The sequence below is a fragment of the Pyrgilauda ruficollis genome, unplaced genomic scaffold, assembly GCF_017590135.1.
Source record: "Pyrgilauda ruficollis isolate IOZ18807 unplaced genomic scaffold, ASM1759013v1 scaffold25, whole genome shotgun sequence".
Taxonomy (NCBI): domain Eukaryota; kingdom Metazoa; phylum Chordata; class Aves; order Passeriformes; family Passeridae; genus Pyrgilauda; species Pyrgilauda ruficollis.
In genome coordinates this window covers 8,150,462-8,727,177 of record NW_024523822.1, presented here as the reverse complement: position 1 = coordinate 8,727,177, position 576,716 = coordinate 8,150,462, and the positions used below count along the sequence as shown (strand labels likewise).

Sequence of the window (576,716 nt, the reverse complement as noted above, 5' to 3'; positions counted from 1 at the left end):
GAGAAATTGCCAGACCCCACGAGCAGGGGTTACGTTACTTAAGCCGGGAATTTGCTTATTAAAATGTAGGTGTTGCTTTTAGAGCCTGTTTTGGGACTCTCGTTCAGGTCTGACATTCCTCACCTCGCCGGTGTGAAGCCTCACGTTATCCTTACCGAGCCCAGGAAAACCAGCCATCCAAGTAGTGGTAGTTTTGGCGGTTTTGTGTTTGGGTTGGGTTTTTTGTTTGGATTTATTTTAGTATATAAAAAACAAACAAACAAACAAAACAAAACAAAACAAACAAAAACCCCCAAACAACAACAAAAAAACAAACCTAAAACCACAGCAAAACCCAGACGCCAGTTTCTGAATTACTACAAGATTTTTAACAAATTAAACAGGACAAGGCCATTCACGACAGGATAAGGTGTGGAAAATGTGCTCTACACTGTAGCCAGGGAGAATGGCTCTTCCTGGAATCTCTGGCAAAAAGTACGTGGGGAAGTTTGAGGACCGTGTATGCGGTGCTGGAGTCGGGGATCCTCCTCCCGACTGCTTTGAAGGTGATGTACTTGACAAACGCTCTGTGACTTCTTAGTCCTGGGCTGTCGGGTAAAAAGGTGCTAATTAACTCAAATTAACAGCACCCTTATAACCCAAGCTTAAAGGCTGTGGTGCAGATAAGGATTATTAGCTGTGAATGCTTCAGGCATACCCGAGGCACCCCTCAGCGCCGGCGCCCCTGCGCCTCCGCCCCCCATTCCCCTCCACCGTAGGGAGCGGAGCGGGCTCTGGCAGAGGCGGGAAAATCTCACCCTCACTGGGCGCTTCTGGAGAAGCAGAGCAGGGGCAGGAACGATTCAGGGGCGCTTTAACAGTGGGCTGGATGCGGCGGGGGCAGCGGGGCTGAAGCATAAAGCGTGAGGAGCGGGGCAAGCCTCTCTGGTGTTCCCTCACGTCCCCGAGGGGCGGGCTGGGCTGGGCACTCCCGGTCTCCTCAGGCTCCCGGCGCGGAGGGGGCGGGGAGGCAGCGGTTGGTGAGGGCGGGTAGTTCAAAGCCGAGCGAGGGAAAGCGGCGGCGGCCGCACGCGAGGGGCCGGTGTGGGTGGGGAGAGCCAAGCGGCTCCTCGCCAAGGGCAACGGGCCCGGGGCCGGGCGGCGAGAGCTGCTGAAGTTCCTCCAGCCCGCCTTCACTCCTGCTCCTCGCCTTCAGCCCTGCTCAGGGTGCCCCGCGCCGCCTCAGCTGCAGCCGGTGGCAGGGCGGCCTCCAGGCTCTGCTCCTGTGCCCCCCGGTTTGCCAGGCGAGAGGGCGAAGCTGTTGCTTTGCTCGTGTCCGGCATCCCAGGTGACTGAGAGACCCTCGGGTGCTGGTCCTCAGCTACGTCTCAATTTTCGCCATCTCTGGGTAATTAGGCATTGCAGTTAACACATATTTGTGGAGTGAAAACTGTCTCAGCTGGGTAATGTTTCTCTTGCACCTCTGTCTTTTCTCTCTACATTCTTTCTCACTTCAGGTTATCATTAGGGGTAAGCAATACTTTGAATACACCGCCTTTGCATTGGAAGGTCTTGACTTGCTTCACAAATTAGGGTAAGTGACCCACATCATGCAGACAGGACTTGGCTGTGTCATCTTCAGTATTATTACCTGGAAGGTATCAGTGACTTTGGGGTCAAAGAGCAGTCTGTTTTACTGCAGTTACCATATCTGTTTAAATAACAGAGAAAATACTTCTGTATCACCAAGACTTTGTCTGTATCTGTTTTGTTAGCAGTGGTGAACAGTGATTTTTTAAAAAAGGCAGAAAATATCTTTTTCAATGCATAAGTGTTCTGTGTATATTACTGAGGAATATAAATTGCTGGGAACAGGTGTGGCTCCATCCTAGAATTTATGTCTAAGTTGGAGGTACCATTTACATTGCCTTCTAGTAACCAACATTCTTCCCTCTTCAGGGTGCTTGGTAAGACTAAACTTGTTAGGAATTGCTCCTTATCTAAATCTGTGAATCCTGTCCTAAATTTAGTTTGGGTCTCTGAATAGGAATTATTTTGTCCAGTAAACTCCCAGAAAGTTTGCAGTTGCTTTGTAAGTTGATTTGAGAACTGCAAAATCAATAATAGATATGAGAAACGCACAGCAGAGCACATAAATCTCATGGATTTTGTTACTTCCTCTGTAACTGACTAGTGGTGTGACCAGCCTTTTCTTCCCTGCACATCTGTTTGATGACATCTAACACAAGGCTAAGAAAACTTTCAGGAACTAGTTAAAAGATCCCCAAAGGAAAAAGGTGTGGTGTTATGGCTCAAATTTAGTAGATGCAATTCTCATTATAGAAAAGAAGTGCTTAAGAAAAGGTACTGTTATAAGAGGTTTTGTTAGGTATCTCTTATGAATAGAAATAGAATCTTGTTCTACTACGAGAAATGTTCAGCACCTCTGAAAGGCTTTTCCTTTTGTATTTGTAAAATGAGACCTTGTGTTAAAGTAAAGCTTAATTTGTACAGGTACTACATTTTGGAAAAAAAATTGTATACAAGCTTGAGGTGTATACTGGGGTTTGTGTAAATTCCTGAATGGTGCAGGTTGTAAGGGATGTTACTGATCTTTCAGTTGTGAGCCCCTTCCATGGGCAGGGCCATCTTTTCCTAGATCAGGTTGTTCTGAGCCACATCCAGTGTGACCTTCAACACTGCTAGTAATGGAGTGACTTCTCTGGGCAACCTGCTCCATTGTCTCATTGCCCTCATAGTGAAGAATTTCTTCCTAACATCTAACCTAACTTTCCTTCTTTCACTTTAAAGTCCTTACTGCCTTGTTTTATCACCAAATGTGCTTGTAAAAAGGTCCCTCTCTGGCTTTCTTGAGGTACCAAAAGGCTATAATTATTTTTTCTTGAAGGCTTTTCTTCTCCAGGCTGAGCAGCCCTCACTCTCTCAGACTGTCTTCAGAGCAGAGATGCTCCAGCCCTCTGATTATTTTCATGCTCCACTTCTGGACTCGCTCCAATATGTCCATGTCCTTCTTATTTTTGGGTGCCTCAGGGCTGAAGGCAGTACTCCTCATGAGGTCTCAAAATTGTGGAGTAGGGGGTAAAGAAGTAAAAATAAGTATAAAAATGTACGAATGAATGAATGGAGAAGTATAGAATGAAGTATAGAAAAGAGGTGAACTGAAGCTTAATGGACGGCCACTGTTCACTCAGTGTCAATTGGCAAATTTATTTATATTGTCCTGTAATGTTTTCTGACAGATCCGGATCAATGCCGTGCGCTCACAAGCTCCCCCTGCCGGACGCTGGCCTCTGTACAGCATTATATTTCACTCGAGTTACCAAAATTTCTTTAACTCTGATATTCTGACCTCCCTTATAGCTGCAGAATCTTGTTTTGCTGTGATTTTTGTTACTTGAAACATAAGTTTGCTTTTTTTATACTGTAATGTTTTAACTTTTTTTCTGTTCTCAGTTCTCCCATAGAATGCCTGAGAATGAAACTGCAAGCATGAGGTTTTCCTGTTGTTTTTTCAGCATCCTACCTGAAAATTAATTTTCTAAGCCTGGGAGTCTTTGGGCTTTTCTTAAGTGTGTGGTTAGTTTGACTGTATTTAAAGGAAATACTAATATTTTGAAAGGTAAGTGTGGATATGTGATTTTTTTTTTTTTTTTTTTGGTGGGATTGAGATTTTGAACATCTGTCTCTAGCATTCAGTTTAAATTTCTATCAACATTTTTGGAAATAATATCTACTGGCAGTTTTCCAAAATTCAGCATAAAAATGAAGCCTCTATTCTTCTTGTAGACTAGTGAAGATAATGCCCTCTTGTTATGTCAGATTTTTTAAAGGTCTTTGTGCTCTTATGAAAAGAGCTATGCTCATGTCATCCTTTGCTCATAGCATGAATAAATGACTGATGTACAGCAGTGTACTGCACAGAGATTTCATACCTTTAAAAATACAGGAAAAAGTTATTTTCTGGTCCATGGCAAAGCCTTTTCAGCCTATTTCCTAAAACATGGAATCACAATGTGTAAGACTGGAAGGGACCACTGGAGATCATCTAGCCCAACCTTCCTGCTTGAGCAGGGTCCTTAAAGCACATTACTCAGGATTGTGTCCAAATGGCTTTTGAGTATCTCCAGGAGACCCCATGAACTTTCTGGGTGGGCTCTTCCAGTGTTTTGTCATCCTCACAGTAAAGACATTTTTTCTCACGTTCAGGTGGAACTTTCTATGCAGTTTCTGCCATTGCCTCTTGCCCTATCACCTGGCACCACTGGGAAGAGCCTGGCTGCTTCCTTTTGATACCCTCCCTTCAGACACTGATAGACATCAATAAGGTCCCTTCTCCAGGCTATACAGGCCCAGATTCCCCAGCCTTTCCTCATAACTCAGGTGTTCCAGTCCCCTAATCATCTCCAGAGTTCTACTGGACTCTCTCCAGTATTTCTTTGTCTCTTGAACTGGAAAGCTCTGAACTAGACACAGCACTCCAGGTGAGGCCTCAACAGGGCTGAGCAGGTGGTCAGGATCACCTCCCTTAACCAGCTGACAATGCTTTTCCTAATGCACCACAGGGTACCCTTGGCCTTCTTGGGCACCCTGCTGCCTCATGGACATTTTGCTGTCCACCAGGACCTTCCCTGCAGAACTGCTTCCAAGCAGGGCAGCCCCCATCATGTACTGCTGGTCCCTGGAGTTCCTCAGCAGGTGCAGGATCTGCATTTGCCTTTGAGTTTCAGATGGTTCTCTGCCCATCTCTGCAGCCTGCCCAGGTCCTTCTGAAGGGCTGCACAGCTCTCTGGGGTATTGGCTGCTCCTCCCAGCTTTGTGCTATCGGTGAACTTGCTGAGGGAGGCGTGTGCCCCTTTCATCCAAGTCACAGATGAGTTGAACTATAGTGGGCCCAGGATCAACCCTTAGGGGACACCAGTACTTACAGATCTACTAAAACATGGAAAAGTGATGCAGGTGAAACATTAAATGCTATTTGGAGTTGGTCCTGCAGCAGCAAAGAAGTAATCTCTAATTCACTAAACACTAGCTTAAAGCTATTGCCCTTGTGTTTCCTGTTTGTGCTGTCACTTGTTTCATTGTGTAAAACAGGGAACAAGGTAAAAGCAGAGACAGAAAACAAACAGGAAAGAAAGGTGCTTATAGAGGTGAATGGGAAAAGGGAACGAAGCACATCAGGTTTCAGTTTGTTGTTGTCTTGGAATTATTTTCACATACCTGTCTTTGATAGAGTTTTTCTTAGTAATGTATGTGGATTTTGCTTAAGTCTGTTTGATTTCATATTGATATTAGCAAGATTGTGTATGTCTTAACGCCAAGGTGTCATTCTGCTGTTAAACATCCTTTTCCTTTTGAACTTCTCTTGTTGCTGTCTTATTAGAGTAGAAAACAAAGCATTTTTAAAAATATTGCAATCATCTTAAAAAGTGCTTTCCATATGGGTCAAAAAATGCTAACTAATGACCCAAGATCATTAAAGAATCATTCTGCCTCCCCTCTCTTGAACAGTTTGGATTCCCACTGCTTGTATTTTCTGGCTTAGGGCTAGACTAAGAAAGAACTGTTGGGATATTAGCAATGGCTTAGTATTTGATGTTGAAGCCACCTTTAAAGATTCCTGCTTCTGTTTTGAAAGTTCAGTTGCTAATTCTAGGCTTTATGTTCCAGTATATCAGTTCTAGAGGTAACATACCACAGTAAAAGGTGCTGATTCAAACTCCTGAGTCTTGCAACACTGATGTGAGGTACTTTGGTGTCTGTGAGAACAGCCCTCTCTCTGCATTAGTCATAACATCTTTTGTACAGTTACTGTGCATAGAAAGCAGTGACCTAATGCCTCTATGGTTAGAGTGGAGAAACTCTGCAGTGTATGAGTGGCAAAAGTGGCCTGTTTCCACACATCTTTTATTTGTGTGCATTAGCCACTTCTAACCTTTCTAGGAAAATATATAGTAGCTCTTAATTTCTATGTACCTGGTGAGTGTGTGTATAGTCAGTCATTTTCTTTAAAATGTAAGCCTTCAGAACACTCAGTTTACCCACAGAGATGACCAAAAGCAGAGAGCTTCCTTACAAAATAACACTTAAATGTTAAGGCAGATAAAAAAAGCACTTCTCACTTTGTAACTAGAGATCAAATTCATTCCCTCTGGGGACTCTAGGGTTCTAAATAATAGGGAAACTTCTGGATTTGTAACTTCATGATTAATCCTCTTATTTTACTTAAGGAGAAAATGGCTTTTGTCTAAACTCACCTATTACCAGAGCTTCTGCTCATTCTTGAGTACTGAACTATTAGTTGCTGGGTGAACCAGTAACAGTGCTAATGAAAATCTTGGCTCTACTGGAATGCTGGGGAGTTTCGTTGCCAATTTCAGCACCAATGAGCCTCTAATTGCTGTGTAGCTTATTTGAAGTGCTTTTCCACAGATGAGGACTGTGAGGTCAATTAGCTAACTGGATATGTATTTGATTTGCCTCACAGTACAGTATGCATTTTAATCACTCATTCCAACCATCTGGTTTTGTGTTTATGTATAAGCACTGTTTCTACTGAGACTAATGACAACACTTTTGTTATGACTGTTATCTTGATAGACTTGCACAAGGCTTTCTCTCTAATCTGAGGGGGTTTTGGTGACTACTTTTATTGTTTGTTTCAGAAACAACAGTGGTAACTTTATTTACAAAGTCAAAGTGTCAAGCAGAAGATGTCAGACAGTCATCTAGTGAGGTTCAATATTCTTAAAAGAAATAGATTAACACCTCCCAGGAGCAGCTTTAAATACTCAAATTTTAAAGACATATGTTGCACTTCAGCATTTCTGGACAGCAGATGCAACAAGTCCATAAAAGATCCTGATGCAGAACACGAAGAAGCACCGAGCGTAACGAGTGTGTCATTGCTACAGGAGCATTCTGAGCACGTCCATCCAAGTGCCTTCTTTCCCAGGTCACCATCGATTGAAAAAGAATTCAATTCTATCTCCTTATCAGAAGAAAGAGAAACAAATAGAAGTGCAGATTTTTTTGAAACTCCTAAGTCAGGCAGAAAAGGCTCCTCACTACGCAGGAGACTGCTTTTACCCAATACTGTTGAAGCTGGCACAACTGTAGGATGCTGTGAAAGACAACTTAGTTCTTCAGGAAGCATCAGGAAAAAAATATTCTCTCGTGTTTTGAGCTCTGAAGAAAAGTTTCCACAAACTGCTGCATATTCTCCAAATGACAAAGGTTACAAACCTCTGACAACTAGCATTTCAGAACCTGAGAATTCTAATCCTGATTCTCCAAAAAGGAGGCTTTCCTTTTCACAACAAAGGACTTCTACACTAGAGGAGTCCCAGTGTAAGGACCCCTTGTTGTTAGAATCAGAAGGTTTATCTCCAATTCAGTGGAAGGATGTCACTGCTAGTAACACTAATGAATTTAATGAAAATGTTCTTATGAGTGTTAGAGATGGGGTGCTTAGGAGTCCTTCTTACAGTAGGAGGAGCCTACCTGAAGCCAGTGAGGGCAAATACCTGACTTCTATCACCAGTCCTGTAGAGAACTCGAACTTTGGACTATGTGATATAAACTCTCCCCCTGTTAAGGTAGCAAATTACCCAGATATTTCAACGCCTGAAGATAGTGGATATAATTCACTTCCTTTGGACAAATCAGGAGACTCATTGTCTGATTATGAGGGATCTTTCCAAGAGCTCTTCCAAAAGCACAAAGAAGATTCCAGAACTTTCGACAGTAAAAGAAAGACAAGAAAACTTGAGCGAGTCAGAAGGTTATCCACTCTTCGGGAACTAGGCTCCCAGTCAGAGACAGAAGATAATCATGGCAGTCCTACTTCAATGCATATATTAACAAAAGAAAGAGACTTTATCAGTGAAGATCATGACTTAGTTCTAAAAGAACAGCCTAGTGGAAACCTGGTTGTAAGTCATGGAGATCTCTCAAGAACTCCAGCTCTGAAAATAGTTCATGAAATTTGCTTGCAAAGACAAAGATTGCACCAAAAGCAAATCTCAGAGAACATTGATGGAACAGAAATATTTGCATTAGATCATGTTCTTCCTGGACTTATTGGCAAGAAAATGGGCCTTGAAAAATTAGACATTTTAACAGAATTGAAAGACAGAAATTTAAAACATGTTCTTGCTATAGTTTTAGATGCTTTGACAGTAGAGAGTTTATGCAGGTAAGTACTATTGCTTCACACACACAAAAAAAAGGGAAAAAGATGTGCTTTTGCAAATTAATTAGAAAAACTTCTGGAATACTGGGTGTTGTCAACAACATTTGTTTGTTTCTGAAAAAAATGAGAAGTTTTCTCACCATTAATTAAGTAGGTCTTTCTGTGTAGATCTAGAAATAAATAGGGGCATTAAAAAGCTAAAAAACCCATGGAAAATTAATAAACTCAAAACTAAATCATAATACTTGAAAATCTTAAAATATATTAAAAGTTACTTTAAGCCTAGAAAGTAATTTATCCTCATTACAAGTTTCCAATAGTGCAGAGCACTCAAAATGCATTTTATAAAATTTTTGTTGTATATTTTATTTCCTCAGTTATTTCTAAGCACAAAGATGCTCAAAGAATTTTGATTCATGAGTAATCTTACAGATTGATTTCTAACCAACAGGAACTGTTACATTTCACATAATGCTCTTGATTTCTTTGTTGTAACAAAGGGAATAGGTGAATAGATGAAAGTCTAAGGGCATAGATGTTTTCAGAACTCTAAACACAAATGCGACTAGAAACAATCTTGGTAAGTGGCTTATATGGAGGAAGAAATTAATTTATTTTCTAAGTCAAAGATCTGCTGTGCTATTAATGATGCTGTTGTTCTTTAGACTCTTCCGTTATACAGTGATATGTAAAGTATGAGACCTGTGTTTCATAACAAAATAAAGAACTGGTCTATAGCAGCAGTCTGTAAAATGACAAAGAGTTTATGAAATCTTGCAAAGATCTTTACCAGGTAGTCTTGCTATCATGACTTCTGCACTGCTTGAAAAAATTGAAAGTGGATATATTTTTTTATTTGTTCCAGCATTTGGAAAGTAAGCAAAAGCTGGCGTGAAATCATTGTACAAGACAGAAGTGCAGATAAGAGGAGAAAGCTGTACACAAAACAGCTGAAAGAAGCAGCTCGGGTAAGATAGTTCTCAAAGGTGTGTTTTTTAAAGTGTGAAAGAAGATAGAAGGAAAGATGAAACATCTTGTAAAGTTACAGAAAAGTAACTGACAGAGACAGTTCCAAAATGAGCAGGTGATAGATTCTAACAGGAGAATGTAATGGCTCTTACTGCTTTTCAGCTGTCTGCAGTTTGAGTACTGGTCTTTCAACCACCTAAGACTCTTATTTACCCCTCCTGCCCTTTCTTGAGAATCCTGTAGGATCTCTTCCTTGACTAATTCTAGCTTTAGATTTTAAACTTTACCACTGTTCTCATTTTAAGCTCATACTATTGTGCTATGCTGTTTCTCACTGTCCATTTCACTCTAGTCTGCAGAGCTGTAGGACCTGCTCTACACTACTTCCTGATTATTTTCAGGACTCCTTGTGTCACAGCGTCATGGTGTATTTGTGAACATCAGAAGGATATGTAGAAGGCTTTTTAAGGGGCATCGAGAGAAATAATCGTATTAATAGCAACATATTTTTTTCAGATCTTCCACATGATACATGCACACTTGCCTTTGAGATGCCCTAATTCACAAACATGAGCACCAGTAGAGTGCACTAAAAGACAGTTGGCTTTTTACCCTGCTTATGGGACTTAGTTTTTGTTGATCTTTCTTGATCCCTTGCTAAATATAAAAATTTAATGGTAAATAGTTGTGATATATATATAATTTTATGTGTTGTTGCAGAGGGAAGAAATCCAAACAAGTAAAATCTAGCTGCAAATCCTAAATGAAATAAAATCCTAATTTTCTTTTTTTTTTTGTTAAATAATTATAAACTAACAGGAATATTTATTGAAGGCTGAAGATGCTGCTACAAGACTTAATATTCTCAATAGATCTGCTCTGAGGCCTGTTCAAGCTCAAGCCAGAACTCCTATTTTACAGACACCACCTTCACACACTGAACTCACACCTAGGAGATGCAGTTCTGTTCCCCACTCAGCTAGTAGACAGGAAGAATACATAAAAGTAGGTATCTAAGAAATGCTTCATTTTCAGTTTTTAGAATGTTTTCATTTACAAGAATAAATAGCTCTTTTTTTCTCCTCTTGCTACAGGTTGCTAAAACTCTGTTCACTGATGAAGCTCTAAAACCTTGTCCAAGATGTCAATATCCTGCTAAATATCAATTGGTAAAGAAACGGGGACTATGTAGCAGAGAAGCGTGTGCATTTGAGTTCTGTATCTTATGTCTGCATGCATTCCATGGGTCAAAAGAATGTAATAGTTTATCTGCAAAACGGAAGAATAAAAAAGATGCTCCACCAGGAAGTGCCCAAAGCAAAAGAAATTTAAAAAGGCTCTAAATTTGTAAAGCATGTAACTCCTTACGTTTAATTCTTTTCCCCTTTCCCCTAAATTCCTAATCTTGTTCCTATTCTTCCTAAAGGTATGCATTTTGAAAGTATCATCCCATTTGTTCTTGTTGACTTACCAAGCTAACCTCTCATGTATATATCTTAATATGGTATAATTTTGTTTTTTAAAAAATGAACATTTAAAAATATTTTATGTTTTGTTTTACCTGTTGTGTAGTAGGTAGAAACTAACATCTTAATTTTTAAATAAAGTGTCTTAAATGTAGTCTTTAATATTTAGCTTACATGACCTCATTGATGTTTAAAAATGTTATTCTTGTCTTAAAGACAAATTAAAGAAAATTATTTCTAAAAAAGTCTTTGAACTCAGATTTATTTATTCACTTTAAATTATAGTAAATATTTAAAAATGTCTCAAAGTGGGACACTATGTACATTTGCCAAAATGCTTCTATTAATATGGATGGTAAAATGCCAAAACTTACATATTAGTTGTCTGATTTTTTTTATTGCAATAATTAATCTGTTGTCCTCTGTAAAAGAATTCAGTAGAATAGTAATTTATAAACTAAACTGATGCTGTGTGGATATTTTGTTGTACTGAATTTTACACGTTTTTTTGTCTTGAAAACTTTGGGTGATACTGTATATATTCACATATCTGAAAATGCTGTGGCATCACCTTTGCTGTTGTGAGCTTATCTTTATGCTTAATCTGACTTGACTTCAGCTCCCAGATACTAGGTCACCTTCACACTTCTACTTGAGCAAAAGGATCATCTACAGCAGAAAATCACTCTTATCTCTATATATTTATTTATTTCCTAATAAAGGAAATTGAGGTATCTTGCTCTTGAACTAAATATGCTGATCCCTTCTAGAAAACTAACTCAATCTGTCTCTTGGACCTCCAACAATTTTTGTGTGGTTTTGGTTTGTATCCTAGCAATTACAAACAGCTTGAAATACAGGTGACAGAAATGGACACAGTACTTCTATGAAGATATAACATCAATTAACTTCTACAATAATATCATCCCACTTGGCCTTTCAAAAAGATTGTCACAAGCATCTTGCAGAACTCTTGTTGTCAGCTGGTGTTTATTTCTCACTCTGTCTCTGATGTTGTCTTTTGTGTTATATTTTTAAAGACTATGTGTATTTGTAGGTAAGCTTTAACAGTGATCTGTTTTAAAAAGTCAGAGTAAAAAAACACAAACCAAAGAAGAATTTGCAACTAAACCATAAGCTTCATGTTTGCCATTTTTAATATTTATTCATACATCTCTTTATTTTTAGTGTCTAAAATGACAAACCTGTAAGATTTTTTTCTTATTTTTATTTTCTTTATTTTTACACAATCTGTAGATGTTTGAGCCAAATGGACCAGGATAACAATGTCAGGATGCTCTAGAAACATCTCCTCTTATTTCTCACCTCTAAGTGTGGTCTCTAATTTGGTTAGTACTTTTACCATTCTTGGTTTTTGGCATAGTAGTTTCACATTGCATTTGGAAGGAGGAGAGACAACATGGTAAGGAATAAAAAATAAAATGGTAAGGAAATTTTAACACTAACTCTATTAACCAAATATTATTGTTAAAGAAAAAGTCAACCCAATATATCTGCCAGAAAATCATGTTTATTTCATTAATATAAGTATCAACATTTTAATTCCATACTTATATTTGTGTTTGCTGAGACTTTACCTTGTTCAAATGTAGACTGGTAGCAACTTGAAGACTACTCAGTCTGTTCTAAGGGAACAATTGAAGCAAAGGATTTGGGGTCAAGGTAGGGAATATAGAGGTATGTGCACATAGGTTTGGTTTAGGAAAAAGGGCATTCATTACAGAGGAGGAGACTGCAAGTGGGACAACAGTTAAATTACTTTATTATTTGTATTTCTCTAATTGTTTAGAGCTTTAGGTGTTCCAAGGTCTCCTTAAAAGTTACTTCGGTTTGAAGAACCATTGAATTTATTCTTTATTCCTTAGGCGTATAGTAAGTAACTATACTTTTTTTTTAGAAATGCTTAATACTTTCTATTAAAAGTTAAACTGAACAGCTTTCTAGATGGGAAGTTATATTACACAAGAATCTGAATAGATGTCATTTATCTTTACAAAAATTTGGATTAGTTTTGTTTCTTGCTGTTGAATTAGCAAACAAAGTAGGGGATGGTAGTAAATGCAATGCAGAATAAGTACTGCATGTCATAACACTTCAGACTGCTATTGTCATCACTGCATGTTACCTTTGCTAAATACCAGTATCTCTAAAATGTCTCAATTTAAAAAAAAAAGCTTTAAATGGGTTCTTGAAAGTTATGATAGGCAGTGAGAGTATCTAGCTCACCTTCTTCTATGGAGTGTAACAGCACAATCCAGAAATGCATGGGGTTCAATAGTTCGGAAACTATTACTGAAATAAGTACCTTTGAGTGGAAAACCATACAGGATCTCAGTTCTCAGTTTAATAATCAGTTATAAAGTATCTTTTCCATTTGAGAAAATTTGATAAAGAGTTGAGTGAGCTGTTCCAAAGAGGATAGAGGATAGAGTAAATTGGTTCTGGTACAGGCATTGTTTGTTTTTAAAGGTGATATCTTTCATGTCTGCAATAGCCATTCAACAAGGAGAAGCTTGAAAGGAAAAAAAAAAAAAAACCTTAAGTCCTATTTCACAATTTTAAACATTTTTATCTTCTTTTGGCACATTTAGAGGTTTCTGGGGCTTTTTTCCTTCTAAATCCGTCTCACATAATGTCTTTTTGAATCACATCTTGCTCAGCTGGGTCTATCACAATTGTAATCTGGTGATTACTTCTGTAATCTATGCTTTGTTGTCTGAGTGAAATGTGTTCTCTGTGCTTGTCACTGCTACATCAGAGGTGGGGAAGTGAGAAGGCAGATTTTCATCTCTGGATAAATGTAGTCTCTATGACAGTGATGATTTTTTAAACTTTCTTTTACAATAAAATTAGCTTTATTCCTTGACACAAAGGAGAAATAAAGTCATGATATGTTATTCTTTACCTACATGTTAATAGAACACAAGGTAATATGGTAGCTACCTACTAGTCTCTAATAATTTGGGTGAAAGGAATCAAAACAGTTTAATTATAGGATTGCTTTATTGACAGAAATTAAGTATTGGGGGCAGGAGAGTGGCAGTAAAGAGTCCTTGTTAGTGTGGTTTTTTCCTCTATACTGTATCTCTCAATTAGTCTCCATCATATATCACAAAACTGTATGAGTCTGGATTTTGATGAAACAGCAAAGGAGAACCTAAGTTCTCCATAAAAAAAAAAAAGTCCAACACAAAACCAAACAACCCACCCCAGCACACAAACACCACTCCTAAACCCCCAAAATGACCTCCCACCCCACCTCTCTTCCAACAAAACAAAAAACTCAAACAGAAAACAGCTTACAAGTATCAGGGAATCTAGGGATTTGTGTTTCTTTCTCTACTGGCTGAATTAATTCTTGGTGACCTAAGTGCTAGCACAAATAAGAAGGATGCAAAAGTATTCCTGAAGTAGAAATGACAATGATCAAGAGTTTTCTTGATGCCTTATGAAGGCTGACCGAGAACAGAGACTAGAACAGAGCTAAAGAATAAAGTAGATATTTATTAGGAGGCCTCAATAGATACACCTTGGGCAGCACAAGAGCCCAGCCAGGGCTGCACTCAAGATAAACCCAAAATGGTCACAAAATGGATGACTGGTCTATTTGCATATTTGAGTTAATTGTCCGATTATGGCTTTAGACAATGAAGTCCCATCCTTCTTGTTTTTCTCTCTTCAGTCCACTGTTGCTTGTGCTCTTGGGCCTGAGATCTGGATCAGCTGTCCTTGGGTCCCCAGCTAGAGAAGGAATTGTTTTGTCTGCCTACTCTGTGAAGAGAGCTTACTATCCCCTAATATGAAGCTCAGACCCACACACTAAAGCAGCAGAGAATCTGGAAAATATAAAAGCTAAAATCCGAGGCATCATTCTAAAATGTCCTGCCCATGGTTATTCTCCAGCTCAAGATTTCTTCTTATAACTGACAACAGATTGTTGGAAAAGGAGGAGTGAATTGTCTTTCCCTCTGGAGCATGGGGATAATGTTCAAGATAATATTTGGGTTAGTATTGGGCTGCTGTAAATTTTATTTTTGCAATCCTCATTTCCCTTCAGACAGACATGATCTATATAGTGGGAGGAGTGGCATTGCCTACAAATGCCCAGGGAATTAATTTAGTTTTCTGACCATGATGATTTGAGCCAGAGCTGTGGGTTTAAATTCCAAAATAGAATTATTGGAAGTAACCTTTTGCTGCTGACAGATGTTGCTGCAAGAATTTTACTTCATAAATCTTTTTTTTTTTTTTGGAGCAGCAGCCATAAACCTCAAGTGGTTTGTGAAAAGGAAATTGAAATTACTTAAGTCTCTGATCATTCTTTCCTTGGTGACAAGTATGGAAGAGCTTAGGCAAAAAATGGTTATAAATCTTTGGAATTGTTTATAGGCTAGGGAATGTTAGTATGTTTTATCACTAACTAGCCAAAAATGATAAAAAAAACCTGGTCATTAAATTAAGTAGCTCAACACCACATGGCAGATAATTTTCCTATTCCATGTATTGGTTACTCTTTGAAGCACCTTAGGCAATTGAGGCCATGCTGATTAATTTTAATACAAGAAGTAATTTATTTTAATTCTGGTTTCATAGGCACATGAAGAAATACAGCAGTGTCAGATGAGAAAGGGACTCCTGGAATCTAGTGCCAAGTTCTCATGTCAGCTCATCAAGTTCTGTCTTAGAGCTGGCTAGAATACTGTCCCATTACCTTGTTGGTGACCTACTCCAGATTGCTCTACTAGTCACTGTTGCCTTTTTTTTAGCACTGCATTAAAACAGCTATTCTGTATATCTGATCCTTCCCTTAGACTTTTCTATCCCAATGTTATGATTGTTTTTTCACTGACAAAAATCCTCAGATTTTGGTCTCATCTCTTAAGACACAACAGATGTTGTGTCTAACAACTCGCTGTGTCCACTGTAATAGATTCTTTGATTAAATTCAAACAGTATTCCAAGTGCAATCTCCTCAAGAACTAGAATAATATTATGGCTTTCTTTTCTCTACAAGAAATACTTTGACCAACACATACCAAGATAAGCATTTCTTGTAAAGGTCTTCTGCACAGTCACAGTTCAGTCACTTGGTGTTGTGTTCCCACATTCTTCTCACAAATTCTGAAAAGATCCAAAACTTTTTCCATTAATTTCTACTGAACCTTAAGCGTATAATCTCATACTTTGTTCTTCTAAGCTTCAGGCTTTTGTCTTTCTCTGCTTGAGTCTTGTGATGATTTAGTATTTGATATGATTATATTATATTTTTACAGGTGCAATTTTTGTCTGTACTGAATCTTATGGGATTTTTTGATGCAAAATATCTAGCAGGTTCTGTTACCACTTTTCAGATGCCGCAGCAGTCCCTGACTGCTTTTTGGGAATGATGTGTTTATTTTTAGTTAAACAAAAACAAAGCTTGTTTTTTACTTTCTTACTTTCTGAGCTCTGATTAGTTGAGATACTCATTTAAATAAGACTTAATGTATTTTTTCTCTTTGACAAGCTTCTGGAGAGTGTTAGAACTTACCCAAACTTGTCAGAAGGCTAAATACTAGTAAGACCTTATTGAGCTGGGTACTAATGGATGAGTAGTAATGAAACCAGCTCTTCAGCTGAAAATATTGATGGCATGACATCTTTAATGAATTTACAAGCACTGTCAAACACTCAAAGTTTCATGTAAAAGTAGATTTCTGACTTGAAGACTGGAGTTCAAGTGTTAAAAGCCACTCTAATTTTCCCCCTCTGTGCTTTAACACTTGTTCTGAAAGCAATTCTGCAACAGTGCTTGTGTCTTAATTCTGTAGGCCCATTTAATCTCTCTGTAGCCAAATACATGCCTGTATTTCAGCTGCTGCTTTTCACTCTGGACTCATAGTGAAAAATCTATTTCCATAACACTTAAACTTAGATACTGTGTCATGACTAGAACCAGCTGAAGTGGTAGAAGGATAGTAACTGGGAAAAGAGGGACAGCTAGTTGGGAAGCAGTAGTACCCTAGATAAATACAGTAATTCTTGGTAAAAGTTGTTGGAGCTGCAAGATTATTGCTGAGATAGTCAGCAGTTGTGCAGCAGTCTTCCACTTCAGCAAAAATGTTAATTATCATCCTAAAGTGCTGCTGGCGCCTAAATGGAGGACTCTTCTCTCGTGTTCACTGGGCAGACGCTAAAGTTCCTGCAGTCCTGAACTGGGTGTAATATATTATTAGGGGCCTGAAGAACACATCTCCTACAAGTGCTTTGTTCTGCCAGGACTCAGTACCACAATACCCAGCCTATATTTAGACCATTGGGCTACAAAATGAAATTTTCCTCTGGTTTGAATACATCACATTTTCCTGGTGCACACTTTGGTAGATTAGATGCTCTTGAGATGGTGGCCATCGCAACATTTTTTGGCTTTTAAAAATGAGTTCTGCTTGTGTTGCAAACATTCTCTCCTCTTTTGAAAAGATTTGTACAAAAGCAGCACTCTCATGAATGTTGCAATTTCAGTCTTCATTTTCCTTTATCCTTTTGCTCTTGTGTACTCTGTGATGTACAAAACCTATTACTGGGATGCAGTTACCTTTCAGCATTTCTGCTGGAAGTGTTTCTGTTAAGAAAATGTTCAAGACTCTGTATCCCAAATAGGCATAATGTGAGAAAGTACAATGAGTCCCATTTTCTGCTCCGAACAGAAATGCTCACTGGGACACTGCTTAAGTTCCTGTTCTGGACTTTTTCCTTGGTTTAAATCATTTTCATAAAGTAGTCCAGGGAGAATGTCATACAACACAGAATGGATACCAATAAAACAAACTAATTCTTGAAATGCTTTGCTCAATTAACTTACTTAAATGTGAAACTATCCTAATGTTGAACTGCTTTCCTCCCTGAAAATAGCCCTTAATTTCAAATGCTGGTAATAAAATATCACAAGGGGGCACCAAAGGTTTTTCTTACAGAACAGAACTCTGGTTTTCCTTCCCTCTTTAACCCATACACATTAACTCAATGTTACAAATGCAAAATATTTTGAATGGCTTAAAGCAGTGGTGGCCATAATTCCTGCCCCCCAGAGCTGCGTACCAAAACCTACAAGAGGAGTGGGCATCCTGGGAAGCAATTCCGATGGTATTACTTCTCCAGTGCCTCCTTTACAAGGTGAAGCTGTGCTGGGCCCACAGCCAGGTACTACAGCAACCAAGCAAGATGGTGGAATTACAGACTGGCCTGAGCAGTGCCTCCTGGCTCAGTTCCTCTCGCAGCCAGCCACAGACTCGGATTATCCAGCAGTCTCCATGCCAGTCTACAGTACAAAACACAACTCTTTCACGCAAGTGTTGCAGCTGAACCATTTAGAATTCATAGTTTCAGGAGGTGCAAGCTCTGGACTTTATTCCCCAAGTACAAAAAATATATTTGATAATAAAATTCAATATGGTTCTATGAAGTATGAATACTGTACAAGTGCCTCCTCTATAATGATTTTAAATGACCACAGGAAAAACATTGTATGCATTTTATTCATACTTGATGTTCTTAAGACATTAGTAAACAAGAAAGGGAAAACACTAACTTTTTTAAACTCAAACTGGAAAAGTCTAAGTATTCCCATGTAACATATTTGAAACAATGTCAGAATGACAGTATTTGAATTTAATTTTATTTTTAGTCTGTTTAATGAAGACTGGATGAGAATTTGGTAACTTAAAGCATTCTTTGTTTTTCAGCTAGGTACTCCTGGAGTCTAGAACAATAGGTAGTTAAGAAAGTAAAAAACCTACAAAAAAAGATGGCTGTAATTTTTGGATAATGATTTTAAATGACCACAGGAAAAACATTGTATGCATTTTATTAATACTTGATGTTCTTAAGACATTAGTAAACAAGAAAGGGAAAACACTAACTTTTTTAAACTCAAACTGGAAAAGTCTAAGTATTCCCATGTAACATATTTGAAACAATGTCAGAATGACAGCATTTGAATTTAATTTTATTTTTAGTCTGTTTAATGAAGACTGGATGAGAATTTGGTAACTTAAAGCATTCTTTGTTTTTCAGCTAGGTACTCCTGGAGTCTAGAACAATAGGTAGTTAAGAAAGTAAAAAACCTACAAAAAAAGATGGCTGTAATTTTTGGATGCTTTTCTGAAGCATTATTGAAATCTTAAGGAGCACTTATACTTATGGATTCTCATACAATTCTCAGCACCTGTTGAGTAGACACTGCTGTGTTCTTGAAGTGGAGGAACTTGAAATATTTTTCTTTTTTTCCTCCTGATTCTTCTTTTCTGCTTGATCAGTCTCCCAGTCTATTTCATTATAAATCTCTACAGCAGCCACAGAAATGTGTCAAAAATGTAACAGCATCTCACTGGTGGTCAGTGAGATGTTTTGTCTCAAACAGCACTGCTGCTATCCAGATTTGATGCATCAGTAATATTTCACTTGGTTAACTCAGCTGGGGAATCCTGGGTTTGGGGACTGCTGTTCACACCTGCTTGATAGCAAGAAAGGGAAGACACGCATGTGTTTAGTGTTTCTTGTTGGTATTTGACATTATCGCCAGGACAAGTGACATTATTGGCATATGCTATTGTCTCTGCTGGAACTTCTTCATTATGCCTCCTGCATTGGACCTTTGGTGGACTGGAACACCTGTTAAGCCATGATCAAGAAACTGACCTGTCATAAACCAAGCTGTGAGTAACCCCAGAAAAAAAAGTCATGACATCTACTTGCTCAACTAGAAGTAGGAAGTGGTTGTACATTTGAAAAGCTTAAGTTAGCACAGCCAAAATGTATTACAAACCATGACTCCAGTTTATCTACACGGAAAATAGGTAATAGACAATAACAATGCAATCTTTTGTACACAGTGCCAAAACTTTGGATACATCCTGTGACAGTGAAATCTCTGTGAGAAATAACTGTCACAGTTTCTTCTCATCTGTATTATGTTTCAGCTGAAAGATATGCTACATTAACTGTAGTAGGGCTGCTAGCAAAAGATTCTCTCTGCCTTGCTGTAGACTTATGCACCATGTCAATGTTTCTACCTTGTACATGGTTTGATAGTTGTGGCTCTAGTAATTATTTCCTGATTTTCATTGTCTTTGTAGAATTACTTTATTTCTAAAAATAATTTCTATTTTTATTTCTAATAATTTTATTTCATAATCTTGCTAAATAGCTTTTTCAATTAAGTGTTAATACTCCTTTCCAAAATTAGGGAAAGTAGTGTGAAATTCTCCTAAAGCTCTAGGAGTTACACCTTAAGACACTAATAGAAATTTATAAAGAACTCAGATGACTGCAGGTGCGTATGCAGGAGGCATACACACTACTTGGCATGTAGGAGGTAGTAAGAGTACAAATGTGTATCACAAATTGCTAAGCAATCCTTCCAAATTCCGGTTCATCTTCCAGGCATGTCCCTGTATCCCCCTAATGTTCTTCAAGACCCATGTTAAGCAAATGGAAATCAAACCTTACGTAAAGCCCTTAAATTTGGTAAGACACCTCTACATTGTCCTGACAGAACAGGATTGTTATAGGAATCCTTGGGCTCTTGGCAACATGGACAAGTCAAGAAGTATTCTCCAGTGACTATCCAAATAAAGACTTCTGTAGAGGCAAAGCTCTTTGGACTTTCCTCCGAAAGTCTCCTCCAGCTAAAGGCTTCTAATGTTGATAGCCCCAAGCTAAGTCCCATTTCTTCCTTTACTGTTTCTGGAATAATAGAATTGTTTAGCTTGAAAAAGCCCACTAAGGTCATTGAGTCCAGCCATTAACCTGGCACTGCAAAGTCCACCACTAAACCATGTCCCTAAGTGACACATCCAGAAGTCCCTTAAATACCTTCAGGGATAGTGACTCAACTACTTCCCTGTGTAGCCTGTTCCCGTGCTTGACAATCCTTTTGGTGATTTTTTTCCTAATAGCTAATCTAAAACTCCTCTGGCACAACTTAAGGTCATTTCCTCTTGTCCTATTGCCTGATATCTGAGAGAAGAGATCGACCCCCAACTCAATACATACAGCCTCCTTTCAGGTAGTTTTAGAGAGTGATAAAATTTCCCCTGAGCGTCCTTTGCTCCAGGCTAAACAACTCCAGCACCATCAGCTGCTCCTCACAGGACCTGTGCTCTAAACCATTTCCCAGCTCCACTGCCCTCCTCTGGACATGCTCCAGGACTTCAGTGTCCTTGCAGTCAGGGGCTCAGAACTGGACACAGCACCTGAGGTGCGGCCTCACCAGTGCCCAGTACAGGGGAACAATCACTGCCCTGGTCCTGCTGGCCACACTATTGCTGATATAGGCCAGCATGCTATTGACCTCTCCTATTTTATTTTTAAGCACTTGCTGTTTTTCTTTAACCTAGACTATCATCAGGAATATTATTTCTCTCCTTTTCAAATTATTTTCACTGCTCATATTTCCAATAACAGTTTCATCAGGTGTTTGCACTAATTTTTTCTGACAGCCACAGAATTACATTAAACTGTGCCTGTAACCTGGGACTATCAGATTCACCACAGAGGCTGTACCATCACTACAGGCAGCCTCTGTGTTTTTGCCAACAGAATAATTTAAGGCATTTAAGGGCCAGGTATCTGACACTGGACTTGTGCTTCTCTCTTGTGATCTGACTCTCACTTTGGCACTTCTGCAGTCAATATTTAAATAGGTTTCCTAGCACCTGTTTTCAGTGTATGTGATTGCAGCTACCAGATGCAATACTAAAATCTTTGTGGTAATCATCTGAAAAAGAAATTGTAGTTATATGCAACTGAAGTCAGATTTCTGTAAAAACATTTGAATATTAAAGGTATCATAGCAAGAAATGCCCACTTATATCTGAGATGGGGTGTTTCTATGGAGAATCAATAGCTGTCCCTAAGTTTCTCTCTAGAGCTGTATCTGCATTTTTGTTATGAGTATTTGTTACCTTTTGAATGCATAATTAATTATGTGAAAATTCATTACTTCACTATGACCACTGCCAGGAATCAAGCACAAGTTAGCACCTACAAACACAAGAGTGCATTTGGATTCAGTAAAGCAATCTATTTTATGTTTTGTCTGTACCTGAGTCCCAAAGAAGCTTGTTCATCCAGCAAGCTGGCATAGCTTATATGTGTGGCTCCTTATGGGCAAAGTTGTCTCAGAAGTTTTGATCTGCTTTGCCTGGGTAATACTTTGAAATCCTTACCCTGACAGACAAACGGTTGAAAGCATAAATTCCACAGATTTGTGGAGGACAGATTAAAGTCTTGACTGAAAGTTCAGCTCTCCAAATGGTTCTTCATAAATTAAGCAAAGGAAGGAAATGCCAGCAGGTATGAGGTGGTTTGTATGGTATGTTTTCCTTCCATTTGTCTTCCAGTGCAGCCTCTTCCAGTGATGGCCTTCTGACAGATTACTATTTTCTAAATTTTCTAACAATTTTAAGCCTACTTTTAGTGGTTTTTCTTTCTTTTGTCTAATATTTTATGGGTATTTCCTTTTTTAGAATTTATTCCCCATCCTGTCTAGCATTCATCTTTACTATAGGGTAAGATGCTTTTTGGGATAGATCACAGCTTTGACTACATTTATGAAACATCCTGTAGGCCTGCAGGTCTGCTAAGCTAAATAGTAATAAAAATTAAAATAAAATAAGAGCATGGAAAGAAAAATGTGAAAAAGGAAAATGAGCTTGATCTTCATATCTCATTTTACTAGCTGGTGAACTTTTAACTGGCAATGTAAAATCAGGACTGAAATGCACACACACAAGGTATTTGACCTAAATGTGTGTTGTTGTAAGATAATGAAAAAGTGATGATGACTGCTAATAGATTCTCCATGAGAGAGTACAATGTATATTTTTCTGATGAGCTTAATCCTAAATGTAATCTTTGAAGCATGTTGAAACAGAACAAAGACCTAAGAGTTTTATGTCAAAATATACCTGATGGCAGAAGGATAGGAAAAGGATCTTTTTAAATTTTATTTTTCTTAATTGACTCAATTTCAGACTTCAGCTGTTTCTGAGCTGCCTTGCAGCTTCCACTTCTAATTAAAAAAAAAAAAAAAAGGCTCATTAATCACGTTTCTGTTGTTTTTTTCTTCAAAAATTGCAAGGAATCAGGGAAGTTTAGGAGAAAGTTCTACACTGCAGACTATGTTTGTACCTCCATCAGAAAGAGGGGCAGGGGGAAAATTAGTGGAATGAACATTCGCTTAAACATTTAATCATATTAAGTAATTTGCTTATGAGACAATCCAAGCCCATAATACAATGGAGTGCAATTCTTCTACCTGTTGGAAAGGTTTAACTTTGCATTTTATGAGCTGTTATGCATATTTCTCTTACATATACATTAAGTATACCTATTTTAAAAATTTCATAGTGACAATAGACTATGTCCTGATACACAGCACTAGGAAATTCAATGTTAACTTAATATTTGTCACGTCTTGTTGAATAGAGTCTGCATACAGAGAATGTAACAGTTAATACTTCATCAGAATACTGATATATTAATTGTCCATAGGTCACTTGTCTGAATCTTCATATTTTATTCTTTACTTCAGATATATACATATATGAAGCATTTGCCTGAAATGCGTATCTTGAAGAACACATTATTCAGCTTATCTTTTAGGCTTTTGGAAATACTACTGTCTCCTTAAGGGAGACTCCCCCTGACCCAAACCACCCTTAAAAGCTAATCACGCAGCTAACAATATTTCATTAAGACAATCAGAAGTATTATTCTGGCATTTAACTACTAGACCAGTGATTGTGTTTGGGCAGGCACACCCCAGAGTGGGAATGCACATCTGGAGTAGAGGGTGCAAAATATCCTGTGTTTCTAGGAGATGAAGGCATTTTCCCTGCCTCTATGATAACAGATTTGCTGCTTGTTTATTATTAACACTCATCAGCTTCTGGACTTTAAGCTGCAGTCCCTGGGCACGTGCATTTGCTCTGTTTTAACTTACCGTGGATTCCACCAAAGTCATGTATGAGTTAAAATAAAACATTTTTTCACAGTTGAGTGTTACAACTGGATTTACTACTCTGCTCTGTGAAAGGGGGCACAAATGATAGTTTTCTAGGAATGGCAAGGTTTTTGTGCCTATTGGGCAATTCCCGAGAGTGGCTGATGGATTAGGCTTCTCAAAGGAGCCCTTCATGTACCTTGCATCCATGACATCTTGTACAACTGATCCCAGTGGGATTTTTGCCAAGCTCCTAAAAGCAGTGCTGGTCTGGAAACAAGCAGCGGCAGAGAACTTTTGAGTGAACTTTTATGCCAAAAAACCCTGAAGGATTTATGCAGTTCTAGGATAAGGTATTTGCTAGGTAGGATGGTTTTCAGATCCCAGTTGTGAAACACCTAAATCCCTCTGAAATCCTCATATAGGACCCTGAATTCCTTCTTTGCACATAGGTTTTGCTGGCCCCACCAGAAACGTGACTTTTTCTTCCATGCTGGAGCCAAGGCAGAAACTAAAATTCTGGGAGTGTTTAGTTTCATTGCTGGCTACAAGCATCCTCAAATTTCTGCTTCTCATGCATCTCCTTTGGGACTGTCCTTCCTGAGGGAGCGCGGTGCCAGGCCAGGCTGCCCGGGCCGTGTTTGCAGCGCCATGGCAACGGCGCGGCGGCCACAGGCCCCGGCCGGGCCCGGCGGCCCCGGCGCTGCTCCCGCCGCTCCCCGGGACCTCACCTGGGCAGGAGCCGCTCCCCGGGACCTCAGCTGTGCAGGCGCGGCCGGCGGCGGGTGCCGGAGGCAGGATGCTCTCCAAGAGGCTCACCACCGGTACGTCGCACTGTCCCCGCAGGCCGGGCCGGCTCCGTGTCGCACGGGGCTCGGGCCCCACGGTGGCGGCCGCAGGTACAGAGACGGTGGCACAGAAGAGGGGCATTTTGAACTGACGGGGGTAAACTTGCCCGGCAGAGCTCATCACTCCCAAGAGAGAGCTTTACTCCCCTCAAATGGCATCACTAAATATCACTGGCGTCACAGGATATTCTCCTAGAGTGAATGAGAGTTGATTATTCGGGAACACAATTGTATCTTTTAAATTATATCACATAATTTGTAAGATTTGCTATTCAAAGCTTTGAGTGTCATACAAATCTGTATTTTCATAAAACCACCAAGCTTCTAGTTATCAATTTTGCAGAGGAAAGCTGACATGAAGTTAACTGATATGTATAAGAAATAATATATTTAAATAATACTTGATTTGTATTTAAATAATTCTTGTGATAGTTAATCTTTTCATGCACGGGTCAACATTACAGCATATTCTTAGTTCATTTTATTTCTTCAGACAAGTTATTTTATTTCAAAATACCCAGGAGGGTTGTCATGCCTCACTACTTTTTGTTATATTGTAGTTGAAGCAAATTAGCTGTACTGCTTGGATAACATATGATATTTAATATCTTCTTTTCAGAACCTCCATGTATAACAGAAGAAATGTTAGTAAGTATGCTTATAAGCCTTGGTCATTATTTTTGTCATGCAGCTATGGAGCAAAAAAGCAAAAAACCATTTTGGAAACCATTGTCTGTTTTCTCATTTCTTTTTTTTGTAAGTATAGATTACTGAGCAATTTCTTAAAATTTTGTCAGACAAAATACTTAGTTTGAAAATAATTAGAAAAAAAACTAACAGGAGGCTATGGAGAATAAAGATGGAAATGAAAGTGGATTAGGATGAAGGAAGGAAACAAACAACTGAAAGATTCAACATGACAGGTTTAACAATCTCCTTACTTTGTCTTTTTTGCCCTTTGCTCATAGCTCATAGTAGGATTTCCCTGATGTTTTTCTTCTTATTGGAAAGGTATATATGTTTGTCTGTTACCTCACAAGAAATGACATGTTTACTATTACAGCTCAGGTGATGTTTGCCTATTCCCTGTTTTGGATGCCTTTGTAAATAAGTGCCTTTTGGGCACTTCTTGTGTATTTTAAAGTATAAATGTGTTGAGATTGCTTTTGGGAATCTCTAGATACTGCTTTATTTAGAGTGTTTATTACCATAAACAGAACCAACAAAAGCACAAGTTTTGGACCAATTTTTAGCACACCTTAACCTCCAGTTGCAATGCTAAGGCAGATTTTCTAGTCATAATTTAGACTGTGCTGCAGGAGGTATGGCATGGAAAGAAATTAAACCAAATGCCTTCTGGCACAAAAATCTAAGCTATAGTATTGTATGTGCAACTCCCTAACCTATAATGTGCACATAAGAAAGTGGAACTGACTTCAAATAAAAATAAGGCTGTCTACAAAAAACTCTCTAAAAACCAGAGTAAAGTATATGATGTGTAGATGCAGTAAGTAATAAAGCACATATTAATAATATAATAAGCATTTTATCTATTAATCAGCCACTGTGTTTACATTTCTTGCTGTTTTATAGGACTACAGAGAATTATATCCTAGGTAAATTAAAAGCATGTTACCTGCATGTTCCTAAAGAGCTTTTACTTCCACCAATAACAAATTAATTGTTTTTAATAAGTCATTTGAAACAATAAAATATTTTCATCATGTATTATAATATCTAGTCCTATCTCAAGATTCATCCTTGTCAGTGTCAAATCAAACATATAGCTTGTTTCTAATTAATTTCCTTTCCTAATTGTGTTAACACTTGCAGAATTGATATTTCTAGATTTGGTTGCCTATTGACATTAGTAAGAGGATTCTCTGTTGATTTCAAAATGGGTTAGACACTTTGGTAAATTCCCCTATTTAAGCAGTGCCCAAACATCTCTAGGTCCATGACACTGCAGTTGCATTTGCCACAGGCCTGAGATCTGAATAAGGCATGAAAGCCTTGCTTTCAGCACTGGCAGCATTTTCTAGGAATGAGCTTGGGCTACCTTGCCTGTGCTGTATTAGTCACCACAGCAACCACAAGTGCTAAGGAATAAATGCTGGCAGACTAGGGCCAGACAAACACCATCAGGTCTAGTCCTGACTTGTCATGTTATCTCAGATTTCTTCCTTATCTGAGCACAAGCTATCTGCATTTATGTGAGGCCACTGTGGTTTGGATCAAGATACTGCCTGCCTGTACACTGTGCATAATCTCTGTTTAATGCTATTCCTTACTAGCACAGTTCAATGCTGTCAACTTCAGAAAGAGAAAAAAGATTTGTATTGCAACACCTTTGCCACTATTGGCAAATACATGAAATTTAAGTTCATTCTTTTTGTCTTGCAAGGCTGAAATGATAGAATATTAATGAAAATTAAACTACTAAAAATTATTTAAGTGTCTTCATTATACTGAAGACACATATCTGAACACCAGTGGAATAATGTTCCAGTTTTACCCTCTGTTGAATTGAAATGGGGATGGTGGAGATACTGAGTCAGTAAAAGTAAGACTTGGAGCCATACTTTTGGATTTGTCAACAGCAAAAATATTCAACTTCTAGTCTACAGTTTTTGTGTCACGTTAGCAGGATTTAAAATGCAGGCACCAGAAAGGATACAAAAACACCTGCAGATGCAGTCTTCACTTCTGATGAGGACAGCAGGAAGCCTCCCAGTTCTGTCAGATTCAAAGTATGGCATACACTGCTTGCTTGCTGAGCCAAATTATAGGTTAGTGTACTCCCTTTTAGTCCTCAAATATCCCCAAGCAGCAGTGTGAGAGCAGAAGCTGGCCCTGGTAAAATATTATACTCTCCTTCTTCCCAAGTGCAAGAGAGAAAGGTACAGTGTGGGGAGTTTCAAGACTTTTAGCTTATGCACATTTTTTCAAACGTTTCAGCATCTAGAAGCTGTTTGGTTTATGAAAGCTTTATCTGTAAATTCATTGGTAAAGGATTTACCTTCATGTGTGCATTTTAAATTGCTAAGGATCTTGGCAGTGTGCAATGGCTAGAATATAACAGTGATGCAATGACCATATTTTCAAAAATGGGAAATAATATTTTGTAAAATCTTCCATGTCATATCTCATGGAAAAAATATTGTTTGAGGCAATAGTGCATTTAAATATTAATGCAGATTATTACAAGTTGTGCTTTGTGGTTTTATCTCTCTATAGGAAGAATGCTTAGCCACAGATGATATGCTTGTGGATTTCTTTAATGAATTTTTGAGTCTTCTGGTAAGTACCTTACAGAAATCCCTTGCAAAATACAAGAAGAGCCTTACTAAGATTAACTTAATCCATCTTGGAAAATTTTATGTTTTGCCATATATCTGTATTTTAATGGTAGCAACTCTTAGTGCTCGGTGTTATTATCAGTAAGAATAGCCCAGTTATCTGGACTTCTGGGGACAGATGTTCTCTTGCTAATTTACAGAATCACAGAGGGTCATGTTGGAAGGGGCCACTGTGGATCACCTGTGCTCCAGGTGGTCCAACCTCCCTGCTCAAGCAGGGTCCTCCTAGAGCACATGGCACAGCATTGTGTCCATATGGATCTTGAATATCTCCAGTGAGGGGGACCCCACCACCCCTCTGGGCAGCCTGTTCCAGTGCTCAGTCACCCACACAGTAAAGAAGTTCTTCCTTGTGTTCTGGTGGAATTTCCTGTGCTTCAATTTCTGCTTGTTGCCTCTTGTCCTATTGCTCGGCACCACTGAGCAGAGCCTGGCATCATCCTCCCTTCATCATCTTCCCTTCAGATTCTGATAGACATTGATAAGTGCCCTTGTTATTTGTCTCTTCTTGAGGCTGAACATGCCCAGCTCCCTCAGCCTTTCCTCATAAGAGAGTTGCTCCTGTCCCTTAATCACTTTCGTAGCCCTCCACTGGACTACCAAAGGAGCTCCATGTCTCCCATGTACTGGAGAGCCCTTGACCTGCTGGCAGTCCTCTTCCTAACGTACACCAGGCCTTCTTGGCCACAGGCTCATGGACAGCTTGTTGTCCACCAAGATTCCTAGGTTATTTATGTATTTAAACTTACATAATTAATAATTTATGTATTTAAATCACAGTGCACTAAAATAATATGAATAGGAGATGAAAAAGGCACATAAATACTTTTTTTAAAAGGTGTCCACTTCTATTACAGTGTTACAACATGATGACATAACAAATGTTTGTCCTTTTACAGTTTTCTGGCAATGTACTCAGTGATTAATTAACATTTTAGCTCAAGAAACAACTCTTTCTCTTTATGGCTTGGAAGGTTTCAAAGTTGGCACTTCCCTCCTCTTCCTCTCCCGTCTGCAGCCAGAAGGATGCAGCCTTACACTGTATTCTGTGCTGGTCCAGTTACAGTTAGACCATCATACCCAGTACCTTGTATTTAACCAGTTCTCCTCTATTTTGCTCCTTTTCCCTATCAACCAGCCTGGCTCCCCACACTCTATAGAGAGTCACATGTACAGTCCTGCTCCCTCAATGTGGCAGCCTCATCCAACTACTTCTTAGTAGTCTTGGCCCTGACACCTTACACTCAAATCCCTTGCCAGGTGGCACAGGCCTTTCTACAGGGTCACTTGTGGCTCCCACCTGATGTGCCACAGAGTTGTCCCACAGCCTGTTCCCTTCCTAGGGCACTGCAGTCCAACAGGCTACACTACAAGAACATATATCCATTCCATAGCTTGCTTGGTAGGAGCCACTGCCAGCATTAGGAGGGAGCAGAACATTTCTTCATGCTCCTTGGACCTTAAAGGAGCTACAAAGTGGCTTGGTGAGGTCACTAAGTTGTGATTCATAACTAAATGATTTGGCTTACTTCATTGAACCAGACATAGCTGTCTCTCTAAGCCACATCATAGATTTGTGTAAATGTACACAGCATGGAAATTGCACTACTAAGGATGGTAGAACGGGCTCCTCATTCCAATTTTTAATCCTAAAATAGAATCTGGAGGTGTAAACTCTATGTCAGAGTGTGAGTTTTGTGCACAGCATCAATACTGACTTCTTTCAGGGGCTCAGTCTTTACATGCTTTCACCACACTGCAAGATTCTGAAGAGTATACAAAGCTAGAGAGACACAGATGGAACAAATTGTGTGGTAAATGGCTGGTTTTTTTTACTTTCCCCAACACCTCAACTCCCCCAACTCCTGCCCCACAGCTGCCTTAGGATATCTGCCTAAATCCAAGGCTAAGTATTTAGGTTTTAAACCCAGACCTTCTTCCATGTGCCAGGTTGTTCTTAGCGCAGGAATACCATCCTCCATGCCTTTGCTGCTTATTTGGAAACAGAGCTTCAAGTTTTCCCCAAATTGCAGAGGATGGAGTGGGTAAGAAGTTCAGCCTTTTTAGTCTCTTGATCTCCTTGGACATACACAAATTTCAGGACATCTGTTAGAGGCCAAAATTCTCCATGGGCTCAGAGGGCTCCTCAGCCCACAGTCCTGGCGCAGCTCAGCAGCTCTGAACTGCAGCAATTGTCCAGGCACTCCTGACGGCTCTGGAAGCCCACAGAAAAGAGTTCACAGTCACTCCTGAGTAAACACTGTTGTATGCTGGTAATCTTGGTAGGTTTCTAAGATGACGCATGGTCTCTCTTCCACATATTTACATATCTTCATGAAAACAGATGCTCTATTAGCTATTTTTAACTGTAATGTTCTCATAATTGGTTTTATTTTCTCTTTGATCTTTTGCTAAGGATTTATCCTCTTCAGGATTAAGTTCTATTAATGCCTTGAGTTCTGTGGTTTGAATACCTTACATTCCCGATTACCTTCTCCTTCTCAGAAGGGTTCTACTGAAACAGTGCATTGAAATTTCCATTGCTTTATTCTTGTTGTGCTTATACACTGTTGCCTGGGAACAGCATTACCCAGGTGTGCTAGTAGTTAGGCAACAAGTTAAACTGAAAATATTGTGAGACTTGATACAAGAAATGAGGGGGAGCATGTGCTCATTTTAAGGGACTGCTTCTGCATTGATTTATAATGCACCATTAGCATATGGAAAATTGTATCACTGGGGACTTGCTGTAACAGCAGCAGGTTTTTCATGTGGTGGTTTCTTTTCTTTTTTTTTTTTTTTTGCTTTGATTTACAGTGTATTCCTTAAGTGATTCTCTTGCTATAATGACATTCAATGTAATCTGACATAAATCTAGGTACTCCAAAGAGCTATATACTGTAATAAAATGTAATTTACAGAAAGTATTTCTGAAATACATAATACAAAAAACCTCAGGAGGGCAGTTGTTGCCAGTAGTACAGTGATTTCACAGTAGCAGAAACCAATTACATGACACACAAACGAGTTACACCTTCCTTAGTAACTAATGTAAAATGAAAGATTTAAGAGGAACATTGGCCAGGACACATTTCCATTTCTAGGAGTTCAGGCTAGAATTTGAATCTCTGATTCATGTACTAAAAACATCCAAGGATATGTTTAGTTAGGAATGAAAATTCAGGAGTCAGAAATTGCCATCCAGCTCAGTGTTGAAGGCAAACGCAGTAATGTCAACTTGTTTCTCTTGCACTCTACAAGCTTCTTGCTACTCATTCCATCCCAAGTCCATGCTGGGTCTTACCTGTCATTTTCCAGTTACCAGTGATCCTGAGGAAAGCACACTTCTCCTCTTTGCAACCTCAAGGAGTTGCACTGGAGGCAAAAGTGGTACCTTCTGCTTCAATTGATGCACATCCACGAGATGACAATTTGGTGGCGAGTCCCTGGTTGTTGGTTTCCCTTGCAGCAGAAATCTTCTAAGTGACCATAATTTTATCAACTTTAGATTTGAAGAATATTCCTTTTGAACATTGTTCTCACTGTAAAAGCTCTCCTCCAGTTAGTCTGGGATCCAGCATTTGATGCAGGTGATGATTCTGAAAACAAAACCCAAGTAACAAAGCTTAGGCCAGTCAGCCTTTCTGAAGACCAAATGGTGCTGAGAACCTAGTGCTGTCACAAATAAAATCATGCTTGATCTGAGTCACAGATTACAGAAAGGGGAGAAAACAAAAAAACAATCCACTCTGCTGTGCTCTGCAGGCCCTTCACTGCTTTGAAGATGACTTTGAATAATTCCATGCAACAAATCATTGATTCAAACATCCGTGCATGCTCATTAGTTTCCTCTTGTCTTTTCCAGGTGTGAGGAGGGAGGCTGCAGTTGCCAATATAACCTCCCTTAAAAAGGCTTTGACAGAAATAAGGCCCTGCTTGCATGTTATGTTGAGACTTTCCCTGCACTAAAACTTGCATCATGTCTTTGACATTGAAGGAAGCAAACAAAGCATTCCTGACTACATTCCTTTTTCTAAGTGTGTTTACTCTGAATGTTCTTCTTTCTTAATTAGATCATGCTATGTGATTATGGCTTTTGTCTTACTCATCAACAGAAGGGAAATCCTGGACTCATTAAAGTCAGTGGGAGATTTTTCATTGGCCATGTGTAGTGTGAATTTTTCCAGATACTTCATAGAGCTGCTCAAATTCTTTTCTGGTGTGGACTCTCACTGACATTTATTTATGATATATATATACCCTTCTTAAGGAAGTTTTGGCAATGCTCCTGGATGAGATCTCTATTCACTCCCACCCTTAACCTAAGAAGCAGCCAAGCTGTGGTCATTCTGTTTCTCTTGGGATCAAGCTACGTTATTTGGGTCTGGGATGTGAGCATATTTACACATTTGCTAATTGTATCCGAAGTTGAGTGTATCTGAAAACTGTTAAGACAGAGAACAGTGAGATTTATATGTCTGATATCCTGGCAACATGGTGATGGATGCTGTTTTGGTTTCTGTTATGGGAGGACTGAGAGAAATTTGTCTTCCCTTCAGTTAAGTGTATAACTTCAGGTTTCAGAATTATGTATTCTGTTTATTTTTCAGCTGAAAACCATATTCAATGTGCATTTGACAGCTAAGAAATTTCTTTGCTGTCAAAAAAGTACATGCAATTGTTTATTTATTTAATAGTATTGCTACCACAGTCTGCAAACAGCTTTTTTGTTATTTGCTCAGAGATTTTTTTCTGAAGCTGAGATTACTACACTGAGTTACACTGGTCATACTGGCTTTGGGAGAAGAATTTCCTGCGAGTGAAACAGTTTGCAAAATCTGTAGACTTCTTATTTGTTGGTATTCTCAAGTCCTTGATCTTATTTGTTGTGCTACATTGACAATGTATGAACCCCAAGCTTCAAGGCTCCTGCCAAACCTGATTTATTTTTTCTTAACACCTTGTCTCTGGAGATTTCCCTTTCTATCTTCAAAGCATCAAAAAATGGCTCAAACTAAATAGAATGGTACAGTTAGTCTTTGGTTAGTGTATTTTACTTGTCTGTAAAAAGCCAAAATCATTTGCCAAATGTGAGGTAAGAAAGATATTTCTTAGTATATTAGATTGGCATGGATAATTTCCCCCTTTCCTTTAGTGTACACTATCATGCTCTCCTTAGCATAGGTGTCTTCACTGAAGAGATCCCTCATTATTGTATTGATGGAATATTGGTGGTGCCATAAATCTCTCTCATTGTCCTGAGAAGTGTTACAGGATTTTACAGTGCTTGACTTCCACCGGAAAGGTTTTAAGTTTGCTAGAGGGTACTGAACAGTTTCTTGGTGCATTTTTTTTGTGGTTTGTAATGTGTGAGAGTGGTTAGATTGAGTGTTTTGCCCCAGATTTCTTCAGATACTGAAAGGAAAATGGATTGACTGATCCTCTCTCCTGTGTGGTAATTGGGAAAATGTTTCCTACAAGAAATCAGGTTCTGGGGGCGGTTTTTTGTGTGTTCCCATTTTATTTTTCTCATAACATTGTCACTTTTATTTTTGTGGTGGTGATAGGTTAAGAAGATTAGGAATTATCTCTTCTTTTATTATGCTTATGAAAACATTCTGATTTATCATTCTAGATCTTTTGAGTAAACAACTTCTCCAGAAAGATTTAAATTATTCTAAAATGCTTTTGTGTGATAGTTTGAGAGATAGAGAGATGCTCTTTTGGGAATTTGGGATTTGTACAGAATCACAGATTACTGTCTGGAAGAGACTTTGAGGAGGTCTGTAGTGTGGCTTCCTTCTCAGAGCAAGGTCAGTGTTTTAGTACTGACTCCGGTTGCTTGGCACTTTCTGCAGTTGGTCTTGAAAACCTCCAGCTGATTCCACTCTGGACACCTATTCCAGTGCTAATCATCCCAAAATCACCTATTTCTTAGAATCCGGTTGAGACCTCTGTTGTTTCAGTGTATGACAAGTGGTCTGTTGTCCTCCCACCACACACCTCCATAAAAAGCCTGGCTTTATCTGTTCAGCATTCTCCTTGTAAATACACTAAAGCTGCTGCTAGTCCTCCTAGAGCTTCTCCCTCGGGTGAGTGCTCCAGCCTCTAATTGTCTCGTAGTCTTCTGATGGACTTGATCAAATATGTGAATATCCTTCTTGTACAGGGGACCCAAAACTGGAGCAGTATTCCAGATGCATCCTTGCTAGTGTCAAGTCTACTGGCTACTCTCTGACTGATAGACGAATGGATGCCTTTTGATGTCCCTGGGTATAAATAACTACATCCAAACCCCAAAAGTCTGGTCTAGAACCTCCTTTTTCAGTCAAGTATTTAGTGTATGAAGTCTAAATCTTCCTATCCCAACAGTGCATGTTCTTTCTGTTCCATTAGTATATTTGCCTTATAAATGATTGGTAGTCAGACCCCAAAACAGCAATACACTTTACATTTTAAAAATGGTCTAGCATCCATTTCACTACATTAAAATTGCCATAGTTTTCTGTTCAGCTAAATAGAATATGTATTGAAAAACCCTAGATCCAGAGCAAATTATAAATTATTAAATAAAAGTAGATATATGTGCTAAACTAATACTATATTTGCTTAGTTTTCAGTTTGAAAAATATGAAACTAAAACAATCTCTAAACAATCATGTCTAGTCACAAAGCCCTTTATTATGAAATTTGCATATTGTTTGCTTTTTTCCACAAGTGAGAGCATTTCAAATCCTAAGAGACTAAAGTATTTTGTTTCTTAGTGTACTTTCTTCTGTTTCTTTATTTAAAACATGAAGGAATATATAAGGAAGAAAACATTTAATAGCTATTAAGTTTGCACAGTTAGTCACTTAAAAGCCAGTAGCAGCACAAATTAGGTTTGAAAGTAAATGAAGTGTGCACGTAGCAAACTGGGAGGAGGTCTGCACGTAGGGAAATCTACTACACATGAAAGGTTTGTTAGATGCTGCTCAGTACATCTGGGAAAAAAAGCACTAAAACCTGCTGAGTGCCCTGGAGAAAATTAATGCCAAAAGAGGCAGAAGGTGTCAGAGAACAAAAACCAATCCATGATTTCAGCTGAAGTTAGGTAACTGAACAGACTCATGCAATTCACAGCATGGCCCTGAGCAGTGACGGCCTGATGTCATAGGCACTAATCGTACTCTTAAAGCTCTCACATGCTGTGTGCTTTGCCAGGCTGGGCCTCTACAGTGAGACATTATGGGATAGGTAGGGAATGCTGAAAAAACATATTGCAGCCACATGGTTCAATTCTGGGCAATGCTCTACAGACACTGATCAACAAGGGGGTTTCAAACAGAAGCAACAAAATAGATGACGCTAACATCATTACTCTGGGCTTATATGGGTGCGAAGAAGAATCAGATTGTTCTGTAGTATATTTCTATGTTATATGTAGCATGTATTTTACATATCTAGAATGTATATGAGTTATGTCTGTGTGCATATATGTGATATATGAAAAAATTCAAGGAAATTAAAAATACAGTACTTGAACAAATAAAATATTCTTATTAAATGCAGGAGAACGACAACTGTGCAAACACCAGGTGGGATCCTGTCTGGAACAAAGCCAAAATAAGTTTTGGCACTGGGTTCAGGTGTGACCATAGTTTCCTGAGTACCTAAATACAACATGCCTTGTCGTCCAGCTGAGTGCAGAGATGCTTATATACTCTATATAATATAGAGTATGTAATGCACATAAGTTCTATATAATCTCCTATTCTTAACTGTCATGGGTATCCTCTATGACTTCTGTAAAATCCATCCATATTTTTCCTCTTAATTTCAAGTAAGAGAATTTGAAAGATAGTCTTTTAGGGGAATACCTGATACCAGAGCTTAAAAGATGAAAGATGGTTCTGTTTTATTGTGTACATGTGTGGTGGGGTTTTGTGAGTTGACAAAAGTCACATTTGCATGGCCAAAATTGGAGTTTGGTCCATCTCATCTATTATACAGTATTTGACTGAACTAGTGCTGTATAATAAAATTTGCTACAGGACGTGGGTTTTGGTAGTTGTTTGACCTACAAGTAACAGTATGGTGACAAAGCTTTCCTACATATGAAAATCTTCAGATTCATCCTCCTCAAATGCATCTCACATTTAAAAGGTGAGTTTCATTGCTAATATTTTCATGCCTTGATTGTTGATCATAACAAAAGGGAGAATAATACTGTAGATCTGATCCTGTAGGTCAGTACTTCTCTGTAGGGCAGTCACTAAAGTCACAGTTAATTATATATTCTAGACTTCAATGTACTGAATCAATTATTTAAATGTGAAAAAGAATGGTCTGTGATCTAGAATGAATTCAATTCTTGACAATTAAGCATTGCTGATATAAAAAAGTAGGAATGCTTTGGAAAGCTATACAGCTGAAACAAGAATTACTATTTCATGCCCCAAGAGAAAGAAGCCTCATAATGCAATTTTCTCTTCTATAGGATGCCTCTATATGATAAAAAGTAATTTGTTAAATGACAGTTGCCTTATTACAGTACCATAAACTTTCCTAACTTCTTTTGTAGACTTTTGCCCAGCCAGTGAAGTTTAACTCTGCTGTTGGGGCTTTTGAAGTAGTTAATTATGCCCCACAATGCCTGGAAAGCCAGCCGAAAAAAATTCTACATGATCAAAAACCTCCAAGCTCCATTTATGATGTTCTAAGAAAGGAAAATAATGATGGGCAGCTCTCCAAAATGCAGAGTGCTTCTTCGACCTTCAGTATTGATCCAAATTACAACACTATGGTAAGCATCTTATAGACCCTGAGTTTATATTTAGATCTTACTGTAGAGATACTGGCAATCGTTATTGTTGTGTTTGGCTTGGTAGCTTGGGAAAAATGTTAATTTATGTTAGGAAAACATAATGATGGGCCAAATTATGCCCTGTAATGCACATGTGTCTAGCAGACAAGTGAATGGAATTACAGATGCACATCCTGTAGCACAGAATTTTGAAGATTCTGTAGGGCAGGGTTCAGCTGTGTGGTCTGAATACTTTTTAATATTAAAAGAAAAAATATTATGACAACAGTTACTTTACTAGTGATCCCTGGAATGTGCAAATTGACTGAAACTAATGCAGCTCAGTCTTTCCTTATTAATTAATTTCCTTGTGTGGCTATGAGCTCATCTGTGGTCTGGCAACACATAAGTCTCTCTTCCATTAATTCCTAAAGGATTTACATGGTTAGCATCAATTGAAATGGCCAGAAAAAATAATCTTTGGCAAGGAGAGAGCTAAATTAATGGTAAGATGGGTTGGAATTTAGGAAAGAAAATCTGGTTTCAGGCTTGCTTAGATAGTATCAGTTTTGGTATTCTCACCTGCCTACTTCAAGGGCCATCTTCAGCACCAAATTAGGCAGGTTAAAATCAGCAGTTGAAGCACCTTATGCATCTGGGAGAATACAAGTCGGTGTAACTGGTTGTGAGATTTTACCTTTAAACAACAGGTTTCAAGGACAAAACAAGTATTTCACTGGGATGCTTGGTTTATTCCTTTCTTTCTTATTTTGCACGGATCTGAATGACGTCTTCATTTCCTTTTATTCAAGGCCAGTATAAGGTCTTGCTCCATTTTTTTCAGTGCCTGCTCAAAGTTATGTCATAGCTGGAAAGCTGAAAGCAAAGCAGGGAGTTGTAACAGACCACTGCTTTTCCCAGTATAAGATTAATGATTTTCAGAAAAGAAAACAGTGTTGAGAGAGGTCAAAAGGCAATGATGCCTAACAAAATGATACTAATGTGATACTGCAATTATCTGCATTTAAACTGGACAAATGATACAAAAGGACAAGGCTCACAGACATCCCTACCATGTTAAATAATATTTTTCACAAATACTTTGCTTGAGAGCACAAAAGCAGAAGAGCTCTTCTTGATTTCTTATTTGCTCTCATTATTAAACTGAGGAAATGCTGTGTGTTTGTGCAAGTGTGGCTTATATTGCTCTCTGGGCTAACCTCCCACCACTGTGGATGGCCTTTCTTGAGCAATTTAAAGCCACTTCACTATTACTTTCTTCTTTCATGTGGTTTGGAGAAACAGAGCTTCAGTATTACTTAAGATTCCATTTCTTTCCCTGGGATATTTTCCATAGAAGGGAAGCATTATAGCCTTTTGAGGAGTAGTATGCCTCAGTACCCTTTCTTCTCCTTTTGGGGTGAAAGGGTGATATTTCTTCTTATTTTTGATTCCTTCTTTTCTTGATGGGTAACATAGATGCCTCATCCAGTTCAGCTTGGCATCTCGAGTCTGAGCTGGAACAAAATGGCCTGTGGAACAGCTTGCTCCAAATGGTTACTGCAACTACACAGGGTGAAAGAATTTAGCTCCATTCATTGCACTACAGTGACTGCACCAGGAGAAGCCACCCCAGATCAACTCTGTCAAGTAGTTCTGTTCAAATCAAGTAGGATTTGATCTTTCAGTTGTCAGGTGATGCTGTCTGCTTTGCTTTGGCTGCCTTCACACGAACTAAAGAGATTGGCAAGTTGTTTTGAATGTTACACTGATTACAAAAAGTCACCTTGAGTGGTCATCACTGTCAGGTTACTTATGAAAAGGAGTTATGACTGGAAAATCCTAGTAGGCCTTTCAGGCTATGGCCTGAATTTAAACACATCTTGACTAAGAAATACACACAGTGGTATTTTTCTCCATATTTCACTTCCCTCTTAGATTGTTACAGATTTACAGATAAGCAAAAGTTTTCTTCATGTGTGTTTGCACGTTTGCAAATCATTGATATGGAAGTAAGTATCCTCTCATCCATAATAAATATCAATGGTGTGAAATACATTGAGAAAAAATCTGTGGACTTGCGTAGAATCAATTACAACTATGGAAAGAAACTGGCTGGCATCCCACATAGCCTACTTCAGAGAAACCCCAGTTCAGCAAAGCACTTAAGTATGTTTTTAACTTTAATCAAGGGAAGTTAAACACATGCTTAAACTTAAACATGTGCTAAAAGCTTTGCTGGATTGGGTCCTAGCAAGGTCTAAGGCTGATTGGGTAAGGAAACTAACCAAGGTAACAAACTCCATCAGATTAAATGTAGCATCTTTCTCTTGGGATGGGGAAAGAATAGAAATTTTTCCTTCTGATATGATATATAATTTTGTGTACCAGCCATGTACAGACATGAGCATGTTATGAATCATTCAGATAAAAAACTGGGCTGTAAGTCAGTAAATGCATAAATATTAAATGCCAAAATAAAGAAACTATCTTCTGTATTTCAAAAAAACTTGTCAATTGCCAAGAAGAAGCATACACTGTGTGGTTGGGAGTAATTAGTCTCCATCTCCACAAATTACATTGTATGAGCCACTGCCAACATAAGCTTTCCATATTTTGAAACATTTTCTTCTCCCTAAATGAAACCACCCACTTTCTGAGTAATTCAGATTTTTTTAATCCCCTACAGATATGCATGAGGCAGAAATAACCCTTGCCCTGAATGGAATATTAGCTCATGGAAAGAAAATTCACACTGTGATCTACATAAACTGGTTACCTGATATAACAAGTAGTACCCATCCTTGCCCAAACTTCACCTGTTTTTATGGACAAGGGTAGTTCCTGCATTCTTCAAAATAATTAGTCTCACCTTCAGTAAGAGGAAGAATGCAACTCAGATGAATAAAATAGATCATCCCCTAAGAGTGGAAAAAGTACACTATTAAAAAATACTAGGAAGGGCTGTATGTAATTTCTAAGGCAAGCAACTATGGATCATTGTGGCCATAGTCAGAGATGTTACTCTTACTTCATTGGAACTAGCTGTCTCTGTGTAACTTGCTGCTCAACATTTCCCTTTCACCCCCTAAACTACTCCTTGGAGGCCCTTCTCTTTCTACTTCAATGAGGCACTGAGGCTTAGACTGTCTGAGCAGAAATTTCTTGTGGCCCCAGGTCATACCATGCCTGAGAATTACATTTTACTGTGTAAAATGCAGTTATGCAGTGATCCAACATAAAAGCATGAGAGGTGAGAACTAACTGGATTTCTGTTTGTTTGATTTTGGTTTTAATATCCACAATTTTCTGATTCTGAAAATGTAACTTAATTTAAGGTTCCTTACTCTTCAAATACTTGAGGAAAACTAATAGCTATTATTATAAAATGTGTTTAAGTCAGAAAACAGCAGTTTCCTATTGCAGAGAATTTTTGTGCATCTAATTTGCGCTTGAAATTGTACAGTAAAAGAATGATTCATACATGCATTATTGCTGAAGAAAGGACACTCATTATTTGTTACAAAAGTTGAATTCTTAATAGGTGAAATCAGGTTTAGATCTTTTTAGCTTTTAGTAGGAAAGTAATTGTTCCAGCATAAAGATTATGTTCACTCTATTTGTTTTCCTGAGACAATGCTTCTGTAGAAGGGGGATATAGAGAATCAGTTACGTGGCAGATAAGTCAAGAAAGTCAAGAATGCTGCAAAAACTTATCATTTCTTTTTTAACAGCAACTTGATCAAGAACAAGCAATTGAGTGGATTAAGAAAGAAAGGCTTCCAGCGTTTCTAGAAAGTGACTGTTACTTTGAATACAGGTATTGCAATCTTTTATGCTGTCTTTCAGTTACAAATCTGTATGTTTTCGTCTTTTGTTTAATTCATCTTGGTGGTATTTCTAAAGTGGTTTTGCCCTCCTCTTGTCCGCTTTTCTTTATTGTAATATTTTAGTGACCTGGATAAAGTAAAGTTAGTGACTTTTTTCACTCATCGTGCTGTAATTTTCCTTGACCATGTCCGCTTTTCTTTATTGTAATATTTTAGTGACCTGGATAAAGTTAGTGACTTTTTTCGCTCATCGTGCTGTAATTTTCCTTGACCGTGAATTACATTCTATACTACACCATTACAAAGAGAGTAAGAATGGGATTTACTGATTTCCAAATATCTGTTCCTCAGAGAGGTCGTGGTAGCAATGCTTCTTTTGCTAATCAATATGTAAGCCATATATGTAGAAGTTACAAGTCTATGAAATTAATTTGGAAAAAAAACAGGAAGTGTTTTTTATTTCAATTATTAGTTTAGTGTCTTTGGGGCCTCTGTCGGAGTTTATCAAAGTCCTCTGTGGGATGCCGTGGCATAGCTGGCTGATTTATTACAAACTTGCAGTGTTTTTCCAGATGTCCATTCAGCAGATGTTCAGGAGATCTAGTGTGCATTTTTGGGAGGACCTACCTCTATATTCCTTAAGGCTGTGTCTAGATGCAGATGATTGTAGCATGTTTTAGGGGTCCAAAAGGAGAGGCAGCCTGGAAGCATGGTTCACAAAACTTGTATTTGCTGATTGTAATGGCAGAGTGGTTACTGGGGTACAGACTTCTACAGTTAAAAAATGTAAAACGTTTTTATTTTTGATAACCTGGAAACTGCACTTAAGTTCAAGGGGGAAAAGTGTGCAAAGAACAAGCAAACTGTGAGAGTGCTGAATTATACCTTTGTTAACAGCCTGCTTTACCCATATCTGGGCCACATGAAACAATAACTTTGATCTTCTGCTGTAGCAAACTATTTGATCAAGCAGAGTTACCAAGAGAATTGCATAAAACCATCTTTAAGCATGTACCTAATTTCAACTGACGTCAGTAGTTCAAACTGCTTTCCTGAATCAGAATCAAGATAAGTTCAGATGCTAAAAGGGAAACTTGTGTTTAAAGATGAAGACACCCTAACCCTAGAAATAAATCCTAATTGATCTCTACTAGTGGACACAAATAAAACTGAGCATTCACTTCGTTGTAGGCTGAAGTGTAGGCTTCATCTTCCCTTCACATGTGACTTGGTTGACTTTGTACTTCTTTCTAACTTAACTAAGTTCTGCCCAGTTCTTGGGGCCAGAGCATCCTCACTGTTGTCATGTGGCTCTAAGGTTGCCTTTCCTGAACACTGCAATGTGTTCACACTAACACAAAGTAGCACTGGAGAACTGTTCAGTATTGTGGAATCCCCACAGGTCAGCCAGCTGAATACTAGTGCCAGTTGTCTTGTAATCAGCTGCAATTTCCATCAGTGTAATCAGTGCTGTGGCATTCCTGCTGGAAGACTGCTTCTGTGAGGAACCAGAGGTGTAGTCTTTGGTAGTGATACAGGGCTTCTGCAATCTGGGAGAATAGTTCAATTTTAGTGAACAAAATGTTCAAGGGAATCTTGGCAGGGCTTGGAACTGCAGATACATGCAAAATCCTGAAAGAAGTATACTGGTAAAGCTTGGTAATGCAAGCAGGGCACTATCTATGTGCAGGTGAGCTGTGCAGTGGCAGTAGTGGCATTTACAGATGTGACAGCATTTGAAGGCTGAAATAATACCTAGCTGGACTCAGTGATCCTTGTGGATCCTTTCCAAATCAGGATATTCTATAATTCCATTATTCTATGAAAAAAAGCAGATCATTAAGTTCTCTGTAGCCATGTTTTTTAGATAGACAGTTTTCTAAAATTGGCACTTCTGTGGGGAAATCAACTGTTTCTCTGATTAAAAGCTAAAATTAATTATTTTCTTGTCTCAACATTTAATTTCAGACTAGCTAAATTGATATCACAGGTAGAATGGAGCAAGACAGGCATTAATTTCATTATAGATAGTGACTACTCTCCCTGGATAAGGATAAGGAAGCAAAGCCCACGTTCTCCCCGTCCTGAGGAGGATGACTCTTCATTGACTTCATCATTGACTTCATTGACTATGGAGAAGTTCTATGTATCACTTGGCGAGGTAAAATAAACATATTTAGTGGGTGTAACATCAATATAGATTGAATTAATTGGGTAGAATTATTGTAACTGAGGTCACAACTTAATGGGACAACTGACTCTTGAACAACATAGCCTAGTGCTGGGGGGTTGGAAATAGATGATCTTCAAGGTCTCTTTCAACCTAAACCATCTTCTGATTCTCTGATTCTCTAAATAGCTTTTATATTCAAAGTTTTTTGTACTATGGAAGAAGGTTGATGAGTTGTAATACAATTTAAACAGAAACTCAGCTCATACAAGTATGCTCAGCTACTGTCGCACAGCTCTCTGCATTAGGAGCTATCCTTACAGAAAGCTACACAAACAGACTGCACAGAATTCCTATGGACAGTAAGCTGTAGCTCTCAGAAATACTGCAATAAACAGAGAAATTTTAATTGTTCTATGAAACTTATTTTCCTAGGCTACAGTTTCTCAGGTAAAGGATTGGTTTACCTTGGCAAAACAAGGTGATTCTGTGAAAACTACAGATTCGTATACGCGTCCTGTAGCTTCTAGTAACATTCAAGATACTCAGCATTTGCCTGGGCAGCATAAAAGAGATGAATCATTACCTGGAAAAGGTCCCCGTCTGGGTAAGTAATAAGGGTTACTTAATCCTGTGGTTAAGTGGCAAGGGTTAACAAGGGTTTCATAACCCTTAACACAGCTCAGGCTAGCTAGAAAGAAAAGGCCTTCTAAGGAATTGTTGCTAACTCCACTTGTTACCTTCTGAGAATCACATGACATCTGAGGCTTCAGACAGGCATTTGTTTCTTTCCATAGCTACAACATTAAATGAAAATTTGAGCTAGTAGCCAAGTAATTTTGTGTTAGTAGTAGTTTCTTTTCTTACAAATTTTTGTCTCATAGAAATCTGTAAGTTTCAGCTGAGTTGTTCTGGGCTTTTTTGGGGGAGGTGCATTAATATGTTTTGAAAGACTTTCTTGTCTGGATTCTTGGGTATTTGATAGCATATGATGTGTTTCAGCCATCTTCTTAGAGTATTTATGTTGGGCACTTAAAGGTCTTTTGGCTGCCAATTTTTATGAATCTTGTAAGATGTAATCATTTGGCATCCTGTCTATCTTCAAATTTATTTGAAATTGTTCGGCAAGTTCCAGAGGTTCTGGGAGAGAAAATACAGATGGACATATATCTCATTGCACAGCCTTGCTTCTGCTTTTTGCACAGTAGCAAGAGGAAGAGAATCCTCAGCTCATATGTTAGGAGCTTGCTCTCTCTCCATTCTGAAAGATGTATCTCTCTCTCTAACTGCCTTAGGTCCTGAGAAATTATTCTCCATGTTTCATTTCACAGACCTGTGTCAAGAGGCTGTGATTTTTCTTTGTCAAGTGAAAACAAGTGAAATAGTTTAGAATTAAGAAAATATGTTCTAAATGACACTGATTTTTATGTTAATATCAGCACGTTTTGCCATGTGTAGTTAGGAAATCATGTAATTGAAGAGCAGGGAATCTCTCTGCCATGTTCCTAATCCAAGTGTCTGTCTGCAACAGTGGCCAGCACTGGTTAGATGTGGCTTATTTTCAGAGGAAGTTGAAAGGAATGTCTGACTAATTAGACAAAGAAGCAGGTTACCTGTCTAAGGAATGCCACAAACAGAATTTCCTTTCCCCTTCAGGGACGGCATCTGCAAAAGCTGATGTTACCAGTGAGAGGTCCAGGGAGGCTGAGGAGGGCTGCTCGGTGGCCGTTGCTGAAGCTCCTTCCCACACGCGGTCAAGAGTTTATCTAGACCCAAAATGGCACCGTGCCACAGAAGAGGAAGATGAACGAGGAAGCACAACTTTTCAGACAGAGGAAGAATTCACACAAACATCCTCTCAAATTGCAATGAAGGAACCCTTTTCAGAGCTGACCCTCCAGTCAACTGCTGACATTGAAAGTAATGTGAAGTTCCACAAAACAACCTAAAGTGTTTACACACAAGCTAACAAATAATGAATTTGCTCATGGTACTGCAGTCACTCTTTAACCGAAGTTCTTCTCCACTTACAGCCTTGGACTCCAAGGAAGATGTAAGAAAACAAGGAAGCTTAAGTCCAAGTTCTGAAAGTGTTGGGCCAGACAGCAGGGCTGCCTGGTGTATTAGTCACGGGACGTATGACACTGGCAACAGACATGAGTTTGAAAGATTCAAGAAGTTCATTAAAGGAACACTTGGGGAGAGGTACTGGTGGCTCTGGATGGATATTGAAAGACTAAAGGCTCTGAAGAACACTACAAGGCAACAAAGGTACTTCCCATTATTTAACAGTTGCTCCCATTGCTTTAATACTTGTAACTTGGATAGATAAATGCAGGTTTTGAGATTTCAGAGTAAATTGTAATGTCTGAGTAAACAGAAACAATTAAATGTGTGTCCTGACAAGGTTTGGAATGATTCTGCTGGAGCTGATAAAACTCTTTTTTTGCAGAGTCATGTTTGCAAGGCTTACATGAAGTCAGAATCATATTATTAAGGCTGTGTTAGAAAGAGATTTGGAATACAGATGGCAACAGAAAAAAACTAAAGAAAATAAATTCACAAGTAGGACATCAGTATGACAACTCCTTTAATGAAAGATTCTGCTGGATTCAGATAGTCTGTTCTACAGCACTATACATTTTGTCTTAGACATAACCTGTCTCTAATTTGTGGAAAAAATATTTTGGCTTCTGCCACTTGCAATTAAAAACATGTTGCATGGCAGCAGTTTAAGCAGTAGGATAAATTGTAGTTAGTTCTGTACAGCATTTGATACATGCTTATGTGACTATTTTTGTTGACTGCAGGCAACTCAGTAAGATGAAAAAACTGTACCTGCTGAGCAGTGGAGACTATTTCCTCAGTTCAGAAGTGTTGCTCAGACTTGAGCTACTGCATGGAGATCAGTGGAATATAATGCATTTAAGACAGATTCAGCCTGAAGTAGTGAAACCATTACTTCTTTACTGGTATGAAAAAATGGACGTGAAATAAAATTCTATTGTTTAATAAATGTCCATTTTCTTTGATAGGCCTATTATTTAATGTCACTTATACCACTGCAATTATTAGAAGCAATGTCACTGTAACTACTAGCACATTAAATTTTGGCTGAGCCTAAACTACATTGCAATCTGCTGAGAAGCCTGGTAGATCTGCCTTAATAAGCCCTTCTCATGTTTCTACTGGAGAATCTAAGCTGCTTTGTGGATCTCTGCCTTGGGTAATGTTTAATTAAAGTTTAGTCTGCAGGACAGGGAAACCCCTCCAGGCACAGGAGGTTAATTCTGTCCTAACCTGTTCCCCATACTACCTTTCCCAAGTCCTGAGAATGCTGTGTGTATGCCTTCATGGGATTTAACCCTCAGACTTTACCGTTCAATGCGTCACACAAAATGCCTTTTACATATTAACAGCTTAAGTGAGGATATAAAATCTAACCTATTTCCAAAATATGTGCTAAATTTTTGAATATGTTCTCTCCTCCCCAAGGGGGTTCAACAAATTTCAGTCATAAACCTGGAATTGTGGATCCTCACATGACTTTTGGTCTCTGTCCTGGCCTACAATCCTTTCCCATGCTTTGCTGTAGGATGGATGGGCATACCTTCCTGCAGACTGATTCAAGGGCAACTGTTTGTAATGGTGCAGAATTTGCAACCTGAGTTTATTTATGTGTAGTTTGGTTTTAGATTTGGAAGCATGCAGTATCTAATCATACCTTTGACACTAACTGGTTTTTAATCCTAGGTGCATATAGCACCATATCTTGGTACAGTAAACATCAGTAGGGAAAAAAAATGAAGCCAAATAGCCCAGTGTTTCATTACTTTGGAAAGTTCTATTTATTAGCTTTCTTCTCCCTAGGGGTCCCAGATTTTGTGTCACTCATTCAACAGCAATAGATGCTGCCAGTGCAAAACTGAAGTTCTGGCACACATGTCAAGAGAGACCAAGAGTGGACATTGATCCTTTCCCACAAATAGTATCATTGTTGCCATTGACCCAAAAGTCTGACATCTCACCTTCCCTTCTTCAGGTAAGTATGATCACAACATTGGAAAACAAAGCTTTTTCCTGTCAAAAATAATGACAAAACTCCTTGAATTCAACGGAACAAGGTTTTTAGGAAACATTTAGCAAGCTGGTATGTTGAAGATGGTTACATATAAAAAAATGCAATAAACTTTCATTATATTTAATGCAAAAAGTTGCTATAAATGGAGTCAAAATATCTTCTCAGTTACACCCTGGCTATTTCCTAAGTTCTTTGGATAGATATTTTAGCTGGAAGTTCTCAGAACTGCAAAATTAAGTCTCTAGCAATGCAGCTTCACCACTCAGCCTTGTCTTAATCCAGAGTAATTCTTACAACTTCACTGCAGTTAACCTGGATCTATTCCTCATGTCTATAAAAAAGGCAGAATTCTGCTCATTTTCTATCACTACAGCCCTTCAGTCAGCTACACATGTTTTTTTTATTTCTCCAGAGGGCCATGAGCCATTCAACAGACCTTTCCATAGTTTGTAGCTTTCAGATGGCCAGTTCAGTTTTGTCACTTTTCTTCCTTGAAAGCCTGAGTGTGAGAGGTAACTGCAATAAAAACTACAGGTTTTCAGCAATACAGTGTTAAGCCCCTGGATATGTGGTACTTGGAGAATGTGGATTGAAACTGTGCTTCCAGTATCAAGAACTGTACAGGCTATGCCACAGATTTGTCAGCACATACCTCTGTTACTTTAGGTTGGATAGTTTGGGGCTACAAGTATTTCCTTTGAAATTTAATTAGTGGAGATAATGGAGGAAAACAGTGGAAGAGATTTCCTGTTTAGAAGAAACTAGATTCAGAAGCCATGTTCCTGTTGATCATGGCAGAAATGGGAGGAAGAAGCACCTGTGTCTTAGTGACCAGTTCACAAGGTGTGCTAACGAGCCAGGATTAGCTGCAGGTCAGGCAGACAGGAACCTGCAGGTTTTCCAGTCCCTGTTGAACTTGACCCAAATTAGGACCTGGTACCATGAACATCACAGAGTCACCAAATGACCCTTTTCTTGCTGTTATTTTTTTTTCCTGCGAGAAATTTGGACTTTTGAATCTTCTAACTACACTGTGCTTGCAAGAGCTTAGAAAAAGCAGCAGCTCTGGGTGAATTTCTGAGGGCACTCTGAATGCAATTGGCATCTCCAAAAGGTCAGAGTGTGATTTTGTTCAAAATAATAAGTGATAGTGTGGCAGAATGACCCCTTTCTCTCCCAGTCTGAGTGATTGTATCTCTCTTACAGTGAGCTGACTTAAGATAATCTTCCTAAAGTTTCACAAAACATGTTCACATGCTCTTCACCTGACATCCTCTGTAGTTCTGTACAGTGTGCTTGTAGCATATTTCCACCTGCTAAAAATGCATTTTCTAAGCTGTAGTGGTTATTAAGGTATGCTGAAAAATATTGAAAGATATTCAGAAATTTTTGCAACTTGCCATTTTACATATTATGATTGACAAGGAAGAATACTCCTGAAAATCCTTTACTGTTTTTGACCAGTCAATGAGAACATGTTAAGAAAACACAAAGCTGGAAAAATAATTAGAATTTCCTTATTTTTTTTGTAATGTTTTTTTACAAAAGTAGAACAAACTCACCAACAACTTCATTAAAGCTAGCTAAACCAAATTTCTCTTTGAAGAAATCATCAGGATTACTACCTACTCTCACAGGAAGTCAGATTCTCCAAAGGGATGATATTTCTAGCAGTAGAATGTGGTAAGTACTACAGTCCCTTGTGTATCTTTCTGCACAGCAATATACCTCAAATATTTCTGAAAGTATTTTAGAGTCTACTGTTTTCATTAATACTTTAATACAATTATCTGCTTAGTGAAGCACAGTTATGGTACAGATTGTTTGCATGGAGAATTCCTCCCTGGCTGATTAGTTTCTCGCTTGTTTATGCCACAACACAAAAGAGTTTATTTTCCCAAATACAAATGTTTTCTCTTATATAATAGTCAATATTCTATACATTCATATTCTTCTAACCTGTCTCAAATGCTAACCCTCAGAGTCATGCTATGCCAATGATTTCCAAAGGACAGTATGAAAAATATATTCTTCTACAGTTTTTTTTATTGCAAATTTAAACTCTGTGTACTTTTTTCTCTACTATTCACTATATCATTACACCAGTTTTCTGCCCCTTCTTATTTATTTATTCTGTAAGCAGCCCTAGATTTTTCTTAAATATGTATTGAATTTTTTTTGTTTGTGATCCAGGCCAATGTCAGTGAGCACAGACATGATTCATAGCTTAGCTCTGGATGGGACCAAAGACTCAGAATACCAGGGTCATAGAAAGTACACCTATGCTGAGCTTCTCCATGTAAGTATGGTTTGAAAATATTACTTGTCTTGAATCATGGGTTAAAACTCTTTATTCTGCAGTATGAAGTAGTCAAAAATGGAGAGAACTTGGTTTAATTTTATGAGTGTCAATGCTTTATGCAGAGGTATCTTTAGAGTGTCAGCATTTCCTCTGTTGTATCTGTCACCTATTGGATAGGAAATCATGGCACACACGGAGGTTTATTTTCACTAGAAAGTGTTGATCTTCTCCATAGTAACCATGTGTTCAGTAGGCTGTGATGGAAAACTCTCTGGATAAATGCTTCAGTGGAATCATTGCCTAGGAAAGTATATCAGACTTACAGTGAAAATTGAATCTGCCTTAGAAAGTCATTAAAATTATAACATTCATAGAGGAAGATGGTTCATCTGTACAATCCCTCTTTATTGCTTGTGTACTTAATTCTTTTCTTTGTTGAATTATTGCCTGCTAAACAGGTCTTAAGTCAAACAAACCTCAGGAGAGACAGGCTGCACAGATGAGCCTTTTCTCAATAACTGTTAAAATGCTGACAAATCAAACATATGAGATGTCAACATCTGGCAATCTAAAATATATCCAAAGCCTTTCTTGTTTGTGGAATGGTCTCAAAACAGCCTGCTCTTTCATGGAGGTATTGATACTCACAGCCATACAACCAAAAGAAAAAACATTAAGAAATCTGGGCCCACCCATATGTGCATGGAGTTTGTTGAGCACTTGAGTACGTGCTTGTTTGTTTTGCACTTCAAAATTTATTTATTACTTCACTACAGTCATTTTACTTTGTTGTTTTTGACAGAAAAAAAAGGTTAGTCTTTGCAATTAGGAGACATTTGCAGTTAGGAATGTATATTCAGCAGAAGTTCACACCATGAACTATTAGTTTTTATACATCATATGCATTTTCCCTCTTATTGACAGAAGAAAATATAATACATCTACACTGGTTAGACTGGAACCTACAGTCAAGACCTCACAATTTGCTGTCACAAAAACGCACAGGGGAATGCAGGGATTAATAGTTTAACTTCATACTGGGGAGGGAGGTCTTCCTACTCTGCTTCAAAAGTCTGGTTGCCTCCATCCTAATTACTATTTGGAGAGAAGCTGATTGCCAGCCACCACACTCATCTGCTTCCACTTCTCCTATCAGAGACAGCAAATCAGCCATAATTTCTCTCTTGTGATCATCAGAAACTAATTTACTTACAGAAGCCTCTTCTGGCTTCCCTGTGGGCATTGACAATATGGATGTATTCTTCCTCAAATGCTCTAGGAGCTAGCTGTGGTAATGAGCATGGATTTCTGACTCGATAAATTGCTCATGATTTTGTTGCTCAAGTCAGTGGTGTAACCCCAGAAGATGTATCTTTTGTTCCATAATAGTTAAATGTTTTGAGTCTTGACCAAATAACCACCTCTTAACTTCTCTTAATCCAAGACATGGTAGCCTGAGCTGAGACAACCCTTGACAGCTAACTGATGTTGTAGAGCATCACTGGGATTCCCCAGAGATAAAGACTTAATGACAGAATTAAGGCCAGGTTTGTTTTTCTGTTTTAAGTATTGAGGAACCACCTTAGGGATGCTGTGATCACTTAGCTTCTCTGCATGTCTTCAGTCATCAGATTTATTCCATTGGATGTGAATATTTAGTGGGAAAATGGCATGGAGGGCCATGATCAATTGCATATGTAGTAGAAAATGAAGTCTACTTCCTTGGGATGAAGATACTAATTGAACACACTTCATGGCCCTCCTTTGCAATGTAGTGACATTTGAAAATAATGAAAGCCTGTTATTCCTTGCTGTATAACTATGTTTTATTTGTCCAGGGGAAGAGTGCTGCTAGCAGTGTTGTCTTCAGGGGATCAGGAATTGAAAGCATGCTGCAGTCTCTTTATTTGGAGAACAGAGCAGGCTACTACTTCACACAATTCTGTGAGAAGTCAGGGAATAAGGTATGAATATTTTCCTACTCTTGATAATTTAGTCCACAATTGACTGAATGTCAAGTTATAGAGGGCAGCCAGACTGAAAAATAAAAGAAATGGAGAAAGAAAGATTGATGACTGCATGAATTATTACTTGTGAGACTTCAATCCCTCAACAACAATAAACTGTTCATGTATATATGCAAACTAATGACAGGTCTTAACCAAGCTGTCAGATTCTTACCGTCTCAAACCCATTGGAATTCTTATTGTACCATCAGGAATAAAAAAAAAGGCTACTAATTTCTAAAAGTTAACCTTTAACTTGGCAGAAAAAAATGAGGTCTTAACTCACAAAACCCATTTTTTAAAAAGATGGGAAATCTGCTGTGCTATTACTAACAATAATCTGATTTCTTCTTACTTTTTGGCTTAGTGATGTCCAAAATCTTCAATATTTTTAAAACTTTCTTATGCTTCTATGAATCTCCTTGTATTTCTGAGACACACAACACTATTTCTTCTATGTAGTCAGCAGATGTATCATTCATTGCTTGATGTAAATTGAGGATTGAATTGGAACAGTTTATGAATATTGAGTTAGTGTTTAGTGGCTTTGCAGAAAAATTGAGTCTTTAGGGGAGCTTTGAATGCAATCAAGATGGACATCTGTTTCACCACTAGCACAACCCAGAATCCAGCAGCAGTAGCTAGAAATGCCTCTGGCTTCCAGAAGGCAAGGTCTAATGTTTCCAAAGCTAAATACCTTTAGCTAAAACTATTAAATATGTATAGAAAGAAATCTAAATGAAAGAAACTTATTTTTCTATTGGAGATAGGCAACCACCCAAGTGTCTCTATCCTTTCCAGGCGCCAGGCTCCTTTCAAAATTATTTGCTTAAAAATTTCTCTTCAGCTGTGAAGCCTGTTTCACTCATGTTCCAGGTCTGGAAGGCTACAGTTTCTGGAACAAAGTTCCCTACCCCTACCTTTTTGGAATGCATTCTTTATTGGTCAGTGATGGGGGTTTCAGGGTATTTTTAAGGTCTGAACCCCATAAACACATGATTGAAACAGAGGACTTGGGGAAAGATCTAGACTTCTGAAAGATCTTTTGTTGTTTGTTTGAATTTGTGAAATGAGGCCAAGACTCTGGGTCTCAGAAATGCATGTAATAAAAATGTAGTGATAATCCCAGTACAATATGTCAAGTACACTGTATTTAATTATTTTGGTTTTTGCTGCAAAACGCTATTTTGCCATGGCACAAACTCTGCATGTCCATTATCAGCATATCTTCTTTAGCACTGGCTTTATGCCACTGAAATGTGGTTACTCTTCAAATGTTAACTACAATGTTAACGATTTTAATGGCCAATTATGCATAAAGGATACAATAAAAGATAGCGTATCACTGTGACAATGCTATGAAATATGTTGTTCTTCTGCCAGTATGCAACAGAAGATTAAATCCATTTTAAATTGATCTTGATTTATGATGACCCCAAGGAGCTAAATAATTACTTGCATTGGAAAGTCAATTTTTTATAAAATTGTGATATTTGGGTAACAATAACCTACAATATTTTTCATCTCTAGTTGTGGAAGAACTGTGTGTACTTTTGGTTCGACCTACAGGCTTATCATCAGCTTTTTTACCAAGAAACCCTTCAGCCTTTTCAAATATGCCAGCAAGCTCAAGTAAGTTGTAAATAATGTGTTTTTCTTTCAAAAATACATTTATTAGTTCCCTTCACAAATGCATTTGTTCAGTGTAAAGACTGAAAATAAGATAGAAAACTTTCCAAAAGTTGACAACCCACACCAAAGTAAATCTGTGTTGTGGGCAGTAAAAGAAGCTCTTTGGATTGTTTCCATGGAATTTCTTGATTCAAACGTTAAACATGCATAGTTTGATTTCCAGGCTCTGCAGCCTGTTCCCAGTTTCATCTATTATACTCAGTTTACCTAAACTCCCCTTTGCTACACTGAGTCATATTTGGAAACTGTCTGCTTAGTGTTAACAGCAGAGATAGTATTTTTTCTAAACCAACTAATTCTGCTGTACCTTTCCTCATCTCCTGTGTGGGTTACAATTGCAGATGTCATAGTACAGACCTCAGGTAATGACCTCAATAATGAAAAATGATCTTTGTTAGCACTGTTCAATTTTTATGATTGTCAGGGCATCATTATTATATTTACCATGGTTGTCATCCCCCTAAATAGATCTTCAGACCCTCATTTAATGTTAAGTGGAACTGATATTTCCTATAAAAGATATTTTAATTAAGCATGCACTTAGCCCACAGTGGTGCTGGAGGCAGAGTAGATTGATTCCATCAGGGAAAGAAACTGCAACAGTGTGGTATCATTAGAAGAACTATGGGGAACTTTTAAAATCACTTGTGAAACTTTGGTCTGATTTTCCTCTCTAAACCTTGTATAGGAGTATATCCTATCCACATATTTCAATATATACTGTAATAGAGCAAAACTATTTCACATATCATTGGATCAAATATCTGTAGAGGGCAGGTGAGAGAAATCTCTTTATATGACATGCTCCTGAGCATCTGGACATTCTTGAATTTGTCTTCTTTTCCTTCTTGGAGGTTTTACTGGGAAAATAACAGAAGTTTGCATATTTGTCCAGAATTCTCATGTAAATCAGTGTTATTTGTACAGAACTCCAAGCAGAGGCCAGGGCATGGGTTCCTCCCTCTCCTGTCTCGTACTGGGTAAACAGAACTGTTACCCTATTTAGTTGTTTTCCCCTCCAGCTCTTTTTATGGCCTGAGCTGTGGGCAACTGAATGTCCCCTTAAGTCGGACTGTTTCCTGTATTTGTCCATGCCTGTGTGTGGCTGGGGACCTCCTCACAGCAGATACGCTGACCATATCTATTCTGTATCACCATTTTCCTGTGTGTTTTATTTCAGGCCAAAGCTTACCTTATAGTCTCTGATGGTTTTCATTTTGGTTTAATTTCACACCAGTTTACATTCCTTCTGTAGTGGTTGCATGGCTGAAAATTTAAGGCCCAGGTCTTTTTTACTAATCTTATTTCCAGTGCTGGCCTGGTGGTGACAGCAGAACATCGTACAATCAGTGTTACCAGGCAATTGCAGACAGTACATACACATAGCCATGAAAGTAAATACATCAAAACTAAATATGTGAAACTGTTCCATTAGCATAACTAACAGCTGAAATGTAACATAACAAATCAACACATGTGCTGCAACATTTGGTATCATTCTCAAGCTTGCCTTTTAAGGCTGCAGAAAAATTATACTTGTTTTCATTGGAACACCGTAAAGAGTCAAGCTGCAACCAATCTACAGAGTCTGCTTACGGAAGGGATGCCTTCCCAGATTCTGCACTCACCTTTGGCACAAGAAGACAGTCACTCCAAATGCTCCTAAGAGAATGTGAATCAGATTTGCATGACACATTGTCATATATATTTTACTATTTATTACAGAAAGAGACATGCAGAGACAGAGTGTTCCATATGTGTGCTGCCTGCTTCCTGTTAGAAACAAGAACAAACCTTGATTGCTGTGTATCTGCTACTTGTTGTTTCATTTGTTAGGCATTGCTATCTCAGCTTTATGATAGAGTAATAAAATGCTTTCCAAGGTATATATGCATTCACCTGGGGAAAGAAACTACAGTGAGATTGAAACTGGTAATCGTCCAGGAACATACACGGTTATTCACTGTGAACATATGCACACGAGTGTAAAAAAATTTTAAAATAAAACCAATAAAGAAACATAAAATTTTGGGGTTTAATTTCTTAAAAAGTTATTTAGAATTAGAAAATTTAATACAGTTGTGGGAAATACAATATTTTAATGCTAGAATCAATTTAAATAAAGGGAGTCTTCATTACTGTGGACTTTTAGGGTCAGATACAGGATTTATGTTAGTGGGAAGTGATGATGGAGGTTAAGGCAGTTTAGCCTCTCTGTTTAACACCAGCCAGTGCATTGCATGCTCCCATCATATCACTCTGCCAGACAGCTGCACGAGGTGCTTGTTTAGATCAGAGCAATATCCATTCCTTTGGGCAGCAGTACAAAGCACTTGGACTTAAATCTTTCTCACATTTCTTGCTCCACTCCAGTCATTCTGAAATTGCTTATCAAAGCCTTCTCATCTGGGGATGAATTCACACCAGACCCAAGGCCTATACAATCCCTGATTTGGAAAGTCATGAAATGGAGCCAAAGTCTTAATTTGAATTTTCTAAGCATTTTGTATAATCAGGTTTGTGCAATTGTAAGTAATTCCAATATGGAAACTGACCAAATTTCCAGATAAGGTTTTGGGTTCAATCCATCACATATTTACATTTATAGGAGAATTTATAGCTGGCAGGTAGAAAAAAAATCTTGTGTTTTTCAATTGGAACAAAACAATGAATCAACAAAGTTTGATATGCACTTGATGTCCTATGTTTCAGATTTTTTATATTAATTTGTTAACCTATAAGTTAATTTAATATATTTTTTCCTGTTCATCCCTTAGAAGATTGACCAATATAACAGTTTCAATATTCCACTGAGAATTAGAAAACCTCAGGAATTCCATGACACGGGAATAAAAAGAGGCTATGATTATTACTTTTTATAAAATGTGTCTTTCAAACTGCATTGGTCAGTGTTGAAGGCTGTGAACAGACACTTTTCCTCTTTTTTGATGTGTCTAGAACTCTTAGTTGTTTTTCCTGCAGTCCTTGCAACCAAATCTGTGCAGATCTACAGACGCACCTCAACTCTGATGCAAGGGACACAGGGATGAAAGCTACTACCCATTTCTCTCCTATCTGCATGTATTCACTTACCTGGTGAAATACCATTGCAATGGATTCTTACAAGAATTTAAGTAAAAAGATGCCAAATCCTCTGACACTGTAAATGTGCATCCTTCAAAGGAAGAGGCCATGATTATTACACCACTGAGAATCTGGTTCTTTGAGTTTGGAGAAGTGCATTCCTCTAGCTAGCTTAACCACCTCTAAATTTTTGCTTCATGTGTATTGCCAGCCCTAATTATTGGTTCTGGAGAGAAATATCTGTCCTTACTATGTTCTGGTTTTGCATGTGAAATTATAAAGAACTGGGGACAGCTCTGCATGTAGCGCAGCCTACAAAGATAGTCCCTAATGTGGCAATATATTACAACAGTGCTGGTGTGAGCAGATTGTCAATAGCTTTTGGTCAACACTTCTTAATCTGGACAATTTGTGGCTTGGTAGGCTGATATTTTTTGCCATCTCTGAAGAAGAGTAGCAAATATACTCAAGTTAACAAAATCATAGGGGAGGGGAATTCCATCCAAGAAACTAGCGGTGTGTTTGTTTTTATTTTATTCTTAAAACTATGCTCAAATGATCACTCACTTAAGGAACCAGGTTAATTTGTGCTAAAATATTGAGGACATCTTTTTGAAGCTTTTTACTAATTTACAGATCCCTTGTGTGGTAAATTGTAACAGGTGGAGCAATGTAGTCCTAATGACAACTGAAATGGTTAACCCCTTTTTAAAAACGCTATTTTTAAAGATACCACATCTTGATATCATTGGACTTGGCCCTTCTAATTTGGCTAATTTTATACATTAAATGTTTTGGATCAGACTTAACATGATTTAACTGAAACTTTCCTAGTGTTAGGGCTCTTCAAAGTAATTTTCAGTCTTTGGAATGACTGTAAATCTAAATAAAGCTGTTAAATTTAAATGTACTTAGGGATTTACTGAGAAGGGTTTAATTTAGGATAAATGTGGTCTAGCTTTCAGGTAAGACTCTTCCTATGGATTTTCTATTTCTCTTACACCTTTCTCTTACACCTGCATATCATTATTGCACAGATAACAATAGGCACAGTAGGCACAACCCATTTTTGTTTGCATTAAAAATGTAGAAATGTGGAAAGAGTGTAGAATCTGCATACACAATAAATACAGTAATCTGTATTTATTGTGTATGCAAGATTCTAACTGGAGGATGGATGTCAGCCATCATAGGCCTATATTCCTCAGATGACCTAACACCAGGAGAATCTAAAGGGTTTGTTTCAAATTGTAAAGGTCTAAAATAATGGGGATATACTCTATTACTGTTGCTGTTTGAAAGAGAGAGTCTAATAAATCAACATTTAATTTAAAACAAACAGAAACATAGTTATTTAATGTACTCAAACATTCTCCCCTTGTGCTTGAAATCTAAGCATACCAGAGTTTTATTACTGCTTGAACACAGAGTAAACATACTATTTTCTTCTCTTCTGTTGCTTTGTACATCTGCTAGTTACAGCTGGATTTTAGCAACATAAGGAAAATGAGAATTATGAGAATCCTGAATTCTTCATTGTCAAACCTGTGTGATAATAAATAGTGAAAATGGACTTGTCAATGCTATCCTAGAGAAAAATTTTGATTTGGGCTGCTAATCTGGTCCCTGACTGTATGTTTGAAATATAGTTAGACTTTCACAATATGAAGAAGAGAAAATATTTATGAGGATATGAAATATGTTTTGGCAGCATCCTTTTTTACTTGAGTTCCTAGTTGAAGTCAGAATCATGAAGTCTTAGAAAGCTATTATGGAATATATTTTTCCAAGATATTCCTGGGGAAAAAGTGTTTTACTCTGAGTTTTCTATGTTCATTTTCATAGCATCTTTAACAAAACATTTAGAAAACAAGTGTTTTACATAGGGGACTGTATAAAAAATAATTTTAAAAATTACTCTGTGCTTCAAGGATGAGCTATTAGGGAGAAGGAAATACCCTCCAGGTTCAGTTTTCTGCTCCTTGTACATGTTGAATGGCAAATGATGTGCTTCAGATAAGAGGCACGTTGTGATCCTTGTTTTGGTAAGGGCTGAGACCTTAGCTGTGCAGTGGTATCTCCTGCATGGATCCTGTACGCTAATAAGAGTTTCACCATTGTCAAAAAACTATCAAAGAAAACCTCCACACAGAATGAAGTTGTATCATTTTTTCATTAATTTTAACCTCAATTTTACAAATTACATCTCTTAGAAGAAGTAAGATGTCTTCACTAATTGGCCCAGCACATACTCTGCAAAACGACAGTGTGACTTCATGGGGAGTGCAGTTGCTGTAATACTTGGTTATGTGAATCTAAGTATCAGCCAAATATATCCAAGTGAAAATTGCATTAACCATTTCAATGAAGAATAGTAAAAATGGCAGGGGGATCCATTGTGTCGATAACTGAATTTTGAACTAAGACTGGTTCTGAACATACAGCAGGGCAGTGGGGGACAACTATGCATTAATTCTCTCCCTCAGGGATCTGTGACCACTGAAATGTATGATGGCTAAGATAGAGTTTTCTTCTGTTTTATTGTAGTTCCTTTATGCAACTTACATTGCTCCATCTGCCAGTATGGACACTGGACTTCATCAGAATAAGAAAAATATGATTTATCACAAAATTGACCCAGCTTTTGAGGACCTTTTTGACCTCGCAGAAGAACATATCCTCACTGTTTTGCTGGAACCATGGATGAAGATGGTGAAAGAAGACAAATACACTTATAGAAAGGTAATATCTGGATGGCACCATGAAAAATTCTTATTTCAGGGAAGAAAATCACAAGATCATTCATATGAACCCTGTTGTATTTGTACTCCAGAAGGGAGAAGTATTACAAGATGTTTTATTTACTCCTTTCTATCCTGATATGTGGAAATAGGCCGAGCTTCTTGTGGAGAGCAGACTTCTTAGCAGAAAGGAAGGTGTGGGCTTCGTAGACTCCTTGGCCTGTGAATTGGGGAGAAACACATCTTGCTATGGTAAAATTTATCCTTGCACTCAGGAAGTTTCATGTTTCTGCAATTGTACCATTGATCAGAAGTGATTTTCTATGATGGACTGCCCACAAACACTCTGTATTTTTAATGATAAGCACATAGGAAGGTGGTTTTTTAGAGTGTCAGTGCAGTGACAGTAGGTATTTCTGGTGATTAGAATTTAAGTGCAGCTACTGCTTAGCATAGAGGAAATGTGACATGGTAATTCAGCTGTATTTGCCCCAAACACTTTTTAGATTGTCGCTCTGAAAAAGTGGCTCAGAGGAGTACTCAGTTCTAATTCCAAAATGTTCTGAAAGCTTGAACTGAGCATGCTCATAGAGGTCAGAGGAGATGGCTGCAATCCTGACTGTGCCTCTGACAAATAACAAGAAATGGTGATGATAGTGGTGGGTGCTGTGGCTCTCTGCTCTTTGTAAACTTACCTGCAAGTTGCTCGCTGTAGGTCAAACTCCTTCTGGGTGCCACAATACGAGAAAGATACAAAGCTATTGGAAAGTGTCCAGAGGAGGGCTATGAAGGTGGTGAAGGGCCTTGTGGGGAAGCCTACAAGGCCTGAGGTCACTTTTTTGGCCTGGAAAGGAAGAGAGTGAGGTGGTCTAAGGCACCAGTCTCTTCTCTGCAGTGCCCAGTGACAGGACCCAAGGGAATGGCCCAAAGTTGTGTCAGGGGAGGTTTAGGCTGAATATTAGGAAAAGTTCCTTCATCCAGAGGATGGTTGGGCACTGGACCAGGCTCCCCAGGCCAAGCACCAAGCCTGACAAAATTCAAGAAGTGCTTGGACAATGCTCTTGGGCACATGGTGTGACTTGGGGATGGTACTGTGCAGGATCAGGAGTTGACTCAATGATTCTTGTAGGGCCCTTTAAACTCAGGATGCTCTATGATTCTAATTTCAGTTCTTTAGCATCTCTCTCTTGGATATAGAAGGAGAAACTTACAGTGGAAAATCAGGAGAGACAGGGCAGGAAGTTGGTTCTTGTTCCTGTTTTTCTTCACTATGAGGTTAGATGAAGCATCTCCAATTTATAGGAAATATCATCACTTAGTGATGATACTTGTGTCAGCTTGTAATAACATTCCCACATTGCCCCCTGCAAAATATTTTGAAGTCTCTTATTTCAGAAATTTTGTAGTGCAGTCTATTTTTGGTTCTATATCATGCATGAATATAAGAACAACTAGATGAATTGATACTTAAAATCAAAGCTGAGAATGGTCTTCTAGCCAGTATTAAACATTTAAGAACAGAAAAGCACTTTCAGCACTTTGCAACCAAGAAAGTTCATGGAACAGAGGTCTTATCCATATTCTTGATTTCAATAGTCTTTGAAGAGATTTTTTTGCTCCATGGGTTTCTGTAAAATGCATCATGCATATCTTCAGCCTCACTGTAGAAGTGAGTTTCATGGTTTAGTAATGTAATAGGAGAAAAAAATGTGTATCTTGATTTGTTTGCAAACGCCTCCCTGATAATTTCACCTGGTGCCCTAGTTTTGTATATCAGAAGGAACAAGTGAACAATCATTATCTTGTCCTATTTTCAATGTTGTTATGCTTTTACAAGTTTCTGTTATATCCCAGTTCAATTAGATCTCCTTGAAACTCAAGAATCCTAGACACTTTGACCTCTCCTCCTACAAAAGGTGTTTCATACCTTTGTTGCACTTATTGCCCCGTCTGTATGTGTTATTTTATATTCTTTTGATGAGATGCAAGCAATACTCAAAGTCTGGATGCACTAAGGATTATCCAGTGGCAGAACCATGTTTTCTGTTGTGCTCTTTGTCTATTCCTAATTGTCCCTATCATTGTAATTGCTTTTTGACTCCTGGTGAACTTTGAGTGGATGTGCAAAATATAAGCTAATAGCCATCTGCAATGATTTCCAAGTAATAACTACTAATGGAAAGCCCTAATTTGGAGCTCACTGGAATGACTTAATGTTTATTATCATTGAATTCAGCTGGCCTTTTATCACGCAGATGCTAAAGTGTCCTGCTATCCTGCAGTTTTTCACAGTCAATTTAATTTTTGCTCTGTGGAATAATTTTGCAAACTTCGTTGTCTCCTCACTCACCTCCTTTTCCAGATAGTTTCTGAATGTTTAAAAAACAGCCTCAGTGCAGGTCCCTGTGAGACTCCAATAGGAACCCCACCCCATAATGAAAGTTATTTATTTCTTTGGTTTTGATTTTCTACCTTCTACTTAATTCACAGGGGGACTTTCCCTCTCATCTTGTGATAACATAATATCCTTTAGAAGTTTTGAAACTTTGAGAAACTTAGTGAAATGAAATATAGTAATCCAAACACATCTGTAAAATATTTTCTTTGCTTTTCAATGTCTTTTCTAACCTTTCAGATAAATTATTTTTTCTGAACTATTTCAGCTATAATTCTTTATGACCTGCAGTGCACCTTGGAATTGACTGATACTTTTCATGAATCTGAAATTTTATGTAATTTCTATCAGACTAATTTTAGTCTTTTGTAGTTGGGTATTTTCTGTGTGTACTATCTGTAAGGGTTGTCTAGAGTCTATTGCTGGTCCTCGCTGAGTCAAATCATCAGCACAGCTGAGGGCTCTCATACATCGTTTTTGCATAAAAAGGAGTCTGCTTTAGAGCTCTCTGTTTTCACTGCTTCTAGTGAAAAGTAAGACTTGAAGAGATACACTTTTCCTTTCCATTAACATGTGTGTCAGTTTATATCTCCTTGAGTTAACCTCAGGACAATCTATTGCCCTTTCCGTTTGCAGGATGCGTTACTTTGCAAGTGAGGTTACGTGCAGACTTCTCAATGCTCTAATAACAAAAAGATCTTAATCTGAGCGTGAAAAAACAACAAAATCCTTTTGACTGCACAATACAAGTGTTTGTGAAGAGTTACAATACACAGACATTAAATGACCTGTTCTAGGAGGCACTAGAGTCTCTGTACTAGGTGCAGGATAGTTAGGCACACTCCTTCCCAAGCACAAAGACAACGTCTGCTTTGTATTTTGTTCAGTCCCTGGCTCGACTCTTCCCCTTTGTTCTACTGTATATCAGGACATGTTTGGCCCATAATGAAACAAGATATTTTATCAAGAATTAGGTGAGTCCAAAATTGTTCATTTGGGACATGTTCAATATATGTATCTATGTTTTTTTTCTTTAAATGAAACATGAAATCAGGAGAGTTTCTTTTTACTGTTGACTCTCATTCTGCCTCTATCTGCTTTCTCTTAAAACTTTATGAAAAATGTTCTGAATTCTTTTACTATTTAATTTTAAACTATATTTTCTTTTAAGGGAAAGAATAGCTCAAAGCACTTTATAACAATGGAATGAAGTTACATTGAGCCTGCATACATTCAGATAACACAGTGATTAGTGTGGTATTCACATTTAGATGAAAGTATCATGAATATTATTCTAAACATTCTCATCTCTCTCTGGCATATAAACACTTGTACAAGACAATCACAGCTCTCTAATCTTTGTAATGGGCATGCAGATCAGTGTATGGCATTGGCTTGATTTTGCTAAATATCCTAAAATCTGCATTAAAATGGTTTCATCAACCAGGAGGGTCACCAAATATCTCTTTCACAGTTACTGACTGTTTGAACATAAATTAAGAACTGTTCTAGTTACATACAGCTTCTAATTAAGTTAAAAATGCCAACTTCATTAATTCAAATCACACACAGTTAATAATTTAAGAAAGAGGACAACATTGAAAGTCAGAAAGCTTTCATCTTTATTGTTTGGATACTTTAACATCTTTCTCATCTTAAATTTCTGTTTCTCCAAATCTGTGGCACTCCGTCTTCTTGACATTTCCCATTGTGAGTCCTAGTTTTAAGAACTGTTTTTCTGCTTCTCAGTGGCAGTTTGACATACAATTTGCTGATATAGGCAATCAGGTATGTCTGACCCAATATGCACAATATAATATATGCACAACATACATGATATATTATGCACGTTAGAATTTAGCAATTTTTTGAACCAATTTGCTTAAAGTTATAGTTAGGTTATTTAGTAGTAGTCTGTAGAAATCTGCGTCTGATCCTACAGATGGGAAAAGTGTGTTCTACCAGAGCTATTGATAGCATTGTTTGTCACAAGAATGTGACTTCTTCTCTCTTCTAAGCATCAGTCTCATTGCTGACAAATGTATTCTTTTCTTTCCACTGTCACTGGCAAAATGCCCATGTAGTTCTCCATCTTTCTATAATGTGTACTGTAGGGGTGATACAAGATATTATTTTTATTAGGTGGAGTTGGTGGAAGAAACTCAACAGCTGGACTCCGTGTACTTTAGAGAGCTCCAGGCTTTGCATCAAGTGAGTAGTTCCAGGAAGGATGAGGTAAGACAAGTACCTACTAACAAAAACAAACCCTTTCTCTGTCAGAGAGGGTTCACACTTTGAGTATCAGCAATGAAAAGCTGACCAGATGTTAGTTTGGAGAAGCAAATAGTCTGATTTCTACCATTCATTTTGGGGACTGATTGACAGCCATTGTGTTAATTAGATACACAGGTCTTCTGTCAGTTCCATCAACATCAGATCTAAAGTCTGTGGAATGTGTTTTGAGTAAATGCCTCCATTTCAAGTGAATTACAGGTATATATTGGATTATTTGATTATGGAACCTGCAGACACTAATATATTTAAAGCAAACATAAAAGTAAATCTTACTAGGAGCTGGAGCCTTAACTCAATTTATTTTCTTAGTGATTAGAAGGCTATTTTACAGAGACAGGTTATCTAATACAAGGATTATTAGACTGAGCAAAATGCAGAGGTGAAAAAAGCACTTATGCAAGCAAAATAATTTCTCCTCTCAGAGCACTGTTGCTGACACGGGGGCTCTCAAAGAAGATCAGCACTTGCATCAAGCTCCCAAAGAATTGGCAGGTCCTAATCTGTCTGACCTGATCCATGACAAAGAGAAGTTAGAACAGTTCCAGGCTTTTCTTAATAAGCATTCTGCTAGGTATGTTTCTTCATTATTATTATTTTACTGGTTTCTAAGTTCTGAAGAAATATTTGCTAATGATCTTGGCTATCTAAATGTTGATGGATTTTATTATTTTAAAAAATGTTTTTGCATATTTATGAAACACACAGACACATTTTTCAGACAACTGAATTAAGATGTTTGCGGTAAAAATTCTCCTGTCAAAACATATTTGTATTTATAGTTCTGCTTTCAGTTTCTGCTTTGATTAGTGGCAAACCCCTGAGTAGAACAATTAGCCTATAATGAGTAAAATTTTCTTTTTTTTAGTACAGATTCAATTTAGTACATTTTAAAAATTAAAGCTGGTTATTATAAAAATGTACAAATAGAAAACAGGCATGTGATTGTCACAGTGTGACAGCAACCACAGTTTTGTGTCTGCTGAACAGATTTAAGTACTAGCTTGTAGCAGATACAATCTTAGGCAGGGTCTTTGAAAAGGTGAGCCTGTTTGTTTTAGAAGTAAGATCTGAACAGAAGCTGACCCTTTTTCTTTTGTCTTTAAATTGTCACTTCCTTCCTTTAATCAGGCTTGCCATGAGTTGATCCTTTGCATATTGGCTGTTGCTTCTAGTCAAGCACTGCTATAGCTTCACATTGGATATTGGTCAGCTTTTTCAAAACTTCCCTGAAAGGGGCATCTGGCACAAAACTCCTCTGGCCAAGACTCAATGTCATCACTACTGCTTATCATCACATAGGTTCTCTTTGTAGTCAGAGAGAGAAAAATACACACTTCTGGACACAATATTCCTAATTCTGAAGGTAAAATCTAAAACCAGTTTGGATGGATCATTCCTAAGATTACTGACTACAAAAGGACTGCAGATAATGAGTCAGATGGAAATTCTTATGGTCTAGCTGCCTATAGTCAGGTGACTTCTGAGTTAGTTGTCTAGAGCAGTGGTCTCCAAACTTCTGACTCATGCATCTCATCAGTAAAAACTTTTTGAGCATGGAAACCTATTGTGTGTCTGTGTGTATATGTATATATACATATGAATAATTTTTTATACATTATATACATGTGCTACTAAAGTTTTAATATTTTCTTGCTGCCCTTCAACAAACGGTCTGGCACACCCTCTTCACACATTGCAGTTCAGAGACCACTAGTCCTGAATTCCTCTCTAACTGGGGAAATGGTAGGAATCAGCAGATAACAGGTCATGGACAGGTATGCTGACTTGTGTCTGGTATTTTCTGCTTTGTTAATCAGAGAGGTCCCATCTTAAGTGGTAGAGCCAGGCAGAGAAATGTTTAATTTATGGAGTTTTTTTTTTTTTTTTTTTTTTTTTTAATAAACCTTCATAATGAAGAAAAACATTTGAAAAAGTCTCACAAAAATGTTTTAGGTCTGGGTCCAGACTAGTTACTCTGGAATCCAGCTGGCACGCTACAATAAGGGTGCTTAATGGTACTATAAGCTGAAGGGATCCTAGAACTAATGCAGTCTGGAAAATTTCAGAAAAAAACAACGAACACGTCATTTGCCTTTTCATCAAAACTTATGGTTCTTATAATGTCCAAATGTTAGTGATCCAAGTTTCAGGAAGCACAGGCTGCTGAGTCCCTGTGCACAAATTCTGGTAAGAAACTAAGCAAAGCTCCATTAATTAATACTTGGTTAAATATATAGGATATATTCACACAATTGCAGGACAATTTATGGTACTTCGGGTTAGTGACTTGTTAGTCTCGCCAACCTAATTGACTATGGATGTGCTCCTGATCCAGTATGCCAGGATAAGCCACCACTAAACAGTTTATCTAACACACTTGAAGAATATATATTTTACTTTTAAAAAAGATGCACATATTTGGTCAGTTGTCATAGGTAGATGCCAAGGAGTTACACCATAAACCACAGTAATTTGGATCACTTGCATTTGGGTGAACTTAGTCATGTTGTGATGAACTAAATAAAAATAAAAGAATTTCAGTCTTAATAGAACTTAGGGTTCTGTAAGGGTCTCAAAAGACTTTTGAAAGGAGAACATCTGTTCTTAAATCAGTCAGATGCTTTTGAATGTTTTACTCATAGATTAATGTTTTGAAAAAGCCAGTTATTAACCAAATGGAAAACTGTAACAGATTTGTCTGAATTCAATGTTTCATATTTCCTGCTGCAGATACAGTGAATGTACTCACTAAAATGTTCATATAACTTCAGCTAATAAGATACTGTCAGAATACAGTCAAATAAATTAAACTGAAATTGTAGATATGTCATTTATTCTGTTGTCTGGTTTAGAGAACAAAACCGTTATATGATTCTATGAGAACAAACTTTAATTTATATTGTACACTCAAATATTATGAACAATATATAGATTGAGAATTGCATCACTGAAATTATTTGCCGCTGACTATGACTAATGAAATAAGTAGTAGAATTGTAATTTATGATAAAGCAGCCCACAGAAAGCCCTAGAAACGAATTTTGACATTAATTGTTTTTATCTGCTCAGCTGCAGACTGAAAAAACCCCTAAAACCCTAAAAAAAAAACCAAACCTAAAACCCTAGCACTTCACACGGGGCAGGAAGGGGGTGATTTCTTGGGTGGATGTTCCCAGCTGTCATCCCTGCTCCTTTCTCAGGCAATATAACAAGGAGGAAGAGCAGGAGGCGTCAACTCATCTCTCAGGGGCTCGCAGCCTCAGTACTGATTCAAATTCTCATCTGTTTCACTCTTCATTCTCTCTGTGAGCTCTGCACTACAGTTCTGCTCCACAGTCCCTGCTGGATTTAGCAGTGGCAGATTGAGGAGGTTACTCCTTTCAGGGTACCCCCAGGTGGCACCCTAAATGAGATCTCTAAGATGTAAGTTTGCTCTGTCTATTCAGCAAGTGCCATAGTCTCAGCAGATGGTACTAGCAGAGCAAAAATGACATAAAATTGCAACCCAATCTGACCTGGTATTTAGGTCTTGAATACTTTGGTATGGTATGGTTGTGGTTAAACTAATAACTCCCTAGAATATTGATGAAATTAAATCAATATTGAAACAACATTCTGTTTAAATTTGTTTGTAGCATGGATCTCATGTGCTGGCTAGATATTGAAGAGTTCAGAAAGACGTTCCACAAGGATAAAGAAAAAAGTGATGAAAAATCTAAAGACATTAAAACCAAGTACTTAAACAACGAGTACTTCTTTGGACCCAACAGCCCAGCTACCAGAGAACAACAAGAAGAGGTAGCAGCTACAGAGCCATTCATAAAAAACAATCACTGTGACTGTGACTGAGATAAAAATCCACAAGAGGGTCTGCTCCAGCTTTTCCCCAAGCTATCTCCTCAAATCTTACCTAGATTTTTGGCCAGAAATATGGTTCTATTATGATTGTATAGGTCCCTTCCTTCCTGTTCAGGCTTTTCCTCCCTACCTCTTACAGAACATCTCTCTTGAACTGTGGTCTGAGGCCACAGCCACAGCATGCACAAGACAGCTCAGAAAAAGTGTAAAAATGACTTTCAGGCACAGTGACTTGTTCCAGCTTTCTATTTTAGTATGTCAGTAAAGCCACAGACAGCAAGTCTGAGCTGTGGTGCTCTGATATATCTTGATACTTAGGCAATTTACTTGGTCAAGCTGGAGTATTATTCACCAGAGTCTGTATCCTATTATAGGTAGGGACAAATGTAATCTGTTCCCTTTTATGAAAAGTACATGTGAGCCTTGGGTAAGCATGCATTAAGTGCTTTGCTTACAGTTAAGCTCATGCTTTGCTAAATCAAGGATGTAGAGAGATAAAGGACTTTTGGTATACACAAACGTTTATGTCATGTGTTATTGTATTTGGATTGCTTAGCTAATGCATTCAGGTGGAGGAAGGAGACAAAGCCTTCATGATCAGCTTTCGGCAGCGGTTCTGCTAGAAGTTCAGCAATGTGTCCAGAAGAGATTAGAAAAACAATGGCTGCCATTGTTCCTGGCAGATGAACACCATGGGGCAGAGGAAGAAGCAAAGGTAATTTTTTAACAACAGCAACACATACAGGCATTGTTTTTTTGTTTGGCTCATAATTTACCATTGGGATAGAAGGGTTCAGAGGAAAAGCAGCCCACAATTTACTTTCAGTTTACATTGAAGGAGATGCTGTAGCATGTACAGGTTGAAATATTTATTTTGGTAAGTGTGAAGGCAGTTAATCTGAAGGCTTAGTTTAGCTGACAGTTTTATTGTTAGATCCCAAATCTGAAGGAGCTGGTGTTAGCTCTGCTGCCATCCAACCTCCCAGGAGAGTGACCTAATTTTTGCTGCATTGCTACACTCTCCCTATGCCATTTTGCCTTAGCCATACAGTTGCACACTGAAGAAATACTGCTTTGTGTAAAGGATTTTCCCAAGGGGACCAGAGCACAAGCAAATGAGTGAGCTTCCCATGCTGTAATTCTTTATCTTATGCTGTCCACATTCTCCCATCTGGAGCTGCAGTGCCTGTAGAATTGACTTCAGGACTTGGGAATTCTTCTGAGTGGGGAGGTTAACTGCTACAAGCCTTGCTCCAATTGGTTACTTCAGAAAGTTGCCAAAAAGCTGGGAGTGAGGAGCCTTTCACTCCTGCTGGTTCATTAGAAGGACTGAGGAATGGGCAGAGCTAACATCTGCCTTTTCTGAGTGCCTCTGTGGCTGTGATCCATGTAAGGGGATCATCCTGCTGATGGCAGAGGCAAAGACTTGGTGTTTTGCACTTCCACAACAGCTCTGACATGTGAATGTCATAGCAGAAGGGAACTTCAAAGTTCAACCAAGCAGACACATATGCAACTGCATTTATTCATAAAACTTGTTTTCTATCATCTTTATAACATCATGAAGGTAGTCAGAAGGGTTGTCAGAAGTGCATATAAACGGAATATTTTCCATTGATTCAGAACATTAAGCAATCTGAAAAGTATAGGTTTTAATAAGAGAAACTATAATTTTAACCGTGATTATGTGAATTAAATTTTTAAAAATCCTAACCCTCTGCCTTTTTTTAGCTGAACTCTGCCTCCTTTACAAGCCCTGGCAGAAGACCAATAAGGCTAAGCTGCTTCCACGTCTGGAAGCTAACTCATGCCTCTTTTTGCACCTGCTGCACTGTGTTGGCAGGGAGATTAGCCCAAGTAGTTTAGAAAATGCTGTATTCAACTCAAATAAACAGTTTACAGGAAATACATAGTTCTAATGAGCTTTTAGTCTTTTCCTAACTCCATTTATGTCCAATTGCTTTTTTCTCTTTCTTATTGAGAATTCAGAGGATGAAAAGATTCTTTGAAGAAAGTATTTTAGAAGAAGTGAAACCAGATGACATTCTCCACTGGCTTCATATTTCACAGTGACAAAACAGTGTGGGCATGCTATGTAGTCCTTATTCAGGAAACCTGCCCTTTGTCTGAGGTGTAATTCAACTACAAAGAAGTTGCAGGATCAAGTCTGTAGTTATGATACAGCTGTACAAAGGAACTAAAAACATTTCATACTAAAAAAATCAAACCCAAAATTTATTCCTCACATAAGTGGTCCCTTAGAACATTATGGGTGAAGTAAACTCCACCACCAGTGGAGTGCACAGTTTGACTGTTATTTTCTCTTGTCTTCTCTAATTCTCCAGTCTTAATGAGCAGGTGCTCATTTATAGTTGAAGAAGGGATGGCATTCTGTGCGGGTCCACAACAAGTTTCAGACATAAAATCCATAAGAAGACATACAAACTATTCTACCACTGGGGTCTTAATGATTAAAAGGCTAACCAAAAAAAACCCACATGTAAAAAATAGAACAGAAATCTTTTGTTCAGCTATAGATAAGGGACATAACTGAAGATCTTTCACACAAAGACCAGTAAAAGACAACCAGGATGTGGAAGGCAAGAGAAATTTACTATGTCTCTTGTGTTTGCAGTTTCACAGTCTTTTTCATTTGGACCTTGCACATTCTTCACAATTTCCTTGTTGACAGTGTGAAGCTCAAATGTAATGCTCTAAAAAGCAATCATGACTGTCCTGGTTACAGTGGGCTGATTACTCGCATTACTCCTGAATTTAGTTCCCTGCTGGATGTTCATGGTAAATTTCTCTCCCTTTCTGTATGGAGAGGTCATACTTGAAAAGAAAGGTCTCTTGTCCTGGGCTTTGGAGCACTATTAACACTCCTTAAACTAATATTGTACCTTTAATTCACATTTATCTGTATTTTGCATGCAGTGGACTTATTTGGACAAGCTGTTCATTCCAGCATCTGGTAGTTTATTTATTATTGCAAGTGGATTACGTGCAGACACAAAAGGGAATGTGAAGTATGCAGCAGAGTGGGCAGGTTTAATCATATCTCACAATATCTGTTTCATTTAGAATTGTATTTTAATCTCACAGCACTGAGATAATATCAAATTTAAACGTTTTAAACCTTTGTAATAATAGATTTCATCAGATGTTTGCCAGTTTTTTTCCTCTTGAAGAGCAGTGAACTTTTTGTGATTGCCAACATACAAGTTGTGTACATTTGTTCAGTTGAACTTTTATTGTCTGTTGAAATCAAACTAGAGACCCGGTCACCAATTATCCATGCAAACCATCAGCACAAAAGGGATCCAAAGTGCATGTGGGTTCTGTTAACTGAGTTTTCCCTTTGTCTGTTTGTCAGGAAGATGGTTATTCTCCATGTTCTGCTTCAAGGTTGTTGACCCATAAAATAAGCTGTGTTTATATACTGGTATAGGGATGGAAGCAATATTTTGTTCTTCCCTTCATGAATATGCCCTAGAAATAATTTTTCTCAAAAGTTCCCTAAATTCTGGTCACAGGGAATAGAACATGTTAGGAGAGTTGGAGAAGGGCTGAGAAGATCCAACCCTACTGCCTAAATTGAGCTGACTTTATTTTCACCAAAGGACCCTCTGGACAGCCACCACCCTCCTTGCCAGGGTGGGCCGTCACCCCTGACAGGCTCTGTGACAGGACACTGAGCATAACCCTTGTTTTTAACATAAATTGCAGAAACCCTTTCGGCTTAGGATCAGGTTAGATTTCCAGGACTGTTGGCAACAACTAAAAATGTTTCTGACCGATGCTCACCATTGAACAGCACTCCACCCCTCCAGGACTTCAAGAGTTTTAAACCACTTTTAGAAGATGGTTTTCATTCATCCATCTGATAACAAAAGGGGGTTGTTTGGCTTGCTGTTCAGCACGAGAACTGTTTGTTCAGGAAGGCAGGCCAGCATGAACTTCAGTTCAAACAAATTGTCCCTGCATAAGCCATCTTTCTTTCCCCACCCTTTCCTGGCTGCCTACTGTTCTGTGCTTGGCAGCATGAGGATTTCCAAAATGTCTCAATGACTTTAAATTCTATTTTACTGTTGGTAGCTTTATTTCATGGAGAGCAAACTCTCTGGCTTCTGTGGGTGATCATAGCAACACATTTCAAAACTCATTTTGTTGGTGAGATCCCTGTCAGAAGCATTTTACAACTTTAAGCTATGTGGTTTGTGTGTTCCTTTTCCTTTGTTGTTTGTTTGCATAAAACTCAAACTGTTCTCTGGAAAAGTAGCCCATTACCATAATCAATAACAAGAGCTGTTTCTATACTTTGTAGTATTGCAGTCATATGGTCTAAATCATTGTCAGTCATTTCCTCTCCATCACATCTTCCAAAAAATGTTCCCCAAACCAAACTGGAAAAAAAAAAAAAAAAAAAAAAAGGAGAGGAAGAAATGAAACCTTGCCACATTTTATTGTATCCATGTCATAAACTCATAAACTACTGAAAGTTAGGGTCAGTGCAAAGATAAGAATCAGACAGTTTACACTAACTAATGCCTTTGTTATTGCTTTTTGAAACAAAGTTTATTTGGTGCATCTATTTCTTCTTTTGACAGCATGTGGACAATGAGAGCGTTTCTTCATCTAGTGAAATTATTGCTTTCCGCAAGGCGCTGTTGGATCCAGTGACAGCAAATCTGTTTCAACGCTTTGTGGCACTGAAGGGAGATCTCCTGGGGAACGGAGTGCTCTTTTGGCAAGAGGTGCAAAAGTATAAGGTAGGGTGGTAAAACAGAGCAAAGGGAATAGCATTCAGTTTGTAAGCAAATGCATCCATTCTTGTATATTAGGAGAGTTTTAACAAAAATATCTATAGGCATTCTGTTGTTCATAGTAAAGCTTCTTTCATTATTTAAACTGTTATTTTCATCAGTGAAAATCCTCACTTCTTAAGGGTAGCTATTCTTGACTCAAATGCATTATACCTGTATTTCTTTATGCTTCTTCAAACCATAGCATTCAGAGACAGTAGTCTCTGAAGGAACACTGCTGTCTTGCTAATGCCCAGAGTTTGGTATACATCTGTTGAGCAGGAGAAATATGCAAGCATTAAAATATTCATTCTGTCCTTATAGCTAGTATCTGAATTTGGTAATTTCTCAAAAATGAGAGATGACTTTACTTTAAAATTCAATCAAATCTACAGATATAAAGATGGTATCCACAAAAAAAACCCTATATGTACAATGCAGACTGCAGCTCCCTTGCACTTTGTAGAATCAAATTTTACTTGAGCTGAGCTTGGGACCAAAGTGAAATGTGATGGGAAAGATCAGCAGGGATTGCATCTCTCCCAAATATATGTAGTTTTGTGAAATTGTTTGTGTGGGTTGAAATGCAACAGAAAACCTCTGGAGCGAAGCTTTAAATCACACTGCAGCCTCCTAGGAGTATCCTGGACCGAATGCAGGGTCACCACAGATCTTTAATGTATTCCTCATTCCTTTTGCCTCTGGGATATTCCTGAGGCAAAAGTGCTACCAGAGTGCAGAATCTCTCCTGGGCTCCTGAACATAGCCTATGTGCACGTGGCAGGCAGGGAGCATGAGATTAGCTAACGTGCTCAAAAATTGGGCTGTAAACACAGTTGCTGTTGCAGTAGCACTTGGAGATCTGCTGCAGCATGTGGGTGTACTTTCACTGTTTAATTTTATGAATTTGAATTTGGTGTCTGCTTTAGAAGGTGAAGCTCCTGTTTCCAGGGGACGATCTGTCTTCCCCACAAAGGTTCTGATCCCCAGGCAAGGGATCACTGGCTGAAGTGCTCTCTGAGGGTGATGCTGTCTCTCTCATGGTTACACTGACTAGCTTAGATTAAAACTCCAGTTTGAAGGCACCTGGTGTTCCATGACATAAATCCTTTTCTAGGTATTTGAAGTTGTGTTGATTCTTGTGACTCTTCATTGCTACATTATGGAGGACATGGAAACTTTCTGCAAATTAATGTGGAGTGTGGTCTTAATTCTTTTCTTTGTAGAACTGCTCTCTGAAGAAAGCCTTCATTGTTTTTTGTTCCACCCCCTTTCCTGCATTTATGTTAATTTTATTTGTCTTGTTAACCAGAAAAAGTAGAATCTGACCAGATTTCTCCATGCATGCAATGTCATGGTTGGTAGTTGATGCTCTTTGTAGAAGCAAAGGGCTGGAGTAGGAGGAGTGTTGTGGGTCAGGCTGAACTGCAGGAATATTGCCAAAGGCGTGGGCAGCACTTTGCACAGTGCATACTTGTATTGTCTGAGCCCTATCATGCCATCAGTTTAGACAGAACTCCCTTCAGCTGTCATTGCTCCCATAAGCCATCAGGCTGGAGGCACATCTTGGGACAATCCAAAACCAAGATTTTTTTTAAAACAAATATGAAGAAACATAACTCTGTGGATCATTTCCATCTGGTTATCTATGGTCGGTCTCATCTCTCTTCATATCATATGGCTTGTTTGTCTTCCCTCTTACTACAGCTCTCTGCCTTCTGTGCTAGATGAGCAAAGAAAGCCATAATAGATATTCTAAGGATATATTGAATATGTTTTTGCATTTCCTTACTTTCTTTATTATAGTTGTTATCATTCTTTTTTTTTCCTTCCCAAAACTAAAAATATTCATAACAAAGCAAGCCAACTCTTTCACATACCACATTTCTGGTTAAAAGTCATGGTTTTAATTTCTTTGCAAAGTAAATATGTAGCCTTCCATACCAAAACTAAATTCAGATTCTTCATTTAAAGAGCTCTCTTCCTGAAAACTCTTGAGTGCTCATTGTGTCTCTAAGATATAAGTAATAGTCTTCTAATGTCATATAAATTTATTGAAATATATGGATAAAGGGAAAGTTCATGTTTCAAAGTGTTGGAAGAACACTCTTTGAATTATTTTTCCTTCATGTCAAAGTCCAATGGTGGCATCGTCACGGTGTCAAAACACAGTAATAACAGGTTTCACAAGAAAAATAGGATCACATTAAAAAAGTAGAAAATCCCAGTGTTCCTCTGGCATCTCACTCCTGTAAGTTCAGGTTTGTTTTGTATTCTATAGTGTACAGAGTTATTTCAAACCCTGAGGTTTTGGGAAACTAGAAAATCTTAATGAATGGTGAAGTAGAAGATCTCAATAAATGGAAGATTGTACTGGTAGCTGACATTGTCCCCTCTTGTGACAACACTCCTAGTTAGAATATCTTATACCCTCTAAATATTTCCCCTCTTTTGTTGGAGCACTTAAAGGATTTCTTTATCTTTTAGTTACCATGGCTATGCAAGTCATTGCAGGTTCATTCTGAAAATCAGTGCATTTCACACTTGTAGATGTGTTTCTCTTTTCAGAAATGTCTCCTATTTGCCAATAAAGCATTTAAAATCGATGCTGTTAAAATCCAAACATGCAGGCAGAGATTATCACCTAAAAGCAGTGACTGCTATGTATCTGCATTTGCAAACCAGAAGCCTCATGCATGTCTGAAGTATGGTTTTGACCATGCACATTTACCAAAAGAATTTTGCCCAGCATACTGAAGGAATTTATTGTATAATTATTTTTGTTTGACTATTGATCTTTGATGACTGGTGCCCTGTAAAAGTTCTTGCCTGTGTATCTCTCCATTGACTGAAAGTGGTATTTTTTTATCTTTCAGGACTTGTGCCATTCTCATTGTGCTGATGCCCTAGTTCAGAAAAAGATCACAGCTATTATTGACTGCTTTATTAATTCTGCCATACCCCCAGCTTTGCAGATTGACATTCCGCCTGAACAAGCAAAGAAGATCGTGGAGCACAGGAAAGAACTAGGACCTTACATTTTTAGAGAGGCACAGGTAAGAAGCCAAGTGATAGGTCTGGCTAGAGACTGAGTGCCTGATTTTAAGAACAGTCTTCATTGCTTATGTGGCAGTTAGGACTCCACACACAGGCCTGGGCTTGAAGGAGAAAGCTGTAGTCATATATTTCAATGACTGTAAGGTGGAGATGGAAGAGAGTCTTCAGATTTATACTGCTCAATAAAGAAAGTCTCTGACAGCTAGCTGATCTTGGAAAGGTGCTATCCAGGTCTGTGTTATGAATTCTGGCAGTAGAAATGAATACTGTCTATGTTCTTAATTGCTTGTTCTTTACCACTTGGTTAATGTCACAGAAGTAATTGTAGTTAGAAAGTTCTGTGGTTTTCAAGTTTCATGAAAAATGCAGATGTGAGTCAAGCACAAAGACAGCCTAACTTGCTGAATATCTTTCCTTCCTTTATTACAGAAAGTGTGTATTAAATGGCTGTAGAAAAATTTCTCTCTGATCTTTCTATTAATCAGGTTGAATAGCAATTTTGGAACCTTTACTACAGACTTACTATTTTCTTATCCCTTGATACTGCCTTGTCTTGTCTTCTAAGTCCAAGAAAAGTAGTTGCTCTTCTTTTCCTATTAAATTGCCACTGACAGCTTTAGACATCAACTGTGAGTCCATAAAGTGTTTGGACGACAAGAGATGAATGATTTGTCAGAGAAGAGGGTTCATATAGGTCCTAAGAGAAAGAGAAGTCTCATTTCATCCTGTGTAAAACCCAGTGAACTCCAGAAATGTGGCACAAAACCAAAGGAAGAACTAGGCCAAAAAGCTGTGACTGGAACCCGACAGTGGCTCACATGTCACTTTCAAGCCTCTTGAGCCAGAAGCAGTGAGCATGCTTGGCTCCTTTGAAGCCAAGTTTCTCAATGCAAATTAAACATCTAAATAAATTGAAAAATGTGAGCCTTAGTACGTGCAGCAACAGAATTTACTGAGCCCCTCTGTTTGCTTTTCTAAAATTGTTTTTCTTATTCTGGTTCAAAAACGACCCTGTGAGAGATTATATCATTTAAAAATTATCCAAGATTTGCTCATAGATCTGTAATGTGGTTTAAGAGCCTTTCCAGAGGCAAAAAAGTATTTCCTTTCTCTTAAGGAGGGGAAAAAAACCCCTCTCCCTAATGAACTGAATATTTTAAATACTTGAGCAGAACAGTGGTGCAAAAGCAATTCTACTGGTGTATATTTTATCAAGAATACTTGTAAGAAGTGATGGATGTTTTCATTAATGCAAACAATTGTTTAGGGAAATATAAAAAAAGAAAGTGCCTTTTAACTGTGTTTTAGGAAGATTTCTCACCAGTAATAAACACACTGATGAAAAGCATGTGCCGAGCAAAGCTGGGCTGAAATGTCAGGACAGAGTACGTGGGAGGAACAAGGCTGTGTGTTCAAAAAAAATAGTTATCTCATTCTGCATTTTATTTTACAGTCAACTGTTTCCTTAATATGATCAAGATTGACTTTATTTTCTTCCTGCGCAGATGAGTATTTTTGCTCTTCTGTTTAAATTTTGGCCAGAATTTTGTAAGTTTCAAAGCAATCCAGAGAGTGACAAAATTCTAGTTTCCTTGGAGAAAAAAAAGGGAAAAGAGATGCAAAAGATGGAAGGGATAACAGCAAAGGTAAGGCTCGTAAAGTTTCAGGTGACCACTGATGAACTGAATAACATGAGCAAAGATACATCAAATAAAATATCCCTTTCTCAGCCTGATCCAAAGCTACCTATTCTTGTTAGATTTCAAGCTTTACATGCAACCCAGTCCTAAGGTGATTACTTCCCAATTCTGCCAATACATATACATATGTTTGAGTTGAAGCAGGTGAGTCAATGGAATATTCCTTTCATTAACCAGAGGAAAAAATGTATTTTAGTCACCTTTTGTGCCCAAAGAAGAGGAAAAAAGAAGGCTGAATTAAGAACAATGAATTTGTGTACAGCCCATGTGTACTGTGGGCTACTGCAGACCTGTTTGCACTTTTATGATGTATTAGCTTATATTAGAATTTATGTTCTGGACCACAACTGAAATCAAACCAAATCCAAACCAAAACTGATTTCATATCTATTTTCCAGAAGGACCATTTGAAAATCTTGCACATTGTTAAAAAAAATATTTATGTGGTAATTAATTTGTATAATCTTTGCCTTTTCTTGAATATTTCTCAGCTTTGAAAGTGAAATTGTTAGACTGTTCACAGCAAGTTTCCAGACAGTTCCAGCGCATTAACAAAACTGTGACCTCTACAATGGAATGCTTGTTTATAAAATTGTTTTTCTTGGATTTTTAAAATTAAAATATAATGGACTTCTTTTTCTATTGATTATAGGCTTTGAAAAAGTTTATTTTTTATTAAATACAATTGTTTGGCAAGCTTTGAGGAGAGAACATTCTTTTAAGGGCAGAGAAATTACTGGACTTGCAAACTATAATAAGTAGCATTACAGAGACCTTGACGTATTCTAAATACCATGTGCATGTGTGGAGATGTTCCACGTGATATGAACCACACGGGTATCTGGACACACAGAGACATAGGCCCATAAGAACATATATACATTGTTATTCCTCTTTATGCACGTGAAAGCTGAGGACCAGTGAAGCATCACTCAAGGCCACACAGCAATGTCAAGGAAGTCTGAAATCCAAGAACTCATCTTGCTTTCTCCAAAGCACAATGCCTCCGTATACATACGTCTGCCAAGGCCATTGGCAATACTTATAGTGCAAGAATGCAATATTTCAAAGTAATAAATTTCTGTTTTTTCACAGACTTATTTTCCATCTGTTTGTTGCCTGTCTATGAAATTTCTGATCAAGAGCAAGGAAAGGGCAAATCTTAGGCAGGAGGGCAAAAGCCTAGCATTTATGGAGAACAAATGGGAACAGTGAATTACGCTTCTAAGCAGGCAAATAGAGTAAGAAATTTTAGAAAGTGGCAGGCAGAGAATGCTGCTTAGTAAACAGTTTGTAGGCTATTCTTCTTCTCACAAAAAAAAAAAAAAAAAGGATCAGTAAACCAGTTACCTTTTAAAAGCTCTTAAAAGAATGAGTGCAACACATAATTTTTTCCAATATTTTAAAAATCCTTTTCCCTTTCTGTTATTGTTTAAAGAATTTACCATTTCCTTTTCTCTTCCCTGAGCTTTCTGTCCTCTCGGTGACAACATAATTCAAGTGATGCAGTATCCCTGAAGTGAGCAACAGCAGATTCACTTGTTGGCTTGTGGAAGGTGATGATTTCTTGGCAATGAAAATAAGGACTATGCTCCTCTGCCCCACCAGGCTCATTGAATAAGAGCAAAGCTCTGGCAAGGGTTAGAAACAGCTTTTTTTTATATATATCTCCTCTCCACCCCACAAATCAGTTGCTGGTTTGGGTTTGTGTCAAACAGTGCAGTCATAGTCCTAGGGGAGGAATTTGCTTTCTTCTTCCTTTACACATGTCCCTGGGGCACCGAATCTACCTGTGCTCACCTCAGTTTTAGAACTGAACAGATAAGAGTTTGACTTTCATGTAGTATAGTGGAAAAAGTGGGCAGACAAGGAGCTTTTCAGCGAGCAATGATGCATAACTTGGTATTGTTTGACTATCTCAATATGTTTTTGTGTGCCTATTTGTTATTTAAGGGGTAAATTCTACCAAAGGCATCCTGGCAATGGACTTTTTTCCTTTGTTAGCTGCTAGATGCACATGCCACATACTTTCAAATATATAAGTCACTTTTTTCAGACTGCCTTGATTCCAGTACTAGTATTTTGTTGTATACATGATTGCATTTTATCTCCAAAATAGATTTTGGATTTTTTTGCTTTCAAGTGCACAAAATAGCTTTAAATTTTTAGCTTTAACTTATGTTGTAGATTTGTACATACTCTTTCTATGTCCTTAGCAAAGAAAGCCATCAATATTCTTTTCCTTTTCTGTGTTTCTGCTATGTTTCTTAGCAATAAGCTTATTTGTTAGTAAGTGGTGTAATGACATGGGATCTAAATCCACTATAACATTGCTTAATATATTATGAGAAGTAATTTTTAAAGACTTTGCTTAATTCACCATTCTCATTGAGAGAGCCAGCAAACATAAACTGCAGTGCAGTAGTATTCACAATGCCTCTGTTTGCATTGGCATCCCCATTCCACCAACTGAGTGTGCCACAGAAGTTAGGGAGCCTGTTTCTGCAGAGAAGGTCAGCCTCACACTGCCTGGGCAGTTCTGTACCCAAAAGTCACTCTTACACTTGATGGGTTCATAGGACAGTGGGAATTATGAGGAAGGAAAAGGCACTTTGGGAGCAGGGAGACGAGACAGAGTGATCCTTTTCCAGATCTTTCAGGGACTTACTAAGTGAATTCGATCCCCTTTTTTTCCCTTTCTTTCTCACTTGGAACACAGGAGGTTTATATTACTCAGCTCTTGGAGAGAGCTCTTTGTGATGTCTAATATGAACATCGATTGATGTTTATGAAGAGTTTTGGGATCATCAGACAGAATGTGCAAAGGTGAAACAAAGCAACGTGAAAATGACAAGCAGTTAATCACCAGAGCAGTTTGCCAAGGGTTACAATGCCTTGTTCTTCACTGTAGATTGTACATTGCCTGTTTTCCTAACTTGTATACTGTAGCTCATACACAGCTACTGGACCAAGCTGGAATTAATCACGACAAATCCTCCATTCTACATTTATACCTGAGGCCAAATTAGAGGCTTGCAATGTCCTCTCTGTCCTTAAAATATGTTCTGTTGCAGATCTGCCCTGTCACCTAGATATATTTTGGAGCAGGTATTGAATCTGAAAGAAAGATGGTCTGCAGAAGTATAGAGGACAGGAAATATGAACTAGAACAAAGAAATGCTTTAAAAAAGCAGCTGCTACTTCAAAATATGCTCAGCATGATGAATTATGAAACTAAGCATTACAAAACATTACTGCAAATGACACTATCTCATTTCCAATGACAATTTTTAGTTCCTCAGACTTTGCTCTTTATCTCTGTAACTATTGTTCACATCTAATTATGAGTTTTTTTGCAGGGTAAAGAAGCGGAGAAAAAACTCATTAATTTGGCTCAACTCAAGTCCTTGACTCAACCCAATTCCTTGACTCAACCCAAGTCCTTGACTCAACCCAAGTCCTTGACTCAACGCAAATCCTTGACTCAGCCTGAGCCCTTGACTCAGCTTAAGCCCTTGACTCAACTGCCAAAGACTGTTTTGCTAGATGAGCTTGATGTGAAGAGAAGATCATCAACACCCTTAGCACCTACAGAAGGACAGGGCAGGAAGGTAAATAATACATGTTTTTACAGATGTCATTCAAGAGAGATAAAATGATCTTGGGAAATGGGGAAGGGAGAGTTTGGTTTTGAATACTGCTGTCAGATGGTTCCTCAATAACTGTTCATTCCTTTACAATTAGCTTTGTGGTTTTTTTTTTTTTTCTTTATTATTTTTTTTTAAATATGTAATTTCTGAGTAGTATTAACAGCTGACAGAATGTTAAGGTCTCATGGTGTATGGATTAAAAAAGAATCTATATTTAAAGATAAATTGAATAAAAGGTAGTTCAGTTCTGGAATAAGAAGCTTTTAGTTATTTGTGAAATTATTATCCTGAAAGAATTTGGTTTAGGCTAGTGTCCTGTTCTGGTCATATGTCAAAAACTGAAGCTGAACTCCTTTAGAAAATCTAGGTATTTGAAAATCTGACAGCACATACCACTTCAAGACTTCTTCCATAACAACTCTGATGATGCAAATCAGTAGTGAAATGGTAACAGTTATTTTACTGGGAAATGGGGAAAACAGACATGCTACATTTGGCATATCAAGGGATCATTCATGGCTGAGCTGGCATTGCCAGAATATAACGGGGAACCTGTGCAACCACATAAGCACAGATGTGTCATGTGAATTGGGAGTAAATCCCACTTTAGCCACTGCTTGTATTCCATAGAGCTCTTCCAATGGCATTATGGTAGTGAAGAGCAGAATATAGAAAAAGGTACTATGAAACACCCCCAAAATCTGAAATCACAATGTGAGTTGCATAGATAAGCTTACACTCTTACCCTTAAGTGGACCTTTTTACTTTTGCTCCTACCTATTAAAAAAAAAAAAGTGAGTTGAACGAGTCAGTACATCCCTGGCATACATTTAAGCCCTCAAGAAGAGGTGGAATAAACAATAATATTTTAAAGGGCAGTTTCTCCTTCCTTCTGCAAGCTTCTATCACCTACAATAGGAAGGTGATAGAAGTTCTTACTGAATCATGATATGACAAATTTGCTCCAAACTTCTCACGCCGTCAGATAAAAACCAGGCCAAATAAAAGTGCAGTTCTCATCCTGTTTTGGAAGAGCAACCTATTATTTACATGCAATCTGAACTTGTTTTCTTTAAAAGCAGTATTTTATCCTTAGAAATGGAAAGGATGACATCTCCGGTTGATCTGCCTCTAGTGGTAGCAGCATTCTGCTGGAGAGGGCAGGCAGAAGGAGCTGTGAGGCTAATGAGATATTCAGTGAAAGGACATAAGCTAGAAACAGCTTCTCTTACATGTATTTCCTCTCCACCCCTCAATTCAGTTGCTGGTTTGGGTTTATGTCAAACAGAGCAATCAATGTCCAAGGGGAGAACTAAGGGTGTAGCACAGAGATAAAATGAAGTCCTTGATAGCACAAATGATATTTTGGGAAGGTAAAGATTTGCTGCTTTGTTTTTGAAGAAGAAAGGAGAGAGAATAACACTCAGACCAGGGATGGAGAATAAAGATAAACATTGTATCTGTCAAACTTGCTTAAATCATGGTGCTTTGAGATTTACTTATTTATAGCAATACTCTTTCTCCCATTATTCCAATATTGTAATGAAAAAAAAATCTTAATATTTGTAATTATCCAGTAATAGGAATATAACATAAACAAGTTTTTTATCTTACTGTTGAAATGAATCAGAAACTACAGTGATGTGACCTGAGGCTGATGGTTTTTGATGGTTCTTGCAGGCTTCCTGGTCCTATTCCAAGTACATAGAAGCCTTGGAGCACGAAAGAATACTCATCAAAAGGCAAGAAGATCTGCAGAAAACCTCATCATCACTCCCTGCAGGTTATTAACCAAGCTCTGTAGTTTAGCAGGACAAGCTTAGAGCTCTGGTGAAATTCTTGCAATACAAGGGCTTTGCTTGCTCTTCTTCTGAGTTGTGCACAGAAACCTCTTCCTCTCTTTTGCTGTCTGTAGGGGAGTTGCTCTCCGGGCTGCATTCATGAATGCTATATTTTCTAAGAAATGAAAAAGTAAAAGTTGCAGGGTATCTTTGCATTGCCTTTACAGCACAGGTCCTGCTGCAGAGAGGAATAAAGCCATTTCTTCATTCTGCAGTGACATGGCAATCACATACACATTTCACCTCCCTGGCTTCTTGTGTTTCATCAGCTTACATTCAAGCAGATACTGAAACCTCTTTCTCACAGTCTGTCAGTATGTTTTGGGAGGATGTGGGAGGCATTGCTTCATCCTTGTTTCAGCTGTGAATATCCTTGTAGGTCTTTGTCAAGGATATTATGATCTGTTTGTTTATTTATTAAAAATATCCATTTAGTAGTAGGGCTAACAATAGCACTATGTAATATTCAGTTCCTTCAGTTTCACATAATTTTTTTTTCCATATGCAGGTTCCTTGTCTATGTCCTCCCTGAAGCCTGAAAGTTTTGTAAAAGCCACCATTCCTGCAAAGCATAAATTCTGAATCTTCCCAAGAAGCAGGAGGTGAGTAGCAGACTGACAACAAGTGTGCTTTGAAATGTGAATTCTTAAAAGCTAGTTTTCCTGCTGCCAGTGCTGATGCTCATTAGTAGCAAGTTATCCTGCTCCAAATCATGTTTAACTGAAGCTGTACAGCCTCCATATGAAAACAAGCTTATTTTTCACGTCAGCCATGGTTAGCGGATCTAATGTTGACCAGATGGAATTTTGTTGCAAAAATGGCAGTCTCCGAAATTAGGTTATCTAAGCTTTCCAGTTAAGATATTTTAAATAGGAACATGAGATGACTGGAGAAATCTCAGACCCTATGAAGTTACTGTCAAGAACCTGACACAGAACTGGCAATAGATCACCTCTGCCAAAGCCAATTAAATATTAGACTGAGAGAAAGAAGTGGGACAGCAAAAAAAACCTGATAAAGACAGAAAACCAGATTTGCTTCAAAGCTTAAATTCCTAGAAGGAAGAATCCTCTAAAGGTTTGGGGTTTTTTTGGTCTTTTAAGCCAATGTTGAAATTAGGTGGACTTAAAAAAATTAATAGGACTTGGAATATTGCTGCTTTCCTTCTCTGCTCCTCCTTCCTCTTCTAATTCTGTACTTAGCACTGCTATTTTAGGCAACTTGGTGTCCTGCCCTCACTAGTCCTCCTAAAGTTTCAAGTGTGTGAACATAATCTTCCTGTGGCAGCATTTTCTGAAAATTACTTCAGAGAAAACTGCAGCATTCCTTGGTCTTCCCTCCCATTCTCCTTCTGCCCTCTTACCATGTTCTACAGTTGCAGTTAAAGTAATCCAGCCTGGGGGCCTCCTGTGCCTCGCAGGTGTGACTGTATTCCACACACCTTTGCCATCTCACCGCTGCTCTGCTCCCCGTGGAGTCCTGGTGCAGAAGGGCCTCTGCTCCTGCTCTGGAGCAACCTCCCAACCTCCAGCTGGGCCCAGTGACCACAGGGCCCACAAGGCACCTGCACCCCTTGCTCCAGCCCAGCCCAGCCCAGCCCAGCCATCTCTGGCCCACCCTGGCTATTCCAGACTGGAGAACTGCATTCCTTCCAGGCACCAGGCTGTGGTACAGACTGACACAATGAGAAAGTTGAGGTCCTGTGTGATTTGAGAGGTCTCTCCCACCAGGTTCAGTTGCAGCCCGCTCTCTAATGCCACTGGAAATTTGCCTGCCAGCTATCCCATAGTGACCTGACCACTCTGCTGGTAGGGTGAGACAGCTACACAAGAGCATGAATGCTCTTGATGGGGCATCTTCCCTCCACTTTGTGACAGAGCAGGTCACACGTGGTCTGTTGGGGGTAAATGGCAAGGCTGGCAGCAGGAGGCCTGTGAGAAAGGCCAGGGCTGCCATGTGTCCCAGTTGGACATGGCTGATCCGACATGGCTGATCCCTCAGCCAAGATGGTGGCACCTTGGGGAAACACATTTCAGAAAGAGCAAAGAAAGCCAGAGAGTGGAGGAAGAAATAAAAGGAGTGATAAACAACAGAGAGAACACCATGGGCAGAGGAGGTGTAAGAGGAAGAGGTTAAGGAGGAAGTTGAGGAGGAGGAGGAGGAGGTGCTCCATGGTGGAGCAGATATTCCGTGCAGGTTGTGGAGGATTGATGCTGGAGCAGAGGAAAATAGTGAGAAGGAAGAAGGGGCTTCCCAGTGCCTCACCAAAGGGACAGAGTGCAACCAGTGGTGGTAACAAGGAAGGGAGGAGAGATGCTTGGAGTGAACTTGAACCTGGGAAACATGGAGGAAAAGTGTTTTCTCTAAGTGTGTGAATGTTCTTATTTTCATTCCCTCTCTCCCCCACTACCTAAATCAGTAATGATTTATTTTAATTTGCAATAAATTGATTTCCCCAATTTGAGTTGATGCATTTATTGTGGAACTGTTCTGATTATTCCAACTGGCTGAACACAGCAATGACATTTTGTTACCTTTTCAGGCACACTAAAATTTCTCTGAGGAAGGGCATTCAATGGAGGTGGCCAGGAGACACAAATGTAATGTGCATGCAAGGTTTGTTCTTACAATTCTAGAGCAAAGACAAGGACTTGGAATATTATTAAGAACCATGGGATCAAGGGTAGAAAATAAACGTCTTCCAATGTGTTTCATTTCAACCTGATTGTGCCACTGGCTCTTGTGTTAATAATTTAATAATAAACCTTGAGGCTCAAATCACAGTAGGATTCCACTGAAGTATGCATGGTGCAAACTACAAGGTAGTCTCCATCTTAAACATCTTATAATCAAACTCAGTTCTTCAGTGCCTGATCTGATGAATAAGTAAAACACTGCCTTGAACTTACAGCCCTGAAGCAGAGTGTTTTGGCACACTGTACTCTCACTATGCAATTCACACAACTTCTGTTCATCAAGGATAACTCATGATGTCTCTGAATTGTTATAAAGCCAAATGCTCTTGTTGTTTCCTCCCAGTTCAGTCTGATTTCTGTTCCAAAGTTCACCTTCTGTCTCATTTCTGATTTTTGATCCACAAGAAAGGCTTAAAATCTATCAGGACACAGATGGGATTGGGACCTTCTATACAATATCATTAGTCCCAAGGCATTACTCAACAGAGGGTTGCTCTTGTGTAGCTCTCCCTACTTCTAAGAAGTTTTAAAAAGACTTGGGGCACAGTTGATGTGGGGACTAAGGACCAAGGATTAATTGAGAAATTAGGAGGGGGCAGGGGAAGAATTAACTACTAGGCAAGAGACAGGATGATACTAGACCTCTCCACATTCTTCAGACCTCTTTAAAAACCAGCCCCCAGCCACAAAGCTCTTGGCTCCATTCTTCCCCACATGTGTGTAACGCATGTAAAAGAAAGGCTGATCAGCAAGCTCCAGCGAGCTGATCCTGAGGATTAGCCCCGAGTTAGGGATGGGACTGTCTCCTGCTGGAGACAGGCTGGCAGGGAAGAAGTACACTTTCTTTTATGGATGTAGTTGCCCTGATCATGTATTCTTACAGGAGGAACATGGGCGATCATTGGTTCAGTTCCTGCTTTGCCCATGGTTCAGAGTTTGCTTCATGCTTGTCTGCACTTGTTCTGTGTTAGAGTTACCTGAAAAATATGTTTTTGGTGGAAGCTACAAGGGAGTAAAACACAGAATTCTTTCCCTGGTTTTTGTGTTTTCCTAAATTTCACAAATGCAGTAAACTTTAATGTTCCATACATCTGAGGAGATGGGAATGCAGCATCTTGTAGTGAGCAAAGCACATGTGGTACTGTGTGGCCTACCGCTCATTAATGTGAAAGGCAGAGAAGAATCATGAAGTGCCATAAATGCAGTGATGTATGTCACCCTAAAAAGCACATGGAAGGCCACCTTCTACTGCTGTGGTCAGTACAGTGCACGCAACCAAGTGCTGGAGCATGGCAAGCTGCTTGTGTTGCTGTATTCTTGCCTTCATGGAATTTTGAGGCAGCTAAGTAACGTGTAGACATTGCTTATCTTATGCTTGTAGTTCTGACATGATTAACACTTGGATTACTTAAAAAATTAAAGATATTATCCAGATATTTGTTACAAATGATAAAACTCCTTGTGAATGTTCCAGCCTTGCCAAACAGTTAACAAAAAATTTACCAGCAAATTTATGTCATGCAAAAAACTACTGTCCCAGGCAGTTGTGATCATTAATACCATACATGTTAATGAAACTTAAAAAGAAGTACTTAATTAGTGAATGGAGTTTTTCAAACTGGCCCTATTCACTCCAAGTGCTGCAAACTGAAGTTTATTCTCAATCTAGTTTGCTGTTCTGTCTCCATGGTAACTGAAACATTTGGGTGTATGTAGACACAAAGGCACTGTTTTAGTGCCAAGGCCATGTCTTCCGTATGCAACTGAGAAGGATCACATGTATCAGTAATGCCAGAACTACATGGCATGTCATTATTTTCATTTTATGTGTCAATTTTAAAGAAATACTGGGCAATTGAACAGAGAATACATTAAGAGACAGGGACCCTTAAATTTCTGGGTTATTGGATCTAATCTAATGCAGTGGCAGATAACCTAGAACTGCTATTTGGTGATACACCAGAAATGGAATAGTGGTTTAAGTCTATCCCAAGGAACCAGTTCCAGCAGGGAGTCTGAGAACTGACTAAGTATTGTTACTCTGAATGGTGATTCTATATAACTTCAGAACACTTGTACTGCTGTTGTCTTTTTGTCTTGCTCTTGAGATCTTTTGTCTCTCAGACTGCTGATTTACCACCTATGTGAGCTCAGCAGTTTTAAAGAGCTAGAAAAGTTTTTCTCAACAACCCTAGCACCTCATCCTTCAGACAATTAAAATTTATTACTTTTTTATTTTAAGCACTTATACTTTGTGACAGTCAGAAGTCTTTACAGTAGAACTAAAATCTCTGGGAAGTTTGCTGTTACAGACAATAAGACCAATTCTCTTTTCCAGAAACTTGCAAACCTAGGAAACTTCTGGATAGATGTATGCTCTAGTGGTATTAAAATACACAATGCAATCATACTCATTCAGGCTTACTTTTGATGTTTACTCACAATTAACGAACTATAATAGTAGAACGATTAATTTGAACTTTTTAAAGGTGTAATTTAAATTCATAAATATTTATATTAAGATGCTATTACTGTGTATTTCACTATTTTCTCATCAGACCTGACATGTTTATTAAAGCAATTTGTAATTTTTGAAAGTGCAGTCCCTTCTGCTGCTGCATTACACAAAATATCAGGCCTTGAGATGAATTCCTGAAGCTACATAGTACTGCATTATGTTACTAAGGTGCACACTTCTGTCAGTTTACAAGAGTGGTAGTAGCCATGACCAGACCATTTAAAAGGGGCAAAATGCTTTTTCCTGTGAGTCTGTGCAATGCTGCTCTGCCATTGCCCCTGTACTCCTCATGATCCCTTTTTAATGGCTATTTCTTAAAGTCCTGTTAATGGGGAACTGTCTTAGACCACAAACTGTGGATTCATTTGACTCCTTCAAGGTGTGAAAATGTGGTTTTTAGTCATCAGATATTGAGATCAGCAATGGGGAGAGGTGTTTTGCAGATACAGTAGTGGTGGAGCAGACCCAGTTTCTCTTACTATACAGTATGGGGTGGCCAAGGCCAGAGAAAAAATCATTGTGATTCACTTTGCAAACATGTTTGACTTAAAAAAAAGAGAAACCTGCAGGAATGAAATCTACAGATAAAAGCATCAATGAACTGGATATTTGCATTGATTTGGGCCCCTCACTTTCCTGCTGTTGAGAGCACTGAAAAATGGCAGGTGCTCCTTCATTGCTCCTTCTGTGCCTTTAGCCCAATTCAGTGTTACAGGTACATTTTCCATTCTCTACCTCTTGTATGCTTGTGAAATGACCAGCCCCAGTCTCAACCAACACCATTGCTCTAGTCAAAAATGTTGACTTTAGCATGTCTGTGTAAAAAGGACTGAAGAGAGAACAGATGTTTCAAAGTTCTGTCCCAAACTTGGAAAAGAAAACCCTTAAATTATTTATGTTTCTAATGTTAAATGCTGGGTCAAACTGATCACTGTGCAAATATATGTGGCCAGTTGAGCTGCAGTAATCTGGCTTAAATTTTACCTATTTAAACTGTCCCATTACATTCAGCTGGTGATTTTTGTTACTACCTTTTTATAGAAATATTTTTAGCCAGCCATTGTGAATCATGTCTGAATACAGCTAAAATGGGGTTAACTGGTATTTTTTTTTTTAAGCTTATGGAACATTGTTGGTTTTAATACATTCAGTAATTGCTGTAAAAATAGGTTTGAACAAAAATTTTAGATCTGGATCTGTACTTACAGTTCAAAACCACCTAATTTTGAGCACTCCCAGGATTTCAGGGAGTTATAATTCACATCTGTGCTTCTAACTCCTTCATGCATGATTGTCTGAATGCGCACTTTTGGAACAGGTCCATGTCTAATAGGCTAAATTGTAGTTCCCAAATCAGAAGCCACATGGTACTGCTACATAGTTTTCTTTTATTTTCTTCTCTTATAATCTAGCCTTCAAAAAATGTTCTGTCAATCCAGCAAATGGGATTATTACAAAACACCAAAGACTACACTTTCTACCTACCTGCCATAGAACTCACACATTTTTATTTCTACCAATGATTTAGTAAAGCATTTGCACAATGACCACAGTGTACACTCCTCTGTCAAGTAATTATTTATCAGAGCACTGGAGCAGATTCGAATTATGCAGGAGTCACAAAGCTGTCCTAATATGGTAAGGGTACTTAAGGTAGAGATGAGATTCTCTTATTTTTAATACTCATAGAGTCAAGCTAATTTTTATGACAAGCACAGGCTGTATTTACTTGGATTTTCCTCTATTTCTCTGCTAATTAAAATATTTTAGTTTTGTGGTAACATATATGAAAGTGTTGACAACAGCTTTGCTTATTCCACATGTTAATTATGTATTTGCTCTGAGTATGCTGATGAACTGTGTGCATTTCTCACGTTAAGATTTCATTTCATGTCAGAGGACAAATGGGAATGTAGTAAGTGGATTTGTGCTTTTAATTTTAGATATTTCTTTTTGCTCTCAAACTATCTTGTACAATTCCTCTGTACCACATGGATTTGAAAATATTTTGTTGGCAAGAAGTTAAAGAAAGTAATACTTGCTTCTCAGAATAGGATTTCTGAACAAAGGAAAGCAATTTTGCCATTAATGAGACAGTTAAATGAAACAAATGACACGGCAAGCAAGAAAAAGACCACAGCATCACACTCAAGGAATGCACAGGCGCACAATAGCTTATGCAATATTCCCCATCTGACTAAGTGAGTAAATACAGAGATTTCCCTGGAATTATTCATTACAATAAGCCATGGTGACTATAGCTCAGTCAATGCAACCAACAAGTTTATAGCATTCTTAGTAGTTTTCATCCATAGACAACTCAATGGATCTCATCCCAGCTGCAAGACTGGGTTTGTAAACCCCAGACTCTGAATGGCTTGGGTAGCACTCATTTCTGAAAATGGTACTTTGGGAATTGAATCTATCACATCCCTAGAATAATTTACACCCTTACAGTTTTGTATGTGCATATGCATGTATATGTGCATATAGGTATACACACACACACACACACACACAGAGTCCAGCAAATGCATAAAATTGCCTTCTTTGGTGAACTCTTTTACCATCATAATTGCATAGGGCTTAAGTTTGGTGTATATATTTTTTTTTCTAATACAATATTTCAACCATTTTCCTCTGTGTTATGTTTTTGAAATTAAAGTCTTTGTTTCATTACAATGTGTATGTCTGTAGTCACTTGCATTTGAGAAACAGAGCCATTACACTTGCTTTGTTAAGGAATATGGCTTCTTCCAGAGGTCTGCATGGCTGCTGAAAAGAGAAATAAATGCATTTTTGGGGATTTCTTCTTCTTCTAGGAAGCATATGCAGGGAAAAAAATTAACTTTTGCTGTGTTTCTTCTCCCAAATGAGAAAGTAATTAACAGCATGTGTTGGTCTATTCACTAAAGACTACAATAAATTATTTACTATTTTCAAGCTAATGAAGTGAGTACTTGATCTAAAAAAGGACAGTGTGTATGATTATGTTCATTTTCCAATTATGACTTTCAAGTTCAAAGATCATCTTAACTCCTGGCTGCCTGATCCCGTACTTTGCTGAATGTATTGAAACTTGTTCTCTTAATTCATGTCTCCAGAGATGCTCTGCACCTGGCAATAGTAGGCCTTCAGAAAGCTGTCCAAAGGACAAAACCAGTGATTTTTTTTTTTTTTTGAGTGAAACACCAGAAAAGCACAGCTTTGTCACTGGACTTCCACATGAAAGTATATTAAAAATAACAAACCAAAACAAAGAAATATGTAGGTTTAGTTGGGCTTGCCAGGGTAATGTAGTACTAATCAAAGATTGTGTTCTGAGACAACAGTTAAGCATTGGAAACAAACTGCCCAGAGAGCTTTTGGTATCCTTATTGTCATCAGAGGGGCTCTAAAAACAGATAAGGTGTGCACATCTGCCAGGAATGACTAAATATGTTCAGACCCATACTGGGGCAGGGGAGTGAGTAGATGAACCCTTGAGGGACTCATGTTCTCTGAATCCATATTCAGGTTGTTCTGAAGGCAAGAGCTGAGCCTCTGCTAAGGAATCTTACGAGAGTCAAGGGCCGTGACACTTCATTTGCTCTGCACCCGAAACTCCCACTGAAGCCAATTATTCAATCTAGTTTAACAAAGACCACAGCTTCTCTGGCCGTGCAATTGTTGGTAACCATCAACAAACTGATTCATCTACAATTGGGCCAAATGTTACAAAATCTGTTTCTGAGTTCTTGTTTGTACCTCCATCATAAGATTACACCAAAATTAAAGCATGCAGTACTTGAACTAACTTCAAAGGCTGAGCTTGCACTTCTAGCTAGTTCAGCCTTTTTATTGGCTCATGTTTTCCATTTGGCTTCAACATCCTGTTCCTTACTGATGCCCTTCTAGAGTTTCATTTACAAATATTATGTCCCTGGTTAGTGAGCCATGCTAATTAATACTGTGGTGAGGGCTATGGATTATAGAAATCTCATGCCTCCTGCTTGGAAAAACACAGCGATTTTTCCAGACGTTTACATGTAATGCCGTATTGAACATGGCCAAATTTGTTTCAGGAAAATGTATCCTGAACTCATTTAACCAAGATATATTTAAGGTTGCCTATACTGTTATCTATTGCCAGTTTTGTTAATCATGAATCTCAAAAGTTTCAATGCAGTAGAAAACTGAGACCCATAATTTCCTAATTAGATTATTTCAAACAAAACAGTAAAGTTAAAACAGGCTGGTTTAAGTATAGATATTTTTAAAAGTTTATGCCAATAACAAGTTAAAAAACATGAACAGATGATTTGACTACTTTCTAGAAGCCTCACATGTCTGACTGTGCCTCACCTTTCAAACCTGGGACCATAATCTGAGATGGATTTTAGCTTGTCTGCGGATTTTGTAGTCAGAAACTCCCTGACTCCAAGGACTTAAAATGTTCCCAAGGTTTTGATTATAAAGAAAATCCATTACATTTGCAATACTATCAAGTAGAAATTATGAAGCCTTTGCAAAACATAGCAATCCTAAATTGGTAGATTCTTCCAATAGCAAAATAAATGAAAGCAATGGCATTTCTTTAGGAAGAATATTTACTAGACCAGGTAATGTAATTGGAAACAATGAATAAATTTTCAGGCTCACAACTAATTTACCAGATCATAAAGAGGTCAAGAAATACATCATCTCTGGGGTGATGTATTCTCTTTTTATTTTACTTTTGGTTTTTAATTGTGTTCATGAACTCTCTTTTCATAAATGGACATGATTTGATTGATGTGACTGCACTATGACGATACAAGTCACACCAAATCTGAGACACCCTTCACTCCTTCTAGACTCTAATTTCAGGCACAGAAATGAAAAGTTGCCAACATCTCGTAACACTTACCATGTCATCACCTCAGTGTGAATTAAAACAGACTAAAACGAGATGTTCAGAAATCTATGAGTAAAAAGTCTAAAAATTGCCACAGGAACCAATTGCAAAGTGATCTTTATATATAACCTGGGCCAATCTTTTTTTCTGTCAGAATGACCTCTGTATTGTACTAGGTAAATTGAATAAACAGCAAAGATATCCCTAGGTTAAATCCTACTGTTGCAGATTTTTAGATGTCACCCTTGCAGGGTGCTGGCCTCAACCTGAGCAAGGCCTCTTCTCCTCTCTGTGCAGCTCACCCCTCCAAGAGGAGCAGGCTGAGCCAAGAGCTGCCCAAGCAAGTACCTTGATCCTAACCAAGGAAGGTGCAAATGTGATGCCTTGTGGAGAGCGAGTCTGACCTTCTATTTGAAGGAGGCTTTCCTACTTCACAGCCCCTGTTTTACACCCACAGGGAAGTTGGTCTGTCATTTTCTGTGAGAATTAGTTTCTTGAGCAAAATTACAGCTGGGTCAACAGCAGCAGTTGGCCACTTCCTGCTGTCCTGGAGGTCTGATGTTCACTGGTCACATCTGGGAAAAACAGAATCTAGCAAAGGGTCTGCCCTAAACTCTATTAATATATGAAGAACACTCCTTGTTTCAATGACTTTGGATTACTGAAGGGTACCCACGTGTATCTTCTGCTCAGACTTAGAGCAACACATCCATAATCAAGGGGGGGAGCACTGGCAAATGTACCAGGTGCATGTAGGGACTCACCAGGATTGCTGGCACGTCATGCAAGCATTGTCTGCCATGTAGTAGTTCCTGTATGGTAGATGATGTTTGCTAGAGAATTTTGTCTTGTGTGAAACTAAACCATGTCACACCACATGAACCAAAATGTGCTTTGAACAGGAGTGTGAAAACTTGGCCTTTTGTCCTCATGTTGTGGTCCCTGCTTTCATTTTTTAAGGGAGTAACTCTGCTCCTGTGCTGTTCTTACCATGGACACTTCCTGGAGCTGGATGCAGACTAGGAATGCTTGTGGCCCACGTTGGGTGGGCTGTCACTGAGGTGGGCCTGTAGACACTGAATTACATGTAAAATATTATGTGTTGACTAGTTAAATTTTACATTGGAGTACTTGTCTGTAAAGGTGGTTTAACGTATTCCTGGAAAAACAAGGATGAGGAATGAGAAAATTTTCTCAGAGTAAGGCACCTCTGCTCAAATACAGAGGAGTTAAGGAACAGTATAAAAATGTTTCTTTGATGACTTTATTTCCATTGCAGACAAGCTACATAACATTTAAAACCACAAAAGACAGAAGAATCTTGGCATCGTTTAAAGGGCTTTGAGCAAGGAACAGGGACTGGAAGGAGGTGTTTCTTGTGGGTGTGGTTTTGTTTTTTTCTAAGAAATCAGATGATAATGTAGAACATAATGGCAATGAATAACGAAGTTACACTTGCCTAAGTTAAACTTCTAGGTAAGAATGACACATACAGAGTTGTATTTGTTTGAAAGCCCAGTTTATCTAACCAAGGGTCTCCTGTTGCTGAAACAGTGTATTTGTTTCAGATAGACCCCCCAAACCCTGAGGACTTCAGAGGGGGAACAATTAATGCAGAACCAAAATCCACAAAACAAAGTGTCACATGAATGTTAATGTTACAGCTCTGAAACTGATGTGTTTTGTGTTTCTCAGTCTGAATACACACATTAGCCAAGTCTTGACTGCAAGTTGAGAACTTGGGAAATAGTTCTTTATTTAAGCGGATAACTCATAATGGTACCAAACACAAGATCATTTGCATAATTCTTTCACTATTTCATGTGTATTCAATATACCAAAAGCAGTCTCTTTACAAGTGGAATAAAACTTAAGAAATCACTTTTTTTGAGATTCTTCTATTTCAGAAACTTGCATAAATCAACAAAGGCTTGTGAAATCCCTGTCTGCTCCATTTATTGTGATTTGAAATTTTCTGCTTTGTTTATACTGCTCTTTTGGAAGTACAAAGATATTTTTCTTCACCCTACTAATTTTGACTTTTTCCATTTAGGAATCATTGATTCACCCTCATTTTTTCGTACAGCTGCCATTTCAATTCTGTTTAAAAAACTTGTGACACCATATCTTTGTTCCACAGCACCACTGGTTGAAGTAGACACAGCTGTGGTTAAGAGAGTATTTGATCAGTTAATTTCTGGCACAGAAAGGGGAGGATGAGCCCAAATATATGCATTTTCATATGTGGCGCATAGCATTGTTTACCTTCTGTTTCTCTTGTGATAGGTAGATTTTACATTAAACTATTTGGGACTGCATCTGGCTCAGGGGATTGCTGATGTCCCATGTGATCTTTTTCCAGTAGATTTTTGGTTCTAATTTGATCCAAATTATGATTATCTAAAGACTTTTCGTGGCGTATGCAAAATCACTTGATTGTCACAGTCCTGTTCCTAGTTGGCGTCTGTCCGCACCACAGAAAGTACAGTCCTGACTATCACAGCTGGTACTCTTTGTGGAAAAGACAAGGATTCACTGACTAAATTTTCTCTCACTGAAGTCAGAAGTAAATTTTACTTTCAATTCCGGTGCAGCACAAGCAAGAAATGATTTAGTATTAATGCCTTCCTTCACTCTTCAAAAGATGATCCCTTTCAAGGACACAATGGAGAAGTGTAAACTGCTGCTGGCTCTACAGTAACTTGAAGCGGACAAAAAAAAAAAAAAAAGGACTGGAGATTCTACTTCGATAGCTGTGACACCTTTTGAGTGAACAATCCTAATATTTGTGTCCCAAAGACAACTGGAGTAGGTGTCAGGACCCCCGGGGGAGGGGGGGGTGGACTGGTGTCTGTATCTCTGTATATGCCTTCCTGTTTTCAGGTTTATTTACTTTCCTGCATTCGGATGCACAGGGTCCACTCAGGTCCAAAGCACACTTAGCCCTATAATCCATTCAGAAACCAGGGTGACAGGAAGCCACTCTGTGCATTGACCTAATGGAGCTGTTTGTCTCTGCTCTCCTTCCACAGCTCTTGCTCTAATGTATTCTCCATCCTTTTTTTTAATCTCTTATTTGCACAGTCCTGAACTGCCCTTTACACAGAACAATAAGGAGTTGGCTGTATATTCCACAGTAATGACATCAAAGGATGATAACAATTAGCACTTCATTTAGCATCTTAACTATAACACAAAGATGCCTAGCCAGCAGTATCTCAGGCACATGGAGAAACTGGCCACACAGAAAAGAATTTAATGACCTGGCCAGCCATGAAGGAAGCTATTGAAAACAGCAATCAAGATTTTTTTATTTACAGACCTAGTTCCATCCACCAAAATATTCTGTCTCCACAAGACTGATGTTTACAGGAAAATTACTCATATCTTATCTGTGATGACAGTAGCACTGAAACCTGCCATGCCTTTATTCCAATTACTTTTGTATTGTCTTTTTCACGAGGGCAAGTTCAGTAAGGAATTACTTTCTTATAACTAATGTAAACCTGCCATCTTTCAGTTTAAAGCCATTACCCCATCCTGTCACTATATGTCCAATGTAAAAAGTCCCTCTCCAGATTTCTTGTAAGCTCCTTTTAGGCACCTTGCTCTAAGATCTTGGATTCTTCTCTTCTCTAGGCTGAACAACCCCAACTTCTCTCCAAAGGAGACAGGGAGGTGTTCCAGCCCTCTGATCATCTGGGCTCACTCCAGCAGGTCCATGTCTTTCTTGTGCTGGAGCTCCAGAGCTGGACACAGCACTCCAGGTGGGATCTCACCAGAGCAGAGTAGGAGGGCAAAATAATCTCCCTCAACCTGCTGGCCATTCTGCTTTTGATGCAGCCCAGGATGTGGTTGGTTTTTGGGCTGTGAGCACACATTGCTGCTTCATGGGGAGCTTCTTATCCATCAACATCTGCAAGCGTCCCTTCTTATTTCCTGCCCAACCTGTATTCATGTTTGGGATTGCCTCAACCCAGGTGCAGGATCTGGCACTTGGCTTTGCTGAACTTCATGAGGTTTGCACAGCCTCATCTCTCAAGCCTGTCCAGACCCCTCTGGATGGCATCCCTTTCCTCCAGCCTGGTGACCACACCACACAGCTTGGGGTGGACAGTGCTGAGGGTGCACTTGATCCCACTGTCCATTCCATCAACAAAGACATTAAACAATGCTGGTCCCAAGACTGATCACCGAGGAGCACCACTTGTCACTGGTCTGCACTGGAACATTGAGCTCTTGACCACAACCCTTTGAGTGCAATCATCCAGCCAGTTCCTTTGTTCCTTATTCACCAAGTAGTTCATCCACCCAATCCATACCTCTCTAGTTTAGAGACATGGATGTCATGCAGGACTGTGTCAAATGCTTTGCACAGGACCAAGTAGATAATGTCAGTCGCTCGTCCCTCATCCACCAATGCTGTGACCCTGGTATAGGAGGCCACCTAATTTGCACAATTTGCCCTTGGTGATACATCTTGCCATTCTTTCTGCATGACATCATTAACATTTGGGGTTTTTGTGTTAATCCACATGGGAAAAACTCTTAGACAGACATTCTCCATTTTAGTCTCAACTATTGTAACAAACTTTTCTTCAGTTTGAGAGAATGTTGTCCAAATTGCATCTATTCAAACTGCTATTGCAAAGAACATTATTCCAGCTTGTAGCCACAACTGTACGATTTCCTCTGAAACTTTCTACTGACACTTATTTCTTCTTAATCCCATCGTAGAAAAAGCAACTCCTCTTCAGTATTAAGGGTCCATCTCTCTCATTTGATGTCAGGATCTGCTGGCTTTGGCAAGGGAGAAAAAGGCATGAATGAATGCCTTACTGCACAGGAGGGACTTGTTTTTTCAAGCCAAGAATTTATAGCATTTGGTGTAAATCCCACAGAGACTCCCCAGGAACACAAATGACAATTCCATGTGCAGGTGGTGATTAAGTGGAAATCATGGGCAAAGCACATGTTCCTTATTTTCAAGAAAGGTACAAAAGCTGTCTAAGGGACATCTAGTAAGGATTACAAACGGCTTCATTTCTTTCTAGGCTTGGCCAATAATTCCTGGTAAACTCTCTGTATAAAGGCCTGAGTCCCTCAGCCCAGCAATGCCACCCTTCAAGTGGGTGACTTGGTTTTCTCCCATGGCTCTCAATAGAATCACAAAATGGTTTGGGTTGGAAGGAACCTTAAAGACAGAAGAAGGGACCTGAACATGAGCCAGCGTGTGCCCAGGTGGCCAAGAAGCCAAGTGGCATCCTGGGCTGCATCAGGAATGGTGTGGCCAGCAGGAGCAGGGCAGGGCGCTGTGCTCTGCACTGCTGAGCGAACCTGTGAACAGCTCCGGGCCCCTCAGTCCAGGAAGGACATTCAGGAGCTGGAGCGGGTCCAGCGGAGCTGGGGCAGGGTCTGGAGCACAGGTCCGGGGCGCAGCAGCTGATGGCGCTGGGGCTGTTTGCCCGGAGCAAAGGAGGCTCGGCTGTGCCCTCACCGCTCCCCACAGAGCCCTGAGGAGGCTGAGGCCGGGCGGGGATCGGGCTTTTCTCCCAGGAAACAAGGGACGGCACAAAGCGACATCACCCCAGGCTGTGCCAGGGGTGGTTGGGGTTGGACATTAGGAGGAATTTCTTCACAGCAAAGATGATTGTACAAACATTGGAATGTGCTGCCTAGGCAGGTGGTGTTGTCGTCCCCAGGGGTGTTTCAGGCATGACTGCCCTTGGCACTCAGTGCCGGGGTCTGTTTGGCGCGGTGCTGTTCGCTCCCGGCTGGACTCGATGCTCCCAGAGCCCTTTCCCGACATAATCGATCCTGCGGTTTGTCCCCACACGCGGTTTGACCCGCGCCGCCCGCCGTAGGCCGCTGCCCCCCGCGCATGCGGAGTAGCGGTGGCGCAGCGGGAGCGCGGCCGGCGGCGCGGAAGGACCTTGGCGGGCTCTGAGGTGAGGCCGCTCCCGCTCCCGCGCGGCTCCCGCTGCTCCCTCTTGCTCCCCTCATTCCCTCGAACTTCCCTTATCATCCCCATCCCTAGGGCCGCCAGCCGCCGCTCTCCGCTCGGCCGGGTACCTGCGGCAGCTCCGTGACCTCTGCGCGTCCCTGAGGGTGGCGGAGCCGGGCCCAGCGGCGGCGGCTGCAGCGCGGGGCTGGGGCGCCCTGGGTGAGGGGCTGGCCCCAGCCTGCCCCCGGTACTGCTTGGAATGTCTTCTGACAGGACAGCAGGCCTGGGAGGGGAGACCCTGCGGGGAGCGCAGGATTTAGTGTGAACAACCGAGGCCAGCCTTGATTCCCCAAATACTGGGTGTAAGGAGTGTAAGAACGTAAACTAGAATCGTGTCATAAATAGGTTGTCCTTGAATTTTGTCCCTTAAATATTCTCATTGGAAGGTCAAGCACACAGGACCACTGTTGCTTATACCGTGAAGATGACTCTTGCACAATGCAAAAAGAATGATCTTTCTGCAGTACCGAAAATTATTTTAAGTAGAGCTTCTCCCACAATTCTCTTTGTTTGTTTTTTCTTTCAGGAAATCCAGTCACCATGTCGGCTGCACTGTTGCCCAAGCCCCAGATGAGGGGCCTGTTGGCCAGGCGGATGAAGTTTCACCTCCTGGGGGCATTCGTGGTGTCTGTGGGATGTGCAGCTTTGTACAAGGTGGGCTCTGTAGTCACTTGGTTATAAACTGGGCTCACTGGAATATTTAAAGAATTCATAATATTTTTCTGTTGAGATTGGGTTGAGCTGTTCATCAGAAAGGTTTAGTGATGTATTTTTGTAAGCATCTTTCCAAAGCACAAATAAATCTTCCTAATCTTCATTTGAAGAAATGATGTGAATAATCTGATTCATGCTGTGTGTTCAAGGTCAGGCAATTCCTGACAACTCCACCTTGAGTCTCCTAGTCCCAAAATGCTCCTGACCATTCACAGCTGATGCATGTTAACTCCAGGTAGTTTGTGCTTTGGTCTGCCACAGTTTCTGAGGCTTGGGAGAGTTGTCCAAGTCTTACTTTATTTCTTGATAGAGTTCAGGAAACTTGCTCTAAAGCAATTGGAAGACTCATCCTTCACACTGAAGATATCAGTGTGGGAAGACCCAGTGTGGTTTATCTGTCCTTGCTCTTGAGGTATTGTGTGGAAATGGAGCATTATGTTTCTGGAGAAACACCCTTACAGGCTTAATTTCTGATAAAGATAAGAGCTTGTTCTTCAGTGCTCTTATTAAATAATTCTTGGATCTCATAGGTGAAGCAAACAACACAGGGTGAATTGTTGTGGAAGAGCTGGATCTTGGTTTTCCCCTTTAACTCGTGCATATATATTGGCAGCATTTGAGTGCTCAGGAAGTTGTTGACAAAAGTGACAAGAAATGAAGTTAATTTCAGGTTTTTCACACTTCTCGGAGCCACAAATGTCTGTCAGAAACAATAAGCTCACACATCTGTACTTAACACATCTGTTGAGAGGTAGACAAGCTTGTTTGTGGTCAGGCTTAGAAGATGATGTTTTAACAGTCTCTGCTCCAGTAGCTTTGGCACCCCATGTTAACACACGGGTTAGGTGGCAGACAGGTTTAGAGCAGTGACATGGATCTCAGCAGCCATTTGCTTTGTTCCATGTCAGATGCTGTTGTACAAACCCACCTCAGAATTTTTTTTCAAGTATTTGGGAGGTTTTTGAGTATATCCTGTGCTTCAGGTGAATGGGTATCCAAGAAATGGGAATTGTGTCTTTTTATGCTGGTGACTTGGTAAGAGTGGCTTGGCAGTCTTGTAAAATGTTACCAGATGTAGGTGACCTACAGTGTAGCTCACATGTAGCCCTTCAGTGTAGGATGCCATTTTATTTGGAGTTGGAGTTTTGCAGCTGCCCAGAGGCACGAAACTTGCCATGATGACATGTTTTATGTATAAATCCATTAGCAGGGAGGGTGTGGGACACTCTGGTGTCAATACAGATGGAGTGGTTTTGGATCTTGGGAGTGTGATGTGCGACCTTGTAACAGGCTGTAAGTTTTACTGCAGACATTTGTTCTCCTGACCAATGATCAGGTAGCCTGACTGTGGGTTTTAACAGGAGCAAAGGAATGTTTAATAATTTGAGCTAAAGGCCTTTAGATGAATACCCACTGATAGACATTATGGAACTAACAGAAGAAAGATTTGCACATAAGGCTTTGCAAACTTTAATTTTCTGTGTGTTACTTTCCAGTTTGGAGTTGCTGAACCCAGGAAACGAGCTTATGCAGACTTCTATAGAAACTATGATCCCATGAAGGACTTTGAAGCCATGAAGGCAGCTGGTGTGCTTGAGAGTGCTCCAGCCAAGTGATGGTAAGCTGCACCTGCAGGTAGTGAGCTGCACTGCATTACATCAGGAGTAAGATGATTTCAGTGAGATGTTGTGCTTCTGCTTGGAAGAATCTTCCTTTTTTTTTTTTTTTTTCAAATTGAAAGGGTTTTGCAAAGAAAGAGGGTACAAATTGCACTCAAGAGACCTGAGTAATAAAAATGGAAGAAACAGGAGAACTGGGGTCTGGGGAATAAAGGCAGGATAGAAGCTCCTGAATACCTTTTGTGTAATTTGTTTAACTTGTGGGTACAGGAGACAGAGTGATGATGCCAGGCCTTTGCCCTCGTCACATAACCAGGGAGAGGAGACAAAGCTCTAATGTTGAACTCCACGACTTGTCTGATTCCACAGTTAAGTTCATGCTGTCACATCTTGAACTGCTTAACTTGGGGCTGTCTGTATCTTCTGCTTACATACTTGTGGTGGTACAGTGAGAGAGAAAATGGAGAGGCTGATTCTCTCTCCTAGCATACATCTTAATGTAAGAAACAGAGACAGCTTCTGCATATCATTCGGTATTTTGAAGTTGGTGAGGGGGGAAATACATCTATATATACCTATACCTATATCTATATCTATATATATGTATATATTAAAAATCACAGTGGCATACAGCTCTGTGTTCTAATAATCACATTTTTGCCATATTGTATGAAGCTTGAATAGAACTTTGTTCACAATACTCTTTGAACACAGTATTGTGAACACAATACTTTGTTCACAATACTTGACACTGCCTTTTCTAGGAAAACTACCCAGCTTTGTTCTCCCTTGCTAGTAACACCAGGAAAAAAGTCTTGATTTCAACTGTGTTGTAGTTATTAATAACTACACTCACTAAGCTGCACAAGCTGATGTGACAACTCAATAGAGTTCCTCCCCCTTTCTTGGTTGCAGATTTTTTACATTGAGTTCTCTGCTTCTCCTAAAATGACTTCAGACTAATCTAGAATGATAGTTTTTCATTCTTTTGGAATGTTTTCATATTGTGATCATTACGTGATAATCTGTGGCTTTAATTATCCTGGCCAGCTGGATTTTCTCAGCTTGTTTGCATGAACAGGCAAGATTGAATAAAAGATTTGTACTTAACACTACGAATACTGAATTCTGTTCTATGACAATCTGCATCTATCTGGTTTCTGCTTAGCACAATTTTGTAAAAAAGCTCAGAGCACCATCTCTTCTAAAAAATGAGAAAAAAGGTAAAAAGTCCTTGTATTAGTCCCAGCTTTTGGTAGTGTTTTGGTTTTTTTTGTTTTGTTTTGAGTGGGATACTCCTGTTCTTTAGCTAGACTTGCAACAAACATAAATAATGAAATTATGAATTTATCTGGTTTAAATCATGGTAATTCTGCCTCTGATTCAGTCCTCTGGCTATTTTATATTCACTTTTAAACTTCTTTAGATACTAGAATTGCATCCTTTAGTCAGGTGGCCTTCATCACTGTATTCTGAAGGGCCATCTGGTGGTAAAATAATTTGAAACAAACACTATCAGCAAGGATGCATGCTGAATATTTAATTCAAATCATGAGCAGGATTTATTTCTATACAAATAGAGCTCCATTCTCAGCTTGTGTTCCCATTGGCAGCTTAAAAAAAATTGCACATTGTGTGCACCTGTTAAAATTAAACGTTTCCTAAACAATTTTTCAATTTCTTAATTGTACTGGCTCAAAAAAAAAATATGGGAAACAAATCCTCTTTTGTGATTTTGTTTGAATTACTGATGCTTCTTATTCCTTAGCCTGTTTATGTAAGAACAGACATTTTTTCACTCTTTCATAGTAGAAAGAGGTTGTTTTTTTGTGCCTGCACATGAATACAAAAGTAGAGGAAGGGGAAAACAATGCCAGTGTTTCAAATGTTCTGTAAAGGCTGTATAGAAGGACAAGTACCCAGAACAGATGGAAGACATTTTCGTTTGCCTCAGAAGCTTAAATCGTAGCTATTTTGAATTTTAAGCCTTTAGTTGGTGTAGTTACCTAAAGGTTACAGTGATCATGCACACTCTGCATCTCCCAGTATTCTGCAGTGTGTCCTGTATGTGGCAGTAAATGTGGAACCAGAACTGAGCCCCAGATTGAGGCAGGGGGCGGGTGGGCAGGAAGGAGTTCCTTAGTTATGGTGGTAGCATGGCACTCCACACCAAGTTTGTTCCTGCTGGGCATGGAGGGACCTTGGCACCTCCCTGTGAATTCACACTTTTCCATCTGCTTGGTGTGGACTCTGGTGGTGATAGTGACAGTGGAAATGAAGTGCAGGGATAAATGTGAGGAGTATCTGGCATCTGCTGTGTGCTCAGCCATGGAATAAAGGGGAAGCTCAGAGTTTGGTGCTAACCACTTTCAAGACTCTTGTCATGGAGCACAGCTGGTCTTGGATTGTGTTCAGTATAACGGGGAGAAGCAATTTGAATTTGGTTTTCTTCCTTCCTTGGTAGGCTGCCTGCACCACTTGTTTCCTCTCTGGCTCCTATCTGAAAGCTGCATTCCTTTCTCCTGCAGGCCCTTAGCAAGACTGATTCAGTTACCAGTGCAGCATATATAGTGAATCTGATGTGCTGTGCACTGTTGTTCCAGCTCTTGATTTGTTCCATGTTTCACTTCTGTTTGCCACATGAAGGGTGTGTGAAACTTCAAGCTCAGGAAATAACGGGGAATTCCTCTAGACTAAACTACCGCATAAACTTTTCTCTCTGCTGCTCTGCATTCGTACATACTAATACGTTCACTTGGAGCATGAAGTTTGTCCATCATAACTTAATGGGCTTTTTTTATCTTGCAGATTCCCTTCATTTCAAGAAGACTTGATGACTGAACCTTATTTGTTCACTGAAGTGTAAAGTGCGATGCACCACAGTGCATGGCACGCGCTAATGCAACTCAATAAATAAAATACATATGTCAGTGACGTTTAGTTCTCTTCATTAATGTAGAAATACTTAAAGGCTCAGGTACTGGGTGGGTGGAAAGAGGGGTGGAAAGTCTTCAGAACTTGCCCAAGATGACTAAGTCCATCTTTCCTCCAGGAATTATTTGCATCTCTCTTTTGGCCCAGTTCCACATTTGATAGCACAGTATATCCCTAAGCAGTGACAGCTAGTTTGTCCCAGCTGCTTATGGGAATGTGCAAGAGGACAGATGTTGCAGGAAGAGAGAGGATGGATTTCTGGAGGGGTCTGTGTTACCTCTGGCTTCACAAGGTGAGCTGACCTTGAGACGAAAGAATTTGGCTAGAAATTCTGGAAATACACCAGCCAACCTTTTTGTCTTTTTCTGCTGTCATCACTGTATTGTCTTCCTTACATCAGCGAACTGTTACAGCAAGACTTACAGACTCTGCAAATGCCCATTCTTACACACGGTATATTAGTAACTCTAATTGGAAAATGACTCCAAACTGCAGGCATGTTCCCATCTAATTGATGTACAAGAGGGAAGGGGGTACAGGCAGACAAAGTAAATATTGTATTATGGTAATAAAAATCTTGGCATGCTGCTTTTAGACATGTATCATCTTTTTAATATCTGGAAGTAGTCAGCTCAGCATGGTTTGGATCCCTGCTACACTGTGCAGTCTGAGGCACCATGATGCTCTGTCTTGGGCCATGATAACCTGTCAGTGAGAACAGGCTTTGTCATTGCCTGTTGCTCAGGATGAAGAAGGTACTAGGACTGCAGCTTTTGTTTGCTGAATGATGATATTAGGAGAGCAGGCAAAAGCTGACTGCATGAAAGGAAGGAAGTCTTTGTATGAAGCAGCATGACAAATTAGGCCATCTGTGTTGTATTTGAAGGTCTTCGGTTCAAATCCTGTTTGGAGTAACTCTTATTATTTTACATGGATCATTAACTACTTAACACTTAATAGGTATCCCTGAACAATATTTGGACTAATGAAAGCACATAAGTAATGTATGTGATCCAGAAGATTTTATAGAGCAACATGGGATTTTCTTTAAACTTCCCATGCAGAGAGTGCTTCCTTTAAGCAAATAAGCAATTTGACATTAGTGATGCTAGGGAAACCATCTAGTAATCAAAATACCCCAGCTCCTTTAAATGTAAACCAGAGCTTAACAATAGCAAATGATACCCATTTATCTTCCCAATGTATAGTATGAGCTGTGTATGCCATTAAGTACTGACTAACATTTTCTCAGGCCTGTCTGCAGGTTTAAATAGCCAGGGGTCTTCAGTCTTACTGACAGCTTCAGAGGCAAAGAAATCTGCTACTGCCAGGTGTGCAGGTTAATAGACATGACTTCCCTTGTCAGTTTAGGCCCTGTATTCTTCACAGTTGCTATGAATTAATTTACTGTTAAATTCTTAAGTTTCTTTTAAACTCTTGTAGCCAGCTGCAGTTATTGCAGTCTGTGTTCCTTCAGCTACCAGCTCATGTGATTTAAAGAAATGAGAGTTTTGTGACTGAAGGCAATTTTTGACAGATGCAGTGAGCTAGGGATGTCTCTGGCTAAATGTATTTAACAAAGGAAGCTGAGTTCTAACTTCTGTGGCTTTGAGAGTCTGCAGGCTGCAGTGGTTGCTTTCTGGAGGCAGTCTGGTTTCACACTGGATGCAAGGCAAGTACTTCCCTTAAGCAGGCAATGCCAACCAACCCACAGCTTGCTTTCCTCTGGACTAGGAAGGGAGTGCAAAGCTGGATACCTAACCTGCTTTTCTGAAATCAGCACCAACCCACCAGTTTTTTTTTTTCTTCCTTTTTAATTTTTTTTTCCTTTGCCAGCAAGACTTCAGCTAATTCTATCATACAAAGAATTGGAGTGGGATATAACATAGTACAAGACCTGTGAGTTCGACCCTAATCAGTTGCTCATTACAGGGCATTCTGTTTCTAGGAGATGCAGAGCTGAAAAACATGCTTGGCTGCTCTTGGAGATGATCCCAAGTGTCTGAAGGTTTTTGCTATATTTATGTATGAAATGATATATAAAAAGGAATTATTTGACCTAAACTGCTTTGGGAAAGGTCTTGCCTGACTATGGCTTCAAATTTTTTGGCTAGCTTACTTTATTCTGGAGTGTTTGAGGAGTGATTGATTGTTCTGGAAGCAAACTAAAAAGATAGATTTGAAGTTGTGAGCTCTCCAGGTCTAAAGAGCATTATGAGAGTAGGCATGTTTTAAGAGTGCACATTGCACTGCTTTAGCAGCTAAGTACAGGCAGCTGCTCTTTGGACAACTTTGTTTTCATAGTTCACACAGCTCATATGTAGGAGAGGTTGATTTATGTGCTGTCCCCACTCGTTTCCATACATGTGGTCAGAAGGGGGAGAAAGAACCTGCCTAATGCAGTAAAGATGCAGCTCTATTCAGTGAAGAAAAGTGTAATTTAAGCAAGTGTTTATTCCAGGAGAATGTAATTCAGGAAAAACACAAATGAATCTTAAATGGCTGAAATCTACAAACGTTTAGAAATGAAACTGCTGTTCCTCATTTTATACAGGTGTGTTTGCATCCCCTTGGCTTGTCTGTGTACTCCATAAATAAGGAACAGATTAGTCTAATTGAAATGGTGAGTACAGTGCTGTTTTGATTCAGTTAGTCACAAAAGCATAAAACTTTTCAGCACACATTTTTGGCAAGCTAGTCACCAGTTTTTACTTCCAAAGTATTGTCATATCTATTGCATTTTCTGGTACACTACAAAGTCCAGTGACCAACTGGGATAATGGGGCCCGCATAATGCTTGCCTACATCAGTCTTGTCACTGTCCTACACCTTGTAACCAAATGAATAAAAAGCTCACAAGAACAAGTATTACAGGAATAGCTTTATTATCTTTAAACAATTTAATTATATTACAATTTATCCATCAATATGCAAAATTAGAAGTATTAAACAACTTCCATAAAATACTCAGGAATGAAGCACATGTGTGTACATACATATACATTTTTAAACAGTGTTATTTAAACAATGACTAAGTTATTAAATCATTGTATGAAATGTTGAAAATGGATGGGCTAATTTCACAGTCAGAAAAGGACAAATGCAGACCCCAGCCTCCTTTACTCTCAGTACATGAGAGACACAGCTTTTAGAAATACCTTTTAACAAAACAGAACTCAAGAGAAAAATATCGCAGTTACTACATTCTTATTTACTGTGCATTTGGTCATATCAAGTATGCATAGAAGTTATTAACTATAAAGCATATGCTCCAAATGGTGATCACATTTTATTCCAGTTTTTGACTCCAATTCCAGCCACGTTCAGGAATCTCCAGACATAATTCATTTTGGTAAGCATATAGAAAAGGAGAGAAAAGTTAACACGCATAGTTGGAAACCAAGTAAGCTTTTGATTTTAAAATGAAACTGCCATAGCCAAATTTGGTTTATAAAGTCATCTAACTGTGCCCAGAGATTGATTTCTTGTCTACTACAAGAAATGCAGGTGTTTAACATATATTTGTAAATGTATTGTGATGACATCATTAACTATTAATGCAATTGGTGCCTGTGGGTCCATAGTTTTCAATCAACTTTAGAAAAATCTCACTTTGTTTAGTACATATTTGAAAGGTCACGTTTCTAAATATTCCTGTTTTTATCAGTTTGAAGATGATAAGCATAAAATGAATTAGGACTGAAGGGAGTACATACAATGTAGTGGTGGCAGATCAGAAATAAGCAAGACCCCACAAGGTGTACTTGGCACCTGCACATCTGGGTTACATTGAGCTTGGAGATTTTAAGGAGACAGCTCTGTTTCTTAAATTTTTGAACTGCATGTTACTGGCTTCCAGTTAATGAGCAGACAATGCACGGTCATACATACATTGAAAGTACTTCTGAAAATTTGATGGTGGATAAAATAAAGTTTCTGTATACAGACAGTTTTAAAAATAAAGTCATGTTGTAGTTCATGTTTTGTTCTCCAAACCACACAAAGGCACTAGTTTACATTATGGACTAATGTCCTGCAGAACTTCACTCAAATAAAGGAAGCTATTTTAAGGTTAAAGTGGTGCTAAAACCCAGCTGTCACTAGTAACTTAAAACAGCCACACTGGGTTTTTCAGATTTAGTGGGGGAAAACGCACATGTTGGGGGAGTGTGGGTGTGGGGGGAAAGGCCCAGCCTTGAGCAAGTTTTTACAGCTGAGTTATAAACCTGGTTTATAACAGAAACTGGCAGACCCTAAAATAAGATATAGAGGTATTGGTACACATTTCTGTGTGTGGTAAAAACGTCCGTATGCACGTAATTTTCCCCCATTCTCTAATTTTTGGTTATTGAAAAGAAAAAGGATTTTGATTAAGCTGTAGTCCAAGGCTGTTCCTTCTCACTTTATTCCTTTGCCAGAACACTTTCCTTCCAGCACTAGTATTTTGGCTAGGAAGCAGGAATGTTGTCAAGATTAGAAAAGCTATTGGGCTTTGTTATCAATTTCTACCTCCTCAAAAATTGCACGCATCTCTACTTGATGTAGGTTACTGCAGAGAAAGCATTGCTTTCAAACTGGTAGGACATTACTACACACACCAGAAACAACTATTAATTAAATCCTTTCCTCAAGGCTTTATTTTTCACCATGGTGAATTTGCTAATGAATACCTGGGCAAAATTTGGATCAACTACATACTGATAGGTTTTTGTTATAGTCAGGGGCTGTTCAGCAGCCACGGCTTGGGGGGCTGGCGCTGCGGCGGTGCTGGGGGCGAGGTGACAAGAGGTCTTTGTGATGTACTCCACCAGGCGGTTGTACTGCTGCTCCGACAGTCTCTCTCTGGCGCCCTCGGCCTGGGATCAGATAAGATACAATAGTTACTGAGGGTTTGACAGTAACTGAGCTGAGCAACAAGGACAACAGCTTCCACATTTCTCTGAATAAAATCTTCCTGCCTGAAATCTTAAAATAGTTTAAAGGATTTTTTTAAATCATGAGTGTTCTCCCATAGTTGAGTCCTTGGTGAATTAGTCCTCTGCTGTTTGGACTTCTGAGAAGCTCTAACTCTGCCACACAAAATTTAAGCAGTATCTTTGGAGAATTGGTTAAGAGTAGAACTTTACAACAGATCAACTCCTTGTATACGGCAAACGCATTGAAACCCCTTTTAGAAAAATGTCAGTAGCTCTTGGCAAGGCTTATCATACAGAAATTCTATTTAGCCAAAATATTTTAGTCTTCAACTTACTTCATTTAAAATGAAGACTAGAAGCTACTTTCCAGATGAATATCCTATGGCAGGATATATCCATCGGGTTCTGGCAACAAAACCCATTCACACAAGGACATTTTTCTGAACAGAAGGGTTTTACTAAAGATGATTTGGGCATTTTGTTTCTGGAGAAGACATTAAGGGATCTGTGTTTTGCAGGCTGAAATAGGTAGGGGTTGTTTAAGATCCTAGCAAGAGGAATGCAAGACTTACCCTAGTGGGAAAAAATACAGTAAATCAAATACTGTAATCAATCATATGGTTGCAGTCAGATAAACTATTACCCAGAAAAGCTATGGACAAACCTGGCTTTGGAAGATTAATCTGCTGTGCCCTTGGTTTTGAAGAAGTTGAGGATGGCTATGACTAGCTTGAGAAGGGAAGGCAAACAAGCAGGCATCAAGCTGGTTGCATGGGCTCAAAAAATATTTCAGAAATCCCCCCATGGATACTACAGTAGTATGATAAGCTAAGTCATTCAGAATAGAAGTTACTTCCAAAATATTATGATGAAAAGGCAGGAGCTATAATAGGGCTAGGGTTTGATTCTTCCTTACTTTATGCTTGGAGAATTGCTGACCAGTTTAATTTTTGTAGGATTTAAATTTCCTTGCTGGACATCATGCTAAAGATTTTAAGACTGCTTTCTTCTGCCTGTCTTTCAGGGAGTTGTACAGGTCTTGCTTGATAGAATGATATTTTCAGACAGTGCCATTAGATTAAATTTAACATCCACAATCGTCTCTTGTCATGTCTCTGGACTGCAAGACTCATTTAAATACTCTGCTGCTTATTTGAAGAAAGAATTAATATGATTGATAGATAGTGACAGGTGTCACATTCCCATGAAAAAAGTCCCCTCTGGATTTTTTTACTATGCCTTTGGAGATGGATTTGCTGCTCAGCGAGTAGAAACACTCCTGTTTTCAATCATCATCACAAAATTGCTAAAGGAAGCAGGCTCATGAACAAGCTCAGAAGTTTAAGGTTGAAGCCTATGCCTAGAAACAGCGGAAATGATGAAATGGGCAGAGGAAAGGGTTGTTTCCATGAACGACCTTAAGCACTCAGAAGGCAGAGTGCTGCAGCAGACTCCCAGCTAACTGTGGAGAACGGTGTCTGAACCACGACTCTGGTCTGGTGGCTCAGTGAAAGTATCTCAGCACTTAGTCTGTTTCAGCAGTTGAAAGGAGACAAATATGCTGGAGTACCACCTATGTAAACTGGATTTTAAGTTACAGGGTAAATTTTGCATGTAGGTGGCTTCACACTTTTTCCTGATTTCTCCTAGGGAGGTAAGCCCAGGACAGCTGGGTTCTGCCTCCACATTGACCAGAAGATCCTGCTTACCAAAGGAGAGAGAAATGGTGCTGGTATCCCACTCATTGACTTTTGTGAACCCATTCTTCATTAAACCCCAGGCCATTTTCCACAGATTCAGCAAAATTATTCAGAAGGAAATATTAACTATGGTTGGATGGTCTTCCAAAGTAACTGGGACCCTGCTTGCTTTTAGATGACTTCATCTGTAACTAAGTGTCTGCTTCTGTAGCCAGCTTCAGTTTAGCTTCTATTTTCAAGACAAGAAAAATTTGGAATTGATGTTATTCTACATTTATTTCCTAAATGGGACCTAAGATTGTCACTAAGTGCCCTCACTTGCTGCTTTGAACATTTATAATGTTAATATCCAGATCACTCAAGGATTCAAAACTTCATCAAGGCTTGCTTAATGCACCTCATAGAGAAATATTACAGATATCATGTCCCTTCATACTACAAGGTCATATTTTTGGGTTAAGAACTCCAGTATTTTTCTAAAATTCCTCCCATTATGGTTTATAATGAATAAGCCTCCAGCAATTCTAACTCCACAGCAGCTACAACACCTGTGCTGTGCAGTCCAGATGGGTGTAGCACTGATCTACTCCTCTGTGCACACTGACTAAGCAGATCCAGCTCTTTAGGTTTTTTTTTTTTCTATTGCTTTGAGAAATCCAAAGATTGGTTTTGAGCTTGAAAGATGGTAACACGTAGGACTATTAAAAAAAAATCTGGAATATCTGAAATTCCAGGGCCCTACAATTTTTTGTTGTCTTCTTGATGTTATGAGCTATACCAAGAACAGCTGGAAGAGCAGGACTTTTGAGTTTGACATCTGTCTGGAAAAAAGCAGTGTCTCAATTACTTTGGAAGATAATCCAAATACAATTAATACTTCCTTTTCAATAACAAACTTGTCAGTGCCAGAGTTTTTAAGAATCCATCCAGGCTATTCCTATCCAGATGGATTAAGTTATATATTGTGGAGGCGAACAAGGCATCAGGCAAATCTATTGCTGAAGGAGTCAAAATATGCTCCATAACATCTCTGGTGATTACAGCTGTAGGATAACTCATGTTTTGTTTCTTAACTGTTCCAAGAAGTTGAGAAGAGGGAATGAGAGAAACTGTTTTGGGCAGAGCTGAAACAAAACTTTTGGCAATTGTTTTTGTGACCAGTAATGCAAAAAAGTGGATTTTTATAGCCTTGAAATTAAATGTTTCAATTCGTTGTATTATTTCTAGCATCTTTTTTAAACTAAGCAGAAAAATAGACATAACTTATACTGGTAACATTAGCTCTGTTTTGCTAAACTCAAAATAACATTTTGGTTGACCTGATTGGGCATTTTCCAGCTAAACACTGAGGCCATCTTTGCAAATGCCATCATGCACAGACATGTCTGCACTTCAGCTGAGGACACGTTCAGTGCAACACAATGGCCTACTATTAATACTGAGGAGTTGTGCCTATTTAGGCATCACTCTGCAGCTTGGAGGCTGCTCATCTGCAAGTCACAACTTGTTCCTCCTAAGGTTCCTTTTCCTAATCACATCTGAAGACTTTGCAGAAGCTCTTGTCAGGAAGCTGAAGGGAAGCTCTGGCTCCCGTCAGCACCAGTGCTGCACATGACACCCAGACAACAGATTCAGCTGCGGAAAGGAAATCACCAAGTATGACATCTCCCAATCCACTAAAAAACCAGCAAATATTAATTACAAAACAGTCTACGTAATCACTAAAACTGTATTTTTTGGAATCTTTTATTGTGTAGCTGCCTTAGCTGCCTTAACATAAAAAATTCAAATTTTTTTATTCTGTTTCTTTCAACTGCTCTTCCTCACAGCACATTTCTTTAAATTTTTACAAGAATTTCAGTATCAGTATCTGCATTTTGAAGCAATGTTTTGCCAGGTTTGTTTTGTACAGCATCACTCAACTTTTGCTGTCTTGCCATCCCTGACTTGGCTCCACCTGGGACACAGGCACTTTTCCCAGCTTTTCCCATGCCATCCATTTCACTGCATTCTCAAGATGCTGTATCAGCAAAAGAGATGCTGGGCTCCAGGCTTACAGCTCCTAGAGTTGCATTGCTGCACCACTTGAGTAGAACTCCCATATTTCCATCCAGAACTTCAGAAAACAATGGCGTGTTTGGTCCAGTACCTCCAAAGGAGGATGCTATGAGCGCGCGTGTGTGGGAACATTGGACTCTGCACGTGCCATGCAGGGTTGCTCTGTGCATTCAGAGGCCCCACTTGCCCATAAATCCTACACATTCCCAGCTGTAGGGGCTAGAATTAGGCTCCCTGTCCCTTGCCTTCCCTCCTCCCAAAGAGGCAGACCCTCTGCACCCTTCACCACCCACCTGCAGCAAGCTGCCCCACAGCAGCAGCCTTCTCCTCACCCCTTGGAAAACCAGATGCCAGACAACACTCCAGGCCAATAAAAAAAAGATCTGGGCTGGTGGTAAAGTTAGGGTTAGGACAGGTTGGGTGCATCCAGTGCCTTAGTGAAAACAACTTTTCTTCTTCTTCCCTTCAGGACACTGGCTCTGGACTGAGCAGGACAGGCTGGACTCTGACAGTCTGATGTGTGCCTCCACCAACCACTCAGCACTCAGGGACAAAAAAAGCTGAGCTTTGCCCATTTGCTTCACAATTTAAGTAATCCCTCATGTAGCTTTGTGGTGAGAGAAGGCAACTTCAGTCAACAGTTCTCTGTGAGACTGAGGTTAGTGGAAAGACAATAAATATAAATAGAGAATTCAGCACTAAAGAAAGCTTTCACAAAAATACTCAAGTGCTGTCACGACACAGATGAAGTCCTTGCTGAAACTGAAGCAAAACTCTTCAGTGACTTCAGCAAAGTTAGGATTTAACTGAAGGTGCTCCTACTTTTTGTCACACCTCATACTTCAGGGTTTTTTAATATTTGAAACAGAAATTACTGTTATAGCAGTCTATAAACTACCTGGCACACTTCTATAAAAACCAGGACATGCATGTTCGTTTTTGAAATGCTCTCTCATATGATTCTACTTGAGAATTTAATACAATAAACATTGTTTCCCAAAAGTGTAAAAATATAACATTCTTCTGCCATTAAAAGAAGATAATTAATCCAAAAAAACCTCAGTATTCAAATGGCTTAGACATCTTTCAACATGAAGATGAAGCATTTATGCTCTTACTGGAAAACACGTGGTGCATCCAATCTCAGAGAGGGACTAATCCAGTTTAAAGCTAGCATTTGCAGAAGAAGGAGGATCTAAGAAAGTAAATACAGCCAAACAAGACCACTGTGCTAGAAGAGACAAAATAAAAGCAGGCTGAAAGGAGCACCAGCACCACTGAACTGTTACCAGAATTGCCAGAAGAATAAAAGGAACTGCTTCTGCTGGGAGTTGGTCGGCACAGGGTGCACTGCTGACTTGCCAAACAATGAACTCCTCGTGCATATGTAGCCATGAGAACCTTTTCCGAAAAAAGGTGATGCTTACCAAGAACTCAGACTTCCTCTACTTTTTCCCTCAGAAAATTTCTGTCATAGATATGGTATATCACGATCAATAAGAGGATAGAAGGGAGCAGACACATTCCTTTCATCCAAAGGGAAACACAGCCAACTATGAGGGGCAGATCTCCTGGTTTGGCACTTCAGCCTCTGGCCTCCCAAAGGTGAGTATTCCCACTGCCAGAAGCACCAGCATCAGTGTAACTTCATCTTTGAAGGGAAAAGGTACTCAAGTCCTTACCTCCAAGTCAGAAGGCACTCTCTGTTGTTTTAGCTGCACCTTCAGCAGATCTTTTTGCTGATCATCTTCCAGACAATCGATTTCAGTCACGGGGAAGGCCTGCTGCTGTGTGTCTTCACTGATGCTCACGACAAAGAGCACCTCTGAGGTGAGCAGCAAGCAGCCTTCATGCTGCTGGCCTGATCCACTAACAATCATGACATCTAAGGCCATATGAACCTCTGGCCTTCCCAGAGACTGCAGCATTTTCCTGCATTATCAGGTTAAAAAAAGAAAAAGAAGATAAAAAAAAGAACTAGTTAGTGTAGTGCATTGGATCCTCCAGGGCTTATTTTGATCACTGTTTTTACTTAAGCCTGTAGCTATCACCTACAGATGTAAAATAAGCCAGGGAGTGTACTCCAAAACTCCGTTACTGAAAGATGTAAGATTTCAGATTTAAAGAATGAATGTGAAATTGTTACTTATCAAAACCCCTCAATCACTCACCACAGAACTGGCCTAATATCTGTGCTAGGTTAGCCTATTTCCCCTCCTATTTCCTTAAGAATAGAAAAATTACCCTGAGAAGTGGCTTAAAAATTCAGTGCAGAAAATAAAGCTATCTTCACTAACAGCTGTTTCTGGAGATGTGCAGTATTTTTCTTGGGCTCAGTGCAATGATAAAGTAAGTAAGAACTCACTGAATACCATTAAATAAAGATCAGCTCTGTAGTTTCCAAGCTGGATGCATATCAGCAGCCCATCATTTGCAGATTGGGTTTCTATGCACTACCTTTGTGTTTAATGTTCCTAAACAAACTGCCATAACTCAGCCTTTCCTAGGGAAGCCTTTCCTGTTAATTTGACCAGAGGCCAGAACCTATTAATAAACAATGTGGATGTAAAAATGAGCAATTGTCTAAATAATGTTACCAGACGTATTTGACGTGGCTGTTTGGAGCCTGCTCAACATGTTGATCATTTGGACGAGAGCGCTGCTTGGGAAGCTGAGAAAGTCCAGCTCCATGCAAAATACCTGTGGGCAAGAGAATTCAGGTTTCTTAGTGGCTGTTTTCTACAACGCAGTTACGTGTTGTAGTGATGTCATCTGTTTAAAGCAGTTCATAAAATAGTGCAGATCCAAAATGATGTCACATCTCTGGAAGCTGTAGTCAAGATAATTCATTAAATATTACAATGCAAGAGTTGTGCACTTAACCCCCATGATCTCGCTTTAGCAAGAAACAAAAAAAGCCCCACTGTGTGTTCCATGAATCAGCTCTACACTTGCAATCAGGAGAAACATAACACTCCTGAGAGCCATCACTTCAGAGCAGGATCAGACACATCACTTAGAATTTATGTAGAAAAAATCAAGACCATTGTTAAATTTCTTGCTTAATATTAAAATACTTTCATATACGTGTCACAATTGGTATAAATTAGAAGGCAAGTTTGCCTGCATTTAAATGTTCAGTTACTTAATCCAGCTGTTAAACACAGATCCGTGTACATTTATGAGATCTCCTGGGGCATCTGGTTTATTGTGAATTCTTCTTAGTGCCAGCACAGAATGGAGACTACAAGCAGCAGTTAAGCAGGTTTCTAAAGAGACTCTCCAGAGCTGAAGATGATACAGTATGTATGATTTCAGATGGCCTATAAACATTCAATGATGAGGTATGGTCACCAGAAAGAATGCGTGGGATGCAAAAAATTCACAAATGGAGTAGTTCTAAAAATTTTTACATGACAGACATGGAGTAGGTTATGCAGCAAACACTAGTGTTATATGGTTTGGTGCTAAGTTACTCTTTTACAAATGTACTTCTTTACAAATAAATTAAGAGATTTTCTTTTGTCTAAGCATTCCAAAGGCACAAGGGTGTCAATAACTTAGATTCCCTCTTACACAATGGATAATAATTTAAACAAAACATCAGCAATGAAAAAAAAACCCTTTAATTTTTAGCACACATGTTGATGGTAATACTTAAAAGCAGCATCCCAATTGTAACAGTTGGCTTACCGAGGTTCTCAGCATTATGTGAGTGAAAATGTTATTTACAGATGGAGACAGAGAGAACATGTGTTTATTTCTGTGTGGTCCTCCACCCCTTGGTCCCCCCCAAGAGGCACTGTCCCACTTCCAATCCAGTTGTGGGTAAGAGTTACTTGAACTCTTGTGTATTTTCCTCTCACGCACTGTCAACTATTATTGATATAGTTTTATGTTTTTTCCTGGCTAACTCCTTTTGTCACATGGTCATGGAAAACATGAGGTCTTATATACCATATCTGCAATGAAAAGTGTCCCTCTACTACTATGAGTTTCTTGATAAAAACAGCAGCAGAATTAAATCTAGAATTAAAATGTCCTGGGCAGCAAAGCCAACACAGAGACAGCCAACAACAGAAAAAACCTTCTGATTTTGCTGATACAAGTTTTAAACCTATGGGGTGTACAGTTCAGGAGAACAGTTATTATTTATGATCATACAAACAAGATAAAGTTGACTTGAAAGAATTCTAATAATTGTTTCATTATTTCTTTTACTAGATGGAATGAGCTGTGGATGTTGTAGGAAGCATCCTAACCTTAAGCTCTATGAGAACTACTCATATTTTAGTCAACACAACAAGCATAAATATTGCTAGTGATTAAAGGCTTAAACATTCAAGGTTTGTCTGGTATAATTAGTGAGGTGGAATTATTGACACATTGTCCTTCTATCAATATCTCTTCCCTGACTGCCTCCAACCAGCATTTCTTCTTAAATCTCAAGAGGAAAGTGATTTATTGATACTGGAGACAAATAAATTAGTGTATTTTGATATTTTATTTTTATCTTTTACACTTTCTGCTTGTCCAGAATGGTTCCCATCAATTTGAAAGGATTTAGCACCAGTGCCATTAAGTGCTCAGTCTAGCTGGAAACCCCACCTCTGGTTGCTCTAAGGTTACCCATGTATCTGAAAACAGGACTGTCTTCTCGTGAAGCTCCAGTTTAAAGGGGATGCTCCTACTACATGACTCACTTCTTTCTCCCAAGAACGTAACTCACTCTTTGCATAGAAATAGCCCAACTCTTTCCCTGCCATAACAAAGCAATCTCAAAATAACACTCTAATTGGACATAGTGTTGCTCTAATCCTTTTATGTCAAAAACTATTTTTCAAGCACATATGTTTCTGTAACTAATTCTACTGTATTCCAAGAATTACTTCATGCTTTCTGCATTCTCTGTTTCTGTGGCTGTGCATCGCTGATCAGTAACACAAGAGAGAAGCACAACACGATGGCGTTTCAGAAAACCAGCAGAGCATTTGTAAGTATTTAGCGGTGGCATTTCTAAACCTTTCTCTAAGTCACACAATACTGAGCTGGATAAGTAAGACATAGCAGGTTGTTTTTGAACAGCATTTTAAAATTTAAATGGAGGTGTTGGAAATATGAAACTCACCGTAACCTGTCTGGGAGACGAGCTCAGCTGCCCCTCCAATGGGCTTCGTGAAGACGCCCATGATTCCCTTCCCCACACCCGAGATGACCCCTCTGGCTTTATGCCCAGCAGAAGCTTGGGCCTCAGATACTCGCTGAAAATTCCGCATTGGCTGATCCACAATCCCAGCAATTGCACCTGAAAAAACAAGAGTCTCCAGTAAGTAGCAAATACATAAATATATAGTGAATATATAGATAAATATTCCGTAATAAGAGGAAATCTTACTACTGGACCTGAATATTGTTTGGATTAGAGACTGTACCCCATTCTTATACAGCTATTTAGTATGTGACCAATTAGCTAAACACTATCTTAGCTTCAGTTAAGATCAAACCTTTTTTTTAAACATTTAGATCACCTAACCTAACACTATGTTTTCCTCTTTTGACTACTTATGCTAAATGCTTTTGCTGAGTTAATTAAATTTGATAATAATTCCGAAAATGTTGGGCTAGGAATAAAATCCTCCAGTTTTAGACAACTTGAGCTGCTATGGAAATGAGATTTTTCACGTAAGTGCGAGATTGACTTCATGAGAATAAAAACTGCTTGTATTCAATATATCATTTTTATATCCTCTTCCACTGCCAGAAGTGTTCATAAGCTAATGCAACTTTTGATATATGACTAAGATTAGCAGAATTAGACTTTGAGCCTTTTTGTTACTTTTTTTGTGAAAACCATCATATTTTACTTTAATGCGCATGGGTCAAACTTTTACAAGTGACATAATGACCTTCCCAGCTTTTAGTATCAACAGAGAACTTCAACTTAAATCTTCCTAAATGTAAACAGGTATGTGAGGTGGTACATTTCTTTGATCTTGAGTTTATGCTAGCCACTTAACCACAGACATGTCTCTAGTTGTTGTAATTTTGATAGATAAGCTATTTGGAGATCACTATGGGTACAAGGACTGGACAAAGCCACACCAGTCTGCCCGAACCGAGGGGCTTTGCTCAGTGAAAAGCAAGTCTGCAGGCTTCTTGGTCAGGTCTCAGTTTGCACCTGCAGCTGCAGATATCAAGATAAAACAATTATTTAAGGAGTAGGATTGAGTGTCACCGTGGTTACTAGGCATTTTCACCTCAACCTAGACATCTCTGAAAGTTCTGCTTTGTAAGTGGAAGGAAATCCAGGCATAATTCCACAGATTCGGACAATTGCAACCGAGGTATTTGGCCCCATGTGTTTACCAGCGTGACGTGCACTAGGCAGTGAGCTGGTTTTCAGATGGTTTTAGTTACTGTCACTGGATAAATAAAGAAATTGCTGACTTTGAACAACAAGAACTAATATTGTATTTGTGCGCAGTCACTGTCCAAATAAAAGACAAGGATGAGAAACAGCACACGCTTCCCCAGATCTTTGTCCTGGGATACTATGGATCAGGAATTCAAGAAACTTGCATCCCCCATAAATGCCTTCCTCTCCTCTTAGAGAGAATTCTCCCAAATTCTGTAGCACTAGCCTTTTGACAAATTTCCACAGAAAATGCTGGTCTGTCTGTGAAGTGATGCCTGGTTTTAATTGAGGTCACTCACTGAAGCTGAGTGTGCAGCTGAACATTCACCTTTTGTACCATAAAAGCCACAAAGCCACATTTTCCTTAATGCCATGTCATTGAAACGATACAATTTTCAATTCATTAGTACATACCAGCTGCTCCTGCTGCTTGACTAAAATAATATCTCAACACCACATTACACAATTGGGATTGTTTGTCCAGTCTTTTGTGCAATTGGGATGCATTTGAAGGCATAAAACAATACTTGGTGTTCTGCTAAGTTACAATATTATACTATCCTGTGACCTCCTTCACCCTATCTACTGAGGTCATCCACAACAACTGCACTTTCAGAACAGAAGTTATTGCCTTATAAAATGTAATCCACCTAAGTCCTAGCACTAGTAAATTATTTACTGCAATATACTTGAGCAAAGTTATAAGGTAATAATAAGACCCTACTCCAAAGGACCCGTGGTATGCTCCAGGCACTGCTTGGCTAGAATTAGGCTCAAGGACAAGGAAACAGAATGGAAACTGCTGTGACTGTGTTATAGAAGAATATTTATGTAATACCCCAAATAATCTATAGCTTAATTAGCCAGTTTTTAGTAATTCCATGCTTCCTGTTACTCTGGCATTTTATGCATGTTCTGAACTTGTCTGTGAAGACATGGCCCTTTTGTATCTCAAATCCTTTTGCAAGTCTTGTTGTTCTACCTGCAAAAAAATATATCAAATGATCTTCTCTTCCTCTGTAGTTCCTTATCTTCACTTGCAACTGACTGCCAAAACTCATTTATGTGCAGTGGCCGTGCCCACAAATCACAAAATAAACTATAACCTTACTCCTTTTACTGAGGAGTGGCTGGTTCTACCACCCTTGTGTGGGGAATCCAGACCTGTGCAGCTCCTTTCCTGTGTGCAGCATGTGTGAGCGAAGGAAAAAGACCTAGACCAAAGCCTGAGCAAACTCAAAACCCAGCAACAGCAAGAGAGTAGTGGCACATACGTGAGGTTCAGGGCACTCCTCACACCAGAAACTGTGCCAAGCACATCTTCAGTGCCCCTGTGGCTTCTGGCTTCTAACAGAGTTGTTGGCAGCAGCACCATGAGGGATGGACTTACCAGAGAAAGTCTCTCCTGACAGATTTCAGTAGGGTATCAGGAAAGCCGAGCATGGGACCACACGTAGTGGTTCCTCCCTTCCCACTCTCATCCTCTCTCACATGGTGTCCTACTGCTGGCCCTGTCCTTTCCCTGTAATGTCCCTCGACCAGTATTTTTTTAATTAAATGAAACCATTCTCCATTTTTCTTTTTTTTTCTTGCCCTAAGCATTTGATTTTATATGCATGTCCACATATGTACACACAGATTATGCATGTATAAAGAAAACCTCAATAAAATTAAACACCAAAGCAACAAAACAAAAACATATTCTTCCATTACTGGACCAAAGAGGTTCCAGCAACAACATAACATCTGCTAAACATCAGATGGGGTGCACTCTGGTTAATACATGTTGCTCAGTAACAATAAAAAAGCTACTTTGATAGCTACAAAATTCAGATAGTTCAGAGTATATCACTGGATTACTTCAAGAAGAATTTGATTACGGGCAGCAACTGGTTCATGAAGAGTGACAAAGTTTGGTGAACGTAGCACAGCTTACAGACCTTGGCAAAACTCGGATGGCTTGTGACAAACTTTTTCAGAGCAAGATATAATTGGAAAAAATCCCCCACTAAGAGAAACTGGCCATGCTTTGCCATGAGGCTGGAAGCTGCCCAAGCTGAAGCCATTTTGCTTCCTTTTCTCTGTTGTCTTCCAGGGTTGCTGCAAGTGTTTCACACCAAAACCAGGGCTGAAGCATAATCTCACCACAGCAAACATCTCATAAAAATACAGCTCAAAGAAAAAAAGCACCTGTTGCCGTGCATTAATGTTGCACAATTAGTGTGGAATAGCGCACAGTTTCAGGATTAGCACTGGCTTGTGCTATCTTGTGTTGTAGATAGGCAAACACAGAGTGGCCCTGACTCAGTGATAGTGTACAGCAAGAACAGCCACCACCACCTGTAATAACAAAAATCTAAGCTTCTGAAACCCAGGCTTTGCCTGCTCTATCAGGACAGTTACACTGTCAGGCAATATGGATCAGTTCACTTCCCCAAAAGCAGGAAGGAGTAACTGAAATGTTGAGCACTTCTGCCACTGTAAAAAATAGCTTTTTGAATAGTTGTCATCTTTTGGTTATTCAGATATGCTCAACTTCCTAAAGGCAGCCACTTCAATATAATATTTTTCACTAGGACCGGCAGTTGAAAATACAGCAGATAGTTTCAATAGTTTCTTTTACATGCTTAAAAGTTAATATTTTAAGTTTGACCCTGTCACACAAAATGCAAAAGATAGTTCCTTGGTCGGAAGTCAATAATCTAAATATTTTACCAAAAATTTCACTGCATATTTGCCTAAACATATAAAAGAAAAAACACACCTATCATAAGCTGTTGCTTCTTTTCATGCACAAGTGTTACTAAAATGACCCAGAAATCTCCTCCAAATTAGAAAAGAAGACAACAGCTGGCCAAAGATAACAATCAAATCAAACAACACCCTGACAGTGCTTGAGTCATTTAAAATGAGACAGGACAAAGCACTTAAGAATGTACCACAGGGAACAACTTGCACTGAGGAGGAGACGAGAGTACATGATTTTGGCCCTGATTCAGCAAAGCTCTTAAGCACATGCTTAAGTGCTCTGCTGAATCAGGGCCACCGTGAGCCAGATTTTCAGAAAAATCAGAAAGGCAACTCTAACTTTCTGGGTAGGTACCACAACATACCGGTGAACTGAGGACTCTTATGTGAGTTCACATAGGCACAGAATCTACATTGCCATTGTTTTAGCTGCCTGCATGGGTCAGATGGCTTTTATGAACATGAGAGTGCTGTGACCACCGTAGAAATCTCCTTCACACTCTTCCATTTTACAATTAGAAAGTCATAGAAATTATGGCTTCAAACAGTTGTGCTCTCTGCATTTCTGTGCTCATCAAACTTTTCATCCTTGTGAAGGAAAACAACTGCAGCTTCACTTTGTTATGTACGAATAACCTTAAGTGTTTTTAAAGTAAGCATATTCATGTTTATTCTGAATGTGCTGGGGGAAAAAGCAGCACAGTGATCCCATATCTTCAATTATGTTTGTTTTTTTTTTTTTGGGAAGCCACAATATTCTTTACACTAAATGGCCAGGACAGCAGCAGCTTTCTGACAAGTTTGTAGAAATTGAAACATCGGTCTAATCAAAATTTAGGTCTTGACACAATTTATATGAATGCTGCTGCCTAAACAGAAGAAACATGCTTTTAAAAAATATTTTTTTTAAATTAAAAAACTGATACAGAGTAAGTAGAATATTTCTGATTTCTCCCTTAGTGAGTTTCATTCTTGTCACATCCAGCTATACAGTAACTGTAGCTATTTATCTGGGTGCTTCACTGACACAACTGCTAAGAAAAAAGGTAGTTAGCAGGGAGCAATCGCTGAACAATAACCACAGGAATAAAAACAGGACCCTAGCTTGTGGAAGAGCACTGTTTAAATGCTAATATGAAGCTCTAAATTTCTAACTCGAAGTCTGATTTCTTAGGAAATCAGGGGCACTGGAATTCTAGCTTTATTTTTTTGTTTTGCTTTTAACTCGGGTGTAGTGCTGTGAACCACGGAATCCTTGTGCGCAGGGAGGTGCAGGAATGGCGTATTTGTGCATGTACGTGAGGAGTTCCCAGCTTTCCTGAACAGCAGAAACTTTGCCTTGATACAGCCAAAGCTACAAAGTTTTGCTCTTTACTTCAGGCTGTGCAGCTGATGTTTTTAGCTCTCAAGGGCTCTGGTGTGTCAGTAAGGGGATACAGACACCATGTTACCTTGATGTTTAATTAATAACTGAGCCAAGACCACCAAACCATTTCACCAGCACATACACACCAGGCTGACACAGTGCTTCTAAAAGGATAACTTTTCATCCAGCAACTCAACTGCCCTTAGCCCAATAAAACAAGAGGGAAAAATAAAACCTCCTCCAAACTGCCTTTGATTTGCAACTCCAGTAACAGCTTACTATTGGGACAGTGGCTACTAATATATGGAATTTCTCCTCTATGCACATTTCTCCCAGGACACTTGCTTGCCGGTTTACAGGCATTATCAAATGACAGTGCTTCACATAATCTAATGTTATTGCTTAAAATAATTCCCAGCAACTTAACCCAAACTTGTAACATTTTTACCACTTCCTCTTTGGGGCTTTCAGGGTTGCGGTTGCAAATTTAGGAGTTGTGTACACTACTGAAGATTAGGAAACAGGACAAATCCTTTCAAGCTTCAGCTCTTCTAACCTTTTGCACTGGACTGCTTTTGGTCACTTTGATCTCTAAGAGATTCATACTGTTTAATACACACTGAGGAACTCTGCCAAACAATACAGTTCTGCATTCCTTTGCAGTGTGACAAGTCGAAGTAACCTAGAAAATCCAGCTCCTTACTGCAAAACTTCTCGCAGAGAATTTCTCCACTGTGGGTTAGTTTTCAAAATTTTAGGTGCTATTTTGAAACGGATAGAGTAATCTTCACTTCTAACCAAACCACTCAGCTGCTTCACGAATAAAATTGCACTGAATCAGGATGATCTGGGTCTCTCCGTAAAAGCAGAATTCCTCATCAAAGCTTACTTAACATCTGCACTAAGTTGAAGTGGTTTTCAAACAAACCCAAGAATCTCTGATATCTACAGTGCTGCAAAAACAAGCAGGTTCAGAAGGCATTCCTATAATTCATCGGAAAGTAAACATCAGCATGATGACGTCTTCGTGTTGAATTAGTTACAAGTCACGCTGCCCGATGCAGAATTATTCTTTTTTTCCCACTTAGATCTACATCATGTACAAATGAAAATCTTATTTCACAAAGAAAGTGCAAACCCATTCTATATCTGCAATTATTTTATCAGCAAACATCACACACAAAAGTCGGTAAATCTTGATAAACAGTATCTAATATACATACTGTGAGGCTTTTCACAAGATTTCACAAGAAGACACTAACCACCCCCCCCCCCAGACTTTGAAATTATAATTCACAGTTAGAAAAGGATAGTGAGCAGATTAGAAAACAGTATTATCATGACTTGATATTTAATAGTACATTACCTAGAAGGCTAATGCCTAAACGAGAGAGGCCCTGTCTCAGTCCTTCTCCCAGGCTCTCTGGAAGCTGCCTTCTCCATTCTTCTTGTCTGTTGTAATGCTCCTCATCAAGTGACAGCCTATCCATATTCCGAGCAAGACTTGTTGCCAGATTGGTAATTGACGTCAGTGTACCTAAATGCATGGAGATATACATTTGGGTCTGGATCAAAATGCTTTAATTTAAACCACGGAGACATTGTATGCCTCCCTGCAATGCTGAGCTTATGAGCAGAGCAGCAAGTCAAGTGAACAGTCACCCATGTGTAACATGCTTTACTGTTTGTCAAGCATCACCACGCTGCTGCTATGGCCCGCGTCACGCCTTTTACATTAGCCTGCTCCAGGTTTGCCTGGTCGGTGGGAACAGAAACTCATCTGAACATCCTTCTCCAGTTCCCTGACTTGTGTAAGGCTAATCTAAATGGAGAAGGGGGTGATGGAAAGGTAAACAAATATTTACAGAAGAAGCCGTGAGGCCGCGTCCTGCGGGAGGCAGAGTGGGGGCTCGGAGCAGCAGCCAGCGCCGGGGCAGGCGCCGTGTCTGTGCGGCGGCCGGAGCCACGCGATGGCACTGTTTGTACAGCTTTGCAGGGGAAAAGCTCCTCCTGTTCCCATGGCAGGCCAGCCCCACTGTCAGATCCCATCCACATACTCACACAGTTATGACAACTGTATCTACTTCTTTTTTTTTTTTTTTAATAATAAATATGATGAGGCGACCGAGTGTAGAATTTCTGATTGCTAGCAGAAGTGCAGAACACCTTTAATACTTCTGCAGTTATCACATGAAATACTTGCTGAGTGAATATCTATTTCCCACTGGGAGGTTTAAAATTCTGAAGTTTCTGAAACATTCTCATGCACTGCAGTAAAGTGGTGATCTGTTTAATACATGAGACATTGCATGTGAGCTTGTTACATACACTCTTAGCTTAGCTAAACAGGAACTGTTTGGTTTTTGAGCCCTGGTACCAGGAATTTCAACTGGCACTGTCAGAGCAGCACAAGACAAGGCAGGGCCAGGAGACTGAAGGATGGACAGATTTTATTGCTTAAAACTTTAACAATGCATGACAACAAAGCAGTAGTTGGAGTAATAAAATGAAAGCTCTACCTTTGGAAATGTGTTTTACAAATGATGTTGTTCCTCTGGAAACTCCACTGACAAATGCTCCTGGGCCTCTGGTCAGCCCTTCATAGGGGAGCCTAAAGAAATCAGCTATGCCATTCCCTATGCTTCTCACCAGACTAGCTGGGCTTCCAAGAATTTCCAACGATCCAACAACCCAGCCTGTGTGGAGAAACAAGACACATGTTACAGCTGCAAAAACTGCAGAAGCAGCAGTTGTGAAAAGGTTATTCCTTAATTATCTTTTTCACACTAGAATTCATTGCATTATGAACTTCCTTTGAGCAAAACACAGGAAATAACTCATCCACTATGAATTCAGAAATGGCAATCTTTCATACTTCGTAAATCAAAGAAATCCTTTTGGCAAACTCACAAATAGCTTTAGAATTACTTCCTTCCAGGAGCTTCCCGTATTTCTGCTAAAAGTGTGTGAGGGAGGCGGATGCGAGAGCCTCGCAGCTACAGAGGAATGGGACTGCAAGCTCAGATGGTCGGGTTGGTTTTAGACACTATAAGGCAGCCTTGTGATTTCACATCCTTATGTGATAGAATTGTGACAGGGAGTTTACACTGATACAATGTACTGCTTTACGGGAGTGTGCAGGTCAATTGCTTGATGGAGTGTTAGGAAAAGGGATGCAGATTTTTGACAAGTGCTTAAGAAGTTATTTTAAATCCACCCCAACCCTTCTAAGCTGATCATTTTCTTTCAGAGTGCAGTGAAAGCCAGACAAATGTCTTCTGCTCAGTACAGTTGTGTAAACAGCAATGACATCTACATGCTGATTAGGTTACTCATAGGGGAGTATTCCTTATGCATATCCCAGGAGAAGTATCTGCAGATCTGGTTTCCTATATAAACGCAGGGTTGCCAGCAGCTTGCTGGATGGCTGAGCACGCAGCAATCTGTTACTGGAAAGCTATTTGCAGGTCTTGTCTTTCTCAGGCTGGTAGGCAGCAGATTTATTAGGGAAACAGTGCTGCATAACTCTTTTTTTGGCAGCCCAGAGAGAGCAATTCAGAAATGGCAATAAATGTGAAACAGGAACTGTTTGGTCTTTGAGCCCGTGGTACCACGAATTTCAGCTGGCACTGTCAGAGCGCACAAGGTGTGACAGGGCCAGGAGACTGAAGGATGGACAGAATGGGACAGACTGGCCTCCTGCTCTCCCATAAGGGCCCTTGATCTGTGCTCTGCCCTCCTCATTCCCATCTCATCAGTGAAAACTCCTGCTCTCCAGATGCTTTTCTTGTTTTCTTTTAACCCCTCCCAGTCATTCCTGTGGAAGGCTGAATCATGAAACCGAACAGAAAAGAAAATGTTACTCATATGAAATGAATTAATCTCACACTATCATTCTAAGCTCCCGGAAAATCTATTATTCCTGTTGAATCTGTCCCACATTACAGTTCTGGCAGGTTGAGAACTCCAGTACTTGTGATATGAAAAGCAGGAACCAGAGTGGACATAAGAGAGAGGGTGGGATGGACTACAAAAACAAAACCCCAGTGCTACTGGCAATGCAATGAACAGAGCAGCAACACACATTGTGGCCCACTGTCCAGGAAAGGAGCATCCCCTGGCAGTCCTTTCCTGCCAGGACCAGGGGAAGCCAGAACTCCAGGATGGGCCTGCAATTCCCTCACTGTAGGGTTTTTAATAAATTATCTTTGCCACTGTGTGAAGTGCTGAAAAGCTGGAGGGGTGGGGGAGCTGTGTACAGACAGGAGAGGTTCTTTCTGCTTTTTCTGATCAGTATTTTTCCAATAATTCCTTAGAGCCTTTTTACCCCTAAATATTCTTGACATTCCTTGTCCTACGTGGTGGTGTGAGGGCAAGTGGCTACAGGGCACTGCAGCTTAGTGCCTTGGTGCCCTGCAGCATCCCCAGCAGGCACCACCAGCCTGGCACATGGGGGACTCCAACTCCACTTACCTGCTGGGCCAGCCAGCATTTCAGGAATGTAAAACAGAAAAAAACCCCAGGAATGAAAATAGTTAAAACACAAAACTGAGGGCTTGCCTGGTATGCCAGGGTTGGTTTTACCTGTCTCTGCCTGCCAGGTATGGGAAGCTCTGGATGGATCATGCTCACCCTTGGAGAGTGTATGGGAATAATGTACAACCTGCAGCATGGGTGAGCCTCCTTGGCCAATGCTCAGAGCAAACCCAATGGCTCCTCACTTGGTCCAGCTTGGACCTCCCAGCCCACAGAGAAGGTCTGAGAGTAAGCCAGGAGTAGGAGAATGAGGAATTGGGAATAACCCCTCCAGTCACAAGCTCTGTGTAGCATTTTACTTTGCAGAATGCAGTATCATTGTCAGGTTACCATTTCCCACTTATGCATAGTAATTATATCCACTGACATGAAATGAATATGACTGTATTAGCAGAGAGCCACTGAATTTTCTTTATAGGCAACTATAGGGCCAGAATGGTACCAGTGATATTTTTGAATAGAATTTTATGCACTTTTATATAGGGGACAACTTAATTAGAAAAGACTAGGAGATTTCCATTGCAGGTTTGGCTGATTTGGGATAAGCAATGCTAATCAGCATATTTGAACAGAGATCTCCAGCCCCATCCATGGCTTTAATGGATTCTGACCACTCCTTTGGAACACACAGGGCAACCTGATGCACCCTCTTCAGCAAGCTTTGGGGCAAATCCTGCCCCCTCCCACAGCTCAGCAGTGGTCCTGCACACAGCTAAGGGCAAAAGAGTGCATATCCCTGAGTAAAAGGTATGGCTGTATGGACAGGCTGTCTGTGCAGATGCTACCAATGATTTATGCATGAGACAGTGGTGAGCACAAGGGGGTCAAACAACCCATATTGCAGATTAATGTAGTTAAAATGCAGGAGCACGAGGTCCTTTTCCAGAAGAGACCAACTGTGCTAATGGTGAGAAAAAAACTCTGGGTTTGCAGATCATATAAAGCTTTTTGCTTGATTTTTTCCTTCCTTTTTTTACTTTGTTGACACAGTCAGCTTTTTTGACAAGAGTCACAAAGTCTTGAACATAAACCATTTTCATTGCTAAACCAAACATTAATCAGTACAATTCACCATTTTAATAATGGTGACACATTTCAAACAATACATTTTAGTTTTAGTACTTTCAGTGGGAGTTAAGTATATATGCATATGTATTTTCCTGAAGGGAAGTTCCACCAAAGCAAACCTCAGTTCTTAAATCTGCTTGATTTCAGATACATCGCTGATCCCAGAGCAAGTGATGGGGGAGAAGCATTTACACTGTGGACAATATCTGGCTGCAGTTTCACTCTTAATTACCAAGCAACTAGATCTGCCCTTCTGTACTATGAGATTTAACTACAGAACAAATCCAAAGAAGTAGCAAAGAGAAAAACCTGCAAATTTTGCAAGCATAATATTGCAAGAAAATAATGAACTGGTACACTGTTATGCTGCACAACTGTGCACACTGTTGTCACAACCCGCAGTGCAAGTCAGGTATGCACACAGTGAAACACAATGTCAGCATCTATAAATAGATGAAATACACGTGTACAGCTTTGGAAAGCGTGCACAGAAGTCAGGCTGCAGTATGCTAACAGTCCAAATGGAAGCATTAGGATCTCAGAAAATCTGACTATTAGTACTGCAGGAAAATTAATCCCATGTTTCAGTGTGAAATATGTAACTTGTGTGTGATTGTGGAGGAGCTTCCTTCTGTCTCAGGCACAAATTCTGTGCTGCACCAAGACACCAGAGAGAGACCAAATTTCATTTCTACATTAGTATTTATGGAAAACAAAATGTACCTGATAACTTAAAAAGACTAATGGCTTGCTATTGATCCTATATAGGACTAAGTTACTAACAGCAAACTTCATAGTTCTTGGATCAAAGAACAACAAACATCTGTGTGCCAGTTTAGATTGAAGGCTGTATGAAGAAAGACAGATTCCTAATCATAAACGGCAGCCAAAAGGAGTTTTAACAACAAAACAACATTCAGGCCTATAATTTACTTCTGAGCGCAGAGCAACATGCTGAATAATTTGATTAAACACTGTTTTAGGGAGTTTATGTAAGGAATGTGGGTTGATTCTGGCTAGCGCTATAATAAAAAATGACAAAACCTGACAGCCAGAACACATTTTTATGCTGTATTCAGGGTTTCAGGTGGCTAAAGCCGTCAGGTGGCTGGCTTATATTTAGCACAATGTTACAAATCTTCACAGGTGTCTGCTCAGCTATTTTATCTCCCTTCTGTTGCATGACAGGACCTGAACGGTGTCTGAAAGTATCGTTACCAAACAGTGTCTAAGGAGAACAAAAATTGTACTGCTAACATCCAGGGTACTCATCTTGAGTGACAGTCACAGAACCCTGGTACCCAAGGAAAATGTTGCTCGTTAAGGACAAGTACTGACCTGCTCTGAAAAGTGCTCCAGCAGCGTAATGCATGGCCAGGGCGTGGACAAGCTGCCTGGCCGTGGTGAAGATGGGTCCTCGCTCAAACACAGAGAAGGAGAGAGGGGTGTGGTCTGAGGCTATATACAGTTTCAATGAAGCATGAATACTGACAAGGAGATTAACAGGTTGTATTTTTAATCTTCTGAGCTTCACTGGCTTGACTAAAGCTCTTGCATGCTCTCTCACTTGTTCAGGCACTATCAGGGTGGTATCTGAAGCATTCATGGATTTACAAGCAGTTTTGTTTTCTGGAAGATATGTATCAAACAAAGTCTTAATGTAGTAAACAAAGGTGTCTTCCACATAGAGCCTAGCTGGTTTGAGCTCAAAGCTGAGGTCATTCACGTGAAACATGAAATTCTCTTCCTCAGAAAAAGCAATACAGAGTTTAATAAAGCAGTTTTCCTTATAGCTTTCCAAATCTTTGTTACAAACAATGAGATTGTTCATTCTTGACCACTGCGCGGTTTCAGTTTTCTCTTCTTGGCACAGCAGGACTGCAAAATGGAAATTGGATTTGCTGTACAACTGATTGTCCAGTTGCAAGTCTTCACAATACACTTGGAGGCTATGAAACTGTGGGAGGCCTTCCACAGAGTCCTGCTGGAACTCCTGTGACAAGGAGCTGGTGCCTGGGGCCATGTGGAGGAAAACATTGTCTGCTGTGAGACGCAGGAGTTCAGATGACACTTTGTGGTTTGTAATATCATCAAACGCAGCAAGACTCAACTGACTGATGAACATTTTCAGTGACAGGGTCTGCTCTTGACTTCTAGACAGGAGGGAAAAGAAGTATTATTACTTCCTGCCTTTTGAGCTCACCTGGTATCTTGCTTGCTCAAAGAGCTATCAAGAGAGACATTCTCTATGTGGGAAAGTTATTGTGCAAGTCCTGCTAACATTACTGGGATTTGGCAACCTTAATCACTACTGGTGAGTAGCACTCAGGAGGTCTTCTAAGAAACAGGACAGTATATATCTATACCAGGGTTGTTTTTTTTTTATCATTCAACAGGATAGTTTGGACAGGAACATCTCTATCTACACAGTAATTACTCTATACACTTTACAGAGTTTTTTTTTTTATCATTCAACAGGACAGTTTGGACAGGAGCATCTCTATCTACACAGTAATTACTTTATACACTTTACAGAGACAGATATTAAAACACACCACAAATACAATTTTCTGATGCTTCCTGGACAGCTCAGATGTTTCACTGCAGGTTACTACTACAGATAATCATTTCAGATCACACACAGCAAGTGCCCTCCAGTGAAGGCACTGCAGTATTTTTATACTGATGGCATTGAGGGCCTCCCCCTGCAATGTAAACTATCCACTGCCAAGTTTCACTAGCAAATGGACTACCAGTTACTGCTGATGACCAGTTGCTTGGGGATTAATACTTAATTACAATGCAAATAAAAACAGCACAACAAATTCCACTCTAATTGTAACAGGACTGCTGGAGGCCAAGCACTCTGCAGCTTAGAAATAAGTAGTATTATAATTGCATTTGAATGAAGCTGAGGACCAGATTGTGGTGTATTATGGAAGTGGGGAAATCTTCTAAAGAAGGGTGTTATAATCAAGCATGATTAATTACTAACTGTAAGGTTATTCCTACAGCTCTTGCATATTAAATCTTTGGGAGCTTGTAAGATTACAGATGGCAGGACCTGGCTAAAGGGATTTTAAACTGATGAACACACTCAAAATTAATTATAATGGAAAATGTATTTTTTTTTTAAATGAACAACCCAGGTCCTCTTTTTGTACCAGTCATCTAATGTTTACCCTAAAGTGACATGACTTTTGATGTTAGATTGTCCTTTTTAACTGTGATATACAAAGCCATATGGTCTAAACATATGCTACAGAGCAGGCAGCAGTATTAAACAAAACAAACAGTTAAGTTAAAGTTTCTAAGTCAGTTAACACTTAGAAAGCTGACTGAGCTCCCAGCAATGCTTTTAATCATCTTTTATGTGCTTTATGTACCTGTTGAGGTTGATACCAGCAGGTCCTGCTCTTCCTTCTGGGGCCAAGGTTATGACTATTGTTCCACAGTGATGGGTGATGTCCACATAAACACAGCCAAAGCCAGTTAAGAACACAATCTAAAAGAGAGGGTTAAAAACACATGGAATGTAACCAAAATCACTGTTTTTAATGTCACAAATTAAATTAATGTTATTAATACCTTCTGGTTGAAATCTACTCAAATCAGGATACTATTCAGGAAAAAAGTCAGATTTCAGTGATTCACAAAATAACTGCTCTGATACTTTAAGTATTTCACTTATTCAGGGAGATGAAATTTGCATCTCATCATTCAACTGCATAACTGAATACATTTTAATAAGACACTTCTCCAGAAAAAAAAGCAAGATGTGCTGGGGAGGGTAGAGTTTATATGACAAGAATAAAGAGGAAATTTTAATTTGTGATTTTGGATTAAGGAGAAGGGCATTTCCCTGGAGCTCTAAAAAATCCCACTTTCTCCTCTAGAAAACAAACTTTAAATGAACATTATGTTGCTAAGCCCTAGCTCAGAGCTGGGTGGATGAATGGCTGATAGCATCATGTAAAACACATGAAGACTGAAAAGTAACTAACATTTTGGATCCATGAAAACTTGCATTAACAAATCAAGAATGAAGACATTATTAAGCCATTTAAGCTGGTTTGTGAGAACACCTTCATAGGTAAGGTGCCAGCACAAGAAAATGGCAAAAAATCTATTGGAAAGCAAAAAACAACTAAAAAGGCAGGAAAATGGGAATTTGATAACAGGTTTGTGTCTTGCTTACAGGTGTACAAACTTTCATTCTGGACAAGTTGTCTTTAGGAATATCCTACTTAGAGAAGTGATGTACTGCTTTTGGAGCTTAATTCTGCAATATTTTCATGCAAGTTTTGTGTTTCTCCAGAATATAAAAGATTAAGATCTTTTAAAGGTTTGGAAAATTTACAGCAGTCCTTGTTAGAGCAAGCTGGCTTCTCTTTTCTTGTAAGGTTACTATCAACACAATTGTTTACTAGATTGCAATGACAGAAGCTATAATATAATGGAATGCAAATTGAGAAATAACACAAGGATATTGGGCTGGCACAGGTAAAATAAACAGCTATTTGTCTTGAAGAATCTTTACTGCTGTTAAGAAGTCACCAGAAGCAAAAACAATTAGAAGTTTAGTAGGAGCAGCACTTAAACTGATTGTTAGGCTATTCATAATAACCTTGTACAGATAATTACATTTCATTAATCAAATTTCTTATTCTTCTGACAACTACATGTAAGAGAATTTCTAATTTTGATATGTCAGTTTTAATCCTTTGCTTGTCTGGAAGAGATTCACAATCCTACATGGAACTGGAGAAAAAAGGACATGTACAGAATTTTCAAAACTCTAATTATTCTAAATAAACCTCCACTAATCTTGAAAATTGGTAATTTTTAATTCCAATTTCAGATGATTCCGATGATAAATGCTTCATTATGTATTCAGTTATTAGTTTTAAGTAATTTTAAATTTACTTTCTAACAGAAAAAGAAGTACCTATCTGTGACCACATAGAAGAAATACAAATTACCTAAGATCCTTTAAATCCCAGTTATTTCACAACCTGAACTGAATTGTATGTGACCCTATTAGTATATTCCTTATTCACTTATATTCAGATTTTTCAAAGAAAAAGATAGACTAAGAAATCCTGGGAAAATTTTCAACATGTACATCCTAAAGCTTCAGTAACAGAAGGCTATACTTTTTTGGAGAGCTGTTCAAGTAGACAATGATCCCCAAATGTTGTCTTAGCATCTAATTCCTTCTAGGAGCCAGATACTTATAAAGAACCCTGGTCTGGCATAACATTAATGACTGAAATTTGAAACCCTGCATTGCTTGACTGGCTTGCTGAATGGAACTGAACTACTTGCTATATAACATAACACTCAATAATCAAGAGCATTTTGTGATTTGTGCCCAGGGAAAACATCTGAAACTAGTATTTCTTTCAAAGAGCCAAGCAGTTTATGTTGATTCCATGTAAACTAATGACTTCAAAGATGGAAAAAATTTCCATCAAAAAGAATTACTCCAGTCAAGGAAGCTTTCATTTACCTCAAGATCCAGTGAAAAATAACAGAAGGAAAGAAAAGGGAGGGGTTGTTTTCTTTTAGAAAGACATGAGTAGCTTCTGTGAAGACATAGAGGGAGAATGACTGTGATGATTCCTACAATATATTACGATAATTGTCCCGTCATAATTAAGTCACCAAATTTTCCTGGATCCTGTGGCATTCATTGCTTACAGAGCCCAGAAATTTTCAAGACTGATTTTTCCAGGCAACACCAGGTTGATTAAAAAGTGAAATAAATCAGTGTTATAAAGCCTCTACGTTCAATCTAGCTATCTTCAAAAAGAGACAGTAAAGAAGATGGTTTGTGTTCTAAAACTTCCACAGGAAGGAGCTTAGTTAGGCAGGAGAGTTCCCAGGAGTTAAATAAAACCCCTTAAACCAACAGAAAGGATACACTTATTGCAGAGGAACAATGCACTGTGCAGGTCAGAAAGACAACCATTTATGGTGAGAATCAGGAAGTAATTTAAAATTATTTACTTGTGTTCCTTGGTTGTTGATGTCCACAACATCACTCCATTCGTTTACTAATTCATCAGATGACACCACTTTCAGGAGAATACTGGGCAGTAAATCTCTTGTTTTGCAGTCTGGATAGCTGGATATTTGATGGTAAAGTTCATGATGAACGGAACATTCAGCTGGAATCTTTCTACAGTAAACTTCAAACTTGGGTGTATCTGAAATGTTATAAAATATACAAGATCAGAGCCTTCTAAAACCTGTATGAAATCAAAACTCATCTATGCTTGCTCAAATGAGAAAGTTTCTGTCTGAAGCAGTCCTAATAAATAAAAACATTGCTTTTCTATTACTTAGAATATGATATGTTTGGGTTTTTTCCTTTTCTCTTTTTATTTCATAAAGTTACAGATATAATATTCTGCTGATCATTACATTAATTTACTGTAACCAGACTTTTGACAATATATTTTGTTACATTTGCAAATCTGAGGAAATAGAAATGTTCCATGGCATTGAACTGATGTCAGCAAAACTCCACTGCCTCTGGATTTCCTACAGCTGGGTCACCTTGACAGCTGGAACCAGGGAGACCCAAAGGCCCAGAGACAAATATTTAATTTCATACTCCTGACCTCACAATTAACTCCAACAGCTTCCAGAGTCTCTCACTTGGAGACAGACCTTCATGAGGGCATCAAGTTCTTGCTATAACCAAAACACCCACTGAAATAAATTTTGGACTGGAGATTCAGTAAAAGAAGTTATACTACAACAATGCACTGTTTCTAATTATTGCATAGTACCTACCTTTGAAATTCTCTTTTACAAGCAATGGAATGGAGCACCTATTGTGGATAATTATACGAGGACTAGGATCTTCTGTAAGTGTTAGGTATGTCACACCAAGATGCTCTTGATAAGTCAGTGCTATAGCTCTAAAACAGAAGCAGATATATTGGATTATGCCTGTTTTGGATGAAATCTTTACATATTATTACCCTGAACAATTAAAAACATTCAAAACTAGCATCTGTAAGATTCTTTATTATCAAGTTCCAGGTCCATAGATATTTATCTACATTTAGGCAAATACACATCTCCACTTCAACATAAGAACACATGGAAATAGCCTAAAAAACATGAGAGAAGAAATTGCTTCATGGAGAGTACTCATGAGTTAAACTGAACATGTGTGTCTACAAGATGAGAGCCCTAGCCAGCAGAGATTTATATTAAATTAAAAACATGAGATTGTAGGCCCGAATTTCCAACATAAATCTTTAAAATTTTCCAGAAGAATTTGCATGGATACTTCTCTGGTACACATGAAAGGTATTTGAACAAATATGTAAATCTAACTGACTGTTCCCCTGGAATGATCCACAATGCTATTGCTCTTTTAAATGTAAATGTTATGGATCATCACTACATTGATTTCCAAAATGAGATTACATGAATTTAGTTCAACTTATTAGCTATGTAAAATATCTTCATGCATAAACATACATTCTTTTTTTTTTCTCTTGAGCAAATTTATTGACTATTGCTAAAAACCCTTAACCTCGTGGTGATTTTAAAAAATCCAAAGTCTGAAAAATCTGATAAGGAACATGGGATTCTCTATGCCTGTGTCAGAATGATAAGGAATCCTTCCTTTATTGTTTCCATTAATTTTTTTTTTAAATCTGAAGTCTCTGTGAGAATCTTTAGTATCCAAAATGACACCTCTTGGACTCTGCAGAGGAACTGTGTGAGGGTTTGAATAATGTCAAGTACTTCAGGGAAGAGAAAGATCACATCTCTGGTAATATATACTGATGTAGCTTCTCTAATTTCAGCAGATTGTTTCTCATTCGTACCAGTATAAGCATGAGTAGAGTCAGATATCAGGTTCAAGAAATGAAGCTGCTCATCTGACAAGTCACTGGACTGCTGTTTTTAACTAGCTGGTTCCATAAGTTTGTAAATAGAATGTACAACTGCACAGTTCAAGCTTTGAAATTTTTATATTTTTAAAATTTGAAATTTTTCCTAATCTCAAAATAGTTTAATCCCTTTTGTCTTTTCTTCTTTATCCTCTTATTATGCTTACAAAAATGTATGTCCACCTTTTATAAACAAAACCTAAATTTTTGTATTGTATTATTACACACTGTCCTTGAACTCTTAAATTGTTGTTCACAAATTAAAAAAACACCTTAATTCCCCAATATAAGCTTTTCATGCTCTTCTTGGCATGCACAGAAAAAAACAGCAGGTACACAGTCATATCACTAAACCCTTTACAATAAAGGCATCAAAACCATCAGAAGATTTTAAAATTAAAGTAAGACTTGCCTTTACATATGGGGGGCATGTGTTACTTTGACTTTTGCATTACTCTCTTACGGTTTCTGACTAGCTGAGGCTTGACAGCAACAAGCCAAGTTCTCTGTTGGAGAGCGCCCAGTACCTGGTGCAGAATCCGCTTTCGGCACGCGCGCCCGTGGGCACGGCCACGCTCTGCCTGGCCAGCTCCGCGCTGACCGCGGCCGGCAGGCTCCACAGCGAGCGGCTCCCGGCGCTGCTGAAGCCCAGCACCAGGCGCCTGTCCCCCAGGGACGGCCCCGCCGCCGAGGCACCCGGCTCCCACAGCAGGTCCCAGCAGGGCACGGCGCTCGGCGCCTCGCTGCAGCCTGCCCCGGCCGGGCCGAGGCTGAACACCGCGCCGTCGGGGCACTGGAAGTCCTGGAAACGAAAAAGGGGGTGGTAGCACGGCATGCTGGCTCTTAAAAGCAGGTTTATTCACGTTGATTTTGCACACTCTCAAGCAGCCGATGACCACAACTAGCTAAAGGTTGCACTAAGTGCACTGCATTAAAGGCTACTTGGCCAAATCTGCCTTGGGGTATAGGTTTGTAGCACAGCTATCTGTGCAACTGGCTCTAGTGGAACATGTCTCTGCCCATGCTGAGGGGTTTGGAACTGGATGATCTTTAAGGTCCCTTTTAACCCAAGCCTTTCTGTGATTCTCTAGTTCTGTGCTCTCAGTAGCACAACATAGCTCTAAAATCAAGTTACATTCCTGTAACACAACTGTGTGAACAAAATCCATTTAGGGTTACAAAAATAAGAATGGATTCTAGCATCAGCATTCTCCTAGTTCCCTATATTTAGATTGCCAGAAAATGTGTGATGCACAACTGTAGATACTGATGCGAAGAAAAATAAAGCAGAAGGAAAACAATACAGAAACAGGAACTTTAAAAATTTGTTCATCTGCCAGCTCTTCTATTAAGTTGGACCCTAAGAATTCTTTCCACATATTTTACTGTAAATGTAATCCTCAATAAATATGTATAAATGGTTGATTAAAATATATTGACCATGCATACATTTTAGTTCCTGCAAGCTAGTCCTTAAATATTCTGTGAGATTACTAGAAAACTGATATTCACAATTTGATGCAGTCTATGAAATACATAAACTTTGGGTACATCTCTAGTTCTGCAGCTTTACTCAGATAACTGGAATCTTCCCAAAAGGATAACAAAAAGTTTTCAGCCTGCCAGGCCAATATACCTCTTTTACACACAAACTCAGTAAAAATTCTGAGAACATTTTCAACAGCTACTACGGATTACGCTGCCTATTTTACTGAAATGGCCATTAGTGCCTGAACAGATGGAGAACAGGCAGAACTAATTCTGCAATGTGCAAGAATTTGCTGCTTGCACAGATTTCTGAGCACAGTTAATTACTGGAGTTGAATTTACCAAGGATTCAGTATTCTAAATGATATAAATTACTTTATGATTATTATGTCTAAAGATTTTGGTTCCAAGCTCTGCTATATGCAGCTCATCTAAATACAGCTACAGATATAAACAATCATTTTCCACAGATGACAAACAAAAACAGTATCTACAGTGCTTTACCTCTTCTTCTGAGTGGGATTTGGAAATAACAAGCTGTGGCCTATAGTAGATTTGATATGATGTATCATTGATTATTGTTGTCTTATCTTCTATCTGTAGAATTTGTATACCTTGTCGAACCATGGAAGAAATGCAGAATTCACACAACTGTAAGAAAATGAAATTGTGATGAAATGAAAATCGTGATGAAGTCACACAAAACCACAAAAGGTAGTGAAATGTAGCAACAGAAGTGCTGCTCTCCTTCTAATCAAAGAAATCCTCTCTATATTCATGCACTTCGTAACTGGAGCCACATCACGTATTTTTGAAGTTGCATCTGTCAATGTTATTCAAACAAGATTGAAAAGTCATTAATTCTTTTTCCAGGAGATATTGTATTATCTTTATGGGCTGCACAGTATGTTTTTGGCAATTGAATTCTTTAAATTATATTTCATACATTGTTTATACTCTCTTTATGTTGGACATATATTAACATAATTAGGGAGAAGCTTTCACACTGCATACATTTGATTGTTTTATCTGCTATATGACTTTGTTTTTACATGATAAAGTTACAAATCATTATAATTTTCTTCTAACCTTTTGATGACCTGGAAAAGCACCAAGTTTAATTTCAGCTTCAACAAAACCTTCTTCATCCAATGTTACTACTTCCCCATTATCGGCATCCTTCCATTTTGGGGAGGTCACATTATGAACCAGTTTAATTGCCACTGATTTGTGCACAGTATTAGTGTTTGCCCAGTATATTCCAACCTGAAAAGCTTCCTGCAAGTCAAAAAATGACGGATTGTCAGTTGTTCACAATTTGATACATTTCTACTACAGTTCTAAATGAAGTTTCCAATAGGCAGTGAATATAAATTCCTGCCTTTCTCCCTCTGATTCTTTCTATGTGGGACAAGGATAGATGAAACCACGAGGTGGATAAGGAATTGATCCTCACAGGGGATCAAGGCTGTAGTCTGCACTGAGATGTGTTAATAGGCAGACCTTTTGTTTATTAACAGACATATATGGGGGGGGAAAGATGACAGAATAAACAGGAACTATCAGACTGCTCAACTGGAATTAACAAGCTACTGTGTCAAATCACCTTAATTATTTAGAAATTAAAGAATATTAGAATTATAATAGAATGTGCATGGCAAGATATGTGGGAAGACCTGTTACACTGAATTAAGGAAGGCAGGCATTCTAAATAAAAGCTTCCTCTATTGTAATTAATTCTGTGTCATTATCAATTTTTCTTGGTAACATTAAAAGCTATGAAATAATATAAAATGCTCTCAAACCAAATATTCCTTTCAGGCTGTCAATTTTGCTACTGTGGTCAATAATTTCTCAAGTGACACATTTACACAAAGTCTTTACTTGGCCTTTATAGCAATTTTTGTGGGTTGCTACCTTACACCCATGTTGCAAATTCTTTGGCTGAACTGAGAGGAAGGGGAAAAGGCTGTTGATGGAATGAAGGCCTTCTTCTACAGGGTGTTGTGGACAATTTTTAACTATGCATTTTTAGGATGTTGTTTTTCTAACACTGCTACCAAGTATTTTGTGCTACCCACTCAGTGACTCAGTCAGTGTGGTGAATTCCTATTGTTATTGCTACTCCTCATCATATGACTAACAGACAAACACAGTAACTGGAAAGTGGGAATCATCTGGAGTAATAACCATTCATCAGAACCAGTGTGTTTAGCAGACCTGTGCCTGCTAATGTGAATGGCATAGTTACCTCGAAGTTGGGAGGTATAATTACTTTCCCACTAGGTACTTGAAGAACAATCTTCTCTCCTTCAAACAGCCACAGGTCCCACTTGGACTGATTGATAAGCAAAGCCCAGGGCAGGAGTTCAATCAGCAGAGTTCTAACATAGGGTTTCCACAGTGACAGCTTTACCCGCATTGGACTATCCCATTGGGAGAGCTGCTCATTGCTGTCAAAAACAAATAAGCCAAAACTTAAAGTCAAAGGATGAATAATGAATTCAAGATTACAAATGCTAAGGTGTCTTTTTCAGAAATTTGCAAGGCTTTTCTGATTGTGAGATAGAAAAACTTCTCTTCTTACCTTATCATTCAGGAACACACTGAGGTGCTGTCAGAAAGATCTAGATAGGTAGGCTATAAAGGTATAGTTTTAACTCCACAAGATCTGCCTGAATTTAGTCAATTAATAAATGCCTTAACAAAGTTACCACTGTCCTTCAGAGCTAAACCTGTAACTTTTGTAGTCATCAAATCACATTTCCTTTCTGTTTCCCCCACAACTACTTCTACAGCAACTCCCTGTTTCTCTACTGAAACAAACAGCAGCTGAATAAACAACAACTTCTACAGCTGCAGTAAAGAAAGTGCATTCACAAAAAAATGGTTCCATTTAAAAAAAATCCATATTGATGCACTCTTCTCGGTACAAACAAAGGCAGCCCTGAGGATGACCTAATTTTTTTCCTCACTTGCCACAGATTCTGCAGTTTACATGCAGGAATTATGTAACTGCTGAAAATATATTCAATGTTCATCACATATAGTCTTCCAGAATGTGGTTTCAGTTTACTTGGAAAGGCAATGCAACAGTCATGAAGAAGGTTTAGCAAGGAATTACCTGTCTGAATCCTTCCTATTGTAAGGCCATGCAGGCTGGGGAGGACTAGCAATGCCATAGAACTCGGAGAGCACTTGGCTGACGCTGCCACCCGGACTGGATTTAGTGGCTATCTGTTTAATCAGAGTGGTTGAGATAGGGACTGCACACTCAGATGGATCATCTTCTTCCCTGTCATTGAAAACAGACTCAGTCACTTGCACAAGATCAAGCATTAGCATTAACATTTTCTCTAATGAGGCTTCCCAAGTGCAATCTGCAGCAAGAGCACTCCCATGGTAATTGTGGATGAATCAAGTTACGATGTCCAACAAGTTCCTGAGAATTTACTGACATGCATGGATTTGTTATGACACTGTAATGACCCTAAAAACTCTTAAGTATTCTCAAAAAAACATTTCAAGATAATTCAGGAATTTATTTTTTAAAACACGAGAATATGGACTGCTTAATTAAACAAATGCCAGTGTGCTTAGGATAGTTACACCAAATTTAGTATTTCCTCCAATATAATTTCAGCTAGATATGCTTGTTCAGTCATATACCCTCCGGGCATAGCATACTTTTGGAAAAAAATGCAGAAGAAGTTCAAGTGTAAATTATTCTTTCTTTTCCATACAAATGAACCATTTTCACGGAAAATAAGTATTTTACCGGGCTTGAAAAGTCAGGTGGTGTGTAAGATCAGGTTCTATATTTTGCAGTGCTTTCTCTTGTCCTTTCCCTGGAATCACTTGTGTTTCATTCAGTCCCAGGCTTCTTTTCTCTATATGTAAGATAATAGGGTCTGGAAGATGGCTCCTTACAATGAAAAGAGGGCTGAAAACAATCTACAAAAAAGTAAAAAATACACCAATTTAAAGCAAATTTTATTTCAGTATTACAACTATTGAAACAAACTATTGATAAATATTTACAGTGGGTCATTCTGACCTTAATTTATTGTATGAGACATAAGGCATGAACATTTAGATTTTAGAAACATTAAATGTACTTACTAATCGCTGTTGCACATGTGAATTGGGCTCTAAAGTCAAAACTGTGCACCACACATATGTAATTGAACTGTTTGAAGATGGTACCTGTTTGCAAAAAGATCAGCATTACACTAACATTATTTCAGGATGATAACATTCACTATTTCATTATATCAAACAGAAGTCTAAATGTGAAATGCTCAGTTCTCTCAGACATTTTTAATGCTCTATTCCACATACCCATTTCTCATCGTACCTGAATGACAGTGCTGTGTTCTGTGTGTTTAGAACTTAGACATACATCCTGGGACCAGTCTTCATCTCCTGTAGATTTCACGCTCAACTCAGTGAGCTCATTGTTTTCTAGGATATATGAAGGCAATTTCTGCTTGGCTGCAAGGCAGTTGATGTGTTCTTTAACAACAGCCTGTCCATCTTGACTAATGTAATGCTGAACCACTTTCAGTTCAATACTTTCAGAAAGGTAACTACAGAATGTCTGTCTTCCACAGATTAGGATCTAAAACACACAAGAAATACAGCTCTTATGTAAACAATTGGGAAAAAAAGTCAAAATTGAATTAGAGAGTGAAAACCTGTAGAAGAATAATGTCCATGCTTTAGGTTTCCCCAGGCACTGCTGAAGGCAGTGACTAGTAAAACATTATTTTTATTGGCCAAATGTATGTCCAATTTCATAGAAATCTAGGCATTAAAATGCTTGAAATGTTGCAAAGGCAGTATCCAAGCTTGAAAGAAACATGTATCCACTTTCCTTCCCACTGAACTCAGCAGTACTGCCCATGGTTGACAGTTCTGGTTTGGATTTTAAGAGTTCTGTGATGGCCTCAATGTTGAGACATTACAGAGCAGCCACAGGGATGTAATTCAGAAAGGTTTCTACAGATACCTCACATTCCCATCCCAAGCCAATGATCCACAGCTTTCACAGTATGTCTGCCATTGTAAAGCTTATAATTTTATTAAATGACTGTAACATGTTTCTGTATTTAAGTGCACAGACCTAGAAAATGACTAGATTAGAGTTGGCGCTGTTGCTGTCCATCATGCATGAATTGTTTACTGTAGAGATATATCTGAATTTTTCCAGGCTATACCAGGGAACACCATTCCACGCGTCTCCCCCCCTGTACAACCATCATAATTTCTTTTTTCATGAATGGAGGCACACACCACAGTGAAATCTCAGCAGGGCTTTCAGTGATCCCAGGCACTGCTCCTGTGTGGTCAGCTGTACTGTTGCTGTGCAGTACAGCTCTGCCACATCCATGAGCTGAACATGTTCTGTCCACCTCATGCTCTGGCTTCTGCCAATGCAGGCAGAATGCCTGCAGTGTTATTACACATCACTTTACAGAGACAGTAAAGGGAAAGTTACTGCACAGCAGCTGATTTACAAATGTTAATTTGGTAATTCTTTCACTTGAAAAATATGTAGGCCTGAATTACTACCCAGAATATATTATGAAGAGTTTCTTAAAAAAAAATTAAGAGAAAAATCTGTTTCTCAAGAGCTTAAAACATGTAAAAGATTATGTAACTTAGCACTGTCAGAACTTACGAACCACGCAAAGGAATGTTTACTGGAGCATATAAAATACATGTTGGTAACTGAGCTTTTAAATACTAAGATTGACACCAAAGTGAAAAAAAATGTTGTAAAAATTCCCCAAAATAGCCCCAAAAGACTGCTATACTTGTTTTTTGCAGATCCCAGTAGGAGATAATAAATAACAAAGTGACTAATTCATGAACAGGCAACAGTTTAAATTACTCATGTTATTTTTTCCTAACTGGATCAAATCCTTACTTGCTTCTGCACTCCACTGAGCTGCTGAACCTTGATAATAAGTGATGCTGTCCGGCCCTTGTACTGAATGGTGCGAATAAAGGTCCCTGTATTGTCCACACTGAATGGCTCAGACCACCGCCAGTTTCCCCAGCCTTCAATACAGATGTGTAACAGCTGGAAAGAAAGAAATTACTACTTCAATACATAACCAGGAAAAAAAAAGTGCCTTGCAGTAGGATATAAATTCCCATGACAGAAATATTCTTGGTTTGAAATCTCAGCAATGCTAAGAACACCAGTTGTCTGAATGATCCATTCAGTCTGTAATTCTGTGATTTCAGACACAATCAGAAGAAGAAACAACACCATGAAATGGCTCTGAATCATGCATTTCTATAAATTACCTGCTTTAATAGTATGTTTAACATCCAGGCACACAACTGTTCACAAAAAAAAAAAAAAAGGGCAAGTAGACTAGAGAGTATAAAACAGGAAATAAGAGATTTTCTTCACTGCCTTTGAAATTGTTCTAGAAGGTCATTCTATTACCAGCAAGGTGATATGGAACACAGGTCCATGCCAGATTTTTTGCCTTCAGAATAAGACAGAAAATTACAAATACCCTTCCCTTCAAAAATAGAGAAGGACTTGTATAGCTTGCATATATGTGTCTGCTAAATGCAGAATGTGGTATATTGCTGAGAGATGGGAAACATTTCATTTCTTACACAAATGTGGTGGTAAGTTCAAGCTTGACTGCATGAGAAGAAATTTAACTGCGTAATTATACTCCCTATGTGATTTATTCCGGAAAAGGAGTGGCTTTTTTCCAGTTTAACTTAAATCACTTCCAGAGCAATATAGTCTTTCATCATTTGAAGAGCCTTTCATCCATCTACCCACCATACGCACTTACCTCTGTCCCATGGAGATTCTTTAAGCCAGAGTAGTGAAAATTGGTACTGTTCCATGTAGGTCAATGAAGTTACATAAATTTACACCAGCTGAAGATCTGGCTATTTAGCTCTGTATAGATCTTTTGTGGCTGTGCAAACTTAAGGACGTGAGTTATATATAAGGGATCAAAGCAATAAGCATTCTGGGTAAAATTTATTCTTTGCAGAGGGCCAGCACAGAGCCTAAGCATCACTTAAGTTCTTTAAAACAGTCATATGAAGGCCTTGTGGGAGTTCTCTCTTGAGGGTTGAATTTCACTCTGATTTTGGACATCTGTCATTAATTAATTTAAGTAATTGAGAACAGGATCAGGCCCAAAGATCGATTATTTACCCTAGCAAAAACTGAAACTTGTAAATACTGTGTTCTTCCATGATTTGTTTCCAAAAAGAGATAGCACTCACCATGGGTCTGGTCAGTTGGACTTAGCGAAGGGCTGGATGTTGGGGTTTCCTTCATTGTTTTAAGAAACAACCACAGCAATAACTTTCAAAGATATTACAACTCAGTAGCCTGTTTGCAATTTGTGGTATCCTCAGCACAAGTTACACACAGAACAATAACATCCATTCAGTGGGTGGCTTTTGAATTTCAAGAGTGATGACTGCTGCATTCAGATTGAAATGAGTTTTATGCTGGAAGCACAAAGGCTGATACGTGCCCGTGTGTGCAAGGAAGGCATCTGGATGTGCACACGTGTGGGCACAGCTTTGTATGTTGAGGGAGGCTGTACAATAGGATAGCCAAACTCATAAACAAACATGTCACTTCAATTCTGAAGCATTAGTTAAAGAAAAGGAAAAAGAAAACAACAAAAAAAAAATCCAATTGCAGAGGCTGGAATCTGTTCAGTTTCTCACAGAGGCAGCTGGGAATAAATCTCATCACATATGAAAATTAGGAGAAACATGAAAACTGTTTACTTTGGAGAGAATGGTAGCTGGAAGTGACAGCCAAATAATGAGAAAAGGTACTTAAGTGGTCAGTCTCAGCTAGCAGGCCCACAAAATACTGTGTGCTCCAAAGACAGACGTCATGCCATAATTGACAATTAGTAATTACATGTAGCTACAACACTAGGATGTCTCCCACCCTGTACAAACAGCTTTGCTCATGAGTTGAATGTTCCCAAGGAACACGCTGTCAGCTTTCCCTGAGCAGTCATTAGCTCCCAAATGCTGCTTTACTAATTTTCTGTGTAGTGATTAGTCTGCACTTAACTCCAAGATCAGAAAGAAAAATACAGAAGAGCTATTATAACCTATTGGCATTTTCTTATTTTACAAACATACAATTTGCATACTGGTAAATGCAAAGGATATGGCCTTCATAATTTACTTTAAAGATCTCTAATATATTTGCATTAATGACCTAACAGTATAAGAATTGGGTGCTGTGTAAGTTTACTTTTGAGCTAAGAAACTGCATTACATGAAAACAACAACAAAAAAAGGATCTCTGAATGATTATTTAAGTGTGAGATTTCTGGAAAACATGGCTAGAAATAATCAGCAAATTACACTAAATGATGCAGAAACATATGGCAGGAAATAAAAATGGCAGTGCTTTTAGAGAACTAAGTAATCAGACATTAGCATAATTTTAGCAGAAAACAGATTTACAGAGTCACAGCATTTTCTAAATTGGAAGAGACTCACAAGGATCATCAAGTCCAGCTCTTAAGTGAATGGCCCATACAGGGACTGAACCCAGAACCTTGGTTTTATTTGCACCTCACTGTGACCAAACAGGTATTAAAGTGACCTGATACTAAAGATTTGCAATAATTGTCATTAACTCTTTCATTGATCAAGCTTTATGCTAATTCTAAGAATTTATTAGACACTATTCAAAAAAGTTCAATGAATATAGCTAGGTATGGGACATGTATTAGGAGAAAAGAGAATTCATTGCATTAACGTACAAAAAAATGGACTTCAAAGCATTCTAAGAAATACTCTCCACTGATAAATGAAAATTTGTAGCATAGAGAGAATTTAAACAGACTACCTATTGTATATGTGAAGATAGGCACTCATTCCTGTAAATATTTGATTTCTGCATTTTCTGTCAGGGAAATATACCAGCAGATAACCCAGAGAGTTTTGTTTTGACTAGACTTGGCTGGGGTTTGGATTTGTAATTCTTAGCCACTATGGATTTCTGTTTTGAGAGGAATAGGAATTAACTGAAAGAAGGCAGATTAAGATGAAACTGCTCTTACTGGAGCAAATGGCTAGAAAACTTTATCTTTAAAATAATGTCTTTATCATGCCTCTTCACAAAAGAGGCATGATAAATTTTGCTCCTCAAAATTTACTTAGGTTTTCAGCTAGATGTGTGAGTGAAGGATATGATCTGAGTAAATAAAGCTGTGTGTCATATGACAAAGCATGAGGACTAAAATGGGGGATTAAAAGTGAGAATAAGAATTTATCCTGTCCAGAAAAGGCATCAACTTCCAGCTGTAATGTAATTTAAAGCTTGAGCCCTCAAAATGCTTAGTGATGCAAATCTTAATTTCTACTTCGCTTGTAGATTCACCAGATTTAACTTGGTTTCGCCAAGGTTCTTTAGATGGTATTTGTCTTCTAAGTGAAACTAGGAAAAGTTTTTTTGGGGGGAACAATGGTAATTGCTATGAACTCTGAGAGTTTGGGAAGAATCAGGTGAGGACCTGGTAAATGGTGGGGAAGCAGCTGTTATTTTAAAAGATAGAAGATAGTAAAATAAAAGCTGTGATAATGCAGCAGCACTGAGGAAATGTAGCTCTGGAGATGGGAGCTGAATTCTAAGACTCAAAACTAAAGACATTTCTAATTGAAAAATTAAAGGAGAAGTTTGATTTGTTTTTTTTTTACTGTGTTTTCACAATACAAGGAGACTCTTGACTAGGATTAGGATTCACAACAATAAAAGCAACTAGTACTTGGAAAAACAGTGAATGAAATATTTATTCTGCACACCATCAGCCACAGTGGCCACCAAAATAGCCTGAACTTCACTTTGGCTTCATTTTCTCAAGTGACCTGGGAAATCTGGCCAGTTCTATGCCACTGGCCCTTGTAGGACAGAAAGCCAGTACAGAGCATGGAAAAAGGCAATTTCCGTCACCCCCATGCTGGCTAGTAGAAAAAAGGTCACACTTGGCAGATAAACTCTGATGCTGAGGGCTCCTGGAGACGTTGTGAACCTCAACATTACCTGTGAAGCAGACCTGAACCTCACAGGTACAAACTCACCCTACACACTGCAGAAAAGTCTTTTGGCTAACAAACAGTAACCAAATTCTAAACGTTCATGGATAATATTAATCCTGATCTGCCCCAGATATTATCTAGAAATTCAATTACATGTAATACAGTATAGGCATTGATTTAGAATGCAGGACCCCCCAAAAAAGCAATAGTACTCTTCTCTCTGTGTGAACAGTATAAAATAACATACAGTTTTTTTTTGCCTGATGTTGTTCTCTAATGACCTGGGCAGGATTATGTAAAGTACAAGAGATTGTTCAGAGAACCTGTAGCATTCCTTAACAGTAAAATGGGAAAATACCCCAATAACAACTGATATATAAGTTACCGTTTCTAAGTTTGAACCCAGAGTAGTTAATGTAATTTTTCACATGATATAACTGAATATCTGAAAGAACAGCAACTTGGAAGTAAATAACAATGAATTGTGATCCTGCTGCGACATGAATCAAAATGTGGATCCAGTCTTTTTTTTTTTTTGGTAGAACAAGGAGGAAGTTCTTATATAGTAAATTTGCTATTTGTAAAACTACAGTAGCCTTTAAAAAGTATGTTTATAACATTTGGAATTTATGTTCACAGACACGCTATTTAAAATAAGAAAAATTTTAAATGTGTTCCAGTGAAGGTACTAATAATGTATTAACCAGAACTAGTATCTGCTCAAGACTTTGAAAGCGTATGACCAGAAAAATGATAGATATATTTTCCCTCAAATTCTATATAAGTAGCAATAAAATGACACAATTTCAGGCATATTTACTTACTTTGATAAGAAATAAATATATTTTATTAATCCCCACATTCTCATTGAAGTCATTGCCCAATTCAACATAGCAACTGATTTTTTATCCATTATATCTGCTGCTTCAAGTTAAAGATGATGAAAAATGATAATGTGTAACTGTTACTGTAACCCTGGAAGGAGACTACAGAAAGGTTTGAGAACTGCTACTTTCTAAAAACTTCTACTATGCAACATTATGTTTTGCATAGAAAGCACACAAATGAACTTAAATCCATCACTCTGTGCTTCCTCAGAGGAGTCTGCTGAAGTTTGAGTGTGGGGAAAACAACAGTAATAACTAGCACATTACAGACAAATTCTGCTGTCTGTTCATAAGCAAACAATCTCTGCAGAATACATTCAGGGGACTCTCATGGATATCTGGTTTTTACATTTGCTGTGATCCCTAGTGGGACCCTCCAATTGCCTACTGTCTTGCAAGACAGAATTCCTTAACTCTGAGTGAATTACTAGGAAGATCACATCTCTTCTAACTTCAGCGTTTCACCCTACATATAATATGCTCCAGTTCATCTAAAAAACACAGCTGTCTTGGAGACAAACATGACTTTTGATGTAACTGGGGCCCATCCCACAAAACAATGTGAAGATCAAGATAAGGAGTGCAGACTTGATCCAATAATAATGTAGGAGCCAGTGCTGTCTGTAGAGCACAGGAATGATGTATCTTCTCTTCCCTTTTAATGATATCTAACAGACCTCCAACTTTCATTAAATCTGCAAAAGGAACTCACAAAATCTGGCAGCTTTAGATAGAGTTGCTTAAAGCCTCAAATACCATCAGTTTTGGACCTACCCCAACTCTGAAGGGACTATACAGTTGGGGGTGTCTTATCCCTAAGGGGGGCCAAAACCTCGTGAAATCTGAGGAAAATGTGGGGGGATGGAGTGGTGTAGAAGAGTGAGCATCGGACCTCAGACTTATTACTGAAATCTTAGCCAAAGTAGCGAGACTTGCAGGAATCAGAGTGAAAGTTAAAAGGGAAAGGTTAGGCTCCCTGAAATGTAAAGGATCCAGGCAAGGAAAAAATGAAGGAAGCAAGGAGCTTTAAGTTAAGCCAAACAGTTGGAAGGACACCATCAAGAGCTGATAAATCCAAGTCCTTGGTGTGCTGTAGCTGTTTTTGTAACACAAAAAAGTTGAAATTTAAAAAATTTTAACCTATAGTTTCATCAATAATAAAATTAATTCTAAATGTAAATAAAGCATTATATATAAAAAATATATAATTTAGGTGTATATATATTTAATTGTGTCCAATAATTTAAATGGTCAATTACCACATCTCTATTCTTAATTAGCAAAAGAAAAATGGAGAATTTTATTGATGTGAATGTAGAAGAAATACAATCCTTTTAAAACTATTTATTTTCATTTAACTGAACTGCCTTGCCATACTAAAAAAACATTTTGCAGAGGTTAAATAAAGTATTTCATGGCAACCGCTGCTTCTTAGTGCCTGTGTAACAAGAAACATGAGCCAGCCAAAGTTGTGCAAGTTGGTTTTCTTTCCCAGTAAGAGAATGTGGTATCTAAGACCTTGTCCTAACTCATTTTATCCCCAAGAGTAAGTCAAGTAAGTCAAGTATGAACTAATGCCTGGAGGGAAGTCCCTGACTCCAGAAGTATGGATTATTTCACATTTATCTTACAATCTGCTCTCAGAGTTCTTAAAATTCACTAACTTGGCAAGTCAGGAATTATCATGAGAAATGAAATAATTTCATAACTATGAAGTCATCTAGCATTCCATGAATATGACACTCAGAGGGTTTGTCCTTGCTTGGGCATTATTCTGACCTTTGGATAACAAGCTGCTGGATAGTTTTGCATGGAAACAATTAGAAAAGTGCCACAGTATAAAAGGGACAACCTGATGTCTTGAGTTGTTGTTTTCATTTCAAGGATTTGTATTAATCATTAAAAAAATGTACATGACAACATTTGTAATAACATTTAAACAAACTTTTTTCTATTATTTAAAATGACAAGGGATTGTACTGGTTAGATGAACTGCCATTCTGAATGCTGCATTTACAGTGGACTCATATTGGCAAATGAATAGGCTTACAGGAGAATGCCAAGGTTCTCTCTTTACAAGACTTTTGTAAAGAAAATGTGTTTCTATCTCAACTGTGTGTAGAAAACCTGTGCTCCCATATAGTTTCAGTGAAATTACCTCCGTGCTGTTTTTTTAATCTCTATATTTCCCAGCAAGACATGGCTGTTTAAAAATGTTAAGAGAGCAGAAATCGTGTTGAAATTATTCCAAAGGTTGGGACAAGGGAAGTAGAACCTCCCTGCTAGAAGAGCCTGCTGGCCAGCAGTGTGGCTGAGTCAGGAGTCAGCTGTTAGCTTTGCCCTCTCCTGGGACACGGGAATCCATCATGATACTCCTGACTTTTTATCAGCCCAATTCTTCAGTGAATCTAAATCTGATCAGAGCAAAACAGAATGGGGAAACCCTTTGACATCACCAACTGTTAGCTGAATAATGAATATCTGAAAAATGAATCTGAAGCTCCTATTGTCACCTCACCCACTGCCTTATGTGTAATTTGGGTTTCTGATGGACTTTTCCACCTTTCATCCTGCACTTTTGTTTTTCATTTAATAAGAAACTTACATAGCAGCCATGAAAAAGGAATGTTTTGCACTGCTCAAGTGTGTGACTGAAAGCACAGTTTCAGTTTTCCAGGTGTTAGATGTCTAATGCCATTTATTCTGATGGTGGTTTTTAGCAGTTCAGTTGCAACTAAGAGAAAGTATCAGTAATGAGCTGTTGTTTTGGTTCTTCAACTTTTCAATTGCTTGAGATAATCTTCATTTTAAAAACTCCTTCCAGTTTGTACCATTAATGAATACACACCATACTCAGAACTACAACTTTAGTAGATCTATCTAAAATGAGGATTCTTGCAACCGAGTAATTTTAGGTAAGTAACCAGAAAATGAATGCAAGAACTTTTTAAGAGGAAAGCCTTACTTAGTTCTGGGTTTATTTACGTTACTTTAAATATTTCCTTCTTCTTCTTCTTCCACGTATTTATGAAAAGGTTTAAATTTAATTTTGGGTGGTTGCTACAAATGCAAGTGATAATTGGTTATGAGTTATAGGTTACACTTAGTTAACTTTCTTTCTCTCTCACACAACCAAGGGGAATTACAACAACTGTAATCCTATGTCACCTGATGAGTGGGAATGTTGTCCCAGACTCTGACACATGCTCAGCTGCACAGAGCACTTGGTTTGCTCACCTGTGGGATAGGGCATCACAGGTGTTTTGTGTGTATGAGAAAATGTGTCTTCTTTTAAAACATGGAAAGGGACACACACTACTCCAGAGTCTCGAAGTCCCCAAAGGCCTCTCTCTGTCACTATTACACCAGCACACACTTTTTACAACAGTTCCTCTGTTGCTGGGCTAAGATGGTCCTTTATGAGCTTGGCTTCCTCTTAACTTATGTCCTGACTTCAGTGTCAACTGCAATTGTTTATTCTGGCAGAATTTGCTCTGCACAGATTACCACATTCATGTAAAATTCAGTAGTTTTGCATATCCATCAGCTGACATGTGAATGAAAACCACAGTAAATTTGCCATCTCTGCCTCCCAGTGTAACTTGAAACTTGTCAGCAGTGCAAGTGGGCACAACTCCTGTTTAGAATTACAATTCAAAATTTGCCTTTTTTCTCACATGCTAAGACTAGCATTTCCAAGAGCTCTAGAGGAGTTAGGAACTCCCATTCACTACATTCCTCCTAGGATCTGTTAAAGTTTTAGTAATTTTTCAGGGCAGGACTACTGCTCAGCAAATGGGGTGGCACAGCTCTGTAGTTTCCTACTCAGCAGGAGCTGGGTATATACTAAGAAAAGAGAAGAAATGGGTTTGCTGTTTCACAAACACTTTTTAAATTAGATTTAAGCTCTTGTCCTGTCTTGAACAAAGAAAGACAAGAAGTCTATTTTTTACTACCTCCCAAGTGTTGGTCTCCTTTCCCAAGTAACAAGTAACAGAACAAAAAGAAATGGGCCTCAAGTTATGCCAGGAAGGTTTAGATTGGATATTAGGAAAAGTTGCTTCATGGTCAGGGTTGTCAAGCATTGGAACAGGCTGCCCAGGGAATGGCTGAGTCACCATGCCTGCGTCTTTAAAAGATGTGGCACACAGGGACATGGTCTACTGTCATGTATTGGGTTGGACTCAGTGATTTTAAAGGTCTTTCCAACTTAAATGATTCCATAGTTTCATTGAAATACTTCCTGTTGATAGTTTAAAAGCATTTTATTTCAGGTTCAGTGTTTATCCTTAAAACAAAAAATCCAAAAACCCAGAAACTGTATTATTTAAACTATATAGGTAGGGTGTTTCTGACAATTTCAAATCTTTTCTAAGGGAAGCACTAAGTTGAGAGCTTTGTCCAGTTTGATCCTGTTCTGCAAACAATTTCAGTGAACAGATGCTTCTGGTAAAAACAATTGGTTAAAAAAATTCCCCAAATCTCTAATGTACATCTCAGGAAACACGGATCACTTAGTTATAGAAACCTGGCAACTTGTCTTTCCTTTTTTCAGAAGCTTCACACAACTGCTTTGTTTTACAAAAAGTGCACATCCAGTTCTACCCTCCAGCAACTTTTAAAGACTTCTGGCTTTCCTCGTACTTTGTTTACCTTTTCTCTGTGTTGCAGCCCCAGTGTGTGACTCCTGAAGGAATTGGAGCTTTAGAGATGGTTGAGACCACAGCGAAAATCAAAGAATCAGTGCATGAAGGCATCACCAGCATCAAGTGCTGCCCTGGAAGGGCTGTTTCTGCCATACCTGTGGGGACTTGTGCGAGCGCCAGCTGTACTGGTGACTGTGGAGAGTAGCCAGCAAAATATTCTCATCAGTATCCACCTGGCCAAACCTCAGCGTCTCCTGGGTGTCATTGCAGATCACGAAATGGCTGAAGACAAACTCCTCTGCCTCAGGACATCGGTTCTGAAAGGAAAGGGATATGAGAGCCAGGAAGAATCAATGTCAGTTGCAGAACATTTGGCAGCTGCCTGCCCAGTGGCGACTGTTACAACACAGAAATGCAAGATCTCTTCCTTTAGCTTTGGCCTCATAGTAATCTCTGCAAAATTTAGTTTCTGGGTTGACAAAATATATCCTAAGACTTAAAATATTTTACTTTATGTTTCTGTAATGCAAACCTTAAAGATTTAAAACTGCAATAAAACTAAATTTTCTAATTTGGGTAAAAAATTTCAACCACATTAAATTCAGTGGGAAATGAGGTTACATAGGGCAGACAGGGTACAAGAGGCTGAGCAGAGAGGCATGAAGAGGTTTCTCAGTGCTTGACAACTGAGCTCTCAGGCCAACAGGTTTACAGTTCCTCTTCCCCAGCCCCTGCTTCTACTTTGAAATATTGCTGTGGATCAGTAGAAGATTCCCTCTTTCCTGATACCACATCACTTGAAAAGACAACTAAAGGAAAAAAAGGAGAGTAGAGTATTGAGTAGAGTATTTTCACAGCTCCATGAGGTTGATTTGAACACGTATCGTGCCACTTAATAGGAAAAAAAAAAAGTATTTTAGATTTTACAATATTTTTTCCCCAGCATCTTTCCATCCCTCTCTTGCTGCTTTTCGTCTGACTGCTGGCACTCTGTTGGCACAATGAGACTATATGACAATCATAAAAATTGCCACAGCTACAGGTCTTCTACCTCTGAAGGCACGAGCTATAATCCCCTGTATGGGAGAGGTCAAAGTGTGACTGACAATTTGATTTGGAGACCATCTCTCATATATTTCTGCCCTAGTCATGTGTGGGCTGGCACATTCCACTTACAAGCAACTATCTAGCAACTGCAACAATTACTCAAAGAAACCAATATTTGGATAGTCTTTATGCAATTTAACTGTTCTAACTCAAAATATTCACCTTCTTGTGGTTTTACTGACCCATCTTTCCTAGCACACTGTTATGACAATATTTTTCTCTTCACAACACAGCTAAGCTACTTGTTTCTCATTCTTTCTTCCCATGATGTTTTCTCTAACTTATGAAACCTCCATGGATTATGAGAGCTGATTCTGCTTCCCCTTCTGCTTGCTCTCTCAGGGGACCTTTTAAATGGACATTACAAAGCTAGCACCTTCCCTGCCTTTAATCATATGGATCCCTTAGCCCTTTGATAACAATGTGCCTGGAAGCCTGCAGAAATTCAGAGATCAAACAAGAGGGAGAGAAATATTTCCTCATAGATCCCTATGCAGCCTTAGTCATCCTTGAAAACCAGTCTGGTGCATTGCTTGTAGCACATTACCAGGTGATGCACATGGAAGTTTCTCTGAGAAGTGAAGTGTGCAATGTATGTCCACTTTAGCATCCTTGAATGCATGTTCACTACTGTGTCTCCAGAAGAAACTAAGGTGAATTTACAGGATGTCTGGGGATAGAAGGAACCTCCGGAGGCCACCAAGTCCAATGCCCCTGTTAAAGCAGGTTTACCTGAAGCAAGCTGCACAGGATTCCATACAGGCAGCTGTTAAATATCTCCAAAGGAGGAGACTTCACAACCACCCTGGGCAATCTGTTCCAGTGACTGGTCACCCTCACAGTTAAGATGTTTTTCATGATGCTCAGATGTAACTTCCTGTGTTTCAGTTTGTTGCCTCTTTGTACTTAATCAAGGCAGGTTGTAATTCCTTTTGTAACTGAATGTCAGAATGATTGTCTGGGAATGTTTGTGCAAATACTATACACCCTAGGAATACTTCAGCATGAGAATATTCAAGTTAAAACTTCTTCCCAAGTCTCGTTACTTCTTCTGCATAAGATCAGGTATCTTTTGTGAAACAGGAGCCAGGTGAGCATAACCAAAACTGCACCGCTTCCAAGCAACAAAACTCTACAGAGCAGTATGTCTGTATCACATTCAGTAGCAGATCAGAGTGTGCTAAAGGCTGACATTTACAGTGAGTGCAGAGTTTATTTTGGCATTTTTCAGTGGAGGATCTATGACATTTTACTGTCAAGCTGCCATACCCACATACCCTTAAGTATACCGCAAATATATGTATTTTCCTGTTACAGCTTTGCAAAATGTTCTTTTTAAAAGGGAGGATTTACTATTCATAGAGCTCAGTATGTTGTTAGAGTCAAACCTATACACAACCTCAGGGGAACTTAAGAAAAGGCTTTTCTTTTCACTCCAATACATTTTCTTGATACACAGACATTGAAAGAACAATGTCATAAGATGATGAACTTCTTTCTTTTTACTTAGTAGCTAACCTAGTTTCAAGTAAGCAAATACAAACTGTAGGTTTTTGCATTTCCCAGAGGGAAAAGAGAATCCAGCGAGTTTTTGGCATGCATAGAACTTCTAACTTCTGCATGGGGAATGTTATCCTATCAGGAATTATTAATACACTTGCACACATTTTGGTGCTGATGAATGACTTGAAAGCTAGATTTGTTACTAGAATTCAATGCTTTTAACAACAACAGTTCTCGAAGTTAAGTGAAAGAGGTATTTTAGGTTCCATTTTATAATAGTTCCAAAGTTTTAACCAAGGAAACACCAAGATTTGCATAACAGGGCATTGCTCTGTACTGCTAGGCTTGAGAGAAAGCTACTGATGCCTCCAGTCTTAGTAACAACAGATCACTGAAGGAACATCAAGGAAGCCTGAGGATGCTTTAGCTCCATGTGGCAACTATCCACTGGACACCCATGAAAAGGATGCAGTGAAGAAATCTTAATTGATAAAAGAATGTCTAGAGAAACCAGGCAAATAAAACCAAATAGAACCAGGCCATTTGTGTGGCAATGATGTTGAAGGGCTGAATGATGACACCAGGAGCTGAAAACACCTAAGTGTGGATTAGGAAAAAAACCTCTCTGAATTAAAACAGCAAATCAAAAGAATCAGCAAAAGATTAACAGCCTGAATCAGATACAGATTAGGGTCAGTTCCTGAGGGACAATTTCCTGCCCCTCTTTAGATCATTTTTTCAGCTGTTATTTTCTCTCAGAGAGGCCTGGAAAGTGTCTCTCATTTATTGGTCTTTCAAATATTTTGTGAATTCTATTCAGAGAGGGGGGAAAACATCCCACATAATACTAGTCACCAGGCTTTTTCAGTCTCAGGACTTTTTGCTTGTGTCTTAGCTCACAGCTATTTCAAACCCACACCGTAAAAGCCTAGGCCTCTTCATATGCACAAAGTTTTTTTTCTTTGTGCTTCACAAGCTACCAAAGACTTGTACAAGCTTTTTCTCCCCCTCTCAAGTCCACACAGATACAAAATATCACCTAGTAATGTTTTTTTTTTTTCCACAGAAAGTCTTCTGCAATTTGTCTCCCTTGCAGGCTCTCTAAGAGAAAAGAACATTTTCCTTAGGATTCTTTAAACTTCACTCTCATAGCAATGCCCTGGCATTATCAGGTAGAAACCTTCTGTATCCTTTTTCCTTTGTTCTTTGTGCTTAATGTAGAAAGATGGGGAAACCACTGTGATCACAGATCACAGATTTGGACTTTGGACTGATCTGGCATTTGGACTGATTTGGCATTTGGACTGATGCAGTTCATTAAGAAAACTTAAGCAACTGCCAACAGAAAGGTTAAGCACCCAGCAGACCTTGAGGAAAAGAAGTTCCAGTGGTCTAAAACAGGTTTAAAACAGGAGATTTTCTAACTTCTGAGGAGTTTGGGAAAAGAGTTGCAATGCCTGGTTCATGTGAGACCACAAAGGAAAAACTTTTTCCCAGAAATAACACTTTGTACCATACCTGGGGAGCTGTTGTCTCAGCTGACCTCTGTCTCTAGATATCTCAAAACAATAAGGATGTAAAACAATTCATGAAGGCTTAAATGCCCTAATAAAGGGAAAAAAATACCACACGCTCCACCAATTATCTTCACAGGAAACATGCATTTTCTATCTCATTTGGTAGTCCCTGTGTTATGATTAAATAATAAAACTAAATTAATAACAATATTGAAGTTCCTTGCCCAGGTCTTTAATTATTAAACCCATTACTCTAGCTTTGTCTTTAGATGTGCATTAGCCAGTTACTGCTTGTAGTTAAACAGGAATTTCAGATCAGACAGTGAAATATGTCAAAAGGGGAAACTGTTTTCAAAAAGTGCTAATCCTCTAAGATTTTCAGCATGTGACTTAGAAGTATAAAGCCTGGTATTTTTTTAGGCTTAATGTACTTTCAAAATGCCCACCATTACTTAATTTAAAAAAACCCCACCAACAAAAAAAAACCCCACCAAAAAAGAACAGCAACAACAACAACAAAAATCAGTCCATATCTAGGAAACAAAGATACTGACAGAGGCTTCTGTTAATTCCAGACTCCTGACCTAAAGGTGCATGGCCAAATTGTTTTATGCTTCATCTGTCTGCCTACTGACTCCAACATCACTTGTTGCAGATTTTAATCCAGTAAAAAATATGTGGAGAATTCAAATAACCCTTCCTGGTTATTAAATTCATGCTTCTAGTTGCAGCTTTTATACTTCATTTTGTGTGAACAGCAGACATCAAACAATGCTTATTATTGGGAAATGTATTCCCTCTCTGTTCAGGGCATGCAAACCCCTTCAAACTGGAGGTAAAGTCACATAAAAAAACATCTTGGCAACAATAAATTTAATAAGCTATTTTGAACCCACTTGTGTGTTAACTGTTCCCTAATTTCAAAGCGATGCAAGTTTTTAATCTCAAATACTCTGGGCTAGATACCCACCACATCAGAACATGGTGGCAAGTACCCCTGACATGAGAGGAAACGAGAAAATTACAGCAACAATTACAGAATTATATCCTCCTGTGGCTCATGTTAACATTGCCAAATCCATGTATAAATCAGTACCAACTATTCATAGAATGTACCTGTCAGCAATATACCATGCGACATATGGCTCTACTTAATCAAATATACAATTCCATTTTTTTCAACTCAAAATATTCCTTCAAGGCACAGAGTAGTCAGTCAGTCATTCACACTGTGATGTGGTTTAAAACATTTAAATATTTATGCACCATATTTTATTTATATGTATAGCTATGTCTGAGAGATCTTTTTTTCCCCCATCCTAAGAGGAAACTGACCTTTCTGAAGGCCATTTTGCAGTAGTTGCCACACATGTCTTAGATGAGGGACTAGTACTAAGTCAGAAATATTTTGGGTTTAAACAGCCTACAAGGACTCTCTTATACTTTCTATGTTTGTTTTTTATTAAAAGCATTGTTCAAAATATGACAAAAAACAGAAATTGGAGCTACAAAGATTTTTGTTCACATTGATATTTGAGCCAGCTGTGAAGATTTAAATCACACTAGATCTTGTTTTATGAATGTCCTTTTGCAACAAGAAAACCATGGAATGCCCTTAAAAAAGAATTTTTTGATATAAAACAGATGTTTTATCCTTTTTTGGGGGCTTTGTTATTGTAGTGCCATGATAGGTAATTAATTCCCAGGCTCCACATAGGTCTTCAGGCAGATGAAGAGAATGATTTGATTTCAAGGCTATAGTGAAGTCAGGGAATTACAGGCCTTTGAGGGGTCATTGCAGAAGCAATGCTCTTATACTGGGACTGGCTTCAGCCATTAATGCTGCTTGCACAGAATGTAACGTGAAACTAGTGTTGAACTTCAATAAGGATGGAAGTAGTAGCTGGAAACAATATGTGCTGTTGCTCAGACTGAGCTGAGCTGATGTATCATGAAAAGACACTCACCGTTTAATAAATTAATGGATTATTTTGCATTTCAAGACCAGGGTTTTGATTATTCTGATATGAATCCATGTAGCTTCAGTGAAATTCAGGCTGTTCTGGCTACATTTACCTTTACATACCTTTTTCTTAATCTTCATTGCTATTGCAGAATTAATGCTAGTTAGGAAAAAACAATTTCAGTATATGTTAGGGCTTTTACATCTTGAAATATTTTAATAAAAGCAGTTGACATTCTAATTTGCTATTGAATTAATCACAGTAACTATATTTTTTCTCATTATTGTGTTTGCATACCTGCTGCCAAGCTTGAATTGCTGTATTTAGAGAATGAAGTGCGTATTGGCCAAAGCTGATGAAAATAGGGTCAACCATTATCGTGCAGTCGAACAGCCTGCCTGCTGTGCTGCTGGAAACTGCAATCTGCCCCCAGATTTTGAAAGGTTTCACAACACTTTGCATGGTCACATTTCGACACTCCAGAAGTTTACAGTCAGCTTGAGTCGAAAACTGGATCTCCTGGAACACCGACTCATCATTCCACTGACGAAGATATACGTGAGGCTCATCAAAGGAAACTATCATGTATTCTAGTTCAGATGGCATGTTCTTATCAGATAAAAATGGCTGAAGAAACTTTGGTGGTGCTGAAAAGTAAAAGAAAACAAGACTAGAACCATTGCTGCACTCTTTATATTTTTCTAAATTGTGTTTTTACTGCTTGTACGTAAAGATGAAAACAAGTACATCTATCAAAGAGTTGACATTTCTGAAATGAATCCTGTTCACACTGTTTGTTTGATGTAAAACAGTATCATAATTAATAGCAGCTGCAAACAAAAAGTATCTGCAGAACAAAATCTTTTCATGGTAAATAAACCAGCCTGCGAAACTGCTTTATCTGCACACTGCTCAATGCTTCAGATTGGCACCTATTTGGAACAGGGACCATATTTCTGGGGGAACTTTTGCTACAGTAGGTGTATATGATATTCCACTCATAGCACATTACAACCACAATAAAAATTTGCAATACAGTATTTGCTGACATGTGACTATGCAGGCCAACAGGCTCCACATTGGAAGTTGTCTTTTTTGCAGTTATGGACAGTTCAAGACCACAAACCCACTGAAATGTGACATACTACCCCATAATACTAGAAATGAAACAAAACAGTATCCTAAGACTAAAGCATGAGAAACGTATCACAAAGAAGATCTTATCGCATTCGTTGAAGTCTCAGTCGTGCAAAGTGCTGAGCACTGAGGCAGCAGACACTGCAAGGCACGTACAGCCCTTGTGTAACATTAAGCATGTGAATATTTCCATTGATGCTATTATTTATGTTGCTGGAACTATTCACATGCTTAAAATTAGCATATGCTCCAGCGCTCTACAGATCTGGAACCAAAACACTCATCCCTGTCCAGGATCAAGCCCTGTTATTCTACAAACTGCAATGGATACAACAACTTTTGTGCTCCCTTTGTGTATAACATAGCACAAAGGAGCCTCAAAACTTAAAGCCTTTAGATGCTGTAACAACGGTAACAACAGCATAAGCTCAGTCACTGTTGAGAAATAAAACAGCTGCGTTTGATTTCAATCTGATTTTTGCCTTTTCCAGTATATGTAATTTTTAAGACTGAGCATCTGAAATTGGAGTGAAGGAATAGTGAGGAAGATTACGTACTGACAGAGGTAGCTGACAGAGAAGAAATGATTTGCTAGTCATTGAATGTCAGTCTTGGGATGATTTGATAATGAATATATTATAATACTTGCAAGAAACACAAAAACTACACACAAAGAAAGCTGTCCTAGTCAAAATTATCCCAGAAGTTTGCCTATCTTCCATAGAAAGCATTCCTGGCATTTGAAAATCAGACAATAATCTAAAGATCTCTTGGAATGTATTTGCCATTAATGCAATGACAGAGAGCACTGAACAAAACCAGATGTAGCTCCAAAAGTGATCATAACTGAAATAACTTAAATCTGCAGTTCTCAGAGCTCTTCCAAGGAATTTTTACTAAGCGGGTTGCAAAATCTTCAAGTATTTTAACAGTACTGTTAATACACTGGAAAATGGAAAAGATCAAATTCATTCACTAAGATGGCTCAAAAGTGAAGTGGCACCTGCTGTCCCTAATCAGACTATGGCAAACAGACGGCTTCTACAGTTACCCATTGCAGGGGCAGGAAGGGGCTGCTCTTCCAGCCTCACTGCCAGCCCTGTGGACAGGCTCAGAGCACACAAGTCATTGGTTTCACCCTGAAGCCTGAGCCACTGGTGGCTGGTTGTGATGGCTTGTTGCAAGAATGCCTGTTTGAATGAGGAACTGGGGACTACACAGAGCAGGAGAGTGCTTAAGAAGCATCTTTGAACTATAGGTTTTTATTATTCTCCATAAAGCAGTACATACCTGTGCCAAGTTGATCAAGATGGTGGCATAGGTGGACTTCCAAACAGGTAAATTGGATCAGCACACTCAGTGATGGCACAAACCAAGGAGTAAAACAGGAGTCAACCCTGGTGCAAGCCGCTAATGCCGTGGGAGTCACAAGCTGATCGCACACGCTTTGGGAGCCAGATTCACTTTCTGAGCTGCAGAAGGAAGGTAACAAAGTAGTACTTCAGCACTTCCAGGATTTTGCAGCTTTACAGCAGAATTGAGGATGTTCCATACTCATTTTCTGACACAGACAACATCATGGTTTTATTTTAACTGCTCATGCCAGTGTCTGTACTTTTTGCAAAGCAGACCATAACAGACAAGACTGCAATCCATCCATGCTTTTATCAAACTACACTTTCAATTTACAAATATTTGAACCACAAACCCAAAGCCTATTTGCAGAAAATAAAACCAAAATATGCCAGGTATAATTGTTGAAATGGTTAAACAGAGTAATTATTGTTATTAAAGCTATAAGAATGAGGTGAAAGGTCAAGAGAATTTGGTTTTTTCCACTTGATTTTAAGGAAACCAACTTGCAACCATCAAACTACTTCTACGTAAGAAACCCTAGTCTTTGTAAGCTTTATTTCCTTTGCCCTTCTCACTCTAAAATCATGATTCAAAAATTATTTCCAAGTACTGTAAGCTCAGTCTGGAGCCCTTTACTAACATATTAACTATACATTTCAAGTGCCACCCTCCAGATTTTTTTTCATAGCTGTGCTCCTAACACCATGAATTTCCAAGCATTATCTTTCAGTCTCTTGAGAGGAACTAACACTACATCATAATTCTATAACCTGCTAAGACACCACAGAAGTACAAATAAACTTTCCAATTTAGCAAAAACTGTCCTTAATGCTCCTTATTCTCATTCCATTTAAAGTTTGGCTCTCAAGAGTTTTAGTTTAAAAGTTTAGACTTGATTCAAGAGAATTACAACCACATCCTCAGTCAAATAATATCTTGATTTTTAAAATAAAATTTAATGAAAGCTGGACTAAGGTCAACTTAATATTTTTGTCAGAAAGTCATTAGTTTTTATAAAGCACCATAAATCCAATTCCATTAACATTTTAAAGATATTTTAAATTCACACAGAAGTTTAGATTTGAACAATGGTTTTCCAAGCAACATACCTTAAGCTTTTAGGACTGGATTTTTCATCATGCAATGTGATTTACTTCAAAATTATGCACAAATATAGTAGGTACTGAAAATGTTCATCTGCAAATGCATGGAATTCCACGGACAGGTAAATGGATCAGTATTATTTAGTGCTGCAGTAACTATCTAGTATAGTATTTATTTACAGAGCTTAAATCCAACTTAAGGCTTGTGGACATAAAATACTTATGCAGCAGTAAAACCCAACGAAGATTAGCTAATTATCAAAGAATCATGCCAGGATACTAAGAATAGATTAGGTCAGGAAAGTATGAAAGATAAATTACTTAATCAGAATTTTAGCAGCTTTCCTGTGCTTCTTTACCTGTTTAAATTGCTCGTTTGCATTCCAAAACCAGTGCTGTATGCCTTTTGAGAACTGGCACCTTTGGAAATAAAATTATTCTTTGTGTTCACATGATAAAATCTCTATGGGACTGCATAACAGAGAAATAGGATGCTTTACTTTGCTCTGTCTGCCATGGATATTTCTTAGATTGCTGGAACAAAGGAAGGAACCAAATCCAAAAGGACAAAAACTCATATGCTGATTTAGACAACTAAGTGCTTTTGAATCTGAAAAACTGGTTAGTTCTTTCAAAATATCTATTAATATTTTAAGATGTTTTGCTTGCCACATTTTGATTAGAAACAAATTTAGGAGCATATGAAATGAAAACAGTTTTCTGTTGGGGTAGATGAGAGCAAACAAATGTTAACCAAACTATGAAGAACTTTAAAAAAAACTAATTGCACTTTGATATTCTGAATTAAGACTTGATTTCATGAGCAGCTGTAACACTGATTGCAGTAAAGAGGAAGGAAATTTATTTCTGATATTTGAGGTTTATTCTGACAATATATATTTATTGCCCTCAGAAACCTATTTCTTGACTCATCTATCAGGGACTAAGCATTTTTATTTCTTTTGATGTATTTTGGAGATGCCTATTTTCATAGCACAAAAACCAAATAAAACCTTCCAATTTATTATTGAGCAAAATTTTATATATCTGCTTTTCATTTATTGAGCATTTTACTGTGGTGGAACTTCTGTAGTTTCTCACTCATAAACACCATGATGACAGAGCAACAGAACATGCTTGATGCAGAAGGAAATGTGGCAGGAGCTTCACACCAGGGAGATAATGTAAATCATTTAGCCAAATTTTTCTCAATTTTTTCTGCCCCACAAGCAACAGACCACAGAGAGGTAATACTCAGTAAGTTAAAATGTTGGGAACAAAAAGATTCAAAGCTGCTTTTTATTTCTTGATGGAGCCACCTTAGAAACCAAAAAAAGGCCCAACACTGAAACCCTGCAAAATTCAAGAGTCCAACCAGATGCTTAAAAACTTAACAAGAGAGAAATAGCAAATGAGGGTGGGACAAAGTTGCCCCATGGGACAGAACTGGCCTTGCATCCTCTCCCCTGCCAGGGAGGGACAAGTGCTGGCAGTGCAGGACTGAGAGGAGCAGGGCAGTGCATCCTAAACCACGGTTTAGAAGGTAAAATCTCTATAGAGAGAAAGTAGCCTTCTAGGAACCATTTGAAAAGAATTGCAACAAGATCTTTCACCACTGTTTTCCCATCTGCCCAGACTTTTTCTGAAGTGTAATTGTTTTATCTGTGAGGGGGTCCATTTGAATTTTACTCAACCAGAAACCATATTCTGAATTATAGCCACCATGTCATTATGAAAATAAGAATACAATAACAATATAAGTCAGCTACAGCACAAAATATACTAAAAGCAGTAATTGAGTTATTATAGTATTTTCTTTAAAAAAACCCTACTATAATAAAAAGTCATAATATAAATAAACAGTTTTTCAAGATGAACTGTAGTCACTACCATGACCCATGGATGATTTGGATGATTTTTAGATCACTACCATGATTTGAAATTGAATCCCATTTAAAATTTTTGCCTAGGCAGGCTTCCATCAGACCTGCCGCACTGCCACTTTCTCCTTTAACTTTGCAGAGAGCACAAAAATAAAAAAATGCAGCCCTTTATCACATGCTGTACACAAACAGCAAATAAAGCAGTGTTAACTGAAAATACAGGAAAATTTCTATTAAGTCTTGGTAAACAACAGTAGGAACATTAATATCAGAAGAAGATGTGATTGTGAAACAAAAATTTGTTCATCAAGTGAATACAATACAAAAACACCCCCACATTTCTTGGCTTCCTTGGACCTACAAAGTGAAGTGTGGACTGTCCACAATTTTTCAGCTGTGAAAGAAGAGGAAGAACCAGATTCTACTGCTTTGTGTTTGGCACATCATGCTAATGCAGGAATGTGACAAAAGCAGAGGAAATTAAAAATAAAACTGACCTGACTTTATTACCAGATTTTTTTTTCTTTTTTCTTTATTAAGTCCTGGGAAATATCAGAATATTTAAAATGGAAAATATCTACATTTGAAGTCATATAAATTATGATATTTCACATCATGCAAAGCAGCTCAAGTTAAACATATGGCAACTGAGAACAATGACTTAGCAGTGACCTGCATTATTCTTGTTATTTTAAGGGAGAAATATTTAAACCAAAACTGCCATTTGTGATGAAACTACAACATGGGAAAATATCCACTGGGAAGAAGAAAGAGACCACTTAACTCATTTAATTTATGACTCAAATACTGGTCTGAACCCAAATTGTTAGAGGTCAAAATCCAGTACATCATTTACTTTGAATAAAAGCTGAAACAATTAGCAAGAAACATGATCATGATTCCTCACTTGAATTTCTAAAAAGTAGCAATTTAAGGCTTATTTAAAAGTTTTTGTACTTGTTTCATGGTTTGTATCTTAAGGCACTTTCAATTACTATTTTACATTAATATGTCAGTAACAATAAAAATACTGTTTAAATTATCCAGAAGATGCACAAATATACAAAACATCTTGTAATGTAACCCAATTAAACAAAAAAAATAAATTATAAATCGTTCCCAACCAAACCAGGAAGGGGCTTTAGTGTCTCACCAACCAAACAGAGCTTATAAAGTAATTTCAATTATGATTTGTTAGTCCTGCAACAGGCAAATGCAACCCATAAAAATAATTTATTCTGTGATAATTTCTTTGTAATCCTCTGTTTTAAGGTCTTCCATAAACAGTCATTTATATGATTTCTTTCATAAACACAGTACTACATCCCCAAAGAGATGCTAAATTATTTCACTTAGTACTTCAAATTTGCTCATTCATTGAATAAACTTTCATAGGTGCTCGTGCAAACCGTATACATACATAGAAATAATGAATAGGATACAAAATTCTCAAAAATAAACAACATACATGTATATATTATGCCCTTCACCAGACAGCTCCTTAATTTTTATACTTCAAGTTAGCTCCTGATCAATCTCAGAAGAGCTTGCATACCACAGGATTTGAATCATGACATCTCTGCATATTCCCATATTCATTACTGGCTGCTCTATTTCACCCTGCCAGCTACTGCTCATTGTATCAGCTGAATCCACATCTTCTCACAAACCTTGTTTTCCTGTCACACGAGACACCTAAATTTCATACTTCATAACCAAGGTTAGGAATCAGTAATAAAGCACTAAACCACAATGGATCAGCTCTCTGCTAATAATAATTAGCATATCACAAAGGTTACCACAAAAAAGAACCCAACAAAACCTGCAGAATTTTAAGGAAAAAATATTAGCATTGAACAGCAGCTGCATGCATATGGCAGTGGTTAGAGTCTGACCCAAAATGCAACATCAAACTAAGAAGATAAACTTGAACAAGACTAAGCATTTTTATACTTTGCAATTAATAGTGCATTACAATTGCTAACCAATCATACAGTTGCAGCATGTAATTAATGTCAAATCATTGTGAGTGTAAAGGAAAATGTGAGGTTCAACTTTTATGCAGCCTGTGTTCCTTACTCTCACAGATCCCTAAGCATTAGAATTCCCTAGTTTAACACTCAGCACTGGCATTAAGCCTTGAGGCTCTTCCCACAAGTCTGCAAAATCCCATGTTAAATGCTGGCTTTAGGAACAAGACTTTGACATTTACCACAACATGGGCACTGTCTCTCTCAAAACCAAGAAAGTCTGGCATTTTTTGGCTTAGTCGAATCTAGAACATATTTCAGAGTGCTTGGTGAGAAGAAATTACCCATACCAGCAGCAGTATGTTTGATGAAGCCATATTCAGCAAAGTTATTTCCAACATAGACTTCCTATGAGCCACTAGATGCCTAGAAAGGTTTGTGTTCTCTGCAGGTCCACAGTTTCTGTCATCACCTCCTACACAAGGCTTCCATTTAACAGAACATGACCCCTCAGGGCTTAACTATTACCTTAAATTTGTTCTGTAGCTGTAACCATACACATTCAGCTCTTGGGCTCTGTCTCAAAACCTCCAGGTAAGTGATGTATCACTGGCATGTTTGCTGTGTTTCTGAGAAAAAGCCATTGTGCCACAAACACTGTAGGTCAAAGCCTCCTATCTGAGCAACATCTGCTCTTGGTTTGACCTATGAAGGTTTCCTGAGAAGGACCACTCCTTACTGGTCAGGACTACTTCTTCCACACCAGTCCTTCCTGCAGCCATCCTTAAGAAAGCTTGCAGTACAGCTTTGTTTGAAGTTAGAGATCAGTTTGAATTTTTAGCATAGAACCACAGACATGGTTGGGTTGGAAGGAACCTTAGAGATCATAGCTCCAATTCCCCTGCCAAGGGCAGTGACAACTTACACTAGACCAGGATGGTCAAAGTCCCACCCAGCCAGGCCTTGAACACCTCCAGGGATGAGGTAACCACAGCTTCTCTGGAGAACCTATTCCAGCGCCTCACCACCCTCTCACAGTGAAGAATTTGCTCCTAATATATAATCTAAACCTGCCCTCCCTCAACTTAAATCCATCCCCCCTTATCACTACATGTCCTTGTAGAGAGTCTCTCTCCAGCTTTCTTTAGGTTCTGAAATGCTGCTCTGAGGTCTCCTCGGAGCTGCCTTTTCCTCAGACTGAAAAATTCCAAGTCTCTCAGTCTGCCTTCACAGGAAAGATGCTCCAGCCCTCTGATCATCTTTGTGGCTCTTCTCTGGAATCACTCCAGCAGGTCCACATCCTTCTTAAGTTTAGGGCCCCAAAAACTGGACACAGTACTCCAGGTATGGTGTCATGAGAACAAACCCATGCCTCCAAATTAAAAACACTGCTGAGGCAGGGAATATAACTTTTTCTCTCCCCTGATACAAATCAGAGGGTTTCCTTGTATATCCCACAGGTTTCTGGCTTCTGGAGCTCACCCTGACTTATACAAATCTTTAAATTTCCAGTCTACTGTTAGTTCATGTAGGTATAAGCTACACTTCTTAAAGCTATTATGAATTCCCCAGGCTAACAAACGTATCAGGACTAGTGACTCTGCAGCGTCTGGACAGGTAGGTGTCAGTTCAAGGAATTTTCCTTTGACCTCCCTCTTTCTCTTCTGTTTATTTACCTTCAAACGCTTCAGCAGTGAGGTAAATGTTTTTTGCTGCCTTCATTCATCTCCTGCCATCCTTGTGCAGTGAACTGCAAATGCTTCAGTTCAATTCCTGTTGTTTCTGAACAATTACAGCTCATTAGCTTATCAGAGCTCCCTGAATGAAACACTGCACCTAGTGATAAACCCTATTCCAGCAGAAAACAATAAACATGACTACAGTGCTAAATGTCTTGATGAAAAAAAAAATCTACTACATTTCACTACATCTTTTCCAGTTCCCACCGAGTTCACATTTCTGTGGTGTTAAGCTGACCAGGAAGGCAATTCTGCCAGGGTCCCACATTCAGAGGAATTAACCTTGTCTAAAACACTTAACTTCTCAATGATGAAAATGCATTCTTTCACAATTAACATCAAGAAATCATTTCCAACCTGATACTATTAATGGAAACCAGATGTTTAATTTTCTTCATTGATTTTGTTAGCCATGCTCATATTCCCCGATTTCTCTGAATTCTGTAGCTTCATTCAACACATACATGGATGCTACATACTCATTGAAGCTCGGGTTCATAAACAAGCAGTAAGAATCAGCAAATACCAATGGTTCAAGAGAGTAATTTTGGGTTTTCTGCTCTAAATATAAAATGTTAAGCAGGTCTTTGAAAGCAATTCCACTGCTGTTTCTGGACAGAACTTACTTATACTTATTTCTTTTATTCTACATACTAGCCAAAAAGGAATGAATGCAAACAGAGTGCACATCTGTCATTACACAGTGTTTCTAGCTGCAAATATAATGAAAAATGGATCCCCAGTGTTAAAAAAGCACTGATTAGGTTTTTTTTCCCTTTCAGCATAGTAAGCAATCTGTGTGAATAATAATGCAATACTATTGAAAGAACAACATTTTGTTCGGTATCTTTAAAATAGTTGTTGACTTGCACTGAGGAGACAATCAAGGTGATGTGAAAGTATTTCATGCAAGAAGAATGTTTACTACTACATTATAGGATGGATTGCACCTAAGCTTTCTCTTGTTAATTAGCTGATTTTACTGCCTTATGCAGCTAAGAGGTCTCAGCACCCAGGTGTTTGTCTGCACTTTTCAGTAAGCCTTGCATTCAAAAAATGGATGGTTATGATGCCTATGAACTTAAAGGAAAGCTGTTTTTGTGCACACTCCGTGCTGTACTGTGATGAGCTACAGCATGAAGCTCGTACAGGACTAACCACTCTTAGATATACAAAAAGTATCTTCTAAGTTTCTTGAAACAGATTTCTTAGGACTGTGGCACTGGATGTCTTTTTCCCTCCTCCTTTAAAATTACCTTTGGTCATCAGCCACGTTCTGGCTGCTGTTGAGGACAATCCTCCACAGGTCAGAGGCTATGAGCTCCTTCTGATCATTCACAAGGCTGATGCTGGGCAGCTGCAGCTCGCAGACTTTGCTTTCTGACAGACTGAATTCCCGGAATGCAACAAATGATTTCTGAAGCTCATCCCAGTACTCCAAGCTGCAAGGAACCTGTGATAAAAGGCATAATTATGTGATAAGGCATAATTAGTTTATGCTTGATTGCAAATATAATGCAGCTTAATCTATACGCTAAAAGTGCAAAACTAATTAAACTAAATAAAAGTAAATGGTCATACAGAAAATATTGACTGTAACCATTACTCAGATCTTGTGCTGCCTTGACTTAAATGAAAATGTATTTAGAGCATCATTGCAGACTAACACTTCCAACTTTCTCTTCCTCTGTACAAAAATAGCTGCTTGTTCCACAGGAAACCATGAATAACAAAGACAATTCATCTGAACATTATTTGTATTATGCAGCCAAAAAATCCATCAGATGTCTACACATCATGGTATCAAAGACACTCTAGTCATCATTAATTTTTTTAACTCATTGTTTTAGTTTTATTACATAACAAAATATAAGTTTATTAAAGTAATCAGTAACGCAGAGAAAAAATTATAATGGACAACACAACATTTTGTGGTGGGCAACACATTGCTAAAAATCCTGGGTGAAATAATGAAGCACTTGTAAGCACATGATCTTTTCTTTCAAGGACTATTTAGACAAATAAAGGCAAATGAAGCCAAATAAATACATAATGGCTTCTGTTTAATTACATCCCTAAATTTAAATCTGTAAATAATCCACTTGTATTATTTCAGGATGCATCACTGAATTGGAGAGAAAGTTATTATTGACATTTCTATAGGCAATAGAAAACCAATTTTAGTAAAAGTACAGATCTTAAAAAGTTCTACTCTAGGTGTCTTTTTTTTTTTTTTTTTTTTGGTAATAGCAAGAAAGTGAATGAGAATATGAATTTAAAACAAATGCAAAATCAGTCAGCTATGAAGATTTTAGAATTAAGATGCAGAAATCCACAGATTTACTAAAGATTACTAAAAGTCAAGCTGACATAAAGCAAATAATAAGAAAAAAATGCATATGTATGTGTTATTACCTGTTTTATCGCTGTGTTTAGACATACATATATAAATAACTGGGAAAAAAGTAAGAATGTGGAGGAGATGCAAATGAATTTAGAAAAAGTTTTGTAAGCATTCTTCCTTGTTATTCAGTAAAGATTATAATGCAGATGGAGATGACAGTAAGCTGATTAATTAACAGGAATGAAGGTTAAGAAGGAAAATTCAGGGAGCTCAATGGTTCAAGCTGGGGAGGGCAAAGGAACATAAATAATCACCAAAGAATTCAGGAGGAATTAACATGTGGAACCACAGAGCCTGAAAGGTGGATTTTAACTACATCTGTCAAGCCACGATGATATGTGAAGGCTGAAAAAAGCAACCACAGCCTCTAAAATTTTTTTTAGTTCAAGATATAGGACAAAAAAAAATTATCTGATAATTGTCAGTAAACCTCTGATGCCAGTAATGTATGTAACACAGAGTACCACTGCAGTAACAATCAGGAGACCTGCTTTAATTTTGAAGACTAGCATGTGAGAAAAAGGGATTGTTTTAATATCAAAACCCACATGTCATATGTGTAAAGATAATACATTTGTTTATAAGCTGCATATTCAATTGGAAAGGGTTAAGATCTGTAAATGTCAGCTGGAAGAGTGTGAGGCAGTATGATGAAGCCTGGAAGAAGCAAATACCATCCTGAGAGACTTCAGGTGACATATTTCCAAAAGTGAGGGGCAAATATTAATTGATTTGCATAAGACATCAGTGGGGACTCATCTGAAGTATGTCATCTTTCCAATTCTTCATCTTAAAACTGTATTAACTCTTGCTGGGGAGAGTTGAAGACTAAATGAAATGAAACAACAGGAACATAATTGTTCCATCCAGACACCGCAGAAGAGAAACACTTAATAGAAGAAAGCTTCATAGAAATGTTGTGTCAAAATTGAGTTGCCCTGCCAATAAAGTGTAAGGATAGAAAATGTACAGAAAAAAGATGGGGATGTGCAAGGACAGCCTTGGTGCTCATCAGAGCTACTTTTAAAAGCTTGATTTGTTAATTAGATGGAGAAAATAACAAGCATTGCCCCAATATGGGAGAAGGCTGGGCTTGATAAGCCAGAAAACATCTTTCTTGGTTCTCTGTTGCTAACTGTACAATAGTGCTGTGCACAGCAACAGCAATAAGAAATACCACATTAAGTTTGTGGCCATATTTCAAAGTCACTCTAAAGCGATTTTTTTTGCTCTCAGTGCCACTAGACTTTGAGATTTTTTTCAGAACTTCTCGTGTTAAATTATTTGAGTGTTTAACGTCTGTGGTCAAACACTCAAGGCTGCTACACTACCATAGCAATGTTCCTACCCTCCAATTATGGATACACTGGATACATCCAAAGAACTCCCCTATGTTAACTAGGAACACATAAAAAGCCTCCTCCATAATCTGCTGTCTTTAATACTACATTGTGGAGCCATTCACACTCACATACTTCTTTTTTTAAACTTTCACAATTTCCACTGGTGATAAAACATTTGAGTTTAGTTAAATATTGTAATACTTGGCATATTTCCTATGAAGTCTTGGAATTACATAATTATAAAAGGATATGTTTCATTTCTGACAAAAGGCTGCAGCCTTTATCGTTGCATAGATACTTTATATAGAGCCATATTCATTTCTGCATACTTTTAAATCTCAGTCCTTAAAATACCTTGGCATTCTTTTAGGAACCTGATTAAATATATTTGAATACTTGGTTTGGTTGTGCTTCCTAATGTCTGTCAAAATCTGAATTACCTTTTCTTATCAATGTTATTGAGTAATACGTGTGCAACGAAAGTCTCACAAAGCTATCATAGGTAGGATATTTATTTCTCTTCGATTACATTCAAAACAAAACTCTTTCCTTAGTGAGAATCTCACAAAATTGCATTAGAATAGAAAGCAATGGGTGTTTTAAAAGAGGCTAAGCAAGGTGATGAATTCTATTCCCACTAGATTAATGAGCTGGAAGAACAAGTTCAAGAGTATAGTAAGGCAATTTTTAAAGTGGCACTACAATATAAAAACCATAAAACTATCAATGAGGGTAGATGAAAATAATCTAGAGACATTAAAAATAAAGATTCAAAATAAAGGCAGAGCAAAACTTGAAAAAACCTAAACTGGATTTCACACATCCTGTCTATACTAAAAAAAAAGGTACTTCAGTATTTCCACCCACTGATTAGGTTGTAGATGTATTGAAACTCCTCTTGAGGAAAGATGGCAAAGCAAAATGATGAAAACAATTACGCCACAAAGAAGCAATAACTTGGTAACTCATCTTCAGGCTGTGGTCTGTGGTATAAACTAACACAGTGAAAGTTTCATCTGAGTATGAGGAAGAACTTTATTGTGTGGGTGACTCAGAGAGATTGCAGAGTCCCCCTGGAGATATTCAAGAACCACCTGGAAGCAATCCTGTGCCATGTGCTCTGGGATGACCCTTCTTCAATAGGGAGGTCTGACCAGAGGATCCACTGCAGACCCTTCCAGCCATACCCATCCTGTGATTCTGTAGTGCAGGACAACATCTAAAGTGAATTATGACAAATTTGGAAAGGCACAGGAATGATTGCTGAACTCAGCAGTGTGAGTAGCCAGAAAAAACATCATGGAACAGTTAATGCAGCAAGTAGAAAAGATTATTCCTCATTATTTTGTTTACAATTTTTTCTAACTATGTTGTAACATGTCAAGAAATCTACCAGAGCAAGAGACACTATGTTTCAAAGTGTCATCTGCACATTAGAGATAAGAAATCAAGGACACACATTATGTGATTTCCTACATAAAATACAGCTCATGCTTTGGAACTACACAAACTGTAGGCTTTCTAGTTTGAAGTTTGCAAAAGACTTAGTTGACTTAGAATCTTTGATTTCTACATATCTAGCTTTATTTTTTCTAGGGGCTTTATTACTAATGCCTGATCTGGATAAGTTTAAGGAAAGATGGTAGCTCTGGGCAATATCAGCTGCCAAAAATAATAGTTGTGAAAGCCTGGAAAGGGGTTATAATGCCAGAACTGAATCATTAACAGTGGGAATAAGTGAACTAGCTGCAACAAAGAAATTCCCCACATGTCAAATTAAGTATGGTTTTACCTCAAAATATTTGAACAAAACCTAAGCTATAATTCATATAATTGTTACCTCTTAGAAAATGTGACCACTAGGGCTGCCTCTATAAAAGCAAACACAAACAAAGCAAATTTAATTTTTTTGCTAAACAACAAGCTTGGTTCTCGAGCAGACACTTCCCTGCAGCTTTTTGTCTTATTCCATAGCTCTCAAAGACAGTTTTAATTGCAATGATTGTATTCACCTGTCACCTAAGTGTGCATAAAAGTATTATTTAACCATGAGCTCAGCTTTAACCAAGAATCTGAAAGCTGTTTTGCTAGAAAACCACACACTGTGGCAAACACACTTATTTAGAAGGATGATTATGGCAATAGGGAGCAAAACCACAGTCAAATGCTTTATTTTTCAGCAGTGCCTCTGTTTAACAACAGAGGTTAGAAACAGAAATGAAAAGCTGTATGAAACAGCCCAAACTCTAAGCAGAGAAATTGAAGGCTGCTCCTTTTGCTCTTTCCTGCTGTGAACTGTAGACACTGGAGATCTGAAAATGGCATGGCAGTGGTTGGAAGAAGAAGGAAAATGGTGTATTGGCAAAGTGCATGACACAAACCAACAACTGTTCAGAAACAGTTGCCTTGGAGCAAAAATCCTTTTAGTTAGAAGAGAGAAGATTCCTGTTTTCTCTGAATCTTGTTTCACTCTATTTTAAGACAAAAATTTTCATGTATATTACACTAACACATTTATGAAAAACACCTCTGATTTGAGCAGAACTGAAAGCTCCAACATACACATCACTACCCCCCCCCCAAAAAAAAGGCCAAACAATGAGAAACCTGAAAATCCTCTTAAAACCCTGCATACTTCAAGTAATTTCCTTCATACTTGTTAACCTATCAGCAAGACAGTATAATGACAGTAACCAACATGAAGTAGTCCCACTAAAGCAAAACAATGTGATTGTGTTTTTTCTTATTCATCATATATTGTGTCACACATTATCAGTACCAGAGTAAGTTAATTACTACTTGGAAACTAGGGGGCCAATAAATGCTACACAGTCTGTTAATGATGTGTTGTTAATTTTATCCTTGTGTTTTACAGATACTCCTTTTTCCCACTAGTGGTCATGTGTAATATTAAGACTTGTTAGAAAGATGAGTGTTGACCCCTAAGTGCTTTTTAAAGAATTTCACGATGACAACATGCTTCTATATTTTCCTGTGAGCTGATGTTATCCTCCCAGCTTTAGGGTTCATGGCTAATTTGGACTTGAAAAGTGCTGGGTGCACACCACTTATCTGTCTACAGGTACATTTTTACAGCTGAGCAGAGAGCCAGCATCAGGGGACTTCCACAACCTGCCATGTTACCATAAAAGATCATAGCTATTATTCAATACACATTTTGTCAGAAGGCTAACAGGTCTCAGACATGAACATAATTTCCAGCTAGCAGAGAAATAATTAAAATATCTCCATTTCTTAAGTAATCCCATCTTTTTCATAAACATCTTTGTGTCTGTAGGAAAAAGCTACGGCCATCAGCCAGGTTGTTGAATGAAGGCTTCAGTATTAACTACTGAAGCATACAATTTTAAAACTCTGTATAAAAAAAATGAACTTTAAAACTAAATATCTTAGGCTGGAAAATACATCTTGTCCAGTTCAGAAAGAATGATAGATATTAACATCTGGGTGCTTAATGTTTCTTTCAGTGATGCTTCCTTTTGATTGATGTATTTGCTAGAAAAGAAGCTTTTACAGAAGATATATTCATTTCTTGAATCTCAGTCCCTCAGATCGTGGGCGCTTCCTCTTGGAAATTAAGCTATTCTTGGTCCAGAGACAACTACAGCACAAAAAAATGCGCACAGAAGACAGGAAGTGTGTGTGTGTGTGTTTTATCTTCTCCAAGCAGGGCCACCTCAGTGAATGAGGCAGAACACAATACAAACTAGAACTCTGAGTCAGACACCAACCCAGACTGCGACTTTGACTCCAGCTTCCTGAGCATGAATAAACTGATTGCTCTGTAATAAAGCTATTCTTTTATTAAGATATTTTACTGGTTTAGGGCCAACTGTCTTAAAAATATAATTCTCTCATTAGGTGAACAGAAGTTGCAGTAGCAGGAAATAAAAAGTTTTATGCAGATTTTTATAAGGAAAATGTCTTGGCAATAACTACCAGGAACATTACTTTTAAATTTGATTTTGAAGTATTATTTATACAAAACTAGCAAAAGAACTCTTCAGAAAAATAATATAACATGTAGAAAATATGCTCAAAAGAAAAATAGTATTAAATAGAATAGAACTTTATAATATACCTGGTTCACACAACATACACAATTCAATCTGACCAGTGGAACACCTACACTTTGGGCAAATGTAGGATACTTCAACATCCACATTCCTGTGTATTTTGTGTGATTGACAGTGTGAAATCATACTACAAACCACTTGCCTGCTAGATAATATTTTTTAACGCTCCTCAGAGCTAAGATTGTATCGTATCTGTGTAGAAAACAGACTTTCCTGGCACAGCTACAGACCACCAATATCCCCATTTCAATGAAGGAAAAAACCAAACAACCAAACCACCAAAAAAAGAGAGATGGCTTACAGTGAGATAAAAATATAGCCTCCTATAAGTAGTTTCAGGATTAGCAGTAATACTAGGATTAAAATTATTTAGTTGTACAAAGCATTTGCTGCCCCAACCACCTCAGCCTCCTTTGTATTTTCATTACAGTTTTCTGTACCTTAACAGGAGTTTGAAGTGTTACATACCTATATATTTCAGGCAGTAAAATATATTCCACTATGGTACACTCAATTGTCAACACTCTGGAATAATCAGACACCCCAACTGGAGATGTTTTTCAAAATTATGTCATATTATTTCTTCACATAATTGTTTTGCTTCTTTTTGAATTTTTTTAAAAAATAAATTTGGTACTAAAGCTAGGACATTTAAATTACAAATACTTACTCTAAAATTTAATATGCAATATCTGCTTAATTTAATTTTTCCTTTATCTGTATTGAGGTCTTTGGCTGAATAATGAAAAGAACTACTATTTGGCTATCTGAGTAATAACATATACTATGGCTCTTTCAACTCCATTAAACATATATACTAATAGTCCTATTAGTATATTTATTTCATTTTATTTAAATTTACATCTGTCCTGCAGTTTATAAAATAAATATCAAATAGAGTTGTAATGAAAAGATGTGAAAGAAAACTCTTGTCTTGTGAGAAAAGTTGTTCTTTAAAAATACATAACTTCCTTTTAGCTGACTTTGGAAAAAAGCTTCTATACATCTTCAACTAATAGAAGCTATAAAAAAAACCTTTTGTAATATTGGAACCAGTTGAGAAACCACAAGTATTCAAATGCAGGAAATCATGATTTTATAACATTTTAATGTGATCTACTCTTGGGAAACAAAGTTAACCAAGCCCTATTTCTGTACAGGAAATATTCCACTGTACAGTTGTAATACATTGTGGTGAGGGGTACAGCTGCAATTTTTTCACCTGTGATGCCCCACTGGTATTGTGGCTTACTGAATTGCATCAAGATTGCCTTCCTGTCCGGAAAGCCCTCTAAGTACAAACACGACTCTAAGCCCAGGTTTTATTTTCCCCTGGTATCAGAATATGGTAATTTAAGAGCCCTGAGAAATGCTTTTTAACCTTTTAGAAGAAATATGTAGCATTCTTTTATTAGGAACTACGTTCTTTGCCTTTTTAAAACAACATATGACCAACTTATCAATTTATCAGGCTAGCAGGTTCAGAGCAAATGCAGGTGTGTGGAGTAATGTAATCTGTCACAGATACTGGCTTTTTCATTATGGAAAAGTTACTCTAAACACACTAACAACTTCTTTTAAAGAAAGCACAGAATAGTGCTGGGCTAAAACTGAGATTTCTGCAGAACTTTAAACAGGAAAATAATGTATTGTTAAGTGTCAAACTTTTCTACTAATTGTCATTTACCTTGTGACTGAGTTTATGTGAATGATCACTTGCCTTTTGCACAGCAAAAGTAACAATATTTCTTTAATTTATTAGCTCCTAATGTATTGTTTCAGGCATCGAGAAACGAAAGTATACAGACTGGAGACCTTATGTTAGGGACTCACCTACTTCTTTCAACACCCTTTACTGTCTCTGTCTGATACAGGAACTATCTTCCACATTTCATTGAAGGTTTTTAATTTTCTAGGCTTCAGTATTTATTAATAATACAAGCATTATGACGTTGAAATGTAGTCACCTCTGACCATTGAGGTTAGCAGTCTATTAACACAAAATGCACCTTATAATTTTCAGTGTATGAGCTATTTTGACCACACGTTCTCACCACAGTAAAGCCTGACCCCAATGAGAAGCACCACAAAGTCACCGTACAGCCGGAAGGACTCGCGTTTGCAAAGTTTCATAAATCAGAGTCACAAACTCGGAAGAGTACGGAACACAGGGAGAGTGTAAATCTGTCATTAAGATAATCTGATGGTTTCGTCAGTCCTCTGGCACCCGGTAGAATTTTCACTGGCTCAGTAACCCCTAAGGGTAAATTTCACTGTGATGCACGGGCAAATTATGCACAACTTCCATTAACATTCCCAACAAGTTACGCTTAACTCCCTGCAGACTGCACAGGGAAACTCTAGGACAAACGATACAGTCTCATCTTGATGCAGGGAACACTAAGATCACACAGCAAAATAATTAAGATTATACACACACAAACCAGTAACAAAATAGTAAAGTCTGAGATAATCCTACTCTCAGGCAAGGAAGTTCACAAATAATATTTAAAGCTGGAATTCCCTAAGAAAACAGGCTCTGTTTCAACATCTGCTTAAGACTCCAACTTCTTTAGTCCCTACTTCCTTCCTTGCAAGAAAATGAAGACAATACTTATAATTAATAGCCAGAGTCTTAACTTTGGAAAACGTGCAAAACTCAGATCAGAAAATTTGCTCGCCTGCAGATCATCTGAAGTGTACGTGGGTCAAGCTACAAGAAAACCTACAGGCCTCTTACACAGAGCAACTGTTTATGTGATGACCTGCACCCATATTTGTGTACTCATGCACAAACAGAAACACTGCATCCACTGCTGAGAAAGAGGTTCCCTACATTAGAATAAATGGCATTTTTTACATTTCTAGTTTATGATCAGGTATGTTCAATAATAATTGCTTCTTTTCAAGTTTCTTGCAACTCTTCACCAAGTAGAGAAGTAATAAAATCACTGTATAGAATCTTTATACAGTAGTGGTATGACTAATACAGTAATTTTGAATAACATCCAAAGGTAGAATTAACATGAAATGTAAGCTTTAAAAAGCAGACAAAACACCAAATTTGCCTTCTGAGCAATTCACAACAGCCAGACAAATTATTTCTTCATCCATCTAAAAAGTCCCATTGTTTGAAGACAGTACTGAACTGCGTGGCAGTAGATTCCATAACTTGGAAACCAACAGGTTTATCAAGAAGCATGGTTGAACTTTACAGCTTATTATATTGTAACACCGTGAACTTAAATCACTAACCTGTCATGCACAAATCATCTGGATTTCCAAAATAGTTGTTGCTTAGGGAATATAAGAAATAAATCAAAATTTTGTGGTTTCCCAGAAAGCACTTTTCCCAGACTCTCAAATGCCCAGCTGAATATTTTAGCCCCAACAGGGAATGAAAAGTAAAAGGGAAGCAGAGCCAGCCAAAAATGAGGTATTCTCTGTTAAAAGGAAAAATGAATGTCTTTGACATTGATCATAATTCTTTTCCTGTTGACTGTCATGTCAAATCCTTCCTGGAATAATGACTTACAGTAGGTCTAATGTCAATCATTCTTAAGCTCATGCTTCCTTAAGCCACTGTTTGAACAGCCACAAGGTGTTAGAATATGACTATTTATTGGATGACAGTGTTGAAAAAATCAAATTCCAGACTAGCAAGTTTGCAAATGCTTTATTTAAATAGCACATGCATGTAAGGCAATGTAACAGACAAATTTTTGAATCCCTGCCCTTTGAAGTTGGAGATATTTTATGTTCTCCTAAAAAAGATTTCATCACCTTTGGAAATGCTCTGTGTGAATTTTACCACAGTGGTTTTATTTACGTAGTCTTTCCTTATTAAATCCCAGTTAAGCCCTTGCAACCTCAGAACTATACTCACAGCCCTAAAATATTCTTCAGTAGACCTTGAGATTTGGTTAATTTAATCAGCACTTTTCTAACCTGTGCTCTGTATCTCAGGACACTATATAAAGAAGAAAGGCCAAAAAAGGAGACCTCAGCATGCATTCATCGTTTCATCAGCTGTTATAATGCTGACTACACGTGCGTGCAATAGGAATCCTGGCAGGTACACAAGGGAAACATCCTCAAATACAAAAACCTGTCAGGGTTATAGTTCAGCAGATATTTTATTTTAACTTCATATGGAGAAATGAGCAAATGCTGTAGTTTATCTTTCTTTTGTTTAACAGCTTACATCTCCCACTGGATGACAATCCAGGAGAAAGAATTTTAAGTCTGTGTTAGTGATGCATCTTAACTAAATCAGATAACTCAGAATTTGGAACACTACACATTGTACGATTACTTTGATTAGATAAATCTGTTTTTCTCCTGCTTTTAAATCCATGCCACTTGGGTAAATGCTCTTGTGACAAGACATAGCTTTTGTCTGAGATATGAGGCAGTGCCAGCAACATCCCTCACTGGAAAGATAACTCTACAATGGAATGACAATAAATGAGAATTTCTGTAAAAGGTTCACTAGATAAAAACAGGCCTCCAGCTGTACAGGAGATAATTTGTGTGTCCTGTTCACCTGTCTGTACAGAAAAGCAGAGGATTTCCCTGATGGCATATGAACTGTTTCCTACCTTGGTGAGACCCACCCAATCTTCACTCTCTCCCCTGCCAACCTAAACCTGTCAACCTTGTTCTTGGTAAAGATAAATGATATAAAAACATAAACCAGATTACAACAGAAAAGTATAACAACATCACAGGCAAAGACAAACATAAATCTGAGATTCTTAAGACTGCAGGAAGACACAGGAAGACTTTTGGGGAAACTAGACACAGTGCAACTACAGTTCTAAGCCGCAGAGCACAAATATTCAACAGAACTTTCTTTGAGGTTAAATATCTAAATGTAGCTAGCTTCATATTGTATCTGCACAATGTGAAAGTCACTACTGAATCAGTAACAGATTTTTCTCTGCTTTTTTTTTCTGCTTTCCCTCTTTTTAATTTTAAAAATATCACAGAAATGAAGATGACTTGTCCTTTCTCAGATATGGACCTGACAGATCCAAGTAACTGTACAAGCACAGTTAAATTTAGCATCACACAACAGCTCTGAAATACTGGTTTTTGTTATGATGTAGAATATATTCTTCAATTATTCTTTATGTTCTGGGACACTGGAATTATTTGCATAATAATAAACTATTGTCTGAAAGCAGAAATTACTCTTACTCCTTTCATCCAAATGTCATATTTTCAAGGCAACCAGAACAATCAGAATGGAGGAAATTGCCACAAATTCTATTTCAACTGGCCTAGTAGCCATATCAAGCCAATGCCCTCATTATTTAGGAGACGAAGAGAGAGACTATGAAGCCCTTACTCTGCAATTGAGGCTGTCCAGCACGTTCTTGTTCCTAAAGATGCTCATGTATCTTGTATAATTCTGATATCTCTGCAGGAGACATTTCAACATACATTCTAAACTAAAATCTGTTTGAAGGCTATTACCAGGCTTCAAAGTTCTGGGTGAAAGACATTTCATGGTCAGATTTCATAGGAATGAGAATCATCACTGTCCACAGATTCCAACTCCAACTGCCACACCACAAGACCATCACAGAGCAATTAGAACATCTTTGCCCCATAATGATGAGCTGGTTGCCTTAAAGAATATAGTTCAATGTTAACCTGGGAAATTGTGGCAGGCCTTAAGTCTTCACATGTGATTACTCACTGAGACAAATTTATAAACGCCTGCACAGTTTTTGTTACAGAAACTATCTGCACATGAGAGTGACCTAAATGTAGCAGTAACTAAATTTTTGGAGCAAGACCAGTAGATTTTTTTTTCCTCTCTGATTTTGTGTACATAAACAAAAGACATACATGTATTTCTTTAAGCACAGAACAAAATAGGCTTTTGAAGTTGCTCATCTTTTACCACAAGACTTCCTCTTACCAGCAGTCTACTTGAATTATTTAAGTTTCATCTGTTATAATGGAAAAAGTCTCAGAAAGCATCCCTCTTTTTGGCTTATCAATATATCAATCTTCAATATTTTAAAAATAATGGAATTGCTACTTCATATTGCTTTTTACCTTTTGAAAAATTTTTGTGAAAATTTTCCGAGTTTGGACTTCCTTCTAGTCCTGAGGAGGGCATGTTTCTCATGTCAATACCATTCTTTACCTTTGAAAGGTGTTTCCTCAAATACTAGTTATCTGAAAGAATGGTAAATCACACAGAGCCAAAGGACATTTACAACATGGGAAAATGAGTCAATAAGGGCTTAAAGATTATATAGAGTTTGCCATGTCTGTTAAACAGGGAAAACAACAAATTAAGGTACTTTCCACCTGCTCAAAGAAATATAATCCTGCTGCAATTTCTTGCAATCGGATCTAGGATTCTCACTTCCTTCAAACTATTAGATCCAAGCTCTATTTCAACCTGCTAAAGAAATGCCAGGTGGTATACCATGGCAGAGACAGAAGTTCTTCCCGTTCCCCCCCACAGATAAAAGCAACAATGTTTGGACTGTAAAAACAAAGTATTACAAACTTGACCTGTGAAACTGCTTCCCTTTGCAACAACACAAGGTAAAGCACAAGAAAACAGCTCTTGGGGCAATTCAGAAATAGCAGCAAGGCAGGGTTCAACAGAAACAATATAGCTCATATCAACTCTTATAATCTGAAGCTGTTCTCTATCCTTTGGCTGTACCAGATAACACGCACCTTCAATATTTAGAAAAATTCTCTTTATGGTGAAGCTTTTGCAAGTTCCAGGAATTTGAATAATAGCTATAAAAACAGAGAGTTCTAAAACCTACCCATGATTAAAACATTATGCTAAAAGTTTAACAAAGACAGAAAACTAGATGAAATGTCATAGCAACTTACTCAGAAAGAACGAACATGCAACTGGAAAACTTCAAGGAAAAAAACCCTCAAAAATTCAAGACAAACTGCAGAAGGGCACCTTTGACTGTATCTTTGTGAAGCAGAGGATTAAGGGAGACTGGTAACACAGCTGGGAACATTATGGGTCCTCCTTGCATTTGAACACATCCACAATCCTGGGAAAGCTTTTAAAGTATATTTTAATATAGCTTAGCATCATTATTGCTTTTAAATTTAGATCCTTTTTTCAAAAAAGCTGAAGTCTTTGGATTACAGATGTTTCTCTAATGTTTCATTTCAAGAGTGGAATAAAATAAATACTGTTTTATCTTTTTTCTCTTTGTATTTAATGAATTTTCCTTATGCACTAAATCCAAATCCCCATTATATTAATTAACATGTATCCACACAGGGAAAAAGTGGAGCTGATTAAAGGCCTCATGATTAACTTAAATTAAAATCTGAAGTTCGATATGAGTATTTTGTAAATGCACTTTACCTAAAGAAATCAAAAATTTTCCCTGCATTACTTATTCCACCCACATACCTCTGTTAGATTAATTAAAAAAAAAAAAAAAAAGCACACTGCCCATGTTTAAAATGGTTCATCAGGTGTATGGCCATTTCTGGAAAATGTGGTAAATCACCACCTTGAGCCAGGCAACAATTACTACCATAATTAATGGCCTACAACCAAAGCGTGGATGTTCTTGTTGGCATTTCTGCACATCATGTGCCCAAAGCAGAACTTTTAACTAGATGTCCTCTAATTTGGCTGATATCTTTATATTTTCTCTGGTGGTAGAAATCTGAAGAATGACATGAACACCAGCAGAGGCTGACAGAACCTGACCCCTGGTAGCTGGGTGCTTCTCACTCCCCGAGGCAACCATAGTGGGCTGGATCTTCTCTTCTCTAGACCGTTGTATGGAAGCACAAAGCAGAAGCTGTGTGCTACTAAAAGTCCAGCTGTGTCCACTTGAAGAAGAGCTGATATTCCCCTTGGACAGGGTCATACTGTTCCACAAGCACATACATAATGGTTCATGATGTCTGTTATCTATAATGGGAGTGTAATGTAATGAAATCAAAACCTTGGTGTGCCGTGCTTCAAAAATACCAGCCTGAAAGGAGGCAAAATGCTGGCTTTCATAGCAACTTAATAGGTCATCAAGACAGCCTACAATAACACAATTTTGATCTTTTATTCAAACCTCATGCCAAGTGGAGCTGATTTTTTTCCATTTAATTTTAATTTTCATGTAACTGAAAGGAGCTGACATTTGGCTGTCTAGAGGGCAAAGAAATTGGCAGGACACTTACATGATCTCACCAACAGTATGTGCACGGTAATAACATTAAATCATTTATCTGAGGAAGATTATCCTACTTATTCATAACTCAAAGCATATTGGTGAATAATTCAATTTTAAAAGCAATTTTTAACATCACAGCAATAATGAAATATAATTCAACAGTTTTGAACAAATAGGAAGAACTGGGAAATATTTATTTCCCTTGACTCACAACACTATTCTGATTAACAAACAGACTGAAATTAAAAATAAATGACAGGTCCAATTTGTAATATAAAAGGGAAACAGAGATTACCAGAATTAAAATTGAGTTAAAATCAAAATATGTATGCAAGGAATAAGTGAATTTAAAAAGAATTACACTAGACAGGAGAAAATGTAATGACCCAACTGCATACATTAGAAAGCAAAAATTCCAGCACATTAAGGATCAGTGTAATTTTGAGGTATGGTCTATTTTTGGGGCATGGAGACAGCAGCACTCAGCCTTCCTTCAAAGAGACGTTCCATGATATCCCACTGTCAAACTGCACCATCCACTTCAACCCTCTCAATGAAAAATGAGTGAAAACAGACCCTTTCCCCCTACCCTGTGGATCTTACTAGGAGCAGTGCAGCCATCTGCCACCACAGAAACAGGAGAGAAGAGCCAGATTGGAGCTTTTACTTCAATGATTCCACTAGATCTTGGAAATTTCAGACCAGGTCTTTCCTCACGTGTTTCAGTTTCAAACCAAATGAAGTCTTTATGCAAAGACTGATGGACGAAACCATAAAAAGAAAATAAAAACTGTATGCTCACAAACTAAACCTGATAAACTTGGCTATAGCTTATTATGCAACATAAAAACTGCAGAGGTAAGTGGGTAAAAGGTTTATACAAGTAGTTTTGAAACTAAAGACATGCTCAAGCTGTGCAATGTACCACATATTGGTTTTATAGAGCTCCTGACATTTGCTTTGTACTCGTTTTTAATAAATCTGAGTTAGAAAACTTTCACTTTACAGCAGTAACATTTTCATTTGTTACTGAAAGTAGAAAACTCATTACCCACCTGAAGAACATCTCCAAGGTCAGCAGTGCTAATATCTGGGTCTTCAGTGGTATTAAAAGGAACAGGGTTAATTTTTACAAGAGTGAGCACTCTAGGTTCTGGATATCTCCACAGCATCATTCCTGGACTATCCTCAGTTTCATTGTAAAACACAACTTCATAGGCATTGGGCAGCTTTTGTGCTTCTGTCAAATGAAAGAAAGCTATAATCTGTTATGCAATTTCTAGAAAGAAACATGCTGGTTTATGAAACCAAAGTGATTAAAAAGAAATCCCTTGGGATCAAAAGGAGAGAAAATAAAAAAGCAATTTTCCTGACTTTTGAAACATTACAGCTTAATGGAAAGAAATAAAAAAAGTCTTTTAAAGTATTTTTTTTAATTCTAGCAGATGTCTTTTCAACTGCTTTTCCAAAAAATATAAAGTTATTCATTGTAAGAGGCAAGTAATGTCTAATAGGTTACTACTATTTTTACTTTATAATCTAGAAAAAAAAGGAAGAAAAAAAAGAGAGTCAAAATTATAACCTTCTTACCTGCATCTTGTATATACTGGAAGAGGCCTGTTCTCAGATCATCTGAGGTATGCTCAGGTTTTGAGGCTGGATTCCTTTCTGCAGAAAAACACTTTGGGTGTGTACGTTCAGCTATCAGCGTCTCTACACTGCCCTTTTTACTCAGGTACTGCCACAGAAGCTCCTGGAGAAGAACTAAACAATTCAAATGCTCTTGACCCCAGAAAACCTTTAAAATGAAAAAAAAAAAAAAGAGACAGAAAAGATGAAAAAAATCCATACAAATATTCAGCCATTTTTGAAGGGAAAACCACCTCCCCAAAACAACAGGAACTTTATATGGCTTTGAGTCTGCTCTACTTACATCTTAATTGCTTGCAAGCATTCTTAATTTTAAAATAAAGGACAGAAGCAACAAAATATCCTTACAAAACCATTTTTCAAATGTGTTCTTTTCATTATCTGAAGGAAAACATTAATTCCTACCATTTAACAATTACTAGTGATGCTGCCTGGAAGACCACAGATCTTGAATGTTATATTCAAGAACTGTACATAATGCTAGGACTGGTCACAGGTTCCTCAGTTTAAGACATGACAAAAACCCCTTAAAGATACAAAGTTCAAACTCTTCAAAGAGCTTGTTGCTCCAAAACTGGAACTCTGGAATACATTTAAAATTAAGTGACACAGCAAAGAATGTGAGGCAAAAGATATATGAAAGATCATCTTAAGCACAAAATTTAAGCACAAAATGTAAAGTCCAGAAGATTCGCACATTTTGCAGCAAAATAAAAGGCAAGAAGGCATTCCCTTCTCCCAGATTGCACAAGCATTGCTGCTTTTTTCAAATCAAGCTCCTGTTTGAGAGAATTACATGAATGGGAGCAAGTACTTTGGATTTCATACGCAGAAGCAGGCCTTGAAGCAACATGGAAGAAAAGAAGCAATTAGCAACACAGAAATTAGCTGAGGAACCAGTGTGGGATGAAATCAAAATGCCCAGACAGTAACTTAAAAGTCATGGTAAGGTTGTGAGTAAAGTAAACAAGTCAGGTATGCACATAAAGAGTAGTGCAAACTTTTCAATGGGGGAATACCAAATTTCAAATGTGAAAAAAATCAAAAGATGCCTTAAGGGAGCGTAGTTGCCAAGAAGGCAGGTTTTTTCTTGCCCTGCACCTGCAAGTAAACCCACAGAATACACCAAGACCCTTTTGAAACACAGCCACAGCCAGTCCTGAGCCAAACATTCCCAGGCTAGGCAGGTATCCCCTGAATTTTGTGCATCTCCATTATGGTTTCTGGAGTACCTCTGGCCTGGGGGTCCCACACCTACTCTAGCATCGCCTCAAAGGAGCTCTCTGTCACCTTAAGCCAATCCCAGGGGCCCCAGTTCCCCACTGACAGAGGAGGGATGAACATTTTTCTCCATCTCACACTTATAATCATTTCATTTGTAGGCAGCTGGGAACTCCAGGTCATGGAACTCCTACTACAATATTCAGAGATGAGGAAGTGATTTTACATAAGCTCTCAAGGTTCTGATGCAATACAAATTAACAGTGATAGGTGAGGTCATGTTTAGAGCTGGTAAAATCATTAGCCATAAATAAATTAATTTGAAACAGAACTGCTAATGATTTTGTCAGCATTCTCAAATCTATTCTGCCAGACCAAACACTTAAATTATCTTCTGCAAAAGCTAATTGTCCCTAATTATACTCTAATAATAAATGGCTTTCTGAGAATTATAGATTTTTTTTTGGTACTTCTCAAACCCCAAAATTTTGGAAAAAAAATAAGCATTTTATTATCAATACATTTAGGTAGTCAACCAAGTACCTGTGAAAAACAAATAAAAAAAGGAGCAAAGAAAGAAACTGACTTTATTTATTCATTAAGATAAACTGTTTTCTAAATTTGTATTATCTGATTAACCCTATTTCCAGTGCTGTGGTCCGAAGACCTTCTAATGCCAATTCTGGGAAAAAACTTACTGACACAATTAAATGTCAAAATTTCCTTTTTGTGTTTTATATACTTGATTTATGCATTTATTTAAAAACATTTGGTATGTACAGATACTATAATAAAAATAATTAAAACAAGACATATCTTAAAGCCCACTTGTTTAAGCCGCACAGAATCTATTTTTCATTTCAAGAACTCCCAAGCTTCCTGGACTGATTTCAAGTTGTGGGCACTTCCAAAAAGGAGAGGACAGCACGGAAAACTGAGTATTAATTGTTGCAAACAACAGTTTGCAATTACTCCCCTGAGAAATTTGTGTAAGTTTAAAAAGATAGGATATGTACTTCTTAGGGCTACCCCTAGGCATTACAGACACGTAGATCATGGACAGACAAACACACACCCATCAGAACAAGACCCTAGATATTAAGTTTTAGTAATTTGATCCAGTAGTTTTAAGGAACACACACATACAGCTACAATGCAGGGTTTAAGCAGTATTTTTAAAAAAAATAAATCAACCTCAAAACACAGTACACAATTTTTTAATCAACAGTTTACATGAAAGAGTAGATACTTATTTTGTAAGGTAAAATAAAAACCACCCAAATGAAACATGCCAAAATCCCCAGCCTAGTGACTGGTTGTAGGATGCGAAAGCTTTAATGAAATTTATTTTTGAAAACTCAATCATCCAAAGCCAGTCCAGCTCAACAGCACAACCATAAGCATCTTATACAGACCTGCAGCAGTCCTCCTCTCAAATCAATGTAGATTTTTGGAACAGATTGCTCTGGGCCAGGATCACCACTGTGCTTACACCACTTGGCTTCCACGTTAACAGAGCAGCAAAAAGGGCCAATCAGAGATTTTGCTCTTTCTTTGAGACTTGTTTTAAGTAAGAAATCTTTTATGTCAAGGACTAAAGATGATCCATGGATTCCTAAAAGGAGAGAGAGAAATTTAATCCCACTGGCAGTTATTCTCCAAACATTTTTGTGCTTATTTCCTGAATTCACTTTACCATGAGCCTGAGGATCTCTGCCCACAAGCCATTACTCACACAAGTAGTCCCACTGACTTTCATGGAAATACATGTGTGGACAATCACTCTCATCTCCAAGGAAGGCCATCACAGCTGGGCAACGAGATTTGTAATTTTTTTAAATTTCCTGTTTTTTTACTTAGCTTGCTCTTCTCACACGATCAACCAGACTTTATACCATGCTGCTGTAATAGAGCAGGTATGTCTCATCCACATTCCTCTCCAAGAGCCATTTGCCAAAACATGACTTTTTGCGTTCTGAGTATTTTAAGGTTTATGAGAAGAGACATTTTTCATTAAACTATGAAATTTTTTAAAAAAAGTCTATTAAGAACAAGAACAGCTGCTTCACTTGATTATATTTCAAACTGATAGGAAATAAGAGATTTTGAACAGTTCTCTCTGCTTTTGTTCAGGTTAATTACTATAACATAGCACCTTGCTAGACTTAGGAGTACTTAGCAGGAGAAGAAGGGTACTGTTGAATTCAAATAATTCAAAACAAATGCTTATCTCAAAATACATAATGCACATTTCCTGAGAAAAGAGTTTAATGATAAGGGCAGATTACATTTATGACAGAACATACTCTCATTAAAGACAAACATTTTGAGGATAGAAACATCATCTCGAAATATCCCAGCTCTTGCAAATTTAACTTACTGCAAATCACTGTTTAATAAAAGAAACCATGCCTAATATCTCTATTTCTTTTGTATATTTACATGGAAAGTACTACATCTGAGGTTGGCTTAACTTTTATCTCCTTTGGTGCTAATACTTGGACTCAACATCCTGAATGTTGGATGTCACCCTACTTTATAATGCACACAGCTTATTTTTCTAATGAAATTAGACATTTACAAAAGGCAAAAGATTAAAAAAACCACCCAAGGCTTACACACAGGTGTTTCAAGGTACAGTTTCATTTTATATTTTTATAACTTTGCTGGTAGAAAAATCCCCCCATAACAGAACCCACTGTTTTGAATCCATGTGATAAAACTTCTCCTATGAATCTCTCCTAGTATCCAAGGAAGAAGCCTGTATCCTGGGGCTTACAGATTCATAGCACTAAGCACTATTTTTTGTAATGGAAGGAGATACACTGCATTCTTTTTTTAAACCAGCAAACACTAGGAAGGCGGTCCAACAATGCCCATAGTAATAATGGCATTGAATTGTGTCCAACCTGAGTAGGAGCCACAAACTTAAACCACCTCTTCCTTGAGCAGCTGGAGTTTAGTAAGAATGATCAAGGGCTCAAATCATTGTCCCATGCCAATCAACAGGACTGCTGTCACTGACTGGAAAAGGAATTCCAGCTTTGGAGTTTTTTATTTTGGCTGGCTTCTGAAATCCTGCATCTGCTCTCCTGGGTAACAGGCTTATGGGACAGAACCATTCAAGGTCGTTTTTGACACTGAATTTCAGTGATAATCAAGAAAACTAGCATCAACTCACAATGACACCCTTCTATGGTTAGTTATTTTAAGAGCACTACAATACTTGGAAATACTCTTTTTTTTCATATTCTATATGGAATTTTGATTTTAAAGGGAAGAAATTCTTGGTAACTATTGCACAATTCTTCAATATAGAGAAATTTCTTCCTATAGTTTTATTGGAATATGTGTCAAGCTGCAGAAATAACAGAAGGGGAAAAGGAATGCCAGAATACAAGTGGTTTTATTTATGTTTTCTTTCACTGGGATTACACTTGGAAGGATTATGCTTTCCAGTCTCTTTGTGTTGTCATCTCAGCTCCACAAAGTACAAAGAAAACATAACATCCAACAGCTTAGAAGAAGAACTGAGCATTCAGCACATAATACTGCTGGTTCAAAATCAGCAGTGCCTTTCTCAAATGCTAAGCAAACAATGAGAAATGAAGAAACAATTAAGAATAAGGAAGTGTTGGTTAGTTTTCAATACACGCAATATTACAAGACACATCCATGGATTGTGTCCTACAAATACCAGGAAAAACTCAGGAACTCAGTAAGAGAATTTTATTTTTCTTTCTGTGACCCAGAGTGCTCTTGTGTAGACAAGACTCACACCCTTGTCCCTTCTAGCAGTTGTACCTACATGTCCTTTCAGGGATGAAGTGATTCAGTACTAAAAACCACTGTTCACTGTTAGAAAAACTGCAATGCAGAGAGCATTAGACAAACTTTCATGAAGTGATGTTTTGAAGAAGCTTAAAGAAAACAAATGAAGAATAAACATGCAGAAACCTTAAAAAGCAGTAGTAAATAAGGGATCTCTGTGTCTGAGAGAAGTTCCAGTAGGGTACTATTTCTATGGAAGTCCTAAAAGTATATGTTCAGTCCATGAAGTGCTTTCCCATGACTAATGCAATCACCTCAGAAAAGCAAAGATGCAAAATAATTTTCCCTTGTTTTTGCTATCCCGCACACTATTTTCAGTCAGTCCTTCAATGCATCTCTCACAAACCTCTATTGTGTGGAAGTGTGCCTTCAGTTTCAATAGATTAAATCAAAGTCTCCATTTGAAGTGAACTTGAGATGGCAGCACAAAGAAGCAATATATCTTCATAAATGACCGCTGTGACATGTAGAAGTTAACTTGTGCTGTTTGGATTATGGCTCATGAACACCACTGCACTTTTCAGTACGTGCAATAATTTACTTTTAGGAACAAATAGTTTCATGACTTTTAAAATACTCCTCCAAGAGACTAATAAATATGAAGCACTTGCTTTGGACAGCATTTAAAAAATGCTGCCAGCCCTCCCCTGTCAGACTCCAGCCAGAAACACAATAGCACCACAAAACACATCTACACTAATGGAGCAAAAGAGAACTTAGACCAGGCTTCTGTGTGCTATTGCAAGGATTACCTTTATGATTACATATGCTCAAAAGGAATATCCAGGTATTTTATATGGTTGGAAACAACATAGGAGGATTTAAAAATAGCTAGCTTGTCACATTCAAAAAATTACCTTGCTCCAAAATTAAAGGTGGAAGTCATTACAACAGAAACAGTGAAAAAATTTTACCTAAAGACATTTACTTTCATATTCTAGCATCTTTTTTAATCAGGACACACTTGATTTATGCTAAGATTTAGAAAGACATCTCACAGAACCTAATCTGAGTAACCTAATACAATTTTACACATAGTTAGATTAGTGCTTATATATAATTATAGTAGAGTTGCATTAGCATTTCTCAATAATAGGAGGCTTCATCCTTGTTAAATTGCTGTGTATGCATAAATCCTTTTGTGTGAATAGAAAAAGAAAGAGCTGGCACATTTTAATAGATGCAGCAAATATATAAAAATAATCCCTGCCTTACAGTAACAATCACTTAGGTTTAAGCAATACAGGTATTAAAAAAGAGCTCTGTTTGTTCTTCCTGGTTAACAAAGGGAAAGACAATGTTTTGACATAAACCATGGACTTTCTGTTTTCAAAAACATTTCAGTGTTGACATTTGAATCAACTCCAAATGAAATGAGTAGAAATACAGAAGGAGCTTTTTTCCTTCTATTATTCCCTGTGCATTTGCTCTTCCTTAGCTGCAAATGCTGTTTGGTTCATTGCACTGTCACCTAATGCAACACAGAGCATGATTTTAATTGGCAAACTTCAATAGGGGACAACAGAATTAAGAAAATGAAAACACATGTATTTTAACAAAGGTAGCAAATGCACTGAACTGGCACTTAGCTCTCTTTTGAAAAGCCAGTAGCTTTGCTACAAACAACAGCACTATGAAGAAAATTGCTTTTCCGAGTTTGGGGCAGCTCAGAAGCAAGAGTGTGTCCCAGAGCACAGATGCAGCCGTGCTGGTTCAGAGGCATGTGAGCGATGTGGTCTCACTGCCATCAGCAGCCTGTCAAATGTATTCCCACCCAAAGGATCCTGGTGCCCTCTCAAGGAAGAATTCCAGGCTCCCCCATGGGTCCTCCACGCCTATGGGGCAGGGATACAATCTCGCTGCTGAAGATCAATTAGCAAGTGGTTTTCCTTACTACCTTCTACTAAAGTGACAGTCTATGATATTTGGTTCTGAACATTCACTCTTCACATCTGTAACTTCAGTAGCTACTTTCAGATTGTCATTGACATTAAGACAGCTATTAAAATGTAAATATGCCACTATATCTAATATATTGGTGCAACTATCTACACAATTCTTTCCTCTTAGGAAAACTGTAGATACATCACATACAGGGTAGTTATGCTACAGTTATAACGCTCTGTTCACAAGTATCCTTGACAAGCCATCTTCTGAGAAGAAAGGGTAACAAAAGTTGTAAAAATAATTGCAGGGGAAATACTGCAGTTAATTTAAGAGCCAGCCAATTTACTCAAGTCTGGAAACAGCAGTAGCAAACAAATGGCAAAGCATAGTAAAGAACAATTTTAAAAACAATTTTCCAGGAGAGATTTAGTTAACAATCCACTGACTGCACTGGATTTCTCATTAGTATCGAGCTGAATCTTATGATGGTTCATTCTCCCCATGAGAACAATACTTACATGTTACCAATTAGCTATTCTTTAGTGAAAGAGAGTTTTTCAGCATTACATTGGGACACATATGTGCTCTGTAAAAATATGGGATGTGTAGCACACGGTAAACAGAAAGTAATGATCTTAAACAGGCCAAACCCTTGAATTCATCACTAATAAATGTCCCTATGCATTCAGCGGTACTGGCTGCTGGGAGCCTGTTTTCTTCAAGTACTTCAAACACTAAAATCCAGGAACATTTATTATTTTAATCCATTACAGGCAGTGGTTGATTTAACTTTATTGGTTGTGGTGGTGGTAGTAGTTATAGTAGGGGTAAAGCTATGTTCTTTTACACATCATTTCAAAAGGGCTTAATTATATTTTATAGCTCAGGCCAGGAATCCTGCTTGTTTTGTGTCTAACAAGGTTCAAATGGAGTTCAGGTCAGTGATGAATCAGAAGAGAAGTCAAAGATGGTTATCTATTTGAAATGAGCTCATCTCCCTCAAAGAATAACTGGGCAGGTACATCATGTTCATTACACTACTGCATACTAAATAACTGAAAAATCTCAATTCACTTGGTGATTTGGTAATTCTGCATTTTGTGATGCCTGATCACAGAGGGCATATTAAAGTTTAGATAAAAAAGGAAGATCCAAAGGGATTTTAATTATTGGTCAAGGCTGTCTTGGGAGTACGATAATTTAGAATATAATTGTAAAGCTCCATATTCCCTTATGTTATTCCAATTAGGTGGAGAAAAATGCACAATATAAACCACGAAAATAGTGCTCATATTGCATCTGTGAGTCCAGCTTTCAAAAGTGAGTGGTATATTGATATGAGTAGTACCTGGTTCTTTTATCATAAACATTTTTAGATACCACCAGGTTTCAGAAAAGCAGCTAAACATTCTTACTCCAGCTCTACAGATGGACATGGGGATGTTCTTCAATTAAGAAAAAGATCTATGCATTTTCACATTTTAATTTTAGGTGGCTGGTTGAAAACTTTGGCTTATTATCAGGAGATAGCTGGTACCTAAAAATGTCACTGATCTTTAAAGTTGTAGATACTTAGCACAACTGAAAAATCAGACACTGAATGGTTGCCCAGCAAATGAAGCATTACAAAACACTGGACGCCACTCAAAATGTATCCAATATAATCACCACAAAGTTGATTTAGAGTTACAACTTTGATGTCTTGCTTCTCTGGCTCTACACTGGATTCAGTGAATTTTAACTGCTTTAGTAAACTAAATCATCCATGAAATAGAGGGTAACTTTTCTTTATAAATAAACCATCCTGAAGGTAGTGTCTGGCAGCAGCTGAGCTCTATTTGGGCCTCTCTAACCCAGTCAATTATGCTTGTGGAAGTTCAAGGCTTGACAGGTACACCCAGGTCAATGAACCAAACAGGTTTCCCTGCACTCTTGGAATGTGGCTCCTGAGGATCAAGGACAGTCCAGGTCCAGGAGTATTCCAGTCTTCTCCCTTCAATCCTTCCTCATTTGTATACTTCTCTGTATTCTCATTTGTGCCAGCACGGTCATTAAAGCGTACCTGTGTCCAGTGAGCCAACTGAAGGACTTAATCTTGTTGCAAACTTCTTTAGTATTGGGTTAGTTTTCAGAGAAATGAGTGCCCTGACTCAACCCACTGATCAGCTACCTAAGTAACTGAGCTAGCACAAGGCAGTGTGTGGAAATGTGTGGCTACAGTAACCTGAATTTCCTATGAAATTGCACCATTTGTCTGAGCACCAAGCTAGTGACTCCATCCCATAAAAATATTCTTGACATGGAAAAAGAAGAAACATGTCAGTATAGCAACAATTTAAACAGCTTAAGTAATTGGTCCCTACGACTGGAAATATTATCTAACCTCTGTGTCCTATACCTCACACTGAAAAATGAAGATTGAACCAGAAGAACATCACAGAAAGCATAAAATTCATAAAGAAAACATCCAGCTTTCACAGTTATATCTATTGTCTCATGAATTTAAACAGTCTGTTAAACTGACTTCCATGTAAATACTGTATCACCTACTACTACCACATACACGCTGGGATCCCACTATCAAAAGAAATCCCAGTCGCAAAAAATATGTAATTAATTTCACAATAAAAACTGAAGAGATTAAAAACCCAACCATATTTGTTCTGAATCAAATTCAATCTGAAATATTTTTAAAGCTGAGTTACTCAGATAGCAAATGCAAGTCTACAAAATTAGTGCTTGAACAAACAACCTTCAAGGAACTTTTAATTCTTTTTTTTACTCTCTGAAGTTAACGTGCTAGTTCATCAGTAGCAATTCTGAACCCTATTACAAAGTATCAGTAGGGAATCTGACCAGGATTAATAGTGGTACTCAGTCCTGGGATTAGATGGTGTCCTGTTTCATGGATTTTAGGCCATCTGTTCTTCCCTCCTACATTATACTCCTGCAGAACTATAAACGCACCTCCACCTCAGGGACTATAGAAGGGAATTAGAATTCTTCTGCTTTTCATTATCACAAGATTCAGTAACTCATTTCATTGTCAGGATAATCCCCTTTTACTCTTTCTTTTGCGCTTGCAGGATATGCCAAAATGACAAATAAAATCCCAGATGTTAGAGACCTGATGAGGTCTCCACCTTTCCTTGAGTGTTGGGTTTAAGCTACTTGGGACATGGTGTCAAATCTGACAGGACCCTGATGCCCACACCCAATATTCATTAAGGTTTGTTAGTGATTTGTATAGCTGTCTACAAGCTGTACTTCCACCTCAGTCCTCAGTGGCCATTTAAATATTTAGTTTGTCCTCTGGCTTTTACTGACAGAGAATTAATTTCCTATTGTTCAAGTGTTGGAAAGAGTTTATATTTCTTTCTAAAAGTAACAAACGTCTTCTGGGTGTTGTAAATGGCTTGTTACTGCTGCATATTATTTTAGGTAGTCATATCTAATTTAAAGTTTTATTTCCCCACGGGCTAACTTGCATATCTGCAGCATCCAAAGGCTATGACAACGCCTTAGCGGAGTTTTCTCAAGGGAGTTAGTTAACTCCAAATTGAAGTTTGGTCTTTGCGCTATACTAATTCATATCTGCATTTAATTTCTACAAGTTCTGTAAAGTATCTCAAGTATGTAATTATTTTCAGGTTTAGTAAAAATACTTGCAATTATCATAGGCTCAACTAGTGTTTATTTTTTCCCCCTTATTTATATGCTAAAGTAATCATCTCTACATATGGGACAAAGGGCTGGGGAATTCTGTGTATGATCTTTGGAATATTTTATGTCCGTAACTCTCTCAGTTCAGACACCGACCAGCACGACTTCCCTCCCGTGTCCAGCCAGAGTAAAATAAGGCTCCACTGAGAGGCTACAGGCTTCTTGCTGTCTTTCACTTTGGGGAAAGAATGGTCCTCAACTTCTCTTCATTTATCTGCTCTTTTGGCAGGTAGGTAGTGCTAATTTCAACTACAAACCTACACTAACTGAAAGCCATATGTTTAGAATTGCATTCTATTTTCTAGTATTTCTTGCTAAAACTTACTTCAGTTCTAATGCCCTGTGACAGTTAAGGAGTGAGTCACACACCTCAAGCACGATACCAAGCGACCTCAGATCTGACTGGGTACATGGGACTCCAGCTCTTAGCATTTATGGAAGATGCCACGTACTTCAGAGGACAAAAATCACTGAACCAGGTCTAACAGCAGTTCTTGGAGTTGGGGTTTTCATCAACAGTACAAATAAGCTGCCAAGCTAAGTGTTTGGTTTTCAAAAAAATGGGTACAAGTTTTAACTTGTAACTCCAAGCCACAAAATACAAAATGACTAGAGATAATTGTTTTATTGAACATCAGTATGATGAAGTCTTACCCTTAAGGGCATCGGGAAAACTATCATGGTAGCCTCTTTTAAAGTAAATTTTTTTTTTTGAAAAGGGATTTTGTTTTGTTTTATTACTTTTTCTTTTTGTGCCAGTACACTGCAATACAGTCTATAACAGTATTATTTTACTAAAACCAAAATAGTGAGTATTTAAACATGAGTACAGAGGGAAGCATAAGTATTCTAATAGAAATAGTAACCATGTTGTTATAAGTAACTGTTGTACTAAAACCTGAAAAATGTCCAAAAGATGAAGTCCCTTGACACACTAAAGGTTTGGGGTTTACAGCAGCGCAGCAGTATATATAGAAATAGAGGTGTTTTAGTTTGATCCAACTGCAATGTGAGTGTTCAACACTTATAATTAATTTTGTTAGAAGTGAAATCATTCAACTAATTGGCCGGGCTGTTTCTCAGAAGCTAAAAATTTTTAGTTTCGTAAGAATTTAAGAAGAAAAATAAAACTAGAACGCCTTTCGTTTCCATGATTAAACCAGTAAAGTCTAGAGGGAAAACTGATAATTAAAAAAACAAAGTTGGATAGCAAGCTTTCTTCTTAATTTCAGCTGAAAAGAAATGAAAGCAATACACAAGGTCATGCACTTTTATTTCCCCCCTATAAGGGAGGGAAAATGCCGACAATATATATTCTTGCAAGGCTTTTTTTGCTCAGTAATTCCTAGCAAATAGGATTCCTTAAAAAACAACTTCATCTCCTGCATGAAAACTCATCTGGAGAAGGGGTCGTTTACACTGTTTATAAAACTCTGCCACATAAAACGTGTAAAAAACCATATTTCACTAAAAATAGCTTGCGTAAGTAAGGGATTAGAGTAGTTTCTACTGCTATAATTGTTCCTTTGTAGTTTTTTTCCATGATGTTTTTGAATAGTGTTTTTAACTATGTTTATTAAAGTCAGCACATCAAAAAGGATCAAAGAGTAAGCTAGTGAGAACCAAAGAAACCCCAAGCGTATTGTGTTGTCTCACTGGGGAGTTATGCAGATTCAAGTAAACAAGTGCAAATTGTTGAGGTTTTAATGAAAATTTTCTACAATTATTGTATCTGAAGTCATTCTATATAATAACATCTGTACAGCAGATGGCCATACTGTACAAAAGGCAAGCAATGCTCCTTTTTCTTCCTCTGTTTTAACAGTACATCTGAGATGACTACTTTTGTCATTGCGCTTAGCTTGGTTCAGCAAATAATTCGTAAAATGCAGCTGCTGCAGATGGTCACAATAGTTATTCGACTGTAAAATCAAAGACACAGGGAAGTACTCATGTATTAGTTTCATTCTATTAAAAAAACCTGATGTTAACCCTGTTCAGCTCAGAAGGTGTATCTATAAAACCTTTTATGAAAAGAACAGTAGTGAAGACTGAGATATTTAAATGCTCCTTCCTCTCAAGACACAGCTAAAATATTTTAAGAATTGGGTTAGCTTGCATAATTTCTTTGCAATAATAAAACAAATCTAGTTAGCAACTGTGGTATTCTTCTAAAAGATTTTTAACATAAGATTATAATATCATTTCCCCCACAATGAGTATTCTATCTTCTCTCCTGAAATAGCAATTTCCACCTTGGTTTCAGCACTTTAAATTGAGATCAACAACTGTAAAATAAAAAAAAATCCAAGCAATTTCTTAAAAATTTTTTTGACAATTTCTATCAGTTTTGTGAAAGTATGTCTTCTGCTCTAATTAGAACTTAATTTATTGCACCATAACAGTATGCAAAACCTCATGCAGATGTACTTTTCTTTTTATAAAGTAGAGATAAAGCATTTTTAACTGGAAAAAAAAAAGTGAAAAGCGTCTGTTGATGTCTACTAATTTTCTGGTTATGGAAGTTCTTTATACAGAGTAACTAATGTCCATTTTCATTAGATTTGACATCAGTATTGCTGCACTTCACAATGCCTGCCAGACTATGACCATACTGAAGATTCATGTATGGCTTATACCGTGTAAAATAAAGATTGATTTCCTCAGACTGCCAGAAGAATTAAGAAAGAGAACTTCATAGCTGAAAATGTTTCTGAAGCTTAACATGCAAGGCAAGGTACGTCCTCCTTTTGGGAGGATGAAAACCTCCAGGGTAAGTGAAACACAGTGTGAGTTTGCCAAATTGCTTTATAGAACAGTGAGGGAACAGCCCGGCTTTGATGTATGGAATCATGATGTGGACACCATAATGTACCATGGGACAGATAATGCACAAATGATCGAGGGGAACCCATGGAAGGGAAGAGGATTATGACACAGAAACAAAACTAAAACTATTTAAAGCACATTATAAAGGCTTTTACTCAGCTGCAGTGCCTTCTGTGCTAGAGTTGTGATCCGAGTGGAAAAACGTGGGAACACAGGCACTGCTCCTGCCTGCACTGCTGTTTATTAATCGATAAATCAAAAGTTTCTGGCCCCGGCTCTTTCACGGGTTTTCATGTCCTATGAACCTTAAACTTTTCATTTTTAACTTTTAAAACAATAAAGAAGAACTGGAACTTGCTGGCCTGAGGAAAAATATTTCTGATGAAAAAGAAATAAATCACCACCTCAGCTGGCCAACAACTTGTTCCTCTCAGCTAGAGACTGTTCTACCTCTCAAGCTACTCTCCCAACTACCTACATCTGGCTCATCTCCACACCATGGAAATACACCATCTTATTAATTTTATTGAAATGCTAATAAAACAATTTACAATGACACTCAAAATATCTCAATTTTAAATGAGTCTCTGGTATCTGGTTAATTGTACCCGAGGCTTTAAGTTTCCTTGCAGTGCTTCAGTAATGAGGCCAGAGTGCCTGTTTTCCCTGTATGACTCTCAGGTGTGCAGAGGAAACATGTAAAAATTGAAAACTTCATAAATCTGGAGGAGAATAACAGCATGACCCAATATTTATATAGTAGCACCTGTCAGGGCTCTGAACAATTATTTTTACATTTTTTAAAGACAGAAACAAAGGTCCTAACAAGAAAATCTAGTTACAGAGTGAAAACTGTCAAAATTTTGCCCTTTGAATTATGTGCTAAATTACTGGAATACCAGAGGAGTGGTTCTCATAACCACTATTTCAGCCAGAATTCCATCAATAAATTAGTAATTACAAGCTAGGGGATATTAACTACAGAATTAATCATTCTTGGGTGCTCCCTCACAGAAAGGAAAACTTGGGTAATAGAGTCTATCAGGGATTTGCTATTTTCTTGTGTTGTGGATTTATGATGCTGGCTGGAGCAGCTCCCTGCAATGCCCCACACTTTGAAATGGTCACTAGACCACCACTCACACAAACCAGTAGCTCTTCCAGCTTTAAAAAAAAGTCTTACCTGCAGTTTTATGTCCACTTTTAATATTCAGGCTTCCACTGAGGTTTGAGAAAGATACTAACAAACAAGGTTTACTGGGGTGTGGGATGGTTTCCATCAAAACAACCATTTGAACGGTGTGAATGGAAATTTTCTGGAAGCAGGAAAGGGCTTGCCACAAGTTTTCTTGCATTGAAGCCTTTTGCACAGTGCTGGTGTGGGCTGCAGGTAGAAAGTCCTTTGTACTGGGGTGTCTGGATATCAAAGTGATGTCCTCATCTGGAATAATGCCAGCTGATGAAGCAGCCTCCTTCCTGGACACATCTTCATTTGTGGTTATGATTTTCTTCAAGAACTGGTTTATTTGGTCAAATCTGGCAAAACTGAGATTTGCTTTCAAAGGTTTTGATATGTCCACATTTATGTCAGCTGTAGGGGAGAATTGGAGAAAGAAATGTGACAAGCTATAGTGCAATTATTCAAGCTGTGTGCAAATACGAGCATTGAGTGGAAACAGCTTTTCCATCATGTTTCCACTATATTTCATTACAAGGACTGAATCAATGTTAAAACATAACAAAACAGTATTTTTAGCAATAAATTGGAATTAAAATATAATTAAAAATACTATAAGCAACCATCACTATGTACAGTTTTAAAGGAAGAAACATGACACAAAGTGGATTTTATCTCATCTCTTCCCAGGGATCACCACAGCTATCTGAAAGACACTCTCTTTATTTGAGTGTGTAGGAGGGGAGATACATTAGTTCTTTTGTGTCAGAATAAAAATATACTTCACATTCTCTTGAGTTTTATATCCAGAAGAACTATTTGACTAAACTCCAAAGCCAACAGTGAACATTTTCAACACATTTAAATGAGTGAATAACATGTGTATTGTGTTGTTTCCTACACAGTTCATATGCAGCAGTCTTCAAAGCATTTTCAAGATGAAATGTGAAATAAAAAGCAAATACAAAAACTGAGGTATGTTTAGATTTCTTCATTTTCCAGGTAGATGGGAATAATTAATTGCTTTAAAATTTTTAAAAAAGTCATTATTATTTTTGAAATGTTTTCCATCTCCTCACCAAAAAGGATTTTGGTATTTCTCAGAATACTAAAAGACTCACAGAATTTTTAGGAACCACAATTAATATGAACAACATTATTAATAGTGATATCTTGGTAGCTGAGATGTAGGAATCACCAACATTATTTCACAGGTAGGAAGAAGGATTTTATGAAGGCTGAAACTTTCTTCTGTGCTGCAGCATCAGTACGTAACAATTCCTTACAGAATCCAACTTTTAACATAGTTTTTAAGATTTTTCATTTCAAATTCAGTTTTTGACCAGTAATGAGACAGCTACTCTGGTTATGGGGAAAAGGGCTTTTCCCTTTGCTGTTTGACTGCCACTGCCCCAACCCCATGAACCAAAAGTGATTAAAATTCAGTGCATAAAATAGTTGAAATGTTCAAACAGCACTACTTAGTTTCGAGTTTCATTATAAATATATACAGGAAACACTGTCTGTTGAAAGTTTTACACAGATTAATGAATATTTCATAGAAACTAGTTTCAAGCTGTCCAGGATCACATCTTACTCTTAACATTGATGCAAACTAATGAGCTTGATTCTTCCATTCTTTAGATAAATTTTTACACCAAGAGTAAAGAGCTGTAGGGGCAGAGTTTCAGAGTTGCTGTTAAGAACAGGTTTATATTGACTTCAGAGACTCACAGGCATGTGGAAAAGTACTTTTCTGATCCCCTCCCCCCAAAAATATCTGGCACATTTTCTACGAAGATAAGACAAATTTATTAATGGCTGCGTAAGATCTGTCATAGCTGAACTTAAAAAACCAAAACAATCTTAGAAAAATGTCTGCACTATTCCACAAGCTACAGACAACTGAAATTTAAGACTAAAATGTTATTTTTAACTTAGAACTTTAATTACTGATTGTCTGAAAACGCTTTCTCTTGCACTGAAAGCCTTCCACACTAAACTAGGAACTGGCAAAACACTAGGTAATATGTGGGTCTAGCAGGAAGGCAAGTACCAAAGCTAGAAAGCTGGGCATTAGAAGAAAATAGGATTGGAGAGGGTTGTTAAACACTGGAATTGGCTGCCCAGGAAGGTGATGGAGTCAGGATCCCTGGAAGTGTTCAAGAAGCAACGGGACATGGCACTTAGTCAGGGTCTGGTTGACACGGTGTTGATCAAAGGTTGGACTCCGCGATCTCAGAGGTCTTTTTTCAACCTCAATGATTCTCTGCCGATTTTTAGGCATTCAAAACCACACAACACCAACTTGGAAGATTTTCCAAAATCCTTATATATTGACATTTTAATTGAAATCATGGGAAGAAAAATGTCATAATACTTTGGATAAACTCCCTACCCTCTTGGCACTTGGAATATCCCAAGATTTGTCCGCCTTCTATGCAGACATCAGCGGACATCTCCTTCCTTTGAGAAAGGAGTTAGGAATAAAGTAGAGATCCATGTGACATTATGACATTAATTTATTTACAACAGTCAAATGGAGAGTTTTTAAAATAAAATGTTAAAAAAACCCAACCAAACAACTGCCTTATAAATTTAAATTTCTCCCTTAGTACTGTATTTAATAAAGGAGTAAAATAAACAGATGTTACTTATTGCTTTTGCTAAATAAATTAAGTTTCTGAGGTAGTAAAGGAGGACCCTTATTCCTTGGTACGGCAACTTTTAAATCTAATTGCTTTATCTTATACAAATCTGATTGCCAGCACTTTCCTATAGTAATATATCCCAGAAGGGGGAAAAAACCCAAGAAACCTCCCTGATGCCCAAAAACTTCTTAGACCTAAGTTGACTCAACAGATGTCAAGGGCTTAACCCAAAGCTTAACACATCCAAAAACTGAGTGTGAAGGATGGAAAAGGAGATGAACACAAAGGGAGAAGCTCCTTTTGGGGCTTCCTTTGGCCAGGGCAGAGAAGACACAGGGTGCTGGTGCAGCTCAGTGCTGGAACATGCTCAGCGCTTGGGCCTGTGCTTTTATCACTGCTCTTGGCCACTCATCCAAGAAGGCAATAAAAAAATGGCCACTAGGACACCAGAGAAACGCAAATGACTTCCCTCTTTTCTGTTTGGAAACCATGCATGTCACACAGAAAAATGCTGTCATGACTGATAACTTGACAAAGTTTTGTATGAAATTATTATTATCCAGTAAATCAGCCCTGACAGAATGTGGTGGCAGCCAGAAGCATAATTGCAGAAAATGTGACTTTGGAACCTTCACTGGAAATATTTTAACTATCTCATAATGATATAGGTTATTTGTACAACTGGTTAAAGATTATGTAAAGAGATTCTTTGGTATTTTAAGTAAAACATTCAAAAAGAAAAGAAAAAACGCAATTGAGCAATCTTTAGTCTTTGACCTCTTTTATACATTATCCTTAGCAATGTAAGAGAAACTTTAACATTCCTCCTAAGGAAAATATATTTAAGTGATGGACAGAACAATGAAAACTGATGAAACATGAAGAGCTATTTATAGGAGTTGATTAAGATAGATATTCAGCTGCCTCACCAGACAATCAAAATGCACTAAAAAGAGCTTTAAAATCTATGGGTCACACAGATTCAACTGGAATAAAATTTTTGCGGTGCAAAATCCAAGTGTAACAGTTTTTTTAGATTATTTTAAACACCTTGGGAAGAACAGCACATAACACTATGTAGATTCTATACCCATAGGAAAACACAGGCTTCCTGTAACTCCACTAACTCTTTGAATTCCCCAGAATTACATCAGAATCAACACAGAGCAAAAGGCAGTTCAAAGTCATCTTAACGCCTCCATTACATCAGCTTCTCCTTTGCCTATTAGTGACTGGCTACCAAAATTATAACCCATGCATTCTTTAGATTTAAGATGTATTAGCAACAACTTATTTTGCCAGGTGTTATTTATTTCCAGCAAATAAAAGTGAAAAAAAATTACTGTGCTTGCAAATCGAGTGCATTCAAGAGAGGTATTTCTGTTATGCTTAAAGTAAACGGAACTACTTGGTATCAAAGCAATTTTTGATTACAGTATAGCATTTGAGTTTGAATTGTTCTTTCTCTTCCTCAATTTCTTCACTACTTCTCTTTAGATTACCCAGTAAATCCATGTATTTCAATTATTAGTTTCTAAACCATGTATTTCAATTATTAGTTTCTAATCAGCCTTCACAACTTTCTGAACAGCAGCTAGGAAACAGAATGATGAAATAACTAGCGAGTTAAAAGGAGATTAGATAAATATAAATAAATTACACTTATTATATGCTCCCACCACACCAGGAGATGACTTAACAGTGGAGGAAAAAGAAACACTTTGGAATAATGAAATCAGAGAGGGAATTCAGGTCCCAGAGGCGATTCTACAGAGTTTTATGTTAATGTACACCTTGTGGGGGACCAAAAATCAACTGGAATAGTTTCCTGAAAACCGTTTCCAGCTATTTTCTCATTTTAAAAGTTCCAACTTCACTTGACCCATTAGTCATCATATTACTTACATTTATTATGTATTTTGAAATCTATTACAAAAAACCCAATGGATTCAATATGGCCTGTTTGAACTAAATCATAACAACTATAAAAGGAAACCTATGAGCAGCATTCTGAAATTTCTGTCTGAAGCAATTTCTTTCTTTGTCATTTTATTACTTAGAGCTTCAGATAAAAAAAATGCAGGGTTATAAGTATTTTATTATTGTTCTCCATAACATTCAAATTTGTATTGGGAAGATATAATTTTCAACTGTGAATAATGATATTACTCAAAAGGACTTTTTCTTTGGAGGGCTAAGGATGTATAAGCAACACAAAAATAACAAAAGCTCCTAACATGGTTGCTCCAGGTAAATTACAGCTTACTGGAGCTGGAAGCTTCAGTGGACTTATTCTAATATATGCCATAAGTTAATGTACAAAATGTTACTACTTCTATGACTTAAAAACTACCATAATATTTTCTTAATCTTAGATACCAGAAAGTAAACGCCATGAAAATTGGTCAAAAGCTGAATATGGACAGGCTGGATCAATGGGCCAAGTCTATGAGGTTCAATAAGGTGAAATGTGAGTCCTGCACTTGTGTCACAACAATCCCATACAGCCTGACAGGCTGGGGGAAAGGTGTCTGGAAAGCTGCTTCTTGGAAAAGGACTCGTGGGTGCTGGCTGACAGGAGGTGAACATGAGCCAGTGTCCCCGGGTGGCCAAGAAGGCCAATGGCATCCTGGTATGTATCACCAACAGTGTGGACAGCGGGACCAGAGCAGAAACTGTCCCCAGTACTGGGCACTGGTGAGGCCACGTCTCAAGTGCTGTGTCCAGTTCTGGGCCCCTCACTAGACAAAGGACATTGAGGGTCTGCAGAGTGTCCAGAGAAGGGCAATGAAGGTCTGGAGAGTAAATCTTATGAACAGCAGCTGAGGGAGCTGGAGTTGCTTAACCTGGAGAAAAGGAGGCTCAAGGGGGACCTTACTGGTCTCTACAAATTCCTGAAAGGAGACTGGAGCCAGATGGGGAGTGGCCTCTTCTACCAGGCAACCAGTGACAGGACAAGAGGAAATGGCATCAAACTGTGCCAGTGGAAATCCAGTTCAGGAAGAATTTTTTTACTGAAAGGGTGGTCAGGCATCAAAATGGGTTGCCCAGAGTCACCATCCCTTGAAGTATTCAAGAAATGACTGGACATGGCACTTAGTGCTATGATTTAGTTGCCATGGCAGTGCTAGGTCAAAGGTTGGACTTGATGATCTTGGAGGTCTTTGCCAACCTTAATGATTCTATAATTTATAAGACTGGGATCTTTTCAAAGACCAAGAAATGTTGAAATGTGAGAGAGAAAAATAAGCCATTTTCTAAGAACTGATTTCCATAACCCTTATTCAGCAGTGGATCTTTTACTTCTCACAGCTAAAATAGAAAAGCCCAGGTCTTTCTCCTTGAGGTTAGACATGGATCTTATTCTCCCCTTCCCCAAGTAGGCTGTGAAATATTAAACTTCTTAATATACAGTACTTCTCTAGAAAAAAAATCTACTATTTATCCTAAACTCTTAACATGATTTAATTTCCTAGTCCTAAACAGGAGAGGAGCAGATGATGGCATGAAACATTTAACCAACAGTGACATTCTTTCTCCCTTAGCCACCCATCCTGATGTAGGAACTTTAAACAGGAAATATGAGGAAGGTAAAGGTAATCCTGAGCCCTGATTCTGATTTGGAGTCAGGGTGGCCCTTCAGCAAACGGGTAATGGCTGAATTGCAAAAATTAAATTTATAAAAATAGGAAAGAGACATGTAAAGGAAAGACCAGTTGTACTGTTCTCAATTGCCTGGTCAAGCATCAAAAGAGACACAAATTAAGAGAAATTGAAAAGCAAGAAGAATCCCAACTAATTGTTTTTATCCTCTAATTCATCATTCCCAATTTGGATCAAGGGAAAACGAGGAAGAAACTTGAGACAAGGCTTCAGAGGCCATCTGCAGTCCATCTTGCATTTTGCTTCTGTGAGACAGATGCCAGTTAGTCTAGAAGAGACTGGTAGTCACTGCTCAGTATTCCTACCCGCTGCTGTCTGTGTGCTGCAGCCCCACAGAAAGTGCTCTCTAAGGCCAATTTTGCAAACTGGAGCCTTCAGGGAGCTCAAACACGCTGAGCCGTGCTGGGTGCTCCCCAGCACGAACAACCACTTCTTCCATGACCTGGTGTGTCACTGACATGATGTGACGGTGACACTTAGACATTAACAGCTCCAGCTTTGGGACCTCAGACAAGGCTCAGAGTGATGCAATTCTCTTAATTTTTTAAAACTGTCACAAGTAAATCAAGATAGATTGTTGCAGGTCAAGAAGCCCAAAGATGCCATTAATAAACAATGGAGGGTTACTGCTATTCAGTAGATGATGACTGAAATTAAGCAACTGTGCAGCTACCAAATACAGCTCAATGCCATACAGAAGTGTGCCAAGGGCTGGGTGGTGAGGCCAAAACTCATAATGGGGGCATCGGGAGGCACTTCCATGAAAGGAAAACCCAGGCTAAGGGAAACATTAACTCTCTCAACAGAGAGTCAGGGAAGATGAAGCACAATACAGTGAGACGAAATAAATTGTTCCAGGTCATGGAGCACGTTTGTGGAAAAGAAAAGAACCCGTAAATACTCTCTATTTTCTGCTTAGCTGCTGAATAATACATCTATATTAAGACACACATGGGATGAAAAAAAACCCCAAAACAACAAAGATTTCAGAAAATGGAGCAAATGTTTGAAATAAGTGTTAAAAGAATGTCAATACACTGAAAATATTATAAGAAAATATTTTTCAACTCATCCTTGTGGCTCCAGTGCACAGTTTTCATTTCCTGTACTTAGGCATATACAAAACTAAATTTAAAGTAAGTGTTGCAGACACTGTTTTTAGAAAGTTACTTTGATGATTTTACTCATTATTACACTGATATTACAGACAATAGATGTATCAAGTCCAAAGCAATACCTACATGCTGGTACACCTGTTTGGAATATTTCTCTTTGCCCTCTTAATCAAATAAATATAATTTCATGGCTACAGTGTCAGTGCTTTAAAAACTTGTTTGTAAAAGAGCAAAGGGAAAAAAAAGCCCTACTAGAAAGCTCAAAAGTTTTGCAAATGACCCAGAGTTAATTAGAAAAGTCTGCACCCTGGCTAGTTCCCCTTCTCACGTGTCAGCTCTCATTAAATCAAAAAATTCTCCTTTCAAAGTTAACAAACACCATGGTTAACAAAACTGTTAAACTGGGATCAAGTGGGCACATTCCTAGGTTTATATATGATGTCATGCTAAGCAGCCCACAGCTGAACTTGCAAGTAGTATGAATGATTTTTCAATATATTAAGTATCTGATCTAATGCTAATTTTCTCTCTATAGGCTAACTGTGCTGGGAACAGGTGGCCCTGCTTTCAATTACAGAGGGCTAACATGCCAGTGTGAGGCCTGGATTAGTTCACCTTCTCACAGGGAATTTGCCTCGGTTGGGAATGGATTTATTATGGCTTCACACATGGAACGGAGCTCATGTCAGCTGAGGGCAGTGATACATCATATGATTCAAATTAACCTGCTGTGGACTGTTCCGCAGGGCTGATATTGTGTATTAAAATGACGACATTTTTAAAACAGCTTGAAAGAAACCAGGATTGCTGAAGTGCAATGGTTCCAATTTGTTCCAACTAATCTATCACCTGCTGGAGATATTATTCTAGAGGGTTTCTGGTAGCTGCTATTTTCCAGGTTTCTCCAAACCACTGACCTTGGTAATGGATACAATTGTTGCCTCTGCAAACAGTGGGGAAAAAAAAGGCTGGAGAGAGTGCCATGGTGCAGTTCTCATTATTATTTTTTATACTTAAGCCAAGATCCCCTGCTGTGCCACTTGTGGTCCCCAGATCACGTGTGGAGGGCCGGGCATGAAGGAGAAACCCACCAGCTCCCCCGTTCTCACATTATCTTTCAGTGGGACACAACATTTCTTAGTTTATTTGGATATTGTCTTATGCAGAAATTATTTATTAAGCTGAATTATCAAGGACCTCCATTACTTCATGTCTAACCCAATGCCTTCCCAAGAAACTACTTCAGAAAGAGGACTTCACTATAAAGCATCCATAATTTGAGTGTATAAGTATTTAAAGGCAATTTTAATGAAGCTGTACTTCATAAACATGTTCTTGCATCATTTGCATCCCGACAGACTACATCAAAGACAGCTTTTATAGGTAAGGAAGGCGATTTAAAAAAAATCCAGGAGGACTAAAAGGTAAAGACGATAATTTTTCAAAACCTACTATAACAAGATGGTCATATTTGTTCCTCACATAATGAATTATATGTAATGCTGAAGCAATAAACAGTTCACTTTAATGTATTAGACAAAAATTGGATGTACAATCCAGTAACAGACTGAATATAAAAGATAGAGGATCACGTAAAGTGATGTAAATGGAATTTAAAAAATTTTACATAATTAGTTTCTGTAGAAAGAGAACGAATAGTCCTTTAATATGTTGTGGGGTTAAAGTCGAGGTCTGTTCCCACAGGCCTGATGATGAATGCTTATTTCTCCTAGGATCCTATTACCTTAAATCTGGAAGAAATATAGTTTTTCTTTACTTGCCAAAAATGTACAAAATAATCAACTCATGTGGCAAGAAGTGCATTAATGTATCCTGTTATTCTCATTTAATTAGTGGTTTCCAAGTTTAGCTACTTGCTGTAGTTTTTTGATCTCCGAGCTAATATAGACTGACAACCTGGTTTCCTGTGTGGTGAAACCATACGACTTTTCTATGGAACACCATCTACTTATCTACTTCAGCTGACAAACTATTTGCAAGGAGTGCTGGTTTTATCTAACACAGAAAACACTTGCAGATTTTTTTCTGTTAACTGTTCAAAAGTATTTTGCATTACAAAATATAGGCATGTTTGGTTCTTACATTTGAAATTTAACCTCAGCACACCAACAATGTATTTTGAAAGAAAAATGGCATTAAAATTAAACCACTGAACTCTGAACACTTGAAATCGACACAGAAAACTGTATAGTTATCCCAACTGCTACATATTTTTGTTTGCATAGGCACAGCTTTCAAAAATGTGCTTACAGATGATCAACTTTCCAGAACAGTTGATCATCTGTAACCAACAGGCAGCACCTACCAGTATATTCAATACATTTCAGCGATTCACTTACTACAGTTATAAACCACATATACATAAATCACCATGAAACACACTCTATGTCATTAGAAAACAGGTCACTTAGTAGCAGCATTCTTTGCCAGATATTCACCAAAAAAGAACAGCTTTCAAGGCCTGCAACATAACTCCACTACAGCGGTGCCTTTATTTATTCAATTTATTAGCTAAGCTGTCTCCCATTGGTGCCTTTATTTATTTAATTTATTAGCTAAGCTGTCCTCCATCGGTGCCTTTATTTATTCAAATGATTAGCTAAGCTGTCTCCCATCACACATACTGTTTGTTGATCTTGCAAGAGCTCTTGGGAGTTTTGCTGAGGTTCTTGTCCTCAAAGAACAACTGCCAGCTGAGCTAGGATCTGGTGGTGTAACACTTTCTCCAGGCCTGCTGACGGCCAAGCTACCTCACCCTGGAAGAAGCTGTGGTTAGGGGACTTCTTGTCCCACAGGGCAGTTAGTAACTCATTTTCCAGTAGCCTGCTGAGGAGCTGTCAGGCTCTTGTAACTCTCTGCATGTGCTGTTCTGACGCAATCACACGCAGAATGAGCCTTCCATTACTCATCCAATGAAACTTCCATCCCCCAAGGAAGGCTTCTTGGTAAAGGTTAGTTTATTTGAAGAGGATCTCATAGTGGTAACAGCTGAGGTTAGAAAAATCTGCAAGGGATGGTGGAGCTGTTTTGTTGTACTACACTGGAAAACACTTCATTAAAATTCATAGAAATTACCGTTGAGTCATATGTAATGATAGTTCCAATTAGCAGCAAAAAGATGATGAAAAAAAGCCTTTTGGCTAAGAATAGATCCTGGAAGAAATCTCTGAAGTTTTAAATGCTTTGCAAGAATAAACAGACTGAAGATTATGATGCATTAATTTATGGTTTTCCAGTTCAGCAACACACTATCGAGGGGAGAGATTTAACACTAATGCAAGATACAACTGAACTGGTGAGATTGGGGTGAACACTTACGTTATTTGTGAATATATACTTTGCAAGCTGGTCTAATTTCTATGTTTGCTACTTTTGCTAGGAATCTGTCCTACTGACAGGATAGCATCAGGGAAACAACCTCAGGTGTGTAATAAATTAAATATAAAGGCCGTGCCAGGAAACTACAGTGAGAACCTCGAGAGAAGTGGAATGCACAAATGAAGGTCTGGGAATATGGAAATCTGACAAACGTGGGGACAGAGGACATATAAGAACTGGTAGCAGAAGGATAAAAGAAAACTATTCTGGCAGCAGTGATCAAAAAGTCCCTGATAGTAGATATCTTAACCCCTCTTGTGCTGTTCCTGATTAGAATGAAAAGCCATCATCACTATCAATTAACCATTTTTTTTTTCTCAAATGGTAGCAGAACATGTAGTGAGCCTGAAGACTCAAAGGCCTATTAAGGTACCCAAATATGGATCAATATAACAAAAGTCATCCCTGAAATTATGTCTTCAGATAAGGTACAAACAAAAAAAAAAAAAAAAAAAAAAAAAAGGGGCAATGATGAGGTTGTTCACATACTTTATTGTTTCCTTGAAACCTCTGCCTGTGTGCAAAAAACATTTTCAAGCTACTTAACCACAGTATCTATAGTCAGGGTCAAATATGTGTGTTTCATTCACTGGTTACTCAGTTTGATGGCTTGGGCTTTGATATTCAGAAGTGATTCCTGCTTCACCCAAAGACAATATGAGTAGTGTTTCCAACATAAAATTCTATATTTTCAAGTACTTTGGAAAACTAAATTGTGTGTTTTAAATTGATAACCTTAATAAAATGAGAAAATATTTAATGCCCCTGTGCCTTAATTGTCTTCTGTGAAATGGCAAGGGCATAGTATTCCATCATCCATGTGAGGGTTGTGCAGTAAATTAGTATTTCTGTAGTGCTCAGATGCTACAGCTGTAAGGCACACAAAGAAAATTCTGCTGCAGATCCAGGATTAGATAGTGTGCTGTAAGACTGTATGAACAGGTAACTGAATGAACAGGAGAATCCTGTACTCAAGAGCTCCTCACTAAATGGCTGATAACAGCTGGGCTGTGTGAAGTAAGGATATTCAGGATAAAAAAACAGGTTAAATAATTCAACAAACTATAACAAATATGCATATGAGAAAATAGTTACGATGTATTTTTTAACTTTCACTATAACCTCAATTATTCTTCATTGTAATGCAGCTATAAATACATACTTCACAAAATAGAGAATGCAATTTGCAAGAATTTCTGATGCTCTAGGAGTGGGATTTCAAGTCACATTATGTCATGCAAAGGCTAACAAACCTCTACACTACATCACTTACATTAATTAATGAAACACAATATCACTAATTTTTAGATTTTACAATATCAGTACTTAGGGTGATTGGAATTTCTAGAGCCAGGTATCCAAAGAATCCAAGAGAAGATGGCCAAGAAAAATCTTCAGAAACATTATAAAAGTCATCTTTTCTAAACACAACTGCAATAACATTTCACTTTTCTAGGACTAGAGGCAGGTAGGCTGAATTTTGCTGGAAGTTTGACAAATTCAGCCTTTCTAAACTTACTGTGGGAAGAAAATGAATGATTAAACCCTAAACCAATGACTGGTCCTGGACCGCCCATTCCCCAGTTTTCATTTTCATTCAGGGTAATTGCCAGAGGAAAATTTCACATTAGTGAGCAAGGAATAGAATACATTTCTGATTATCTGATATCACTGAGTCATAGAATAATTAGGGTTGAAAGGGACCTCAATGCTGATCTCCTTCAAACTGCCCTGCCACGGGAAGGGCACCTTCCACTAGATCAGGTTGATCAGGGCCCCATCCTGTGTCCATGTGTGCATATCTAAAAATAGATTACATTGGAAAAGAAAGATGAAAGTGCAGCACTTACCTGGTCCATTAAGGAAGTCTTTAATTTGCACAGTGATAAGAGGAGGTGGAATACCACTTTTAGCATCTACCTCTCCTGCTACTGTCTGCAACCAAATCTTGCAATAATCCAAAGCTTCTGGTAGAGTCTTCCCAGGATCTACAGATGATAATTATCATAGTCATTAACTATATTCCAGGAATATGATATATTACAGAATGCTACATACAAAATTGACTAGACAAAATTAAAGAATTTTAAATGTAATATGGTAAATATTACACCTAATATAACTGGTTTACATAGCATTTGCACTTACAGACAGATGCATGTGTGGAACAATGCATGCACCCTTGGGCAAGAGGACAAAGTCTGAATCACAAAAAATTTAGAAAACATGCAAAAATACCAAGTAAAATATGAGTAAAATACACCAATAAAACAAGACCACTGTAAATAGCACACAATTTCAGCTTTAATTAATGATTAAATAATGACACTTAAGGAGTCCTTACAAGAGAATCTGTGCTCAAAACCTGCTACTAGATTGTATTGCCATTGCTCAGTAGAGAAAATAATAATGGCAAGGTAAATTATAAAGGCAAAAAAACCAGAATGCTATGAGAGCTCAGGAACAGAGCACGACAACAGTGCAGTTGTACCATTCCCTTTGCAGCTTTACTCAAGAGCTAATCAGTAGCTATTCCTGGGTGTCACCTTGAATGGCTTTCCTTTGATCAGTCTGTAATACTACAGAAGTACATTAAAATTAAATCCATCCAAGGCTATTCTGGTCTTCATTTTCCACGTATCACACATAGCAAAAACAGTTGGGTAAAAAGGCTTTTTAATCTTTAGGGGCTCATGACCTTCATTATGAGCATTCTCAATTCTGGCATTATGGTCTTAAATTATAAATAATCAGTCATTTTTTATTATCAAGTCTGCTATGTTATTGTTTATTGTCAAGTCTGCTACGTTAATCATTGAATGTCTGTCTCATCCTCAACTTAAGGAGATTTTCTTGAAGCTATTCTCCCCTTTTCACTCAATTAAAAACTACTATAATTGCTTTGAGTTTTACTGAATTAATTCCTTTCAGGAACAGGATTTACATACTCACTGTTATAGTCAACATATGGTATTGTGGTATCACAGTCATATGTGGACTGGGTATATAAAGTCAGCTTTGGAATTTGTGTTTCTTGACCTTATCATGTGATTCATATAAAACTTGGCACATATGAACCCTTATGTGATTTCAAAGAACCTACTGAAACCAATTGATCATGACTTTAGATCTATATGGAAAAGATCAAAAGTTAGCACATTCTTTTGTTTTTATTTGATCAATTTTCAGGCAATGACTTTACAGCAGTATTTGTACTGTATGGCATATACATTACAGCCTTTTCTTCCTTCTATTCCTGCTACACATTTATGAAGTCAGCTCTTAAGAGTTATTTAAGAGCTGTCACTGCATACAACAGATTTGTATATTCTCCATGAGAATTTCCACATTTTTATGATTCTTAACCCTTTTCTTTTAATTACAATAACCAGTGTGGCATGCTCCCTTTTCTGTAGTAACTGTTTTAAGGAATATCTTGTTGTGTCTGGAATTTTTCTAGTATACTGAAAATACTACTACTATTACTACTGTTACTCATCATCATCATCATCCTCTTCACCACCAAGGTACACATTTTTTCCAAAACACAGATTTGTAGCTGTTCTGAACAAGGATCTCTGAGTTGGATCTATAAAATGATATCTTATTTTGTGCCGGTAGCCATCATCAACAGCTAACATTTTAAGGTTTTTCAGAATATATAGTGTAAAGCATTGTAAAAATGACTGAATATTGCTCAGTGAATATCACTGAATTGATTAAATTAATCTCTAAATTACTGTTCCTCTCTAAGTATTAATATAAACATTTACGTGTACCAATATGGTACAAAACACTGCACCATGCCATTATTTTGTCTCATTTCTGGAAGATATCATCACATACTATATATAGCAACCTATATCTTCTACCAGCTTTTCAGAAAAAACACTACATTTAGCTAAACACTTCTGTAAAATATACTTACAGGTAGTCTTATTATCCTAAGACGCGTTTACGTTATTAAATACCTAATAATTATTTCAAAGTTTCTGCTCTTTCAAGCAGAAAACATCTCTGATGAAAAGAACTTACACAGCAGAAAATCCCTGTGTGACATATTTCATTAACTACACAAACTGCCCTCAGGCTACTGGAACCTGCAGCACTTAAGCACAGAAGCAAAAAATAAAGCAACCACAGGACTCTGAGGAGATTTTTTTGCTCTGTCATGTGTCCAAGGAGTGCAGCACTGTCATCACCTGGGGCACTGCAGGACTGGGATATGTGAATAATAAGTACTCCAAAATTTACATATTAGGAACACAACATGAAGAAACCTCAATGCACAAGTCCAACAAATTTTTTTTACTTTTAACCCAGCACTGGTCTTACTGAGTTCAAGCATTTTTTAAGTTCAAGTGAAACTGAGCTAATTTTGGAAGCAGGAGTACTGCACTGACAATTTTACATCAGACGCAATAATATCAAAGGGCCATGCAAAGAGCCAGCTTGAGTGCTTCCAAGCCTATGGCAGAGAGTTAATTTGGAACCTGGGCAACAGACTTGGCTGTCCAGCCAAATCTGCCAGTTTTCAGCTTTTATGTAATGATAAGAAAGCTGAAATCCAGAGGTTTAAAAATTGACTATGCTTGTGTATATCAAAAACTTGAGGGGAGTTCCAAATAAAACATATGAGGGTAAGAAAAATATGTATCTCAAGGGCCAAACAACCAAAAGATGTGTATCCCTATTAAAATATCTTCTAAGGTAGAAAACAGCACATGCATTTTCATAGGATCAAAATTCAGGAAAGGAATAAAGCAGTATCAGCCAATCAATCCATATGCCAAAATCACAGGAAACAGAGAAGCAACTGCATGAAAAAAGGAATTTTAGAATGAAAAGTGAGGAATTTGTGATGAGAAGAGCTATTAGAAAAAGGACTCTTGTCTCTCACGGAAATGATGGAGGCATTCAGAATGTTTAAAAATACACTTGACAGAACACTATAAAATATACAATTGGGAACAATTATGCATCAGCAGGGAACTACATTCTGAATAATGTATTATAATAGGTCATTTCCATTTCCATTTTCTATGGTTCTCCCAAAAATCAACACTTAAAGTTGCAGTTATTTGTATAAAGAAAATGCTGGAGAAAACCCAGGGGATGCATATATAAGTAAAAGGAGAGGCTAGAATTACTCCACAGCAAGCCAAAGATAGAGAAAAGAAAGGATTGAGAAGCGAGGAGCAGCAAAGATGGCCAGACATTTTATCCTCTGCACCATGTGAAAAATTTGTCTGTGGCAGCAAAAGAATAGTGAGACAACTATCAGAGATCAACACAACATTAAATTACAAGACTGTAACTTAAAATCTGTAAAACTGAGAAGGTGAAACCTTCAACAGATCCACATTTCTTCCTCCTCCCTTCTAAAATAAAAACTAAAAAAAACCCCCAAAACTCTATTTTTGAATTTAACCAAACATTCAAAGCCACTTTTAGCCCTGCTGAGAGCCAGACCTCAGGTCCAAAATTCAGTTTATGCAATATCTTCCTAAACTTCTTTTCAATTTGCAAGCTTCTGATTTCACTGCTATCCCCTTGGTCCTCTGTGAACAGCAGACAGCAAATCCCAAACTTCTGAAGAGAACAGGGAGTGAGGGGAAAGGAAACCAGGAAGGCAGGAGAAATTTTGCATCTTGAAGATTTTCATTCTCCAAAAAGTGTCTTTGTTCCTCTCTGTAGCTGACGGCCAGGCCAGCTAAGGGAGCACAGGGGCCATCTGGGAGGTTTTAATGGGGGCGCTCAGGGACCAGAGCCCCGTGAGCCCCGGGCAGGGGACAGGGCCACGGAGCGCGCGTGAGGGACGGCGGCGCGGCCTGCTCGGCGGGAACGCCAGCCAGCCCAAGCGAGCACTGCAATGTGCTTTCCTCTCAATGGATGAATCATATTTTGGTCTGCAGTCAATTTTAAAAGCCAGTATGATGCTGCAATCATCTCTGCATTTGAAACTCTGAAGTGGAACGTTTGGTCTTGTTTTCAAAACAGTTTCCAGTGGAATTTAAAGAACACAAGTGGAAAAACATTTCTGCGAGCGTACTGACAAGTGCTGCGTCAGGAAGCTCAAAAACGAGCACTTACAGTAACCTGAGGAATGCGCGCTCCCAGGCCAATCTGGCTTTATGGGTGGGGGCTGCACCGCTCCCCCCTCATGCACGACTGCAGATGTACCGCACAATAAATATACCCAGAGGGGAACAGGTGACACTCCAGCAGAACTCCCTCAATGCCATGCTAGGAAACAGCCTTAAATCCTCTCTGTGCCATGTAGGAAGCACAGGCTGACAGAGAGGCAGTGAATCAGGCTGTGTGCCAGAGCCAGCCTGCGCTGCTTTTCACGCAAAAGCCTGGAAAAGGCTTTCCATTAGATCAGAGGTTACATGTGGTCTTAGCTACTGCATCTGCTCTTCATGGACCCCCTGCCATCAAAGGCGTGGGTGTCAAATAAAATAAAATAAAATAAAAATCAAGAATAATTCTGGATGGCCTCACAATGACTGTTTCTTGCAAATGAGTGGTTGGCGGAAGTTGAAGAAATTCCATGGATAACAGATATTTACTGAGAAATTTCTCTCCCTTGAAACAACCAAGCGCCACAACCTCCTCTTTGAAAGTAAACAAACAAACAAATAGAAAAAAGATTTTCAAGAATGCCCAGAGCACAGTGGTCAGGAAATGAGGCAATTTTGTATCTGGATTACATTACCTGAAACAAAGCAAATAAAGACTTAAAAAAATATTTATAAAAGCAGTTTATGAGATTACATTAAAAACAATTGCACCCACTTTTATTTAAGTAAAAATGGCCAAAACTCTGTTGGCAAAAACCTAACAGTTAGCAGATGCCTTTTTGTAAAATATAGGATGAGCATTTAATAAAAAAGAGTCATTTTACAGTATCTTTCAGTCTCTTTTTACAGAATCTCACAAGTAAACTCAAGGAGCAACTAGTCTTTTTAGTGCTACTTATTAAGGAGTTAAAATTGATTTCATTAATTTAATTACTTTGATTTTACATTTCTGTACCTTGCAGTAGCATAATTGCAATCAAGCTGTGCAATTACAAAACACAAATGAAGCAGTTGAGCACAACCTTAATAAAACTGAGTTAACATTTCAACCTAGTAAGTCTCCTCCTCCTAAAAATTGACTTTCCAGTGGAAGTGGTTGTAGAGAAGACTGAGGAAGCACAACCATTGGGTCTTTAGCTCCCAGGCAGGCAAATGATCCCACATACAGAGACTGGTCTGATGCAAATGTGCTGCTATTGACTGATAATAAATAAACTAAGAATACTGAAATTTTAAATAGCCTATTTTCCTCCTATTTAATTATTAAGTTCTTATTTCTTTCATGCTTCAGAAATTAAGCTAGAAATAAAGAACACAGTTAGTGTCGGAGGAGCCAAGTTCTTTGGATGAAATTTGGTGTTTCCGCCACTGTACAATGCTCTGTCTCACAAAGGGAGTGATAGTTTAATGTGCAAGATTGTGAATTTTATGCTCTATTCAAAACTAATAACAAAACCCTTGTCCCAAATAAAATACATATGGCTTCATAGCAGTACAAAATCTTCATTTCTACATAATGTTCAAAGCAGTAAACCATCATGAAGCAGTAACCCTTAATTCTGTCATCAAATCAGGACTAACTACTATTCTCTTTTATACAAAGGTTCATAAAATAGACTGTCATCAAATTACCTATTAGAAGCTTTTCTAAAGTCTAGAAAATCTTTGTTGACTTACAGCTAAACAACACATTTCATAGAAGTACACCATTGGGACGTGACGGCTGAAAAGCACAACAAGATCCAGAGTATCACCAGGTTTTCTTTAGGGTGAAGTTTTTTTGTGGAAATTATGTCAACCAAAAAATAAGACCTTGCTAATTTCTCAAAAGAATTCTGCATTTGCTTCTGCTTTGCAAAAATTTGAGGCTTGTTTCAGAACTGTAAATTTTTTCTTTTATAAAAGCTGTAAGAAACGGCACAATATTTCACAAGACCTAAATCTATGGCTGTTGAATGAACAGTATCCAGGCCTTCAGAATTTCACACCAAAATTGATAGAAACAATTTATAAAACATTCCTAAAATACTCTTATGCAGTGTATATGCTGTAGAATGCATAGAATACATAGAATGACTTTAAATGGTGGAGATTTTATTTGCATGTTTTGAATGTAATGTAAATATTTCACATATAGCTTAACTAGGTAAGTTTAACCATATTAGTCTAAGTAATGAGAAAACACCCCCACAGATTTACCAAAAAACTTCATAACAATGTAATTTTACTTTTGCTCAGACAAGTCTCAATTTTTAGGCTGTGATCAAAATTTACAATGTTATAGACCTGAAAGTTTTGAGCTGCTGCTGTGCTGTTGCTTATCTCCATCACAGGATGGGAAGCACACAATATTTTCACTAGGTCTATGATTTGGTTGTTTGTTTTTTTGTTTTGTTTTCAAGGGGGAATATGCTCCCTCAGTTCTTATAATCAGTTAAAATATATTTTTTTAATTTAGCTTATGTTCTCTTCCCCATTGTATGTTAGATAATAGAGTTAGTTGCACGCATATGTATACATACAAGAGCAGTCTTCTAGAGAGGCTAACTCTCTAGAGGAAATACAGTTTAGCAACATTCACTGCAATTTAAACATCATTTATGCCTTTTTCTCACTCTCCAGTCCTTGATACACAGAGAAATATAGGAATACAGTCCATGTGTATTGTACAGAAGGAGAGAAACTAACTTGGTTCTTTCAAACAAACTTTATATTGTTCTTCATATGGACAATAAATGTCTTTCAGACAAAACTGTCAGCAAATAGTCACAATGTCAAGAAAAGCTGGTGTGATCAATGAAATCAACCACAGCAGCAAAAAAATGCCACAAAGAGCTCCTTATTCTGTATTATATGATATGCAATATATAGAGTGTGTGTAATATGTACACACATAGACACACACACATATATATAACAGATACAGTTCATGGCTATTTTCCCTCTAAGATATGTTAGAAATGAAAAATAGAAATTTCCAAAACTAACATGTTCCTATAGTGGTATGACAACTTTAATCCTAAATGATGTGATTACCAGCACAGCAGGTCTGTCTTCCTAAAGAAGAGGCAATAAAAACTTTTTACTACCTCCTTTGCTGAGTGAATTAGTGTGTAACTGGAAGTGTGCCTTAATTTTATTAACTTATTAATACATTTAGGATGGTATTTTTAGGTCCTAGCACTTTGGCACCCACCTCTCAAACTCTTTTAAGAAGAGCACTACTGCTTTGGCAGCAAGCACAGGATTCTGTGTGATACACAAGGAAGGTACTCATTTATTTCCCACAAAGGCAGCAGCATGAGACCAGGACTGCTGCCTTCACATAAAGTCTGAGTCCTACTTTCACATTTACATTTGCCTGATATGGAAACATAAAGCCAAAGAAAAGGGTAAGACCTGTGTATGGCTAATCTTTGGTCTCCCAATGAGCAACCCATGGTGACTGAGGAGCTCTCAGGCTGTGTTCCTACTATCTTTATTATTTAGACTTCTTGCTATGCTTCTGTGCCCTCTGATGCACTTTCAATTTATAAGAAGATTTTATTACAGCTTGTGTTTTGTAAAATTGCTGCCATAGACATGAAGATGGTGAAAGACTTCAGGAATTAATTGTAGAAGCAGAATGGACAGAACCTTGCCCAGTTCATTGGTGGTGGCAGCTTGTACCAAGGACATGCTTGAATGCCTCAGATATGAGAAATGAAAAAGTCCTATTGCATCTTTCCAAAGTACTAACTTAATGAAGATGTGATCTTAGACCTACTCCAAGCTTCCTTCAAGCTCTGCTTTGTGAATTTCCTTCACATTAATTGCTGCAATGACATTTTATGCAGTAGATAAGAAATACACATGAGAATCTGGAGTAATCAAATTCATGACACAAATGTGTTTTGTTCAAGGCAGGATAGAACAGGAACAGCAGAGAAAGACAAAACCAGAAGGATTAATAAAACGTAGCAGAGAACAAATCTCCCTGTTTTAAGTATCTTTTCTTCCACTGCCTAATCTTTCTCACTGTTTAATCCCTCTTAAAAGTTCCACTACAATTCAGATTTCTGAGAATAGTTAAGATTGCATTTTTAGTCTTTTGCATAAGCACATCATTTTAATGCTAATTTTCAAAAGACACAATCTTATTCAGCAAAGACTTGGTAAACTTCTGCACAGAAAAGTATACTACTTTTCACAACTACTGTGCTGGGAATACTATCAAGGAAAAACTAGCAATACTTACAGCTCTCATTCAGAAAACAATTTGAAACCCCATATCACTCTGGCTGCATGTTCACCTGGAACTCTGCATACTCATTTACATTTTTTGGAGTAACACTCCATAACTATATATCTCATGAAATCAGTATAAGCTGTACTGACTGCTAGACAAATGAATTGCAATCATTTGATTTCTCTCTTCAGCAGTACAGATAAGGCAGAAAGAGAATATTTCAGAATATTTTCTACTGAAGAGCTATTTTGACATCTCTCATTATGAACTCTGCATATGGAATCTTAAAAAATGCATTTTTTAAGAGGTGGAATTTGCTGCAAAACCCTATTGCTCAACTGAATGAAAACTTAAAATACATGACATCACTTGATGCTGTTCGAAAGATCACTTAATTTTTTTTTACAGCTTATGTCCAAAACACCACTGTAGAATCACTGTAGGTGGCTCTACACTGTTTATCTTTACATTTTTGGTAGGTTGGTATAGGAAAGCTGCTAGACAAATGAATTGCAATCATTTGATTTCTCTCTTCAGCAGTACAGATAAGGCAGAAAGAGAATATTTCAGAATATTTTCTACTGAAGAGCTATTTTGACATCTCTCATTATGAACTCTGCATATGGAATCTTAAAAAATGCATTTTTTAAGAGGTGGAATTTGCTGCAAAACCCTATTGCTCAACTGAATGAAAACTTAAAATACATGACATCACTTGATGCTGTTCGAAAGATCACTTAATTTTTTTTTACAGCTTATGTCCAAAACACCACTGTAGAATCACTGTAGGTGATTCTACACTGTTTATCTTTACATTTTATTGGTAGGTTGGTATAGGAAAGTATTATGACATTCAGTCATAAAAAATGCTCTTTATGTAATTATCTTAGCCTAGAACCTTTACTTCCTTAGAAAACTTTGAGAAGTTACAGCAATGCAACAATCCCTGCCACAACCTGGTAATGAGACAGCAATACTAAGAAACAGGAAGAACTGGTTGCTAAAAGGCTAGATCTTAATTAATTTCAAACATTTTACACACTTAACTTGATTCAGCTGTGAGGTATAATCCTAAAAATATGTATATCTAGCGACTGATTTTTAAAGATGTCCTGAAGTTCTCTCAGCTGTTTTCCACCACCCTCTGTAGCTTTTGAGATGTGCAATCATTTTCATGGTTATAACCAGGACTGGATGCTAAATGCTCTTACCTGTACACTTGTAGTCTGAGGCCACTCCTTTAAGGCCAGCGTCGAACACTGATATTTCCACTTTTTGCTTTCTGTGGTGGCAGCTGAGGAGCACAGAGGGCTGTGATAGAACCAGGTAGAGAAATGGCTGGAGCTCTATGTCCCCCGCTCCCCGGCGCCCAGGCTGCCGTACAATAGTTATGCCCAGGGCTTGTCGAGCAGAGGACCTTGTGGAAGCGTGCAGGCTTTCCAGTGACAGAAGACCAGGTTTTCTGCCAGCAGACAGGGGAGGGTTACTGTTCAAAAGATCATCTGCTGTGACAGAAGAGATGCATGGCTGACTGGGCTTCTTAGTATCATGGCTGCTGCCCGAGACTGTTTCTGGAAGGTTCAAGGAGCTTTTACTCATCTTCTCACCATCTTTCTGATCTTGCACTGATTTTGATTTAGGTGAGGCAGTGCACGAGTACGTCATCAATGAGATTCGACTTGCTGTAACGAAAATGTCAAAGGGAATGAAGTTGAGATTCTTCACGATGGAAGACTGGCGGGAAGGACGGGCAATGCGGTGCTGGCTGGTGCCACTGTGCTGCTCGATCTGAATGATCCTGATCTTAACACTGTCGCTGCCAATCCCACTGTCCTGTGCCCCGCTATAACGGGAAGAAGTCTCAACTGTTCCTCCATCAGCCACATCCATCTTCTTCTGCTCTTGCTTGGAAACCTGCAAAGGAAAATGTTATATTAACTTCTGATATCCATATTCCAGCTATTTCCACTTCAGTAACAGCAAAAAATCACTACATAAACATGATGTCAAAAGAGAGAGTTATAAAAAAAAAATCTGCCAAGTTAACTTTAACACAGTAATCATGAAAACACAGCAGGTGTCTGTTCCAATGAAATGATGACTCACAATAGCTGAAGAGCCAAAAAAAAAGTAAAAGAGAAAAAAAAAAGAAATAAAGCAGTAAGGATTTCTAGGCTTAGAAAACATTTTAAAAAATTAAACCCTTCATTTAAAAAACTCGAAAGAATTTATAAGACATTTATAGATTAATATAAACCCGTATATCTATGAAATAATGTAAATAAAAGCCTAGTTACAATTGTTTTCCAATTTTGAGCACTGACGCTCAAAAAGTCACCTTTGTCACTAAAATTTTGTACTGTAATTAGATTAAAGAGAACATAATAATAATCCACTACACAATCATAAAAAGACTAAATGGAAATTATAATCTGAAATGCATTGAAAAATATATTGCAGAAAAATATTTTTCTTAAGAGTCATGGAGGGCAGCTGCCTTATATAAAACACCAAAGTTAAAGGAAACATCAAAACTCTCTAAAGACTATCTCAGTGAGGGGAATGTGTTCTTAGCTTACCAAGGCTATAGAGGGTATTGGCTGTGACATTCATACAGTTTCACATAAGAAATCATTGCATATAGAAAGAAATATTTCAAAAAGAAAACATACACCACTGACAAACAAAAATAGTGCAAGACTGAAATAAAAAGTTGCAAGGCTGTGTCCAGAGACCTTATTGTCCCAGCTCAAGAGACAGAGATATCCCAAGACAAAGAAGTACTTCAGTAAAAAACACTTTCAGTACTGCTCATGAAACAAGTAGAAATCCTATCAACAGCTTGAAGACAAGGTGGGGAGCATATACTAAAATATGTGGCAAAAAAACCAACCTGCAAAAATTCAATAATAATAAGATATACAACTAATTCCTCAGATTCATATGAAGGTTAGAATTATTCATTCACCCTGTATAGCTTCCACAGCATAACTAACACTTCCATTTGTGCTGCTGCAGTAGAGTTTCTGCTGTGCTCCGTACAGGAGCTAACATAAGAAATGCCCAACTCGGTTGGATTCCTAACCCAACTAGCCCAGTACACTGTTCTCAACAGCACCAGGAGGAAACTCTGCTAAGAAATACCAGAAACTCTGTCCACTTCCTGCAATCTGCTCCTCTCCTCCTCCCCAGGCATCTACAGCTGCTGCATATAGGATGCCAGGGGTACATGTTTGTGTGGTTGTTTTAGTAACCATTTCTGGGCTTCTTGTCCATGAATTCATCCACTTCCTTTCTGAACACACTGACAGTGTCTGTTCTCCACAACCTTCAGGGGCAACAAGTCCCAATTAAAAAAAAAAAAAATGTTTAAAACCATCTTCTCTGAGTAACATTGCTTTCCCTCAATCTTTTGTAGCATATTAATTGTTCAGACCCATATTCAGCTTTATTAGTGTTGCTATGACTTTGCAAACTATGATCACAGCCCCCTTCAGCCTTCTCCTCTTAAGACACGGAAATCCCAGCCTTTTTAGTCTCTTCTCACAAAAGTGCTCCAGCATCTTCAATCTTTTTAGTCTCCCTTCTCTACTTCTATAACTTCACTATGGCCTTTTTGAGTACTCTATGAAGCACTCAAGAAGTGGAACCACTACAGTTCTCTACAAAAGTGAAATGCTCCTTCTGTCTTATTCTCCATCTCCATCCCAATGTCCAGTATTTTGTTAGGTTTTTTTTGGCAGAGGTTGCACATTGACTCAATGATTTAATTTGTTCATTGCAGGACCTATTTCAATAATGTCTTCTTATCTTGTTCACCCAAATGAATCTTCAAAAAGTGAAATATAAACTACGGCAAACAGTACCTTAACTTCCTCTTCAAAAGAAAATAATGAATTAAAAATAAGTAATTTATCAGCAACTTAACTATAGGAATGAAGGGCAGTGAATTTCTCAATTTCTTCAAATTTCTGTGGTCTTTATGCAGTAATGTATTAGCTTCTATATGTACTGCAGAAATTGGGTTATGAGGGAGGTAAAGAAAAGCAGGCTTTTTAAACCTTCCTTTATATTGCGCTTTATGGAACAAAGGGAGCAATCCCCTCTCCTTTTCCTTAAAGGAATGAACATACTAGAAAAAGTATTACAGAGGAAATCCTAAAACAGAACCATTAACTAGCTGAGATTTTCTTTGAAAAGGTTTTTGCCAGCTCTGGTTACAATCTTTTCAGATTCACTCATGTACATATTTTTCAAATAACCAATAAAATTCTTTGCGGCTGTTTTCTATGGCAGACTCATATCACTGACTTGTAAATGTGATATCACTTTTAATGCTGCCTCTGTAAAAATAACTGGAGACCATTTTAATGAATCACTACATCGTGAGCCAAGAAATCCTCATTCCTCCTGATATCCTAGCAAAGTTAGGCTATTTACACCTCAGCCTCTCTGCCTGGTAAACTATAAAGTGTTTCACCCTTATCCTGCACTGATAGCACTTCCAAAATTGGTACAGATGGTTTCATTGCTCATGTATTGAGGGCAAGCAGAAATAAAGGATGGAGCTGTGAAAAAAATCTTGCCATATCATTTCATGGAAATGCTGCCTGTAATTAAGTTGAGGGCACATGCTGCTAAACCCAGAAATTTTTAATTGCTACATAGACATCAGTTAAGTCTGATGAAAAATGTTTTTAGAAAGTATGATTCAGTGGTGAATGACACTCTTATGGTCACTACACAATATTCTCTTGTTCTGCTCTATGCAGCAGAAATTTCTGCAGCTACCTGACATTTAGGTTATGCATGACTTGGCCAGAGGAAATGAAAACACAGCGTCATCCACTAAATGACAACCTTCCAGGGAGAAAAGCATCACATGTATATGACAAAGACGAGGAAGAAATCACGGTACTTCTGGTTTCTGAATGGATCCTCTCTTCTCACACCTAAAGAGACATGAGTTGAAGCCTAGTTCTTTGCCTCTTTTATCATTAAGTATTCATTAAATGTTCTGGTCTACGCAAAGCACCTTTAGGAAGGTAAGAAAGTAGCTGTGCTCCATTCCCTGTCAGACTATAGGTTCTCTGTGCAGACTGCTGCAAGGGTGCTAATTGGTCCCAACTGCTGAGTTTCCTGTTGTGCGGACATTCAACTACAGAAACTTCACTGAGATCCCAAATCAATTCATGCAGGTCACTGAACAGCACTCAGAAGGCAATTTCTGCTCAGTATTAAGCAGTATGGAATATGAACCAGTGCCCAAAAGGTGAAAGACACCATATCCTATTACGGTTTTCCATGCCACCCGGTTTTCACAATGAAACTTTGACTTATGTATGGTCTTACCACATATATTATAAAGGTTGAAACACATGAATAATGATTTGCAAGACAGCTGTACATAACACAACTGGGTACAAAATATAAGTGCAGAAATACCACTGGAACTTCTTGCATCAATTTCAGCTCAGTAGAGTATCAAGCCTTCCAACAATGTTTCAAAGTTAACCTGAAGATATGCCTAGTAATAAACTTGGGAAGCATTTAGGTATTCCTCTAATGGGATAAGAAGATGAGAGGGAACAAGTCTCAGTATAACAACTCTAAAAAGATTCTTTGCTCTGTTATGGAATAAATGGGCCAATACTTTAAAGATGTCAAGAACAGCAATATCATCTTGCTGTTAGCAAATGTAATGGTAACATTTATCATTGGGCTGTATAATATCAATTCTCTTACTCTTTACATAACCCATTTAAAATGAACAATAAAAGTTTTCTTTAATTAGCTACTGGTGTGCATTAACATGATCATGATTAAACCATAAAAACCAACCGTACATTACTCTGGTCCCCTATCCCATGTGTTTTAAATTATTTTAGTTGAAAATGTACTTTGAGTCCCTTTTAAAAGTTCGACCTTCTGCTTTCAGAGAATTAAATGCATATTACTATAGTGGAGAAGATAATGTTTCAGACCTCCAGGCATATATTAAACACACTGGCAGCACATTAGACAAAATGCTTTACTTATTAGATACTTCCTATTCTAAACAGTGTCATCAAAGGCTAAAAACAAAATCCATATAAAAGCTGCACAATGCTTCCACACAGAACCTGTGCCAAAATCCCTGTACTTTCCAGCTAATGAGGAAAGGATGTGTACTCTTAACATATGAATGTAAGATTTTCCAAGCATTCACTTTAGGAAACAGCACTATTGATTCCACATGGCTTATGTTAAATGAAACTGTATTGGTAAAATAACCTTTAAGATATTTGGCATGATAACTATAATTAAACAGTATTCAAAGGAATAAAACAAAAGGGAATTTGGTTCCACAATAGCTAATTAAAATAAAATGAAAAAACACAGCATGTCATCTATCAAGATAAATTGTTATTGTTTAAGAACTATTTAAATACTGTTAAAATATACTTTTAGATAAAATCTGAAAGGACTGGAAAAATATTTGTGGTTTAAAAATGGATAGTTTGGTGAAGAAAAAAGTATAGGACGCTGAAATTTTAAGCTGAGATAATAGCTTTAAAGCCTTGAGCATAACCAGATGGTACTTCAGTCAGAGGTATTCTACAGTTTCACTGTCAGAATAAGTCGCAATATGGAAAGGTTTTCAATAGCTAGAAAAAACACATCAAGATGATAGTTTACTTCTTAGATCACTTCAGTGCATTTTCTTGTCCTTTCACAGTTATATATCCTATCAATACTACACACCATAGAAAAGGTGCTGAAAGCTACACTGGTAGCTGGGGAACTGTGTTTAATTCTTCTTTTTCACATGTTGAGATAGGTAACTTGACTAGCTTAACCTCTGGAGTTCACTAGGGCATATGACACATATCAGGAGAAAGGGCATGGAAATGGCACATCCTGTAGAACATGCACAGATAAGTATATCACAAAATCAAGGATCAATAAACAGATTTGCTTTTCAACATTGGCAAGTAGTCCCATCTAAGTTCACTGCAATTTTAACCAGGTAAGTCATGTTTATTTTCCATTTCTAATCACAATACTTAGATGGTAGTGATGTCTTCCAAGTTTTTACTCCATAAAGAGCAGAAATAAAAGCATAAAGGTAAACACAAAACCGAATACTTTAAACCAATAAGTAACACATTTACCAAATCAAAGAGAAGCGTTTTACAACAATTGGCAGAATTGCCACATTATATTTCTTAATCTCTCAAGAATTTTTAACAATAACAATGTAAGCATGTGCAAATTTCACTGTAAACATTTTAATGTTCTTTTTCTGGTACTTCACAGAATAATTCTTTAATTAATAGAAAAACTGTAAGCAATATAATCTTTGGAAGTGCAGCCACTCTAGAGGAAAAGCATCTACATCTGCATATTTTTTCCAGCTTCTCATATTAATTATGGTTATATAATGACACTATTGAAGTAAAATTTCCAGTCATTTCTTAACTCTGATCAAAACCCTTCAGCCAATCATGAGCTCATGCTTCACATTACATAAGTTATGGAAAGACTCACAAGTGTGAAACCACAAAATCAAAGTGCCAATCACATCTGCTCCATCACTGTTGTATGTGACCTAGTTTTATTCCTTTTTCTAAAAAGTATTAATATTTACATGGAAATAAAAATCTTGCCTAGTGGACAAAGTAAGTTACAGAAAAGGAATATGCTCCATTCTTGTTTTCCACTGTGCTTAAACTGGAATTATAAAGGTAACACTGGGTAATTTCTTCCTTGGTATTAAGTACTTCATCTACTGCATTGAGAAGTTTCCAACAGTTTAGAAATTTCGTTAATGTATCATTGTTATCTAATAGACCTTTGTTTGCCACATTGTTTTACTGAACACTCCAACTAAAACAATTTTATTATGTTTTGCGTATGAATTACACGACTGAATTTAATTCTGACCACTATCAAAATTATTTTGCAAATTGACATATTAATTTCACATGGAAATATAATGAAATAGAAACATGCAAATATATTTTACTATTAAATTTTGTCCTCCAGTGTAATAAAGTTCCAAATTAAAACTTCAGTCCTCTTATTAAATCTAGACAGATTGTTTCTACTTGTATCAATCCAACTGCTGAAAGAGTCCTTTATAACATAAGCCTAAAGCTGTCCTCCAAAAGGGAACTATTAAATCAAGCCAAAATGAGGCAACAAAAATAGCAGAGATGCCTGAAGTAGTTTATTTCATGAAAGTCAAATGGGTTTTTTTCCTCTAAGGAGTTTTCTTTTCAAACAGAATCTGTTGCAAAACAAATGATGCCAATTTGAACTGAAATTGTGTATATGAGCTTCTGGACCTACAGAATTACTTCAGATGGGAACTGCAGTTTTCACAATACTGCAGGAATTACATGCAAGTTGTGATGGCAAGGAGCAATACAAACTCAGCTTCTTTGTTCAATGTTTTCCCAGCTCATCAAAAGTAAAGTAAGAGGCTACATTCTGTTAAACACTGATGCAAATATTCATAAATCAAAGCTGTGTTAAATGTTCCAATTGTAACAGGGATATCCAAGTGCTAAATCCTTTCTAATGCCAACAAAATTATTTTTTTTCAACTTAATACAAACAATATGTTTATTTTGCTACCCTATGAAGGCCAGTAAGAAACTTGTGTTCAATTTTTGTTTCCTTTCCAAATAAAGGCTTTCAATTAAAAAAGTCCAGGCTGAAATTTGGCAGAGTTTTTTTTTCCCCAAAGCCTTTTTTCATTAATATTTTTACTAAAAGCATTAGCTTTTTGGTATTATTTTTCAAATTTCAATTCAAAATTTAAGTTCATATCTTTGCTTTTATACAAAAAATAATGGTGTAAACCACACATTTATTTTAGACATGGTGAGGGTTTGCTCAATTTTGCACACTTTTTTCTGATTTTTTTATAGTTTTGGGGTTTTTTTCTTTTGTTTTTGTTTTGTGAAGGTTTTTGGTTGGGGGCGGGGGGCACTGTTTTGGGTTTTTTCTCTGTTTAAAGCCAAGAAACAGCATTTTTCCATGAGAGTCTTCTTGCATGTTTCATGTGGATATTTTCAAAAGCAATAGTTGAATCTTCACCCTGATTCTGTGCACGTACAGGACAACCACGGGGTCAGGCCCAGCCAAGCAGAGGTTTAGGAAAGGCAGATCCTGCCTGACCAAGCTGATCTCCTTTTATGACCAGGTGACCTGCCTGGAGACGACTGCTGATGTCTAAATGGACTTGTGCAAGAAGGCATTGACGTGCTGGACTGTGTCCAGAGAAGGGCAACCGAGCAGGTGAAGGGTCTAGAGAGGAAGTCCTACAGAGAGTGACTGAAGGAGGTGGGTTTGCTTAGTCCGGAGAAGAGAGGGCTCAGGGGACACCTTATCTCTCTCTACAAATGCCTAAATGGACTGCACCAAGGTCAGGGTCGGCCTCTTATCCCAAGCTAATACTGAAAGTGTAAGAAAACAGACTCAAGCTGTGCCAAAGGAGGTTCAGTTAGGACATCAGGAAGAATTTCTTCACTGAAACTGGGCTTAAGCATTGGAATGGGCTGCCTAGGGAATTGGTGGAGTCACCATCCCTCAAGGTGTTCAAGAAACAATGGGATGTGGCACTCAGCACTACGGTTTAGTTGCCACGGTGGTGCTTGGTCAAAGGTTGGACTCAATGACCTTGACCTTGGAGGTCTTCTCCTACCTTATTGATTCTACAATTCTATGACATTCTCTATGTCATTTCAGTATCAAGATGTTGGTGTCAGACTAATTTTACCAGTCTCAGTTTTTGGTCACATTTCCATGAAGTTTAAATAATTTAATGATATTAAATATGGAAATATTAAAAATATAATTCACTGTTATGACTTCTGAACATGAGAAATTTAACAAAATTATTTACTCCCATTGGAGTAAACTTAAATATTCTCCCATTGACTAATATTTAGCATTCTGTAAAATAAATCAAAAGATGCAGATGGAAAATTCCAATTATCTGGCAATAATTCAAACTGGAATTCAACAAAGCCTAAAAAGAAAATTTAGGCATATTTTTCTAAGAGAGGATGAAGAATGTATGAACAATAAAAAGTCATTATTGTAATGTGGTAAAGTAATTTGACTTTCATATACAGACTCTATCTTCAGTCTCTTAAATGAGTAACTGCACAGTGAAATGAACTATTCCCAGAATCAAATGGTACAATCTTTTTCTTACTATATATTAGATACTTTATCCATTTTGAGCATTTTAAAGGCAATTAAAATAACTATATCCACAGCAGATTAAAAGATTTCATGTACAGATGCTGCCTAACTAAACAAACTTCATTCTACATGATTTCCAGTAATATAAGTCAGACTGAGTCAGACTACATGCTACGAACAGAAAAATCCACAGTGCAGGAGTCTCCAGTGAGAAATATTCAACTGCTGGCACACTACTGCTCACTGAAACATTTGCTGGGATCTTGAGCACCTCGGGTTTTAAAGCTGCTAAACGTCTGGAAAATTATCTATCTGTACCTTACTGCCTTTTTTTTTTTTCCCTTAACTTACTACATCTCACCTATATCAACTTGTACATAAACTGATCTTTGACCAAACCATGTTCCAATTTGTTGAGAATCTTTTAAAGACTACCTGAGGAAGTAAAGCACATAAAATGGCATATGAACTAAAACCTACAAAATTAGTAATTGAAGAGTATGTTTCTTCGGCAATAAGGTCATGACAAAATATCTCCATTTTTAGCAAGTTGTTTGCCTCAGCCTTGGTGTACAATTCCATGCCAAACTGAATTTGTGTCTCCTCATTTGTGCCTTATAGGACAGTAAAACAGCCAGTTCAGAGTCTTGAAGCATCAAAAAAAAAAAATCCTAGGAAGAAAAAACAACAACAAACCAACAAAAAAACCTGAGAAAAAAATGTACTTGTTTTTTTGGCCTGTTCTGTTTCCTTCATGGGTCCACTGTACAGTGAAGGAAAAGGACAGACCATGGCAGCTCATCTTGGATTAACTTAAGCCTCAAAACTGCATCCTAAATTGTGCCCACTCAATTTGTTTAAAACAATTAAATAAACATGGCATTGGAGCAAGAATGAAAGGTCCAAAAGAGGACCTCTGCAAGCTGCCTTCAGGGTGGGCGACACACGGAGCTGCATCTCCAGCCTTCTCCGACTGCTCAGGCGTGGCAGCTCTCCAGCCCCATGAGCCTCGGCGCTGAGAGGCTGCTCCACAGCACCCAGCGCTCGAGTCATGCTGAGAGTGGACTTTATACCTCACTGGAAATCAGGGGAGATCTATTGCAAAACACATCCTGCAGCAGCCTGATATTGTCAAAGCTTTTATCTGCAGTTCTACAATGCCATTGGAGCCATTCGAATTGTGGGATGGTAACAACACTGAATTCCATTGGCAGACCCAGATACAAACGGTTTACAAAGTTTACTTCTTAAAGGAAAACACTTCTGACCTTTACATGCTTCTATATGGTATTACTACAATGTACTAAAGATGCAAAAAGACTGCACATATTACTGAATATTGTTTACATATACTCTTTTTCCATAAAAATTCTTTTCCAATTTTGGGCCATGAAGTTTCTTTTGGTTCACTAACAACTGCTGCTTTTTTGGTTTTGTTTGATTTTTTTCTTTGTTGTTGAATGTTATTAAAATACTTTCCTAAGCATTATTCTAAGTATTATTTTTTAACTGGCCATAAATTCATTTGCTGTGGTGGGCTTGCCCAGAGACATACCTGGGAAATGAACCACTCAACCAAGACCAGCCCACTCAGAAATTACATTGTACAACAATGATTTAATAGAAATACAATGGGTAAAATTTCCAGGTGTTCAATGTGTAATGAATACTTATCTTGTGTGGAGAAGGCACTACTGCCTTTATAATGAACTTTATCAAGAGAATGTAGAACAGTTATGTGCCCATCTCCCACTGAAAAAATAATAATTTGGCAGATGATTTATTTGTGATTTTGAATCTCTCCTCCTCTGTTCCTGTTTTGGAAGGCAAAGAATCAGCCAAAAAGGATGATCTGTAGAGACCAGATAGCCTATCCTAGCAGAAAAGCAAAAAAGACATACAAACTACTGCAAGAAAATAGGTGAACTAATGAAAACACACAAACCTATCCCAGTAGTTCTGTGAAGAAAAAAATGCCCAACTTTCTAAAAGAATGTCTTAAAACGCTGGTCTTCAGACAAATACCAGTTTTATGAAATTTGTAGACAGGACCCCCACTCAGTAAAGCTTAACAGATTTTCAGTTTTAGGGATTCCCTAATTCAAATAGCTCTACAACAGTCTGAAATGATTGTCACTGCTAATTTCTGAGGATACCTTACTTTACTAAGTCATTATTCCTCTACTGTTTTGATGGAGAAAGTTAAAATTAATGGAAACCTTTACTTAGGATGAGTCAAGAATGAAGCTTCCAGTCTTGATTCATACAATGAGTCACAGGTAATCTGGGGGGAAGGTACAGTCTCAGTGAAATGAAGAGCTGGAAATATTGCCTAGGAGCACGTACTCAGGGAAAAAAGTGCTAATATGCAAGATTATTAAGCAAACCCATTAAGCACAGCAAAACCACCAAAGCTGCATACTATGTGTAAAGAACTGAGTAAAATGTCTTCTCTCTAAAAAGGTACTGGCAGCCAATGAGCTGCAGAGATAAGTACAGAGAAATTAGAAATAGCTGCAAATCTGAATTTGGTTCAGTACATGTTATTAGCATCATATGCATGACTTACACCAATCTTTAATCACAATCATAATCTATGATTTCACCATTTGATATAGCAACCAGTAACTCAATCAGATGGAAACTAGCTGTAAAAATGGAAGTATTGTCCTGCTCTTTAATCTCCTTCATACTCACGAGAAACACTCCTCAGTGTAACTCAGTGTGATGAGGACCTCCTTTATCTACATGGGAATACCAGAAGTGCCAGCTTGAATCATATTTATCAAAGCCACAGACCCTATGCATGTACTTTGTAGCCCTGCCACCAAAGCATGACACTGCACTAAAAATTAGTTCACTGCAATTTTACTAGACTGGCTTTTGTGGCAGAATACATCAAACACATTACAAAGAAATTAAATAGAGCTAGGCTCTTTATTATCCTTCCACTCTGAATACTGTGTGTCCATGAAGAAACACTACTACCTTCTCTGCCCCACCCAACCAAAATTCACTGCAATATTCAAATGTTCAAGAAAAGTGGGAAATTATTATTAGCGACACAAGTGAACTTCCCTGCAAGCAAGACACAGAAAAAACTGAATTGTTGGGATCCAGAGAAGCCCAGAAGCCCACACAATTCCAGAAATTAATGTTGATGACCAGGAGAAGGATATTGACATTCAGAAACTATTGCCTACCTATGGAATCCTCAACTGAAGTGTAAAGTTCAAATGATACTCTTCCATTCAAAATACCTAGTTTTAATTCAGGTATATCAAAATTCTTACAGCATGGCTATGCATGAAATTTGTGCAGCATTGCAAGGGGATAAATAAAACTGCAAAGCAATTCAAAATGTTAAAACCACTTGCTTAAATTTGAAGTGAAAAATTAAATTGTGCATTTCTAAAAATTCCACGCTGACATAGAACTCAGATCTCCTGTCATGAGGGGTTTTTGCTGTGTAAAAACTCAGTGCATGTGTGAGCATCCACATACATGCTTATGTCCTTTTGATTAATCCTTACATGATTTGCCTTCATGTCTGCAAAATGGACCCTTCCTCATAAGGTCCCCTACTTTAGTGTGAATTTACTTCATCCCTAAATATTGTTTTTTTAATGGAAAATATTTCTGCTTTGAAGATTCTTAGAAAAACCACATCAATTTTCCCAGTATAAGAACAGCATCTAGGTTTCTACTGGAATGAGAATGTTTGCTCATATGAAGTATCAAGAAGTACTGCACAGTCCTTCAAAAAGATACCTCCCAATTGGTTTTGGCAACAAAATCAAATGATGAGACAGAGCTTCCTAAGAACGGAAACAGGGGATGGCAATGACTCAAGATACTGGCAAGGACTTTATTTTGATAGTGTGCTTGAACTAACCAAAATATCTGTTATTTTCAGGAAAACATCTGACAAGTGGCTATGTGGGAACCCAAGTACTGGTAAAGCTACCAGGAAAATGATGCAAGTATTATTCAGCTATTCCAGCTAAAGGTTTTTATTGGCATTCTCAAAAAGTTACACTTTTGGCACACTCTCTGACACTATGGAGCTACAAGATTATGTTTAAAACATACGAACAGCTCAATGATAAATATTATCAGAAGACTTTAATGTCATATACATTTAATAAGATTTAGCCATTCTACAAATTTTAACCATTCCATAAAGCAATTAAATCTAGTAAGCCTACTTACTATCTAAATGGATTAATCTGCGGAACAATCTTTACTAAGAACATCAAGTTATGCATGGTGGAAATTTTCTCCATCAACTCTATGCATGTGTATGCCTTAAATGTGCTAACTTTTTTTACATGTCTTCATGTTACTATATATTTGGAAAAACCACACAAATTAATTTGTACAGCTTCCTTTGACATGTCATGGTTTCAGGCTATTAACATTAGCAGAAATAGAAAATATGTGCCACCTTACAATTAAACATTCACCATCCTACAAAGCTGCAGCTACAGAACACAGATTTGTAGATTTAAATGAAAGTGATTCAGATGCCATTCTTTCACTAAGGTATAATGAATAAAACTTTCTGATTATAGATTGGCTTCCTTTTTTTTTTTTTTTTTTTTCAAAATTATAGTCACAAAAATTTATAAAATTGCTAAACTAAAAAAATATAGCTAATTCTGCTCAGCATACAACTGACTGTAAATGGTACAAGGATACTGTTGCAGCTTTGACTCATGCAAACTAATTTCACAGGAAACAGGAACCACTTAATTCTGTCAATAACACAACCTGAACCACCTGGACAATTTTGATCCATTAAATGTTATATACAGAAAAGGCTATGTTCTTTTATTGGTTCTTTTAACTAGTAGTGAGTTTAAATTCACTACTAATTACATGAAAATTTATTCACGCAGGTATTTTTTTCACTTTTCAAACAGTATGAAGACCCCATGAATTTCTGACTTAAGAGACAATGAATTTGTGAAAAAATAGCCATTTTTGTTTCCTGACAAAATCTCAGGCATGAATAATGGAATGTATCATTCTAGTAGACAGTCTCAGATTATACAACATTACCTGAATCTGAAAACAGAGTAGAGATGCTGGAAAAATTGAAAAATTAGGATGGCAGCCAATATAATCACCAGCAGTACACTCAGAAACCTAAGCCTCCTTGCTTAATAAACAGGACAGTACTAAAGAGGAATTCTGTCCTAAAGAAAATCAATATGAAACTAAGCAGACTATTTATCCCTAGGTGATTTGCTGGACCACCACAAGCCACAGAAGTGACTGAATTGTGAATACTGCCTACTACTGAATGATGGCTTTCCCTCAATGGCAATACCTGTTTTTGTTTGTCACCATACTTTTCCTGTTTTTTTTTTTAAAAACAGATTAAAAAATTAATATTGAGACTTCTATTCTGCTTTGTAATTTGGCTGAGAACACAAAATATTACATACTGTTTGAGGAAGACTGACATACAGGGTGACTATAATAGATTTATCTGCTTCTAAAAATAGGTTAAAATTAATGAAAAAAATTGTTTCCTGTGAGTCAATTTCAGGGGAAAAAAGTGAGCATTCTTCCCACAAAGAAAATGGAATTTCAAACCTAAATTTCTCACTGCCCACTGACTATACCTATTATTTACTGGCTTCTGCCCTTTCCCTTTATATTCCTCATCTTTCTCTTTAAGGAAAAAAATTATTATTTTACTTTAAAATGAAGGAAATTACAGAATCCACATGATTATAATTCCTGTCAAGGATCAAGTTTTCCACACTACCTAGCAGGTGATGCTCCATGCAGGGAAGAAACCACAACTGGAGCTGTCTAAAGGTAATGTTGCCACAGCATCAAACTCTTCTGTACAGCAGCATTAGACGACTGAAAGGAGAAGATTAGCTGAGATCAAAGAATGCAGAACCCTCAGTCTCACACCGTGTGACCCAACCCTGCAACTTTCCCCTCCTCGTCAGATCGCAGCAAATCATCACTGTGACACATCCAGTGTCACACTGTGAGAAAGCCCAAGCACGTGTTCTCTCACACTTCTCCTTAGGGTCAGCTTGAGCCACTGTCCTGCCTTCAGTGATTTTGTCCTGCATATAGCCAGCCACCAACTATACTTGCTATTCATGGCAAACCTAGAGCAATTCTTACACAGTTCATGGACTTCCAACTATTTTTTTTCCCCTCAAAATGAACCAATATGATTTCTTACACGTGTTCTAATAGAAAGAAAAGTTTGAATTTTGGACCTTTTTAATAGCAATATTTTTATATTTCTGTAGTGAATACTTCAGGTTATTTTGGTCAGTACATTAAATGATCAGAAATGGTGAAGTTTTAAATTAACTTTACCTACCATTCAGTTATTATTTTACTTGGATAAGAAAGCACAATGTTATTGAAGATAATGATAATAAAAATAATTCACAAGTTAACTTCAAAATATTGCTAGGCAGGGTATGGAATACAGAGATTGGACAGAATGTTTATATCTTTTAGACTATATTACTAAGAGTAGTATGAGAGAATAAATGCAATTCATTGAGCAGACACAAGAAGGTCTGGTTCAGATAATCAAGAACTGTAGGCTAAAAAGAAAAAAAAGTAGACTGAACCCCACTTGCACTTAAAACTCATGTAAAAATAATTCTATCCCATTATGCTCTATTTTAAAACGTATGGAAAAATAGCAAAAGAGAAGAGAAAAAAATCCGTAAACCTTAGTCTTTAACTAGTATTGATGGGAACATAGAGGAAAACCAACACTTCAAGGTTTCTGTTTGCATTTTCCTGTCTCACTCTAACTTTTTATTTTGCTGTTATAATTTATTTTTTCCAGAAAATAACAACAACCCCTATAGATGTTTTCCCATTAGATTTGTTCCAGTATGGGAGTCTTTAAACACTGTTGATATGAAGCTTCACAGTATTCTAGAAAAATACTTGAATTTTTCCCTTCATTAACAATACAAAATATCCTTCTGTGCTGAGACAAGGAATACTTGGAAGAATGTTATTTATTAACTTCTTTGTAGATTATTGTATTGGGTAAATTCCTCTCCAGTTATATTTTATGTGAAATCTTGATATGCAAGAACATCTTATCACCTTTATTTAAGTGATCACAGAAAACATTAAGGAAAATGTCATAGAAACTGGTCTTGAATCATGAAGTGCCTAAACAGCTATTGGATACAACTTTCCATTTTTTTCCCCCAATAGTCTGTATGCTTGTGGACATCAAAAATCAGCAGGAATACCTGGTTTCTTCCTAGCAAAAGGAAATACACTTTGAATCTGTAATTTCAAGTCTGGTTTTACTATACTAAGAATTCTTTAGCTTGTCAGTTTAATATCTATCTTAATATTTAACATGTTTGTTGATCTTGCCCAACTACATAAGTCCAAATGCTTATTGAAGAGACTCTTCATTGTAAGCTAAAAATTTTCCTAATTATGTATGTTAAAGAGAGACTATAAACACTTTCCTCCCCTTTATTTCTGTATTTGCAGGATCTAAGCATGAAGATCTCTTCAAAGAACCATTTTCATTGCAACAATCAGTTTGAACGTTCTTTTTTTCACTTGTAATTCTAGGAGAGAAAGTAAAGGTCACATCTTTACAGCAAAACAGATTTTCCTTTGTCTCCTACTTCTTAATTTTTCCTTTTCACATTCTAAGGACATTACACAGATTGACATGAAATGCAATTCTTCCTTATCAAAACTTTGTGAGCTTTTAGGTAATGGAAGCTGTTCTCTTTTACAAATCCATCTGGGATGTACAAGGCACAGTCTCAATTTGAAGCACACAGAAGTGGCCTCACTGTGCAGGAATGAAAGCATAAGACATTTCTTAACTCCAGTGACACAAATTAGAGCTGCTTTGAGGATCTAGCTGTGGTATGTGCTTAGAGACTACAGCTTTCTGCAATCCTTCTCAACCGTGAAAACGCGTCTCTGGATATATTCCATTGTTTTCAAATCCATGAAAACAACACAGTGAGAATAACCAAGCCTAATTTTAAGCTAGCCCTTGTCAAATTGCTTGAGAATCTATGTATTCTGTTACTTTCTCTTTACTTTGTTACTTCATTTCTGGTATCTGAAACTTTACATTTTGTAACCTAGTTAGAATCATTATAATAGCTTACTCTTTGAAATGTACAATCATTAAAATAAGGAAGCTACAGTTACTAACTATTCATGCAAAAAGGCAGTCCACGAATCTCAGGTCATGAGATTATTGCTAACAATTTTATCAATAAACCGAACGTATTAATTCCAGTTGCAATAAATTTGTGAGTCTTCAATTAAGGTGGTGAAGATCCATGAGAAAGCATCCCATAGCCCAGGACACCAAAGTTATGGAACTACATGCTGCATGACCTTCTATTTCCTGGAATGAAATTTCAAAGCTCTAAAACATGGGCAGAACTAAGCAGGTACACAAGACCTGATCAGGAATTGTGCAAGCTACAAAAAAACCTCAACTTCTCTGAGAAATATTTTATTGGCTCATATTTCTATACCTACTCTTTTGGGGGCATTACTAATACCATAGACTAAGTTAGCTCTCTTTTCACTCACTACAACAAAATACCAAAGGCATAATGAAAAAAGTTTTGAAACCCTCAAGAAGTTATTTTTACACAGCATTAGCTTTTTTAATGTGCCAACACATTTCAGGATATCAAGACATACCTAAATTCAACTGATTTGTATAAAATACAAAAACCAAGAATGTTTTGGCTCTTGAACACTGATTACCTTAGATTTCAGTAATTAAAAGACAAAAGATAAACAGCTTCTTCAAAACCAACTGGCAAATGGGAATGCCAACTTCTCAAAGTTTCAACATACTAAAAATACTTCCAATTACACAAGCTTTCCATAAGAATACTATCCAGTCAATACAACATCTGTGCAACATGTGGATCTGCCAGACACTCTGACTGTCTGGCTTCTTAAGTAGTATTATCTGTAACTTGTTTTACCCATTTTTTGACTGTTATTTTTTTCTAAGCAAAATAGAAATGGAAAACAAATTTGTTTTCAACAATTTTTTTTTTCATTTTTCATACAAGTAATTAATAGCTTTAACTGAAGTGTAATTAAATTGCTCATCACTCAAAAGATTGCTCTGCTAAAGTATAATCAGGAAGAAAATATACTATAAACTCTATTAGCTATCATTCCATCAAATTTTATGTGTGATGCAAATGTAACAGCACTTTTGTACATATATCCTGCTGACCATGTTCTTTATCTTACAGTGAAGTTACAGCAACAACAGGTTGATGAGATTGCCATAAACAGAAATAAAGAACATAACAATCCTACTGAGTTAGAACAAAGATCATTTTAGACTCCTGTTCTATGAAAGTAGGTATAATTGGATGCTTTGAGAAAAAAAAAACCCAAACAACCATAACTAAAGAAAGCACAGAGAAATACTTCTTCAGCATACTCTTCCAGACTTCCTGAGCTAACATATTACAGGGCTTTAAAACTTATCAGAAAAGCTTTTTTAAGCCTCATGTGCAGCAATAGAGAATGACTTACACCTTCTGCAAATAGTACTGCAGTATGTCTAACATGACAAATCAGTACTCAGTCAGATTTAGCCCAGCTAGGAAGGAATCAGCTGCCACAGATGAGCTTTCTATGTCTTCTCCATTTTGGATGTTTCTCAGCTGTTAATTAGTTCATTTTAATGGTGCATTGTTTATTACTCACTCAAGCATTTGCTTATTCTTGTTTGGGTTATCTGAGTAGACAGGAGTCGTACTTCCCCCAGCCTTGCCCATTATTGGGATGAATACAAGCAACATGCTGCTCACTTTGAAATAGCCAATATTTATAGTAGTTAGACTCCAAATATAATTTTTTTGTGGTAGAAGAACAAAATGCTAAAGTTGAAACAACTTTTGCTCCCCCCTAGTATTAATATAATTTCTTCAGGAAGCTGGTGGGTTGTCTGCAATTTGTCAGGACACAGGGGTTTGCCCTATGGAACATGACACACCTGCTGGTGGGGTTTACTCAGTGATTGGCCATGAGCCAGGTCTAGAAGCAGAATATCATCTGCCAAGGTTACAAACACTGCTGCAGCTAGTACTTATGCAGCCTAGGAAGAGTGCTCAAAGGTCAAATGCCTAAAAGCAGGCTTTAACAAAGCAGAAAACATTAGCCAGCAGGTCATGCCTGGAATTTTTGAAAGAAAACAAGGACATGCCCACACCAGGTTTCCCCTGTTTGGTTCAACACCTCCCCCAGGTGAATGACAGCTTGTGCCCATTGCCTGCTGGCTCTGACTGCAAATTCTGCTTGACATATGTATCAGCTATGAAGAAAAATTCCAGTAAGACACTTCAAGTCCCAGATCATTCTTTGGGAACTGTTCTGCCAGCACATCTGAGTCCATACTTCATCAGCTCAGTTGCTCCTGCAGTTCAACAAGATTTTTTTTCATGTATTTTGTGGGGGAAAGTAACTTCTTAAGCATCAGATTTGTGCAGGACCTACTGTATTCCAATGGCTAGCAACACGTAAGTATAATACCAAGCACATTGAAGAACTTTGGAAGGTTTGTTCATTGCTTAGGCAAAAATAAAAAGAATGCCAGCCAGGGGCAAGGGAGGTCTGAGAGGGATCCAAAACAGGGACAACTTTTTCATTTCTAGTTAAACTGTGAGAAAATATTTCTGTATTTTCAAAAACTGATTGTTGAGTGCTGCATTCCTCACTACAATTAAAAACTTGTGAATAAGCATGATTGAAGGAAAAGATTAAAAGTTTGTCTATTCTTTCAAGAAAGAGCTTATGCTGTTTTTTTAGTATATTAAATACCTATCTTAATTTCAGACTGTATAGGATAGCTAGGAACTTGTAGCCTACAGAAACATGCATTTGGGCTAGCAGAAAATAAACAAACAAGACTACATAACCTGAGAAATAGGGATGAGGTAAAGTGAGCACGGGCTGAATGGCAAGTCTCAGAGGGTTGTGGTCAGTGGCACAGGGTCTAGTTGGAGGCCTTTAATTAGTGGTGTCTCCCAAGGGTTGGTACTGGATCCAGTCTTGTTCAGCTTTTCATCTCAGACTTGCAAGAAGGGGCAGAGGCCTCCTCAGCAAGTTCCCTGACAACACAAAGCTGGGAGGAGCAGCCGATACCCCAGAGAGCTGTGCAGCCCTTCAGAAGGACCTGGGCAGGCTGCAGAGATGGGCAGAGAACCATCTGAAACTCAAAAAAGGTGAATGCAGGGTCCTGCACCAGCGGAGGAATAACCCCAAGCACCAGTACAGGCTGGGGGCTGACCTGCTGGGAAGCAGCTCTGTGGAGAAGGATCTGGGGGTCCTGGTGGACAACAAAATGGCCCTTGTGGTCAAAAATGCCAAAGGTATCCTGTAGTGTGCTAGAAAGAGCATTGCCAGCAGGTTGAGGGAGGTGATCCTGCCCCTCTACTCAGCTCTGGTGAGGCCTCATTTGGAGTGCTGTGTCCCGTTCTGGGCTGCTCAGTACATGAGAGATTTGGAGCTCCTGGAGTGAGTCCAATGGAATGCTATGAAGATGATGCGGGGGACCTCAGTTATGAGAAAAGGCTGAGGAGGTTTATTCTCAAAGAATGACAATGACTATTAATGACTAATGACTATTTGAGAATGACTTTAGAGGAGATGACTGAGACAGGAGTTTATCAATGTCTATCAGTATCTAAAGGGAGGGTGCCAGGAGGATGGAGCCAGGCTCTTCCTGGTGCTGCTGAGCAATAGGACAAAAGGCAATGGGCAGAGAGTGTTGCACAGGAAATCCCACCTGAACATGACAAGAACTTTACTGTGTGGGTGACTGAGCACTGGAACAGTCTGCCCAAAGAGGGTGTGGGGTCCCCCTCACTGGATATAGTCAAGAACCATCTGGACACAATGCTGCGCCATGTGCTCTGGAGGACCCTGCTTGAGCAGGGAGGTTGGACAGGAGAATCCACTGTGGCTCCTTCTAACCTGACCCATTCTGTGACTAACTCTGTGATGGAGTCACAGAGTCAGTCACAGACTGACTTATCACACCACTCTGTGATGGAGGGGATAAGGAGAAATATACCACAGGGAACAGAAAGTGAGTGAATGTTTTCAATGGATATCCTCTGGAAAATATTTCAGATGTTTCAAGTTGCCTTGAATTTTAAAAGCAATCATCTTCTCTTCATCTAGAGCCATAATCCTCACAGAGACACTGTGAAGAAAAAGTAAGCATTTCTAAGTACCTTTCAGTTTTTCAAGGAAGATACAAAGTAAATGTTTGTATTCAATGCCTCCAGTGTAGTTATCAGACAGGAACAATCTTTAGGACAAATTTAAAGAAATAATTTTTGTATACATAATTTTTTCCCCAAAAGTCTAGCTTTAATCTCAAGCTTACTGGAAGGTAAAAGTTGCTAATGACCTCAGTAGCCATACTGGAGGAGTGTAACATTCACTGATTTGCAGTTAGATATGTTACTCATGCATTCCTGTATGGTCAGCAGCAGACCAAGATGTGTGTTGGTTTGAATTTGATTTCTTTTTCAAAGAGGAGTTCTTGTGTTTTCTGCTTCTAAATGATAGTATGACAAATAAGTCTTGCCAAAAATCTCCAGGTGGTAAGTGATGGACACCAGGAAATAGATTTGCCAGATGAAGAAATGAACTCCTTGGAAATTCACCTGTTTTATCACTGATCAGCAGTAAAGCTAGTTATCATTTATACTGGAAATACCAGAATATTAAAAATTCTTCTAAGAAGGAGGAAAAGTGGCCCTTTTATTGATATTTCACTTATAACATTAGATGTACCACTGAACAAAATCAGGACATTAATGGCACTTCACTCTTATATTTGTATTTAATTTCCTAGCACTTCTGTTCTGTTCTCCACGTGTAGACATTATATATTCTTCTTCTAAGAATTTGGCATATATTAATTTTGAAAAAGTGAATAATTACAAAAAGGCAGCAACATTCTTTGCCCCTCAGGTAATCTATCAAACACCACATATGTGTCCTTACTCTAAAGCTGTCAAGTAGATCAAAGCAATATTCTTTGCAATAATAGACTATACCTTATGAAGAAGTCAGTACAATAGGCCCACTGTACATCAAAGATTTATAAAACAGTACAAAGCTAGGTCTTATAATAAGTAAAAACACAGCACTGGAGACCTGGCATGAAACTTTTTAAAGAATATTAAAACACTTGAAGAAAAAAGAGATTTACCCATAAATCATCACTTCTTTTTTGTTTTTTTTTTTTTTTTTGTCTACACAAATCTTTACAGCATTGCCCTGTAAACCACCAAATACAGTCCATTTGGAAATCACACCTTTAAAGTTTAAACAAGGGGTTGCTACTTTGATGACTGTCATGTTTACCCCAATCTGATTGCCTCCCGTGATGAGATGATTGATTCTGAGGACAGAGTACTAGATAACATGTGCTTTGACATTAGCAAAGTTGTCCAAGGTTAGGCAGTTTTCCACAGCTGACTTTTATTCAAACACTTAAGTGTGAACTGAATGGATGGACTGTGAGGTGGGTAAAAACCACACTGGGCCACTAAAACCAGAAAGTAATGTTCAATGTTCCAAAGTGCAGCTAAACTCCAGTTACTGACGGACATTCCCCGCGGTTTGATCACGTTTAATGTCTTTATTAAAGACCTTGGCAATGGCACAAAACATATCCAAAGACAGATGACACCAAACTGAGGGGAGCTGTTGAAACACTGAGGGGTAGGGGCTGCCATTCAGAGGGACATTGCCAAAATGGAGAAATGGTTTAACAGAAATCACATGAAGGCAAAAGGGAAACACAGAGTCCTGGACCTGGACATGGCATTTGCCATGGTCTAGCTGACAAGGTGATGATCAGTCAAAGTTTGGACTTGATGTTCTCAGAGGTCTTGTCCATCCTAAACGATTCTGTGAAATGGTGAGATGGTAAAATCCCAAATCAAAAACTGGCTGGAGGCCAATGCTACAGAATAGCTTTGCAGAAAGGAGCCCAAGAGTCCTGGTGGCCAACAACTTGAACATGTCACTATTTTGAATGTGATTACATGATCACTTGAACATCTGTCCCTGTAGTGTGGGAGCCTGAGCATTTCCTGGGATGCATGAGCAGCAGCACAGCCACTGGATCAGATGTGAGATGATGAGACATTGCGGGTCAACATCCTGAGCACTGTCTTTAGCTTTGAGCTCAACAGCAGAAGAAGACTGACAAACCTGAATGGGCAGGGGATTATCAAGAGGATTAAAGGGTTAAAGCACAGAATTTATAAGGAGAGGGTGAGAGAGCTACGTTTTTTCAGAAAAAGAGAAGGATAAGGATGACGGTGGGGCATCTAATTACTGTTTCCATTTACTTAAAGGAGGGCTATGAAGAAGATTAAGTCAGACTGTTCTTGGAAAGGTATTGTGAAATTTTGAGAGGCAATGACTGAATGTTTTATCAAGCAAAATTCTGAATGGATATAAAGACAAAAATATCCCAAAGCAAGAGTAATTAAGCACAGGACAACTATCCAGATGGCCATTCCTCTGAGGTAAAGAAAGATTTGACTGAACAACATCCTGAAAAGCCTAATCTAGCTTGGACATCCATTTGAGCAAAGGAATGGTTTCCAGAAGTGTCTTCAACATCAATTATGCTTTGATTCTTGCAATGAAATAATATGCAGGTGTGAAGTATGAAAAGCTATGTGCAGACTCCTGATTCCATTCACTAAGATGCAAACAGCAGCATACAATCAGTGTATTACGTTTCTTTCTGCTGATTAAAGAAAAAACATAAGAATAATAATAAATGTGCATGTATTAGAGGGTGAGGTGTTTCACTTAGGCACACAGAGCTACACACCACTGAAGAAGAACTGGACAAAAAGTAACCAACCAATGGATTTGTATTTCCAATATAGTAAATCCAGATGTAGTTCTATGACTACAAGGCAAACACCTTGAGGCAGAAATATCCCCCTTGTTCATTACAGGAGACCTCAGTGATGCAAGGCAGCAGTGATGCAAGGGAGTTATGGATGAAGAGCAAATAAGTATCTCACGATGTAGTCAACAAAAGTCTTTCTGAAATTTTGTAGCAAATTCCTTTTAAATTTTTACAGTCCAAGTAAGTCATGCAGAACTTGTGCACAAAGCCAATTCAAAATTTAAATTCTTGGCATCTATTCAAATCTTCTGATTCTGTCCATTCCACTGACAATGGGAAAGCAAATAATTGATTGAAGATATTTCTATATATAATTTACAGTATTCATCTCCAAAAGAGGTCCTGTGCCTGTAAAATATCCAAGGAAAAGGAAAATACACTGCATTTCTTTTCTACATCTTTCATGTTTCCAAATGTTAATGAAACAATGCCCTTTATTTCTCTCTATCCTTGGGAAAAGATAAAGGAATGGGGGGTGATGTGATGCCTGGATTAGCACAAAGAACTTCTGGGATTTTGACAGGGTGAAGAGAGAGGAATGTAAATAGTTTGGCTGCTCTAGAGCATTCCTTGCTTCCATGCAGACTCACGTGCAATGCTGAAACTGTGAGATTCAGGAAAGGAAGAAGAAAATCTTCTCCAGGTCTCCCATTAGCCAGATTCTTGGAATAGTTGACTGTGTCTTGCTCAGTAACTCTTTCCCCAACTCTTGCTCTTATTTGTGAAGGTACCTCAATAGGTAAAACAGCCATTCCAGTGGAATTAGTGCTTTGACATTCATTAACTCCTACTATCTTAAAGATGCTGTCAGCCTAACTAGATTCCAAGTTTTGAAGATAAGAAATACATATTTTTTCTTAGGGCAAAAGTGTCCCCTATCTTCTCCTATTTTTTCTTTGGTTTTTTTTTTTTTGTTGGTTTTTTTTGTGGTTTTTTGTTTTGTTTGTTTTATTTTGTTTGTATCAGCCCAAAAGTGGGCTGTCAAAGTGTGAAATTTAAACTTACCAGTCCGTGACAATGATTGGCTTTCAATATAAACTGAGATATCAAGTCCCAATAATAAAGAATGACAAAATTCAAGAAATAGCTGCTGATCACTAATCACTAATATTCCAGCTGTTTAGATGCAGGATCCCTCATGATGTACCAATACTCTTGCTAAAGAACTATGAAGATATTCAGAGGTGGATTAAATTTTAGGGACTTGAGTCCCTAAGACAAATAATATGAGTAGTGGTTACTAGGCACAGAGAAGATTTTATAGTTTACTAGCTTTAGTGAAGGACAGTGAAACATGTGAACTCACAAGAAAATACCAAAGATTGGAGAAAAGTTCAACACCAAATAATCTCAAAAACCTACTTCTCAAAAATTTGTTTTCTTCACAATTTACATAATTCTCCTTGTACATAAGGTGTTGCAGAACCACTATAATAACAGGATTTACTGAATAGTACTTTTAACACTCTTTCTAGTCTTAAATCAAGATCAGAATGCATTTTGCAACTGACCATACAAACGACAAAAACTATGTATTTCCTTTTCCTATACAATTTTTTCTACATGGTACAAACACCTGCTCAGAGCTACAGTATTTTGCAGATGGACTTTTAAAACACCCAGTTGCAAGGCAGGGAAAAACCTACCTCAGTGGTGCTACTGGAAGCTTCCAGTCCAACCATATTAGCTTGTACCAGCTGCTGAAGAAGCTGCACTTGAGCCACATTGAGGAAGAAGTCCAAACTTGTTGTCATATTCACTTCCAAAGAATGACCACAGACCAAAATTTCCTGTGAAATTAAGGGAAAATACTATGTAACAGCCATTGGGAAAATAATTTTCACCTTCTATATAACTGTATTGTAGTTCCCTGCTGTAGTCAATACTTAACATTATATATAACATCATATATAGTAGAAATGTGGTCTTTTTAGGAGAAACTGGTGTCATGCTTCTAAAAGATGTGGCTTATTTTATTCTTTGCATGGCTTCAAGTTTGCAAGAAAAGCATCTCATGCACAAGGACTTGTTTCCATCTCTTGCTAGTATCAGTGGGCTGTCAGAGTGTCCTTGGCAATGATTCCAATTCTCCTTTCCTTCCAAGAAAAAGATATCCCTTTTTATTTTTATTTAAACACAAACTCTGCTTGATTTATAATGAAATCATGTGTTGGAACTCACTGATAGCCAATCTGATTGAGTTCTCTTTGCCTGTAAGCCATTCTTAATACCTTGGCAACACCAGCTGGATAGGCACTGTTTTACTGGTGTTGTCCAGCACAAATAAAGATCTTCACCACTGTTGGCAAGCAATAAAGAGATGAAAAACAGACAGAAGGGGAGAAGAACTGCTCTGTCTCATGAGAAGTTTGCACAGTGCTCAAGCTTTAATCTAAACTAGACCCCTCCCTTCATGATGGAATGTCATCCAGGGAATAGATAACAAGAAGAATGTATCTACAGAAAACACTGAAATTCCTGAACATAAGCATTAGCAAAGCTCAGATTTTTTTTTTAACTTGAATAACTTCTATGCATCCTGACCATACTGGGGTTGTTTCTTTTTTACATTAAATAATTTTCCATTTGCCCTTCTGATGACCCTTTACACAGTATGTGAAGCTGTTGATTTCTTCTCTCTATGCCCTCTTGCTGTTATTTTCCAACAATGTACACCCACTGCAAGTTGCAATACATCTCTAGTACCCTTTACACTCCTGTACCAATTTTGCTCTTCTTAGGAGGTAGTTTTTAAGGGAAATTATCCTTACGAGCTTACAAAAATTTTCTGATTTCTTCCCTATATAAAATGTTCTTCAGCTAAAACTAATGGCAAAAAGTCAGCCACACACCTTTTGTGTGTAACCTGCTTCACAGATTTATTCTTAACTAGCTGAACAACACACCAGCAACAGTGACTGTTAAATCTGAGTACCTGGAAGTACCCATGGCAAAGGCAGGAAAATGGATGCTTAGTGGCAACTTGGGGTCTTAGAAAGCTGGCTAAGAGAACTCAGCTTAACTTTCTTATTATAGACAGTCTACAGATAGCATTTTCAGGTTTCTTTATGAAAAGCTTGTGAATACAATGTTTTGTTATGCTGCAGCTCTTCTCAACGCTTTTCAACCACAAACTTTTAAAAAATATTGCTGGAAATCATTAAAGGATTCCCATTTTTGGAAGTGAGAATAGGCTTATCTATCTCTGGCTAGACTGCCTTTAGTATCAAATGCTATGCAAAAATTCTTTCTCCAGCAGAGAAAGAACATTTCAGCTCGTGACCCTTCTCCAGCTGGCAATTTGAAAACACACCTGAACACCTCAAAAGGTGGGGTGGTAAAATATTAAGATTATTCATATATTAGAATATATTAAAGCATATATTAAGATATATTAACATGTATTAAACGTTACAGTATTTCTGTAGACACTTTGTACAAACCTCTGTGTGTAAATTCTCTGCAGCATCAATTTTTGTAAAAATAATGGCAGGAGCTGCAGTTATTCGAACGGTGAAATCTGTTAAAATTGGAGTTAAAATAGCTCTCCTTTCCTGATGCCGCCTTATGCTAGGAAACAAAGGGAGAGAAAAGTAAAGGTTAAATTACATTATAAATTGTCAAGAGGCAAAAACTTTCCATATTGTTCTTTACATACAGCACACAGCAAAAATCTTCTTCAATACTAGTTTGGCATTTGATTGCTACCTTAATAATCTTTAAATATCGTTACTGTAAATCATATTAATTCCAATCCTGAAGGCAGACTTCTACCTTCACTTCACAGGATAAGTGTGTCTAAATATTTGACTCTTCAACCTATCTCCAGGCAGACAAGTTTGACACCTGACACTGCTTCTTCTCCTGTTTAATGCACTATACACAATAATTTTAGGAAAAATGCAAACTTTATTATCAGTATTTTTAAAACTTGCTTGTGGATGCCCTTCACTTTATAATTGGCTGTTTTGAAGCCTACATAATATTTGAATTTGTGCATTAAAAATCCCTGCTGAAGAAATATGATGAAACTGACACAAAAATGAAACACATGAAAACTTAAACTAGCAAATCCCATGCAACACTAGGACTCCCACATGAAACCTATAACTATTGTCCAAGATGTTTAGAATTATTTGAAAAACAGGGATGTCAGTCTTCCTCAACTCCCGTGACTGCTTGTTTTTGGCACTTTTTCAGCTAAATATCAACATTTACTTACCAAGAATATTTGTGTCATTAAACTTGATAACTGCATTTATTTTTTAGCCAGGTGTTTAGAGTTTTTTCTTGGTTTCACTCCCCCCACCCTTAACCAAATAGTAAGGCTAGAAGCACAACTCTTATAGATGGATCACTAATAGCTTATGACAACACATTCCAAATGGCCAGAATCTTCTGGGTCAGGTCAAATAAACTATTGCCACAAAATGCCATCTGAGAGCCTCTGATGAGGGAAAAAAAATTGTAATGAGATCAAGATGTGGTTCAGCCCCTAAAAGAGGATACACTTCAAATTCCAGGGAGACTCCTTCCATCAAGATAGCTTTTTATAATTTTTCTAACCTGTTATTGTTTGTAGCAACATGAAATGCCCACATTTCACCAAGGATAATTCTAAAAATCATCATAAAGTTATGGGTCTAAGGTAAGTTTTCCTATGCTTACAAAATAAAAAATTGTCAACTATGAAATGATGCAAATTTTAAGAACAAACTACACAGCTTTAGAGAAGTAGTTAATAGATCCATGTAGAACTCTTCATCAGCACATCAGTTACATTTCCCTGTATTAACTTTAATTTTGCCATCTGTAATGGAGACATGGCAGTTCAGGCATCAATGTAAATCACACAAGTGAGCCACACATGAACTATGCAATTAACAATTAGCCCCCACCATCAGCTAGAGTTATCCATGTTAATGTTATTAACCAATATGCTTATATGCCCATCTATGCAGAAATTATGTGACTGCATGCAGAACAGGTATTGAAATCTCTTGATTAAGAAGGGGTATTGTGATGCATAGTCTGGTAATGGTTCTGCAATGGGTTCTGTAGAAAAGCAAACAATCTCAAATGCTGAGCATTTGTAAGCCAAGAGTTAAATCATAACCTGAGGTGGAATTCAGTCTACTGCAAAAGATACAAAATTCATACTGCTGAAGACACTAAATTTCTTTTAGTGCTTATGCTATTTCAATTTTGATGCTTCAAATTCTTTTTATAAGTGTCCTCAAAACACATAGAAGGGATGGCGTGCTTATGCTATTTCAATTTTGATGCTTCAAATTCTACAAATAATTTTTTTAAGTGTCCTCAAAACACGTAGAAGGGATGGCAATCTATAAGGGAATATAAATTATACAGTGGAGGTAGGCCTTAAAGCTTTTAAATTTATTTAGGACAACAGTATACAGAAGAGCAGATGCCACAGAGATAGTACTGGCAGATCACAGCGCAAATAAACTTTTGCCTCAAATGGCCCTCACTGCTGAGAGGGCTGCACGCTACCATAAGAAGTGTGCAGCTTAAGAATAAGCCTATTAGTGAGTGGAGAAAACTACCATCTTACCTCAAAAGCTTTAACATTTTGGTAGCTATATCTCTGTTGAGCTCTGATGATAGCTTTTAGAACAAGGTTAGTCTCATTAGATCCCCAAATTAGAAATCAGACTTGTTAGTGGCTAGTGAACGTCTTCAACTTGAGAAAATGGTCTTACATTTTGGAGTTCTACAATTGTTTCTCTCCCTGCCACCACCTCCATTTTAGCTTCAAACTAAATTATTTTCTACCCAGTTCCTACTTCCCCTTCTCAATGCATGAGAAAGAAACACCTTTTTCTTTCAGGACAATGAAAGAGCTAAATAGTAGAACAATTCTATGAAAGAACTTGCAGCTATAACTATACTAGAAAACTTGGAGTTTCTTGAAATGCTAGTAAGTATGATTTTAATATATAAAACAGAGCTGTAAAGCAAGTTATTTTTGAACTTCAAACCCTCAATTTGCTCTCTTCAATCACTGATCAAATTATTTTTCAGCTTATGCATATTCCCATATCTTAATTTTCATATTTTATCCTAGTAGCTACCCAGTACACTGCATCTTAAAGGACATTTTTGGTAATACATATTGATTACTGTTTTATTTTATTTTATTTTTAAAATCATCCTTATGTTCTATAGCTGTCCGGCTCTACTTACTACTTTCTGAATTTCTTGTGGGTGAATTTGAACCTCACCCAAATCAAGTATTAGGAAAATAATTGTAAGTACAAACAGAAGGCAAACAGAGCACAGTAAATAATGAAGGGAGAGGATATGAGAAAGAGTACAAAAGGAACAAAGAAACAAATTCCACTTTGAATTATTGAGTCTTCCACACTGCACCTAAGTGCAAGGCTAACTTAACACAGGTGTACGCCACATGAGCTTATGAAAAAACTTGATTGTGAAGAGCGTAATGATGGCTCTATGTCTGCAGCACATTCATTCCCTGGTTCATTTATGCATCTGTTATATATTTGTCTTGGAAAAAAAAGGAAAAGCTAGTATTTTAAAGATGTTAAAGCAGTTGATCATCTACACTTAAAAGTAAGTGCATTTGAAAGACCATATGCTAACGCAAAGGAACAAGGCAGTTAAGCAACTGTGATAAGGTTTGGAGGTGCCTTAGTGCAGAATCTGGGCTTTATCTGCACAATAACACAAACCCTGATTATGCACCACAGATCCACATTGCAAAAATACAGGACAAAAATGGTCTCTGTCCTCAAAGGCTTACAATTTAAGTATAAGAAAAAACATACCCACGGACAGGGAACTGTAAGTAAAATACTAACAGCAGCATAGGTAACAATGTCCATACAGTGGCAACCTGTCTTATGGTTTTTATATTATACTATAACAGAAATTAATTTTTTTGAAGGATTTCGAATAAAGCATTGCAGTAACAGTGTGAATGTTCACAGCAAACACCTTTATAACACACAGGGGTGAGCAAGGCAGTGCCTCTTCGAAACACTGAACGCGTCAGTCTTGGAAAGCGACATGAAGAGGTCTGATGAGCAGGGAGTGTAGATGAGTCAAAGCAAATGAAAGAAGACATGAAAAGGGAAATGGATAGACAGGGGGTCTGGAAGTACTGTGAAAGCAAAGACATCTAATGATTAATATGACAAAGAATGTTGTGGGAAGAAGAGAGAAAAAAATGTGAAGAACAGAATTTAGCAATGGGAGCAACATTTGATTACACCAAATCAAATCATCAGTATTTGATTATATCCAGTCAGAAGCACGTTGAATTTATACAAAGAGGAAGGACTGCCAAAGAGATGATGTTGCTCTAATTAAGGAGAAGCGATGATGTGAGACTGGATAAGCTGAGAAAATGCACAAGTAGGACTAAGTCCTACTATTATGACTCTGACGTGGAAAACACTAAGCAAAACAAACAGAAAACAGGCCAGTAATAGCTGAACATAACCTAGATGTGAAATTTGGAAATGTTTACTTTTTATTAATTGCATTTTTTTCTTAATAATATCTTATGGAATCTAGAATTTGATATATACTATATACCTATAAATTCACTATATACTTAAAAATTCACTAAGTCAAGGAGAAACTTGTATACATTCAATACATGAACAACAATCAAAAGCACATTTGCATCATGTAATTTCACTAGCTATAGAAGGATGAGTCCTCATGGAGAATTTTGTGATGTGAAAAAGAAAAAAACATATTAGCATGAAATAGGCCACATAGTCAAAGTGTTCTCTAGTAGTCTTGAGGCATGTAAAATGTCAAAAGATGTTATTTAAGACAGCATGTTAACTTGAGACTTATGAAAGAATTTTCTCTTGCAGGCTTCCCATGTAGCTGTTAAAATCAGCTAAACCCTGATATACAAATGTATTAAGATATCTAACTACTAATGACTAATTCACACCCTTTCAGCTTTCTGAGGTGTTGCAAAGACATGTCACATGGCAGTAAAATATCATAGCAACATTTTGAGGACCATCTAATAACCAAAATTAGAAAATAAAGAAGTGTACACTACTTGGCTGTAAAGAATTACTATTTTTGTATTATAAGACCTCAGTAAAGCTAACTTCTGTCTTAGGAAGAATGGTGTGCAGCATTTCTTTGCTGTGGATTAACATAAAAAATAAAATACCCCTCTTATTGAGAAAGGCTTTGTACAATATGAATACAAGCACAACTTAAGGTACCACAAAAGACAACAATTAAAATAAATTACTGAAAAAAATGTATTGCGTTTTATTCCAAAAGATTCAAGGGGAATGCCCTTACTTCCTTACACAAAGATCTAGAGATCAATTTTTTTCTGATCTTTCTCATTAGAACTTGGCAAGCTGCCAAGAACTTTCCAAAAAAGCATGGAAATGAAAACTATTCAAAGAAAAATCTGCAGGAAACCTTTCAGAGGATCCTCGAAGTGGTATTTTGTTCAGTTTTGTACAACAGATCATTGGCTCCCTGATGTACTCCATGAGAGCTGTTCCAGATGGTGGTATGCCAAGGACAAAACTGTAATGCAGTATATTGCCACACTCAATTCATTACCACACAGAGAAGTAATGCGTTTAAGCTCAATTATTATTTTTTTTAAACAAAGTTTATTCAGGCTGCAGGAAGCAGAAGTTGCTGCTGGGAGCTGTAGAAGGATTGCACAGGGATGGGGGCGAGGCCTCAAGAGAGGATATATTTCTTTATTTCCTTCAGGGCTGTTGTTTTTTCCATTGAGTGGAGGGAGAGGGAGGAGGAGATCTGCAAGCTGAAAAAGCAGTTTTCAATCAAGAAAACTTCTTTCGGTTAAGTACTCCCAGCTCCCCACATGCTGTTTGGTAAAGGGAATAAATGTGGACAGGTTTCATTTGTACATAACCTTATTAGAACTGTCTGACTGTTTCCAGTATTCTTTTTATATATTACACCATTAGGGAGCTTTTTATAACATCCATGGTGAAGTATAAACATTTCATAATGGAAAGAGTTATGATCCCTGATCCTCAGTACAGCACAGCATCTCGACAGTTTTTTCTGCAAGACTGCATCCACCCTACCAGAGAGTTCCAGTTCCCCCCATTCTCCTTGGCATGACCTGCAGAGACACAGGAGGGATCACACCAGCATTTCACTGTAGCCCCTCTTGAAGAATATTACACTAAACAACTGCAAGAATTCAACAAGTTAGCCTTAGAGTACGACAGCTTGCTTTCCAAACTGCGGTGTAAAGGTTGCGGGGGTTGTGTGGAAATCAACCCCTTAACACATTAAGTACTAGAAGAACTGAGCTCTGGAAAAGGTGGTGTGAAAACTCAAAGGATTTACTTTCAGAGTAAAGATTGCAAAAGTATTTAAATGATAAATTATGTCAAAAGCTTCAGATACTTGTTTGTGTGATATCCATAGATCTCCGACTTACAATGGGTTGGTTTTCATGCAAACTTTTAAAATTAGGCCAAATTTAAATTGTAGATTAAATTACAACGTAATTTGTTTAAAAATTTCTGCAGTTTTATTTTTAAATAATCCAATAATGCTTTTAAAGATGGGAATGGAAAAGGAATGGCTGGTATCTATGCTGAAGTTTTCTGTAAAGTAACTATGAAAAACCTGGGAATAGGTTGGATTCTATACTGCCTCACATAGCATTAAAGTATTACAAAAATGAGGGAAACAGATTCCAAAGAAGAATCTTTAAACCCAGTGATCCTAATATACCACAGCACTGGGTAAGAATAAACAGAAGTATAGTAAAACCAAACAAAGAAATTAACCCTGAAATAACTCAGCAAAAATCATTAATTATGTTCCAGGTTTAACGTATCTAAGAAACTTAAAGAAATCTAACAAATGGTATCAAAATTAGATTAAGGCATAAAGCTTTTGTGGTATTTCCAGTAAATATTAAGATAAAATTAACCCTGGAAACAGTAAGCACCACATAAAACTTCCAGCAGCCGCCCTCTTGGTGCATGCTAAAATAGCGCCGTGGATGGCAGAGCTCAGCGCAGGTTCTCCCAGTTCTCAACACATCACTTCCACAGGTCATAAAATAAACCCAGATACAGCAAAACTGAGTGATAACTAAAAAGAAAAAATGCAAAGATCCTGAAAAAGCTTTAGTAAATATGTAAAATTTAAAACCAAAAAGGTAAGAAAGCATTCATACTTTTTCTTGAAAACAAGCTGGAATTAAAATTTTGTAATTGCACACCACAAAGGAAAATCTAATGCATTTAATTACAACTGTTCCAAATTAAAACCTAGGTAGAAGATTCATTCAAAAGCAATTTTAAACCAAACATACTTATTTGTATTCTAATAAAACTTCATTTTGGAAGTCCGCTGAGGAAGAATGTCCAAACAGTAACAGGAAGAAAAACCAAAAAGAGAACTCATTATTGTCTGTAACAGCTGCTTCCCTTGTCCTACTAGCTTTTCAGGAATCCCACCCAATTTCCTATCTGAATCTATAACCATAAAGCTCAGGCAGTAGGATTTCAGTCACCAATGGCAAGGAAAAGGAAAGCCAACCTCTCAGTGGCTGGTTTTACTATGTTAGCTTAAGTTGCAAATTGGCTGCAAGTCCTTTGGAAATGAACGTAATCTTATTTTTCAAGATATTGCAGTGGATGTGGAATTTTGGGACAAAGAACCTCACAATGAACTTGTCCAACATCAAGGCCCAACTAGAAAGTCATACACATTTTTCAAGGCTAGGAATTTAAAATTAAAAACCTCTATGGAATTATATGAGTTAAAAAGCTAAATCGTTAAAGACAGTAAAGAACCACATGATCTTATACCTTATATATATATGTCTGTGTTAAAATTTTTATCTGCACTCCTGTGACTCTTTGTAATTTTATAATTTCTTTGGTTAGAGCTGTTTTTCCTGCCCTCTGTTTTTCAATGATAAACTGGAATTTATTATTGACCACATCTTTTTCCTGCATGCTCTCCTCCAGAGTGAGCTTATCTGCCCTCTTGGCCTTCCATCAATACATCACTTACAAAGCTCAGTCTGTGTGCCATCCTCATGCAGCCTTTGCTACAACTTGCGTTACTTTTAGAAAAATCTGAGAAGAATCTCCCATTTTTCTGAAAATTAAACCAGAAGTAGTTATTTCCGGATGATTCTGCCTGTTTTTCTGTATCATTTTTAGGAACTCATGCCTAAATGGAGATAGGAATTACACTTTAGGAACCATAAAATTATGCACACATTTCATAAAAATCAGATTGTTTCTGCATGAATTAGATAGAAAGGAGTTTTATATGAAAATAAATAGCTAAATGTATTGACAAAGAGGCATTTACTAACAGAAATGCTTCTAAATCCACAAAATTACTTTTGAAAGCTTGCTCTTGGCCATCAGACGTTATTCCTGCCAGTTCGAAAACTGGAATCTGCTACACAGTCTGTAAAATTTAGTGTCAAACTACTTGCATGACTTTTTAAGTATAAAAAAGTATATTAAAACCAAAATAAATATTTAAATTTTTCACAAATTACCAATTAATCCCTCCAATTTTATATTTGAAAACGTCAGAATTTAAAACAGCAGGCAAGTGTATGCATGCTTTGTCTTTCAACCCTGTTTAACCAGAGGGTGGGGCTTTGTGTGCACATATACAATACTCAATAAAGGAAACTTAGCTGAAATATCTAATTCTCAAAATTCATCTGGTTTTAGTTACAGAAGTGCAAAAACCAGTTCAGAATCAATTGGAAAAGTTCTACTTTATCCCTCTCTAATTTAGAAATGTCTAAGCTGGTTTAACTCAAGCTTTGTAAAAATACAAACAAAAGAAGTTTAGAAAAAAAAGAAAAAAAATACACCACCACCACCAAAACACACTCTACACCCAAAAAACCCCAAAACAGAAACTCCCATTGCTGATAGAGACTGACAAGTTGAAGTCTCAGACCTGGAGTTATTTTTATGGAGGGACAGTAAGTCACTTGGAGAAGAGCTTATAATGGAAGCAAAGCACACAGTAACTAGACAGTAACTACAGTGTAACAAAAACAGTAATATGCATTTCAAATGTGTAATCTAAAACTCCAGGGAAATGTGCTTGTAATGTAAAGCAAAACCAGTATTGGATTATTTAATTCAGGTACACTGTGCATGCTCTTTGCAATGTTTATGCTACGTATTTTCAGAAAAGATTAAGTCTTCAAAAAAATCCCTACCTACTGGCCATGTTCCATTCAAGTGCTGGATTTTGAGAATTTCTCTCAGTCTCTGTCAAAACCCCTCCTTTCCCATTTTCCTTCTCTGGTTTCAACTGATTCCAATACGCAGTACCGATGTTGATAGATTGAAGATCTATTTGATATTGTCTGTCTTCAACCTCTGATCCAGGGTCTCGAAGAATTCCTAGATTTAGTGCTCTCCTGTAATGTCAAAGAAAGGAAAAGAAATCACCAAAGGTCAAAATCAGACCAATCAGATATTTGTTCAGATCCAAATTAACAAAATGAAGGTACCAATTTCACCATTTTTGTCTCCCTTAAGAATTATTTTCATTTCAAATCTTCAAAAATATGTATCTGCCTCTTTCCTATGGAATTCAATGGGAGATCTGCAAATCAACATATTCCTAAATTTAGCCAGATGTACCAAAGTTGGTATGAGATCAGTGCATCGATTTCATTGCACTTCCAATCAGACCAATATGAGCAGCCTTGTGGGGAAGCAGGACTGATTCATGTCTCCTGGATGGATACAGGATGTCACATTCAAGTCCTCAAAAAGAACAGCTACACACCAGTCTAACCACGAAGTATAACCAACTGTCCCACTGTTCAAATTCATCAAAGAACAAAAATTAAAAAGAACATTCCAAGATGATGGAAAAACAATTCAATCCTTTTACCACTGTATTTCAGCACAGAGTTTTTCAAATAAAATTCTTCTAACAAGTGAGAAAAAAGCATTTTTGAGTGAACCACATTCCTCGTGGATTCCTTTAAAGTCTATGACATTCGATTTTACAAAGTACTTCAGTCTTGAGCTGAGTTTTGGAAACAGTCAGACTCAACTTCAACAAAACAAGCTATTCAATGAGTGGGGGCTGCTGAGACCATTCAATTTTACCTGTGACCAGTAACAGTAGAATCTTCTACTGCCATTCATCTTCTGCTAAAAAGCACTGGGAAATACTAAGAAAATTATCTTGCCCTTTCCATACTGGGAAAATACAGCCTTCTGTGCACTGCTCATTTGATATGATAACAAAAATTCACCATTATATTATTGCTGCTTTTCAAAATGAGGGAGCAAGGGGATCTTAACTTTTTTCCCCTTCAATCTATGATCACAGATTGTAGTTTATTTTTATTGATTTCATACATTTGCCTTGAAGCTTAAGCTCCTTATCTGCGTATGACATCCAATCTATTGTTCTGTTCAAGGTCTTGGGCCAATATTATTTAGTATACAGCTGCTATCTTCACAGAGAAATAAAGAGTTCTGCAATTTGTATGAATTTGATGCTAATAATCTAAACATTAATAACTACTAAAGTAGCACATCCCAAACTGCAGACTCAGGAGGACAGGTATGCAAACTGTAGGTATGCAATCTGTTTCAGAGTGCAATCCTAGTGCTGCCCAAATCCAAGTAACAGTTGAAACTGCTAATACACTGCCATTGTCACCAATGGAGTATGTTAGCAATTAAGAAAATTAAGTAATTAATCATATGTACCCACAGAGGCATGTGGATGACAGGAAAGCCATTTTGATCAAGTCATTCCTGGTGAGGCAGTGTGATGGCATTGTTCAGTAGTCCCTATAACTTTCTAAGTGCTTAGTAGAAACACACTGAAAATCTGTTATGTCAGTAGTGGTATTTCAAAATTAAATGTGGTTTCTTAAAACTTAAGAATGTGTTTGTCAACTTTCCACACAGAGAGACCTAACCACAACCACTGTGCCTTTTATTATTCTTTCTAAGGCATTATTTCATCAATATGAATGCAGTTTTTCGGTTTTTTTTAAACCCACCACAGTAGATTGTTGTATGATCCAATGTATATTTTCATACTTTGTCTAATACAAGTAAATACTGGAATATTTGTTTTGTGAAATATTATTTAAAGCACTGAATTACATATTTTGGGAAATTTGCTTGCATATATAAAACAGAGTATGATACCATGATTGATGTGCATAATGGATTGCTCTCCCCTTTACTTCACAATGAGCATTTCTCATTTCTTCTTTTATGAGCAGCTTGATAACTTGCAGTAGGCTTACCTAGATATTCCTTAGACTCATTCAGCATAACCATGACCTTGGGAACCAAATTCCTCAAGCACAATGTGTCTGTATGTACTAATCTGAAACTGACTGCCTTTCTTACCCTCACAAATTTACTTATTTAAACATAAACCACAACAAAATCACTCTTTGGCAAAAATCTTTAGGTGTAGCAAAATAGACAAGGGCATTATTTAAAGACAAGGTATGAGTGTATTGTGTTGCTGGTATCAAATTTGTCTGCTGCATCTTTTTTTAATGCACTTTGGGATATTACAGCCTAATATTTTCAGCTTCAATATTTTCATGCTGATACAAAAGTTCATATTTGCATTACCATACTACTAACAATCTCCTATATATAACACAAAACTCTTCTTCTGATCCTTCAGATACACTTTTGAAATCCAAGCATACTGTGTTTCTATAGATAACCCACTTCAAGAAACACATATTTTACACACACATGTAAAATACAAGGATTAGTAATTAATGCCTTGATGTTTTGATGAAGCTCATTATGGCTTTCAGAAATTGCATCATGCCAGTTTTATAAAAGGATCAAAATATAACCTTTTCCCAAATAAGTTATACATACAGGCATTTACATAAGTCCTCATTTCTAGTTTCCCATATCAACAATTTACATAGTGATTTACATAAGCACTCATTTTTTGTTTTCCATATCAACAATTTTCCTAATTATGCCTCCAATTTATTAGTTTTATGCTTCCTAGAAGGATGAAGGTATGTTAAACCACAGCAAACCTAGCCTAATCTTAAGTACACACGCTTTTTATGAACTCTGAACCCTTTAAAATCCCTGCAGCAAATAAATACAGGAAAACAGAGTAAGCCAAATTCATGACTTCTCCATCTCCAGCATAAGTGATGTTTTATCAGCTGAAATGCACTGTAGGGGTTACAACTTTAATTGCTTCCCTGTTCTGAAAACAACTATTTCATCTAATCTTTGGGCAGGTGGTGCAGAATACAACAGTTGGTCAACAATACCGCAAGATCACAAGTAGTCAAAGACAACCATAAGCATGTAACAGGAAACACAGGTTTAAAGTTTTTCTTTTTTTTTAAATTGATTTAGTGTGGGTCAGGCTTTTTGTATGTTTATTTAAGAAGCAGATCATGTTGAATCAGTTACTACATGCTGCTGAATAAGCATAATTCTGAGACCCACAATAAAGAAGTTAAATTTATTCACTTACAGCTCATCTGAGACCTACAAAAAGATAACCAAGCCAGGAAAATGGCAGTTAAAGACTACACATTATGTAATAATTAAGAAATATTTGCAGGCTTTACACACAACAGCTAATTTTTATTAGTACTTACTGCATTTCTGTGTGAACTGATTTCTGCTTCCATGTACAGAGATAACAAACCTATCTACCCAAATTTCAATTATTAAAGGTTTTGCCTGGTGGTAAAAGATCCTTCCTATCATAATTTAAAAAGAAAACAGAAAGTAAGCTTGGATAAATACATAATAACCTATGGCATATATGTAAAAGGACCCCTTCCTCTTCTGCTCAAGCTTGTGAAGTCCCAGGCCAGATGTAGTCTGAAAGTCCCTCACCTATGCATGAGATGTGACTGACCACTGTAGAAATCACAGCAGTATTCATGACTGACCTAGTGCACCTTCACTGCCTTTCCCCAGCCCAATTCAATAAAGTTTCCTCCTTGACAAAGCCACTGAATGCATTGTACCAAACAGGGAAACTGAAGCATGTGTTTCTTAGGGACACCATGGACTCCATCTGGAATGAGATGCTACAGGTGTTAAGAAGAGCACAGAACAAAAATGTGGTAAACCGAGAGAATCTATGACAACAACACTGGCCTTTGAGAATGCTGAGCTTCTATAAGTAAAACCTCAGACAGGAATCAGCTTTTCAAGTAAAGGCAACTACTTTTTCTTTTTTTTTTTAATTATACCAAATGGTATAAAAGATGTCTTTTTGTCACAGAAGTTAACACTTGAGCCCTTTGGAGAGAAACAGAACTTCCCCAACATCACACAAATATAGAGACATGATCTTAGTACTAGAATAAAAAAACACCCTATAGCATGACTTCTTATGATGGAAGTCCTGTATGTGCCTAAATTTGGAGTTATTAAAAACACTTTGTTTTCGTATTCGTCCTCGTATTCGTGAGGAAGATGGAAAGAAGAATGAGAAGTTAAGCAGAAAGAACAGGAGAGCACAACAATTGGCAAGAGGAGGAATCATAAAATCAGGGCACTAAGGCTGAAATTAAAGAAAAGAAGAATGCTTTAGTGTTGCAAGAAGAGAGAAGGAGACATTTTTAGGCAAGAAGAGAAGATCCTCACATGATCCTGGGTACATATTCTGCCATACTGAGTGATACACACGTCTTCCAGGACAAGGGTAACCTCACCTCTGCTTTCCCACCCTGCAATCTGTCTGTAGGGAGACTTGTGGTGTAACAAACAGTGTTTTATGACAGCCAGCATGTTGGAAACAATTTATTTTAGTGTGGATCAGTAGAGCAGGCTTTCAAATGCCATCAGCAGTAAACTCCAATTCTCACTGTCTCTGCCTCTTTTCCCCAGGAACCATGCCACACATGACTGGTTTTGTTGGCAGCTGCTCCTCCTCCCCTCTCCAGCTCAGTCTCAGAATAACACAACTACTGTCCCATCTCCATAATTGCTGGCAGCATACTCTGGACTGGGTACCAGCAATGTTTTATTAAATGAAAATATAAAGTGAGTACAGCAAGGCTACTTTGCTTAATGCCTTTATGATTAGCAAGTGATACTATTGATTACAGGAATCTGTTTAACAATGAAAACTGCATTCTGTCTGATTAGCCCTAGAGTTGTGATCTGCACAGCCAGATACATCAATATTATCTACAGAAGATAACAGATGGCAGATGTCCTCTAAGTCAGGGTGGTTTAAGTGCCTGGGTTCATCTTCATATGTGTAGGAATTTTGTAAAAAGAAAACATCAGTGGTAGCCCGTGAACAAAACAAAAATGACCGACCCCTTCTTAACATTTACCTAGTGGACAAATACATCACATCCTAATGCAAAGGAAAATGTTATTAATTGCATTCTAACTGAAAATGTTTTGTAGTCAGCAACACTCATAAATTATAACTTTATAATGATTTGTAGTGTTCATCATTTTTGTACACAGGCATAAATCAGCTGAGAGGTAGATTACTCGTACATTTAGTGCTGAAAAAAGAAAAGGCCAGTAACTGAAACATATGCAAAATTTTCTTCTGATTGACTTCAAACAATTGCTACAGGTATGCAAAAATATAAGTGTAACAAGTAACAAGTCCTCTTTTTCAAATTAATGTTGGATAAATTTCTGACTTCTAGCTCTGTATACCTACAGAGATAAGTACCACTGAGAAGAGAGGAACAGGTATAAGTGTTAAAAAAAGCTAAAGCAGAGGATACAACAACAAATAGCTATAAAGATTATTAGGTAACACAATGGATTCCATGTGGGAACACAGTACTTTTAAATCACACACACAAAAAAACCCCAAAACCAAAAAAAAAACCCGAAACCAAAACATAAAACAACAACAACAAAAAAAACCCCAATTATGGATAAGCATGCCCTAAAAAAGGATCCAATACATGAGTGCCAAAAAGCTTGGTGAAAAAAAAGCACCTGGGTGTATAGAACCAACCATCTACACTCATTCTCATTTAGAACAGGTAATCATATAAAAGATTTTAGTTGACTGTTGTTAACATATCTTTTAGTCTCCTCTGTGTCAGAGTCTGGAATAAGGATGAGTTAGATACACGTTTAGAAAATTCAACCATGAAAAAGGTGTTTGAATTCTACTATTTGAATTCACTCCCAACTTCTAGATACTTCAAGCACAGTCCAGAACCTACTACTATGACAATCATGGCTCCTGACAGAGTGACATTAAGAGAAGGTATTCAGGATCTTCAACAAAGCCATCACAGTACTCTACATACAAGTACTTCCCCTAGGTATGTCCAACCTAGATATTAAATAGTCACTTTTGAGACATGTAGATGGCATAGTTAGAAACACAGAGTTATCCCCTCTCTGCTGCTAGACTTTTCTAGTTGTGCAGCAATAACTCTTCTACAGAAAAGAATTATAGTAATAACCAAACTTTTTCTAAAATATCCAAATACAATATTTTCTTTTACTAATATTTTTCAGCACGGCTTTTTCTTGCCAAGCTGAAGCAGACAGGTCCTTCCTTACAATTGTTTTGTAGCTTTTTCTTAAAAAGAGACAACACAGAAAAATCCCTCAGTTCTTAAACTAATTGCTTAGAGATGAAAAACTAAAATTACAACCACATTTCTCTAACCACTGTGTGTCCTCTATTTCACCAGTTTCATCAACTGCAACTACTGAGTCATACAGGTATTTATTTAATCCCAAACCATTTTATAAAAGGACTGACATTCATTGAGCTATCATAATGCAAGAGAAGAGAGATTTGAAGACAGAAGAAGAAATCTGGTGAATAGAAGTCAATGGTTTGTGCCTATTTTGCATGTGTGGCTGACACCCTCTCAAAAGGAGCAGGAAACACTGTCTTGGTTAGAACTGAGGTGACAAGTCTAACAGGATGCACGGATGTGCAGAAGAGCAGAGTCTGCAAGGTCTCATATGCTGTACACGAGAACCTTTGGGACATGCATCCTTCTTTGTAAGGCTAGAACATGCCAAAGGAAAACAGGAGAGGCAGGCTTCATTCCTCTTCTCTCTAAACTTGCTTAGTATGTATCTCTAAATGACAAAATCAACCTCTTTGACAGTCTACCAATTTATACTGTGGACATAAAGCCAAAATGATTTTGTGACTATAACTAATTGCATAGAAAACATTTTGAGAGTATTCTGAGAATATGAAGTTATAAAACACGGATAAAAATTAGTGACCGCAATTTAAAAATTTATATACTACTTATTTATTCAATTATGTGCCTACTTAAATATTTTTATTTTGAAACCCAATAGATACCTGTATGGAGAAAAAAACCCAATACACCCTCACACTCATTAATTACAGTGGTGGTGCCAGGTGGGTGCTACTATAATTCCATTTGCTATCAATTTCGGAAGGCCAGATTTTAGTGAACTGGGCCACACCAAGGTCAAGAATAGTAGCAGGGCACTGATCATATAAAAGCTACTAAACACATGAAAGGAATTACAGCACACCACACACCAAAAAATTTGGCCCTTTGCTTCCTTCCTTAGTCCCATGGGCAGAAAATTCTCTACATATCCTGTGAGGTGACCAGACAAAGTCTGGTAGTCCTTTGCAGTCCCTTGCTATAAGGGCTGCAGTACAGTAATTGCCTGCAAAGAAGCTGAAGAACTTCTGCAGTGCACTTGTCTTCTGGAGTTGTCTCTGGAACACAGTACCAGTGACCCTATGGCCACAAGGTACAGTATTAGTAAACTATGAAGTCATTTTGGTCTCTCTCAAAAAAAGTGTAAGATGAAACAAAGCTGAAGATTGCAGCTGTGCATTTAGATGTCATCTGTTTAATTACTTCTATAATTTTATTGTTGAAATTCCTCAGCAAAAATAATAGCATGAGTAAGTCTGAACTTTTAAAAGTCAGTTTTTCATTTTTATACTGTTTAATGTTTAGACAGTTTGAGGAATCTCTTTATACTTTTGAAACACTCACCCAAATTCAGGAAGCACTGTATAAATATACACTTGACAGACTGTATAAATGATAAGTATGCACAATTGCAGTGGAAGGTCTGTATGATATTTTTGGATGCCAAGTGTTCCTTGAAAAAAAACAAGTGGAATATAGTTTCTCTAAATAGTGGAAGTTTGGAGAGGAGACTAGTAAAAAAGACAAAATACAATTAACCCAACGACTTTTATGCTTTTGTTTTGTGGTAGAAATAATTTCATCTCAAAACTTAATGCTGCCTGGCAGTCAAAGGATCTTTCATTTCAGATTTTAAAATATTTTTTGTGTACTTGCTTTACCATATGACTAAGATAAATAATCTTGTGATTTCCCCATTGTTTTCAGCCTGAATTTCACTTTGGTTTAATTTATAAATCTAGCTAAGTGGTACAATATCTCAGTTTTTCCAGATGTTCTATAAATTCACCTGGAAATACCTAGGTGAAGTTTCACTGAACACAGCCTTCATATTTGATGTGTGGAATTTCTCTAAATGGTGCAATAGAACCTGGTATAACGAACAGGCTGGAAGGCAAACTGTCCTCAGTGTGTTTCATAAGCTGATGTGGGATGGGATTTCTTTTTTGCTGCTGTGTCAGTATATCAAAATCATACCTGGACATCAATCAAATTGTATCTGAAGCAGAAAAGAACATTACAAACAAATAAATACCAGCTTTTCCTTCACATTAAACAATGTGTATTAATGCATACTTTCAGCATGTCTATTGCAATTGGTAATGCTTACAGCATGGTCAATACAAGAAACTACTCTAAAACAGGAATAATTAACTTTCCAAGTCAATTCACATTTATCTTTGGCACTGATTACATTAGTTTCTCAAGATGCCACTTGTATTTTCTTCTTCTTCTTCTTATAGAATCATCACATTCATAATGGCAAGATGGAACTATTTCTAAAGTACTGTATATGATATTGTAAAATACGTCAATAACACAGTATTAAAAATAACCTTCCTTTAATTCTTCTTCCTGAACTCCTGGCACTACTTTGTCTATTTCAATATCCCTTGAAAACTCTCCTGATATAAAACCACACTCCATAGTAATTATGAAATACATTACCTGTCATGTTAAAGCCAGTACATTTTCTTCCTTAAAACCCCATTAGACTATTAACTGACTACTGGCTCCTCCTAAGTCAGTATGAATCTACGCCTAACAAAATTTATTGAAGGGCAGTTTGATTTCTAAATACACATTTGAAGGAGGGCAAAGAGAGAAACAAAAAAGATGCAAATCTACTCAAAATATCCCTGTGTACTCACAATACTGACCATGAAGACTACAGATTCCAGTGTCAGGTAGTTCAGTGACTCCATGATGCAGCCCAAATATTTAAATGGTGGTGGTTATAAAGAAAACTTAAGAGTTTTATTTTTCTGCCTGGAGCTAAAATAAATTGCAGTGACACTGCACAGATACCAACACAAAAAAAAAAAAACAAAAACAAAAAAACAAAACAAACCACACTGCCCATGTGGGAAACAGCAAATTCCATCATCTGTAGTTTGAGTCCAGTTTAGTAAATATAATTAGATACACTGTTATGAGCTGCAGTGTGTAAAAAATACAAAACCTAGATTTTAAAAATTATTTTTAGAAAACAATTTCAATAACATTTGCAGTTACATAATATATCAGGCATTTTTTTTACTATGCCAAAAACATGGAAAAATCAACCAATGAAGCTGTCTGAATACAGTGGGTTAAAAAAAGATAAGCCAGAACTGAATTCCTCTGTATTTTTCTTGAATACATATATGCACATATTTATACACTTCCAACCTTAAAAAGTTTCAAATTTGCTTTGCAGCTGGATTTGCTCATCTACAAGTTTGTTCCTGTTTCTTGAAGAACTGTCACATACAATGATTAAATAATACTATTGAATAGTTACAAAATTTTGGTTATCAGAAAGAGTTCAAACCTCTTCTGTTCCTATCTTGCAAGTACAGAGCATATCTACTTGTAGATACTCCTGTGTTCTATTTGTACCACCTCCACACCCATTTATTTTTTAGTGCTCAAGAACACACAATACCAAGCCAGAAAACTGGAGTAGCTGTGATTTATGCCAATCATTTACACTGAAACAGAGATGCCTGATACTATCTCTGTATTTTATTACTCTCAATGTGCACTTGTGTTAGCCATTAACATACCAGTGCTGGCCATTGCCTTCTCACAGAAAAAACCAAAACCCTGGCAACAAAAATATCAGTGGGCATGAAAAATGTTTTGAAAGGCTGAAGAATGGTACATTTATCTTTGTGTCCAACAACTAATAAAGCCCATAAGATTACAAACCAACCCTTAAAACGAAGTGATGGAAATTTTTCTTCTTAAGCAAAAAAAAAAAAAAAAAAAAGAAATGCAACACAAACCCACTGTACATGGCTTTTTAATTTCTTTTTTCTTCTTTTTCTTTATTGCAGCATAATAAGGTTTAATAGCACAGTAAGACCTTAAACATAACAAACGTTAAGTATGACTTTTGACTGTACTTAAGGTGGTTGAGCTAAGTGAAACTGTATTGGAAAAGTCAGTTAAGAGCTAGGAACCATGCTCACTTAAACAGCAAAATTTGAGTTGCTCAGGGTAACAGTAACATGGATTTAATTTTGCCATGGGAGCCTGGAAGAGTATCCCATAGAGAAATATGCTAAAATAACATGTTACTATTCTGTATATTTCTGATAATCCTTTTTGTTAAATAATTGAAAACCAAAGTTGAAATACTTACAAGCATTAAATGAAAGACACTGGCAAACAGTCTTGCAAAAGAAAGAAATCTTCTATCCAAAATGTAGTTTAAGAACTGTGGTATGAATTTGTCATAGATAAAACCCTGTGAGGGACATCAGAGAGCCCACAAGTATTTACGGAATGAACCACAATCTGTATACAGAAGTTAACAAATGTTTCATTACAAACGGGATATGCTTTTCTCAGTAACAGAAGCACACAACTTGCATTACAGTTACCTTGAGATCTTGCTAGAATTAAAAATGCTACAAAGAAAAAAAAAATCTGCTTTATATGCTGTTGGAAAATACTTTTCAACAACAAGCATTTGTTGAAACCAGAGCTGATGGAAATTATATTTACTCACAAACAGTTAAGAAGAAAACAGTACAGAATAACAAGTTTTAAAAGCTCTTCTCAGCTCTTTTAGAATAAATTATTTACTGCAGCCGAGACTTTAGATGTTAATTTTCAGTATATAGGACAGAAAAGCAACCTTGATATACGAATTTGAGCCTACATTTTAAGAATCAGTGAAGTAGAGTCTGGGAAGAAACTGTAAGGAGTTTGTGTAAAGCAAAGGAACATTACTTCAGTAATTCATACAGAGGAACCACTCCAGCTCTTAAGGTGGCATTAATTTCTAAGAACCAGCTAATTATTTTCTCCCATGTTAACAGAAACCCAAACACCTCCCCTCATTCCCCCCTGTATTTTACAATAACAGGCACAATATAAAGCTACTTGTTCAGGAAAAACAAAGATTAAAGGGATGTAACATGAAGAAATGTAAAACCTTCAATAACGTTGCTTTATAACATAAAACACAAAACACAACTCATATAAAAAAAAATTCCATCTTTCAGATTACCTTTTATTTCCCAGTTTTATCTGAAAAAAATTTCATTACATTAAAGTTGCTGAGTACATAAACTGTGAAAGTTATTCTGGGATTTTTAAATGTTATTTAATGTGCTTTTTCTTTGTCTCTGTGCCCTTTCTTGTTTGCCTTTTTAAACTATTACAGTCTATTTAATAATGTTAGTGCTGAGTCTGAGAACTATTTAAAAATTCTTAGTACGCAGTGTCAAATTCTGTGCTGTTTCAAAAGCCCAGATCATCATGGCAGATGAAGCTGATCCAAGCCCAAGCTGATACACAGCTATTTGCCAGGGCTAATTCTTGTGTGCCAACACAATAAATAGGCTCAAGATAATAACCTTACTGAAAACAATTGCCTGATGGCCCCAAGACTTTTTTATTTCTTTCAGGTCCCTCAGCCTGTTCCTTACACACAAGTACAAACAGCAACATCATGAAGAAGCAGATCTTAGAAGAGTTCAAATTTGGATTTACAATTTAAATGGGCACAAAACTCATTGCCCAACAACCATGGACAAAGCAATGTTAAAAAACTGACGTGACATTCACCCCATTCTGGGCAGCCCCAAGGAAGCCCAGGGCCACACTTTACCCCTTTAGTACCTTCACAGGGCATGATTTGCTTGGATGGGATGGTGAGAAACCTCTCTACTCAAAGAACTCTTCAAATATCTGACATGTTTTCTCTCCCCTGTGGTAAAACAAGCATTGCTTTAGGGAGGAATTAACAGTTTGGAAAATATTTTCAAATGGGAGAAAGGGGCATTATTATAGTTAAGGGAAGCCAACAGTTACAGACTTGATCTCCATGAAGGAGGTAGATTTTGGTGCTGGTTAAAGAGAAAAAGATATGAGAATTCTGAGGGGTTCAGTCAGAATGTGCAAACATAGAGGGGAAAAAAAAGGGAAAAGAAATTATGCTTCCTAGGGAAAAGATGAGAATAACTGCAATAACCTTAGGTCTCAAGAAAAAATCACCCCTACACATAACAAGTATTTAGAATCTTAGGACTAGGAAATATCAAGGCAAGAAGTTAGGAAATGAAGCATTCGCATATCTAGACTACAATAAAGAGTTTAAAAGGATTAGAATGAACAAAAAAACCCAAACAATTTGTTTGATTTTATTTTGATTGGCCTTCATCACAGCAGAACTGTAGGGGTTTTTTTTGCAAAAAAGAAGAAGGAAAAAACATGTTAAACAGTGTCTGAAACCAGTACAAATGAAAGAAATCCTCATCTCTCCTCCACTCAGTCACCTTAAACCTATTACAGATTTCAAAACTGAGGCTGTATGAATTTCACATGGCAAGATCTGCATACACCACACAGAAAATACTAATTTATGTTAAAACATTATTTGAGACAGTATCAGAAGACCAAGGAACCTCTGAGTCCAGTCTGCTGTGTTTCTCTAACTTAACCTTGACTTTGCAGAAGATACAGTAGTTAAGATCACACACAGCTGAGAAATCTTTTGACAGAACAAAGTATAGCACATGAGGAAAGCAGAGACAGCAATGCCCTTGTGGAAGTTTTACTTTAAAGTTGCTATTTACTTCTGACCTTAACCTGTTTAGTGATGGCATCATAATAAAGGAAAGCAATGGAGCACATGCTACAGTAAATCATATAAAGTACATAGACGTTGCAGACTCCCTTTTGAAGAGATGCATCCTTGATGCCTGGCTCTTACGTTCACAACTAAACTGTCCAACTTGAGAAATTCCTGAACACACAATCCAGTTTAAAGGGAGCCTGGAAACCCATTCCCAATTTAGTTCTAAATCACACAGGGTGCAGCTAGTGATAAGAATCCAGTTATGCAAACACCTCAGCCAAGCCAGAAGCAGAAAGGAAGAGCATTGCAGATAAAATATATATTAAGTCCTCAAAACAAAGTTAAAAGTAACAATAAATCATTGAGGAAGGTCACTGTTTTTTTAATATTAAAATATTTTAATAAATGCACTGTTTAAGAATTACTAGACTTCAAAAATGTCTTTATCAAATTCTATGTGTTTCAGCTTTGATCTGTTTAAATTAATTGGTTATTCCTTTAATTCATTCTTTAATATGTACTTGTTTTTCTTTCCCCTCTAACATATTTAATAAGGTTTCCAAAAATGCAGTCCTGATTAACAACAAATGGTTGCTTAAATGACAAAATGCCACTGCTCTTTGACAGGGGTGTTTCTATGAAGTATATTTCAATTTCATTTCTCTGAGGAACTGCACAAAGAAATTAAAACATATTGTGTGAATCAAGTTCTTTGCTACTCAGTGAAAGAAAAAATATAAAGTAGGTATGTGTATGGAAAACACAGTGATTAAACTTATCAATTAAAGACAAAAGTAAAGTTGTAAAAATTATTTTCTTATGAAATTATTTTTACTCTTACATTTTAAGGAAATGTATTTTAAATCTATATATTTAGGAAAATTAGTTATTTTGACGATATATATTTGAAGATTTTACTTGAAATTTCACAAGGAAATTTCAAGTAAAAACAAGTTTCAAGGTTAAAGCTGAACATTTTTAAAGCCAAATTCCAAACATAAATTTAGCTTTGAATAGCTTTTGGTATTAGATAATTAGCAAGCCACATTTCTGAAACTAAATGGGCAGTTCCAGCTGTTATTTTACAATTAGTTTCCACTGAGAGTTTTAAATTAATAACTGCTGCAATAGCTTTAAACATGCCAATGCTAATTAGGAGTGGTGTTTGCATGTAATGCTATCCATACATATGAATATTTTGCTGGGCAAAAGTCTGAGCAGATTTTTTTTTTGCCTCTCTGCTAAACACAGAAGAAGACAGAAATGTAAAGGAGGAAAAGACTTTACTTCCAAACCCTACTCCAGAGAGTAGTATAGGATTCTTACAGAAGACAAAGATGATATTCCTCAGTCTTTAGACAATTTTATGCTAAAAACCATGTGATCAAGTGCCATAGCAAAGACAAGTATTCAGAAATTGCAATTACTATGAATACTTTGATTTACACCCCAATTCAACAACTACTAATTCTAAAGATTATTAAATGCAAAAAGAAACAAGATTGTATATTCAGATTATATGCAGAGAGAATCCTGTTAAAAAAAAAAATCTTCAGAAATAAAATCATCCTCATTCAAAAGCTGAAAAAACTAGTAAATAAATTATGTGAGCAATTTCAAAATCTTTGCTGTTACAATTTTTTTTCCTTAATACAGATAGATGAGAACTTAAAAGGATGCTAACACAATCCCACTTCACAATTTATATGGAATAAAATCCATGCTTTTTAAAACACTAATAATTTCTTCTCTTAAATGTTTTGTCCTATATAACATCACCCTGCAGTTGTAATCACTTTGAAATTTGTGAAAAACTGCGGTAGTGATTTTACAACATACTAAAGCTGATACTTTTCCTAATTCCCTGTGGTAAATATGGACCATTTAATAAGCAGCTCACATTTCCCTCAAAAACTATGTTCATAAAATTTTTTTCACTGATTATCTTTAATGCCTTCATTCAGAGAAGAAGAAACTCTAAGAAACAAGATAATTCTTTGTTTGCCTAGCAGATAAATCCCAATGACGTACTGAGAACAAAAATAGGTAAAATAGAAAATAAATCTTAATAGAACCTTTGTAAAATAATCAACTCTCAAAAGGAAATTATGCATATTAGGTCCATAATCTGGGAAACATCTAGCTATATTAATGCTAACTTCTATGCAAAAACCGAACAGTTTTTAAACTGTTGTTTGGTTTGAAAAGGAAGATATCAAAAAGTAATCTTTTTACGTATAATAAAGTTATAGAAAATCCAGGCTTTTTGAACAATAATTTCAAGGTATAGTTTTTCAAATATAAACATGTCAAAATATTTCTGTAGAGAAGATGCTTACAGATGTGGGTGCTGTTGAAAAGTTTTGAAAAGCATTTGAATTTCCAAACCACATTTGAAAGAAAAAACAGATTTCCACACAGACTGCTGGCTACGTATGTGATTCTTTCATAAATTCCTTGAATCTTTTTTTCCTTCTTTCACTCCAGCGCTATCAGTACAGACAAAAAAAAATGTTTATTACTCCTTATTTTACTGATAGATTTTTGCTAACCAATAATGGACATTACATGATTATTACAAGGATGTTCAAGATGGATTTCCTTGAAATAAAGATAAATAGCAGCTACTGCTGCTATTTTGCTATTTGCAAATGTTTGAGAGTTAAGCAGTGAAAAACAGTAAACTACCAAAATGAGAAAGCTATAATAAGAAAAGGCGTGTGCTAATAAAAATTTAAATGAAAAAGTAATGAAATCTACAGCTACCTTTTCATAAGTAAACTCTTCAGACGTACTGTTTTTGCGGGGAGGGGCATGTCTAAAGAATTTCCATTTCCATTCACAAATTGGAAACAGTCTAGGGACAGATTTATGCTTTGATCTATGAAAGATCTACACATGAAAATGACCATAGAACACTCAGACCTGGACTATTAAGCTTTGATATATGACATGAATGAAATCCTTGGATCTCAAAAATGATGAATCCAGAGCGTGGACAACAATTAGGTTCTTTACTGGCCAAGCTGAGGAAAGCTTGGGATTCTGCTTACCTAAACTCCTAAAAGTTGATAGTTTGGCAGTATTACTCCTGACTTTTTAAGTAAGACATTTACATAACAGCCTCCAATCAGCCTCTATTCTCTGAGCTCATTGTCAGCAATTTCATTTCTGCATTAACAATATTGTAAGTCAACATTATTTTACTCTATCTGTTCATGGATACTCCCTAAAACTCCATTAATTATTGTTCCATGACAGTTTGCTAAAACAAGCCTGTTGGGGATGATCAGCAGTTACCTCTATAATCCACCAGAGCATTTGCACAGTACTTGGTGGAATAGCGCCCTTATCCCAAAACAGAAGCAGAACTAAACATCATCTCAATTTCAACTTCATATGTAATACATATGAATACATATGAATACATATCCATACATCTACCTCGTCTCATTTTTTCAGTCAGAGAACCAGAATTTCTGGGTCTTGCGATGAAATTTTCTCAACCATTTCCCTGATGACAGTGCCTAGTTCTGCAGGTAGCTTAGCACAACTAGTGCTATTCACTGTTCATACCCCCAGCATACACATTTCCGAAAAATTCATCAGTAGTTAAAGCCCACAAAAATATAGTTCTGTCCTTCATTGTTTAGCAGAAACTTCATTTACTCTGACTGACTCCTTCACAGTTTCAATTAACTGCTATTCCCTCCCTTTAGCCAGGCTAGGCAACTGCCTCACTTGCATTCTTATCCAAAAAACCTCCTTTATTCTGCCCCCTGACCCTATTCCAAGGTCTTTTGATAATCTGATAATCTCCCAATCAACAGAACTGGCAGTTTCTTGATGGCAATGTACATTTCCGGTAATATTTATGGAACATAAATACAGCTGGAACAGAAGTTAAACAGTCACAGAATAATGAAAAACCATTAAAACCAACTCCTACAATTCAGAAGGGAAAAAAATCGAAAAAGAGACATTGTCTCTTACTGTCTCCAGATAGAAATGTGTCACCATACTTCCAGGAGCCCTTAATTTGCTGTTATGGTGCATGTGTATTTCTTTACCACACATTAATATCAAAAATTAGTCCATTTTCTACTGGAGAAAATACTCTAAGACTAATTTTTATACAGTGTAGGAAAATTGAAGTTACAAAGTCAATACATTTATTTTCAACTTCCAATAATCACCTGAAACTATATTTGTGCCCAAATGATTGAGGCGCATTGTTTTTCTAACAGTCCCTTTTCAGTTCAGTTCTCTCTCCAAGTTAGCATATAAGCTCTTTTTCCTAAGACACAATAGATGGAGTCACTTCAGCCTACAGGCCAAAAGTGGTCTGGTTTATTTAGTATGACCTGCAGCTGTACCAAACCTACCTTTCATGCACTGGCATTCTACTAATGATATGTGAGCACATTCAGCTTTTCATGTATAAAATTATGGGACAAATTCAAAAGATGTTTGGAAATGCTATTCAGCCTCCAGCCATGAAAATGTTTCTCAGCCTTTCCTAAAAGACCAATTTCTAAATGAGAAGCAAAAATTCTTCTTTCTCATGAAGCACTACAAAAGTGACGCTAATTGCATGTGGTTGTAGTTCAGGCCTAAACGGAATACTGTTTAAAACAAAGTGACACCACAAATTAAGTTTGTATCCCCACTCCAGAAACATTGTAAAGACAGTGGTTCAGAAAACAATTAATCTTCTTTTATTCTATTAAAAGCAGCAGCACCAAATTAGAGAAGAGAGGTTGGAAAAAGACAGAAGACAACATGTTGGCATTATTAGAATACTGCAGATGCTAATTCTTCTGCAACCAACAGGCTTCTGTAATTTATTTTTTTTAGAGTCTCTTACACTAGATATTGTACTACTTGTACCTCTGTTACTATCTGCTAAGAAATTTTTCACCAACTACATGAGCTACACTTTGTGTGGGTTTGCTCATCTTAGTACTCAATTTTCAAGCATTCTGTATTAGCTCCAGGTTTTTTATCTAGTACCATGTGCCATGGGCATGTTAAAAAGGGAAAATACTTCGTAAGAACTCTCATATTTAGACCCAATATCATGTGTTAATAATATCCCACTGTTTTTTTAACTTGTATACAGACTGTATGTCCTGCCCAACAATACAGAACCCTTTGCCTAATTTTCTTTTTAAAAAAGTCTGAAAAATGGTGAAATTAACTTCACTTAGAATTCTAGCTGTCTGACAGCAGTGACTGTAATGAAAGACAGTGAAGAGATATCTTGAACCACGCTTCTGTAAGTACACTTTGTTCTACATCAAAGATTTTGTAATTAGAAAATGGATCCAGTTCAATCCCAAACAGGAATCTTAATATTTTAAATTTAAAAAGTATTAATTTTTATTATTTGAAAATCTTAGAAGTTCCTTAAACAGATTAAGATAGTCACCTTCTTCCCAAAAACAAAAGACCACCCACTATCAACTTCAATATTATTCTATGAAACACTGCAAAGTAACTTGATGCTCTGCTCTGATATGTCTTAGAAATAATAAAGCTAGCATAAGTGGATGATTAAAACAGGAAAGAGAAGAACAAATCATTTGACAAATGATGAGAAATTAGAGGAGTGGTCATTGGAGCTGAGGAAATCACTTAAATGTCAGAAAATTTAGAAAAAGACATAGGAAGCATGATGTTGAGAGACTGGTCACAAAATGCCAGTAGCAGTCAGATGAGAGATGTTTCTGGCCCAGTGTTTATTCCTACCTTACTCATTTGGCGTCATGATTCCTGAAGAAGAACTGGAGCACATTGTATCTGCATTAAAACCATGAAAACCAAATATACACTGCACAAATCTTGTCTGGAACATTTATGTATCTAAGACCCACAGGCCATAATGTAAACTAGCATCAGAACCTTTGGAAAGCACTGAATGTCAGCATTTCAGGTAAAGCCATATAGGCAAAGATAGAGACTCAAAAATGTTAACTAGCATGGCTTCACTGATTTTAGATGTAAAGGGTTGCTTACTCACTGGTTTGTAAAGTGCATACAAGGAACATCACACAGTTCCCCAGAGAGACTGAAACAACCTTACAGAAGCTGGTAATTGCAGCTTCCACTTTATGATCAGGCATTTTTTGATAAAAGTTTTTGTTGCTATGAGGAGAGTGGAACCTACATTTGGGTCTCTGACTCTTAAAGCAGGTATCAGGTGAGAGTCCCCAGACTGAAAGGGTGGGAACAGGAAGAGCCTGTACAAATGTCTGGAAGATCTCTTCCATCTATGAGCACTTGGAGAGCTGGATCAGGCCCTGCCACCCAAAGCTACTGCTAGTGCTAGGCTGCAAGACTTTTTCCATGAAAGCTCCATAATACAAAAGATAAAATGCTCATTTAAAAACAGAAGGAAAAAAAAAAAAAAAGAAAGGATAAACTACTATAACCAAACATACAAGCAAAGCCATTAATTTAAATGCTTCCACATGGAAATATGAAGAAAAAGACTTTCTTAGAACTTCTAAGTGATCAGAAGTGAAATTGGAGATATTTCATGGTCTCCTAAAAATCCTAGTCTTGACAAAAGTAAAACTTGCTGTCATTTTCTAGGCAGTAAATGCTTTACTGCTGGGAAAAGATTTTGATGTTTGTAATTTCTATTGAAGAGCACTATGAAGTAGTTAAAAATATTGCCACATCTGAAAAACAGACCAACGGGAAGTAAAAGACACTTGTTCATCTGTATTTCTGTGACTTTTCTCACTTGGTATTATTTGCAACCCTACTTTCATGTCTGGCAACAGTGCCAACTCTACTAAGGATCATATATTACTTTTATCATGTTGATTACATATGTTCACCAGTTTTGCTGCCTATATATGATTAGTGTGGTTTGCACATACTTAGTGACACAATCCAGAGCATGACATTTTCACAGAAAATGTGTTTACTGGGAAAGAGCTCCTTAGAAGTTTGCATTCCTTTAAGCTTTGATCTACATGACATCAAGAATCCTACAGTTTGAATATATGTTTACCATTTATATTATTAAGATCTATCTCCTTCTCACTATATGGCTACTGAACACTTTGGAAGTCACAAAAAATTTCCTTTTCTCTAAGGTGACCTTAGTAGTAGCTGAATAAAAGAAAGCCTCTTAAAATGTTCTCATCTGTGAGTTTAAACTTCATAGTGATTTGACATTTAAATTCTGTTATTCATCAGCACTTCACAGCAGAACTTGATTTGTCTAAATGGATTTGAAAGCCCACAAGTGAAGAAAATCAGAAAAACCTGGTTTTGAATATCAAAAGATTGTATGTGAAAAGTATTTTTACAGGCTGCACATACCAGTTTTATTGATCAATTAACTTCTCCCAGAATGAATTTTTCTGAGACCATATATGAAAAGCCAAACCCTTCCCCTGACACTTACTGATAAATGTCTTTTCTGAGCACAGCTCTACTAAGAGGGTTGTCAGCCTGAGGAGCCATAGAGACAGATCCAATCTTGAGAACCAAAGTGTCTTCTTTAATTGATGGATTAGCTGTAGTTAGGAGAAGAGAAAATATGTGTTTGATTAAAAGTCAAATGCACATACCAGGAACACTGAAAAATTATTTCTTTAAAAATGTACATAAGAATATTTGCTAAGGATTCAATTTTGCACAGGAGCAACATAAAATCAATAGTCCTGCTGTGATACATAAAGACAAAACTATTGTAATTTCATTTCCCCAGAGTTTTATCACACCACTGAATCCTGGTCTGTGACTTCTCATTCTCTCTGACACTTTTAGGGGGGTATTTCAAAATGACTTCAGACATTTTATGACATATTCTTTGTGATCTGTTTGTTTCTCCAATAACTATTTGCTGAAATATAAGCATGTAAACCACTCTGAATTGTGCACCCTTTTTACTATAGGCCTATATCTTTAGATGTAAAACATTACAGGATATCACAGTATAACCATCCTGGTAGCATTTGGAATCGGCTGCAACGCACATGGAAAGTTCAAACACAAGGACTGAAACAAGAGAATCTGAAATCTGACACATATACATGGAACAAGATGTAATACTGGACAGTAAATTTCACATCAGTAACAGAATTATTCTGAGAAGAAAAAAATCTCTGCTTTCCACTTATCTCCATAATTTTCAAATTTCAGCCACATGTAAAGTTTCTCAGTTTTAAAAGCAGTGGTCATATTAGACAAAACCCAAAGTTCTGCACAGAAATAAATAGCACCATATTTTTTGTAGAAGGCTAACTCTGTCAGCAGGCACAGACAAAGCACTTGAATAAGGTTGTGCTCCATATTAAGAGTCCATATTAACTAGGAAACTCTGGAGCAGGTGTGATGCAAGTTGAAAGAGTTCATCATCTGCAGGGAACGGTTCACTGCAAAACCTGTGTGAGATGTAACAAGGATGGAACGACATCACACCTGCTCCCACACCCAAGGAAGTTCTGAAAGACTCTCGTATATGAGTTTTGAAAACAAGATTGCAGTAGAAGACAGTTTAAATATTTTACTGAAGTGTGAAATGCTTGGTGTGGTAAGAACCAGGAAAATGTAATGCTTGAAAAAATGGTTTCTTTGGACCCAGTAATGTGTTGGTGAAAAAGACACCATGCTTTGCAGCTAAATACGTTTAAAGACATGTATATTTCTGAACAGATCTGAGAAATCACAGGAATTCTAATAATATATTTTCAAACTATTGTAGGGAATACCCCAGTAAATATGTGGCAAAGTGGGAACACACGTTCTGACACACAAGTGTATTAGCACACAAACCATCTATTTAAAAGAACCTCATGTACTTACAAAGTGAAGACAAATCCTTTAGCCCCCCCAAAGCAAAACAAAACTAATTACGGATGGTTTGGTTGCTAGAAATAAGATACAAGAGTTAAGCTGATGAAAAACTCTATTTTTTGACTAAATCTGAACTCATATTTTCAAAAAGTAGTAAGGTGCTATACTAAGTACTAGAATACTGCCACTGTACACTTAGGTGTTGGGTGTTTGCTTTCCAGTACTCACATAAGAAAATGGAGTCATGGTATTAAATATACATCTGATTATAACTGCAACTCAATTAGGTGGCAGATGCCTTATTCTTGGGAAGTGGTTCTTAATAAAATATACCTTAGGCTAAGAATTTTAATTTGGCTCTGACACTTAGCAAAGCAAAATAAGCACAGGGCTACCCATAAGTCTCTGCTGTGTAAGTATTTTAGGAGTTTTTTTCAAGGCTGAGCATGGACCTTTCATGTTCAATAAATAAGGCAATTTAAAATCAGAAAGAATGAAAGACATTAATACAATCAGCTGGTTTCTAAAGAGTCATATGAATTCATATCTCCATTCATTAACCCATGCTTTGCAAAGTATGGGAATAATGTAGTAAACAATCACAGTCATGGCAGATATTAAAAAAAATTTGAGGGGAAAATCATCTATGCTACATTTTAAAAATGTACTTACAATTTAAGTATACTTACAATATGATACTGCACATACATTACTTTATACTTACAATATAAGTACAATCTAGGAAAATCTTACAGACTCAAGTGTAAAGATGTTGTTCACCATCTCATTTGGTTTTATCCACTCATCTCAGTCATCTTTTTGCTGAGCTAAATAACTTATGCTCTTTTAAGCCTCCTCATATAGCACTTAATATTTTTGATACTTTTCAGCACCCTCTCTACTTTTATCAATACCCAGTTTTACAACAGAAAGCAAATTGGACATGATATTCCAGCCTCTGCCATACGCAGAAGTACAGCGACCTCCCTTATTTCTTTTCCCTGTGACCCACAAGCTGTTTCAGCCACTGTTTCCCAGAATCGTCTCTCCAGTCCTGAAGACCCAGTCTGTGTAAACCTTCCTTGATTTATAACTTTAGCTTTAGAAGATTTACTGTACTTTCTACAAGCAGTATGCAAGCACCGTAACCCAGATGCACGGCCTCAGGAAATGCTGTGCAACATTCGCTGATGATAGCAGCAACGGTTTTATATTTACTTTCAGACTATTAAACACCAATTTCATTTATTATTCCCAACTGATGAGTTTTTGTGGGTTATTTTTTTTTGATTCCTGGTTAGCCATTTTTAATTCATTTAACATTTCCACAGAGAGAGTATGGGGATGTATTTAAATTAAATACCATGAGACCAAATATCAAACTCCCTAGAAAAGTCTAAGCATATCAAATCTTTGCAAACGTTTTTTCAACTAAGAATTGAAACCACAATGAAGAATGGAAATCAGATGTTTTTTGAACATCTAATTTCCTATAAAACCATATTTATTTTCATGTAAAAATATGTAATTCTTTATTAACTGAATCATGTAATATTTTTCCTTTATGTTCTCCAAGAGAGAACAGTAATATTAACTGTCGTAATTTTATTTGAACATTACACTTTCCCTTTTAGTAGATAAACCTCCAGCTGTCTAAAACCTGTTTTTCCAAGGTGTGTTAAAAATTAGCCTCAGAAGACCAAGATCCCTGAACACAACTTACTCAGCCTGACTGATTTGAAACTTTAATAGTAAGTGAGGAGGATGTTACAGACCATATGTTATGACAGACTTCAAAGCAGATAGTCATGCTCATGTGACAAGTATATATCACTTCTACAAACGCAGGACATACATTTATTCAGTGTGCTGCCTTTTCTTTTTCACTATCAACAAATTCATCATGTCCTTTATAGTGATTCCTGATATTTTGCTCCTAGTATGTACAAGAAAAGAGTTGCTATTGTCCTCAAACCAGCCACATGTGGATTTTTTTCTGTCTTTAAAACTTCTTATCAGTGTTTTGCAATTTACAATTCTACTTTTAGTCTTCTGCTATGCAGTAATTCTTGCTCCTACTTGTCATATACTGCTTTCATGTATTTAGTTACCTTTACTTCATGGCTGAGTAAGTGTGGGCTGTTGGCCAGAGCTTGAAACACCACCTGATGTGTTAACAAATCAAACTCAGAGAAAGCAGCATTGCTTATTGCCAAGGATAGAATGCTGTCCTCAAAATTACCACAAAAAGAAATGTTAATTGGTGCTGCTGCAAAAACCGTGAAACTAAAATACTGTAAAATTGTGTGGGTGTAGTCATGCATGCATGTATGCAAATTCCTCAGAAAAAGAAATATGATTTTGATTATTTCAGTGTTTGTCTACCGCAGTTCATTGTGGAAGTTGCAAGTAAACAACAGATTTTGCTTTTTTTTAACTATACATGTAAAGCCACAATTACTTGTGGTGTTTGGGAGAAGGACAGTTTTTGTAGCTATCAGCATGCACAGGATATGAACAGCAGACAACTGACTAGAAGGAAACTGAAATAATTTTTCTGCTTTTACTGCAGTGATGACAAATTGAAACACACAAGTCTGATTGGACTGAAAATCTCTCATAGTCAACCAACGATGAATGAGGATCTTATGGAGGTGTATCTCCAGAAGATATAACACTCTTCTGACCTAACACAACAGAGATGTGGGCCTTATTCAACTCTTGATCCTTATTGTTTCTAATTTCTATTGTTCTTGAAGGCAATAAGCAGGAGAAGAGAGAAGCAATTTATTTCATGTTTATAAACAAATGAGACTTTGGGAAAATCAGGGGTGAAAGAAGAAATGAAAGAATAGCACCAATTTTCATAGTGATGCTATTTCAGAGTTTTCCAGTGGAAGAGCGTAGCTGGCAGTCTTATTAATTAGGATAAACTTCAGCATTTTGCTTTAAAAGCATACAGTTTTTCTTCCTACATTGACTGCTTAACCATGGCAATTCTGTTCCTTGCAGGCATTCTTAAGCAAGAAACAGCAAAAAGACAAAGGTTTTTTTTTATCATTTCTTTTTAATGAAGTATACAGTCACAGAGCTACAAAAACATACTTTTACAAAAGATTTCCTTGACAGCGTGCCCTAGAACTCCCTTCCAACTAGAATCATAATTCTTTCTTGCCAAGACAGCCAGTCTAATTTTATCTTCCTCTGTTTTCAGCAATCCCAGTTGGAAAATTGTAGAGGATGCTGGCAAAAAAATGATCTATGTAAATTCTTACTGCGTGCACTTCTTGCAATTAGGTTATGAGAAAAATCGAAAGATTATACTCTTAGGATTATATTGTGTGTTGTACATAATGGTAAAAAAATGCTCCATACCTACTGAACTTATGTAAATATATCATTATATTAGTAAAACACTACTTTTTTTTTAATCTCTAGAAGAACTGTGAGAAGTGAATGTACTTCCATTAGCTATTACATGGTCTAATTTTACCATCAGCATCTCTATTTATATATATAGACTGTAATAGGGATAGAAATATATTCTTACATACAAAGGGAAAACAATATCTTACAGAATAAGTATTATCCATCAATCACATAACTATTTCTGAACATCTTACACTACCCAAGCTCTGTAAATACCTGTAAGCCTCTTGCACAAGAGAGCTGGAACAGCTTCAACTAAAACGCTCAACTACACCATCCATAAGGCACATTTTAATATTTTCCAAACTAAACTATCTACTTGCTTTACTACCACATGGTTTTCCAGTTGTCAATGTCCACAAGGACTAATGCTCCCTGCTTACACTCCCTGCTGGGACAGGTGTCTGTGGAACACTGCACTGATACTAGCATCATGTAAGCTGACACAGAATCATCACTGCAGAACTGGGTTAAGCTCTCTTCCCAGAATTTTTGACCATTCTTTATAACCACATTTTAAAAGCAAACTCTATAGGTACCAAAGCAAGGATCAAATAAATAGCTAAAAGGAAATTTAGAGCAAATGTGCAGAGAAGTACCATGAATGTTAGATGTTTCCTAACTCTAACCTTTAAAACTGAAGCAATGGTCAGTGATTTAACTGCAAGTATTCATCTACAATATCAAACAGCAAAAATTTTCTAACATAAAACATTGTACCTTCTGCAATATGATGATCTTCCTCATTTTTGGGGAAGAAGACTCTTATCACGCCGGTGTTGATATAAATCAGCGGCAGGTTGCGGGATGTCAGCGCGTGCGTCCTCATTGGTTGACCTGGTGACTTCCTTTTCTCCTTTTGACTCCTTGGCAACCTGGCTTGAAAAATGCTTGCAATTGCATTTAGCAAAGGAAAACATAGGACCACATCAAAGGCCTGAGCAGAGAGAAGGATCTCATGGAGAAAATGAGGAGAACCATCAGTGTGACCTTCTGACAGCTTATGGAATGTTCTTCGTTCATTTCTTGATATCAGTTTGTGCCGGACATTTTTTGTCACAGCTTTGGTATAAGTGAGAGAAAGAAATCCATGTTGCTGGTGTGAGCCATCTAAAAGTTTTGCAGTTGTCTGTTTCAAGGAAAAATAAATAAATAAATAAACTGCTGCAAAAATCTACATGCAACATTCATCAATTACCACATTTCTGGTTATTTAGGATTCTATATTTTTTACTAGCTTTCTACAGTCATTTAATAGTAAAAAAAAACCAAAACAACAAAACACCCTTCATTTTTTTGAATGCACAGTTTGTCCATACTTCTCTGCATCGGGTCATCTAAAACCACAGATTTCTGAACATATTGTTCTTTTCTAATTACTTACATTTCATGAAACTCTTATCTAATCAGCCAAAACCCCCTCCTTTATTTAAAAAACCTAAATTTACCAACTCTTTCTGATATTTTTAACACAGTTACATATTTTGATTTCTCCTTCATTTAAGACATTTGCAGATCTCACTCCCTTTGCATTGCTCCTTCTGCATGTGCAGACACCGTAGCTGTTAAAATATCACTTGGGTGCTAAGACAGCTTCACCCCATCTCAACATGGGTGCATAAACCACCCAGAGTCACCTAAATAACTACTGAACTGGTTTTGCCTCATCACCTCAGAGTATTTAATGAAAATAGCTGTGCCACATACTAAAGCACATAATTTCATTATACATTGCATTGTACTTTAAAAATAGCAGATTCCTTTACTTAAGACAGATTTGTCTTGCTAAAGATGACAATTAAATCCTTAGCTCCCTCAAGATGGACAGGAAAGTTTCCATATTACCTTTGAAAGTTTTTAAGTCATTGTTATAAATGGAAAAATGTAAAAACCATTATTTTAACAATGCAACAAACATGTTGACAGAATTCTTTAATATTGTTTAAATATCAGCTTTAATCATGTAAGCACAAATGAAAGCAACTATATTTTGCAAGTAGCTGCTTCTTTCATCATGTTATATTTGACAGAAATAAATTTAAAAAATTTAAACATTGTTAGCAGAAGAACAACATCTCTTTCTTAAATACACAGGATGGAAATGGTGGAAAACTGGAAGCTTTTAAAAGTAAATTAATTAAAACAAACTTGTAAATTTATTTACTACAGCTTATTAACTTAAATTTATTAACTTAAATTTATTAACTTAAACAGAATAAGAGAAAGGATTCCCAATCGATTTTCATGATGAAAATAAATCAGACCATCCAGAACTTTCACTAACATAAAATAATTCCATAGACCCATAGATAAAGAAACAAACACATGAAGTTCCTCAAGGATAAAGAGGCAAGAAGAAATTGACTTAAATATCTTACACTGAGATATTCTGAATCAGCTAGTAAACTTCCAAGCATTTAAAAGGAAGACTCAAATATGGAATTATTAATTGTTGCATTCTCATAATTAGACAGGCAATTTTATAAGGCTGCATAACGGTATAGTGCAGTAATACCAAGTACTTAAATCCCTAAGTAGATATCAGAATTACACTAAAAAATGCAGCATTCAGTACTGCTTTTACATATTTGGCCTTCAAACATACTCATACTTGTGTGTGCTCACTTCTAATTTAAATGAATCTCACTGACTTCAGTGGTCTGTTGTTATGTACAAGGCTGTGAACCATCAACCCTCATTCCCTTAGCTACTAAAAAATGACAACTATTACTAAAGGATGAGGTGGGAATAACACAAATTACATAATAAATATCACCAAGAAATACACTCAGTAAAAAAAAAAAAAATTAGATGACAAGAAATTAAGCAATTTTCTCTTTTTTTTCTGGAATTTATTAGTGAAAGTTCTGTATTCAAAATTTTTAAAAATATTCTTACAGAAGGAAAGAAGCCAGAGAAGTTATTGAAAGGATCCTGCTTGCTGATAGGTCGAACCAACAAGGTACGTCTGTTCAGCTTGTCAGTACAGGAAAGGAACACACCTCCATATTGCCCCAGAGACCAAGAATCTTCCCCAAGGCTTGAGGTAATGAAGGAGGCATGGAAGATAGGAAGAAAAAAAAAAAGTTGCTGTAAGCAAAAATAATTGTTTACATTTAGCTTGTGTGTTTCGATGTAATTGCAAGATGAACCTGTGCCATATCTTTTCCTAAAAAGCTGAATTTCAATCAGGTCAAACCAAAAATAAGATTAAAAAATGTAACTGTAAAATTTTATGTAAAAGGACGACCTAAAGCAAGAGGTCAAGACAAATGAGAATAAAAGTATAGTAAATCTTGTGTGTAGAAAAGAGACTTACCCTGGATTTTCAGCAGACAGCTTTAACAGAACAAGGAGGAGAAAGATTACAAGAACAAAGACACTGTGAATGCAAATCTGTATTCATATGTTACAAAATCAGTATTATTTAGAAAAAGTTAGCTTTTAAGTGTTAAAATGTGCCTCGTACAGTTCTTGTAACCATTCTTTTTAACATATAGGAGAATAAAGTGAAGTAATTTGCTTAAGAACAATTATTCAGGTAAGCACCTTAGTTTACTACAGAAATCTCACCAGAAGTTTTTCTCTGCACTGTAGAAAAATTCCTTCAAAATGTCCTGACTGCCAATCTCCCCCTGGCCTGGAAGACAGAAAGTTCACCTTATCTATTCTCTGCTTCTGCTTTTAGTCCACAGAGATTTGCACACAGGAAAGGTACTCCAAATAGATTAGAAAATATAAATGAGAACAGTGACAATTTTGTCAAGTGGAGTAAGTTTTGAGTTTGTTGGGGATTTTTAGGTTTTTTATTTGTTTGTTTCCCACAAAAGTTTAAGTGGTGCTGGCTACTGGGATTTCACAGAGTCATAGAATATCTTGGAACATTCCAAGATTGGAATGGGTGGGTTGGAAAGGACCCTCAAGGATCAGTGAGTCCAACTCCAGGCCTTGCTCAGCACCATCCCCAGGAATCACACCATGTGCCCAAGAGCATTGTCCAAATGCTTCTTGAGCTCTGTCAGGCTGATGCTGTGACCACTTCCCTGGGGAGCTGTGCCCAAGCAGCCTCTGAGTGAAGAACCTTTTTCTGATACCCAACCTAAACCTTCCCTGATACAGCTTAATTTTGTTCCCTCTGGTCCTGTCACTGGTCACCGGAAAGAAGAGATCAGAGTCTGCCCCTCCTCTTCCCCTCATGAGGAAGCTGCATCAGGGAAGGTCTCCCCTCAGTGTCCAGGCTGAGCAGACCAAGTAACCTCAGATGCTGCTCACATGGCTTCCCCCTTCAATGCCCTACACCCTCTTTGCTGCCCTCCTTTGGATGCTTTCTAGTAGTTTAATAACTTTGTTATTAAACTTTGTGGTGCCCAAAACTTCACACAATATTCAAGGTGAGGCTGCCCAGTGCAGAGCAGAGCAGGACAATCCCCTCCCTTGCCCGGCTGGTGATGCCATGCCTGACACCCCCCAGGACATGCTCAGCACTCCTGCATGGTGACATGATTTTAAAAGACTTTAAAAAAAGTACAAAATTTAATTAGCAAATATTATATTATATACAAGCAATGACTCATTTATAATGTAGGCAAACAGGAATCTAAGTAATTTTTAAGACAGCTCATTAGGAATAAAATCATAAAGAAACTATGGTAATGTTGCTAAATTAATACTAAATCTCCTTCCTATTGTACACAGAGAACTATAAGCATTCAATAAGACCTTGCAGACATTGGTTCCCAATTCAAAACGATTTATGCTGCTAAATATTTTAGTTATTTTCAATGCCAACAGCCGTGCTGAAGCTTTCAACTATGTCTTTCTACTCAAAGAGTAACACAACTATTTTATTTTCTCTTAATCTCTTAATTCCCAGTGGAATTTGTTGACCTCTAATGGCAAATACTACCCTAGCTGATCAAAGACTACACAGGCTCTCTCTCTGTCAAGACTGCTGTGTTCATGGCCAACACAAACTAGAAGATGGCACATGCCGTTCTACAGAGCCGTGTCTGGGTGTCAAGTGACACAGTCACGCTGGTGCTGCAAATTATCCAGACAACAGGACTTGCAGAGTGGGAAGGCAGACTGGGAATACACACAGTATTGATGATGCACTGCTTGAGATTAATTACTGAAGTTTTACTCAGGTGTCTGCACAACACTGCGCCATGTGACACAGCACAGACCATCAGCTCAGCTCCCTTCAGTACATTAACTGCTGCTTTGCCAAAGCAACAGATGTTTCTAAAAAACTGAGTTGTTTCTTTTCAGCATGCAAGATTACATAAATATAATGCATAAACACATCATGAACCAATATTTCAGGAATTTCCCACTCTATAGTTAAGCTAAAATTAATTTTTTTTTTGTTTAATGGATCAAGAGAGCAGTAAGTGTGAAAAAACCATTCTCCTAAATTTGCAATGATTTCTATGTAATTCGTTGGAATTAGATCTAATTCTGAGGAAACACAATTGTGACTTTTATTACTTAAAAGGTTAAAATAATTTAACTGAAATTGAATATCTCCCTTAAATTAAGTTAAGAAAAAAAAAAAAAAACCAAAACACCACCATCTTTCAGACTGAAATTAAAGCATCACAACTCGCAGGAATTACCTGTTTCTGTAATGGTCAATATTGAAGCTTTCTATTTTACATTTGATTTTGGTATAGACATCCTGCATATCCACTGAGGCACTGAGATCCTCTAATTCACTGACAATACAGACTTCTGCAATAGTCAAAGAAAATAAAAGTTATTAGTTATTAATCTGAAAATTGAAGGATTTTAAACAAGAAACGTATCTGAGACACTACATTTTGTAAATAGGATGATGCTATTTCTACTCAGCATTTTCTCATAAAGCACTTTTTGATTCAAGTGTCACACTAGAATCCAAACCTTTTTATACAAATATATTGAGAAACATATATATGGGGTTTCTAGTTTAGGTATTTATAGCATAATTCCTAGGGGAAGCAAAAAGAAAAAAAATATTTGCCAAGATATTTACTCTAATTATTCTAGATTTTTCTTTCTCTTGTGCAATTATTTTTTTTTTAAATCAAAGGTTCAAGTACATTTCTTGAAAACTAGCCTTAAAAATGAGTCACTTTATTTTTTCACATTTCTATGGGCAATAATATTAATAGCTAAGCAGCAGTATTTCCTAGAAAAAAAAAAATTGAAGTCCTGCAGTTAATGGAATCTGAGTTTCTTTCGAACAATTACTGTTGAATGACAATTCAACTATATCTCAAAGAGAAAAAAAACATAAGCTGTGCACAACACATATTTTACGTTTCAACACAGAAGTTGAAACTTCTCCTCTGAACCCTTTATTAAACTTCCTTTGACTTTAATGATTATATTATGGTGATTATATTAAATTGAAATTTGAAATTACAAATATTAAACTAGAATGGACTATATATGGAGATACACAAAATATTTTACTAAATCATATCAAAATGAAGCATGATTGGTTCTAAGAAAATAAATGCAGCACTCTACGGAAATTAAATAACTTATTTCCAATTTAACTTAATCATCTGACACATGGGGGGGAAAGTTTATGTCAAAGAACAACACTGAATTCTAATTTGCATGCAGTAACCCAACTACGTTTTGTTGCTGTTATTTAAAATACAGCTCCAACTCATTATTTCTGTGTTATGGTGTTCAGTAATGTTGATACAAGCACTGAATAGATAATACTGTGCTGTAAAATAGGCTGTGCTATTTAAAACAGTACACTAGGAATTCAAATGGAATTTAAAATAGTACATTAGGCAGAAAAATGCAGAATACCTGTGCCATTATTTCTAGGATCAGGAGCAAACAATTTTACAGTAATTTTTGGCAGCATCCACTGCATCCATAGGCTGACACGTCCACTTGAAACTCCAATGTTACTTGTTGTTTGTTCCAAGGTAATGGAGTCTGAGAATGGAGAATCATCACCACCCTGAAGAGAATCACCCTACAAAAAAAAAAAAAAGCAATAGCTGAGGAAAAAAGAAGTATTGCTTTTCACCACTTCTGGGGTTTTTTTCTATCTCAACTGACATGGATGCACAAACTATAGAAATACAGATTCCCAAATAGCACATTTGAATTAAGTCATTTGTAACACCAGAAAAGATAAAATATTTTTCTCTTTTCTTTGGTAGAGATAACAGACTATGGCAAAGACTGAATGGTAAAACTCTTAACTTTTTTATGACAGGTCTCCTTAGCATAGCACACTTGCCTTATTGACTCTACACTATGGAAACACTATCATCAATTTAAAACAAATGCTAATAGGAATATTTGGAGATGCAGCAGGAAAAGGGATATGGAGGCTTGCACCTATCTGAAAGGCAAAAGAAGGAAGAGTCACTGGAAACACCAAATGAAGAGCCACCCAGCAAGGCCGTAACACCTACACTATGTACACACCGCATTTGAGTCATTTTTTTTTCCCCCTTGTATGTGCTTCCCTGTAATTTCTTGGAAAAATATTTCAGAAAATAATAGCTTTCTGTAAGAATTGGAAATATTTTATTTGCCACTTTCTAAATACTTCTGTTTAAAAATTATTGTCATTTGTAATATTCTTAAATGTATGAAATGTTGACAAATGAGCTTGTAGAAGCTTCTGTGCCATCAATTATCCCTGTTCCTTCCCTAAAATTTTAAGGGCTCAATAAAAAAGACACAAATATTAATGTTTTTAGGACGAGATGACGACAATTGAAAGCTACACTGAAAATTCTGTTATGTGGGCTTATTACAGCAATGCAGGCATGTTCTGATAATATTTACCAGCCAAAGGACCTCAACCTGCTCTTTTGCTGGATCTTCCAGATAGGGAAAACATGTAACTGCTCATCAGCCCTCAGTGTTTACAGCCCATTAAACTGAATGCAAGAGACACATAAGTCACTAATGTCATCCAGAAGCTACTGAATATCCAGGAGCATCTCCACTTCCAACTCCACCATGTGTTGTAAATTTTCTTCATTCAAGCACAAAGGAAGGAAAAAGGTTTAGTCACTTTGATCCACTAAGACCAAGCTGTTTCTAAGATTAACAGACCAATAAACACCCAAAGTCTTATCTTTCATTGAAGGTTTGTGGGATTAAGCATTGTAAAATACGATGAACAACATGTTTGAGATTTATCTAATTAAAAGCCAAGATTATTTCTATGGAAGACACCCCAGAAGGCAGATCTATACAGTAAGCATTACAATTGGACTGAAACCATTTTAACCTGTCAGGCAAGATTCAGAATGCACTTGTTTCAACTTCAGATGCCCAGGAAAGCTTGCTTTCAGTAGCAAAATTAAAATGTGACAGTACTTGCCTCATTCTGCAGTCCAAGGCTGGAAAATGCAAGTATGGAAGATCTGTTAGCAATCTATTTTGTGGATGGGTAGGACCTAGCCCAAACCTAATGACATAGCTCATATGGAAGCATTTATGTTGACAAATCACATTTTCATTCAACTCAGGCCTACAATTTAATTATAGGTTTTCTAAACTATAAGAGAGAAATAGCAAAGGTACTTTATCTGCATGCAGTAACCTTTACCTTTGAAAAGCTCAGTGATACTACAACTGGGAAGAAACCAATTGGCTCAACACCTGACCCAAAGAACTTAGCATTCCAGATACTTATTTGTATGAGCAAGAGAAAACTTGTTCAACTAACCAGTGTCTCAAGAAAATAACACCTAAACATGAGACTATAGTACCTGGACCAGTTAACAGACATAATATGACCTAATGCAATGACAATTAAGATCCAGTTCACCTTCATTCATTTATCTTAACAGTGGCTTTGTGTTAATCAAAATGCATGAAAGAAAACAAGTATATTTCTATTTATTTTTGTTTATCTTAGATAAGGCATTATTGCTTACAGCTCTCAGATTACCTGAAGAGCCATAGGTGATTATCTTTTGAAAAACTCCTGAGATCCAAAGAGCATTTGCTCACTATCACTTTCTAAATGAACTAACTTCCTTAACACAATGCCACCTGAAATCTCTCTCCAAGTCATGGACTTAGCATCACCCTCTTGCTTTTACGGTTTGTTTGCTTTTCCTCTTTTACTCTTACACTGCTTGCAAATTTAATTATCAAATATAGCAGGACCTGTCTCCTGCTATGTATCTAATAATATTTAATCCTGATACAGCAGGACATCTCAATGGAGAAACCTCCTATAGCTCATTTCACTATGATGCATCTAGCTCTCAGACTGGAGTGGCACATTGAACATATGGCACCCAACAAAATAAGGCAAAAAAACCCCAGTGTGGTAGAACCTGCTAAATAACACATTCAGGACAGAGGTTAACTTCTTTCTCACAAGCTGCGACTTGCATTTCCTCTTTCCTTCTCCAGCAAAATCCTTCTTGCCTCTTGCCTTTTTTGTCCAGATTCCATCTCTTAATACTATTTGGTAACGGTGGCCTTGCAAGACATTTCCTATTATGTCCACAATCTCTCCAGTGCCACTTAATTATCCTACAAGGCAGCCCTAACTGGCAGTGACACGAGAGTAAATATCTTTTCAACACTGTAAGCAAAATTCAGTTTTCTTCAGGGATGCCAGCACCTGTCCTTGGAATGAAAAAGTATGGGGAAAGCAGCCTTGGAGAGTGTCAGCCCTGCAAGCTCCCCAGCATGTGAAAGGATGTAGGCAGAGCAGTCACTTGGCCAGTGCTAACCAGTGTTAGTTCCTGAAATGGCAGGCACCAGCAATAAGACAGTGACATAACCCAGCCATTTTGCTGTCCTCAGGTATCCCTGTCAACCCCCTGCAAACACTGGCCTGACTCCCTTCAACTACTCTGCTCACTTGTAAAGCAATGAAAGGAGTGAAAATCTAACCACAATGCTTTGAGAATCCTATCTCCTGCTTTAATGAGTCCTTATTTGCAAAGTCCTCATTCTTACAGCACATCAGAGAAGCCTCAACCTATCTCATGACTTGATATTTCATGCCATGAGAATGGCATTAGTTCTGATCATTTCAATTTCTGACAATCAATTTCTCTTTATTTGTTTCCTTTCCATAACATCCACACAGCTTCTTTGACATTCTGCTTTTCGGTAACTTCCCACACCTTTGTAATTTGCCTTTGAATGATTGCCCTAAAAGATGATGATTCAGTGTTGGACTTTCAGCGTGTCTGAGACGACCTTTCTCATCTAAACCCACATGCTCTGAAAAGATGGTGTAGTCAACAGTACTTTGGGGAGATCTGAAGGAAGAAGCCAGCCAAAGAGAATTTCCCTGTGCTGAGATCTTCAGATGGATTTCACTAAGTATCAAGATATAAAAGCCAATTAAGGTAAGGAAAGGGAAAAACAATACTTTTAGATTTATTTACAGTTCAAGCCAATGTTCTTGACAATGCTGATGTTTGTGGACCCATTTGTGGCTCTCTATTCCTTGCATTCTATAAAAAACATTTTTTTTTCTTTTATTTTTATTACTATTTTTTTAATCTGAAGATTATTTCAAGTTCTGAAAGAATATTTCAAGTTCTGAAGAGTATTTCAAGATCTGTTTGTACCATAAACACACTTCATTTTGCCAAACCATAACTTACAAACTGTGATGGAATGGGCGGGAATGAGAGACAGTCTCTTCTTGTCTTCCACACACCCCCCCCCACTCTCCCACTGAACATGTTCCAAAATGGATTTTGAATGGAAATCAACTTTGTTCTAAAATTTTGGCAGGTCTCTATATTTCTGATAGTTGAAAAAGAAGCAAACAATAGCTGATTAAACTTAAAGGGATACACTTCACAGTAAATACATATTGCCACCATGGTAATTTTTGAGTTTTATAACTGGGTTCCTTTATTTCTGTAATTTTATGTTTTCAGCTGTTTCATGCATTTTTGTTAGGTTTTTTTTCCACAGAGAGCTATTTTTATTTAGTGGTTTGAGTACAAAGATAACTTTACTGTGAAGAAAAGTCACGCTATAATTTTCCCACACTTCTTTCCGATTATTTTTCTGAAGATATTAAATTATGTATAATGCATCTCAGAATCAGTCAGTTGGTAATTTTGGCACAAGGTTACTTAAAAGAGTATTTGTGAAATTTCTGAAGAACTGCACTTACCATAGAGTTACAGATACTGACCCAGATGTATCATCAGAAGCTGGACCTGCAATTGCCAGGGTTCGGAATTCATTCTACCACACAGCCTGAAAATCTTAACAAGGGCCTCAAGTCCCTTGGGCTTCACCTCACCTACAATTCTGTACTTGGGCTACTGCATTCCCCCCCCCAGAATTCCAGGTGACTTGCCCTTACTCCCCCTTGGAGTGGCAGCAGGTCAGTGGAGCTAAAACTGGGTTGGGCAGCGTTGTCCAGCAGTGACCTCCTGCTGGCAGCCACGGCAGCTGCAGAGCTGCTCCAGAGACACCCCAGCTGCTCAACACCCTGTCCCTGGCAGAGGGACACGGTGCTGCCTCTGCCCCCTTCAACAGTTTAACTTCAACATACTACCCACATTTTTTCTGCAGTACAGCTGAATTGGCCCGCTCCCTTTGTCAGCGGCAGATGCTCCTCTGAAGACAGATAGAACATGTTGTATGACTGTCCTTTGGGAGACAAAATGGAAGAGACTGCATTTCTTCTTAGCCTTCTGTTCATGGTACTGTAACCACAACCATTAGGCAGAGTCAAAGGGCCTGAAAAACTGATGGTCTGCAGTAGCTGACGTATTTTTTTATTTTTTATAAGCTCAAATTCACAGAAATTTTTTGCAGTAAAAAACTAAGAAACTGAAGTGAGACGAAAGACTCTTGTTTTTCATTGAGTTTCAATTTTCATTTTGGATTTTCAGCACCCAGCATGTTATTGTTAAATATGTTTATGCATTACTTTTCTGCTCTGTTTCCAGATCTACTGAAAAATCAAGCCAGAGTCAGAAACCCTGAACTATTTTCCCACAACTTCTCATGCCAAGTCCTAAAATATACAATTTAATTCTTTTACCAATTGTTGCAAATTGACCAATATACTGAGTTTATTTTCTTACCAGAATTTATCTTTGTTCATCAGGAAGATCCAAACACATGAGGCCTTCATCCTTGGCCTGCCTAAAGCTCAGGGATGATCACAGTTTGGCCACACTAATGCTATGCCTTATCAAAATAACTTCTGCATTCTTGCTCAATCACTGAGTTTCCCCAAGGACTAAACACTTCCACCACTGTTTGTACTTAAGTAAACAGTAACAAGTGGCCTGTTGCAGTCTGCACTACCTTACCTTTTCCAAGGCAGGGATGGTAAAAATGATTAACTGTTTCCAGCCTCCAGTATTTAAGCCTCTCACTCATGCTTCCCTGCCTTACCATCACCCAGGCTAAAAGCCAGTAAGCCTAGGTAGCTTTGTCCACATCAGACTATGGTGCTCACACCAAGTTGCCAGCAAGAAAAGAATTAGACACAGCTTAAAGTATAAATCATTCACAAATCACATAAACAATTTATTTTTTTTTTTGCTATCTGATATAAATAGTTGTGCAAGTTTTCTTTCTTCTTTTATAGCGAGTCTGTTGCAGCTGAAAGAAGCTTTAAAAACAATCATGTGTCCCCCACAGAGCAAAACACAGCAACTATAAAATCTCTAAACTTAAAAAATCCCATTGCTATGGCAGCAAAGCTGTTTTGGTTTGACACATTTCAAGATTTCAAGGCTCAAAACTATAGAAATATATAAACAAAATACAGAGTGCAATAAAAAACTAACTTCTGGAAAATTTCCACAAGTCAAGCCTACAGAAATATGTATTATTATTTAATTAATCTATTCTAATATTGTCCCTTGTTCACTAATTCACTAAATATCATTTAGATAATTTAGAATTTTTAGGAGAAGAAATTTTCTAGCCAGTGTATAACATTTGTTGAGAATACAAAGAAAATTAAATAAATTATGAACAACATTTTGCAAAAGGGTAGGATATGAACACTGAACTTGGACCCATATTACTAAAATAATCTTGGTAACATATGGATTAAAACATTACTGAATAGTCTCAATCAATGCTCCAAGTACAACATGTACTCCAAATACTGCTGTCTATATAGATGATCAAAAACAAATTGTTATTTATAAAGCTGGTGGTTTCTGACTGTAATGAGAAATTAATTTAATGAGAGTAGGGGGAAAACCACTATTTATACCATGCACACGTAGATATACACCAAAAACAAGGCTATTCAAATAATCTACAAACATTTTAGTGAAACAACTTAAGAACTGAAACTCAAACACCTTTTAACATCAGCTGTTTCTTCAGGGAGTGTGTGTATGATGCGTATAAAAGTAGGCACTAGCAATCATCATTTCATTTTCTCCAAACCTGAGAATTAATATAAACTATACAGAGGGCTAAGCCAATCCTGGCCAAATGTTGAATACGTATTGCACTCAGAATCCAAATTACTGTATATCTGCCTGTGCTCACAACTGTTCTATGAGGTGTCTCTAAAGTTGATGGGGCTGTCCTGAGACTGAAAGCCAGTCATTCAGAAAAGTCTCCCTCCATTGTACATAGATTTATGTTAAAAACAAAGCACTGAATACATGTGATACCTTGAAATACCTTCAATTCATCTGACACATTTTTGACTCTCTCTTGGAGCACAAACAAGGTCAACTCACTATTTTAACCTCTAAACCTGACAGGGGCACTAAGAAAACCACAAATACTTTGCCTGTGCAGTTGCAAAGCTTCCTGTGACCACCCATTCTACTCCATACCAGCTACCTGGTGACTTCTGGCTAATGGTACTCATGGGTGAAGTTTAACAAGGCATTCACGCTGATAAAAGAATTAGCCTGCTTTCCTCAGTGGGGCACAGGACTCCTGCCCCTGCCTTGAATATTTTACAGTCTCAGGCAAACACTGACATTATGATCAGGTACCAGATCTCTCCAGGCAGTTACACAGTGTTAAAAACTAAGGAAGCAGAAATACATAAACCTGACTTATAACCCAATCTTCTATCTGAAGATGCATACCCAAATGCTCATGTGACAGAGCTACAAAAGCACTGTGAGACATGGACAACTGGGACCGGGGAATGGACTGAGCTCCAGGAGTAGGTCATAGATGGCACATAGCGTTCAACAGTGGCTGGACATATGTAGGGTGAGCACCTTGGAAGCCTTTACATCTTCAAATTCTATTAAAATAATGATCCCATGCAGCATGTGAGCACAGTACCTCTGCTGGTTGCCAATGCAATCTACACAGAGTAGCTCTCTACTGACCCGGGCATCAGAGGGACTGGCTGACTACTTGGAACAGCTCACAAGCAGCAAAGGTACCACAGGTATTTTCAAAACAATACTCACTATTCTACTAATTCTGGACTTGAAAAATGGCTTATGCTTCTTGACCTGAACTCACTAACCACAGTTTTCTGCCACAAGATAATACACACTCACTTCAAAAAGAAACAATATAAACAAATAATAAATATAGCCCAATACAGCAAGTATTTGTTTCTCTCTTTTGTCCAACCAAAATGAGTAATAAAGTACTGTTCATTAGTTTACTGGGGAAGACCACCTGGACTCTACTACTCTGTCTGATTTTTCTGATTCTTCCTTGACTGTACACCACTATATTTTGTAGGTCAGAACTCACAAAACACATTATTTTAAGAAATAAAAATACCTCTGTAGTGGTTCCAATGTCAGCAGATGGACTGTATGTGCTGGTATCTGGTGGAATGGTACCAACGCTACTTTTAACTGGGGAGCTAGGAGGAACAGGTCCTGTTATGGTTTCAGTACAGACAGAAGACACAGATTGATATAGGACTCCTTTCCTCTGAATTTTATTCCAAACTTTACTTGTGATCTCAGCCAGTTCATACAGAAGCTGCACCTAAAGGAAAAAATAAAACTTAATTTTAGGATTAAGCTTTTCTTAACGAGGTGAAGGAAAAATCATCCAAGTCCTCCACTGAGACTTAGAACATAGCAGAACTGAACTTCTCACCATTTATAATGTTCTGATAAGAAACTACACTGCAAATAAAATAATTAACATCATTTACAGCATATTGACTTAGATAAAAATAATCTGTTCTTTGCGTAAACATATGGTACATGGCTCAAAAACATAAACAATAACATGGTCTTGTAAAATTTTTACTAACATAAATTTTAACAATTAACAAAGGTAATTTATCATATGTTTCATATGTATAGATACTGCCTCTAGGAAATAATGATCCCATGCAGCACAAAATATTAACAACGCAAAATTAATCACTCAAATTCTGTTAAAATAATGATCCCATGCAGCATGTGAAACTGATCTGGCTTTGGAAGAATATTCACTACCAAGCTCAACAGTCTCCCAGCACATGTCATTCCAATATTTAGAAACACACTGTTTAACTTGCACATTGTTTGACTCAGTTCTAAGATATTTACATAAGTTTTTGTAAATAGGCATTAATCATGGAATTTGTATGACAACATATTGGAATATACTGTATAAAAAAAGGTCAGTGAAAACTGAAAATAATATATAAGCAGATTCACAGCTGGATACCATACCCAAGTTGCCATTATAAAAAATTTAAATTCTCATATTTATAAGAACTTTAAGCCTCAGGACACTTTTGCTCTACGAAGCTGGCTTCTTATGTGGGCAGAACAGATGCAGAAAAACACTGCTGTCAATCTATATTTGATATAAAACAGTACTTGATTTTGTGCGTGAGAATGTGTGATGAAGTCTCAAAATACATGGTGCAGTCCTTTCTTAAGAGGTGAAATGCTGGAATTTTATAAAAACCTTCTTAATTCATCTTGGATTTTCTTTTGAAGTTTCAAGGTTTACACAGAGCAGGTCACATAATCTTTTGACAGAATTTTCCTTAAAGGAAATAAACTTCACAGTACATTTTTTTTCTCCTTCATGTTTGGCAATCTACAGCCAAACAACTCTGGCTCTGGTGAAGAACTTCAGTTATGCTCTGAAGTATTTTGTGTCTGTAGCACTCTGATAGGCACTGGTAACCTTTAAATTACCAAATTCATAATTCTAAGTTTTCCTGAGTCTTTTCCATGTAATGCAGGAAGCTCAACTAATGTCCTAATGCAACTAACTAATGTAACGTCCACCCAACTGATTGACTAATATAACATTAACTGGTGTTGACACTTTGCTGGCAAAAGTATCTCTAGAAATTTAATAGGATACAGGCAGATATCCAAATCATACATGCTTGCAATTTCCCCATGTCCTAATTTTTTTCCAAGAAACCAAAAGACAACTTAAGCTATATTTTTTATGTTTTAATGAAGCATGGCTTTCAGAAAATTATTTATGCTATTGCTCCTAAAAAACACAAAGTAACGCAAAAGAAGGAATTTGTGTTTATATATATATGCTCACATACAAGGTGAAGAGGTTTGTCATCGGTTAATGCAACACTGAAAGGTTCAAATCATACTGGGGTTGCAGTAGTCATAATCATTACAGCTAATAATTACTTATCTTGTCAGGGAGACTTTTTTCAATTGCTCAGGCTAGAATCTTTCCAGCCACTCTGAAACAGTGGCTATTTCAGACAGCAGTAGCCATATCTCTGAACATCAACAGCAAACAGCCAAACAAGCAGTATGATGAAAATACTCTATCCCACTCTGAACCTAGGGACAGAGTAAGTGTGTAGGCACGCGGTTTGTGGTAATTGGGGTGGGGCTGCAGCCAGCCTCATCCCTAATGGATACAGCTGGGAAAAACAGATGAGCAGCATTGACAGCAATGAGCCATGGAGTGCCCAAGTGCACTGACCAACCACCAAAGGGAACAGAAGGCGCACAGGAGCAATGCATGAACATGAGGGTATAAAAGGTTGGGCTGAAGAACAAGAAGGGCAGACGCTTGCAGCCTTCTGAGGTGCTATGGTGTTACTCTGTATGGGCAGATGCCTGAAACCCTCTGGAATTGCATGGTGATACTCTGAGTATTGCGGCTGTCTCAACTGTGATATAAGTTCAGCAAACAAAAAGACACACTTTTGTTAGAGGGAGATGATTTACACAACATTATGTTAAAAGGTAAAAATACCAAAAAAGTCTCACAATAAAGGCTCATTAAAACAAGAAAGATGGCATGTGTCTACACATAAATAAGATTTCAAAACTTCAGATAAAGTCACATCTTCGGTTATTTTTAATGCATTTTATTTAATTCCACTGGTTGTTACTGACTAAAATGGAAGGATTCCTTTTTCTCTTGCTGGTTGTGTGCTTTCAAATGCATAATCTCAATATTTAAAAAATACATTTCAAAGGGTATGAGAAGGGCTAGTGTAAGTGTAAGGCTTCTCTCCTTTCTAAGTATTTTTGAGCATATATAATAATTATTTTTAGAACATACTACTTAAGAGAAGAAAAATGGTAGGACAAAAAGGGTAACTGCCAGTATTTGTTAAAAAAGGCTTCCCCCTCTCACTGCTTCCACTCCCTCCTCAGCAAAACCACACATAACTCAATAAGACCTCACTGACTACTTGGCAAAATCTGTAAAGCTCAATATGTTACAGCATTTTATACTTTAAAAATAACACATTATTACAAAATTGAAAACTACAACCAAGGACAACATCCTGGCAATTTTGCACACTGGAAGTATCTATTGACTTTACAACCATCAGAACACGGTTTCGTATTAAATCATAATAGTCATATAAATATAATACTTCACCTTTGCTACCATTTAACAAACTCACCAAATTTCACCTGGTTTGAGACTGTCATCTACGGAAAAAATACAGCCTGTCACTGTAAGGAATCAAATTTCATACTGTGAATTTATGACTATCAAATACTGTTTATGGAACTGCATTTTTCATCTTCTATCCTTCAACATCTGGTTCAAGAAGAGTGATTGCCTTTTTTTCTTCCCTTTTGCATAAGTAAAGCAGAAAGGACAAGTAAGGTACATGTAAAGGAGAAAACACAGTTCAAGAACCTTTAGTAAACTCAAATAATTTCTCCACATCCTTTCAGTCATTAGAATACTTCAGTAAGTTAACAACATCACAGTGTACAAGGACACCCTTTAAGACAACAACATTTGTTCTAATATTCCATACTACAACTTCATTTTACCATTTCACTATGCACATAATATGATTTATATGAAGCTTAAGAGTTTCAGTTTTTTAATGGAAATATTTTCTTACAGTTTGCAAAACAAATTACTTAATTACACTTTAATATAAATGCTTGAAAAATATTGTATTTTTCTATTTTTTTCTTAGTTCTTAACTCACATTTAGGTAAGACCTGCGCTTATAACAATCCCATTCCACTTTTAATATTATTAAATACCTACTGTATTTGAAATTACAGCAAACTAGGTCCAAGTCATTAAAACACAAGATGTGCCTTCTGAAAAAAATCTAAGAACACCTTTTCCTTTTAATAAAAACAAATGAGGTGGTAACTTTTGTTTACATGTTTTTTCTTCCTTTTACTGCAGGATACCATTGTTTGCCTAAAAGACACTTTATGTTCAAAGAAACATTAGTTCCATGAAAATGCAGCAAAAAACCAACATTAAACCACTTCAATATAAGAATCCACAGTGACAGCAGAACAGTATCCAATATAAGAATCCACAGTGACAGCAGAACAGTATCCAATATAAGAATCCACAGTGACAGCAGAACAGTATCATAGCATTTAATGGTCCATCTGCAATTCATTTCACTCCATCAGCCAAAAGATGCATTTATACTACAGCTATTACATTTGGAGAAGAGTTTAAATTACAGAAGCTGAGAGAGCTTCAAAGCAAATCTCAATCTAAGCACCTTGATCTTGATGGTCCAGTTAAAAAAAAATTAAGATAGAGACCCTCTTCATGAAAATGCAGATCGATCGTACTTAAATCAAGTTATTTTTAATTTCCTTTTATAAATCAATTAAATGTACCAACCTGGGGGTTGGAGCATTTTATTTCAAGGGATTCAAGGTCGACGTGGAGGCAGACGACAAACGAGTGTCTGGATTCCGGCCCTGAAGCAAGCAGTTTCTGGGAAGTCACAGCTAAAGTAGAAGTACAGCCCATTGGTTCTACCAAATTAAGAGTCATTTGTTGTCCAAGAAGGGTATATACACTGAAATGATGCAGACTAATTGTCCATGGAAAAGCATCACCTAGTGATTAAAAAGAAGGGTGTTAAACACTTATAATAAAAAGTAGGGTATAAATTTCACAAAACTAGCAAAGGCCTTATTCTAAATCACCTTAGAAGTCAGCAAGTGCAATCCACAACCATTAAACTGATCCCAAACTCTCATAAATATAATTCAACCATTATTTCCATGCTATACTTCAAAATCGAAAAAATAGCAATAAATTTTTTACAACTTCTAAAAACTGAAATCCATTGGAAATTTTAACTCCAAACTGTGAGTTTGTACATGTGAACAAAGATGTACAACATAGTCTTTAAAGAAATCTTTCTTCTACATATATTTTTCCTCAAACTGAGGAATATCTAGAAAACACTTTTTTCAGTATGTATGGATGCAGTTCAGAGGCAACTCCTTCCATTATATACTTGTATCTATTTACAGGTTGTAATACTAATACTAAAAAAGTGAATTATTTCCTTTAAAAGTCTACAGGTTGCATATCAACACAGACGTGTTGCAGAGTGAAGCCTATTCCAATGCTCACAGGGCAGCTCTTTCCACTGCCTCACTTAAACTTCCTAGATGATTTATTTTCTAAAAAGAAATTATTATGGACATACACTTAGCACTTCATTTCTTATATTTAGGATGGAGCCTACCCAGAGAAGTTCCTGGCATCCTACCAGGAATCATTATCAGGAATAATCACTGAAGGAATTGGCAGTGCACAGCTGAACAATGAAACGCCTACAGCTTCTGCACAATCAGTTTTCTTTAGGTTGTCAATAGATGAAACATAAAAGTTCCCAAAGCAGGATCACAGAACTGTTCGGGTAGTTCTTTAAAGGACCAACAGGAACTCCTTTTGGTGCAGGAAAACTTTCAATGGCTCTACCAGCTAGAGTTGAGAGGAACTGAGCACACAGATTACAGGACTTGAAACAGAATCCCTGTGGTGGGTTGACCCTGGCTGAGTGTCAGGAACCCACTACAGCTGCTATCACTCCCCTTACTCAGCTGGACTAGCAGAGAAAATTTAACAAAAGGCTGGAAGACAGGGAGAAATAATTCACCTGTTACTGTTCATGGGCAGAACAGATTCAACTTGGGAAAGTCCATTGGGAGCCAGTTGGAACTGGTGTTGTTGGATCTGAGGAAAGCTTCTGGAATGCTCTCACAGATGTCAGCCCTGCAGTCCTCCCCACTACCAAAACCTCACCATTAAAGCAAATACAATCTCACATATGATAGCCAGGTCCCAGAAGAAAAAAAATTAGCCTCTGGGAAAAACACTGAACCAAAATTCAAAGAATGCTTAAAAGAAGTGAGGAAAATAAGAAATGTGGATAAGTCTAATTTTACTTGAAACAGATACAGGTTTTTGCTCTTCAGAGGTATAAGAACATAACAATATTTCAGGGGGGCTTTGGGGTTTCTTTTGTTTGGTTTTGTTTTCTTTAAAGAAAATCTTCATCCCATTTGTCAGATTTCCTACTGAGGAAGTTGGGCCTTTTTGTCACAACTTGAACAGAGAGTCTGTGCCCAGCATGTGAATTTTCAATCCACTACAAGAAACTGCCTGTCCCAATATGAAGTAACGTAAAAGCAGCTGGATGAAGTGCCAGATGCAGACACAGCAGGCTGGTGAGCATCCACAAACCTCAGCCATGCCTGAAACAGTCTTCATCTTTGCAGGGAGAATAGAGAAGGAGAAAAGTTCTCTTTCCTACAGGAAAATTCAGAAAGTTATTTGGTATGATGTTTTATTTTTCAAAATTTTGGGCTAAGTCATGGATAAAGGTGTCCATGACTAATTAATCTAATACCCCAGAAGCATGGAAGCCAGTCTTGAGAATCAGAGGAGAAAATGGCAGACACTGGGCTGGGCCCCTTGGGGTCTCATGGGACAATAAAAATTTCAAACCAGTGTTTTTAAAAAATATATGAAGAGTGTGTTTGCTGCCTGGTGTGACCTACAGTCAATACTGTCCTGCTAAGAAATCACAACACTAAGAAATATCACCAACTGTTAAATGTGACCATTTAAAGAAACTGGAAGGATTTTGAAATTAAAAGAAAGCTCCATTCCAACATCTTTTTACCATATTATTTTAGTAAGACTTCTACTTTTTCTTCCACAGGTGAATTCAGCAATACATTTATATGGTCAAAAGTATGTATCAGAAAATTGTGTCTCATCCTAAGAACAAACTGAAAACTTCAATAGTTTATTTTGAAGCTATTACATACTGAAGAATTCAGTTCAAAGAAACTTTAAAATATTTTCAAAAGGTTTGTAGATTAAAAGTTTTGAAGCAATTAATTCTTCAAATTAATTCAAATTTGCTTTTTTCCAAGTTCAGTCATCCAAGAAATACAAAAAAGAATTGTAATAGATGGAAAAATTCAAATGCAAAGTCAATTCCAATGACATGTTTCTAATTATTACATATGAACTTTGTTTTTCTCTGTGACCACCACAGTAAATTACCATAGTTTATATTTTATGGCTTAGAAAGAAAGAAAGAATATCAATGGAAAAATATCAGCAGCTCTAGAGTCCAGTAGCTCTACTAGACTGCACACAATATCTACCTTAAAAGGAAAACAATGATAAAGTGTTATCAATTTACAGAAACCACAGTATGTTGAAAAAATACTGTAGTAAAGACACAGTGAATTTACAGCTATAAAATCCCCCAGTGACATCAATTACCTCTTCTTCAGCTCCATATACACTGTATGCCTGTTCTAACACTTTATTGTCCTGTGCACAGGAACTGTGCACCTGATAAATCTTTATTTTGTTGTTATACCTATATCTTATTTGTTTTTCAAAAAAAAAAAAAAAGTACCTTCATTCATTTGCAATTTTGTTTTATGAAACTATTAAAAATTAATTCAAAGCATCTAAATATCAAAAGCAACATTGTTGATAGGATTTTCCCGTAATTTAAAGAAAGATTTCTTGGTAGAAAGGAAAAGTCAGCGCCACATTTAGCAGAATTTTCTCTACATTCCCATCTACATATACTATTATTTTGTCACCTCATTGATGAAATTCTGAAATATTTTAAGTAAATTGGGAAAACTGAAATTGCATTCAGTGGAACTACAGTACACCCAATATTTACTATGACAAGATTATAAAATACACACATGAAAGACCCGTACTATGGTTCAAGATTCTGGTTAATTCCTGATCTACTACTACTACTACTACTACTACTACTACTACTACTACTACTACTACTACTATTACTACTACTACTACTATAATAAATCCTTATTTTTAGTTTTGTAGAGCACCATCCCTGATTTATATTTAAAATTTATTAATTCAACTATTTCAACTGTTTGGATAACTTCTTAAATTTATAAATACCACTTTCAGGTATTTGGCAGTTAACTGACTCAACCATCAGACAATTTTCAAAGAACTGGTGTTTATCTGCTACTTACAATAGTTTAGAAAGACTAATTTCCTACAGAATTTTTGAATTATTTTTCCAGTGTATAAATTTTAATAAAATGGTAAGTGGAAGCTCTTTCTCTGGTACTTATTGATGCACTTTGCTTCTTCGCTAGAGTTAATCACTAATGGTCATAACAAGACTTCTCATATGCATGACATACAGTATTGATAAATGTACTTAAGTACTAATAAATGTTATGTTGCTCTCATTTTTATGAAGTACTTTATTTTAAAAAACAGATTGCAAATGTGGTATTTGAACACGATGTTGTGTATACAATGCTGACAGTTCTACTAAAGAGAATTTTGTTTGTTTAAAATCAGTAATGGTAGGAGAGAGATCATGAAAGCTTTATCATGCATGTGCTCTGGGATCCATTCCCAGGCTTACCATTAGTATCCCTTGCAATCCTTATAAAGCAACCTGACTACTGCGTCTTCATTTCCCTTTCTGTACCCACACTGCAGGGTCTTTACATGGATTTCTAAAGCCCTTATTCTCATGGGACATGCAATGTTCAGAAAAAAGATACTGCAGCCACTACATGTTAGGTCGCTCGTACTTCCTCCCAGTCATGCAACAGCAAAGCAGCTATGTCTGCATAGCTCCAGCTTCTCCAGCGTGACAACTGATTTGATAAGCCATTCTCATAACAGGTAAATTTAACACAGTAATTACTATTCCAGATGGTGACATTGACTATAAGCTCAAATAAACCAAAATAGGGTAGATCTAGATCAGATATAAAGAAGAAATTATTCACTGCAAGAGTAGCAAGATACTGGAAGAGGCTGCAAAGAGAAGTTGTGGATGCCCCATCCCTGAAAGTGCTCACAGCCAGGTTGGAACGGGCTCTGAGGAACCCGGTCTAGTGAAAAGTGTCCCTGCCCTTGGCAGGGGGGTTGGAAATAAATGATCTTTAAGGTCACACACAGACCCCTCTATGAAAGAGCACACTATTTTAATATCAAATATTTATCTTAAATATAATAACAGGAAAAATAATTTCTGTAAATTTAAAGGTAAATATTTTTTAAAATCTAATGCAAGATGATAACTTTGTACAAAGGCCAACATACTGCAGCTCTACTTTAAACATTTAACTGTTCTTTTCAGGTTGAAATGTATATGAAATGGCACTAATTTCCTATTTCCCTGCAAGTCACTTATTGACAGATTATTGAGTTTCAACATATGTTACAAAATTCTGTGAAGATATATAATCTATCTTACTTCAAAAGCAAAACCCATCTTTCAAATTTAAATACTTGGAATAGTGATTCACATGACTGCCAATATATGGCTATCCACCTGAAAATGTGACTATGACTAGCAGCAATATCAACAACAATTTTAAGATATTTTGAACACTGCTTTCTAAAAGTATTTTACTCTGTCTTACCTAAAGATTTGTATCTTACTGCATCCAACATAAGCAAACATTTTAAAAAGGATGAATTAATATAATTTACTACTATGAACTCGAAGAGGAACATGATTATATTATTAATTAATATTATTAAAAAATCAGTAAGTAAAATAATTGAAAATGTAAACGTCTAAAAACAGGAGAATTTCACCAATTTGAAAAATTTTCATTATTACTTTAAAACAGTGCTTTACCTAAGGAAAACTTCCCTTTATGTCTTCAACTTGTCTTCCTGTTATAAGAGTCTAGATTTTTGGAAGACCATTTAGCAGTCCAGAAGTTCTGACCATAACAACATATGTTGTCCAACTATATTTACCATATTTTAGCCTATCACTATAGGTTGGAACTTGGAGATTATGTAGATGAATTGTCAAATATTTCAAGTCAGATGTACATGGAAAGTCACAACTCCCACTAAGCACTTCTCTAAACATTTCAGTTTTCCTCAAACTGAGTTTCTAACAACTTACTTTCTTCTTAGTAACTGTTTTACATAAAGGGCAGCTACAAATAGGACAGAGGTCCTCCCCTTCATAAGGTGTCAAAACAGAGAAGACAAGGGGCAACAGGTACAAGTTGCACTGGGAGAGATTTAATATTGATATAAGGAGGTTTTTACAGTAAGAACAATCATTAACTGGAACAGCCTCCTTAGAGATGTGCAGCCTTTCAGGAGCAAACGAGCAGGGTGTTGGCTAATGTCGTCTTGGGTCCCTCTGCCATGCAAGTTTGGACCAGGTGATCATTCAAGGTCATTTCCAACCTGGCCTTCCCAGCTCTATGATTCTGTGATTCTACTTTAACATCTTCAATAAATACTACCTCACAGATCTCTGTCTGATTAATTTGTACTCTTAAGATAATACTCAATGCAATTCAATATCTTACTTCATTGTATGTGTTATTCAACAGCAGTTCAAAGGAATATTTCATTCTTTACACAGATAAATCCATTTATGGATTACTTAGTTATTTAGTATGACTGAGCTACATTATGTTTCTGAATAAAAGTACTGTAAAAGCATTCCTACAAACTAAAATTACCTCAGAGATACAGCAAAATTCTGTAAACACATGGAAAGACCTGATTGTGGGATAGTGTATAAGCTATTTTTACAGTATGTTGACATCTTGAGGTCAGTAAGTATCTGAGTAAGCTGAAATATTCCCAAATGACAGTAAGAATATGTTCCCTTTTTGTTCTCTCTTAGTCTTTCATGTAATAAGAAAAATATATCAGTGAGCACACAGCTTTCTTAGAAGTGACAACATTTCCTTGTGGAAAGCCTTTTACTTATATCTTGTTTATAAAAATAGGAATGATCCAAAAAAAAAATGGTTATCAGGAAAAGCACAGTTAACTAAATATAATTTCTGAGACATGGTAACATGTCTGACTGTCCCTGAGGTCTTGTTCAAAGACAGAAGCAAATTAAGAGACTTTCACAGTACAAGTCCATAAAAATTATTTACCTCTACAGGGGAAGGAGCAAAGAAGGTGACTTTAAGCTGTGAAAAAAAATTGAAGCAATCTCTTTAAGAGGGAGTCTTGGCATGGGAGAAGGCAATGGTTCCATTAGAGAATCAAAAATATCAAGATTGTGAGAACTTCTGTTTGGCATTATTCCCAGAGCAGGAAGCCACACACAAATAAATTCCTTACCATAGGCTTTATCCCAACCAGGGGGATTCTTTTCTCTCACTAGGCCCTTTCCTTCAAATCTGGGTCTGACAAAACTCAAATGACTTCTTACTTTCATAAATGGTTTAAATTACATCATCAGTTTAAAACAAAAGACTTCCATTAAATGTATCTTCTATCAGCTACTATGATTAGCAAATAAGATCATTCCTACTGAAAGTTACTAGGAAAACCACATATACCTTTCTCTCTTTCTTTCAAATTTTTTTCCTTTTCATTTTGCAGCATCTCTAATATGATTTTCAATACTAAAAAACTACAATTTTATTTCCATTGCCATGAGTTAAGGTAAAATACAGAAAGAAGAGTCCAATATAAGTGACTGATCAAAGGGAGAAGAAACACAATGTCATAAATCCAAACAAATTTCAGATGGCAGGAGCAGGACTAGCTCTTGAATGTGATTTTCACTTAATTTTTCATACCCTTTAAATTGTTTATATTTCAACAGCAAGAGAGAAAACAGAATAATTCTCTCAGAAAATGCTGTCACAAAAGCAATGGAACAATTGCTGCATCTCCCTCTCTTCATCTTAGAATCAATACACAGAACAGCAAGAATTCTTTCTAAATAACATAGTTTGGGAATACAAAAATGAACTAACTGTACACCAACACCCTGGTTTTGTCTGGGATAGACTTAATTTTCTTTATAGTAGTTGGTATGGTGCTGTTCTGGATTTGTGCTGAAAACTGTGGATAATATGGTATGTTCTAGTTATTGCTGAACAGTGCCTGAAGTGTTTCCTGCTTCTCACACTGCTCCACTAGCAAGTAAACTGGGGGGACACAAGGAGCTGGTAAGGGAGACAGCCTGGTCAGCTGACCCCAAAAAACCAAAGAAACCAACCAAAAAGAAAGGCTGGACACCTGCCTACTGACAGAATTACCAAATCAATGTTATTTTGCTTTGCTTGCACTTGCAACTTTTACTTTATCTTTTAAGCTGCCTTTATCTCAACCCCTAAGCTTTCTCACTACTGACCTCCTGATTCTCTTCTCCATACCACCAGGGTGGAGGAGTGAGTGGCTGAGTGCAGCCAGAGCTGCTGGCTGGGATTAAACCACAAATACTGGCATTTCCATGGAATCCAAAGCTTGGTTGTGAGCCTAGCTATCACAGAAGTCATTAAAATAAACCTGGAACTTAAGGCTCAAGATAGCTCAGAATATTTACCTCACCTATTTCCAGTATACAGTTTTTCATATATATATATATATACACATACATATATATACACACATATACATGGAACAAGATTTTTACATCAGCACACTGATTTATTCTGAACACTGCTGCAAGTATATTTACCGTTTATCCTGATTATTTCTAAGGGCTCTGTTAAAAATAAACAAAACACAATAAAAAATATTGAACATAAGCAACTTGTTTTCACTTGCTAGGTCCTTTTTAGCTTATCTCCTCCTTTCATTTCTTGGTCAGTTGCAGAATGTTAAGAGCTGATTCCTCCCTCAAATTCGTCTAAAACTCAAACCCCTATCAAGTACTAGCTTTTCAAATAAGAACTACTGTATTTTTCCTCAACCTTTACAATTTTTTTCTTCAAATCTTTACAAAATCCTTGCTACAATTCCTAAGTCACAACACAGAACACAGAACTGTTGCCTGTCAGGATGGACAGTAAAGCCTCATTCTTTTCTTTTGACAGTTACAGCACTTTATCAGTGCTATACTGATGAATTTCTCTTCTCATTTTACATTGAATCATAGAATATCTCAAGTTGGGAGGGACCCATAAAGATCACTGAGAGCAACTCCACGCTCCTTGCAGGACTACCTAAGATTAAATCATATGACTGAAAGCATTGCACAGATACATCCAGAACTCTGGAAAGCTTAGTGCCATGACCACTTTCCTGTGCAGCTTGTTATGACCACTTTCCTGTGCAGCTTGTTCCAGTGACCAACCTCCCTCCCAGTGAGGAATGCTTAACTGATGTCCAGTCTCAGTGTTACATTCAAGACCTTGGTGGGATGAGAAGTTTTTCCTACCCTGTCTCCATTCTGTCTTGGAATTTCCAAGAACTTCCTGTTGTGTCATGATCGTTGGCTACAAAATATCTTGAATAACAAAAACAATGAAGGTAAAAAATTATTTTAGTTTCAAATATTCAAAACATCACAGAACTAGCTCTTTGATGATAAGTTCCATGTTGATTTCCACGGGGCCAACCTTGTAAATAGTATTTCTAGACGTCAGTAATATATAACAACATTCTGCAAAAAAAGCAGTACGAAATCAGAATTTTTCAAAATAAAATGAAGACAATTTTCATGACAGTTAGAAATGCAAACTAAAGAGTAAGGTTTTTTGAGTTTATCACGTTACCTTCTTCCAGGATGGGTCTCAGAACAACAAATGGGATTTCTTGCAATGGTTCCATGTGTTTGTGTCCAGCACTCATAATCTTTATCTGGGGCAAGCAGACAACAAGTGTGCCAGGCATACTGGCCTGCCCATGGTACCAGTTTCGCACAGTCCCAGGAATGTCACCTGACACAATAGTACTTGGAGAAGGCAGGCTGTCATTGGGAAGGAATACACAGCAAGACTGCACTTCAAGCTGAAAAAACAAAGCAAAGAAAGGTTCTCAGAAACAGATTATTTTCCCCCTCACTGTGGAGTATTCATATTGGTACAAAAGCTGAAGTTATTCACCCATCACAGCTGACTGAAAATAGTCTTAACTTCTAATTGAATTAAGAGAAATGGTGGGAAATAATATATGCTCGTAAATTTTGATTATGGGATGTTTTTGATGTGTAAATTCACCAGAAAGGTGTTGCCATATAAAGTGAAAATACATATATCTATATTTCAACAGCTCTGTACAAGTGCAATTGAGTCAGCAAACGTTCTGAATGAGAAAGCCCTCCACTTTTTACCATTCATTAGCTTTGTTAGCAATAGCTAAGTCTCTAGAACTAGCCAACATTTTATATGCTGTTACTTTCTATAAAGAACTGTTTCAGGGAAAACTCTGCCTTTCCTTAATAAGCAACAAAATGAGCATGTATAAAAAGGTAATCATTAGAAAAACTATGAAAAACACAAACTTTAGAGAAAAACTGACTGACTTTTAAACAAATGGAGAGGTGTATACATAAAACAAAGAGAAGGAGATAGTAATAAAGTTGATAAAGTTTATAGAGCTTTTATCCCCTTTTCAATGCAAATCAGAAGTGGCACATGTGGTTTCATAGGAAATAACATTTTTTCTTCTTTATTTTCAATGCCCTGGAACATGTTTGACCATTTTGCCATTGTCCTAGGAGCTTCTAGTGAGGCTGAGTGAGCCCAAGCCAAGGACTCAACTCATCACAACTTGTTAACTCAGAGGTGATGTAAGCTGCTGACTGTTAGTCTTCCTTGGCTCTTACAAATACCATTCTGGCACCTGGATATCAAAAGGCTCCAACAGCCTGCACACTTGAATGCTTTGTTAAGCAAATACAAGCTGTGATTCAGTTCCTTGCTTCACATTGCTTGGAAAAGCCTAGCATACAAATTGTTGGACAAGATATTATTTGTAGCTGTGATAAAAACATTTGTTTGCTGCAAACTTAGGTAACACTCTTTCGATTTGACATCGTTAAAGACAGCACAGCTTAAAAGCAAAAACCAAGATTTGTATACTTCATACTCTTCCCTGAAGGGTATTAGGTCTTTAAGACCACAATAATGATTTGTAATAGAGCTGGAATTCCACAGCGCTGTAAGTAGTTTGCCAGCCTAGTGAGTACACAGATATTCATCTGTATTTCAACATTTTTGTACCCTTTTGCTTAGACAAACTGACAAGAATTCACTGCAGAAAAATATAAGTAGAATTTTGCAAAAATAAATACATTGGTTCATGAAGTTTTTGTTTGTTTCTGGATTTAGAACTGTTTGAGTTGTAAAATGAAGCTAATTACATCTTTGATAAGTAGTTTATTGATCTAAGGTTGCTGAGTGTACTTTATTTACACTGAATGAAAAGCTAGGGTGTATTGTTACAGATGTAACAGATTTGGATTTTTTTTAATGGTAAATTAGTCTTTGTGTCAATTTGCAAAGATTTTTACAGTGACACATTAGATCGTTTTCTGGTCTATTAGTAATAGGTTGTAGGTCAAATCATTGTGGGATAATGATAAATAGATGACAAAAGAACTTATGATCAGTATAACTATTGTTTTATCCATGCATTTGCTGAGTAAACAGTTTATAAAAAAATCACTCATTCTTCATACACACACATATATACACACACATCTATGACGATTAACATCAAATGCTGCCTGGATATACACACCATGTGGTAATAATAATCCAAAAATTCCACCAACTTGAAGAGATACTACACTTCATCACATTGCCAGCAGCAGGATCCATTGGACATGTTTTACAAAGCACTCTCAAGAACAGATCTCAATACTCAGTAGAGTTTTTGCACTTCATTTACAGTTTAATACAGCTTTGTACTGAAGAAAAGTTCTTCCGATCACATTTGGTTTATTTTACTTTGCTGTATCGAGAATACTGAAGTAGAAACACAAGAGTTTCACCCCTTTAAATTCCTGATGGAAATTCCTTTTTTACAGAAGCAGCTCTTTGCTACTCATTTCAAACAACTGAATGGGAGCTGGACTATGAATTTTGGTGGGCTTTAAATGGTATCATCAGGCCTCCATATGTGTGATAGATACACTCAGCCCTCTTAACAAGACCTGCAGTAGCACAGTACAAGCTCCAAATGAGGTAAAGGCCTGAGCTGTAGCCAGGTCAAGAACTTCAGGAAACCCACGAAGAGCAGAGTGACCCAATGAGCATCATGCCTGATCATGTGAATAACACTTGAATGTGTTTTTTCCAAGACTGAGTTATCAAGGAACAAAGAAAGCTGTGAGTGAGTACAAGGAGTCTCTTGCACATCCTTCCCATTGCATGCAGCTTGACTACAAGCCAATGACAGCCTAAGTGAACTGCCTTGGACTCTCCCTGCCGGGCAGGATGGCTGCGCAGCAGTGATCTCCCCTTGAGCTGGGACACCTTTCAAGGCTGTTCTGAGAGGCAGAGGGGCCTTTCTACTAACAACAGATCTCTGGATGAGTTCAATTCAAACTTTCCCTAAAGTGCAACTGGTCTGCACACCAATGGCTCTCCCCTTGAGCTGGGATGGCTCCCAGTGTTTGGGATTCCTTATCTAAGACTGTTCTTTCTGTAACCCAAGGCAGAGAGATCTCGTAACTGCAAGAGATCTGATAAGCTGCTGACAGCATATTAAATTAATACTACTGAAATCCATGTAGGTAATTCCTTTAGACAGACTGTTGTCAAAGTCTGAGACTAAGACCAGACGTAAGCTCCATCAGGAGTTCAGAAAGCAAGGGGATCTACACTGGATCTCATGACTCAATGGAAGGACTTCCTTACTCTTTGTACTTCTTCACTTAGATGTAAACTGCTATCCAGATCAGATCCAGCTGCACCTAAGCCACATCAGAGATTCGGCAAGCAAGGAGGTCCGGTCTGAATTTCATGACTCGGTGTTTGGGTTCCCTTACCCTTTTCCATTTTTGGCCTCCATGTAAATAATGCCAAATTTATTCCAATTCTATTTTCCCTTGTATGTTTCGACCATTAGTAAATGATAGAGTGAACCTTGCTATTGATCTTCACCAAGTTACACCTTTATGAATTCATATTAAAATCTCTATTATGCCTTTGATGATGATTATTTCAGTTACTCTAAATCACTCATTCATGACAAAATTAGTGCAGTCAGCAGGATCCTAAATCTGAATTCACTAAAAATTGACAACATGTAATACTACAGAATTGCTTACAGATATGGTTGGCTTACCTGTGTTTCATTTAAGGTTTTATATGATTAACAAACTTTGCAAAACATTACTGTAGGATTTCAAAGGCCAACACAATGAATGTATGGCAAAAATCCACATTTTAGAGCAAACTGTGCAATGATTATAATCACAGAAGAAATTACCAGCTTGAGTGCACGAGGGTCCAGTAAGTGCAAAACTGAGTTGCACCTGTTGAACTTCTTGGAGGCAGATTCACAACTATCAACTTCAATGGAATTTGTGTACATTTAACTCACAGAATCTGGAAATTTGCCTACTCACAAGTTCCAGTGAAGGAATGGAAGAGTGCACCTAAAATCATGGAATTATATGCTGGACAAAAGTGAGAATGTGTGCTACAGATTGCTTCACCAATCAGAAAGTGTTTCAAAATATATGTAATCCAAATTCTTAAAATTAAACTACATCAATAGCATATATTAAAGCTATCATATAAATCTTTTTACACTTTTTAAATAACTGTTAAACTGTGTGCCTAAAATTGTGAATTTAATGTAAGATGTGACTGATTTATGTAACTGAATATAAATCTGCAGCAGTAAATCTTGCATTAATGTAAGGATCTGACAATCCAAGGGAAAGAAAATGAAGTAATCTGCCAGTAAGAAGTCCTCAAGCTGGGGGTCAGATCCTGTTCATGGAAACCATCTGGTTGGGACCCTCCAAGCCACACCAAACACAAATGATCTTTTAAAAAAATATCCTATTCATTAATGCTTCGCAGCTGCACCGAGTGTTACTTCATTTTTCCATGGCAACATTCTTTCTGTTTCAAGGATCTGATTTCAGTTTTGGTAGCAACATGTTCGTTTGCCAATACTGAACACATTCATGTGTTAAAGAGAACGAATTATTACATTCTTGAAACAGGATCACCCCCTATTTTCATTTCTATTATGTCAAGGCCTATACATGCTAAATAATGTACACTAATGATAAACCAATGAAGCAAGCAGTATTTTCCCTTCTACTTCTAAAACATTAAGTAAAGCATAACTCTACGCTCTACACTTTTACAAACATATAAGTCTCAAAATGTCCAATGACTCTTGCATAAATAGGAAAGTATTAAGTTACTGCAGTATTTTTAATTCTTATTTTATAAAAAGGAATGTTGTTCACTAGAGAAAAGACTGAAATAAATACGGCTGAAAAATTAGGTCTTCCTAACTAAGAAGGGTGGGTTGGAGGGAAGAAAGCGAAAGAAGTGACTGCCCAAAAGTGCTATGAAGAGGGACAAGTTGTTCAAGTCTTTACAGCCTTTCATGATAGTGATAACATAAGAAGATTCTCTTTTATAACCCACATTTTACAGCTACATAGATCAATTAGAGGCCTTGAAGATGTTCTACAAGGCGACACTTGCATAAGCATGACTCTCCAGGGAAGTTGCCTTTCTCTGAATTAGTCATCAACCCTCATATGCTCTCAGCAGCAAGGTAACATGTTTTTCTGGGTACACAATATCACCTTGCAATGACTCCCCAGGCTGCAAAGAACCCCTTCTCACACACCTTGTGTGAGGGCTCTGGTGCACTCAGTATTGTAAGACTGTAGCCCAGCCTCCAACACCCAAATTTGTTCTACCATTTGGACCATCTGCCGCTGAGCCAGACGTGCAGTGTTTGTCGCAATTATAAAAGGCAGAACAGAAATTCTTGTTTTGAAGGTAGACAAAAGTAAAAATGTTATAAATGGAAAGCAGAACACATAAGTAAAAGAACTAAGAGAGCAGGCTACCTGTACATAAAAATGACCCTAATTAGGATCAGATGCATTTTCTCTGACCACTTAAAACAGTGTCATTGTGCTTCACAGTATTCATGTTCTTTCCTAAGAAAGCTTTTAAACCTTTTAAAAGGTTTTATTTAGTTACTGAAAACACAAATTTTTGTTGGTTTGTGTTAAGTAACCAACTTAAGAAATAATCCTGTCTCATAATTGCCAAAAAACAGCTGAGAGCTGTAACTGCTAAATTACAAGTCACAGAATCTCTTCCTGATCCCTGGATAACAACACAGTTCAGGGAACAGGAACTCTTATCAAATCTGTCCTTCCCTTTCTTGCCTTTCAATGTTTTACCATGTCAAAAATTTTTACAAGTTATATGCATTAAAGAAAATAAATTTATCAGTAGTTTCAGGAAACAGTTTTGTTTTTTTCAAATTAATTCAGGGATATTTAAAGGCATGTGACATACCTAAGTTTTATATGTAACAATTACATTCTTATGTAGTTGGCACTTGTTGCAACATTACTCACTAATTAATTTATTTTTAATACAGGTCCTTCATTGTTCTCAATGGAATTCAGCATTAACAGCCAATTAAAAATAATTGTGTTTATACTGCTTCACAATTTTAGCAACTATTAGTATGAAGAACATGTGAAAAATGAGTATTACCCTCCTACACAGAGTAACTGCCAAAAAGACTTCAAGGCTGCATATAAAATCCTACAACAACTAAATAATAAACCAACTTTTTATAATTAAATATGCAAGTCTTTTCACTTAAATACCACAGCTCCAATGCATAAAACCTTCATGCAATATTCTATCAGAAGCAAGCCAGCGCTAAGGCTAAGCAAGTACCAGCTTTGGATCCAAAATAAACTTTCCAATTACTTTGGTTCCAAACACATTTACTTATTCTAACTTCCACTAAAAGAATAATCCTTTGATGATTTTAAGTTATGAAGTTCAGTTTTATCTGACGACAACTAGAGACTTTTCTGTTCTAAAATCATGTAACTAAAAGATCCAGGAACATGAAAATAAGCTTTAAAAAAAGCCACAGAGTCTAAATGCTCCAGCATTCAACCAGACAAATTATTCTAGAAATTTTCTTTTTTCATGCCAAATAATAATACAGAAAATCTGTAAAAACTTATCATTTAAATATAGCTATATATATTTAATAAAATGAACATTATGTATAATAAAATATATATAATATACTTAAATTGCAATACAGAGTCATGATACTCATTTTCTTACCCTCTATACATTGCCTTGCACAAATTTCCCATTTGGGCAGGTATTGAAAGAAACAAGCCATATATATGGCATTTGTGTCGAAAACAATAATAAATTAGACACAGGGACTACTAATAGTAATAAAAAGAATAGCAAACATATCTATAAATCCTTCATATTTCACAAGAAATAACTATTGCAAATTTGTGTGGAAGCACCTTCTTGAACTTTCCTGCAGTGCTTCCCTGGAGTCTGTTGAAATGTTTCTCTGATAACATGTAATAAAGTTCTGGGAAGGTACTGGCAAATACCTTACAAAGTACAGTGAAAGCATAAGGATGAAACAAAGTGTGTAAGCTACTGTATGAATTCAAAGGGGTGTTTAATTTCAACACAGATAAAACCAAAAAATATAATTTCATAATCATAATGATGAAAATGGAAACCATGAGTACTCTACCAAAAAAAATCCACCAAACTTGTAAAAAGCAAATAAATCTAGAACCTCAAGCACCATCAAAAGTACCCAATACAAAAAATCCTCTGCCAGTATGAGCCCTATTCTGTATGTTAGGTCAGAGCAGCAAGGTATTTAGGAATTACTCTTTGAGACAACCGCTGCCTATCACTGTCATCAGTCTTCATCTCCACAGAAAAAACACTACCTTCCTTTTTTTCCTATCTAGTAACACACAAACTTCATGGTTGGTGCTTTACTCATTCCTCAAAACAAATTCAATTTGCTGGTTGCTCACAAAAACACGTACCATGAAAAATGTAGGAGCAGAGTATTGCAGTCCTGATTCAGCTTTCCCCCTTTATAAAGGACCCAGCTCTGCCTCGCTGTCATTATTACATTATTGCTTTTGTTATGACTCAAACTGTAAGCTGCATTTACATAGAGTGTCTCAGTGTGCTAAGTACCAGCCAGACACGTAACAAAAATACACTGCTTCCTTCAAACAGATTACAAATTCTCTCTCTTATCTAGACATTTTAATCTACGGTGGTGAGAACATTAAGAAAGAAAGGAAAACAAGCAAAATACTCATGAAATAATGATGAAAGAGAAGGCTGAAAACTAAATAGATTTAATGGAAACCATCTCCTCAACTTGACTATGTTCTGCAATCAGGTGACATGTCTCAAGTTCTTGCTCAGGCAAAACCTGAACCTTTAAACTTTTTAAAACTGCATATTTTAAGTACTTTTTACATGAAAGAGGAGTGACACAGACACATTCTGGGATGAGCCTGCATATTATCAAATATATTGCTTGATAGGAGGAAGGAACAAGCATTTAACAATTATTTTCTGTAATAATGACAAAAAAACTTGCCCAAAGCTGTAATTAAGTCTTTTCTTTGGCAGTTTTTTTGTGACTTTTTTAATAAAAAAAAAAAATTGCTACTATATCCTGATGTACCATAAAATACTGATCTTATAGAATGAATGTATGGTAAAAGAGGCACAGGTCATAATAATTCTAAATTAGAATAATTTCTCAATAAGCACTTGATAAGTACTGGGAACAACACAGTCATAATTCTACCCCTTCTAAGCCACCTAATATTTGTTCCTGCAATCCTAACACTGAACTCCTACTGTGGCATCTATAATTCTACACAAAAACTCTGCTTTTACTGATCAGCAGCTACAATCCAGAGCAGTATAAACCAAAATGCTTTAATCCCAGCTGCCATCTCCTTGTCCTTCAAGAAAAAGTAGCCAAGTAAGCTGCTGAGCCTTCACTGTGTAACAACAGCAATTGTATCATACACCTCAGGAAAATATTTATCATACACACTTTCCTGATACAGTTTTAGAAAAGAAAACACCCTGCAAATCTAATTGCAGTGTTTATGATGCAGAGAAGTGTGACAAGCAATTTTTATTAGTATAATTTTTGAAGGATCTTTCCCTTCCAATACGAAACAGCATTTCAAAACCTAATATTTTAAAACCAAAGCATTCTTTGCTTAATTTACCCAGAATCTTACTTTATTTTTCATTCGCTCAGACTTTGAAACTACTGAAATAAGACAATAAAACTTGGGAGCTCCTTTAAAACCCCTCTAATAAAAAGCACTAGGATGCATAAAAAGTATCATAAAGTCTGGAAACACATAGAGGTTTTTTCACTTCCTTTTCATCTTACCTGAAGTGTAAGGCACTTAACTGCATTCCACACTATTGCAATAAATTCTTTCATTCTTTCCTCAGGACTTCTGCAGTTTTCAGATGAGTTCAGCACAGTTTTCACAGGGAGTGACAAAGGACGAGATTCTAATGCAAACAAAAAAAAAGTCAGTTACAAAAAGAATATCCAAGTAAATAATATACTTACTGATAGCAAAGAAAAATGTTTACTGTACATTCTGAAAGTCTTTCTCTCACTGTGTATATCCTACTATGCACATAATAATAATGTGTCTGAATTGGTTTTAAACTTGTCAATACAACTGCACCAGTCAAGTCTTGTGAGAAATACAGCACAATAAAATTAAATGCTCCAACTTCTTCAACATGAACTGCTAAGAAAATATTATGAAGAATGTTTGACTTAGACAAATTAAGACAGTTTTCAAAGTGTGATAACCTATTTGATGATGCAATTGAAATTCAAGAGGTTTTCACATACATTGCTGCCGGTGTCATCTAATGGTATCACCTTTCTAAAATTGTAAGAAATGACAGACCACATTAAATAACAGCCTTTAATTAGTTTTCTTTGAAAAAATACCTTAAAAAATGGAGTATGCATAAAAAAAAGTATAGAAATTAAACTATTTTCTTACTTTGTCAAATTTTAAGGCAATAAAGTATGAAATATTTCAGCAAAATTCAATGTTTTCTAATAAAAAGAGACATGTCCTTAAACTGTTAGTTATTTAAAAACATGAATATGAAAAGATTTTACAAACGTTAAATTAAATATAAGCACATTAGAACTTCAAAACAGGACTGTGAGTAGTGCATAGTTCCTTTAGACATGTTTTACAGAATATCCTCCTCATTGTGTATTGGGATACCCATAGAACTACTGTCAGCTTATTTGACACTTCTAGTGTTGGCCTACATATTGTTGAGCTGACAAAACTGCAGAAATGAATTACAAAGACTTCATTACTTAAATTTAAACTAAACTGAAATCAGTGTGTGACAATTTATGTCTACAAACCTTACAGCTAGGAGAAATATGTGGCATGAAAATTACAGAAAAAGTCTTTAGACAAAATTTTGCTATCAATTGATCTAAGGAAAGCAAAAATACCTGGTCCTTGATATGCATCACTGGTTCTTCAGTAATGCAATAAAACATGGGAAGATTTAAAACTGAAACATCTAAGTGGGGAACTTCTGCCAAGAGAATGCAATGTTAATGTCACTGGATGAATTAATCTGTGACATTTTCCCCACCAAAGCTAGGGTTCACTAACTCTAGATTATCAGAAAAAATCCCTCAACAAATAGTATTTTTCATGATCTTAAAGAGAGATGTTCACTTCATTGAACTGATGAAGAATCCAAAGATTCGGAAAGAGAGGTGGTCAAAAGAATGAAAGAGGATTTTTATGGCTTCAGGATAATTAGTTCTCTCAGAGATTCCTGGCTCCAATTATGGATATGTTAGAAGGATATGGAATGAAAACTGGATCATGAGAGTGTAAAAAGCGTGACATTTCAGGATTGTTTGTTGTCAGCTGTTCTGGGGAGGCAAACATGCAAATTGTCCATCTGGAGAAGCAGCGTGCAATAGCTGTTTTATAACATCTCACACGGACAGCTTCATGCCATGAAGTATGTCCTCCATCCACATTACAAATATATTAAGTTAAAACAATGAGATTAGTCAAGGAAGAGCTGTTCTCCTTTAACTTATTACCCCACCTCAATTCACACCATCTTCTGTGCAGTCAGGCCCTACACTACACATACACTACATGGTAAGAATCAGAACAGCTTGAGTACCAAGAAATACTAAAACAGGAGTCATTGAAGCACAGAACTCTGGAACACAAGTGTGGGTAAGGGTGAGAATGGCACACAAAGTCACTGTGAGACTCCAGGAATTTCACAGGTAGGATGCTTCAGGTCAGGGTGAGCTGATAAATACGATGTAAACCTACATATTCTGCAATGCATCCAGCAGGGACTGTCAACATCCTATATCACAAGCATCTCTCATGTGTGGGATTTAAAGCTAGATTTCATTCCAACCTCCCATATTTTATTTGCAGGAAAACAAGCAGTGCTAATTCTCTCTCAATTAGTGGAGTAGCCAGCAACAACAATCTGTGAATTAAAACTAAGATTAGCTCACTGTAGTATCTCCTGTTTTTCTTCCTTTATGTGTAACTAAAATCTGCAAAATTCCAGGAATATCCACAATAAAAACGTAGCTTTGCTATAATCCCTCAAGTTCAACCAAGAGATCAAAAAAAGAAAAGTCTCAAAACCCAACAGACAGATAAAGAACCATTCAACCATAAACCATGGAAAATATAAAAGGAATAAAAAGTACATCAGAGTAGAAAGAAGAAACAAGCAAAGAAGTAACTCCTGAAAAGAAGAAAGCAGTACTTATTTTTTTTTTTTTTCTTCCCCCTGTACTGTAAATCCCAGAATTTTGCCTGAAAGGATGCTGGGAAAGAAGGGTCTTAATTCCCTGTCAGACAAGGAGATGAGGAGATGACACTTGCTAAGACGCTGTCAGGTGTGGTTTCCATGTGTGTTTGGCCAGTCTTCTATAGTAGACATGCAGACTGGATCAGCCTCATCTGTCCCAGTATGAAGGTAATTTACTAAAATAATTATGCTACTTAGCTACTACTGAACTGAAAACCTTGAAACATTTCCTGACAATGTAATCAGTCTTGTGCTCAACCCAGGTGTCAGCAATAGCTAAACAGAAAATATTATTTGTATGAAACATTTCCAAATTGATGAGGGGACAAAAAACAACCCCAACAAAGTGGGGACTGCTTCAAGTTGTACCAGTTGAATTAAAAAAAAAAACCAAAAAAACCAGTGTACAGGAATGTAAAATGCTCCTATTCTTATCTTTTAGTCCCTTTTTGTTTAATTGGTGCTTTTGCAAACGTATATACCACATCAATCGCACATAAGCTGCCACCCTTACCAATTTCAGAACATACTGGTAATGAACAGACTTTTAAAAAAAAAAAAAAGTACTCACTGAAGGAGAATTTTTCATAACTCATTTAACAATTTCTGGTTAAAATACAAAGGGACTTACAGTTCAGCAAAATTAATCATTTAAGTACTCACTTTGTAGGAGACGCCACCAAGCAAGACTTATAGGTATAAATTCCAGATAAAGGTGTCTTTTTTATATAGATGTCTCCTTCTTTGTGTATTTTAGCCTACTGGGAATAAGTGGTTTTAGAACTTTGATCCAGAAAATACTAAGTTTTGAAAATAAAAAGAACTTTTGTGAAAGTGACACTACTCTGTGCTATTAATATTCAGTGACTTAAGAAATAGAAAAGGGAAAAAACAACTTCTGAGATTTGGGACAAATGGACATTTCTTCAAATAATTCAATGTACAAAAACCCCACACATCAAGAGACTTCTACTACTGGGTTGAAGAATATCAACAATCTGTAGGCACTGATGGCCTCATGTTTTTCTCTCTCCTTACAGCTAGCAAATTAACTAAAGGGAATCCTGATTTCTGTGTGGCACAGACCTATCAGTTCTCAATCTCTCTGGCACAAGATGGGACTCATTTCTCCTGTCCCACTGTGTGCCTCAGATCCCTCATGCATGAAGAAGGCAGCAGCTTCTTTCTGGCTGGAAAAGGTCATCCTGCTGCAGGCAAATCCACAATTTCACTGATGCCCAAAAGCTCAGAGCACTCCTCCTTCAGGATAGGTCCACAGCCAGCCAGGCAGGCAGCAGGACTCTCCTCTGTTGTTGGAATCCTGGAACCCGAGAATTTTAAATTTTCTGTGCTTAAAGGCACAGACCCACAGGAGAACACTACAATTGACCTGAGGCTGTGGAAAAGACTTTAAAAATTGATTGATAGCACTGGGATTACGGCTGTGCAGTTGGTTAGAAGTGTGTAATATCACAGGGTGAAAATGTAAGAGTTTGGGATTTTAGAATATAGAAATAAATATGAAGCAAGATGGAGGTTTTAGAGTGGAGCCAGGTTGTTTTTCTTTACCTTCTTCTTCCTTCTTCTTCATGGGTTTGGGTGATGTTTTGTAATTGGACAGAAAACTCCGCATTGTGGGCTTCCAGGGATCAGTTATTGGGTTAAAAGGGAAAATAATCTAGGTGTCCTTTCTTAATTAGATACTTTAGTCTTAAAAGACCTTGTAACAAGAGATTGTTAGCCATTTTGTGCCTTCTAATGAAAAGCTGCAGAACTCATGGTTGTGAGTTTCACTGATAAGAAATTATAAACACCTGAGTCTCAACATGAACTACCGTCTCAAGTGCCTTCAATCCAGACCCAGAGAAACCGATACTTTTTAAAATCCTTCCTATCTTAATGCATCATTTTTCCCATCATTCAATTTCAAAGTCACTCAAAGCAGCAGCTCAGTGAAACCATGCAGAGAAGCTCAAACCTGCATTTATCAATGTTTTCTGAACTATCAGTACCCTTCAGAAGTCTTTCACTAATACTGCTGTTTTATTTTTGAGGTGTCATAAGACAATTTATTCCCCACACTCTCCCATTCCTGGATGAATGATACTTGAATTGTTCATTTTCTAAGAACAGACTATGTTAATTACTTTTTGAAATTTACATTCTCCATCAGAATGTCTGAGAATGAAAGCAGTACTTAAATGACAGCAGGAAGTCCTTTTAAGCTTACTAAAATATGCGATACACTTGCCAGCATGCTGAATAGTCTTTGCATAAATAATTTCTTTACTAGCCTTTGAGCATTTTTGCATTCCACTTTACTAACAGTGCAGATAATACATTACTTTTATCAAGATAATAATTGAGCAACACCGTCCCTGACAACTCATGAGAGTGAGTCCCTTATATGCAGGGAAATGGCACCAGAGAGGTGTAGTGACTAAATTTGTGTGCTCACACAATGAGTTATCAGCAGAGTAAGTGTTAAAACACAGAGGCTTTTAACATATATCAATAAACAAAGACAAATGTGATATTAATGTTGTGCAACAAAAAAGGATCTTTCTGTGTGAAAGTGTATGTTGGCTAGGGAATGCCTATGGTCAGCATTTTCTCCCACCAAATTCCTAATGATTGCTGCACTACTTCTGGCAAAAAATACCTATTTAGTTCTGGGAACAAAAATAAAAGAGGACTGACACTTTTGTACAAATCAAAACCAGCCATTCAGAGGCCAAACTGAGCTACTAGATTAGTAATTACAAAAATGTGATGTTTGTGTGTTCATATCTGAAGTCCACGCCTGAATTTATCTTAGTATCACTTTCTATGCCAAATACAATTTATACCATGAAGTAAGAATTTCAGCTTTTGGATCTGCAGTAAGTTCTGATAAATGTGGATTTCTGCCTAGTACTCTGCCTTTTTAAAAATACACATAAAGTTCCTTAGTCTTACAAATATAATCTCAAAATAAAAACCCATTTGTTCTCTCTCAACATTGAATTCCTTCATACAGAAAGAATGTTTGATATACTACATTGGCTTTGAGTTACTAATGTTTCTGAAATTCACACAGTGAATGGAAGAAATCATGCCACCATAACAAAAATGTTAAACATTTTACTAGCTGACAAAACTCAGAAAAAATTCATTTTTATACAGATATTTCACTGTCCAGACATTTCAAACTTTCTATAAATCACCTGTGCCTGGACACCTTCCTTTTAAATAATCCAAGAATTAAAACCCATTTATAAAAATCTTAGTATTTTCAGGCATCTTAGGTAAATGTGCATCAGACTTAAATTCCTGATTTTCTATTCCTTCAAGTATTTTACTTAACCTATTTAGCATCTATTTAACTTCACTCATCTTCCCAAATTAATTATCAGTCGTACATTTCATAGTAGGCATGAATAAACGATAATCATTCAGTTAATTGAGCAGAAATAGTGACCTACTAAATCAAATACTTCAGATAACCCATTGATTTCTCACCAGCCAGACTTCTCTCACATTTACCAGGTTTTTGCATTCCAACAGCTCATTTTAGCAGGAATCTATCTATGCATTCTAGTCAGACTTTAAGAAAAACAAAAATCAGTAACTCCATCCAGTTTTGCTAAGTACTGGTCCTATTCTGCTACACTGGAACTTTTCGGTTGAAATTTTATTAACTTAAAATAAAACTTCAAATAAAAATATCAGTTTGTCTGGGATCAGCTGGTCCAAATCAAATAGAGATGTGTTTAAATTTAAAGCCGTGTCCTTTCTTCAGTTTAATATAGAAGTATTTAATAGTGGTTCAGAAATATCTCATGTATACTTTGAAGGAATTTTAAGAAAGCTTTCAAAATTTAATTACTAACACTTCCCATAAACCCCAAGAAATTCCAGTTGTAGTAAATATCTAACAAGCAATTCAAGTTTTATTATATCTACACTATCAAATGTTAAGAAATGATTGAAAGGAAAGATGGGGCTCTTTCTTTGCCTGGTTTCCTTCGGAAAGAAGGCTTATGCAAGCCTATATTCCCTGCATATGCATCCAATTCATTTGCCTGTCTTGTAACTCCTTAGGTACTTGCTGGTCAAATTCAAAAGGGTGAATATTTCAAAGATACAATGTTTCTACAAGTTCTGGGAAAATAGGTAAGCATGGTAAATCAGCAAGAAATCAGCAAAAGGAGCTCTGTCTTTATTAGAATCCGGGTGATTTATATAAACAGAAAACATAAAGTCTATCTAAGACAAGAGTTCTCCATTTTCTATTTATAACACCATCCTCCATCTACTTGAAATACAAATAGTAAACCAGGTGTAATAGCATTTTTAAAGCTGTCAAACTCTTTAATTATTTCTCTTGAAAAACACAATTCCAAAGAACAAAGTATCAGTGTTTCAAAAGACAAGAGATTTTTCCAAAATGCAATGCTCATGTCCTTTACTTCTCTCCATATGTACATACTCCTACACAACACACCTACACTTTCTACAGAATGAAACAAGGCTGGATTCTCTTCTCAGCTTTGAACTTGGAACTGATACTGAATTTGTAGTGGAACAAAAAGACCAGTTTGTTGTGTGAAGTGCAGACTTGGTCTATGAAAAAACGTCACCCCAAACCCATCTGTTAAACTGTTAAATTCTCTTTTCCAAATACTCTTCCAACCTGTCCACCAGAAAACTAAATGGAAGAGCCAGGTGATAAACATAGCAATGAAAAACATCTGCCTACTTTTACAGGCCTGATCTACCCTCATGACAGAGCTGAAATGCAGTCACCACCTGCACCACGAGGAAACTCACTGCTGCATAACAGGGATCAGCAAAATTTTGTTTTACAAGTGTATGTTCAGTCATGGGACAAGACATTCAGTTTTCAGCTCTTTTTGTAGCAGGTTATGGAGCTTACTCTAACCAGAAAGTTCATGACTTCTTGGAAGATACACTAAATTTCATTTACCTACCTGTTCTCTGACTATAAGGAAAGACAACTTTCAGGATTCTGAGTGACAAAAAATTAATCACCTTTTCAGTCTCTCTAAAGTAACTTCTTTCATTAAAGGCCTTCTTCATACTAAGAGTATGTGTGAGACTACTTCCCCATTGTTACTGAAAAATTAGATGCCATAGTCACTGGATAACACCTCATAGGACAGTATTAAATTTGTGTCTGTGATATCAGGGTTACTTCCAAACTGATAAATGTCAAATCGTGGTAGATGCTAGTGAAATTATATTTCACTGTCATGGCTAAAAAAAAAAAGACCTCACCAGAAGGCAGTACAAAATCCAAACCACAAAACGCCCACACCCAATTTCATCATTGATCATGGAAAATGCTATATTTTCCAAACACAGTGAAAATAACTATAATAATTTTATAAATATGAAAGAAAATAACAGATTATTTTAGTAATGAACAAGCACACATCTTGAATGTGAAAACAGACACTTGGGATTAAATCATTGTTAAATAGTGTGTCCAAGACAGCTTTCAAAGATTGTTCTATTCATCTACTGCAGTCCATACTACCTTCCTGCATTAGTATGTTACATATATTACAGAATTACACACAAATACAGCAGTCATTCTGCCTGTATCCAGACACGAGAGCTCTGCCTCTGTGCACTGCTACAGGTCTGTGAATCACTGAAGAAACATGGAACTGCAGAATTGCTGACCATGGGAGAAGTGGGTGGACAGAAAAACAGATGTAACCTTTTTTTTCCCATTTTCTTTATCCCCTTCCTGGTTCACAGCCACATCATATCAGATTTAAATCACATATTCTATGATCTTATTCTGGTTGTGAAGCCTCTGTGGTTAAGGAGATTTATAAATACCTACAATTTGGGACTTCAGAATAGAAACACAGGATTTTCAGAGACAGATATCATATAGATAGTAGTTTTGCTCTTTTCCCGTGCTCCATTTTTGGCAAGGTGTCAGCAGCCATTAACTAATAAACTGAACTCAATGTTTGAAATCATTTTACAGCTGTGATTACAAACTGCATTTATTTAGTACATAGGGCTGGTTCCTAGCAGTTCTCAAGGGAGTGACTGCTGACTTGAAAAGAATTAATTCAAAATCACCACCTGAACAGCATGATTTTAAGATACAATCTCTTTCAATGTGCAAAGACCATGCAGATGTACATATTATCAATATAAGGTCTCAGTTTTCTCACAACTTAACACATGTGTAGCTATAGCCTTGATGATTAATAAATATGAGGTATACAAGGCTCACTGCCTCTTTTCCTAGAATGTTTTAGTAGAACTGGTAACATTAGATGTCCTAGATCAATAATCAGTACGGTATTCCTGATATAAAAGGTGACAGAAATAATGAAAGAAAGCTCAGACTGAAAATAGGTGAAATTAAGAGAGGAAATAAAGTGAAAGATGGTGGGAGTGAAGGACTCAGAAAAAATAGAAAGAAGAAGAATCACAGGCACTCTATTTTTAGTTTAATGAACTATGGTCACTCATTCATCATCTTCCAAGACATTATACTACTGTAAAGAAACAAATTTTCCAAGAAAGAATCCACTGAAACTTCTCTGAGAATGAGATTTCTCCTTTCTAATTTGCATCCATCCAACCTTTTCTAACCTTTGTAACTGGTGGCTTCGTAATCAGAGACCTTTTATTTTGGTGACACAAAACATGTGTTAACTTCTACTGTCCCCTGAATTTTCCACTACAAAGCCAATATTGACAAACCTGGCATAAGAACACTAGAAAGGAAAAGTTTCCAACATCACATGAAATTTCAGGAGACTGAAATTGCATGGCAATGCAGCAGGACATGACTCTTTTTAAATAAGGGAAATCTGTGTGCTCCACTGAAGCAGAGAGCATCTCTTCCATCAATTTCATTACTATGCAAGGCATTTGCTCTTTGACATTAACTTTTCATTTTTACTCACAATTTTTGCATATAAATATCAAATATTTAAGCTATAATATACCCACCATTTTATCTCCAGAGTATAACAAATCCATAAACATTTTAAAATACAAGTGTGCTGGTTTAGGCTGGGGTAGAGTTGATTTTCTTCACAGTGGCTACTACAGGGCTGTGTTTTGAATTTTTGCTGAACACAGACAGAGTTGATAATATAGAGATGTTTTTGCTATTGCTGAGCAGGGCTTACACAGAGCCAAGGCCTTTTCTGCTTCTCGTACTGCCACTCTGGTGAGGAAGTTGGGGGTGCATGGGAGGTTGGGAGGAGACAGAGCCAGGACAGGTGACCCAAACTGACCAAAGGGATAGTCCAGACCATGTGACATCATGCTCAGTAGGTAAAGTTGGGAGAAGCAGGAAGAGGAGACATTTGGAGTGATGGAGTTCATCTTCCCAGGTAACTCTTACACCTGATGGGGCCCTGCTCTCCTGGAGGTGGCTGCCCCTGCCCATGGGAAACACTGAATTAATTCCTTGCTTTGCTTTGTCTGCCTGCATGACTTTTGGTTTCCCTATTAAATTCTCTTTCTCTCAACCCATGAGTTTTCCCTTTTACCCTTCCAAGCCTCTCCACTATCCTGTTACTGGGGAAGTGAGTGAGTGGCTGCTTTGCTGGCTGGGCTAAACCATGACAACAGACTGTCCTTCAACCCAGTAATGTCAGGCACACTGCCTCTTAAAAATAAACCCAGCAGACCCTCTGATATGCATATGTAGCTTCACTTGAAAAAAATAGTAGTATTTTTTAACAATTTTAACAGTTGAAAATTAATGAAACCAAATTCAATAGTCTCTTAGAAGACTGCCTTTAATTCAAAAAAAAGAAAATTCTTAGTCAATGTTATCTCTTGAGAGAATTAGCCCCATCACCTCTCATTTCAAAGTATTGAACTCCATGCTGCAAAACTGTTTATACAGAAATCAAATATCTACTTAATTCCAAAAAATCCTCAGCATCTAGGCTTAATTAATTGGATAAACTGAGTGGCTAAAGTAAGTGGCAGATAACAAATGAAATCTACAAATGAACTATCCATTTTTGCAGCAATGTGTAACTGAAAACAGATCTTGATATTGACTTCAAACTAAAAAGGAAGAAGAAGCTGAGATGCACAGAAACCCCTCTTTTGCTTTTATGACATTTTTTATGCTTTATAATTTCATTTTATTATTTCTCACACACACAAAGTCCCCCCAAAAAGCAAAACTGGTATCCATGGCATTTCTAGACTTTGAACAATAATGTTTTCATTTAGTAGAATATTCTGGTGTGATCAGAAAAGATAATACTCAAAGTGAAGAATAACAAACACTGAAGAACTAAAAGGGCTACTATGCTGAGCAGGTACCAGACAGTTTTCAAAAGCCAAATACAAAGCTGTTTCTGTGAACTACACGCCTACTTTTTATAAACTGGTTAAATAAATTAAGAAAAACTAATCTAGAATCTATTTATGCAAATAGCTGGATTTGAATGTCAAATATTCAAAATAATGAAAGTTTTTCTAGTAAAATAGACCTTTGTGCTTTGCAGGCACAGGTAGAACTAACGTCAAGAAGAAACAAATCATACCATTTGTGATGCTGATAAAGCAGAACAGATGACAAATACAGTTAAAAGAAGAAAATGCTTGGTACAATCATTTCATCACAGGCAAAAATAAATGCTTAAATGAACTGTAAAAATAAATGGATAAATGGCAAAAATTAAGGATATTTATGAATTAAATGGAAGTCCTCGAAATTAATCTGCTGTCTTACTCCCAGCGATAACATGACAACCCAGTAATATTCAGCAAACAGATTTTATGGGTTAGCCCCTTTTAATCACAAAATAGCATTTAACTACCATTAATGAACAAGACTGTAATCTTAGTTTCAGTATATAACATCTTGAAGTGCTTCATGATAATCTGGAAATAAACATCAATGCAAAAGAAAAAGAATTTGTTCAGTGCATTTCAGAATGATCACTAGAAGTCTCAGCTGGATAGTAATTTTTTTTGGATGATCACCTACTTTACTTCTTGCAGACAGTACCATATGAATAAATACACTACAAATTCCAAGAAAACCATATTATCTTGATGAAGTTTCACTTTAGACTCTTAAGCGGCCAGAAAATACTCCTAAATAAATAATTTCTTGAACTCCATAAGTAGAAGTGCAAAAAAATGCACTTTCTATGGTGAGTGATTTTGAAAACAGTAAATTTTAACTGTTTGTGCACAAATCTTGACTTCCACAGATGCCAGACTTTGAGCAATGTAAACAGACTGACTGAAATTAGAGATCAATCACAATGTGAAGTCTGAACAAATTATGGACTAAATATCAAGGTGAGTAGCAGATATTCTATTGAAAGCACATCTCTATCTCATTTTACAAAACAGACTAAACAAAAATGGGAATAAATATAAACATGTATTTGAAAACTATACATTTGATTATTTTTAATTTTAAAAGTTTTAATTTCTCTAAAGCTGAGAAGTTGTTCCATAGTACTTGCACAGCTGATGCTGGTATGTTGTGGTGGCACGTTAGTGAGGGAGGTTGCAAATGCAGAATGGATAGTTTCAATAAATGATTTACCTGTTACTGTTTTTGTTTTGACAGGACTGCTGGCATACTCAGAGGCTTGATTTGACTGCTGCCTTGCCAAAGGTGCACTTCCAACTGATGCTTCATCCTCTTTCTTTCGAGTTACTGACACACCAAGTGGAACAGCTCCTACAGACTGCTAGAAAAAGAAATACCTTATGAACCACTAAAACTCAAAACATGTTAATGTAGAATTATGGCACTGTCATGAGAAACATGTTTTAAACTACATATTTGGAAATGTATAGAAGACAACCTGAAACACTGATTGGAGCACAAATATTTTGAAAACAAATTGAAATGAAATGCTACGTTCAGATTTGCACTTGTAATTCTTGTTAGTCTGAGGAAAAGCTCTATGAAAACAAAGAAGTGATATATAACTAACTTTAGAGTACCATGGTTGTTAACCAACCAAAACCCACAGGAATAAACCTGGCTGCTGACCAAAGTAAAATTATTATCTAAATGTTTAATGGAAACTAGAAAATTTTAGCCAGATATGAAGACCCAAAGACACTTATTAACTTTCATTAAACTTCAAAATATAGGATGTATTGATATTTCTATATTATTGTGCTTCTGCCTAACATTTAAAATTCAAGATTTAACTGATTGTGATTGCTGATTGTGAACTGTTGTGACTTTCAAGCATATCAATAAATGAGAACCTGCTCAAAATGTGAAACTGCTGACATATACAAAAATACAAACCTGTAGGCATGAAAAAAGTTTGAAGGACTGCATCCTTATTTTAAGATTAGATAAGAGTGATGTGTATTAATCCACATGGATTCTGGAACAAATGAATAGTCTATTGGCTTTGTTGTTACTATTTTATTAATGCAAGCAAGAAAAGACAAAATTATCAAAAACAATCTCAACGTTGCTATCCAGTTGGTTCCTAACGTTTTGCTGTAACATCAGCTGCTATGTAAATTGCAGATGCATCCCAGTTGACAAAAGCAGAATACTTCTACCACTGATTTTGCAGACGGTTATCATTTAAAGATGACAAAGTCTTTTTCAAAAGATCAGACATTAGGATTACACGCATCTTAATTTTTGTGTAATTTAATTTTGTTCGTATTGGAGTGAAAATGTAATCCATATAGCTGTGTAATGAGAAACCTCACACATTGCATTAGGAATCTCTGTGGGAAACAAATTCGTGTGAGGCGGGCAATGCGCTTGTAAATTTTCTCCAATAGAAAACAGATCACTGAATCAAGCAGTGTGCAATATGTGCACACATACAAAACCCCAAAACAAACAGAAAAATCATTTAATTGAAGGAGAATGGCTCCAAACGCCTTCACTATTTTCCACTATAAAAGTAAATTAAAGTAAGACAATTAACTATTTAATCCTACTCCAGTGAAAACAATCCATGTATATATACAGTGGTATGCAAAGTTAATAGAAAAATACTAATTTCCATGACAAACAGAACTCTCATCTCTCCTCCTCCCTCTGAATGCACAGTCATTAGCTTTGTCTCCAAAAGCACTAAAAAGTTTTCCTGGAATACAGTAACATGCCAGCTCGGTATACCCTCTAGTTACAACAACAACAAAAATCCCCATCAGCTTTGAAAAGACAACCTTCACACCACAGAAATACTTCCCACTTGCATACAGAGAGAGGATCTGAAGTTTTAAACTTTCATCAGACATTTTACATTACTTATTCCCAAAATCCTGCCATTTATCTGATAAAACTCTCATAAGGCATAGCCATCTGCAGCTTTCTCATGACAGCAACTGTTGAGCCATGATTTGGCAATTCTGGATGCAACACTGCAAGAACATTGACTGGCCAAAGTGAAGCAAGAATTTCTGAAGAATGAATGCAGACAATACAGGACAGTACAAAAGACAACAGGATGGAAATACTGCCTGAAGAAGCTGTATCTATTTCTGAGCCACTGAAGAAATGGATCAGCAAAATATAGTAAGTTACATTACTAGTCAAAGAGTGAAAAACATCAAGGCTATCACAGCCAGATAAAGCTGGAAAAAATTATGACTAAATATTGAGTGCTGATCTGGACAATGAAACAGCTGTTTTATCTTTGCTCACTGAAATCAAGCCTGATGTTGCACTGATGACACCCAGTACAATCTTGTCAGGTTTTTGGCATAAGATTTCTGGTTAAAAGAATCCAGAAGATGAAAGATCAGCATTGAACTAGATGGAAAAGGATCATCAAGATTTGGGGTTTAGCCACAAACTGATGAGGAAACTGTGGCTTGGGAAATAGCAGATGACAAGAGCCCCACAGCTGTAAGAGAAGGCAGATCTGATGGGAAAGAAGACACTGCAGGCTAATGTAATCATAAGCATTTCATCACAAGAATCCAAAAAGCCAGTTATAAATTAGGATGTAGTAAAGCTTAAATACACCTACTTGGGATTAAGCTTTATGGTTACTAATTGGTAGTGTTATAGAAGATACAGAATGTGTAACAAAGTTCTGGAACTACAGCAGCTTTTATATGAGACTGTTTTGTTGACACAAAGTCAAAATCAGATTTTGCTCTAGAATAGTGACGGTTTTATCAATAATGTTTTTTGGAAATTATATACAGAATATTAAAATAATAACAATTCATGTATTTCAAAAGAAGAAAGGTTACTACTTTTCAAATGTAATTATTAAAATTAGGTTTTTAAGCAGTGGCTGAAAAACTACAGAAAAGCAATCCTTTTCTAAATTTAATCTTTATTGTCACAAACAATCTGACACATTACATACCATGTTAAGTATGTGTACACAAAACACACACATATATATGCCATTTAAGCATGCAAATAGATCAACAGATACCAATTCTTAATCTTTTTTTCTTCATACTACATGGTCAACATGACTTTGGAAATGATAAAGATCTAAAACCAGAGAAAGGCTCAGAGAAGTAATAGCTAAAAAACAGCTTGCCAAAAATACAACAGGCCAAGTATTTCCTGATTTGTGTGGACACATGCCAACTAACTGAAGCTAAAATACCTATAAAGAGGACTAATTTGCCTTAGGTGAATTAATAGTTCATTTTCCTGGGGATTTTTTTGTAATCAAATATTTTATTTCTGAATTACAATTTCCCACAAATGTGAGGCTGAAGAGACTGTAGGCAGATCTTGGAGCATGAGAAATGAGTTTTACAGAAAACTTGAACAACTGAACAGGCGAATAACTTTCATTCAAGGGATGCCTACAGTCACCTCCCTGATAACAAACCAAAGGCAAAAGAATGTTCTGAGATAGGAACCTAAATATTATCACTGGCTTGTGAAATGTCAAATTCTAAAGCTTGAGGCCAGCCATGAATGGCTGTCCTTGAGATGGCACAGAACGCAGTTATCCCACAGGGACGATGCTGCACTCACACAGAACGATGGTTACACCTGCAGCAGCTTGCAGCCAGCAAGCAGGAAGGAAAACCAGCCAAGTCTTTGGAGTGGGGATGGATGCTCTGCTCAACACATAGTGTTTATTGAACATCTGAGATCCCTGTCATGCAATCACTGTCTAGCTCAGAGAAGAATATTGACGTTTGCTTACAAGACTGTCTAAACTGTGCCAGAAGGAGCTGTGACAGCAAGGAGGATCCACCCTGTCTACCTTGCAACAAGTTCTAATGACATGAAAATGCAATCACTGCTTGACTACTGAGTTACATTTAATTGTTTTGATTTCTAAGATTACTGGTATACCTAAATTGTTTCAGAGAGTTCAAATAAAGCAAAGCATTAGACTTAGTTTCCAATTAAAATTAAATTAATGAATAAAAATGCATTAATTAAAATTAAATGCTAAATAAAAATACTTGCTTCACCCCTCGGGTGCACAAAACCACCTTCCTTCCTGGCAGGTGGACTTGCTAATTCAGATTAAATTCTATGACTGCTTCAGGTAGGCATTTCAGTTATTGGAAAAGTGTTCTGCTGAGATAATAGATTCTGCTGATTAGCTGTAATGTTTCCAAACTTATGTGATGGACTGATGTCAGCCAAGAAACCCCCCATTTTCACCAACTGATGCAAGCATTCCATCAGCAGTTTCAGGGGGCCTCTGAAAGCAGAAGATATAATGTTTGAGTTACATGTAGTTTTAATTCCTTAAGCAAGAAGTAACTTCATTTCTATATCCTTCAGGAACTTAAATGCCTTCCATGGGGTAAGAGGTGACAGATCCTGATAGGGATAAACACAGTGCTTCTGACCTGCAAGCAGTATCAGAAATCAAAATCTATTACTATAGGAACATGCTTCTTTTATCAAAGCATTTCCAGCAATTTTTTCAAAGTAAAAGAGAAAAGCAAAGCAATATAGCTCTGCCCTCAAGAGCCAGCTTTGCTGCAACATGGAATAATCCTAAATTTGGGTTCTGAAACGTCCTCTTACATTCTGTCATTTGTTCAATGCCACTCATTATCAGACACATTTGGCTCTTAAAGCATCAAGGATGTGCAATATTCCAAAAGTCATTCTAAGACAGAACAATTTAAAAGATCTACTTGTTCTACAAGAGTCTACTGATCAAGTCATAATGATAAAATTCCAGGGAGATCTCTGATGCAGACTTCTGAACAAAGTACCACCCAAAGCAGAAGATCAAGATTGGTATTACCCTCAGTTCATGATGAACTTTCCACAAAGCAGCGAAAGGATTTCATAACACAGTAAAATTCCTAAGATAATGGTAAAGAGAAAATGAGCAGAGAAAAAACAGAGTTGAAGAAAAAAATACTTGATTAAATTGAATTGTGAATGACTGATTTTTTAATCCACCTACACAGCTGAGGAAAAATTCTTGGGTTTGAATTGGGAAACAGTCTTCCATGGAACAGATGTTCAAGAAAAGAAGGAGAAATCTGGATTCTGAAATTACATTCCAGCGTTTTAAAGCATGATGTATCTGGAGGAAGTGCAATGTCTTTCTCTTGCTTGTTTCTATATATGACTAAGAATGTTCACCCTGACCTCCTGGGTTTAGATCTACTCTGTTACTGAAATGCTCTTTAAATTAGGGAGTAACATGCACATGTATGGAGCAGCCAAACAAATGGACAGAAATATGAGCAATACAGATCTATATTAGGCATCTGTGAGTACATATTTTTGATAATTGCCTTTCCCTAAAATTACTCATTTTAGCTCACAGAAATCAATAATGTAAGAAAAGTATTGACAAGTTACAAAGGCTTTACATTAATGTGCATTTGAGAAAGATGACACACACTGATTTACAAATTTATTGCAAAAAGTATCACACATAGTGACTGTCCCATATCAAAGTATAGCTAAGGCTTCTTATCAAGGAAAAGAAACTCTTCAAATTTTTATCTTGCAAAGCTAAGTAAGGGCTTTTACAAGAGAGCAAATATACAAAAACCAGCATTGGTTTACAAAAATTAAACAAGCCACAACTGAAAAAGTCTTTAAAAATAATCATAATACAACATTAAAGAATACCTAAAAATTACTAGAAACAAGGCCTTGCTGCCACAAGACTCACCAGAAGAAATCTTCCAAAAAATGTCAAAATTAAATATTAAATTACTGAAAACAAGGCCTCTAAATTTGGCTTTGTTTTGCTTTTCATTTGGGAGTCATTGTTAACAAGCTATAAACAGCATGAGTACAAGAAGTCACTCCATAGTGGTATCTTTGCTAAATTCTGATCAAATTAACCTTTCATAAGCATTTATAAAGAATTTATCTTCTCAACAGGGCATGCAGACTAAAGAAACACAAGGGGTTTAGGCAGATAAGCAACTGGTGCACAAACTGCTCCCACACTGAGTGTCGCTACACTTACAGCTCATTGTACAAAAACAATCCATACAGACTAAAGCATTCTTAAAAATGAATACCAACATCATGGCCTTGGCTATCACACCAGCTGTACAATTCTTAGCTGCTGGGCAGCAAGGTGCAAAGAGAGCTTTGCCTAGCAGTAATAAATGTCCAACAGCAATAAATGAAGAGGGTGATCCTCACTGGGATGCAGGTACCCCACACCCCAGCATGGCAGTCAGTCACTGTTCTGCTCCAGCTGAATAAAATGTCACTAAGGCCAAAGAGACTTTTAAATGTTATGAGTCTTGTAAAAATGCAGCTTATTATGTTCCATATTTCTAACTTGTCATGCTTTCAGTTAAAACCAGTTCCAACAGACACGGTGAATATTTCAGCAGATGTAAAATATGTGTACTACCAAATTGGCACTATAAACCTAAACTCAAAATCCCAGAAATACAGTTAAAAGGCAAACAAAAATGAAGAAGTTTCATATGTAAAGGTGTCCCATCCCTGAGGGGAGCCAGGCAATCCCAGCCTCATCCTGTATGAATGCAGTTTACATGACTATAGTTGTACTGAGAGATAAATGAATAAATACTTTCATTTAACTTATTTTATCAAGTACTAACATTACGAGTTTAATGTGTACCCAGGGCCAAATATACTGAAAGGTTTTCTAACTCTGTGTTTTCAGATAGAACTGACAACTTTGACTTACTAAAAATGACAGAGCAAAAGCATTGTTTTAAAACTTAAAATGTCTTCATATTTAGGATCTCTGAATCATATAAAAAACTTCTAAAGAAAGTATCTTCTTTTTTTTCTGTTGCAATTGTGTAAGACTGACAATTAGAGCAGAGGAAGATAAGAACTCTACCAATCAATAACATTTTGACCACACCTCCTGCTTGAAGGATTGTATCTTACAGCTGTTAAATGTTCAAAAATTAGGAAGGTTTTATAGAGGTTTTATTTTTGTTTGGTTATACTAGTTAGATTATGGTAACAAGCTGAATTTTTCCAAAAATAAGTCACAAGGCCTAACTTTGACTAGAATTCTTACGCTAGGATAATTACAGCATTATAAAAAGAAAAGGGTCTGTGGTTAAGCGTAATTTATTACAGGTATAGTTTTCTTTTCAAATAAAGTTTCTTCATGACTGCTACAGACAATTTAATTTGTACTATTACACGCAGTTCATTACCACAGTCATGTTAATGATGCAAATGCTATGACATTGACAGTTGAGTTTTAAACTCATATTTTAAATAATTTCAAATTGCTAAGACATTTTAAATGCTAATAACATTAGTACTGTGATAGAAAAATTTTAATCTGAAATAGATGATGGAAAAATTTAGAAGGCTGTATGAGGTAATGACACGAATTACAAGATAAATACTTAAACAAAATTTGGCTAAAAATTTTGCCACGGATGATCAAAACCAGGGACAAACAAGTCTCCTAGTCACTTAACCCGTCTAGTCACCCAGTATCAAAAGAGAAAGAAAGCACTGACTAACAGCTGATTAAATACACTGATGTTAGAGACAGACTTTAATACAAACACTTAAAATAAGCAGGATAAACAGGATTGATTACATTTTGGAAGGCTGCGTAACAATAAAAAGTAGATAAATGGTTTGTTTTGCAAAAGACATACACCAGGAAATGTGCTGCTCCAGTTATGATGCAGGAATGAAGACTAACTCAATACATTTAAAACCAGAGTAAATTTATTAAAACAATAATAAAGCTTCACTGTCACAGTGAAGTTTTTCAGATGCTGGTGCAGAATGAGATTAATGGGACTCAAATTAATGTCTGACAATTACTACCTAACAAGGTAATTTGGACACGAGAAACAAATGTTTACAAGTCATGTTTATCCCCACACTTCAGGGGCCCAGAATGAAACTTCTCTGATGTGCACAGTGTTCTATAGTTATGAGACAAATATTAAGATTTATACATTTCTCACTTAATAACCTACCGCTGATAAGTGAGACAGAACATCACCGGTGACATGAACCACCAGTTTGAGCAGCCATAGCCCATTTAAGTTCTAGGAAATTCTGCCAAACAAGAGCTATAAGTAAGTTTAGTTTAAGGGAAAACCAGTGTTCTTTTCAGGTCAGGAATATGTGGCATGAAAATTAGGGAAATATCAAGGGAACCACTGCAGACCCCCGGCCCCAGCTGCTCCTATCTTTGTCAAGCACATCGTATGCAAATATGTATTTTGACATCATACACAGAATCTGCTACAGCACTCACTTCTGTCAAGTTATGAACTGGATGGCTCATCTCCTATTAAAATGTGGTGTATTAAGAGTGCTGACTTTATAATCAGTTATGCAATTATTTGATAGACCATCACAAATTTTAAAATATGATGTACTATTCAGACTCAAGGCTTATGAGGTCTCAGCAGTTAAGAATAGCTGCAAATTAATAATCCTAGAAGGTGACTGCAAACACATCTTCTTTGTTTTTTTAATTAAAAATGAAAAAGTTGTGAAAATAAAATTTTAATATGCCAACTTAACATTTTAAATAATTCAAAATAAGATCAACAGTATGTGCAACAAATCACAAGAAAGCGGTAACAAACTACAAATATTTGGCAAAATGAACTACTTGGCATACATAGAAGTGAAAGCTTCCCCTCTCCCCATCCCTTTTCCTCCTAAAATACATACCTGCTGAATGTGTCTGCTGACTCGTTTCTGAGGCTGGTAGATAAGCCATGTATACAGGACTGGATCAACATTAATTGCTAATCCCTGCACACTGGACAAGAGAACAGCACCTGCACACCATAGAAAAGAGAAAAAAAATTTAACTACCTGCTCAAGAATCTCCTTGTATGTATTCAGTGTTTTCTTGCATCTTTAATGCAGACTTTTATTTGGCTTGGACTACATATATAATAAATAATAATACTTAAAGAATAAACTTCAATAACATATTCAAAGTTAGAAACTTACCAGCACTATATGTACACATAAAAAAATGCAGCAGCTTGCATATTGATTTGCTTATTACAACTTTTTGTCAAGAAAAGTACTTGTTTTCACAAAATTGCTTATGCAACTGAATACACACAACACCATCCCTCAAATTCTCAGCCAACATTAACACTCTGCAAAAAATGAGTCAGTAAGATCCTTGACAGAAATGGAAGAATATAATGCATGACTCCCCACAACCTCAATTAAAAAAACCCCATGGTCTAGGACAGTGAGTTCTTTTAATAAAGACAGGCCTACTTTACATTAGCCCTGCCCAAAGCTCAGGACAAACATTTTTCATGTAAACATGGTCATGAATATTCTTTAGAGGATGAGTTAGGCAAAATAAGGCAAATTTTTTAACACACAACACTAGCAGCTTCCATACTGTGAGCTCTTAGGATTTTTCTAAGCTTTAAAATATACCTTATTTTCTTTAAACCTCACTTTCTAGGACCTAGGATTACAAGACAGGGGCTACTTTATTTCTTAAAAGTAAAATTTTAGTTTTCTTACGTTTGTGAAGAAAACATCACATGGAAAATGTTAAGGCTCAAAACAGGAGAAAAAATACGTCAGTACCCAGAAATACATCAAACCATGCACACTAAAACCCTAATTATGAAGCACTATCTCCATTAAACCTGCATTAAAAATCTGATTATACATTGCTGAGGCTTTTTTTCTAATAGTACAGATAATGTCTCTATTGCAGCAGAACATGATTACAGAACTGTACAAATCAGAAGGAAATGGGTTAATGGAATACAAAGGTAGCAACTAGTAGTAGGCACTTATCTTTTCACATAAGCTTTGCAGTTTTACTACACATTAATATATGAAATAATGAAAAAAGTAACAAAATAAATTTAAAACAGAAATCCTGGTTACTGGAAGACCCCATCACCAAATTCCACAGAATTACAGTAGTTCTGTAATACCAAGAATCATAGTTCCTAAAGCAATGTACACTACATTTACTCTGTGGTATACAATGTAATTATGCAGCAATCTGAATTTAATAATAAATTCAAATACATTCAGAGAGCTTGACAGACAATTCAATGTACTTTCCAAAAAACAGTAAAAACATGTGCCTCAAAAGACACATCAGCAAAACTGTAAATGGGAAATTAATTAAAAAAATATAAGTTATGGGTTTTTTGTATATAACAAAATTTTAAAGCCAGCTGAATTCCAAATGGCAGAAGACCCACCAACCTGGGGTGACACAAGCAAAGCCTGATGAGCACAATGGGAAAATGGCAGTCAGGAAACACACAAAGATAAATCATCTGCCTAGCACAGGCTTGGAGTTGGAACACACACTGTGAGGAACTCCTATACACAGACAAGTCCATGTGAGCTGAAGGTTTTAAATGTCAGTAATAAACCTTAGAAATAAATCAGCAGTTAAAGGAAAAGCCAATGTCAAGTATAAATGGGTAACATGCAAGTAAGAGCAGTGAATATGCCTTGTGGCAGGATGTGCAGGAAACTAGAAAAAGGAAGCAAAAGGTGACAGAGGATTGATAAAATAAATGTTACAATCATTATCTTTTATAAGATATTTATATGCCAATGTAAAAGACTCCTGCATCTTTAAGAGACACCGCCTGTTGTCAGCAATACTTAATGAAAGGTTCAATATACATGTGATACAGAAAGTAGGAGACAGACCTCCCAATGAGTGCAGCACAAAGGCAGCCTACAGGCAAAGTCAAAAAATCCCACATTTCTAGCAGACCCCTGAAAAGAAAAATACAGTGATACTGCAGCACATCATTCTAGTAACTTAACAGAGTTTCTTGATTACTGAAAAAAATAGCTACAACTAAGAAGTTCAATACAAGTAAGTCAAGTTTTGAACTGAAACTCTCCTTTCCCTTGAATGAAGTCAACACTAGCATAATCCCATAAAATTCTACAGTAAGGCAGCACAAATAGCAAACATTCTTCCAGTTGTCTTTTGATAGCTTGTGCCTGGCATATTAAAAAAATAAAATAAAACAAGCAAACAAAAAAAAACCCGGCAGAAGTACTCAGATAAGCAGTTACATTATTTGCCTTTCAGTTTGACTGTCAGGTAACTTCAGCTTCCTACTAAGCCACTTCTGTCACACTAAATTACTGAATTTACTGCTGTGTTTGCTACTCAGCCACTATATCTAAGGGCAGTTTAATCACCTATATAAAGTTGTTTTCCATGTAACAGCTTTCCTCAAAACAATATCAATCAAAAAAGTTTCTCAGATTTGCCTCCTGTTTTCATGTCAAGAAATAAGAATCCTCCCAAGTTTTTAAGGAAGTTCTTATTAATTTGAGGATCAAGCTTGAAGCTGGTGGCAGACTCCTCACATGCCTAAAATAAAAAAAAAATAATTGCCATTCTGTCTCCATCAAAATGCAATGCTCGAGTTCCCTGGAATTCATTAAGATTGTGGAGAACTTTCTTTTCTTCCCCTTCTCTTTTTTCCTTTTAATTAAATTTACATTTCAGAAAAAAAGCAGACCTTAGTCCCATAGCATACTAGAGTTTCCTTTCCAGATCTCAGTTCTGGCCAGAGTTATCTATTACATCTATCTAGTAACAGATTTGAAAAATAAGTATTGGACCCAACACCGTGTAATCTTTAATGTTTGAGAATTTCCTGAGTCATGGTGTCATTTGCCAGGCTCAACTTGGGCAAATAATTTCCTTCCTTTACAAGTTCCCACCCTCTCCTGAAGGAACAGAAGGCAGGGAGGCTGCAGTCAGGCAGAGGAGGATGACGAAGGGAAGGCAGCAGAGCACAGCGACGCTTGGCACTCTCATCCTGTGGATGAGCTTTCTGCAAAATCTCCCTGGATGATGACAGCTGCAACAACAGCACTTTTCTTCCCAGGGGAGAGGGGCCTGCAGAAGATAACTGGGGCCTCCTGCTTGGGCTGGCCCTGCTGCCACCTCCTCCCACTTGTGCTGAGCACAGGCTGCTGGAGGAGCAGGGAGGAGAGGGGTCACCAGCCTGGGGCTCCCTCCATAGAAACTCGGGGAAAAAAGTGGGGAAAACAGGTAATGTGGCACACTTCTGGTGAGGTGGGAGAGGACACCCACCCTGGGAACACCGCTGCAAAGAACAGAGGCCAGAGGGAAAGGCAGGATGGGTGAAATAAGGCAGAGTCCAGCAGTAGAGTTGCGGAGCTGAGGAATGTTCACTCATCACAAAAGAACAGGAATGAGCCTCAAATATCAAAGAGATACAAGAAAAGAATGAAAGAAGCAGGACAGTAAAAAAGAATGTGTAAGTGAATGCACTTTGGGAAGGAGAAGGAAGGTGGCAATCCTTGGCAAAAAACACTTTCTGGAGCTGCACAAATCTTGTGAATGAGTAAACTGCATTACTGAGTCATTCCAAATAATGTGGAGAAAAAAATACTAGGAAGAGCAGACAATAATCTTGCCATTTATGTGCCTGAAAATGAATTTTTGCCACAGTAAAGGACCACCACCACCCTAGCAGAATTTCTTCCAAATTCTGCTCTGTGTATGCAGTATCGAAACATACCTTAATGTTATTTCCAGTAAAAACTTCCAGTAACACATTTCAGAAATCCCCCTCTAAAATAAACTGCAAAACCTCTATGGGAAACTGAAGTTTGAGTTGATGTACATTTTCTGTAAGGGAGGGATCACAAATATGAACAAATGGAGTGACCTACAATAAAACCTAGTTCTGACAAGCTTTGTATATTTTTAGTAAGTAACTTAAAAAATATTACACCATCTTGCTGTATAAACTGCTCCATGAATTATTTTAGCATTGAGCACTCATGACTCCTAGATCTCTCAGGACACATGAATGATATGTAGATGTTAACAGGTAGAGTTAGCATCATTCATTTAGTACCTAATTATTTTAAATTATATCCGAGAGAAGAAATATAATTTTTACTTTTTTTTTTTTCTCACTGTTTTGAAGGGCATTTTCACTATGGCATACTATAAAAATGCAGATTTGCATATTACACCCAAGTGAAGAGTTCTATTTTATACAAGTATGTAAGTAACTAATTCTTTCTGCTATCTGACTCAAAGCAGATGCATTGTAAATCCCTAACTGTGGAAATATCTAAGTCTGTTTAATTTTAGCGTAAGAGTCAACTAAGGGGAAAAGACTCCTCTTCACTATTCTGCTTACTGCCAGTATGGCTCACTTACCCACACTCCAAATAGGCTTTACCAATTAGTCATCCTGTGGCACCACAGCCATTTTCAATAACATCCCAAAATGAAGAATGAGAGCTGAAGAGTTAAAAATTGCAGTTACACTGCATAAAAATTAATCATACAACTTTGGTCTACTTTGGCATATCAAGGGCAAAGCCAATATGACTGTCTTGCAAAATAATCAGCTTATCTAAGAGGCACTGTCCTGCATTTCATCCTGAACTGCTGAGTCACACAAGGGAAACAGACACCTCAACCCACATCAAAGTTTATGTGACTGTGAAAAATTATTTTTACATTATAGCTGCTACAGTAAGTTAATAAATTTTGTCTAACTACTGAAGTATATGTCTGCATGTCTCTCTATTCAAGGTTGACTTGAATGTCTACAGATGCAAATGTTATCCCAATTTTATCTCAGAAAAAACCTCCAAGTCTACTGTACTTGCACAGAGTTTTACATTTATCAAGTGCTTAAAATAACTCTGAAACCAATTATTTTAGTAGCTTAGACCAATATTAGAATTTTCACTAAAACAGAAGTAGTAGGTTAAGACTTTCCCATTAGCTAAGGCACTTTGGTCTGCAATATCAAACACAGCTCTCTCATATAAGTTATTCTTTGCCCAAAAATACATACCCCACAAGATTTTAACACCATTCTTTTTTTTTTAAATTGAAAAAGCTTTGATATTCAGAAACATTCACTAAGAACATTCTTCTACTGCTATCATGACCTTCTAATTCATATTGAGATTTATAGCAGAAAACCATTAAAAAAAAGGGGGTCAACATAATTATTTTTATTTAAAAAATAGAGAAAGTGAGGCAGAGAACTGCAGTTATTAAATCCCACAGCAGGACCCACAGATAGAATTCAGATGTTAAAGTTTTATGCCACAGCTAAATGGCTATATATTAGCCTACTGTAGCTAACAGAAAAAATTTAATGTACGAGTCTTTCCTGCGTTAATCATAACTAAATCAGACAGGTCTAATTTTAATTGAATATTCTGATAAGCCATCATCATATTTTTAAAGACAGAAGTATCCTGTCTTTATCAATATACATATAGAAATGTTCACAAATGCTGAATTACAGAATTATATAGAAGTATACTCAAAGATGTAACATAATGAGGCAAAACAAAACTGCTGGATACACTATTTAACACAAAGTGCTGTATGTAAGGCATCATTTTTCAATGTACAAGAAGTCACATTGCTGCAAATCAATCTGTAGAAAGCCATATCAAATCAATGTATGGACAACAACCTTCAGTTATTTCACGTCATCTCTGATATTAAAAATGGAACTTAGTCCATTTAGCATTTTGTTCTTCTTACTGAGGAAAAACTTTGTGATATGCTGAGTTGTAAGTTTTCACAAAAATGCTAGCATATTCATATTTAATTTGTGTGCTGCATGTTTTTGAAACAAAAACAAGTTATCTTGAAAGGCTTCTTTTTTTTCCAACATAATTTGATCAAAACTTTAATTTCCCTTAGAGAATATGGTGTGTGGGTTCGGAGAAACAGTTTAATAGGCAGTAAAGACCAAGAAAAAAAGAAAATTTGTAGGCAGCTGTAGTACACAGAAATATCAGCTTTATTTAAATGATTACTGAATCATCTCTATGAAAATGTAATGGCAATATTCCTATGCTGAGCTGCATAGCATCTCTTCCTTAATTCTATGTTTCTACTGCAAGAATATCTCTCTCAAGTATCATTTCCTCCTGTTCACTTCTAGGTTGTTTATATATTTAACCATCATACTCACTATTCTGTAAATAAAAGGAAAATGAGGAACTCTAAATTCAACTGACAGAAAGGACTAAACAAACAGTAAGGAAGGACATACTTTAAAACTTTAAAACCAGCAAGTAAAGAAAATTGGAATGCTTTCAAAAACATGAAGTGTTTAGAACACTTTGTTTTATTCATAAAAGAATATGGGGAAATGAAACATTAGAGTTGCCCAGAGTGCTGTGTTTCCAGTCAGACAGTGCAGGGTGGCCCAAACTGACTGGAAGCTGTTAATGGACACATTGCTACAAAAGCAGGTATTCAGAAACTCAGTAACACAACCAGTAGTTTACAAAGGTTTCTACCAAAATCTGGTCCCTTTGTCTCTTCCTCCTGGAGTCCCACTGTAAAACTACCTAACAGTCACTATTGTAAATCTGATCATCAATCTGACTCTCAGTCCTTAGACTTGACCATTTCTGGCCAGGTTTTCAAAATGCTAACAAAGGTCGGAGAATTTTAGCTTGTTGAGCTCTCTGACAAATGAGTTTAGATACATGTTACAGTGTCAAGGCTGTTTCTTTCCATTTTCTGCATGAAACCAGTACCACTTACAGTTACCCCTATGGATTCAAGAGGAGACAACATCCCACAAATGTCAGGAGCACTGAAGAAACTATGAGGCAATTGCCTAATTTTTTATTTGCTCTACCTGAGACCTCCTCAGTCCCATTTGAAACGCTGTTGTGGCTATTTTTTTTATGTTACAAAGATTTTTAGTCTCACTTATAAAGTGCAGTATTTCCAATGAATGGATGAAATACTGAAAACAGACACACTCAAGCAGATTAGAACAAAATCTTCATATGGATGCTTTTTATTTATCAAAAATTTTGCTAATTCCTTTTTTTAATGGACTGAAACTAGGAATCAGAGGAGGCGGGCAACAAATCCTTTCTTCCATTTAATCTCTAGTATTAGTTTTCGATGACATGCTATTCTGAAAAAAATGGTGGAAAATTTAGTGTTAAAATAAGAAATACTATGGCCCAAACCTGGTGTTCTCCTAGAACAACAAGTTCAAAGCAGATTTAGTTATGTCATTTACTGGAATTCCCTACACAAATTCCACAAGTTGTTTAATCACAAGTTTTTAAAGAAACTAGCCTACCTAGAAGGGATAAGAGAGGAAATTAAATAGATAAATCACGGAATATGCTGAGCTGGAAGGATCCTCAAATCCAACTTCTGACTTGGCACAGGATAACCCAAGAATAACATCGTGTGCGTGAGAACGTTGCCCAGACACTTCTTGAAGTGTCACTCTGTCAGGCTTGGTGCTCTGACCATTTCCCTGGGGAACCTGTTCCATGGCCACATTTTCCTGAAATCCAGCCTAAACCTCCCCTGCCTCAGCTTCATGCCCTTTCTTCAAGTCCCGTCACTGGTCTGAGAAAGGGTAAATTATTTAGGAGAAAAGCAACAGTCACAGGCAAACATGGTAGTTTTCACTATGGAAGAAAGCAGAGCCCTGCAGGGACCTGAGCTGCCCAAGCCACCACGAGACATCAATGTGGTGACCAGCTCTGCTGAGTTATCCAGAGTAATCACAAACACTGCAGACCCAGGAACTCCCACATTCTGATTCAATACAGAAAAACACACTTCTCCTACTGCTATTGTTGTCTCATATTTTAACTTCACATGTAAATGATAACTGAGCTGACTGCTTTGCCTAAGAAAACAACATTTCTGTTTATTCTAGAAAAGCGTTAGATCAATGTTCAGCAGGAAGGAAGGAACAAGCAACAAAACAGAAAATATCAACCATGCCACTGCATAAATGCATTGTGTACAGATACTCAGAACACTGCATCCAGCTCCCATCAGCCAAAAGGGTCAGTTTTAAGCCTTCAAACCTGAAAACTTCTGTTTCACAATATCATTTATTCAGTATTTATCCTCCCAGATTCACTCTATGCTCTGTGCCAAATGCATTTTACATTCTCCAAATCCCAGAGCAGAAAGTACAGAAATAAAAAAGTATACACACATACTGGTTAAACAATTTTCTTTTCATCATTTTTAAAGGATTGCCTATTTACTATCGTCAACTCCAAAGCAAATGGGTTCTGAAAACTTCCAGGTCCAAACCACCTGGATGTGGAACTCAGAGACAAGCTGCAATGTCAGAACCTCTTCTGAAGGCACTGTTATCTGTAGGTTTTTATCACTGCAGTATTCTAGCTAAGTGTGAATGTAATTCTGTAAGTTTTCCAGAAGCTGCACTTTACAGGCTCGTTACACAGACATTACTGATGAAGATACCAGAGTCTCCACATATGCAACAAACAAGTTCTAATTACTGCAGACAATTCTGCAGAACAGTTGATTAAAAAACCCTCCGAAGTCCACACAAACTTCTGCACAGAGAGCCTCAGCTGAAGGCCAAAAGGCCATGGACAGGCAAGCCACTGAGAAAACACGTGTCAATGGAAAAGGACTTTTTGCAAGTCCATGAGGGGAATAATACTTTGACAGTGAAGAAGTCTCAAAGCTATCTTAAATAGGCTGGGTTTGAAAGAATTAGTCATACAAAACCTATAATTCTATATATAGACTATAGATCTGTGTAAGATATAGTAGGCAGAAAATAGCTGAGGTTTGCTCCAAGGCTCTGAAATCATGGGAAATAGATATTTGCTGAAATACTTGATATCACCCATGAGCCAGCAGGGAAGAGAGGACCACATACCATCACCTCTATTAATGCAGAGAATAGTACCAGTCATGAGCCAAATGCATTGCTCCTACCTAAGCTGTGAGAATGCCTAACAACCTCTCTCAAGTTTTCTACTATGAAAAACAGCAGAGCAAAGCTTACTAAATTTACAAATTATTATTTCTATGACCTTTAGGCAGTTAACTGTGCACCCATATGCCACCACACTAGTAACAGAATTGCATCCTCGCTCTCACTATGACTGGATTTGCAGAGTGCTACCACACCTTTTCTTTAACTGTGACACAACATTTTAAGAGGACTGGGAGCTAATGATCTAGTTAAAATGAGAAATACCTCAATATATCTCCTTCTAAGTGATTTTCAATAGAACATTCAGTTATATATTTTTTTAAATATGGATTTTAAACTAAAACTAGCAAATTCTCTCTGAAAACTGCCAAGAAGTTTCTTAATACAGTTCAGCTTCTGCATTTATAAACACCTCACTATCATCTGCCAAAACTATATTTTGCAATTTCTTACTGCAGCATGCTTTTGGGAATTGCAACAGGATTCTTCCCCTATGGCAACAGGGCCCCAAGGGAGCTATTTTCATTCCTCCTTTAGCAGTTGAACATTTGTAGTGTTGTGACTATGGATACCACTGGTCTTGCTCTTTAAGTTATAAAGCTGAAATCTTTTCAGCAGTAGATGCCTCATGTGCCTCCTTTTAAAAGTAATTTGAATAATATACAGCTGTGGTTTCTGCTTTCTTTTTATTTAAACATTACAGCTTCTCAGAGGCAACAGAAAACACATAGATGATTTCACATAATTTCTGAGGTGCTCAATTAAAACAACGCACCCACAGTCAGAGAGGCAGAGGAAAATGAAAGTAACTTAGAAAGGCATGCAAGATTTACAGTAGAAATTCCACATAAAGTTATGCAGTTCTGTAGCAGCAATGTAAGTAAAGGAAGAACAAAAAACTATATATATCTTCTAAACAGGAAGCCCTGATTAATTCATGTATTCCTTTCTATTGCTTAAGACTTCATATTCTGTAACAGTGATTCAAGGTTGAAATAAATAGCATATAACTGCCAAACAATGAGCCTGGATAAAAATAGCCTCTGTGTGTTACACTGCTGAAGTCATGACACTGCAAGGCAGGTAAAGTTACACAGGCGGTTCAGCCATTACCTTTTTTATTTTCCTTTTCTTTTTTTAATACATGAACTTCAACAGAAACTTCATACACAGAGCTCAAGTTGCAAGCAAATGTCTTTAAAATAAAAACCTTGAAAAAGATGAAATTTGTGGTGCTTGGTTACCCAGTGAGAAAGATATACAAGTCTAAGATACTATGAACATAAATTTGGCAAATTTTCTAAAGGACAGCCAATGCTGGTCCTTTTTACAGTTACTATCTGTGCAGGCAATGCTTTCAAAAGTATTTGTGAATTACAGTAGGCAAAAAGCTATTTCATCAAATGCCTACTCAGTTTACATAAATAAGGTCATTACATTTTAGAGGGACAGTTATTAATACCACATTAACTTCCAAATTTGAATGAAATGCCACAAGTCCATTAAAGATAATTTGAGACTTACAGTGCCACTTTGAAGGACCTGACACCTGTCATGTAAAATCAAAAAAGCCTTAATCAACTTATGAAACCTATATGTAAGAAAGGTGAGAGGACAGATGAGCATCTCCACAAACTGGAATGATTGTACCAAGACACAAACAGGCAAGAAATAACATCTCAAATGTGTAAATAATTCTATTCACACCTACAACAGGGGAGCCATCTTCAGAAAGTCTTGAGAATGTGTTGTAGTTCCAAGAGATTTCAGAAAGAAGATTTCAAGGTAACTACATGACATATTGGAGATTCTTTTCAAGATATACAGGGCACTATTAACTGGAAAATACCCACACAGCATAAATACCAAGAAAAAAAATTGCTCTGTTTTTGCATATTATGAAATTCTCTAAATTCTGTAAATTGAATTTATCCATGAACATATTCAGTTCACAGAGCACAATCTGGATTCCTCGTTCACAATTTTTTCTGTTAATTCTCTAGCATTCATCTGGGATGCTAGTAAACTCATCAGAATAAATAGCTTTTCTTTGCACAATCTTCTGGTAAATATACAAAATCTAAAAATAGACATTTATTAATCCCAGATTCAATCATGTCTGCATTAAATACAAAATCATGACTTCAGTAGTATCAATTCAATCCCCTTCTAGAATACCGTATTTACTGACTACAATGAGGAATTTATATCAGATATTCTCTAATTATTCAGTAATTTCCTAAACTAGTATTTGTGTTACTAGAAATGTACAGTAATTCAGACTATAGAAAGAGGTGATGGTGACTATGAGTGCTGCAGATACAGATTTAAAAAAAATCTTAGGTGGACAGAGGAAAGCTCACCACAGCTCTTTCACAGAGATTAAGCAAATAATGTTAAAAATGTCAGAAAAGTAAGGAACCAACAAAAAGCACCAACACAAGTAATACTGCAGGGGGCTGCTGGTCATCCTACCTTTATGGCTGAGGGCTTTTTGGAGAAGTTTAAAGTATTTTTAAACTACTAAATTGAAATAATCTTTCAATTCATTAAGGTTTCCAGGTAAATGTAATAAAAATTCTGAATTATTGAATTTTTTCAATAATATAACAAATGTCACCATGATCACCAACAGACAAATAATAAAGATGTCTTTGTAGTCCATACAAAGAGAACAAAAATCAATGAATTAAGTTAAAAGTGATGTTTCAATCTTCAAGGCACAATGCAGTATAAATTTCTTGAAGTATCATTTAAAAAAAAAATTAATGAATGACAACGTTCAGAATATCCTAACAGATATCCAGATTGTCAAACTAGTTTATTATAAAAATTGCTTTTTTTCTTTTCAAACAATACTGTGGGCCCCCAACACAGCCAGCAGAAAAACTTTTCACATCAGAAATTAATGCACAAAACTGCAAACAAAACCAAGTATGTGCAGTTTATTGATACCAGCAGTGAGGTGCTTATTTAACATTTGCTATTTTTAGAAAATAATCGTTTAGATGACAGAAGCTATTCTTCTCAATGCCGTTATGTTTGTGAATTTGGAACATACAATTTCAGTCAGCTGTCAAGGTGTTTATGAAGATTCAGAAGTGCTAAACATGATGCACCCAAAAAACTGAAACACCTAGTGTTAATAACCTCATTTTGCTTTAAGCTGAAATATACAATCTTACATGGTGTTGAGATTTACAAATGGTTATCTTCCCACTCATGTGGATCTAAGAGACGCTAACTAATATTTCTGAATTCAAGAAAATCTGTATTTTATTAACAATGCTTAATATATATTACAACATTCACTGTACTACGCAAGCACACTTATTTTCAAATCTTTTTTTTAACCTCTTACACTAATGCTAAGCTTTTTAAAAAAAACTGAAGTTAAATTTTAATTGATTACGTACATTTTGATTAATAAATCCACAATGGTGTTTAATTAAGTCAGTGTTTTAATTCCATGCTTAACTAGATGGAGAACAGGAATTTTACTTTCATTTTGGGGCTTGTGTGAATGTTTCTCTTCACTCAAAATATCACCAACACTGTCTAGATGACTATTATTTTTAAAAATTATCATTGTGTTTAAAAAGTTTATGAACTTCTCAATATGGGCACTGGAAACTCACAGGTAATGAAAATTACAAAACAGCATATCTTAACTAGTAGAAGTGTAGAAAGCTGCTGTCATACATTTAGGTCACAGTGGGAGTTTTTAAATATGTTGTCCTGAAAAACTGATTTTTAAGTGAAACCAGCTTTCACATTTTTACAGTGTCTTCTGCAAGAGATGTTACAAATAAACAGAAACATGTAACCTTTTGTATAATTTTGGCAGTAAGATGAACACTGCAGCTTTAGGATTTTGCAAACCTCACTTAAGATTTTTAGCAAAAGAAGTGTTAAGAAAACTGTATAAAACATCTGCACAGGCATTATAAGAACACTGAGTTTATTTACAAAGCAAATATTACTGCAGATGGCTGACAATATATCATGTTGTCTTCAGAATACTAATTTTCTAAGCAGATCTTTTGGGGATGTGCTCCAAAAGAGTGGTATGTGCTCTTGCGTCATATTTTACAGATCAGCAAAACACATACCTGTAAAAACTATTTAGATCAAGTTTTCCTGCATTTTTTAGTGCACAAGTCAGACTATTAAAACTAATAAAAAAGAAATTCAATCAGGTAAAACCAGTAAGAAAATAAGTGAAGAGAGTTCTAAGTAATGAAACATTAAAAAGAACACTTACTTATAGCCCTGCTTTAGATACGCCCTGCAATTTTAAATTTTCTGCCTGACACCACATGTTGGGGCCCTATGGGGTTCCTACCATGTAACCATAGCACTATCTAAACAAATCATTTGCTAATCCAGATATGTCAGAGCTGTATCTCTGTGCTGGGGCTGGAGAGGTGCCAGCTCTAAAACCAAGAGGTGAACATAACATCGGCCGTACTATGATGTTTCTGTACCTGGAAGAGAAAAGAAAGCTAGAGGATTTTACCTCATCTTTTCTAGTTATTAAGGGAAATAATTCTGACCAGCTGCTTCTTTCCCAGCTCATTAACCTCATCGTCCTTTATTACGATTATAACACTGCATGTGAAAACCAGAATTCTGGAATAAAATACAGATGTTTATAAAGTCCCATGCCTGTTTACAGCTTTATATTTTCTGATACTAAGTGGACACTTGGCATTTGGGTTGGGATTTTGAGCAGGGCAGAATTGTGAGAACCGTTAAAGGCCGTTTAAAAAGTGACTGAAGTATATGCATTGCAAGTATGCAGTTGTCATTCAAACAAAACTCTTAGTTCATGCACTAAGTAATTTTAAAGCTTCATGAAGTCATGGGTTTAGGAGAATACCAGTTGATAAAACACTGGTAACAAAAACAGCAATACCATACCTGCTGTGTTTCACTTGCTTCTTCCTCCTTACCACATCACGAATTTCATGTAGAATAAAGTTTATCTGCTTTGATACTGCTGCTGCGTAGCTGCTTTCTCCTGTTATGTAAATTTATACCAAATCCAAAAGCTATTAAAAACACACCAATTTTCAGTGGATATTAGTCCATGCTCAGCTATCTCCGGAATGACAAGCTACATGCTAAAGAGTGTCTGACTGAAGAACATGACAAGACAGCTCAGAATAACTCTGTTTACTTAGCTCTTTCCAGTCCAAGAGAAAAGCAGATCAATAGTGAATACGACAACCTTGGAAGTTTTTAATTTCATGCTCTTATTTTACAGATATACGTAAAGAAAATAATTTTCATCTTTCCTTATGATCTGGAGAATTCGTCAAAAAAATAATTACATGCCCCTGATAGCTAGGAATATCCAAGTTGTTTTTACACACTAACTTGAGTGCCTCCTTAGTTTATGGAAAATAACTTCTATTCATATCATTCCAGTTGTGTTTGCAGTGTGCCTTTAGGGAGACTCACAACAGCAGTCTGCTACAGTTACGGACATATTGGGAGCACATAATTTAACAGAATTTGCTCTAAATTCTTGTTCTGTCAGCTGGAATGCTCCTGTTTTGCCATGAAATAACAAAGTACACTGAGTAAGCAATCATCTTATCGTGCTGCTTGGTGGCCACGAGAGCACGTTTACATTAGTGTCTGCATCTGTCAAACCCCAGGAGACCCGGCAGCGTCCTCAGTTATTTCATTAAAAGCACCTGTTCCTAACACCTTCACATATTCTAATACAGATTATTTTATGCCAAATTCTACATTAATCCTTTTCACACAACCACACAATGTAGAACATCTTCCTGCACAGCACAAGATCTTTATCAAACGCTGAATTATGATTTTAACAATTTGCAGTGTGTTTACAAACTTACAAGAAAGATTATTTAACAGTCTAAAGGATTTGTATTTTTGAAGAGTTTAGTTCTTTCCATCTGTCAATATATTCAGCTACAGAAGAGCAGGATAACAGATTTCCATGGATGTTTATGATTAAAATAGGCTAAGCCTGAATTTAATTAAAACTCTCAGGCACAAAGAAAAAGATGTTCCATACCTGAAATAATTCTAAAAGTTGTAAAATATAAATACTACAATAGTTTTAATTCAATCACAGAAGCACTGAATGAAAGAAAACACAAAAGCAGTATTTAAATGTGCATGAAACTGAGTTGTGAGAAAGCAAATTTATCCAATTTCAAAAGATGACAATTTAAAGTAAATGTGGATGGCAAGATGTCATAACCTCACTTAACCTGGACTTTTCTGTATCTGTCCTAGGTGTGCAGTCATAAGCTACAATCAAGTAAAATAGATAGTGAAATAAAGTTGTAAGTCTCCTGCCTCAGAAGTATGGTAGAAAGGTAATGCACCACTTAAAAATAAGCTTTTTTAAACATGCTCTTTTTTTTTTTTTTTGACAGACATCAGTGTAATGAATACTAGTTGTGCTTAAAAATGGTTCTCAAACATGAAAGATGAGCATTTTTAACATCAAAGAATATACTGCACACTTCTTTATTAGATATAACTTTTTTCACTTAAACAGAATAAAGCAAATGAATGAATAGATCATCTGTGGATCTAATCTAACTTCTTGTAGCTGTGCTCATACACTCTCCAGCTGTAGTAGCCAGTGAAGTGCTTACAGACTCTGAAAAAAGACAGTATTTTAAAGCTGATGTTTTGAACAACAGGTATTTCATGTGCAGCACATTTTGTACAATAAAATGTGATTATCAGAATAACACTATGGGGATAATTCATACCCTATTTACAAATAAATAACCATCTACTAATAAAAATTCACAAATTAATTCAGTCTTGTATTACCCTATAGAAGAACAATAGTTTCTTTCCAATATCACAAAACCACTTAGCATTAACTCCTCTAATATATTCTACAGACAGGTTTTAATGTAACAGATACCAGTATTGCTGTAATATCTACAAATGTTAAGATACAGACTTCTTTTTTATTCTTTGGTTGGTTTTTTTTTTTTAACTGAGGGGATAACTCTATCTAAAACAGTCCTCCAAAATTTTATATATATATATATATGTATGTATCTCCCCATTCTGAAAGGATTTGCAAAGAACCTTAGCAAAGACTCTTGTCACAAGAGACCACATTCAGAGAAGGGATGACAATCCCCCATGGATGTCACCTGAACAACCAATACACACAGCTCCCAGCACCTTCCAGCAGAACCAGCCCATCCTCCTGGACTGGCCTGGCTGTGCCCTCAACTCCTGTGCCCCCAGCTCCAGCAGGGAATGCTGGCACAGACTGATGGGGCAGGATCTTTCCCCCTCGAGTACCAGTAGCTGTCTCATGCTGACACACACAAAATGGATACAGCACCTGCAAAGTGCTTATGGCAGGTTACCCTAAATCAGCCCTACCTCCAGAGAGCTGTTTGAGGGAAGAAACTTCATGGTACTAAAGCTTCAGTACAGCAGAGTTAAATAATAAAGTTCAAATGTAATGTACATCAAAGTTTATTTTCCTGTCACTACTGCCGCATTCAGAAACAGCCCACAGTTGTGAGTGTCTTTAAAGTATTTTCCATTACTGCAACATGTTTGTTCTTTAAGCTGAAGACTCAAACAGATGATGTTTTTTGAAGAACCTTTCCCTCTTTATTCTGTCATTACAAAGTAAGCATATAGTGTAACTTGATAAATTACATTTTAAATACTGAGAGAAGCCACAGTCTCCCTTTACAAATGCATATTTACAGGCATCACAGTTTTCATATTGTCCAATGGAAGCATTGAGTTGGCACACAGAATCCCATGATTACTGGTTAATCATGTAGGATTAATGTGGATACTGTGGATCCTAAGAGACAGCCCATGAATTATACTTTAGGTGCCTGAAGAAGGAATGCATGAGACGTGCTGCCATGACAAAGTGGAAGGGAGAGAAGGAAGAAACCAACTCACACCTAAACTCGGTAGATGAATCTTCTATAATTTTCTTTCTAGGTCTTTTATTGGGTCAAGAAGGAAAAAGGTACCATCAGAGAATAGACTATGAAAAAATATAGCTTCCTCTATAACCATCAACTCTCTCCCAGGCACAGATGGACACTATGTGCCCCTAAAGAGACCCAGCAGTGCCCTCTGGTGATTCAGGTCAAATTTAGCGGCACAACATGGGCAGAAAAATGGACCCCATGGTGCCCTACCTATGCTCCAGATAAGGGAGGAGGACTGTGTCACCTCTGCTGGGGAATTACAAAGGAGCACATTCAATCTCCATATAGTTGTACTGTGCTGCAAAATTTCTGCTACAACATTTACTTTGTTGGAGTGAATAAAAATTTTATCTGTATTTGGGGAGGAAAAGCACCAATACACTCCGTGTCTTGTTGCAAGTTGTTGGTCCTTTGGTGACACTAAAGAAGACAGTGGCAAATACAGCAGTTTTAGAGGATGAGACAACAGAAAAGGCATGAGTTTTCTTGCTTGCTTGGGGGTCTTTTTTTTTTTCTTTTAAAATTTTGTAAGAGATTCCGCACAAGAATGTGGCAGAATAATAAGACTGAAATTAACTAAATGGAGCGGCCTGGCACTGTCTTTTGGTCCTTTGATAAGTTTGGGAGAATCAATGGAAAATTATAGCATGGGAAACTCTGGAACACAGCTGGTCATAGTGGAGATGAAGTATCCAAAACCCATCCAAAATATTTAACTGTATGGCAACATCTACAGGTTGGATTCCCCAAACCAAAGCTTAAAAATATGTTCTTAAGTCTAAACTAATTTAGGTTCTTCATATACTGATATAATCACTTGTGTTTCATATCTTTTTAATTCCAACCAAAGTTACTCTGAGTTTTAATCTTCCTTCCATCCATTCCGTAATCCAATAGCTTTCTTCCATGTCTCATGTTCTTTTGCAGGCTCATATTACTCCCAATACACCAAATACCTTTATTCTCATTGTCATCTTTTTTTTCTTCAAATGTAGCTAGCCCTTCAAGAACAAATAATATTTTCACTTTTGACCCAACAACATACCCCCATACTCTCACACACATGTTGTCCTACACTTACTCCTTTGGTTTTGTTTCTTGACTATGCTGAGTTTTCTGAACCTGTAATACAATTTATTTTTTGAAGATCCCATTTAGTTTTACAGTGTGACAAATACTTTAGAGTAATCTGATTTGTAACTCAATTTTGGTAACAGATGTTTTATGGCAATCATTAAATATAGGTCTCATATAGCAAATAATCATCATCTATAAAGTTTCTACTAGGTCAGCATTATTTCTATTTTAAATTTATACAAAAACTATCAATAAAGCAGATTTCATGTCTTGCATACATTTTGATGCTGTAAGTCAAATGTGAAAATGCCTTTCAAATGCATTCTTCAGTTGAACACATTTAACTAAAACATAAATGAAAAGAAATTCAGAAGCAGCAAAGGGAAATTGAACAAAACTTTAGGACAGTATTTTGTTGGGGTTTTTGGTTTTGTTGTTGTTGTTGTTGTTGTTGTTGTTTATTTGGTATTTTTAAAAATTTCACTAAATGTTAATGTAATACAAAAAGAATCTTCTACATAGTTTCTATTCTCACTTCAGAAATTCACTGGAACGGTGCTGCAGAAGAATCAGTTAACTCAGACCATGTGGATCTTGCTTTTTCCCTTAAGGAAAATAAGGCACAAGACAAGGAGTGTGTCACTCAGCTCCACTTCAACAGCTGCTCTTCCACTCCATTCTATGTCAGCTAATTTTCCTCTGTAGTCATTTTACTACTTTCTTCTGTGCAACTGGCTTTTACATCTGCCCTAAAATGGCACAGAAGAGCAGCAGATGCATTACTACTGAGCATGACTTTAATTCTTATCTGGCTGCAAAGTGGGGTCAGAAGTAAACATTCTTTTAACCTAATTTCTTTCCTAAAATACCATCGCTCCTGCTAAACCATATTATATCCTAATTATCAACAGGTTATTAGGGCATGAATGAGATGTTGCTGAGCCTCTGTTTCATTTCCCATAGCTTAAAACATTTCCATTTTTCTCCTGCTCCTCACAGCGAGCAGCAGCGTACGCTGTCACAAACAACTTGCTGATCTTTGCGCCGCTTTGCAGCGCTGCCTGTTTGAAAGGCAAGTTGCTAAACATTGCAACAGAACAAACACTTCTGCTGCTAACAGATAATCATGCAGAGCTTGCTATACTTACAAGAAGGGGACATCTGCAATTCCTTTTTTCATTTGGTCCTTTATGTTCTTTTGGGTTAGTTTAATTCCAACATTACAAATGAAAGCCTCAGTCTAATGACAGATCTGAAAAACTAATGAGTAACTGAAATGATAATCCAGTAGTATTTACAAAGGTCTGCTGTAGATATAAAAGTACGTAAATGCCTACCTTTCCCCAATTCTTCTCCTACAGACAATGAACAAACACTATCCAAAACAAATTCACACTTCAGAGGCAAGATCATGTTTTTTCATTTGAAAAATGAGTTTTATCAGATTACTGAAGAGAATGAAAGATTTTCTTGATGTCAAGTGGGGAAGATAACACTGTATGCAGCAAAAATTGTTATTCAGTACCATTTTAATGGTCTCAAAACGCAGAAGAAATCAGAAAACATTTTTTATCAAAACAAAAGAAATCAAACCACTACTGGCTATAATTTAAAGATTTTAAAGTGTTGCCACTGTGCTTAACAAAGTTAATATTGCAAATGCTAACCTGCATCAGTGTGTTTAAAACAAGCTGGCGTTAAGCAAGCATATAGTATAACTATAACACTGACTTTGTACTTGTAAACATCCTTTCCACACAGAGCCCTTCGGGACATTCAAAGAATTTACTGAATGAGCTACTTGGAATAAATAAAGAACACTCAACACTGTAACACTTTAGCTGATTAAAAAAAGTTTTAACTGTTCCCTTAGTTACCTGGAAATGGCCATTAAAAAAAATGCTGCAGCGGCAATAGCAAACCTTTATTAATTCCTCATTTTTGGATTTTACTGTGTGGGTCTTGTTAAAAATAAACTTTCAATCCAACCAGTTCACTGAAAATTTAGTACTTTACAGTGAACCACACAAAATTATGGAAAAAGGATGAGGGTTTTTGTTTTTGTTTTTTTTTTTTTTTGTACTCACAGAAACTAGAGAACTTTAGCAATAAAGTTAACTTAAATGACAGTTACATAAACTAAATGAGAACATGTATTTCTTCCAGATTACCATGCTGAGCTTTAACAAAAATCACCTTTAATTTACTTGTATGTACCAGCTACATGACTTGATTCAAAAGTTGGAGGTAACACATTGAACTTTATTTTTACAATATTCAAATGGATTTTAAAAGTTTGCAGCTCACTTACATAAGAATTCACTTATAAATAAAGTTTAAGTGTTGAATCTCTATTTGGCAATAAGATGAATTTCCAGAAAACCTATTGGCTACAGGTGCATTTGCAAAGTTATCTGTTATAATTACTCTAAAAGTGCATTTATTTTCAAATTGTCCGTTTAAGGGCACCAGCACATATCTTGCCATAAATTGTTTTGAGTACCAAGCAAGCTAAAGCAAGTTGAACTCTAGAGCTCAGACTTGACCAAAAAAAAAAAGAAAACTGCTTTATTATACAAAATGCCTTCCCTACCTCCACTGTGTGTTCTGACTATATCCATATGGGGGCAGTAATGTTAAAGAAAATAAAACACCTTAAAGCAGTCACCTTAATTAATTTGTTCACAGACAATTCCTTAAATATTAGGTTCTCAATACGATCCTAAAACCTCATCCAGACCCTAAATCTACTTGGTGTTTTTAACCACCCATATTATCAATAGTCTGCTACTATTTTTGCATTGTAGTCACTCAATCCAAAGCAGTACCTACAGCACAGCACTGGCCCAAGATCAGCAGCAGATGGGAAGTCATTTGTCCATGATGTTTGAAGACACAAAATGCTTACACAAAATGCCATTAAGGATTCTCACCAGAGTAACACTTCCTGGATTAGACTTTCACCTCAATGTAAATTATTTTATCAGGACAGCTTCCATGGAGCCTCCATGGAGCAATTGGAATCTTGCTGGGATAACCTCTGCCTGGACATTCAGAGCAGCAGCTCCTGCCACAAACTGAAGTTGGCCTGAATTAGGAGCCATGTCAGACTCACAGATTAATGTCCTTTCAACCTTTATTCTGTACCCCTCAGGAAGACTTTCCTAAACTAGCTACAGAAACCCACTATCGTCGGTGCCTCTGCAAAAGGCCGGTTCTTTCCCAACCTTTCCACAAAACTAGATTAAATCACCACCGATTATTCAACAGCTTCCTGAATATACTGGTAATTTACAAGGAAGAAGTCATTTAGTGTTAGGTGAAAGGTTGTAGGAACACAACAAACACCATAATTTATCAGAAGAGAGGGAGCAGGAATGAGCTATGGAAGCATAGATGTTTACAACGTTCCATGGAAAATCGCCCAACAAAAACCAAAACCAAGAAAATATGTCAAACACAAAGTGATCATCACCCCATTCCCCTCAATAAAACTTCCCATCACAGTCCCCCAAAGAGCCTTCTGACTTGCCCAACGCAACAGCTTTTGATTTTTCATGGTAAAAAAGTTGGGGGTGCACCTGTGTGAGAAAAGGCCTTCTCGAATGCAGCAGGCTTCACAGCACTCATAAATTTGAAAATCCAGAAGTTAACACAAGTTTCAATGCATTGTAATGTCACAGAGCAATCAAAAGAAACAAATTTTCTTTTGTGTTGAAGATTCAATGAAAGCTACTTAATAACAGAAAAAAAACCCCAGAAATTAAGTTAATCATATCAACAGAACTCCACACCACTGTTACAGCTACTTGGAGATGGAGATTACAAAATCAGGCTATAAAATGATAGCAATGATATTTAGTTGGCTCGAAATGCCATCATCCAAGGTGATGTAACATTTTGAGTCTATTCAACAAGAATCATATGACTACCACAAACCCCAGCATATCTAAACGCCATCATTTAAGGTGCAAACGTTATGGCATTTGCATCTAATTCTGCAAAACTGACTGGAAGCCTCCTTGCCTCCAACTGTGCATACAGACCTCAGGATGAAAACAGCCATTCCCTTCAATGAAGGCAAGCCTATTTCTCTCTCACTCTGATTTCCCAAGGCCATCTTTCTCATCTCTTCACAATTTACTGCATCTGCTCCTGCAGCTCATGCAGCCACTATCCATAAACATGCCAAAAACATTTATTCACAGATTTTACTTCTGTTGATTCTCACAAAATCAATAGAGAAGAAGAAAATAGGAAAGTAACGGAAAATAAGAACACTTTGAACTGTAAAATAAAAAATAAAAGTTTGAGTTACAGGATGATTCTGTGAAAGCAAATCACAGTTATTTGAAAATATTAATTTCATACCATGACTCAAAATCCCAAATATCACTGAAGTCCCACAACACTGGGAAACATGCAGACATATTCTACAAAGCAATACAGTAGTTGATACAAATCTGAAGCAATTGCAGAAAACATTTTGCTATCAACAAGACATGTCTGTTGAGCTCCCAGCAACTTTGAAAATGAGAATAATTTAATCCCCTATAATAGAATTCAGAAACCAAAGTTTGAAACCAAGATTTGAAAAATTCTAATGAGGTCTGCAAAATGACATGCAGTACCACGACTTCTTAGATGTGATCCAATCCTCTTAGAAAGTTAATTCATATTTAATGATAGTGATAGCTTGTATTTGTTTTTTCTTTTAAGACCCTATCAGAATGTCTGTGATCTTCTGTAATAAATTAAAAGGAAAATTAGCAGAAAATTACATAGTTTCTTACTGTACTTCAGAAATAACTACAACTGGCCATATTATCCAATGACTGTAATGTATAACCCTTTCAAAAGTTAGAAGGAATGGAAATGGCTAACATGATGAGAGAAAAGTTTTGAACATTACTGTAAGTATACTGGAGCCAGCTAGTCATTTTGAAGATTCAATAGCCTGGTGACACTTCTGGAGTAACTGGTCAAACGAAGCTTGACTTGTGGTTTTTAAAGCAGCAGCGAACCTTCAAAGCTCTGTTAGTTTTGAGGGAAGCAGGGGCTGTATTAGGACCAAAGAGACCCTTACTTAGGAGAGCATGACGGCCTTGAAGTAGTTTTCTGGGGTAAGGAAAGCCTTATTATCTGTGTCTGATCATTAGCTCATGGAACAGACACTTTCCTATACAAAGGGCAGGAAAGGGTCAGAGCCACAGAGCATGTCTAGTGATTAAGTTGATAGCTATCATGCCAGCCGACAGCTGGGGGAATTGTGGGGTGCATTACACATGAAGCTGACTTTATGGCTGCAAAGATATCAGCTTTCTTCATAATTTGGAACTAACAGGGAGTTTCCTCTTAAGGCAGATGGATTTTTCTGGCCATTTGAGAGAGATCTTGGTTGTTAATGCTAAGAACCTTTACAAAGAGAGAGAATGCTAACAACTGTCTTAATTGCACTTCTGACCAGAATACCCACAGAGATCTAGACTACAGAGCTACTGTATCAGATAAAATCTTTCCCCAGACATGTATTTGTCCTATTCAATCAGGATTTCTCAGATAAACATTTAGGATTTGACCAGCAATTCTAATTCTACTTATGAAAAGACATGCTGAAAAGTTTTGGTTTTGAAAAGCAAGCATGAAACGTCCCTGGTGCACAAGTTCATCTTGAAAGAAAGAAATCTCAATATATATTAATCCTTGTGTGCATACGAGGTTTGTGGTAAAACCTCAGGGGCACTAAGTTCTCCACCTAAATCAAGAAGATATTGTGTTCTCCTTAAGTAACAGAGCAACATAAAAACAGTTTCCACGTACTCTTGTTGTGTTTCTGTCAGAAGCTGTTGCCAGGACTAAGAAAGAAAAGGAAAAAAGAAAAATGGTGGGAAAAAAAAGGTAAAAATAAAATACTTTGGTACATTTACTTTTTAAGTAAGTAATCTAGTTCCCTGACTACAAGAAACTAACACACATTTATCCATTTTTCCCTACTGGGTTGAAAAGCTTGCTGTTACCTAAACGACAGCATAATCAGAGTTTAACAACAATTGTAAGCACACTGCAGGAAATAAATCAATCCTGAACTCCACAGGCTGTAAATCAGGCTATTATAAAATTTACAGCCTAAACTGAGTGGAACATAGTGTGATTTTTTTGCCTCTGATCCTTGTCAGACTTTCCTGTTTATTTTAGAAGACATGATGGGTTTCCACTCTCTCAAAGGGATAGGATCAAACCATCTTTAATTTTGCTAATTATCCAATCAGGTCACATAGGCATTTAAGTCAGTTTAAGACTGGTCTGACATTAACAGTGGATGTAACCAACCTGTGTGCTCATAACCACAGCACCTATGATATTCAGAGTAATGAGAGCATCATCACCTTCTCACTGACAACTCATTATATCAGCTAAGCCAAACAACAAAGCTATGGTATTAGATACTGACCTGACCAGTCTCTTCAAATGAAATATCCAATATAAAGTTCAAGATAGAGAGAAAATAGCATCTGTATATACATACTTATATACATGCATATATATATGGGCATATATGTACTTCATCAAATTTTCTGTCTCCTCTACTTCTTCATCATCGCCCATTAAATCAGTCTCGTATCTACCTGGTTTTTATTACATTGTTAAACAATTACATATATCCCAAAAGACATGAAAACATCTCACTTGCATCAAACTACCAGTTCACATCTCATTACCTTTTGTCTGTACAGCAGAGCTGTGTTGAGCACAGCCTTTACAGGCTTCAGTTTGACAGATGAAATCCATTATGTCAAATAATTATGTACCATATAATTTATTTATTTGGGCTTGATTTTCTTTCTGGGCACCCCAGATTGCTTTACTTAATTGTTTTGCAGCTAGGGTGGCTATCATCTTAGATATCGAGCAGCTGTAAGACACTACTCCTATTTCAAATACCATGTATGGACAAGAGGCTTTCCTACCTTAGCAAGAGGAACACACTGCATATACATTATCTATATCTTCATACAGAGATACAGGCTTCTTAATATCAACATTTAATTTCTTTCCAAGATCTCAGTTCAGTAACAAAAACCAAAACTTTTTCATAATGTGATGTTTGAAACATCACAGTTACATGGACAAAGTCCATTAGTCCTTAGCAGAAAACCCAGGTGACTGCTAGGCTTTACTCAGAATGTGCCAGGAGTTACCTGAAAACTTATCAGAGGAGAAGAAACCAGCCCTGTTAGCTGAGCTCTCCTCACTACACTAGCAGCAAGCCTGACTGGGTGATGTAACAAACCCTTTTCCAATTCTTGCTTCTGTGACAGCTGATAGGCTCACAAAAGAAGAGTCTTTGAGGAGCATTTTCAATGGAGATGAGAAAATGCAATGCACAGTGATGATATAAAAAGAATAAAGAAATGATTGAAAACAAAAGACACTCAGGAGATTGGCCAGGTTTTGCCACTTCAGAGAAAATTATCTCTTTTTGCCATGTCAACATCCTCTTGGCAGCAGATAAAGCAAAACACATATTTTAAATACTATTACTATCAAAAAAATATTCACTAGTTGCAATCTCATGAAATACTTGTTGACTGAAAAATATGTATAGGTTTATACATATAGAGAGTAAATAATTCTTTGTTTTCCATTATCACAATGAATTAACTTTCAGAGCAATTCTGCAAAATAATAGATGGGAAGTTTAAAATCCCTTTGCAGGTAGTAACAGTACTTCCCAATAATACTATTATAATTAAGAATCTGTTTTCATTGCTACTAAAGAGAAAGCAGGGTGAGGGTTTATACTTCCAGCAAATTAAAATTTTACAGGAAGTTATGTTCAGCATCTCCATTCTTTTCCAATAAAAGCTGTGGTCAAGGAAAGTAGCCTGCTGCATTAATATGATCAGGTTTTGCATATTTTACTATAAATCCAATAAACAAAAGCATATAAGTAACTATAACCTGAATGTACATAAGTCTATGGGACCTGATGAGATGTATCCCAGAGTCTTGAGGGAATTGGCTGATGTAGCTGCCAAGCCACTCTCATGATATTCAAGTCATGGCAGTCAGTCTCAGTTGACCATAAAAAGGAAAACATTGTACCCATCTTTAGGGGGGGTAGAAAGGAGGACCCCCTGGGAACTACCAACCTGTCAAACTCACCTCTGTGCCTAGGAAGATAATGGGACAGATCCTCCTAGAAGCTGTGCTAAGGCACACGGAGGACAGGGAGGTGATTTGGGACACCCAGCACGGCTGCACCAAGGGCAAGTCCTGACTGACCAACTTAGGGGTCTTCTACGATGGAGTGAACACACTGATGGACATGGGAAGGGCTACGGGTGTCATTTATCTGGACTTCTGACATCCTGCTCTCTAAACTAGACAGAGAAGGAGTTGATGAGTGAACTGCTAGATGGGTAAGAACATGGATTGGCAGCTGCATCAAGAGGGTGATGGTGGTCAATGGCTCTGAGACCCAGTGGATATTAGTGATAACTGGCATTGGGACCAGTGTTGTTCCATATCTTCATTAATGATGTAGATGAAGGGACTGAGTCCCAACCAGCTAAATACAACATCCTTTTTCTCCCCTTTTCCAAAAATAGAGTAATTCAATTCATAAAACATTTCTCCTTATGACAGTGAGACTGTTCCTAGAGAACGTCATCTATTTTTAGACCGCTCTCTTTTCTATGTACTTCTTTACCATGTACTTAGGATTCTCTCCATCACAGTCCTGCAAGAGCACAAACAGCCTAAAGTAACAAACTCTTCAAATTAACCAACTAAACAACTCTTGAGGAGACATCTCAAGACAATAATGTTTGATGTTTGGCTCAGGACGATGCGATCACTTTCTAATTTTGCCGGATTGTGACAAACTTCTCACTCTATCCAAAATTTGCTCTCCTGTCACCAATTTAAAGCACTGCTCCAACCCTGCTATTGCTATCACTGCAGCTACTGATTGCTGCAACAAAAAGTCAAGCACTTCCTCCTTGCCAGACCTCACAGAAGAAGAAACAAATAAACAAGGAGCAGAGAAAGCAAAGTTTGATAAGAAAGGTGTTAACAAAGGACATAGCTGTCAAGGAGCTGTGCCACAGACAAATCTATAAATTAGCCGCACACCCAATGAGACTGTAGTGACAGTTCTAAAGCCCTAATGCCTGCTCTTTATCTGGTGAAGACAGATCTAAGTCTTTGACATTTTAAGGAAGGAGAATTAGTCTGATTTGGGTTATCAAATGAAGAAGCCAGAAAGAGCAAACCAACCAGCAGCTAGCTGACCTTTTCAGCAGCAGCCACATAGTAGTAAGAGTGATAACAGCTTCACAGAACCCAAGTATTTCTACTTACTTAATACCTGAATTATGGGACTGTCGTAGAGAAGTACTCTCTATTTTTGGAAACATTTTTCCAATAAATAAATGGGAAAATAAACCTACAAATCAGTGCATTAGGTCTAAGCTTAAACTTAATTTCTCTGTCAAACACAAGGTATGTGAGAAGAGGCCCTGAATTCTAACAATCTAAAAAAGGACTGTTTCAGTTCTAGTTTCCTGCATCTTTTCCTTTGCAGTTGCCTAAAACAAAACAAGCAAAAATAACCCAAAATTTTAAAAGACATTTAATGGAATCCCTGCTTCACTAAAAGGATAAAGAAAAGCAGCTGAGCAATTTTTTTAATCCACATTTTAAGATTAAATATTTCTGGAAGAATGATAATTTTGCTCCTATGATACCACAGTCATAGTTCATGTGATTAAACAACAAATGCCTTCTAGATATTCATGCTCTTTTAAACAATACATTGGAGCAGACCTGTATAAATAATCTAAATACATTAAGTTCTTCAAATGTTAGTCACAACATGAAATATTTGTCACAACCTTATTCTTACTCCCCAAGTTAGAATAAAGAAGACTCAGATGATTAATTTTCAGTGTTTGCTTCCTACATTTCAAAGCTAATCTAATTTGACCGTTTCTGCAAGTTTCTTGCTAGCCCAAACTCTTTCTAAAGCCTTCTAATGAATTTATTTTCTTTTTACAAGGTATATGTGATACCCATCAGGTAAAAATATAATGATCATTGGGCTTAAAGGAGCAGAAGGGGAGAACACAGTAGAAAAAGATAAAATACTGAAAATATTCATTTTATGAGGTTTCTGGCATCACATGCAGAAAAATCTGGTTTTTGTTGGGCTAACCATCCAACCCCTACTATCATTAGACTTCCTATGCTCTGTTCTAACCCCAAATCCTACTGGGTTCATGACCTTTTCAGCAAACAAATATAAGTTTTACTAGTATTGGCATAAAATAACCCTGTTGAAAAGTTTAAAAATATTAAAGAAGAGCTCTTGGTATGAACAGCTGAAGAATCAATGTTTAGTTTCTAGGAAAATAATTAATTTCTGAGTCTTGGAGTGCATATGTAGGGGCATTCTGGGTCTTCTCCAAGTCCTAGTGCTCAGGAGAGTGTGTGAGCTCTAAGACTTCTAAAAGCTTCCCACGACTTTGTTGAGGGTCAAACACACGTGCTGATGCCAATGCAGATTGTGAATCAGGAACCCTAAATGTGACACAGTGGAGGCACTGTAACACTGCTTAAGAATCAAGTTATATGTTTGTTTTTTTTCTCAAATGGAACAGTCTTATAAGTCTGCTCTTTTCACAAATGATGCAACCTATGCTCTTTTCACAAATTATGCAAGTCACCTATTAAATTTCATGTGAGTGAAACTTTTACCTCAGATCACTGAAGATTTACCAAAGTGGATGTATTAACAAATACTACACTTAGAACTGAACTGAGACTATTGGCCATAAATCAACTTTTGGCTGACTTCTGCTTCTAGGCTTCCAATCTCATAACAAGCTTTATCATGCAGTTTTAAACAAGACTATACAACTTTCAATTCTGGACAGACATTAAAATATCATATTAAGTGAAGGTGGATAGACATTAAAGCATCATATTAACTGAAGGTTTATATGTTTCACCAGTCGAAAGCAACTTCTTTCATTCCAGAGAGGTAGAAGGAAATATATAAAGTAAACATTGTCTGCTAATGTCTTGTTCATGCAGCAACTTACACTGTATGATTCTGTTTTGAAAAACTGAAATATCATTGACCCTCTCATACAAGATTTATGTTATGCAATTTATATTTTTCTTATGTTTTGGCATAATTCAAACAATATATAAACCCTTCTAAAAAAATGTGAAGCACAACCTCTCAAAAGTTTCACCTGTAATCATTATTCTTTGCTTCTCTTCAAGCAGCACATGGAATAATCCTTCAAAAGAGATGACAAAATGCATGATCCATATCTGCTATCCATATCTGCTTATTCCATTTTTAATTGTCATTTAAGAGTAACTAAGTTTACTTCAAAATTACCTTAAAAGACAATTATACAGATAAGTTATCATTAGTAATATAAATAATCTAATTAAGCAATCTTGTAAACTAAGACCTTCAACAGACTCTTGATGCACCCCTATGTTGGAAGTGAAAAAGAGGTTCAGTGTCCTGCATTTTATAATCACAAAGTGAACTTGATTAAAGACTCATTCCACATTTCATTGACTGAGAATTCATTTATATTTAAAATACACAAGTATGAAAAAAAATTAACTAAAGAAAAACTGAATAACCATAGGAATACTCTGACTTTTAGCTTTTGATTTTAAGACCTGGTTGTACAACACTTAGAGTTGCCACTACACACTCTTAATTTCCAAAACGATAATGTTCTTACATAACTGTCAGCAAAAGTTGTCCCATTAAACTGGCTTTCCCTTTTTTTGGTGGATAAAACAATAAAACTAAACTATTTTGGCCTAATATAGGCCAAAATCAATGGCCCCTAGTCAATAAACTTTCTGTGCTCTAAGAAGCAACATTGGTTGCATTCCATCAAAGAGTAACACAGCTTCAGACGGTTCCTCCAGGCTGTTTTTCTCAAACCAATGCCACCAACTCATCTTGTCTGGCTTTCAGCCAACTTCTTATCCAAATTCTGTATTTCCATTAGCCTCTGACAAAGACACTTCTCAAAGGAGACACATGCAGCTGGGTGCTACCACTGCAATGCAATCACCATTCCATGAACCAATACACAACATATTCAACAGATGATTAAAATTTAAATATTTCAAGCCTCCATTTAAAAAACCTCTTCTAACTTTTGCTATCAAACAGGAGAAGAAAGCCCCATTCTTTTGAAGTAACTCGAATGACCAGAGACAAGTATCGTGCATCCTACTGAAAGCACAACCGAATGCCTACAAGAGCAGGGCCAGTCGCAATTTCAGTCCTCACTACCTATCTTCTTCTATTGAATATGTCAGACAATGGGCAAGACAATCATCAACATTAAGTTGCATATTACCCTTTTAAAGTTTTTTCTTCATAGCAAGTGCTACAGAATTCTACAGATCAAGAAGTTAGCGAAAAACTCTGAGTGACAGGAGTAATGGCTCAATATTTGCTTACCAGATAGGATTTCTACCACAGAAATCTTTTAGCACCATGTACTAAGTGAGAGATCGCGATGAGTCAGGATCCATCCACTTAATTAATTAATTCTACTGAAAAGCAGCTGACAGAACTTCCCTGAATTAGACTGCAAACATGGCTGTACTTGAACATAACTTCTGAAAAAGCCTCATTTGGTTTTATCATTACCTGTATTGGAGAACACATTGATCACCCTTCATAAATTGTTCTGACAATTACAATACACATCTCTTGAGTTTGAATTGTTCTATAATTACAGTTCAATCTTGTTTGATTCTGAAAAGCTTCAAAAGCCTGTTCCCTTATCAAGCTATCTCTTAATTACCTTTTTAAGAATAAGCTAAGACACTTTGTTATTTAAAACAGGTAAATTACACAAGCCCATATAAATCATTACAACATGATATTTATTGTGCTACTGTTCATTCTAACGACATTTGACTGATATAGGTAAGCATTTCACATTCCACTTTCTCTCATGACCATTTTTACTGTATTCCAGACATATATTCCATAGTTATCTATAACTGGTATCAATCAGCAATGCTAGTACTACAAAGACTATACTGTTTCTCTCCCAACCCTTCTTCTTCTTTAGCCCCTACCCCCAGAAAAACCCAACACCTGTATTTTTTCCAGTGCTACAAAATTGTTTTGTCAAAACTTGGTAAAAATTGAGAGCAAAAATCCAGCTTGATCCACCTCCATTCTTTCATTTAGCTTAGATGCAAATGTGTGAACACAAATGCCAGCAAATAGGCAAATTTGAGTTTCACCAGGTCTTGTCTGCTATCAAACAGCTAAGATTATCTACTTTTAAAATTACCTAGTAAGCAGTTTTCATAGTGCTTAGTTTATTATATCCCCCCACTGTCAATGTTTAGCAGACATTTCTATTCCCTCAAGCTGGAGCAGTAGTTGTTCCCAAAACAACCTGCATCCATTCTCTCCAGCATCACTACTTGTTATTCTGTATTGTGAAATCATGCAACTGGCCAGTTTGTATTAAAGTAAGAAATATAAAAATTGTCTTGTGGAAAAAAAGTACACGCACCCTCCCTAAAAAAAAAGGATGATCTGTTTCAAATCACAGTTACACATCTTTTCTTGCTATTATGTTTCTAATAAATTTACAGGCAAAGGTTAAAGCCTTGCAGGTTAGCCATTCAGATGCAGCACAACTGCCACACTGAGCAGTGCAAGGATGAAGTGACCAAGTCATTAAGAAGAGGTGATCTGATCAACATCCTCAGACTGACAATTATAGGTGGGCTTTACTGTAACAAAAAGAAATACACCTGCCTCACCGGACCTGATCTGGGCCCTCAACCAACAAACATCACTCACACAGAGCAAGAAACACCTCATCCATAGATGTATCCATCCCCTGGACAACAAATTCAAGATCAGGTTATGCCTGAACAATGTAACTAATTAGCACTACACTTGTATAAAAATTTCAACTGTTTGATTCCTCCACAAGTACGAAGTACTGAACACATTTTCCCCACAAAAGCGATTACAAATTCCAGAAACTGAAATTAGCTCAGTTGCATGTTTCTCAAAGTATATGTTTGAAAAGAAAGTGAAGGTATGGCACAAGCAACCTTCCTTTTAAGAGAAAATTTCTTTATGCAGAACTAAAAAGTACATAATTTATAAGAACGTTTTGAAACAGGAATAATTTTTTAAACTGTATTAAAACCACAGGGATGACCCTCAACTTTGTTTCTTTCACCAAGACCAAATTAAAAGAAATTTATGTAGCTTAACTTCTAATTCCTTTCTTACGTTCTTACTTCAAAGCCAGATTTCCAGCAGAGATCCAACTGTTGGCTTAAAACAAACAAAAAAAAAATCCAATGCTTTTATCTTCGCTACTGTCTGCAAGGATCTCCTCCAAACTCCCAACTTTATGCATGTTTGAATCTTACATCCCATCCTGCATTCATTACCTCACCCCATTAACATTCCATGCAGAGAGCCCTTTGCTAGTTTTACGAGGCGAAACCGCAGAACATCAGGTTAACAAAGCCCTGCCGAGAACATTCCCCTCAGTAAAACTGTTCATCCCGACTCTGCTTATATGGATTTGCAATGACTTATTAGCATTAGAGGACTGCAGGAAAATTAGAAAGGCTGGTAATCAGAATACAAGATTTATCTCTATACCTATAAATAATACTGACCACTTTCTTTATCGTTATTTCATCATATTGCTTATTAAATGAAATTTAAAACAATTATATACTATTTTATCTCAGAACTTGTTTGTTTTACTCAGTTGGCTATAAGGAAAGGAAAAGGCTTTATGGCTTGTAGGACACGTGAACTAATGTTTTGTCAACTGTTTTGACTTAAAATTATTATTACATTGGCACCTGTAATTCATTTCGTTATGCGGATGGCTCAAGTCTATGTATATTCTCATACTCCATACACATGAAGGGGCAGACTGGATGGAACTTTGAGCAAACTGGTCTAGTGGAAGGTGGAACTTGATGATCTCCAATGTCCCTTCCAACCCAAACCATTCTATGAAACTACAATGTAGTAGTTGTGAAACTTATTTATGAATAATATTAATTTGATAATTAAACTATTAATAATGAACAGATTAAAATTAGTGCAAACACATATATACACCCACAATAACACACAAGTACAACACTTAGCCCTGCCTACAGGGCTTTCATTGAAGCCCTCTTTATTCAAAAGTTTCTTCCTATCTTGAGATACAGAAGTTCTTTGTGTCTTTCAACAGGACCATAACAATGTTAGTACCCATTTTAGATGGAAAAAATTTGACAAAAATATATGTATTTATAGCCATAAAAGAAATTTCACTCCTCTAATAGGAGTTAAATTAATTAGCCAGTGCTTTACCTAGCTTGCAAAAAGTGGAAAATTACATGCTACCTTTATTTTGGCTTTAAGAAAGGATGAAAAAAAAAAAATCAGAAAATTAGATGTTAAATGAAACTTACAATGGAAAAGAATGCTAAAGAAATAAAGCCATATATTGAAGAGAAGGTTTGCACAAGATACAGCTGTTTACTTTTAAATATTTTCTCTATCTACTAAAACAAGATTATAGCAATATAAGATTTTATTCATACACAGTGGAGGGATTTTTAACTCACATAACAGTTAATTACATCTTAGCAAACCCTCCTTGTATCTTTTCTGTCTTTAAGTTACCATTACTAAAATAAAACTATTGCTGCAAAAGCATGTACATAAAAATGTGATTTGGGGTGGTTGAGCTACACTTTATCCAACAAATTTTAAAAATAATACAACGGGAAAAAAATTTGAAATTATGACTGCGACAGAAAATTCCAATTCAATGTCTATTTTTATTAACAGAAAATATTTATACACTCATATACATCACTTTACTGTGGATTTAAGGACAAAACCTGCCACTTGGCAATGACTTCCAATTAAGATTTTCTACATTTTCCAAAGGCCATTTAAGCTTAGGAACACAGCAATTCTAATGCTGAATTAGCTGGTTTCATACTGTACCATTTCTCATGAACAGAAGCATAGTGAACATGGTTCAATCAAGAATTATTTACCTGAGTGCTTCCAATTTAATTCTCATTGCAAACCCTACCAGTGACACCAAATATCCCCATTCAAAAATCTTATTTATATGTGACACTATGCAACTCTATAGTAACTCAAAATTTCTACTTAATAGCAACACATTACTAAGTTGCTAATTTTACTTTTGTCCTAAAATGATAAAAGAAAAAGAATTGTTAAGGTCAGAAGTAAATAAGAAATGCCATTTTTATAGGAACATTACTGATACAGTGGGAACTTAGAATAAGGACCATCTCCAGTAGGCAGCCAACTGCATTAAGAAATCACTACCAAATATATCCAAGGTCTGCAATACAACTTGTTCGACCTCCAGTAAAAGGCCATCTCTTTCAGGCTTGTTGCTGGTCCCTTGGGTGGTCCAAGACCTGGGTGGTCCAGTGAGTTCAGCTTGGACAGCTTATTTCAGTTTTTATTGTATTTAACTGTCTCACATCACATTTTATTCTTCTGGAGAAAGAACTCAAACTTTACTAAAACAAGAAACAGTCTCTTATTTAAATCTTGCTTCCTGAACATTAATATGAGTCTTATGGGAAAACTGTATCACAAAACCAAACCAAACAAACAACCAGCTTTTACACTACATCATTCCAAAATGAGATGAAGGACCCTAAGGACTCAAAACAATCCTGAACACAACATCTGCACAGTAGTTTGAAATCTTTAAACATCAGGGCTACTATTCATGCTCTCACACCACGGTTTCCAACATATCCACCTGGAGCATCATTTTTTTTCTCGTAAGTGTGGGATGTAAGAAGGAAAAGAACGAGTCAGTGCAAGTGAGGTTGATACTTCCACAGTTGCCTACATTGCTTCTGGCACCTGGCTGAGCTCTGCTTTGATTGTCACCCTGCACTTGACAGGCAATCTGCTCCAGTGTGGACTTGTTTGAACAACGATGGCACCACGAAGCATTTCTGTTAAAACTGATTCTTAAGATTGCTGCTATCCAGAAAGCAGAAGTGGACCAGGTACCAAACCCTCACATTTACCCCACAGAGCACTGCAGCTCGATGCAGCTCCCAACAACACTGCTGCTTTTCAGTACTTCCTAATTGAGAATTGCTGCCCAATTGCTTTTGCTTGGCCCTATTGCAAATTCAGTTTTATCCTTCATTTTTCCTGTCACACCAGTGGTCACATTTTTTCCATTTCCATTTTATTCCTTATTTATATTTGACCTGAAGAAATAAAGATCATTTAGTGATCTTCATTATCAAAATTCATAAAACTTTTCAGTAGTCATTTCAATTGTTTCACACAGTGATGTAAGCATTCATTGCAGTCTAAGCAAATTCAAAGAATATTCCAGAAAGAATAACATTAATTTTGCAGACTTAAGGCAGACACTAAAGAACACCAGAAATCCAGTAACTAAAAATAATGAACAATAACTAACCGAAATGAAAATAATTCAAAGAACAGATGCTCTTTAAAAATAAATAAATAAATAAATCAAACCAAACCAAACTGAAATAATTTTGATCAAATCAGAAATTTCAATTTGAATGGGAGGGGAACAGTAAGCAATATTGCTACATCTTTTTTCTCCAATCAAAAATATGTTCTGAATTTTCAAATGTACTTCCCCCTCTTTTTTTAAACAGAAGTGATTATATCCAAAGGATTATTTACACAGTGCAGAAAACTTATTATTAATGAAGGTCAAAAAGTTATGAAAGATTCAAGAAACACACCATCAAAGGCTTGAACTACTATTATTATCTCCCGAGCTGCCTTCAGGAGGATTTAGCAATAATGCTGCAGAACAAGTTTTTCATCAGTTTCAAATTGAGTCCATTTAACACCTCATATTATAAAAACTTACTTCATGCTTTTTATTTATTCCTATCTTATTATTAATGTGTTAGATGCTACACCTTGCCTCAATTCATTATACTCTCTGGGAAGAGGAACTATTACTGGTCAATAGATGATTCTTGAGGGTAGTACTGGACTACAGGTTTAAAAATAACCACTGTCTAATTTTCTACTGAATGAAATTCTCCACTTTTTGGAGAAAAAAATCCAAGTTCACAGATTTGAAATTTATACAATATACTTGCTTCATCAGAACTATTTAATATTTAAAATATAATTTTAATATTTTAAATGCTTAAAATTAATATGCTTATTTAATAAACTTATTAAATGCTTATTTAATAAATATGTTTATTTAATAGACTAATTCCTTCCTATCAGCATTAACACTGGTAAATTATGCAGTACCCAGAAGTTACCACATCAGCCCAGCAAAGACAATGAGCAAATCCAAGACAGACATTGACTTGGGAGATTCTGTCTTTTCCTCTCCCAAGATCACACAGCCTGTGACATCTGAAGAGGGAAAAAAAAGTCTGTATATGTCTAATTTAAATGTATTTAAATAGTTTCAGCAGGCAAAAGCAATCTGTATTCGGAAAAGCAGAGAAGCACCAAACAGACAAAAATCCTTCCTTGACCCCAGGACAAGCTCCAAATACCTCCTGTGAAATCTCGCTGTGGGACAGAAACAGCATTTGAAGCAGCAAGGGAAAAAAACCAAAAAAACTTTAAATATACTTATGTCTTCAGGAATAAACATATTTTAAAACCCTCAGTTGTAGAATTCTGCTGTGCTATTGACTTTCATATGGAAAATGTATGAGCAGCACATGTAAAACTGCTCAAATCATTCTGCAGTTAAACAAACAAGCACATGCCTAGAGGGGACAGAAGAAAGTAACTGCTCTCCTGATGATGAATGGCATTAACTTGCTCCGGCTTGCCAAGTCAGTGAGCGGTGTGAATTTAATGGCAATTAGCCCAGATCAAAGTTGAAGTACCATGAACAAAGTAGGTAAAACTGACAATATCAAAGAAGGGAAGCATATCATATGTGAGTGAAAAAAAAAACCAAAAAACTTAGATTTATTTATAATGTTTGCAGCTGTTAATGAAAAAAGACAGATCTTTACAAAATGTTTGTTTTCAAAACAGTATTACTGATTAAGCAGATTTCCAGGAGACTGCTTGCATGGGTAAATTGGCCAAAAACCTGACAGCAAATAAAAATATTCTGTAATAGCTTCTATTGTGGACACACTGCACAGAATGGGATTTTCTCAAGAAATTAAACTGTGAGTCAAAGTCAAGCATTCTCCCTCCTACCTGGCAAACAATTTATCAGCCATTGAATTCAACAGAAGAAGTTCACAGGTTTCAGAAAGAGACAGAAAAGGAGAGAATTCAAGTATTTTATGTGCAGTAGGCTTTATGAATTATTAGTAACAGGAAAAACATTCCTGTCATTAAATCTCCATGTCTTAAGTGTGACATTAAAAAAAGTTATAAATTTTAAAAGTGCATGAATGATCTCGAAATAACAGCATTAGATTTTTATTTTAAGTTTAAGGAGACCTCCACTTCCACATATTAGTAGGACTTAAATTCCTATTTCACATAGTAGATGTTTACAAGACCTAGAGCATGCTCAGTAATACACAACTACTATCACTACAAAATTCCAATCTTAATGTAATACCTTCCAACTAAAAGTCTGAAAATATTCTTACAGCATTTCCCATAGCATTTCACATGGATGGTAACATATATTTTTGCAGATGAAATAATACACAGAGAAGTTAAATAATTAGACAGAAGCAGCAAGTTAATATAAGAAATTGGAATAAAATAAAAATAAAAATCACATTTTTCTACTGTAATCACTGTCCTCTTGTTTAACATAGGTAAAATAATAAACAACAAAATCAAGTTGCAATCTGTTTGAATTAAGCGTATTGAAGCTAGGCACAGAAAAGTGGTAAATGCTGTATAATAAACAGCAATATATTTTTGACCATAAGCTGAAGGGTGAAGACCCAGCAGTACTTTAGCAATTAGTCAGTGATGTTTATGAGAGATTTTCCTGAGCAAGGACTAAGTTTCTCAAAAGATCAAAGATAATCGGTGTTACATTCAGCCCTAACTAGACCCAGGTTCACACTTTCCATTACTTATTTACATTGATCTTATGGCTATTTTTATAGATCCATCAGAATAAGTGTGCTTTTACTCTTTTACTAATATTTGTTTAATTAAGTTAATTAATTACAGGTTAACTGAAATGTTGTACAAAAGACCTCACGCAGCTTTCAAAGTGTACTGGGAATCCTAATCCTTTTTTTTTTTTTTCTTTTTACTAGCAGTAAGGATGAAGTCAATAAATTGTCAATTAATAACATACTTGCTTTGATGGCTCTTCAGTAATTTACTTTCATACCACTTCATAAATTTCTTAGAAAAACTTCTGGGATCGCTGATACAGTACCTCTGCCATGGGAAAATTTCGTTTAAATCTGCTCTACTGCCAATAAACCAATAAGACTTACTGGCTGATAATCCTCCCACACTACACTGTTTAGGTATATGCACTCAAGCAGCAAAAGTTTAATTTGTTCCACTAATGGCACAGAAAACTACTCAAACTTATTCCCCATATAAATTTGAATTTCAGTCTGCTACTTTTTGTTATTCCTTGGGCAGAAAATTCAAGGCATTGGATGCTTTGTAATTCAGACTATTTTATCTTTTCCTTGATCCAAAGCATAACAATAACAATGGACACTATCAGCAACTAAATACTAAACTGCACTTCACAGAAGAAACATAGTAGAAAGTCTGAATGTTATTTGCATTGGCACACTGACATGCAAGACACATTCTGCTGCTCTAAGTAGGTGTAACGCTGTTTTGAAACTACTAAAAGCAGCAATGCTAGCTGCCTTGGACATATTTCCAGTTGCCATACAATAGCTTTTGTTTAGAATTTCTAGTGGGATAACATGCACTTTATTAGTCTGCAGCCTATTTGTTTAGAAGGTAATTTAATTTATAAAAGCACAGGAAGAATTTAGTAAAGAGGCCATATAATGCTAAAACTACTGATTTTCTTTAAAGTTGTGTTGATAGCATTGATAGTGATTCATATCAACTAAAAGATCAATTACGTAAAAGATAATTTGGAAGGAAAAGTTCATTTAGAAGTGCTGCACATGTCAAATAGTCATGACAGGACATGGCCAGGTGGAGTTCCTAAAAGAAGTAAGAAAAAGCGATGAGATTGTAAGATATTTTATTATTATCCTATCTTAGACAGGAAAATTACTGGAAAGTAAAAGGAAAAATTCACTACACATTTATACTAAAATACATATCTATATATACACACATATTTATATACATATACATATATATACACACGCACTATATTTTCTATCCCAAATATATTAAAGAGAGTTTGTCTGCATTTCCCTAAAAAAATATTGATCATGTTGTCCTGGTACTGACAGCAAATAGGCAGAATTTGTCAAAAAACAACAAGAGTTTGTCTAGCATTCTTCCTGGGGTATGTAGAACCAACTGCAGGTTTTCCAAAGGGACTGACTTGTGGATAAAGGAATAAAAGAAATTGTCCTCCTGTTCCACTAGTAATCCTCTGGGAAACAAGAACATCTAGAGCTAAAAAGATTTATATTTTCTCTTAAGTTGCAGCTCTACAAGATATTTATAGGGCACACAATGCACCATGGATTACACCATCAGTTTCTAAGCTTTCCTCCCAAATCTCAACAATACTCAGATTATCTTATTCACAGATACAATGAGAATAAATACTTTGCTCTCTCCTTATATTTATATACATATAGCTAAACATGAAAATGTTTAGGAAAATTATACCAGCTGTCTGGTAAGTCCATATTCCCACTTTTCCCAACCCTAATTAAGAAATTGACCCCAGCCCTTCCAAATTCTTACTGTGGAATTCCAGTTTAGGAAATTAAGGGTAAGAAGAGGGCTTTGTCTCTTAAAAAAGCAAATAAAATTCTCTGAAAAAATGGAAATAAGTAGCACTGCAAGCTCGATTAGTTTCATGCTTTTACTAGTTGTTTTTTACTATTATTATTATTATTACTATTATTATTACTATTATTATTTACTACACTGTTTCTATTTCTCTGAAGCAGCAATCCTAGAAAGGCTTCTAATGTTCCAGTGCTGGTAAGCGTCACAGCCCTGTGAGGTGTGAAGCCTAAGCAACCATCCACAGAGCCTGGGTCACACACAAACAGAGACTTGTGGAACACACAAACAGCAGTCCTTCATGCCAGCTGCTATGTATGAGCCAACAACCACCCTTAAAAGAGAATTAAGAAAAAGGAACATGAAGAGGTATCTCTACTATGCAGAAGTGGAAGAACTTTGTTTGCCCCACATTGGTAAGCATGGCAGGAATTCGGATGTTGCTTTATTTCCTCAAAGCCAGGTCCAAAATGCTGCTGTTACTGAGTTCTACTGGTTTCCAATATAGCAGCATTCATTTGCAAGTGTTTCACTGTGGGGGGACCTCACAGAAAATGAATGAAAAACATCTTGTTCCCTTAGCATTACCTCATGCTATTTTTGTACAACTATGCTTGTTAATTACCAATTTCTTTGCTCTTACGAACAAGTGTTCTGGAGTAACTTAATTCACATCTCAAAATAGAGAGACCTTTCACAGCAGCTAAGCTGAGCAGCTCCCATTTGAGAAGGGGTGAAAAACTGTGGTAGCTAAATCCAAACAGAGCCAAGCTACAGCAAAGGCTACAAGGGTTGGTGCATTCTTACTGCAAACATCCCTCCATCATACTCCTGCAGCAGCCCAATAGAGAACCTCAGTGGAAAACAGCAATGCAGACCCATCCAAAATGCTCCACTTTACACAAGTGTTTAAGATAAAATATTGCTCTCCCTGGTTGTATAGAATCATAGAGTTGTTTAGGTTGGAAAAGGCTTTAAAGGTCAGAGTTCAACCACCAACCTGGCACTGCCATGTCTAACACTAAACCACGTCCCTAAATACAACATCTAGATGTCTTTTTAATGCTGTCAGGGACAGTGACACAACCACTTCCCTAGGCAGCCTATTCTAATGCCTGACCCCTTTCCAGTGAATAAATTTTTCCTAATAACCAATTGAAACGTCCTCTAGCACAACGTGAAGCCATTTCCTCTTGTCCTATCGCCTGCCACTTGTGAGAAGAGATCAGCCCCCACCCAGCTACAAACTCCTTTCAGGCAGTCATCGAGAAAATTAAGGTCTCTCCTGAGCTTCCTCTTTTCCAGGCCTAACAACTCCAGCTGCTCCATCTGCTCCTAATATGACTTACCCTCTAGACCCTTCACCAGCTCCGCTGCCCTTTCCTGAACTTGCTGCAGCACCTCAATGTCCTTCCTGAATTAAGGGGTCCAGAACTGGACAAAGCACTTGAGATGTGGCCTCACCAATGCCCAGTATCGGGGGACAATTACCACCCTGGTCCTGCTGGCCACACTCTTCCTAACACAGGTCAGGATGCCACGGGCCTTCCTGGCAACCTGGGCATGCACTGGCTGACATTCAGCCACTGCTGACCAGCACACCCAGGTCCTTTTCCACAGTGCCGCCTTCCAGCCACTCTGCCCAAGTCTGTAGCACTGCATGGTGGTATCATGACACAAGTGCAGGACCCACCATTTTGCCTTGCCTAAGCTCGTACCATTGGTCTCAGCCCATCCATGCAGCTTGTCCAGATGCCTCTGCAAACCTTCCCACTGTCCAGCAGATCAACCTAACTTGATGTCCTCTGCAAACTGACTGCAGGTGCACTCAATCCCCTTGTCCACATCATGGAGAAAGACATGAAGCAGGACTTGCCCCAGCACTAAGCCCTGGGAAACCCCATTAGTGACTGGTTAACAAATAGATTTAGTTTTATTCACCACCACTCTCAGGGCCTGGGCAACCTGCCAGTTTCCTAGCTAGTAAAGAATACACACATCCACACCAAGAAAAACCAGTTTCTCCAAAAGTGTGCTATGAAAAATTGTTTCAAAGATTTTACTAACGCGCAGGTAGACAACATTCACAGCCTTTCACCCATTAGGCAAATACCCTGTCATTGAAGGAGACCAGATTGGACAAGCAGAACCTGCCTCTCCTGATCTCACATTGGCTGGACCTGATCCCTCTGGTTGTCCTGCATGGGTCATATGTTGATACTCAAGATGATCTGCTGCGTAACACTGCCCAGCACCAAGGTCAGGCTGACAGGCCTGCAGTTCCTCAAATCTTCCTTCTGGCCCTTCTTACAGATCGGAGTCACTACTGCCAATTCCCAATCACTTGGGACCTCCCCAGTTAGCCAGGGCCACTGGCAAATAATTGAAGATGCCTCAGTGAGCTCTTCTGCCATCTCCCCCAGCACACTTGGATGGACCCCAACTAGCTCCGCAGACTTGTGCATGCCTGAATTGTATGGGAGGTTATTGATCACTTCCCCTTAGATTATGGGGCCTTCATTCTGCTCCCAACCCTGTCTTCCAGGTCAGGGGGCTAGGTACCCAAAGAACAACTGGTCTTGTCATTAAAGACTGAGGCATTAAGGCATTATGTATCCCAGCTTTTTCCTCATCTTCTGCTATCTTGTTTGCCCCTAAATCCAATAACTGATCTTATGTATTTACAGAAACATTTTTCATTGTCTTTCACAACAGTAGCCAGAGTAAGTTCTAATTGAGCTTTGGCCCTTCTAATTTTCTCCCTTCATTACCTTACAACATCCTTGTAGTGCTTGTGAGTTTTCCAACCCTTCTTCCAAAGGTCACGAGCTCCTCTTTTTTTCCTGACTTCCAGCCAAAGCTTTCTGTTCAGCCATGTCAGACACTTCTCTGTCAGCTCATCTTTCTCAGCTCATGGGTACAGCCTGCTATACCTTTAAGATTTCCTTTTTAAATTATGCTCAGACTTCCTGAATTACTTTGTGCCTCAGGATTGCCTCCCAAGAACTCTTCCAATCAGCCTCCTAAGCAGGCCAAAGTATGCTCTTGGAAGTCCAATGTAGCACATCTGCTGCTCCCCCACCCCCCTTACTTCTTCAAGAACCAAAAATTCTGTCATTTCATGATTACTGGGCCCAAGAGGCCTTCAACCACCACATCACCCACCAGCCCATCCCTGCTCACAAACAAAAGGTCCAGTCCGTGCCTTTCACAGTTTGCTTGCTTACCAGCTGTGTCAAGAAGTTAACTTCCACACTCCAAGAACCTCCTAGGCTGTTTCCTTTCCAATGTATTGCATTTCCAGAAAACATCCAATAAGTTGAAGTCCCCCATGAGAAAAGGACCAGCAATTGTGAGACTTCCCGCAGCCACTAGCAGAATATTTCATCTGCTTGTTTATTCTGCTTGGTAGCCATTTAGCAAACTCTCACCAAAGCCTTGTTGTCCTTCTCTCTAACTTTAAAATAAACACTCACCCTACTGTCACCATCCTTAAGCTCTAGACAATCCAAACACTCCCCAACATCCAGAGCTACTCCAACATTTTTCCTTCCTTTACTATCCTTTGTGAAGGGTTTATGGCAATCCACTGCAGCACCCAAGTCGTGCAAGTCATTCCACCATGTTTCCATGACGGCAAGAATGTCGTCATTTTCCTGCTGCACAAAGGCTTCCAGCTCCTGCTTGATGTCCATGCTGAATGCATTGGTGCAAATGCACTTCAGTTGGAATATTCATTACTGCCTTTTGGGGAGGACAAGCCCTAATTCCTATGTAACCACTCTCAGGTGCTTCCTTGGTTTCTAAAAATTCAACAACCCTTGTGTCTTTACCACCACATGGAATTCCATCCCCAACCTCCACTGAGGAGGCAGACCAAAAGACCTTGCTACCATAGCATGCCTGTCTTTACCACCACATGGAATTCCATCCCCAACCTCCACTGAGCAAAAGACCTTGCTACCATAGCATGCCCCAGACAGTGGCATACGTCTCCCAGGATTATCTGTAGTAAGTGTGGTTTTATTTGTTTTCCTCCTTCAAATCTAGTTTAAAGCTCTTTCATAAGAGCTATACCAATAACTCTACTAGCACTGCCTTGGAAAAACTATGAGTGAAGACTTTTACCCATCGTATTTCTACCTTTAAGGTGGATTATTCCCACCTCTCCATTTTCTCAGTACCAGAAAAGAAGGCACGATGCACGATCTCTGAGCTGGGAGCCTAATTTGCTGCCATTGTGTAGAAAACAGTTCTCCTTCCATCACGATTTTGAGACAGTGATTTTTCCAGGAAACAAACAAAGTACAAGTCATCTCAGTTCTACTTGTAACAGAAAGAAGGAAAAAACTCCTTGACCAATTCCTGAATGATCCTTAATTAAGCACCCTTGCAGTCTCACCAACTGCTGTGAGATGACTAGGAATATCCCTGGATAGATACAACATGGACTTTATTGTCTGTCTCCAAAGTGCAACATAAAGTTCACACTGCCTTACAGATGTTCCAACATGCAAAACTGGATACTCATGCTGTCACTGACTCTTTGTCATAGGAACTTGTACAATTCCTGCAGTTAAAAGAAGAGTGTTTACTTCTATACTGGTGACTTGGGAAATGTGAGGATACTAGAGGAACATCTGGCATTTCTAATGAAAAATCTCTGTTTCAAGTATAATGGGATGCACACCCTTTGGAATTGTGCAAGAATTTGAAGAAAAAATTAAAGTTGAACAGTTAATTTCCTATATGTCTGTCTTTTCAAAGAAAACATGAAGTCAAGCTGTGAAGACAAAGAACCTGGCAATGCCATCATGTGCAAAGGCTGTGAAAACATCCCACCAGTGCAAAGAGACAGAAACCCTTTTAATACATGGCTTTTACCAGCTATTATTCTCTCATGTCCTTACTGAGCACAAAGATAGCATTTTTGGAATTGCTACCCACACATGTGCTTTATTTTGGTATTTTACACATCTTTGGGATTATTATTTCCTCATTAAAAGCACAATAAAAGTTAGTGAAAAATGTATGTATTTTAACAAAGCAAGTAGGATCTTCAAAAAAAGTTGGAATAATCTGTGCAATAAAAGTGTGCAAAAAAGCAGACAAATATTCTGATTCTTCAGTTCAAATGACTCTAGAAAATAAAAAGTTTTGAACTGAGGCTATAATGACTATAATAATATTAAATTTGGTTAGCAATTAAATGATTACACCTCCCTTCAGACTAAAACTGTGGACAACAGCTAGTAGCTGACATCTCACTTCAACATTTTACAGCTGCTTTAAAGACTCTAGACATTTGGATGCATGCATGCGTCTTATTTTCCCAGGATTTCAAAGTCCACATCCAGGCTGCTGTTCAGCCATTATAAATGAGTAATTCAAGTAGGGCATGACTGCTTCTTGTATTAACTTGATAAAGATGTTTCAGTTGAAGTGCATCAACAGTTGTGTTAAGTCATCCTTTTCACAGGCTTATACTTTGCTTATACTACCAGTGAACAAAAAAAACCCCAAATATTATTGGCTTCAAATTATTATAAAAGTATTTACACTAAACATAATTAGTATTATGGTTATTATATTTTATTACTCCTGCTTTGGAAAATATAAATATGCCTTAACTATTTCATTTTGTAATTAAAAAGAATTTAATCAACTGACTGCAACTTGCATTAAAGTTTCATTTTACTTGTTTAGACATACAACTTAAAGAACTGATATGTGCCCTTGAAATTACACATCTGGTTTCAAAAAATTACATTCTATCTGTAAGATTTTCCAGAAGTCAGTTTAAAACCACACTTTTAACATAATAAGTTAATGCTAAAACTTATCACTGAATAATGAATTCTTTATGAAATATGTATGAAAGAAGTGTTTCGCAATAATTTTACTATCTGAAAAATATTAATCCAGGACTTGGGCTAATACATCTTTCAAATACTATATAGATAGTTTGAACACATTTCATTTTCTTGTACAAATCTTCATGTAACAACCTGAAAGATTTACTCAATACTGAATTGCTTTTCTCTTACGACAGCAGGGACATAAGAGAGCTCAAAAGTAGAATTCTTCTCAAAAGAGAAGAGAATTCATATTCTCATTTCATTAATTTATTTCTGTTGAATACATGACCAAACATGAACACAGTTACACTAAAAATAAGAAATATGCTGTACATATAATTCACACGAAGTGCAAAGCATAAAAGAAGTGCTTCATCAACTTTTACATAAACTGGATATCTGACTGATTACATCTATGGACATACAGACAAGAAGAGAATACTATCTAAAAGTGATGATCCATCACCATATGTGCTCCATAACCCTGCTCACTAATGTTGAGCTAGATACTGTATTTAATAATTCTTATATTCAATAATATTTTCTCTTCATTTTCAAAGTATTGTTTCTATTTACAAAATTCCCATTGTTTTCCCCACTTGAACAGGGAAGTTCTAATATGCTTTATATTGTATTTACACAATATTTGTTTAGGGTTTAATTATTTTTATTCCAAAAGTAAAACAAGCTTAGGTGCTTTTGAGGACAGCAGGAGATAAGAAGAGGCAGTCAGCCACTTGTTTGTTTATTCAGATTATTAATTTGAAGATTTATTATTTATTATTAATTATATAGCTGAATAAACTTTATTTTCATTTATTTTTTGCAGTATATTATTTGAACATGGTCTTTTTTCCACTGGTATGACAATTATAAAGACTGAAATTCAAAAACACATGGCTCAAACTCTGGTCAGTCTGACTCCTTTCATGTCAACCTTCCCAAAGGCAGTGGTCTATTTTTCTAAGATTCCTGGATATGAGGCAGCATAGCCAAAGATATTTCTTCAGCTTGGCACAAACCCCAGACAAGCAGCCCCAGAAGCTCTACAGTGACAGATGGGGAACCCAGGCTAAACGCAGGCAAACTCCCACTGTAAGAGCTGAAATGTTTGGAACTCCCCATCCCTTCCATTCATTGTCAGAGTACTCATTCATTGCATAACCATGAAATGTTCTCAAAGGTTCAGAAAGTAGAACCCCAAAATTATTTGCTATTCTGCAAATCCACAGTTTTCTAAATCTCCTGGGGGAAAAAAAAATCACTTTTTTTTTTCCACATCTGTCTCCTTCACCTTGAAAATACATCAGGAATCAGGAAAACACTTAGGAAAGCCAGAGCATACACTAATATGCTGTACTGAAAGTGGTGTCAACAATTTGCAGCACAAATGAGTTTGAATGGAAACTCAGAAGTCAGGTCAGCAAATTACTTTGCTCTGGCATATGTTTGTCTTAACTGAACTGGCTGCAAGACCAGGGCAACACCTAGAATCTCCTCTTTCAGACACGACTTCTAGAAAACAAATGTTTTTTTTTTCCTTTTCAAAATGCCTTGTCCTCTACTGAAGGGTGTAAATCAGATTAAAATTAAGAATTAAAAATATTTAGCTATTTAATTAAAGTATATATCCACACTAATCCTATCACTGCATTTCTCAAATAGATTTAGCATTCCATGTGATACTGAGAATGTCAGGATAACCTCAAATATACCACATTTGAGTTTGAATTTGCTGTACTTAAAGCCTGTTATATAGAGCTACTCAACATTAATGGCTCACCTATTATAGGTAAGCTAATTTTAGCTGTTAGCTAGAACTGAAAAGTTACACAGTGCACTGTTTTCCTGATATCAATTTTAAGTTATTCTGCCACCTTGCACAAGTACATATTATGAATTTTGAGCATATTAGTTCTATTTGAATGCACAGGTGAAATGAAGTCGACTCATACAGCAGAGGAGTGATTAAATGGTCTAAAGGTTACAAGTGAATAATAGTTCCTGCAGTACTAATTTTTATACAGTCTGCAGATTTCTGGTAACAATAGTCAGTCTTCAAGAAGCTTCAGAGCACATGAAAAAATCAGAACTACTTTAAATATTTCCAAAGTTTTACACCTTAAAGATCATCTGTCTGTTGAAAATTACTTGACTTTGGTCAGCTATAGGAGTCTGTACTAGATTGGGAGTAATCACAGAGGTTATCTAGGTGAATTAAATAAAATACCATTAAAATTCTAACCTGCTTTGCCTAATCCTGACTGTGAATTGTTGCTTTCTACATAAAACCAGCTCTCCAGTCACTTGGTAACGGCCCAACTTTAACTGCTGACCACAACTGGCTATTCATAACATCATAGGAAGGAATTTCTATGGGAGCTTCTGAACAGTAATGTTTGGGTAGAAAGGGACAATGTGGTTGAATATTCACTCTGACTGCATCCCGAATCAGAAAAATGAGATTATTAGTACATTTGTATTATAACCAGATTATCAGAATCTTGGGAGTGACCTGTAGCTTTTTTTAAAAACTGCTACAGAGCTGAACAATGAAAATTACTGAAAAAAACTTCACATTAGGGACAAATATATTTCTATATATAATAATTTCTGCATTAAAAACAAGATGTTTCATTCAGCGCTGTTTTTATCAAATGTGCTATGATGTTATTTAATTACTTGTTACTAAAATTTTTAAAAAACTGAAGTTGACCCAGTCAAAATGCATTTACTACCACCAAGAGTCTACTGATTTTCAGTCATATCTATTTAGCATTTCATTACAAAAAAGTAGCCATCTTATATGAATCATTTACATCACTAAAGAGGCAGTGAGAGCAATACAATTCAATATATATAAAACCTGGAAATAGTTTAAACACTATTTGAAAATAAACAGCTACAGTCCCTTATGACCATGTCTGGGAAGTGTCCAAATAGAAGTTAAAGATCCCATGGCATTTTTTCAAAATGGGAGGGAACTATCCCAATATGCTCACCAACATATATTTTCTCAATTAAAAACAGATTTCAATGTCCAAAGCTATGTGTCAGCAATTGCTGAGACTATACCTGTCATATTTTCAAAACACTTGAAACCAACAATAAGTATCTAGTCACCTTGCTGAATAATGCTTTTCCAGATGCCGTAAGTGGGAAAGGTAAATGCATTTTCATAAATAAAGGAAGCACAGATATATCAGCCTCCACCATTATGAAAATAGAAATTATCATTTGAACTCACGTATAGATTTTTTTTTCAATAACAGAAGTGTTACATATAACTTTGGTGGCCATATGGAACACTTTGATACTGCCAGATTTTAAAGCGAACAGAAATCCAATGGAACACACATGCACACACACAAAATAAAGGTAGCAGAAAAAAATCTCGTATCTGCCATTCCCTAACTTCTATACATTTAATTAGTTAAAAGTTTAAAAAAAGAAAAGGCTTTTCAACAACTTCTTTTTAATTACTTTTACACAATTTTCCAGGTTATAAGCTGTTTAAAGAGAAGGTGGAGAGATTTCTTTTATGTACTTTAAAGCCTTCCAATCTCTTTCTACTCCCACCATTGAAGAGCTCAACTCTTTATTTGCCAATACTGAAGCTCAAAGTCCTATCCCAAGAACTACAAGATCAACTACATTATCTACACTGTTATCCTGATTTAGAAGAAAAGAAAGAGTCAGACAATAATTTTTTACAAAATAGTTATAAATCCAGATGAGATGCAGGCTTTCCAGTTTCCCCAGTAATGTATTTCCCAATGCAACGCCTAAGGCTCCTGTCATTTGGAGTTGAGTCCCCATCTTCACAGGGCTTTGTTCCTGTTTTGCCCAAACTCTTAATCTTAAGTAATTCTATGAAGAAAAATAAATTGGAAAAAAGGCAAAAGTGCTTCTTTGACTAAAGCTATTGCTCAGCTTTCACAGTGCAGCTGAATAGTACATCTCAAAGTCAGTCAGGATTGAAAGAGTTTAGGGAACTCAACTACAGAGGCTAACTACCTAACAACTTGCATGACAGTGTAGGTTTTTTCCCATTTTCCTTTTTTCAAAAAAATAAATTTTTAAAGTAAGATTTTACAAAACTCAGAATGCTATTTAGTCACAATCTCAGAATTTTAGAACACACGTATTGCTGAAGGATTTATGGCACATTGAGAGAAACTGACCACAACATAAGCAAAGAGATGAAAACACCTCCTCCCCAAGAGGATTTGCAGAATTACTTGAGGGAAAGTTGAACAAGCTGTCTTATTCCTGCATTGTGCAATTACCTTTCTGTAACCAGAACTTACTGGCAGTTGCCAGATTTATGCAACGCATTGGAAGTAGTCAATCTAGTTAGCATAGTATAGTACGTCCCTCCCTGCTGCTACTCCCATGGACATGAAATCTCCAACTGCAGCCAGCAGAGGAATAGACTGCACTTGAGGACAAGCTGACTTCTCTATTAGAGAAAGCACTAACTAAGTGCTGGATCTTTGTAAGACAGTAGATGCAGTGGTGATCCAAGCCTGGAAAAATATTTGATATTTAACATTGTTGTAGTGCACAACATACTGAGGTTGTGAGGGTAATGGCAGAGGATGGAGCACACACAAACTGGTGAATGTTAAAAGAGGCTTTACTTTCTTTTCCTTGTATTAATTAACTTGACATTTACCACTGTAACCAACCTGCTCCTGCCCACACCATTCTCCCTTCCTGAATTGCTCAGCAGTACCACCACCTGCTGCCCTTGCCTGAATTTCAGCTAAACTTAAGATGTCAGACATTTTGTTTGCTACAATCAACTAATTGCAAAATCACCAGAGAGAAAGGGAGGGAGAAATTGCATTACCACAAAATACTTCTGCCCACAAATTCTGTTAGAAAGAAAACTTCCAAATATAGCCTTGCAGTTCAGGCAGTTGAACTGCTATTTTAAATCAAATTTTGAAAACTACAGGATGTTGCCAGAAAATTTCTTCTAAAAATGTATACTTACTGAATTTAAATCCACCCTCCAAAGTAAGCCTACATGAATACTGTGTTTTCAGTAACTCATACTATTAACATTCGTATTTTTCCAAGGCAAAATATAAGAATAAACCAGATTTTAAAAGCAATTAAGAAGATATAAATGCTGTGCACTGCCTGAGCACAGTTCTCATAAGACCAGAGTTCTGGCAACTATCATAATCCTTTTGAAATTGTGCATATTAAGATTAAAGATCACTTTGTTCCTCTATTCCCACAACTAGTTGGTATGGTAAAAAGATCAGTCTCCTAGTTTTATATGTAACATCTTTAACATTTGCTCTCCTTTCTGTGCATGTGATTAAATGTAACATTTTGAAATCCCAAAGTTCTGAGAAAAACATAAATCCTTGTCCACAGCTGCTGTTTGACTCTGGAAACACATGCATTTTCTTTTCAAGCATCTACCATCAAAAAATCCCAAAGGACTTGAACTGGAGAACACCTGCATCTCTTCATTTAGTTCCAATAACAGAGCCTAAACTTCAAAATTACAAAAATAGATGCTATGTTCAGCTGCAGTTACATTCTCCCCCTAATTCCCGTGAACAAAAATGCTAAGAGCATGAAATCATTCAGGCAAGCTCTGTCATCGAGAGGATAAGATTTTTTGCACCAGAAGCCCAGTGGGAACTTGATAGAAAACTGGCAACAATTACAGATAAAGTACATAGTGAAATCCTCAGGGAGAGAAAAGGAAATGTAATAAGATAGATGGGTATAATTTTTACACATTTATGTCCAAACCACAAATGTGAATTGTCTTTAATTATTCCAATATACTAACCATTTTTATTCATTCATTGTGATAAATCTTTCCAAAACACTTCAAATTAGACTATGAATTATCTTTTACTAGGATTTTTTACTTATTTACTTACTACCACAAGAACTCAGTTAAATTAGATGAGAACTTAAAAATATAATTGTTTCAGCTTCAAAATTCAAACTAATATCCCCAGTGCAAGCAGTCAAAATTAAATTAAAAAATATGTGAATAACATGCTCTTTTAACTGCAAGAAAGGGGAAGCTGGGGGACCTGTGTAGGTGTACATGCATAAAACCAAACTTATCTCTAATCTCTCACCTCCTTTTTATTAAGTTCTAACAGATAAAAATCAGATTGTTTACAGTAATAAAAAAATTGATGTTCCTGCTGGTACAACTTCTATGGCAATTTTTTCATACTTGAAGATATCATTTCTTCAGTTATTTTTTCCTTTTGGCGTGGGAAGGGGGTGAATGGAGTAAGTGATCTTATCTAAATCAAAACACTGACAGAAGAAAAAAATTCTAAAGGTTTTGAAAGTTTGAGAAATGTATCACTTAAACAAGAAATACCAACTTTTATAAGGTTGAATGTTTGCTATTCAGCCTTTATGCAGCTTGGACAACTCAGAGAAGCCTTCCCACTCTTGCTTTGCTCCACTATGTGTATAAATTTGACACATATGAGCATGATATTAACACAAGTACTTTTGTTTGCTCCTTTATTTCACTGCTGCATTATTGACTATTTAAGTTGATCGCAGAGAAAACTTTATTAATTGTACTTTTTATTTTTGTTCCTCTTGATTTATTTGTAATAAAGCTGTCCATACACTGGCTGTGCACGCACTCTCAATTATTCAATATGGCAAACCAAACAGAGCTTAATCAGCTCACCTCATCTATTCAACAGCTGTTCATAATTAGCCACTAACACCAGCATTCATTTTGAAATCTCCCTTTTCTCTAAGGCCAGGTGAAACAAACAAGGTCTGCAGCTTGCTCCCAGGGTTAATAAAGCCAGGGTTATTTCAGAGAAAGAGTAAGAAGACCTTCCCAAGCCCTGGGGTAATGGAATAATCTCCTCTCTCGTACTTATTTTATATGCTGCAGTTTAAAGACTGAGGAGCATATTCACTGATTTTTACAACTGTGCATAGAGATACCTGGGGCAGTTTTTCATACAATCAAAGTATCCAAAATTAAAATTACAGCATAAGGACTAAAAAAAAAAAAAAAAATGTATATTCTTTGTCCCTAAATACTTCCTTTGCCATAGGTGGATCAGTTTTCCATGGGATAATGACACTTGATGCACCAAACAGTAAGACCAGTGATCATAAGTATATGTACTTGTTTTATACTTGTTATACACTGTAAATGTTACACATCACATGCTGTAAATGCTGCCCTTTATAAAAGTACAGTTTAGAGCTTTCTCCTTTGATGGCTGTACTCAATGCACTATGATAACGCTAGAAGCATATTCTTTTTCCTCTTCCTCTCAACAGCACAAGTGAAATAGCAAAAAGGAAGAGATCGTGTCAAATGCTCTATCCCTCAGACTGTAAACACATCCTGTAACTTTGCAGGGCCACATACAGACAAGCAGTAGAAGGAAGTTGCACAACCATCCTGATCACCCTGGATCCTAAGGCTCAAGTGATACAAGACTGTAGACAGTTGCTGATGCAATAAGGAGAGGAAGAAGAACAGTCCCCTCCCTGTTCTCTTGGTGAATATGCCCTGATTTATTCAAGTATCTCAGGCCATTTGCACAACCTCCTCCTTAGCATTTTATATCCAAACAGCTGCTTGAATTTTTGATCAAGTTGTTTTCCATTCAATTTAATGAATTAATTAGTCCAAATTTCTACTACAGAACACTATCTGCAACATTATTAGGAAAAATTTCACAAACAGCACAACTTCAGTACTGCACAATGACCTCCAGTAGTACAACTTTAAAAAACCTGTTACTCCCAAGGGATCAGTTTCTTCTGTGAAATTATCCAGTATAGCTTTTTAAACTCCCAGAAGTGAATGCAACTGACAGCAAATGCATTTTTATGCTCTCAAAGCACTCCATGTTTTTCCTACATGTAATTTTCACAGTAATAATGAAAATGATAGCCATATCTCCTGCATTAAAATTACCCCAGCTTCTTCAGCAAGTATTTGAAAGCTAAGGCTTTTGCTTTGCTGATCCTTTGTATAGAACCTGAGACAAATGAAACATTAATCACCCCTGGTTTAATTTATGTTAAAAAAATGTAAGTCATTTGCAGTATGCCGTTCTTCCTGTTGAATGAGACCAAAGCTTTAGCAAATCAGTCAGATTTTTCCTCTCATTTGTCACTCCTCACCTGACAGATCTAGAGGAGCAGAGCTAGAGCCTGAACATGCAGGTTAGTGACTGCCACTGTGTACACGGAATCACTACAACTTCTCTGAGATGCTGAGGGGGCAGGTGAAGTGTCCAGAACATTTTCAACTCTAAAACCTTCACATTTTTAATGTATGTCCATTTATCTACAAAACAGGTGCCACAGACAATTGTCTATTACAAAAAAATGGTTTGTATCTCAAAATCCCTGAATGTGAGCCTGGCCAGCACTTCATTTGTCAATGCCTTAATTCTCATTAAGCACCTCCTGTCTATAATACTGATGAGCAAAAATGTATGTGATTCTTACGACCTGTAACAAAAGCAGTAAGTGTATAGTATAGGTATCCACAGAGCCTTTAAATTATAATTCACAGACTGAGACAAAGGTCAGAAAATTAAACCAAAAAATTCTCAAAAAAGGCAAGAAATGTGAAAATTAGTCATAGCCATAAATATTGTTGTTACGAACATTTAAAAGGTATTTAAGTGAATCAACAGGTGCAAGAGATTTTAGCTTCATCTAATTCAGATATGATTGAATCATGAACTGCTTTTTGGCAATGCTTTAGGAGCAGGACCTGAAGATAATTGTTATAATAACACTGCTGTAAACATTTTCAACATGATGCTCTCCAAAAAACACATAAGTACAATCACTGAAAAAATAACCTAACAACTGTTGGAGTGCACAGTGCTTACAAATATTTATGCTGTGTAAGACTCAAATGTTTCTTACATATGCAAATAAAAATTGCAACAACAGTAATAAATTCACTGTTACTTTTCAGACTAATGACATTCAAGAATCATTACACAGGAAAAAAATACAGGAAAAAAAGCACACAAAATGTTCAAGTTACTTCTGTGTTTCATAATATTGGACTCAGATAATTCTTTTACTTTCCTTAACCTAGATAATTTTTTTGATTGTATTTTCACCACTTTTCATTCCATGCCTAGCATGGCCATAGAATAAGCTTTAAAAAACATGAAAGCATGGTTTTTAAGTAGCATCACACTGAGAGCAAAACGCAGTGCCATGTGTATTTCACAAACTACGTGAGTTATTTTAAACTAGACATATTTCAAAATTGTCAGTGTTGCTTAAAACAGACCAATGTTTTGTTTAAAGACCACAGAAACCATAAGAATGTCAGGTAAAAAGTATTTATGCCCACAAAGTCAACAACACCCTTAAATTTAGCCAAACAACTCTCACAAATTATTAACTTCTCATTTAAGACCACCACAACACCAAATTTGACGAGGTTAGATGTGTGCCCTGAAGCATTTTTTAAATTATTTTTTATTGTTAGCAAATTTTATTATAAACAATTTCCTAATAATAAATTATGCTGCAAATTTATATGAACCATTTAGAATCCAGTATGTCAACTTCTGTATAAGAAGGCCAACTCAGTACCAGGAAGAGAGAATGGAACTAATATTTTCAACATGGATCCTGCCTCTCCTCCCTCCCCCGCCTACAGTTTACGAAAGTTTCATATCATTATTTTAAAAGGCAACCAAAGTTAATGAAGCACTCCTCATTGAAGAAGACATAAATCAAAATGCAGCTTTCAGTTCTTTTGTCTCACAGTGAACTAAAGTTATCATGTGTGCAGTGTGTGTAGAAGATACTTTGACATTTGGCACATTTTATATCAAGCACCTCTTTTGAAAATCACATTGGATAGGAAAAATGTAATGTGATACCAGCTTAACAAGAGTTTTGTACTTACCAGAATTATGGCAGTAGTCCATATACTGTGGAATTTGGATTGTAAAGGCTACCAAATCTGGAGCTAAGAGAGATTCTGGCTTTCTACTCTCATTGAGCCATTTACTGCTGTGTAAGTCTCTGGTGTCAGAAGGGCCTTGAATTAAAGGAATCAGCTTCTCTTTTCCACCATCACCTAAGATAAAAATTAGATTCCTTACTGCTTTCAGTGTAACAAGATAGATTTTCAAGACAAATATTCACTAGTCCAAAGAGAACATCTATTAATTTACGTTGTGAATACAGAATTAAAAGAGCAAACAGAACGAGCAGCATCACATAAACTATCTGGCAATCTACTTAATGTTTATCCTGTAAAAGCCTTGACTTCCAGGAGGATTTCAAATAAAATAACTGATTATCTTTAAAACAGTAATATCCTTCCCAATTTTATCAAATAATCTACTTAAACATCACCATGAACTCCATTTAAAGACACCCAATTTTTAACGTTCTTGACCTTAGCTGCTTTTATCCATAAAGACATCATAGACATTGATAAGTTCCTGCATGCTCCTCAGGAAAAACTGTATTAAAGAAGTAAAAAAAAAAATCACAGGGTCCTCAAAAAATTCACAAGCAAAATATATACCTGTAGCACTAATGGAAAAGGAGGCATTAAACAATCAATAAATACATCAAAATTATGCTAAGGATAAAGCTAGGTTAAAGTATTCTGTATTTTTCCTATTTCTTGAATGCTTCCTGATTAGTATTCGTCTCAGGAGAAAAAAAAAAAAATCTAACTTTTTTTATTCAGCATAAAATTTGACTACACTGAGACAAGACTGGATCATCATGACATACTTAATAATAACAAAAAAACCCCAAAACAGAATACAAAACCCCCTCTCTGATTCATAGGAACAATGAGTAAATTCTTGTTTCAGTAACTCCCTTGTAAAAAGCAAGGCCAATTCTCCTATACAGGCAATAAAGTTTTACATGGTCCAGCTGCACATACCTGGGGCTTTGGCACAAATTTTTATTGATCCCACGGTCCCAGAGGCACATTTGACCAATGATGTGCCGCAGTACTTCAATTCAACATTCTGGATTGAGCCCTCAAGAGTTGGCAGGGGATTCTTAGATTTCACACCTAATAAAAGAAAACTGCAAATGTACTAGCCTGTTGAATTTAAATATTTTTATATTCCTTCACCAAGGCATTTAAACTTAATTATATTTTAATTATCTACCTTAGATGTTCTTACAGCATTTTTGTTGTGATTCACAGATTTTAAATGAAAGTGAAAGAATGCTGCATATAGGTTTTTTAATACAAACAGTTATGCATGAAACATATATAGATACTGTGAGGAAAACACACAAGACCACTTAGAAATTGAAATAACAAATATGCATACATACACATAGATACACTTTCATTTTCACTTTATAAGTGCCACGTCAACTATTCTCCTTCACGTTTTTATTACAACCACTTAATTTCAGGATCTTAAAATGACTAAGTGTTTTCAGCTTTTATTTAGACATCAACATTTTACTCAGTAGCTATGTAAAAGCATTAGATCCACGCAGCTGAGCAGTACAGAAGGCCAAAGGCACACTTGCCATTTTTCAGCGGAAACTGGAGTTCAAACCTTGCCTTGGGTCACAAGTGGAAACAAGTTTTGGTGGTCTTTCCTCAGCCCCCATTTGTGAGCACCAGAAAAATGCTGCACCACTTGGAAGAAGTCAGTGCTATTGGCAATCACTGTTGAAGGGCTGCCCAGAACTGCAGCAGAAGCAGCAGGGGATTGTACAAGCCAGGACTGAGATTTGTTGGCAGAGCTTGAGGGCAGCCCCCCAAAACAGCCCCAGAGCATAGGTGGAGGAAGCCAGCCCTCCAAATCTGTACAGCACTGCCTATCAGAAAAAAACCACATAAATTCACTTGCAAATTAGAAATAAATAGTTTCAACACCTGTAAGAAGTATGAAAGGAAAAACTAACAGGAGTTGCCTTTTTTATGTTTTTTTTTTTCCCCTTCATGCAGAAGCGACTTGGAATTTGTCAGTTAAAATTGGCAAGCAGCTTGTTAATTATGAAAACATTAGTATAATTATGGAACCATTTCCTCGTGTACGTAACATAGACTTTGTTCCAAAATCCATAATTATGCAAGGAAAGAATTGTGGAACATCAGGTAAAAAAGCATTTTTATACATATTTCAAGATTATTAAACACACTAAAGAAATGTAATTATCTACAGAATTAATTAATTAATTAATTAGGTTTTCTGCAAAATCTCTCCAAGACTTAACCCAAAGAACAACCTTCAATATATATTAACTAGTAAGGGAAAAAAATCCTAAAAATTATAGGGAACAGAAGATTTCAGATTAAACTTGGTTATTATGCTTAGTTCACTGTGCCTATTCCAGTTCCTAAAGATCGAAGAGTATTTCGTGGTGCATACAAAATCATTTAGCAAGCAGTCTTCTTGACATATATTCAAGTTTTTTCTGGTAAGACACTAAAATAACTTTTGAATAAAAAGTACTTTCAAAGATAGAAAGAAAGAAGAAACACATGAAGGGACACACAGCACATGGTAACGCAGACTGGCATCTGAAAGTAGGTTCCACACTCAAGGTATTATTTCTTATCAAAATTTAACCTGTCTTCTGTCTTTGAGGTGTGTCCAGACTTTTCCTAATTGGTGACTCAAGAAGGCTTCAGGCTCAAAGAATACTCACTGAAACTAATTTGTGTGCCTTCCATTACAACACCCCATCACTTCTCAGTCTGAAAGACCAACTACCAGTTTGTCTTGTGAACAGACCCTCATTCCCACTTTTGTCCACGGTAAGCCTCTTTTAAAGCTGAAAATCCCCTTTGATCTAAGGCATGGTATCTGACACAATACATGAATTTGTCAAAAGAAACTAGGATATCTGTAGGCATTTCTGCCTCCTCATAGTTTCTATAACTTTGTGCAAAATACAAGCCATTGCATTCAAATTAAAAAAAAAAAAAAAAAAAAAAAAAAAAGGAAAACCAGTTTTCTCCATCTTCTGCCAATTCCAAAGGAAAGATTATTAAACTATTAGTAGCAGCCAATATTACAGTTAAAGCAAATCAAACTGAGGTCACAATTTGACCCCCGTCTTTTAAGCCCTCTTAAAACTGGTAGCTTCTTGCTGTTTTCATTTTTCAGCAATTCTTTAAGAATCAAAATTAAAGGTGTGATGCCCAATACATTTCTCTCACTTCACTATTGAAGAAGACTAAGTAGTTTTAAAACTAAATAATTTCCATAATGGAGTTCACTTTTAGATGCATTATCCTGCACAACTTCTTTGCATTGATACTAAAGCCGTCCATGCTACTTACATGCATAACTTAAATTTTAGTTTAGCATCCTATTTGAAAAAAAGGAACCAAGTTTAGTGTGATCATGCTCACTGTTTCTGTTTACTCCTAGTTCCTCACCAACTTCTGGAGTTATTAAATTTCAGCTAGAGATGACAGCATCATCCAAGACATTTATTTTCCACAACCTTCATAAAAAATAAGAGTCTATTTGCCCTCTTCAACTGACCAATCATCAAATTTATGACAGTCAGCAAAGCACTGCTCAAATGAGCCAATGAACTGCTTTTCACCTGGCCAGCAGTTAAGGACCATGATGGGAAGCCAAGAAATCTTCATGGCTTGGCCTTAAAGAAACACACAAACCCTTAATACATGGTCATAGAGAATTAATAATCATATTTTAATGCATATGAAGAAGTAACTAGTAGCAGAAATAAGATTTTTTTTTTCCTGTTACAGGGTTAGGGTAAACACTTTGTCCATTTTATTTTAATTATTTGACAGAAAATAGGGAAGTAATAGGGAAAACACAGCATACTCATGCCTTCCTTTTCTTCCTTTTGCTTTGATGTCAAATGCCAAGCTGCTTTCAGCTTCAACACCTGACAACTACAGCATACCACAGTAATCAAGAAGTTGCCAGAAAAAAATTCCACTCAGGTTGCACAGCTCTGGACTGATGGATACTCAAAAAACCCATTTATTAATTACTGAAATCCTATACAGAGAACACAGTAAGAAACTTAGAATGTCTAAGCAGACTTTCATCACAAAGACAAAAATCACCTAAACTTAAGGTGATTGCCCTTGCCAAGTTAGAAATCTTTTTCAAGGCACAGAAAGTTTAGAGACTTTTTGTGAACCATTTCTAATGAATTGGTTTAAAATAGGAGGCCATTTTCTTCAGTCTCTGAAATTTTTTGGAAATTATGAACCATCTCTCATAAACTTGTCAAACTGGCAAGCAGCTTTACAGAGAAGAAAGAAACCTTGTTTCCTCATATGCCTCTATCTGTAGTTTGCATCCCTGTACTTTAGTTCCTCCCGAATAGTCTCTGTTATTTCTTTCATCGTATCATTATAAAATCAAAGTCTCAACAGTTGTTCACATAACTAAAATATTCCTTAAATACCTATTTTAGCAAACAAATGTTTAAGCAAGCAAAGACTAAAGCTTCCTTCCCTCCCCTCAACGTTTATGAACTTTTCTTAAAGTAGTGTTTTAAGGGCTTGATTGAGTATGAAGATATTCAAACTCCCAGATTAGAAATGCTCCATGCCTCCACATACTAACTGAAATTTTGTATGGAGACAAACAGACCACAACCATTTTAATTAAGACATTGAGCATGAATTTGAACAGACACTAGGAAAACCAAATCTTTCATTGCCAACAGCAAACATTATGCAAATTCAATGTCCTGCAAATGAAGTATGAGAAAGGCTTATTTCAAAGGTGCTAGACAGGAGAGTAGAACTTGTGCTGCACTCATTCTTCTGGAATCTTGCTTGTAAAGGCACCACTCAGATTTATTTAACTTTGTTGCCCAGTGGAGTCAAATTAGGGAAACATGTTTTTTCTTAGTACAAATCACTTTTTCTTCAGTTAATTTATTATTTTCACCAGGAACAGGGGAATCAAAGACTTTATGGAGAAAGAGAAACATATGCCAGTCACCATCAAATGTAACTTATGGCTCCTTCCAGAAAAATTTTCTAGATGTCTGGGGTTTTTTTCCCTGCAAACATGTTGCCCATTGTAGAATGATTTGCTGTAAAAATCCAGTGTTTCCTTCCCAATGCCTAGCTAAGTGTACACTTGGTGATCAAGTATAGCCTGTTTCACTTGATTCAGACACAGACAGAACACCTCACATCCCCAAAGACTTCATCTGTTCTCCCCATATGGTAGAACCCAAAAAAAGGCAGAAAGGTTTTCTAACTTAAAATCTACTACACTTTGACAATTTACACCTTGCATACACTAACTCACTTTAATTATAACTCCAAACCCAAAGAAACATGTGATCCAGGTACACGTATAAAAATATTGTCCTGTCAAGAAAGGTTTTCCCACACTTTGAAACAGGTATTCACATTCTCCCTCCAACTTTCCAGATATAGCTTTGGTCTGCTCCATGTACATAATCCAGCCACACCGCTTGCCCCAAGTTCCTGCATTCAGTGTCATTCCATGTACAAGCAGGGGGGAAACAAATAGCTAAAGGCAGATCACAACTGTCTTTATAGATCAGCTCTAAGCACTCATTTAATTTAAGGCCTGTTTAAAAACATCACCTAATTAGTGATTTTACCAATGAACATCTTTTATCAATCCATTTGTGATAAGGTGAATTTGCAATGATTACTGGCAAACCAAGAAACAAAATCTAAACTGATCAGTAACAACAGAAAACCAGAAAAGAGGAACGTTACTGATTCTGAGGACAAAAGACAGAACTGTGTGCCACCAAATAATACAATAATTCTTTAGAAAGCTCAGAAAAGAACTGCAAAATATGAAATAGGAAATTAGTAAGGCATGACAAACTTCTAGAAGCAACTCCACATGAATTGTCCCCACATTTAGTCTGTGGCCTCAGAAGGAAAAATCTCAATATTTAAAGCATTAAGTACCAATAAACTATGGTTTGGCAACATGATACAGCAAAAGACTGTCACATACTTGTCAAAATAATTTCAAACAGTAAAAAGATCAACCCATGAATAAAAGTAAGGAGCTATTAACGAAATGAAATAACATTGAAGCATAAGTCTTACTGGAATCATGACAAAAAAAAGTCAAATTATTTTCACAGAAACATATACTTAGGTTTTACATGACTAACACAGAAAAGCTAGTAAACAAATTGAAGCATAAGAGAAACCTAATTTTTTTTCCTAAGAGATACTCATCTGTGTTCAGTCCATGCTTAAGCAGCACTCACTGAGAACTTCTGGAGTCTGTATTGGGCTTGGTTAGAGAGATGGTGCTTCTGAGGAACTCCAAGTTAAACCAAACTTAATTCCTTCCTCCTTTCAGAAAGAACATAATAGAAGCCACAAAGACCAGCTCTAACTGGCACCAATCCTATTTCTCACGTTCAAAGCATTGGGAAAGCATAAAGCTTTGCAATAAAACAGCAGCAACATAGGAACTTCAACATCTCTTTCAATCATTCTGCTTCCTCACACACACCACCTGAAATCACTGGGGTCTCGTGTTTGAGGCTCCCTCCTCCACCTCCCCACACTTCCCCACTTCCTTTTTTTAACTGGAGAAAAAGAGAAAAAGAGAGGTTTTCCTAAAATGTAGAAGCTAGGGTATAAGTATTTTCTGCAGTTTTTCCATAGTAAAATTGAATCTTTGCAAAACAGTACCTCAAGCATCTTCACTGTGCTCACAATTGCATGTTTTCAATCAATCAACATAATCTACAGAACATATTTTGCAACCCTAACGTACATACTCACAGGCTACTATTTTATTTCTTCTTCAAAACAGTCATTCAGGCAGCTTATTTTAAGGAACTGTCAAGGTAAAATTATTTGGATATTTTTCTAACTCAACTTGATTTAATATCACAGTTTCTATTCTGATTATCATAGTTATTTATTTTTCAAGTAACTGTGTCAACGAGTTTTCAGTCTACATATCACTATTCTAAGAAACTATTGTTTCATCCACACACACTCCCAAGACTTAACAGGGCACCAACAACGGGATTATGGTAGACTTCTCTTGCCTTTAATATATTGTGAACTGGACAGATTTTCTACTGACTTGAGCTTCTGTGCCAGAGCACCACACATAAAAGAATCCTGTCCTAAAAAATAGCTCTGATTTTATTTTCTCTTCAACCATGGTACTAAAAGAAAAAGTAAATGCATTAAAGGGTGAAATTAAGTGACAGACTGTAATACTCCCTAAAGAAGGTCAAGCTGCTTTGTTATTGGACAACAATGATAAAATATTTATCAATATTAGTATGTATCATTCTCTTCATCAGAATATAAGAACTAACTAAGATTCCTCCACTGCCTAAATACTAAACAAGATGCAGGATCATCATTATAAACAGAGATTTATATATTGCAAAATTTTCCCAGATTGCTAAATAGCAGCATTTCACCAACAGGGAGAATCATTTTAAAAAGACAAAATCCTGTTGCTACATTCCTGTTTCAAGATTTCCCACACTATGGCCTTCATACAGGTCCCCATATGCCCTAACCCAAAAGCCTCTTGATTTTTCTAAAATCCTGCTTCAAATGAAGAGTTAAATAGGAAAACTGTGGTGCAAAAACTGAAAACCAATACTGAAGAAAATGTAGAACATTTGGAATAATATGCTTAAGGCATTCTAGGTCAGAAGAAGCTTTAAATACTCCTTATTGATGATCTGTTTTAAGTGATTATCCAGTAAGGTAAAATGTGGTTTTAATTTGGAATGCTCATATGAGAACTAAACAGCTACCACTGAAATGCACAGAATCTCTGAATCATTTACATTGGAAAAGACCTTTAACATCATCAAGTCCAACTGTAAACTTAACACTGCCAAGTTCACCAGCAGAAGTAATCGGATGACCAAACACCCTCCTCCAGGTGCTTTCTCCAGTGCAGCTGGAGGTGATGTTAGTGAAGATAAGGGTGAAAATTTTAACTATGCCTCCCTTCTAGTCACAGAAACGTTCACTTATGGACCTACCATAACTCCCAGTGTGCTGTTTGCACCTGCGATGGTACCTAGCACTGGAACACAGCTGGACAACAATCTGCAAGTGTTGCACACTGACTGCTAAGCTTCACGTGTGATTAGTAATATTTATTTAAACTACTACTATGCAGTATTAGCTAAGTTTTTTCAGGATAGAAAACATGGGGCAGAAGATGTGAATCTCACTAGTAGCAATCACTCTGTGAGAGAAGTCTGCCATGAAAACTGTCCTGGAGCTGGCAGAGGCACAAAGCTGGGCCCGAGTGCTGTGAGAGCAGGGGAACGAGGTCGGAACAGCTCTACCTCAGCAGCTGTAGGGAAAAACCAGGGCAGCTCAGAAAATGGGCTGTAGACCTGCAAGCCAAGGTGGGGCTATGGCGTGGCAAGCAGCAGCCCCTGGCAGAGGAGGCCAGGCCTGGGCAACGCAGAAAATCACAAAGCCCTCTACCATAAGCAACCCTGACTGCATCTCACCAGACTTCTCCTGCTCCCTGCTGAACTGCAGATCTATTTGATCTAAACAGCCAACATTAGAAAAGGAATACCATTTGCCATCTTTAAACACAGACAGGATTGTAAATAATTCTAAAACTTTGCTGTGAAAAGTGCAGTTTTGGGCAATTTATTATTATTAACCTAGTTGTTGCTAACATTCTGGCTATTTAGGCATCATCAATTATAAGCAGACCTAACTGAAGTTATTATTTTGGATTTGCCAATATGACACTGGTTAGGACAGAGGATTAAAGTAGCTTTAGTGCTCCTCTTCCTGCTGTTGTAAACATAAGTAAAAAAAGAAAAGGACTGATTTTCCTTTCTGCCCAATTCAACAGCTGCATTTCAGATATTCTGTATCATTTGAGACAACTGGTAGAAACCAAAGTTGATACATTAAAATAAAAATAAAATTTAAATTAATTAAAATGAAAATAAAATTAAAATTATGTCTTACAAGAAAATGCAAAACAAACCTATCAAAATCCAGACTGTAATGATACAGTCTAGACTGTAATGTAAGTCTAGAAAACTATGTCCTATCAATCCTCATACCTATGTGTTGTCAGTTGACAAATACTAAAAGTGACATGGGTACAAATGCTTCCAGGATACGGATAAAAAAGGACTTGAGAAACCTGCACAGTAAAGTATTTGAGGCAAAATTCTGAAAAAGATGAAGACAGACAGATAGATAGAGGAAAGAGCTCACAATTCCCATATTCAGTAAGACACCCTTTGGTTGGAAGCCATGCACTTGCAACTGGTTGCTTCCATCTCAATTTCTATCCATTTCAAACACAGCAGCTTTGCTGTAGCTAAGGTTAATAATAGCTCATGCCAATTGGCAACATGTAAAATGTATGAAAACACTTTCACTCATTAGTAAATGCTAATAGGATCTCAAAAATCTGAAATGCATTTTTCTATCTAGTCTAACTCAAATTCAATCCAGTACTAGCTCAAAGGGCTTATCTTCAAACACATTAAGCAAAAAGTGCAATTTATCTTAGACTCTGGATAAAACTCTGCATTTTACAGCTTTTCTTTTAGTAAAAAGCTGGGCAGCAACTAAAGAGAAACTTTCTAGGACAGCAAATTGTAGGAGAAAAGAACAAATTCTCAGACATATCAGAACTCATCTCAGACCTTATCACCTTCTGTTGCACCTGTGGAGCTCCTTTCTCTAAGGCACATCTACTCAAATAAACTATTTGGCAACTATGAAACCAATAAACATTTCCTATGAGTCTGTACTGCCTTTAAAAAGCCTCCTTCACCAGAATAGACTCAAACCTTCTAGTGCCATGTAACATGCCTACTATGCTAAAGACAAGAAGCACCAGGAATCAGCTGGACCTACACAGGACTGTGAGCTTCCCTGTAGCACACATGACACCTGGTCACCTGTTTGCTGTCAAACACAATATCCAGTGGCTGAAATCTCTCACAGGCTCAGTTGGAGCTTACTGAATATAGGACAGCACAGTTATGGACCAGTAAAAAGGTAAACAAGAAGAGGATTCTAGAGGATGGACATAGCAATCCTTTAAGCAGTAAAGAAATTGCAAAGGTTCATAAAGATTCAAAAGAAGGTCAGATGTGTTCAGTAACAGTATTATCAAAAATAAGGAACATCTCAAGTGTAATCATTAACAGTTAATTTCCTGAGTTGCTAGGCATGGGGGAGAAGCTAAAGAGAATGTTAACATCCCTCCGTTGGGAAGTGAAGAAAGCTCAGAGCCACATGATTAAAAGATGGACTACAGAGATTGCTGCTACAATCACTTACTGTAAAGGAGTAGGAAATGACAGGAAAACAATCATTCAGATAGACTGGATAAATAAAATATGATAGAAATTAAATTGAAAGATTAAAATACATTAGATCAGTATTATCATGAAGAATCTTCCCATGATTCTCTTTCTCAGAAAGTATATGCTGCTTTAAATAAAAGGTCTGAGTTTACCCCTTTACATGTGGTCTTTCATGCACACAGATGACAAAATTTCACTTTCATTAAAGATGAGATTTTTTCTCACTAAAGTATCATTCTTATTCACAATTTCTATATCATACTGGTTCTCTTTATATCACTGTACTCCTTCCAACAACCTAATACAGACTGTTTAGGATATCAACTTAAAAACACAATGTTCTAATTTTAACAAACATTTGTGTATTTTCTTTTATATGGTCTATGCAACTCCTGAGGACTTAAAGAATACAATACATTTAGTGTCTGGAATGGCAGTTTCTTACGCTAGGAGGATATTAACCTTTAATCCTTGAAATCATTAAAGAAATGTTTGTAAAATATTTTTAGACTCTTTATCTGGTCAAAGTACTGGAAGTTAAGTCGTGTCTGTACAAACCAATCATTTCACCAGCAGTTTTATATTTCTTTAAAGCCTCATATAAAAAGCACCTGCTTAAAGTGAGTAATGGAGTTTTATATTCATTGCACTTAGGAACAGCGTATGTAACCTATTCCGTTTTCCTCCCTTGTGGAATATATTTCAGCTTATATTGCACAGCACATTACCGATGTGTATAAAGACCCTCTGATCAGCAATTTGGACTGCAGACAGCAACCTGCATGAATACACTTTTTTCCCCTTCCTTAAATACAGTATCCACTTGATTCACCAACACAAATTAAAACCATCCTTTAAAGATGATGATCTCACCTTTACAGTGAATACATTAAGCCCATGCACAGAACACCACAGTAATGTCAGGCTGCAATCTACAGCAAACACCCTGCACAATCAACAAGCAACACACGTGCTGTCAGCATTACAAAGAAAGAACCTAGTATATAATCTTTCCTGTCCAAAGAACAGAAAAGCTCCATTAGTGTGATTTATTTTTGAAATATTAAAACCTTACTGTCTGTTAAGATACAAAAAATAGAAGAAAATCCAAATGCAAGGAGGAGTCTTGTAAGACAGCACACGTTAAAGACACAATTTTATCTTGGAATTTGCATTTTGTCAGAAAACATGGAAAAGGGTACTTCCATGCTTTGGCTTATTGAAGCACATGCTTGTGATATCTTCATAGGTGAGAAACTTAAAGAATTTTTTAATTCAGCCTCAGCATCAGGTTTCCACGCAGAATTTAGTGCTCAATTTCAATAATACTATGAACATGAAATAGCTGTACAACAGTAGTCTTCAATTATGACAATACTTACGCTGTATTCAAGTAGGTAATATAGGCATGACTGTAACAAAATGAACATATTTTAATTTTTTCATTAAGAAAACAACAGTGGCTTTTGATGGGACAAAAATAAGTTTTGTAAACACTTTTGCATGATTATCCACTGTATCGTGAATTCATTGTAATACATATTACACACAAAGTACAATGATTTCCATGTATTTCAAAGCAGAATGATTTATCCCCTATACAGAGAATCATATCATCACAAAAGCAGATGCTACTTTACAGCAGACAGTTACTTTCTGCATCTTCCTCCACCCACAATCTCTCTGCTGGTAAGTTTCAAGTAATGTGGAAAATAAATTTCCCAGAATTTAAACTAGGCATAGAATTACCCATCAATATTATTGCACGTAAGTACTTACTCACTGAACTAAACAGGAAGAAGGGCTATATTACATTAGCTTGATTAGTACCTCATGGAAGGCTGCAGAAGTTTTGAGGTCAAGGCAAGTTTACTGAGCCCATGAGAAGTGGAAGGAATAGATATTCTGTAGTCATGCATCTGAGGTAATATCTGTGACTGGGCAATTCCATATTTTCTAATTCATTGTAATTAGGTTAGCACAACAGTACGCTTGTTGGCTACAAATTTTTTACACTGATATACTTGGTACAGTAAATATTGGTAAATCTACCCAATATTAAAATATCTGAGAAAGAGAGGGCTTCAAAGTTAAAATTAAATCCTGCTAAATCCTCACATTATCTTTGAATGATAACCAAAGGAGATTCTGAAAAGAGGAAAAAAATCATTATCTTAAGACAGAGGAACAATACTACAAACTTACTGTTTTTACAATGCTGTTTCTTTTCCCAATTAGACTTCCTTAGCATAACTAAAAATCTGTATTAAATGTCCTTATAGGTATTATAACTCAGCTTAGTTTATAAAAAGGAGTGCTATATGAATACCAGTTGCATGCTTTTCAACAGAAGGATGTAAACTTATTTAGCGATCTGTTTTTCTCTTTCATCTTATCTCTAGTTTCTGTGTAGATTTATAATGCTCATTGTTTCCAATTTTAACAAATCACCTAATGGCAGAAAGGAAAATATGTTAACCTTGGAATTATTTGCAGTTGTAGAAATCCCTTTTGTCTGGCTCATGCAAGGCCTGCAATCTGTTTTAAACACAGATTGTCTGTCTTTTGTCTGACAGCCACCAAGCTGCACAAATTACTTTCTGCCTGTTCACCTGTTTGCAGCTGTGTCTGTAAGCTAAGGATTCTGTAGTTTGACTTGAGCAACCACTCCAGGATTGATGACATGTGCTGCTGATAAACTGAGCAATTTGAAGAAATTACTGGCTGAACTTATTGAAAGACATCTGTGCATGAGCTGAGAACTAGAAGCCTTCAGTTGTGTGTTTGCAACCTGCAGCGGCGGCAATCTGTTTGAAGTGATATCCTTCTATAACAGAGCTGGTCCTGCCACAAAATAACTGAACCATCTTTGTAACACATTTCTTCACCCAACAACAGAATTCTGCTCTTTTGGTCTTGAATACACCTCCTAAATAGAGGATATAACAACAATTAAGACTTCCTATACTCATCTAGCAGAAGTAACATCTTTTGAAGTGTTTCCATTTTTCACCGAGATCTGGCATTCTGTGTTGTTTCCCAGCCCTCTCTGCTCACAGACTCGTTCTCAGCAGTTAATGCTGGTTTGAGCATCTCACAGGAACCCTTATTATGTCAGCCAGGAGGACATGCCTAGGCAGTATTATGGGGGTACAGCTCCACTCTTCAGCTAATAGTAATGCCTGAGGTTTCTGCTCTAAAATTCAGTCATCAAAAAACTCTATTTCTAAAGCATGTGAACCTGGATAATGTTTGAGCTTCTGGGGGATACTTGCAGATGTTCATTTTAAGCACAAGAAGTCCAAGACAGCACTCTCAGGGTGAACATATGCATGCATATGTGTATACGTATGAAATTCTTTTGCTTTAAAAAAAAACTCCACCAGCCTGGTGAGCTGTGTGTGATGGCTAGCCAGTTCTAAGCTGTGCACTACATTTAGCAAAATACATTCCTAAGTCCTTTGGGACACATTCTATAGTGATATAATTCAACGATGCTCCCATTTCCTTTGTTCTTACATATGTAGCATAAATGAGTTTCAAGTCTACACTGTGACAGAGTAAGCCAAAGCAGAATTCTGCACATCTCCAAATGTTTTAGTAGCTCAGAATAAACAATAAATTAAAGACATTACTAAAATTGCTTCACACGGTAACGTGAAAAAAGATTAATTGAAGGAAAAGTGTGTTAAGCCTAAAAAAGTAGCTAAGTGCTTAGAGAACTTCCAGTGAGTAGTCAAAAGCACAAAAAGTTGTCCACTTTCACATCTGCACATTAACCCTCTCTCCCCCACTAAGCCTGCATTTTAGGCATTTAAAAAGGATTAAGCATGCAGTACTTAAGTACCCAAAACAAACTATTAATTTCACCTTGTTGTCTTTACAACCACTTCATACCAAAAGCCAAGCTACTGACTAAAATCACCAAACTATCAGAACTCGTGTCTGTGCTATTTGTTAGCTTTAGCAAATGAAATCAGCGCTTCAATTTTCATTTCTTTAATATTTGGAAGCAAGTGCTACCTTTAAATTTTCTTCACAAACAAGGTTTACTAACAACTATAACAATTTTCAAAATACTTATTACATTTGATGAAAAATTTTCACTGTGTTCAAGAACATTTGGAAACAGGAAAGCAAAACTTGCAAGTTAAAGTAGCTATATAAATTGGACTTTCACATTTCAGAACCCATAAACTGGATTCACCACAGAGCTGAAGTGACTTCCTGGAAAAAAGAATATATAGCATAGTGTATATGCATACAATAAATCAAGTCCTGATTATGTGCAGCTAAAAACTACACATCAGCAACAATAAAACCTTTAGAACAGCATGCTACAGCAGATATCTAAGTAAATACAGCATGTTTTTATCTTTAGCATCTATGCATATTGTGCGTTTGAGCATTTTTAATGTCAGCTTTTATTTTAAAAGAGCTAAGTCGTGAGAACATTCTTATGTACCACTTCATAACTCTGACACCAAGTATGTATAAAAAGATTAGCCTTTATTTGGTATAAAATCAGTTGGCAGTTTTACATCTGTGCAATGCAACATAAATACCCCAGCTGGCATCTCAAGCTCACACACATATGGACTTCAAAACAGAAACTTCCTTATTTGCAGCACTGCCAGGGTAATTTTGTATACTCTGCATACTACAGCTATTTGTCAGGCCCCTGCAGGTGTGCACTGCACATAAACACACAGCTGTAGTCTAGCAAGCCAAGTGTTCCATCAAACACATAAAGGGAGACCTCAGCAGCTGGATTAGTCATCCCTGCAACAGGTCCAGAGAGAACAATATGGGTTAGTATTTTTGGAAAAGCATGGATGGTAAATTTATGATTATGCTGGCCTTACCAAATAACTGCTGGATTGTGTCATTTTTATGCAATGTCTACTTATTAAAGTTTTTGTTAGAATGGCTGGAACAGACCGAATATTTTTTAGTTTTTAATATAAACAATAAGGTAGTTTATGTAGAAAATAGTTTATTGAGTGCAAAAATGTTAAAAGGTTTTCATGCTAGTGGTTGGTTTTTGACAGATGTTACAATTATTTGCATTGGCTTTAACAGACAAATCGCTGGAATCAATTATAGTTAGTATATCAAAGTTCCTTACTAGTTATATATTATGCTTTGTCACATTTACTATAGTCACATAGGATTTTTCTATTCCCTTTTGGCTTAGATCACAGGTGAATTTCTAAAAACACTTGATAAGAGAAGTGCAGAATGAACACTACTGTGATTAACCTGCTTATTTAAACTGATTTTAACAAATTTTAAAACTCAACTAAAATTACTTTCTCTCAGTACTGTTTAGAAGACATCAGCATCCAGAGAATTTCATGGTGGTCATACAGATGTTAAAAGTATTTTAATCAACCAGAAAAAGCAGTAAACTTAATTTTATGCAAGTTTCCTTTAAGAAACTTCATATGTCAAAATCAAGAATAAAAACAATCAGTAAGAAAATGAAAAAAAAATTAAACCATTTGCCACCTATTTATTCAGAACAGTCGCTGTATGGTATGTATTTCAGCATTTAAAAATTGCCTCAGAAAAGATGAGAAACTATGAAGGCTATCAGGACTAATCCTAGATCAATTTCATCCATTAAACTTTGAGTTTGAATATGCAGGCACCTGTGCTTGCTTCTCTTTGGGTGTTTGTCTGCAAACACAAAAATTTACCAGACCTTGCGTATTGCTCTCTTTTCTGATGGTGACATGTTTACACATTCATAACAGCTCTTTCAAATTTCATGTGCTGAGGGCAAGACATCAATTCGACACCTAGGTACAGTAGACACTGACTGGCACTGAGAACATAACCACATTTTTCCTTGCATAGACCAGGACTTTGGCAGCACCTGGGAACACTATGAGCAGGAATCCATTCCCAATTGCCCCTGCTTCATTAAGTTAATTGCATCATTTCAAGAAAGAAGAGAAGGGGCTTCCTAAAGGTCACTTTCCTGAACATGACCTAATGACATCTCAAGACCATGTATGTGTCATCCACCAGGAATATCACTACTGGGGGCTCAGAAATGTACATGAAGGTTATGTTAATATTATGGTAACATAAGATCTAATCATTATAATTACTGATACGTAACTAATAACAACATAGTCATTTCCTCATGTGTGTAAAGGTAGCTGTTTGTTTAAGCCAAACGTCGTTGTAAATGCTGAAAAGGCACCGGACTCAGATGAACAGTACTAAGAATGACCAGACTCAGATGAACTCAGTACTAAGCCATATTCACTATAAAAAGCCACTAAAACATGTCATAACAAAATCAAAAAGAAACACCTCAAACCAAAAAACTGTCATTTAGATACTGGGAGTATAAATCAACACATACAGGTAACCAGGGTGACCACCAAACCACAGTTGAAATGCAAAGAGTAGATTTATTTCATTTCCTCACTAAAAATGCTGGGTGCAAGAGACACAGGGGAACACGGACTCTGTTAGGCTCAGCTCATCCCAGCAGACAGCAGGAGAGGCCACTTCCTGCCCCATTATACTAAAGGGCTTCATACGTGTGCAGTTTATCACAAGGCTGAGCTTTTATTATCGCTGAGCTTTTGTTCTTGCACTCTGTCCCGGCAGGAGGCTCAGGCAGGTCTGTTAGAGTGGTATCTCTGCATGGGAATTCTACTTCTCAAACCAGGCAGAGGATGAACAGCACTAGGCATAAGAAATGGAGTTTTCCCTGGTATTAGCATTTCCAGCAGAAAGGTCACTTGAGCAAATTTACTATCCTCCTCGCCATTCTTCCACTTTTAACCCTTTTCTTCCAACATAGGGTAAATGTAAAAGGCAAAGTTAATTACTCCTTTTCATGGAAACAACTATCTTTCCAAATCAAAACAGAAAATTTGTAACTTCAGGGATACATATTTTGCACCCATCTTGGATCAACAGCCTACACAATACAACAGACAAAGCTTTAACAATGGAATTACTAATCTGGTAAACTGAAGGCAGAGTCCACATCAAAGATATAGTAACAAATGGAATATGGCAGAAACTGACTGACAGTTTGAAGGCAAAGTTTTGTAGATTTAATGGCATACTACACCACTGATGAAAAAACAACACTGAATAGAACAATAATTGCTTTATTAAAATGACCTACAACCTTAGTAAGTGTTTACAAGAAATCAATTAGCCCTATTTCAGATAAAAATTTAAAGTATGTTTCTTGAAAAACAGTTAAAGATGACCACAATATTATAGAGCAAAATACTGTGATGCCCATAAAGCAAAACTGTGCCTTTCCAGAAATGTGACTTCATGGGACATCTTTAAGAAAGTGTTTTTTGTGAATGCTACAAAAAAAATTTAAAAGAGGGATTAACGGTTTTAAGTAAAATAATATTATGCAGTGAATTATAAGACAATATAAATTTAAGAGGGAAAGAGAGCAAGAAGAAGGACAAGGCGAGTGGTAAGGGCTGGAATGTCCTAGTAAGATACAAAAGACAAGGAAGGAGAGCCCTGAGCTCTCTTAGTAGTCTACTACTACTCTCATAGTAGCAGGGCTCTGCAAAAGAGGAAGTCCATAAAAGTCAGCAGAACACCAGGACCTACCTCCCTGAGCGGACTAAATGTGGAACTTGGCTTAGCCTTGTTGTATGGATGGATTTGAATGTGGTCTGAGCCCTCCAAGATAACCCGTTCCAATTTAAAAAAATTAAACTTAAAGATCCAAGCACATCATGAGGCAACCTTCCCTTAGACTGTTCCCAAAGAAAAGCATTCCAATGCAGGTAGACAATTAAATCAAGCCACAGACTCTCTTCTTTGTCTAGAGACCTCAGGTAAGTGAAGCACTTTCAGCAAGAGCTCTTTTCCAGGAAGAAAAATGAACTTATTTGAACTAATGGATAGGGAAACAGTCCTTGTGATGAAGGATCTGTCTATACAGCTACATGGCAGGGATGACTACACTATTTTTGCTTTCACAAGTCAAACCATAGTTAGACCTTCTTCACAATCAAGTCATCTATCTATACTTTTGGTTTTTTTTAATTTAAAACTCATATTCAAAAATTTGTCTGCCTCAGCTGGCTGGCATTTTAGGTACAGTTGTATTATGCATGTCTTAATCAGATCGTGCACAAGACTGTATCAAACCATTTAACAACAAAAACCCAAAAATCTGAGGAAAAAAAGTCATTTTTTGCTGCAGATAGCATGCTGTTAAAAAAAATAAATTAATAAATATTAAAGTATAGAAAAGCATCAGTTGGGAAGTACTCAAGAATATTGATCAACAGCACTACCTAGTAAGAGCATTTCAAGTCTCAAAAAGTTTTTATGAATTTATTTTGCAAGACATTCCTGTGCAATGTTAAGCCAGCAGACCTTGATAATTCCTCGCCTACTGCAGGAAAACGACAAGCTATTACTGAAAGAGCAACAACAGAAGATTCTTGCAGTTAATTCATTCATGTTATACACTAAAGAAGAGAATCATAAACAATTACTGGAAAGATACAGTGGTTTCCTAAATTAAAGTTTGAGACTCAGTAGTGACAAATTTTAGAACACATCATCACTAACAAATTTAGTGTTCTGTAAGAAACAACAGAAAGCATTTTCCCTGTTCCCAAAGCCTATCAACTGAAAAAGATGGACTGTGCAGAGATACATTCCATTTACACAAATGGATACAAATGCAAAAGTGGTAAAAAAAATACTTTGTATTACAAAGAAACCCAGGAAAGAAGTACAAAAGGTTCTACAGTTATGGTCACTATTTTAGTTAAATTTTATCCTGGCAAACATTAGAATTGAAAAGCCACCCTACATTAAAATGCTTGAGAAATGCATATTGACTGTATCTCCAAAACATTTTATAAACCTTATAACTGATAAAGAACTTCCTATATTGAGAACTATACTACTGTTGCCCAAACAGCTGAAGCAACATTACCCAATTGTAACCAATTCCAGACCCCTCTGGGCATCACACAGACCATGCTTGCTTTTCTCTCCATTCCTACCTTCCCTTTTTTCCCCCCATTTTTCTTAAAATACAAGCTATTTTATAGGGTGACTGTAATACGATACTATGATCATTGCTGATTGCAGTTAGAAACAGACCCTTCTAATCCAGCTGCTCTCCACTTCAACAAATGCCATTTAAAAGCTACTTCATAAAAACATTATTGCTTCATACTTAAAAGACATTAAGTCAAGATTTTGGAAATTCCATTCACTTGATTGTATCAGCAAGTGTACTATATGCTAGATTTATCATTAAAGCAAAATCCATGAGAACTGTTTTCCAGACTTCAGTTAATGCTCTTCTGACACATTTGGCCAATGAAAGGGATGAAAACCAGTAGTGCTTTGAAGCAATAGCCAGTAAATGCCACTGTGGTTTACCAAGAGTGGGATGCACAACATATTAGACCACAGTTAATGAAATTAAACCAGTTCTTATGTTTTTAAAATGTGTCCTGTATTACTTACTTGGAAACTACACAACTGCTTCATCTTTGAGATTTTACTCTTTTTTTGGTAGTAAATTGTATCTCTTACATCTACTGTTAATTGAATCAGTAAGCAACAACCACTGTTTTGTATTTTATAATACTATTTAAGGCAAAACAACTTGATAAATCAACTACATATTCTCTTTTTTTTTTTTTTCCCACATTAAAATGAAGTTCTAACTTCATGTTTCTTACACAAAGATCCGGGGAAAAGATTTCTGTGAGGAAAAGAGGATAAAGTATTTGCATACCACCTACTTGTATCAGATGTGCATTGATAAATAATTTCCTTTCTTAACATGCCCTTACCTAAAATGTGGATTTCATTTAATGCTTGAGAGGGGAAAAAATTTCTCCTGGCAAATATTTTGGTGAAATACATTTCTAAAGCTGTAAGTCCAATCAAGTACAATTTTTTCAACAAACAAATAAAGAGGTTTATTTACCAAAATAAAACACTGTTTGTCCTCTATTATCCTGAAGTCTCGAAGAACTAAACAGATAATTAATCTTAAAAACCCATTTACTTCTCTAGCACTGCTAACTATTTACATATTAACTATAAATTTATGGTTAAAGCCTAGCTAAATTAAATCCTTAAAGACAATTACTTTTCTTCATTATATAGCAACACATTGCATATTCTCTTATTAGCATCAATAGAACTATGAAAACTAGTATTTTCCCTTGGACTTTTAGACAGAGAGCTCACAGGAGAAAATTAATTTCTTTCTAGCAGTCTAGCAGCTGTTGTCTTAAGCTAAGAACTCAATTCTCCTAAGCCCTTCAAACTGTCCAAATACAGCTCTTCACATACTGCATTTTAGCAAGTTAATTTATGACTGAGCAATGTTAACTAGTAAACTTTTCCAATTTAGCATAATTAGTTAAGAGTAAACTGAGGAATGTCAATAGTCCAGGTCATTTTTACATTGCCTCCCCATAAGGAGCCATTACTACTCTTCCAGAGGGACTATGATGTCATAATTTTGCTAGTTATAGTCTTGGGCAGAGTGAGAAGATCTACATGTGAGAGATTAGTAATGAAATAGCATCAAAACCAATCTGTAAGAGAAAAGACAAATGGCAACAGCCCTTCTATTAGTCCAAATGAGAAGAGCTACTTTCTTCTGTTTGCTACTTAGAGACACTTTACTACATATTTGGAAAAAAACTATTATAAAAATTAGAACTCTGATACTGGGAGGTGGGGTGGTGGAATGAGGAAATAAAGATAAGGGGTCTTCCACTAAGGGAACTCTTTTTCAGACAAATCACTTTTCCCACACAAAACCATTAAAAAGTCAACAATGAAACTCGATTCAACTCCCAATCCTGAGAATGTAATTTTTTATCTGTTAAAAAAGAAGTATCCTAACGACAAATCAAATGGGATTATTGTGCTTAACAAAGAATTGCCCTTATTAGCAGAAGCATTGAATAACACTGGCCTTTAACACAAGTTACACTGCACACCCAAATGGCAGTGAAGTTCAGATCACACACCCTGATTTCCATAATCATTTTCATGCGCCTAGAATGCATTAAATACAATACCATCTTAAAAAATGAAAAGCAGACATTTCTTTGGAAATTAATTCAGTATTTAGCACATCACAGACAGAAAATATTTCCTCTTTTTACAATGCAAAAAAACTGGAACATAATAAATACTACAAGGATGTTTGCTATTTCACTTGACTTAATTTTGTCCCATAGGCACAAGCATACCCTACTATGACTGTGGAAAGATTATATCCATGTCTAGAACACTGTATACTAACATGGAATCTTCTTCACCAAGCATTTTCACAGACCTCACAGTAACTATTCCTGCTCAATACTCTCCAGCCACTTCCCAAAAAGAAGCACACACCACCTATTTCCCCTTATGAGATTCTTTCCAAACAAACAAGAACATAAGCCTACTTTTAATGGCTTCATTCTTCTTCATATTCATATCTTCAATTCATATACGCTAGCATTACAGAGGTTAGAGCTACGGGGTCCATGCTTGAGCACTGACTTTTGGAGAGGATAAAATCCTTCCTTAGTCTGCATCTGGCTTATCCACGTTCAAGTTAATTCTGCTCTGAGGATGATGCTTATGGAGCAAAACTAAAATTACTGCATCTGTAACAGTGGTATTCTTGCTCATTTGTAATTATTACTTCCAGAGACCAGCCTGTGGTTCTTCTCAGGGTGGCAAATTGAGCTCGACTAATAAACCCTTCATTGTGAAGAACTCAATTATTTCTTCTGGGTTAACAGGATTCCTTATGAGAAGCCACCGAACAATTAAAGATAAGTCTAGCAAAGTGACATTCCACCCAACAATCAAACAAGTCACATTAAATTAAACTTTAACTTGCACCTTCTTTCAGCTCTTTTCATTATGCTACTACAGCACACAAGAATGGGAATTACCTTTGCAGTGCTAAGAAGCCCCTACTCTGCAAATGAATAATGAACCATAGTAATGAAACTTCAAATGACAAGCAAGGGAGCAAGGGAGCGAAGGAAAAATCCTCTTTAAGTTCAATTATATCATAGAATAAATAAAAATTTCTCATGTGTAGCTTCTCCATTTACATCACATTGCATTGGCTACCACCTGGAGTGAATACATAACAGTAAATACTTTACAGTGTAGATCCCAGGACTTCAGACAATGTCAATAAATACAGGAAATAAATTTTTTCAACACACCAACCAGAATGGATAATTAATAATCAGACATATGGTTCAAATTAATTCCTAGAGGAAACAGTAACTAATAAACTTCTCACTGAGTACACAGAAGTGATGTGTAGATCAGCTAGATGAAATGGCAACTGATGTTGAACACTAACTTTCAGTAGGCTTCATTCTGTCACAGGAAACTACACATCTGCCATTACATTCATAGTTGGAGAGATTTGGAAAATCTTGCCAGTGCAAAATAATGCATAGCAACAGGAGACAATACATAAAGGACATAAAATTTCTACAACAGGAAAGGGAAATTAACATGATTTGGGAAAGACAATTTACCCCAGACAGTCATTCAAATAAAAAGAAATTTAAGTATTTCTAACAAAGTAAAGCTACCTTAAGAGTACACATACTACCCTAACACTTCTATAAAAGGTATTTTGATCTTAATATATCCATACTGATATGGACACACATAAATGCAATGCATAAAAAAAGACAAGACATAGATTTTTAAAAAAATTAATTCCTTATACAAAAAAATTACTTCAACTGTTGAGCACATAATCAGTGTAGGGTAAGGCCAAAGAAAGATTATGAATAATCTTCCTGATGATCAAATTTTTTTTCTCCAGAAGACAGTTGTTAATGTTATAAATGGAGGCTGCTAGCAATTTTAGAAACCTACTAATTTAGAATTACTCCAACTTTTGTACAGATAATGATTTTGGTTTTCTTTGGGATTTTTAGATGAACACCACAGTTTTACAAGTCATTAAGCTGTTTTCCAGTTGCACATAAGCTAACATTTCTGTTACAATTCCTAAAGATTTGCAGAAGTCTACAACATTGCTGCTGCAATGCATAAACTGAGAAAGCAAACAAAAAGTAATGATAAGGATCTTAGAACACCACCTAAACAATCTCAGCAGCATTGCTTATCAGTTACCTTGCTCACAAATATATTACATATAAAAAGAAATAGAAAAAAAAACCAAAGAAAAAAACAAAGATATTTTAATTGTACCCAGTGATGACAAAACACATAGATCATTTACATATTCAAGCAACTGAAATGTCAATCTTTCTTAGGGAATAAAAATACCAGAACAAATGAAAGTGGGAATGAAACCAAGGGAAAGAGGTGTTTGGCTCTACACACTAAGAAATGCCTGCAGCAGCATATTACAGAGAGGTCCCTGGAGTTTGGCTGAGCTTCAGCAGCAGCAGCTTTACACTGCAAGGATTGGGTCATCAGTGGCATAGCTGGGCAATTAAGAGATGAGGTAATGTATTTACTTATTTTAGTAAGAAACTGTACAAAGTACAGCCATACAGATTGATGTACAGAGGATTTTTGTACAATGAAATCAATTAATTAGAAGGAAATAAATGTCTGAGAGACTTGAAGGAGATGCATCTTGCCTATTTGCACAAATACAGAAGAAACCAAACTAAGCCTATCATCCCCCAAAAAGCAAATACTATAAAGTCATATGTGTTCCAGTAATACCACAGAAGAAAGATTGTTCTTGTTAACCAAAAATCATCTTGTTAACCAAACTGCCAGGCATGGCAGTATTTATTACTAACAATATTTAAACCGGTTTTATAGTGGGGGTAATATTAATGCTTAGAATAGTATTGGATATGAATAGCAATTTTCTTTGCATTGCATACCCCTGCAGCTGTACAGAGGCTTGTTTCACAACTCCTCACAAGTGCAGGATCCCTTTGCAAACATCATCTCCATATGGACCTTCCTACAATCCAAAAACTTTTTTCTCCACTCCTATTCCAATTTCTCCTCTTACATCTCCAAAGTAGATGACAACCTTTCAGTCTTGATACTTCCCCTCTCTTTAAGGTCAAAAAAAAAAAAAAAAAAAAACCAGAGGAAATTTTTACAACAGTATATGTGCAGAAATTTAGAAATTTCACCATACAAGAGTGACTAAGTAGTGACATCCTCTGAAATCACTACCAAATCGTAGCAGTATAGAAAACTGCACTATGAAAAGTTCCTCTTTCAAAACTGAGACACTAAATGCCACCTACATGCTGACGCCAGATCTCTGCTTTGTGAATTTTCAATTTAGGGATGTTAACAAGTAAAAGTTCAGCTGCTGTACCTCTCAGAGTAACACACAAAGCATTTTTGGCACAATGCTACATTACAGCACAGCAGAATGTAAAATTTCATCAACCTTGACATCCTTTTCATTGAGACAATATTATATTTCAATATATTTCAACATTTCAGCATTAATAGATGAAGTACAAATAATCCTGTGCCATTTACCTAAGAAGCTAGTATTAATAATTATATTAAACACACAAAGAATATAAATTATCTTAACCTGAAAGACTGTACACCTTTCAGAAAGTAAAAGGACCTGATGCATTAAAAGATGAGTTTGAGACTTCTGCAGAGAGTGATACCAAGACCAGCTTATAAATTAATTCACCTTTGAGGCATTCTCCACTGGGCAATGCCATCATCCCCTCTACCTTCAGTTGCCTCTCATGCTCATGTGGGCACATTATAAGCCAGAAAAGCAGCTAAAATGACTGAAAAATAATCCTCAGAAGGAACAACTTCCAGCTGGACCTACGAGCTGAATGAACTGCTCACATATCTGTTTGACTATACATGTGGGAAAGCTGCTGTCAGGAGTGCAGTGTACAATGCCCCTATACACAGTAGTATGGTCCTACTTCCTAAAAGTAAAAGGAAATCACATCCTTTATATGACAGGACAGATGAGTTTTTAAAATCCCTTAACCTTATAAACATGCCTACAAATCAAAATCTGGCACCAAAACACTTCAAGAGGGTGTACAAGAATAAAAGGTGCCAGGAGTTTCTGAAAAACTATCTATGACTTTGTAAGACCTAGATCCATGTAACAAGTGTTACATGTTTGTTTCTTGAACCCTAATACCTTCTATTAGGGGTACAGTAAGGCTGAAAAAATAGTGTAAGAAAAATTCTGGCTCAGAATCACTGTAATCATGGGTCTGAGGGAGCACAAAGCAAAACTCCTGATCCATTATAATGAGGTATCTATAATTGCAAAGAAAACACACACCACTGCTTTGCAATGTACTTAATATCCCTCTTTTCCAAGGGAAATATTATCTGTTTTGACCTACTCCCCAGGAACCTCAAGCATCAGGGCCATGTTCTGCTAAATTAGTAATCTTGAAGAGCAGCTATTAATGCCATCACTAGATTAATTTAATACATTTTAGTGTTAAAACCCACTATGGATTTGACATCGTAGTAGGAAAAAATAATTTCATAATATATTGCATGCTATAGATAGTGCTAAAGGATGTTTCAAATTTAAAGCACAGCCTAATCAGGAAAATCAGATGGTAAATATGTGGGCAGAACTGAAAAACTTAAGATTTGCAATTTCCACCACACATCCCTTCAAATAAATAGAGTAGAAAAATTTACCAATTAGTGTTTAGCAATTTAAATTTTTTTTCCCATAAAGTGAGAAAAATCAATAACATATATTTCTTCCACAGTGTTCTGGTAAGTAATGACAGACCACAGAAGCTGAGGTACTTTGGGTGTTCCATCCTCCGATTGACATAGAATGACATAGAAAGCCTTTGCTAAGCTGTGGGCTGCCATGGCTCCTGCACATTTTCAGCATCCATACTTCTGAGAAGAGATTCTCTTTTATAAATTTCTTGTTCAAATTTAAATAATTCTCTATTTTATACCAGTGGATCCCAATAACCATTTAATTCAAATCCTACTGTGCAACAGGCCTATTACTATTGTTTTCTATACTTCCTACATAAAGTGTTTTGCAATACATAATGGTGAGGTTTTTTCCAACACTTCACCTTTGAAATAATGAAAATCTCTAGAATAATAGAAAAGTATATTTAGTGGGTTTTTTAATAAAATATTCATACCACTATACAAATGTCACTAAAACTGAAGTGATGCATAGGCAGTCTTGATTCAGGTAAATGACACATTAGCATGAACAATCAAAAAATGCATAAGGAGTAAGAAGTCTTCTTAATGAAAAAACATAGAAATGTTTCCATATGTTTTATGAAGTATTCTTTACCCTTTAAATGAGCACATTCAGATTTAGTCTCTGGCTTTGTTTCAGAGAAAACCCATCTGTACACGGCATCGCTTACAGGCACATCTCAGTCATGCAATAGCTATGTCACAGCTCATATATCAAATAAAAATCACATTCAAGGCCACACAACCTTATATACTCAAAGTCTTCCATTCTATTTTAAGTAATCCTAAGAGAGCTCTTATTGCACCGCACTGCTGATGTCACATGACTTTTGTTGGGAAACAGAGTCCTACAACTGAAATATCAAAAAGTTCTTAACACAGATGAGAATGATATAAAAGAGAATTCTATTGTACCTATATATTCCAGAAGCTTTTTTTTTTTCAACAAAGAAACAGGTGTGGAACTAAAAACTTAAGAAGAGAAGCACTGCACAACATTATGTGGTACTGGGAAAAGCAGGATAAAACATGCAGAACTCACAGTAGGCTTAAGGAATTCATCTTACACAGATTCCAAGGCTAATAAAGCTGATGGTCCACATCAAGGACAGAAAGCAAAGAAGTCATCTAACCTTACTGACATCAAAGGTTGCCGTGCCAGAAAATCACGTTTCAAATCCAGCAGCAAGGATAGCTGAACAGTCAAGAGGCTTCTATCCACTTTACATTGCAGGCCATAAACCAGCAACTTTAGTAGCAAGGAAACAGTATGAACAGCTATGTTAGAAATAATGAAACCACACAAACCCCAAGCCATCTCCTCCACAGACCACCTTGACTAAGCAGAGTGCTGCTGAAACATTTCTATATTTAGGGGGTTTTCCCCTTATTATAAGGAAGATTCCCTTACCAGAGAGAATTTGTGAAAAACAAAAAAATGTCTAAGGTAATTAGCTAAGTATAAATGCCTGACAATGAAAACCACTTATAACAACAAGAGAGGTTTGTTCTTGCCAGTGTCTAAAATCACAACATATCTCTGAACTACTGGCAATAGATATAACGATGATTATTCAATAGCTGCTGCTTGGTAAGTTCCTGAGAAGGTTATGTTTCCACTGGCTCATGAAATAGGTGAGTCACTATAAAATAATATTTGATGCTTTGTTTTTTTGGGGGTTTTTTGTTTTAAAGATTACACTGATGAATGCCATGACAACCATCAGAAAATTAAATTATTCTTCTTTAACTTCAAATCAGTTTCCTGGTGTTTAGACTACCAATATCTAATATCTTGCAATTAAAAGAGCTAGCAAAGGGGGGGAAAAAAATACAACAGCAAAATATACTTCAGTTAGCACCTAGAAAGGGCCAACTGAACTAAAGAGACACAGCCTGAACAAGAGGATAGTTCAGAAAGCAGCTGGCCTCAATTAGAAAACTGAGGGAACCAACATTTCAAACAGAAAATTTGTGAACCATCAAGTAACACAAAATTAATAGGAAAAGATGGAAGCCTTGTGATCATCCAGCCTTGATGCTTTTATAATACAGGCCGCAGGATTTTCCTCCTATACTTACACCAGCATGAAACTATCAAAAAAGCCCCTGCAGTCTCACAAAGTTGTTACAGTCATGAACTATTGTCAACATAAAAAGCATCTTTTTAACTGGAATTTGTTTTGGATAATGGAACTTTTTGAGAAGTTACATTTTGAATAGATAATACAGTTTGACTGAAATATGAGTAGATTTGCCTCTTACAAAGAAATCTTTTAACGTTTCCATGTAATTTCTGAGTCATCTCCCACTCCAAAGAAGCCTTAAAATGATCAGTGACCTCTCAAAAGAATGACTTGACCAGCATTTGGAAGTCAAGTTTTTGAAACTTCTGGGAGGACAAGACAACATAGAACGTTCATCTGAAGTAGAACCACCATGGAGTATCTTCTCACCTTGATGCTCTTTTTGTTTGTGTGCTTAAAACTGGGGAAAGATAAGAAAAAATGGCAACAAACAAAATGCATTCAACATTTGAATATAAAGACTTGGCTGAGAGTTTATATTTGCATTTAACATAGGTGAAAGAAGAAGTGAGTGGCAGATATTATGGCTTACAAAAAGAAGGCATCCTGACACTAAGGCCAGCAGGTTCCTGAGCTCCACCTGGTAAGCAGTGTCCTTCAGTTCTGAACTGTGATTTCAAGTGCAACTGCACTAAGTACCTTTCTAATTCCTAAAACAAGAAAGCACTGTACTACCTCAATGAAACAGAGGATGACTATTAGGTACAGAAGAAAACTAAAGTGGATTTTACAGAAATGAAGGGCGTATCTTTTCCCTTTACATTATGAGAAGATTTACCTGACTACAACTTACTATTAATGAAAACAGTTTCAAAACAGCAGCAAAGCAATTTCAGAGTTGGTTTCAAAATTTACACTGTGGTTCACAGCCATTTGAACATAGACTGGCACAATAAAGCTTCAAGTTTCTCTGTACTTTGCAATAGAAACTTTTGAAGTACTATAAATGCATAGGAAATAAACATTATGAGAGTAAGTTCAAATACATTCAACACGTGCAATTATATCCAAATGGCAGAGCAAAAGTAGTTTTCCAAAATGCAAAGGGGATTAAGGAATGTAATACACACATAGAGATGTTTTTATTCTACAGATAAATCTTACTGCATTACAGCAAACAAGAATTTCAAAGGAAGAATTGAAGAAAATCTAACAATATTCATCTAATTAACCTGCAGATACTCACGGCATTTTGAAAGCCTAAGAGCAAAGCCACCTGGTACAATAAAGCAGTGTCATGTTCACCCTGGAAGAATGTGTACAGTTCAATGGGTTCCAGAAAAGATTGGGCAGTATTAGAAAAACCCAAATGACAACATTCTTAACTCAGAACAGCTTCAGAATGTAAAATGGAGTGAAATGCACAAATTCAGTTCCCCAGAAAATCATCCATTTTATTTGCACACCTGCTTCAAGGTATTCTATTAAAAAGTCTGCTGCTTCTTTTGCTGCAGCTCAGTTTTCTCATCAAGTGCTACCATACCAAATCCAGTATCTGACAGAATGCCTGACAGACTGAATGCTTAATAGACAAATACTGAAAAAATGTGTTTTCAGTGAATGCTCTGTGCCATATTTCTTTATTTCATCTCATAGCCATGCGTGTGGACTTTTTAGTGCTTATTGCAATGCTGTAAAAATCACCAGCTCTTTTCTGTTGGTCATTTTCCCATTCAGTTTTTAAGTTAGAACAGCTTTCTACTGACATTGTTAGAAAGAAACTTGCCTAAAGGCTTGCATTCAAACTCAGCAAATCATTCAAATGAAGGCAGCAAAGGAAGTGGGAGGGCATGAGATGCGAAGACTGAGGTCATGACAATAGTTTGGTCCAGCACTATTCCCTTTTTCAGATAGTTTTTTTCTTGCATTTAGGAAATATTCTGTACCTGTGAAGAGAATTTTTCAAGACTTTGTGCAAATTTACAGAAAGCAAATTTTATGAATTAGAGAAGTAGTTGATCTTATTGCTGAATATGGTAGAGGTACTATCTTGGTGATAAGCTCAAAATCTGCTGGCAAGCTGTGTTTCATTGATAACATATGGGATACTGCAACATATGAATAGACAGCAGCATAAAAGCGATCCCACTGGGAAAGTAGCCTGGACACGAAGTACACATCAAAGCAAGTTTTATAAAAAGCTTTCTTGAAAGACAGAAGATCAAGTGCTTAGCACTTCGGTGATCACAACCACCTCATCTAAGCCCAGTGAACGGAATACAGAGTTAACTGATGAAATCAGGAGCTATGAGAGCTATAGCAAGACACAATCATATGAGCTTTCAACAGAACTGCAAATGCTGTTACGTCAGTGCCTCAAAGCTTTGCTTTAAAGCTTATGCTCAGTCTAAAAGGAGTAGACATAAATATCTATGGATTTCTAATGTCTCTGAAGTGATCTGGTTTGTTGGCACAAACAGTTTATTTTTAGATACAATTTCATAAGACTGTGCCCAGAATAGTGCAGTTCACCCCTCTGAACTGTACATTATCTTTGTAACACAATTCCACAGCATTTGAAAAGCTCTTGAATACACACAGAAACTACATTCTTTAAAAGCCAAGAGTGACTCTAAAAGAATCTGCAAAAAGATTAAGTATAATAGATATCTAACAGGCGTTTTACACTGTATACACTACAATTCTAAACCTGCCAGTCAGATGTTTACTGACAGAGCATAGCAAGCACAGTCATAACTACTTACAACAGCAATACTCATTGTCAAGCACTCATCAAAAACTGCATTTAAATCCTGGGAAGCATGAGCAACAGTATGACTAGTTTAAAAAGTAAATACATCAATAAAATAAATCATCCTCCATCTTTCCATTTCCTTTGCTTCTAACAGACTGTACTGGAAGAACCTGCTTGGCTTTTGTACATTTTTGATGCAAGGTAAGTACGCTTCTGCAAGGCAAGGCTGCCACTCCTCTCCATCCTACAGGGTAAAAATGGACTCACATCTGATCACAAATCACAACAGACTCTTGTGATATCCAAAGTCCCTCTGACACAGCATTCTCAAACTCTAGTCATCCTTTGGAAACACAGAAGCTTAAAATCAAGCAAACAATTAAACCAGGTTCTTATTTCACTTATTTTGCTGAACTCACTGTAGATGGATGACTAATTTATTCCCCACAAATTTGAAGGTATTGAAAAGAGTAATTCTGAATCTCAAAATTTAATTGATGTCTGAGTTTCTGAGATGACACAATCATTCAAGGAAAGGAACAGAATTTAGTACAGTCCGTCAAAACCCAAAATATCAGAAAACACAAAATAAGAAAGCTGAATGGAGCCATCTATCAAACAACAGGCACAACCACATCTGGAGAATGTATTTTTTGCTATCCAAACTGAAACCAAAACACACCAGATAACTTCCAAGTACAAGCCACTGAGTTCACTATATTGGCTGATACTGAGACAGCAAAAAATGGATTTTTCCTAAAAGTTTTTCTCTGAAAAGATAGCAAAAAGGTAAGGAAAATATTCTGGGAGATGGATGAAAATTGAAATCTTATGGACTCCTTGACTTTCTAAAATAGGTAGGAAAGCTATCAGTCAGTTTGAAAACTCTTCTTGGTTTTCTTGGCTTGTAGTAAAGCAAGCAATTAATTTATTAGTATTTTTAATAATTATTATTTTAAAAACTTTCTCCAGTAATTCCAAGTACTAAAATACCTGGTATTCGGCTACATTGCAAACCTGAGTGTACATACAGGAGAACGAAAAGTGGTAACTGATGCAAGAATAAAGCAGCTGACATAACAGAAGTGCTATATCCAGCTGTGGTGTGTCACACAAGCCAGGTAAAACACAAGCAATCAAACGAAGGGAAATCCAAGTCTCATCAGAGTTGCAAAGATGACTGGCTTCTATAATGTTGGAATTCTTGCATTTTGCTCTAAAACATCCAGTATTCACTTAGCTCAAGAAACAGAAACACTCTACAGTATAATTCCACTACTGGGACAATTCATCTGAAGAAGTAAATGTAGCTTCTCAACAAGATTACACCCCTTAGAGCAATTAAGGTTTTTTTCTTCTAACAGCAGGTTGAGAAAAAAAAAGTCCATTTCTTCAAAATGGAAAATCTGAATAATTACTAGAATAGTAATAGGAACACCCTTTCCAGAAGTCAAGATGTAAAACATATAATACCACCCGAGACTTGAATTTCTTCTTAATTTCTGTATCTTCTAGTCACTCCCCTGCCTACAGTAACTGATGGGGGGAGGGGAAAATGCTTACCATAAATCTCAGTTCAGAGAAAGCATCTTTAATGAGAAAAACCTCTGAAACTACCACACAAGAGACAATTCTACCTATCCATACCTAACTGTCCCCTGTTGTGTATTAAAGAAGAAAAAAGAGGCAAATCAGGAGAATGCATAAAGACTGGAACCAAGAAGTTCAATAAAGGGTTGACTACCACAGAATTTGACAAAAATACAGTAAAAGTAGGAAAAGAGCATTAGCAAGATGCAGCAACAAAGTCACAGCAACAAACTGGGAGAAATCAGCATAAGACAGTGTAATATCTGGATTTATTCAGCATGCTACACTCAAAACAAAGCAAAAAAATCAGGCAAAACACATTTGGTTTGAACTTGATGGAGTCATAAAAGAAAGAAACTAAGCTCAGACTAGGGACTTTGCTTATTTAGATGATCTCCAACTAAAACAAAGTTGTTCCTGAAAATAGTTCTGATTACTTTCCTTGAACAGCCAGAAGCCCTATTACAAAGTATGTTTTGGAGAATGTTAGGCAGGTATAAGAGCTCTTATTTCACATAAGGTAAAAATCCCAGAATCCAGGAGCTCTGGTTATACAGAGATCTCTCCCATCTCCTTAGAATCCAAGATTTTGATTACTGTTTCACATAGTGTGATACATAGCTTTAGAATACTACACACAAGGAACACTTGCCTACAGCAGTACAACACTTCAAAGCAATATCAAAGCAGCTACATCTGCTTATGCCATTTTTAATTTTTGTATTATGCTTCACACAAATAGAAGGGACATTCACAGGATACCATTAAATAACACTGCAATAGAACACATCCCTTTCTATATTAGCTCCTTAATAATTACCTTCCAATAGCAAAATCAAAACTGTAAAATGTTAATTTAAGAGTTTTCTTGCGTACTATAGCTTCCTGAGAACCTAATGTTTCATGGCCTTTGTCTCCCTTATCATTACTGCCTTTTTATGTTACTGTGCTTTTCTACTTTTGGTAGAATATTCCTCCAAAAGAAGTGCCTGCATTTAGAGACCTAACACTAAGTGAAAAATTAATGGGAAAAAGAGCTCCTATAATTGAAGCTCAGTATTTTCCAATAAAAATACACTTTTTGTCCTTACCATTACCATGTTACATATAACTTGCACTCATTATATTCTATGACTATAAGGCAGACTAGACACATAGGAAAAACATTATTCTTGACTGCAAGAAATACAATAATTACTCCTCATACAGTGTGCATTGTTAACAGCTTAACAACTCTCCCACATGATATGTTCCTGGAGAAGAAGGTATTTTTCTTGAATATCCATGCAATTAAAAAATGGGATTAGGATCTATAATCACTAGGTTTAAAATAATTACAAGGCATGTATCTTTTTTTAAAGTTTGATTTAATATAATATGAAATCACATGGGACATCAGACTAAAAATTGCTATTGCAGTACATAATAATCAGGTATCTCTATGGCCTATGGCAAGAATATCATTAGTATTTATCATCTTACATTGTCACAAGAACCTAAATACTCTCACAAGTGGCAAGTTGTTTTCCATACAATTCACTAGAGTTTATTCTATAAAAGTAACTTTAGAGAATACTAGTATTTTTTAACTCTCAGTATTGTAGACACTAATAAGTTTTAAGCAGCAGTCCAATATTTGGGATCTGCCCCATGACTTAAACTCAGTACAACTTTTATTTGATCAAGACTATACATATTACATAAACTTACTACTCAAGGTCAGCAGTCAATATGACATATTTTCAAACAGAAAACATGCTTCTACCATGTTTAATAGTTACTTATTCTTAAACCTATCTAATTTTGATTATGCCTTGGGTTTTTTTTCCCTAAAAACTATTACTACAAATAAACACATTTTTACTACAATAAGTTCCTAACAGGAATATTTCAATTTTATCTTTACTATTTTCTCATTTCATTCACATTCCTTAATAATCTACTCCATTAAAAAATGTCTTGATATTTCTTGCCTCCTCAAGATCAAAACCTCTAATTAGTCTGTTCTTTTCCAAACTGAAATGTCTCATTCTGAATAAAAAAGGGGGAAGATATGCACTATAAGGCATTCCAAATTCTTTTAAAGTGATTCAAGTTGTTTCAATAAACAAAAATAAGTAAACATAATAAAAAATGTCCAATAACACCATAAACAGAAAACATTATACCATAATGACCATAAACTACAATAATTTATTTGTGCTGTAGCACCTGTATGCGTTTTAATTTCCTCTCAGGATATCTCACAACACAGACTAGAGGCCACGAAATAGGATTCTTTCATTGGAAGGCCAAAAGGAGAGATACTGACTTTGGGAATTTCCACAAATGTCAAACCAGCAGAGAGAGATAGTCTAAGCTGGAATTAATTCATGTCATACATCAGTATATTTACTAATCAGAAAACAGCATGATTTATTTTGTATATAGTGATGCATCAACACTCAGGTTAAATCCAGTTGGCATGAGAATTAGAACAGGAAAAAGACTTCAGAGTCACCATCAGAGAGTGTTAAGACTAGTCAGGCTTTCTAAGTTTTAGTTTTATTCTAATGTTTAATAGGGTCAAAACCAGCAGCAACACACCTGACATATTAGCAGCCTTCCTGTACGTATGAGAGAGCTGCGATGAGGTGCACAGTAGTAAGATGAAAGACAATTGTCATGTACTGAAATGTGAAAGGTTCTGCCTGGAATGGTAGAAAAGCTTTCTCACCATGAGAACAGTCTAGCAGTGGCACAGGCTGCACAGAAAGGTAGGGTATTCTTACCCCTGGAGATTTTCAAGGTCTGACTGGGTACAGCCCTAAAGAACTTGGTCTGATCCCATTATTGACTCTGATTTTAACAGAAGATTGAACAGCAGAGACTTCCTGTAGACCCTTCCAACTTGAATTTTCTGACAACCCTATTATTTTTTGCCAGATACAAAGAAATAGTTTTCTTCTGCTCTTCTGAAAAGCAGTGTTCAGGAAATGGCAGTGACTGGCATCAATACTTCTACTGCAACACCTCTGCACAAACTTTTTTCTTAAAAAACACAGATGTCAAGAAAGCACTATGGCCGCCTCATTCATGGTTTATTTTTATATCAGCAACCACTGATGGTTTCCAGGTTCACTCTAAATTTGACAGGTTCTCTGGGCCTTTGCACACCCACAGAAAAAAATAAGCTTTCCTTCTCTGAAGGCTATCTCTGAAGTTTTCTTTTGTGTGTGCTCTGAATGTTTCTCAGAAAATTCACAGTTTCTATTATTCAGCAGATTCAAGACTTACGTTCTTCCTAGCCTTCTTGCTGTAATTCTGAATTTCAGTAATTTAGGCTCAAGATGCTCTATTGTTCTTAGAAGCCAACATCTCAATCTCCCTGTCAAGTTTTTCACCTGATGCAGTAGCTGGCAGCTAGAACAAGGCAAAAAGGCAGCCTACCTCTCTGCTATCCAGGCACAAGAACGAGCAATAACATCAAACTAGCAGCTGAACAAACAAAACAGGTGCTCTCAGTCACATTGCTATTTGTGCAAATAAACTACTGACTCTGGAGTGAGGGCACTATTTATAGCTCTAAGCTTAGGTGTCTTGGTTTTTTGGTAGCACACCAACATACTCAAGAGTTTGCTGTTCATTTCAACACAGACACTGAACTGAGCTCTCCTGCAATTCTGAAACAAGAAATCTGTACACATTTATGCACAGCTATGGATTTCATGCATGCATGTATTCGTTTCACAACCCACTGATTTATTTTTTTTCTCCTTCACTGTTCTGTTGACAGTATGTATACATTCACTTTCAACACAAAAGACATTTAAAAAGTCTCATGTGGATTTTGAAGTACATTAGATTCCTTAGCACAACATTACATATCAAAGTTAAGCTCACATGAAAGCCTTAAGTATGCCTACCACCATTTTTTCATCAGAATACTGTATGTTTCAATTTCAAAGCTTATTAGTACATATTAATTAGACCAGAAAAAAATGAAAAGGCGATCATAATTATTGGTTTCAATGCATACTTTCCATGACAGTTCCTCATTTCAGGCCACAACAGAGCCATTGCTTCTGGCAGAAGAGTTATTCAGATACTCAGCAAGATAAATATCACTGATTACATACTGAAATAATAAAATGTCCCACCTATCTCCTTTCAGTGCAAGTCAGTTCATGACTTAGGAATATCACTGAAAGTGTTTACTACAAGAGGAAATAACATCTTATACACAACTATACTAAGATTAAAAAAATTGAGCTAAAGAAGAAATCTTAGGTTCTTAGGCTGCTTATCCATGCTGGTTTTCCATCTGAAATTAGAGTTGATAATCTACCAGAGTTTCACAGAAATGCTCAACATATAAAAATAATACTATTTACACTCTGCATTCTGGGCCTAAGTGAAGGATAAGGACACCATTTGGGTAATCACCCACACAAGACAATAAACTGCTTATACTGTGCAAGTTTCATATAGCTGTGTCCTGCCACTTCCAAGCAATTAGGAGAACAGACTCTTACACTTCTATTTTAGACGGAAATTTCAATTCATACCCCTCTAAATGAATGCAAAATTGTCCATGTTATATGGAACAGAGATTAAATGCCAGTATGTTGCAAGGAAGTTAGAGCTGAACAACCTGTATTACCTTTAAACTTTGAAATGTCTGTCTTGGGCTGGCTTTTGTGTTTTGCAGTTCAGTGGCAAGGGAGCAGGCAAGAGAAAAAAGTAGTTTTAAAAACAGGGGTATTAGAAAGGCAAGTCACTTATTTTAGTCTTTTTCCTAAGTGGTTAAAAGAACTATGCAGCAGCTCCACAACCCTTTTTTATATGTACACCTGGGAAGAATACTGAATCCTGTTACTTTCCTCACTGTTACCCTGATGTGGTTTAGACCAGATGTTTAAATGTTACAGCATGTACATTTTCTTTTCTTCTTCCAAGGCAAAAGCAAAATAAGAGGAATATTTGACTTCACTCCACAAGAGACCTATTTAATAGTTTGGCGGTTATGTAAGTAAAGGTAGCTTGGCTAAGTCAATGTTGACGACATACAGAACGACATGATCCTAATGAGTTGGAAAATATTGGCTCTCATGAGATTCAACCAGATGCTACTGCGCTGAGAAAGCTACTGTATTATTGAATTTCATTTTTATGAGGTAAAATTTATTATTCAACCATTAAGGTATCCCACATGAAATCTTGCATAAAATAGTTTTACAGTTACTTTCTGGAAAATAGATTTTATTTTAACTTTAAGACATCATTTACATGAGGGATTCAATGCCTATTTGATCACCTTCAGTAGAGAAATGTAAGGTCTGCAAGCAATTTTCCCAAAAATACCAGATTAATGGAACCGAACTGTCAACAAAATAATGAACTACCTGAACAGGACAAGGAAAAAGTGGTAGCAAGTTCCAGTTTTCCAGAGTAAACTAAAGCCATGTGTGACTGTGTATGTATTTTCTTGGCAAGCTGAAATGGTTAGAAACAGAGTGCTTCAGGTACTTACTAACAAATAATGGAAAAAATACAATTACTCTATAGGATTAATCATGCTCAGCCTTTGAAAGATCTTAACTAGTGTTGTTTTCCTAATATTTTGGTATTTTGGACACTTACTTTTATATTTTAAATTGTATATTTTATATTTTAAATTGCAATAATATTAAGATCTATACATGCAGTAAGGTAGAAAACATTATGCATTTCAAATTCACATTTGTTTCCTCATTAATAGTGATGGAAATGTAGAACTGGGATGTTTCACAAGCATAAGAACTTACATTATTTAACTGACAAGTAACATGCTGTTGTGCTTGTATACCAAAAGGATTATAAAATTAAACCAAAACATAAATTTCCAAAGAGTTTCATGTGGATTGAAGACTGCTTTTGTCCTTTTTTTATTTTAGATGTAATGCATTAAAAAGTCAGTAATGCTTTTTCTTGACCCATGAAAAAGAGCAAAAAGCTGTCTGCAGCTGTTTTACTTTCTGTTTGTTATGCTGCATTTTGTCACTAGTATTCCCATCTATTTTAAGTTTTCTATAGTTTTTGTTCTTGTATAACTGTTTCAGGCAGTATGCATTAATCTTGTACTTAAATTATAATGCCTACTTATTCAAGTAGTAAGTTTATCTGCTTATATTATCTCTCTTTTTTAATCTGTCTTGACTTCTAAGAACCCTAAAAAGAACTTTTCCTAACTAGACATTTAAATCTATGGAATACAAAAGGTGTAATTGCAACGAAGGGAGTTGAATGCTTTCAGAAGTTTCATTAAATTCCATATAATTTATAATTAAAAACCTGCTCTCAGCAGAATTAAATATTCTCAAGCTAAGACAGACATAATATTTAAACATGTTTATTAAAAATTTCTAGAGTAAAAACATACATCTTTCCTGACATACTCATTTTATCTGTCTTCCACAAGTTCTATGCTCAGTCAATCACAGTACTGTATGCATCTTTTACTGGAAGTTTTAAGATAAGAGACCTTACTAATATGTATGACAAACTTTAAGTAGTACAGGCACTTCATTTTTAAGTTCTATCAGATACCAAACACACACAAACTGCTTTTGAGACTTCCAATTTATTTTTTTTTTTTCAGACAGCTTGCCTTTGGGCAACTTAATTTGAAAATAAACTCTCAGATGATCTAATGAAGACAACAGTGTAATAACAAACTAGGGAATATTTGAGTAAAGTGTCTTTCTCCTAATAGGAAAAGGTTTATGAAGAACAAGGGGGAGGAAAGTAGATGGGGGACAAAAGAGTGTTAATCTTCAAGCAATCTTCCCTTTCTGGTATTCCATTAATCTATTACAGAAAAGAATCTGTAGAGCATAGAGCTCTGAGAGGTTGTTTTGAATCCCTAGACCAACTTCAGCTTCAATAATCTTTGAAACAAGTTGTGGAGCAGGATAAAATTTCTGGTCCAGGTGAAAGTTTAGGACAGAACTCCAGACACTAGCAATAAACTCTGTTCATATGTTTGTGGAAACACACAGTGCAGAGCTCCCTTTTTAAACTAGATCCATAGAAGGTCTTTCAGCCATTACCTAGCAAACTGGCTCCCAAAGGGGCCTTTGTACCTTGTGAGCATCTCCACAGCAGGTGAAAAGGCCAATAGTCATGTGCCCCTCCCAAAGGATCCCCCCTTTCCTGCAACTCATGCATCTGTACTTGTCTTCCTATTAATTTTTGGTTTTCTTAACTTCTACTGCTTTGCTACCTTAACTCTTTCTACCTGCTTCTTGTTTTATATTCCTCTGCTGCTCTCTTCCCTTTTCATTAGGTGATACTGTTTCTCCTCTTTTTCTTCCTTTCCATTTTTTATTTCTATTTTCCCCTATATTACCTGTTCCTCTCCTATAGAATATCTTAGCCCATACTGTACGCCCATATTATAAGTTTCAGTGATAAAGTTATAAAACTGGAAGAGTGTAGCCGCATTTCTCTTCACAGGGAAAAGCAAGGCACAATTCTTCCCAAGGATTTCTGAGATTATTCACATTCTCTGAACCTCAGAGAAAGGAAAAGCAATAAGAAGAAAAGAAAAAGCTTATCTCATTTGCTGTGCCTGTGTTTGTGCAAAAGCAGAAGAAAATATGGAGATCGTTTATCCAAAGTGATCATGTTTTGTTTCCTTGGCCTATCAGGACCAAGAGTGTGTGTGTGTTGGGACTGTCGGCTGACAAGAGAGTCACAAGATGAGTGCAGTTGTGAGCAGGGTTGAGTGCTTGGCAGATTCAGTTTAGATGTAATATAGTATAGTATAATATAGAATAATATAGAGTAATAAAATAATTAATTAGCCTTCTGATAAGATGGAGTCCTCCTCATCATTTCTCTCTGCCACGGGGGGTGCTTTGATTCAATAGATGAGATGGCTGTGTTGGAAAAAGCATATAGCTGTGTTGGAAAAAGCCATAGAACAGTGGCTGCTGAAAAAAATCTTGGCTGAGAGTTTACAAAGGGTTGTGGCATCACTTTTTAGTTCAAGTAATACTGAACTGATGTGTTAAGGAAGCCCAACACTCTCAATAGCATCTGGCACAAAGCCCCAACAAAGACATAAAGAGCTCAGCAAGAACTGTTTCAGTCCAACAATACCCTTCAATCACACACAAAAAGTAGCAATACAGACATAAGCACTTGGGAAAGTTGTAGGCTATGTAAACAAATGGCAAACATATTTGAGACTAGCTACATATGAGGAGCTACGTAGAGAAGAAAACTTTGAAGTCACAGAATATCAGTGAAACAGATTGGTAGAACAGATCTGGGCAGGTAGCTAATAACTAGACCATTTCCACAGGAGGACACATTTCTTTCACAAATTACAAAACAAGCATAATGTTACACTGAGTAAAAAGAATGTATAAAATCCTGTGATCCACCTATAGCAGTCAGATTTCCTGGAAACCTCGGGATAACAGCAGACCATTACAAACAGAAGAAAAAATACATATGCCCTTTCTTTCTTGTCAGAATAATGTCATATATAGGGAGGGCTTTTTTATTTACTTTTAACCGGGGAAAAATCTGGATAGAGACATAGCTGTTTGTCCTGCTATATTTCTAATTACTTATAAAGATGCCTTTTAGAAGTTTGAAAATGTAAACATATAAGAAAATTTGGGCCGCTGTATTCATGAAACACATAGTTTATGATTCTTTGAAATAGCAGAAGTAAGCAATTAATTTCAAGAAAAAGACTCCCTGAAAAATAGAATAAAGTGAAGGAAAGGGAACCTTTGAGTACATTCTTGCTTTTTCCTGCAAGAACACTACAATTTAATATAAATATAATCAGAAAAATAAAAGGACAGACAGCAAACAGCAATTTAAAAACAAGTGTTTATACTTTCATTACTTGCAGCAAATTAATCAAAAAAATATTAATCCACAACACCAGGAGATGGAAGCCTATTTTCTTTAAAGTATTACTTCTGTGCATAGCCAAAAACAAGTTGTGCTCAGATGGAAAACACAATACCATGGGAAAAAGGCAATCTTTTCCTTGAGAGTTTAGGTTACACAAGAAAAGCTCATCTGTTCACCCACAAAGATTCTCAGAGACACAGTGGCAGGAGGGGCAGCCCAAATACCTTGCCAGGCTACTGCCAGGCCCAACACACGAGCCCTGTAAGGCCACTCTGTACCAGCCTAAAGGAGCACTGGGGCATGCAGTGGCAGGCAGGAACTCAAAACAAGGACTCCCAAGTAAAACATTCAGCAGTTTTTGTTTTATGTTGGAGAAACTAAGTTGAAAGTAAGTGAAAGTGTTTAACAGATGTGCCTTGTTTACTGACAAGTGTCTTGTTTACTGACAAGTTCCTTACTGACTGTATTATCCTCAGAGTTACTTCATTAAAAAAAAAAAAAGAAAAGAAAAAAGAAAAATGACAAAAGAGAAGTTGAAATTTCAACTTCCCTGTGCAAATACAGTCAAGTATCTTTTAGAGGCTTACACGCATACATGTTACTGTTAAAGTACGTGGAAGGATGGCTTCCAACAAGGCATGATATTAGATTTTACACAACAGTATTCAAACGAACGGTAGGAGGCTTACAGACTCAACGAAGCCAAAAACTCAGACAAAAGGATTGACAGCAATCATTTCATAGCCTTGAACACAAAGCTGCCTTCAGTCTGCTTAATGCCAAGCACCACTACAGAAGTGTAACATTTACCAGGTGAAGCGTAAAGCCATGAACAAGAGAAGATCAAAATAACTGCATTATATTGTTCATTTACTTTATTTGAAGTACGTAAAATGTGTGCTCCAGATTTCTATTCTGCACTGATACTGTTAGCAGAGTTGTTTCACAGTTCATTGCATGGATGGACTGAAACATGTTAAATAATAGAACAGGTTAGTTTGAAACTGTGCAAACCCCAAGAGCATCTGAAGCAATCAAACAACTGTGTTTTCTGATTTCTCCATGGTGTGGATTGCAAACCTGCTATCTTTACAGGTACCAGGACTTGAAAATAAAATGTCGCAATCCCATTCTTAGTGACCCACGCAGATTGAAGGAATAAAGACAAAACTGACTTTCATGAAAAAATGAAAACTTAATCACTTTAAACACGTATTCCAAGGGTTGCACAAAAGCACATCAGATCACATTCTTTTGCAACATTAGATCAACATAGATTTAACTTCAATAAAGAGGAGGAGTGAGAAAGAAGAATGGAAAGGATCAAAAAATGCAGAGCTGAAAGACTTCCAGTGGTCTAAGCCACCACTCTGCTTCAAATAATGATTTTCTGCACCTACACCATTCTCCTAACACATCCTCCAAGACTGACAATGCTGGATATTCCAAAATATCTGTTATTCTTGTTATGGGTTTATTTACAACAAATAAACAATAACAGCTCTAAATTATTCTAGCCTGCATAGAAATGAATATATATATATATATAATTTTCTGGATTACTTGAAAATTCTGGTTTCCTCTGTAAACTGGTCAAAATCCTTAATTTATTCCCAAAATCTATGGATGTTTTACAAAAGGATGACAGATAACAACTTTAATTATTTATGTAATCATCACCAATACTTGCATATCTTCAGCAATTTCACAACAGTTAAGTAACATTTATTTATGAAATAATTAGAAACATCTGCAGCCCTTCTAAAGAATTTAATGTATGCCACTGATTAATAAAGCCCTTAATAATCCAGTTGCACCCCTCAATGATCCTGAAGTAAGAACACCGTACCATATAAGATAGCAAAAGTGGATGTTTCAGATGAGGGAAGCATGGAAAAATTATCCTGTACGGGAAAATTAAATGCATCCAGAAATTGGTGCCAAGGAGTGAAGCTGGGTGGCTTAGCTTACATCCTGGATTTTAAATATAAGATATACATACCCACATACACACAAAAAAACCATTCTATCTGTTAGCTAATATAAGTAAAAAGCTGTATTTAAAGGATATAGCTGTATGGACACTCACTAGCAGTGCTCTGTACCACAATAAATAACCAAAAGCATCACATATTTACCTGAAGTTTGGAAAACCTCATTCAGTAAAGCTTCATTTACCACCACTGAACTGACATTTCCAACAGGATGACACCAGCTCTGATAAATAGTTTGAAGCAGAAGGGTTTGAGCTCTAGTTGCTTGAATTGTCAAATTAGGGAGCTCAAAAATGCATTCTGTTAGTGGGACATGAGCTCGCTTGGACCTGTTTAAAATTAAAGACAGAAAATCATTACTTTGTCACATTAAAAAAAAACATTTTAAAACTTAGTCACAGAATATTAGAGTACAAGCAGTTAGTTTGTAAGGTTGGAACTGTATGCTTATTAGATTTCTTAGATTAGAGCTGATTCTACTTACTCTGAAATGAAACCTAAACATTAATTGTTACATGATTTAACTTTATATCTCCCTGCAGAATGTGACAGAAAAAACCCATATATTTTTATCTAATTATCCCTTGATTAGAAAATATTAAATAAAAGCAATTCCATGTGCGCCCATCAAAATAAGAGCCACTCAAAATTATGCAGATACTAAAAACACCTGTTCAAAAACTGAATGTTTCAGATCTTATTTACAAAGCTGATCGTGCATCACTAAATGACATATGGCTAGTGACCCAGAAAACATACAGACAATATTCATACATCAAAATATAAACAAGCCCACATTCTGTATTTTGCTAACAGAGCTCATTAAGTGATTCTACGATTTTTTTCAATGCCTCATCTTTTAACTGGGGAGGAGCAACAGGAGGAGACAGGCATTCGACAGGGCAAAGTAAAGGACATTTGTTTGGGAAATAAATTCTTCTGCGACAATATAATACTCCATCAACAGGAATGCTTTACAAAAACTATAGCAAAGTCAGTAATTTACTTTTTCTTTCTAATTTACACACTATTACCTGAAATCAAGCAACAGACTGAATTACTACATTCAACAAAAACTATAAAGGTTCTTTAGCCCTCTCAGTTTGGAGCCTTTTCCTGTATCATGTCTTTAACTTTATCATTCTTGCCCTAATCACCTCCCACTCCACCAATGAAATGTACTTTTCCTGCTATTTAGCATTATTTTCTCTAATGTCCTACATGGCAGGAAGGCTGGAACCAGATGATCTTTAAGGTTGCACCAAATCTTAACCATTCTACGATTCCATGAAATATAAATACTGGTCCACGTATTAGCTCTCTCTCATTCTGGAGCATCTCCTCCATTAGAAAACTTTAGGGACATGTTTAAAACCCCTTAAAAACAAATAGTAGGTAAATGTTCCCCTGGGAATCAGAGCCTCAAATGAGGCAAAGCTACTGAAACTGCACACAAAATCCATTGGCCCTGAAGAAAAGCACGCTTTACCAAAATGCTTAGGGACTGAAAATGCAAAGACATGCAGATATTCAATGACTCTTCAGATCAGCAAAATCAAAACCTTCCAAGGAACTCTCAGAAGCAGCCAAAATACACCACGTCTCCTATCTAGGCCCAAAACAAAATGCTAGCAGCTGTATGACCTAACATATGTGAGATAGTACTGGCAGTAGAGACTCTGCAGGAGGCTTCATGAATTAAGAAGCAGGCCATTTATGATGCTCAAATTCTAAAACCTTCAGCAGCATAAAATGACACAAAATTCTGGTAATAAGGAGTAGACTTCTTGAATATTCTGCATCTGATTGTGAGAGTGGGCCTTCACCAAGACAACTGTGACCAGGATCACTATGCTCGAGATGAAGCAGCACAGTAATAAAATATTCTGGTGCTAACACTTCTGGCTCACAAGCTGCAGATGTGACTTATGAAGCATGGTTTGGAAATAAGCATTCTGAACATCTGAAGACATCTCTCAACCACTGTGTTTACACAATGGTACAGCTAAACGTAATGTCATAAATTTGAATTTAGACTTGGCCATACAAGAATTCACCTCAAGTCCTAAACAGAGCTCCTTCCTTTAATTCCTTGTCAATACAAGCAAACAGCTGGTAAGTGAAAACCATCTTCTCTGGACCAAGAGGAATTAAGCTCAGTGTTAGATACCCACAGTAAAAACAAATATCCACACCTAACACTGTGGTCTAGAGCCTTTTAAGGTAAATTGAAAGACAACAGCACTTGTAGACATAGCAGATATCCATTCATTCAAGATCTGAGGATTACAAATTTAATGTCTCTGCAGGTCACCGTTTCTGCCCACTGCTTATAAAGGGACATTACAATACTTCTCAGCTGTGGATGTCTACACCACAGATCAAAGTGTCACATAAAGCCCATCCACAATAGCCATTGCTCCTCACTATTTTAATATGAAAATAAAAAGAAAAACTGATTCTTATGAAAGAAGATACTCATTAAAGATTTTCAGAAATGGATGTAAATACAGATGAGGGACAAAGAACAAACAAAAACAGATGTTGTAACCTTCTGTAATAGTAATCAGTATTCTTTGGAATGAGGTTTTCCAACCTCATAAAGCTTGGAATCAGGACTACCTGTCTCAAAAATGCTGAGAAGGGGGAGGAAACCAGAAACAAAACTGCCTCTGATTTGCAACTCATTTGAAGCTAATGACACAATTATGCTGCCAGCTCCAAATGCCATTTGCAGAAAAAAACAGGGATGAAGGAAAAACATTTTATGTTTATATGGAAGAACTCAGCCTTGTGTTTGGTAGTAGAAATGTCTTTCATATGAACACACACCATGCTCCACAACACCCCTGCAAAAACAGCAGTCTCCTGTTTGAATAAATCCATCCCACTTTGAAGTCTGAATCTACCTATAGGCACAGCCTTTGTTGCTAGAAAAATCAAAACTCATTAGAGGCCTTTGAAGAACAAATCTTGTATTAAGCCTTGTTTGGCTGGGGTTTTTTGGATTTTGTCTGTTTTAATAGGAGTCACAAACAGCAAACAGCGAGCTAGAACGAAGAAGTTACGTATGACCTGTTTGGCGGAACTTTGCATCTCCCACCTGCCTCATCTGCTGACAGCCAAATACACATTTTTCTGAAGTACATGACCAGACCCCATTCCAGGCTCACTTCTACCAACAGCAGCACAGTAGGTCACCAAAAGGGTAAGAAATATCTGTAAAAAACTCCTGAAGCTCTTCCTGTTTCAGTTTGAAGTCTAAACACACTGCAAAACTTTCCTGAAAATGCTCTTCTCACAAAAAGTACAAATCATGGAAAACACATTTGAATTTAGCTGGTGTAAAAAATCCCTTTAAAAAAAGCATTTTTCTAAACATCTAAACAGAAAATTACCTAGTCTGAAAATTAGAACTACTTTAAGGAGAGATGAAACAAAATCTGAAAACAATACCAGTATTAAGTCAGGCAAATAGAGAGAGATGCTGCCTGGTTTTAAAAAACAAAACAAGATAAAAAACCACCAGTGAAAAAACCACTTTGACTCAGACACCCAAAAGGAATAAAGAGCCTGGAACATATTCTGATCATTACTACCACACAAATGCACAAGAGGACACATGATCACTGTCTTGTGGATACAATTACATAAAACATGTGTCCCATTCCAGCTCCTCAGCTACACAAGAAATGCTCTGTGCAAATTACACACATATGCCTGTAGCCACCCAAAGATAAGCTCAGGGTACCATGAAAAGCACAGGTGAAGACTACAATTCTGAAACCTTTTCTGATGTTCATCCCAAGTTAGAATTTGAACTTGTTTTCCTAGAGTTCAAATCCAAGCTTGTTTCCTGCTATTCCTTTTTTTTTTTTTTAGCCACATACTGTAATCCTTTACTATTTATCTCAGTATGGAAGTGCACTGTTACATTTTTCCTTTCTAGTATTTTTTCCTTTTGTTATCCTTTTACACAATGTTTTCTCTATTTTCCCCCTTATTTCTAAATGCTGTTTTGCAGAATTAAAACTAAGTATTTCAGAGCAAATTGTTTAAATATTTCAAAAGATGGGTTTCCTAATGTAAAATTGGGAAGGAACCAATAAGGCAGAAAACATTTTTCAGCAAACTTCAGAAGGAACATGACTCGACAACAAGTCCATCTAAACACATTTTTATTAACAAATTAATGTATTTCAGAGGGAATCTAAAGAGCTATGACAATCACAGCATACAATATAGCAGTGCAAAAGATTTTGCTTTAAAAGTCTGACTATTCAATTAATACATATTACAGCTACTGTACTGACCTATGCTACATTCAAAACTTAAAAGTTGCACATAAAATTGTCCCTTAGGAGTAGTAACAGCATATGAATTTTTTTAACAATATGCAAATTCTACACTCAGTGTACTTTAACAATCCCATAGGAATAAAGTCTTCTGGTCATTTTCAGACACATTTGGAGGAATGGGAAGTTGAAAATAAATCCTTTTTTATAGAAAAAAAAATCAAGATGGGGGAAGCATTGTACCATGTGTGCAGCAAATGTTCCTTAAAGAAAATTTTAACTAGACCCAGCTAGTGATGAAAGTACAGTTATAATTCAGGATTTATTATAATAGTTTTGAAACAAAAATAATGCATTTAAAAGATCTTAAAATGTAAGTTTGCCACCAACCTGCACCTGTTAATATGGAAAATACATCATTAATAAGGTATTGAGCTATATTTAACCAAGCTTTATGACCCAAGAGATATATTCAAGTAATAAGTGAAAATACAAGTACAAATCATTTTTTTTCAGTAAACCAAATCAGATCTGTGGTTCTGTACTGTATCATTAAATTTGCATTAAGCAACTTCATATGAAAACTCTTCACCTTATTAAAAAAGTTGTGGCACATAGTTTGGATCTAAAAACACTACTTAAACTGCATTTTGGAACTGCAACAACAATAGGAAAAATTATTTCTCAAGTCTTTACTCTCAAGAGTTAAGATGCAGTTCTGAACATATGTTCATTTAACTGAACAGGTTAAAAAACTACCAATTCAAACACTCTTCTCTAGGGGAAAATAAATCCTAACTAGCAGGATAGGCTACTCATTAAAGCTGAACTTGGACAAGTTCCAGAATAAATTTAAAGAAATATGAACAAGCAAGTCTTGCTGTGTAGTGGCATGGAGTGAAAATGAATCTGTCCTAATTAAATGATTTTTAAATACTCTTCGGTTGTAGCCAGTTTGCTGACAAACTGTAATACAGACTTGCTGAAATATATTAATAAATCTGGCGTACCATTAAAGGAAGTAGTTTTCTTTGCTGTTTTTGAACAAAAACATGAATTGGTCCTTATTATACCGCATGCATAGGCATGAATATAACCAATCCATGTAAGTTCACAGGCCCGTTATGAAATATTTTCAGTTTGTAGACTTTAGGAACAGCAACTCCTTCTTGTAAAATCAACACCTCAGAGTGATTGAAAGAATATAGTGGTGAACAGCTGGGTCCAGAGGTTTATACAGAGTCCCCAACTGCAAAGCTGGAACCTGCAAAATGTTTGAAAAAATTTGATTTTTGTTATTACTCATATCCTGTACAGTAAAACACGATTAGTTCATTTTTTCCAAAATAACCTGCTACTAGAACCTAGCAATTGTGCCTTAGAAGAACCTGAATGTAATTTAAATGCCCTAATAATTTCACTCAGCATTTGCACATTTTTCCTCTCAGGCAACCAGAAAGTACGCGGTGGTTTTATAGGACATGAGCAAAGGCCTCATTCACATATCTACAACAAATCTGTATTTCTACTTATTCTTATGTTTGATATCTAATTTTTAAAAATGAAAATTTTGATCATTTTTATTAACAATTATTATTATTATTATTGTAAAAGAAACAATATCTAGCTCCTTAATGACAAATATCAAACCTCTAAAGGAAACATGTAGGAAGGGAAATGGAAGTATTACTGGTTGAAATGCCAAAATAAAGTCACTGCTATTCACAAAAAAAACCCAAACATATCCCATGTCCACATATACTAACACAATTTTCAGTCCTCAGAGAGCAACATACAATTATTCATGCTAGAGGACCAAGTTAGTTACTATCAAAAAAACCCAAACAATTAAATTTGCTTTAGAACACTTCATTCCAAAAACACCTCCAAGACAGATGTCTTCAACTTCTGCTCTTCTACAGACATAACTAAAGGCTGCCTGGTATCTCTCATCATCTCTGACATAGGGGAATTTTCAGGAGCTGCAGCTGCCTTGGCCTCTTATTTGTAGGAAACACTGTTAATCACACAATTTATTACAAGGGAGAGAACAATGAACCCCAATGTTCACCAATTTTTCCTTTTTTTCAGTAAGTCAAAACATCAACTTGATATTTCTGCAAATTTTAGATATGGGATCAGAAGAGAAAAATGGTATAATTTTAAAATGGACTTCTGTATAGATTTTTTCACATCAATTCTGAAATATAAGTTGTCAGTGATGAAAACATTTTCCAAAGTGTTCAGTCACATGCAAACTTAAAAAAATCTGCACAGATTTCCTTTAAACAGTCGTGAAAACAAAACAATATAGGCAGAGTACCAACTTGAATATGGCTTAGAAAATGAACAGAGGCTATCCATTCTCAATTCTCAATACAGTGTGTGTTTTAATGGAACAATAAAATCCAGCTTTATACAGCACAGCAAAAATGAATGCATATTACAAGAACAAAAATAATGAAATAAATATCTAAAAGGAAAAAATCTTGAAAAAAATCCCTTTTAAGCAAAGAATGCACAACTCTGGACATGTCAGAAGCTCTAAACTTGGGTTGTTTTAAAAATAATTTCATTCATTTTGTACCATCAAAGTTATGACCATTAGATTAAAAATTATGATTGCTACATGCAAATAATAATACTGGTTTGTGATGCAGCAAGAAGTGAGAAACAGTGACCTGTGCTACGGGACAGCAGAGAAGAAAGCGTGCAAGAAAAAAGAAACACCTGGAATGTGAAGGTAGGAAAGTTCTAATTTCCCCCAACATGATTTGAGCCTTACAAAGTATCTGATGAGTCTTTTTACTTGTGGGTTAAATGTTTCAGAAAGCAGGCAAGAAAGCAGTTTATGATCACTTCATAGTGATCATATTTGGTCATTGCCTATGTGCCTCAAAATGCAACAGATCTGAACTAAAAATTTGCTGATACCAACAAGGGATTGGGGGTTTTCAATCTTATTTTTGGGCACAAGATAAACTAAGGTGGCTGTTGAAATTGTAATGCAGGAACATCTTAAACCTGTAGCTGCATTAGAGAAACATATTTAGGATGTTCAGATCAAATTCAGCTTACTGACTCACCAATGGGATAGATGCTAGGGATTTGAACTGCCATCAAACTGCAAGTGGACATCAGTCACTAACTGCTATTTCTTTCTATGCAAAAAACTCTTTTTCTAGGCACTAGTTAGTAATTGTCTCCAGAAATAATCAAAATGATTTGATATATATTTTTTAATACATAAAATAATAAAATTACAAGTTCCCTGCTCTGAGGAGATAACAAAGAGACCTCAGTCCTCTTTATGTATTTAAGGTTTTGATGTGTGTAAACCATGCATACTAAGCATAAAGTTACATCTTTAAGGAATTGCATCTTTAGAACTCTACAAGGTATAGAGTGGACATCTGGAAAAAAGGAGGGAAAAAAAAACCTTTCATCATGAAATGCCCCCAGTGTGAATTCAGGACTTCTTTTTAGGTACTTACACTTTAAACATTCAGTCTTTCTTTACTTCTACAAGAAGGTCTAACTTTTTTAATTGGATCTAAGAATCCTCATGTTGTTGATGGTGCGTGTTAGTGAGAACAAGGGGAGGGATATGACAGCTGCATTATGTTCCACAAGATCCAAATATAAAGACCATGAGAAAAATCAGTGTTCACAAGAGCAGCCAAAAATCAAAATGTATTACAAACAAAAAAAAAAAGCCAGAAGCAAGTCTGGAAAGAAGCAGGGACATTCAATAGGGAAGCACTGACTTAATGAAGGTAGTGCAAAGGCAATCAATCATGTAAAAAGCAGAGAACTTTTACAGCTACATTTTAATTGTGTTTGTATCTTTTCCTGAGAAAGAGATCCTACGAGATAAAGCAGCAATGCCAAACTAAATGCCAGCCATCATTATCATTTATCTTGGAGGTAAATGTTAGTTGTGGGTGGGGGACAAAAGGGATCAGCTGAAACTTGCTGATGCTGCAATTAAACAGCTGCAGATGACCAAAACGACCAGAGGTAATCAGGTAAAAGTTGCCAGTGGCCATAAACCTCCAAAGCACAAAGATCTGTGTTTACTAAAATAAAGCAAGCATTACTCTTTTTTATAGCTTTTAGAAATCCAGTACCATTGTTCTGGATACTACAGTGTATCCAATCTCAGGAGCTACCAGGGTGGTTCAGGGCTTGGGGAACTGGCTTCCCACAGTGCAGCCTGCTTTACTGTCTAGGGAAGTAACCCCATCCTCTCCCCTTCCCTCTCCTCTTTCCCCCTTCACACAGTCCCAGAAGCAGCAGCAACAGCCATTAAATCAATCCTCTAAATCTGCCACACAGAACCATTTGGTTGCCATTAGCAGGTAAAACAGGGAGCCAGAAGGGCTTAAACATGCTGGTGCTCAGTGAAGAAAACTGCACTGACAAACCCAGTTCAAAGGTCTTTTTGGGAACTAACACAGTTTCAAATTCCTTGCTAAAGATTTAAGAGCTGAACACAACCCCAACTTCAAGTAAACAGTAACAACTGATCTCAGTAAAAAAAATTGTCCAAAAAGGTACGTGGGTTATGATTTGGGGGCTTCTGTGAATTTCTTCTACGAAAAACTTTCACATTGTTTATTTTCTTTCATAAACAGATAAAATATTTCGGTGGGAAAAAAGGACACATTTGCACTGAGACAAAAAAGGTTACTTGGAATTTTGGCCATTTTTTAATAGCTAGTCAGAGCAGTAGGAAGGTGCATGTCTGCACTAGCAAAACAAAACTATTATTTGAACAAAGTTATTGCCCTAAATGGAGATGTCACAAACAAAATACACAAAACTAAAGAAAAAGAAGCTGTACTTCTGTATCTGAATTCTGTCAAATCCAGAAAGGTAAATCACAATGGTTGGGGTTGGAAGAGCGATCCTTTAAATCCAACCTCGCTGCTAAATAAAAGGACTTTACTCTGTCCCTTACAGTACCTCAAAAGCCAATTCCACTATCCTTTAAGAGAGAAGTTCCAGTATTAAAAGAAGTTTCTGGAAACAGGGAAGCACGTTTTGTTTTTCTGATTAGCAGAAAAGCCTTTAATATAGCAAAGGATGGATCAAGGGTGTCTTCAACAGCAAGGACATGAACGGACAAGGTGTGGTAATGGCTCATCACATGTACACACTGCATAACTGCAGAAAGAGTACAAAGACTTGAAAATTGTTATTTTGTGGCCTCATTAAGTATCAACCTCAAAAGAATTTTAAAGGCTATCAAAAGCTATTTAAAGCAAAACACTAAATCTCAGTAAATCCATAACAGTTTATACTTCAAAGACTACAATTATTGTTAAATCTAAATTTACCATCTTGCAGCATTGACTCCAGTATTACTTTACACCATTCATTCCTCAAAAATAATACAAGCTTTGAAGCAGATTCTGTGAATATAGTTCTCCTGTGTTCAGTTTTGATCTATTCACCGTGTCTCATAACATCTATTTAATTAATTAAAAACTCCACAAGCCCTAGTGAGTCTTCAAGACATCAAAATCATCAGACACACACATAATTAGGACATTGTCAGTAAAACACATCAAAAAAGTATTTTCTTGTATTTTTTATATATATATATATGCACAGCCAAATCCAACATGTATGCAAAATCAAAGATATACAAGTACTTTCAGAGCAACACACTAAGTCAGTGACATTATAAAAGTCACATTTCCACTTGCTCATTTAAAATATGAAAGTCAGGTTCTTAATTCTGTCATTCTCCCTGGGTATTTCTTTATTATCAAATAAATATTCTAATTGTGTTTATCAAATATTTCCTTCTATTCAATTGCTCATTTTGGAATCAGCCACTAAACTCAAAGAAAAAACTAGTTAAACATCAGCAAAAAACCCCCCACACATTATAATGAGAAAAAAAAATCTGATCCATTGAAAAATGAATCCACAATTTTTGTACTGGTGTCTGAACTAACAATCCTTTCCATTTCTTACATTGATGTCAGAAATATCTACAACAGGTATAATGATTTCCAAATCCGATAAACAGGTTTTATTCTCATATTTTTCTAGTTAAGAGCTTCATATTCCACTTGAGCCTGCCTTTACTTGTTCTCTTTGTTTGTTCAAATGGCCCTCTAACATTCCCATCCAAAACACACCATGCTAAAAAATCCAGTTCATAATTAGGAGCTAGTGTCCTTTAGAAGATTAAAACATAATAAAAACCAGACAATTTTTACCAAACATACAGGCCCAAGTGGAGATCCAAATGTTTACATGTATTCAACACCATACCTCAATACTCATTCAATGCTGTTCCTCAGTATGTACACCTGACAGGTTACTTCCTTTAAAAGGCATTGCTAAAGAAACAGTAATAAAAATACAAACCTATAAACAACTAAGATTGAGGAAAAATACTGAGAATGCATATTGTTGGTGTGTGAGGAAACAAACACTCAGAAGTAAAGAGATCCTGATCTATGAAAAGGAGTATTCCTATCAAAAAGAAAAAGTACCTCTGGGTCACAGAGGGAGCAAGCATGAGGAGAATACAGCAAACAAATGATAGTGGACACAGGACAGTATGTTTCTTCCACCTAGAGAGGAGCATAGATGCAGTAAAGATGCTAAGGTATTATGGACAGCTGAACACCCACCTGAGCCTTTATATTTGGGTTATTTGAGTCAAGATAAATACAGTTTGTTTTTTGATAAAATGTGTGCAGTCACCATTTGTCACGGGTATCAGCTTTAACTGAGAGTCACATTAATGTGCTTGTAAGAGCAGGTGCATAATTTAACTCTGGTTTCTGGTACCTCACTTCAAGTGGAAGTGATGTCTACCACTCGAGAGTGAAGATCTGTAGGTCAAAGAGAGGTATGTTGCAGCTTGGCCAGCAACATGACTATGTTCCATGAGCATAATGATGGTAAACATAAAAAGAAACTAAATCAGCAATTCTATATAGCTTAACTGATAGGCATATAGCTTACTCAAGAAGTAAACACAGCTTTGATGAAGGTGAATTATTTGGTACACAAGGTGAATAATCCAATATAGTTCCCTATAGAATTATTATAAGTCCTAATGAATGAAGGCCTTTTTTTTTTCAAGTTACTGTATTTAATGACTACAAACTCTTAAAACTATGCTTTGAATCCTATCAATTCCCATGGCATTACCTTAAAAAGAAGATGCAAAGACTAAGGTGAAAAAGGTAACAGAGCAACTGCAACACTAAAGAATTTCTTCAGAATTCTGTGTAATAACCAGCATTTGATTGGGGCTGGCTGGCAGAATGACACCACAATCAGTTTCAGGGTGCAAGTTCCAAGCTTGCCTGTTTGCCAGCTATGGAGGCTGAATGCTGGCTCCAGTAATGGTCCTTGCTGTGTGTACTGCTGACCTGTTCACTTGCTCTGCACCAGCCTCAGGCCAGGGCCTCAGGCTGGCACTTTCTCAAACAATGCTGAAGGGACTAAGCAAGTCAGAAGCTGTCCTCAGTCTGAAGCCTCAAAATTTGTCCTTCTTAGATCTAATTTTATCTTTTTTCCTCCCCTTTGGAAATGAAAGCTACAGGTAGACATTTCATATATGAAATGAGACACGAGAAAACACCAAGCCTCAGGGTCACAGATGGGTTTCTAGTTATTTAGCAGCAGAGATGCCAGTGCAGAGATTCTGTTTCTCTTCATAAGTCACAGATTCACTCACAGGCAGAAAAAAAGGCACCAAACTGCAAACAAAATTCTGGAGAAACAAAGGACAAACTTTGTGCGAAGAACTGCCATCAGTGCACATTTCTAGCCAGATTCTACATGAGAAAAGCCTCATAGCAGAGAATGTCACTGAAAATCTTAACACGTCCTTTTATACAGATAGTGTTACGACTAAGAGAACCAGAATTTCTTAATATAGCCAGTGCAAAAGAAAGATACATCAGGGATTCAGTTTTTCTTTAGGAACTATGCTATACAACAGCATTTCAGCTTTAAGACTGGGTTTTTAATGCCTTTCACCAGTTTCTAATCAAAATGTAGCTTCAACCCTGAGCAACCTTCACATTTTAAAATACCATTTGCTTGTTTCTAGTACAAATGCCAGCAAATCCTGATGGCAACATTTACAAAAACCAGGATTAACTATTCACCATGTGCAATCACTTTTGCTGGACAGATATTAGTTAATAAACTGAATTTACTTTTACTGAAGAGATCTGATAATTAATTTGTCTAAATAACAACACTGGAAACACTCCCAGTAACTACCCTTTAGTGTCAACTCTGCTGAATTTTCTCCTTATGGACAATACCGAACAATACAACTGCTTCCAATTTACATTGATTATAAGAGCACTTTCAACAGATTTGCTGAATGCTGCCTGCCACATCTGCTGAGAAACAGTAACATTTGATCTCGACTTGATTTTTAAAAAAAATTAAACTTGAGGTTTGCAATTGAAGTTAATTTGTTGTTACACTAATCAAGCTGCAAGTCATGCACTCAGAATGCAAAACCCCTTCTGTTCCAAGTGCTTTTCTTGGTAACGAACAACAGCTCCTTCCAGAACAGTACAGTTGAAAAGTGCCCCAAAATACTCTCGCTGAAATTTAAAATGTTCATATCATTGCAGATTAGAAATGTTCCACACAAGTTCTTTAAGCATCTTCATCCATTTACATAAGCATGACCCCCTTGAACTTTTATAAAGCAAGATATGTTAAATCAATGAGAAGTACCTCCGTTAAAGCTGTATCAGTGTTCACAATACGCTATACTATACTGGCATAGTTACTCCTTAAACACTAGGATGCACAGTAAATCAAACTTCTAAAAATGTCAGTCACTGCTCACCTAACGTCCTACCAAAACCAGCTATCAATTTTTTTTTTTTAAATGTGATTTAGTACTATGTTCTTTGACACATTTTCTAGGCAATAACAGAGAAGTGGACAATGCTGAAGCAATCCAGCACACTCTGGATGTTGTTGGATGTTACTGTGCTGTTCTGACTGTTCACATGCGAGGCACTACTAGACAACCACCCCTGAAGAACCCAAGGGAATGACTGTTGTGTTCTGCTTTTGTACAGCCCCAATCACTGGCATATCTCAATAGTTCAAACAGGTTCTAACATGTGCCAGATCTAACTGCAACAATGCTGAGGTGGCTGAAACTCCCCTGCCCCATACACTGAATGCATCTGTTCAGGCATTCAAACCCAGATCTTTTCTGTTTGGAAGAATACCCCAAATTTTTATCTGGCAGTTAAATTCAATTACTGACATAACTAATAGCCACAACTGCATGCTACAAAATGAGTTTCATGTGTTTTCAACCTGTTTCTGCTTCTGACCCAAGAAATGAGCATGCCCCTCAACAGCCCATGTGAAATACAGTCTACACCCAATCTAAATTGACATTGCTCTTGATCTACTGTGACTAGCCAATAAAACAGGCTGCCAAAATCAAGACCTAAGTGTCAATTTATGGGAAAACTTCCTAGATTTGTGATCTAATGCTCACAGTTTGTGGACAGTTGGCTCTGTGTTACCTGCCAGTAGGATCTGCTTGACTCTTACCAGCACCACTGCACTGAATGTCATGACAACTAAATCTTGCGACTATCAAGCTGACAAATCTACTATGATTTCTAGTCCTAAATCGATTACTCCACTGGACTTGCCCTACAAAGATGTTTTATTCAAAAAAGTAGCAACAACAGAAAGTTAACCTCATCCTCCATTATACATTTTTAATCCTCTCTTTGCTGAGCAGTAAATCCTGATCTCCTACTGTCATGACAGTAGTACCTTGTTGGTCAAGGCCATGTCAGCAAAACCTAACTTCCTTGCTAAATAGCTTCTTACTGTGTAAGAAGCCAGATCTTCAGCTACCACTCTGCTTGCAGATTAGCATGAACTGCTCTCACCCTTGTCAATTCATGGGGATACCATTAAATGCACATGGTATTTACAAGACAATCCCTGAAGCAGACACAAGCAGGTGCTCATCCTGGCTAGAACCTCTAATGACCTTACTCAATTGCATAATGAGTCTCAGAAATTATTCTATAAATAAGAATACAACTGTATGGCATACCAGGCACATAGCTTTGATTAAGAGATGTTTGTCTTGTAAGGAACATGTGATGGAAAAAAAATGGAAGTAAAGGTATAAAAAAGTACAAACACTTTTACAATAACAAAGGTTTGAGCAAAAACCTTTGCAGTAGTAATGAGGGAGTTAAGAGTCCTCAGGTTTGGTAATGTTAATATTAATGCTAGAAAACAAAAGAGAAACTAAACTGTGTGTACGAAACAACAGTTACACCATGAAAAAAATCAAAATAAAAGCAAGGAAGTCATGTAAGAAAACAAAATGCTGATGTTCAAGTTGGTGGCAAAGAACATTTCTGAAAATCTTTGCATAATAGCCAAAAGGCAGTTACAGCCTGATTTGCCAATCTACTCTAAATGTAGCAGATTCTAAGGACACAGTAAATGTTTACCTTTACAGTTAAATCCGTGTTGAAATATTAAGTGCAGCTATGCTATATAAATGTTCTTGAGAGTTCATAAAAAGAGCCTTCAGAAAATACATATATTCATTTCATGTGAAGAGCACTGCATCTAAATTTCCTAAGTGATCTTTCAGAACCATAAGTGCACATATTAATAAAATACCTCTGTCAGGTCTGTAATTCACAGCTTTCACGAGTGAAACAAGTGACAACTCTCTGGACAGTTGAGGTGCCCAGCATATGATACATGTGACTGCCTTTAACAGCAAAGCAAACTTTTAACTTTTGTCAGCTTTTGTCAATAACAATTAGCACTTCAATAAAAACACTAAGAAATGAAACTACAGTGCCAACACAAATCAAATCTCCTGTTACCAAAAATCCTTCTTCATCAAAAAGATGAATCTTGATGGAGATTAGCACACTGCATGTATTTAAGCCAAAATATATTTCTTAAGACAGTCTGCAGAGAACAGCTCAAAAGAAAGAATCTTTGCAGAAACTGGAAAGCATATCAAGGACTGTTCTTTGTTAACTAATAATTGTTGAGATCCAATTGCAAGTTTCTATTCAAGATTTTTTGTTCTGACAGAGTAAAAACTCAAGGACAACCAATTAAATGCTCTGTACTCTCTAATAATTCAAGTGCTGACCATGAAGTCCTTGATAATAATTTATGCAGCAGGTCCTCAACCTCTTTATAAAAGATTAATTCAAACACTCAAACTTAACAAGACTAGCTACTAGTGAACTCTGTACTGGTGCTTCCTTGAAAGCAGCAAGTAGCAGCTATTGCTCTGGCATCCAAATAATAAAAAGGAGACTCACTATCAAGAAAATAGATCTCTTGAAAGCAGACTACAGGACCAAGAAGCTGAACAGAAAGGAATCAGGGATAATGATATCGCCCTTATTTGTAACTTCATTCTACCAGAGCTCAGAGTCTGAAAATCTGTCACAAGTAGTGACAGTAAGTGAAAAACGTCCCACAGATCTGATAAAGAAAAACAAAAACATGAGTCTGGAACACTTGTTTAGAGAAGACAGGTTAAGAAAAGCAATAAAATAACACACATAACTAGACTGATATCTAGCTCAAAATATAGAGAGGACACTTCATTGTCAATCAGACACCAGAAAAATAAAAGGAAGGCTATTACAAATCCATATTCTGTACTGTTAATTTAGCATTCCTCAGAAGTACAATGAAGTGGTATCTTAGAAGTGATAGAAGGTTATAACACTGAAGTGTCTCACACCAGATTACCTCATCTGTTACCACAGACACTGAAGCCAAAAGAATAAAAGAAAATCATCTAATTCCTCTCACGATTTCTGTTTGGCAATAAACATTCTTGTCATTCACTCTAGGCTTTTAACCATATTCTGCTAATTCTCAGTTGGTTTTAGACATCCTCCTGAAAGCTCTGAAAGCTGCTTTACAATCTGGCATGCAACACTACATAAAGCAGTTGTAAAATATTGACATTAACATTGTATTTTGCATCTTGTTACACTTGACAAAAACAAAAGACCAGATGGTTTGTACTTTCCAATAAAAACAGATTAGCTATGCAATTTAAAAGATGTCCAAGACTTAGTTAACTAGTGAGTTTGAGCAAATTTCTTTTATACAAAGAAAGTGTACTAACTGAAAGTAAAAGAGACATCAATCTAATAGGTAAACAGCACTTTTGACTGTTTATGGTCATTTACTGGAATTTACTGGACTGACGTCGCTGAAATTTTATCTGTTAAAACATCCTGCCAATATTTATCAACCAGTTTTAAAAAATTAATATTACTACAGTATTTTATATACTGTATATAACAGTAATTTTTAGATTATTGTACTGAAACTAGAAAAGAAACCTATTCTACTGATTTATGTCAGAAATAAAGTTGAGATTTTCACTGCTAACTCAAAACATACTACCTAAGGGATTCCATAACAGTTCATAAAATGTCTTTGTTTTTAAAAGGTATGGTCTGTGGTATGTATTTTCTACGAAAAAATAGAAGAACACATGTAGCATCAGATGTGTGCACTTTAAGAAACTGTGGAATGTGAAATCCACAAATCCAAATAAAGCAGGTGGTATAATTTGGGAGGGAGGACTGAGTTTAAGTTTAATGACATTACCAGGTTATCCTACCAGACTAATTCTCACTCACTGCATGACTTCAATGAAGCTCTCAGTCCTCATGCTGATTTCGATTTAGCTGAAGTGCTATTTGATGCGTTTCATCTGGAGTTTTACTCACTTCAAACTACACTTCATTTAACCAGGCTGCTGTTGTACTCATTTGTTTTTCTACTTTATTACTCACAAATTGGTGTTGCTTAGTTTAGATAAATGGTTGGACTGAGTTCATTTTATAACGGGTTTTTTATTTCATTAAGAAATAAATAAGCCATAGAAATAGATTATAGGAAATAATTTTCGTGAGAAAACCATCAAAACACACTAAGTGTTACACCACAGTAAGTGCTGGTCTAACAATATCTTCTACTAAAAGCCAATAGACAGTTTGCTGTATTAAGGCAGGACCATTCCCTGCCTTCACTCCCCAAAACTACAGCTCTTTCCAGCTGGGCATGCATGACAATACAAAGCATTTTTAAAAGAGAGAGACAAAGAATGTGAGAGAGGCAGATTTCACAAGACAATCCAAGAATGCACGAGAGAGAGAATGTAAGGGCAAGACCAGGAACATGAGACAGAGGGAGGGCAAGTGTGAAACTTTGCACAAGGAAAAGCACAAGAAACCAAGCATGAGCAAGCAAGAGATGGAACACAGCAAACACAAGCACATGCAGAAGAGACAAGCACACTCATGAGAAAGCAGCAGCACTTCAATACCATGAATTTGTCAGATGACAGGTTTATTTAAAAATTCATCACTAAAATAATTTTTTTGATTTTGCACAACTAAACACGGGGTTTACAATATATTAAAGAAATTTAAGTTTGCCATTCAACACTGATTTATTCATGCAGTTTGCTAACCAGGATTACTAACCAGAGCTTAGTATTAAATGTCAGATAACATAAGGACAGGCTGTCAGTTGTAAAGTCCTGAACTACTCTGATTAGTGCTGATTATAGGGTATCCTAGAAACCTTTTATTTTTAGCAAAATGGTACAACACAACAGCAACTAATTTAAAGTCATTAATACTTTTGTAAACTATTGATAGAAATTATGACAAAGTCAGTTAGGCTGCTACCACCTGGTGGTGTGCTGATAATGCTAAAACCCATTTACATTTAATATGGTATCACAGCTTGTGAAAAAAAAATTAGTACATTCTTTACATGACCCTAAGAACAATTATAGAAGTAGACTTTTTTTGTATAATCCATTAAGGTTTCACAAACAAATTTATCTTAGAAATTAGCTATTCAACACAATGTTTGAAGCCAAAATATTTAACCATTAACATGCTTTTTTATTGTCTTGTCACTTTACGAAAAATTTTTTTGCACAGATTTAGTCATAAAGCAGTATTATAGACAGGTACTACTCAAAATGAGGAATAAAGAAAACCAATACCTTGTCCAAAATATTGTCAAAATGAATTTTCCTGAAAATAATTTTTATAAATGCAACCTATCAATATAAACTATTACATACTGACATTTATGACCACAAAATTTGATCAGTACAGATAAATTTAAATACTGGATTTCCATTGCATTTAAGGCAAAAAAAATTATTTAGCACATTTTATAATAAAGTACAGAACTGTTTTCAAAAGAAAAATATTTGTATTTAACATCTGAACTACTACAAATAGTTTACACTTTCAACTGTAATGAGAAACAAATAGAAGTGTAGCAGAAACAGAGTGGATTTGGGACGCTTGGTGGTTTTACCCCCCAGTTTATTGCTTTTTATTTGGCTGAATTTAAAAAAGAAAAAGCTGACCTATTCAGTTAAAACATCAAGCTTGGCATCAGTATTTAACTTTTCTATCAGCTCAACAAAAAATGGCAACTGATTCCAGAAACCTACAAGGTCTAGAAGAAAGCCATTTACCACAGGGCTTCTGTATCACAGTACATGCAGAGCTGGAAGGGACCCACAAGGATCACTGATCTCAAGTGACTGGCCCATACTGGGATTGTACCCATGACCTCGGTGTCATTAGCTCCAGGTCTCTCAGCCAAACCAAGTTCTGAAGTGTTTATTGACAGCTATCCTCACAAAGAAACCTATGAACTATAACAGATGTAATAGAATATAAGAGGAGACAGAGAAGTTTAAGGACATATGCAAAGCTAGGCATTTTAAAATCCCTCATTAAAAATGCAAAAGTAATTGTGCACATGACTCAGACACACTGTACAGGTTTAATACTCACCAATACTTGGGGAACTTGATCAGCTTGCCATAAACAGCAGTACTGAATGAGGGGATAACTGGAACAGGGATGCAGTATAATCCTTTACTGTCCAAAGAAGTCAGTGCTGCTTGAAAACCAAATATCTGGAACAAATTCAGTTGGTCAAACGCTATATTATCATGTGATTAGATCACTTTACTTTCAAGATATTTTATAACATATGTATTGATAAATATACTCAGTAAATATTTTATAAATTGTGTATTATTTTTAGATAATCCCTTTTCCCCAAGCATAAATATAGCTACAAAAATATGCTTCAAATAATGCCCTAAAATACATGTAAAAAATATTTTCTTCACTCAAAAAGTGTTAACTATGGTCTGCTGAATTTAAAAGAATACTGAATTACAATTTTTCCACTCAAATACTTTAGTCTATATCCTTTAAACTTGCAGCTTACATACGGCCTTTCATACAAAGTAAAATCACTTTGAGTAATTATAACAACACTGGTTGTTACCAAAGAGTGGTATTTAAGGAAATTAGAAGCTTCCCTTCAAAGCTTTTTTTCTTAATAAGAGCCTGGCTACAGAAAGAATCACCACAGGAATTCTTTATGATTTATCCCCATTCAATATGGCAAACAAACTGTTGTAGAGTTGTCTTTTAACATGCTGTACCACTATTCACAAGAACAAAACAATTCAGCCACTACAAAAGCTAGCAAACAAACCCTTTAAAACCCAAAGCTGATGTCCAAATTTTGCTACTAAAATGTTTTCTGAAGAGAAAAAAATCTTCTCAAACTGAAAAACACACAGATTTCTTGCAGTCCTGCAATTCTGATCACTTTAAATGTGACATGTCACCCAGAAAACTGAAAGCTTGCCATGCAATTCTGAAACACAGTTTCTTGTATGCAGATAATAAAGATTTAAATAATTTAATTCTTGCAAAATATCAGCATGGAAGTGAATAGATAACTGAGAAATTGACTAAAATTAACAGTAATAGTATCAGATATTTATATTTTAGTAGCACCCAAAACGTTTCAAACTTCCTAACCAAATCCTAAAAGGCTGGAAAGGCCTGCTTTAAAACTCCTCAGCAGAGCAGATGGCAACTGAACCATCTCAAAACAGTTTTCCATATCTTAAGCCTCCCCCAGCCTCACAATAAGAGCTCCTTTCACATAATGCATCTCTAATTGAGAACATTCAGAGATCTGTCCTCTTATAATGCAAAACAATTAAATTGTTTGTTAACAGTTTTTGATTACATATCTTCACTGTGATGGGTTTGCTCTATCAATACTACTAGCAATGATGGTTTTTCCTCTTAACCTCCATCAAGTTTGTAAGCTGGTAATTTTGCAGCATTCTACACACCATAGGAGCATTATCTCAGATGAGGAAAAAGGTTTCTTTCTGAGTAATTTTAATTCAATCTTGTCACAAGGATCTTAGGGCTTCAGTTCGCAGTTTCCTCAAATGAAGTGTGCAGTGCATATTACAAAACACTTGTCTCAAGTCAGAAGCAGCAATCCCAAACAACGTTCTGTGAAATGTGTTTACTCTATGGCCTTTCAGATTAGATGAAAACATCCTTACAGGAAACCTGCTAACACTTCAGATTAACTAAACATACATGATCTTCTCAGCACACATCTCAAGCTCTCACTCACCTTCAGGTAGCAGTGTGAGTAGCAGTAATGAAGCAGGTTGTCAGATGGCTGGCTCAGGCTGCTGACCACATGCACCAGCTGCTCCGCGTACATGGGCACCGAGTGCTCCAGGTTAACCTTATCCACCAAAATTCGGATGGAAGGTAAAGGCCGCAGAGGCTGGAAACTTGCAGCATTTAACAGTCCACTCAAGTTCTAGGGCAGGGAGGGAAAAAATTATGCAATAATTTAAATGTATTATTTATCATATCTGTATATTCTTACCTAAACACACAAGGAAATCTACATGGAAGAAACTATTTATAGATACCATGGCATTATACTAGAAAGCCTCAAATCTTTCAAAATATTTTCTTTGAAGCTTAAAATAATCAACTTTTTATCTGGAATTGTCTTAGGTGCAGATGTCCAGGTGCTGGCAGTGCAGGGGCAGCTTCTGTGAGGGGACACCAGGGGCTGTCCTGAGCCAGGTTCACCAGCGCTGCAACAGCCCCACCACAGGGCTCAGCTGAGATCCTCAGCCAAGCTGGAGGCACCTCTGTGCAAACAGATTTAAGAATGGACAAAAACACCACACAGGGTGCAAATACTTGGAGAATAAATGAGAAACAGCAACATGAAAAGCAAGGTCAGAGAAGGATGAGGAGGCAGTGGTGCTCCAGGCACCAGAGCAGAGCTTCTCTTGCAGCCCATGAAAGAGACAACACAAAAGCAGACATCCACACTGCAGCCCATGGAGGTCCCCATGCTGGAGGAGGTGGATATGCCCCAAAGGGCACTGCAGCTTTGAAGAGAGCCCATGCTGGAGCAGATTCTCCCTCAAGGAGGGCAACCTGCCAGAAGGACATGCACTGAGGCAGAACAGCGTGAGAATGAGGGAGCGGCAAAGCTCAGCTGTTACAAACTGACCCACATCTTCCATTGTCTATCCCCCTCTGTTAGGGAGGTAGAAGAGTCAGGGAATGAAGGAGTGAATTTGAGTCTGAGGGGGAAAGGGGCATAGCAGATATATGTTGTTTGAATTCTTAGCAATAAGTGCAATAATTAATTGCCCCAAGTCAAGTTTGTTTCGCTCATACTGGTAATTGGTAATTGATCTCCCCCTCTACCCTGATCCATCCCATTCTCTCCCCCATTGCTCTGTTGAGGAGGGGGAGTGAGAACAGCTGGGTAAGCATCTGGCAGCTGGCTGAGGTCAACCCATTACAAGAATATGCAAAGTCAAAATATTTTGTCCTATAAAAATCTTTGTTTACCTTTCTATTTCTCCAAATCACTATCACCACAATACTTATCTCATGCTGATCTAGCCTTTACACTGTCATCTTTTACGTATTCAGTCATGCCAGGTATCTCAGCAAAAGAAGATGCCATTCCGTAAAAAATAAATACTACAATTTTAGACATCCAAGTCTATTTTTCATAGTATCCATTAAAATGGAGTACTGCACCCAGCACAAGTTGGACATGGGCATACCAGCATAAGTTTCCTGCAAACAAAGTGGCTATGGGGTTGGAGCACATGAGCTCTGTTTTAGGAGAAACAGTGACAACTGAAGTCTTTCAGTCTGGAGAAGGCCAGAGAACAATCCTACTGCTGTCTGCTGCAACCTACTGGGAGGGTACAGAGAAGACCTGCTCTTGCTTTGACCAGGATGTTGAACTCCTGGAGAACACCTCCAAACACCTCTTCCAATCCAAGTTACACTACAAATCTAAAAATTTTATTAAATATGCATCAAAATAGGACAATAAGTTGATGTACATATGATTTTCAATCTGAAATTCAAAATCATTATTTTAAATACGCTTGGCTTCATTCAAGAAATGTAAATTGAGACTCCAAGTAATGACTACATCAGCCAAAACTTCACTGGAATTAAAGTTTTTTACCTCAAACCTACAACAAACACAGGACTGTTCTCCCATTATGAAAACAGCATCTGCCCATGCCCATAACGTGAAAAGCACCACAGCCCCCAGCACTACTCAGTGCAATGTATTATGAAGTGCTAAAAAGGAAAAAAACCTCTCTTAGCAACCTGTTCCAGTGCTTCACCATCCTCTGAATAAAGAATTTCTTCTTAACATCTAAACTAAAACTGATCTCTTCTAATTTAAAGCCATTGTCCTTTACCCTGTCATTATCTACCTGTACAAAACCCTCTCCCTCATTTTTAGAAGCCCCCTTCAGGTACTGAAAGGCCACAATGACGTCTCCTCAAAGCATTTTCTTCTTCAGGATGAGCGACCACAGCACTCTCAGCCTACCAGATGAAATATTGGACAAAAATTCCTAGAAATTTAACTCATAAATTGATGAGGTTTGCTGTTCTTCCCACTCCCTCCCTTACCCATAAAACACCTTCCAGCCTCTAGCACAAGAGATAAACCTACTGCAACTCTTCAGTACAAGCCACAGATTCACCCCCTGAGCACCTCAACTTTGCACATTGACAGAGGAGACCTATAAGAATAAAACCAGTATAGGATTCTTTAGCTGACATTATATTGTACATTTCCAAAAAATAAAACAAATGAAGGCTATTAGGAAATTTCTGTCTCTCTGAGATGGTCATTCAGTAGTTAAATGCCCAAGTCCTGCTGACATCCTGTCTGGAACTGGCACACAGAGCTGGCTATTAAAATCTATGTCATCTCTACTAAGTCTGTGTACTGAAAGATTTCATACTTTACCAAGCTTATGAAGACCTGCAGAGCAGGTACTCCTCTGATCAGAAGATCAGAGCTACTGCTTTTTCAGCTGCTTGATGCTTCCAAGTCTTTTTCATTCAAAAGTATTTGACCTATCCATACATAACACCTTCAGTTTCCAAGTCTAACTAGTCAGATGCCCATTTTAGGTATCTGAAGTTAAGGCTCACAGACACCAAACTAATCCAGAACTCAGTGATACATCCAGCACATGGAATAACAAGTCAGTAAGAAAATTTATATCAAATACCACATGCTGACATAAAGAACCGAATCATTATCTGTCCATACATACCTTCTCACCCATGATTATGGGCAGCAAGTGGTCTAGTAAATTGAATTCTGCCGCAGGGATTATAATTGTACACTTAAGAACAGTGAACGTTGTAAGTCTAGTGGGAATGTATTCCTCCAGTGATGCTACTTCTTCTGAGCTTGGCATAGTTCTACTTCCATCTGTAATATCTACAATAAATGAAGATTACATATGTTTCACTAAAATATATAAAATATGCCCTACAGCTAATGTTTCAGAAATGCCTAAGGACTAGCAAAAAATGCAAAGCTTACCCCCTGCCCCTTCATAGTTAATAAAGTTATTCCACACTGTTTCTACCTAAGGCTAAATGCAATACTAACTGGATTTTCCTTACTTGAAATCTGTCTTGCTCTGAGAAACTCATCTTAACAGTCTACTTATTTCCATGCATTTTCATCCTATATAATTATTTTGAACTAATAAATACCAGTAGGAATACTTTCTTCTCTAAGACTCCAAAATTAAGCTGGAGTAGAAAATTAAGCTGTTCTTACTCAACATGAGGCTTATGATTAAAATAAATGGCTTTCAAAGAGTCTGAAATTATCTCAGAAGTACATCCAACACTGACAGGGATATTGTGATTAATTTACCTTTATTTTACATTTTCCTCTTCAGACTCAAAAAACTATTTGAAAGCTGCACCTTTAAAAGCACTAAATGTAGTCTGGTATAATTCTGTATATTTGTGTCTATGCAATAGGAGCAAACCTGGCTTAGTTCTGCTGTATGGTTCATACTCATGTTCCAGAGCACAAACTATCATTTTCATGATCCGGTGCACTGCACTGCTATCCAGTCGAAGATTGAGTGGACCCACAATGAGGCTTTTTGTAGACATCTCCTGAACATTTCCAAAATCTTCACTCTTTACTGAAGAAAGGTCTTGCTGATTCCCAGAAACTACAACAAGTTTTATAAGTTACACACAATTGGACATAAAAACATATTTTATCAGCTACTTGTTTCAAATCCTGTGATCAAAGACTTAATAAATATACAGAACAATATAACTATGCAAATATAACACACAAATATACAATGACTGGTTTAACAGGTTTTAACAAGATTATTTCAGGTAAATGCAGAGCAAACAGGACAAATTTCTGCCTTGTCTCCAAGCAGAGTACAACTCAGGAGCTCTTCCAAGAACTTTGTATTTCTCAAATTTGAGACTCTTTGGAGGTGTCTAAACTTCTATGGCAGCTTAAACCCACATGTCAGCGATAGCCACAGTGTTCAAAACCTTCCACAGCTTGTCATAAAGATTATTAACCCAATAATTAAGGAAAAGATGTGCTGCAGAGACATGACAGATCTGGGCCCTTGAAAGGTCAGCTGCCATGACAAGACTGGAAGAAGCAGACTAAAAATGAAGATAAACCTTTCCTTCCATTCACATTTACCACCATTCACTGACATATGGGCAACAAGAAAGAAAATGTCTTTAATCATTATGTCTCAGACTGGTTTTTTTAAGAGCCAACAGAAATAACAGAATAGTTTAGTAAAGTAGAGTAATAAGATAGACCAAAATCACACATTCAGTGTATACAGGCTACTCATCAGCTACCAATGAGTACATGCTACTCATCTAGTCATACCAAAGGCATGACTATTTCTCTAAACATACTTCATGGAAATTCTTCAGTTAAATCATGCAGATTTCAGAAGCTCAAGTTTTCCTGTCACATATGACTTGTAAAAATACAGGCCTCTCCCTCTAACATTCTTAGCTTGCAGAACTTCACTCTGATTTTTTTTCCTAAGATCATCACTTTGACAGTGTCTTCACTGCTTTGACGGAAGCACTAAACATTAAATATCTTGCTGACCATAACATAACTGAACAGTCTGACAAAATAACCATTGAGACTAAATGGTTCTGAGACCACAGAAGGACAGTGGAGCTGGTGACAGGCCTGGAGCACAATGTTTCTGAGGAACAACTGAGGGTGCTGGGGTTGTTTAGCCTGGAGAAAAGCACCTGAAGGAACACTTTATTGCTCACTAGATCTGCCTGGAAGGAGGTTGTAGCAAGGGCAAGAGGTCAGTCTCTTCTCCCAAGTAAGTAGCTATAGGATGAGAGGCCTCAAATTGTACCAGGGAAGGTTTAGATTGGATGTTGGGAAAAATATCACTGAAACTGGCTATAGGCACTGGCACAACCTGTCAAGGTAAGCACTGTAACCACAATCCCTGGAAGTGATCAAAAAATGTATTAATATGGCACTTGGGGATAGAGTTTGGTGAATATGGCAGTGCTGGGTTAACAGTGGGACTCAATGACTTAAAAGACTTCTTTTCCAGCCTTAACAATTCTATGATTTCTGGTTGCCCAAGTGGAACCCAGTCGTTCACCCTTTTGTCTCTCTCCTTTACTGCACTCTTTTAACTGCACTCATTCAAAACAGTCTTTACACTGAGAGAAATTGAGCTTGGTGGAAAAGGAAGCAAGCATAGGGGTTTTTTTCCTTTATGTTTAAATCATACTCCATAAAACACTGTTGCTTCTAAAAACTGGTGAGGAAAAAGGTCCTCAAATAAACTGAGACTATGCTGAATTTGATGCACAGCTGGCATAATGCTCTGCAGGCCTTTACAGGCTTATACACTCAGCAGAAGAATTAACTTTATCCTTAAAAGCCTAACAGAAGCTGATGGTGAGAGCATTTATAGCCTCTGCTTCCCTTGGTTTGTTGTTTTTCTGAGAAGAAACAGAACAATAAAAGAAAGATAAAAGGACAAAAGGATACTTCCTTATAAAACCTACTCAAATGTTCAGCTGGAACTGAATTACAATCTTTTGAATGAATCCTGAAAGAGATTTTTTTAAAACCCAGCAGACTGACTTCTGCATTTATTTTATAGGCAGTTAACATACATACTTTTATCCTTCCAATTCTACACAGTATTCAGTTCAGATGAACACTACACTGAAAGAGTGTAAAAAACCATACCATCACATAAAAAATAGTAAGGACGAAAATAATAAGGCCAGAAGTAATAACAGCCTGCCTTTTCAAAGAGGAAAAATCAGACTTGCTTGTATATATAGTATGTATATGAATAATACATCTAAGTGACAGAATTCATACAAACCACTTTTTGAAACAGTTCCAGTTAATTCCACCTAAATGCAAATAGAAAATGTAGAAAACCTCTTGGTTCTACAGAAGTAGGTGATCACTGGTGACTTGAAACTTCATGGATGCATAAAGAAAACCAATTTTCAACCACCAAGTTTTCAAGCTCCATGTAAATCTTATGTCTAATTCTAATTAACCAAAAATATCAAAATGAGTGCTGCATAATAAAGTTGCCAGCACAGTAGAGAGGTACGCATTACAAACAAAAGGTGACTTTAACAGCACACCCTGCTAGGTGTGTAGGTCATGCTAATCAGTGATCAGGGATCTGACAGGCTACATAATGTTTCAGAGAAATTCTTCTGCATTGAAATACAAAGCAAAAAACCAGAAAAATAAAGGAAGGGGAAGAGAGACAAAATGTCTAAATAAGACTACTGCACGTGACTATCTTGCTTTCATTCGAAATACTGAAACTGATTAATGCACTTCTGTAAATGACAGATGAAACTCCTGAGGGTTAATGTTATCCAGGAGGCACTTGTGGTTTAATCAGTAATCCTATGCTTCAGGAAAGGTTAAAGGTGCAAAGAATGTGTCAAACCAAAATTGCCTTGACAGATAAAAATCTTACAATCACAGTAACTGCCTCCTATAACTTAAGTTTGGTTTGTTGGTTTTGGTTTTTTTTTATGGTATTTGGGGTGCAGTAATGGTAACTAAAAACAGTTATACCAAAATAAGAAATAGTAAAATGCAAACTTTCATATAAACAACATATTAAAAATGCAGCAGATTTAGATTGTTTTCAAAATTTTATACCTTCATCTTAAATAAATATTTTGCACCTATTTGTTTACATTCTATTTAACAACTCTGCATTTAACCCATAATATGGAAAAATTAGCTAGAAAATAACTAGCAGAAAGCATCACATTTGCTTTTCTGAGGAATAAAACCATTTGAAAATTTAAGATTTTAAGTACTTGACTCTAGAGAAACAACAACCATTTAAATAATTTTAAAATTAATTATTCCATTATTTTACATATCCAGGTTCTTGAAATTAAAGGAACGACACTGAAATCAAAGCACACAGTAAGACTTAATAGAAAGCCAAGCTACATTTTGTGAGGTGTTTTCCTAATGACTGATGGTGAAAATAAAAGCCAAGGCTATGAGAAATCATCCTGGTAGGAAAAAAAGAGAAGCTAAGGAAGAAAAAAACATAGTCAGAAAATACAATAGTCTGACACTGAGGAAAATAAAATAATGTTTCCGAGTTCAGTAATTTCTGAAAAGCATTAATTAAAAGTCAGGAAGAGATATGATCATAACATTCTTTATGCATTCAGAGAAACAAGAAAAAATACTCCACAAAATCAATTTTTCTTCATAATGCACATAATCTGTGCATATTTAAATTTCTACACGAAGATTCAAAAAGAAATAAGGCTTACCTAGAGGTTTTCAACTTCTCTACATAGGAGTTCAATGTGCAATTAAACACTTGTATCATTATTAAAACCACAAGAAGTCTGCAGTATATGTCTGAATTAATTGTAAATTTTCAGAGCTTCACACCACTCTCATGGTACAAAGGAAAGCCTCAGAGTCAGGAAAGAACTGGTAAATTTCCTGGTGTATGCCTCTACTGCTGAGGGCAATAGCATCATTTACTTATTTTTGTAAATGTTTCATGATCCATCTCTAAGGAAACTGGAAGTTTCTTTCCTACTCCTTTTAGACTTAATGTCCATCACATCCAGAAAACAAAGACAAACATTAAGAGTTTTGATTTCTCTTACACACAAAAAAAAAAAAAAACCCAGATGAGTTGGACTATGTAGCAAGGACAGATAATAAGGTTCCGTCATAAAAGAGCAAGAAGTTCCCAACAGATATCCGGAGAAATAGTATTCACAATAATAAATACACAGATGGGAAAGAAAGTAATATTAATTTGACAGTAAAACTGCAGAACAGCCGCTGTAAATGACAGTGCTCTGAGGAGTGAGGGGGAAATAATATCACAATCAGTGATAAGAATATCTGTGAAAAATACAAACATATTACTTGCTGATAGATTAACTCCTTTGTTCCAGCTTTTGTGACACTCACAAAAGTACATATACTTACTTCGTTAAATTCACTTCTCAGACTTAGAAAAGAATTTATAGGAATCACAAAAACTATTTTGAATTAGCCAATATCTATGTGCACATGTTTAGGCTAATATTCGCTCATCAAATTGTTTAGATACATATATTTCAAGATAATTCTTCACACTTTCTTGCATCCTTGCATTTTTCTTCATAGAAGAAAAACAATAGTACTCTTCATCTTCCATGCCAAGTATATGATCAATCTCATTCTTCAACCAGGGTGTCTCAAGATATTTTTTAATATGCAAAGTAATAATTACTACTTTAAAAAAAAAAGACCGCATGTTTTATGAACTACACCACTGCTGCAAGATAATTTCTTTCAGTTCAGCAACCGGCTATAAAAATATCATTATGATTACTTATGCAGGAAAAGAAAAATAAAAAAAAGAAGAATACCAACAACCAACAGCTAACCAAAACAAATAACCTCTGAAAGACATCAATGAAGATGAAAGCATTTTAATGATGACCCTGATGGTAAATCTAAGGTAAATTAGAGGACAGTTGGTCAAGGACCATCTGGGCATGAAGTCTTTGTTTCTATTCTTTATCAGGGTAAACAAAGGAAAAAAGGTACCTTTGCCACCGGTGCTTTCCATTGTATACAAGTAATCCATGTAGAAAGCCCCAAACCTCTGCATTCCAGCTATCTCTGTGTATGTCTCCTACCAACAAAGCAAAGCAAACAAAGAAAACATTGTATAAGGAAAGAATCTTGAGATTACCAACTGATAGACTGGTATTAGAGAGATATATTCATGTTTGGATTTGTGCATCAACACAGGGAAAGGCTTATCAAATCAAAGGACAGAGGTTATCACAAAGAATTCACCTTCCTGATAGGTAATGTAACTTCCATTTGAGGCCACACAAATGCACATTCATAATTCCTGTGGACATGCTGACCAATTCATCAATAACATCTAGTCAATTAGTACCTTTAATGAAGCAAATATTCTTCATTTGACCTCTTGCATGCAACACATCAACCTAATTAAATACGCTGAAAACTTCAGCTTGTTCAATTTGGCTTTGCTATTCAAGGAATATTGTGGTTTTATCTTTCAACGGTAGGAAACTTACCAAGACTTTATGCCAACACTGGGATTCATACATAATATAATACATCACACAGCAAATTTGCTCCCTCCCTTGCCAAAAAAAATGGGCAAATTGTGAAAGCATCAAAGACAGACCAAGGATAGAATAAAGCTTAAAACATACTACGGGAAAAGTTTGAATGTAAGCACTTGTGATTTTACTAAACTCATTTTTTCACATGATTCTTCAGGGCTACACTTCATCAAGAGTACTGAAAGGGTGAAAATAGTTAAATTTAAATTAAAAGGAAATTAGATGCATTCCAAAATTGTAAATGGCTTACCTGTACAATATACAGCACAGACCTCCACCCATGAACACACCTGGAAAGGACCACTTTGGTCATTGCAACCGATCTTTAATAATGGCAAGACAACCAGGGAATAAAGTTTTACTGCACAATTTCAACAGAGACTAGAAGTGACTCAAAATTTGTCTCCACAAAAGGCAGAATTGGCAACATTTTCGCTAAGTAGACCAATTCAGAATGCAAACAATAAAATTAATACTGTCCAAATCTGACAGCACTTCTTAGTTTGAAGACCATAGACTCCTTACTGTTTGGGTTTAAAATACATGCTGGTAAAGTTTGACTTTTGCTAGTATTCTCTTATATGCCTCTTTTCCTCTTAAAATATTCTGTGGTTACTGCTTTTGGAAACTATGACATTAATTCAGTTTTTGGGGCAAGAGAGGAGTTTGAGGTTTCTTTTGGACATGTTTTTTCAGTTTGGCTCTTTTTTTGGCTTGGTTTTTGTGGGTGTCTTTTTTTAACACAAACAGATTTACTTTCTTTTTTGGACAGCTGCAAAGTAAGATTCAGTTAAATGTGTAAAAGCAAGGAGAATTCAGTCCTCTAACAGTACACAGATCTAAATAATTATAAGAAATCCATTAGAGAGCATTGGAAATTTTTTATAAGAAAAATGTAATTCTCTGACCTTATGATGAGCTGCATCCAATATAAATTCTGCACGAATACTGTTATTTTCTGGACTTCTGTAATCAAATAGTGAATTGGTAAGGTATGTCATTCCTTTTACGCTCAAATTTTCTCCACAACTAAAGAAGCATGCCTCCTTCATTGGGCAGTAGAAAGTGAGGCAAGGGAAGGAAAAAAATAAGAGTCAGGTTAACAGAGCAGTTTCAATTCTGTTATAACACAAATATGACACACAGAGTAGTAACCCTCAACAGCATATTTCATTATGAATGAAGATGAAACAACGAAATTAATTCCATTTGTGTAACACAAGTTTCTGTCCACTCTTTGCCCATTTTCAAATCAATAAAAATTGCCTGAACCAATGAATATTATACAACTCATGACACAGAACATATTAATTGCATTTTAACAGCAAATAACCTCAGATCATCATCACTCCAAATCTTGCCCCAATCCTCTTCTGTATACAAACTTGTCACTGCACACTCAATTTCTGGCTGCCCAATCCTTTCAGATGCTGTATTCAGCATCTTCAAGGCAATCAGTTATTTCCATGTACGACCTCATTGCTACATTATCATTCTTTATTCATCTAGATTTTAACATGCCTCCTCCCAGACTTCTACCCTTCTGAAATCAATACAACTTTCCTAACAAGAGTTATTAATCCAAAAAAGTTATTTAGGAGATTTATTTTTTCAACTATCTATTCTCAATCACAGGCAGAGCCAGAACCTTTATAAAAGGACCAATCCCACAACCACAGCAGTACACAGACAACAGGCAAGTAGTATCATCACCACTGCCATAAAGCAGATACTTTTCTAAATTCCTGGACTAGAGAATGGCAGAAAATGAGTAAGACTAAAACCCCAAATGTCCCTTATTAACTAACTTCAAGAAAATTCTCTCCATTGGTCAGAGCATGAGGCTAATAATGCCACAGTTGTGGATTCAATCCCTGTGCATATCACTTAACAGTTGGACTTGATGTTTTTTCTGGGTACATTCCAACAGAGACTATTTTATGATTTTGTGAAATTCTCTTGCTCGCCCACCCACCTCACTCTAAAAAATCAATTCTCTCAAGATTTTATACCTGACAATCTCAGCTGCCACAGACAAGGTGGCTGTCCACCCTCACATCCGCAACCACATCTCCCTTGTTCTTAACAAGGCCAGCATAGGATTTTTACAGTTGGCTCACCCTTGCCTCCCCAGCCTCTCCTTCTGCAAAAGCTTGTGTGTATCCATAACAGCACACCAGTCATGCAGTGTGTCCCACTGCATCCCTAAAATCCCACCGATGTCATACTCAGCAGTCATGTCACGATATTTTCTTGTTTTCTGCTCTGCACACAGAAACACCTGAGATGGGTGCCAAGCCATGGTTTTCTCACAGGAGAAATGTAAGGAGCTGCCCCATCATCTATTGTAATACAGTACACAATTTCCCAGATTAGGAGATACTTGGCATAAATAGAGGCACTTGATATTTCCTTCCATATTCCTTATTTTCCTTTTCAGAATACAAGTCTTCACAGAGTACTAACATCAAGTTAACATGTCTCCTCCTGGCAGTATTATTTGTTTTTATTTAAACATAGATAATAGTTCTTCAATACTTTAGGGCATTATCCTATCTACACATCAACTAAAAATCATCATGATTGAATTTAGAATTTTATTCAACCCTTCATTAAATAATTTTAAAGTAGTTCATAATGACAACTGATTTTTTCTTAAACAACTGAAGATTTACATCTATTTAAAAAACAAAAATTAATGCTGTCTAACTCCTTCATACTGCTCTCAATCTTACTAAAAAGTGAGGTAAGACAGTCATTCAGTATTTGTGCCACATTTCTATTATCTTCACTATACAGTGCTCCCATTCTTCAATTTTTGGTTGATTTAAGCACTTTCAAAGACTTTCAAATATATTTTAATTTGTTATACAAAATCACAAAGGCAACAATGGGTTACTGTCCAAAAAGATTTTTAAACAGTCTTATGTTCTGCCTCTTCTCAACCTAAGATATTAATCTTTTCAACTCTAAGGAATGGACACCCAGTTCTGTATCACAGTAATATCCAAAAATCACAGCTCGTAACAGTCTTTTCAATTTTTGCAATCAGATATTTTAATAAAGGATAACAAAATTGCTTACTGAGCAAATCAAATGGTATTTCAACATACTCACTTCATCACTCCTATTCATATTCTCTTCAAAATCTTTAATTCCCATAATTCCTTTAAGGCACATAGCTTGGCAACCAACAAAACCTATTTGGCAATCAAAAAAAAGTTCACCTTTCATAAGGACCTAGTGAGGAAAAAGAAAAAAAGGGATAAATTTTTAAGCCTTGTACTCCACAAGAAACAGAGAAGATGGACAAAACCAAAGCAAAATATGCTTAGTTTATATGTTTAGAGTTTTAATAAATAGGACAGGATTACTATAGCGTTCAACCACTACAGCACAGAAGTTTAGAGAGTTAATGTCTACATGATTATTACAACAAACACATCCAATATGACAGAATATGAAACATCAGCAATTAAATAATTTTAAAATATTTTACTGGAAACTATTTGGCACATTGCTTAAAATGTATCAAAAAAGCCCTGTCAATGTAAAATTACCTCAACTGTTGTTCCTTCTTGTTCCCAGCATATAACTTCTTTGGATTTTACCTTCTGAGGGCTGTAATAACTACTTTCAGCTTGCATTTCAGTGAGCTACAGAACAACAGGATAAACACCTTGTAAAAGTCAACAGTAGTATTCAATGACATTATGGTCATTAATACACAGAACTGATAAAGACAAAGTAAACTACGGGCAAAAATACATTAACTGTCAGGAAACAGGTGCAATTAAACAGCTGTAGCACATTATCCATATCAGAATGTCTCACGTTCAACTTCTGTTTGAAATATGCTACAACAGAATGTTTAAAATCCACTACAGTATTTTCAGTTTGCTTATCTAAAGAGAAACTCTATGAAAAGATGAAACAGATACACAGCTGCACTATAAATATCAAATAAGTTTATAAACTACTGTAAAAATCCATTAATACTTTACTTATTCTTCCCAGAAAATAATTAAACATCATTATAATATTACAGACACATTTTGATTATAACCATACATGTTTTTGTTTCATGTCATGGCAATCAAGAGCAACATGCATTTATATTTCTTGCATGATTTTGATATAAAAATTCAAAATGGGAAAACATGTGCAGGTCAAAAAGCACATAACCTACAGCTAAGAAAAACAAGTAAAAAGAGGCATTCTATATTGGATATATTATATTTGGCATAAAAAACTCAAGTTAGTTTATGGTGAACAGCTTAAATATTCCAAATTCTAATTTTTATAAAAGAGTATCTACACACTCTCTTTGTTTTCAAGACTGGATACACATGGATGCTGTTTCAATTTAAAATTTTGTAATCCGAATGTCCAAGAAAACTGGATGAAAAAAGTCACTGATCACCCTTCACCTGTGTGCAATTATTGCAGAGGAAAAGCAATTAATTGATTAAAAGAACTCAGAAATTACAAGAATAGTTTTCACCATTATTAGAAAATGGTACATTTAATTTGGCATGATTTTTAGCTGGAATGATATCAACTATTCAAAATGTTAATGCAGAAACTTGACCTTATTTTTAACCAGAATACGAACCACAAATTAATTCCATACACTCTTTGCATGCAAGCAGAACAATGAATTCTGTTTTCCTCCTGTCACCATATTAGCATCATACATCACTTCACATTTAAAATTTCTAGAACGCAAAATGTTACATTCTGAGTAGTTTTTAATCACTTCCTAATATAAAATGTGTGAATTTGCAAATGAAGCATTAGGAAAACCCTCTCTAGCAAAACACATGCTCAAAAAATAAGTTCCTATTATTTTTAATGAGTTTTCTTGCATAAGGAACAAGAGCACAAAATTACTACTGTATGACATAGTGTAAAAGAAGATGCTGAGCCATGATAAATGAAAAATTTGAACTTTAGTGGCTTGTTCATGTTTCAAGTAGTGTCCCAGGAACATGATTCATGGAGGGAAAAAAAATTATTTATTTTTAGCCTTTTAATGAGAGCTGAAGCAGATCGACGCAGAAGAACATGAACACTTGAATGCTGTTGATATCTTCAAATTTTTCAAACAAATTTTTCAGGAGGCTGAAGGCTTAAAACATCAACATCCCCACAGAATATCTACAGCTTCCAAAGTCACCTGTCTCACCCTTTCTGGCAATTGCTGAGCAGCTAAATGCTCTTCTGCACCATCAAACAAAAATAGCTAAATTAGGCATAAAGCCCCAGAAAACATTCTTGTGCACAGACGTCAAGCCAAACAGACAAAAAAGGAACAGGGAGCTCCTGATGGTACTGAGTATAATCAGGCACAATTTTTGTATGAGGGTCACAAAAGTCTTGCAGTTAATCCGAAAGGTTCAAAGTCATAAAAATCACCGTAAATTACTCTGTGGCAAAGTTCTGACCTTGATTTTACACATGCTTAATTGTAAAGCCAAGAGCCACCTGGTGTAGTTATGCACATAGAACTGCTTGCAAATAGTTTAACACCTTACAAGTATTCTGCTAATTCAATACCTTCTGCAAGCTTGCAAAATATTAGAGAGAAGGCCAGCAATAATTTTCAGTTTTGCTTGGAGCTAATACTTAAATCTTTCTCTACGTACACTATTTATAGCTCAGCCTATATGTACTATTTATCTTTTTTTCCTTCAATAAAAATTCAACCTATGGAAAATTAATTCAACATTATTAAGTTAAATTGGTATTTTCACATACAAAAGTCCAAAAAAAGAGTAGTCTCTAAAAATTCCTCCAATCCTAGCTCTAAATTAGAGCTTATTAGAGGGGCTTATATAAAGAAATATGTATTTGTATAAACATTAGATGGATATAATACTGCAGTGACCATTCACAGAAAGCTTTCAGGCTTTTTTCCCATGAAAAAAACATTAATCTAAGTAAATTAAGTGGTCTCCTTTGAACATTGTAAAGTTCACACTCAAATTCTAGCTCAAATAATAAAAACTATTTATGTTGCCATTATCAGTCCAGTATGATGGAAGAGGAATTTTCAGCATTCACATTTCTTGTTATTCATTAACTTAATACTCCCCTCATAATACCAACAATATTTGTCTTGAATCAAACAGTATTTGAATGCTCAGAAAATCTTTATGCACTTCCTCAATAAGTCAAATGAATCCTTTAGACGACACACAGAAATATTTACCTTAAAAGTCACTGTTGCCTTTGTACAGTAAAACCCAACTGAAATAACTGGATCCTTGAGGGACTGAGACTTCTGCTGTTCTGCTGTTCCATCACCAATTCCACCAGAACCATTTTCTTCATCATCATAACTCACAATAGCAGGAACGAAAGACCAAGCCCAAGAAACCCATCCTTGTTGCTGGTCATCATCTTGATGGAAATAAGGATCTTGACTAATGTACTGTGTAGGATATTGCATTACTGAGCTTGCTTCATCTTCTGTGCCTTTTAAAACAAAGACCAAACTAAATTTCAGATAAACCATACTTAAAAATTTATTTATTAAACTCAAATTTATGGTATGTGAAATTTATCTTGGACAGTATTCCACACAGCATTCACTGATACTTGGCTTATAATCATAGGAAGTCAGTAGAAATTTTAAATTACTGAATATGAGTTTCCAAGCACTTCTTGATTTATTAACATTTTCCTCCAAAAATATTAAGGGTCTTTGCCATAGTTATAGTATCATACATCTGCAGTGAGACCAGAATTTGCCATCTATACCACAAGTTTTCAAGACTCCTTCCATTAAAGACCTTCTAAAGTTGTAAAATTAAATCTGACTATTATAAATCATATAATAATCTTGTAGTTTCCAATTTTAAAATTAAATTCAAAAGTACTTCAAGTTAATCTATGCTACTGCATAACTAACTACAAGTTAATCTATTCTCAAAAAAGCTGGTATCCATCTGTGAGTCAAAAGTCAAAATGCTGGTCATCTGTGAAAATCAGTAGAGATAGCATGCAGAGCAAAGCAAGAACTTCCCCAAAGATTCATGTCTAAGACTCATGATCCAAACAGGTAGGTAATGTAATGCATGTACAAAGAGCACAAATAGCTTTTATCTGGTTTCATCACGACTCTTATGGGACTCATGAGGGCTATTAAATACTTCAGAATTACTATAGGTAGCACAGGATGCAGTACTGTTCCTGAAAGTGAACGTTATGTTCAATGAATCATTTAACTGAGAACAGAAATAGGCATATTCCAATTCTATTCACATATTTTGAAACTCAGAAATCCCATTTTTACAAGTTTCAGACCTTTTACTCTTTAGTCTAATTAGTCTTTAGCCTTTTACTCTATTTATACTTGTATAACTGAAGAAAGAGGAACAGAAAACACTCCTGAGAATTCTCTGCCCATGCTTAAGAGGCAAGGGCACCTCCTCCCACAAAGGCAGTGCAAGCTCCCTTTCTGCTCTCTTCACCCAAGTCTCAAGGAGCAGATTTAAATCCAGAAGCAAATCTTGAAACACATCAAATACAGAAGAGGTGCACATAAAATCTTGGAAAAAGCCAAGAGGAAGAACTGTCAGCTGTAGAAGCAACAAACTTAATACTGATCATGACTCAAGTAGTTTAGTATAGACTGCTGTTGGCAAGCACAAAAGAAATGATGGAAGGCCTGGCAAAAACTGAAAAAAAGGGGAGCTGTAGAACCTGGATCATGCATAACATTTGGTCTGCCTGGCCATAAATTTGAGCTATCATTTATCATACCCTTTTTTGAAGTACATAGAGATAACAGAAAAATATGCCAAGCGATAATCTGGATTATCATAGTTTTTTATATTTTGGAAAACGTTAAAGTTAGCACCATTTTACCCTAGCTCCTCTATCTATAAACTGTGAGACAGAAAATTGAAAGAGGAAGATACAGCTATTTTCTATTTACTAAATTAAAACTACTACAGCCACTATACAATCACCAAACTCAAGAAAAACATGCAAGTGAGCCTGATAAGCAACACACAACATCCTCTAAACACTACAAACATAAATACAATGCAAATTCATTTATAACAAGGAATATATGAAAGTCTCAAAGTCTCTTGGCTTTGAACTAACTACACTAACCATTTGCCTGTAAAAATACTGGATAGCGAAACATAGTGACAAAACCCCCTAGTTTACTTACATGAGTCTGTTCAAGGACAAAATGTTACCCTGCACCGGGTTTCTAAAGCCATTTTTTCCTAGCCATTCATAGTGAGTTCACACTGGTAATCTTCCTCCGTAATGCAGGGCAATGATTCCAGTTAAGAAATACATTTTATATATATTACAAGATGACAGTGTGACTGCATCTCACTGCTTGCATGCTCAAATCAAGCTTGACCTTCAGAAATTTAATTTCTTTTAAAGGGTTTGAGATATTTATCTGTAATAGGAGTCTGGAAACTGGTATTTCTCAAAATAAATCTGGAATTAACTCAATAGAAAATTACTCTCTTGGTATTTATTTAGTTATTTCTCTATCTGTACATGTTTTCAGCCAGGTATGGGTGATCCAGCCTAACCTGTGGCTACATGAATACAAGTGCTGGCACTAGAGGAAGAAGGAAGGAATGCAACCCTGCTGGCGACAGCATGAATTCTCATCTCATTGAATCAGCCATGAAACTGTATGAGTGAAACCTACGTACATGCTTCAAGGACAGAGATGTTCATTCTTGTGTCACTAAATAATGTATACGTTAAAATTCATCTTCTTATTCACAATTTGTCTGCTATAAACCAAAGAAGCTACTACAAATTCACAACTAAGACACTGGAAACAAGCATAAATGGCATGACCATTTGACCCTCTGTGTGGCAAAATATTTTGCAGTAAAGATATAAATGGGCTTCTAAAACTGCCTCTACATGTCTGCCTTGGCCATCCAACAATTGCCATCTGTCTTGTGTTCTGAAGGAGATAGTTCTGTCAAATACATATGATCATATAATTAAGTACAATGATAATGTTAGAGCACAGCATAGTTGAACAAAATTTGTGTAGGAAATTACAGATTTCTTTTGCAATCTTAGTCTTATCACCGACCCTTCTGAAAAATCTTGCGTATAACAGAGTGAATTTACATTATATTATTTCTTTGTTAGGTGGCTGTCTTATGAAAAGCTAGGAAGTCATACTGAGAGTTGTTCAAAAGAATGCAAATAGGACTGACCAGCAGCAATTGCAATTCAACCTTCCTGAAGGCATACATTAAAATAGGGATGACAAGATGGACTGCCAAAGATTTTACACACATTTGGATGTAAGAATCTCAAATTTAATTCTAGATGCAAAAGAGACTGAGTATTTGTAGGCAGATGCCTTATAACATTAATCTTTGTTTAAACTATATTTGTATCACCACATTTTCACACCTTAACCAAAAGAAGCCAAGTAAAACCCGCATAGCTCTGCTGACTTCTGTCCTCTTCCACAGTCAAAGCTTCCTTCCAGTTTTCTCATACCCAGTTACTCTGTCTCAAATCCTTTTATTTTTTCATCTGAAAGTCACTGCTTACCCATCCCAGCTGTTCATATATTGAGACAAATGATTTCTCTATTCTTTCTGTGTCTTTCTGTATTCAAATAGCCCTAGTTGCCTTACTGACTCCAGGAATGCAGCCACAAAATTCAAGCAACTCTAAAAACATTGTCATTCTCTATGGAATAAACAGTTAGCCAAATTTGGGGGAAACTTCATACTAGCAAAAGAAAGATATTCATGATACAGAGACAACCCTTTGTCTGAAAGCAAGGGCAATGTAGTGCTTCAGAGGAAACTTCCGGGCACTTTCTCCTGTAAATAGTACAAATCATTGGTTAGATACAGAAAGTTATTAAAATGCACACTAACAACTTTTCTAAAACTTGTATGCTTTTAAAGTCTCAGCAGAATATTAAGCCAATATTTGCAGAATATTAATTACTTCTAATCATATGTCTTGTGTAATGAACTCGTGTTTGCAATGCAGAGTTTCTAGTGCAGAAAACCCATCTTTAGAGAAAATGAGAGAACTATTTACAGATATCTTATTTGTTTTCTCAGTTCCACACAGCAGTAACATGACAGAGGATTGTACATCTGAAGTAAGAGTGAAACAATCATCTGTGCCAAACAACAGTGAGGGCCGTATTTGGAAAAAAAAATTCCATTACTGTCATTTACCAATCATGTATCTATTTCTCTGAAACCAGAGAAGACAGTAACACAGAACTAAAAAAAAATACAGTCTCCTAATGCAAATTAAAATAGTATATTTCTTCAACAGAACAAAATTAATTAATAATTTATGCATAGCTTAAAATTGCTGTAATATTATAAATTTAAGCCTAGCTTAAGAGAGCCATGTCACCTTCAAATGAAATTCCAATAATTTTCTAGGTGAGGTAAATTTCTCTTCCTATTCCCCCAGATTTAAATACAACCTTGGAAAGATAACCAAAACTTTTGTCTTGAGAGATTAAAATTAACATACAAATCTCTAAATGAATTCACAGAATTTCAGATATGCTGAGTTGGAAGGGACCCACAAGGATCACTGAGTCCAACTCCAGGCCCTGCAAAGAATCACCCCAAGAGTCACCCCATGTGACTGAGAAGCAGCAGATGGGAAGCAACCACACAAAGATAAAGAAAATTCACCCCTCATCAGTGCAATGCTCCTGAAAAGATCCTGTTGCACTAAGCTACCACAAAACATCACGTAGAAGAAGGAATACATGTTATATGAAAATAAAAAGCAGTTGAGATCAGACAAGGTAAAAGAACAGAACTGTGGGAAACAATGCAAAGTAATACTTCATTGCTTAGAACAAGTTCTGATATATTTATTCTCAATGACCATTTTCAAAGAAATTCAGAAGCACACTTTGGCTTCTCTCTTATTCAGCTCAAATGTGGCTGCTACCAGTTTCAAACTTGTTTATGGAAAGGTGCCTTGATGGATGATATATGGACAGATAAATTTGAAGTACCCTACAGTGTCACAACTCCCAAAATGGTCTTCTTAGATCATATTAAACCTCAGTTTAATTAAGACCATCAGAATTCCTTAAAGAACATAACATGAAACATGTTAAAGCACTGCATCCTTACCCAGCACAATGGACTGCCTCTAGCAAACTGCAGACTGACAAGATACTTGGCAACAACTAGGCTGGGATATTTACATTTGCAAAAATGTAATACCAAAGAAATTAATGTTTTTAGCATTTCTTCTTACACGTTAAAAGCTTTACTTACCTGTGATATTTCCCAACATGTCTTTAGTGTGGCAAATCAAATCTTCACTTTCCCCATCTTTGAAGCTGCCTATTTCTCCATAATACAGAGCAATCCCAAGCTGCATTATCCGTATAAACATAGGAAGCTGCTGATCAGAGATTGAAAGTTTCAAACTTTCAACTAATGTGTGAATCTGTAACACGAAAAGAGAACAAAAACAAAGAATAACAAAGCTCTCTCATCAGTAAAGCCCAGTTTTAAACCATACAACTCTATATTCATTTGGTATGGGCATTTTATCTCCAAAAACTAGATCTGCAATACAACAGAAGGCAAAGGGCTGCAAACAAAGCCTACCAAAAACATTCACTTGGGTTGTCACACGAGAGATCTTCTGCTGAAAAATTAAGTGTAGCACGTTTTACACACACAGAAACATTTATGTATTTGTTTTTTTTTAAGTTATTGCCGAAGAACTTTCTCAAATCTAAGTGATGTAAGAGCATTTAAAAAATGCTCTTACAATAATTTTATTTTCATTACAGAGTTTCTTTAAAATCTCTGCATGCTCTAACTAACCTAGATATCTAGATAGTATATTTAGATATACTGGTTTTAAAATACAAGGTCTTTCATTCTGATTCTTTCCCACTCCAAACATCGTTCCAAGTGGCCAAGTAATGGGGGGAAGAATTAATTCCAACTGCAATGCAGAAAACTGGTTCCTCTGAATATTCTGTTTCAAATGCGCATTTAAGGCACCTTTCACTAAATGAAAGAAAGCTTTACAAGACTAAAATTGTTGGCATGAAAACTTGTCCTTCTTTAGAAAATTTAGCTGTAAAACAGCTAAATACTTCAAAATATTTTGAGTATGTGATCATTCTAGAATGTCAAAGTCAAACAAGATAAGAAAGGTACCTTTCATCAAGTAAGAGTGGCATAAAATAAAATTATTGTACCAAAACTACTGTCTAACTTTAGACATATTTTCAATTCCAGGTCCAGTTTCTAAATGCTGCAGGTGAAAATAACGGAAATCAGAAGTAATTACATATCAGTGTTGGCCTTAATGCAATCCAGTTCAAAAACCACGAAAAATTACTTTGTAAACAGTATAGCACATCCATGGGTAAATAATATTATAGTGGTAAAATCAGTATTTGTATAAATTCAAGTTAACTCTTTCATATGTGCAAATTAATGAAGTCTTAGCCCAAGTCATAGAGAATGAGTAATAACATCATATCAGCTTTTATCTGTTTACACAGACAAGATTAAATATGTCAGATGTCAGAATTATGCTATTTTTTTAATTCTTTGAAACAAAAAAGCATGTAAACTCCTAAGATACATTTTGGAAATTAAAAATTAATCCTTGCACACCAATTTTCCAAGGCCAGGTGATTTAAAGCTGTTAATAGCAAACCTTTTCTGTGCAGAAGAACAACAGGATGGATAAGGAGTAAACAATTTCTTAAGACGTGGAAGGGACAAAAAAAAAAGAAAAAAGGATTGCTTTTCCAGAAGCCTCTTTAAAGTCACAAAAAGAGCATATGTCCTAGTGGAGGACAGGAACACTAAGCAGCATTGTAGGCAATGAATATCATTCCTCTGTCAGCAGAACTCAGCTGCCTCTCAGAAAATTGACTCATGTCCCTAAAACTGGAGGAAAACTATGATCTTTGTGTCGAGTTAGCCTCTAATACAGTGTCAACACAGTGAGTGGATTTAGATTATTGAGAGGTCAGACAAATGTCAGTGCTGCTACAAAGAGGTGGAGGCAGGACTCACATCCCCAGTCCATATCAGCTCATCTGCCTCATGGTTGCCTCATTCCATAATGAATTTTACAAGAACAGCAACAAAAAGCTTACAACTCTAATAACTTTATGAGTGTTTTGCCACCTCCCCCCATGTACGTTACTTTCATTCTAAAACTAAAAGTAGGAGCTGAGTGTTCCCAGTTCAAAAGCATCAAAACCATATCCCAGCACTTAAGAATGGTCCTCCTTTGAGAAGTTTTAACTCCATTAAAACTCCCTAAGATTAGTTTAGCCAAAAATTAGCAATGGACATAGTAATCAAAATTATGAAGATCAGTAGATCTAGCCTTTACAAAGAAACCAAAAGGGCACACGTCCTGGAAACCTCCTCTCAAGACTTAAAATCAGACGTGCTTTAGTAACTTAATAACACATAGTATTAAAGTTCACATTAGCAAGAACCTCACAAATTTGGAGAGAAAGATGGAGCACTGCTGGCTTTTGTCTTGAGCTGGAAAACCACTGTCCTTCAGTAACCAACCCTTCAGAGTGCTGAAGCTAGAGTAATATCATTTGCAGCAGAGGCTCTTAAAAAGCTTGTAGCATCTTCAAATTAAATTTAATTCCACTAATGAAGTTGTTATATTTACTAATAACTAATAAGAGTTCTTTTTGCTTCAGCCCTATGAAAAAAACCAGCTATTTCCAATCCTTGGAATAAATATTTTCCATAAATATTTATTTATATGTTTTATAAAACATAGCTCTTTCCAATTATTGGAATAAATATTTTCCAATCATTGCATAAATATTTTAGGCAGTCACTAAAAAACTGCATCCTGATGACCCACAGAGAATGATAATATCAATATTAATAATAAGGGTAATAGTAATAATAATAACAATGTGCCCCTGCTCACTAGGAGCTGAGTTTGGCTTGCTAATCCATCTCAAATGATTCACTGCAGAGTGTCAATCCACTGATGCTTCTTGTTATTCATAAGAGTTGGAGCTACATTTGAAACAATAACTTAAGGCAAAAAAAATCCTTTCCATCTTATTGCAGACACCCTAAAGTATACCACTGGGGTTTTTTTAACAGATTATCTGCAGAATTTCTTTCCCCCCTTACAATTATGGGGTTTTTTTAAACTACAGGAAAAAATAAAAACATTAGAGAGCATAACTTCCTTACTTAGGTGCTGTTTCTGTACATAAACTAACCGCACCATATGAACAAAACAATTTAAAAATTCATTTAGCAAAACACAACAGTATAAGCTTTTCATTTTACTTAATTTTAAAGGCTATTCTGAAAAGCCTCAAAACTTCACAAGTGAGTAGCAAAAAAAAACTATTTTGGATACTTACTTTAATAATTGATGGCATTTTGGAGTTGAGGTTATCATAAGTAAAATGCAGACGAGTCCTGAAGGAACACTTGTACAGCAGAGGTTCCTGGTAAAATTCAATTTTACCACTAGCATTTCTCTTATCAAGACATACTGTGCAGTCAGAAAAGTTGATCATCTTCCTCAGTACCAGATCAGTGGCTTTTAAAAGAAGTGTATAGGTTAAAAAAATATATTGCATATGAGAAAAGTTGTGCATACAGGTTCTTAACTAGAAGAAAGCAACACAAGACAGTTTTTAAGTCATTATTTAAATCAAAGTACTTGCTTATGTGACTGAAGAGGATCATTTCCTGTGTCAGGCTTTTTATGCCGAATGCATAGGAAGTGAGGACAAATTAGTTACACCCAATAAAAATTTTCACCCTGTCTGCTGTAACTTAGCTCTTTTTATAAGAGTACTGTTTCATGTGGAAGCATACAATTACTATCATACTCATTATTCTCACAGAAATAGTTTTGCACATTATCCTCCAAAGTTTTCTTTTGAACCTTACAAAAGAAACAAGAGCTCTTATAGTGATCTTAACATGAAATATATTTTGCGATTTTGTCATATTAGTTTGTAGTTATTTTAGCCAGAACAAAAAAACAGGTTCAGGAAAACATTAATTGAACTCCAGACTCTACCTGAAATCTTGTGTGTGATCTTAGCACAGTTACTGTGCCCCAGCTCCACCTCTAGCCAATGTCAGTAAGAGCACCTAGAGTTACAGGTGAGTGCTGGCAATTCAAGGACTGAAACTTACAAACACTGAAGACCAAGATAAAGTCAGAAGTTTGGGGCTTTCTTCCCCTGAAAGCGTGAAGTGAAATGAATCATGTCTTGCAACTGATACGCTGTGCTCATTACTGTGAGCACATTTTACTTCCTCTCTTGCCAGCGTGTTCAGGGTTATAAGATCATCACAAACAAGTGCAATGGAATGCCTTAATGTGCTACTGCTCACTCACAAAACTTGCCTAAGCACTCACTACCAGCAGCAAGCACGAATTCAAATACCATCACAGGATGGCAAGCGTGAGCAGAGGACAACACATCTTGTATGACTATCTGTGATCACACAAGGATGCAGTATGAATCAGTCTATAGTACTACAGTTGGCTCATCAGAATTAAGGTAAAGACAAGAGAAAAAACTGATTGGAAATCAAAACAGACATAAATTGTCATACTTCTGATACAAAAGAGCCATTTTTATGAGACTTAATATTTCTGTATGAATTTAAGAGTGCCTCCACAATGATACATAAAACCAAAAAATATCTACTCACCAGAGATGTCCATAAATGCCCGATCCCAAAACTCATCCACTGTATAGCATTCTGCAGAAGTGATATTGACTGAGAGAACAATATCATCCTCCACGTACTTCAATATGAGATTGTTGATCACAATGTTGACATTATTTACAACACGCCTAATCAAACTCTGAACATAACCTATAAATTAAAACAAATTCTTGGCAATGATAAGGAAGACATGATAAACTCATTTATTTAGTAAAAAATTTCATTATTTCAATATATTTATTATTCTCAACCTGCACACTTTTAAAAAAAATCAAAATTTAAACAAACTATGCATCATTTTTACCCAAAAATTAACATGACTTAAAAGTCTTTAATATTCTGTGTAGTTGTTAAGTCAATCAGCATCCCAGAAATGCAAGATATCATAAAAATTTTTAAACTATGAATACAATAGAGCATACAAAACAAATTCACTTTAAAACTAATTAAGAAAACAGAACACTATGGATTACTGGAGACAAAGAATTTTAACAATTACTTTTTTACTTGAGAGATATTTAGAAATTGATTTAGAAAAGTGAACACCAGCTGCCAGGTTACTTTTCAAGTGTGCATATATTATGCCTAGGTGCTCCCTCAGTTTTTTTATAAGTTAACTAAGCATTAACACACCTGGTACTTTCCAATTCTAAAACCTCATATATCCACATCTTGTTCAGTAAGACCCCTCTGAGGTATATCAAAACCAATTTCTGTCAACAACCCAAATAGTAAGCACCTGCACTGAAGCCTGTTGGGAACAAATGCATTTACATGTTTTTTACCACTGACATGGTTTTTAGATGTAATGTTACTGGAAAAATCATCTCACCAGGGAATTCACAGTATGTGGCAAACATTCATATTTTTAAGAATATCGTAAAGACATGAAATACTACCCATATTCATGTATTTCTGAACCATGTATACTGAACCTAACTGTGCACCCAACTCACTTGTGCTACAAAAAAGTAAGCCTTAAAATTTCTCTGTTTTCAAATTTATCACATTACACACATTTAAAAATACATTTAGTAGACACTATCAAGTTCTAGTTTGGTGACCGTGCTGTAAAAAGCTAGCTAATGATAGAAGCCTAAACCCACAGGCTTCAAGAGCAGTTTTCTGAAACTTGCATTAAATAAAACTGTCAACAATTTTAATGTCAACAATTTTAATTCAAATTAAAAATTAAAATGAACATCAAAACATTGTCAGGTAAGTAGGAAAATACTTAAGTTGCTACTTCCATTCTACTCTGCTTTTTCTAGGTATTCATCTTTTTCACACTCATATATTCACTTTAGACTATGTGGAAAGTTTTACCATTACATAAGTAATTTTCTAGAGTTCTACAACAGCTGACATAGGAATATTTTGTTTTTTCAGGATTCAAAATCCTCAATGACCAGAAAGAGGAAATCCAGAAATACGGTCAAATTCAATGTTTTCAGAGCTTAGTACTGTCAGATTTCTAACATAATCTGAATTGGCTTTTTCTGCATATCAATCTAAAACCACTGGAAAATATGTGGAATAACCTGTTTTTAAGGATTTTCTCACTGACTCCTTCAAACGATAACATTTTTAGTTTATATGAACTCAGAAAACCAGATTTATTATTTCAGTAATTAAAGGGGCATAAGAGACCCATATTCATCACGAGAGTGATGTAAACCAGCCTGTACATAAATAGAAAGCAGCACAAGGCATTCAGCTCCTTTTCCTAATTTCAGCATAGAAATATTTTTGCAGACTATTTAACTAGCAACTATAAAATTATAACCAGTTATTTGACCATGATTTTAAAGCAAGCTACTAATTTCATTGAAAAAAAATGAAGCTGTCTCTCCACAGCTCCAAAGTTTCTCCAGTATTTTGCTGTCAAGAGTCTTTCAGGAAAAGAGCAACACCATTTTCATCTGTATGTCTTTTTGGCTGAATGCATTAACAGAGGAAGCACCGTCCTGTCTTCCAAAAAAAACAGAGGTCAGTCATGGATGTGCTAAAAACTACCTATGAAGATATTTCCAAGCTAGAGGTACAGTATATTGTTGAAAGTATCATACAAAAACCAGCTTCCTGATTAAGTTTAGCTTCAAATATACTAGAAGCAGATTTTCACATGTGAGAAACAGTCTTTTAAGAAATTCTAATTCCTAAAATTCAAAACAAAGTAATAAGAACATCAGCAAGTTCATGTATAATAAAAGGTTTGTTGTTTTTTCATGCTTGGGTGGTTTGTTTTTTTTTAAGGGTTTTGTTTTAAATAGGAGTGGGAAAAAGCAGGTAAAGGTTACTTACACTCCTGTGATTTCCAAAAATAACACTGTGGGCATCTTTGTCACCGAAATATAGGTGTTCTAGGGTACGTGAATAAAACCATCAGAAAATCTGTAGGGCTAAATTCTTTCCTGAGGTGCAACATAAAGTCCACAAGTGTGTTTTTTTCAAACTGTCCAGAGCCCAGGAGGCTGCACTGAGCATTAAGTGCTACAAATGCAATTTCAAATCCAACACTCCAAAATTTTGTATCTCTGTAGTCATAGAATCAATATCATCAGAGTGGACACAGCTAAACAATTCAAGCTTAGCAGGTGTCTGTTGTTGCCAAAGCTACATTTTTAGCTAAACTTTGCCTCTGGAGATTAATCTCCAAGGACACTAAAACAAAAAGACAAATAAATGTTTTTTAAAATACAGCACTAATATGACACACGCATCCTCCAAGAATGTAAAAAAAAAACCCAAACAAACACTAAGCATAGGACTCCACATCTTACTAAAATTCAGGATGTACAAATTAAATCTTAGGACATTTTACCACATAGCTAAATCTATACTAAACAATGCTATTTATCCGCTCAAAACCAAAACCAAAGCCACCTGTATTTACAATTTCATTATTTACAGCAATTAACACAACTGCATTGGTACAATTTCGCCACAAGGAGGTAACTTACAGAAATCCTGCAAATGTCACTGAAGGAATATATTAATACAATTTTTGGGTAGCCTTTGACTTTTGTTGTTTGCAGATGCGACCCAAAGAACCAATTCCAGAGCTGCCACAGCTGAGCGCTGTCCATGGTAGGAAACTGTTTCCCCCAATTCCAAGTTTATTGGAGTTTACTGGATCACTAAGCTCTAGGAAACCCTCCAGCCCTGGCTCCTCAAGTAACCATTTCAAAGCAAGATGATACCACATAGCACATCGTATTACACACACTAACAGTCAATGCTGTCTTTTGATTTAAGTCAAGCATAAAGTTTCTGTTAACAAAAGACAGCAAGAAAGCCTCACACAAAACTGTATTTTTAACCTATCTAAAATTACATGACCCAAGACAGCAAACTGCAATTCATTCCAGTACTCTCCAGTTTTACTCTTCTGCATAAAACATCTCATATCCAAACTCAGAGGCAATAGTAATCAGATAGATCCTTTGGCATTTTTACATCATAGAATTTCTCCAAGTTCAGCATCCAAATTCCATGTTCACACTGAAATTCCATATCCAGGAAAAAATACTGGTGAAAATCTCCACTAGTAGATACAGGACTCAATAAAAATCATTAATAAAACATGAGAGAGTTTGGGGTTTTCAGCGTGAGAAAGAGAAGTCTCCAGAAAAACCTTATAGCAGCCTTCCATTACCTAAAGGGAGTCTACAAGAAAGCTGGAGAGGGACTTTTCACAAGGGTATGTACAGATAGGACAAGGGATAATTGTTTTAAACTGAAAGAGGGAAGGTTTAGATTAAATAATAGAAAGAAATTCTTTATTTTGAGGTAGTGGAACAGGTTGCCCAGAGAAATTTTGTTCAAGGCCAGACTGGATGGGGCTTTTAGCAACCTGGTTAAGTGAAAGGTGTCCCTCCCCATAGCTGGGGTTGGAACTAGATGATTTTTGAAGTCCCTCCCAATCCAAGTCGTTCTATGATTCTATGATGCTACCTTGAACTATAAATGAGTTATGTGAATTTAAGAATTTGATTAAATGGAAAGAAAGGTTATCAGCATTAAACTACTCTTCTTTGTGATTTGGTTCTAACATACAAGTAGTTCACTAACCTTTGTGATTTGTAGGTAGACAAAAACATAATAATCTAACTTAAACACTGTGGCCATCTGAATAAACTTCTGTATTTGAGTTACAGAAAAATATCTAACCAGTTTCTGAAATTATGGGTTACCTGGAGGTAAATCAGGGTCAGGAGAAGCAGACTGCTGAACTCGTCGTGATTTTACTGCTGATTTCAAGCTTTCTGTGGTACTGCGGTTTGTGGAACTGGAGCCACAACTTTCGTGGTCTTCCTGCTAGAGGAAAAGAAAGCAATGAAGTCAACCAAACAGAAAGAAAATAAATGTGGGGAGAACTTGGTAAAGGTTCTGTAATTTCTGTTACTGTTTTTCCATTGATTCAATCCTGTACTACAGAAGCTGACACAAAACAAGCTGGACAACATTAAATTAATACTTTCACTAACTTTGGTTTAAAAAAGAAACCTGTCCTTTAAATATTTATTTCAACTGAACATATTTCTTCTAGCTCCATTTCTGCTGAAACGTTCCTTCAGAGACAGAGCCCTGCAAATTACCAAAACAAGTATGAGAAACTACCTAATTGTATGAGCTTACATGCCTACTCATGAAACCACCTCAGATGGTTCCAAGATGTCAGACTCACATCCTTCCTAATACCACTAATTGAAACTGATTCATAAAGCTAAATATTTTTGCAGACTTCTATAACAGTAAAACATGACCCCAGAAAAGATAAATGAACTGAGGGCACCTGCTCCTCTTGAGATTTTATATAGTTCATTCAACATAAGGAATTCAGAAGCAGAAACATAGCTCATAATTCCAGAATGTGATATAAGCCTTTCGAGATGAGATTTGCAGACGCATGAAAACCTTAATTAGCTGAATCTAGGATTTTAAATATACCAGTAGTATTCCCATTACATTCCAGAATGACAGCTTAACTACAAGGCTCAAGTGTAAGAAAGCCAAGAGAAGTAATGCAAATATTCTTGTAAATGTATGAAAAGAACAGGTTAAAGAGGATGCAAACACACCTTTTGACCTAAGCCAAATTACTTTGATAGACATAGTCTCTTGCAGAAAAAGTGAAAAATGCTTTCTGGGACATGCCACTGATCATATCAAACAATTTGTTCACAAAAAGAAGCTTTGGGGAACAAATGTCAAATAACACAGTATGATTTATAATATTCTTAAATCCTCTACACATGAAAAGCAAGCAGCTTAAACTGTGCTGGATTTTTATACAGGACAGATCATGTGTTTCTCCACATGCTGCCTGGCATTTCTAATAATCTCAGAGAAATTACAAAAGGGAATCTTCACAGTACTTGCTTTTTGATGTGGATTTTGCTTTCCATTAAAAAAAATTAATACATGCAATGATACACTTCAAATGCAAGTCTACAACTTCAAAAGTAACTGAAGAATTTTTTTCCTTCCACTCTGTACTTAGAACAATAAAACAGGGAAATTCTCTGATAAAATGAAAAGACCATTTCACTAAGGAAAAAAAAAAAAAAGAAAAGAAAAAGAAGAGCACTATAATCTTAGTTGGGGGAAAAATAAGGTTAGAAGCTTTAACTCATTTGGGGCAATTGAATAAGACAGACAAATTCATATATTAGAAGACCAGATGATAGCTTCAGAAAGAAGGATGAGTTACCATAAAGGATTTGAGACTTCCAGTTACTAATACAGTATTGAAAAGCAAGCTGTTGGATGATTTTTTTATTTTATGGTTATTTGGCAATTTTAGTCATACAGGAAAGTCTCATTCCAGTGCATAAAAACCCCATAACAGGTATTGAGAATCAGCTCTGTTTAGAGGGCATTTGTTTGTTTTCTCATCTCTGACAAACTTTCGATATTTTTCATCGAGGGATGCAAGTCTCCTGAAGGCTCTCCCTGAACTTAGAATGGTGGAGCAATTTCAGTAGCAAACCACCTTTCTCTTTATGGCATACCTGACAGAGATAAAGCAAGAGCTTCAAGCTTTCATTAAGCCCAGCATGATGGAAGCCTCTTCATCAACATATATTTTGGAATCAGCAGAGCTCAACTCTCCTTCCTCTCCAGTTTACTGAAAAAACTAAGATCACACACTTACTCTAAAACTTTTGAAATAACTTTTAGATATATTCTTTCTTGGAAACCAGTTCACATGTAGCACAGAAGTATTTTTTCAGGTAAGACACTACACAACTGTTTATGTTTTGGACTTGAAGAAAAGCCCAAGCTCAATAACCACATTTCCTTCTTCCCCAAGCTCACTCAGGGATTGCACAGAATGCTGTGCTGCAATTATTTAATGACTTGGTCTGATAGGATCACATTACACTTGACTTTTAATATTTATGTCAGCTACAAAATAAAGAGAAGGGGGGAGAAGGGAATGGGGAAGTTCTTTTTCTGAAGTGTTAATTCTATCAAGCCTGATTACATTCAAGTCTAACTTCTCTATCTACATACTGCTATAATTATGTTCAATACATGTTCTCAAAACTTCACAAAATCTATGCAATATTTTTGAGTATTATGAGGAAAGATTAAGTAACAGTGGTTTAAGCCACTTGAGACCGCTAGGAATAAACACCAGCACTTTGGCTTTTGAGGGGAGTTTGTTTTTTTTAAAAAAAGGGGAGGAGAATCCTTAATTTTGAAACAAAGTATCAAATCTCAACAATAAACACATTACAAATCAATAAGCTTTTCATATTTCCCCCAGCTACAAGTCTGTTGTGATGGAATAACAGCTATAAATCATTTACAGCAAGCTGGACCTAAATACAAGCAAAAAGGTACATGTTACAAAATGGTGCCAAAACACAAAACAGATTTATCTCAGAAATATACCTGTGTGACTTAATCCATATGAAGTAACAGAGTACACCTACACTTAAAAAGAATTCAACCTGATTGCATTGAAAAAAGGGGGCAGGTTTTTTTTAATCTGGGATAACATCCATTCATTTCTTTACATAATTATCAAAAATATTTTTGGGAGCTGCAAGGGTTGGTTTTGAGTTTTTTGAGCATGAACATACAAAACATTTTTCACTACAGTTACTGATATTTTATAAGCCAAATGTATTCTTCAATTACTCAAAGACAATAAGAGTGGCCATGAACTTAAAAAAACTACACTCCTAAGTACACATATATCCAGAAGGTTTCTGTATCTGCACACTTCTGCTCAATGTTAACTTTAAGAGCACACTATTAATTTCTCAAACATGTGGTTGTCTCATAAGCCCAGAAGTAAAACATGTTCATTAAAGAGATGGGGAAAGTTCCAAGAAAACTGCCAAAACTAGCATAATTATGAAACTATTTAAAACTGGAACCAACTAGAGTCACACACTGTGTCTAGATCACAGTGATGTCATCAGAAACACCCAGCCAAAAAGCACTAAAATTACTGCACTCACATAAATCCACCTCACACCAGATGACAAACATTTAAAAGCTGAAGTCAAAATCATAATGGTGGTGGGAAGGGAGTTACACTCTAAAAGTGCTAATAACTATAGTTATGGAATGAGATTTGATAAACATCCATCCATTTTATCATTAATGAGAGTGATTCCAAACAATAGCCACAGCAGTGGAAAACTAAAAATACTCATGATATATCTAGAGAGATGACTTTTATGTAAGACAAGTCATTTACAAAAGTATCTTTTCCACTAGCTTGTATCAGAAGGAAAGCCTAGAAAACTTAAATTTGAACAAGAGGTCCTCTTTTGGGGTGTTGTTCTGCAAATACAACAAATACAATTTTGCACAACCAGGCTCTTTCTTCACTTTTGACAGATGTGTCAGATCCAGTAGCCAGATCCAGCTGAAATGCTTTTATGAAGCACTATGGTTAGTTCTAGAACTATGCAAGTCATAAGTAACATGCTAAAGACACCTAGGCTAGTGAAGTTATATTCAAGTTCCTCAGTTCATTTTCTAATGCAATTTAAAACCATTATTGCAAGGTTTAGAGCAAATTACAATTGACAATACCTGAAAACAAAACAGATGAGGTTTATTTTCACCTTTCCTAAGTAGAGTTTGTAATCTTTGCTCATTATTCTTTCCTTTGTTCATTATGCTTTCCAAATTCAAAATAGTTTTCTCCTTAAAAAATACACACTCTTTTTAAAACGCACAAATCCTATTCAACCTGCAAGATCTCCAAAATGCCTCATAAGCACACTTTATGGGAAAATAATGTTCTTTTGGAGACCACTTGGCTATTTATACAAATACTGTCCCTGTGCTTTCATAAAACCAAGTTAGACGAAGAAAATTGGGCTCTATAGAAACAAAAAAAACCCAAAAAACTGTTTAAAACCAATGAATATTATGAATTAAAATTTTAAAACCCAAACTGATCCAAATTACCTACTACACAAACTTGCAAAGAGCTCTCCATCCCCATTTTTTCCTTTTCCTTTATAATATTTACTTTTTCTCACCCTTTATCATTTCTAAAACAATAAGCTTAATATCTTTTACAAGTCATTCAAAGATATCTATTCATATTTATGTAAACTGTACTTCAAACGGCAAGATGCAAGAACTGGGGGAGTGGAACTTATTTCCCACTAGTGGGCAGTGCTCAAAAAGCCAAGCATTTGGCTGCCTGTGGCAAGACCAGAAGCAACAATCAGGATGTGCCCATTTTAGCAAGGCCTTTGACACAGTCTCTCACATGGGCATTCACAGACTGGTGAGATATCAACTGGATAGTGGGAGTTCAGTGAAAAAGTGGCTGGACCACTGAGCTCAAAGGGCTGTGATCAAGGTGCAAAGTCCAGCTGATGAGTAATTACTTGTGACATCCTCCAGGGATCACTACCAAGTCTGTGGTGTTTTAACATGCATACTGAAGACCTGAAGATGGGATAGAGTTCAATCTCATCAAACTGTGGATAGTACCAACCTAGGGAGAGGAACCCATGCGCTGGTGGGCAAGGCTGCTATTGATAGGGTCCTTGAGGGGGTGCAGAAAGGGGCTGTCAGGAACTCAGTGAAATCCAGACGTAAACGCTGAGTGCTGGAGTACCCAGCACTCAGCTCTGGAACATAAAGATGCTCTGGAACTGCAGACTAAAAGCCAAACCACTCAAGAGCAGCTTTTCAGAAGCCAACCCAAGGGTCCAAGGGGGCAGCAAGCTGCCCATGAGCCAGCAGCTTGTCCTTGCTGCAAAGGCCAACTGTGGGCTGGGCCGTATTAGCAAGGTGGACCCAGGGGCAGAATTATTCTCCTCCCTTAGCTCCCTGTGAGACACTGTATGGAATACTGCACCCAGCTGAGGGTGTCCAAGTGTTCTGGAGTGTCATGGACATTCCAGAAGCAGCTCTATGGAGAACCACCATGGTGGTTAGGGCACAGAAGCAACCTCCTGTGCTCTTTCTCGGGGCAGATGGAGATAAATGAGGGTGGTCCTCGTGCTGCCTACAGCTACATACTGGGAGGGAACATACTGAGAGAAGTGGGAGCCAGACTGTGTCTGTGGCCACTCATCTTTTCATGGTACAAATCTGAACCATTCAATTCCAAGCAGGGAAAGCTGTTTCTCATCATTTGGAGGGTGATCAAGTATTGAACCGGCTGCCCAGAGAGGTGGTAGCATCTCAGTCCTTGGAGTTATTTTGCACTTTGCTGGCCAAGCCCTGCAGCAACCCGTTCTAATTGGACTTCCTTTGGGCATGAAGCTGGACTAGATCACCACCAGAAACCATTTCACATTGCACTACAATTCCTCTGCATGCGAAAATGAAACAAAAATACAAATTCTTTTAAATATTATCTATAAAAGACACTAGTTTCACTAAAACAGTAAGCATCATCAAGATCTTGCTTTCAAAAGGCTATCTGCTTCTTTTCTGCTGCTATACACTTGCTAATATGCATTACACATAAATAGATTCACATTACACTTCTAACCACAAAACACTTCTGCTGGCCAACATAGGTTATGCACTGCTTAGAAATTAGTACAGAAAAATAATTTTATTATTTTTTTAATGAACAGCGAACTAGAAGCATAACACTGAAACAGAGAAAATCCAGCGATACACCTATGACATCTGTACATCTTTTTGCAAGATGTGATTTAATAGTCTAACGCATATTTACTTTAAAATTATGTAAATATAGGTATATTTCAAAACTATGACTGTGTAAAATATTTAAGACAATTTAGCCAAACCAAGCTGTGTTTCAATTTCGCAGAATAGTTAAAAATTCCATATTACATACAGAAATTATAGGTTCTATATACTTCTTTAAAAGACTATTTGAGACTGCCCACTTTTTTTTCCACTGCAACTCAATTTTAAATCTTTTCAAATACATACCTCTGAGTGAGTACTCAGAGACCGAGCTCTGTCTTCCTCTATGGCAGACAAGAACATGCTGGAAAGTTGGTTTTTTTTTTGTGCCAGAGTTTTTTTCAGTACTATTTCATGCAGAAACAGGTCAAAAATAAACTCTTACAATATTATGTCCCAGAGTACAAAGGAGAAATACCAAGGAATTTGAGGCAGAGATGCAGGGAGCAGGGCAAGTAAAAAGGTTTAAGTCTGGTTAAGCAGAACAGACAAACTGGAGCAATCAAGAAACAATTTAAACAAGGTGCCAGCCTCTATTTGCCTCTTGCTGCATATGATCTTGGCTGATGCTAAATTAACAGAAACAACCAGCAGCAATGACCAACAAGGCACATTTAAAGTACATGCATTAGATGAGGGTGTTACATCCACCTCCCAGTGTTAAGCATAACCTTGAGTTAATTCTATGTTAGCACAGCACAATGTGCTCCAAAATAGAGGTACAAGTTAAAAATCCACACAAATGCTGTGGACAAACTAAAATGCTGCCACAGCAGCCCCAAAGGTAAGCCAGGAAGCTTTGCAAGGAATCTACTGTACTGATACCACAAAACATGTGCCATCTTCCTATTGATTTCTGGATAACAAAATCTCCCTGTGATGTTGCTACTGTTTTGATTAGCTGATTATCCAGGCTATTTGAAAGGAATATTCCTTTGTTTACAAGAAAAGGAGCTGTCAAGTGTCTGAAAGCCCATGGTGATACAGCCAAAGATAAATAGAACAGGCTGTTCTCACTAAGTGGTTCTCAGAAATATACCCCAATTTCTCAACACTCAAGACAGAGTAACAAATAAAATGACTTTGCAAGTTCTTTTTGAGGGGAGTTGTATATCTTCTTTCTATTGTGTAAAGAAAGTTGTATTATAAACTGTTAACTGATCATCTAGCAAAGTTTCTGATACATTCACTGTAGTTTTAAAAAATTATGAGGCCACCTACCATGATGTAAGTGCTTTTTAATAGAAATAAACATCTCGAAATTACTTTTCTGCAATTTCTCCCAGGATAAGCTTTTTCAAGATCTCATTCTCTCGTGTTACAGGAAGTTTGTGCAGTGCTTTGCTTGGGGAAATATGGGTGGGGTGGTGTTAATTCTGTAACATTATTCTGCATTTAATATCAAACAAAGTGAAGTCTGACCCATGACTAGAGCTCTTAAAGCTAAAAAAAAAAAAAAAAAAAACCACCACCAAAAAAACCCAAAACTACAGCAGCAACTGGCAGCTATACTCAAAATTTGGCATCACTGCACAAGCAAAGATGGAAGGGAAAAAAAAAGTAAATTCTGAAACGCTGGTTCCACAAAAGTCACAGTGCATAGAACTCTAACTCAGTAACTCTCACATCAGGCTGACTCAAAGGAAAAGTCAAGAGGAAAGACATAACAGAAAGGTGATCTTCTTCAGCAATACTGGTAATATGAAATGGGTCATTCTGGCCCATATATTCTCTGTGACTGAAAATGAGAAGGAAGGGTGACTGAAAAACTTTAATCCTGAAGGACTGGGAGAAAAGAGAAATAGAAACATTCAGAAGAACAGACTGAAACCTAAGAGAAGTGGTCAGCATTTCTGTTCTCTTTTCCAGCTTGTGCTCAGAAACAAGCAAATATAATAAAATTAAGAGTGATAAAAGAACAGATACCTATTTCAAAAATCTGTTGAAAATTAAATCAGAACAAAATAGGATATATATTTTGAGTTTAAATAATTTATCTCCATACATGAAAACTCCAGACCAGTCTGACTGTTGCACTGTCATCCAGCCTAACACACAATTTGGGGTCTGCTAGAGGATCATCTCACCCTCTCCCAGGTCCAGCTACTCAACTGGCCAGCACTACAACAAACACATTTTTCTTACACCACCTGCTTACATTTTCACGTGTTATTTTGGAAGACAGTGTACCAAAGCCTGGACATACTCTCATCCTTGTTACAGGCACCTTGAAATACTTGGAATGGCTGAGAAGCACTTCTCCACATTTATCAAGTCTGTTCCTGCAGCATTCACCACGACATCAAAATACCACTGTAAGTATGGCTCAGTCACATCACTGATTCATTAAACAACACCTGGGAACCATTAGCAGAAGTCTGATCCATTCAGGTCACTCTCTCATACTCCCTTCAACCTGCCAGAGGGCTGGCACTGGTCTCCAGCACTATTTCAAGGGGCCCCAGACTTCACCAAGACATCACTTTGCTTTGTGGTGTTAGATGATTGATGGTATTTGTTTCCCTGCACAGTTCTGGTGGGTTGTAGTTTAGCTCTGCTTCACACTTTCTTTAGAGGGTATTTTCCCCTAACACATTTCCTACTGGATTTTATTAGAAAGCCAGACCTCATGTGCAAGATTGCTCTCCACCAAGCACCTGCCAAGGATGTAGTAATAATTTTTATTACAACATAACCTTGCCACCCACTTCCTCTAGAGAAAGGTAGAATACTGTCCAGACCAAATTTTCTCCTAATCCCAAACACTACTGAACAGCAGACCTACAGCAGGCTCCCAGCAAATTGAGTAATCCTCAGCTCTCAAATTTCCATCATCACAATAAACCTCTGATATATAACAGTGAAAGGCCTGAGGCACAAAGCTTTGCCTGGAGAACTTGCTATCCAAGAAAGCTCTTTTCAGTGTGAGCATCATTTGGCTAGTGCTTGGCTTTTGGTGGGTGCTGGGGATGGAAAGAGAGCAAAGAGGCAATGAAATGGCAATGAATTATACATGCCAATGTCAGAAGGAAGAGTGTACCCACTAGGGTCCCTCCAGCTGCTATTGATTTTCACAAGTGTTTAGGTTATACTTCCAGTGACTAATTCTCCATCAAAATTGCTTGAAACTAGCAAGCAGGTTCAAAATGTCATGGGGGAGTGCAAAAGAAGAAGCAGAGAAGACTGAACGACAAAGCCATGCAGGTCTGGTTTCCTCAGGATTTCAATCTTAAAACCCAACGCAACTGATAAGCATTTGGGTCAGAGATTTTAGCCTAGTAGTCCTTTCCCCTCAGTTACTATCCAAGAGAAGTCAAGCCAAATTTGTGCTTTTCATGCATTCTATGAACATACATGTAACACTATGTAATTATATTAATTCTATGTATGAATATTCAAACAGCTTTAAGAAATAAAAATCTACTAAGTATAACTGTACATCAAATTTCAGATACTTCCATACACGTCTGAAACATAATTTCTCTTAACTTACATAGTTTTCTTACTTGCCAGCTGATCAAATTCTAAACACAGAAGCCTAGTTGAGAGCTTCATTATTTAGTTGTCTCAAGCAAAACTTCCATAAAATTTCCCAAAATGCTTGTCTTTAGACTTTCAAGCCCACATCAACAGCTCTGCTGTATTTCTAACAACTCATTACAAATTTGTACTTGATTTTTATTCTTTCCTTTTAAGCTAAATTTCAGACACCATGATGGAGAAGAACAGATTTTTCACCTAATGTAATTTATCAATTACATCTTATTTAAATAACATTATTTAAAACTATTGGACTAAACTACAAAGCTGGATGAATGGCTGCAAAAACTTTCTAGTTAATCAATGTCAAAGAGTACACATAAGAGCAACTGACTCAAAACACACAGTTACAGGTTTTCTATTTATAATCAGTCTTTTCTTTTGCAATTGTCAGTCTGTAATGTGTAAAGCATTTCAGGGAACTTATTGCTATTTATAATGCTCTGCTTTTTAAGTAAGAAAGCTTTTGAAGCATTAACCTAAACCTAAATAAACAGTAATTTATCTTCTAAAACAGCCAGCAGACTACCACACCAAACCACCAAAATGCTATATATTAAGTCAAGTGCAGCTGTCAGCACTACACTGTAAATGTTGCAAAGTTTTACAAAAGATGTCTATATTATAGCACTTAATTTTTTTATCACATTGGTTAATTTAAAATACAGTGTGCCTCCTGTCAGGCAGCATGGACTCTATACCAGAATTCAACATTTGTTATTCTTTCCACTGAATACCATGCTCATGTCACTTCCTTACAGAAATCTGAACATTCAGAATTCAAATATGCGTTTCTTAATACTAACTAAAGGGATGACTTTCAACATCAAATAAAAACAAAACACCTCCTTCCAAATCTGTGCCAATCATTTTGAATGGAAAATATGTTTTATCCTTGGTCAAAGCTGCAATGAATAAGGACAGGTTTAAAACAAGGTAGGAAAGTGAGTGTCAGAAAGAAATGAAGTTGAGTGCCCAAGGGAACAAATTACAAACATTCTGAAAGGAGCTACAGAGACAGGACTGTTACTGTTTGTGCTCAACTGCAACTCCAGCCACGTGCAACAGGAAGAAATTAAAAAACCGGACAACAGGATGGAGAAATAAGATTAAAAACAACTTGGGGAAAAAATATGTATGTGGGAAAGTAAAAACAACCTTGGAAATATCCTCTAATCTCACATAATGCCAAGAAGGAAAGCTCAGGGAACATTTAAGACAAAAATACTGTATCTTGTTTCAAATCAAAACATGGAATAATATGTGTAACAAAACTACTGAATAACATCAGCCAAGAAATAAAAAGTTAAAAAGAAATTAAACTCACAAAAATATTATCTTAGATCATTAATTCTTCATTATTTTTATCTATTAGTTTACATTGTGAGATCTGTTTTATAAATTTGACAAAAGTAATTTCAAGTAACATACCATTAAATCATCAACTCTTTCAGGTTTCACTAACACTTATTTTACACGTGGTATATACTGGTTACAGTGGTGGATAGTTGTAGCACCTTCAAAAACTAACTTAAGGTGTACTATTCAAAATACTATGAATTCGTGTAAGTGCAATTGCACTTACATCAAACTAACAGAGCTTTTCTTGACTGACGCTTTTTATCTGCAGTCCTGAAGAGCAACAAATCATTTTATAGTCAGAAGGCAAATCCCTCACTTTATAAATAAGTGTAAACTTTTTTATAAATTTTATACAAATAATTTTATAAATTCATAAATTTTATAAATTTCTGTAAACTTTAAGACAATACCAGTAATTTAAGGACAATTGAGGATCATTCGCCCGTGACCATCACCCAGGGATCACGTTCATGCTTTAGCACCCTCCTGTGGCACAGACCATGGTCCTTTCCCTCCTGAATCCACCATACACAGACAGACACCTTTCATTTATTCTATCCAGGCAGGTCTCCTCACTGTTCTCTCCTTTCTCCTTCTCCCTCAAACAGCCTGCAGATCAAATCTTTACCACAGAATAAACTGAACAAAGTTGGAAACGGTAACTATCACTTCTGAAGGTGAACATACCTTACATACAAAAATAAATATCCAAATAGTGTTACAAAAACTATGTTTGTTCAACAAAAAGTATTGACACACACATTTCTAAAGTACTCTGGAAACATAAGGCTCTAAAACACACCACTTTGAGTCATGCTTTATTCTGAAATCTTGCCATGTAAGCACAATCAGTTCTCAAGACTCACTGATGTGGGAGGAACCCAAGTTCATGATTCACTGAACAAAGAGATTAAGTAATTGTTTTGTACTTCATAAGAAAAAAATGCATCTAGCTTCCATATAGTTAACAGGTCTGAACATTTTTATTTCCAAATTTCCTGGCAAAGAACACAGATGCAAAGAAACACAAACCTCCACTTCACACTGAGCAAATATTGAAGCACTGAGTGCCTAAATAGTCCTTTTTGTGTGTGTGAGTCTCAAAACCAGACTGCAAGCAGTAATAAAAGAAACAATACACTGCATATAAAGGAAGTTACCACAGGACATGTTTGTGGCAGTGCATCTTACTGATATGAGTCTTAACACACTCAGACAAGGATATCTAAATATCCATGTTTTTAAATATACTGACTGTACTCCCCACATTGTGACTTCTGGAAAAACCATGTGGCAGCTGGAATGTCATCCTAATCCTGCTTCCTCTGTGGAAGTAAACAGGCATATGTGGGTAAATACTTGTAACAAATGATGAAAAGTAGTTTTTTATCCACAGGTATTCTTTTTTAAGTTATCCCATACTCCAAGAAGCATTATAATGAAACAATACAGTTTAAGCAGAAAAAAAGTACATAAATATTAATTTAAAATACAACTAAAAAGTTGCAATTTCAGTGTGGTGGCTAAAAAAAATAAGACACAATACTGGAGATAGACAACCTGTGGGGTCCAGTAGGTCTTTGAAAAGTAAGTTATTAACAACATAGATTAAGAAAAAAGCGTAATTCTGTTATGAAGCCAAAGGTCCATGCCAAATCATGATAAAGCGGATTTTTAAGTTATCAATTGTATGTACAATTTTACAATTTTCATAAAAACTCTAGATGACAAAAATAAAAAACCTCGTCACAGTACCATCATTTAACTCCTTATAAATCTTTATGACATAAATGTTAAAGCCAAACTTATCTACAAAATTAAGTTATGAGTACTTCATACAGATATACAGATGCAGGCTTACCAAAGAGCCTTTTGCAACTAAAACTTAATATGTTAACATATAACCCAAGGATACTTCCATTTCCACTCTTCTCTAGTGGTTGAATTATAATCACATTATGAGCACACTTGCCTATCATAAACCCTCTGCTCCTATTTGAAAATGCACTACATTACAGTCCCTAATTACTTTCAAAGAAGATTATTTCATTAAGGTATTTTGGCAATGCTCATCAGTGCAGTATATAAATAAGAGATTAATATTCACACAGTATATGTAGACTATGTAGCTATGCTTATAGCTAAACAAACATACAGTGGCATATGATTTTCTGCATATATACTTACATATTTATAAACTTTTGCTTAAAGTGTCAGGTATCTAGTATCATTATCTATTAAGACATTGTTTTAGAACTTCTTCCATGAACAAAATGTCCCATAACTATCTCCATGAACAAAATTCATGCTACAGTTTTTCCCCTAGATCCAGTATGTAAAATAAATTTAAGAGAAGAAACACAGAGATCCCAAATACAGCACATTTTTCACTGTTAATCTGTGTGTCTGTAATCAACTTTGCAAAATACTGTATGGATGTTTTTGGTGAGAAATGCTAAATAAGTGACATTTGTCCATGTTATTTACAGTGTTCTAATTAGCTAGAGAAAAAACTTTGTATTTAATCAAAAACTTTGCATGTTATATGTTTTAGGTCAGGGAGAAAAATTTTGTCTGTTACAACTGCAACCAACATCCACAACTTTTCATAATTAACAAACTTTACCTGGGTTGTTTTTTTCCCCCCACTCAAACTCACACTTCAACATGAAACATTTTCCTGCTATTTTCCTGATCAGGTTTTTAAACTATATAGATATTTCAGGTTTTTTGGTCTAGTAAACAAGTGTTAAAAACATATAATAAAAAGCACATTTATCAAGTAAGAATTGCTTGATTTAGAAGACCAAGCAGAGATTAGATCTTTAAAATGCAAGCCATTTTCATCACTACATGATTTTAGGTCAATCAGAACCAAAACTTATTCAGATTTCCAATAATAAATTCTTCTTGTATCAGACTGAAGACTTCTTATGCTCCAAGCACAAAATCCCTCCAAACCAATAGGCAATAGCAGAACATAACACATTTCTTAGTTTCTCCATGATAAGGCCAAATGTTGGGGTTTTTTTTTCTAGAATAAAAGCTTTGCACTGCAATTAGGTGCTAAAGATGAACATAGCAGATTTTCATTTGTTCAGAGTTTTGATCATTGTAAATCACTGATAACATCACATTAGTTACCTCTGATTGGTATGCTGAAGTAAGGTGCACAGCACTAATTTTCAAGGGGTCATATCAAGACATTTACAGACAGCAACCATTTTCATTATTTACACATTCCTATAATCAGAAAAGATCTTGAAGGCTAAAGCAGACACATAGAAAAGGTTGGGAATCACCAAGTTTCAAGGTACTGCACCTTATCACTCTACTTATCAATTCTGATTTACAGCTGTACAAAGCAACCACAGAGTAAATCCTGGCAGTAGCTTGGGGTCTTCCCCCAGAGGGAAAATGACCGAAGATGAAGGGAACATTTCTCTTACACAGAACACCGGCACATTGTAAGTTTTTTGAACAAGAATAAATCCTCACAAAAATATATTAACCACCTCTAAATTCAACTTCAAAAATCCCCAAAAAATTGAGGGCCTATAAGGATTTTTTGCTGACTGCTGCATCAGCAGCGTGAAGGACAAAATTGCAGGAAAGAAAGATAAAGCACTGAAAAGTAGTGGGGTTTTTCAGTTGAATTAAACAAAAACTCCAAGAGCTGCTTTTTGAGTCTAAAAACTGGGCATGTTCAACACAGCTCTGAGAAAACAAATATGCAGAAATAGATGGTGCACATCACGTCCCAGAGGACCTGAGCAGCAGCAGTGTACTCATCACGTCTTTTCTGGTCTCCACTCCTTTTATTCTGTCCCTCACTGCTCCTATGCAAATACTACACTTGGTTTAATATACTCTGTTATGCTGAGTGCACCCAGCCACCCTTATTCATACAACCAAAAGATATATAACTCAACTAATATCTCAAAGTATACACCAACCACAGATTAGTAGTCCAGCTGAGTCCTTCCCTAGCTTTACTACAGTTAAAATAGTCAAATTAAGGTGTTCCAACATCTGGGCTAAGTTCAGAACAAAATCTTCCTCCTTTTCCTAATGTCAGGAGGGAAAAGTGGGAAGTACACTATTTTTGCCTTCCACATTATAGTTTCATGTTGTTGCCCTGTTGCCCAGAGCACCAGCCCTGTGGCATCATATACACCAAAGAGAATCATAAAGTCAACATGAGGAAGTTTCCTCTTATACTTCCAAATATGCAAGGAGATGTTCCATTTCCCAGGGCTGCTTAGCCCACAAACATCCTGAACAAGCTTTTAAAAAATAAGTCTACCCAAGAAATGTTTTTAGGCACCAGACTAATTTTTTGGGTGCCATATTTTAGCCCACAGAAGAAATGTGACCTAAGTAACCCTTAAGATCACAGAAAATTACTTCAATTTATAGACAACTTATTGTAAGAAAATCAGATGAGATGATGAAAAAGCTCCTGCTGGTGCTAAAACCCTATTCACCCAGGATGGTAGGAACCTTTTTCCATAATAATTTATTCTAATATTGACTACTGAAGAGTGCCTAAAAATAGCCAAAAACTAGCAGATGATCAGAAAGAGAAGAGAGGTACCACAAGGATAATAAAATACCAAGGAAAATAAAAGCAAAATGGTAGAAACAAAAGGCAAAGTACTTTTCAAAAACAGCATCTTTAATGGAAAAAAAAAAAAAAAAAAAAAAAAAAAAAAAAAAAAAAAAAAAAAAAAAAACCAAAAAAAAAAACCCCACAGCCTTCAAAAAGTGCAAGCCATAGCATGGCCAATCCCTTGCCTCAATCTAAGAAAGACAAAAAGCAGTAGACATTGCCCATATTCTCTGATATATCTCTTTTGCTATGTAAAACTCAAATGTGTGGCTGTTTCTCTATAAGGTTTTAAAGGGATCAGAATTTATCAAGTGGCTTATGATACATATGATATGTAAGTTTACTGAAATAGTTTGGAAGAAGTTATGAAAACTGGTCTCTGAACAGCAGCCAAACCAAGGAGCATGAGAAAATTCCCATTAACATCTTGCAGCAATACTTCAATCAACTACAAAATACCAAGTGGAACCGTACACAGTGGTAGATCTTAGTTCCAGCATTATTAAATGGAAAAAGAAACCTCACCCACATTTGACAGTAAATTTTAATTTGGCATCTGAATGTAAAAGTATGTCCAATAATATATTTTGATCATATAAAGACAATTACATACACAGCTATTACTAGATATGTATTAAATACTGCAAGACCCATAAAAGTTATTGGAAACAGATTTTTTCCCCACACTAATGTACAGTAATTTAGATGACTACCTTTAAACCATCTTTATATCCCACAGTACAGTGTTCAGAAACCAGGTGCCAGCGTGCACCTCAGATACATCAGGAACAACTGGATGCAACAGAACCACATGACAATGTAAGCAGAATGAAGAAGCTACGTTAGAGCATTTCACACAAGCAATGAAAGGTATCTTTGTTACCTCTACAAATAGAGCAAGGTTTGGGTTTTCCTTTTCTCCCTCCCACCCTTTATTTCTGGAGGAAGGAGCTGTGTTTCTCAGGCAAAAGGAGCCCGAGTTTCTGCGTTACTCTACCCCAATGTTATCCTTCAAGCAGAGTTTGGGACATTCTCCAACTCGGGGTGGCACATCAGCAGTGGGGGGAAACTAAATTCAATAAGCATTGTACTGAAATCCATATAGGTGGATTATTGTAGCAATATTACAAAATACCACCATGAGTGTATAACAGCAGCTTGTTATGAGATATTCAAAAAAACATTTTATTGAATAAGAGTACAACAAAACCAACTACAGCAATCCATGCTCCCCAGAGAACCATAAAAGTATCTGCTACCCGCATGGCATTCTGTGTAAACGCCACTAAGTACAGAATTAAAATGGTGAACTACTTTCAAATTAATCTTTGGCCAAGCAAACCATTGGTTTCAAAATTTCATTAAGAGCAAGACATATCACAGCAACAAAACACACTGGGTAAAGCTACTAAATTACACAGGTTCTGACAACTGGAGAAGCTGCTGGGCTACGGACAAGGTGAGGGAAGAGCCACGGACAGCAGGGGTGAGATGCCCAGCCTTGGGAAACAAGGACATGGCAGAATTCTCAGCAGCAAGGGCAAGGGCAGTGAGGCAGCAACCCTGCTGTCCCCAGCTGATCTCCTGCAGTGACAAGCAGCCTTCTGCACGTCCTACAAAAGGCAGTGCCTGGCCCCACCAAGAATGAAAATGAGGTGTCCACACAGCAAACACCAACAGGAAGCCAGTTTCAATAGAACATTGTCTCTGAATTTCTATATGCACTAGAGACCAGTTTCAAAACTTGATAAGCTCATCAGTTTTATTAGGGACTTTTTCCAGCAACTTAGATGGAGCTAGAAGATTGTCTCAGCTGCTGCTACACAAGAGTAAAAGAACTGATTTACTGATAAAGTAACTCAACGTGTGGGGAAATTTTATCGGCAGCTCACACACACAATAATTAAATAAACAAACAAACCACCCAAAAATCACACTGTGAACACTCTCTTCAACCAAATTCCAAGGCATATTTCTGCAAATAATTTATCTTCTCCAAGTCTTAGACTATAGGAGCAAAAAAAAAAAAAAGGTGGAGAAAAATGTTTGCATCTTACATAGCTATTGCCATTTAATTTTTTACTTGAATTCATATTACAAATTACCATTCTCTGTGTTAAATGGATACATAGCTTTGTTCTCATGGAAGGGGTGATTTTAATTAAGAAACTAGGAAAGCAATGGCTTAATAAAATGGATCATAAATGGCATGACATTCCACTGATGTACTGACCTCAGTCTTAAATATTTAACATTCTAGTGAGAATATAAAGTGGTTTTATAGATATATATGAGAAGCTTTGGATAAAACATCAAGTATTTAAACAGTACATAAAAAAACTTTTAGAAATTAAAGCTCCCAAAAGAATAAATAGAAAAATATGACAAAAATAGCATTCCTGAGAGGGCAAAGGAAAGGCAATTCTTCCTAAAATAAACTGGTATTAATTAAAATTCTCATGTGAGAATTTATAAACAACTTCATTTATAAACAGAACTGATAAAGACTACTATTATTTGCATTTTTACTGCAAGAAAAAAATATTAACATCAAAATCTCCATGCACACTATCTCCAATACCAAAGTACTTTGAAACTCCCACAAGAAACTGTGCAAATGTTCAATTTTTTTAAAGTGTGAGATTCATCCAAATATAATCCAAATTTCAATTTTTATTACATAAAATTAAACAAAATAAGACAGTACTATATAACTTATTTTTTCAGATAAATACTTCTCAATCCTTGCAACTCATTAATCTTGAAGAAATAAACACTTCCAACTACTATAAGAATTGGGAAAAGTTACCTTTGTCTTCTAATCAGTTGCTATGCTAATTTTCAGCCTAGTTACATAAGGATTCTGAATAGAGCAAATATTTACAGAAACTGGTTCAGGACTGCAGAAGTTTCTAAGGGCAGGCTGGCTGATGGGGAGCATGCTTATACTACTTGTGTCACACGCTCCTTTAATTAAAACAAAATCAATGATGCAATAGCTCTGATAAATCTATATTAACGTTCAAAACGAAGCAGAAATTGAAGCACTGTGGGTTTGTTAAACGAAAGAGGTGGTTGAAGCAGAGCAGGGGAGTTTGGAAAGGTAAAGACTAAGCTCAGTCAGCAGAACAGCACCTTACAAAGCAGCAAGTATGACAGCAGGTGGTGATGTGAAGTACATGGTCAAGAGAAACTGAAAATAGGTTTAACTGCCTGAGAGAGCTCCTGAGAACAATTTTGATAATGTTGTAGCCTACCAAACTGTTATGTCAATATGTGAGGTGACCTGCATGTCAATAAGCGTTCCTTTTCTCCTCCCTTCCACATCTTCCTGCCTGCTCTCCTACCACTGCTAAAACAAGATCTGAAACAGTAGTGCAAGGACAAATTTAAAAAAAAATCTCCACACTATGCAAGACTGATGTGCTGCTCATCTAGAATCTTTACTGATTAATCAGTATATAATCAAAACCATGCAGCACCACACTTCAGTATTTGCTTTTACGCACATGGTGCCTTTCAGCATCAGAACAGATTAAGTCCCTGTTCTTTAGAACAGGCTGCACATTGCAGTGAACTAAAACCAGAGCAAAGGAAATTATGTGTTTGGGAATATACCCGTGTTTCTTAAATTGCAAGAAAAAAGAGGATAACCTTGCATGAACAAAACCATTTCTTACTCAGTAACAGCAGTAAAACTGACATGAATTTATATTCAAGAAATAAATATCAAGATGTGATTAGTGCAAGAAGTTACATCAAGTCAGCACAAATGACAGAATCATACCACACTTGAATTCATTACAAGAGCATTCAATGATGAAAAAAATCATGTACAAAGGAAGCTTTAACACTATTATGACCTGCAGGTGTTTACAAGGCTACTTTATAAATCACTTAAAGCATTACATGTCTCCTTAGAAACAGGAATGAAAACTAAAAAGAGCAGAACAATCAGTTAAGTATGTCCTTGCTTTTTGCTGATATAAGATTGTTACACACATGCCTTTTGCACAAATCCAAGAGATATTTTTTTTTAATGAAAAAACAAAACTGTAAAATAATAGTATGTGACATGTTAAAAGACAAAAGTAATACTGTCAGGAGTTTTATTTGGGTAAAGATATCCAAGAATATTACAGCCATAAAATGTAAAATGTCATACACCAGATCTTTCAGATGGACAAAGCTCACAGGTCAGGCATCAAAAACACTAGGACAGAAAAAAAGAAAACTTAACCATTAAGATCATTTTAAGATGAGGCAAAAGGAAGTGCCAAGAATGAACAGGTATGTGTGTGCTGCTGTTTTGAAGCAAAGCAGGACAGGAAACATTTGAAAAAAGGACACCACCACTTGAAAAACTCAATCCCAGCACGCCATGCTTCCTTAATGCTTCTGTTAGCGTGGAATGTCACAAGCAGGGGATCTCTTCGTAACTGCTAGCTGCAATTCTCTCAGCTTTCTCTCTCCTTGCAGCACTGGCCATCATTTATATTGGAACCAGCAAACTGCCTACCAGTTGTTTCCCACAGAAGATGAGAAAGGAGCACTTTAGATTGCTCTCTGCTGAGGAGAACTCAGAAGCCTATTAAATCTGAAAAAATGAAATACCAGCGTCAGCAGATCATAAAAAATACTTCAAGAGCCAGGATCCATGTTCTATTAACAAGCAACACCCACAGAACTCATACCAGTCCCACTGGTGCCAAGGACAGGACAGGATCTTGGCATTTGTATAACCATCAGGTTGGTTTAACAACGTGTAAAGACATTGAGTGTTACTTTCAAATTAGCTGCTGTTTACCTTTAAACAGAGTCAGAATCTTAATAATAACTGCATCCTAAGCTAAGAATCTATGGGCCAGAATCATCAACCTCCAGCCACATCCAGCACAGCCAGAGGGAAGATGAGTGCTCATGAGCTGGCAATTCTGAGGCAAGTCTGTCCCTCACCGGATCCTAACATACAGACCAATTCACTGAGTCATGCTCTAGAGGTCTCATAACCTTGATGCTTGCTTTTAGTACAAGATCAAGATAAAAAGTGGTGGACAAAGAAACATTTCATCGGAAACATCAAAGTTCGCTGTCAGATTTCTGAAAAAAAATTTTATTATTTCTGTTCCAAATAAAGTTTTCCAACATTACTGAAAGCAGCATAACTTTATTTGTCTGATGAAAGTACTCTGCTGTTTCACACACAAGAAAGCATCCACCTGAAAAAAAAAAATGTGGCCACAAGACACCCAAGCTCTGAGTGTAGCCAGGTCTCTCTCCCAAAAGAACATCTCGTGTGGTGCCCTCTAACCACAGGATTCATGTACCTTATTAGGCACTTCAGACAGATGACAGCAATGCTGCTGAGGAAACACACCCAGGAACACAGCCCAGAGTAGAGAACCAGGCATCCAAGCTACATTTTGCACATGATACAGGAGCAGTTCAATTAGATACCGCTCAATACTCAATAAGACCAAAAATGTGAGGGCCCTGCTTAGACAAGCAGAAAAATGCCCTGTGCTGTTCCAAATGTAGTATCTTGTTTGGGTTTCTTCTCCCAAGACAAAAGAGATGCTAAAAACACCATTTTGAAGAAATTATGGTTGCATCAAAAATTCCAGAAGGAAAGTGACTGAGCAGCTATAGCATATTCTTTTTTCAAGTTGATGGATTGTACAGACATCAGTAGAAGCGAATCTCTGACTTTCCTATAAGATGCACTTGGTTTTACTTGACTGAAAACAGAAGTGCTTAAACAATTGGTATATGGGTAATAACTACATTTTTATAAGCCACATTTATGAGAGGAATACTCTTTGATATGCAAGAAATGAAGAATAGGTTACAGTATCTTGACCTTTAGATTACAGTCCTGAGAAGGGAAAGTTAACTGCAGAAGATTTAGCATCATCAACAACTAGAGGATTTCAGATAAAAAGGACCTGTGCATACGCATAAGTAGATAGAAGATATGTCCACCATTAACTCCATGCCACACAACTGCTTTCAACTTTTATATGGATAAAACAACCATACTTCATTTTAGTACCAGTCAAGCAAAGTAGAACATCCTGAACAGAGCAGGAAATGAAGTTTTAGTCACTGCACAAAATAAATCAACAAAAATGTAATGCCTGTTGATGACAATGAAACCACTAGCATATGCACTCAGGACTCTGATCTATTCTGTCCACCAGATGCTCTCTCTTTGTGAAAGGCTGGTAAAAAGAACTAGAGAGTTCATTGTGGCTTAAGCAGATTTTTTTCATGCTGTTAAGTATTTTTCTAAAGTTTTACTGCAAAATCTTAATGTTCTTAAGGATCATAAGCAAGTATCAACGATGAACAACTTATAACCCACAGGCCATATGCGGTACGGCAGGACAATTCATCTAGCTTGTTCCCTTTGGCCGCTCTCCTGAGAACCTCAGCTGCATACCAGATGACTGCAGTGAAGCAGGCACTCTGCTCCCCACAACCATTTTATCTAGGGGGCTTGCAGCCTCTCCCCCATCATATAATAAGCCCATCTTTAAATGCATGCTGGGAAAAGGGTTGAAGACCTTCCAAGCAAGATGTCCACTTCCCACTGCCAGAACAATGCATTTATCCCACAACATCATCACTGTCCACATCTGAGGAACATATGGGAAGACCATCAAGAACAGGCTGAATGAGTCTGTAGCTGAATGTAGTCAGCAGCATGCTCCTGTCTGCCCTCTTTCTCAGGTCTTCTCAGGCCCTGCTGGGTAAAAACTGCAGGGTAGAAAGCTTAAACACCTGGAATCCAGTAGAGATACAGGAAAGCAGAGACTTCCAGAAGGCAGCAGAACAACACACATATACAACACAATCCAGATGATACTCACCTACAGAAAGTGTTCCAGAAGCTGTGAAATATGACACTCTCCTACCCCTAGCAATAAAAAACAAACCTGAGAGCAGCCCACCCACCCAAGGACTGTAACACTGCTGTTGACTGTGCTCCCCATAGCTAACAGAAAAGCAACACTGATTGCACTGATCAGGAGGCCTCTCACCTCCTAGAACTGCACGGAAAACCACTGGGATTCTTTGAAAAGTAGCCCCACACTACCAGCACACTTCTAGAATACCAGGAACCAATGATCTTCGAGTTGGATTCTAAGTAATCACCTATTACTGCTGCTGTTAATTAATTTCTGGAAACCCTAAACTAATTTGAAATATTGAATAATGCTGAGAGGTTAACACGCCTAACAGGCTTTGATAGCTAATGAAACTAAAAGACATTTTCAGCCTTCACTGAAAATACTTGCAAACTGAATAACTCAAATCCTTTATGTGACAAAATCAGAAGAATGATTTACACATATAAAATAAAAAAGGAAAAGCAGCTTTGCATTGTCCATCCTCCAATTAGGTGCAATACATAAGGACTTTAACTGAAAATTAAGAATAACCTCATAGCATTCTGAGCTCTGTGGACCTTTGCACGTGTAAAGCAAGCCAAGTGGATCTCTTGAAGCCAGGGTGAGGGCCTCAGAACATGGTTTCTTAGCCAAGTCAGTGGCAGAACCACTAAAACATGCCAGAGGAGAGGGAAGAAAAAAACAATCATATTTCTCAACAGAGGAATCAAGTTTGTTCAGTTTTCTCCAGAGGCACAGAAATAAGTATTTACATTTGAAGTTCAGGCTTTTATAACAGTTGGATGGTCCAGCATATTGCCAGTAACACAGTACAATTTCCCTCAGGTTCTATGGCCTGTAAAGGGGCAATGACAATGATTTTTCCTTAGAACAGAAAGCACACATTTAAACCTGAGCATATACCCATTCTTTTGGAAGATGTGAAGCTCACCGGGATTGAATTTATTTTTATTCATAAGTGTTCAAAATAAAACACAATCTACACCGGTTGCACATCAAAATTATTTAGCAGGAACCACTCTTCAAGTGCAGGTATCTCAAAGTAAGTCACAAACAATAGGTGAGTAAAGGGAATTCTTTAGAATTAGATATAGCTTAAGCTGTATCTAAGAATTTACAATTCAATGATAAGCTTTTAGAGAAAATACTACTCCTTCCAAAAAGAATAAACTATAATTCCAGAGTATGCTTTGTACTGAAAGAATTAAGAGTATTTTGTCTTCTGGAATTCTAAGATCTTTTACCAAAGGTGAATAAGTTGCAGGACTTTTCCACTACAAAATCTGTAGTCATGCCCATTCTCAAATAGTAGGTTCTGCTGTAATGAGGAGCTAAAACACATTCCAACAAATTTATCTATGCTTTAATCTATCAACAAATGAGGAAAAACTACTTCCTCTCCAAGGAAATTTTTTTTTTAATGCATTACCTCACCTCATTCCCCATTAAACCACACAAATCCAAACTCTTCACCCAACTACATGAAACAAAGCTGGATTGTAGGGTCCTGATTTGATGTCAGCTGGATTGGGACAAATCTGGAATTATTCCAAAGTAAATTAACTGAAGTAATCCAGACCTATACCGGGAAAGCGGAATCAGAATATGATCCTAAACTTCTAGGAATTATGCCAAAGATGATATATAAACCCTTTCTCCCTGTACCTGGGAACAAAGACACTGACTATTGGCATTACATTTCCTTGCTGTAAGTAGGTCAGGGAAAAAACTGAGTAAAGATCAGTAAATGGACAGGGATTACTCTTAATCTTTCTACTTTATACAACTGTATCTACACATCAGAACGAGTCCTCTGTACTTTAAAAAGACAAATACACCATTCACATGTCAGTACTTTTATTGGTCTTAGTAAACCTATTTTCTGGAACAAACATCAGAAATGCTGTGGTATCTGAGTTTCAACTCTTACATTGTAGAAATCACTGTGAGTCTCTGCTCCTGTGCAAATGAGTTCCTTTCCAAAATTCAGGAGTACATACCATGAGATCACTCCCAAACACTAATTTACTGAATTAACCACAGCAAAGAAGAAACCAAATAACCCTTTCTACCTGGTGCAGCACCATGAACAGTGAAGACATCCTGTGGCAACCATATTCTCAAAGCAGCTGGTGTAGGTTTAAACCCCGAGCTGCCTAACAGCAAATGCAAATTCAGACTCATCAGTGATATGCCAGCTTCTGCTCTCCAAATGCTTGATACACACCAGAGGGAAGTGAAGGAACTGTGGCAGGGAGGAACAGAGCTGCTGGCCGGCTAGCACAGACCCATTCAGTTTGTTTTCTGTCCAGGACTATCCTACAGTACAGTTTCTCAAATAGATGAACACTTGCATCACCCTCCTCTCCGTCTCCATGGATAGTCTCCCAACACACACACTTACAAATCAAACACTTGTAATTATCTTGAAAATTCTAAGTGTTGGAATGTAGTGTACTCACATATTTCAAAAATCATCATGTATTAACACACGTGTCTGGCAAGATGATGTGCTATTTTCCCTGCTAATTTTGATGTGACAATAAAAGCATGACATGCAAAGCTGAAGAATTATCTTCAAGGGAGACTGTGTAAGGAATGAATATCCAGAAGACCAGAACAGCCAACAGCCCTGTCACATTTTGCAGGTACCAAAAGGTGAAAGTTTGACGAAGTCTTCTTGAGCACTCTAAGTAGATTTGAGAAAATTCCTGTACATAGACACATAAACCCTCTTTGTACTCGTATCCCAGAGACAATAATTACTTTAACACAGGTAAACTCATCTGAAATATATAAGCATATGCAAATCACTAGCATTAGTTACATTAGTTAGTGATATTAGTAGGTTTTTTAACCTACTAACCTGTTGACTATTTGGGATTTTTTTCCAGAAATATAGCATATTAAGCCACACCAAAAGAAATTCTATTGCATTCACATTCAAATCCACAGCTTTGAGACCCACAACATACTCCACAGTTCTAAAATAAGTTAAATTGGTCAATGCTGCATTAACTCTAATATTTAAATTATGCCATACATTTCCCTGCTATAATGTTGCTTTGCTGTATATAATTCCTTCAATTCCCTAGCAGCACAGCCACTCCACCAAAAAATTACTGGATACTGTCATAGCTGGTACAGAATAAAACCATAATTTATATTTCAACAATGCACTTTCTAACTGGTGCGTTGCCAGGAGTTCAACCTGACATTCAGCTTCCAAGTTCACTTTGCAGCCTAGAAAGCTCTTACGTATCATCTCCTCTCTCCACAGAGCTTATTCAGGTGATTTGCTTTATAAACAACTGCAACATTCACACTCTTCAACTTTTCAGAATACAGCTGTAGTATGTAGTATAAAATAGTCTGGGGTCTACAGCTTTCTAGTGACCACAGACCATGTGACAATGGTCCATTAAAGAACTCCAGAAAAAAAAATAAAGGTTTTGTTTGAGGAAAGCAAGTTAAATATACACTGAATACAGCTGTAGTATGTAGTATAAAATAGTCTGGGGTCTACAGCTTTCTAGTGACCACAGACCATGTGACAATGGTCCATTAAAGAATTCCAGAAAAAAAATAAAGGTTTTGTTTGAGGGAAGCAAGTTAAATATACACTACCATTCAGCTAGGTATGTGACAGTGCCTGCCCACAAAGCAATCAGAAAATGGCTCTTGCCTGCTCTCACTGCCCTATAAAATGAAATTATAAACAATGCAAAACAACTGTTTACCTATGTACTGAGTGCAATCCATATTTTCTGTCCTAACTTCCTTCTTACCATCAAGCAATGATGAAGTGAAGTCAGAAAGAAAGTCATCTTTAATAGGCATAAATACAAATGCACATATATATATATGTGTACACAAATGTATGCCCCAGAAGGAGCTCCTATAGCAGTGCAGTACAACAGGTAAGTGGGGTTGCTGCTTCCTCACATGTTAAGTAACATCACAATCCCCCAAGCAAAAGAATCTAGAACTAGTAAGTAGAAAATAAGGAACTACAGTTTTAAACAAGTAAAAGGAGGAACATGGGCTTCCTCTGAGACACTCTTCTCCTCCACATGGGCAACACTACTGAAACTGTCAACATCTGAACTACCTCACAAGCAAAGTGGGAATTGTTCAGATTTTAAGCGTCAAAAGGTGTAAGAGGCAGCTCACTGGAGAGAAATTGTATTGCAGGCTAGAAGTCGTACAGAGATGAGCACAGAAACAAGATGCCTCATGCTGAGAAGAGATGTACCTGATTTAGGTTAAAACAAATCATACTTATTTTTTTAACACAGGCATTTGGAATAGGTTTATTAGTTTTCATGTGCATGAATAAAGTGAAGTGTGCCTATCTGGGGGTCAACCAGCTCTTGGCTTACATTATTTGATTTCCAATTTTTCTTTTGTTTTTTTTTAGTTGAACATGACTTACCAGTGGCAAGTTACAGTCAAATTCGAGAATTAGTTTTATAGAATGCTATGCAAGCAAAAATAAAAAAGGAGGGAAGACAGAGATAAATGGGTTTACTGTTACTTGTGCTCTATTTGATAACAAGACGTTCAACAATATACCAGTTTCCACAACTAAGACATGGGAAAATGCTTCAGTCAGAACATGCTCCCAAGCACAGCTTGCACCTTCTATGCCAACAAATCTCTAAATCTAATACACTCCTGTTCCAGGAAAAGCCCCATAGGTTGCTATCTAGCTCTTGTTTCCTGAAGCAGTAGCCCATGTGCAACAAGCTGATAACATTTCAAATTTCAGCAAATGAAAATAAGTATTTTCCATCAACAAAGATAGTATTGAAATTTATAAACATTTATTGATTTAAAAATAAGTTTTGAGATTTTGAATTCTCACCATGCTATTTCCCAAACAACTCAGTTTTGAAAACGAACCCATTCTGCTGCTTTACTTTCTATGTTGAGTTGCCAATGTTAAAATTGCCAAGTGCATTGACATGGCACTGCAATATAGACACCAGGTCTTGGATGCTCTCTAGTCTCAAAACACAGCTCTTGGAAAAAAATAATATAGCTAGTGCTATAGTTCAGAAAGATCAGTTCAGTAGGTCAGCTGATAGCTACTCAACATATAATTTAGTGGAATGAGACTGATCAGACAAGAATATGCTTAGACAACACATGGATGAATGAAGAGATTCGAGAAAGAAGAGGAATCAACTTCTACAGCCAAGAATCAAAGCACAATTATAGTTAAACTGGAATTCTAAGTAGAAAGGAGGAATCTAGCTAGGAAGTCCATGCCCACACTTTAAGTACTTTAAAAAAAACCCAACACACTTTAAAGAACAGGATAAGAAAAAAAGGAGAATTATAAAAAATAAAGTATTGAGAACCACAGATTAATTTAAGAGTATCTGCCCAAAAGAACAAGGCTTTTAAAAAGTACAAATCTAAGACATGTCACATAAAGCACTGATTTCTGTTGAAATTCAAGCTGATCCAGAAAACAGCAAGCCCCATATCTATTTTAGAACAAACCCATGCAATAATTCTGTTTTAGTAATCTGCTCTGAAAATATTTTCTTCAAAGCATAGGAGAAAATAATAGTCTATTCAACTACTAGGTCTGAAATATTATGACCATTCAATAAATTCAGCCCTATGCAGGATTCCCAAAAAAATACACATACATGGAAAACTACTCCAACACATCTAAAATTAGGATTACATTTTTTTCCAAAATATGGCATCCTAAAAAGGTTCCACCAAAATAAGTGAGACATTTCTCAGCTAGTCAGGTGTTCCAAGGCAAACAAGTAGAATTCTTCATGTAAGCATGCTACCCTCACCTGATTAAACAATCTCTTTAGAATTACCTGTGAATATATGGAAGCTTAAAGCATCACCAGCACTACCCGAAAAAAACCTACCCTTCCTGTCTTGGGGTGACTTCACATCCATCAAATTTCTTTAATCTCTTCTCACCTAACCCATTTGTCCATTTAGGAACCTCAGCATTCCTTCACATACTACACCCATACCCATTATCCTTTCCTCTTGCTACTTGAGAAAGACAGAATTCCAACTGATGTTCCAAATCAGACCAACAAACTTCAAACGTATGCTCCAAACAAGTGTCTTGTACAAAGCTAACAACACCATAAATCTGATACAGGTTATTTCGTGCCTACTTTTGTAAATATGCTTGGAACACTATAGCAAGTCAGAGTGGACTCCAGAACTGCAGGATATGCACATTTTCATCTAGTTGCCTCAAACTTTACCAGCTGAAGGAAGAAAATTGAAGCTTCAGTCTCTGAAGCTTATAGAAAGGTCATAAATTGAGGCACAGCACCAGCACCACACAAGCATTTAAAAAAGACGTTAGACCCCTAACCTGGGGCATTGATTTGGCAGTTACAAGGAAGTTCATATACACTGCGTATAAAATATTGAGACATTAATGTATATAATCCACATTTACATATAAGTAAATATATTTCTGTCCTTCTTTAATTTAAAGGACAATTAAACTGGTTTTCTGGAGGGCAGTAAGTTGTTTAAAACTTAAAAAGTGTTATTTCCTTTTTGGCAAGGGCATGTTTCCCTACACACAACTGACATTTTAAAAAGGCAAAGAGCCAGTCTAAGCCAATATACCCAAATAATAATAAAAAACCCCAAACAATTCTTAATTCTAAATACCTAAATTTTAGAAAAGCAAGACGTGAACTTGGGATAGATAACAAGATGCCTAGTCCATATGCCTAAGACAAACCAACTGTATGAGTATACAAAACGACTGAAGTACTATCAATTATGACAAGGCAGCTTGGAAACCTGCAGCTTTATTTATTATGAGGGCTGTCTTCCAATCATTTTTTGCAAATCAAAGAAAATCATCAGTTTAGAAAGAGATAGTTCAGGCAAGTTCATGAAGAACTGCAGCCCATGGGGAGGACTCACATTGGAGAGGTTTGTGGAGGACCGTCCCTTGTGGGAGGGACCCCTCGCTGGGGGACAGGGAGAAATCCTTCCATTAAGGAGCAAGTGGCAGCAATGTGATAAACTAACCACAACCCCATTCACTGCCCTGTGTGCCACTGGCAAGAGGAGGCAGAGGATCAGGAATAGAGTAAAGCCAGGGCAGATGGGAGTGGTGGGGCAAGGTATTTTTAAGATTTGGGTTTACTTGTCATTATATTATCCTGATATGATTGGTAAAACTGCTGCTAGAGAACTGAAGGGAAAACCATAACTACACACAGCTCCTGGCAGCTTCCTTAAGCTGCAACACCTATACCAACACAGGGCCATATTCTCACCTGGCTGTCTCTTCACAACATGCAAAGTGCATTCATCTGAATAAAAAAAGCCATTGAAAAACACTGACGTTATGCAGTCTTAATACGTACTGACCAACCCGATTTTAGAATCATAGAATCATTTACATTGGAAAGGGTCTTTAAGATCAAGACTGTTAACCGTTCTGACAACATCAAAAGATTTTCTTGACAAGAACTGCATTCAAAATCAGAGCCCTTTGCAAGAATACAGTCCCAGCTACATTTAGGACTGCTCTTTCTGTCCTTGAACCTACTATCACAGTAAATATGCCTGACACTGGGCTCTCATACATCCCCTCTCTTGCTTGGTCACCCACTGTTTGGCTGCTCAGAAAAGCATCTTCCCAGTCAGTTCCTTCTCACATCAAGTCAATGTGTTCCAAGATACTGGGACACCTTACTATGCCTCGTCCCTGTGGGTGTTCTCAGGAGTTAGGTACAGCACAGCTGTTGAAGATGTCATCCAGGGTTGCACAAGCCAGAAAGCAGAAGTGCTTCCAAGTCTTGTTCTTTACCAGAAACATCTAAAAGCAAGGCTAACACCTAAAAGCAAGGTTCATTGCCCCAGAGTAAGCAGTAGGATTAGGTCAGAGGTGCCACACTATCTTGGCCTGTAGGCAGCACATCAACACTGAAAGATGTCCTAGGAGCCAGGAAAAAGCACAGAAGGAATCAAGCAGGATCTCTCATACCTTTCACAGTAATCAGTTTCAGACATGTGAAATCACCATTACTTAGCCCTGAAAAGGACTCAAACAGAAATATACTGGCAAATCCACATGAAAACTGTCCAAAATTAGGAACACATTAATAGGCATTCAGGTAAACAAGACAGGTATTCAGACTGAGGCAACACAAGGGCAGTGGCAGGACTCCTACAGCTAGAGTATTAAGAAATATACCTGCAGGAGTCTTTGAAAAATTCACAAAGGCAATTTTTTCTTTCATAAGCATAATTATTGCAATCTCAAGCATCAGATGACTTGCTTTTAAAGTCTATTAAAGTGGTTAGCAGGAACAAAAATAAGTAAATTACATGGTCACTCTTGCATGTCCAGCTAGTACATGTGATTATTTACCCAGCTTTAAGCAAAGCTGCTCATCTCCTCCTCAGCCTCTCATTTGAAATCACTGGAGAAAGACAATAAAGTGTCTGAACCAAATGCTGCAAAGCCTTTTTTAGCCTCCCTTTACTACTTCCTCTATTGAAAGAGTAAGTTTATCAAGTCTTTTTCCAAGACACTTGTGACATTTATCCCTTAAAAGGATAATATCTTTGAAAGAGAATCTCCTACCTAAAACACTTATGTTCACATAGAGCAATTTATAGAAAACATAAGAAGCCTTCAGACAAGAGCTCTTGACAGAAAATGCACAAAACCCAACAAAAGAATCTGCCAAACCTTCCTGAACCTTTGGAAAACAATAAATTACAGTCTGATTTTCACAAAGCAATTTGTTTCAATTCAAAATAATACGGAAAATTTTTCTTTTTACTCATATATACACTAATTTGTATGCATGCACACAGAAACAAAATCCTCTTTTTTCTGATATTACTCTATTAAAATAAGAGCATCATGAACTGGCTGCTTAATTAGAATTTCATATTCATCCTTAACTTGATATGATTCAACACTAGCTGATAACGTAGTTTGCTTCCTATAGAGCAATTCTCGATATAATCTTTGCCTTAAATTTTGCTAGAATTCAGTATCAGGTTTACTGAACTAAATACACTACTATGAAATTAAGTACCAAATGAAATTTATTTAAAAAATAAAGACTTTGAGCTTCCCCATGAGCAAATAAAAAGCATAAAGGTGAGCCACTAAAGACTGTTAGTTAAATCTTCTGACTTCAAGTCCTACCATATTTCTGCTGTCACACAACACCAGACTTGTAGTCTCAAATGGAAAAAAACAGCACTGTTTGTCCATACAGCCACATTCAACCAAACTACTACAACCCAGGTGAGGGAAAAAAAACACTAAGAGCACTGCTTCAGGTCTGGAGCTAGCTTTACCACCTAACCAAAGACTTCATATAACTATACCCTCATCAAACACAAGCCTTCTGTCTTCACCTTCAAAGTCCTTCATAATCTGTCAACGAGCCTTATCTCCCATCTCAGTCATTTCCTGGTCAAGACCAATTTCTGCTTCCAGCATTCTTTGGTGGCAGTCTCTACAGCAGTCAGGTAAGAACATGTCTGGTATTCTGACAGTCATGCTTGTGGGCTGTTCTCCACTGCCTCCACAAAGTTATCCTGTTCCAATGCTCAGTTGTCTGTATGCTGATCCAAACTGCTTGGTTTCCCTGTGTGCCTCTAAGTGCTTCAACCTAACAGACTTCCCCAGTTCCACAATTAATTATCCTTGGAGTACAGGGAGCCTTCATACACATCAGCATATTTCTGGTGCACTGTGTTCTTCTTAAAGGCAAGGACTCAAATGTGAAGCAGTAATACAAATAACACATTTCTCCTTGATCTCCTCATTTGCATCAGTTCCAAGACAAAAAACCACAGAATTCAAAGTGGAACATGAAGAATAATCTTGTGGTTAGTTATAATGGCAGGAAGGTGAAGAAAACAGACACAGGCTTACAGGCTTGTTCTTCCCAATTTACACTACCTAAACTTTAAAGCCTCTGGTTTGAGCATGGAGATATCTTAGCACTGAGAGGGGAAGAAAAAGTAGCAAACAATTTCAAATATATTGAAAAAAAATGTGTAGAAGAGAAAGAGTTAGAGAAAGAGAAAGAATAGTCCAACAGGACAAAGGGAGAAAACCTCTCATAGAAAAAGCAGCAATCAATACAGATTTTAAAAAGTGGTTTCAATTCTATATGAAGTCAGAGATTTAATATATAGAGATAGGTAATGAGAAGAACATAAAATACTGAAACTTCAACCACTTTCTAAAACAAAATATAGCACTCATGGAGAACAGAGTCAGGAAAGCCAATTACTATAACTTAAATACAAGTCAAGCAAACTTCAGAATCCCATTAAAGTGTTTAAGAACAGATTTTAAAATCATACCAACATATTTGAGAACATTATAAATGCTTATATTTAAAACTCAGTGCTGCAGAAGATTAGATCAAGAGAAAAAAAAAAAAGCCAGGCACAGTTACATTAGGCTGACAGACATCAAAAAGCAATGTGGAACACCTCAAAGCCAAATTCTGTTTCAAGTACTGACACTAAAAGTCATAACCAAGAGTTCATAAACAAAGCATGTTCAATAGAACAGCCCTTTACTCACTGCAAAGTTGATGCACTTCAGTTTCATTTTCTTGTAAAGTATCCACAGTGGATACTGTAGATAAACACCTGAGTTTTAGAAGTAGTAGTGCCAGATGTAGAAAAGGAGAAAAAGGAAACAAAGCACAGAAGGGGGAAAAGCAAAGATCTTCAAAATGTAAATACCACTAATTCTACAGAATTCTGGATTTTGTACATCATTAAGTGAACTTACCACTTATGCAACAGTTCTGTTTAGAGAAAGAATTTTTGCATAAAACTAGAATATGAGCCATTACTGTCTAATCCAAACTTAGCTGAGGAGATGCTGCAATAAGCATGAACAACAAAAAAACCTAACTAAACTAATACTGAAGCTGAACGAACAATGACACAGCATCACAGTAAAACATATCACAAAAGCACCCCGGGAACGAAACTCTTCAAAGATGAGAGCAAAACCCTCTCTTCCTTCTTCTGTAGGGTCCACTGGATAATAGCTTCAAACAATGCCATGTATTTTAGCCTTCATATATCTTCAACAGAAACATTGTTTTTCACATTTCTGTAAAATAGTACCTTTCCAGAGAAAACACATCTCACTAAGTTGAGGTCAAGAACTTTATTTTTTACTCAGGTGAAATTATCCCTGTGCTCATTAGAAGTCTCACCTGAGGAAGGAAATAGAGGGTCAAGCCAATCAATCTGAGAACTAAACTAAGCTTTCTTGCTAATTATGCTCTTCACTGACATGAAGTTCCTGGCAGAACAGTTCCAACTGGAGCTAAACTCACTGAAAGTTCATTTCACTACCATTTTCCATAAAAATATTTCATTCGTATTTTTTATTCATTGATTACAAAATTTTTTATGACAATTGATTTTAGCCAAGTACACTGCCATACTTTGAACACTTTTAAATAGTAATTCAAAAAATGAAATTCAACCTGTCAACTTTTTAAACTATACCCTAAAAAATAGCATAAAAGTGTTTTCATCTACATTCTTGTTCATCAAAGATAATCTTTCTATGGCACAGACTCAAATTTTACTCTCCTGAGCATACATACCAATGAATAATTTGTTCAAATGTCAGTTGCAATTTTCAAAACTCTTTTCTTGCCTCTGAATCTTAAACATCTGTAACAAATACTTGTTTTGAGAGTGCTTTACATTCATGACACTTGACCTTTTGATGTATGCACCACAAAATTTAAGTTTCAAATACCACGCAAGCAGGAAATCTGATCATTTCAGCAGTAGCCATCTGCAAGGTCCAATATCAAATATTAGTTCTGGGTTGCACAAAGTCATGGGCTACAAATCTTTTTCTGCAACTCATAATTAGTTGCAATTTGCTGCTCCCACAAACACACATCTCATGGAACATCTGGTCTCAAAAGCTTACCTTAACTTTGGAAAAGTACTTAATATTTGGCTGGTAGTGTGCATATATGCACATCCACACATGCACACAGACTAAGTGTAACTACAGAATGCAAACCTGTCCTCTGTGGGTGGCTAGGACTAGAGATTTCTACTCCAGCAAAAAAACCTCTTAGTTCTGTAACTGTAAAAGGCTGTATCAAGAAATATCAAACAGGCAAGTGTTTTCCAATGTTCTTGCTGCCTTGTGTCTAGTTATTGATGTTAAATGTTAACAGCTCATCAAGCACCCTACCAAACACTTGAGTTTTTCACAAACTGGAACTTTTGTTTGCATGATCCTTAATATAAACGAAGCACTGTTGAATCAAAATGTGAACAAGATTTTTAAAAAACCAACAAGCAAAACAAACTTGGAAGCCTCTCTAGAATTAAAGCACCATGCTGATTAAAAAAAAAAAAAAACCCAAAAGTTCAACATTAATATAACCAAGTACTTTTTAGTTAACCAAGTTAGACATATGACAAAAATTGAAGCACTGCATATTTTAGCTTCATCATGTCAGAAGCAAACCTTACCTGAGCCTGTGAAAACAGCCTAATGCACAAATTATTCTGAGCAACTAAAAGAAAAAAAAAACCTGAAGAGCCTTACATACAAGAAGTCTTCCAAGTACACTCAAGCAAGCAATATAATTACTAAAGGCAAAAATTACTTAAGACTCCAGAATCTTCAAAGCATTCCTTCAATAATAGCAACACTTTTGAAAAATGTCCAGTGCTGATTTGTGCCACATACAGCTGACTCAAGCGACCAGCACTGCTGCTTGGGAGACAAAAGCTGGAAGCACACAGCATTTCTGTGAAGAAATCCATTTCTTCTCTGTCACAGGAGAAATCTGACAGAGCACTATTAACTTGCTTTCATATCTGCAAGAACACAGCTACAGCTAATAAAGAGTTTAAAAATAAGCATAAAGGAAGATATTAACTGTGACAAGAAGAAAAACATGAGCCTCTCAGAAAATGAAAGGGATCACAATTTCACATGCCAGATCCTTCAGGAGACTTTCAAGAAAGTGGCCTACAGAAGCTCTTATTGTCATCAACTTCACAATGCTGGAAAAGCATTCATGACATTTCTTACCTGAGCCCCATCCTTTAACTTCAAGATGCATTCCATTGTATTGATAGTGATGACAACTGGCTCTGATCCCAATTTTGTCCATGGCACATGAATCCGAAGCTCATGAATATGCCCACTTAAGAAAGTAAATGGCAGTTTCAGCTCCTAACAACAACAAAGAATGCAGAATTAACTACTGAAACATATCAAAATTCCAGACACATTTGTAACTCAAAATAGTTATGCTCTATCACAAGTCAAAAGTTATTTTCCCTCCCTTAATCAGCAGTGTGCCACAAGACTTGGCATTTGCCTTTATAATCACTCACACCATTAGGTGTTATTAGTCTGTTCAATTAGTCTGTTCAAAGGAGACATTTGGGTTACCAGGTCCTTGATAATAAAAGATAGCTTAAAGCCACCTCTCCTCCCTCACATGAAGCTACTGCAAAGTGTTTTGCTATTCAAGGTACAAGTAGAAACAAACAGAGTGAAGGTAAATACTTAAACTGATATGCAACCAGTATTACTGTGAAGAGTACAAATTTGGAATTAAATATTGACAATGCCACAGTAAGGCAATTTCTTTTGAAATATTTTAGTGCTTAAGCGTTTTAAGAGCTCAGTTCTCGTAAGACTGGCCCATTGTTGCCCCTTTCACATCAAACTACTTAGTAAATACAAAGTTATTAAATTTTTCATTAGCAAAACCAGACTCCTACACAGCAAGGTCTAATGAAGATGCCTCACTGGTTTAAAAACTTGTGCAAGTCAGTCCAGAGCTTCCAACAAATGCCCAGGCACAGATCACAACTCTGCAGGACAGCCTCAGGGAACCAGCTGCTGCTTGCAGCAAATTCAGCAGGAAATAAGGTGCCAAAGTTTAGATTAAACGTACTCAACTAAGTAAATTGGTGTAGAGACAATACAAAGTGTACAAAGAGCTGCAACTTCCCAGTAGCTTCAGGTGTTCTGCAAAAAATTAGTTCAATGCTTAACCAACAGAAGAGAGCTAGAGAGCTCTCAGGTCAGGCAAGAGAGTAGTCCCAGGACTGGCAATCAAGATTTGGGACATGGAAAACAATTGTTTACTGTAAAATAAAGAAGCAATATTCAATATGTTAGAATTTTAAGTCAGCATTCTCAATACTAAGTATTCCAATGCTCAGGTTTCAGGGATTCTTCATCTTTTCACTTTTCTAAAATCTCGTATTCTGATATTTTTTGCTATCAAGTTTTAATGGAGAAAAAGCAATGCATCTTCACTTCAAATTGCTTATAGCCTGGTATTTTTATCATCATCTTAGATGCTGGGAACTACAAGTGCAGTATATTCTCAGGTTGAGAAATAAGTGAATCTAAGTATCCCAGACACAGGGAAGCAGTTTTGGCCAACCTGCAATGACCATGTAGTCCAACTGCCTGACCAATTCACGGCTGACTAGAAGTCAAAATATGTTATTAAAGACATTCTCCAAATGCCTTTTACACACTGACAGGCTTGGGGCATCAACCTCCTGCAGGAAGCCTGTTCCTGTGTTTGGGGGTTTGTCCTCTGGGCTGCCAGGGTGCATTGCTGACTCCTGCTGAGCCTGCTGCTGACCAGCACACACAGGTTCTTAACTGTATTTTGGTAAACTCAGGAACACAAACCTTTGTTCAGGACTCCAGAATTATCCTGGCAAGCCAGGGCTTAAGCACCTTTGCCCCTTGGCTCAGGTTAGGTACATGCATCTCATTCAACATAGAATTCCTATGAATGAACAGATGTTACAAAGAGAAGGTCCATGAAACTCAGAAATCAAGCAGTCAAGTTGCTAGGGAATTTCAGACATCTACCATTTCAGAATCTACCAGTGGATCCAGAAAGCCTCTTTTCCTGCACCACTTGACCCTTGATCTATGTACAGAACTTCTATATTAATAAAATTTGGGGACAAGGGCATTTTGCATTTACTATTTGATATGTACTATAAAGTCTTAAAGTATGCCTATACAATATTTCTGTCAAAATAGCTAATGTAATTTTTTGCCTAAATATATTGAAATAAATAAATTTATCAGTGATAAATTAATGAATAATTAATATATAATCAAATCTTAGTGGTATGTTTTAAAAGCCCCCTAAAAAGTTTGATTTTCTTAAGTAGTTATCATCTCCTAGGTTCAGAGTTGAAATAATCACCATTTACACCTGTGACAGGTTTACATCTTGAGAGTCCTCAGGATGACTAGAAGCAAGTCAACTATTCTTACCTATACCCACACCATCACAGTAACTACAGAGAAGCAATTTTAGGGAGCACTTTCCCCCATTCTGCAGCTGATAGCTCCTAAACCTTTCTACTGGTACTATGAAGAAGTTTATCCTGTATCCAGGAGCTAAGAGTATTGCATATTCACTGCTGACAACATTTTCAGAGGAGGAAACTACACAAAATTATAGCTCTATTTTTTGCCAAGTACAGCTTTTAGTTTGTAAATTAGTTTTTGGGCCTTAGTGAGTACTAATTAATGAAGTATAAAAAACCACACCCACCTCATACTGCAAAAACTCAACTCCTTCAACCATGCTTACACAAAGTCACAACTAATTTCAAGTCCCCATTCTGAGACGACAGTTTCAGACTTTCTCATTAAAAGTTCAAAGAAAATTGTTGATTTGTTTTTACAAAGTGTTTTTTCTTCATCTCGTTCACTACTACACTTCAGGATTTTAGCCCAAAGTCTCTCCTAAAAAAACAACCCTAGGCTCACAAGCAACACAAATACAATTTTCATCCAGACAGTTTTAGTTAAGACACTTTTTTTAGAAAAGCAAATATTGGGCTGTTTCGCTACAGATCTCACTATATGACTAATTATACAATAACTTAAGCAGTGTCTTCTGTTCCAGAGCTTTTTTTGGTGGGGGGGAGAGGTGGGAACTGGGGACATACATGAAGTGTGGCACAGAAATAAATGATAAAAAACATGCAATCTAAAAATACATTACAACATAAGAGACAATGCTTTCAAAGATCAAGGCAGCAAACTACCACTGTTAACAACAACAGAAATAAACTCCCCTTCTGAACTTGTAGGTCTATAAGTTTTTGTCACTCATAAATACCACAACATCTATTGAGATCCTGGCTTGTCTTTACTTCAAAAGGCATTCTAGAATAGCTGGTTTTCCACTATTTGCTGGATGGATTTAACACATTCTCACTTTTGTCTAGTTAGCCATAAGATATTGAAAGAAACAGAAGTAGGAATTATTTCAAAATAATAGGTGATAAAACCAAATGCACAAAATATTTAGAAGATAGCTCTTTTTCAAAGGAAATTTAGATACAAATGTTATCTGTCAGTAAGGAAATCCATTGTCCTGGTCACAGGTAGGGCAATTAGAATAAAGCAGTGTAGAGACCTCTTTACTGTACTACTCAGTAGACAATACAAATGTGGGCCAAATTAAGTAACTTGTTCATAACACAACATAACAAAGAACACTTTTATTCCTCCCTGTTTCCATGCAATCTTTCTCCTTTCATTAAGTATTGCTTGAAATTCTTAATATTTCTTCTATACCCATGACTGATTAAACTTCACATTTTAGATTTTCCATTTAATCATATAAATCCTTCACAAAAATATATATGACTAAAACCAAACTTCTGGGCTTGACCCATAAATAAGTGACTAACACGTAAGACTACAGACTAGATGATCATAATTCCCCTTTGCTTAAAATCTCCCCTTGCTCTAAAACACAAGACTGTTCTAAAAGTTGGGGTGATAGGCGAGTACTCGTTCTCCACATCAGTGTTAACTCAAATACCTTTTCTTCACAGTCAAGGCTGTATTTCACAAGTAACCAGTGGCATATGAAAGAGACTTAAAATAAGGATATTTCAATATTCCCGTCTATTTTAAGTACATTAGAATTTTTCATGTTTCTTTCTATACAAATTCTTTTTAGATCAAGGTATCCTTTGTCTTCCAAAGAATACTTAATCTTTCCCTTCTGCATAAGCAGCAAGAAGAATCACGATGAATGTCACCTTTTTGGTACCACTGTGTCAACACATATACTACACACAAGCTAGTTAACAAGTTCAGAGGTAGTTCTCTTATCTCTGGTACTCTGGGAGCTTCACATAAGACTTGACAAAAGTGCTTAAAATGCTTTTCCAAAAAACAATATTTAAAGTATTAGTTTCAATATTTTATTAAAAATTACTTTATTGAAGTAGTTTTGTAAAATGTGCATATTATGTACAGATGTACATTTCCAAAATTTTTTGTATGTTCAGTCTTCTAGTAATTGAATCATTCAGGAAAGGAAAAAAAAAATCAAAATTTTATTAGATTTAATCTTCAACTGAAGATAATTATAATGAAATCAACTGGCTATTCAGAGTGTGTTATAAATATATACAAAAGCTACCTAGAATATTCAAGCTAAGTACAAACTAGTACTTGACTTCCACTTTTTTTTGTACGAACCACAGAACTGGTTCGTACAAAGCTACACCGTACCTAGAATATTCAAGCTAAGTACAAACTAGTACTTGACTTCCACAACAGAACTGGTTCGTACAAAGAAAAAGGGGGACAGGCAGAAGGACAGACCCTAAGAGTTATTACAATGATGTTCAGCTTAGTTTAATGAAAGCATAAAACTTACAAAAATATATGTTAAAAACATGCAAAGTATTTCCAGATACTGGAACATTCTCTTCAGATTTGGTAAATCTTCTGTCAAGAACTGTATTTCATCTGATTTCAAGAGGTATTGGCTCCAATTTGGTAAAAAAAAAAAATTAAAATCTTCTATAAGACAAACAGCAGTTCATGCTTTGTTCTTATCTGTCCTTTGGAATTCTGTTGGGTGGCTCAGAACAGCACAACATGCCATTGGAACACTAACATCACCTAAAGTGCATGGAGCAGGAAGCACATGCTTGTTCCCAAATCTGTTATAAAGTGCTTCGTCCAGGTAGTTTTTCACCTATGCTAACACTCCCAAAAACCATGTGTAACTCCACAGAAGATGGAATTCTCTGAAAATGATTAAGGCTCTAGACAAATACATCCAGGATAGGTGGATTTGTATCCAAGATCCTGAAGCATGAAATTAAAGCTGTGTTCATGTCAGATAAAGAGCAGGGAACCAGGCTGGGGATCACAACCCAGGACAGAACAGTATTACAAGAGCACAGCAGTTAAGGAAACTAACTTTGGCTATCATGAATCCATCCAGGGAGAGAACCCAACTAAAATGATACATACAATTTTTAGAGACCAGCTTTTTCAAGGGAGCTCCTGAAGCTGCAAGGGTTGGATACTTTGCATCACCACACAGTGCTTACTCAAAGAGTTTTGCTGAGCAGAAATAAACACCATCCCCTCCACAAAAAAAAAAAAAAAAAAAAAAAAAATTTTTTCGAAAAAAAAAAAAAACCCCCCCCCCCCAAAAAAAAAAAAAAAAAAAAAAAAAAGAAGACACTCTGAATACCCACTGGACCCACTCTCATCTGTGGGTCCAGACAAGTTCCAAAGAATAATAAGAGCCAAATGAAGATAACTACATCTTACAACCACCCAGCCAAATAATGTAAAAACAATGGGTCTGAGCTAAATTTTGCATCCATCACTTATTCACATTCCCATTCAAATGGCCATGGGTACCATCATGGCAGTATTTGTCACAAGTGCCATAACATTATCAGGTTGAGCTGGATATTTAGGAACCCAGTTCATAGGCAAACAAAGATGAAGCAAGGGATCACCTACCAGCAAACTGCAACTACTGGAAAGGGAACACCATCAATGACAGCAGCAAAATTCTTATAGTGACAGGTAATACAGCATGTTTGATATATTCATCCCAAGTCATCATCTGTTTTTAGGACAAATTTTCTCTGCACAGCAGAGCACTGAAACACCTTACCCAGAGACAAGACAGAGTTCAAGACCCAGTTGAAGAAAAACACATCATGTCTGACATAATGCTGGTAACAGCCCTGCTCAAAACAGGAGGCTGGACTAGATGACCTCCAGAACTCCTTTCTGATCAACCCTTCTTTGTACATATGCATTTAAAAAAGCTCACAGGGGAACACATCCTACAGAAAATCAGCTGTATGGACAAGTAATAGACTTGTATGTACCCAGTAACAGACTTGAGAGAAAATACAGAGGCTACGAAATACTTGAAGGAAGACAAGTAAGGTTCTTTAAAAAGCACAGAAAGCAGAGCAAGATGTCTTGTAAGATTTCTCTTCTTCCAGAACAGGATCAGAGATTCTTAATTAACCATATGTATTAACTTTTCACATTTTAAAAGGTGTTCCCAACAGACACACAGTCGCCCCAGCCTATTCCAATGCCTCATAAGCAGACACATAAATGAGATTTCCATTTATGTCACACCTAAGTCTCCCAACATGCAATTTATTCAATTGCTTCTGGTCAGATCCAAATAATTCTTGCCCCATCTTGTCTCATCTTATTTTAGTCAACATTAAAAACACATTCCCTGTATACTTCATTCTTCTTTCAAAGGACGTATTTACTAAATTTCCCATTCTTTGCTGCATTTCCCTCAGCTCCTTCACTTGGTTGGACTAGATCTGGCCACAGAACTCCAGCTAAGCCCTGCTACTCCATGCACAACAGAAAGCAGCTTTATCAGTCTCACACATTCAAGTTGTCAACTCAGATAAGCATGAAAAGAAACCATCCCTGTGCTAAGGCTTTATCACTGCATACTGACAGCAGGCTCCAAATTCTGTATCTAGTGTTTTACTTGCTCAAGCTTGTTGTTTTAAGGCTAATTTGTACTGTGTCTTTGATTTAATCCACAGAATCCAGATGATCAAATCTATTCCTCAATTACTCAAGTTTAGATAGAACTGGAACAATGAAATCTGAAGTTGTAAAACAATACAAAGCACAAATGTGTTTAGTATGCATAATTAAAAAAAGATCCCACTTTACTTGGTGACCTTTCAACTTAGTTACTATATATAATTTGTAAATATGACTGGGAAAGCAATTCAATTAATGCTCCTACCATAAAACAATAGTTACTGAAAGAAGAAACCATCCACGAAAAAGCCTCTCTTCACACTCCATAACTTACAGAATGTGTAAAGAATTACCATTCACTGCTAAACAAATGGCATGAAATTAAAGCAAGAATAAATAAGTGCAGGGGGGGAAATACTTGCATAAGAAGAAAACCAGCATACACTAAGTTACTACTTAGCTGTGCAGACCACTCTTAATTCAGACAACTTCTTTTAAATCAAAGACATGGACCGTAACTGCTATAAACATAACATACCTGTTCAAGTACATCCAACTTCAATTCAAGTTTACTGAGCACAACATCTCCTCCCCAGAGCGACAACTGCAGATCTGAAGGCTTCAAGTTCTTTATGTAGCGATTCACATAACTCATCAAAATAGGAGTTACATAGGACTCCAGCATTCTGGAAGATCTCTGTATTACAGGTCAAGCACTAGGAAAAGGACAAGAAATTGAGATGTCAGTTATATAGCTCCAGTCTAATTTTCAATAATGCAACACTCCCATTGTTTGAATGTATGAAAATAATTCTAAACATCATTTACAGTCAGAGTTTATACAGTTACATATACAGATCAAATGTATAGAAAGACACAAGCACATCTATTTACATTTACGAATTTTCAGGTTACATATAGTATATATGTACATTCACACACACATATCTGTGTGTGCATATATATATATACACATCAATATATATAAGAACTAGTAACTGGTTTGCTCAAAAGAAAAGCCAACCAAACAAACGAAGACACAGAAAAGGTGATCGAGCAGTGCACCTTGCTTTCACACAGCATTTAAGTGACAGTAAAACTCCTTTTTGGATTCATCAAAAGGACAAATTTGGATAACATCAAAAAAGGGTAACTCCTAACTGATAAGAGTCCACACTAAAATATCGCCTTAGATGCACCTCACCGGTCTCAGCACCGTGTACAAGCCAGCCCGAACTCCAAGAAACCAACATCCTTCATGAACCCAGCTGAGGTTACGTTATGGTCTGCCATCACTCCCATCCCTCCCCACATCCTTTCCCAAATCCCCGCCACCCTGAGGAGACCCTTCCTGGTCCCGTCACCGCCGCGGCTTCACCCGGATACCTTCACAAACCCGGGAACCCCGCGCCCGTACCTTCGGGACACATCCTCGCACGTCCCTCCCGCGGGCCCACGCCCCCTCAGGGCCCCTTTACCTGGCCCTGCACAGCGCCCCGAGGCTCCGCGCCCACCCCGGGCCGGCCGGGCCGCGGGAGCGCCGCGCACGCAGCGCCGCCGGCAGCGCCTCCCGCCCCGGCTGCACCGCTCGGGCGCTTCCGGGTTCCGCGGCGCATGCGCGCTTCTCCGCCGGCCCTCGGCCGGAAGCGTTTGGCGCGAGCGCGGGGCGGGGCCAGGCGGTGGCTCTGAGGGCGGTGCAGGTCACGTGCCAGGCGGGGGCGGGGCGGGGCTTCCCCGGCGTCCCCGTGGGGCGGAGGGGGCGCGCGGGCCGCGCGGCAGAGTGACTGGGATGCGGAATGCGCGGGGATGGGATGGCCTCGGAGGTCATCCAGTCCAGCCTGTGACCGAACAGCACCATGGCAACTACACCGTGGCACTGAGTGCTACGCGCAGAGTTTACCTAAACGCCTCCGGGGACGGTGACTCCACCATCTCCCTGGGAAGTCCATTCCAGTGTCTAATCACCCTTCACGTGAAGAAATTTCTCCTCACGTCCAACTTGAACATCCTCTGATACAGCTTGAGTTTATATCCTCATGTTCTCTCCATGTTTTTCTGGGAGGAGGCGCCCCCGCCACCCTGAGGAGACCCTTCCTGGTCCCGTCACCGCCGCGGCTTCACCCGGATACCTTCACAAACCCGGGAACCCCGCGCCCGTACCTTCGGGACACATCCTCGCACGTCCCTCCCGCGGGCCCACGCCCCCTCAGGGCCCCTTTACCTGGCCCTGCACAGCGCCCCGAGGCTCCGCGCCCACCCCGGGCCGGCCGGGCCGCGGGAGCGCCGCGCACGCAGCGCCGCCGGCAGCGCCTCCCGCCCCGGCTGCACCGCTCGGGCGCTTCCGGGTTCCGCGGCGCATGCGCGCTTCTCCGCCGGCCCTCGGCCGGAAGCGTTTGGCGCGAGCGCGGGGCGGGGCCAGGCGGTGGCTCTGAGGGCGGTGCAGGTCACGTGCCAGGCGGGGGCGGGGCGGGGCTTCCCCGGCGTCCCCGTGGGGCGGAGGGGGCGCGCGGGCCGCGCGGCAGAGTGACTGGGATGCGGAATGCGCGGGGATGGGATGGCCTCGGAGGTCATCCAGTCCAGCCTGTGACCGAACAGCACCATGGCAACTACACCGTGGCACTGAGTGCTACGCGCAGGCTTTACCTAAACGCCTCCAGGGACGATGACTCCACCATCTCCCTGGGAAGTCCATTCCAGTGTCTAATCACCCTTCACGTGAAGAAATTTCTCCTCACGTCCAACTTGAACATCCTCTGATACAGCTTGAGTTTATATCCTCATGTTCTCTCCATGTTTTTCTGGGAGGAGGCGCCAATTCCCATCTGGCTGCAGTCTCCTTTCAGGCAGTGGTAGAGAGCGATGAGGTCAGCCCTGAGCCTCCTTTGCTCCATGCTAAACACCCCCGGCTCCTTCAGCTGCTCCTCACTTGTCCTCCAGACCTTCACCAGCTCCCTTCCCTTTCTCTGGACTCCTCCAGCTCCTCAATGTCCTTCCTGAATTGAGGGGCCCGGAACTCGACAGAGTCTCCTCGCGGGGCAGCGTGGCCCGGCCGCCCCTCAGGTGTGTGAGCCCCGCCATGAGGAGCTTGGGCATGGCAGGCTCTGTCTGTCCCGGAGCTCTGTGAGCCCCGAGTGTGCCCTGCCTCAACCAGCTCCACGGTTTGGTTCATGTTGTTGTAATTGACAAATGGCTGTGTGGGACAAACACCAGTGGTGGAAAACACTTGTTCACACTCTGCTTCATAAAGGTGTGCATTTTCTGGCTTGGTTTAGAGCAAGGTTCTGCTTAGGTTCTCAATTTCACCATTTCAAATATGAGAGTTCCTGACACCCAGGAATGCCCTTGATGATCTGCATGCCCAGCGTGTGTTTCTCCCTTCTCTAGATCATAGAGAAAAGCCATCTCCAGTAGGATTGAGTCCTTTTGGGGTTGCTTGTGGCACCCAGAAAATGCCCTGGAAAGGTGAGTCAATAAAATCCTTGCAGGCTGACACATTGGCATATGGGTGATTTGGAAATGAGCTGAGCTCATTTTTGTCACTGAAAAGTGCAGTAAGCAGTGCCTGTGGGCACGGCTTTGATGTAGATAATGAATAACCTTTTACAAAGGCCTCTCATTTGAGTTTTGAAGGAAAGCCTGGGATATGCCTCCTGAGTTACATATTCCTCCTGGAAATGTGAAATCCCATGAATTTAATCTGCAGTGTAGTTACATGGCTGAAAAGACAACACTATACAGCATCTGAGGGAGTGCGTGTGAAGCTCAAACAGCAAGTGCTCAGGTAGGAGCCTACCCCTATAGCAGTGCATGCATTGAAATTTGGCTGAGCTAATCAAGGTCTGGAGGCTCCAAATCCTGCTGGATCACCTGTCTGTTCTGCCTCTGGTATACACATGCTGAGCTAACCATGAATCAAACCTCACTTTGCATACACCGTTGCCTCACTTGCTGTGCCATCTTCATTCATGAATCACAGCTTGAAAGACAGTATTTCACCTCATGAAAAGTCAAAGCAGCTTGGGCTGCTTTTCTTCTTACAGTGGTCACCACTCCCACATCTCATACTTGAGTGTATGTTCAACCATTCTTCAGTACCTGTGGCATGTTACCTGTGGCATGTTACCTGTGGCTAAGAGGTGGTAGCAGGTAGGTGAGGGACAGGAAAATTTTAACAGTGTCAGTGGTCTTTTAATTAAAGTTTTGCTTCTGACTAAATTTCTGTAGGACTAACATTCTTGAAGAATTCCTTTGCAGAGCTGCTATACCTTTCTGTCCCTCTGCTAGAGGGGTAGGAGTGGCAAATTTTACTGGTAACACTTTTCAGGAGTGTGCACTGCAAGCCAGCTCAGAGAAATAATCAATGCTAATGGAAACAATCTCATTTATTATAGCATACACCCCAACAGAGTTGCATTGACACAACAGAGGGATGTGGCAACTGATAAGTGTAATGTTGAAGCACACCCTAAGCCTGCATCAAAAGCCCTTATTTAAACAGAAAAACATTCTTCTGTTTCTTTGTCCATTATGTTATCACTTTTGAATGACACATCCAATCAGTGCTGGAATGTTTTCTGAAAGTTCAGAATTGAAGAACAACGCCCTATTTTGGTGAAAAATGAATAAACAAGAAGAAGAGTAGGGGGAAAACATAGTGCTCCTGGCAGCTGCCTGGCAGACCTAGCAGTTGAGAACAGCTCTGTAATTTTCCTGGCAATTATTAGCATTTCATTATAACTACTGCCATCTCAGTTCTAGTTCAAGTATGTTGACACCCTGAATAATTTCTTTCCTACAGTAGGAAAAAAATATGAAAAAAATTGAAGGGATCCCACAGGAATAAATCTTTGACGGAAAGGAGATAAATGGATGGCATGAAACAAGAGCAGCTGGAGAGCTGGAGTTATAAAGGTCCCTGATGTACAGAGGGATGTGAGCTGAGTACGTGAGGAATTTGCAGGTAGTAGGCAGGTGATGTGCAGTAATGAACTTGGGCACACTACAGCAACGAGGGCATGTCTGCTAGAAATGTCAGCTCCTTGAGCTAGTCCAATATATTCAGTATTTCAACACTTCAGTGAAACATGCAGGATAGGTATAATTAAAATTGCAAATCTAGTGGCATGGGAACCTTGTTTAATCACGTAACTTGAGCAATTGTGAATCTCTGAAAAGCTAACAAACGTAGCTACAGTTTACCTGGAGACTGAAAAAGTGTAGATGAAACAGTGTCACTTTTGGCCGTACGTGAATAAAATAGCACTTCTAGGAGGTCCTCAGGAAACATATCTACCTGCAAAGTACATTTTTTCTTTGTAAGAGTCTATCAATGTGCTTCTGGCTTCAGTGTTGTTGCTGCTATAGGCTATTTCTTGTTTTCTGCAACAGAAGTGGGATCAATGAAATACAAAATGGAAGGGGGAAATGGAGTTCATTAAAAAAATGAGCAAAATCTAGAAAAGGTAGAGGATGAGTAAGTGGCTGTTACAGAATTACTCGATCACTGAATGGTTGGGGTTGGAAGGCACCTCTGGAGATCACATAGTCCAACCCTCCTGCTAAGGCAGGTTCACCTAGAGCAGGCTGCACAGGATTGCTTCAAAGACAATTTGTATCTCCAGAGAAAGAAATTTTCTATCTCCACAACCTCTCCTGTGCAGTCTGTTCCGTGGGTTCTCTGTCATCCTCAGAGTGAAGGTCTTCCTCATGCTCTGTTGGAACTTCCCATGCATCATTTTCTGCCTGTTGCCCTCATCCTACTTCTTGGCACCACTGGGAAATGCCTGGCTCCATCCTCTTGACACGCTTCCTTCAGGTACTGATAGACATTGATAAGATCCCTTCTCAGTCTTTCCTTCTCCAGGCTAAACAGCCCCAGCTCTCTCAGCCTTTCCTCATTAGTGAGTTGCTCCAGACCCCTAATTAAATTCATAGCACTCCACTGGACCCTCTCCAGTGGTTCCTTGTCTTCCTCCAGCTGGAGACCTCAGAACTGAACACAGCACTCCAGGCATGGCATCAACCAGGGTAAACTACCTGAGGCTGCAGTCAAAGGGAAAAATAAGGAAAATAGACATCTAAACAGATTTTTAAATGTTTGGCCTGGGCAGTTTGCAGTATATAAGACAATCTGAGGTTATTGACAAGAAGGGTTGAGAGACAACCTGTGTGGATCTTCTTTTTTACCTGGAAAAAGGTTTTTAGTCCTCCAACCTCCTTCACTATGTCCCTCAGCTAACAGTGGATACTTTAACCAGGTTACTGAGCAATCTGCTGTCAATGTCTGTTCTGCTCCAGTGCCTCCAACTACAGCAGCATGGATGTGGATGACTGGTCCCAGAAGCTTTTCAGTCTATTCATGTGGCAAAAGACTGATGGTTTATGATTCTTTAGAGCCTACTGAGGTGTCCTATAGACAGCATGAGACTGACAGTGTGAAGGAGTTCATAACCATAAATTATCAATACTAATAGAGATATTTCAGAAACACCTGTGAGGAAAATAAAAATTCCTTAGCCTTCTTTCTCCCCTCCTGTTCTAGATCCTAAAACATGGACTAGTTGATTTGTAACATTTCTTGTTGATTCTTTTTCTGTTTTTACTACAAATTATACCTGTAGTACATGATATAGTATATTATAGATAGATGTAAAATATGTGTATAAATATGTTTCTGCTGTAATATATAAGAATAATGTACTATAAACATATTAAGATTTGCCCTCTCTGTTTTACTGGGAATTTCCTGAGTTCAAACTAAATTGACTAAAAAAATGTATCTTCTAATATTTTTCAAATTAAAAAACTACAGCAACAAACTATAAATCAATACATTTTACTATTAGAAGTAAATAGGTTATTAGTGATGTCATGTTACCTAATTGTTAAATCATATATAGCAATCAGAAACTGGTAAAAAAATATTGCCATGCCACTTTTATTACTATAATAGCCCCCATTACTATCGCTTTATTTTCAAGTTCACCGAAATGCACATATATTTGAAATTTGGAAACATTAAAAACCTTTTTTTTTTTTTAATTGCACGTATGCTTTCACTGTTATCTGAATTTTTGGTATATTCTAAATTTTAAGGTGCAAACAATTGTCTATGATAAATTTTATTTGTTCTTCTATCCCCTAAATTGTGCCTGAAAATCATAGTGAAAGAGCTCTCAGCTGTAGTCTTGAAGCAATAATTTTTTCAGGTATTAAGGAAAATAGATTTAATTATGGCACCTTTAAAATGGAAAATTAGTATTCAACAAAGATCAAAATAAATTTATTATTTATAACTATGATTGTGAGCAAGAATCTGTCAAAACAGTTACATTCACTCTAAGTAAAACAGAAAAAGTATTAATTTAGTGATCAAAGGTCATGAAGTTCTGGAAGCTTTTGATATATAATCCCAGCTCATTGCTGCCTCATCTGGCTTTTTAGGAAAATGCTTTCCCCAGCTCTGCCAATCCCTGCAGCAGTGTGGGGACAGAATGCTCCGGGCAGTGGGGAGCAGAACACATTTATGCAGATTCGGATGCTAACCCAGCTCAAGTTTCACCGGTCTCGCCTGGTGTCTCCTCTGTGGGTGAGTGTTCACTCTGAGTCGCTGGGGTGAATGTCTGTCCAATCTCCTCTTCTCAGGGTGAGCAATGGACTAACAGGCAACTTGGTTTGGTCCTGACAGTGACGGTGCACTCAAATGTAAGGATTTAGCTACACTAACTGGTGTTTTAAAATGTAGCCTGCATGCATAAATTCTATGTACATAAATTTGGTTTCTTTGGGAATTATTAAACCTCAAATAAAGAGGCAGTATTACATCTCCAGAATGATTTGTCCTGAATTTTATTCACACACCAGAATGAATGAAAGACAAGATAAAAAACCTGAATGGAACAGGCTAGAAATGTACAGTTTAGTCTTCTAGGAGTATAGTTTTCAGGTACATTATGAGAGCCAAGCTCTCTAATGGCTGTCTAACCAGGAAAGTTAAACTGGAAACTGTTTTTCAAGGTTTTGGAAACATTAAAAACCTTTTTTTTTTTTTAATTGCACGTATGCTTTCACTGTTATCTGAATTTTTGGTATATTCTAAATTTTAAGGTGCAAACAATTGGCTATGATAAATTTTATTTGTTCTTCTATCCCCTAAATTGTGCCTGAAAATCATAGTGAAAGAGCTCTCAGCTGTAGTCTTGAAGCAATAATTTTTTCAGGTATTAAGGAAAATAGATTTAATTATGGCACCTTTAAAATGGAAAATTAGTATTCAACAAAGATCAAAATAAATTTATTATTTATAACTATGATTGTGAGCAAGAATCTGTCAAAACAGTTACATTCACTCTAAGTAAAACAGAAAAAGTATTAATTTAGTGATCAAAGGTCATGAAGTTCTGGAAGCTTTTGATATATAATCCCAGCTCATTGCTGCCTCATCTGGCTTTTTAGGAAAATGCTTTCCCCAGCTCTGCCAATCCCTGCAGCAGTGTGGGGACAGAATGCTCCGGGCAGTGGGGAGCAGAACACATTTATGCAGATTCGGATGCTAACCCAGCTCAAGTTTCACCGGTCTCGCCTGGTGTCTCCTCTGTGGGTGAGTGTTCACTCTGAGTCGCTGGGGTGAATGTCTGTCCAATCTCCTCTTCTCAGGGGTGAGCAATGGACTAACAGGCAACTTGGTTTGGTCCTGACAGTGACGGTGCACTCAAATGTAAGGATTTAGCTACACTAACTGGTGTTTTAAAATGTAGCCTGCATGCATAAATTCTTTGTACATAAATTTGGTTTCTTTGGGAATTATTATTAATCCTCAAATAAAGAGGCAGTATTACATCTCCAGAATGATTTGTCCTGAATTTTATTCACACACCAGAATGAATGAAAGACAAGATAAAAAACCTGAATGGAACAGGCTAGAAATGTACAGTTTAGTCTTCTAGGAGTATAATTTTCAGGTACATTATGAGAGCCAAGCTCTCTAATGGCTGTCTAACCAGGAAAGTTAAACTGGAAACTGTTTTTCAAGGTTTTGTTGAATTGGTAACAAAGGAAACCAGTTATCCACCTTGCAGCAGTGAAATTTTAGGATATATAATGATATTTGACCTGTTCTGATATGCTTGAAGGGTTTATGTGTCCTTTGGGTAGGAAGTGGTATCTTTGACTTCTACACCTAATTATGAAATACATCCCAAAAAGTCAGCCAAGAAGATGTTATTTCTGGTTCCAGTACATGAAATATAAGTTTGACAGTTTTGAACTGTATATGTAGAGAAACATGTAACTTATTACCGCCTCTGGGTATGAGAGATTTATGCACTAAAAGTTTCACACAGGTTTTGCTAGACTGTTCCTATACTGTTCATGCAAAATGGGTATTTCTAATGACAACTTCTAGCATACAGTCTTTTAAAATAGTCCTGTTTTTAGGAGTTAAATAATCACTTTTCTCCAGTATTTACATATTTACATGTACAAAAAGTTGCAAGTCTATGATTTTATATGTACCTGTACCTATAAATAATTTTCAGTATATATGAAATGCATAAATATGCTATCAATATATTTCAATTAAATATTCATATATATTCTGCTATTATAATCATTCTTCAATAAAAAATTTTGTATGTTATCAAAAGTTTAAAAGTAGCCGACAGCTTCTTTCTCTGTCATTTGTTGTTTTTTTAGGGGATAGAGATAAAAATGGCAAAGCTCAGGAACCTTTTTTGCTGGAACTATGCTAAAATCCAGTTCCTTTTATTGGCAAAGTGAATTTTTCAGTAAAACTGTAACACTTTATGGTGCCCTTTCTTTGGCTTGTCCTGCAGCTGTACCAGGAACATCCCTGCAGAAGTTGAAGTCTGTCCTAAAATTTTTTCATCATGTGAACAAAAATGATCTTAAATTTGATTTACATGTTGTAGAGCTGATATTAATGGATATCAGGCATGTTGGACAGCAGCAAGAACTGCAAAGCCAAGAAAATGTGTCCGCTCTGCAAAGTCACCCTTGGAACCTGAATGGCAGACACAGCTCCATGTGAATAAAATCTTTAATGTTTCAGGACTGATCACTTGAGTTTCTTGAACTTTGTAGATAAGTAGACATGGGTCTTAATATTGAAATCAATCTGTATAAATTTAAATCAGTCTGTGAAAGATACAAAGGAACTAAAGAGAAAATATGGAAAGCAGATAATGGAGATACATGGATCTTTTGTAAGGGGGAAGCTTTTTTATCATTTCCAGAATTTTTAGTAATTTCTTAGCTCTTTGTCCTAGCATATAACTTGCAGGCTTTAGATAGGCTAATTTTTTTTCCACCTGAGAACTTACAGATGTTAGCATGCAATTTTCTGATTTTCTGATGTATTTTGTCAGGAAATTCAATTGCTGTTTCACACATCTGCAAAAATGAGTAGCTATAAAAGCTCTGTGAGGATCCCACTTCTGATAGAATGACTGCTCAGAATTGCATCTGCCCCTGAAAAACAAGGTGTAGAGTCTATTCGTCACACAGCAGTTATGAGACATTTTTGGTTTGGTTGCAAATTTTGAGGCACTCTGGATTTATTTTTGCTTTTTGAGTGCTCCTTGCTGTTTCAGCAGCCGTTATCAATTGCTTGCTCACCATCTTTTTTCTTTTCATTCATGTAATTCCCTGCCCACATTTTAGATTCAGTGTTGCTAAATGCAGTAACTTAAGTATGAATTGTAAATTGCAGAAAGTCTCTCTTCAATCTTAAATTCACTGAGTAGGATTGCCTATCTTACATTTCACTCCAAGGACATACTTTTTTTTTTTGTCAGTCCATTTTTTATGAAACACACGATCAATTAGTATTGATTTCTGGTGTGCTGTATCCCACATGCATTGAGGTGATGCAAAAAAACTTCATGCTATACTTCTTGGTTTGCATTTTTTATCATCCAGTCATAATGCACAGAACAGTTCTTTTCAGATTAATATAATTCATTTGTCCAACAGTGATGGATGTGGTAGTCTTGATGCCATTTCAGTTACATGATATACATCTATTATTTTCTCCATATAATCTAAAACCTGGAAGGATGGGATGAGTGTTGAATATCACAGGTTATTAATGGTAGCCAAAATTTGAAAGACTGTTTTATAAAGTTTGCAAAGGTTTATAGCACGATTTCAATAAGAGATGATTGCAATATTGTATAAGATAATGCAAAAATTTTTATTAGTGATGGCTGTCACTCTTTTCTGAATCTTGCTTCATACTGGAAATTTTAAGGTGTATGTGAGAAACAAAGTAAATACAACAAACACAGTCTATCAGTAGTTTACATTTGTTACACAGGCTGCAAAAACAAAGCTTGCTTACATCTGGACACTGTGTTTCTGATAGTTTATTCAAGATTTCCATAGATATCTCATGCCTAAGAACAAATATCAGCAAGTCTATAAGACGGAAAGAACTTCCCAAAATTAGTTTTTAGATTTTAATTGGAAAGCTGACACTACATGAATCGCCTGCTTTGCAGAAATGGGTCTTGTTATTTCATCCAGGTGTTTTGTCATAACCTTTATTGTGCTTTCAAACAAACACGTGACATTTCTAGAAATGCAAATTAGGCCTAAGAATTTAGTGTTCTAAGATATTCTCTTAGCAACAGAGCACAGCTGCTGATTTTAATTCTGATCACAAATTACATGGAAAAACTGAGTCATATTAGGCTATTTTCTCTTCATACCTCTGCTTTCTCTCATGTTTCACACAGTTTCTTCTTCAACAAGAAACAAATCGGTGTGAAAAAGGAGAAATAGTGGTGTTTCCTAGGAGAGTGTATTTGCTTCTTTCAGACACACAAATTTGATACTGAGAAATGAATACTTCTTTTAGGGTAGCTGGAAAAATTTGACAAGGCAACCCAAGCTTTCCTAAATGGCAAACTTCTGAAAGTAGGACAGCTGCTATTAATTAGCAATTCAAAGTTCTTGTTCTCATCAGCTCATGTTTTGAGGTATAACAGCATCTTTTCTAAAGCACTTGACAAATGTAAATCCATACCATTTCTCTGCAAAGTACCAACCTCCTCTTTGCATCCCTCCATTAAGCTGAGTTTATCACAACAGAGATGAAGGATTTAATTTTCAATGCTTTGCACTTCTTTCAAGCACATTACCCTTCCTCTCCCTCCTTTACTCTTGGAGATGCTTAGGCCCTTCTGTGCTGGCAGAGATGCAAATAACCATCCCAACTCCAAGTTTTTTACCCAGTGCATGTTATCACCTAAACAGTCATTCATACATGGAGACAACATGTTTTAAACATCTCTGAAAACCCTCACTATATTTTGTCATCTCCTTTCTATAAAATTCACTGTCACCAGGATGTCTATCAGTATGACAACAGCTAGGAGCAAGGGAACTGATACCCTCCCTGTTGGATGTATCACTGTCATATGATTATGTCCTTCGGCTCCCCATCCATCACTCATATGTCCATGTTGTTACCCTAGGATGTAATTAGGTGCAACCATTTTTCATGTAACAAAGCTGATGTACAAACATGCCAACTGCAACATCTGGGGAAAGCATAAAGCCAAGTGACACCTTTATGTTATATATTTTTCAGGCAAGGATCATCTCTCTGTTCTGGGTTTGTATAGCGCCTTGTAAAACATTACTTCAATTCCTGACTGCAGCTTATAGTTTTGCTGCACTGCAAGAAATGTTGGTAGCAAAATCTTTTCAATGAGATCCAATTCATTGGACTGGAGTAATGTAAATCCAGTTTGCATTGCTTGGATGGCCATTAAAACCATTTGAGATAAAAGCAATGAGCATTAGCTTATGGAGAATTGCATGCCTTCCAATCTTTATCAGCTCAAAGGCTTTGCAGCAGCAAATAATGTGAACTGGCAGATGACTAAAAACCTTCCTGTTTGCTGTAGTTCTCAGAATTGTACACTACATGAAGAGAGGGATTTAGTGACCACAGAGAAATACAGCCAGAAGAAATGTGGTGGGTAAATATGACTGGGAAAGTAGGTGAACCCAAGCCTGAATAGAGCAAGAGTTCAACCCAAAACGTCCTAGTATCTTCAGGGAGCTGGGAGCACCTCCAGGAGGTCTGTCTTTGTCCAGATGCAGTAAGAAATGAAGCACTTCTTTCCAGACACTGAGACAAAATAAAAATGGACAGCAGATGAGTCATTTTTATCCCCAGCTTTGTGATGGACTGTTTCACTCTCACATTACAGAGATGAAAGAACAGAGCAGCACTAAGATCCTCTTAGCGGGATTGTAGCAGCCACACAGACCCTCATCTTCTTGCTCTCCAGAGGCCTGCCACCTTTTGTGCTCTTTCATAGATGGTTAGCACTAAATCCACTAAAACATTACCATCTCCAATGGAGTGAGAAGCTAGGGCCATATCACAGTAGTTTGCTTCTGAATCAGTGGTCAATCCATTCCAGGAAGACGAAAATACAGAATAAATATTGTTGTTATTCCACATATCCTGGTAGTATTGTTTCAATCTGTTGGCTGTACAGTCTGTGAGACAGTGCACTGGTTAACGTTGTAAATGCTCCTTTTAAAACTTGGGAAGTTAGAACAGATATTATTTTAATGAAAGCATAGATGTGGAGGCTACAACTAAATCCACAGGAAGATTCTAAATCCTCCAACACTTCGGATTTTTCATCAGCCTGGATTTAAATTGACCCTAATAATGTGTATACTTAGTGCTTACAATCACATGTATAAGGTCCATAAAAAATACAATTTACCAGCTGTGCAAGTATTTTTCTAATGACTCAGACTCTGTACTTTTTTGTTATTGTATAAAAATGTGATGCTTTTAAACTGAGCAGCATAAATTACATTGTTGCTTCTCTGCTGCCATATAATATAACCTTTCCCCATGGTTATACATTTCAAGAGGAAGGTATAGAAAGTTCTGTGTATCCAGTGCACCTCCTTGAGTTCAGCTTTCAGGCCCTTTTCTGATCATTTACTTCCTAATCCTCGAAGATATAAAATCCTCCTGTTAGCTGTTTATGTCATGGGAGGCATGGGACACCCTTGCTTTCAGGTGTCTTTCTCCAGTTGAAGGGATATCTTCAATTCTTAAGCACTTATTTAGTACAGAAAAAAAAAGAAGAAAAAAAAAAAAAGGGTTGCTGTCACAGAACATACCTTTTGCAGACTGTTGCCATAAAATATATTACCTTCCATGGTAATGTACACAAGTCTCCTATGAGACCAAACCTGGTCAAAAAAATTCCTGTATCTGAGTTTCTGTACAGGGAAGAATACAGATGAATGAAAAATTTGCTTCCAAGCATGGAAGGTAGCAATTTCGTTTTCTCACCATCAAGAGCCTCACTGAGATAAATAGGATTAGGACGTGACTGAGCCCTGCATGTAGTAATTCTGGGCAGAACTAAGTCAAGAGTCTTGCATTACAAAATCATTAAACATTAGCTTTTTTCACGTTTTGGCACAAAGATTGCACCATGCCATCAATCATTAAAAAGTATGTGCAAAATATAGCTAATTTCTCAGTTAAAAACAAAGTAAAATATTCCTTTGCATGACATGTTTTTTACAAGGGCAAAATTAACATGATAGCACAATAAATCAAAACATTCAACTGGAAGATTTATGGTTTGGCTTTCTGTGGAGGACACATACAACCCATGACTTACTGAGTGTCCCTGTCATGGAAAACTGCCCATTTAGTGTGACTTTGGTGCAAGTGAATCAGTTTGCAGAAGGGCTGTAGGACCTCATTTTAGGCTCACTTAACTGTATGGCTTAAACATCCAGGAGATTTCACTGTGGTTTAACAGGGATCCAATACATAGAACACAGTCCTAAGGGCTAATTATTGCCAATACAATGTGTCTCTCAAGAGGCAGTTCAATGTAAACTTTGATTTCTAATGTACCACATATTATGCTATAACAGTCCATCTTCCAGTATTATTCAACTTTTCCTGAGATTCAGTTTGTTGTGTACATTTGTCCCTCTTTCAGGAGATTAGAAGAAGCTAACAAAATTGCAGCTGTTTGAAGTGAAATATGAACAAAGTGAATGTAGCTTCTTACATTAAAAAAAAAATAATATATGTTTTGATTTTCAATGAAGTATTTCAAAAATACTAATAAGTGATGGAAAAATGTAAGTATATAAACATAATTTTGAAACTAAGAACAAACAGAAAAAAACCTAGATACATGTATCTTCTGTTCATTTATTTTTAAAATATTTTCCTTTATTCTATAAAATTATATTTGTAAAAGGTTCTTTCCTTAGATTTAGCAATGCAAAAGCATTTATATTTTTTTAATTGCTTGCACTTTTATTTAACTTAACTACCATGTACATGCTTGGAAACCTAGCTTTCAATAGCAACAAAGTATGTACATAATTAGTAATGGGGCCTTCAATCATTCCCCCTCTCATATTCCACTGTTTTCCCATATTCCAGCACAGTTATGTGCCCTTTAAGCTATTTTTATCAAGTGTGACAACTTTGAACTTGTTCCAAGACCATATTGCCTTAGATGTGACCTTCTGGTGTGGAAGTTAAATGTTCTCTGAAAATCTTGCATATAACATGTACTTCTCTATATTTACTCTAAATGTAATATCTTCAAAGAATACCAAAAAGTCAGTGAAACATGAACTTTTTCTATAACAGCCCTAGAGCCTGATCCTTTATACATGACTTCAGTAGGATTTACACATGTGTAAGGGCTGTGGACCATGTGTGCAAATATGGACACATGTTGTATCATATTAAGGTTCAATAATAAGGCTGGCCAGGAAACAAGGATTCTGTTTCGTGAAAGATTCTGAGGTTTTGGCATTTGGTTTCATTCTGATGCAGGGTGAAATCAAGACTTTTCAGCATGTTTTGAAAGCAAGAGAGTCTACAAAGGAGACAGACGATAGACGTGTAACCAGGGCTAAGTATATACCTGTTGTGGTGAATCCCCATGTCAGACACTGCTTCAAATCTGAGAGCAGTGATTCAAACTTGGATGTGCCCTGGGCAGGATGAATTTCCTTGTTACCACGTTATTTGTTGTCCATAAACAAGTGAAACCCCTCCTCCTCATTTTGAGTGAAATTCCATTCTAAGGTTGAGGCAGGCAGCCCTGGTCCTCTCTCAGCAGGACAGGCTGCGCTGCTGGCCAAGTGTTTCACCTGCAGAGCCATCATCTGACTGTGAGCTGTACTGTATGCCCGGGGACCCATGAGGTGTGTTGGTCACAAGGCAGCTGAGAGGCCATGGGGGCTCTCAGGGCTCTCCAGACCTGTTCCCTGAGAGGCCACAGTCTACTCAGCAAGCACTCACAATGCAGAGGTTGGGGACCAATGATATAAGCAATAGGGCAGGGTGTGGTGGTTTTATATCTCAGGTTTTTATAATGTGACACAAGAATTCTGTCACTGGAGTTGTTTGTGTGTTATAGATATAAAATATTTGCCTACGATGTATGTTTCTGAAGTATCAGCTTTCCTTTGGCTTTACAAGGAATTGGGTATCCAGTTAGATGAATGGGTTTTGGTCAGAAAAGACATGCTGAATGAGTATGAACCCCAGCAGCTCTGTTCTATTTCATTGGTCTGAAATGAAATGAAGCATTATTTAATTTGTTTCTTAAAAAAATGACAGTGTTGCTAAAAAGACTTTGAGATGCATATGCATTTGAGATATATCTGTATCACATAATCAATGTTTTGTGTACCTTGAGCTTTTTGTGTCCCACAAATATTGTCTTAGTAATGTGCTTTTTTCTGCAATAATATGGTAGACAATGGTAGTAAAGCAAATCTCACACAAATTACATTTCTATTTGGATTATACTATAAAAATTAACTTTTCCAGATTTGATGTAAGCTTTAGCAAGCACTAGGTGATACCTTAACAGAATATATATTTGAATACTGATTTCATACAATAAAAACCCAAAAGAAATCCCCAAAAGTTTGAGTGAAATTCTTATGGACAAAAGGAATATAGCTTTGCCTGTGGGTTGAAAAGATCTGGAAATATTAGTGGATGCCTCTTTTGTTCAGCTTTTACAGTGCTTGCTTTACTGTTTGCAAGCACTGAACTGTGAAAACAGTAGGAAACAGTTAAAAACCAGTAAAGAAAAAATTCTAGGAGAGGAAATAGAAACTGACAGATTATTTTAAATTTGAATACTTAGAAAATTGATGAACAGGAAAAAAAAAATCTAAATTTTCTCTGAGTTTATTTCCAAGACAATTGTCCATATTTAGTCTCTGTATTTGAAAAAAACTCAAAGACTATATTTAAAATTTTAAAAATAAGTTTGCTTTCTTCATCATTTGTTGTTGGCATGACCCTAGACAAGTTTCTGGTACATTTTGCCTAGGGGACAAAGTAATACTTCCACTCTGAATGTTAAATACTATGCAGCAATCTGTCCTAGATCTTGACATAAGAACTGGCCAAGCAGACATTTATTCTGTTCTTTTTTATTAAAACAATATTTCAAAGAGTTACTTCCCACAAAAAAAAAAAAAAAAAAAAAAAAAAAAAAAAAAAAAAAAAAAAAGGCAGGGAATTGGAGCTGCCCTTTTTGGAGAGCAGATGATGGTTAAGTTTTAACATTTATGTGGTAGCACCAAAGAGGCGTGACCTAGTCCCCAGTCAAGCAGAGGCAGTTGAACAGATGATATGAGGTGTAAATGCTGAAGATCTGCTTCAGTGTGCCTGGTAAATATTATAAGCAAGGATTATTCCCTTTCTGTAGATGTGGAAGCAAATCAGAAAGATCATAACTGATTTTGACCAGCAGTCAGTGTTAGAGACAAGATTAGAATTCCAGAGTTGATTGCTGTGGAGTTCAGCTCAATAACCAGTGCTGAGCCAGCCCTGAGAGCCCCCTTGCTGCAGGCAGCAGGTTTTGGCCCTCTGAGCTGAGCCCCTCCATTACCAGCTGTAGGTCCCTGCTCACATGGTTATGCCACAACAGGCCACAGGCAAAGTAAGGAGCGAATGCTTTTCATAGAAATTCTCAGACTGAGCTCTTTCACCAAGGATAAATTTTAGCATTGTGTTTTCCCACTATCTATATATCTATACTATATCTATACTATTTGTGTATTCAAACGAAGTGGACCAGGAAGACTTCCTGCAATAGTGCCCCTCTAGTCCTGTATCAGATCCCCCCCAAATGGAACTTTGGTTGCCTTGTGTTCAAGAGCTCAGCTGGGAATGGCTGTGTGAGGGGGTATGAGTGACCTGTCATTGTGGGGAAGAAAACAGAGGCAGTAATGCATGCTGATATCAGAGAAACAGTAGAAATACTATTTTAACAAACAAATCCATGAATGGACTTCATGGATGGTAAAATCATTTGTCTGAAAGGCACAAGTGCATCAATATTCATGTCCTTTTGGTGCAATAGGACAGTGAGCAGCAGAGATCTCACAGTAGTATCAAAATAGAGTAAACAGAATGTTTTAAGGCTCTTCCATTTTAAGAAGCTAGAAAACCCAAACTTGTGTTCGCTTTGACCTCAGTGTGTAGAGGCAAATGCCAACCAGAAGAGGGAGCACATGTCAGCTGGAAGTCTATCCCCAGAGCTCTACCGGCTCAACTAATTACTATGCTGACAAATACAGCCATGTTGGCAAAATAAATAAAAAATGTATAGCCGGGCTTGCCTTTAGAAAAAGGTCACAGCTGATCAGAAAAGAACTGATATGTATATATGCCATTGAACTGCCCTAGCAGAAGTATTTCCACGTTTAAGAGTGGCTGGATTTGAGACAGAAATGTGTCACTCTTGAGCTTTCATAGTCAGCTCATGAGATCAACAGCAGGCTCCTTGCTGTGCCTCTCCCACTTACAGTTCACACAGAGATCACTTATGTATGTAGTACGAGTCATTTCTTGCTGCAAAGAGGCCATGACCATTAATTGCTTTCCTCTTTTACTCTCTTCCTCTTTTTACCCCCTTCTGGTTTTCCTTTTCCCTCTTTCTCCCGCTGCTCTGTCCTTCAGATACGGTTCTACCCTCAGTTCCCTAGGCACTGGCTTGCAAAGCGGAGGGGAAGCTGTGGAGGTCTGGCTGCCTGCGGCACCCCCGCGGCTCTTGGGTCGCTCACCCTGCGTGCAGAGCAAGCACCGAGCGGCTCCAGCCGTAGCCAGCTGCAGCTGGGTCTGTTGGCAGGAGCGCTTGGCTTGGGGAGCAGCAAGGCTTCCCTGTTTTACTGCCATCTTTTCCGCTGCCTCTGACACTGGACCACAACTCTAAATAGTTGTCTTGGCATCAAGGCTGCGCAGCCACGAACATAGGGTGACTCAGAGGGGTTGCATGGGGGTAATTGGGAAGCACTGATTCATCCGAGAGGGACTTGCCATTCTTCCTTAAGTTTAGCACTCATGTGAGATTCTTTTCCTCCCTTTACAGATTTTTCACCCTACGCTCATTTTTTGTAGTTCTTTCTCTCCACCACCCGTTGGCTTCTCAAGCTCTTTCTCTGTCCCCACTGACTCTTATTTCAGTCTTCTCTGTCACATTCTTTACCCTCCACTCCCTATTTTCTATTGTTCTTTTTATTCTTGTTGTCCCCCCCCCTTTTCCTTCTTCCTTGTTCTTGTCTCTGCCTCTTTGTTCGTAATCACATCTCCAAAGTGACTTCTCACATCTTCATCCTACCAGAAAATAGTCTTGTTTGCAAGCCTACATGTATTTTTCTTTCTTCTGCTGGATATGCCACTTAAAACATCTTTGCTTCCTTGAAGGGCTCTGATTAAGATTGCAAATATTTTTCTTTAAATGGTTAGAATGAGACAAGGATTTGAGGAATATTGACTCAACAATTTATTTTCTCTTAAATATATTTGCTTCTCCTTAAATAATAATTGAAGTATGTTATAGCACAATAAGGTCTTCACAGCAATCAATTAAAAACAAATAGAATAATTAAAAATTAAATTGCAAAGCTTATTTGAAATTACAATTTTCCTGATCATATATGTGAGTTACATGGCTGTAGATACAAACTAAGATACTAGGTATAGGTACTCATTATTGTCTTTTTTTAAATCTGTCATATAGTGTGACTTTTTGCAAATTATTGAAAATATATAATTTTGCATATTATTATTTTTGGTTCATTACTGTACCAAAACTAGAAAGGTGTTTTCCTTTCTATATTATTAATACCAACAGAAGAGGTATAAGTGGCAGTTTTATTTACTTCCTATAATGGGACAAGAGATCATTAGGCTGTATGTAGTATGGAGTAACTAACATTATTCTTTCCAGCCTTTTCTTTCTTTCTGAGACACTTGATCTTTTGAGCGCTTGATCTTTTTAAGCAATGCTAGGTCAAGTCAGTTATCTAAGGAATAGTTTGCTAGAGAAAACAAAAAGGCAATGGTGTCTGACAGTCTTCAAATGTACTTTGTACCTTGTTGTTTTAGTGTCAGCTATTGACAGATCTAGTTGGGGAAATTTCTGGTCCTATCAGCAACAACAATTCAATCTTCCATAGTGCTTTTCACATCAGAGCACATTACAAATAGCATTATCATCCCTCTGTTGATAGCACAGGAGGTTGGGGTAGGGATAACTGACAGGTTATAGGTAAAGGAAAGGTTTGACTGGAAGAAATAGTTTTCCAGTAGAAAACAAATACAATGTGAAACCTTTCAGTTATATTTCTCCACCACCAAAACAATCTTACATGAAGAAATTTTCAAATCTTGCTGAAATTGCCAAATCTATGATCTGACTTTAGATATAGTTGCAAAAATAGTGAAATTAGGATAACTCTTAGTGACATTGTTTTGGCTTAGTCAGATCTTTTCTTTCTCTTTCTTTCTTTCTTTCTTTCTTTCTTTCTTTCTTTCTTTCTTTCTTTTTTTTCTTTTTCTTTTCTAAAGTACAAGTTCAGCCTCTGGTCTCTGAGGAAACATTCCTTCTCTACCACACAAGTGGTAAATAAAATCTACAAATAAATTCTATTTCCCCAAATGTATAGGATACAAAAAAATGTATTCATTAGTGTGAGATATAAAAATGTAGACTCACACTTCTGAAATCTACGGCTGTTCCTTTCACACTTGTGCCAAAGGCAAACAAACATAATTCTCCCTGGCAGCTGGACGACATTCCAAACAGCCACCACATTAATTCACTCACCTCCATCAGCCTCCGCCTGCAACCTGCACAGCTTGCTGCCAGGAAGCCTGGCAATAAATTCCAACTCTAAATACCAAACAAGGTAGAAAATACCATACAATGCATTATTCCAAAGGACAAAAATGGGCTTGCATGATAGGGATACTGAGCAAGGGGCTCTTCCACTGCCTTTTGGAGTTCTCCTTATTGCCCTTGTGGAGATTGGCAGCTGCCACAGAAAATGTAGGTTTGCACTGATTGATTTCAGGATTTTTTACTAGAAATTTGAGTCATTTTTTTTATAACCATCAATAGCTAGATGTTTGATTAAAACTAAAATTTTGTATGTTGATGATGTGCAAACTAATGTTAACACCTGATGTGATAATGAGGGATCAAGCCTGGAACTGCTGTGTATTCAAGTGCTTCTGGAGAAGGGTGTTGCGGACACTGTGCTGCAGCTCTGCAACATCTCTTAGTGAAGGTTTTTATTTTCTCTCCAACAAAACATATATGAAAAGGCAGGTGAGTACCAACTTATAACACCATCTATGGTTATAGATTATGTTTATATATATATATATATATATATATATATATATGTTTTGGATTTTTTGTGCCATGTATGTACACAAAACCTTTCCACTTTTCTCTTGGTCTTTAAGTTGTTTTTCTTTTAATTTCAAGAAAAAGCCCAAGAACTAAAAGTAAGTCTGTTCTTGGAGGAAATAGAACGCACCTTTCTCATCTAACAGCAACTGCAAACAAAATGGCCACTATCTCAGGAAACAGATAATTTCTCATCAAGTTAAAGGTAGAGCATGCAATAAAGGCATCACAGATTCAAAGATGTTCAAATGTGGGCTAGTTCTGTGGCTTTTTTTCTCTTCACCTTTTTCAGAAAAGCTGTATATTCTGAAATGAAATTAAGACAGTATGTTAATTTTGTTTTCCCTGAAATAATTTTCAGGAGTTCAGCCTAAAAGAACACCCAGCAAACTAAGTTTTCCAACTTCTTGGGTTCATATGAGTATGAAGATCTGAGAGGGAAAGCTCAACAGAACAGCTGCCAAAAAAGGTTATTGCTGGTTTGGCTTAAGATGGCACTCAGCACACAAGTTAGCCGTTCTGTACATTCCAGCCAAAAGTAAGTGGAATAAAATAAAAGTAAAGGAATAAAATCATTCTCAGAAATGTAACAGGCATTTGAACTCTCAGAAAAGTTTTAGTCTGTGTTTTGAGCAAAGTTGATGACAATAATTTCATGCAAACTGCTTCCACACATGTTAGTTTTACTAACTTTGTGTTAGTTCACTGCATCTAGAGATGGTAAAAAGCTCTCTCTGTTTGATTAGTCTTCTATCTTGACTTTATCTTTTTAGAGTTTTGCAAAGCTGATAAAAATACAAAAGTTCACAGGGAACAATTTATTTGGATTTTAGCCAAAGCTTTGATAAAATGAGCTTCTGTATCAGCAAAAGTAGCTCATTTTTGAACAACAGGGTAAGTAGTTCTTGAAAAGGTATTTTACACCTTAGAGAAGCATTACTTAGGAAAACCTTATACCCTGTAGATCTATGCACTTTTCATGCTTTCTTTGAGTGAGCACTTACTCCTCAGTACAACTGTGATGTATTTTCAGTGCTTCTTTTTGCAGGGGTAGAGAGGTCATTCAGATGATCTCCACTTTTCTTGTTGTTTTTGAAGTTGCACTAGGATCTCTACCTGTAGGCTGTTTACTATATTGAGTGGCTGTCATTTCTGTGCAATTAGAGCTACTATAAGCTTTCTAATACAAATTGAATTCAATCCTGTTTAATCCTCCTGCCCAATTCTATTTGCACTATATTTTCTGCCACGGGGTCCTTGCCTGAGATGGAGTTTTTTTCTGTATGTTACAAACTGTGCAAATGTCTCCCTTATTTTTTTTTTCCCAAGCATAGTTGAATTATTTTCCTGCATAATTTTGATTTAGTCCACTCTCCACTAAGACTGATGCTTTCCAGTTTCATGCTTTTCTTCTTTATGATTTTATTAATCTCAGAATAATTTACACTGTTCTGTGGACTTCCTAAAATAGCAGCGTAGTGTAAGGAGCTATAGGGTCAACAGGTCTTGCTATAATGGCTTCCTAGACAGGGACTAAGTGCTTCAGTCCTTTCACGTTTAAAACTACTGTTGACCTCGACAAAGCATAAGGAGATAGTTGGATTTAACTGTCTTCACCTCAAAAAGAACATGCACTGAACAAAGAGACGTGGAGACAAAACTGGCTAGGAGAAGTATACCTTTATCTGCACTTGCAAGTCTTTGGTGCTTCAGGTTTTTTCATACCAGCTGCTGAGCTTTAAGTGGCTTTGCTTTCAGGGATTTTTTTTGAGTTAATTTTTCTTTACAGAAATGACACCATTGTGCTGTATTTTTGCTCTACCTTCTCAGTGGAGATTTACAATCCAAATTCCAGAACAAGAACTGCTTTGGACTGGGGGGATGGTGGTGCTCCGTTTTGAGAAGTCTCAAGATTTTATCTTGAGTTTCAATATTTGCTTCTTCCTTTATAACTGCCATTCTTGGACGTGAGTGAACCCATGACCGTTTTAAGCTCCTTTGTGTGTGTTTCTACCCCTCACATTTGTAACATCTGAAAATATAAATTTGATAAAAGATTAGAAGTTTAAAAATTACATCTTATTTTTTTCTGGAATTTAAGATTTTTAAGCCAATCTCATTTTTGACACCTCTAGGACACCAGTTCTAGGGTTAACAAAACTATATGTTTCAATGTGATTTGAAACCAAGGGACTTAACAGAGACTTAAAGAACATCTGACAAAAAAAAAAAGACACAAAAGGGAAAAAAAAAGGAAACATCAAACACACACACAAAACTGAAAAAGACACTTTTTAAAAATTTGTTTATAATTCAGTTAGTCTTTAACAGAGATAAAATGAAGATCCTTATTTTTCATTTTCAATTACTTTCCTATCATATTTGTGAAATTTACAGGTCAGAATTTTTTTTTTCCAGCTGGCAACCTGCAGCTTCCACAGAGATTTGAAAGTAAAAAATATTCATTCTGCCTCATAGGTCACTGCTGGTAATAAAAATTCCACAATAGGAAATTAGCTGACAATTTGGTTGATGATGTACAAAACAGAATAGAAGCCAGCTCACACTCCCAGAGCTCCTTGGCTCTACAGAGCTAACAATAGTAAAAAACAGGCTTCTGGTCAGAAAAGTAAGCAGCTCTAATTCCAGGCTTTGCAGGGAGCTGCTCCTTTGAGTAAGAGCATGTTCTTTAATACTGCTGCCCGTCACTCCGCTTTAAGCTGCCGGTGCTCAGCGCTGCAGCGGCAGCTGCACCACCGGCCACCAGGGCAGGGAAAGGAAAAAACAGAGATACCAGGTTTTGGGTGGTAAGGTCCTTCAAACCGAAATGCCAGCAGAGACAAGATGTGCTCTGTTCTGCTGGAATAAGTCACTGGAGCAAACAGGACTCGGCTCTCCTGAGCGGCTGCGTGACAACCGGGATTATCTCCTTCGTGAACAAGAGCTGGTGTTTTTCTTTCTTCCTGTACCTAATAAAGAAATTGCAGTCACTTCAAGAAAGAAGTGTTCTTACACCCAGGATCTTTTTCTTATATGATCTTTACATAGAACTTCATCTGTATCAAAGAATCTTCAGAGATATTAAAATGGTTGTGGCTCTGTCTCTTATTCCTCCCCAGAGATGAGGGAGAACAAGGCATAAACGAGGACTACAAGTTTAAGTTTGTTCACAGTCTGTTCCTTTGGTAGAGCAACTACGTGCATGAGCAGCTTATAACCCCTTAGAAGGTTAAAATCTTGCCTGTGGCAAGGATTACTTTAGTGAAAATGCATTAATAACATGGGTTTGTCTGCAATGATATAGTCATGTGTCTGACTCAATATTATTACCAAGAATAATTAACTCGGCAACGGGGAAAACAGACATGTACACAAATGAGGTGCTGATGTTCATGAGATAATTTTCATTTATCATGAACTGTCTCACCTGCCTTCTGTTCTGTATACCACCTAGACCTCTGAGACTAATGTGAAACAGCTTGAAACACATTAAGAACCCAACAACCAAAAATGCATATTTCCAGATAAAGGTTTCCTTTCCTCTTCAGAGGTGGAAGAAGCACAGGTCTTGGATAAAGTGGTATTTAGTGTTGTATCTGGGATAGATTCAGTGGGGGGAACAGTGAAAGAGAGGGAGAGCAGTCTGCAAAATTTTGGCATTATAAAACATGGAGTGGCTATTTTCAGGTTATTTTAGAGGATTCTTGTACCACAAAGAGTTTTCTATTAAGATGTCTAATAAAACTCATGCAATATCAGAAGCCTGACTTAGTAAAAATACATTCAGAATAAAATAATATTTAACATTCAGACACAGGGCTTCAGTACTATATTGCTACCCCCAGCCTTTTGGAACACATTTCATTTGTAAACCCAGTAAAAAATCACAGATGTCTGTCATTGAAAGAAATTAACTTTATCCAGTTTGTTTCTTCCTACAAAAGTAGACAACCATATCATTCCTTTTGGGCATTTGCCAAATCCTTTGGGATAATTGGATAGAGATGCCATAGAGCTGTGAACAGTTGTAGTTCTGCTGTTGACCTACAGTAGCTCTACTTCTTTTTTCTGGTGTGAACCTTCCTTGGGGAATGCCTGCTCTGTGGATTTTATCTTCTCCTTTCTGGTAGGATTCTGGATACCCTTCCATACCATGTTGTCTTGGAGCACAATGGAACCATCTGAAGAGAAATTACTGGCTGCAGGAGGATCCCTGGAGAGACGGACACACGGATTGCCCTCAAATGTCTGCTGAAGCAGCAGGAGACATTCCTCTTGTAATAGGCAAGAAGAGACAGTGGTGTGGTGCAGCACTTCTAAATTGGAAAGAGGAATCCCTCTCTGCTTCCAACAGAGGGAAGGGAAACCTTGGTCCACTTCTGAAAATACTTCTGGAAGCAAATAAAAATGCCAGATCTAATAAAATCATCTTTTACAGAGCTACAGCCCTGAGTCAGGTAATACTCCTTTGATGTCAAACAACAACATTGGGAATTTTCCTCCAGTAGGGCTACAGAATTTGGCCTATTTAAAATTACTAGATTATCCTTCAATTTGAAATCAACTTTTGCAAGATAAATTGGTCTTTTACATTTATTCTAATGTGTCAACGAAATTCGATTAATTCATTAATCTCTAGATTGCACTGTTGTAAAACCTTGGGTTTTTTTAAATTCCATGACTCAACTATTAGGGTGTTGTTTTTATATCATTTTAGCAAACATTCTGAATGCCAGGAAAGTTCATCACCTGGCAGTTCTTTTTTCCTAAATGAGCTTAATACTATTGCAAAGGAATCAAAAACCACTTAGGAAGTTTTACTTGAGACCACAAATTTTGTGGAGGCACAATTTTGCCAAGTGATTAGCTGGGGGCCAAATTCTGTGAATCCTAAAATCACGTGTGTATTCCTTTCACTTGAAAAGGACTCCGGTTTGAAGGAGTCCTTATTCTCATGCAAATAGGGATCTGCAGGATGTGGCCTTTTGTGGCAGGGCTGATATCATGGCTTTGCTGTATGTAGTTAAACAGAATTTTTTTGAAGGGTTCATCAGGAAAGTGGAAACAGATTTTCCTAAACTAAATGCTTATGGTTGAATTTAAAAATGCTGCCCATGTCAGAGTTTAAACTGTTCCCTGCCTCTCTCTTACAAGCATTTTAACTGTCTACATTACATACTGTGAATAGTAAGTACAAGGAATAAAGGCACAATATAAGTACAAGAAAGTGTGAAACAAAAGGGCAGTTTCATGGTCCCTATTAAAACACATTAAAAGTCCCTCCAGCTGCTAGTGTTTAACCAACAAAAAGTACGGTTTCACACCAAAAGAACAACCTGTTCTCTGAATTAAAGCATTTAGAAGGGCTTAGTAACAAAGGTAAGCACTTAAATATATAAACAAAATCAATGGCTCTATACATATCAATGCAGATAATGTTTCAAAACTGGGGGGAAAGGTGTATAAAATAACTGGACATGGGTCTGGTTAGAAATTGATCCAAGAAAAGCCCAAATACCTGAACCATTGTGGTGAAATAAATAGAAGTGTGTACACATAGAAGTGGAGTTCTAGAAACTAAGCCAAATTTCTAATTCCATAGCATCCCTTTCCATCCTGTTGGACAGGAATAAAAATCTGGCAGCTTAGACCTATCTCTATTGCTTACTTTCTCAAAGGTCATGACTTGTTTTCTGCATGGAAAGAGTTGGAACTTCTTCCCACGAGGGTGTAGCTAGAAATGTTTATATACACACCACCGAACCTCTTGTGCCTCATGTCCACTGTTTTTCAATGTCAATATGCTCTATCAGTAATGCAGCAGCCTGATCAGCTACAGAGATCTAACTGTGCCATGAAAGGCCTAAGGAAAACAAAAATATGTCTTCCAGCCAGGAGTGCCTGTTTCCAACATTTGTTTCCAACCTGCCAGGTGTTTCATAAATATATAGCGCATCTCTTCCCTAACAACACCTATAAATAAAAGGATGCTGCCCTCAGTCAATATTTACTCTTTTAAAAACTTACTATCCTGTTTTTCTGCTTTTCTTCTACTTATTTTCTTTCTACTTTTCTCTAGTTTGCCCTAGAGTTTTCTTTCGTTTCTTCCTACTATTCTGGATTTCTTGCCCAAATTTTGTTACATTTTCATTTCCTTGCTAATCTTCTTTCCAATTCTATTTTTCTCTATTTGCAGTTTGCATGTCACTTCATTAGCTCTCCCTATCAAGTTTTTATTCTATATTCTGCTTTACTTTTGTTCCACCTTTCGTAGACTCTCTCCTGACTGCCCTTGCTTCAGTTCATTCATGGACATAGCTCAGTCAAGAATAGGAGAGAAGATATTCACACCTTATTCTTATCTTTCCCTGCAAATGACGCGAAGAGAATTAACTGCTCAAGGAATCAGTGAGAATTTCCCTTAATGTGGCAAAATCTGTGAAACTTTTTAGGATAGTAAATGGGACAGTTTGAATGCTAGGCAGTAACAGGGATGTAACAGTAACAGATACAGCTAGAAGGAGCTGCTTTTTGTGAGAGTTTGTCAAGGAAATGAAAAAAATTTTGTCCAAACAAAAAAAAACCCACCACTCACCCAACCAACCAAATCCCCCCAACAAACCAAAAAGCCCAAAACCAAACAAAACAAAACAAAACAACAACAACCAACAAGCATTTAACCAATGAAAAAAACTACAACACACCAAAAAACACCAAATCAAAATCATGAGAGAGGTAGCAAGCAGACAGTATTGACTGTAGACACTTTTCTGCCTCTAGAGTGCATTTTATACCAAAAGAGAATTAACCCCCAAATAAAAAGTCCTCACCCTAGAAAACTCGCAGCTTACCAAAATTTTTTTTTTACTTTGCTTTATGTTCCTTGTATTTCTTCAATGTCTTCACATTACTTCTTCCCATTTAAGTTTCCTATCTTCTCCTATTTTGAGGTGTTTCCTTTACACTGGGCAATAGTTGGTGCCCTGCTTTTCCCCTCTGCCTTTCATGTGCAGCCCTCCCTTTCTCTCTGCACCACTCCTGTGGATCCTTTGCCTTCCTGTGTTCGTGACTCTGACTCTTCATGTGCTCTCTTTGTTTTAATCTTTAAACCCAGGTATTTCATCATACTTTCAACACCTCAAAGATCTTCTCTGCTAGCTTCTTCCCACATGACAAATTATATAGTCATGCCCTGCTGGCATAGCCACAGAAACTCTCTCCTGCTTTCATTGCACATGCTCTTGTTCTCTCCTATGCACACACATTGCACCAGCACTTCAAAACTAAACCAAATATGTGGATATATGAAGATTTTCCCTGTATGTGCTTGTCATGTAGGCTCAAACTCTGCTTTACAGGTTCTTGCCAATTTATGTGAGAATTGTAATATGACCTCCTACTAAAATATGTTTAATTTTTCTTCCCCACTTCCTTCTAGATAATATTTTGACAAGTGCAGACAACCTCCTTCTCATGTATTTTCTCCTTTCATGATGATTCCATCCTCAGATGACTTTTAAATAAACATGTTCATATTTTGAGTGATAAGGCATCAGCTGGACTGAAAGTAGTTGAGTGAGTGTTGTGGGGGTCAGATTTGCTCCTCTAGTTTGGAAAAACTCTCCAGATTTTCTCAGGAGAGAGTTTTTAAATTTTTTATCCCTGAAAGAAACAAAGGAGCATATTTATTTTGAAAAGTAAGATTTTAGTAGCATCGTGCTGAGCAGCTGGGCTGGAAGAGTATCCTTACTTGATCTTAGGACCTTTGACTTTTCAGAGGACAATGCTTAGCATGCTCTTATCACACTTGATTTTGGGGGTTTTTTTTCTTGACTTCAGTCATGTCAGAGAAGAAATTTAAAACTAAAGTAAGAGCAGTTTCATGACTGAAGTGAGGTTCCTCAAAGCAATGCAAAAAAGAACAACCATATCTACTGATTCTTATGTGACTTACAACTGAGGTGTAAAGAGTACAATGCTACCAACCCTTCTTCAGGGCTAGGTAAGTGGCACAGAAAGGCTGACACACATAGGGAATCTGATTTTATCAGGACTCAGGGAAAATTATTTTAACTTTTCTCCAAGTAACTTTCCCTGCTCTTACCCACCCAGGTAGCGACAGTATGAGACACGACTTCCAGCCTTTGTGCTGGAGCCATTTTCTGCAGCCTGCCTGCCGGTCAGCAGAGCTGTCCCAGTGTTGCAGCTGCAGTGAGGGAAGGCAAGCACTTGCAGAGCTCACAGTTCAGCCTGGCTGGGCCCTGTGCCTGTGTGAGTGGTGGGCCAGAGCCCCAGCACAAGGCACACCCCAGATACGCAATGGAGATAGAGCAGAAGTGTTTCAAGGTGTCCTTTGCCAATGGACCTTCAGAGCTGTGGCTCTTGGCCTCTGCAACGTTCCCCTCACCAAGGCCCTCTCAGCTCCCATGAGACTTCCATTTCTTGATCACTGAGGTGCTTAAAACCTGAATCTTGACTACTCTTTATCAGACCTGTCCGTTGTCCTCTCTATTCAAGGCCTGCACCACACAGTTAAACCCTGTGATCCAACCTACACAGCCCTCAAGCTGTCCTCAGGCTCCCCACTCAACCTAATATCAATCAATCTTACTCCTCAGCTTCACTGGGAATTTTTTACAAGGAAAAGGGAACTATTCTGCTCTTCAGACTGCAGTTGGACTTACTGGTGGGTGCATCCGTGCACGATGTGTCCCAGGGGTTTCAATTCCTCAGATCAAAAATGGGCATCTGATTAAAATACAAAGCAGCCTTCTTCTGTACAGAATGCTGAAGTTTCTTCATAATAATGGACAATGGAGGAAACAATGGAACTGAGAAGGAAAGTCACATGTACTGAGAACCCAATTTAATATGGGGCTCCTATGCAGATCTGTTGCTTTCTTCTTTTCAGGATCTCCAAAGTGTTCCCAGGTCATTATGCCAGCCAGGGAAGTTCTCAATGCCCACCAGCAAGCAATAGTGAAAGACCTGCACCTTACTTGTGCCCCAGGAAAGTCAGTGCTTTTGGTCTTACAAATAAAGCAGGGGTAGAAATCAGATAGACTTGGACAGCAGCTCTGAGAGCATGTGCTTGTCTTCCAGCCATCTTTGGCCAGTCTTTGGCAGTAGTAGAACCAAACTATCAATTAAGTGTTTGTATCATTTCATAATGAAATACCATCACATTCTAAGCATCAAGTTATTATTTGCATAAAATGATGTCACATTGTTTTTACAGTCACCTAATTTCTCTTATGTTAAGCAGTTTCCAGGCTGATTCACCCATATGCCAATTATGCCACAGTACAGACTCCTGTCCAGCGGTCTTTGTTTCGGGCTTGATACTGCTTTGGTTTAAAATCTTCATAGTAGTGGCTTCCTCCTCTATTATGTGTGTGAAAAAGCAGGCATGCATAGTGTCACTGACTTCTGACCCCACAGAAAGCCCCACAAGATCATCGTTTAGTCTCATGCATTAAACAATGTCCATGAGCCTAGGACATGCCTCCAGCACTGATGAAGAAACTTGTGCCTGAGCTGGCATGACTGATAAGTGGTAGAAATGTGCCTGATCAAACGAGTTCTGCCTTACACCATCCTGTGCCAGCCCCTGTCTAGCTCATTTGCACAGCAGGGATCTGTGCCATGGCAGATGCTGACGTGGCTCCCTGCGAGCCGAGGGATCACTGCTGGGCTCAGCGTGGAGACAATGCTAACGAGATCTGACTCCCAGGGAGCCGTGGCGGCCAGGAGGAGGACGTGCAGAGGACAGCAAAAGGCTGACTGCTGTCTCGTTTTTTCCATTACATTCTCATTTTATATTCTTGTCATCTTACTTATGTATGTTTTAATTACTTATGTTCATGCTTTTCGTTACTATTTTCTCTAATTTCTCTTATTAGGGTATAAAAATATCTATTGATATTTATTCCAAGAATCTTGAATGCATGGGGTACTCTTGGTGCAGATACTGAAGGAAGGTCCTGTAGAAAGAAAAATTCAGCATAATGCTGACATCACATCTATCAGGGAACATGTCTCACACCTTTACATGCAATAACTAAAATCAATAGACAAGTAAATAATATGATGCACTTGAAACAGAATTGGGGCATTGCACTGAAGACAGAAATATTCCATAGCTTTTTTGGAAGAGTGTCTGACCATAGAGTTGTGTGTGTAAGTTTAGGCATAGAAAGTCATAGACAATTTTAACAAAACTTCTGACTCTGCAAAGCAATTCTACTTTTGTATAACAAGATGAATTTTTATCCATAGAAATCCTGCAGCACAAAAACGGTGAAAATGGGCAAGAAGTACTCTTACAGATAGAAAATCCAGCCATATACCATTTTTAACCATTTTTAATCTTTTTTTTTTTTTCCCTTATACAGATGGTTTCAAGGCAGAGATTTGGAAAATATCTGAGAACAAACTTCACAAGACAAAGATTTACAATGCTTGCATCTAGATTTCTGATAGGGTAGCCAGACAGCAGGGAAGAATTTTACTTGCTTCTCAAAAATATTGGAGCTATCAAGATGAATTGGGCACAGAAGATAGTGTATGTAGGGGGCAGTTGGATGACTGAAAATAGAAAATTTTAAGAATAACACGGAGCCATTTTGGAAGAGAATTCTTTATCTGGAGAGCGCAATAGACTGGCCAAACTGTATCAAGCATATCCAGGAACCTGGTAAGCAGATGTGAGGCATGTGGGGAAATGTGGTCCAAACAGCAAAAGAGGCTATGAAAAACTGCAGCATCCCGAGCAGGCCTTGGAGCATAGTAGGAATGGACCTTCTGAGAAAATGCACCAAAAAGTTACAATTTTGAGCTAGAAGATTGTAAGTATTTGTACATCTCCTTTAAATGTGAAGTTAAAGCACTGTCACAGCTGAGTGTAAATTTAGCACATATTACTTTATTTTTGAGCTGAATGTTGTGAATTAAACTGTTTCCCAACTGAGAGATGGTAACTTAACCCAGGAATGTGTTAGCTTGGGTGGTTGCAATCAACTCAACAGAGTGTGAGACCCTATCTCTGCAAAAGGCAAATTAAAAATACAGCCAGTCCTTCCTGGATAAAGAAATACATGTACCAAGAGCCTGAACAACATCCTGCTGCTGCACACATTGTTGTCTGTGTATTTCTACACTCACAGCCCCACCACCACTGTCACTAGTGGTGGTGAGAGGACGGAAGAGCAGTGCACGTGAAAAGATGAGAATTCACTACAACCAGAACCCTGACTGCCTTCTAAGCAGGAGACTTTGTTGTAACTGGGGATGTCCCCAGAACGAACTGTAACCTTGAAAAAACTCAGGGCATTGAAAAAGGAAAATCTTGTTGATATAATACAGCAGTGGGCAAGCATGTGCCTCTCTGAGACATTATTACAACACTGGGTCATTGACATTGCTATGAAGGAGAGTAAGATCCACCTTCACTGAGATATGATCAGCACTGCATTGAGAAACTACAGCCACCGGAAGGATTGACTGCAAGACAGCCTCTTGGCACTGTCAGAAGATAAACACTCATTAAACTCCTACGGGGTATATCTAAGACCCTGTGCTACAGCACAGTGTGGAGCAACACCTCTTCAAGCCCCAAGGAAAATATCTTAGATCCTACACACAGTTAAGAAAAAAGAAAGAGACAGACGAGTGTGTTAAAATATGTATGATGTTAATGAATTTCAGACTTCAAGGGTGAGTAACAGAATGCTAAGCACATAAATTGGCTGTGGTAGTAGCAATTAATTTTGGTATCTTAAATAAATGCAGCAAATGGAACATTAGTATAAGTATAGTTCCTATGGGGACATTGTCATAAGTTTATTTACTGTATAAAACATGTCCATTTTTACCTTGTACTGTTGGCTGATATCAGCCGTATTTATAAACTGAAAGCCCACCTATGCTGCCACAATAAAGGCAAAGGAATCATCAGCAACAATACCTACATGAGATTTTATATAAGTATTTCATGTAACAACAGAGACCATACACAGGAAGGTTTAGCGTAATCTTCACTAATCTCCTGGAGGTGAGTGGCTGCTTTACATAGGTAGCTGTGCAAGTTACACAAACTACTGATGATACTGTCTAACGTGGTGTGAGGATACTTACTCATTTTCCAAGCTGAAGAGTAAAATTACTTAGAGGAAGCTGGTTGGAGAAAACAGCATGCAAGGCTGAAGGAATACTGCTAGGCTATTGAATGGTCTTGACTGTCTCGCTACCCTTGCTTTAAAAACGGAATGAACCCAGGCTTTCACAGTCAAGTAGGTTTGGAGAAATCCACCTCCAGGCACTTCTTTGCCTCTCCATGTCCTCCTTCCTTACAATCTTCTGGGACCGGTGATGTTCAGGAAGGGAATGCTAGAGGACCTCCCTCCCCTTGGCCCACCTCCACAGCACTGTGGAGAGATGGGGAGCAAGTTCTGCTGTGGGTGGGGCCACCCACCTTCTTCTCTCCTGGCTTCCCTTCCCCAGCTGATGGGCTCTGGAGTGGAGAACCTGAAGCTCAACCCTGTTGCTTCTCTAACCATTAAAGCTATTGCACACAGCCACATACATAGGCATGTAAGAGAGGCAGGAATTGAGTGGAATTTTTTCCTGCACCTGTGTCCAGATATGATCAGCTTGGGTATTATTTGATCCTACATAAGGAAGCTAAAATATCTTCTGAAATATTTATTTTTTTTTAACTTCTAAGTTACTCAGTAAATTTCCAACTTTGATTTAACCTCTAAATGTTGATGTTCAGTAACCTCCTGAATATACCCTCCCAATGAGCACTGCAGACAGAAGGGATGCAAGGGATCCAGAAGCATGCATGAAGAGCAAGGAAGGCAATGTTGCTGCTACACTTAGCATTGGTAGGACTGATGAAGGGCTACAGACCATTCTTCATGTTTTCAATCCACAGAGGATGCTAAGGGATTACACACAGACTATGAAGATGTGCCATGGGACTGATTAAACCACTAGAAAAAGTTTTATAACATACTCTAAGAGTTTCATATGTTGTTATAGAAAAGATGAGGCTAAGAGTTGAGATGATCACAGACTGTAAGTATCGATGGCAGGAATATGATTTTGATAAATAAGAGTTAGTCTAGCAGACAAAAGCATAATGAGATTTAATTGCTGGAAGCTGAATTAAGGGAAATTCAAAATAAAAATAAGGCTCAAAAATGTAAGGGCAAAGATAGTTTTTCCTTGAAACAATTCACTAAGGGTTGCTGTGGGCTCTTCATCACTGGAAATATTTTAATTGAGATTGGCTGTTTCTCTAAACTTTTGCTCCAGTTCAAACAGGAATTAATTCAGGGAAGTCCCATGGCTTGTATTATAAAAGAGGCCAAGCCAGATGATCACAGTGGCCCCTTCTGACTTTTTCATTTATGAGCTCTGATATAATCAGAACCTAGCACAATATAGCCATAGGCAAAAACACTTCCTATTCATCACAGATTATTATAAGAAATGTAACATCTTCTCATTATGAATCAGGCAGTGCAGTTTATGGCTGTATTAAGCTGGTAAAACATAGCTCCAGTTTCATGTGTCTTTCACTCATTGCCTTAAAAAACCTCAAAACATTTACCCAGCTCTTCCCAACTATTCAGCGTAAAAAGTGTTTAAATGTTGAGAACAATGAGTTCAGGCTCCAATACCGCTGAGCTGTCTTGCAGTAAGAACACACAACATGTATCCTAATAAATGAGCAACCCTAAAGTAAACCCTGCATCACTATCACCTGGATGTACCTACACCTAACGTCCCCTTGATCTTTGCACAGAACTCTCATTGCGTACACAGCAAGAGCAGTAAATGGCTCTAAGGGGCTAGATACTGTTTCACAAAACGGTTTAAGACAAACACAGGCAGCAGAGAAGTGCTGATTTAGTAACAGAGTATTTTACAGCAAAGAAGGTCACAAATTGGCAGTATTAAAGGTTTTATTTTGGTTACTTGACAAGTGCGAATAAATGCTGTACAGAACAGGTAGTCAAGTGCCAGCAATATTTTTCTTTTGAAAATGTTATCTTCACTTCAATCTTCAGTAGAATATAATCAGTCAATCATAAAGCTGGCTGTTTCAGTCAAATACTTTTACCATTACACAATCCTGTGTGAATATTGGGTTCACACAGTGGAGGCATAGTCCTGCAAACACTGAAGAAGACAGTATTTTCTGATCCAAGAAGAGCCCATTTCACCTTTAGGGATAGGAAATTAATATTTTCAGAAAGTAGCTTTTAAAATGAGCTAAATTCCTGTTGCAGATAGACTCTCTTAACTTTATTTACAGAGCTGAACCTTTTGTTATTAGACAGAAAAACTGACAAACAGTTTATGTCCAGCATATTTTTCATGCACAGTCCAGGCAGTATCTTGTGATCAGATTCACAGAACTAATCACTTAAAGTAATGTGCAGCTTTTAGTAACTAGGTAGTTAAAAAACAATCAGTTGACTTAATGGTGACTTTAACCAGAAAACAGAAAGAAGTCTGGTGGAATACCATAAATCCAGCAGTTTCATATTAGCCACTGATTCACACCAGCTAAATTTACCCAAATTGTCCCAGTCAGACTCTTTGTTACTTATTTTTTTAAAGTTCATCAGGAATTAGCATATTTTTTTAAATTACATTTCTATTTTTTATAGTCATAACAAAAGAAGTTTCAAAAGAGCTGTGGAGTCTCATTAATCACCTTTTCGTCAGAGCTAGATCATATTTTCAATGATGGGAAGTAGTTGTCACAAAATATTGCCACAAAATATTTACATGCTTATCATCAGCAACAGAGGTGATTAAAAATGCAAGTGAATCAACTCAATGAGCCAACAAGCTGCAACTTGTGGATGAAGTCTAAGCATGCTGCAGAATTATCAGCAGAGCTCAAAACGAATAACATCTTCTTTGGGTTTGTGGGTTCTTTTTATTTTAATAGTCCTGACTGCATCTCTACAGTCCCACACTCCAAATCTCATCCCACTTCTGTCTGACTATGAAATTTCTCACTGGCCTCTCCTCTATACATCCCTCTTCTATTTCTGATACTGTCTCTTCTTTGTTATGTCTTTTTGTTTAGACTGAATTACTTTTTTCCTCTCACTTGGACACTTACTTAATTTATACTACTTGAATTCATCTTAAAACCATGGAAAGCAAAGTCAGCATTTTATCCTCTCCCTCACAGCACACAAATGTCATGCTTTGAGTTGTACCTTCATGTTTTTCATTCCCAAATTGGAACTTAGGCAAACAAAATTTACAGAAAATATATTACTGATAGACTCAATGTAAGATTAATGGTTTTGATATGGGAATTGCCTTTTGGTAAAGGAGTTGACTTTGTGGTATGGTTTTTGATTGCCAAAGATCCATGAGTGTACTTGCATGCACCAATAACTTAAAATCACACTGTTGTGCACTATCAGGAGTAAAAAAAATCTATTGCTGGAGAAAAGAAATTAAAGATGATGTATTTCAACCCCAAGAAAAAAGTAGCAAAGCAACCTAAATAAAGGCAAAACACCTAAAAAGAGCATCTATCAGAAGATGAAAGGGGAATGTTAGTGATATTTTATGATTTATAGTAGTTCTGCAGTTGCAGGCTCTGATGTGGGAATGTGATATGTTTTCTCAATAGGAGAAATAAGTGCTCCAAGTTGATCCTTAAATAAATGTATAAAGTGCTGAAAAGCATGAGCACAGACTATGGCTTGAGAAGTGTAAATACAGATATGAAATGACTGCTCTTGAGTGCAAGAGGCTGGGTGATAGAACAATGAGAATGAAAAGTATATAGTGCTCCTTAAAGAGTTTACTGTTTAGTGAGGAAAAAAATGAACATACTGTCTTCAATCCTACACTCCCTCTTTCTTCCTGCCTTTTATCACGTTGCCAAAACTGTTTGCTTTTGAAAAAATTACGATTTTTTTAAAATAACAACCCTTGTTGTACCTTAATACGTTGCTTCATTTCTTCAAAGGGCTCAGCAAACATTGCTAAGCCTTCCTAACAACATGGCTCTAAAATATTGCTATGAGATTGGGAAACTGAATCCTGGAGATGAAATGACTCAACTGTGGTCTCATATTTAAAGCTTCTAAGTGACACTGTTATACAAATAATGATTATATTTATAAACAGTACCATTAAATGGCTGATAATGGAACCAAAGGTGGGACACAGGATTTGCTGCTTTTTTTAATTTTGTGCATCACAAATCCTGCCGTAGGTATTCATCTAATATTGTTCTTCTTCAGTGTGTTCTTACTTCACTGTATGAGCCTCTTACCGATAAGTAAATCAATTACCAATGAGTAATCAATTCCTGAACTATCAGTTTAAAAATTTTACATTATGTCTCACTTGCACTTTAATCAAATGGTATCTACAAATGGCCTCTACAATCCATTCTAAATATCTTGCAGTATGTGCTTGTTGTATGTTGAAAATCCAGTGTCATCTAAGGAGGTTCAAATGCTGTTGGGAGTTCCATGAGCCCAGCAAAAGAACATGATGTTCTCCACAGCTTCTGACTGGGAAAATGTCCTTATATCAGAAAACAGGTGCCATAACTGACAAGGCAAACTGAAGGACTGAAGGCTGCTACTTCACTCAGAGAATCTCTCTTATTAATGTCAAGGTTCCTTTCATAATCAAGCTGAAGCGAACTTAAGGTACAACGTGAGTCCAATTTGATGTAACTACAAAATGTACATGCTTTGCTTTCTCTTTAAAGAAACCTTTAAACCTATGAGAAACTTGCAGAAAAAGGAAATTTATAACACACTTACTCTCACCTACCCAAATAGCTGAGATACAGCTTTGCCTCAGGATAGCAGTAACAGGCAAAAATAACATTTGTAAGAATATGTCAGAATATGACAAATACCATAGAATACATTAGAATGCATAGAACTATGTATTCTATAGTGTGGGTAGTAATGTTTTCTGAAATGACATTCTTCAGCTGGGTCACCCTCATACAGATAATCTCTTCTACAATTGTGTTTTGAAGATCTCAGAAAGCTTTCCCAAAAAAAAAAAAAAATTATAAGATGTCTTAAAGGAATATTTTTGTATGGGACTGCTCTGCATTTTTGATGAGTTTATCAAAATTTTAGGCACTGCTTGGCAAATAGTGAATAGGAAGTCATGTTTTTCTGTTAACTCATAGAAATACCAAATTCAGCATTCTCATTTTCAAGTACTCCCTTGAGGACATTGTGACCATAAGCTAATAAGTGGATCACTTTAATTTCCATGGGTTTCCCCATCTCTGACAGATAATTCAGTATTCCACACTAAGGTAAAATATGGTGGTCAAAATGCAGCTTCTTTCATGCCCTACAGTTCACCAAGAAGTTTTGGGATCAATGCCAAGACTTTCAAAATATTAACTCAAATGCAGAGGCTGAACCCCAGAGGTTTAAATAAGGACACTGAAATTTTTGAATATCTGGATGAGGACAACATTGTCACAGAGCAGGAATACTCACAAGCCAGCTGCAAATGGGTAAAAATTACACTGAAAGCAATCATCTTGGGCATATGAGGCAAGAACTCCCACAGTTTTCTTTCCTCCTCCCCAGGCCAATCATAAAAATTCCAGAGAACAGAAAAAGTTTCTTGTAGTTTGAATTTTAGATGCTAAAAAATATCTATGTCACTTTCACAGAGCACCTGATGAATTAGGTCTCAAATAACATGAAAATTCTTATATAACCCAGTAATCAGTGGACTCAATTGTTTATAATATGCCAACAGTAAATGCAGGAGGAATTTATAATCATATTTTCATGGGGAGTAAGCCAAAACCCCTTCTGCAACTCAAACAAACTGCTTCACTTTTTCATTTTGGACAGGTTTAAAATTCAAAGAGAAATGACAGCATGACAGATAAATTTCTCTTGTGGCATTTTCCCCATCAGGATGACGCAAAGAGAAGTCAGAAGATTAGCTTCTTATGCCCAGTGTATTTACAGTTACTGTACAGGTGGATGGTTACAGTAAGCTGATGACAACTTCTCTACAGAAAAAAAGGAAAAAGAAAAAAAGGAAAAAAAAAAAAGAAAAACTAAAAAAGAAAAAAAGAAAAAAGAAAAAAAAGAAAAAAAGAAAAAAGAAACAAAGAAAAAAGGCTAAAAACCAAAAAAAAATTCCCAAAATTGCTTCACTAGGTGCATTTTATATTCTTCCTGTCAGTTCTCCACTTTTTTTTTGCCCTCTTCTCAAAATGATTTTTTCTTTCTCAGCATATCTCTCCAGAAGACTTTGTTTTTTTCTTATTTTCCTGCCTATTTTAGACTCCCTCAACAATAGAAATTAAGTGGGGTTGACTGAACTGGTTCAAACACAATAGAAATACAGTTCCAGAGTCTCAAACTTAAAGACAGATTTCCCCTGACTGATGTCTACTAGTCCTAACTGTTTTGAGACAGTATTTTTAAATTATTTCTCAGATGTTTCTTCTTTGAGTGGAGTGGTCCCATTCACAGCAGAGAAAGACAAAATACCTTCTTTATTCCCTTGCTGTTCCTCAGCTGCTTTTTCTCGTTGGCTTCCTCCTTCCATCTCCCACTCATTCCCATCCCTAGACTGAAACTTCTCTTAAAAGAGGCTCCGGTTATGAATGTGCTTGAGCACCCCAAAACCCAACCCATGACCTGCTAAACGTCCCAGAACCATCAGGGCGGTGCTCCTGATGGTCTAGGCTGGGATTGGTGGCATGGTAGCACTGCAAAAAGCCTTCTCTTGTCTTCCAGGTTTAGACAGAGCTGTTCTGGTACTGGCAAGGAGGGGACAGCAGCTCTCCCTGGAGCCCTTTGCCAGGGAGCAGGACAGCAGCAGAGGGCCGTGCCCCTCGAGCACACACTTGCTGCCTGGTGCAGGCGGTAGGGGAGTGCAGGGCTTGATGGCAGGAAAGGCTTTTTCTCGAGGTGCAGCAGACTAGTGAAGGAAGAGTAAAGAAGTGAGTGTTACACCACATATGTGCAGCCTACTGAGCATTTTTTGGAGTCTTCTGCTCGATGTGGTCACCTGATACCTTCCTGATCTACGTGTGAGCCCTCAAATCTCGCTCTCCTGCCTGGTTTTGATTTTGTTCATCACGGGGTTTTTGTTTTGGTTAGTCCTTTCTCCTCTGGGGACATCTTGACACTTTGGTCAGCCTGTTAGTGCCCCAGCCAGCCCTGAGCCAAAAATAACAAAAGTTCCCCTCCTCTCCCATTAATTTCTGCTCACGAGAAGGGAGAAAGGGTTAACACCCCAGGGACAGAGGGGTGAAAACTGTTCAGACCAAGGCGCAGCTATAATTTCAGTCTGTGAATGTGGGTTTAGTGGAGAAAACCAAGATGCTGTTTCTCCCAAGCCCTGCAGACAGGCCAGTCTAGGGACATACTGGAGAATGTTCTCTTCACACAGAAACATTTCACAGATTCCTACAGACACTGATTCCTCTTCCACAGTCCAAATCCTGCTTTGGTTCAACACCTATGTTTATGCCACAGCTTTAAAGGCCAAGATCTTGACTGAAAGTGATGCAGAAACTGCCAGTTTTTTTCCTTCAATTCAAGGCAAAGGAATCTTTTCTGCACTTGGGCAAAGGCACTTGTGTTCAGTGATGAGGCTAAGAGATTTGTGCTTGAAACATTCTTGGTAATACAGCTTCAAGATGCTTGGCAGGGCTGAACTCCTGTGAAAGAATCTGATGCAAGAAAACAGATGAAAGCTGCAACGTGGTTGAAGGGAATTGCAGAGATTGGATTGAAGACAGAATTTGGCCTCTACCACTGAACATTCATGAGGCCAAACATGATATGGAAACTGTTTCAGTAAAATGTACTCCACAGAATCAACATGCCAGGGAGCCTGAACAGCTTCATTTATCACTGTTCCACTGCTGGTGCTTGCCTTTACACAGGGTTATAACTTTTTTCCATTAAATCCTGCGTATGACTCTGAGTCTCTATTTATTTCTAAGGACGCAGAAAGAAGATGTTTATAACCAAATCTGTGTATAATTCTTTTTTAAAAAGAGAGCTGTATGTTTAAAACCCTCCTGACCGGGAACACATGAGTTTGAATGTTGTTCTGAAGCCATTGAGAGTTATCACAAAATTGATTGCTACAGATAGGTGTGGTGAAGAGGAACACTAAATGTTAGAAATACTGACTGCAGTATAGAAGAGTGTCTGAGACAGTACCCTAGCTTTACAAATATGGAGACAACTATGGAAAACTTCAGACCCTTTGCTATCACAGAACGAAGTTATTCAAGGATGTAGCTGCTTTTTCACTCTCCATCCCCTTGTGATTTATTTACCCTTTGTGTGTTCCTTTAAAGGAGCCCAAATGCCTCTGGTGAGAAGAGTTTTCCACAGTATTTTTCCCATACACTTGTTGAAGGTTGCTCAAAAAAAGATTTCACACATATACCTTTATTTTCATATGGAAATCTTCAACTCATGAAGATTTTGCTTTCAACTTTGCTTTCATATTCAGTGTTTATTCTAGTTACACATTTTAAAAGTGATGATAATGATTTGCACCACTAAACAAAGAGCACGCTAATATTGCAAGCAGTCGTTTTCCATCCAACTAAGCTTTCTTTGGAATGTAGCTGTCAATTTTTCCCTTTTTCAAACCCTGAAGGAAATATCCACATTTATTCAAATAAAAGATCCAAAATCTTGGACTCCTTAGAGCAAAATAAGCCAGAAGGTGGAGTTGCAATTGTAATTATGATCCCTTCAGCGCCTGAGGACAAGGTCTTTAGCTAACTAGATGCATTCCACTGCTACCAATGCAGTCTGTTCATGTTTAAAAATGTTTATTTTGCCCTATCTAGTCATAGCTCTCAGTGTTATTGACAGATATAAGCAATGTGTGCATCCAATAAACATATGAAAAG

The 576,716-nt window shown here is 37.1% G+C and overlaps 4 protein-coding genes across 11 annotated transcripts; 3 read left to right on the top strand and 1 right to left on the bottom strand.

Moving 5' to 3' along the window:
* Nucleotides 1-6,710: 6,710 nt before the first annotated feature.
* On the top strand, nucleotides 6,711-10,503 carry FBXO43 (F-box protein 43). Its single transcript, XM_041470879.1, has 4 exons — nucleotides 6,711-8,194; nucleotides 9,057-9,159; nucleotides 9,980-10,165; nucleotides 10,255-10,503. Exons 1-4 carry the CDS (start codon nucleotides 6,711-6,713, stop codon nucleotides 10,501-10,503), a joined length of 2,022 nt encoding a protein of 673 aa, XP_041326813.1.
* A 13,928-nt stretch (nucleotides 10,504-24,431) lies between these two features.
* On the top strand, nucleotides 24,432-82,713 carry RGS22 (regulator of G protein signaling 22). The gene is given in 27 exon segments (XM_041470562.1): nucleotides 24,432-24,456; nucleotides 25,100-25,128; nucleotides 27,718-27,780; nucleotides 36,403-36,624; nucleotides 40,359-40,444; nucleotides 42,423-42,615; nucleotides 43,060-43,231; nucleotides 44,281-44,544; nucleotides 44,658-44,895; nucleotides 45,435-45,596; nucleotides 46,495-46,666; nucleotides 48,312-48,388; nucleotides 48,899-49,004; nucleotides 50,846-50,971; nucleotides 52,544-52,645; nucleotides 58,337-58,531; nucleotides 63,068-63,160; nucleotides 63,643-63,791; nucleotides 66,856-67,018; nucleotides 67,635-67,793; nucleotides 69,616-69,678; nucleotides 71,689-71,850; nucleotides 74,760-74,939; nucleotides 76,446-76,595; nucleotides 80,000-80,251; nucleotides 81,971-82,073; nucleotides 82,640-82,713. Coding segments are annotated over 27 exon segments (3,780 nt in total).
* Nucleotides 82,714-98,013: 15,300 nt separating this feature from the next.
* Nucleotides 98,014-103,492, top strand: LOC121355425 (cytochrome c oxidase subunit 6C-2). Its single transcript, XM_041470839.1, has 4 exons — nucleotides 98,014-98,169; nucleotides 98,752-98,879; nucleotides 100,436-100,557; nucleotides 103,367-103,492. Exons 2-3 carry the CDS (start codon nucleotides 98,766-98,768, stop codon nucleotides 100,553-100,555), a joined length of 234 nt encoding a protein of 77 aa, XP_041326773.1. The 5' UTR covers nucleotides 98,014-98,169; nucleotides 98,752-98,765; the 3' UTR covers nucleotides 100,556-100,557; nucleotides 103,367-103,492.
* A 2,866-nt stretch (nucleotides 103,493-106,358) lies between these two features.
* Nucleotides 106,359-536,251, bottom strand: VPS13B (vacuolar protein sorting 13 homolog B). Of its 8 annotated transcripts, none has more exons than XM_041470605.1 (62): nucleotides 536,221-536,251; nucleotides 534,538-534,715; nucleotides 527,223-527,366; nucleotides 491,728-491,851; nucleotides 487,514-487,681; nucleotides 486,199-486,380; nucleotides 483,080-483,254; nucleotides 478,003-478,268; nucleotides 475,349-475,444; nucleotides 474,906-475,028; nucleotides 472,697-472,834; nucleotides 471,232-471,319; nucleotides 466,109-466,300; nucleotides 465,374-465,543; nucleotides 462,364-462,558; nucleotides 460,695-460,819; nucleotides 441,653-441,837; nucleotides 399,127-399,261; nucleotides 398,125-398,298; nucleotides 342,194-342,303; nucleotides 333,674-333,821; nucleotides 321,629-321,756; nucleotides 312,952-313,186; nucleotides 303,788-304,008; nucleotides 299,495-299,707; nucleotides 291,590-291,761; nucleotides 290,395-290,509; nucleotides 287,675-287,816; nucleotides 285,497-285,905; nucleotides 279,954-280,065; nucleotides 259,519-259,722; nucleotides 250,721-250,847; nucleotides 248,924-249,067; nucleotides 223,297-223,999; nucleotides 213,625-213,762; nucleotides 200,953-201,360; nucleotides 188,915-189,114; nucleotides 186,219-186,426; nucleotides 185,684-185,868; nucleotides 169,849-170,045; nucleotides 161,832-162,013; nucleotides 159,702-160,051; nucleotides 153,469-153,630; nucleotides 143,642-143,797; nucleotides 142,067-142,330; nucleotides 141,832-141,915; nucleotides 141,488-141,663; nucleotides 140,834-141,004; nucleotides 139,961-140,162; nucleotides 138,799-138,987; nucleotides 138,214-138,360; nucleotides 136,749-137,023; nucleotides 135,104-135,231; nucleotides 134,312-134,511; nucleotides 131,686-131,804; nucleotides 129,638-130,452; nucleotides 125,215-125,391; nucleotides 124,062-124,232; nucleotides 117,295-117,471; nucleotides 114,764-114,866; nucleotides 113,849-114,098; nucleotides 106,359-108,348 (listed from the first exon to the last, which is right to left on the bottom strand). In XM_041470605.1, the coding sequence occupies exons 2-62, from the start codon at nucleotides 534,682-534,684 to the stop codon at nucleotides 108,103-108,105; spliced, it is 12,090 nt and encodes a 4,029-aa protein (XP_041326539.1). In that variant the 5' UTR covers nucleotides 534,685-534,715; nucleotides 536,221-536,251; the 3' UTR covers nucleotides 106,359-108,102. The 8 variants fall into 8 exon arrangements, with proteins under 8 accessions (XP_041326539.1, XP_041326537.1, XP_041326538.1 ...); XM_041470603.1 differs by lacking the exon at nucleotides 536,221-536,251 and adding an exon at nucleotides 536,160-536,177; XM_041470604.1 differs by lacking the exon at nucleotides 536,221-536,251 and adding an exon at nucleotides 535,478-535,609.
* Nucleotides 536,252-576,716: the final 40,465 nt, after the last annotated feature.

What these genes read in the sequence shown, in the direction of transcription:
- LOC121355425 (XM_041470839.1), top strand. Translation starts at nt 98,766, where the DNA reads ATGTCGGCTGCACTGTTGCCCAAGCCCCAGATGAGGGGCCTGTTGGCC. An exon ending in GATGTGCAGCTTTGTACAAG is followed by an intron (nt 98,880 to 100,435) that starts GTGGGCTCTGTA and finishes GTTACTTTCCAG; the next exon opens with TTTGGAGTTGCTGAACCCAG.
- FBXO43 (XM_041470879.1), top strand. Translation starts at nt 6,711, where the DNA reads ATGTCAGACAGTCATCTAGTGAGGTTCAATATTCTTAAAAGAAATAGA. An exon ending in ACAGTAGAGAGTTTATGCAG is followed by an intron (nt 8,195 to 9,056) that starts GTAAGTACTATT and finishes TATTTGTTCCAG; the next exon opens with CATTTGGAAAGTAAGCAAAA. An exon ending in AGCTGAAAGAAGCAGCTCGG is followed by an intron (nt 9,160 to 9,979) that starts GTAAGATAGTTC and finishes ATAAACTAACAG; the next exon opens with GAATATTTATTGAAGGCTGA.
- VPS13B (XM_041470605.1), bottom strand. Translation starts at nt 534,684, where the DNA reads ATGCTGGAGTCCTATGTAACTCCTATTTTGATGAGTTATGTGAATCGC. An exon ending in ACCTTGGAGATGTTCTTCAG is followed by an intron (nt 170,046 to 185,683) that starts GTGGGTAATGAG and finishes CTTTTATCACAG; the next exon opens with GTTCCTTGCAGCTTGGAGTA. An exon ending in GCTCGCACAAGTCCCCACAG is followed by an intron (nt 143,798 to 153,468) that starts GTATGGCAGAAA and finishes CTTTCTTTCCAG; the next exon opens with CTGTTACACATCTGTATTGA.